This window comes from Bos mutus, chromosome 22 (genome assembly GCF_027580195.1).
Source record: "Bos mutus isolate GX-2022 chromosome 22, NWIPB_WYAK_1.1, whole genome shotgun sequence".
Classification (NCBI taxonomy): domain Eukaryota; kingdom Metazoa; phylum Chordata; class Mammalia; order Artiodactyla; family Bovidae; genus Bos; species Bos mutus.
Window position 1 is genome coordinate 61,010,803 of NC_091638.1, and position 541,194 is coordinate 61,551,996.

General features: G+C 60.5%; 27 protein-coding genes, 2 long non-coding RNA genes and 1 other non-coding gene across 78 annotated transcripts; 18 read left to right on the plus strand and 12 right to left on the minus strand.

The window, feature by feature from the left end:
* The first annotated feature begins 601 nt into the window (after positions 1–601).
* On the plus strand, positions 602–3,472 carry LOC138984676 (uncharacterized). The gene is made up of 3 exons (XR_011461928.1): positions 602–873; positions 2,669–2,777; positions 3,219–3,472. It is a non-coding gene; the product is annotated as an uncharacterized lncRNA (long non-coding RNA).
* Positions 3,473–14,684: 11,212 nt separating this feature from the next.
* On the minus strand, positions 14,685–17,651 carry HRAS (HRas proto-oncogene, GTPase). 3 transcript variants are annotated; one of them, XM_070359106.1, is made up of 6 exons: positions 17,489–17,651; positions 16,172–16,333; positions 15,811–15,989; positions 15,551–15,710; positions 15,382–15,463; positions 14,685–15,041 (listed from the first exon to the last, which is right to left on the minus strand). In XM_070359106.1, exons 2-5 carry the CDS (start codon positions 16,280–16,282, stop codon positions 15,401–15,403), a joined length of 513 nt encoding a protein of 170 aa, XP_070215207.1. In that variant the 5' UTR covers positions 16,283–16,333; positions 17,489–17,651; the 3' UTR covers positions 14,685–15,041; positions 15,382–15,400. The 3 variants fall into 3 exon arrangements, with proteins under 3 accessions (XP_070215207.1, XP_070215206.1, XP_070215205.1); XM_070359105.1 differs by lacking the exon at positions 15,382–15,463 and having other exon boundaries at positions 17,421–17,650; XM_070359104.1 differs by lacking the exon at positions 15,382–15,463 and having other exon boundaries at positions 17,489–17,648.
* Positions 17,652–19,386: 1,735 nt separating this feature from the next.
* On the plus strand, positions 19,387–35,321 carry LRRC56 (leucine rich repeat containing 56). 4 transcript variants are annotated; one of them, XM_070359101.1, is made up of 14 exons: positions 19,387–19,504; positions 20,459–20,559; positions 21,245–21,318; positions 21,791–21,981; positions 24,214–24,301; positions 24,867–24,927; positions 30,867–30,963; positions 31,062–31,262; positions 31,919–32,102; positions 32,483–32,659; positions 32,739–32,803; positions 32,886–33,028; positions 33,252–33,385; positions 34,439–35,321. In XM_070359101.1, the coding sequence occupies exons 4-14, from the start codon at positions 21,805–21,807 to the stop codon at positions 34,726–34,728; spliced, it is 1,617 nt and encodes a 538-aa protein (XP_070215202.1). In that variant the 5' UTR covers positions 19,387–19,504; positions 20,459–20,559; positions 21,245–21,318; positions 21,791–21,804; the 3' UTR covers positions 34,729–35,321. The 4 variants fall into 4 exon arrangements, with proteins under 4 accessions (XP_070215202.1, XP_070215203.1, XP_005895197.2 ...); XM_070359102.1 differs by lacking the exon at positions 21,791–21,981; XM_005895135.2 differs by lacking the exon at positions 20,459–20,559 and having other exon boundaries at positions 19,410–19,504.
* A 10-nt stretch (positions 35,322–35,331) lies between these two features.
* Positions 35,332–44,548, minus strand: LMNTD2 (lamin tail domain containing 2). The gene is made up of 17 exons (XM_070358973.1): positions 44,532–44,548; positions 41,002–41,105; positions 40,689–40,712; positions 40,048–40,246; positions 39,806–39,958; positions 39,214–39,301; positions 38,942–39,097; positions 38,599–38,670; positions 38,428–38,516; positions 37,892–38,087; positions 37,267–37,736; positions 36,968–37,163; positions 36,760–36,879; positions 36,479–36,675; positions 36,121–36,242; positions 35,973–36,028; positions 35,332–35,550 (listed from the first exon to the last, which is right to left on the minus strand). Exons 1-17 carry the CDS (start codon positions 44,546–44,548, stop codon positions 35,419–35,421), a joined length of 2,391 nt encoding a protein of 796 aa, XP_070215074.1. The 3' UTR covers positions 35,332–35,418.
* Positions 44,549–45,408: 860 nt separating this feature from the next.
* RASSF7 (Ras association domain family member 7) lies at positions 45,409–48,053 on the plus strand. The gene is made up of 6 exons (XM_070360625.1): positions 45,409–45,540; positions 46,103–46,233; positions 46,418–47,130; positions 47,243–47,371; positions 47,447–47,528; positions 47,612–48,053. The coding sequence occupies exons 2-6, from the start codon at positions 46,110–46,112 to the stop codon at positions 47,641–47,643; spliced, it is 1,080 nt and encodes a 359-aa protein (XP_070216726.1). The 5' UTR covers positions 45,409–45,540; positions 46,103–46,109; the 3' UTR covers positions 47,644–48,053.
* Positions 48,054–58,197: 10,144 nt separating this feature from the next.
* Positions 58,198–81,183, plus strand: PHRF1 (PHD and ring finger domains 1). Its single transcript, XM_070360394.1, is given in 20 exon segments — positions 58,198–58,332; positions 61,947–62,062; positions 62,365–62,463; positions 65,438–65,652; positions 66,527–66,610; positions 68,009–68,127; positions 70,627–70,716; positions 70,965–71,169; positions 71,578–71,704; positions 74,535–74,662; positions 75,104–75,285; positions 75,633–75,752; positions 76,214–76,368; positions 76,978–78,061; positions 78,063–79,468; positions 79,657–79,683; positions 79,686–79,813; positions 79,997–80,266; positions 80,348–80,476; positions 80,853–81,183. Coding segments are annotated over 19 exon segments (4,806 nt in total). The 5' UTR covers positions 58,198–58,332; positions 61,947–61,968; the 3' UTR covers positions 80,997–81,183.
* A 532-nt stretch (positions 81,184–81,715) lies between these two features.
* Positions 81,716–84,864, minus strand: IRF7 (interferon regulatory factor 7). Its single transcript, XM_005895114.2, has 9 exons — positions 84,666–84,864; positions 84,159–84,454; positions 83,913–84,075; positions 83,624–83,831; positions 83,328–83,386; positions 83,054–83,231; positions 82,224–82,751; positions 82,033–82,151; positions 81,716–81,959 (listed from the first exon to the last, which is right to left on the minus strand). The coding sequence occupies exons 2-9, from the start codon at positions 84,176–84,178 to the stop codon at positions 81,792–81,794; spliced, it is 1,443 nt and encodes a 480-aa protein (XP_005895176.2). The 5' UTR covers positions 84,179–84,454; positions 84,666–84,864; the 3' UTR covers positions 81,716–81,791.
* A 201-nt stretch (positions 84,865–85,065) lies between these two features.
* CDHR5 (cadherin related family member 5) lies at positions 85,066–92,889 on the minus strand. Its single transcript, XM_070360392.1, has 15 exons — positions 92,826–92,889; positions 92,191–92,366; positions 91,796–91,846; positions 90,141–90,233; positions 89,935–90,036; positions 89,748–89,858; positions 89,494–89,664; positions 88,889–88,979; positions 88,672–88,769; positions 88,379–88,579; positions 88,149–88,262; positions 87,996–88,071; positions 87,391–87,909; positions 86,681–86,874; positions 85,066–86,368 (listed from the first exon to the last, which is right to left on the minus strand). Exons 1-15 carry the CDS (start codon positions 92,887–92,889, stop codon positions 85,949–85,951), a joined length of 2,481 nt encoding a protein of 826 aa, XP_070216493.1. The 3' UTR covers positions 85,066–85,948.
* A 2,457-nt stretch (positions 92,890–95,346) lies between these two features.
* SCT (secretin) lies at positions 95,347–96,949 on the minus strand. The gene is made up of 4 exons (XM_070359925.1): positions 96,377–96,949; positions 96,177–96,278; positions 95,686–95,778; positions 95,347–95,481 (listed from the first exon to the last, which is right to left on the minus strand). The coding sequence occupies exons 1-4, from the start codon at positions 96,451–96,453 to the stop codon at positions 95,367–95,369; spliced, it is 387 nt and encodes a 128-aa protein (XP_070216026.1). The 5' UTR covers positions 96,454–96,949; the 3' UTR covers positions 95,347–95,366.
* Positions 96,950–106,744: 9,795 nt separating this feature from the next.
* On the plus strand, positions 106,745–109,603 carry DRD4 (dopamine receptor D4). Its single transcript, XM_070358974.1, has 4 exons — positions 106,745–107,014; positions 108,503–108,615; positions 108,719–109,251; positions 109,333–109,603. The coding sequence occupies exons 1-4, from the start codon at positions 106,745–106,747 to the stop codon at positions 109,533–109,535; spliced, it is 1,119 nt and encodes a 372-aa protein (XP_070215075.1). The 3' UTR covers positions 109,536–109,603.
* Positions 109,604–112,690: 3,087 nt separating this feature from the next.
* Positions 112,691–141,987, minus strand: DEAF1 (DEAF1 transcription factor). Of its 4 annotated transcripts, XM_070359918.1 has the most exons (13): positions 141,567–141,984; positions 139,093–139,190; positions 137,672–137,801; positions 137,265–137,411; positions 136,321–136,460; positions 134,264–134,329; positions 130,589–130,715; positions 129,812–129,940; positions 128,691–128,819; positions 127,055–127,302; positions 125,056–125,155; positions 120,510–120,599; positions 112,691–113,105 (listed from the first exon to the last, which is right to left on the minus strand). In XM_070359918.1, the coding sequence occupies exons 1-13, from the start codon at positions 141,853–141,855 to the stop codon at positions 112,738–112,740; spliced, it is 2,061 nt and encodes a 686-aa protein (XP_070216019.1). In that variant the 5' UTR covers positions 141,856–141,984; the 3' UTR covers positions 112,691–112,737. The 4 variants fall into 4 exon arrangements, with proteins under 4 accessions (XP_070216019.1, XP_070216022.1, XP_070216021.1 ...); XM_070359921.1 differs by lacking the exon at positions 125,056–125,155 and having other exon boundaries at positions 112,857–113,105; positions 120,510–120,596; positions 141,567–141,981; XM_070359920.1 differs by lacking the exon at positions 125,056–125,155 and having other exon boundaries at positions 112,857–113,105; positions 141,567–141,979.
* Positions 141,988–142,620: 633 nt separating this feature from the next.
* On the plus strand, positions 142,621–147,532 carry TMEM80 (transmembrane protein 80). 3 transcript variants are annotated; one of them, XM_070359923.1, is made up of 6 exons: positions 142,635–142,686; positions 144,693–144,712; positions 145,464–145,557; positions 145,646–145,738; positions 146,610–146,815; positions 147,359–147,532. In XM_070359923.1, the coding sequence occupies exons 1-5, from the start codon at positions 142,668–142,670 to the stop codon at positions 146,813–146,815; spliced, it is 432 nt and encodes a 143-aa protein (XP_070216024.1). In that variant the 5' UTR covers positions 142,635–142,667; the 3' UTR covers positions 147,359–147,532. The 3 variants fall into 3 exon arrangements, with proteins under 3 accessions (XP_070216023.1, XP_070216025.1, XP_070216024.1); XM_070359922.1 differs by lacking the exons at positions 146,610–146,815; positions 147,359–147,532 and adding an exon at positions 145,829–146,603 and having other exon boundaries at positions 142,621–142,686; XM_070359924.1 differs by having other exon boundaries at positions 142,634–142,686; positions 146,610–147,532.
* A 1,618-nt stretch (positions 147,533–149,150) lies between these two features.
* EPS8L2 (EPS8 signaling adaptor L2) lies at positions 149,151–167,785 on the plus strand. Of its 2 annotated transcripts, none has more exons than XM_070359915.1 (21): positions 149,151–149,287; positions 151,535–151,595; positions 151,700–151,755; positions 152,527–152,591; positions 161,020–161,181; positions 161,501–161,650; positions 161,736–161,815; positions 161,891–162,033; positions 162,113–162,183; positions 162,339–162,465; positions 162,623–162,711; positions 162,923–162,997; positions 163,237–163,385; positions 163,479–163,608; positions 163,719–163,831; positions 165,174–165,279; positions 165,858–165,971; positions 166,226–166,295; positions 166,404–166,584; positions 166,700–166,832; positions 166,904–167,785. In XM_070359915.1, the coding sequence occupies exons 2-21, from the start codon at positions 151,552–151,554 to the stop codon at positions 166,985–166,987; spliced, it is 2,142 nt and encodes a 713-aa protein (XP_070216016.1). In that variant the 5' UTR covers positions 149,151–149,287; positions 151,535–151,551; the 3' UTR covers positions 166,988–167,785. The 2 variants fall into 2 exon arrangements, with proteins under 2 accessions (XP_070216016.1, XP_070216018.1); XM_070359917.1 differs by having other exon boundaries at positions 149,154–149,287; positions 151,535–151,565.
* Positions 167,786–175,017: 7,232 nt separating this feature from the next.
* LOC138984686 (uncharacterized) lies at positions 175,018–181,421 on the plus strand. 4 transcript variants are annotated; one of them, XR_011461947.1, is made up of 6 exons: positions 175,018–175,604; positions 175,856–176,007; positions 176,087–176,177; positions 176,876–177,038; positions 179,746–180,156; positions 181,142–181,421. It is a non-coding gene; the product is annotated as an uncharacterized lncRNA (long non-coding RNA). The 4 variants fall into 4 exon arrangements; XR_011461946.1 differs by having other exon boundaries at positions 175,026–175,604; positions 176,876–177,016; XR_011461948.1 differs by lacking the exon at positions 176,876–177,038 and having other exon boundaries at positions 175,033–175,604.
* A 1,043-nt stretch (positions 181,422–182,464) lies between these two features.
* TALDO1 (transaldolase 1) lies at positions 182,465–189,830 on the plus strand. Its single transcript, XM_070358998.1, has 8 exons — positions 182,465–182,624; positions 185,767–185,890; positions 187,062–187,169; positions 187,323–187,454; positions 188,655–188,830; positions 188,940–189,137; positions 189,289–189,434; positions 189,631–189,830. The coding sequence occupies exons 1-8, from the start codon at positions 182,528–182,530 to the stop codon at positions 189,661–189,663; spliced, it is 1,014 nt and encodes a 337-aa protein (XP_070215099.1). The 5' UTR covers positions 182,465–182,527; the 3' UTR covers positions 189,664–189,830.
* A 1,408-nt stretch (positions 189,831–191,238) lies between these two features.
* On the minus strand, positions 191,239–196,521 carry GATD1 (glutamine amidotransferase class 1 domain containing 1). 7 transcript variants are annotated; one of them, XM_070359001.1, is made up of 8 exons: positions 196,367–196,519; positions 194,925–195,001; positions 194,537–194,642; positions 194,148–194,255; positions 193,105–193,199; positions 192,611–192,704; positions 192,362–192,473; positions 192,141–192,283 (listed from the first exon to the last, which is right to left on the minus strand). In XM_070359001.1, the coding sequence occupies exons 1-8, from the start codon at positions 196,428–196,430 to the stop codon at positions 192,277–192,279; spliced, it is 663 nt and encodes a 220-aa protein (XP_070215102.1). In that variant the 5' UTR covers positions 196,431–196,519; the 3' UTR covers positions 192,141–192,276. The 7 variants fall into 7 exon arrangements, with proteins under 7 accessions (XP_070215101.1, XP_070215106.1, XP_070215104.1 ...); XM_070359000.1 differs by lacking the exon at positions 192,611–192,704 and having other exon boundaries at positions 191,239–192,283; positions 196,367–196,520; XM_070359005.1 differs by lacking the exons at positions 192,611–192,704; positions 196,367–196,519 and adding an exon at positions 195,784–196,338 and having other exon boundaries at positions 191,239–192,283.
* A 6,412-nt stretch (positions 196,522–202,933) lies between these two features.
* Positions 202,934–205,913, minus strand: CEND1 (cell cycle exit and neuronal differentiation 1). Its single transcript, XM_070359049.1, has 2 exons — positions 205,808–205,913; positions 202,934–204,516 (listed from the first exon to the last, which is right to left on the minus strand). Exon 2 carries the CDS (start codon positions 204,417–204,419, stop codon positions 203,979–203,981), a length of 441 nt encoding a protein of 146 aa, XP_070215150.1. The 5' UTR covers positions 204,420–204,516; positions 205,808–205,913; the 3' UTR covers positions 202,934–203,978.
* Positions 205,914–206,268: 355 nt separating this feature from the next.
* On the minus strand, positions 206,269–213,282 carry SLC25A22 (solute carrier family 25 member 22). 5 transcript variants are annotated; one of them, XM_070359210.1, is made up of 10 exons: positions 213,148–213,282; positions 210,231–210,369; positions 210,014–210,139; positions 209,837–209,892; positions 209,138–209,228; positions 208,529–208,647; positions 208,248–208,422; positions 208,008–208,162; positions 207,850–207,925; positions 206,269–207,764 (listed from the first exon to the last, which is right to left on the minus strand). In XM_070359210.1, exons 2-10 carry the CDS (start codon positions 210,248–210,250, stop codon positions 207,614–207,616), a joined length of 969 nt encoding a protein of 322 aa, XP_070215311.1. In that variant the 5' UTR covers positions 210,251–210,369; positions 213,148–213,282; the 3' UTR covers positions 206,269–207,613. The 5 variants fall into 5 exon arrangements, with proteins under 5 accessions (XP_070215311.1, XP_070215313.1, XP_070215314.1 ...); XM_070359212.1 differs by having other exon boundaries at positions 210,231–210,364; positions 213,148–213,227; XM_070359213.1 differs by lacking the exon at positions 213,148–213,282 and adding an exon at positions 211,238–213,136 and having other exon boundaries at positions 210,231–210,364.
* Positions 213,283–213,450: 168 nt separating this feature from the next.
* On the minus strand, positions 213,451–220,092 carry PIDD1 (p53-induced death domain protein 1). 8 transcript variants are annotated; one of them, XM_070359208.1, is made up of 16 exons: positions 219,979–220,092; positions 218,616–218,971; positions 217,768–218,181; positions 217,218–217,427; positions 217,078–217,132; positions 216,704–216,905; positions 216,490–216,615; positions 215,898–216,077; positions 215,671–215,818; positions 215,451–215,586; positions 215,223–215,373; positions 215,018–215,141; positions 214,826–214,944; positions 214,634–214,747; positions 214,331–214,530; positions 213,451–214,117 (listed from the first exon to the last, which is right to left on the minus strand). In XM_070359208.1, the coding sequence occupies exons 2-16, from the start codon at positions 218,917–218,919 to the stop codon at positions 213,859–213,861; spliced, it is 2,742 nt and encodes a 913-aa protein (XP_070215309.1). In that variant the 5' UTR covers positions 218,920–218,971; positions 219,979–220,092; the 3' UTR covers positions 213,451–213,858. The 8 variants fall into 8 exon arrangements, with proteins under 8 accessions (XP_070215309.1, XP_070215305.1, XP_070215307.1 ...); XM_070359204.1 differs by lacking the exon at positions 219,979–220,092 and adding an exon at positions 219,305–219,953 and having other exon boundaries at positions 215,671–215,734; XM_070359206.1 differs by lacking the exon at positions 219,979–220,092 and adding an exon at positions 219,632–219,952.
* A 1,983-nt stretch (positions 220,093–222,075) lies between these two features.
* Positions 222,076–224,290, plus strand: RPLP2 (ribosomal protein lateral stalk subunit P2). Of its 2 annotated transcripts, none has more exons than XM_070359488.1 (5): positions 222,076–222,225; positions 222,410–222,533; positions 223,347–223,395; positions 223,973–224,071; positions 224,180–224,290. In XM_070359488.1, the coding sequence occupies exons 2-5, from the start codon at positions 222,411–222,413 to the stop codon at positions 224,251–224,253; spliced, it is 345 nt and encodes a 114-aa protein (XP_070215589.1). In that variant the 5' UTR covers positions 222,076–222,225; position 222,410; the 3' UTR covers positions 224,254–224,290. The 2 variants fall into 2 exon arrangements, with proteins under 2 accessions (XP_070215589.1, XP_070215588.1); XM_070359487.1 differs by having other exon boundaries at positions 222,080–222,225; positions 224,177–224,290.
* LOC138984793 (small nucleolar RNA SNORA52) lies at positions 223,426–223,560 on the plus strand. Its single transcript, XR_011462079.1, has one exon. It is a non-coding gene; the product is annotated as a small nucleolar RNA SNORA52 (small nucleolar RNA).
* A 2,692-nt stretch (positions 224,291–226,982) lies between the features above and the next one.
* On the plus strand, positions 226,983–232,492 carry PNPLA2 (patatin like phospholipase domain containing 2). Its single transcript, XM_070360206.1, has 10 exons — positions 226,983–227,115; positions 227,759–228,088; positions 229,641–229,873; positions 229,953–230,018; positions 230,373–230,582; positions 230,803–230,863; positions 230,965–231,141; positions 231,234–231,366; positions 231,558–231,680; positions 231,773–232,492. Exons 2-10 carry the CDS (start codon positions 227,902–227,904, stop codon positions 232,041–232,043), a joined length of 1,461 nt encoding a protein of 486 aa, XP_070216307.1. The 5' UTR covers positions 226,983–227,115; positions 227,759–227,901; the 3' UTR covers positions 232,044–232,492.
* On the plus strand, positions 231,561–238,381 carry CRACR2B (calcium release activated channel regulator 2B). Of its 4 annotated transcripts, XM_070360210.1 has the most exons (10): positions 231,561–231,680; positions 235,410–235,603; positions 235,680–235,791; positions 236,160–236,331; positions 236,705–236,851; positions 236,956–237,046; positions 237,158–237,250; positions 237,373–237,539; positions 237,723–237,794; positions 237,946–238,381. In XM_070360210.1, exons 2-10 carry the CDS (start codon positions 235,445–235,447, stop codon positions 238,121–238,123), a joined length of 1,191 nt encoding a protein of 396 aa, XP_070216311.1. In that variant the 5' UTR covers positions 231,561–231,680; positions 235,410–235,444; the 3' UTR covers positions 238,124–238,381. The 4 variants fall into 4 exon arrangements, with proteins under 4 accessions (XP_070216311.1, XP_070216308.1, XP_070216309.1 ...); XM_070360207.1 differs by having other exon boundaries at positions 237,373–237,794; XM_070360208.1 differs by lacking the exon at positions 231,561–231,680 and adding an exon at positions 232,636–233,441 and having other exon boundaries at positions 237,373–237,794.
* A 773-nt stretch (positions 238,382–239,154) lies between these two features.
* On the plus strand, positions 239,155–244,391 carry CD151 (CD151 molecule (Raph blood group)). Of its 4 annotated transcripts, none has more exons than XM_070360214.1 (9): positions 239,155–239,307; positions 240,238–240,301; positions 241,086–241,195; positions 241,292–241,483; positions 241,860–241,934; positions 242,450–242,554; positions 242,658–242,816; positions 242,919–243,005; positions 243,702–244,391. In XM_070360214.1, exons 3-9 carry the CDS (start codon positions 241,112–241,114, stop codon positions 243,759–243,761), a joined length of 762 nt encoding a protein of 253 aa, XP_070216315.1. In that variant the 5' UTR covers positions 239,155–239,307; positions 240,238–240,301; positions 241,086–241,111; the 3' UTR covers positions 243,762–244,391. The 4 variants fall into 4 exon arrangements, with proteins under 4 accessions (XP_070216315.1, XP_070216312.1, XP_070216313.1 ...); XM_070360211.1 differs by having other exon boundaries at positions 239,266–239,307; positions 240,201–240,301; XM_070360212.1 differs by lacking the exon at positions 239,155–239,307 and adding an exon at positions 239,661–239,892 and having other exon boundaries at positions 240,201–240,301.
* Positions 244,392–245,481: 1,090 nt separating this feature from the next.
* On the minus strand, positions 245,482–250,566 carry POLR2L (RNA polymerase II, I and III subunit L). Its single transcript, XM_070359680.1, has 2 exons — positions 250,327–250,566; positions 245,482–245,746 (listed from the first exon to the last, which is right to left on the minus strand). Exons 1-2 carry the CDS (start codon positions 250,419–250,421, stop codon positions 245,638–245,640), a joined length of 204 nt encoding a protein of 67 aa, XP_070215781.1. The 5' UTR covers positions 250,422–250,566; the 3' UTR covers positions 245,482–245,637.
* Positions 250,567–250,723: 157 nt separating this feature from the next.
* On the plus strand, positions 250,724–267,851 carry TSPAN4 (tetraspanin 4). 9 transcript variants are annotated; one of them, XM_070359678.1, is made up of 9 exons: positions 250,724–250,803; positions 255,025–255,117; positions 257,391–257,470; positions 264,480–264,671; positions 264,919–264,993; positions 265,827–265,928; positions 266,026–266,157; positions 266,249–266,332; positions 267,010–267,851. In XM_070359678.1, exons 3-9 carry the CDS (start codon positions 257,408–257,410, stop codon positions 267,076–267,078), a joined length of 717 nt encoding a protein of 238 aa, XP_070215779.1. In that variant the 5' UTR covers positions 250,724–250,803; positions 255,025–255,117; positions 257,391–257,407; the 3' UTR covers positions 267,079–267,851. The 9 variants fall into 9 exon arrangements, with proteins under 9 accessions (XP_070215779.1, XP_070215775.1, XP_070215777.1 ...); XM_070359674.1 differs by having other exon boundaries at positions 255,025–255,108; XM_070359676.1 differs by lacking the exon at positions 250,724–250,803 and adding an exon at positions 250,826–251,091.
* Positions 267,852–269,648: 1,797 nt separating this feature from the next.
* On the minus strand, positions 269,649–288,700 carry CHID1 (chitinase domain containing 1). Of its 2 annotated transcripts, none has more exons than XM_070359669.1 (13): positions 288,571–288,700; positions 284,961–285,114; positions 284,296–284,445; positions 283,911–284,043; positions 283,293–283,337; positions 282,461–282,567; positions 282,128–282,189; positions 279,550–279,642; positions 276,283–276,384; positions 275,573–275,728; positions 270,244–270,324; positions 270,069–270,111; positions 269,649–269,837 (listed from the first exon to the last, which is right to left on the minus strand). In XM_070359669.1, the coding sequence occupies exons 2-13, from the start codon at positions 285,069–285,071 to the stop codon at positions 269,739–269,741; spliced, it is 1,182 nt and encodes a 393-aa protein (XP_070215770.1). In that variant the 5' UTR covers positions 285,072–285,114; positions 288,571–288,700; the 3' UTR covers positions 269,649–269,738. The 2 variants fall into 2 exon arrangements, with proteins under 2 accessions (XP_070215770.1, XP_070215771.1); XM_070359670.1 differs by lacking the exon at positions 288,571–288,700 and adding an exon at positions 288,407–288,564.
* A 7,788-nt stretch (positions 288,701–296,488) lies between these two features.
* On the plus strand, positions 296,489–363,912 carry AP2A2 (adaptor related protein complex 2 subunit alpha 2). Of its 2 annotated transcripts, none has more exons than XM_070360509.1 (22): positions 296,489–296,695; positions 326,369–326,437; positions 334,392–334,534; positions 336,090–336,283; positions 337,015–337,144; positions 339,040–339,141; positions 345,702–345,810; positions 347,120–347,270; positions 348,034–348,202; positions 349,215–349,352; positions 350,223–350,405; positions 350,929–351,026; positions 351,389–351,620; positions 352,064–352,237; positions 356,491–356,651; positions 359,078–359,160; positions 360,585–360,674; positions 361,457–361,580; positions 362,253–362,369; positions 362,455–362,524; positions 362,664–362,798; positions 363,514–363,912. In XM_070360509.1, the coding sequence occupies exons 1-22, from the start codon at positions 296,629–296,631 to the stop codon at positions 363,589–363,591; spliced, it is 2,817 nt and encodes a 938-aa protein (XP_070216610.1). In that variant the 5' UTR covers positions 296,489–296,628; the 3' UTR covers positions 363,592–363,912. The 2 variants fall into 2 exon arrangements, with proteins under 2 accessions (XP_070216610.1, XP_070216611.1); XM_070360510.1 differs by having other exon boundaries at positions 347,123–347,270.
* A 59,511-nt stretch (positions 363,913–423,423) lies between these two features.
* Positions 423,424–448,362, plus strand: LOC102279739 (mucin-2-like). The gene is given in 55 exon segments (XM_070358884.1): positions 423,424–423,499; positions 424,302–424,572; positions 425,356–425,470; positions 425,665–425,755; positions 425,842–425,951; positions 426,052–426,262; positions 426,462–426,587; positions 426,940–427,057; positions 427,217–427,355; positions 427,442–427,549; positions 427,635–427,704; positions 428,037–428,174; positions 428,261–428,425; positions 428,810–428,904; positions 429,397–429,523; positions 429,839–430,094; positions 430,208–430,260; positions 430,370–430,470; positions 430,828–430,979; positions 431,293–431,431; positions 431,740–431,850; positions 431,936–432,115; positions 432,222–432,461; positions 432,872–433,028; positions 433,160–433,291; positions 433,785–433,932; positions 434,217–434,260; positions 434,644–434,850; positions 435,792–436,077; positions 436,615–437,292; positions 437,357–437,462; positions 437,841–437,943; positions 438,284–438,534; positions 438,536–439,132; positions 439,248–439,383; positions 439,386–439,624; positions 439,626–439,923; positions 440,574–440,846; positions 441,109–441,317; positions 441,614–441,788; positions 442,210–442,457; positions 442,877–443,060; positions 443,326–443,551; positions 444,342–444,520; positions 444,767–444,836; positions 444,956–445,056; positions 445,161–445,192; positions 445,693–445,870; positions 446,055–446,159; positions 446,377–446,417; positions 446,580–446,702; positions 446,863–446,961; positions 447,559–447,598; positions 447,921–448,047; positions 448,140–448,362. Coding segments are annotated over 55 exon segments (9,207 nt in total).
* A 40,393-nt stretch (positions 448,363–488,755) lies between these two features.
* Positions 488,756–520,446, plus strand: MUC5AC (mucin 5AC, oligomeric mucus/gel-forming). Its single transcript, XM_070358883.1, is given in 61 exon segments — positions 488,756–488,828; positions 489,853–489,927; positions 490,401–490,460; positions 490,637–490,675; positions 490,678–490,897; positions 491,169–491,283; positions 491,743–491,833; positions 492,530–492,639; positions 492,745–492,915; positions 493,176–493,474; positions 493,741–493,879; positions 494,017–494,121; positions 496,914–496,983; positions 497,063–497,200; positions 497,281–497,447; positions 497,610–497,702; positions 498,226–498,352; positions 498,510–498,765; positions 498,834–498,886; positions 499,001–499,101; positions 499,177–499,328; positions 499,439–499,577; positions 499,667–499,780; positions 499,920–500,093; positions 500,822–501,061; positions 501,246–501,402; positions 501,769–501,897; positions 502,115–502,274; positions 502,731–502,774; positions 502,863–503,051; positions 503,661–504,138; positions 504,251–504,574; positions 505,106–505,741; positions 505,868–506,251; positions 506,309–506,385; positions 506,528–507,417; positions 509,607–510,157; positions 510,242–510,591; positions 510,782–510,827; positions 511,158–511,278; positions 511,699–511,889; positions 512,579–512,926; positions 512,976–513,004; positions 513,007–513,114; positions 513,364–513,447; positions 513,450–513,544; positions 514,047–514,221; positions 514,568–514,818; positions 514,935–515,118; positions 515,565–515,820; positions 516,271–516,449; positions 516,759–516,846; positions 516,952–517,052; positions 517,976–518,077; positions 518,213–518,250; positions 518,575–518,697; positions 518,777–518,875; positions 519,153–519,272; positions 519,432–519,486; positions 519,576–519,749; positions 520,235–520,446. Coding segments are annotated over 61 exon segments (10,824 nt in total). The 3' UTR covers positions 520,402–520,446.
* The last annotated feature ends 20,748 nt before the right edge of the window (positions 520,447–541,194 follow it).

Consider the following 541,194-nt stretch of genomic DNA (forward strand, 5'->3'; position numbering starts at 1 on the left):
CCAACCACGGGCCAGGCGCATCCGGCCCCCTCAGCAGTCCATGGGGGGAGGGCTGCTGCCAGAGGTGCCCATGTCCTTGAAAGGAGCCCAAGGTCAGAGATTAGACTCCTGGCCCAGAGGAGGCAGGAGAGAGGATGCTGGAGGGAGAGGAGGCAGGCGGGCAGTTGGAGCCGGAGGGGGGTGGGTACCGCAGGAAGAGGGGTGCGGGGTCATGCGGGGTGACGGAGTAGGGGGCGGCAGGAAGTAGGAGCGCTGGGGGGAGGAGGGAGTGGGGAGGACGGAGTGAGCCTGAGGAGGATGGACGGTGCTCTGGATCAGGAAATGGGGAGAAGGCAGGAGAAAGGGAGGGGGTGAGGGGCTGGCGGGGGCAGTGTCGCAGCTGCGGGAGGAAGAAGGATGGGGGAAGGGGTGAAGGGCAAAGGGCGGAGGAATTGGGAGGTGGAGGCCTGCGGCAAGCAGAGCTTCAGCCGCTCCGGGGCCCCGCGCTCGTGTCCGGGACCCTCCCGTGTCTCTCCTCCTGCCCCAGGTCAGGGGCACAGGCCGCACGAGTATGTCTGCCCTGGGGGCCGAGGTGGGGATGCAGGGCCTCAGCCCTCAACCCTCGCAGGGCCCTGTCCCTGGCCCTCTCCATGAGTCTCACACACCCAAGCCGTTTCCCAACAGGCCGGGCCTCCAACGAGTCTCCAGGCATGAGTGGACCCTTGGTGTGAACGGGACGATACAGCCCTTTCCCTGTGCTGTGTTCAGAACTGTGGACGAGAGACCCTCAGCCATGCAGGCCCCTGAAGTCGTGCGTGTCCATCCCCAGACCAGTGCCCTTGGGGTTGGCCAGCGTGTCCCCTGGGCAGATCACCAGCAAGAACCGGCTGCAAGGTGAGTCAAATGGAGGTGTGAGTGCCTCGTGCTAGAGCCCCCTGGTCCCCCGTCCCCGCTCTGCCTCCATGGGAATCTGGCTCAGAGAGCTTTCCTTCAGCTCTCACAGCGCCAAACCCAGGTGTTAAAGTATCCCATTCCGTGGTTTTAGCGTATTCGTGGAGTTATGCAGCCATCACCACTGCGTCCACGTTTCACTACCTCCTCAAAGAGTCCCTCATTCACCAGGAGATTTGCCCCTCGACCCTCCCCCAGCCCTGGACACCACTAACCCAGTTTCTGTCTGTGGATCCGGCGACACGGGACGTTTTGGATCAGTGGGCTCACAGAGTCTGTGGTCTCTTGCGTCCGATTTCCTCCACTGAGCAGCGTGGGCAGCCATGGTGTAGCCCGGATCAGCGTTTCCTGCCCGCAGTCCGGAAGGGCTGCCGTCTCTCCCCAGGCTCGCGTTGCTGAGAGGAGCCATTCCGTGTGATCTGGGTTTGCATGTGTCCTTGGCCTTGTCCTCTAGAGCTGGGTAGATTTTGGAGAAAAGTCTGTCCCCATCCTCTGTCAATTTTCTAACTGAGCTGCTACTTTTTACTGTTGAGTTGCTAAGTCACTTCAGTCGTGTCCGACTCTGTGACCCCATAGACAGCAGCCCACCAGGCTCTGCTGTCCCTGGGATTCTCCAGGCAAGAACACTTGTCATATATTCTGTATATAAACTTATATATATATATTCTGTATACTTGGAGAAGGCAATGGCACCCCACTCCAGTACTCTTGCCTGGAAAGTCCCATGGATGGAGGAGCCTGGAAGGCTGCAGTCCTTGGGGTCGCTGAGGGTCAGACATGACTGAGTGACTTCACTTTCACTTTTCACTTTCATGCATTGGAGAAGGAAATGGCAACCCACTCCAGTGTCCTTGCCTGGGGAATCCCAGGGACAGGGGAGCCTGGTGGGCTGCCGTCTGTGGGGTCACACAGAGTTGGACATGACTGAGCGACTTCACTTTCACTTTTCACTTTCATGCATTGGAGAAGGAAATGGCACCCCACTCCAGTGTCCTTGCCTGGGGAATCCCAGGGACGGGGGAGCCTGGTGGGCTGCCGTCTGTGGGGTCGCACAGAGTCAGACACAACTGAGTGACTTAGCATAGCATTCTGTATACTAGGCCCCTTGTCAGATAGGCGATTCACAAATATTTTTTATTGTGTATGTTGTCTTTTCATTTTCTTGATGGGGTCATTTGGAGCACAGCTTTTCATTTTGATAAAGTCTACTTTATCGATTTTTTTCTGTTGCTCATGCTTTTTTTCCCTTGGTCGCTGTGCAGCATGTGGGATCCTAGTTCCCCGACCAGGGATGGAACCTGTGCCCCCTGCAAGGGAAGCGTGCAGTCCTAACCTCGGGGCCACAGGGAAGTGCCCTGTCGCTCAGGCATCCGCTTAAGCAGGGCGTGCTCCCAGAAGCCTCAGGAGTCCCTGCCCAGCGCGAGTCTGACCTCTGCTTTCCTCACACTCAGAGCCAGGCGCATGGTGCTCCTGCTGGGCCTTCTCCCCTTCCGGTTCCTCATCATCTCACTGTAACAGAATCTCCCAGGCGGCTGGGAGGGGAGTTGGGAAGTGGAAGTGTTAGGAGTGTGCGTGCAAGCTATGACGCGCCAACCTGGGGTGCCACCCACCCGGGCGGAGTGGTCATCTCCCCTGCTGATCAGACAGACCAGAGCACTTAAAACAGGGAGCCAGCTTCACTCATTTGTTCTCCGAGGCTCTTTGGTGCCCTGGGGTGTCTGGGTTTTTTGTCTTGCAGTATCGGACAATGGAGAAGCTGGAGACCCTGCTGGCCCTGGAATGATCAGAAATAACAGCCAAATGTGAGCAAGTGAGGCCTGGCAGAGGTCAAAGCCCGGGACAGGCAGGTGAGTCCTGGCGGGGATCTTAGGTGAATCAGGTGAGGCTTGAACATGTCTCTTCAGAGTCAGGGACCCAGTCAGAGCAGGTGCACCCCTGGGCAGAAATCACAGCAGCCGAGACGAGGATCACAGCCCCCAGGAGCAGAGATGTCCCAGCGGGGATCAGAGCCAAGGAGCAGCAGGGGCGCCCAGGCGGGGCCATCGGCAGCAGCAGCAGCTGTGCTCCAGGCAGGGCTCACAGCCAGACTGAACAGGCAGGGTCCGGGTGGACACCCTCATCAGGAGGCACGGGGGATGCCCAGGTAGGGGCACCAGCACGTGGGACCAGGTGGCCCAGGCAGGGTCCTAGCTGGGTGTGCAGGCAGGTCTGTGCTGGGCCCCTGGGACGCAGGGCAGGGGAGGCCTCCTGCCCCACGACGTCTTCACCCCGGCCCCTCTGGGTTTCAGGGCCAGTCAGGGGCTCCAGTGGAACCCAGGAAAGATGCTGAGCTCTCGCTGCACGAAGTCACCACACTTCTGCTGTGAGTCATCAGGATGCCCCTCCTTCCCATCTGGGCTGCATTTCCAGGTGCTCAAAGACCTCCCTGGAGGAGAGACCCCTTGGTCTGGGGGTGGAAGAGCAGGCCAGGCCCCAGAGCAGGAGGAGAAAGAGGTGTGCGCGTGCAGGGACGGAGCTCCCACGTGGGGCCGAGGGTGCTGGGCTCCTGGAGGAGGGTGGCCTGGACTGGGTGAGCGCTGGGCAACGACTCACCTCAGGCTCTTGAGCCTGACCAGGCCTCCGCTCTCCTGGCAGGGCTGGCCAGCTTGGGGCAGAGTGGGTGATTGATAGGCACCGGCAGGAGGAGGGGCACCTCCTGGGCTGCTGTGGGGATGCAGCCCCGCCCAAGCCAGCACCCTCCTGGGGCCATTCCTCCTGTCCGGAGTCTCCTGGGCTGAGACCTGGGGGTCGGTGGGTGCAGGGCACTTCCCTGCACTCGGCCGGGCCCAGGTCCTCATCCTGTTTCTGTTGTCTTCTGGTCAGGAGGAGCTGCCCGGCTTCAGCACTCAGGACCTCAGTATCCATGGCTGCAGCGTCCACTCGGCGCAGGTGAGAGCCCACGCTGCAGCGGCAGAAGGGCGAGAGCCCCCAGGCACGGCCGCAGTTCCTGCCGCCCCGGCCCCGGCCCTGTGAGCATCCTCGGGCCGGGAGGGGTCCGCGCCTTTCCTGGCCCTGTCAAGCTCACCCTCCTCAGGGCCTCCCTAGGAAGCTGGGAGCTGGGCCAACACCACGCCCCATTTTCCAGCAAAAGGCCCTGGAGATCGGGTGAGCCAATGAGTGAGTGAAGATGCTGAGGAACTGGAGTAAATACCAGGGCCGCAACGGAGCATCCTAACCTGAAGGGCACTGGCCTGGGCACCTCACAAGGCTCTGGGAGAATCTGATACCAGGACCGCAGCCAGCCCAGCCCGGGTCCCCGCAGGGCGAGAGCAGCAGGGCCACGGCCCGTCTTAGCTGAGGCACAGCCTCTGCCTCCATCTCCTCCTGGGCGTCCCCCATGCGTGCTGGTCTCAGAGCAGGCTTCTCTCCCTAACACGCCAATGGGTCTGCGGAGGAACCTCCACTGGTGCCAGGGCAGGTGTGGTCTCTGCTGCTGGACCTGGAGCAGGTGAAGGCAGAGAACAGAGGGCAGGACCAGGCCTCTCCCCTCGTGTGGGGCAGCGCCCACAGGCCAGGCTGCCTCCAGGGCCCTTCACCCACCCCCCAGCACTCTCCTGGCACCTCCCAGGCCCACAGCCCCAGCCTGCCTGCCAGGAGGGCCCCGTACACCCCTGACCCGCTGCCCATTCTGCTTGGCCTGGTACAGACACTCAGTCCAGAGATGGACAGATGCCACCTGGGGTCAAACTAAACCCTCCTGACAGTTGGGGGTGGGGGCGGCATGGACAGAGTCAGCCAGCAAGGGGCACAGACCAGGGGAAAAGAGCAAGGAGTCACCCAGAGAAACATGAAAGAGAAGTCACGGCCAAACCAGGTGAGCCACAGGCCTGTTATTTGAAAAGCTGAATCGGGACAAGAAACAGGTCTTCTCCTGTTGCCCAGTGAGGTACCTTCAGTTCCGTTCAGTCACTCAGTCCTGTCCGACTCTTTGCGACCCCATGGACCGCAGCATGCTAGGCTTCCCTGTCCTTCACTATCTCCCGGAGTTTGCTTAAACTGATGTCCATTGAGTTGGTGATGCCATCCAACCGTCTCATCCTCTGTCGTCCCCTTCTCCTGCCTTCAATCTTTCCCAGCATCAGGATCTTTTCCAATGAGTCAGTTCTTCACATCAAGTGGCCAAAGTATTGGAGCTTCAGCATCAGTCATTCCAGTGAATATTCAGGACTGATTTCCTTTAAGATTGACTGGTTTGATATCCTTGCTGTCCGAGGCACTCTCAAGAGTCTTCTCCAACAGCACAGTTCAAAAGCATCAATCCTTCAGCACTCAGCTTTCTTTATAGTCCAACTCTTGCATCCATACATGACTACTGGAAAAAACATAGCTTTGACTAGATGGCTGTTTGTTGGCAAAGTAATGTCTCTGCTTTTTAATATGCTGTCTAGGCTGATCATACCTTTTCTTCCAAGGAGCAAGCATCTTTTAACTTCACGGCTATAGTCACCATCTGCAGTGATTTTGGAGCCCATGAAAATCAATTCTGTCACAGTTTCCACTGTTTCCCATCTATCTGCCATGAAATGATGGGACCAGATGCCATGATCTTAGTTTTCTGAATGTTGAGTTTTAAGCCAGCTTTCCCACTCTCCTCTTTCACTTTCATCAAGAGGCTCTTTAGTTCTTCTTCGCTTTCTGCCATAAGGGTGGTGTCATCTGCATATCTGAGGTTATTTATTTCTCCCAGACATCTTGAGTCCAGCTTGTGCTTCATCCAGTCCAGCATTTCGCATGACGTACTCTGCATATAAGTTAAATAAGCAAGGTGACAATATACAGCCTTGACGTACTCCTTTTCCTATTTGGAACGAGTCTGTTGTTCCATGTCCAGTTCTAACTGTTGCTTCTTGACCCACATAGAGATTTCTCAGGAGGCAAGTAAGGTGGTCTGGTATTACCATCTCTTTAAGAATTTTCCACAGTTTCTTGTGATCCACACAAAGTCTTTAGCATAGTCAATGAAGCAGAAGTAGATATTTTTCTGAAATTCTCTTGCTTTTTCTATGATCCTACGGATGTTGGCATTTTGATCTCTGGTTCCTCTGCCTTTTCTAAATCCAGCTTGAGCATTTGGAAGTTCTCAGGTCACATACTGTTGAAGCCTAGTTTGGAGAATTTTGAGCATTACTTTGCTAGTGTGTGACATGAGTGCAATTGTCTGGTAGTTTGAACAGCTTTGGCATTGTCCTTCTTTGGGATTGGAATGAAAACTGACCTTTTCCAGTCCTGTGGCCACTGCTGAGTTTTCCAAATTTGCTGGCATAGTGAGTGCAGCACTTTAACAACATCATCTATTAGAATTTGAAATAGCTCAGCTGGAATTCCATCACCTCCACTAGCTTTGCTTGTAGTGATGCTTCCTAAGGCCCACTTCCTAAGGCCCCCTTGACTTCACACTCCAGGATGTCTGGCTCTAGGTGACTGATCACACCATCATGGTTATCTGGGTCCTTAAGATCTTTGTACAGTTCTTCTGTGTATTCTTGCCACCTCTTCTTAATACCTTCTGCTTCTGTTAGGTCCATACTGTTTCTGTTCTTTATTGAGCCCATCTTTGCATGAAATGTTTCCTTGGTATCTCTAACTTTCTTGAAGACATCTCTAGTCTTTTCCATTCTATTGCAAAATTCAGACTTAAATTGAAGAAAGTAGGGAAACCCACTAGACCATTCAGGTATGACCTAAATCCAATCCCTTACAATTATACAGTGGAAGTGACAAGTAGACTCAAGAGATTAGATCTGATAGAGTGCCTGAAGAACTATGGACGATTCCGAACTCCTGTTCATAAGACTGTACAGGAGGCCATAATCAAAACCATCCCCAAGAAGAAATCCAAAAAGGCAAAATATCTGTCTGAGGAGGCCTTACAAATAGCTGAGAAGAGAAGAGAAGCAAAAGGCAAAGGAGAAAAGGACAGATATATCCATCTGAATGCAGAGTTCCAAAGATGAGCACAGAAAGATAAGAAAGCCTTCCTAAGTGAGGTCCCTACATGTGGTCGGTTCCCACCGCTCAGCCCCTCTCTCCACGAGGGTACCCCAGGTCACACGGGAAGGCGCCCTGTGCACCCAGACCGAGTAGGACCAGAGGGGGAACTGCAGCCGGAGGAGGGAGCCTAGGAGGCTAGTGAGGTGGCGGACACCCACTGGTCACTGTGGGGCCACAGCCAGCATCACGCTCCTGAAAGGGCCCCCAAACCAAGCAGGTATACGCAGAAATCAGGATAATATGCGGAGGTCAAGCGTTTTTCACTATATGAACAAAAGAAAGCTCTGAAACGGGAAATATGCGTGTCTGTTAGGCCCATGGGGAGCCCCAAAGATAAATTTTTGCATCCTAACCAGGGTCTGACAGGGAGATGTCAGGACCGTGGGGCTCCGCACGCCTCCTGGGCTGTTTTAGGTCAGGGTGATGGGAGCCTGAGCCCTCAGCAGCCATCCAGTCCTCGCGGACCCCGAGCTGGGTGCTTGCCGGAGGACGCAAGGAGAGGGAAATGATCGGAGGGGAAGGAAGCCAGCCGCACCGAGGCCCACCCGCCTGGCCCGGCCCAGCCCAGCACCGCCCCTCCCTGCCCCGCCCCTCCTGTCCCTGTCCCCGAGCCATCCCAGCCCCGCCCCCAGTCCCCGCCTATCCCTTCCGGTCCCGTGTGACTCCTGCGGAGGGGTCAGAGAACAGAGGCGCAGCTCCCCAGGCGCGGTCATCCTAGAAGGCCCCCTTCGGGTGATGGAGGAGGGGTCCAACTGGCCTGGAAGGCGCCTCCGTAATGGGCAGGCGTCTGAGCTTTGGACGCGGGTGTCCCTGGTGACCCGCCTTGGCTTCAGAAAGAAGCCAGAGGTTTCTGCAGAAACAGCTCTTGTTCTGCTGTCACGCAGCGTCGGGCAGTGGGTCTGGGTTAGGTCTGATGCTGGCCGCGCCCACAGAGAAGCGTGGGCGGACTCCACTCCATCATGTTCTGGGTGCGCTACAGCATCAAGTGGGTCCCTGGGGCTGGGCAGCGAGGTGCCTCTCCCTCCTGGCAGTGCGGGGAGAGCGCCAAGGGGGCGAGGGTGGGCACGTGAGGAGCAGGGGCCGCGGCGCAGTGGGCGGGGGAGAGCGGGGCCAGGTGGGATGGCTCAGCAGGCCCCAGAGGGCCCCGCAGGCGGGACAGGCGCCAGGCATCAGAGACCAGACTGGACCCGTGCCCGGATGGACTGAATGCCAGGGGAAGGGGTCAAAATGATGCCCCTGATGTTAGTTATACATTTCTGCTTTTTCAGACAATTTCCATCATTTGTTATTTTTAAAGTGTGTGCATGTGCACGCTAAGTCACTTCAGTCATGTCTGACTCTTCGTGACCCTGAGGACTGTAGCCCGCCAGGCTCCTCTGTCCATGGGATTCTCCAGGCAAGATTACTGGAGTGGGCTGCCATGCTCTCCTGCAGATCTTCCCAACCCAGGGATCAAACTGAAGTCTCTTATGTTTCCTGCATTGGTAGGCAGGTTCTTTACTACTAGTGCCTTCCCTGGTGGCTCAGTAAAGAATTCACCTGTAATGCGGGAGACCCAGGTTTGATCCCTGGGCTGGGAAGATCCCCTGGAGGAGGGCATGGCAACCCACTCCAGTATTCTTGCCTGCAGAATCCCACAGACAGAGGAGCTAGTGGGCAGCAATCCATGGGGTCGCTGTCTTTCTTTTTTAAAGTGTGGCAACCTTCCCAAATTTCATCAGCCAGGTCCAACCCCACCAACGCTGTCCTGACCCGTGTCCACATGCACCACACATTTGACCAGCACCGGTGTTTTATAGTGAACCCAAAATGTCTAGCCTCACCCTGTCCATAGGCTCTCAGCGTGAGTTCTAAAAACAGGGATTCTTGGGAATTCCCTGGTGGTCCAATGGTTAGGCCTTGGCACCTTCTTGCAGAGCCAGGGCTCCACCCTCGGTCGGGGACTAAGATTCCTCAAGCCCCGTGATGCAGTCGAAACACCCAGGCATTCTTTCCTTATGCTTGGTCTTGATTTGGCTGCTACACCTGAAGCTTTGACTGTAATCCCCTAATGTCGGGTCTCCCAGCGCCTCACTGCTTTCGGAACAGCCTGTTCCAGTCTGGGTACATGGGTGTAGGGCTAAGACCCTGACAGCCGGGGAGGCCGTGTGGCTGGCTGGGAGGGCAGGTTCTGCCATGACAGAAGCAGGGCACACGTGCACAGCCAAGACATCACGCTCACTCTGGACCAAGAGGTGCTTTCAGAGCTGGGACCCTGGAGAGAAGAGGGGTCTGGCCCAGGTGGCACTGCGGCAGCGAGGCAGGTGTGGAGTGGCCACCTGGCTCGTCTCACGATGAGGTGCTCTACGGAGGGGGGTCCTTGGCCCTGAAGCCAGGCGGCCCCACAACTGCCTTCGCCCGGAAAGAGTGGCTGTGACGCTGCTCACCTCTGACGCCAGGTCCAGGGAAGTCAGCCACGACCAGCCCAGGCAACATCCAGCCCCGAGGGGCCACCAGGCTGCAGGCATCGTGGGGACAGGAGCCAGGTGTGAGGCTGAGCCTGGTGGGCCCCACCATCCCTGCCAGCCCGCAGACCTGGCCACAGAACAAGGTCTCCTGGAGCGGGCCAGCTGGTATCCTAGACCGAGGGCCTGGCCACTGCTGTCCGAGGACGCACCCTGCTGGAGACACAGTGGGCGTGGCTTGTGCCAACTGCTGGCTCCATCTTAAACCTCTGGCTTCTTTGCGATGAAGATCAGCGTGAAACAAGCTCCCTGTGTCCCTTCCCCAGGGGCCTCACATGTGGCATTAGAAGCCAGAATGTCAGGACAGGGCGAGGCCATGGGCACTCGGGGAGAGGCCGGTCAGAGGAGAGAGGGCACCTATGAGAGACAGATCTGCATGTAAAATTGATTCCACACCAGACTTAGGCTGGAGCAGAAAGCTCCAGGGTGGGAGGAAATGTCTGCCAATCGTAAATCCAATAAAGGACTCGTGCGGAGTGGGAACCAGCATGCACGAGGACAGCATCCAGCGGGGGCGGGGTGCGGACGTGCAGCCGCCGTGGAGACGGCCAGGCGGCTTCCCACCAAGCGCACTCACCCTCGCCATGTGACCAGCGTCATGCTCCCTGCTATCCACGCAGATGAGCTGAAACCTCACATCCACACAAAACCTGCATGCAACATTCACGCTCTATCCGTGATCATTAAGAACTGGAAGCAACCAAGATGATCTTCCACAAGGGGATGGATGCATCATGGGGTTCCATCAAGTGGAACAGGATGTTGACTCACTCAATGGGACCTGTACGTCTTAAAAGGAATCCAGCCCCACCTGTGAATCCACTCATAGGACCTTCTGGAAAAGGTATAGCCCCGGGAGGACAAGTATCAGCAGCTTCTAGGGCTCATGGGTGGGGAGCTTAGGTCAGAGTGTGGATATGCCCGGCCCTCAGCATGCAAAAGCCCACGGGGCTGCCACCCCAGAGACTGATCTGTAATGTGTGCAAAAACCCACGGGGCTGCCACCCCAGAGACTGAGCCGTAACGTGGGCAAAAACCCACGGGGCTGCCACCCCAGAGACTGAGCCGTAACGTGTGCAAAAACCCACGGGGCTGCCATCCAGAGACTGAGCCGTAACGTGTGCAAAAACCCACGGGGCTGCCATCCAGAGACTGAGCCGTAACGTGTGCAAAAACCCACAGGGCTGCCACCCCAGAGACTGAGCCGTAACGTGTGCAAAAACCCACGGGGCTGCCACCCCAGAGACTGAGCCGTAACGTGTGCAAAAACCCACGGGGCTGCCACCCCAGAGACTGAGCCGTAACGTGTGCAAAAACCCACGGGGCTGCCATCCAGAGACTGAGCCGTAACGTGTGCAAAAACCCACGGGGCTGCCACCCCAGAGACTGAGCCGTAACGTGAGCAAGCTGAAACAAAACCTCGTCAAACTGCACACCTGGGGTGTTTGTGTCATCGCATGTAGACTTTACCCCTGAAAACGTTTAACACTGAAGCGCAACTTCACTGCTTTTTTGGCTTATTTCTGAAACACACCTATTTTGTCGTGAAGGTTTGTCAGACAGTATGAAATGAAGATCAGCGTGAAACACGCACCACGTGTCCCTTCCCCAGACAGCAGGCCCTGGTCCACGGGCTGGAAGCCTGCTCTGGGCACAACCCGGGAGCATCCCTGTGCCCAGGCCCCGCCCTGCCCAGGGGCACCTCCGAACTGGTTAGGACTCAGGTGCACACGGTCACAGGTGGCGCAGGGCCCCCCCAGTCTCAGGCTGAGGCAGAAACACTGGGTGCAGACTCCGCTCTTCAGGACAGAAAGGCGCCCGACTCCTGGCTGGAACGGCCCCGTGCTTGGCAGGGCTGCCAGGGGAAACGCCCCACAAGTGAGCTCAGGGCCAAAGCAGCACCACTGCTGTGAAACAGGGCTTTTGCTCCTGAAAACGCCGCACCAGTCAGCAACAGCTCGGTAGGATGAAGGTTCCCAGGAGCTCAGGCGCCTGTGGGGCCCCCGAGGCACAGCTCCCCCTCTGCCTCTCTTTCCAGAACGTTCCCTCAAGGAACACCAACTGAGAGGGCCCCAGGAGCTGCCCACCGTGGGGTCTTGGGCCAGCCCCTGGCCACGTGCCCCCCCAGGTGAAGCCTCCAGCCTGCCCTCACGGCAGGAGGCTCCCGTTGCCCCACTCACCTCATCTCAGAGGGGACCCAGGCGGCAAGCTGGCCCCTGCACCAGTCCCGAGGGCCTCTCAGGTGGCCCCTCCAGAGCACTAAGCTCCGCCGGCCGGGAGCCCGTCCAGGAGCCGAGGCGGCCTCTGGGTGGCCCTCTCTGTGTCTGGCTCTTTCAAGAGCCTGGCGTGAAGCAGGTTATGGCCGTCCTGCTGTGCTCCTGGGCCAGAACAGCTTCTGGCGCTGGTCCAGCTTGTGACCAAGAAGCAGGCCTGCCCTGGACTGCTGGGCACGCCCCAGAGCCAGGGGTCTTCCCGGAGAGCTCCCCCAACAGCGGGGCTGGTGGGACCCTGCCAAGCCCATCTTCCTATCAATGAAGGGAACTGGCTCCCCATGCTGACCTCTGGGCCCCAAGCCTGGCCTCACCCAGACAGCCCCCTCATCCCTGCCTCATGCCCGCCAGGTGTCCAGTGCCCTCTCAGGCCACAGCCAGATGGAGCCCAGGTGGTGACACCCCCATGTGCCCAGCCTGACTCCAAGGCCCAGGAGACGATCAAGCAAGCCCCATCAGCCACCCCGTGGGCCACACACCCTGCCCCTCAGTTCCGGAACCCCTGCTGTGGTTGGGACATGTGCCAGGGCCAGCCCCCAGCCCACCCTCAGCCCAGGACGGCAGCAGAGCTGGGCCAACAGGCGTTGCCCCAGCCCCACAGGAAGGGTGTCCTGACTGGGAAGAGAGTGTCCAGCCAGGACTGAGAGGCCCCGAGAGCCAGGGTCAGGGCGACACTTGACCCTTGATGGGGGCAGCCCTGACCTGTGGGGTCTGGGAGCTCCTCAGGCTTCTTCATATGGGGTTCCCGAAACCGCTACGATCTCAGGCCCATCACCAGCTCACTCTCAGCAGGGGCCCCCCCAAGCCAAAGCAGCAGCACGCAGACGCATCCCCCAGAGGCCGTCCCCCTGCCACCCTGGCAGCTGGGCCTACTGCGGGCTTCATTCTTCCCGTGGGACTGGGGGCTGCGGCAGGCCCGCGGCAGCACAATCCCCCAGCCCTGGGGGCCTGGGCCCTGAGATAGGGCTGCTTCCGGCCCCGAGGCAGGCCTGACCCCCACGCTGCCCGTCACGAGGAGCAGCCGTCCACAGGGACCCACAGCACCGATCGGTCCCTACAGGGCTTCCTCAACTGGGCGAGGCTGCCAGGAGATGGGTCCCCCAGTGCGCCTGTCCCCTCCAGATGCCGGGGTGGGGCCCCAGCCCCACCAGAGGGTGTCCGAGGGCAGCCCAGAGTCCCCCTGCAGGAATGGGGCTCCCGTCAGGAAAGCTGGGTCAGCCGGGAGCGGGCGAGCCAGCGTGCTGCCCTTTGGGGGTGGGATGACCTGCAGAACTGTTCCTCAGTTCTGAGTGCTGGCCACTGTCTCGGGAGCCCAAGTCCAGGAGCCACGAGTCCAGGAACCAAGACCACCAGGACAAGCCCCCCAGATGAGGACCCACAGGAGCTGGTCTGCTACAGCCTGGGGGGACTGCAGGGGCCAGAGGCCACTGGGGGGTTCGTACCCTGTGCTGGGCCCCTGCCGGGCCTGCTGTCCACACAGACCCCCTTGTCGTCACCATGAAGCCTGGAGACACCTACATCCTGGAGGATGAGTGCGTGCTCACGGTCACAAGTCCTCAGGTGCATAAAGCCAGTGGCCTGTGTGGAGCAGGCAGCGGAGAGCCAGCCGGCCCACCGGCCGGGAGCACGCCCTCTGACCCCGCCCAGTGCCGGGCACGACTGGAGCCCCAGGCGTGGCGCCTAGTGGAGCACGCCACCCCCACAGGGGGTGTTCCAGGGTTGGGGGCCAGGCCTTCCTGGGGGACCCCCGCTGGACTGATGGCACCCTCCACCCGAGAAGCCGCCCCGGAAGACCTGCAGGAACGCCTGCAGGACACGCTGTCCCCAGTCCGGGCCCTGCAGGCCTCTCGATGGCTGAGCGGCACGGGATGAGAGGCGACCTCCCCCCACCCAGGCAGGCTCAGCAGCGGTCCCCAGTCACCCTGGGGCAATGAGGGATGGGGGTCCCGGGACTTCCTCCTCACCCCATCCACCTGCTCCTCTGCTCTGAGACTCGGCTGACCCAGCCAGGGCTGGGCAGCATCAGCCCCTGCAGACCCCAGAGGCCAGCGGGCTGGAGGGCGGTTCCCAATGTTGGGCCAGGGTGGCCACGCAGGCCTCACAGGCCCACCCTGTACAAGTCACCCGGCCTGGTGGGGAAGCTGACCCGGTCCATCCATTCCCAGTGAGCAGCTGGATCCGGCCCCCAGGCCCCCCCACCCCTCCCCGTTTCAAGACACTCCCCGGAGAGGACAGGCTGGCCCTCCCTGGCCCACCTGCCCCGCCAGGCCGGCCCCAAGACCGAGCAGCAGTACGACGCGGGCTGCGGCCACAGGCCTCCCTCTGGGGGCCCGGGCTCCATGTCTGGCCCGCCAGCCCCCAGCCTAGGACCACCCTCGGGACAGCGGCCCCAGCGACGGGATCCCCCCAGACCTCCTGGTGAACCAAGAGGCCACAGGCGAAGGGCTGCCTGCGTTGAGGCAGAACACGGTCCTTCCCCTTCAGCTCCTGCTTCAGCCACCCCCGGCCACCAACTCCACCCAGGCTGCTGGAGACGTGGCACCGGGCTCAGAGGGCCCCCCTGCCCTGGGGCGCCTGCAGCCAGCGCCTCTCATGGTGAAGGACCAGCGCGGCCCCAGCAGAGCCGGGCAGTGCCCCGAAAGTGCCCAGTGGCCCACTCCTCCCCGACCTCCGGCCCCAGCAGAGCCGGGCAGTACCCCGAAAGCGCCCAGTGGCCCGCTCCTCCCCGACCTCCGCAGACAGTCTCTGGCCTCAGTATCCCCCCCTTGCTGATTAAAGGTTGACAAACTCCCGTGTGTCAGGTGGCTGGTTCTGGCCGCACCCAGAGAACTCCGACGGACGTGCCGGGGCCCCCGGAGGCGGGGCGGCCGCCGCCCGGACGAAGCTGCAGCTCCCTGCCTCCTGGGAGGCCACACGCACCGCGGCCTCCTGGCCTCAGGCAAACGCCAGGTCAAGACCATGAAATAATTTACTGCGACTCGGCCTGCGCCCGCTGGGCCAGGACAGGGCTGGAGGAGAGCGAGGCTGGGGGTCAGCAGCGTCAGTTCACCAGAGTCTGTGTGAAGCGTCCCGGGAGGCCCGCGGGCACTGCCCACTGGCCTGGGGGGCTGGGCTCCGGCGGCACCTCCCTCCACCCCTGCTGCGCCGCCTCCTGCGTGGCACCCAGCGCTCCGCGCCCACGCTGCCGTCAGGAGAGCAGGCACCTGCAGCTCAGGCAGCCGGGGCCGCCCTCGTCCGGCGGGCTCAGCTTGCGCACCTTGTGCTGCCGGATCTCGCGCACCAGGGTGTAGAAAGCATCCTCCACGCCCTAGGAGGAGGGCCCGGGTCAGGGCAGGACGACCGCCTCAGCGGGGAGCAGGACCCCAGCCCTTTCCCCACCCCACAGACAGGGAGCCGGGCCCTGCCTGCCTCAGGCCCCAGGCCCGCCTCGTCGGGAGGCCTGTCCTCAACTGCCAGCCCACTGAGTCTTCGGGGCACCCTGGGACCCGCGGGGCGCTCTGGGGGCACGGGGGCTGGGGCCCCAGGGTCACCGCTCCGGTCTGGCTCAGGGCAGCTCTCTCCGGGCACCTCCACCTCCCCCGGGAGCTGTTTCAGCCCAGACCCGGGCCCTGGCCTCCCTCGCTGCCCTGCCATCCGGGGAGACTTACAGCGAGAGGGGCGGCTGGGTCACGGGGGTCCCGGAGGGTCCCAGAGGGTCCCGGAGCTGGAGCCAGAGCCAGAGCGGCTGCCCTGCGTCGAGGGAGAGGGGGCAGTGAGCCCTGTCCCGGGCGGGCGGGGCGGGGCCCTGACTGGCTGCGGGGCAGGGGCCGGGCTCACCTGGCGGGTCTTGGCGGAGGTCTCGATGTACGGGATGCCGTAGCTGCGGGCGAGGTCCTGGGCCTGCCGAGACTCCACGGTGCGCGCGGCCAGGTCGCACTTGTTCCCAACCAACACCATGGGCACGTCATCCGAGTCCTTCACCCGCTTGATCTGCTCCCTGCAAGGAGGAAGGGCTGAGCCGGCAGGTGGCCCACGGGCTTGGCTGCACTCAGGGCACAAGAGGGCCAGGGGCCCCTGCGGGCCGGCGGGCAGCTCACCGGTACTGGTGGATGTCCTCGAAGGACTTGACGTGGTTGATAGCAAACACGCAGAGAAAGCCCTCCCCGGTGCGCATGTACTGGTCTCGCATGGCGCTGTACTCCTCCTGGCCCGCTGTGTCCAGGATGTCCAGCAGGCACGTCTCCCCATCGATGACCACTTGCTTCCGGTAGGAGTCCTGGGGACGACACTGCTCAGAGACAGCTGGCCCTCTTGGGCAGGGTGGGGGGCGGGACCTCCCTCGCTCCTCTCTTGCCTGCCCCGGGGGGGGGCCTGTGACATGGGGACCCCTCCTTAGAGGAGGTGCGAGTCAAGCCCACATCAGGAGCTGAGCAGCGGACAGGAGCCAGGCGGGCTCACCTCGATGGTGGGGTCGTACTCGTCCACGAAGTGATTCTGAATGAGCTGGATAGTCAGGGCGCTCTTCCCCACGCCACCGGCGCCCACCACCACGAGCTTATACTCCGTCATTGCTCCTCAAGAGACCGCAGCACGAGGCGCTGCAGTGGTCGCCGGTCCCACCTGCCGAGGGAGCCGCACTCAGCATGGCCGGACCATGCAGGGCAGGCGCAGGAGCTCCCTGGACCAGCCTGCCCAGCTCTGGCCTGCCCCTTGGGCCTATGCATCCAGACGACAGGGGCAGCAGCCAGACTGGTGGTCCAGTCGCTCACCTGTGGCACCTCCAACCCAGAGATGGGAGGGGGTCTTGCCTCCAGCTGCATTTAATAATGACTGTATGAGAAAAGCAAGGAGCAAGGAGCCGACCCCTCAGAGGCAAGGCTGGCAGCTGGGAGCGTCTCCCAAGCACGTACCCGAATTAGAACCTGCTGGGTAGGCAAAAAGCCGAAACTGGAGGCGCTGTGGGCTGAGGTTACCAGCACCCCCACGAGAACAGGTCTTGCCACAGTGGCGGGCACAGCAGCGTGCCCAGACAGGCTAGGAGCAACCGACAATCTGCTCCAGCCCTCCCCCCAGGGCATGCTGGTGCATTTGACAAGTATTCAGTAAGCGCCTACTGCATCCCAGGTGCTGCTCCAGGCACACGGTGACAGAAGGAACCCCTGCCCTGGCAGGTTTGGGCTACACTCCAAGGGAAAAGTCCACATAAACCCATGGGTTCCATTGCCAGAACTTTGGAGAATACAAAGCAGGTGTGGAGGTGGACAGGAGGCCGGGGCTCCAGAAAGCAAATCACAGGAAAAGACCCAAAAGAGGTGTGGGCGCAAGGGGACAGGTGAGGAAGGGAGACGGCCTGGGCCCTAGGCCCGCATCTGGGATGTCACCGGTTTGTGATGCTTAAAGAAGCGCCCTTGCGGGGACCGCAGACACTGACTTTCTAAACCCCCGGGTCGCCGGGCGTGTGTGATGGCCGCCGGATGCCCGTGCTCTCCGGAGGGGCCCGTGGGGCTCCGGCGGGTGGAAGACCCCGCCTAGCGCCTCTGCTCGCGGACACGCAGGTCACTTGCGGAGCCCGTAAGGCCGGGCCTGCGACACGGACCCGGAGGTGCTGGCCTGGGCGAGGCGGAGCGAACCCGCCGCCTCCCGCAGCCCCCGCCGCAGCGCAGCGCCCCGCCCGCCGCCGCCGCCGCCGCCGCCGCCCGCGGCTCACCTGCGCCCCCGCGCGCCGAGCGCAGACAGCAGGCCCCCCGCCCGGCCCACCGCTCCCGCCGCACTCACCGCTCACTGGCGCGACTGCCCCCCGGGCCGGGGCCGGAGCGGGGGCGGCGGCAGGGGCCGGGGCCGGGGCGCAGGGCTCGCCCGACGCATGGGTCCCGTCCGCGGCGGGTGCGGCTCCGGCGGCGGGCGGCGCACACTCGACCCGGCCGCGCGCGCCCCGCCCCACGCCCGTCCGTCAGCCCTGCGCGGCCTGCGATTGGCCGAGCGCGCCGGGCCCCGCCTCCCCCAGCCCCGGTTGGCCGAGAGGCCCGCCCGTCAGAGCCCCGGCCGGGCGGGGCTTCCGGGAGCCTCGCCGAGGGCGGTGCCCGCCCCGGCGGCCGGCGCTGGCCGTGGCCTGCGGGGCTGGCTGCGCAAAGCGTCGGGCCCCGGGGGGCGGCGTCCACTAGGGAGGTCCGGGCTCTCCCGGGAGCAGACGGGCCTCGCGTGGAGATAGAGACCCCGTGGCTAAGCGAGTACGCGGCCGGGTGTGGACTGGGGCGGGGCGCTGCTCCCGGAGCCCCGCTCCGGACCCCGGGCACCCCCGCCGGGCACCGCTGCGCCTACGCCGCCCCCGGCCCAGGTCCGCGCCGTCCCCCGCAGGGCCCGGAAAGGAGGCGACAGCCCGAGGGCTAAGCCTCAGGGAGGCAAGAGCCCGCGTCTTCAGCCCCGCGGATGCCCGGGACCTGAGGCCGGAGAAGGGCGGAGGGGCTGCCCAGAAGAGGGTCAGGCGCAGGTGGCTCCGGGAGGGGCGCCTGGCAGCTTCCGCGGGATCCTGGGAGCGGCTCGGCCTTGCGCCCTGGGCCAGGCGGCGTACAGGCGCCTCGTCTGGGCGGGGACGTCTGAGCCCGCGGAACGGCGAGTCCGGCCCAGTGTTTCCAGCCAGTGCCCAGGGTCTTGCTTCTCTCTTACGTAGCGCGCAGCCCCGCCGACCATCACCGCTATCCTCCCAAAACATGGGCAGCCCCTGCAGACTACCTGCCCACGGAGCTTCCCCGAAGCCCCAGGTCCCAGCCCTGCGGAATCTTAGCTAACAACCCATACCCAGCAAATCCACCCCCGAAGTTGCTATGGGGAGCTAAACTGAAGTCTACCGCACCCCAAGCGTAAATGTGCACACTGTATCTCCTTTAAAGACGCTCAGAAATGCATGTTTTTAACATTAAAAAACTTTTCACTGTAACGCATAAAAGCATCCTCCGTATTTACAGGAAAGAACGGTGCGTCTCACGTGAGCCCAGACCTTTGCTCCTCCGGCATTAGCTGGCAACCCCACCCTCCGCGCCTCTCGGCCCCCTCCCGCCCCGGCTCCGCGCAGTTCCCGGGAGCTCATCCCGCTGCCGGCCTCGACCCCGGCGGACCCCTGGGGGCCGCTCCCGTCTCCAGCACGGCGCCAACCCCACGTGTCCGGTTGACGCCCGTAGACGCGCAGTAAAGGCGTGTAAATGACAGCGGGTGGCCGCGCCCCTCGCCGGCGCGGACACTCTGGACTCCCCTCCAGGTGTCCAGGTGCAGTTCCCTCGTCTTCAGAGGGTCCTTTCGTCGTGGCCTGGGCCACACAAGTAGGCGGAGGTAAACCCTGCAGGGCCCTGGTCTCAGGGACCGCCCGACAGGGGCGCCTCCCACCTGAGAAAGGTGGGCGCGAGTCTCCACCCCACGCCACCTTTGTGGGTGCAGACCTTGGGCTCGTCTGCGCCCCGCGGGCTAGACAGCGTCTCCCCTCTCCAGCGTCCCTCCTTGTGGGAGTGGCCCTGCCGCGCGCGCGCGTGCGCTGGGCGAGACCAGCGCGAACCCCGCAACCGGGTTGGCCTCCCCCCCCCGCGCCCCAGCAACCGTCGCTAAGGGGCGTGGCTGGACCGCGCGGAGCCTAAGGATTCCGGTGGCTCGAGAATATTTGCGGATTCAGCTGAGGCCCCGCCCCCGTTGCCTTGGCGCCCAGAGCCCTCAACCCGCGGCGCAGGAACTATCGAGTCGAAGGGAGCGCCCGGCGGAGGAGGGCGCCCGGAGCCTCGGCCGGGGCACGGGGGCCGACCCCATCAGGTGAGAGCCGAGCGCACCTTTGGGTCTGGGGCCGCAGGGCCACAGTTTTCCCTGTGCCAGGGGGAGAACGGAGGCCGAGGATGGAGCGGCCACGACAGGGGGGTCCCTGTGATGTCAGATCTGCTTCCCTGGGGCCCATCCCACAATCCCTGGCCCTGCTGAGGGTCTTGAGGTCACCAGTACAGGAGGAACCTCAAGCCCTGACCTCAGAGGGGTGGTAGGTGGAGGGGACCAGGAGAAGCAGCGAGTCCGGCCAGAAGCTGACATTCCCTGTGCCATAGGGGAAGAAGGGCCCCCAGGTTTCCAGCCTGGGGCCTCAGGGAGTGGCAGGGCAGGAGGGGATCAAGGCCATGAACAGAGTGGACAGGTCGAGGCCAGCGAGTGAACGTGAGGGGACAGTGTCTTGAGAGCCTCAGCCTCCTACCCAGGCCCTGCTCCTTGGACCACAGGACCTCTGGCTAAACGGGACCATACCCTGGGCCAGGTCGTGGGCAGGACCTCAGGTCAGCTGCTCTCAGGCACAGAGGGAAGAGGGTGGCCCACTGGCTTCCCAAGCTGTAGACTGGCCAGCCCAGACCTTTCCCAGAGCCCCAGGCTGGCATCCTGGGGGGGGGGCAGCATCTTCCCAGGGGGCCTGGTGCTGGGGTCGTCCTTTGAGGCTCAAGGACTTTCACCAGCTATAGAAAAGCAGGCAGCAGAAGAACTTTTGGAAAGAAATCCTGGCCAGAAATTTCATGAATCTCTTCCCTGAGGCTCCTCTGCATGGCTTCACCTCCTTGGGTTCCTCAGTGTGTGGTCACTCTTCACACGTGGGCATCTGGTAGCCCAGGCAACTTCTCCCAAGGCCCACCACTCCCTGCCACCCTCTTTGACAAAGGGTGACACCCCTCACCGCCCCGGCCGGGGTGGGTGGTTCCAGATGCAATGTGGAGGATGAATCGTGACCACCCACAGGGGCTGATAGACAAAAGCAGTGGCCGGAAGCTGCACCTGCCGCGTTGACTGATGTGGGGGGAACGTTCCAGGGCCCTTGCTCTGCACACTGCACATGGCAGGTGAGCCTGGTTCTGCCCACACAAGAACCCACACTGTCTCAGGCAAGGCGCTCACTCAACTGAATGAGTCGTAAAACACCTAGGGCTGCAGGAAGGGCTCGGTCTTAGGGAATAAGTCCAGGAAGGGAGAAGGGAGCACAGGCGGGGGGCCAGTGACGCCTTGACCCAAGGTGGACAGAAGTAGCAGAGATGGCCCACACAGTCTTCTGGCTCTACTCGCAGAGATGATTCCAGGGTCTGGGGCCAGGTACAGGCACCTGGGTCTTCAAGAAGCAATGCTAGCTGAGGCTGGTGCAGGTGGGCCCCCTCCTCTGTGGCCTGGGGGGTAACACCAAAGATGGGCAGGGTCCTAGGGAGACCAGCCCACAAGGGACGGTCCAGAGCAACAGGCCGGGCACCCCTTTTGGAGAGAGTGGAGTTGAGCATGGAGGGAAGAGGGGATTTGAATGAAGACCAAGCATTTGCATTGGAGGGACCCAGAGGGCCCCCGGTGTTGGTCACCACATGGCTGTCTTCCCCCATCAGCCGGGCCAGGATGGCTGAAAGGACCTAAGGGCCAGGGTCGAGACTGACAGCCCCACCGCCTCTGCGCTGCTCACTCTGAGCCCTGTGGCCTTGGCCCAGCCTGTCCCAGGTCCCTCGGGCACCGTGACCTGACCAGGAGGCCGACTCGACTCTCTTGCAGGCGCTGTCTGGGGCCACATGCCACCCTCGTGCCCAGATGTTTGACCCACGGTGGGAAAAGGCAGCTGCCTCCTGGTGAGGGGGTTTGGTGGGCACAGGGGTGGGGGGTATGCCCGAGACCCTGGTCCTGAAGGCCCCAGGCTCAGAGACCATCGGTGGAGGACAACACGAGGCCCGAGGCAGAGCTGGCTGCTACTCCCAGTGGCAGAGGAGCAAATGGGACCTGGAGGCAGCGCCCCAGGCTTGCAGCCTCCATGGGGCTCCAGAGAGGCAGGCTGGCGCCGGCACCCCCCCCAGAACCCTGAAGGATGGGCAGAGGCTCCGGGAGGGCGGCCTGCCCAGGCTACAGCGCGAGTCCAGGCCAAGGGAGGGACCGTAAGGGCCCAGGCAGGCTCTGGCTTCATTGTCGGGCCTTCTCTGGGCCAGAGAGAGGCTGGGGGGGCTTGCTGTGTGCACAGACCTGTCAGCGGCTCTGCAGGGTCTCAGCTGGGCTGTGGATCAGAGGAGAAGCAGAGGCTGACCGGCTTTGCTCTCTGCCTGCACCCAGGAGGTTGGGTGTGAATGGACCAGGCCCGGGACGGAGCCCACGGGTCTCGGCCGAGCACTGCCAGCATCCAGGTGCGGGAGCTGAGCTCGCAGGGCCTGCACAACCCCCAGCCTCAGAGCAAGGCCCCAGGCCGCAGTGGGCACGGCCACAGCGAGCAGCTGGCGGAGGAGTGCCTGTCGCCCGCCAGGCTGGTGAGTGCAGGGCTGGGCTCGGCTGGCTGCCAGATGCCCTCGGCCCCCAGGGCCCCTGCTCCCCCCGGGGGCCAACCCCAGGTGCCTGGGGACACAGAAGTCCCTCGGCATTCAGGCCAGAAGGGCCCAAGCCAGGCCCTTCCACGGATTTGTTGTGCGTGGGGCTCCAGGGACCCTGAACCAGATAGAAGGGCCTTCGTCCTTGTGGAAACGGTGACAGGCCCCCGGAGCACGCAGCACGCAGACTTCACAAGCTGCGAGCAGAGGCGGGCAGCAGGCATCTGGGGGCTGCTCCGGCGGGGTGGCTCGGTGCCCTACTGATCCAGCTGTGGAAGCCTTTCTCCCAAACCTGGGGTGCTTATGGCAGTGCTTATGCTTACCCCCCCCACCCTGAGGCCCCGCAGGCTCTGCAGACCCTCTGACTGCAGGCTCCCGCCTGGCGACCCCAGGGTGCAGCCCTGCACTCCTGGCAGTGGGGCCCTTCCCTTCCTGGCCACACCCCTCACCTGCCCACCGTTGGCCATGCTGAGGTCTCGGTGCAGTCCAGTGGCCCTCCACCCTTACACATGCCTGCACCCATGTGAGAGGCACACGGGAGGGGACCCTTGGCGACCCTGGGGTGACGCAACCACCAAGAGTCCGCAGAAGGAAGCCTGGGTGCCCCAGGACCCCACCCACCTTTCCGACCAACTTGAAGGGCTCACACTGTCTGGTCACTGCTGGTGGATGGGACATTCCCGCGGGCCCCTCCCCAGCCCCCATGGCCCCCGTGTGCCTGCCCTCCAGCTGGGCCTGCAGCACAGCAGTGCCCAAGGTCTGGGTCCAGCATGGACCCGTCATGTCAGGTCAGCTGCCGTACCAGCCCCTACGCTGGGCGGGCGCCTTGACCAGGGCCACCCCGCCCACCCTGGAACCTGCCCGTCCTCCACCCAGCTTCTGGCTGGGGAGACTCACTGCCTGTGTGAGAGCAGCCCGGACTCCTGGTCTCTGATGACCACGGTCAACCTCGGTCCAGGCCGTGGCCCTCGGCGGGCGTGCTTCCTGCACGCTTGTACCCAGTGCCAACCACGCAAAGCGCTTGTACCCAGTGCCAACCACGCAAAGCGCTTGTACCCAGTGCCAACCACGCAAAGCGCTTGTACCCAGTGCCAACCACGCAAAGCTCCTCCCTGGCAGCTGCGGCAGCGTTCCTGTCTCTGCAGACTCAGTCGCTGGAACCGGGGTCTCAGGCCGTGGTCCTCCAAGCACCACCCAAGGGCAGCTGGAACCGGGGTCTCAGGCCGTGGTCCTCCAAGCACCACCCAAGGGCAGCAAGTGCCTGGCAACCGGTTTCTCCCCGAGGCCGAATCTCATGGGGTCTTTCTAACTCCACGCCTTTCTTCATTCTTCTTGTCACTGATTTGAGTTGAGAAGCCGTTGTATTTTTCGAGCCACAGGTCTCAGAACGCCTGGGCTCTCCCCATTCCAGCTGAAGTTTGCCTCCTGCAGGGCCTCATCAAACGCAGTGAGCCGTGGCCGGTTCATTCTCCCCACATCTTGCTGGGCACCTCTCTACCCACCACCAGAAGTTCACTCTGTGTGTCTTCTGCCAGCCAGGTTTCCACTGGAAACTTTTTACCAAAAAATTGCATTGTCACATGACCTGTGTCTCCATCTCTCCAGTTTTAGTAACACTCATGTTACTGAATATGTTACTCGTGTTAGTAATCCCCACCCCCAGCCCTGCCACCAGTGCCCAATCCACGTCGTTCCGTTTTTGCTATGGCAGCTATTGGAGCTTCGTCTAGGTCTCCAAGTTCTGTATGAGTCAGCTATTGCTGTAGTGACGCCGTGTAACAAACAGTTCCCAAACTCAGCAGCTTACAGTATAAGTGTACTGTCCCCGGGTGTGAGGGAGGCTAGGGCTTGGCCGTGCTCAGCGGGGCGGGGCTCAGGCCCCGAGCTGCACTGGGGCTGTTCCGTGGATCTCATTAGGATGAAGCCTCCCCCCGGGCAGGCCCTGCTCTGGCAATGGCCCCACCAGCCACACAGGGTCACAGCCTCCACTCTTGTTACATCACACTTATGGGCCAGCCAGAGCTGACTGTGGCTGGAGTTGTCGTGGGTGAGGCAGGGAAATGCCCGCACCTGCTCCAGCCTTGTAGCCAAAAGCAGGAGTTTCACTGGGAGGGTGGGATGGAGGGCGTGTGACTGCGGTCTAGGTTCCAGGGCTGACGCCCCTGACCCCTGCAGCAGGCCCTGGCCCAGGTTGATGACCTCCGACTGGTGAGCATGCTGGAGATGTGTGTCAACACCCATGAGAGCAGCCTGGGGAGCCTCGGTGAGAGCCCCTCCCCACACACACCCACCACCATCCCGGCCAGGCTGCACTTGGAGGGTCTGCCTGCTCGGACCCTGCCCTGGTCATTGGATGCCCCCTCTGCACGGCCCGCCCTGCACACCTCTCTCTGGGAACTGAGGACAGAGACTGTGTCGGCGTCCTGTTCTCCGAGGCAGCCCTGACTCAGAGCCTCCTCCCAGGGCCCTAGGGTCCCCTGCTCTGGAGCCCAGGGTGTGAGCCAATGGAGGTTCTGGCCTGGCTATGCCTGTAGGGCCCAGGGGCCAGTCGCGGGAGTGGCCTGGGGGCAAGACCCACACTCGGTGCATGGATGCCAGCTGGGACTCCTCCCGCCAGAGTCCAGTGCTTCCATGGCCTCCTGTGTGGCCCTGCCCACTCAAGGCGCCCTGTACACCCTGGCCTGCCTCGTTCGAGCAGAGCCTCAGGCGTCAGCATGTGGCCCCAAGGCCGCCCTAGGCCTCAGCAGCTAGAGGCAGCAGGGACCAGGGCGCTGGTGCCACCGAAGGGTGGCAGGGCCGGCACTGACCTCTCTCCCTGTGCCCCACAGGGCTGCACCTGCCCAACCTCAGCCAGCTGAAGCTGAACGGCAGCTGCCTGGGTTCCCTGAGGTGAGTGCCCCGGTGGTCTCGGCCTGGGGGCCCCCGGGCATCCTGCTGTCTCTGGTTCTAACGCCCAGCCCTGGTCCTGCTGAGGCTGACGCACTCTGCCTGGAGCCTGCGGGCTGGCTTGGGCTGCTCACCGCAGGTTGTGCGGTCCCCAGAAGAGCCCACCGACCTTTGGCAAAGAAACCCCCGTCCATGAGGCTGGACAGTGCATTGCCATCTGGCTTCAGGATTTGGGGCACTCCCACACCCTCACCACCAGCCCGGCCTCGGGCCCCACGTGAAACACAGGAGCATCTTGATAACTAGTTTAAAAGACAAAGTGCAAAATGAAGGACATAGTAAGATTTTTACTTACTTCGTCGGGCTGGAAAGGACGATGCTGAAGTAATATCAGAGTTTATTTGCGATTTTGAGCAAACGGAGTGTTTTATGCAGCTAGATAGCTGTCCTGAGGCAGCAGGAGGCCAGCTGCAAATCTAGAAAGTTCTCCCGATGTTTTAAATGGGCTCTGAGTGTCCAGTTATTTTCAGGGGAGAAAATGAAGTAACTCGTGAGCAACCGTCTATTTATACTGCTGGTTATTTATATAAGGCTCCCCTCTGGCTCATCTGGTAAAGAATCCTCCTGTGATACAGGAGACCTGGGTTCCATCCCTGGGTTGGGTCAATCCTCTGGAGAAGGGAATGGCTACCCACTCCAGTATTCTGGCCTGGAGAATTCCATGGACTGTACTGAGTCCATGCAAAGAGTCGGACACGACTCAGCAACTTTCACTTTCACTTCACCTTCAGCCATATTATGACAAAGACATCAATCCTGTGAGTTAACAGAGACAAAAAAATCATACTTTCTCCGTCATTAAGGCTTACACATTAGCTCAAAGAACAATAAAAATATATAGAAAATATATGAAGAATGGAAACTATAAAGAGAAGTGGAAGATATGAAATTAAATACGATGTACCATTTGTAACGAAACAAAATATTTGATTTCAAGCAAAAAAAAAAAAACTAGAAAAGTCAATTCCAGGAAAAATTGCATCATAAATTTTATGTAAAAATGCATTCTGTTCCTTAATAACAATAGTACAAAATGCAAGAAATCTTTGTTATCAAATCCCGAAACTTGGCCAAAAAGTTTGCAGATCTCCATGGTGTGACAGTGAGCTAGTATCTGTGAAAGGGACCCGACTCAACATGACGGTCCCAGGGAGCAGTGTTCCAGCTTAGCCGACACGGATGGCCGAGACTCTAAAGCCTCAGCGGTGTTACGGGGCTGGGAAACGATTCTTGTGTGATGACTGTCACTTCATCCAAAGCTAAGGGGGAATTCAGCCCCTGAAGGTGTCCTGACATGAGGACTGGTGGGGCCGACTTCTGGGCCAGCCAGCACCGGGCACGTCCTTCCTTTGCCAGGACTGCTGGGTGGGGAACCCCAGTGACACAACTAACTTGGGGACTATCGCGGTGACCAAAGGGACGGTTTTCACTACCCCTTGACCATGGGTGTGTCCCCTTATGCCGACTGTTCAGTGAGTCCTGCCCTCTCCTTGTCTATTTCTGTGGGCTGTTTGTGTAGCCTGGGTGCACTGGAGACTTTGCGACTCTCCACCCTGCCTCCCCTACCAACTCAAGCAGAGACCCTTCATTCTGACTTTCTACCCATCAGTTCCGGCTGGTGCTAGGGGAGTTTTTCAGGAGGTTCGCCCACCTCTTCCCCTCCAAGGCCTTGGAGACAGTCTTCTCTTCTATTCATTTGTGGTCTCACTTTTTACTTTGGGGCCTTTAATCCTTCTTATCTCCTGTTTGCCCCCACTCCTGCTGTGAGATGGGGACCCAGTTCCACTCCGCAGTGCCCGGCGGGTCCGTGTTCCCCAGGCCACATGGGCATGCTGGGGAGGTGAGAGCTCAGTCTTCACGGCGTGGCTCTGTGCTTCTGTGCTGCGACACGTGACCCTCATCAGAGTTTTCCTTTCTCCAAGCTGACCTAGCTGTTCCTGGACACTTATTCTTGCCTTTGAGTTTTACAATCAGTTTGTTGAGTTTCACACATCCTAATCCTTCGGGATTCTTTTGGGGGGGAGTAGAGAATTTTTAAAAGTCACATGTTCAGTTGATTTTTAAGTTGCATACATCCACGAAAATGGTATAGCTCTCCATATTCATGTGCGCGTTTATGTTTTTAATAGACTCTTTATTTTTTAAACTGGAGTATAATTGCTTTACACTGTTATGTTAGTTTCTGCTGTACAACAATGTGAGTGAGTTTTTTTGTATACACATGCGTGCATGCTAAGTCATCTCAGTCGTGCCCAGCTCTTTGTGTTCCCATGGACCAGAGCCTAGCAGACTCCTCTGTCCATGAGATTCTCCAGGCAAGAACACTGGAGCGGGTGCCATGCCTTCCTCCAGGGGAAACTTCCTGATCCAGGTATCAAACCTGTGTCTCCTGCGTGCAGCCCTGCATTGCAGGCAGCTTCTTTGCCACTGAGCCACCAGGGAAGGCCCTGTATGCACATACCTCCTCGCTTTTCAGTTGCCCACTGAAGGGATAAATGCTTTCTCACTGCTTAGGCCAACTGGACACAGGTTTCTGTAACTTGCAGCTGAAAGCATTCCAACTGATAAACTTTAAAGAAGATGTTTGAAGGCTATTTCTGCCTCATCAGAGCATCACAAACTAGGCAACTTGAACAGCAGAAATTGACTCAGGTCCGGGGGTCACGAGTCAAGATCAAGGTGTGTCTCCTGGGGCAGAAGGAGAACCTGGCTTGCTCTTTGCTCCTGGGGGCTTGCTGGCCATCTTTGGCGTTCCTCACCCCAGTCCCTGCCTTCACCTTGTATAGCCTTCTTCTCCTAGTGTCAGGATCCAAATTTCCCCTTTTTAAAAGGACACCAGTCGTATTGGATCAGGGCCCACCTCATCTCCACTGGGGCTTCCGGGTGGTGCTGGTAGTAAAGAACCCACCCGCCAAGGCAGGAGACATTAGAGATGCAGGTTTCATCCCTTGGTCAGGAAAATCCCCTGGAGGAGGGCATGGCACCCCAATTCAGTATTCTTGCCTGGAGAATCCCATGGACAGAGGAGCCCCCTGGCTACAGTCCATGAAGTTGCAAAGAGCTGGACACCACTGAAGCAACTTAGCACATGTGCACACATCTCTACTAATGCTATCTGCAGAGACCCAATTTTCACATCAGGCACCTTCTGAGGTCCTGAGGGTCAGGATTCAGCACATGGATTTGCAGGGATGCAGTTCATCCCACAACAGGAAATGTGCCCTTCTGTGCCATCAGCTGGTAAGAACGAGAAGGTTCCCAGCATTCTTCCTGTGTTTCTTTGGCCAGAATTGTGCGACGTGTGCACTCTCTTACACTAGCCACTCGAGGGGATGGAACTGTGATTGCAGCGGGCTAACCAGGACCCCCACCTGTGCACCCCACTGCCGCCTGGGACAGGGCAGGACACCAGCCTCTTCTGAAGGCTGGGCTCCCTGAAACCAGAACTGAATTACTTCCCACATATTCATAGTGTTTTGATAAAATCCTGGATGAGGCCCTGTCTCTGTGGTATTCTGTTTGGTCATTGCAAATTTAGAAAAACACTGTGCTGATTTGGGATAGATTTTTCTAACCAATAAAACAATTGATTTTCATAAATGGGTCTGTTACCTCTGGTAACAGTGTACCTTTGTTTTGTATTTAAACATTATTGCCAAAGTCTCCTGTTAGTTCAGATAATTTGTTAATTCAGTTGGGTTTCTATATTGATGGTCACATTATCAGCAAGTTGCGAGCACTGCCTTTCACTTTAATCCTCCTGCTTCTCTTTCTTGTCTTCTTGCTTTGGCCAGGACCTACTAGCCAACATGATGTTAAACAGTGGCAATCATAGTAGCAGGGGTCCTTGGTTTGTTCCTGATCTTAACGGATATGCGTCTGGGTTCTTCTGCATCTGTTGACATGATAATAAAGTGATATTTCTCCTTTAGTCTGATTGTGTACTGGATTCCATCGACAGATTTTGTAATTCATCCTTACATTCCTGCAGTGACACTACTTGATGAGCTATTTTTAAATCTGTAGCATTAAAATATTTGCTTCACAATTTTCACATCTGTCTTTGTGAGTAATAGCCCATTGATGGTCCAGTTTGTACTTTTCTGGTCCTGGAATCGAGGACTGACTCAGACCCACGCTTCTACTGTTCTTTTCAATTGCCTAATTTTTCTTTAGAAAAACTTCTGTATAAGAAATTATTGTAGAAGACATTGACTATTCCATAATAGAATGCACTTTAAAACTGATCCAAATCCGGGGACTTGGCAGGGGCGGAGAGAAGGGAGGGCGTTAGTGACGGTCTAATTTCCTTAGTAGTTTTTAATCTACTTTTCTTTCCTTTTTTAAAAAAGCATGTATTTATTTGGCTGCATTGGGTGGCACGTGGGATCTTTGTTGCCTCATGTGGGACTTTTCGTTGCAGCGTGTCGGTTCTGTAGTTGGGGCGTGTGGGCTCAGTACTGGTGGTGTGTGGCCTTAGCTGATGTGAAGCAGGTGGGACCTGACTTTCTGGTGCAGGGGTTGAACCCATGTCTCCTGCACTGCAAGGCAGATTCCTAACCGCTGGACTGCCAGGGAATGCCCTAGTTTTCTGTCTTTCGATACCAGGTCTCTGGGTTTTCAAGAATATTGGTGTATAGGTGGTTCTTAATGGTCTTTTGCTATTTTAAATTGCTCTCAAGACCATAATTATTCCTCTTTTTAAGTCCCATACATTAATTTGCATGGTCCCTCTGTTTATCCTTGATCAGTCTTGCCAAAGGGTTGTCTGTAAGTTTTTAAAGAGTCAGCCTTGGGCTGTGTTTATCTTCTCTGATTTTTCTGGTTATTACTAGTATTATTCTGATACCTTTAACAATTTTTAAACATTGACTAACTTATTTATGGCTGCCCTGGGCCTCCCTTGCTGTGTGCAGGCTTGCTCTGGTTGGCACGAGCAGGAGCTCCTCTCTAGGTGCGCAGGCCTGCTCATCGTGGTGGCTTCTTGGTGCCCAGCACAGGCTCCTGGGCATGTGGGCTCCGGGAGGTGCGGCACGCAGGCCGCAGGCTCAGCGGCTGCAGGCAGTGCCAAGGGGAATGAGCTGTCCAGGCGCCTTCAGGGGACGTTCTGAGAGGCACAGAAGAACACATGGCCTCTTGCACCCTCAAAACAAAAACAGCATTCGACTTATGAGAGAACAGCTAAGGGCGCTTAGGAATTAAATGTGTGATGCTAACAGCAACGTGGGAAGACAACGGGACCTCCCAGAAAGCAGAGGAAAGGGGCAGGCTTGGAAACGGGAGAGAGAGGGGCTGATGACGAGGCCACACGGGCGAGGCCGAGCTCCAGACGTGAGAGTAGAGGACATTAGGAGAGAAAGCAGACGAGTGCATCCCAGGAGCCGATGGAGAGCCCTGGTCTGCCCACCCGCGGGGCAGCGGCCACCATGAGGGAGGTGGCACAGACCAGTCCCAGCAGGGAGGGGTTTTCCTGCAGGCACATCTGGGCTGGGGAGGGGCTGCAGGGGGGAAATCACCCGCAAGAAAGGCCTGGGGAGAGCGGGAGGGAGGGCCCCCGCTGGCCCCGCTGGGGAGGCCAGGTCCACCGCAGTGGACAGCTGCCATCTAGCACAAGGGCGACCTGCAGCCAGGCCTGGGCCCTCCAGCGGCTGCAGCCAGGAGGGAAGGCAGGCAGCCGGGCGCTCTGGAGCTCCTCCTCGGCCCGGAGGCCGCACAAGCCGGTCCCAGCGGCCCCCGCGTCTGGAGACAGCAGATGTGGGTGGCGGCGGGCACAAGGCAGGGCACAGGGCCTGTGCAGTTACCGACACAGCCCCCCACCCCGGGACAGCACTGACCAGCGCCTCACCCCAGGACAGCACTGACCAGCGCCCTGCCCTCTGCAGGGACCTGGGCACCTCCCTCAGCCACCTGCAGGTGCTCTGGCTGGCTCGCTGCGGCCTGGCCGACCTGGATGGCATCAGCTCCTTTCCTGCCCTGAAGGTGGGCCTGCCCTGCCCTGTCGGGGGTGGGGGGGCAGACAGGGGGCAGGAGGTGGGTGCGGCCCTGATGAGCACCCCCTCCCCTGCCGTGCCCCCCAGGAACTCTACCTCTCCTACAACAACATCTGGGACCTGAGCCCGCTGTGCCTGCTGGAGCAGCTGGAGGTGCTGGACCTAGAAGGCAACTGCGTGGAGGACCTGGGGCAGCTGCGTTACCTGCAGCTGTGCCCAAAGCTGGCCACACTCACCCTGGAGGGCAACCCACTCTGCCTGCGGCCAGGCTCTGGCCCAACCCACCAGGTGCACACCAGCAGGCGGGAGGCAATCTGTGCTGCCAGCTCCTCGGCCGGCCAGGGGACTGCTCTGCCCACCTGAACGGGCCGGATGGCAGCAGATCCCGGGGGACCCGCCCAGGGCACGTCGGGGCCTCCTCACCAGGAGCTCCTCCTCATATTGCTGGGGGCCCGGTGGCCGCCTCCACGTCCCCCTAGATTCCAAAGGGCCACACATACCCGGGCCAGGCCCTGGCTCATGTGTGCTCCCAGGAGAGGTCTGTGCACACGCCATGTGGAGCGCAGTCTCCACGTGGAGTCATGTGCGCACACCCTGCAGGCCCCGTTCAGAGATGCCCCTATGCTGGGGGCCGCGCCACCTCGGCCAGAGCTCCCTCCGCCCGCCCGGCTGCTTCCACCGCCCACGGGGCTAAGCTCCAAACTCAGGGCAGCCCTGCAGGCCAGAGGGCAGCCCTGGACCCTGGCAGTGAGCCCGGAGAGTGTGATCATGCGTGGGCAACAGCCCAGGGTCCCAGCAGTCCCTCAGGTTCCAGAGTGACCCAGGCGGGCCTGGCCCCAGCAAATCCCGGCTCCCCTGCCCCGCCCACAGCGGGGCTGGGGGAGCAGCTCAGGCCCAAGCTGGCCTGACGGGTCCCCTGGACTCAGGCCCGCCCCCACCCGCAGGTGCCCCAGGGCTACAACTACAGGGCAGAGGTCAGGAAGCTCATCCCCCAGCTGCAGGTCCTGGACGAGCTGCCTGCCGCGCACACGGGCCTGCCGGCCTCTCAGAAGCTGGACCAGGACTGGCTGCTGGTGAAGGAGGCTATCAAGGAGGGCTGCACCCTAGACAGCCTGCTCCCCAGGCCGGGTACACGCAGCCACGTCCAGGCGCCTCGGGCTGGGGCCACCCCGCCCCGCCTGCGGATCTCACCTGAGAGCCCCAGGAGGGGCTGCACCCCGGTCCCGCCCGCAGGCTGCCTCCTGTGTCCCTTCTCAGACCTGACCCCTTGTCCCCAGAGTCCTGCACACACACAACCCCAGGCCAGGACACCCTCCCTGGGAGCAGCCTTGGTGCAGGCCTCCCCCACCATCCACAGAGGGAAGGGAGAAACCTGCCATCCCGTGACTCGGGGCCTCAGGCACACTGACGCAGGGCGGTGGGCTCCGTGGACGGGGTTCAGCTCGGGGGACTCCTGGCTGAGCAACTGGCGTGCGCCTTGGTGACCTCTGATTTTGACCCTCGGGCAGATCAAACCCACGGCTCCCCCATGTGGAGACTGAGCCCTGAGCTGTGCCTGCCTGAGACCCAGCCCTGGGCCCCCAGGCGCGGGCCTCTGTCCCTGCTGGTTCCCGGGATGCCCCTGCCTGAAGGCCTCCTTCCCAAGGGCCCGGCCCCAGAGGATGGCACCAGCAACCTCACCCATGGTAGGTGATCCGCCTCAGTGTGAAGCTGCCCTGAAGCCCTGAGGCCCCAAACCAGGCCCAGCCACACCCTCTTCTCCAGGCGCCGGCCGGGTCCTCTGTGGGAACCCCACCAAAGGCCTGCGGGAGCGTCGGCACGGGTGCCAGGTACAGCCTGCCCCCACGGCGGGCAGCACCCAGCCCCCAGCCCTGGCAGGCCATGCCCTGAGCCAGTCCTCTCCCTTCCCAGGCTGGGGTGCACCCAGAGAAGCTGCCCTCTCCCAGGCTGGAAGAACTGGCCCCCAGGGCCTCCGCCTCGGAGCCTGACCCTGCCGACGATCATGACCTCCTGGCCTGGGCCGGGCTTCAGGCTTTGAGGGAGCTGCGCCTGCGGTGGGTGCCACCTGCCCCACACCCCAGCCCTGCCACCCTATGTGCTCTGACCAGGGCGGGGTAGGGGGGCCTTGTGGCTGGGACCTGCCTTGGCTGAGTGGTTGCTGGTCCCCGGGTGGCTGGAGGGTCGGGTCACGGGAGCCCAAGGCTGCCCCAAGTCACACTCCTCTGGGATCTGCTCCAAAGGAGGAGCAGGCTGCAACCTCCCCTGCCCACACCCCAGCCCCCTTCCCAGTAGGTGCCCAGAGTCCTGGGAGGAGGGGGCCGCAGGCCCCTGGGGCCCACAGAGGGGCCCTGAAGAGCAAGAGGACGAGGCTGGGCCCAAGCCTCACCGCAGCCCCCCAAGCCTGGCCCCAGGTAGCCTGCCTGACAGAGCCAGCACCGCAGAGCAGCACCGGGCTGAGGCGGGAGGGGCAGGGAGGGCCTCTCCTGGGGGTGGGGGCTCAAGTTCCCCTCCCCTGAGCCCAGGGGCCAGGCAGCCGGGTCAGCTGGCTGAAAGAGGGAGAGGGCAGGCCCTCCCGACAAGGGCGGTGCATGCGGAGCCAGAGGGACCCTGAATGAGAGTGAGTGGCCCGGGGAGGGGCCAGGGCCAACACATGGGGCAGACCAGCGAAGGTTCCCCGGAGCACAGCGCAAGCCCAGCGAAGGGAACAAGGCCCCCAGGTGGGTGGGCAGGAGACCACGGTGGGGGGTGGTGGGTGGCAGCTACTGCCTTTCCTCTGCAGACAGGGCCTGTCCTGGGCTGGGGCAGAACTAAGCCAGGCAAGACCCTCCCTCAGGGACACTGGCTCGAGTGACCATGGCTGAGCAGAGCCAACACGTGGGCTGTGAGGCAGAGAGAAGGGGCGAGGGGGGCTTCCTGGAGGAAAGGTTTGAACCGACTTGCAGAACAACTGGGCAGGCAAACCCGGGCATTTGTAAGCAGGGGCTGCAAGGTCGGCTGAACGACCCTGCGGAGCGGGGGGTGTCGGTGGAGGGGGGCACCAAAGAAGCCAGGACGGAGCAGGGACAGGGCCGAAGCTCCGCACTGGCTGTGCTGCTGCTGTGCCTGGGGGAGGGGCTGGGGAAGGCGGGCCTGAGACAGCCAGGACCTCACCACCTGGTTGAGGCCGGAGAGGAGAGAGCGAGGGAGCGCGGGCAGGCAGCCTGCAGGAGTGGCTGGAGGAGTGACAGCCAGTGAGGGACAGAGAGGTGCTAGGACCTCCTACTCCAGTCAGGGTCCAGGAGGGCACTGGGCGATCATGAACACACCCACCCAGCCTGCCCTCGGGTGGGTGCCAGGGCTTCGCTGCCCGGGGGAGGTTTGGGAATGACCCCGGCACCACCTGCCTGTGAGCAGACACTACGGCCCTGCTGTGGGGCCCGGCCCCGGTGGCCCTGTCTGACCTGCTGTCTTTCTTCCTTTCCCAGAGTCTTCCAGGACCTCGGGGTACAACCTGATCCCCTGTCCCCCCAAGTCCTTCAAGCCAGACCGGGGCCGCAACTCCTGGGGGTCCACAGATCTGCAGTTCCGGGGGCGTAGGCTCAGAACCCTGGGTAGTTTGGGGCCTGGCCTGGGTCAGGGGCTGGCTCCAGTGACTGCTCTGAGAGCCCGAGAAGTGACCTCAGGCCCCAGTCCTCAAGCAGAGGGATGTCCAGGCCCAAAGCCAGCCCCAGACTCAGCAGCCAGACCCCCAGCCTCCGGGGCATGCCGCACCTGACACTGACCACCCCAGCCCGACCCCACCCTCATGTACACCCCTCCCCACTGCCAGGCCGGCCTGGCGGGTGGCCAAGGGCCCCAGGGCAATCGTGGAAGGCCCAGCTGCACTCCGGCCTCATAGAATCCAGAGCACCTGGGCGAGCATGCTGGGCAGGGGAGAAGTGGGCCTGGTACAGGAGAGGACCCTCTTGGTGGAGGGAAGTCAGGAGCTGGGACCACCAAGAGGGGAAGAGGTAGAGCCCAGGAGAGAATGCACAAGTCCCCACCACTGGCCCAGCCGCCCACCTATTCCGTGAGGCCCGGCCTTCCCTGAGGAGCAGGCCTGAGAGAAAGCAGGTTGGGCCCCGGCCAAAGTGGGTGGAACTGGGCCCTGGCCAGTCCTTGGCCAGCCCTCCAGCCACCCAGGGCTCTAAGCCACCCTTGGGCTGCTGCGATCCCAAGTAGAAGCACTTGCCGTCGGCCAACCCTGGTGGACCGGTGGGGTTCCCTGCGTGGGGATGGGACGACAGCTCCCTCCTCCCGGAAACCAAAGGAATCATTTTCGACTCTCAGGTGTACAGAAATGCGGTTTACTTGGTAGGCGGCGTTCAATAAATTATGCAGCCGGCACCGTCTGCCTCCCGTGCTTTCTTCCTGCCCCACCGCCACAGTCGTGGAGACTTGGGGGCGCAGGCCGCCAGGCCCGGCCCTACAGCGGCCAGCGAGTGTCCACGGTGATGGGCGGGCAGCTGAGGAAGCGGAAGCCGAACCTGCTCTCAGCCGTGCTCTGCACCGACAGCGCCACCATTGGACAGCCGCAGTCCACCCTCTTCCGGCACACCTGGGGGGGCGGAACCCGAGAGGCCGCTGGACGGGAAGGGACGGGGCCTGGCAGGGGGCGGGGGTCTGATGATGGGCGTGGCCTAGTGAAGGGGCGGGGTAGGGGCGTGGCCTGATGGTGGGGCGGGGTCTGAGGGCAGGCGGGGTCTGATGGTGGGGCGGGGCCTGAGGGTGGGGCGTAGTCTGAGGGCAGGGCCTGGTGGAGAGGCAGGGTCTGAGGGTGGGGCGGGGCCTGAGGGTAGGCGGGGCCTGAGGGCAGGCGGGGCCTGAGGGTGAGGCCAGGGCCCCGGTGGAGGGGAGGGGTCTGAGGGCCGGAGGGGCCTAAGGGCGGGGGATCCTGGTGGAGGAGCCTGAGGGCGGGGCCTGGTGGAGGGGCGGGGTCTGTGGACGTGGTCTTAGGGCGGGGCGGGGCGGGGCACTCACCCGGATTTTGTGGTCCTTCCTACCCTGGCAGTCCTGGAGGCCCACCCCGACCTCTGCTGGGAAGAGGATGGGTGGGGTGCGCCGGGCGCCCCCTCCTTGCCGGCCGCCCCTCCTCCACGTTCCTCCCAGCTGCGCACTCAGCACTCACCGGGGATGGGGATGGAGGGCAAGAGCTCTGGGTGGGTCTGGGCCACGTCCTCGGGCCATACTGGCGCCTCCCGCTGGCGGAGGAGCTTGATGGTACTCAAGCGGGGCAATTGGACCCTTGGCCTGGCGAGGAGGGGTCGTGAGAGACAGCCTGCCAGCGGGAAGGGGTGGTCCCGGGGCAGACGCGGCCTGGGGAGGTGGAAGACCTGAGGGGAGGCCAGAACAGGCGGAAGGGTGGGACCTGGGGAGGTGGGGGGCAGTCCTAGCAGGGAGTCTGGGGTCTTTGCCAAGTCCTGGGCGGCTAACCCTAACCCTAACCCTGGGGAGGAAGCAGGCACTGAAGGACCCGCGGTCCCCACCCCGGCCTCCGGCGCCCAGCCCGGGCCTCCCGCACCCGACCCTTGCGCGGGGGTCGAGGCTGGGGCTGATGCTCCGCAAGGTCAGCTTCGGGCCGGGCCTCTGAAAGTGGGAAACAGTCGATGGACAAGTCGGTGTTGTCTGCGAAGATCCTGGACACTGGGGTCACGCAGTGTGGGGACTGGTGCTCGCTGAGGACCTACGAGGCCGTGGGAAACACGGAAGTCACCCCTACTCCACAAAGCCGGCCCGTCCCCCCACCCGCGCTGGGACCTGCTCTGACCTCGCCTTGGGGGTTCAGGAGGAGGGTCACGCAGCTTCGGCTGGAGTAGAAGTGGACGGGCTCCCGGCCCAAGGAGGAGAGCTGCTGCCGCCTGGTACTGCAGGGCCCCTCACCCCACACCTGGTAACAGCCGGGGGGTGAGGGGCACCGGGTGAAGGGCTGGCCGCTGGAGGGCTGGGCCTCAAGGGGCGCGGGGAGCGGGGCTCACCGTGATGTGGTGCCGCGGAGGCAGCAGGGTGCTGGGTGGGAAGCGGTACATGCACACGGGGAAGTCGAGCACCAGCTGCTGCAGCACGAAGCCGCCCAGGTCCACCGTCTCCTCCAGCGACTGGTTGAGGATGCGCACGAACCTCTGGCGGCGGCTAACCGCCATGATCTTCAGGCAGGAGCCCGAGGGGCTGGGGCTGGAGTGCAGGCAGGGGCTCTGTGCCAAGTCAGTGGGGTCCCTTCCGCCACAGTCCCTCTAGGAGACCTGACCCTGCAGTCCCAGCTGGGTCCCCTCCTCACCTTGGACAGCGCCTGGAATGCCAGAGATGGGAATCCACCCCAGACTCAGGCTCCGGGCCATTCTTGCCCTGTTCGTCTGAGTGGGTTTTCTGGAGATGCACGGAGAGGCGGGCTGCCTGGGAGGGGAACCCCAATTTGGAGGGTCCAGGGTCCACCGAGGACATCTCCTGTGAGGCTGGACCTGGCCCGCAGTGCCCTGAAGGTCCATGTGGGAGAGGAGCAGCACTAGGGATCAGATCTGAGCAGGAGGGATAGTGGCCCCCCGCACCTGGGAGAAGCAGAGAAATACCATGCAGTACTTGGTGGGGGGTGGGGCGGCCAGTGGATTCACGCCAGAGCACAAAGGCAGCGGCAGGAGTCCTCCAAGCCCACCCTAACCCCCAGGGACAGGGTTGGAGAGGCCCCCACACACTGGGCAACCGTGAAAGCCAGGAGGTTAGGGGGATGTCCTTCGGGGCTTGGGGCAGAGATCACAGTCCTGCAGGCGTGGGAAGGGGAAGAAACCAGGAGAGACCCGCCCCGCTCCACCTTCGAATGTTGCCTGACTGTCCCTGCAGAGGCTCTGTGCCCGCGCCTCCACCTGCTTGGCAGTGTGGCTAGGCACTGAGGGAGGGTCCCCTGTTACTGTATGCACGCGACTATGCGCCGCCAGCTGGCTGTTGCTGGACTCGGAGTCGGCACCCCCAGAGCTGCTGGTGCCCGCCAAGGGCAGGGAGCTCCACTCGACACTCTTGAGATTGTGCTCTTGGTGCCTACAGCACAGCTCTGAGCTCCACTGGTCAGGCGGTGAGGCTGTTGGGAGCTGCGAGGTCCGGGGGTGCCTGCAGGTCATGACCAACTTGCTGCCCAGACCTCTGGCTCCTGGACACCAGCTCTGCCCCCATCTGACCTCCATCAGATGGGGGCAGGGCCCACCAAGTTGTGGCCCCAGTCCCTAGGACCCCACCTGAGCAAAGGGCTCATGGGTAGACAGAGATGACCCCAGAACGATTTCCCTTCATCCCTGACTGCAAGCTGCAGGTCAGAGAACTGACGCTTGGAAAGTTTAAATGACCTGTCCCCAGACACTAAAGGATGGAACTGGACTTTGGTTCATCCCAGCCAAGGCAGGCCCTCCCCTCTTCTACCTCCCCCTGGGGAGTCCCCATCCAGTGCAGTTACTTTTGATCTGAGCTGGACTCGAGGTTGGTGAAGAGGTTGGGGTACCGGTGTGCAATGCTGTTCCAGTCCACATCCTCCAGCCGGAAACCCTGGCCAGGGAACAACAGGCAGGTGACCTGACGCTCCTGCAGGACTGCAGATCCAAGAACATACCTGGAGGGCCTCATTTACCTCCCCAGCAGTGGGGGCCTGATCATTCTCAGAGAAGTCACTGAGGTCCATCAGGGTCTCTGCCGTCACCACCTGCAAAGGGGACAGGAGGCCAGCAGGCAGGGGCTGGGGCGGGGAGCACAGCCCTCTGCCCAAGGCCACTCTGCCCTCCAGCCTCCCCAGCACCTGAGGCACACACTTGCTAAGAGCCAGGTGGGAGGGACCACAGGCTTGGTTGCTCGTCCCTGGTCCAGGAGGCAGGCCTCCAGGGAGGCCAAGGCCCCTGAGTGGAAGCACCAGTCTGAAGGGGGCAGCCAGCTGACCAAGGAGGGTGGGCTGGGGGGCCACCCATAGCCAGGCTCACCTCCACGCTGCCCGTGGAAGACCGCAGCACGCGGCCCACCCAGGAGGAGCGGGCCAGCTGCAGGAGGCAGGACTTCTGGAAGGCCTGCAGCTCGGCCTCCAGCTGCCGCAGCGCGTCCTCGGCCTGCTGCAGCCTCTCCTCCAGACGCTTCTTCTCCTGCTCGGGTGGGTCAGCAGTGGGCGGGGCCTTCCGACCCCTATCCTGGCCCGCCCCACCCTGGCTCGGCCTCACCCCCCGCCCCGCCCCCGTCCCTGATCCCTCTTGCCCTTCACCAGTTGGGCCTTTTCCTTCTGTGCTTTCAACTCCAACGTCAGCTTTTGGACCTGGTTTTGCAGGAACTTATCCTTACTTCTTGAGCTCCTAGGGAAGGGGTAGTCTCAGCAGCTCCACTTCTGGGTCCGCAGCCTCTTCACTCATTAGGGTGCCCTGGCCAGGCAGGCGGGTCAGGCCCTGAAGACGTCTGGGTCGGAGGCCGGGTCTAGGCTGGGTTCAACACCCATCAACATGCTTGGGGGCTAGGGTCTGGGTGGTTTACAGTGTATTAACTTCTTTAGGGTTAGGGCAGAGAAAGCATTGACACCCGCTCCAGTACTCTTGCCTGGAAAATCCCATGGACAGGAGCCTGGTAGGCTGCAGTCCATGGGGTCGCTAAGAGTCGGGCACGACTGAAGCGACTTAGCAGCAGCAGCAGCAGCAGCAGGGTTAGGGCAGGGGATCAGAGCCAGGTAAGGACTGGGGCTAGAGGCATAGGTCAGGGTCAGGGCAGGGGTCAGGCTTGGTGGTTGACGTTGGAATCAGACATAAACCCCAGGTTAAGGACGGGCCGGGGACTGAGTGGGTGGGGGACCAGTGCACACCACTGACCTCTCGGCTGGAAGCCCAGCCACCTCCTGTAGGATACGGCAGTGTCGGGCTTCACGCTGATTCTGGATGGCCCACCGCAGGGCCTGGATCTCCAACTCCCTCTGCCCCCAGAGCAGCCGCAGGGTGCGGGGGTCCAGGGAGTCCAAGGCCGACCTGAAACACCAGCCCCCCTCGCTGCTTGGTCAGGCCCTACCGTCTGGCTGGCCTGCCCGAGCAGCTGACCACACCCCTCCCCTCCTTACTGCAGGTTGATGGAGGAGACCATCCTGGTGGAGCTGGGCTTGGCATTCTGAGGGTGTGTGGAAGCCACAGGGTCTGCAGCGGCGCCCACTGGAGGCCCCATGTGGCCACTCACTGGTTCTCGGTCCACCAGAGACGTGAGAGCCTCTTCCTCAGCGTCTTCAGCCTCCTGACAAGACTTGGGGGCCATTCTTGATGTTGCTGGGGGCGCGTAGAGGAGGGGTGCTGGGGCTTCACCGGGTCTGGTGTGTGCACCCTGCAGGGCTCTCCGTACACAGCCAACCTTGTGTATGGTGCCCCCAGACGGCCCTGCTGGTTCACGGGGTGTCGCTCTCCAAGAGGGGGTGCGCGTGTGTATGTGTGTGTGAGTGTGCGTGTGTGTCTGCCCCACTGAATGGCACACTACTAGTCACCTGAGTGTCTACACCTGCGCGTTTCTGAGCAGACCAAGGCAGCAGGCCACCCCACCCCTGGCACAATGTCCTTGGGTGCTCAGCCATTCCCTGTCATCTCTTCTCTGTCACCCTTGCCTCCAGGACCTGAGTGCCTGTCCCCCAGCCTAGAGCACGGGTCCCCAAAGGTGCTGGTCCTTCACTGGTGCGGTCTCTGTCCCCTCAGAGCCGGGGTCCTCCCCAACACTCACCTGAGGCCTGAGGTCCAAGCAGGCCTGGGGAGAGAAAGGAGCTACAGGGTTGCCATGGATACCAGCAGCCAGAGGGGAGGGGCTGTTTGTTACCAGGAGCCTCCAGGGAGACCCAGACCAGGGCCCCAGGTGAACCCTGGCCCCGTCCTTGTCCAGCCTTAAGGAGAAGCTGTGAGGGGCTGACCGACAGCCCAGCTAACCTCAGCAGACCCAGGAGACACAGAGTGACCCACAGGGCCTGCCACCATCACCCGCTCAGCTCAACAGCCCCAACCAACCCTGGGGAGGCTCCCGTGGGCCCTCCCTGGCTGACCATGGCAGTCGGTGGGTGTTGGGGGGCACTGCTGCTCTGTGAGTGTGTCCACAGGCCAGAAGGACGGCGGTGCTAAGCATGTGACCTCACTGGGGCCCAGCTGTCTGGGGAAAGGGAAGAGAGGGAGGGGTGAGCCCTGAGGACCTGGGCCAGCGGCTTGCTGAACTCTGGCCCCAGGGGGCCCCTTCCATGCCCTCCCCCGCCCCTTTGCCATACTGACTGCTGTGCCTTTAGCTCCTAAGCCCCAGTACAGAAGCCTCCCTCCCGGGGTTCACCCACAGCACTGGAGTGACTGTGAGGAGCCTTGGGACACATAATGACAACGATAGTATCTAACTGAACGCAGAGTTCCGGAGAAGAGCAAGGAGAGGTCAGAAGACCTTCTTAAATGAACCTGCAAAGAAATAGTGGAAAATAATAGAGTGGGAAAGATCACATATCTCTTCAAGAAAATTGGAGATGCCAGGGGAACATTTCATGTGAAGATGTTCGTGATAAATGACGGAAACAGTAAGGACATAACAGAAGCAGAAGAGACTAAGAAGAGGTGGCAAGAAAACACAGAAGTACTATACAAAAAAAGATCTTAATGACCTGGATACCCACGATGGTGTGATCACTCACCTAGAGCCAGACGTCCTAGAGTGTGAGTCAAGTGGGCCTTAGGAAGCATCACTATGAACAAAGCTAGTGGAGTTGATGGAATTCCAGCTGAGCTATTTAAAAATTTTAAAAGATGATGCTGTTAAAGTGGTGTACTCAATATGCTAGCAAATTTGGAAAACTCAGCAGTGGCCACAGGACTAGAAAAGATCAGTTTTCATTCCAATCCCAAAGAAGAGCAATGCCAAAAATCTTCAAACTACCACACAATTGCACTCTTTTCACATGCTAGCAAGGTCATACTCAAAATTCTTCAAGCTAGGCTTCAATAGTATGTGAATTGAGAACTGATGTTCAAGCTGGATTTAGAAAAAGCAGAGGAACCAGGGATCAAATTACCAATATCCATTGGATCATAGAAAAAGCAAGAGAACTCCAGAAAAACATTTACTTCTGCTTCACTGACTATGCTAAAGCCTTTGACTGTGTGGATCACAAAAAACTCTGGAAAATTCTTCAAGAGATGGGAATACCAGACCACCTTACCTGTCTCCTGAGAAATCTGTACGCAGGTCAAGAAGCAACAGTTAGACCCAGACATGGAATAACGGGCTGGTCCCAAATTGGGAAAGGACACATCAAGGCTGTATTTTGTCACCCTGTTTATTTAACTTCTATGCAGAGCACATCATGTGAAATGCTGGGCTGGAGGAGTCACAGGCTGAAATCAAAATTGCTGGGAGAAATTTCAACAACCTCAGATATAGAGAAGGAGAAGGCAATGGCACCCCACTCCAGTGCTCTTGCCTGGTAAATCCCATGGACGGAGGAGCCTGGTGGGCTGCAGTCCATGGGGTCTCGAAGAGTCGGACACGACTGAGCAACTTCACTTTCACTTTTCATGCATTGGAGAAGGAAATGGCAGCCCACTCCAGTGTTCTTGCCTGGAGAATCCCAGGGACAGGGGAGCCTGGTAGGTTGCCGTCTATGGGGTTGCACAGAGTTGGACACGACTGAAGCGACTTAGCAGCAGCAGCAGCAGCAGCAGATACACAGACGATACCGCTCTAATGGCAGAAAGCAGAGACAAACTAAAGAGCCTCTTGATAGGGTGAAGGAGGAGAGTGAGAGTGCTGCTTTGAAACTCAACATCCAAAAAACTAAGATCAGGCATCCAGTCTCATCACTTCATGGCAAATAGAAGGGGGAAAATGTAGAACCAGTGACAGGTTTTATTTTCTTGGGCTCCAAAATCACTGTGGATGGTGACAGTAGCCATGAAATTAAAAGACACTTGCTCCTTGGAAGAAAAGCTATGACAAACTTAGCGTATTAAAAAAGCAGAGACATCACATTGCTCAAAAAAGTCCATATAGTGAGAGCTATGTTTTTTTCATGTGGTTTTCCGTATACAACCATATGGTTGTGTGGATCACAACAAACTGTGGAAAATTCTTCAAGAGATGGGAATACCAGACCACCTTACTTCCTCCTGAGAAATCTGTATGCAGGTCAAGAAGCAACAGTTAGAACCAGACATGGAACGGACTGGTTTCAAATTGGCAAGGGAGTACTTCAAGGCTGTATATTGTCACCCTGCTTATTTAACTTATATGCAGAGTACATCATGTGAAATGCCAGGCTGGCTGAAGCACAAGCTGAAATCAAGATTGTCAGGAGAAATATCAATAACCTCATATATGCAGATAACATTACTCTTATGGCTGAAATCGAAGAAGAACTAAAGAGCCTCTTGATGAAAGTGTAAGAGGAGAGTGAAAAAGCTGGCTTAAAATTCAATATTAAAAAAACTAAGACCATGGCATCCAGTCCTATAACTTCATGGCAAATAGATGGGGAAACAATGGAAACAATGAGAGACTTTATTTTCTTAGGTTCCAAAATCACTGCAAAGGTGACTGTAGCCATGAAAGTAAAAGACACTTGCTCCCTGGAAGAAAAGCTATGACCAACCTAGACAGTATATTAAAAAGCAGAGACATTACTTTGCCAACAAACGTCCTTCTAGTCAGTTATGGTTTTTCTAGTAGTCATGTATGGATGTGAGAGTTGGACTATAAAGAAAGCTGAGCGCTGGAGAATTGATGTTTTTGAACTGTGGTGTTGGAGAAGACTTTTGAGAGTTCCTTGGACTGCAAGGAGATCCAACCAGTCAATCCTAAAGGAAAACAGTCCTGAATGTTCATTGGAAGGACTGATGCTGAAGCTGAAGCTCCAATACTTTGGCCACCTGATGCAAAGAGTTGACTCATTGGAAAGAACCTGATGCTGGGAAAGATTGAGGGCAGGAGAAGGGGACGACAGAGGATGACATGGTAGGATGGCATCACCGACTCAATGGACGTGAATTTGAGCAAGCTCCGCAAGTTGGTGAGGGACAGGGAAGCCTGGTGTGCTGCAGTCCATGGGGTCGCAAAGAGTTGGACACAACAGAGCGACTGAACTGAACTGAACTGATGGTTTTTCCAGTAGTTATGTGTGGATGTGAGAGTTGAACCATGAAGAATGCTGAGAGCCTTCAGCTGAGCAGAAGAATTGATGCTTTCAATGTTTTGTGCTAGAGAAGAAAGTATATTAATCCTGAATATTCCCTGGAAAGACTGATGCTCAAGCTGAAGTTCCAATACTTTGGCCACCTGATGCGAAGAGCCAACTCATTGGAAAAGGCCCTGGTTCTGGGACAAATTGAAAGCAAAAGGAGAAGGGGGTGACAGAGGATGAGGTGGTTGGATGGCATCACCAACTCTATGGACATGAGTTTGAACAAAGTTGGGGGAATAGTGGAGGGCAGAGGAGCCTGGCATACTACAGTCTATGGGGTCAGAAAGAGTCGGATGTGACTTAGGGGCTGAACAATACCGAATAGCTCCCTTGCCCGTGGACCTGGACAAAAGTGAGCCCCAGACCTGACCCGTAAGACCATGCCCTCTACTTTTTGCCCCACCTTCATTCCCTCACCATGCATTCATTCAGACTTTCAACTTTTGCTCCTGCAGGCCTTGTAGTGGGCAGGAGGGAGAAACCCCCGCTCTGGGCCAGTCTGACTTGGGCAGTGCAGGTTCTAGGCGTCCTTGCTGCTGATCCACACAGAGAGCACTGAGACTATGAGGGACTCCGGCTGCCTCGCCGGCCGGGGATCTCCGGGCAGAATAGCAGGACTCGCCTGGCGGAGGAGTGTGTTTACAGCTCGGGCCAGCCTTGGGCCCCACTGAGCCTCAGACAAAGAGCCCAAGGCCTTTGTCCCAGTCAACCTCTTGGCGGCCCCCTCCCCCATCAGGATTGTCAGCCTGGCAGCAGCCGGAGAGGACCAGCGGCCAACCAGCTCCACTCCCTCCCGTCTTGAGCCCCCGGACTCCCGCGCGTCCCATCACGTCCCAGGCGAGGGGAGGGGCGATGTCAGCCCCGTTGCCCTCCTGGGTGCAAGCCAGGCTCGCGGGGTCCCGGGCCGGCGCCCGGTCCCTTAGGCGGGAGACTCATCAGACGGGACGGCTTCTGCCAAAGTCAGCCAGGAAACGCGGCCAGGCACCTGCCCCACGCGCCGCCTGCGCCACGGAAGGCAGCGCTCTTCCGCGCGGTGAGCGGGTTCGGGGCGCGCGTGGACCCGGGCGCTCTCGGCCCCTCGCGCCGCCGAGCCCCGCCCACACCTGGGCGCCGCCGGGGGCGGGGCGGGCGGGGAGCCAATGGGGAGGCCCAGGGGAAAGGCTCTGCGTAGGTGACTAATGGGCGTAGGCGCGGAGTGGGCGGGGCGCGCGGTGCAGCCAATGGGGGCGAGAGGGGCGGGGCGCGCGGGCAGCGAGCCAATGGGGCGGCGGGCCGGGGCGCTCCCGCGGCGCTGGAGGCGGCAGGTTGCGGCGGCGCCCGGAGCCTGGCAGCAGCCAGTCCGCGTCCGGATTCCGGAGGCCGGTCAGCGTCCAGGTGAGCCGCGCCGAGTTCCGGGGCCTTCGCGGCGCAGGGCGTGGCCCTGGGCTGCGACTCCGACGGAGGGGCGGGAGCCGGGCCGGCGAGGGGGCCGCGCCGCACCTGCACCCGCCGAGAGCGGGGACTGCGGCCTCGCGGCGAGCGCGGGGCCGCGCGGTAGCAGGGAGGGGCCGCCCGCGCCGGGTGCGGCGGGTCTGCGGTGTCGAGGGCTGCGCGCGGACGCCCCGCGGGAGGGGCTGTGCCCTTCAAGCCGGGTGGCCCGGTCTGGTTAATGATTTGCTTGGTTCCGGGAGTGGGGCCGGCCGAGAGCAGGCTGGGGAGTGGGGCAGCCTCCGAGCGCTGCGGGAGGGCCCTCTGGTTCCCTCTCTGGGGGGGCACTGGCCTTTGCTGCCCCACCCCCAGGAATGTGCGGCCTCCGTGTGGGGCTGCGCACCAGATGCCGAGGGGCAGCAGTCCCGAGCCAGTTCCGGGGTGCGGGGCAGGCCTGAGGAGGAAGAGCCGGCCAAGCCGAGCTGGGGCCAGGCGGGGCCTGACCCCGTGGCCCTCGCCCTCGCTGCAGGACAGGCATGCTCTCAGGACTGGCGGCCATGGAGCTGAAGGTGTGGGTGGACGGCATCCAGCGCGTGGTTTGTGGGGTTTCAGAGCAGACCACCTGTCAAGAAGTGGTCATTGCACTAGCCCAAGCCATAGGTGAGTTCCCTGAAGCACAGATGGGCCCAGCAGGTGGCTTGCAGTGGCGCCTGGCCTCCGGGCCCCATCTGGCCCCCAGGAGGGTGGGGCTGTTGCTGGTCCGTTTTGCTTTCCCCCAGCTGCTCAAGCCAGATGGACTAAAGGTAAGGGATGTGGGCTGACTGACCCCTTTCCCCGGCTCCAGGCCAGACGGGCCGCTTTGTGCTCGTGCAGCGTCTCAGAGAGAAGGAACGGCAGCTGCTACCCCAGGAATGTCCTGTGGGTGCCCAAGCGACCTGCGGACAGTTTGCCAGTGATGTCCAGTTTGTCCTGAGGCGGACAGGACCCAGCCTCGCTGGGAGGCCCTCCTCGGACAGCTGCCCTCCCCCTGAGCGCTGTCCCATCCGAGCTAGCCTTCCCCCAAAGCCTCGACCAGCACTGGACCGTGAGCCCTGCAAAGCACTGACCTTCAGCCTGGGGTGCTCTGGGCAGGCCCCCGGCCCTGTGCCACCCGAGCCTCTGGCTCCCGTAGTGCCTGTGCCGGGCTGCTGCACAGACCTGCAGGGCCTGGAGCGAAGGGTGCGCAGGAACGCAGTGGAGCTGGGCCAGGAGGCCTTCTGGGAGCAGGAGCTGCGGCGGGAGCAGGCCCGGGAGCGCGAGGCACAGGCCCGTCTGCAGGCGCTGAGCGCAGCTACGGCTGAGCACGCAGCTAGACTGCAGGCCCTGGACGCCCAGGCCCGTGCCCTGGAGGCCGAGTTACACCTGGCTGCAGAGGCCCCTAGGCCCTCCTCGCCCACCGCGTCTGTGGCTGAACGCCTGCGCCAGGACCTGGCCACCCAGGAGCGGCAAAGCATGGAGGTGCAGGGCAGTCTCGCCCTGGTGGGCCGGGCTCTGGAGGCTGCCGAGCACGCCCTGCAGGTGAACCCACAGGACCCGCACCCCAGCCCGTGCCCCCAGCGCGGGGTTGGGGGAGGGAGTGGGCGTTGGTCTCCAAATCAGAATCAGAGCCTGAGGGTCCCGTGTGCCCTAGGCCCAGGCCCAGGAGCTGGAGGAGCTGAACCGGGAGCTGCGTCAGTGCAACCTGCAGCACTTCATCCAGCAGACGGGTGCTGCGCTGCCCCCGCCCCCACGGCCAGACGGGGACCCCACTGGCACTCAGGTCAGAGCAGTTCTGGAGGGAGGCCAGGTCGGTGAGGGGCCCGCCCAGCCCCAAGCTGACTTGCTCTTCCCATAGGATCTTCTGCCTCCATCCAGAGAAGAGCCCTTCACGGGAGGCCCCCGGAGTCCGGCCCTTGTGTCCAGCCTGAGCCCAGAGAGTATGTCTGTCTCCCCGCTCTGGATGGGGTGAGGTCCTCCAGTGACCCTCCTCAGCCCTCTCAAGTCTGTGTCCTCCCCACAGTTGCCCCCATGAGGCAGAACTCCTTGAGGTAGCAGCTCTCACCTCAGAGTGGATGTCCGCAGCCAAGGTTAGCCTAGCCTGGATGACAGAGGCCAGCCCGTGGTCACAGAAGACTCCTTCCACCGTGCAGTGGGAAGCCCTGGAACCCGGAGCCTGAGACGGGACACCTTGGAGCCCTAGGATTCCTGCTGCAGGGAGCACGGGAAGGCTGAAGACTCTTGCCCTAGTCCTTGTCGAATCTGCCAAGACCCTGGAGAAGCTAGGGGCGTGGCCAGCCCTGACATCATAGCCCCCAAAGGCCACAGCTTTCTTGGGGACAGGAGGTGCACAGACCCTGTGTTCAACCTATGGGTATGTGCTTGCATGCGGGAGGTATCCTTGCCCACATCCGTGTGTACACTGGCTCCCTACCCCGACATTAAAACCTCAATAAACTGCCTCCCATGGCTTAAGCGTGTCTTGAGACTGCACTGGGCAGGGTCTGCAGGGTCTCTGAGTAGTCCCCTGAACTGCCTGGGGCTAGCCACAGTTAAGGGTCCTGAAACAGAGGTCTCCCAGGGACCCGTGGTTATTTAATCCAAAGCTGGAGCTGTATCCACCCACCCCTGGGGAGTGGCCTCTCCTTGTTGGGGGCAGGGTAGCTTCTCTCCTTGGCAGCCTGGGGTTGGATGGTCTGGGGGCCTGAAGTAGCCTTGACACTGACCTGGGTTTCTGTCCAGACCCCTCCCTTGCCTGACTTCCCTGTCTGGTCTGCTCCCCACCAGCAGCAAGAAGCACTGCACCCTCTGGGGTGGCTCCTGGATATGAGGATCCAAGGACACACCAGACCCGTCCATCAGGTTTCCTGAGCCTGAGAGCTTGCGGGGGCAGGCCCCGGACTCCTGGGTCTGCCAGGCCCCAGGAGCTTTGCTGGCCCCTAGAGGGTGTGCCGACCTGCCTTCCAACACCCCATCTCCTCTCCCCAGCCAGGCATGAAGCTTTAGCCGCATGCCTGCAGCCTTGAAATTGGGGCAGGGCGAGGTCTGAACCACAGCCCTGGCTCTGGGGTGGGCCACCAGCTCCCAGCTCCGAAAGTGCGGTTGGGAGGGGCGAGCTCTGCACCAGCCAGAACCTGGGGGGCTCCAAGACCTGGGTGCAGCCACGCACATTGAGGAACAGAGAACGGGACAGCCTAGATCACAGGGGTCTTCCTGCTTAGTGTGGGGGTGGGCAACTTTGGGGAAGACTCACCCTTCTCCTGGGGTGGCCCCTGAGCCAGGCTTGGTGTTCCCTGCTTCCTTGGGGCAGACTGTAGGGGACATGAAGTACTGAGTGCAAGGAGACCACCAAGCGCCTGGCTTGTGGGGGGAACCAGGAGCAGGCCCTTCCTACCTGTGCTGGAGGAGGGTCAGGAGTGGCTGTACAGGCCTGGGGGCGAACAGGCTCTGGCCCCAGTTTCCTCTTTGGAGCCCCCAGCCCATTCCCATGCCTGTCCACACTCCTGCCTGACCTGTGACTCTCCTTAGGGTCAAGCACAGGCCATACAAGGTGCAGCCCTGAACACACGGGCTGGTTAGGCCCCGTGCTGGGTGGGAGGACTGGGGGCTGTCGGGGGGCCTGCTTCCTTCACCTGGATCCCCCACCTGCGTCCACAGGGTTGGATGGACCTCTGGGCACAAGCCCTGAGCCTTAGCGCCCTTTCACCTCCCAAGCTGAGCACACAGGCCAGCAGGGCACAAGGCCAGGTGCCACCCAGGGACCCCCCTACACACATGGAGGCGAGGGGAGGACCAGCCTATGCCCTGCCCAGTGTCCCGCCCGTCCCCACTCCCCAGGGGACAGCAGGCACAGACCTGGGTGGGCTTTTGCCCCCTGGCCTGTGTCTGTTTTCTGGGAACACCCATTCCTTCTGAAGTCACTGCCAGGGATCTGCCCCTGGTCCAAGGTTGCCTCTGGGGACACTGAGAGCAGTCTTCTCCAGCTTAAAGGGGGTCCTTAGGCAACCCACACATTCCGGGGTGGGAAAGGGGCAGAACCTTCTCCAAGTGAACAAAACCCCACTCCCCACCCCCAAGTTGCCCGAAGTGCTTCAGATCACTAGGCAAATCTTTGAGTTGCTGAAAGGTTTACTTTTGAGTTTTAAACTGTACTTTGAAAACAACACTGTGAGGTGTGCTGAGGGGAGGAAAGCCCAGTGGTCGTTCAGTCGCTCAGTTGTGTCTGAATCTCTGCGACCCCATGAACCACAGCACGCCAGGCTCCTCTGTCCTTCACCGTCTCCTGGAGCTTGCTCAAACTCATGTCCATTGAGTCGCTGATGCCATCCAATCATCTTATCCTCTGTTTCCCTCTTCTTTAGCTCCCCTCAAGCGAGGGGAAGGCAGGGCAGGACACTGCCCAGTGTGAGTACAGGGCAGCCCTCCTCAGGGTTGCTCTGAGGCCAGACTGTGTTTTGGGGGAAGGCACTGCCCTTCCTGGCCTGCCTGGCCTCAGATTCCTACTTGATCCTCCAGGGGCTGGTTCACAAAAGGTCGTGGGCCAGTGGCAGCGAATCCGCACCGCTGGTTCTCAACCCCAAAGCTGCTGACAGCCTCCCTGCTACCTGCAGAGCCTGGCCCACCAAGTCTGCTGGGTGTGACACTTACCATACCATATCAACTGCTAACTAGGGTAGGGTCCCTCCTGAGAGGTGTCCAAGTCCACACAAGGGCCCAACTAATTGGGCCTCCCCTCCAGATTGCTTGGGAGAGGGGACAGAACCTGCCTCTGTGGCATCTGCAGGCCCAGAGGCTGCTCTGGGCCTGCTCCACAACCATAAGACTTTCACGGTGAACTGAGGAACACCCAACAGGGGAGACAGGCCTCCAGGAACCCACATGCCTGGGAGGGCGTGTCTGGGGGCACTGCGAATGTGTCTTCACAGTCCTGACTCCCTTAGTGGCCTCGCTGACATGGCAGAGGGCACAGGAAAGCCAAATCTGCCACCGTCTTCGTCAAGAAAGTTCCTGGAGGTGGCCCTCAAGAGGCTAGTTCAGGCGGTCCTGTCCTGATGTCCAAGGGTCAGACAATGACACCGGTGTCTGCCCAGGGCTGCCTTCAGCTTGGCGACATCAGGAAGACTGTCCCAGGAGCCCTGCACACCTTGGCATCCTGAGACACACAGGGAGAAGAGAGTTCCCTCCAAGAGGGCATCTGCTCCGGCCTGAGGCCCAGCATGCGAAGGGCAGCAAAGGCCTCTGAATGTCCCTCGTTTTCCCCACCCGGCCCACTGCCGGGCGCAGACAGGCCCACCTAGTCCGTGCAGCGCCCTCGCCTACCATCCGCCTTGGCACGCTCCCTCTGACCCGACGTGGCCGTCCCCTGCCCCACAGGGTCACAGAGGGGGCGGGGCGGTCGCGCTGCCCAGGGACAGATCAGCCGCTGTCACACGCACAGTGGGTCCGGAGCAGCGCAGTGTGCGGTGGGCAGTGGCTGCCCTGCGCCTGGAGGGACCGCCGTGCGGGAGGAGGAGTCGTCCCCCACCCACGACCCCCGCCTCACCTCCCGTCCAACTTGGCGGTCCGAGCCCGCCGCCCCTGCCCGGCCCAAGTTCCCGCCCGCGAGCCTAGGACCCCTCGCGCGTCACCTGCGACCCTGCGCGGGCCGTCGCCGGCTCTCGGCCCAACTTCGGCGGCGGCAGCGGCAGCGGCCCCCTCGCGCCCCCGCCAGCCCGGAACCCCGCGCCCGGCCCGTATGCAAATGCCCAGGTCTCGCGACCAATGGTCGGCCGAGCCGGGCCCGCCCTGCCGGGCCGCAGCCAGTGGACGCGAGCCGGAGACGGGACGCCGCGCCCACCGCCGAGCGGCCCCTCGCGGGCGAGGCCGGCGCGTTCCTTTCCGCACGTCGGCCTCGGGGCGGGGCCGCCACCTGCCGGGCGGGGCTTTCGGCGCCCGGAGGCTGCCAGGCGCTGGGCGGCTCCCCCGCCGGCGGGTGGTACGACCCGAGGCGCTCCCTCGCCGGCCCAAGGTGGAACGGCCCGGGCGCCTAGGAACCCCCCGCCCCCAGTCCCCCGCGAGCTGGGCGCCTCCTTGGATCGCTGGGCTCCGTCACGCGTAGCACGGGCGGTGAGCTCGCGACCACTTAGTGCACGAGCCTCCTGCACCCACTCCGGGGCGGTCTGCCTGGCGGAGAGGGGGCTCCGGCTCTGCCTGGTTTGTGAACTCCTGGCCACTCTCTCGTCGTGAGGGCCCACTGCACGGGGCTCAGGGCCCTGGGCGACTTGGCCCCGTCCTCTGCCCCGTTCTGTCCGGGCATTGGAAAGGTAGAAACCAAAGGAAAGGTCCGTTTCAGCCCTGGAGTCCATCCCTCCTGGTGGAGCCCCAAGGAGGCAGCCCTGGGAAGCATGGTCATGGGCCGGGCTCTTTACACTCCCTTCTCAGCCGCTCAGAGGCAGAATCATGGGTCATTGGGATCCCTAGTCAGGCAGAGAGGTGCCCGGTCCCCTTTTGTTCTCCACCGTCCAGTCTGGAGAGTTAGGGCTGGGGTTCCCCTCCAAAGCAAGAGCTCCCCGATATCTCCGCAGCCTCAGCCACCCTGGCTGCCTCCTGCAGCCCTCCTGCCCCCAGCTCACCGCCCCACCCCTCACCCTCTCGAGTTCACAGAGGCCTGGGCTGGACCCACCAGCGGGCACAAACCGGCATGGGTCCATCCTCCCCCTTCCCACCACCCCGGCCATTTCACGTCTTCCTTCAAATCTGTTGCCCAGGTGGCTAAGTGCGGGGCTCCAGGAGGTGTCTGACTCTGCCTGGGACCTCAGGAGTATGAAGCCTGAGTATCGGAATTCAAGAGCAGAGTGTGGTGGGGGGGTGGGGAAGGAGCGAGGAGCCTGATTGGTTCTGTTGGGGGTCAGCAAAGCCTGGACTGTATGGATCTGGAAGGAACCCTTAGGAACCTGTGGGACCCCTGAGGAGGCCCACGGCTTTGGGACAGGGCATGACTGGCGACGGGCAGACGGGCAGAGGCTTGGAGGGGAGAAGCCTGGGGTTCCGGGACAGGGGCAGGCCTGAAGTCAGGGTGACTCCGAGTTCCTGCCTCACCCTGCTGGTCTGACCCTCAGCAGGGTCCCCTCCAGTCCTGCTGGCTCCAAATGCACCCTTACTACCTTCTGCAGTAGGTTGAATGGTGCTCCCTCAAAAAAAGATACCCTAACCCAAATGCCTAGACCTGGGCATTGTCACCCTGCTTGGAAAAAGGGGCTTCACGGCTTGATGAGGTCATCCCAGGTTATCCGAGTGGCCCCTAAATCCAACGCCAAGTGCACTTTGAAGAGACAGAAAGGTACAGACACACAGGGAGGAAGGCGACACAGAGACTGAGGCAGATGCTGCCATTAGCCGAGGAGGCCTGAAGCACCAAAACCCAGAAGCTGCAAGAAAGGGTTCTCTCAACAGATTTCAGAGAAAGCACAGGTGTCCACCTAGATTTTGGACTTCTGGCGCTCGGGACCGAGAGAGAAAAAATTTGTGCCCTAGGACACTGATACCCCTGCCTTCCTATGTCAGGGATCATAGCCCTGCCTGTCTCCTCCCCCCAGCTCTGGCCCTGTGTGTTCGTGCAGGCTTGATGGCGGGGGAAAGGGCTGGCCCGGGCTGGACAGAACCAAGGCAGCTCCTTGTCCAGCTCCGCCCTCCTGCAGGCATGAGGAGAGCAGCGTGGATCCCGTGTCTGGGCCTGCCTGGGCCTTGGAAGAGCAGGAGCAGGGTGTGCCAGCGAACGCCAAGGAACCACTGAGGGCTGCAGGGTACGGGGTTCTCGAAGGACACAGGGACGATGCTGACGGCGTGTAGGAGTGTGAGGTGTGCGTATCAGCGTGGAAGAAGGTACATCAGCAGGTGCAGGTACAGACGTGTGCTTCTGCTCTCACCTTGGCCCAGTTTGGGACCAGACCACTGGCTCTGGGCGGTTTCATGGGAACACATCTCAAGTGTGAGCAAAGGCTGGCATGGCTGGGTGGGTTGTATGCTATCCAAAGATGCTTGCTGAGGACCTGTTCACATCTCATCACGGGTGCATGTGTTTATTATGGATGGCAATTTTCCAGCAGCCTCCAACAGCAGATGCGGATGAAGGTGGAGGGGCTGGTCCCACTCCAAGGGGGCTCTAAGGTGGCCATAGCTGCTTGTCCAACTCTTTCCCTGGAGCTTTAGTGGCATGTTCCCACCCCCATCTGGGACCCTCTGGTGGATGGTGGTCTTTGGCAGGTAAGTGTGTGCAGAAGGGCCCACACTTGCCAAGAGTAAGCTAAGGAGGAGAGGGAGGTGTCCGATGCAGGGTGTTTACTTTGCTGGCCCCTATCCAAAGTTCTGTTCCTGTGCTCACCTGTCCGGCCCTCAACATCTCTATTTTGTAGGCGAAGAGGCACAGAGGGGTTGAGAAACTCTCCCAAGGTCATGCCATCCATACTTAAGCAGAGAGCCAAAATATCCTGGGGCTTCCCTGGTGGCTCAGTGGTAAAGCAGCCACCTGCCAATGCAGGGGTCACGGGTTCAATTCCTAGCCTGGGAAGATCCCATGTGCCGAGGGCCAACTGGGTTTGTGCACCCAGTACTAAGTCTGTGCGCTAGAGTCCAGGAGCCACGACTGCTGAAGCCAGAATGCTCCAGAGTCTGTGCTCTCCAAGAGAAGCCACTGCAATGAAAAGCCTGCACACCACAACCAAGAGCGGCCCCATGCACCGCAACGAGAGAGAGCCCACGTGCAGCAGCAAAGACCCCGCACGACCATAAACAAATAACTTTTAAGAAGTATCCTGCATTTGGGTACATGGCTGGGGTGACACCCAAGAGGTGCTATGCTGTGCCAGCCACACACACACACACACACACACACACACTCCCACAGAGATTTGCTCCAGAGGCCCTCACCTTTCTGGCACCATTCATTCTTCCTCTCTGCAAAGTCCTTTCCAGAGCCTGTAAACACACGGGTTATTTCCCCCATAAACAGAAAAACAAAACCACCCTCTCTCAGTGGGCTCCTTCTCTGCTGCCTCCACTTTGGTCTCCCTGACTGGTACTCCCTGGGATGAGCAGTCAGCTGGGCATCTCCTTGCAGCCTCCAGCTGCCCCCCAGCACTGGTATCCTCTGGGTCCCTGGTGACTTCCACCTCGCTCCACCGAGGTGTCCTACTTGGCGTGCTGTCCCCCACCCCCAACGTGTCCAGGAACCCGCCTTGGTCTCCCTTTTTACCTGCCATCTCACATCCAACCCCTCAGCTAACCCAACCTGTTTTTTTTCCATTAAAAAAATTAATTTTTAGTTGGAAAGTAATTACTTTACAATATTGTGTTGGTTTCTGCCATACATCAACACGAATCAGGCATAGGTATACATATGCCCCTTCCCTCTCGAACCTTTCTCCTCCCACCCCATCCCATCCCACACCCACCTCTCTAGGTTGCCACAGAGCATTGGATCTGAGCTCTGTGTATCACACAGCAAATACCCACAGGCTATCTATTTCACATACGGTAATGCATGTTTCAAATATATGTTAGTCCCACCCTGTCCTTCCCCCACCCATGTCCACAAGTCTGTTACGTCGGTGTCTCCTTTGCTGCCCTGAAGATAGCTTCATACCATCAGTACCATCTTTCTATATAGTCCATGTTTATGCATTAATATATGATCTTTCTTTCTGGCTTACTTTGTTCTGCATAATAGGCTCTAGGTTCATCCACCTCATTAGTACTGACTCAGATGCATTCTTTTTAAGGCTGAGTAATATTCCACCGTATACGTATGGCCCACTTTTTTACCCAGTCATCTGTAAATGGATACCTAGGTTGCTTCCATGTCCTAGCCTCCTACATAGCGTTGGAATGAACATGGGGGTACATGTGTCTTCTTCAGGTATGGTTTCCTCAGGGTATATGCCCAGTAGTGGGGCTGCTGCGTCATATGGTAGTTTTGTCCTAGTTTTAAAGGACTCTCCACACTTCTCCATAGTGGCGGTGTCAATTCACCTTCCCACCAGCAGTGCAAGAGGTTCCCTTTTCCCACACCGTTTAGAGCATTTATTGTTTGTAGATTTTCTGATGATAGCCATTCTGACCAGTGTGGTGATACTCCTTTGTAGTTTTTTTTTTTTTTTCCTTTGTAGTTTTGATGTGCATTTCTCCTAACAAGGAGCGATGTTGAGCATCTTTTATCCCCTAGGTTCTGTCTTCATAACCTACCAGAAGGGGATCGCTTCCTGCACCTTTGCTTCCCCCAATGGAGCCTACATCTTTGTGGTCCCTGAGGGTTGCAGTTGAGCTATTCCAAATCCTGAAAGATGATGCTGTGAAAGTGCTGCACTCAATATGCCAGCAAATATGGAAAACTCAGCAGTGGCCACAGGACTGGAAAAGGTCAGTTTTCATTCCAATCCCAAAGAAAGGCAATGCCAAAGAATGCTCAAACTACCGCACAATTGCACTCATCTCACATGCTCGTAAAGTAATGCTCAAAATTCTCCAAGCCAGGCTTCAGCAATATGTGAACCATGAACTTCCTGATGTTCAAGCTGGTTTTAGAAAAGGCAGAGGAACCAGAGATCAAATTGCCAACATCTGCTGGATCATGGAAAAAACAAGAGAGTTCCAGAAAAACATCTATTTCTGCTTCATTGACTATGCCAAAGCCAAAGTTTATTGTGGATCACAATAAACTGTGGAAAATTCTTCAAGAGATGGGAATACCAGACCACCTGATCTGCCTCTTGAGAAATTTGTATGCAGGTCAGGAAGCAACAGTTAGAACTGGACATGGAACAACAGACTGGTTCCAAATAGGAAAAGGAGTACGTTAAGGCTGTATATTGTCACCCTGCTTATTTAACTTATATGCAGAGTACATCATGAGAAACGCTGGACTGAAAGAAACACAAGCTGGAATCAAGATTGGCGGGAGAAATATCAATAACCTCAGAGATGCAGACGAAACCACCCTTATGGCAGAAAGTGAAGAGGAACTCAAAAGCCTCTTGATGAAAGTGAAAGTGGAGAGTGAAAAAGTTGGCTTAAAGCTCAACATTCAGAAAACGAAGATCATGGCATCTGGTCCCACCACTTCATGGGAAATAGATGGGGAAACAGTGGAAACAGTGTCAGACTTTATTTTTCTGGGCTCCAAAATCAGTGCAGATGGTGACTGCAGCCACGAAATTAAAAGACGCTTACTCCTTGGAAGGAAAGTTATGACCAACCTAGATAGCATATTCAAAAGCAGAGACATTACTTTGCCAACAAAGATTCGTCTAGTCAAGGCTATGGTTTTTCCCAGTGGTCATGTATGGATGTGATAGCTGGACTGTGAAGAAGGCTGAGCACCGAAGAATTGATGCTTTTGAACTGTGGTGTTGGAGAAGACTCTTGAGAGCCCCTTGGACTGCAAGGAGATCCAACCAGTCCCTTCTGAAGGAGATCAGCCCTGGGATTTCTTTGGAAGGAATGATGCTAAAGCTGAAACTCCAGTACTTTGGCCACCTCATGCGAAGAGTTGACTCATTGGAAAAGACTCTGATGCTGGGAGGGATTGGGGGCAGGAGGAGAAGGGGAAGACAGAGGATGAGATGGCTGGATGGCATCACTGACTCGATGGACGTGAGTCTGAGTGAACTCCGGGAGTTGGTGATGGACAGGGAGGCCTGGCGTGCTGCGATTCATGGGGTCGCAAAGAGTCGGACACGACTGAGCGACTGATCTGAGGGTTGCAGGGTTACTAAAGTGGCCTTCTTACTGGTCCGCGGCCCGCCCCGGCCGGTCCACTCAATTCACCCGCCGCCGCCGCCCGGGGCTCTTAGAAGCCCGCGTTTGTCCCCCACCTAGCCGATGGGGCTCCCCGCTTCTGGGGTCCTGGCAGCTTCTCGCGCTCTCCCCTCCGCTGCCCCTTCCGCCAGCACCTCTCGGCCAGGTCCCTCCTCACCCACTAACTACCACCGGCGAGTCCTCCTGGCTCCCGAGTCCGGGACTCGGCTCTTCTATCAGAGCACGAATCCGTTTCTCACACACCGAGCGGCGCAGCATCCACATGGTTCACTGTTTACTGTGTGCGGCCCCGGCGGGACTCTGGGCTGGGGGCTCGTTCTTGTCCAGCACCTGGCGGAGCCCGCGCACAGGGTCCGCCAGTGTTCGGTGGCGTGAACGGACGGCGCAAAGCTGTTGGGCCGGGGACGCCGCCAGGCTGATCCTCGGCTCGCGCTCTCCGGGTCCGAGAAATGGGGATCCGGTCCGGTGAATGCGTGGGGGCGGAGCCACCGCGCGGGGCGGGGCCCGGGCTGGGGGCGGGGCCCTAGGTGTGCCGGGCGTCCGCTCCCATTCGCCCTGGGCGGTGAGCTAGGATTGGACTGTACCACCTTCCAGACGGGGGCGTACCTCTCGGAACAGCCCACAGGCGGGGGCGTAGACTCTTCAAGATCTTCCAATAAACTGGTCCTTCTGGACAACAACAACGTATTCAATGGTGTTCCCAAGGCTTCGAGATGCCTGAGCTCAAGTAGCGGCGCTCTCCCCACCTCAGACGTTTCCTTCCCTCCCTCGTCCCTATGGTACCCACCAACAGGCGGGGCGGGAAAGCCCCGGAAGCCGGCACCATGTACTTCCGGGTCAAGGAGCGCGCGGCGGAGGCGACGGCGGCGGTGGCGGTCGGGCCTAGTTGTGTCTCTTGCTGTGGCGGCACCTGCGGCAGCGGCGGGGAACGGCCGGCGGGGCGCACGGTTCCGGGTACGTGCGGGCCGCGGCGTTCCGGGTTTCAGTAGCGCCCCGGCCGGAGGGCCGCTCCGGGCGCCGCACGCTTTGTCTGAGGCCTGCCCGGCGGTCCGAGGCCTGCGCTGCTCAGGCCCCGGGCTGACGGGCGGCGGCGGCCTCCTGCGGGTGCTGGAGGCCTCGCGCAGAGGCCGGGCGGCCCGCCTGCAGGCGGGTTCCCGGGAGGCGAGGAGCCCTCCGCCTCGTCCTGTGGCACCCGCCCCCTGTGCTGTCGCTCTCCGCGCTCCGAGAGCGGAGTATGACCCTTTGCTAACTCGTCTCCACGCCTCGTCTTCTTTGCTTTTATTGGCTTCGCCTGTGTGTCGACAGGCCCGTGTGGTTGTTGGGATGGTCTCCCGGTCCTTAACTCACGTAGTCTTCATAGCAGTCTCTCGGGAGTAGGTATTGGCCTTTTTGTTTTTACAGATAAGTAGATTGGAGTCTGGAGATGTTAAGTAACTTGCCAACGTCACACAGCTGCTGAATGCCGAGCCAGGGCCGGTTGTTAACCTAAGCCCTGAATCTGATTCCTGGCCCATGTTTTGTTTTTTTTTTTCTTTTTTCTTTGTAACAAGGATTGTGTTACATCGTTGTCAACTTTGTGGAGTTTATATACTTTTCTTGTTTCTGTAACAATAGAATAGTAGTCACCTGGTGAGCCACGGTTTGGCCTTTGGTCACTTGGACAGAACCTAAGGCTGAGTTTGACTTGGGCTTTAGCATGCCTGCCCTCTCCCTGAACCATTGGTGTTTTTCCTTAGGGAAAGAATGTTGAGTCAGAATGACAATAGCTGGTTCTTCTTTTGCACCAGGCTGGTAGTAGGGCCCTGACAGAGCCAGCCTGGCTTTGGTTCTCCCAGCAGCCCCCTGTAATGCACTCTTGATCTCTCTCTCAACCCTGCTAAGACCTTACTGGACTCTAGTTTGTTGTTGTTTTTGGTGGTGGGGAGGTTGGGCTCTCGCTTTTTGACTTGTATTGCAGCTTACAGTTTCAAGGTCTTGTAGCTACTCTGGCAGACGACGAATGAAAAATGAGATTTGAGCCCGTTGGACCTGAGCCGTTGGACCTAACACCCTTGCTTAGGGCCTGGGGACGGGCACCCAGGTTCTGGTCACGGCACAGCTGCCAGTGACCACACCGGAAGGCCTTTTGGTTCCTTAGTTGGGATAAAAGGTGCTTTCAGTCCCTGGATTTGAAAATAGAGGGAAATACTACTTTCGTTTAAATTTTCCCCCGGCTCCCTCAAGTTTGGAGACTGAGCAGAAAAGCCATAGAGCACTGCCTGCACTGTCGGAGGCGGCCAGCAGCCGGGAGGGGCCGTGCGCCTCCTGCAGAAAGGGCTTCCCGGGCATTGGTCTGGAACGTGCAAGCGGAGGTGGGGATAGTGGATCTGGGCAGGCATATCTGAGCTGGGGCTGCCACTGGGGCCAGTAGGTCCTGAGCCAGGGTCACATTCCCGCAGTGTTTTGAGTGTAGCGTTCCTCACGGAGAAACGGGGTGCCAGGGGTCCCTAATGTTGGTCTCTTATTTAGTGTTTGCACAGCTGCTTGGTCTGGGAAGTACCAGAGACTCCGGGCTCTTCTCCCTGGGCGCTGCCAGAAGGTGCTGTGTGTGACCATGCCCGGAAGGGAGAGGGGTATTGGGTGGCCTTTGGAAAGTCTCCTCCCCGGCTGTGATGGCGAAGCACAGGGCTTGAGGGACTGAACCCCACATGTGCAGGGACACAGGGAGTCAGCCTCGCTCCAGAGCTGGTGTCCCTGGCAAGTCCCCGTGGGCCAGACCCCATCGTGGCCACACTGACCTCTTCTGACAGCTCTCTGAGGCAGGCCTCGGTCTCAGTTACTGAGGGAGAAGCCAGGGGTTAACTTGTACTTTTGACCTTGTGCAAGTGAACCGCCCCTGAGGGTGCTCTGTGGTCTCCTTGGAGGGTTACATTTTCTGAAGTTTGCCCTGGTACTTTCCTGGGTGTGAACACTGACCCCCCACCCCCACCCCGCCATAGGCTGAGCGTCCCCGGCGCAGGACCCCTGCCGCACGAGTCGGGCAGGGTAGGTACGGTAGGTAGGTGTCATAGGATGGCGCTGTGGAATCTGGTCACAGGTGCAGCCTGAGGCTTACAGGTCGTCCACCTGCAGCGGCCCTGCCGCCGCCATGCGCACAGGAGGGTGCCGTGCTCCTGGGTGGGCAGTGGCACCGTCTCATCCGACGGCATCTCCAGCAGTGCTTGTGGTCGGGGCTTGGGTAGAAGACAGCGAAGGACCCTGCCGTGCTGCTGACTCACCAAGCAGGGGCGTGCAGACCCGTAGTTGAGCAGGACTGACTGATTTTCTCAACCCTAGGGAGCTAGGTAGAAAAAAGGTGGTGACTTTGGGGTCATGATCTCAGTTGACTGTTTCCAGCCAGACGCATCGTGTGGCAGGTGGCCATTTAGTGAAATTAACATGCCTTCACTGTTTTAGAAGCCGTCGTTCCAGAGCCTGGGGCTTTGTCTGGGATGTGAGACCCCCTGGCTGTGACCCTGGCCTCAGCCCCATCAGGGACCGCCCTTCGGGAGCATCTGTGCAGTGGTGGGGGCAATAGCGCCTGCCCAGGTGCTAGCTGATGCGTGTGGAGCACGCGGCGTGTGACCCTTGGGAGAGAAGCCTGCATGTGGGATCCTGGAGTGAGAGGCTTTCCTGCCTTCTTGGCTTGCTGCTGTCCGCCTCACCTCCTGCCCCGGTTCTTGCTTTGCTTCCGTTCCTCTGGTCTTGCTCTTTAGATGTGCAGACTGGACTCACAAACGCACTGTGCCATGGCGGGGGGTCTCCTCTCAGGCTCACCAGGGAAGTGAGGAGCCCTGATGGGGAAGGAACCCTTGTTTCGAGACCAAAGTCAGAGTCCCTGGGGCAGGAAGGTGCTTGTGTCCCTTTACGTCTGTGAGGTCACTGGTCTCGGTCTTCGCCGTTACACTGGCAGAAGCAGGCAGGCTCGGCACCCCCAGGTGGTGACCAGGAGCCCAGGAGCAGGTGGACATGGCAGCCTGGCCCCTGCTCCCCACAGCCCCATGCTGCTCCTGGGTAGGCAGGTGACTTGGCCGTGTTCCTGGAGGGGCTGAGGCCAGGTCAGAGGAGCCCCAGCTGGTGCCTGTGGCCTCTTGTGGGGGGCAGGTGTGCAGAGCTGGGCTGGCCAGCCGTGGCTGAGGGGGATGTGCCATGGGAGTGTGGGCAGAGGGCCAGCTTGCCACCTGGACCTTCTGGCACCCACCCCTCGCTGAAAGCCCCACTTTGACTCAGCCTGTGATACGCCGTTTCCCTCAAGCCTGGCCTTGGGTACCCGCGGAGTGTTGAGGTGTGGAAGGTGGCTGAACAAGAACACGGCTGGTCTGAGGCTACATTAGGCTTGTTGTAAGTTGGCATCTGGCTGTGAACGTGGCTCTGTGGACAGGAGCCAGTCTTCTGTGTGTGCCTGCACAGTTCCGGGCCAGTTCTGTCTCCTGTGCTAGGGCGGGATGCATGTCGGCAGGAGTGTGACGTATAACGGTTGTCACTGTCTAGGGGGAGCTTAACGCAAAGCCTAGAACAGAGGGGACTTACTCGACCCTCGCTTCTCTCAGAGCTGAACGCCCATGTCCAGCGATGGATGACGACAGCCTGGACGAGCTTGTGGACCGAAGCCCGGGGCCCGATGGCCACCCCAGACTCCGTCCTGCCGCCCTGGCCAGCGATGCTGGTGAGCCGCCCCCCGCCCCTCCGCCCAGAGCGGGGAGTGAGCCTTTACGCGTTGCCCTTCAAGTGCACAAGCAGCACGTCGTCTGCTTTTTATTGTTGACGTGGTCAATACAAACGTGCTCTTAAGTCCAGAGCCTCCACCCGCACACCTCACCCTCGCCGCCTGGCCCGGGGGCCGGGTGCTGCCAGGAGCCCTGTTGGCAGGTGTGCTCTGAGCGCCCCGTGCACCTTCTCCCCAGCCCTGCTCTCTGCTGCCTCGGCTGTGACACTGCCCTCGGGCCTGTGTCTTCCCTGTCGCTGTAGAAGGAAGCAGTGATGCCCACAGCGACGCCTCTGAGGACGACTCTGGCAGCGAGCACAGCGATGAGGAGGATGCGGACGGGGACCTGGAGGACGGATCTGGTGAGAACACGGACATCCTCGGGGCCCCAGGTCCTCTCGCGCTGTGACGGGAGTTGCTGTTCAGAAAACAGCCTTGGTGAGCTTGCCGCCTTCCGCATACCCGGCAGTGGAGGCTGTGAGCTGTCAGGGTGATGTTGCCTAACACGGTGGCCTCCTCTGGAAGTCCTCTGCAGTGGGTTTTGTCTTCAGCTGGGCAGCTGGCTCGCGTTGATGTGGTTGGGCTGACGACACAGTGGAAAGGTCTCTTGTCTGATGGCAGCAGGAGGGTAAAGGGCCTGAGAACAGGGAGCAGCGTGAAGGGCGTTTGCAGGGAGCATGCAGCTGGACGGACCTGTGGGCAGGGTGGACCCGGAGCCCGTTAGAGAGCAAGAGTAGCCTGAGCCCTGGTTCCCAAACTCCCGAGAGAGCCGGCAGAGGCGTGGAGCAACTGCTACAAGACTCTCAGTCTGCACCTCAGAACTTAGGTGCGGGAGCTTTGCTGTGTGCATGTCCTGCCCCGAGTGCCGCGCACCTGCCGCGCTGCCTTCCCTGGCCTTCCCGGCCACCCTGGCTGGCGCGTGGCCTGTGGGCTCCCCAGACTGTCCCACCCAGCCCCTCCCCGTGTGGCACTGGGCTTCAGGAGCTTGGCTCATTGCTGCTTCCCTTCCAACACCGCTGTTGGGACCTGCGTGGATGTTGAGGCATCCACCTGGTCTATCACGGTCCTTGGAGCTCCGTGGATATGAGCGTTAGAATGTTCCAGAGAGGTAACCCACATGTTTGGGGCAGTGCCTATGAAGGAGCAGCGTGAGTTTGCTTGCGTTGGTGACACATTATCCCAGAGTTAGACTGTAACTTCTTTGCAGGCACAGGCGGCTCTGGGCTGAGTCTGCAGGTGACAATGGGGCTGTTCCACTCGTTTCTGCAGATAGACTTGGGGCTTGGCGGCGGAGGACGTGAGGTCCTTGTAGGTTCAGCCCTGGAGCAGAGGCCACAGGGCCTGTGGATGCCAGTGGACAGGGGCTGGGTGCAGGGGGCTGGAAGACCGGCAGGAGCTCACCATCCAGGGGCAGAGACAGCGCACAAAGAAGCGGTTAGCTCAGGGGGATAGATGCCAAGGGTGTTGTTTAGGGGACATCAGGAGAAGGGGGTGGGCTTAGGTTCTTTGGTCTTGGGTTGGTGAGAAGCTTCCAGAAGGACAGGTCTCAGGTGTGATCTGGAGGGCAGGAGAGCTAGCTGGGCGGTGGTGTATGTGGGGCGGGCAGAGTGCTGGCGGGCAGCTGGCACAGAGCCGAGTCCTGCAGGTGATGAGGAGGTGCTGGTGGAGGGCAGGCACCTGGAGGCCACAGCTGTAGCTGAGGGGCACCGACCCGCCACTGTACACCCCGTGTTCTTCAGCGCCAGTCTGTGAAACAGGCGGGGAAGGAGGGGATCTCCGGCTGGTGAAAACCTAGACGGCTCGGGGGGCCTGCCTTCCGAGAAGCGACCTGCATCCTCACAGCCTCGTGTCGGCCGAGCCCCTCGCCTGCAGCTCTTTCTGCCCATCTTGTTGCTTTTTCGCCATGACGTTGATTCCCGAAAGTCACTTGCTTGTGTCGCTGTTTGCTCAGGTTCCAGCTGTAGAAACACCTGTTCAAGTCTTGATGAGAGAGGAGAACTGAGGACTCTGGTCTGTGCCTCACCAGCCATCCAGGTGGTGCGCACACACCCTCCTGCTCTGCTCCTCGAGCCCCTCCCCGAGCGGCCCCTCCCCACAGCTTGCTCTCGGCTCTTCCTGTGTGGTCCTGCCCTGCTCACGGGGCCCTTGCCCTCACCTTGCCTGGGTTCGCAGGCGTGCCAGCAGCTGCCACTCTGGGCTGGTACCCGTGTCTGCACCTCCTCCTCCTGGGCCCTTTTCTGTCTGGGACCTGGTCGTGCAGCTCCCGGGATGAGGTGGGCGGGCGGCTGGCTCGGCCTCGGTGCCTCACTGCTGGCGGCTGCTGCCCCTCAGGGACTCGGGGTGGCCTCCAGGGGCCGGCTCTCTGCCTGCCCCTCAGCTCCTGGTCTTCTGGGATTCTGGAGGAAGAGCCAGAGTACCCGGTTCCCATGCTCCACCTGCTGCTGTGCCCTTGGCCTCAGCCAGGCGTGTATCTGAGCCAAAGCACTCTCCAGAACTCTGTGGAGCCCAGCTTAGTTCTCTTGTTTTGTAACAGATTGTCACACACACAGCAGCTGAGAAGAGCACACTTGATGTCTCAGTGTCGTCTGTAGTCCAGATACCAGCAGCCAGTCCTCTGCGCAGGTCTTGCCCAGTTGACATCAAGGGGTCGCAGAGGCACCGCTCCTATGTAGGCTCAGGGTCCTCCCCCAAGGTCTGGCTTGTTGCCGGGTTTCAGGCCCCACAGTGTGGGGCTCTCATCCTGTCTTTGCCCTGGTGGGACCCCCTCTCCTCCTCGCTTAGGTTCTGGAGGCCACCCCTCGGTGGACAGGGTGCGTCAGCCTCTTGTTCTCTTGGGTTGTACAACCGGCAGAGGAAGCTGCTCTCCAGAGCTCGTGTGGTTATGTCGTGTGACAGCAGGGTCTCGGGCATGCGAGGACCCTGCCCACCGCGCCTCTCGTCCGCGTCTTGCTGTGACTTGGATCTTTATTCACTGGAGTTCAGTGGGGAGAGAAAACTGAAGCACATACTGACTTTCGTGCGAGCTGAATGGCCTCAGAAACTTTTAGAGGTTGATTAGGGCTGTGGTGTGCAGCTTGCCTGGTTAGGCATTTGTGGTCTCTGATCTGGAGGAAAGGAAAAGGAAAGGCCTTCCCCGAAGGTGGCAGCTCCCTGACGGCTTTGAGAAGGTGCTGCTGGAGTGAGGTGTCCTCCAGAGGCCGCTGCACTACGCCCAGAGGCGTGCTGGCCCCTGGGGGCCGCCTGCCTCCTGCGGGGGTTCCAATTTGGCTCCAAGTGCAGCTGGGGCCTTGTGCCTCCTGTGCGCCAGTTCACAGACTTGTGATCTTGCCTCTTAAGGTTCCGAGGACTCTGAGGACGATGGTGACGACCTGGACGCGTTGGCAGCGGCGGCGGATTCTCAGGGAGCTCTGGAAGGCAGCGGTGCGTTCAATTCCGATGACGACTCCGAGAGCTGCCCGATCTGTCTCAATGCTTTCAGGGAGCAGGCTGTGGGAACGCCCGAGAACTGCGCCCACTATTTCTGCCTCGATTGCATTGTGGAGTGGTCCAAGGTGCGTGGCGTTTCTTCGGCTGGGCTCCGTGTGGGTGACCAGCCCCTGGCCGGCCTCTCGTGGGTCTGGGTCTCTGCTTGATGGCAGGTCTGGTCTCTGCTTTGTCCATGCTCTGGGCCCTTGGGTGGCTAGTGACGCTCACTCTGGGGAGCACAGAACGAGGAGAGGGGTTTATGGGCCAGAAATCCCGGGTGGCCCAGGGCTGCCGGCCAGCTGAGCTGGCTGGTAGGCGTGTGCTGAGGGGTCAGCTCACAGACACGGAGCCTGACCCGTGAGCGCAGCAGTGGTGCACACGGGGGCGTGGGTGCTGCAGGGTGAGCTCTGGAAGCACTGCCCGCCCTTCTTCTGAACTTTGTGAAAAAAACTCAAAGAAGCATGAGCCCAAGGACAAGTGACTGCAGCTCCGGCCCGTGCCGTGCTTCAGGACGCCAGCCTCGCCTGCTGCTCCCCCCTTCCCTCTGTCATGGCTGTGGGCCCTGGAGCGCGGGCAGGACTGGCTGCGCTGCACCCGCCCTTCCGCAGTGAGGGTGGCGGTGGCGGCAGCGACTCGAGTGCCGAGCCACCTTGTCCGTGCCCGGCTGCCCACCTGGCCCCCAGTGCGCCTGCTGCCCCGCGCCCTCCTGTTTACTGGGCACTGATGGTTCGTGTGTCGGCTCCCCAGGAGAGCTGCCCCGCGCCACGGGAGCGTGGCTTCTCTCTTCTGCACGGCTGTGCTCTCGGCCCTCACACAGGGCCTGGTGCACACGGGCACTGAGTCAGCGACTGGGTTTTTTTGTGAAAGGAGCTCTCAACTTCTAAGAGAAATCCTTTTGAGGTGGTGTTAACAGTGACAGTGACTCTTCAAGATTATAATACAGTTTTTATTTTTTTACAGAATGCCAATTCCTGTCCAGTTGATCGAACTATATTTAAGTGTATTTGTATTCGAGCTCAATTTGGTGGTAAAATCTTGAAGAAGGTAAGTGTAGGTGCACCCTTATGTGTATTACATTGGTCCCTGTCTCATGGGAAACCTTCCTTCAAAAGGTGATTTGCTCTCCTGAAGTATTGGTTGCGTGCGCTTTAGAAATCTGCTGAAATGCCATTTGCAGCCGTAGGCTTAAAGCCTGGGCTGGCGGTGGTGCTATGTGCCTGGCTGGTATGGGCTCTGCGTCAGGGCCATCCCTGACTCCCTCCCCTTCACTCCACGCGCCTCTTCTGCTTCTCCGAGCTGCTTCGTTCCTGAGCCACAGCAGCCACGTGGGGGAGGCTGGGGTGGACCCGAGACTTGGGAGGCGGCCAGCTTTCGGGACCAGACTTCTGAAGGCACAGGGCAGGGCCAGGAGAGCTAAGGGCGGGCATCTTCCTCGCTGTTGGGGCCTCTGCAGGCCTCCTTTTGTTGAGCAGCAGCGTTAGTCTCAGAGAAGGCGTTCCCTGGTGGCCTGGTGGTTGAGACTCCCTGCCTGCATGGTCTGGCCCTGGTTCCGCCCTGGTCAGGGAGGTCCTCACAAGCCTCGGGGTGCTGCCGGGGAGGATGGTGCATACAGACTGGCTGCACATCTTCTCAGTGGGCTGGTTGTAGCCAGAGATCTGTTTTTTCACTGTGGAGCCAGAGGCAGCGGGGACTCCGCTTTGGGGACACAGACTTCTCTGAGTCTGTGTGGGCGACCCCATCCTGGCAGGGACGCCCTCCTGTGCCCGCCCGCACTCTGCTGTTCTGCCCAGAGGCCGCAGGAGCGCGGGCAGTTTCCTTGCAGGCTGGCTCTGCTTGAGTAGCTGTGAGTTAGGGCGGGCCCTGAGCTGTCCTCTGTGGGGAGGCAGAGGTGGTGCATGTCCCCTCATACCAATAGGTCCAGATCCGGCAGAGAGCCCGGAGGCACGGGGAGGCCCTGAGTGCCTGCCTGGTGTGGGAGCGAAGCTGGGGAGCACGGCGGGGAGGGAGGAGCAGACACTGCTCCTCGGGTGGGACTCGGGGCAGGAGACCAAGGCGGCCCGCCCCCCACAGATGGTGCCTGCTGGCGGCACCATGGGGAGCAGAAGTGACTGTCGAGGGGCAGCGCCCGCTTGAGGCCAGGTCCATGTGTGCCCGCCGCCTCCCCGCTCTGCAGCGCCACCCGTGGGCTCGGCTGGCTCTTTGTTCCTCTGCCCTGGGGTCCTTCTGCAGCGCACACCTTGTTCTCTGTTGAGTCACTTCTTTCTTGGGGTTCGCTGTCCTGAAATGGCTAGGGAATGTTAAAACCATGTATGTGTTACTTCAGAGCCCCCGGGCCCACGGAAGCCGTGTGCGCAAATCTGCTTTGGATCGATTTAGAACGATACAAACAGCTCTGGGGCTTGAATCCTGCTTGCTGTGTGCTCAGCGCACTCTTGTCCCCAGATTCCAGTAGAGAGTGCCCAGCTTGGGGAGAACGAGAATGAAGACCCGACCTTCTGTGAGGTGTGTGGCCGGAGCGACCGGGAGGACCGGCTGCTGCTCTGTGACGGCTGCGACGCTGGGTGAGCCCCTCCCCGTCCTGTCGGGCCTGGCTCCAAGTTGGGACCCCCAACGTGCTAAAGGGGAGCCTGTGGGCCGCTGCTCCGCACGCCAGCCCCACAGGCCTGCCCGGCTGTGCTCGGCGCCATGAGCCCCCACAGGTCATCTGAACCCCAGCGTCTGCTGCTGCACCTGCCGGCCTGGCCTGAGCTCACGTGCTCCATCCCCTCTACCCTCCTGCGGCTGTTTCTCTCGTTGCTGTTTACACCCTCCCCGTTCCCAGCCATCTCCTAAGACTGCTCGCAGAGGTGCACCTTACAGCTCAGGACGGAGGGCAGACGCGGGAAACGGGGGTGTGGGCCGGCCGGGCCAGGGTGGACAGGCTGTGGGAGCCTCCCCGGCAGGGCAGGTGGGCAGGGTGGGCTTCCAGCAGGGCTGCCAGCCGTCCTGTATCCGCAGTAGCCTGTGGTGTCGTCCGTCCACGCGGTGGGGGCTCCTGCTTCCCATCAGGCACGCTCCTCACCCTGGAGCAGCGTGGGCCCTGGAGGACCAGCACCCATGGGGCAGTGCAGACTGCCTGGGCCACCCGCCAGGGCCCCTTCCTGCCGTCTCCCTGTCCCCTGGTAGCAGGGCCCTCTCTCAGGGCCTAGCCGCACCTCCGCCTGCCTCTCAGTCCCCCTCAGGGCTCACACCGCTGAGAACACGGACCTCCCTCCTTCCTCATGGCTGTCAGCCGCATCCGTGTCCTGTGACAGCCCCAGAGGTCTGACCGCACTGTGCCTGCTCCGCGGCAGTCCCGGAGCTTGGCTGTGTCTGGGGGAGTCACGTTTAGCCTGTTGTCGCTCTGGATCTGGAGGGCAGAAGCGGGGCCCTGGTGTCCTGCCCACGGACCTCGCCGTCACGTACTGTGGCTGTGGGACGCAGGGCAGGGCGCGTCCTCGCCTCCAGTGTGGGTGGCTGTGCAGGAAGGGCTGGGACTGCGGGACGCTGCTGGGAGGCCACACGCAGGGGAAGGAGAGGCTGGTCCTGGCGTGGCCGCGGTTACCAGCCTTGCCTCTGGCTTCCCTGAGCCTGAAACCAGCCTGTGCGTTTTCTGGTGGTCTCGCAGATGCTGGGGCACTGGGGAGCCCCGAGTGGGGTGTTCATTTGCCAAGCTTCGATTTTCCCTTAAGCTGTTACCTCTGGGGGAGTAGGGACTGCACCGTGGGGCTTGTGGAACCTTAGTTACCCAACCAGGGGTTGAACCCGGGCCCTGGCAGTGAAATGGTCACTGAACCACCAGGGATTCCCTCTGTTTGTGTTTGACTTAACGGTACTCGTGAGTGGGGACCTCTCCGTGTCAGGGCTGCGCTGTTGCCGTGGGCGGGGGTCGTTCCTGTAGATGTGTGAGTGCTGCAGGCCTCCTTGAGGAGCGGCCACGGGGGTTTCCCGGGCTTGAGCCTGCAGCTGTCTTCTCCGTGGAGGGATTTGTGGGTGCAGACTGGGCAGGAGGGGCCCACATCACCCCCGCCAGCCTCTGCTCTGAGATCCTGGGGTGTGGTGGCGAGAACACGGTTGAACCACTCTCAGTTCTGGAGATGCCACTCAGTGTTGGGTGGTATTCTTGAGACTGACTGCGTCAGGGGGATTTCTCAGGCTGAAATATGGTTTGGGTTCTGGGTGCTCCCCGGTGCTTGGGGTCGGCCTGTGGCATCTGTCCACTGGGTGCTCGGGTGAGGTCCAGCCTGGGGATCGGGGCAGGATCTGCCTCCCTGCGACCTCACACAGGGCAGGGCTGGGAGCGGCAGGAGGCTTTGCAGCGGAGTCCAGCCTGGGCTCGGGTGTGCAGCGTGGGGTTGGCACTGTCTGGAGTCTCCAGGGTGCTGGCACTGGTGGCTCCTCCTCGACTGCTCCCCTGAGGACAAGTTAGGAAGCACTGTGGGGCAGGTGTCGCCGGGCAGAACTGGTGCTGATGTAGCTCCTCCTCGGCTGGGGGGCGCGGGGCCACCTCCGTGGTGGGCAGGAAAGGACCTCCCAATGACATGTACTTGGAGACCACCTCCCAGGAATGGTGGGCACCACCCGTACAGCTGCCAGCTTCCAGCTGCCAGTCTCTCGGCTCCAGATAGTATGTGCCCCGCGGAGAGTTGAGGGGCTATTGGGGCCCTTCCATAGGGCCGAGATGCCCCGAGGCCTATGGAGGAGGTCTGGCCGCCCAGAGTGCCTGGGGGAAGGGAGCGGACAGGGGTCCCCGGCTCAGGCACAGTCGCCTGCCCCGCGTCCTCGGGAGGGGCCTCCGCGGCAGCCCAGGCGGGGCCGGTGCTGCTGTCAGTGAGGGTGGGTGCTGCATCTCTGTTCTCAGACGCCCGTCCCGGAGCCTGGAGTGCGCCCTGGTGACCTCACTTAACTTCACCATCCCTGCAGGTCCATCTCCAGACGCAGTTGCATTGCAGGGTTAGGGCTCCAGCGTGGATGGGGGTACAAGAGCACAGCACCACATGGGGGGCACTGTCGTGAGGCTTAGACACCCTCTTGTCCCCCAGGTACCACATGGAGTGCTTGGACCCCCCTCTCCAGGAGGTTCCAGTGGATGAGTGGTTCTGTCCGGAATGTGCTGCCCTGGGGCTGCTTCTGCCGCTGGTAACGTGCTGCCTGTTCTCAGGCAGCCCAGACCCTTTCTGTGGGGGCGGGCACCTCGGCCCAGGGAGATGGCATCGGGCTGTCTGGCAGGGCTGGCTTTCAGTTGGACTCCGGTGCGAGGGTGGGAGGGCACGTTGGGTATGCGGTTGGTCAATGGGGGGTTCTGAGGGCCCAGGCACCAGGCAGCTGCCCCCTGCCTTCCATTCCTGAGTCCCCCTGCCAGGGCCAGGGCGTGGCGAAGCGCGTCAGCCATAGGTGTTTTCTTCCAAGATGCGGGTCCTGTGAGCGAGGAAGAGGTCTCCCTGCTCTTGGCTGACGTGGTGCCCACCACCAGCCGGCTTCGGCCCCACACGGGGAGGACACGGGCCATCGCCAGGACGAGGCAGAGCGAGAGGGTGCGAGCGACAGTGAACCGGAACCGGATGTCCACGGCCAGGAGGTTCCAGGTGGGTCCCTGTGGCCCTCCACGATGACTGCGTGCTGGGAGCGACGCTGAGGGGCCCGAGGCGGCGACAGCAGCGGAGAGGTGGCCCTGGGGGTGCTGGGCAGTGCTGTCACTCACGGGCCGTGGTGCCAGCCCGGAGGGCTGAGGACTTCGTGGTGGGCTTGGGCCCAGGACCCCACCGTCGAGGCCTGCAGTCCGCTCTCCTCAAGGCCCAGGAGTGCTCCTCCTGCCTTCGTGCCCGACCTGCCCCTCGGGAGGCCTTCCCAGACCCTGCTCCCCATGGGCACTCGGGAGCCCCCGCAGCCTGCCTGGTGTCTGTTGCTGCAGCTTGTGGGGCTCGGGGTCCCCGGGCTCCCTTGAGAGGCCTGAGGCGACTCCGCCCCTGACCATGCCATCCTGTGCTGCGCAGCGTGTCCCCAGGTACCTCATGTCTTCTCTGCTGGATGAGACCATTGAAGCCGTGGCTGCCGGGCTCAGCACGGCTGTGTACCAGCGCCCCGGGCCGCGTGCCCCAGCCCGCCGCAGGAGGAAAGGAGGTAGGCGTTCCTGGCTCCCGCTGCCCGCAGTCCTTGCCGTGGCGTGGCCTGGTCTCCATGTGCATCCGAGGCCCTGCAGGCCTGGGGTTTGGGTCTGGTTAGTCCCTCTGACGGAGAAGGCAATGGCACCCCACTCCAGTACTCTTGCCTGGAAAATCCCATGGACCGGGGAGCCTGGTAGGCTGCAGTCCATGGGGTCGCAAAGAGTCGGACCCGACTGAGCGACTTCACTTTCCCTTTTCACTTACATGCATTGGAGAAGGAAATGGCAACCCACTCCAGTGTTCTTGCCTGGAGAATCCCAGGGACGGGGGAGCCTGGTGGGCTGCCGTCTATGGGGTCGCACAGAGTCGGACACGACTGAAGCGACTTAGCAGCAGCAGCAGCAGCAGCAGTCCCTCTGAAGAACGCCCTGTTGGGCGGCTGTTGGTGTGGCAGCACCCCGAACGTGCATCAGAGTGACACAGCCTCCCCAAGTGGGTCGGGAAGAGCCCGAAGGGGCCTTGTGGAGATTCGTGCTGTTTTCTTTGGCTCGGGCAGCCCGCCGGTGCAGCCCTGTGCCTGGCTTTCCCGGGTGGGGGCCGTTGAAGTAATTCAGCATCTGTGCAGCTGCCATGCTGCTCACGTTTTCTGGGCCTTTTCTGTGTTAGTTTTGGTGACTTTGTCCCAGGAAGTTCGGTTCATTTCTTCCAGGGAGAAGCTTTCACCAAAGGTCAGCATCCTTGGCGGTTCCTGCTCCGTGCTCTGTCTTTGCTGGTCAGAATTCTGCTCCGTAGAGGAGCTGGCCCTCTTGCTTAACTACTTGTGTGAATCAGAAGACACGGACTCCTGTTTCATTGAGTGGGTTACAATCTGAAAAACCAGTGTTATTGAGACATATTTGCTGTGACAAGGGCATCCACTCTGGGCACGTGGCTCCCAGTGAGGCCGGCGAGCCTTCCAGCTGGACCCTGCCCCCGGCAGCCCCTGCGGGTGCCTGCCATCCTGCCGTTGGTGCTGTCTCTGCGTCCGTGGTTCTGCTCGGGAGGGGCTCGCATGTGTGCCCTGGTTTGTCACCGTGTGGCGGGGCTGTGGGTTCACTTGTGTTCTCTGGTGCGGGGCGTGCCGTGGCTCGTCCCTCTGCCTGTGCCGGGCATCTGGCTTGTTCCTCGGTGAAGCTGCTGTGCAGACCCTTGCCCATGGGTGCCCGTGGGTGGGTGTGCCTCCTGCTCTGGCTCAGTAGACAGGAGGAGACCGGTTGGCGCGGGAGGGGCCATGTCAGAGGCGCCCACCCCGCTCGCAGCGGCAGTGTTCTTGCCCAGCTCCTCCCATCTTCCTGCGCTCCCGGGCCTCCCCAGAGGACAGGCTGGGTGTGGAGACGAGACCTGAGGGCGACCGGTGGGTCGGTCACGGCTCTCTGCACCCAGAGGTCACGCTGATCCCTGAGCTGCAGGCTCAGGTGAGAGGTTCCGCTTCTCCTCTCTTTCTCCTGACTCTGCCCCGTCACATCCAGGACCTCACATCTCAATCCCAGCAGCTCACCTTTCGTCCGCAGCACCTGGAGAGGCGGGCTCGCCTCTGCTGTGTCCCTCCTGTCTTCAGCTGTCACGTCTCTGCAGGTGTGGTCACAGCTGTGGGGGCTGAGGGGCACGGGCACAGGCCCCGTCACCTCTTCCCCGGGGCCTGGCCGCTTCCGGCCAGTGTGTCCGTGCCCCCCGCCTCCTGTGTTACTTTGAAGCACGTCCTCGTCTTACGTGTGCGTGTCTCCCGGCACATTTCTGCAAGAGAGGGAGTGTTTTCTCTGACTTAATCCCGAGACCGTTGTTACACCTGAGGAGATGAGTAATTCCACAGCCTCACGATGCAGCCTGTCGGCATCGGAAGTTCTAATTGTGTCATAGACATGATGGAATTTTAAAGCAGTTTACGTGGAGCTGGAGCAAAGCTCTGTGCTGCGCTAGGGCTGCCTGTCGTGCGCCTCTGTCCTCTTGACGGGGTGGAGCAAGCAGGTCTCTTGGTGGCAGATCTCACCTCCTGGGTGGCTGGAGGCCTGAGGCTGGTTCAGCTGTGGGTGGAGTTCCGTCAGGCTCAAGTCTGCGAGTCACTGAGGAGATGGCGCAGTGGCTCCTCCCTCCCGGCCACGTCACGGAGCGTGGCTTCCGCAGCCGGTGCAGGCTCACTGACGCCCGGCCTGCTCCTGTGCTGACTAGTTCTTGTCCCTGAGCTGCTGCGGCAGCGTCCTCCCGTGGAGATCGCGCAGGGCTCTCAGCTTTGTCATGGGCTCAGGGACCCAGACTCGGTGTACACGCTTCCACCGCACAGTCACAAGGGTGGATCCCTGTCTTCCTTGGAACCCACTTCTGGGCTGAGGTTCCTGAGTGCTCCGGGGCTGCAGGAGCAGTGCGGCCTCGGGGCCCCCTGTGGCCGCCGGGGATCCTGCCGTTGCCCAGAGCACCCAGGTGGCTGCTGGCTGTGCAGGGTCGTCCTCGGGATATGTTTGCTGGAAACATACCGTGAAGTCCTCTGTTCCCCAGCCTCTGGGAGCAGTCCTCAGGGTGAGACTGCTGAGCGGCTCGCGTCCTCTGGTCTAATGTTGTTCCGTAGTGGTGTAAACCGTCTCCTTGCTGGTTCTAGTGATCAGGTCTGGAGATCAGCATAGGCTCAGACTTGCCTTGTCCTCGCTGTGTGCTGCCCCCCGGCCCCCCGTGGGGAAGCGTGTAGACACCCCGTAATAAGAAGTAAGGGAGCAGTGCCCCCAGGCGGGGTGGACAGTTGTTGGTCGGCCGAGCCTTGGGGGGACAGCAGGGTGGGGCAGACAGCGAAGCGAGTGCTGTCAACGTGCTCTTGGCAGGAAGACGGAAGAAAACGTCAGGAAGAAAGAAAGCCCCGTCCAGATTGTCTACAAAGAGCAGGAGCTCAGGGGCGAGGTTGAAGAAACGCCCAGGTCGTGTGAAGAAGAGGAAAGCACAGAAGATAAAGGTAGTCCGGGACGGGGGTCTCCCTAGGGGGGTTCTCCGGCTTGTGTGCGGTGGGGGGACAGCGGGAGGCACGGAAGTAGCTGTCTCTGTAATTACTTGGAGACTCACCAATAAAGACGCACATTTCTGCAGCGTGGACTGCAGACGGGCCTGAAGCGAGGTGTGTTCAGAGTACCGCAGAGTGGCTTTTGGAACCACAGGGCCCCACGGGGACAGGCCCCCACCTGTTGGGCTCTTGTGCCCAGGGTAGCAGGCACCTGGTATGAGGCGGGTGGAATGAGGCCTGGGCGGGGTCCTTGTGTGATGAGTACGTGCGCCCCTCAGGCTCTGGGGCGGCCAGCCCTCTGCCCCGTGTTTGGTGCCGTGGGTTCCTAGTTGAACTGGCATTTCCGGAGGCCATGGATCTCAGCCCTGTCGTTTCTCTCTCTGACCCTGGGTTCAGAATGAAGCCACGGCTCGTTCGCGCATCGCACGGACGCTGGGCCTCTGCAGGCCGGCCTGTGGAGCCTGCACCCCCTCCGTGTACAAGCCTGCAGACCCGTCTCTGGGGCTGATGCGAGCCGACATCGGGGCAGCCTCCCTCTCCCTGTTTGGAGACCCCTATGAATTGGACCCCTTTGACAGGTGGGTGCAGAGGGGCTGGGCTCTCTCCCTCAGGCTAGTGGACACGCCACTTCCGCTGGGGCCTGGCTCACTCTCGGGGTTTGTGTTTGTGAAGTTCCTTGCTCTGAGCAGCTCTCAGACCCCATTAGGTGGTGACTGAAAAGAGCTCCGTGCTCCCCTGGCGTGTCTGCCCCCATCCCTCCCGACTCGGAGGCCGGGGCGGCTGCTGACACGAGGTCCCTGCGCAGGCCCCGGCTCGGCGTTGAGTCACGGGGCCTGCCGAGGGCCGCTCGCTGTGGAGGGTGGGAGGGAGTTCCCGGGCCTGGACACGCAGGCCCACCTGCCCTTTGGCCTGTGTTCCTCCCCAGCAGTGAAGAGGCGTCTGCAAGTCCTGCTTCCCCTCTGAGCGCCAAGAGAAGGGTTCTTTCCCGATCAGCCCTGCGCTCCCACCAGCCTGTAGCCAGACCCATCTCCATGGGGCTCTCCAGGTGCGTCCTGGGGGGTAGGATGGGATGGGGTGCAGGTGGGCCCCAGGCCCGCAAGAACAGTGGACCCCACGGCGGGTGGGCGCTCTGCCACATGGCACCCTGAGGCCTCTTGTGGCCTCTCCCTGGCTCGTGGGTGAGGAAGAGCTGCAGCTAGTCCCAGGCCAGGGGCACGGGGCGCAGGGACAAGGAGGGGGCGTAGGGCAGGGCGGGGCTGGGCAAGGAGCCAGCCTTCTTTCCCGGCTGACAGTCCATCAGCCCAGCCAGGCAGCATTGCTCCTGCGCTCCGCCTGTCGGTGTAGCTGGGGCCAAGGGCCTCGCATGCGTCTACCCCCTCGCCCTGCCGTCTGTTGGTGGGAGCTGCTGGGGGGTGGGTCTTGTTCCTTCTCTCGGGGTCCCTGCCTGCACGTGGGGCACCAGGGCTGGAGGGGTGAGACAGCAGGGCGTGCCCGGTCTGCTTGCAGGAGAGGTGCTCCTGCCGTGGCCCCCCAGCCGGAAGTGGACACAGAGCCCAGCCCTGACCTGCTGGGGAGCATCCTGTCTGGCCAGAGCCTTCTGATGATGAACGGTGCCGACATCATCATCCACCGCGACGGCTCCCTCAGCGCCAAGAGGGCAGGTGAGCAGCTGTGCCCGCGGCCTCCTGCCGCCCTCCGCACGCCCCGGGTTAGGGCCACACGTCCTGGAGGCAGTCTGTGTGTGGCCGACCCAGCGGCCCTAGGGTTTACTCTCAAGCAGTGGGTAAGGGTGCTAAAGGCTAAAGATGTCTTTCCGTCGCTTGCTGATAGTGCAGTTGGTGGTGGGGTTTCCAGGCGGCCCACAGGCCCTCCTTGCTGCGGCACAGCTGCTTGTCTGCTCTCACAGCCCCAGGGACCCGCGCAGGGCCTTCTCCACAGGTCGGGGCCCCGGCGGGTCTCAGGGCTGGGGTGGATCTGGCCATAGAGGGCAGGCCAGGCCTCACAGCTGCAGTCAGTGGTAACCTGGGGTGCTGCTCCCTTTTCAAGGGTCTGTCAGAGCCCAGGCCCTTTCTGATCCACAAATAGCATAAAGAGTGCAGGAAACAGAAGTGGGCGTGGACCGCAGCACAGAGAGCCTGGGGCCCCCGCCCCCCAGGCTGCAGTGTTGAGCAAGCAGGAATGGAGACCGCACCGCACTGAGACGGCGTCCCGGGAGGTGGAGCCCCTTGCGGGGCCAGCGGGACCGATGGCTCGGCCTTTCTGTCTTTCAGTGCCAGTCTCTTTTCAGCAGAACTCAGCTGGTCCATCCAGAGAGCCAGAAGGCGCCGGGGGGCGTCAGTCAGGAAGCGGGCCACAGAGCTCGGGGCCCAGCTGCCCGGGCAGGGCCGCCCCCGCCCCCGCCCCCACCCGTGTCCCTGCACTCACATCGGGGGCAGCGGCAAAGCCGGACTCCTCGGTGACCCCTCGGTTGGGCCAGTCTCAGACCTCGTCCAGTGAGAGCAGACCTGGTATACAGCAGAGTGAGGGTGGCCAGTGTAACAGTGACAGCAAGCACTCTCTGCCTCTTGGGCCCGCGGCGCTGAAGGCCTCACACAGCAGTTCTGACTCGCCCTCCAAGAGTACAGTGCCGGGCCAGGCCCCGAGACCAGCTCCCAGGCGGACAGACATCTCCGAGCTCCCCAGGATACCAAAGATCAGGAGAGACAGCAGCCGGGGGGACGAGGGCCCTGCCAGTAGGCAGGGCGTCGAGCTCCCCAGCTCCTGCATCAGCCGGCTGACAGGCAGGGAGGGCCCTGGACAGCCTAGCTGCGGGGCCCGGGTGGAGGGTGAGCCCAGCAACCGGGGCGCACAGGAGCCCAGCACGCACTCCGGGGGGGGCCCCCAGCCCCCCGGCCCCCTGGGGCCGGCCCGGGGGAAGGCTGTTGGCTCCACCTTTGAGAGTTTCAGGATCAACATTCCTGGGAACACAGCCCATTCTGGCAGACTGCTCAGCCCTGGCTTCTGTAACACGTTCCGGCCGGTGGACAGCAAGGTGCAGAGGAGAGCGAGCCCCTCGCCCCTCTTCTCTGTCAGGAAGACGAAGCAGCTCAAGAGCGAGATCTATGACCCCTTCAACCCCACGGGCTCCGACTCCAGCTCCGCCAACAGCAGCCCCGAGCGTCTGGGCCTCCTGCCCTCGGAGATCACGCGGACCATCTCTGTTGACAGCCCCAAGGCCCTGGTGCTGCCCCCCGTGCGCTGCGTCACCTCCTACACGGTGCAGACCGGGGCGGGGAGAGAGCTGGAGCCCCCCCAGGGGCCCTCCAGTCTGCCTGAGCTCCAGGAAGAGGAGCCCTGCGCACAGGCTCAGCGGCCGTCCCCCGGAGCCCTGGGGCGATGAGGAGCTGCCTCCCCACAGCTCCTTCTTCGGCTCCGAGGGCCGGACAGTGACCTGCGTGACTGTGGTGGAGCCCGACACGCCGCCCAGCCCAGACGCCCCGCCTGCCACCACCCACAGGGTCGTGGAGCTGCGCTCCCTCTCCCGCTCCCGCTCCCGCTCCAGTTCCCGCAGCCGGAAGAAAGGCCCGCAGCCGAGGGCGGCCACCAGGGAGCACCGTGCCGGCCGCTCAGGCTCCCGCTCGTCCCGCTCAGGAGACCGGAGTTCCAGGTCTGCCTCGCCGCCGGCGGGCGAGGACCAGCCCAAGAGACACCGGCCCAAGGCCCGGGGCCGCAGGTCCTCCAGCGAGCGCTCCAGCAGCCGCGAGCGTGCCAAGCGGAAGAAGGCGAAGGACAAGAGCAGGGAGCGCGGCAGAGACTCCTGGGGTCGCGGCCGTCGGAGGTCCCGCTCCCGCTCTGGGAGCCCTGGGAGCTCATCCCACGAGCACCGCGAGGGCCGTAGGAAGAAGAGGCGACGGTCAGGGTCCAGGTCTCGGGGGAGGGAGTGCTCGCCCCCTAGGCACCCCAGGGAGAGGAGGGGGCGGCCCCGAGACAGGCGCGGCTCCCGCGAGAGGCGGCGGCGAAGGTCCAGGTCCCCCAGCTCGGAACACCGGCCCCGGGCGCACCGGCGGCCTCGGTCCCGGGAGAAGCGCTCGCGGCCCCGCCCCCACTCCCCTGAGCGGAAGTTGGCCCCGAAAGAGGCTTCTGCAGCACCCACTCCCCAGGGGGAGCCCAGGCCAGACAGGGAGCCCCCAGCCAGGTCCCCGGCTAGACCCCCATCCTCAGCGGGAGCAGACGGCTTGCCAGAAGGGCCCGAAGTCGACAAGACTGCCCCAGTCCCGGAGGTGCTGGCCGCGTGTCCAGCGGAGGACGTGGACTATGGCGACTCTGTGGAGGCGGGGCACCTCTTTGAGGACTTTTCCAGTGACACCATCTTCATGCAGCTTGATGATATGAGTTCCCCGCCCTCCCCAGAGAGCACGGACTCCTCCCCAGAGCGTGACCTCCTGCCCAAGACCACCATGCCCCCAGCTGGCCCCCAGCACGACACCAGCCTGGCCATGGCCATCATCCGGAGGGAGGTGTCTCGGATCCACGGTGAAGACGTGGCACAGCCCTCGCCTGGGACCGAGGGCCCCCAGGAGAAGCACTTGCTCCAGCAGGACGCAGACGAGGCCGCCACAGTGCCCTGTGCCCTGGGAGCCCAGGCTCCGGGCGGGACGCCTGTGGGGAAGGAGGAAGGCCCCTCTCAGAACCCCCTGCTGCGGGCTAAGGCGCTGGTGAAGAGGGTCACCTGGAACCTCCAGGAGGCAGAGTGCGGGGCCCCGGCCAATGACAGAGGCCTGTGTGAGTAGGCACTTTGAGGGGGCGGGGAGTGATCCTTGGGTAACTCCCAGGCTGCCTTGGTCGTTGGGGGTGGGATGGCGGCGCCTGCCCTGGACGCTTCAGGACGCTTTTCTGGAATTTTCTAGCCAGGAGGCAGTCTTGTGGCCTAGAGGGCCCCAGAACACCCACTCCCATATGTTGGCCCCCAGGGACACCACTTCACAGGCCACAAAAGCCCGGGAAGGAGTCTGGGAATCGGACGACGTGGGCCCCATGGCTGGGTTCCAGCAGGCACCCTTCTCTGAGCCGCCGGCCCCTGCTTATGCGCTTCCAGAGCCTGGCTTCCCCTACACTGACTCCTCTCAGGTGGGCCCCTGGGCTGGAGGGATGTGGCCTTGCACCCAGGCTATGTGGGCTGGGCTGGGCTGGGTTGGGTCTGAGAGCCGCACGCACCAGCCCTTGCTGCCTGGGCTCTTAGGGTTCAGAAGTGGGGTTGGGGGCACGGGGTAGTGAGTGTGCAGAGGCCGAGCAGGCTGTGTTCTCGCCCAGGTACAGAGCCCCAGCCTGCCCCCCGGCCCAGCCCTGCCATCGGGCATCCCGCCTTATGCACCTATCAGCCAGCCCGCGGTCCAGTTCCTCCTCCAGGGGAGCCTGCCCCTCCCGGGCTGCGGGGCGGCCCAGAGCATGGCCCCAGTGTCCACCACCCCGACTGCAGCCTCAGAGCCAGCTGGCCACGCTGCCGCCACCACTGCTGCCAACAACTCTGAGGAGAGGACGGCTCCCCCCAGGCCGACCCCAGAGAAGGCCAAGAATGAGGAGGTGAGACCCCTGCTCCTCCTCCAGGGGCAGGCGCGGGCCGGTAGCCCGGTGCCGAGCCCTCACCGGTGTCCTTGCCCCCAGTACATGAAGAAGCTGCACGTGCAGGAGCGGGCCGTGGAGGAGGTGAAGCTGGCCATCAAGCCCTTCTACCAGAAGAGGGAGGTGACCAAGGAGGAGTATAAGGACATCCTGCGCAAGGCGGTGCAGAAGGTGGGCGGGGCCTGTGCGCCTTGGGCTGGGTGGGCGGGGCCTGTGAGCCTTGGGCTGCGTGGCCACACCCACACCCCCTCGCTGTAGCCGGCCACTTAGGTGTTTGGGGTGTAAAGGCTGCTGTTTGTGAGCGGTTGTTAAAGAGGTTGAGCAACACTACGTTTAACCCCACTCACGGCTAGGAAAATGAGACCCCTAGAGGCGGACATGTCAGATTGCTTGAGGAGGGCTGTCAGCCACCCTGTGGTGGGCAGAGCAGGTAGACGCACGTCGGCCTGCCCGCTGCCCCTCACAGGGTCCCCAGGGCCTGGTCCCCATGATCCATGACCATGTGGGGAGCAGAGGGATGTCTGGGTCACTGTTCCCCCTCCCCCAGATTTGCCACAGCAAGAGCGGGGAGATCAACCCCGTGAAGGTGGGCAACCTGGTGAAGGCCTACGTGGACAAGTACCGGCACATGCGCAGACACCGGCGGGCCGAGGCCGGCGAGGAGCCGCCCGCCCAGAGCGCCGAGGGCTGAGGAGCGGCGGGAGCAGAACACCGGACACACCCCGCCCTCCCGTTTTCAGGGTTCCTGTGATCACACGTGGTCTGTGCACCTGCTTTGCTCATAGTTTGAAACTGGACTTTTTTATATGTATATTATAGATACACACTGTTCCCACTGTGTTCTAATTTATCAAAAATGGATTCTCTTTAGAAATGTCTGATTGGCTCAGTACTTGAAAGGTGGTGAGAAAGCGTGGGCCCGGGTGGGCACTTCACCCCTAGTGAGCCTTCTGCTCCCTTGTGTTTCACAGACAGATAGTTGCTCAGGTGTATACTTGGCTCCCCACCTCCCAGGTGGCACCCTGTTGGCAGTTCCCACTGGCCAGAAACAGGCCTTGGGCAAAGCAGACGGAGTCCTCGTTCACAGCAGAGGGACCCAAGGGCTGCCTCTCTGGCACAGGGGGACGTCTGTGCACTCCCAGCAGTTTGTTGGCTCTAAAGCGTGGCCAGAGCTCTCACTGTGAAGTAGAAGAGGGAAGGGGCGTGCACAGGGGCCTGTGGGGGCAGGGCCCACAGTGTGATCCGCTGAATCCACGATGCCCTCCAGAGCCCGAGCTCCACCCTGCCCCCAGTGGACACTGGCATGGTTCTCAGAAGCTGTTTCTTTTGTTTCTTAGCCAAGCTGTGTGGCATGTAGGATCTTAGTCCCCCAGCCAGGGACCGAACCTGTGTGCCCTGCATTGGAAGTATGCAGTCTTAACCACTGGACCGCCAGCGAAGTCCCCTTAGATCTTTTTATTGGATTGGAAGGGGTTGGGGGTCTGGCTTAGGCAGCCTGTTCCACCTCCATCATGAAGTGCTCCAGGAAGTGCTCCAGGTCTTCGTAGAGGCTGTTAGAGCTGGAGAGGCAGAGGCTGAGGCTGCCACTGTCCAGGGAGGACACACCTTCGCGTTGCACAGCCTCCAGGTACGCCCGGCACAGCCACGGCTCCAGCTGCGGGGAGGGTGCTGTCAGGCCAGGTGGGGGCTGTGTGCAGCCTCCCCCTCCCTGGGACCTGGCCCCTCACCTTCACCAGGACCAGGCTCTTCTCCTTGGGCCTCCCCACTGATAGGTCCTGCCCGAAGCCCAAGTAGATGGTGTAGTGCGGGGAGCCGCGGCGCTGCTGGGCCCGGAACTCCACCAGTTCTATGGAACAGGGCTCTGGTGAGGGGGCGGGGCACAGAGGGCCCAGAGCCCCAAGGCAGGTGCGTCACTGACCTTGGAAGAAGGTGCCGAAGTCAAAGATGGGCGTGTCACAGTCCCGGGGCAGCAGGCGAGCGGGGCTGGAGGTGCTGGCTGAGCCCAGGGGCCCCCCCACCTCCCAGTAGACTTTGCACTTGCCCAGGCGCCGGGCCCACAGCCACGGCCCCCGGAGCTCCAGCTGCAGGCCAGGAGCCACATGCTGCAGCAGCTTCTCCGTGTAGTGGAGCTGCTTCTGGTCGGGCAGCCCGGCAGGGCTGGGGAAGGCTACCTGCTGCAGCGCTGGAGCCCCTCCAGCTACAGCAGAAGGGCCGTACAGCAGCACGCAGCGTGGACGCCCCACCACCTCCTGCAGCACGGTTCGGCCTTTATACAGGATGCTCAAGTCCAGGGCCCCTAGGCTGGGCTCCGGCTGCAAACCAAGCTGTGAGTAGCCAGGGCCAGCCAGGGGCGGCTCCCCTGCCATTGGCGTGCAGGCACTGGCAGAGGCTCCCATGTGGGGCTCTGCCTCTAGGGGCTGCCAGGGCTCTGGGGGTGGGCCTGCATCTGGAAAGGAAGAGAAGCCTGAGGTGACACCTGGGCCCCCAGGTCCTCCCTTTCCCACACGTTCCCTGGCTCCTGGGACTGTGGCCTGAGGCTGGAGGCACCACCTTCTCTGTGGCAAGTACAGCTCCCAAGCAGAGGGCTCTGGCCCTGCAGAGGCCCAGCTATACTGGCCCAGCTGTGACCAGCACCATCCCTGCCAAGCACCCCCTCCCCTGGGCCACCCTCTCTCTCTCCAGGCACTCTGCTGTCTTGCCTGTCCCTGCAGGGTGGAGCACCCCCCACCCCCTGCAAGAGGCCCTCACCAGGAGCCTCTGGGGGGGTCAGATCCAGCAGATGGTCCTCCAAGCAGCTCTGCTGCAGCGCCTGGATCAAGAGGTCCCCGGCATCTCCAGCTAGGCTTGGGGGGCAGGGTTCAGGGTTCAGCCGGTGCCCCAGGCTCTCACCAGTATCTGCTGCCAGGCAGGGCCCCAGGAGGCCACCCTGCAGAAGAGGACAGCGCCAGCATAAATGAGCTGCCCCCAGGCCCAGGGAGGGAGCAGCCTCAACCCAGGATGCAAGAGTGCACAGGGGCCTTACCCTTGCAGGTGGGGCATCTTCTAGGGCCTCGTCCTCCCCCTGGTCAAAGCCTAGGCCTTCTGAGGGAGAATTAGGGTTGGGGAAACGCTGAAGTGAGGGATGTCAACGCCCCCTTGGTCCCGGAAGCTGGGCTGCGCTGCCCCTTGGAGCCCCAGCGGCCTCCTTCCCTCCAGTGCTGCCTCCCGTCTAACTGGCGCCAGCTTCTAAAACCTAAAATCTGACTTGGCAGCTACTCCCAGGACACAGCACAGTCCCCCTGCCGGCAGCGCCCCTCCCCCACCCCCGGCCTTCCTCACCTGGGCACCCCGGCTCGGAGCTGATCTTGTACACCTTATGAGGGTCGGTAGGGTCCCCCGAGTTGTCTTCCAACATCACAAAGCGTTGCGTGCTGCGCAGAGCGCAGCGGAAGTTGGTTTTCCAGGAGGCCCGCAGCGCACTCTCAGGGATCGGCGGGGCACCTCCACCGCTGCGGAGCGGCCACCTGCCGCGGGCCACGGCCCAGGCCTGAGAAGGAGTGTGGAGCACGTGGCCTGGACTTGCAGGCCTGAGCGGCCCTTCCCCGCCCGGGCAGAGCTAGAGTCTCACCTTAAAGATGCGCGAATCGGCCTCGCCCAGGTCCTTCCGCGCGAAATGCTTCCAGGGTACGCGGAAGCGCGTTCGGGCCGCGTCCAGCCACCGTAGCCCCTCATAGCGGCCGCTGCTGACCTCGCCCAGAAGCCAGTCTCCGAAGAGCACGCGCGGGGTTCCCCTGCGGGCGGAGCAGCCAGGTGTCAGGGCGCAAGGGGGCCGCCGGGGACGTGGGGCCGGCACCGGGCAGGGAGGCGGGCTCACCGGTCTGGAGCCTCGGCCATTGGTCCCTCCGCAAAGGCTGGGCCTGGAGAGAGCGGCACGCCCTGTGCTCAGAGGGCTGGGGTCGCGGCGCGGTCGGGGGTTGGCGCAGAAGAGAGAGGAGGGCTGTCTGTGAGTCTCCACAGGTAGTCCCGGGTGTCGGGGGGTCACAGACGCGGGCTTCCCGTCACGGCGTTGCGGAGGTGAGTCCTGGCCAAGACGGCGCTGGATGTGGCTACAGATGTGGCCGGCGCGCGCACGAAGCGTCACAGGTTTTGAGCCGGCGTCCGGGCTGGGCCCTACGGGGGCGCGACGGGAACGGCCGCAGGAAAACGAAACCCGGCGTTACGGAAAAACGAAACCTAACCCGCCACGCCCCGCGCGTCACCGCCACCTCCCCGTCCAGGTCCCCGAGTTCCGGACCCGGGCCCCGCGCCGACATCCGTGCAGCCCGCTCCCTCCTGGTCACTGCTCTGCGAAGCGCATCCCGCACCCGTGCCTTCCACCGACCTCCGTGGTCACTGCTCCGAGAATCGACCCCGGAGTCCGACGAAGCCTTCACTCGGGTTCTTCCCGCGTTGGGTCTCCCCAGTACCTGGCGCAGGTTCGGGCCGCGTTCAGCCTCAGGACGCGGAGTCACCCGTGGGGAGATTGCTCCCCTGGGGCTCACGAGCAAACACTTTTATGGTGGCGGGGGCGGGGGCGGGGCGGGGGCGGGGCCGGGCAGGGGCGGAGCTCCAGGTGCGGGGGAGGAAGTCACGTGCGCCTGGAGCGGGGCCGAGCGCAGGTGCGCAGGACGGGCTCTTGGGCCGCGGCGGGAGGCGGCACCGGGGTCCTGGCGACCTTGGACCAAGCCCCGATGCGGCCCAGCTGCTCCCCTCGCTCAACCAGCGCAGCGGGGCCTGGGGCCAGCAACCAGCTTCCCGGGAGAGGCCGTGGGATAAGCCGGGGGTTCCAGAAACAAAACCTGGCGCATCGCGGAGCGGAAGAGCGGGCGATGGGCGCGTGGGAGGGGCTGCGGCCGCGCTCTTTGGATTCTTAACCAGTGACAGTTCCTCAGGCAATAATATTCAAATACTGTCGAGATTAAAATACTTGGAAGGGATGGAAAAACACCGGCCACCCGGAAGGAACGGTAGTGGTGGGGGGGCGCGGTGCGGAAGTCTTGCCTGAGGGCCGCCCCGAGGAAGCCAGTGGAGGGGGTTCAGGCCCCAACTCCGTGACTCTGGGTTCCGTCCGTCCATAGCCTCTGTTCTGTGCACCCACCAGCCCCACGTGCCGCCCTAGGCTCGTGGCCACCGTCGTTCTGGGCCACACCCCCCACCGCCAATCAGTCCAGCCGCCTGGACTAGGTGCCTCCGCGAGCGCCCCAGAGCGTTTACTGCCCTCACTGTGGCCCACAGGTGCAGCAGTGTGACCCTCGGGACGGTCCCGGGGCCCACACCCTCCCACACGAGTCCTTGAGGGGGGCTTCTGGCCAAGTGGCTCCTCAGCCTCCCCCAGACGAAGAATGTCCATGTCGAGTCGGCCGTGGTCAGACCAGGAGAGGAACTTCCTGGCCACCAGCTGGCACCAAGCCTGGGAAACCCCTCGCGCAGCCGGTGGTTTCCGGGAAACGGCGCCGAGAGCTCAAAGCAGTGCCCAGACCGCCCGCCCCTCGCGGCTCCCCCAGCGCCCCTGGCGGCCAGCACACGTCCCCGCAGAACCGAAAATGTTAGTTTATTCTGCGCCGTGGAGTGTGGGGACAGCCACCAACCCGACTCTCGGGGTCCAGACTCTGGGGGGAGGTGGCGTTAGAAGTGGATGGAGTAGGTACCAGGCGCGTCCTGGGCATCCGCAGCCTCGTCGCCGCTGCCCTCGCTGCCAGAGTCGCCAGCGCCACCCGCTTCCGAGGCTGGCGTGTTGAGAACCACCACGTCGGCCTCGGCGCCGATGTCCTCTCCGAACCACACGGCCTTGTAGCCGCCCTCAGGCCGCCGCTCCTTGGTCAGGATGGACCTCACGGCCGCCGGGCTGCCCCCGTCCGCGGCCTTGGCAGGGGCCTCTGGGAGCCGACGCGGGGTCTCAGGGCTGGGCGGCGCGGGCTCCGGGGGCTCGGGGTCCCGGGGCGCCGGCAGGGCGTGGCTGGGTGAAGGGCTAGGCGCCGGCGCCCAGTTGGCGTCGTCCGAGTCGTTGAGGAAAGCCTGGTTGTCAAACCCTTGAGGCTGGGGCTCCTGGGGGCCGGCAGGAGCCTGCGGTCAGCCAGCGGCCAGCTGGGCTCGGCCACCCTGCCCCCGACACTGGGGGCCGGGCGCTCTGCCCCTCCACCCTGCTCTCCTCGCCTCGCACCCCATCTCCCACTCTGACCACTGGCCTCCCTCCATCTCCCACGCTGCCCGCTGCCTCACGCTGCCCAGCTCTCCATCCTGCCCCCTCTCCACCGCCCCGCCGTCTCCGGCTGCTCTCTGTGGAGTCTCCAGTCCGACTCTGCAACCCTCTCTCCTGGCCCTGCAGCGGGCAGCTCCTGCCCCCACGCCAAGCCTCACCAGCGCTCGGCCAGAGCCGCACGTGAGTCGGTGGCCGTAATTCTTGTAGACCAGGACCGCGAGGGCGATCAGAGCCAGGAGGAGCAGTGCGCCCAGCACCCCGCCCAGTACCGCCATCTCTGCCTCCGAGAAGCGCCGGTCCCCAGCCTGGCCTCCGTCTGGCCTGCCTTCTGTTCCGTCTGTTTCAGGTGTCCCTGCGGGCAATGTGACTGCTGCCCACTTACTCTCACACCCCAAGCACTCCCAGGCTGAACTGCGGGAAGCTCAGGACACGCTGAGAGCAGGCCAGGCCTGGCACCAAGGGCCGCGGTTCCCAGAGGTGGGTACACTGATCCCCCACAGGGAACCCAATAGGCCGGCCTGCTGGAGAGGGCGGGGAGGGGGTGTCAGTGCCCACCAGTTCCAAGTGGGAGGCCGAGGGGGCCACTATTCCATCAAGGAGATGTGGGCAGCATGGGGCCTGTGGACTGAATGACGCTGGGAACTGGGGGGTCACTGAACCCCAAATCTGGGCTCTGCCCCAACCCCCACACCTTCCCCAGTTTAACTCCTGGCACCCTTAGGGCCTGTCTCTCCCCTAGACCAGAACAGACCTCCCTTGGGGTTTCGTGGTCATGCTGGGCTGACCTGGGGTCAACCGTGCCCCACGGTGATGACCCAGTCATGAGTCAGGGAGCGTGAGGGTGACTCAAGGGTAATGGGGGTGCTACCTGGCGTCCAGGTGTTCCTGCTGGACCCAGGGGACATCGGCGTCGAGGTCTGTGCTGAGGCCCCGCTGGCTGAGGCTGTTGTGGGGGAGGGGCTGGTTCCCACACTAGGGGGCCCCGCAGGCGCAGGCGTGGAGGAGGCCGGTGGCCTCAGAGTGGTGCCTGAGGAGGGGTGTGGGCCAGTGTCCCCCCCAGAGCTGGTCGTGGAGGACCCCTGAGAGGGCTCAGGGGGCTGGGGGGCTTCCGAAGTGGGGCTGCTCGAGGGTCTGGTTGCTGAGCCCCCGCTGGGTGAGGCTGCTGGGGGGGAGGGGCTGGTTCCCACACTGGGGGGCCCCGAAGGCATGGAGGAGGCTGGTGACGTCAGAGTGGTGCCTGGGGAAGGCTGCAGGCCCGTGTCTCCTCCAGAGCTGGTCGTGGAGGACCCCTGAGAGGGCTCAGGGGGCCGGGGGACTTCCAAAGTGGTGCCGCTCGAGGGTCTGGTAGTTCCTGCCGTCTCTGGGGATGTGGGGGGACCTGGGGGGCCTGGGGCCAGTGACAGGGCTTGGACTCGCCACTGTCCCCAGCAAGGGGCCCTCCCCCTGCCAACCTGGGGTCCTTGGGAGGCTCACCTGTGGGGGAGGGCTGAATCTGAATCTCCACGACCGTGGTCGCGGTGCCTGAAGTCACTGTATTGTTGGCCTCAACCTGGGCAGGAAGGGGGTTTGTCCGTCCTGGGCTCCAGCTGGACCCCTGGCCCTCTGAGACCACCGCCCACCTCTCACCTCGGCGTAGAAGACCCCGGCATACTCCAGTGAGGTAGCAGTCAGGACTGCTTCTCCGTCCATTCGGAAGTTAGAGTTGTTGGTGATTCGATACGTGATGGCTGAGTTGAGGTCCTAGACGTGGCCGCAGTTAGTCTGGAGCCCAGGCTGCTCTGCAAACCGCTCCTCCCCCGTCCCCCGCCCCCCACCAGCAGGAGGCCAGGCAGATCAAAGGACCAAGCGGTGCCTACTGGGAATTCAGGGTCCTGGGCCCGGATCCTCAGCGGCTGGGAAGGGTCAGCTGCATCCTTGACGACCACGCCCACCCCAGAGCCAAGCCCTGCAGTGCCACGATACAGGCTCTGGGTGAAGTGGGGCACGCTCCCGCTGGCGTTCCGGGCCTCCACCGTGACCTTGGTCACGGAGTATCGGGCATTATCAGCCTGCTCGCCCTGGGGGTTTGGGAGACAACAGTGACCAGCTGGTCCTTGAGCTGCATGTTCTGTAGCTGTGGGCCCAAGCAGGGCCTTGTGCAGGCACCAACCTTGACCACCAGAAGGAAGGTCTTGGCGTTGGGGATGCTCTTGGTCATGGTGAGGTTGCCCGAGTCGACACTGATGGAGAATGTGCTGTCCTCGTTTCCTGAGAAGACGGAGGGAGTGTTTGGGTGGGGTGCCCTCTGGAGGCCTGAGGTCTCCCCACATAGGGATGGGTTCAAGGTGTTCCCTGGAGAGGGAAGTTGGGAGCTGCTGCCCACTCACCACTGATGATGCTGTACTTGATGGGCTGGTTGATGCCCTGGTCCCCATCCACGGCGTACACGGGCCCAGGATGCAGGATGAGGGGGGCTGGCTGTGGGAACAAGGAGGGGCGAGGACCCCGTCGGGCTGGTGCTGTGGCCGCTGCTTGGCCTTCCTGCGCCCCTCCAGGAGGCCGGGGTCGCTACCAGTGGGCAGCCAAGGACACAGCCCAGTCGTCCAGCACTCTCCACTGCAGCTCCGGATCTGGGGCTAATGAGTCAGTTTGCCCAGAGACATTGGATCAATCTGAACATGCACGTCTGTCTCAAGAGGCAGCACTCAAAGATGGGAGGGCGCACCTGGTGGCCGTGCCAGGCCCCCAAGCCTCCCCAGCATCCTCCCCCAGCTCACTGCCCACTCGCTGGGCCCCAGGGGGCTGTCTGGCTGTGCCCTGAGGACAACTGGACCCAGTTCCCTCACTGGCATTTCAGAGGCCCTGGCCACCATGGCGTGGGGCAAGACTGGTTTACGAAAGAAGTTTCACTTTTCCTTGAAAATTACAACCACTCCGGCCCCCCTTGCAGGCCCCATGCCCCTGCCACCCTGCTCCTTGGGGTCCTCCATACCAGTCTGTGGCCAGTGGGCACAGCCCCATGGTACTGGGCATGGATGCAGACAAAACCATCCGAGTAGCTGCAGGGCAGGAACCAGGGGGGCCGCAGGTCGACGGGCTGCACCTCCAGGACCAAGGTGGCTGTGGCTGTGTTTCTGGGCTCTGTGGTCTCCTCCTGTGTGTCCTGCAACAGCCCGCCCTGCGGTCAGGCCTGCGCGCTGGGGGCCGAGGCCGTGCGCGGGGCCGTGAGCGGGAGTGCCTGCTCACCCGGGCCAGCAGTCGGAAGGTCATGTTTGGCCACCTCTCCAAGTCCAGTGATTGGTCCAGCCGAAGTGCTGGGCGGTTCGCACCCACCAAGGAGAAGAAGCTGCTGGCACCCTGGGGAGGCAGGGGACTCAGCCCGAGAGGACGCAAAGGGGAGGGGTGCCCGGAGCAAGGAGCTGGGAGCACTGACCAGGGTGACCTCTTGGAGGGTGTAGAAAAGGACATCGTCTTTGTCCTGGTCCTGGGCCTCCAATTCTGTCTCTGAGATGACGGTGGTGTTCACCCGAGTGTCCTGGGGGGCGGAGGGGCTGGTCTGGCCGTGACCTTGACCCCCAGGCTTAGACCCCGGCCTCCAGATGCCCCAGATGGTACCGGCCGCTGCCCCCTCTCGCTCACCTCAGGCACTTCCCAGAGCTTGGTCTCATAGGGGAACCTGGGTGGGTTGTCGTTGACATCCAGCACAGACACAAACACCCTCAGCTGAGTCACCTAGGGGAGGGAGAAGGTCCCCGGCCAGGCCGGGTGAGCTCATTCCGGATGCTGCGGTGCACCCCAGACAGCTCTCCGCCTGGGGCTCCTGCTCCAGGCATTACAGACAGGGAACAGAAAGTGATTTTAAAAACACAGAAGTGTGGGACTTCCCCGGTGATCCAGTGGCTGAGACTGAGCTCCCAACACAGGGGGCCCGGGTTTGATCCCCAGTCCCTTGTGGCTCAGCTGGTAAAGAATCCGTCCTCAATGCAGGAGACCTGGGTTCGATCCCTGTGTTGGAAAGATCCCCTGGAGAAGAGAAAGACTACCCACTCCAGTATTCTGGTCTGGATATTCCATGGACTATACAGTCCATGGGGTCACAGACGCGATTCTCACTTTCTTGTTTTTCAGGGAACTGTTAACAGATCCCACACACGGCAGCTAAAGACTCTGTGGGTGTCTAGGACCTGGTGCAGGCAAATAATGAAAATAAAGATTAAAAAGTACAGACAGAGGCGTGGCTGACCTGGAGAAAAATCACACAGGCCCTGCGGGGTGCGAGCAGCAGAGCCCCACAATGAGGAAAATGGCAAAGCAATCCAATTTCTTCAAACATAAAACTCGGGGGGAATCAAGAAACCCGTAGATTGAAAGAGACGTGAGAGAAACCTCAACCAGCTGCTCCAGGTGGACCTTTCTGGGGACCCGATTCAGGCAAGAAACTGTCACAGACGCCTCTGGCCCCGGGGGAGTGGGGACGCGGGGTGTCGCACTGCTGAGGGGTCCCTGCCTTCCCCGGTGTGATGGTATCACCGCGGGAGGGGTCCCTGCCTTCCCCGGTGTGGGTGTGATGGCATCACCGCGGGAGTGGAGCCGTTAAGAAGCAGCCTTATCTTTTATTTTATTATTATTTTTTTTAAGAAGCAGCCTTATCTTTTAGAGCCTCATCCTGAAATCTCCGTGGTGCACTGTGATGTCGGCTGGGGGCACCTACGGGACTCAGGGAAAACCGAAGAGCCGACTGGCGCGCGGGAGGGGGCGCGAGGGTGGGCGCCTCTCCGAGGACGTGTCTATCCAGGGAGCGGGCTCCTGCTCTGCTTTGATTCACTTCATTCCGGAGGCGGGGACCCCGCTGGAGAGCCTCCCTTTACTGGAGAGAGTATTTCTCCTGCCGCGCCCTGGGCTGGGCGGGGCCACGGGGGGAGTCAAGGACCCGCTGGAAGATGCTGCTGACCAGGCCCCAGGTGGACGCCCGGGGTGGGCAGGACCTGGCCTGAGGCAGAAGCAGCAGATTAGCGGAGGAGGGACGGGGGAGGGGAGGACGGAGCTGGCGGGAGGGGTGCCTCCCGGGTCGGCTTGGGGGACCCACTGGGCTGGGTTGGGAGCTCAAGGCACAGTCTGCTGGAGGCAGTGTGGCCTTGCTGGCACAGAGGTGACTCCTGAACACGCCACCAGGCGGGGTCAGCAGGGAGTGACCGCGGCCAGGCAGGGCGGAGCACAGAGGTCCAGGCCAGGGCACTCTGACGTCAGAGGGGGTGGGCTCGGGGGTCGTGGGAGGAGTCTGGGGGCGCACTCACCACAGAGTCACCGCTCCTGCACTCCAGGTGAGCCAGCAGCATTGTGTTCGCCTGTGAGGGGGTGGGCGTGGGACTCACCTGACCGGCTGGCCCCGCCGACTGTCCCCATCTCCCAGCTGAGGAGACGGAGCGAGGCAGGTGCTGGCTCGGGGTCCGTGTCCCCCGCCCTGTGTCCAGCGGGCGTCAGGGCCCGGCAGCTTGACTCCCTGAGGGGCCCACCCCCGAGACCAGGCCCTCAGCCAAGCCTGGGGTTCCAAGAGGCCCCCTGGGCAAACTGAGACCCAGAGAGCCCCAGAGACCCCCTCTCTGGGGAGGAGTGTCAGTGCCCAGGTGGATCCCACAGGGGGTCCCTGCCGCCCCCACGGGCACAGCCAGCCTGGGTCCGCTGTCCGCACCTCATAGTCCGGGGTCACGTTGAGAAACAGCTGATTCCCCTGGATCCGAAACGCAAAAAGGGTGGACGAGGGTCCAAGGGTCACCTGCTGGCCCTGGGGGACGTAGATGTCCAGGAGGGGCTCCCCGGGGTTCGTGTTCTCCTTGACGGTGAGGGAGGTCTTGTCCACGGAGCAGACTGGACGTCGGGGAGGAAGGGTCGGTGCTGCCAGCCCCTGCCCGCGCCCCGCCCAGCCCCCGCCCGCTGGCCAGCCCCCCGAGACCCGCCCAGCCCCCTGCCCGCTGGCCAGCCCCCCGCACCCCGCCCAGCCCCCTGCCCGCTGGCCAGCCCTGCCCCCACCCCCGCCCGCGCCCCGCCCAGCCCCCCGCCCGCTGGCCAGCCCCCCGAGACCCGCCCAGCCCCCTGCCCGCTGGCCAGCCCCCCGCACCCTGCCCAGCCCCCTGCCCGCTGGCCAGCCCTGCCCCCACCCCTGCCCGCGCCCCGCCCAGCCCCCCCTGCCCGCTGGCCAGCACCCCCGCCCTGCCCAATCCCTGCCCGCTGGCCAGCCCCCTGCCCGCGCCCCACCCAGCCCCTTGCCTGCTGGCCAGCCCCCTCCCTCCGCGCCCCGCTCAGCTCCCTTCCCCTCCACGCCTGTACCCTGGGCCTGGGCCTGGGCCTCAGCCGCGAACAGCAGCGGGAGCAGCAGGACCCAAGTCCCCATCTGGGCGGTGGTGGCGGGCGGCCCGCAGAGGGTCCGAGCCCGTCTGGTGTCCAGGACCCGCTGAGCCACCTGGGTGCTGCCTGGCGCTTTCTCCTCCCGGGTGACCTTCGCCCCGCCAGGCGCCGCCCCACTTTATGGTCCTTTACAACCGCCACCCGCAAGCCTGGCCTCCACCAAGGGGGCCCCCGTCGGCCGCCGGCCAGGCCCCTCTGACTGCAAGGAGAGGGAGACCAGATCCAGGCCACGTGCAGGGGCTGACGGGGCTCACCCCACAGACCCCGAGGAGCTCACAGCCGGGCAGGGGAAGCGGGAACCAGGGCTTGGACTGAGTGGTCAGGGGGACTGGCTTCTGTGCTCACTGTATTCCCCCACCCCACCTCTGCTGGGCTCCTCTGCCAGAATGAACAGGCGCAGTGCTGGGAGTCAGCTCTGTGAGGTCCAGGCCCACCTCCTCTCCGTACTCAACCCTCTAGGGAAGGGAAAGGTTATTTGTGTCCCAGGGACTCCCCTACCTGTCCCAGAAACAAGCTGGCTTCCTCCAGGCAAGGCTGGGTGAGCCCACAGTGACAGAGATGGAGTGTTCCAGGGACAGCTGGCAGCTCTGGGGGGGCACCCTGGGTGCCAACAGAGGGGCATCCTGGTGAGGAACCTTAGCCCAGGCCCCCAGGCATCCTGCCTCCATTTCCTTGGCCACCTAGGCTCAGTAGCTGGGAGGCACCAGTGGGTGCGGTCCCGAAGGGGAGAAGGGCCCGCTGTGATGGGGCGTGGGGTGGCGTCTCCCCCGCCTCCTGGCCTGAAACACCTTCGTGGAGCAGCCCTGCCTGCTGGTCCTCCAAGGCCTCCTGCAACCCCGGCACTTCTTGGGCTGTCGTCACCGGCCCTGCCCCACAGGTCCCGGGGTAGTCAAGGCGCTCGGCCAGACGGCGGGCCAGGACACAGGGCCGAGAGTCACGCTCAGTTCCCTCCACTGGGGAGCCGCCTCCTGTGGGACATCTCCTGCCTGTCACCTCTTCCTGCTTGGCTGAGCCTCCCTGCCCCGTCCTTGCCCCTTGCTAGGCTTCAAGAGTACATGAACCGAGAACTTCCAGATGTCCAAGCTGGATTTAGAAAAGGCAGAAGAACCAAAGATCAAATTGCCAACATCCATTGGATCATAGAAAAAGCAAGAGAGTTCCAGAAAAACATCTACTTCCGCTTTATTGACTACACCAAAGCCTTTGACTGTGCAGATCACAGCGGACTGTGGAAAAATTCTTAAAGAGATGGGAATACCAGACCACCTTATCCGCCTCCTGCCAAACCTGTATGCGGGTCAAAAGGCAAGTTAGAACCAGATATGGAACAATGGACTGGTTCAAAATTGGGAAAGGAGTACGTCAAGGTTGTATATTGTTACCCTGCTTATTTGGTCCCATCGGTTCATGGCAAATAGATGAGGAAACAATGGAAAGAATGAGAGACTTTATTTTCCTGGGCTTGAAAATCACTCTGGACAATGACTGCAGCCATGAAATTAAAAGACACTTGCTCCTTGGAAGAAAAGCTATGACAAACCTAGACAGCATATTGAAAAACAGAGAGGTCTGTTTTTAAGAAAAAACGTCACTTTACCTACAAAGGTCCATATAGTCAAAGCTATGGTTTTTCACGTACAGATCTGAGAACTGGACAATAAAAAAGGCTGAGTGCTGAAGAATTGGTGCCTTTGAACTGTGGTGTTGAAGACTCTTGAGAGTCCCTTGGACTGCAAGGAGATCAAACCAGTCAATCCTAAAGGAAATCAACCCTGAATATTCATTGAAGGACTGATGCTGAAGTTGAAGCTCCAATCCTTTGGCCACCTGATGCAAAGAACTGACTCACTGGAAAGGACTCTGATGCTGGGAAAGATTGAAGACAGGAGGAGAAGGGGATGACAGAGGATGAGATGGTTGAATGGCATCACTGTCTCAGTGGACATGAGTTTGAGCAAACTCTGGGAGATGGTGAAGGACAGGAAAGCCTGGTGCGCTGCAGTCCATGGGATAGCAAAGAGTCAGACACGACTGAGTGACTGAAGAACAACAACCTTGCCCCCTCACCACTGCCTCCCTGGGAAGGGAGCTGGGGGACATGTGAGCCCCCCACGGTCTCTGAATGTTTGCTGTGTGGATGACAGGGGTGCAGCCAGCTCCCAGGGAGCCCAGGGGATGGGCAGCAGATGAGGAAGTGGGCAGATGAAGCTCCCCGCTGGCTTCCCAGGTTTAAAGGGCAGCTGGGCGTGGCCACGGTCTTAGACTCCGGAGGACAGGACCCTCCTTCCCTGGACAGCCACACCCCACAGGTGCTTTGAGGGTACCAGACGGCAGTGCACAGAGAGAGTTCGCGGGGCTAGGGTCTGAATTCCTCCTTTATTGGTGCCAGATGCAACCCATCCCCTCCTCCCACCCCCTCCCCTGTCCAGGCCCCCCTCGAGAGGGTCCTTCTTCCTCAGGGCCTCATCGGGTCCCCTCAGCAGTCGGGACGGCCGGCTTGGACACCATGACCCCTGCCTTCAGTGCAAGAGGCAGCTGGGAAGACCAGGCTTGATCCTCGGGGGGCCTCAGGGGCGCCCTGCAGAGACGGCCGGGTTAAGGGTTGGGGTCTTGGCGCGGGAGACCACGCCCACCTGGGGACAGCAGGCCTCTCTGGTCACCAGCGCCGGCAGTTTCCCCTTCCCAGGCTCCTGGACCGGGGTTGTGTCCAATTGTGCCCGAGACCCAGAGTGCCTCAGGGAGGGAGGCGCTGGAGGAGGGATGGGGGAGGGCTGCCGCTCACCAAGCCTGAAGGGCGGGCGCGTCCGACCACAGCAGGCATAGCGGGCCCTCCGCAGACTTGGTCCAGGCTGTGCTGTTCTCTGTGTCCTGCTCGCTGCCCCCCACCCCAAGTCAGGATTAGTCTGGAGTCGGGGGGATCCCCCACCGCGTCGCTTGTCCCCCGCCAGCCCCTCACGGGCGGTCTCCACCAGGCCCCGCCCCTCGCCCGCCTTTCCCTCCAGGCCCCGCCCCTCACAGGCACTTCCCTCCAGGCCCCGCCCCTTGCCCGCCTTCCCCCTCCAGGCCCCGCCCCTCACCGGCGCTCCCCACCAGGCCCCACCAGGCCCCGCCCTCGCGCGCCTTTCCCTCCAGGCCCCGCCCCTCGCCCGCCTTTCCCACCAGGCCCCGCCCCTCGCCCGTCTTTCCCCTCCAGGGCCCGCTCTTCACCTACGTTTCTCCTCCAGGCCCCGCCCCTCACCTGCCTCTTTCCTTCCCCCAGGCCCCGCCCCTCACCTGCGTTTCCCCACCAGGCCCTGCAGCAGCCGCTGCAGCCGCGCGCTGTCCCTTAGGCGACTGAGCTCGCTCGTGAACGTCCCGTCCGAGTGTCGCGGGGCCCTGCGGAGAGGACGGGAGGGCGGCCGAGGGTGGTCAGGGCCGGGCGGGGGCAGGATGGGTTGGAGCTGTGGGCGCAGGCCCCGGGGCCGCAGGCTCACCTGGGGGGCGCGGGGCGCGCGGCGCAGCACCCGAGCAGCAGCGGCAGCAGCAGTAGCAGCAGGGCCAGCTTAGCCATGGTGCACGCCTGTCCGGGCTGAGCAGCCGCGAGGCTCAGGCCCCTTTATAGCGGCGTCCGGAGCGGGAGCCGGGCGGGCGGGGGTCGGCGCCGCCCCGGCTCCGCGCCGCCAGAGCCGCGCCCCATCGATCGCGCGGGAAGGTCAGGGCCGCCCCCCCAGCTGTCGCCCCGGCATCCCGCCCGCCCCTAGCGCCGCGGTGGCGCCCCTCGGCAGACCGGCGGGGGTCGGGCGCCCGGAGACCAGGGGACCCCGGTGGGGGCAGCGGGAGGAACCTGCAGGGGAACGGCCTGTGCGAAGCTTAGAGGCGCCAGCGGAGGCCCGATGAGGCTGTCCAGAGGGCCTGGAGGGGACTCAGGCCGCGGCCACCGAAGCCGCGGACCGAGTGACCTTTCCCCAGTCTTCGGACGCGGCACGGCGCGGGGAGCTGCGGGCAGGTTGGGGGTGGGGGCCTGCGGCCGCGCGAGACCAGGGCCTGGGGCACCTGGGCCTTCGTGTGCGTTTCTGCAGGCGGGAGATCTGATACTACCTCGGTCGGCCTTTCTACAACCAGCACTCCTGAAATCCTGACACAGAAACTGCAAATCGAGTCAGTGGAGTTATAAACCAGCAGCTCTTGTGTTAAACTTCATGTGCATTTTAAAAGTAGTTCGCAGACTTGTTTTTTAGAACAGTTTTAGGTTTACAGAAAAATCGAGCTAAAAGTACGAATTCACACACACACGCAAACACACACACACCCAGGCTTGCCAGCACGGGGCATTCATTTAGGACATTTGTTACAAATGATGAACCAATATTGTACATTATTGTTAACTACATCTGGGATTTGCCATTACTAATCATCTTGGTGTTACATATTCTATGGGCTTTGACAAATGTATAATCACACGAATCCGCCTGTGTGGACACTACCTCACAGAGCTTTCCTGCCCTAAAAATCCCTTCATGCCACCTGCCCATTCATCCCTGTGTCCCCAGCACCTCACCTTTTACTGTCTCTGTTCAGTTCAGTTCAGTTCAGTCGCGCAGTCGTGTCCGACTCTTTGCGACCCCATGAATCGCAGCACGCCAAGGCCTCGCTGTCCATCACCAACTCCCAGAGTTCACCCAAACTCTTGTCCATCGAGTCGGTGATGCCATCCAGCCATCTCATCCTCTGTCGTCCCCTTATCCTCCTGCCCCCAATCCCTCCCAGCATCAGAGTCTTTTCCAATGAGTCAGCTCTTCTCATGAGGTGGCCAAAGTGCTGGAGTTTCAGCTTCAGCATCAGTCCTTCCAATGAACACCCAGGACTGATGTCCTTTAGGATGGGCTGGCTGGACCTCCTTGCAGCCCAGGGGCCTCTCAGGAGCCTGTTTACCTTCCCAGGAATGTCGCGTGGTGGAGTCACACAGTGCGTGGCCGTTTCTCATTGGCTTCTTTCACTTACACAAATTGAAGTTTCCTCCGTGTCTTTTCATGGGCTGACAGCTCGTTTCTTTTTGAGTGCTGAACAACATTCCGTTGTCTGATACACCACAGTTTATACACTCACCTACTAAAGGACGTCTTGAGTTGCTTTGGTTGCTGTCAGATTTTGGCAATTATGAGTAAAGCTGCTGTAAGCATCTACATGCAGGTTTTGTGTGGATGTAAGTTTTCAGCTCCTTTGGGTGAACAGCAAGGACCGTGATTGCCGGATTGCATGGTAAGAGTACTTTTGGCTTTGCAGAAAGCCACCAAATGGTCTTCCAGAGTGGCTGCACCAGCTTCGCATTCCCATGGGGCGTGGGGCGTGGTATCTCATTGTTTTCTGTATCTGTATTTTTAAACAGCTGTTGTGGCCTCTTCTTGCACAAATTTGGCAGATTACAACCCCTAAACTTTAGCAGCATTGACCAATTAATCACATTCATGAGAATACTCAAAACCCTGAGCACCTCAAACACTTAAGTGACCAGGCAGATCTTCATAGGAAGGATCTTCCTATCTTAAAAAAAAAAAAAATCAGCATGCAGGCATATTGACTTCTAAACAATTAACATACAGTAAAAGATGAATTATGACTTATGTCTGGATCGAGTGACTGCCACCATAATCAGGATACAGAACAAGCCCATCGCCCCAAAGAACTGCCTCCTGCTGCCCACAGAAAGGGTCCACTCTGTTACACGACTCACCAACTGAGCGGCAGTAGCTTAGTGGGCAGCAGCTTGGGACGCGCCCGCTGTCCTACGCTGCTCTGGTCACAGCGGCTCCAGGTCCCAAGCGGTCACTAGTGCAGAAGGACAGACAGGGTGAGGCGAGGCCTGAGTGGCAGAGCCGGGCGGGGCTGAGGCAAGGAGGGGCAGGCAGGCAGCCCCGCGGGTGCCAGTCGTAGGGGAGTCTGTGACCAGCTGCCCCATCGAATCTGAACAGCCGGCCCCCGCTGCGCCTGCCGCTGGCACTCTCTCCAGACGGCTCCTGGCCGGTGTCCTCCACACCCACATGTAGCCGGCTCAGCATTTCACGTGGAAAGGCAGCAGACAATGTGGGCTGGCATCTGATGGGAACTGGAGAAGCAAGCAATGGGTGGCTCAGGCCTGGCCTGGTTTGGACCCTACTTTGCGACAGAAGCTACGTGGCAGAGCACCACGTGGACCCCCAGATTCCAGGGAGAGCCCCAGGGTTTCCCAGACGCCACGCCTGGCTGGGCCTTTGTTACAGGCACACAGAAAGCAGTCAGGTTACGTGAACAGCTATCCAAAGCCTTGGATCAGACATCATTCTGTGTGTGGGATCCTAAAAATGGCCAGGTTCAGGGTCCAGGATTCTTTTTTTTTTTGGCTTGGATCTTAGTTCCCTGACCAGGGATCAAACCCAGGCCCTCGACAGTGAGAACAGAGTCCTTTGCACTGGTCCACCAGGGAATTCTCAGGGTCCAAGATTGTGAGGAAGAAAAAGCAGCTTTATTTTTTCACAGTAAAACATAGGAGGGAACATATTCAACGCCTAAGAATATATCTCACTGTGACACAGTTTTATTCTCTGAATACTAAATCACCAAAAATATTCTTTTTTGGGGGATTTTAACTAAGATTTAAATGGGCTTCCCTGGTGACTCAAACAGTACAGAATCTGCCTACAATGTGGGAGATCCAGGTTCGATCCCTGGGTCGAGAAGATCCTCTGGAGAAGGAAATGGCAACTCACTCCAGTATTCTTGCCTGGAGAATTTCATAGACTGAGGAGCCTGGCAGGCTTCAGTCCTTGGGGTCGTGAAGGGTCAGACACGACTGAGCGGCTAACACTGCTACTGCTAAGATTTAAATGGCGAGTTTAATGGCATCTACTCTTAGCTCTGCATTAGGGGTGTTACAGGAGGGCACTGGAGAGAACTCATTCTTTCAGATCTGTGACCTCTTCTTTCACAGAGCTGCAGAAGCAGTGCGCCTTAGGCTACCTTCGGCTGAGCACTTCAGGATATGAACTTGGGGCCCAAACTTGTTGTTCAGTCGCTACGTTGTGTCATAGACTGTAACCTTTCTGTGGCTTTAATGACCGTCCCCTTTTACAGACCAGAAAAATAAAAATCACTTTACTCCTTACACAGAATTAAAGACATACAAAAGTAGACAAACTCCCAGGTACCATTACTCAGCTTCAACAATTTACAACCACTCTTACCTACCCCTATGACTTTCTCTATTTTTTCAATTTAATTTTGGAGCAGATCTCAGAGCTTGTATCAGCTCACCTATGAGGATTTCAGTATGTATCTCAAAAAGGTAACGACTGGATTGTCAGCTACCCGACAGAGGTTGTCAGGGAGTCTGCCTGATCAGCCAAGCTGAGTTATCTGAGTTATCCAACCTGAGCCAGGAAGGGCAGGGGCTGGGAACAGTCCACGGGGTGTCGGGGAGGTTGTCACAGGGTGCAGTTGCTGTAAGAAGGGTCTTTTAAGGCAGGAAACTGATAGGGACTGAGAAAATGTTGTGAATAGTTTAGGACTGGTGAGCACAGGGGGACAACGCCCTTCACATTAATGTGAGGAAACTTGGCATGTTTTCCTATTTCTTGTCTCCTGAGTAATTAACATAAGATACGGGAGATGCCCCCATCTATTACCTTCCAAAGCGTCATTATTTCACACTTCGGGTGCAGATCTGAGACTTGTGCTGCGCGTGGTGTTAAGCAGTGGCGAAGCTTTGCTGCTTTCCACACGCCTCTCCGCTGTCCTTCCGTGTTGCTGCTGCTGTGGGCCAACCGTCTCTATGCACTTAGATCCGTGGCCACACTCTCCGCGCATGCCATCCGCCCAACTGCCACCCCTCCTCCCGTCTTAGCTACAACACCCCCGTTAATTCACCATCATAGTTACAGTACTTTTATAAGTCTTCATATCTGACAGATCACATTCATTCACCTTGCTTTTCTTCAAGAGTGTCTTAGCTATTTTTGACCTTCTGCGATCAGTTCAGTTACGCAGTCAGGTCCGACTCTTTGAGACTGCATGAACTGTTTAGGGCCATACCACCCTGAACGCGCCTGATCTCGGAAGCTAAGCAGGGTCAGGCCTGGTTAGTACTTGGATGGGAGACTGCGTGAACTGCAGCACGCTGGGCCTCCCTGTCCATCAGCAACTCCTGGAGCTTGCTCAAACTCATGTCCATTGAGTCGGTGATGCCATCCAACCATCTCATCCTGTGATCCCCTTCTCCTCCTGCCTTCAATCTCTCCCAGGGTCTTTTCCAATGAGTCAGCTCTTCGAGTCAGGTGGCCAAAGTACTGGAGCTTCAGCTTCAGCCCCAGTCCTTCCAGTGAACATTCAGGACTGGTTTCCTTCAGGTTTGACTTGTTTGGTCTCCTTGCAGTCCAAGGGACTCTCAAGAGTCTTCTCCACATCACAGTTCAAAAGTATCAATTCTTTGGTGCTTTGACCTTCTGAATTTCCATATAAATTCAAAGATCTACTTGTCAAGGTTTACAGAAGACTATTAGGAGATTAATGAAAACTGCATCAAATTGTTGGATCAATTTTAGAATTACAAAACTCTTCCACAAAATATGATCAAAACAAATCCAGCAGCACTTTTTAAAGGATTATACACTAGGACCAAATGGAGATTTATCCCAGGAATGCACGGGTGATTCAACAGACAAAACTCAATCGGTGTAGTACATCACATTAATAGAATGGAGAAATACATTTAATCATCCGAATGGATGCAGAAAAATGCATTTGATTAAATCAACACACTTTCATGATAAAAAGACTTAATAGACCAGGAACAGAAAGCTATTTCCTTCACACGATTAAGGCCTTATATGAAAACACAACTGACATCACACGCAACGAGGAGGGGCTGAAAATTCTCCGTCAGCTCAGGAAAAAGACAGGCGTGTCTTTTTCTAGTCAACATTGCCTGGAAGTTCTAGCCAGAGCAATTAGGCAAGAAACAGAAAGAAAAGGCTTCCGAAATTGGAAAGGAGGACATCCCTGGTGGTCCGGGGACAACCAAGCTCCCATGCAGGGGCCGCAGGCTCAGTTTCTGGCAGGGCAGCTAGATCCCACGAGCCCCGACTGAGAGCTCGGGCGCTGCAACTAGAGATTCCGTGTGCCACAACTAAGGCTGGCACAGCCAAACTGAAAAAAAAATAGAAGTGAAACTGTTTCTACTTGCAGATAGCACGATCTTATACACGGAGAACACCGGGGGAAGAAGCAGAAAGCCCAAAACCTGTTAGAACTAATAAACAAATTCAGCAGTTTCAGGACATAAGATTGACATATAAGAATGAGTACTTCGACACAGTATCAATGAGCAATTCAAAAATGAAATTAAGAAAATAATTCATGGGACGTCCCTGGTGGTCCAGTGGTTAAGAATCTGCCTGTCAATGCAGGCGACATGGGTTCAATCTCCTGGTCCAGGAGGATTCCGCGTGCCTCACGGCAGCTACGCCCGAGTGCTGCAACCACTGAGGCTCATGCACAACCTGGAGCCCGTGCTCTGCGACAGAGGCAGCCGCTGCAGCGAGAAGCCCACACGCCGCGACAAGAGAGCAGCCGCTGCTCGTGGGGACTGGACACCCTCATGCAGCAGCAGAGACCCAGTGCAGCCATAAAGAGAGAAGTAAAAAAAATTAAGTAATTCATTTGCAATAGCATCAAAAAGAATAAAATTCTTACTTATAAATTTTAACCAAGAAGGTAAAAGACTCATACGATGAAAAGCAAAAAACATTGCTGGAAGAGATTAAAGAAGGCATAATACGTCAGTCTAATCACTTCATGGGAAATAGATGGGAAACAGTGGAAACAGTGTCAGATTTTATTTTTGGGGCTCCAAAATCACTGCAGCCATGAAATTAAAAGACGCTTACTCCTTGGAAGGAGGGTTATGGCCAACCTGCTGCTGCTAAGTCACTTCAGTCATGTCCGACTCTGTGCGACCCCATAGCCGGCAGCCCATCAGGCTCCCCCGTCCCTGGGATTCTCCAGGCAAGAACACTGGAGTGGGTTACTATTATTCAAAAGCAGAGACATTACTTTGCCAACAAAGGTCTATCTAGTCAAGGCTATGGTTTTTCCCAGTGGTCATGTATGGATGTGAGAGTTGGACTGTGAAGAAAGCTGAGCTCCAAAGAATTGATGCTTTTGAACTGTGGTGTTGGAGAAGACTCTTGAGAGTCCCTTGGACTGCAAGGAGATCAACCAGTCCATTCTAAAGGAGATCAGCCCTGGGTGTTCTTTGGAAGGAATGATGCTAAGGCTGAAACTCCAGTACTTTGGCCACCTCATGCGAAGAGTTGACTCATTGGAAAAGACTCATGCTGGGTGGGATTGGGGGCAGGAGGAGAAGGGGATGACAGAGGATGAGATGGCTGGATGGCATCACTGAGTCGATGGACGTGAGTCTGAGTGAACTCCGGGAGTTGGTGATGGACAGGGAGGCCTGGCGTGCTGGGATTCATGGGGTCACAAAGAGTCAGACACGACTGAGCGACTGAACTGAATGTTCATGGGTTGGAAGACCTAATATTGTTAAGACGCCTTTGCTCAGCAATGATCTTCAGATTCAATATGCTCCTTACTGAAACCCAAATGACATTTTTTTTTTAATAAATGGAAAATCCAACTCTAAAATTTGTATGGAATTGCAAGGAAATCCAAATAACCAAAGCATTCTTGAAAAAGAAAAACAAAGTTGGCACAGTGGCTGATTCCAAAACTTGCTACAAACTACAGAAATCAACACAGTATGGTCCTGGTGTTAAGGCCAGACATAAAGATCAGTGGGATAGAAACGACAGTTCAGATACAAACCCGTACATCTGCTACCAATTTGTTTTAAATAAAAGAGGCATTTGACTGTGCCAGGCCTCGGCTGTGGCGTATTTGACTGTGCCAGGCCTCGGCTGTGGCGCACAGAATCTGTAGTTGCAGCACTTAAGCTCTTAGTTGGGGCTCGTGGGATCTAGTTCCCTGAACGGGGATCAAACCCAGGCTCCCTGCCTTGGGCGTGTGGAGTCTTATCCACTGTATGACTGGAGAAGTCCCATCAATTGATTTTCAATGAAGATGTCAGGACTATTTAATGGGGAAAGAAGAGTTTCTTCAATGGCATTGGAATAACTGAATATCCACATGCAAACCCATGAAGCTGAACCATTACCTCATACCATATATAAAAATTAACTCAAAATGAGTCAAAATCTAAATTATTTAATCTAAAATTATAAAACTGGAAATTCCCTGGTGGTCCAGTGATTAGGACTCTGTGCTCTCATTGCCAAGGTCCCAGGTCCAGTCTTAATCGGGGAAATAAGATCCCACAAGCCATACACATGACAGAAAAGAGAAGGGAAAAAAAGGTCTTACAAAAAAATAAAATAAAACTCTTAGAAGGAAATACAGGGACAAATCTTCATGGCCTTGGATTTGCAATGGTTTCCAAAAAAGTTGTACAAATGACCAAGAAGCACACGAAAGATGCCCTATGACTTAAGGGAAATGCTATTCAAAGGCACAGTTTCATAGAATTACTGATGAAAGAAATCAAAGACTATCTCAATAAATGAAGAGATGTACTGTATTCATGAGTTGGAAGATAATATTGTTAAGATGTCAATTTCCCCCCAATCAAATTCCCAGCAGGACTTTTTTGCAGATACAGACAACCTGATTCTAAAATTCATATACACAGGGACATCCCTGGTGGTCTACTGGCTAAGACTGCAAACCCCCACGCAGGGGGCCTGGGTTCCACCCTTGGTTAGGGAGCTAGGTCCATATGCCAACTAAGACCATGTACACCCAAGTAAATAAATAGATGCTTAAATAGAATTCACACAGACGGACAAAGGAGCTAGAACAGTCAAGACAGGCATGTGAAGGACAAAATTTAGAGGACCCACACTGCATGATTTCATGACTTACCATAAAGTCACAATAATCAAGACTACTATTGTTGAAAGACATGTGGACAATGAAACTGAGAGTTAAGAAATAGCCCCACAGAGATATGATCAAGTGCTCATGGACAAAAGTTCAAAGGCAATTCCATGGAGAGAAAAGTCTTTTCAACAAGTGGTGCTGGGATAACTAGACATCCACAGGCAAGAAAAATTAATCAATTAATCACATCAGCTCATACCTTACAGATAAAAAAAAAAAAAACAAATACACTGTTAGGAGAATGAAGAGACAATATTCCTCTCCAGTCTGGGAGGAAATATTTTCAAATTACACATCTGACATTTCTCCCCATTTTTGTCTGCAAGACGTGTCGTTGTGATTGTTTGTTTGTTGTTTGTTTTTGCTGTGCTGCACTCCAGTACTCTTGCCTAGGAAATCCCACGGACAGATGAGCCTTCGGGCTACAGTCCACGTGGCCACAAAGAGTCGGACAGGACTGTGAGAGCACGACACAGCATGCTGCTGCTACATCATATTCTTTCCCCAATCTGGGCTGCCTTTTCACTCTTTTTAAACAAAATATATTTTCTTTATATGCAGATTTCCATTTTCTTAGCATCACATTTCTTTATTTTTTTGGCTGTGACAGGTCTGAGTTGGGGCTTGCGGCTCATGGGCTTCGTTGCCTCAAGGCATATGGGATCTAGTTCCCGGACCAGGGATCAAACCTGCCTCCCTGCACTGGAAGCCAGATTCTTAACCACTGGACCATCAAGGGAAGTCCTTGGGCTGCCTTTTCACCCTTAATGGTGGCAGATGTCTGAGGACCAGGAGGGAGACTCAACGCTGAGGCCAGCCCATCCTCTGATAAGCGTTGAGTCTCCCTATTGGTCTTCAGACCTTTATCAGGTCTCCTGTGATTTGGCCCCTTGTGGGGATCATCACAGTATGTCTCCTCAGGTCGCTGTCTTCTCTTTAACTTCCCTGCGTGTAGGGTGTGCAGGTTGACAGGGTTCTCCTGTGGGGCTTCTCTTCTCTGTGAGAACGATGAGACTCAGGTAAGATTAAGCTCCCAGTGGCCTTCTCGTGGCCTTGGCTCCTTTTACAGCCTCTCTAGGCTTTGTGGGGTGAGCTCATTTTTCAGGCTCAGAGGGGCACACAGCTTGCTCAGGGTGATGGAGCCAGGATCAGGGTTGCCCACCCAACTGCTGGAGGAGGATAAGGGTCAGGCAGTGGCTGTGGGTTGGAGAGTGACTGAGTGTGGTCCAGGCTGGTAGGGACCCAGGTTGGGGTCTGCAATCATTGCAGGGGGAGATGAAGGGGGCAGAGAGGCCGGGTCGGGTGGGGGTGTAGAGAGGAGTGCGCCTGGAGGGACGGAGGGGGAGCCTGGGCTGGGGCGTGCAGGCGTCTGTTGGAAGCAGCCTGGAAAGGATGCCCCCCACGCGGCTCCATCTCTGCCTCGGGGGTCTGCAGAAGCATCTCTGGAGGGGGACGCCCAGCCTGGGCCCATGCAGGGTCGCGGGGGTCTCTGAGGCTGGACCTGGTGGCGCTGGCGTGAGTGCCCGCAAGTCTCGAGGGATTGTTGAGTCGCCCTTTCATCCTGTGGGTTTCTCTGGGCGCTGACCCTCGCGTCGTCCCGCAACCCTGCGTGGCAGAGAGCGATGCTGGACCCGCCCAGGCCAATCACATCCCTTCACTGGGCCGGCGCGTTTGTCCATCTGCCCGGCCCTAGGGTCGAAGTCCAAGATAGGCCCAAACCGGGTGCAGCTTGGAGCGCCCTGGGGTCCGCGGAGCCGGGCGGTCGGGGCGGGACTAAGGCCCGGCTGGGCGGGCCTAGGGGCGGGGCTCCGGCGCGCGGCCGGGACTGTCCGTGGTGCTGAGCGCCCGGCGGGGCGCGCGGGCCGGGCGCCATGGGGAACCGCAGCGCCGCAGACGCGGACGGGCTGCTGGAGGAGCGCGCGCCCGGCACGGGCGTCGGCGCCGGGGGCCCCGGGGCGGCGGCGGCGCTGGTGGGGGGCGTGCTGCTCATCGGCGCGGTGCTTGCGGGGAACTCGCTCGTGTGCATGAGCGTGGCGGCCGAACGGTCCCTGCAGACGCCCACCAACTACTTCATCGTGAGTCTGGCGGCCGCCGACCTGCTCCTCGCCCTGCTAGTGCTGCCTCTCTTCGTCTACTCCGAGGTGAGCCCGCGTCGCCCCCGCACACGCACCCTCGCCCGCTCCGGGTCCCCTGTCCCGGCCACACGGAGGACCGAGCCTGACCCCGCTGCTTGGCTTCTCAGGATCCTGGAGCTGGGCGCTGTGCAGCTCCCAGGACGACCGGAGCCGGGTTCCCTCTGAACCTCGCTCCCCCACCCCCCATCATCCCGCGGTCGGTCTGTCCGCTTCGCGATCCGTCCGCCCTCCCGCTCTGTCCCTCTCTCCGCTTCGCTTTCTCTGTCTGTTACCCAAGAGATGCTTCTGTTCTTCAAACACAGACCCCAGTAACAGGCGGCTTTTGCAGTCCAGACCCCCACCCAGCCCCCTCCGCTGGGTTCCCGTCCCCCCAGGGGGAGCCAGCTGGATGGAGTGGCAGAGTCAGGCTTACCCCACACCGGCTCCCCTGGGGCAGAGACACAGAGGTCACCCCACGAGGCCACAGCCACACAGAGCCACGCATGCACACACGAGCACGACCCGGGCAGGGCACCCTCACTCCTGCGCTGATGTGGCTCACAGCAGGAGGGACCCTCAGCTTCTGGGAGGTGCAGGGCAGGGAGCCTGGCTGGAGGAAGGGGATGCCCACCCGGGCTGGGGAAGGGCCTTTGCCAGAACCTGGGTCCGGGAACCACCACACCCAGGTCAGGTCTGGCCCTCGGGTGGGTCCCCCTTGGTGCCAGCCATGTCCACTCTGCAGTTTGGGCAGAGAAAAGCTGCTTAGGCAGAGTTGGGGACGCGGTGTCCCGGGCTGTGGGGGGAGGGGAGGCATGGTTTTCTAAGGTGGAGGGTGAGTCCAGGCAGGGCTGGGCAGAGAGGCCAGCAGGACAGGGACGGGCATGACCTACTGCCCCCCCCCACCCGAGCTGTAGACAGACGTCACAGTGACGGCTCTTAAGCTCCTAATCGTCCCAAATCAGCAGGAGGAGATTTAGAAGGGGCGGCTGTCTGCTCCTTTGCCCTTGGTGGGGGCGCTGAGCAGAGGGCCGAGGCTGCTACTTCGTAACAATGATGTGCATGCTACCGTTGCCCTCACTTCAGGAGTGCGGGGACGAGAGTGGGATGACCTGTCCAGAGTCCCAGAGACAGAGTTTCAGCAGACAGGCCAACTGCGCGATCTGCTGGAGACCGGGGTGGATGCTGGGCTCACGCTCTAGGGCAGCAAGGTCCCCACCTGCAGGGAGGGGCCCCGCGGACCCTGAGCATCAGGGATCACAGCCAGCCGTTGCCTACGCCCCCAAACCACCCCTCCAATCCGAAGGCGTTTCCCAGTTGTAACAGGAAGGATGGGAGGTCTCTCGGCGCCCGGCCTGAGGGGAGGGGAGGACCGCCCTGCTTCCCGCGGAGCGGCTCCTCTGTTATTCAGCCCCCTCGCTGCCAGCAACGGCGGGGGTCAGGAAGACGTCTCGGGGCGGGGCCGAGGAAGGTCAGCTTCCCGCGACTACTGTTGCTGCGGCTCCTCTCCGTGCTCAGGTGCAGGGCGGCGTGTGGCTGCTGAGCCCGGGCCTCTGCGACGCGCTCATGGCCATGGACGTCATGCTGTGCACGGCCTCCATATTCAACCTGTGCGCCATCAGCGTGGACAGGTAAGCCGCCCCGCCGCCCTCACCGCGCTCCCCGCGGGTTCGTGGCCGTGGGCGCGCCCCGTCGGGCCGCCCCGCCCCGCCGCCCTCACCGCTCTCCCCTCAGGTTCGTGGCCGTGGCCGTGCCCCTGCGCTACAACCGCCAGAGCAGCGGCGGCCGGCAGCTGCTGCTCATCGGCGCCACGTGGCTGCTGTCGGCGGCGGTGGCGGCGCCCGTGCTGTGCGGCCTCAACGACGCGCGCGGCCGCGACCCCTCCGTGTGCCGCCTGGAGGACCGCGACTACGTGGTCTACTCGTCCGTATGTTCCTTCTTCCTGCCCTGCCCGCTCATGCTGATGCTCTACTGGGCCACGTTCCGCGGCCTGCGGCGCTGGGAGGCAGCCCGCCGCGCCAAGCTGCACGGCCGTGCGCCCCGCCGGCCCAGCGGCCCCGGCCCGCCCGCGCCGGACGCCAGCCAGGCCACCGACGCCGCCCCCGCCCCGGATTCCGGCCCGACCCCCGACGCCGACCCCGCCCCGGACGCCGTCGCGCCCCCGGAAGCCAATGCGGCCGAACCCCCGCGTCAGGCCCGCAGGAGGAGACGTGCCAAGATCACAGGCCGGGAGCGCAAAGCTATGAGGGTCCTGCCGGTGGTGGTCGGTGGGTACCGGCCCCGGGGGCGCGGCGGAGGGGGGCGGTGCCCAGGGTGGGGGCGTGGCGGTGACTCCGCCCCGCCCCCAGGGGCCTTCCTGCTCTGCTGGACGCCCTTCTTCGTGGTGCACATCACGCGGGCGCTGTGCCCCGCGTGCGCCGTGTCCCCGCGGCTGGTCAGCGCGGTCACCTGGCTGGGATACGTCAACAGCGCCCTCAACCCCGTCATCTACACCATCTTCAACGCCGAGTTCCGCACCGTCTTTCGCAAGGCTCTGCGCCTCTGCTGCTGACAGAGCGCCGGCGCCGCCTCCCCTGGCGGGGACCCGCCTCGCCTGGGGCTTTGTAGGAGTAATTAAACAGATCCCGGGTCACCTGCTGGGAAGGCTTTCGGGGGGCGAGGAGGAGGCATCCCCACTGGCCCCATCTGGTCAGTTAACCCTTTCCTTCCTTCGAGGAAGGTCCTGGCTGAGCCCTGGGCTGAGCAGTGGGGCGTCAGGGAGGTGCATGCCCGGGAACAGGGGCGCCCGTGACCTCGGAAGGCTGCCTGGGCTCACACCCTCCCCCACACACTCCACCCGACTCTGCTCCCCAGCCAGTGGCACCAGCCCTGCCCCCACTTTGGCAGCCCCCTCAAGGTCAGAACGCAGCTCCCTGCCTGCCACCCGATGCCCGAAGCCCAGGAGAGGGGCCGAGGGGCTGGGTGGGCTCAGGGAGGGCCAAGCACACACCCGCAAGGCGCTCATCCATCCTCTGCCACGTGGCCAGGACCAGGGCCAGAGCAGCTAGCTACTCGCCCGCCCCCCGCCACAGCGTGACCCCCGTAACCTGAGGCAGCCCCTCCTGGACTTCACCTGGGCCCTCTCAGTCCCCCGTCGTGGGCGCCACGCTGCTCCCTAGTGCTGTGGCTGAGCGCTCTGGTCAGGGACACTGACCACCGAGCTGGCCACAACTGGGTGCCAAGGCCTTCTCTGGAAGGAGCTCCTGTGGGCTGTGAGGTGACAGCATCAGGCCCAACCTCAGGATGTTAAACTATTCCATGAAAAGAGGGGCCGCCCGTCCCCTCTGTGGGTGAGCACCCTTTCCTTCTCAAGGGCTCAGCTGCCACCTCCTCCAAGAAGCCTCCCCTGACCACCTGCAGGACCAGCCTGTCCATATCACCCTGGGAGAGACTTGCCCTCAGGGAGCCGAGCACTGAGGAACGGGGGGCCCATGCAGAATGCTGTGTGCCTGTACCACAGGGGCTGACACAGAGGGAGAGGGGCCCTGGGCGGGACCCTGACCCTGGGGCTGCTCCAGCCTCCAGCAGCTCCGCCCCTTTGAAACAAGATGAAGGCCACAGCACGTACCCTGGGTCTCTTCCAGGGGGAGCCCCAGTGCCCAGGGAGGGTCCCCTAAACCCAGGGGGAGCCCCAGTGCCCAGGGAGGGTCCCCCAAACCCAGGGGGAGCCCCAGTGCCCAGGAGGGCCCCAGATGGTACAACCGAGACTGGGCAGGATGCCTGCTCCAGAGCTAGGCTGATGATCCCTCTGAGAATCTCAGACTTGAAGTGAAGACCAGGGAGGGACCCACTGGGCTGACAGCAGGGTTAGGGTCAGAGTCCGGGTCAGGACTGGAGCAGGGGCCCTGACTGTGGCCACTGGCCCTGCCGCCTGGCTGCACACCCGCAGGCCCACAGGCCACACCTGTGCCCTGAAGCTCAGCTCTGCCACGTACCTGCTGGGCCTTCTGTGGTCACTTCCGATGGTTAGAGCTAGTTTCTGCTGTTGCCAAGAGGATCTCCGCTGGCAGCAGCCACACCCAGTGTGGACACCAGCTGCTCTGCCCACCCCCCAGTGTCTGCGTGGAGAGAGGCCACGTGCCCATCTCTGCACCCTTCTCATCTGTACTGGGAACAGGGTGACCACGTCCCTGATAGGCCAGGCTAGTAAGTGCACCTCATGGGGGCGGGGACGTGGATGCGCTGGAGCCTGCTGCTGTCCCTGGGCCATCCCCGCTGTGCACAGACTCCAAGAGGGGGACAAGCTGGAAATGGAGGGCAAGCTGGGCAGGGGAGGGGCACGGTGGGCTTGGGTGCAGATGCCGGAGTCTGGCTGACCCGGGGCTCCAGCAGGCGCCTCGAGGGTCCCAGCACTGGGCAGGCCCCCTGATGCCACGCGTCTCCACACCTCAGCAGAGGACCAGCATCCTGATGGCTGCTGCGCTGCGCTGACAGATGCTGAGGCTGCCCTGTCCCTGGGGGTGCGTCTGGCAGGAGGCGCGGTCAGAAGGCGATGCCGTCAGAAGTGCTGACATGGAAGTGAGGGTGCAACCCACGCTTGGTGTCGTGGAGTTTCTGGAAATCTCCTGACGTCCAGCACGACGCAGAGACAGCTTCACGGGCTCAGAAACCATACATTTTGGAAAGTGCCCCCAAAACACGTAGTCCCAAGGCTTCCGTCCTGAGGAGAAGCTGCCCCTATCCCAGGAAACCCTTGCCCAGGATGGCCTCCCTGCAAGGCCTGGTCCAGAGACCGCTGCACTGCTTGAAGGGGTCCCCTGGCCAGAGCTGGACACCAGGGAAGGACCTGGCACCCTTTGCCTGTGGGCTTCATGCCCACCTCAGTCGCCATTTTAGCCTTTTCATGTTTGGGGAGACTCCTTTCAGGGGTGCAGCCATCACCAGCCCCTCCTGCCGAGGCTGACATGCCTCCTCAGCTCTCTTAGCTCTCCAAACCCCAGGAGGCGGGGCTGGCCTTCCCTGAGACAGTGGAGAGGAGTGAAGACCAGCTAAATAAAACCCGAATAAACCCACTTAGCCTGTGGAGGCCAGGCAGAGCGCCGGCAGAGGCTTCTGGGGGCAGGGCCCTCCATCACCTGCAGCCAGGCTGGGCGTGGGGACGGGCCCTGGGGCTCCTGGGCTCACAGCCCCCTCCCTCAGGCCTCCAGCCACCCCCGGGCTCACCCGGAGCCAGTGGCGTCCCTGAAGGCCATGTGCTATGGACTGAGAACCTTCTGGAAACAGGAGCTGGGAGATGAACGTGGAAGAATCGACCAGGGGGGCAAGCATCGGGGTCAGAGTCTGTGACTGGGGCAGAGCCCCTACCTCCTCAGTGCAGAGAAGAGGGGGCGCTGCAGACCCAGGGCTCCCCCAGAACAGGCACTGGGCACAGGCGGGCTTGGGAAGTCACGGGGATCAGGCCCCAGGCTGCTGCCATGCTGGGTGGGACTGCTGGGCTTAGGCAGTAGCCGTGCCGGGCAGGTGCCCAGTGGCCCGGTGCACCCTTGCAGAGGAGGGTGGCAGGCCAGGGCGCCTCGTCTCCCCCGAGCCTGGACAGTGGGGCTTGGCCTTCCTGGCTGGTGGCTCTGGGACCCCCGCCGGGCAGGGCCCCTTCTGTTCAAGGCTTCTGAGCTGCACCAAGAACAGCCCCCTGGGGAGGTCAGGACTGGAGTCACCTGTCCGGGTGGGACAGGGGTATTGACTTTATTGACAAGACACATATATGTACACGCGTGTTACAGAACACGACACACCCGTAGGGAAGACTGGACGCTCATGATCCAAGGGATTAAAAAAAGCACCACGAGCATCGGGCCCAGGCCGTGTCCACCAGCAGCCACGGAGGGGCCAGCGCCCGCCCCCAGAGTTCGGCAGTGGGAGCGCTGCTGAGGGCGCGGTCGCCCAACGTCCACTCGTAACTTGGCCAGCAAGTTCCTCCTTGTCCTCAGAGTCCCCTGTCCTCCAGGGTCCTTCCTGGCCGCAGAGGCCCCACGGGCCCTCACACGGTGACCTTCTCGATCACGCCCTCGCCGACGTGGACGTCGTCCCCCTGGACAGTGACGGCTGCAGACTGACCACACACGTGCTGGTGGTCCTTCCAGTCCTGCAAGGGAGGACAGACCGAGTCACGGCTCCGGGAGCGGTCGCCCCCCCGAGGCCGCGGTCCTGCACGTGCTGAGCAGCCAGCCTTCCTGGGCAGGGGCGCCCAGCCTCGACCACCCCGTTTAAGGAACGCACTCAGAGGCAGACAGCCTGGATGGCCCTGGAAACACGTCCACACTCTCATCTGGCGGCTTCCTCCCTGGGATCAAGCAAACACAATCACACCTGCAGAGAAATACTTGTATCTGACGTCGCTGCCCACCGTGTTACTGATAAGCGCCCAAGTGAGAACACTAAGCGTATCCACAGAGGGGCTGGGTGACCGGGCCCCCCAGGAGGTCAGGGAAGACGGCCCACACCTGCCGTCAGGGTAGGAGATGCTGCCGCCACTCACAGGCTCTGAGGGCCTGACGGGGTGTGGTTAGTGGAGACGTGGACCCCGAACACACGAGAGGCTAGGGTTCAGTGAAACACAAGACGTGAACGAGCGTCACACACGCGTGGAGGAGCAGAGGCCAGGGTGACCCCGGGAGCAGGCTCTGCCTGCCTGTCTCCGTGCTGTCCTCTGCTTCCGTATTGGCTACAATAAGTGTGCCTTATTTTTACAATAAAAAGGTGAAATTTCAAATCATTACAGGCATACCTGGGAGAGAGCGCAGGTTCACCTCCAGAATAAAGCAAATGTCACAACTGAGCCAGTCACCTGGGCTCAGCTGTCCCAGGCTTGCTCGGGCTACGCTGCACTGCGGTCTGTTCAATGTCCATGGACCTAATGCAAAGGACACTCTACTCCTAAAAACGCTGACCGTGCCCTGTCAGTGCATGGAGGCCACAGACCCTCCATTTGTAAACACAGTTACCTGAGAAGTGCAGAAAAACAATGTCTGGCTGCGTATCAAAAGAACAGACGAAAGTTTGTGGAGCATAGTTGATTTACAATGTTAATTTCTGCCGTACAGCAGTGATTGTTAAACACGTAAGTTTTTGGCGTATTCTTCTCCATCATGGTCTACCACAGGACGCTGAACACAGCCCCTGCTGCGGACAGCGGGGCCTTGTGTCTTCACCCATCCTCACTTTGCTAACTGCAAACTCCCAGTCACCCCCCTTGCCCCACCCTCCTCGGCGACCACAAGTGTGTCCTGGTGTCTGTGAGCCTGTTCCTGTGTTGTAAATAAGTATCTGTATACTTTTTTAGTATCATTTTTAGTATCATCTGGATCATTGTTTAGATTCCACACGAGTGATACGATATTCGTCTTTTCTGACGAACGCCACTTAGTGTGACAAGCTCTAGGTTCGTGCATCTTGCTGCGAGTGGCCTCATCCCCTTTTTATGACTGAGTGACATCCCACTGTGTACACGACCACAACTTCATCCGTTTCTGTGCTGATGGACACTTAGGCTGCTTCCATGTCTTGGCTACTGTAGATACTGGTGCTGTGAACACTGGGGTACACTTATCTTTTCAAATTAGAATTTTGTCTGGATATATGTCCAGGATTGCTGGGTCATACAGTAACTCTGTTTTATTAAATTAAGGAAACCTCACACTGTTTTCCACTGCGGCTAGACCAACTGACATCCCACCAGCGGTGCATGAGGGCTCCATTTCCTCCACATCTTCTTCAGCATTTGCTGTTTTTCAGACTCGAATAAACTTTTAATTTGAAAATTACCTGACTATGTAAATCCATATAGTACGTAAAACTCAACGTGCGCTGGGCTCACGTCCACAATGTTTCAGTTCCGTTCAGTCGCTCGGTCGTGTCCGACTCTTCGCGACCCCATGAATCGCAGCACGCCAGGCCTCCCTGTCCATTGCCAACTCCCGGAGTTCACTCAGACTCACGTCCATCGACTCAGTGATGCCATCCAGCCATCTCATCCTCTGTCATCCCCTTCTCCTCCTGCCCTCAATCCCTCCCAGCATCAGAGTCTTTTCCAATGAGTCAACTCTTCGCATGAGGTGGCCAAAGTACTGGAGTTTCAGCTTTAGCATCATTCCTTCCAAAGAAATCGCAGGGCTGATATTCAGAATAGACTGGCTGGATCTCCTTGCAGTCCAAGGGACTCTCAAGAGTCTTCTCCAACACCACAGTTCAAAAGCATCAATTCTTCGGCGCTCAGCTTTCTTCACAGTCCAACTCTCACATCCATACATGACCACTGGGAAAAACCATAGCCTTGACTAGACGATCTTTGTTGGCAAAGTAATGTCTCTGCTTTTGAATATGCTATCTAGGTTGGTCATAACTTTCCTTCCAAGGAGTAAGCGTCTTTTAATTTCATGGCTGCAGTCACCATCTGCAGTGATTTTGGAGCCCATAAAAATAAAGTCTGACACTGTTTCCACTGTTTCCCCATCTATTTCCCATGAAGTGATGGGACCGGACGCCATGATCTTCATTTTCTGAATGTTGAGTTTTAAGCCAACTTTTTCACTCTCCTCTTTCACCTTCATCAACAGGCTTTTGAGTTCCTCTTCACTTTCTACCATAAGGGTGGTTTCGTCTGCATCTCTGAGGTTATTGATATTTCTCCCGCCAATCTTGATTCCAGCTTGTGCTTCTTCCAGCCCAGCGTTTCTCATGATGTACTCTGCATATAAGTTAAATAAGCAGGGTGACAATATGCAGCCTTGACGTACTCCCTTTCCTATTTGGAACCAGTCTGTTGTTCCATGTCCACTTCTAACTGTTGCTTCCTGACCTGCATACAAATTTCTCAAGAGGCAGATCAGGTGGTCTGGTATTCCCATCTCTTTCAGAATTTTCCACAGTTTATTGTGATCCACACAGTCAAAGGCTTTGGCATAGTCAGTAAAGCAGAAATAGATATTTTTCTGGAACTCTCTTGCTTTTTCCATGATCCAGTGGATGTTGGCCTCTCTGGTTCCTCTGCCTTTTCTAAAACCAGCTTGAACATCTGGAAGTTCACGGTTCACGTATTGCTGAAGCCTGGCTTGGAGAATTTTGAGCATTACTTTACTAGCATGTGAGATGAGTGCAATTGTGTGGTAGTTTGAGCATTCTTTGGCATTGCCTTTCTTTGGGACTGGAATGAAAACTGACCTTTTCCAGTCCTGTGGCCACTGCTGAGTTTTCCAAATTTGCTGGCATATTGAGTGCAGCACTTTGACAGCATCATCTTTCAGGATTTGAAAGAGCTCAACTGGAGTTCCATCACCTCCACTAGCTTTGTTCGTAGTGATGCTTTCTTGACTTCACATTCCAGGATATCTAGCTCTAGGTGAGTGATCACACCATCGTGATTACCTGGGTCGTGAAGATCTTTTTTGTACAGTTCTTCTGTGTATTCTTGCCACCTCTTCTTAATATCTTCTGCTTCTGTTAGGTCCATACCATTTCTGTCCTTTATCGAGCCCATCTTTGCATGAAAGGTTCCCTTGGTATCTCTAATTTTCTTGAAGAGATCTCTAGTCTTTCCCATTCTGTTGTTTTCCTCTATTTCTTTGCATTGATCGCTGAGGAAGGCTTTCTTATCTCTTGCTGCTATCCTTTGAACTCTGCATTCAGATGTTTGTATCTTTCCTTTTCTCCTTTGCTTTTTGTTTCTCTTCTTTTCACAGCTATTTATAAGTCCTCCCCAGACAGCCATTTTGCTTTTTTGCATTTCTTTTCCATGGGGATGGTCTTGATCCCTGTCTCCTGTACAATGTCATGAACCTCAGTCCATAGTTCATCAGGCACTCTATCTATCAGATCTAGGCCCTTAAATCTATTTCGAACTTCCACTGTATAATCATAAGGGATTTGATTTAGGTCATACCCGAATGGTCTAGTGGTTTTCCCTACTTTCTTCAATTTAAGTGTGAATTTGGCAATAAGGAGCTCATGATCTGAGCCACAGTCAGCTCCCAGTCTTGTTTTCACTGACTGTATAGAGTTTCTCCATCTTTGGCTGCAAAGAATATAATCAATCTGATTTCGGTGTTGACCATCTGGTGATGTCCATGTATAGAGTCTTCTCTTGTGTTGTTGGAAGTGGGTGTTTGCTATGACCAGTGCATTTTCTTGGCAAAACTCTGTTAGTCTTTGCCCTGCTTCATTCCGTATTCCAAGGCCAAATTTGCCGGTTACTCCAGGTGTTTCTTGACTTCCTACTTTTGCATTCCAGTCCCCTATAATGAAAAGGACATCTTTTTTGGGTGTTCGTTCTAAAAGGTCTTGTAGGTCTTCACAGAACCATTCAACTTCAGCTTCTTCAGCATTACTGGTTGGGGCATAGACTTGGATTACTGTGATATTGAATGGTTTGCCTTGGAAACGAACAGAGATCATTCTGGCGTTTTTGAGATTGCATCCAAGTACTGCATTTCGGACTCTTTTGTTGACCATGATGGCTACTCCATTTCTTCTGAGGGATTCCTGCCCACAGTAGTAGATATAATGGTCATCTGAGTCAAATTCACCCCTTCCAGTCCATTTCAGTTCGCTGATTCCTAGAATGTCGACATTCACTCTTGCCATCTCTTGTTTGACCACTTCCGATTTGCCTTGATTCCTGGACCTGACATTCCAGGTTCCTATGCAATATTGCTCTTTACAGCATCGGACCTTGCTTCTATCACCAGTCACATCCACAGCTGGGTATTGTTTTTGCTTTGGCTCCATCCCTTCATTCTTTCTGGAGTTATTTCTCCACTGATCTCCAGTAGCATATTGGGCACCTACTGACCTGGGGAGTTCCTCTTTTAGTATCCTATCTTTTTGCCTTTTCATACTGTTCATGGGGTTCTCAAGGCAAGAATACTGAAGTGGTTTGCCATTCCCTTCTCCAGTGGACCACATTCTGTCAGACCTCTCCACCATGACCCGCCCGTCTTGGGTGGCCCCACGGGCATGGCCCCACAATGTTTCACATCATACATAAAAATTAACTCAAGATGGATCATAGATCTAAAAACAGGGAGTTCCTGATGGTGCAGAGGTTAGGATCTGGCCAGGGTTCAACGCTCGGTGGAGGGACTTGGATGCAGCAAGCTGTGTGTGTAGTGCAGTCCCCAAAATAATAGTGAGTTAAAGAAAATAAAAATTCAAGACTTAAAATTATAAATGTTTTAGGAAAAAATAGATTTCCCTGACCTTGAGTCAGGCAAACTTTCTGAGATACTACACCAACAGCGTGATCTCCATTAAAAACATTTTTAATAAAGTGGGCCTCTTGGGACTTCCCTGGCCATTCAGTGGTTAGGACTCCACACCTCCACTGCAGGGTACAATGGTTCAATCCCTGGTTGGGGAACTAAGATCCCATAAGCTGCACGGCGCGGCCAAAAATAAAGAATAAAGAATTTTTAAAAGCTGGGCTTCAAATTTGCATTCAGACTGCACATAGACGTTGCCACACTTGATAAGGAAAGGAATAATCCCATTTAAAAATGAGCAAAACATCTGAATAGACATTTCTGGCCAAAGGATATTCAACTACCCAGTAAGCACACAAAAAGTTGCTCGACATCATCAGTCATCAGGGAGGTGCCAACTAAACCCACTGGCCGCCACCCCCAGTGGCAGGGCTACAAGCAGAGGGCACGAGTGAGCGCTGCGGGTGGGGCGGACTCACTGCTGGCCAAGCTGAGTTTCCTACCAGAGTCACACACAAGTCTGCCTAAAACGTACATGTGAATGCAGCCGAGACAAGCACCTGCCCTCCGGCGAGTCCCTCCTGAGTGTCCACCGACACTCACCCAGTGGGGGCTGCCCAGACATCCGTCGGGTGACGGCTGGAGAACAGGCGAGGTCCAGCCACACCGGGCAGACTACCCAGGCCCACAGGGTGGACCTGAAAGCTGCTCGGGGGAGCCGGATGCAGGCAATCACACGCAGCATGAGTCTGCTGTGGCCAGTGTGCAGAGCGGGTGAGCGACGGAGGGAGAGGCTCCTGGTCGCCAGTGCCCGGAAGCGTTGGCCTGAGGGGGCTTTTGGGGGTGATGGGAGGTCCTAAAGCTGAGCTGTGATGTTTTCACAATGGCAGACTTACTGTGGATCGCTGAACTGTGCGCTTAAGCTTGGTGGAGTTTACGGTCTGTGCGTCCTGCCTCCCTCAGTGAAGGCATGAAACACACACGCCCACCCCCCAAAGGGACTGGAAAAGAAATGGAGCCTGCACGTAAGAGCGGCACAGCGCATGGCCGCTCCCACTCACAGGAAGGGAGGCGGCACCGAGCGCCCCGGGTCTCAGGGCGCAGAGCGCGGGCCGGAAGCCTCACTGCCAGCACCAGCATTTACCACAAGGAGCTGCGGGTCCTCCCAAGTGTTCATTCTGGATTGCACGTGAGAATCAGCGTTTCTGAAATTCACTGTACTTCAAAGCCCATGCCTTTATCAGGGCAGCGTGTTGCAAGCGGACGAATCTAACACAGTCAGCAGAGAACTGGAGTCTTCGTCTACAAGGTTATACCCAAGACCTAAGTGCCCAGCTCAGTAAGAGTGCAGCTGCTGTAGTCAAGGTGGCATCTAGCTAAAATGACTGCATCAAGAAATAAACCCACGAATCTTCCTGGGATGGTTCAAAGTCAGGGACACCAGCCGTCAGCTGCCCTCTGGGATCACAAGCTGGCTCCTCCTGGCAGCCCAAGCTCCCCGCAGTGCCCCAGGCACAGCGGGCAAGCAGGCGCCCTGTCCTCAGTGCCCAGCCCACTGGTGAGACCAGGGAGAAGCAAACCCGTGGGTCTCTTCCCCAAGCGTCCAGCCCGACACATAGGCAGGGCCCAGGAGCAAGCTGGGAGCCATGGACATGCCCTCCACGCTGTGCCGACCTCCTCAGCGCCCCACGCAGCCCTAAGACGCAGAGGAGGAAGGTCCCACACACCCTGGTCGTGGGGGTCATCCCTGCCCACCTCTCGCTGGAGGGCATCTAAGGACGGGAGTCGTGGGCATCCCGGCAACGCAAAGGCCGACACGAGTCACTGTGTGTCCACCCATCACGTTGCTGTTCCTCATTGTGGCAAATTTCCAGGAGAGGCGAACCCCACAGGCCCCCACCCCACGGCTAGGCCTTGCACTCTGAGTAAGGGCCAGAAAGCCAGCAAGTGCTACTCTCTCCAGTCTCCTTAGGGTCAAAGGCCAAGGGATGGAAGCAGAAGCACAGCGTGCAACCGTGCACACAGCCAGGACCTGTGACCAGGCGGCCAGGCTGGGGATGCTGACCAGGATGAGGTCCGGGCAGCGGGTGAGCAGCGGCTTCCACGGCCACAGCCCACGGCACAGGAGGCTGCCTGGGGGCCCTGCGGGGGCCTGGGGACACCGCAGGGGGCGGGGCGGGGCCTACCTGGCGCCGGCAGGCGGGGCGGGGGCGGGGCGGGGGCGGGGCCTAGCTTGTGCCGAAGGCGGGGCGGGGGCGGGGCCTGGTTTTGCAGGGGGCGGGGGCGGGGCCTACCTTGCGCTGGCAGAAGGTGGAGCAGTAGTTGACCTTGTGGCAGCCGGTGCACTCGCTCAGGGCCTCGCGGCCACAGTTCACACAGGACTGCTGCAAGAGGACAGGGTGTCAGTGGTGGGCACGCTGCCCAGAGACACAGAAGAGGAGTTGGTGACCGGGACCAGACCGACCCACATCTCCCGCCGTTGCCTTACAGACTCTGAGCAGGAGGCAGGGGGCTGGATCACATACAGGCCAACCTTGCTCCAAACTGCAGGGATTTCACTTCCACCCAGTGTGCAGAAAGCGAAGCTGGGAGGACCAGAATTCTCAGGCGTCAGGGCCAGCCCCTGAGTGGCCAGGCCCCGGAGGCCCTCAGCTGGACCCCCACTAACAGCCTGGGTGCTCCTTGTCCTGCACCCCAGGTGCCCCAGCCCACCAGCTGGGCTCCGTGAGCTGGGCCTTCTGTGTGCTTTTCCCACAAAGCGTGCTACTGTTCCTTCTAGAGCGGGGAGAGGCGGTAGGGGGCAGTGCAAGGGGGTGACGGGGCCGGGCCAGTGTGTGCACCCACACACGGTGGCAGGCAGCAGGACCCCAGCACGCTGCAGGCCAGACCCCTGCTCTGGCCGGTGGGGGGCTGTGTGGGAAAAACAGCATGCTGTGTCTTGGTTCCTGTTCTGGATTCAGCTTCCTTCTCTGCTGACCACAATGCTGACCAATACTTCCCACCTATAACCTGCCATCCCCCACTTCTTCAGGAAACTCCAGCATCACAGGGGCTCCGAGGCAGTAAGCTGGCTCGTCCCTGCCTCTCCTTTCCAGGACAAAGAGATTCTCCGGGGAGAGCAGAGGTCTTGCAGAGCCCTCGGCACTGGGCGTGGAGCAGCCGGCAGCCGCCTGCGAGGTCTGGGGCCCCGAGGACCCTCCTGCCTCTCGTCTGGGAGCCCTCGCGCCGCACCCCGACCCCCACCAGCACCTGGGCCCACCCTGGCTGTGCTCCCAGCACCAGGGCTGTCCTTGGACAAGAGCAGGCGCTAAGTAAACGCCTCTCACCTGAAGCAAAGGCCTGCATCGTGATGAACCTTGGGGGGCAGGCGCTGCTTGTGTGCAGAAAGTATTTCCAATCCCTTGGGCCTTCCCAACATATTCCTTTGGGAAAAATATTTCTTAACCCAAAATAACCAGAAGCCCGGGATCCAAGTCAGACACATCAGCACACGTGCAGGGGGGAGGCGGACGGCGGAGAGCACCCAGGGCAAGGTCTGCACACGCCTGCCAGGACCCACACGGCTCCACGCCGCCGGCCAGCAAGGCCCAGATCTTGGTTCCTAAGACCATTCGTTCTCCACGGCTGATTCCAGGCCTGGAGCTGGATGGCATCACCGATTCAAAGAACAGGAGAATGAGCAAACTCCCAGAGATAGTGAAGGACAGAGGAGCCTGGAGTGCTGAAGTCCGCGGGGTCACAGAGTCGGACACGACTGACTGACTAAACAACTACAGGGCCGGGGCAGGGAGCCCCCAGTTTGGGCCTGGGGGGTCTTCTAGTCCTAGAGAGGAGGAAGGAGTTCAGAGGGCCAGGTAAGGGACTTGGGAGACACTGAGAGAGTTCCAGCCGCCTAAGATGCAACAAGCTGAGTGAAGCCCACAACACGGGCCCCCTGGGTCCATTCAGACACAAAGGGACTAGAGACAATCTGCGGGGGAGGGTTCTGGAAACACTACACCAGCCCTGTCCAGGAGGAGCCCCCACCAGCGTGCCCGGTGAGGAAAAGGGGGACTGCTGCACTTCACAGCTGGAACCTCCAACATGGCCACGTGCCAAGTTGGACCCTGGAGTGAGATAAGGCCTTGAGAAGAGAGAAACGCGAGAGCCTTCCCCCTAGCAGCCACAGGAGACACACCTGCAGCCAGAAGAGACGGCACTGCTGACCCACGGGCACTGGGCTTCCGCCAGTGCTGAGAACAGTGTCTGCTGTGTGCCCGTGGCACTGGAAGGAGCCCTCAGCATAGCGGCTCTTCTGACCACACTTCCCTCTTGACGGGAAGTCGGATGACCAGTGTAGGCCCGAGAAGGAGCCAGGGACACAGAGACGGGCCACAGCTCAGGCCCAGCGCCCTGCAGCCACATGGCTGGTTTCTGCTGGACGTGGCGTCCTTGATGGGAAGGGCGTCTGGTCTCCTGCCCTGTTTAATCTCTGCTGAGCTAATTATACACACGCAACACAAATGCCCCATGGGTAAAACTGACTAAACCTCTCTGATAGTTCAGTTGGGCTAAAATTTGATTTTCTAAGAAATTCCACATGAAACATCCAAGAAGGCAACCCCGGTTCCCTCCCTGGCAGGCAAGCGCCGGGGTCTCACGTGGAGCCTCTCCGTGGGCCGTGCGGCCTCACTCTCTGCTCCCCACTACACACGCCCCTCAGAGCTCAGAGCACGCTGTGGACGCCTCCCGACAGGCTCTACAGCAACAGCTCCTCGGGGCCTCTCTCCGTGCGATCCGGGGTGGGGGCCTCTCCGTGCGATCCGGGGTGGGGGCCTCTCCGTGCGATCCAGGGTGGGGGCCTCTCCGTGTGATCCGGGGTGGGGGCCTCTCCGTGTGATCTGGGGTGGGGGCCTCTCTGTGTGATCCGTGGGGGGGGTCTCTCTCCGTGATCCTGGGTTGGGGGCCTCTCTGTGCGATCCGGGGTGGGGGCCTCTCTGTGTGATCTGTGGGGTGGGGGTCTCTCTCCGTGTGATCCGCGGTGGGGGACCTCTCTGTGTGATCAGGGGTTGGGGGTCTCTCTTCGTGTGATCCGCGGTGGGGGGCCTCTCTGTGTGATCCGGGGTGGGGTCTCTCCATGTGATCCACAGTGGGGGCCTCTCTGTGATCCGTGGGGTTGGGGGTCTCTCTCCATGTGATCCGCAGTGGGGCCTCTCTGTGTGATCCGGGGTGGGGGTCTCTCTCCATGTGATCCACAGTGGGGCCTCTCTGTGTGATCCGTGGGGTTGGGGGGGTCTCTGTCCATGTGATCCGCAGTGGGGGGGCGTCTCTGTGTGATCCGTGGGGTTGGGGGGGTCTCTGTCCATGTGATCCGCAGTGGGGGGGCCTCTCTGTGTGATCCGTGGGGTTGGGGGGTCTCTCTCCATGTGATCCGCAGTGGGGGGGCCTCTCTGTGTGATCCGTGGGGTTGGGGGGGTCTCTCTCCATGTGATCTGGGGTGGGGGGTCTCTCTCTGTGCGATCCGGGGTGGGGTGCCTGCCTCTTGCCATGTGATCCAGAGTAGGGGGCTTGTCAGGTGCCCAGAAGCCCCTCCATGACAGACCCGTGCCCCCTCCACCCCCAGCCTTCTGGCTCCTTCCACCCAGACCCTGAAGGCCACTTCTCACTGCTGCCATCTGCTTCAGGGACACATTTTGGGTGCCTCTCTCGCATGAGTCAAGTCATGACCCCTCAGTCCCCAGATGATCCTGGCGAAGGCTCCCCAGGAAGTCTGGTTCCCAAGACCCAGCGTCCAGGCATTGTGGCCTGCAGGGGCCATGGCTCAGACACATCAGCAATTACAAAGGTGAGCACACTAGGTACAGAGGGTGGTCAACCCACATCTGCAGGAAACAGAACCAGGTCACCCGAGGAGCCTAAGCCTGTGAGCCCCACCAGTGTCGGAACTCAGGTTATGGACATGTGATGATGTCCCAGTGGAGGAGGAGGCTCAAGCCTCTCACTAGAGGCTGAGCATCTTCCACCAAACAGGACTGTTAAGTGTAAAGGCATCTCATGTCGCATTTGTTTCCTAGAAATACATGAAATTACAAACAAAATGCACAGCCCAGCCTTTCATGGGTGGGGACCTGAGCAACCCCGCCATGCCAGATGCTCCTGGCTGACCCGCCAGACACGCACGTCAAGAGGTCTGCATGGCAGGAATTCAGCTTCTGGACCCTTCGTGTGGATGAGCCTGGCCATGACTGTGGGCTGGTCCTATCTGAGAAACAAAACCCAGGCAGCTGGCCCAGCACAGGGCCCTGAAAGTACCCGCACGACCCAACCAGGTGGGAACCCACGCTGCATCCTAACCTACACTTTCTCTTTCAGCCCATCCGTCGTCGGAGAGTTTTCACAGAACTTACTCGTAGTTTATTCTCTGAAAGAAAGTCCAAGAAAATCTATGAAAGATGTCAAACTGAAAGCTAAACCGCTTCCTCTTGCACTTCCCTCCTGGGAGGAGGCCCTGGTCAGCAGCCCGAGCTGCCTGCCCACTGTCCAGCTGGTCTGACTGCTGAGCTGGGGGGTGCACAGCAGTCTCCCCACACCTGCACTCCCGGCCCTGGACTCTAAACAAGGACAAGGGTCTCCCCCACAGCCCCCAGGCTCAGCAGGGGCAGGGCACACACGATGGTGGGCGTCGGACAGGCAACCACAGGCTGGCACACAGGCTGGCAGCTGCTGAGTGAACTGGGAGCCTCCATGGACCCGGCGGCTGGGCTCCCAGCCTCACCCCCTGGAGAAGGGGCAGCACACACATCCACGCAGACGGCTGTGCACAGAGATCAGAGGGCAGAGACACTGGCAGCGTCCACTGACCGAGGAGTGAAAAGCAGCCCGGGACGCGGCGATTGGCATGGAGTCGTGAACAGGAGTGAAACGCTAATCCAGGCCACAGTATGGACGCATCGTGGAAACACTGCTCAGGGAAAGGAGCCAGACACAAAAGACCACATCCTGTGTGATTCCCATTTCCAAGAAATGTGCAGAACAGGCAAAGTCAGAGAGAGGAAGTGGGTGAGTGTAACCGGGGTCTGGGGTGGGTGGGAACAGGCAGAGTCAGAGAGAGGAAGCGGGTGAGTGCAGCAGGGACCTGGGGGTGGGTGGGGTGGTGCTCACGGGTCCGGGGCTTCCCTGGGAGGTGAAGAGCCCTGGAATGAACGGGGACTGAACGAGTGTGGGAGCCAGCTCCTGGACTGTGCACCGGGGCGGGTGGGGTGGCACTCATGGGCCCGGGGCTTCCCTGGGAGGTGAAGAGCCCTGGAATCAATGGGGACTGAATGCGTGTGTGAGCCAGCTCCTGGACTGCACACCTTAAAGGGGTGAGTCCTACAGCATGTGAACCGTGTTTCAACGAGAAAAAGAACACGCTTTCATCATGCATGTTAGGGATTTTTCTAAAGTATAAGATCATAAATATGTGAACGCATGAGCACACAAAAACAAACGAGACTAGTTATAAAACAGATACAAATAAACGTTTAAAAAATAAAAGTAGTAAAATGCTTATGAATGTGAAATATGCAAATATTAAATGATTAAAAAGTTAGTCTCTGAGCAACACGAGACCACTGTGGCTCAGACGAACAACCTCCCAAGCCAAAGAGAAAAAGGGGCAGCTGTCCTTCGGGTCACCAGAGCAGCCTGCAGGCTGACCCTCCCAACAGTCACCAGGGAGCCAGAAGGCAGCGATCTGAGGTCTGGAAAGCAAGGAGAGCCGGCAGGAATGGAGGGGGCCTGGCTGGGGGGAGGCCCTGGCAGGTGGGGCAGGAACTGGCGGGGAGGTGGGTTGTGACGCTGAACCTGGGGCAGGGGAGGGAAGGGTGTGGGCAGAAGGCTGAGGCTAGAGCTGCAGATGGCCAGAAACCAAGGAAATGCATGCCATGCACGGCGGCTACAGGCCCTGGCCGTCCCCAGGGAGCCAGCACGGGGCCGAGCCAGCAGAAACAATGGGCGAGACAGCTGTGCCCACGGTGCCCCCACCCCCTCCAGGAGAGCCTGCAGCCCCACGCATGAGAGCAGCAGCAAGACCACGCCCGTCCTGCCCAGACCAGGCCTACAGCCATGCCCAGCAGCGGAAGCCGAGACAGATCCCCACACGACGGGCGGGGGAGCAGCCAGCTCAGCTGCTCGTGAGGACCAAGTCCCGCGCTTGCCAGGTGAGCACACAGAACCCAGCAGGGCTCAGAGCTTCTGCCTGGAACCAAGGGGCCTGGAACCAGCAGGAGCAGGGTGTCCCCAGGTGCAAGGGGAGGAGTGCGCACAGCGGGTCCTGAGACGACCAGAGGGTCAGAATCAGCCGACAGCAGACAGGCGACCGTGCTAAGCGGCCGCTCGGGACCCATCAGAGTAAAGGGGCTCCACAAGACGCAGGTGGGCTTTCAGCCCACTGCGTCCTGGCTGTGACAGTCCTCCCCAGCCCCCTGCCAGATTCTGCAAGCCTCAGCAAAACAAAAGCATAATTAAGAATGCGATAAAACTTTCTTTCCTCTTGTCTACAAAAAGTAGTAAAGTGAAAATTTTTCTTACATAGATTTGGTGAGAAAAAATCAACGTGGTCCGTTTACAAACTACAGTCCACAGCAACTGTGACCGGCAACACCCTGCTGCCCCCGCGACTCCGCGTCACAGGGGACAGTCCCCGGGGAGGCTGGCCTGACGGGACGCGCGCCGTCTGCCACAGGTGGTACTGGAGTGTGTGTGAGAGCTGAACACCCGAGGGGGACGCCTGCCTCGCTAGCAGACAAGCTTCACTTGCGTGTGCGCCCCCCGCGCCCCTGCCCGGGAAGGCGGCACACACCCGCGGCGCAGACGGTACCTCCTTCCGCTCGGCGTCCGCCTGGGCTCTGGCCTGGGCCGCGGCAGCCTCCCGGTAGGAGCTGGCCTGCTTGGTCTGTTCGAACAGCGTCTTCAGCTGCTGCGCGGTGCTGAGCAGGGAGTTAACCATCTCCTCCAGGTACAGCCAGGTCCGCTGCTCCGACACCTCCAGCCCGCTGACCACCGCGGGGGAGACAGCTTTGGTGGGGGTGGAGGGCGGCGCTGCCAGGGCCGGCAGGGACGTCAGCACTAGCCCGAGGGAAGCAAAACAGAGCAAGGAGTCAGCACGTCACCTGGCTCCAAGGGCCTCCGTGTTCTCACTGAGTGAGGGAGACCGGGCTGGTGCACAGAGACCTGGCTCCAGGGGCCTCCGTGTTCTCACTGAGTGAGGGAGACCGGGCTGGTGCACAGAGCGCAGGCCTAGAGGGCACCTAAGGTACTGCAGGTGCAGAGACGCCCTCCCCCCCGGCGCCCCCTCTGACCCCTGCTGCGGCTACAGCTGCCCGACCACGGATGGCACGCCAAGTGCAAGCAGGAGCTGAAGCCTCCTGGTTTCGTTTCTGCTCACACAGAAAACTTCAGGGCCGTCTGTGGGCACGGGGTCTGGGGCACAGATCAGGGCTAGCGGGGGGCAGGTTCCTCTCAGCTGCAGAAGAAATCACGGGGGTGGAAAGGGAACCTGGGGCGACGCTGGCTCTGGACAGGACATGGAGACTCACACTTTGGACGCACGAGGCCTGCCCACCTCTGTCCCAAGGGACCTGGGCAGAGATGCCCCGGGGGAGACACGCGCACCCAGGCCTTGCTGTGCACGTCGGCCTCCTCTGAGGAAAAGCCCTGATGGGAGCACCGGCTGAGTCCTTGGCGCAAATGCCCCACCAAGGCCCATTTTCAGCTCCTGGGTGAACCACTAGACAAGAGCTGCACGAGATGCAGAGTCAGTGCTCAGGAGCCAGACCCACAGAGTGGCCAGACCTCGGCTGTGAACCCGCCCCCGGGAGCGGAAGCACGGGGTCTGGAAGACAGGACCCTGAAGCGAGCCTCCAGCCCTCGCTGCGCCGGACCTAAGGGGAGGGGCAGTGGGACAGGGCAGACAGAGGGGGCATCGGTCTAGACCGGAGCCCCGGTCTAGGGGCCCCGCGGTCTAGACCAGAACCCACCCCGACACGATCACCCCAGGAACAGGCTGCACCGCCCTGAAGGAAACAGGAAACCCCGAGTCCACACTGGAATCAGCAAGGAGCAGGTAGGCAGGAGTGCCGCGGCCACATGGGTGAACACCCCCGAGGCTGGCCGCGGCCTGCTGGGGCTCTGCCGGGGCTGGGGCTAGGCTTTAGGAGGTGGGTCGGGGGAGGCAGGTAGTGACAATCAGATACACACACACAAGGACGTGCTGGCAAGCTTCAGGCCAGTGAGTCACGGACACGCACACTCTCGCACCTGAAGCCAGGGCACAAGTGCCCTCGGGGACACTGACCCAGAGCAGCGTCCCGGGTGGAGCCCGGCAGATTCTAGGCTCTGCAGGGCACAGGGCACTAGGTGAGCAGCCTTGCCCCACCTAGCATCTGGCAGTAGCTTCCAGTCTACAAACAGCCCTGCCTCCCCAGACCTCGGGAGCAGGGCTCCTTCTCACTCACCTATTTTGGGATGAGATGTCGGCAGTGCGGCCTCTGGGAACGGTGTGATCTGGCAGCTGTCCTGATAACCGGGGTAGTGGGGCTCCGGGTGGCCGACCCTGCACGGAGGCTGCACGCTCGCTTCCTGCACTGTGCGGAGAGGGGCGCCATGCCCGTGACCCCGCTGCTGCGCGCCCAGCCAGACAGCCCCCGAGCTCACAAGTGGAGGAAGTGGACTGTTGAGACAACAGCGCCAGGGGCCCAGAAGGAAAGGGAACCGACGATGCACTGGGGCCCGGAGCGAACCAGAACTGAGGACGCGCAGGGGCCCGGAGGGAACCAGAACCGAATACAGCGCCGGGGCCCGGAGGGGGACAGAACCGACGACAGGGCCAGGGGTGGGAGTGGAACAGAACTGATGACGCGCGGGGGCCCGGAGGGAACCAGAACCGACGACAGCGCCGGGGCCTGGAGGAAACCAGAACCGACGACGCGCGGGGGCCCGGAGGGAACCAGAACCGATGAGGCTCGGGGGCCGGGAGGGAACCAGAACCGATGAGGCGCGGGGGCCGGGAGGGAACCAGAACCGATGAGGCTCGGGGGCTGGGAGGGAACCAGAACCGACGACACGCGGGGGCCCGGAGGGAACCAGAACAGATGAGGCGCGGGGGCCGGGAGGGAACCAGAACTGATGACGCACGGGGGCCCGGAGGGAACCAGAACTGACGACGCGCGGGGGCCTGGAGGGAACCAGAACCGACGAGGCGCGGGGGCCCGGAGGGAACCAGAACAGATGAGGCGCGGGGGCCGGGAGGGAACCAGAACTGATGACGCACGGGGGCCCGGAAGGAACCAGAACCGACGACGCGCGGGGGCCCGGAGTGGGGCAGGATGGCACAGGAGCAGGTGGGCTCCCACTGCTCCCTTTTGCTCCCTAACGTGGCCTCAGAGTTTACAGATGCACAGGGCGCCTCTGCCCGCCGGCTCTCTCTACGTTCCACCAGCAGCCTCAGCTTTTCAGGTCCTGGTCCTCCACCACCGGCCAAGCCCCCAGCCCCACTCCCTCCTTCGGGGTCTCCATGGCTCCTGCCGGTGAAAGGGGAGTCTCTCGGGGCCAGGGCACCAGGGCTGAGACCACTTGCCTGTGGCTCCTGCAAAGACGTCGCCCTGGGCTGGACTTTCCGAGATGACCGCAGTGGCCTCTACGGTGGACGCCCGGTCAAAGGTCAGCGCACCCGAGGTAGTGATCTGTCCTGAGGGGGTCACGGTGACTGCAAGGGCAGGGCAGCCGTTACTCGGCCAGCCGGAAACCCACCAATGGGGCAGGGGTGGCGTGGGGTGCACAGCAGTGCCCGGGGGCCCCCCAGCCCATCTCCACAGGGTGGTGCCTAGCGCCAGTGAGGGCAAGGCCCACGCCCCCAGAGGCGGCTCTGGCTGTTGGATCCTAAACACACACATGCGTGTACCCTCTCTAAGGAAAACACTCACTGAAGTTGAAGAGAAACAGCAGCCACGCCTCCCAGCATCTCAGAGCTCCGTGTCCTCCAGGCCCCGAAGGACCCACTGGGTCGTGGACAGTCTCTGAGGACCCATCAGCCCCCAGACCTTCCCTCCCTTTGGGTCTTCCCTCCACCCCCACCCACCGTCTCAAGGTTTCAGGAGCAAGGGCTCCTCCCTCAACTCCTACCAGCCTCGCCTGCCCACTGGGGCATACGCAGCCTCTGAGGGCGGGGGGCTGCCCGAGACCCAGACCTGCGCACTTGGCATGAAGCCAATGCGGAGGAGAAGCCGGGACCCAGGAGGCCAAGGAGCCTCTGGGAGCAGGAGCTGTGCCGTTTTAGACCCAAAGCCCTTGGCCACACGCGTGAGCAGCACACACTAAGAGCGCGCGTGGCGGCAGGGGCTGCGCAGACACTCACAGGTGGTGGCGGCGGTGGCGGGGAGCAGGGTGATGTTCTTGGGTGCGTCCTTCTTGACGGGCGTGGCCGGCAGCTCGCTCTCCTTCTTGCGCCTCTTGTAGGGCACGAAGAGCCTGACGGGGCCGCTCTAGGGGGTGGGGGGACAGAGGGAGATGTGAGGGAACCACCCGACTCTGTCCCGACGGCTGCCCTGCCCAGGGACGCACCCACGCAGGGACACGCCCAGCTCTTAGCTCTCTTCAGCCCCCAGTGCCTCGAAGTAACAGAAGAGGTGCTTTCAGGGAGACCGAGTGAGTGAAAGCGCTTCAAACAGTGAGCATCGTCCACATCAGAGTTTCAGGAATGCCCAGGAGACAGAAAACAAACGGGGCCCACGAGGCCAGGGGGCGCCCCACAGGCCCAGACGCACAGGAGCAGAGGCCCTAGATGGAGCACCAAGGCAGGACAAGGGGAAGGCTGGGGAGCCTCCCAGCTCGTGCCCGAGACCCCGTGGGCTAACTGGCCCTCCCTGCTGCCCTTCCGCATGTGCTGTGGACCCAAGCGTGGACTTTCTTCTCAACCCCAGGATCTCCGCTGGGCTCCTCCCTTTTGTGATTTTTCTCCACGTGATGAGATGTCGTCACACCTTCTGGGCTGACCTGTGAGGTCTCAACCAGCAGTGTGGCTGCATTAGGAGTAAGGATGGGGGCGGCCCTAACCTGGTGGGATTAGTGTCCCTGGAGGAGGAAATACCAGAAACACCCCCTAACTGCCACGTGAGTGAGAGCCTGCAGGCCAAGAGGAGCCCCTGCCAGCAGCAAACAAGCACTGGGACCCGGGCTGCCGCCTCCACAGCTGTGAGAAAGCCCACGTGTGCTGCTGCTGCCCCGGGAGTGGTGCCTGGCGGTGGCACCCAGGCCATGGTGCCTGCCCCGGCCCCGCAGACTGAGACCGAGATCGAGACCCCTGATGAGGACGCTTCCGCCCTGCAGACACGGAGCCTGCCTGGAAGCCCTGTCAGCTGCTGCTACAACGGGAAGGGTCCACTGCCTGCTGCTGTTCTTCTGTGGGGTCCACACACCCCCGTTCCTTTACACATCTCATGACTTCTGTTGAAGCTGGACATCCTGGGCGCTGTACTGGACCGCCATGCAGACGTCTGCTCTCCTCCAGGCTTCCCGGCTGGAGTCCTGCACGAGCTGTCCCCCGTGGCCCCTCCGGGCAGCAGCAGTCAAGCTGCCGCACCAGCTGCTGGCTCCGCTCTTTCCAGCCGACTGCTCTACCCTCTGCAAACTGCTCCGCTGTGGGATCCAGGCACCTGGGGCTCTGTGCTGGGGGCTTTTGGGACACATCTAGAGGAAACGCCCCAGGACAGTCGCTTAGCTGGCATCCGCCCACACACTGCCCTGGAGCGGAGCCTGGGCAGCACTCACGGCCATCAGCCTAACTCCGTGGTCCTGTTGCTGCCGTGACTACCGCGGGGACTTCCACCGTGTGGGGTACGGGCGAGTGGGGCCGGGACGATGGGGCCGGGGGCCTGGAGCGGAGCTTTCCCTCAGCCGAGCAGGGCCGCGGGCAGGGAACAGGCCCTGGCTCACACACCAGACTCACAAAATTCTCCTGGATAAATATTTTTTGCTATATGCCACCAGGACAGCTTTCAGAGATTCTAAGCAGGTTTTTCCATTATTTCGCCAATGAGGATTATGTCTCTGGGGGTTGGCCCATGGAGCTCTGCAGACCACCGTTCCTGACTCGGAGCCAAAGCGTGTCCGTTTGACGAAGGAGACGTACGAGACTTTATTTCGTGGACTGCACCTGTGGTTCCACGTCTAAGAAACCCCAGGTCTAACTTAAGATCACAGATTTTCTTCTAGAAACTTTAATTTTGTTTTCAACAAATCTGACTCTAGAATCCACTTTTAATTCACTGGTATACGAAGTAGGACGTCTGGGTCAAGGGTCACTCTATGCCTACAGTGTCCGACTGGCCCCACGCCTTCTGGGTCCGTGTGGGTGGCTGGTCTGCCCCTAGATTGACAGGCCCTCCTCCGCAAAACCACACACTCTCACCCAAGGACACCACTTGGCAGGTCTGGGGCCCGAGCTGTGGCCTCTGCAGTCTTAGTCTTCATTCTCAGAGCTCTGCTGCAATTCCATTTCCTCTGCCTTTCCATAGAAACCTTAGAATCCTTAAAATCCTGCCAGGACTGTGAAGGGAGCCACGTCAAACCTGTAGATCTATTTGGGGAGAAGAACACGTTCCCCACACAGAGGCTGCCACCCCACAGGTCCATAGCATCCCTGAGTTCTCTTCTGGCAGCTTCTAGCTTTCAGCATCCAGGTTCCGCCCTGCAGGTGACACCTTGGGGTTTCGGCATTTGCGGAGACCACAGACAATCCTGTTGTGTGTTCCACACTTCCTGACGGGGCAAACCTCCTGCTCTGCTCCTTTGACCCCTGCAGGATATCCAAGAACATCACCTGCCGGTCCCCTCAAGCAAACTTTAAAAGTATCTTATTCTCACACAAATATCCTGCTGGGTAATTCTTCGGCCACCTGATGCCAAAAGCCGACTCACTGGAAAAGATCCTGATCCTGGGAAAGATTGAGGGTAGGAGGAGAAGGGGGTGACAGAGGATGAGATGGTTGGAAGGCATCATCGACTCACTGGACATGAGTTTGAGGAAACTGGCAAATAGTAAAGGACAGGAAAGCCTGGTGTGCTGCAGTCCGTGGGGTCACAGAGTCGAACGAGACTCAGTGACTGAACAACAACGTTCTATTAGAATCACATGTGATCTGTATACAAACTAGACGGTTTCAGGATATTTGGTTTTCCCAGTCAAGAACGTCTCTCCAGTTGGCTTTCCTACACAGCTGCTAATAGTTAACCAGATGAGCAATCGAACTTTAAAAAGGAGGACTTCCTTCATGGTACAGTGAATGAGAATCTGCCTGCCGATGCAGGGGACACGGGTTCGATCCCTGGTCTGGGAAGGTTCCACATGCTGCAGAGCGAGCAAGCCCGTGCACACAATACCGAGCCCAGGCACGGCCACTGCGGAGGCCTGCGCGCCCCAGAGCCGCGCCCCGCAGCCAGAGGCCCGCCCGCTGCAGCTGGAGAAAGCCCGCATGGCAGCAGAGACCCAGGGCAACCAAAAGTAAATAAGTGTTTTAAAAGTACTAAAAACAAAACCTTTAAAAAAATTCTTAAGAGGAAACCTCATTAAGCAGGTTTTTAACTTTTGAGACATTTAAAAATAATATTCAATAATAAGAACTCCTGAAACAAAGCTGGTGGTTCACACAGGGCACACTGGCCTCACGCTGAAAGCCGCTCAGCGGAGTCAGTCGGGACAACGCCCGCCTTTAACAGTTAGGGACCCGGGTAAGCAAAGACTTGCGAAGACGCTACTGTTCTCTAAACAAAGCAGTTCCGTGCGATATTTTTTACAAAATGATGTTAAAAATGCAAAACGTAAAACAGCGCGTTGTCATCACCGTGAGAAAAGCCTGGGGGGGCAGGACGGGGACGTCACGCGGTTTACTTTATCTAGGAAGGTCCCCTTCGGGTCCTCTGAGCAGTCCAGGGGCCCACTTGAGGCCTCAGCCACCAGAGCAACAGCCGATGAACAGAGTCTGAGGGGAAACTAAGGGGGAAGTAGCCGGAGAGGGGCCGAAGGGGCACTCACCAGGGTCATGTCGTCACAGCAGGCGGCACAGGTGCAGGAGGCTGCATGAGGGTTCAGGATGCCATCCTGGGGTTCAAAAGACACCGCGACACGGGAGAGGGCATGAGACACCGCAACACGGGAGAGGGCGTGAGACACCACGACACGGGAGAGGGCGTGAGACACCGTGACACGGGAGAGGGCGTGAGACACCGTGACACGGGAGAGGGCGTGAGACACCGTGACACGGGAGAGGGCGTGAGACACCGTGACACGGGAGACGGTCTGAGAGACACCGCGACACGGGAGAGGGCGTGAGACACTGCGACACAGGAGATGGTCTGAGAGACACCGCAACACGGGAGAGGGTCTCGGAGACATCGCGACATGGGAGAGGGCGTGAGAGACACCACAACACGGGAGAGGGCATGAGAGACTCGGAGACACCATGACATGGGAGAGGGTCTCAGACATGGGAGAGGGCCTCAGAGACACGTGGGACACACGGAGGCGTGAGATGGTCTGAGACACACGCGACACGGGAGAGGGTCTCGGAGACACCATGACATGGGAGAGGGTCTCAGAGACACCGCGGCATGGGAGAGGGTCTCAGAGACACCGCGACACGGGAGAGGGCGTGAGAGACACCGCGACACGGGAGAGGGTCTCGGAGACACCGCGACATGGAGACGGTCTGAGAGACACCGCGACACGGGAGAGGGTCTTGGAGACACCACGACACGGGAGAAGGTCTCGGAGACACCGCGACACGGGAGAGGGTCTCGGAGACACCGTGACACGGGAGAGGGCGTGAGAGACACCACGACACGGAAGAGAGTCTCGGAGACACCGTGACACGGGAGAGAGTCTCGGAGACACCGTGACATGGGAGAGGGTCTCAGAGACACCACGACACGGGAGAGGGCGTGAGAGACACCGCGACACGGGAGAGGGTCTCGGAGACACCGTGACATGGGAGAGGGTCTCAGAGACACCACGACACGGGAGAGGGCGTGAGAGACACCGCGACACGGGAGAGGGTCTCAGAGACACCACGACACGGGAGAGGGTCTCGGAGACACCGTGACATGGGAGAGGGTCTCAGAGACACCACGACACGGGAGAGGGCATGAGAGACACCGCGACACGGGAGAGGGTCTCGGAGACACCGCGACATGGAGACGGTCTGAGAGACACCGCAACACGGGAGAGGGTCTCGGAGACACCGCGACACGGGAGAGGGTCTCGGAGACACCGCGACACGGGAGAGGGTCTCGGAGACACCGCGACACGGGAGAGGGTCTCGGAGACACCGCGACACGGGAGAGGGTCTCGGAGACATCGCGACATGGGAGAGGGTCTCAGAGACACTGCGACACCACAGCACGGGAGAGGGCGTGAGAGACACGATGACACAGGAGAGGGCCTCAGAGACACCGCAACACGGGACAGGGTCTCAGAGACATGGCAACACTGGAGAGGATCTGAGACACCACAACAAATGAGAGGGTGGCCCTCAAGCGACAGGCCCAGGCTCCAACCAGCTCTACCCTGACCCCCGCCATGAGGATGGAACCCATTGTTTCCAGAACCTCTCTGCACACACCATCCACCTTTCCCATCCAGGGAGTATGGGCGTGATGCCTCTGCCAACCCCAGGAGCTAAACTGGAAACAGGAGCAGGGGCCCTCTCCCCTTGGATAAGCTCAAGAGAGATGGCTGGTATCTTTCAGAAAGTCACGGACAGAGTTACTCAGTCTCATTGGGTCTCTCTGCCACACACGTTATTAAACTTCCGTTTGACTTTCTCCTGTTAATAAATGAACTCACGTGTGCTCACTGAAATGGAAGCTGTGTTGCCTCATCCATTCCTCATCCTTGCACAAGGTACTGTGCAAACCTGCTCAACGTCCCATTCAAACACAGGGAAACAGAAAGGTTAAGTGACTTGCCCCAGGTCACACAGCAAGTAAGTGGAGGACTCAAACGATATGTGTCTGACTCTGGCCTGTGGGCCTTCAGAGCCCCGTAGCTGGCACCCTGGGAGGCGGGAGGTGGGGAGGTGAGCGCTGGGGTACCTGGATGAGGCACTGCAGTGGCCGCCCCGCATAGCGGATGCTCCTCTTCCAGTCTTTGCTGCTAGCCCTTCCTGCCATGGCTTCAAACTCGGTGGGGCTGTACCAGTTCTCCCCCTGCTTGATACAGCGACCCCGGCCTCCTGAAAGGACAGGCCACCTGCTGTGCTCCCTGCTCACACCAGGCCAACTGCCCCCTTGCACCCCGCCATGAACCCACACCCGCGGGCATTGCATCTGACCACATGCCCAAGCATCCACCTGATGCCCTGGGCACCATGCCTCGACCCCCTCCCTCGTGGAGCTGATGACCTCTGCCCACTTGCAGAGCTTCCTGCCGACCGGACACCAAGTGGACCCAAGACCTCAGGAAACATGGTCTGGGCCTACGGCCCCCTCAAAGTGCCTGTTTGTTTGACTAGTCTATGCCATTACAGCCTTCCTTGACCTCAGCTTATGTGGAGGCTGCAGACCCACCTGGGCCCACCCCTCACTTACCTGGGCCCGCCCCTCGCCCACCTGGGCCCACCCACATCCTCCTGGGCCCGCCCCCTCCCCCACCTGGGCCCAGCCACATCCTCCTGGGCCCGCCCCTGCCCACCTGGGCCCAGCCACATCCTCCTGGGCCCGCCCCTGCCCACCTGGGCCCACCCACATCCTCCTGGGCCCGCCCCCCCACCCACCTGGGCCCACCCACATCCTCCTGGGCCCGCCCACATCCTTCAGAGCCCGCCCCCCGCCCACCTGGGCCCACCCACATCCTCCTGGGCCCGCCCCCCGCCCACCTGGGCCCATCCACATCCTCCTGGGCCCGCCCCCTGCCCACCTGGGCCCACCCACATCCTCCAGGGCCCGCCCCTGCCCACCTGGGCCCACCCACATCCTCCAGGGCCTGCCCCCCGCCCACCTGGGCCCACCCACATCCTCCTGGGCCAGCCCCCACCCACCTGAGCCAAGCCTGCTCTTGTATAAGGTGCCGCTGATGTTGCGGCAGCGCACGGGCAGCTCGCTGTCGTACACCGACGGGTCCCAGTTGTACTTGGTGCCACCCTTCTCTTGACCGGGAGCCAGAGGAGTGGGAGGAGACTGAGGTCCTTGAGCAAAGAAAGCACCGTGAGAGACCCTAAGCACAGCCTGGACCACAGGGAAGCACAGGGACAGCTCGACTCTCACAGGTCCTCCTCAGCTCAGCACCCCGCCCCCACAATCCTGGGCAACTCTCACTGCCTGGAACATTTTCTACTTAATCAGTATTCGATATTCAAGTTCCCCACAAAACACAGAAGCTCACCCAGGAATACACAGCAGCCCAGGGGGCACTTGGCCCCGGAGGCCTGGAGTGGGCAGACGGTACCTGGGGTGAGAGGGGCTGCAGGTGCCTTCAGCCCGGCGGTCTCCACGATGCTGCCGTCCGTGTGCACGACGATAAGTGTGGCCTTCTCGGGGTTCAGGCTGTCCCCAATCTGAAGGGCTGTCCTGCCCGACTGCAGGACAGAACACCCACTGTCTCAGAGACAGCCGCGGCACCCCTCTGTACCAGGCTGTGGTCCCCCAGACAGGTTCCAGATGACACCACCCCCAGGGGGGCCTCTTTCAGACACTGAGCCAAGACCAACCAGAGGCGAGGTCTGCGTGGCCCCGAGCAAATGCTCATGTGGCTTGTCCAAATTAAGGGATAAACACGCTTCCGGCACAGGAAAGGCCCTTTCTTCTGCCTGGAAAGCTCTCACGAGGTCACAGGTCTCAAGGGACGGTCTCCAAGAGGCCAAGTCCATTGGTACAGGAGCCAAGATCCGGTTGGTATGGGACCTGTTCTCATGCCCAAGTCCCACGCAGAGAAGGGGCCTCCCAAGCCACACTGCCCACACGCCTCCCCACGGGCCTGTATGCTGCTGTGACCTCAACTGCCTCCCCCCGGCCAGTGAGACACCCCACTGCCCGTGAGGAAGCCGAGCCCACCCCGACTGCCCCCAGGCACACCTCACGGCCTCACCCAGATAGCCCTGCAGTGGACTAGGGACCCTGCACACCGAGGTCTGGGACGTGCTCCTGCTACCACGCTGAGAGGGAAGCACCGAGGCAGAGGCCTTTGCTCCTCTCTGAAACCGCTGCCTTCACACCAGAGGAGGTGAGGAGTCGACCGCGGGGCTGAGGGCCCCCACCCATAGGCACACGCACACCCGGCCTGCTCTCACAGACCTGCGGGGTCACTGCCTCAGTCAGGGCGTCGGCCCTGCGTGAGTGTGAATCGCTGGACTCGTGCGACTCTGGAGCAGAAAAGCAGAACGTTTTGTGCTGGTTCGAGAGCCACAAAGGGTCTTTCTAATGAGGCAGGCGGGACGTGCAGAAACTCGAGCCACCCTCTCCCTGTCGGTGTCCAGGAAGGTCACACCAGATTCCGGGCCTTCCTGTCGTCAGAGCCTGTGGACGCGGGCGCCCTAACTTCCTGACCCTTAGGACCAGAGAGCCCGCTGTTGGGTCGGATACCGGCCCGAGGCACGGAGCTGCTGCCTGGCTACCGGCCGGTGTCTCTGGGCACCAGAGCATATAAACCCACGCTCTTAAACCTGCGTCCCCGAGGCCTCCACTGACCTGCCGCCCTCACACTCGCGAGTGAGCTTCCTGCCAGTCGCTGTCCCAGTGACAACTTTGCTTCAAGTGTACAGACCCCCAGGCGTGCTCCCGCTCCCCCCGGGGAGCTCGGCGGAGGGCGGGCTCAGGGTCCCCGGGGAACGGGCCACCCTCCTTGGGCCGGAATTGGCCCTAGTGTCTTACCAGCACGTGGCCTGAGAGCGAGGCCGCATTCGCCACAGACGTGGTAAAGACGTTGTCTGCCGAGGCACCCACGTTGGCTACTGTCACGGTGGTCACCTCTGCAACACAGGAGCCTGACTCAGCGCCTGGCTGGAGCCAGAGGCCACCAGGGGACGGGGTGGTGGGCAGTTGCCACGGCAGGTCCCTGAACTGCCAAGGGAGGCCTAACCCTGGGCATGAAATGCCCGACCAATGTTTCCAGAACACAGTCTGATAGACCTGATCCTTCCAAGGATAAGAGGCTACCTCTCCATCCCCGCAGAGCCTGTCACGCACGGTGAAGACCCACTGAGCTGGTCACAGCTCTGCCAAACTGCCGTGGCCTTGTGCTCCCTCCTGGGGAAAAAAAAAACCACCCAGAAGGAGCTTCTCAGACCCCAGAGTCCCGTCCCTTGTTGTGGGGACCCTCCCAGACCCCACGGGTCAGCACGGTTCTGGCTGAGGTCCATCCCTCCCTCCCCCTCCATCACCTCGACGTGCCACTGACCTCTTCTTCCTGAAACCCATCAGACCTGTCGGTGCCCCCCGCCCCCCAACATGGAGCCTGGCCCCTCCCAGCAGCCTCGTACCCCACCTCCCTGCACCGCCCCCACAACCCACACCTGATGGGCTGCCCTGACAGCCTTCCCCTGATGCTCGCCCCACTTCAGGGGTGGCACCGCGTTCCAGAATGTCCCAAGCCTAGCTGGGCCTGTGCCTGGCAGAGGTGCTCAGATTGAGAGAGGGTCCCGCACAACCTGTCAACCTGTGCTCACTGAATTGCTCTGAAAATCCCTCTCCCGTGTGTCTTCTCCACCGTTTCCCAGGGAGCCTGGGGCTAAGGGGCCTGAGCCCATGCTCAGGTCTACACAGCTGGCCAGCAGCCCAGAGGAGGCAGCCTCACCCCAGCACACGTCCTGTTGAGCTACTGAAACCCAGGAGTCACCTGACCTCAGTAACTCACAACAAACAAGTTTTAACACACTCAAAAAACACAACTATAAAACTGTGCAAGGAAAAAAACAAACACCTGACATTGGGGCTTCCCCGGTGGCTCAAAAAGAACCCACCTGCCAGCGCAGGAGACAGATTCGACCCCTGGTCTGGGCAGATCCCACACGCAGCAGGGCAGGTGAGCCCATGCATCACAACTACTGAGCCCAGGAGGTGCAACCACCGAAGCCGACACACCCCAAGGCCGACCTCCGCAACAAGAGGAGCCGCTGGAACAAGAGACCTGTGCACCACCGCTGGACAGCAGGCTCCACTCACAGCCAGCGGCGAAGCAGCAGCAAAGCCCGCGCAGCGATAAAGATCCAGCAAAATCGAAAGTCAAAAATTAAAAAAAACCTGATGCAACACATTTCTTTGATATTAGGACAAACAGCATCATAGTTCTTTTCCGCCTTCAGAAAGATGTGTGCATATAACATAAACCTGAAGAAAAGTCTAAGTATTCAAGATCTCAATGTTAAACCAATTTAGCAACGAAAGTGGAACCCTTGTTTAAGGGCCACAAACCCTTCTTCCCATGCTTCTGCGAGAATCCCGAAAGACCACAGTACAGGCAGACCAGAGGCAAGGTGGGCAGCGGGGGAGCTGGCCCCACCCAGCACCTCCAGCGCCAGATAAACGCAGGAGAACCTGGATGCGGAGGCCGCTGTCCAGTTCTGAAACCCACGAAGTTCCTTCTGGAAGAACAGCCCCAGGACACTCCCCAAAGGTTCCAGCGCCTGGCTCTGTGGGCCAACAGGGAGCCTCACGTGGGAGGGACCGTCACTTGGGAAAGTCTCTACCTCCTTCAGGATGGTGTCCCAGGGAGGCACAACCTCTAAAGGGCGCTTTGGGGCGTGGCTCAGGAACCTTGAGAATGAGCATGTTCTGTTCATCAAGAACAAAAACGTGGAAGGGAAGACCCATCAAGGAAACGGGCGGGGGGGGGGGGGGCGGTCATGGGGACAGGCCAGAGGGGGCACTGAGGAACAGGGTCCTGGCCTCTAGAGCCACTGCCCCCAACGCTTGCGGGCTCTCCCTGGCTGAGCACGCCTCACTCCCCAGGGCTCGAGTGCCATCTGGACCCGGCCAGCAGGATTCTAGGTGACCAGATACGCCCATCCCCGCGCTTCCTCCAGGACAGGACCTGGGTCTGACCCCCGTGTCACCAGCAACCAGGACATAAGGAAGGGAGAACGGGCAGGGCAAGAGGCAGGTGCTGAGAAGGTTCCGGAAAGAACGCAATCCTGAAAGGAGGTAAAGGCGTTCAGGGAGCAAGTGTGCGGCAGGAAAGGGCCGGGGCGCTCCCCGGGGCAGGTGTGCAGGGACCACGGGGCACACGACGTGCGTGCGCGGATGTGCTGGGCAGAGGCAGGGCAGGTGTGCGCGGGGGACGAGACAGCAGGGCGGGCGCGCGGCAGGTGCGGGCAGGTGGGCGCGAACCGCGGGCGGCCGGCACTTGCCTGCGAAGGCGGCGGCCGCGGCGGCCTCGTCGGGGCCCGGCAGGGCCTCGGCGCCCATGTCCATGTGCCCGGGCTCGGCGGCCATCACCGCCACGGCCGTCACCCGCCGCGTCTCGCGCTCCGACTCCGAGTCTCCGTCCTCCTCCGAGTCCTCGTCCCTGCTGAGCACCGGCTCCTCCGCCTCGCCTCCCGCCGCGGCCGCGGCCGCCGCCGCCACAGCGGCCGCGGCCGCCACCGCCGCCGCCTCGGCCAGGCCCAGCTGCTTGGCGGCCGAGTCCGAGTCCTCCATCCGGACTCCGCCGAGCCCGCCCGAAGGCTCCGGCCGGGGCCGCCCGAAGGCCGGGACAGAGCCCGAAGCGCGCCGCCCGAGGAGGCCGCCCGAGCCGGGCCGAGCCGAGCCGAGCCTTCCAGAGGAGGGTCGCCCGAACCGAGCCGAGCTGAACCGAGCCGACCCGAGGCCGCCCGAGGCCGGCTGCCGAGCCGAGCCGGCGCCACCCGAACAGGAGCCGAACCGGCACGAAGCGGCCCGATCGAGCCAAGCCGAGGCCTGCAGTCCAGAAACGACGAGGGCCGACTTGGGCCGAAGTGGGCCGAAGTGCGGAGCCGAGTCAGCCCGAATTGGTCCGAGGCCGCCCGAGGGTTTCCGAACGACTCCGCGCCAGTCCTTCTCCGCGCTCAGGAGGCCGCGCCGGCGTGTCCTCAGCCGGCGAAGGCACCTACTGTGAAGCCGACTCTGCCGGCCTCCGACGCGGCGGGGCCCGGCCTAGAAACTCTTGCGCCACCGGCTCCGCCCGCCTAGGGAGCCGAGCCCGCCCGAGGAGGAGCCGAGAGGAGCCGAACGCTCCCGAGCCGGGATCCTCTCGCGTCTCGGCTCGCCTCCTCCTCCTGGCCGAAAGTGCCCGAGCGCTGTCGGACAGGCTAATCGGGCCTCGGCCACGGTTCGGAATCAAGCCCCGAAACGCGGCGCCGTCGAGCCCCTTCGGGAGCAGAAGCGAAAATGGCCGAAGGTATTCCGTTCGAGTCCCGCGCCGAGAGGCTGCCGGGATCGCGGCGGACTCGGCGGGCGGGGCGGGCAGGAGCGGGGCGGGGCCCGGGGGCAAGATGGCGGCCCCGCGGCGAGGTGAGCGGCTGGCGGCGCCTGAGGGGCGGGGGCGGGAGGTCCCGGAGGGCCCCCCGGGGGAGCGGTCCGCTTGGCTCGGTTCTTCCCGGTGCGGGGACACCTCGCGCGTGTTATTAACCAGTGGACTCAGCGTGTTCACTAGGTGAGGCCGCCGCCCGCAGAGCCGGCCCCGGGCCCGCGGCCGTGCGGTCCCGGCTCCCCCGGGCGACGCGCCGCGCCCCTCGACCCAGACGGGCGCCGCTGTGCTTCTCGGCCAGCAGCGAGCGGGACGGCTTGGTCTGAGGCCGGGAGGCGGGGGCTCCCCGGTTCGGCTCGGCCTGGCCCGGCGGCGCCCTTCGCCGGGGCCCGTGCGAAGTCCGGGCGGCCGGGGCGCTCGACCCGAGGGAAGAGCCGTTTCCGCACCGCCGTCCGGGCCCGGGGGTCTGGAGCGCCGAGCCCGCCGGCGGCGCTGTCCGCGCTCTGAGCGCCCGCCGGGCTTTCCAGCCGCGGAGTTCCAAAGCGCGGACTGGTGCCGGGCCGCCGGTCTGAAGTTTGCACGTTCTCATGCGGTGATAATCGCGTTCCCACTAGGGCACGGTCCCTTCACACCCTTCCTGTGTCACCAAAGGGAGGACGTTTGTTCTCTTTGCTTCTGCATCCAACTTCTGACAAGTGGCTCAGACTGTAAAGACTCCGCTTGCAGTCGACCCGGGTTCGATCCCTGGGTCGGGAAGATCCCCTGGAGAAGGGAATGGCAACCCACTCCAGTACTCTTGTCTGGAGAATCCTATGGACAGAGGAGCCTGGCGGGCTACAGTGTCTATGGGGTCACAAAAAGTCGGACACGACTGAGTGACTAACATGGACACCTGCTCACAGCCGCATTGTTATTGCAGTAGATCATTGACAAAAATGTGAAGTCCTAAAAGCCCGGGCTGTCTTGTCAGAATGAGCCTCTTTCTGTAGATCGAAAATTATTGGAACACCGTAGCTACCCTTGCCGTTCATTGTTTAAATCCCAAATAGCTGACGGGTTTTCTACAGCGTATTTTCCCTGAGCCCCACCATCTCAGTCTGTAACAATGATCAGGCGGCAGATCTGAAGGTCTGCAGCGCACTGTCAAGAGAAGGATCGGAAGAGAGGAAACTCCTGATTAGCGAGAAGTCCACCCAGATGGTGACAGGTAGTGAGGCCTCCGAGCTTCCCCGGGCTTGGGAAACAGTGCATCCGGCTTAGAGCCCACTCTTCCTGTATGGCCACGCGGGTTTTATTAATGATGGGGCTGGCACCCGCCTTGGCTCCCTGCACTCAGCACCTGCTGCTTCTCTGTCGCTCATGTCCCGTTCCAACCACTTAAGACCTCTACCCAAGTGAGACTCCCTAGAGGACCTCGGATCTGCCCAGGGAGCAGGGTCTAACCCTTTGATGTCCCCCAGAGCTCACTCAGGCCAAAGGTTTCTCTCTTGCCTGCTTGGGACTAAGGAGGATGTGGTGTGGGAGAGAGCACCATCCCACCTGCTGCTGGCAGATTCTGAGGCCCACACTCATCTCACGATGCAGGGAGAATGCATAACTGCTGTGTGGTGGGAAGGGGTGGAAAGAACTTGGATTGCTGGCTTAGAAAATGCTTATTTGGGGAGAGATTTAATTTTATGAATAAAATTCCAGAGAAAAGCAAATGTCTCTTATCAACTGCAAAGACCTGAATGAGAAAAGGTCTTCATCTGCACACGCGTGGCCAGGTGCAGAAGCCACAGGAGACAAGAAAGTTGCGGGTCTGGCTCCTCCCCGGCGATGGAGCAGATCCCTCTGTCCTGGCCTTTGGTGTTGAGCGTGCGTCCGGGCTTCACCTTGTCAGGACGCCCTGCCTCCCCGCCTTAGGTTCAGCACAGCAGGTGGTCAGATCCTCCTTGGAGGGATGACGGGTGCAGAGGTGTCGGAAAGGAGCCTCGCTGTGGGCCAGTGATGCTGGACAACAGAACAGGCCAAGACTTGGGGCCTCCCTGACTGGTTCCTTCTCTTCCAGGGAAAGCTTCCTCTACGGTGGTATCCTGCTGCTCTGTCCCCTGGCCCTCTGTCAGCCCAGGACCCAGGCCTCCACACAGGGCACCTGCAGTTGGCTCCTGGCTCCTGCTTTTTGCTCCTTTAAGCCCCACCACCACCTCTCTTGTGGGTTCTGAATTGGGGGGGGGGCATCCTCTGCCAGGTGGAGAGAGTTGACAGACCTACTCCACCACTGCCTCCTGCTCAGCCCCACGCTGCCAGCTGCCTGACTCCCACTCAGGAGGCACAGGAAACTGAAAACCCTCGCCTGGAACACTTAGAGAAATGACAAGTGTTTGGAGCTGAGCAAAGCTCTGGGCAAAAAATTTAACTGTCCCCCCGCCCCCATCCCTCAAAGAAAGACATTTTCTTTGAAGAAAATGAGGAAAAGTTATTTTCTGCTTTCAGTCTTATAACTGGGACCCAGATCAGGGTGATGCACTTGGGAAAGCCCAGGAAGCTGAGGCTTTCAGCCTACGGTCACCAGAGGTGTGCTGGGTCCTCAGGCGACAATGTCCCGGGAGGGAAGGCCAGCCCCGCCCCCCATCCCACAGGGGTCCTGCCAGGCGAGGCGGCACTGGAAGCCTGGCAGGGGCTGGTGGTCAGGTCTCCATGGCCACCCGCAGGGGCCTGGGCTGGACCTACCCACCTGCAGGGCCTCCGAACAGACGTCAGAGCCTCCTGTTGGCCTCCCTGGGGCGGGTGCCCCGGCAGGGCTGTCTGCTGGGCCTGAGAGTCCTTAACCGCTGGCCAGCTCTCGTCGCTCCCGCTGCAGATGCTGCTCTGTCTGAGTGGAACGTACTACGCCCTGTATTTCCTAGCTACGCTCCTGCTGCTCGTGTATAAAAGTGAGTCACGCGGAAAGAGGCAGCGCGAAGGTGTGGGCGCCCTGGCGCCTGTGACGAGACCTCTGCTCTGTTGCTGGTTTGTCTCCAGGTCAGGTTTTCACTTATCCTCACAGTTGCCTGGTCCTCGACCTGACTCTGCTGTTTCTGATGGGGATTCTGGAAGCGATTCGGTTATATTTCGGTGAGTTGACTGAAAACCATATAGTCCTTGAGACACCAGCGTTGCTAGCTTCACATGGAACCTTTACACACGCATCACTTTGTACCACAGTTCGTCTCCTAAGGCCCCACAGCGTAGAAGCCCTGATAGAACTGCGTCCCCGTCCCCGCTTCACAGCTCACCGCCAGCGCCCGGGCCTCCCCACTCCCGGTCGCAGGCACACAGACACAAGCTCATCTCTCAAAGGAGGTCACGCTGTGTGTTCCCCTCCTGCTCCAGAGCGGCGGATAGACGAGAACAGCGGGCACAGCTGGGGCCCCGAGCATGTGACGCGGGAGGGGGGTGGGTGAGAACGGCCTCTGCCCCCGCCCTGTCTCCCGGTGCCCCTCACCCCCGGGGCCCCTGGGGCGTCTTCTGCGCCCCCACCGGGGGCGGCTGGAGGTGAGCGTCCTACGTGCCTGCCGCTGGGTTATGAGACGTGCAGCCGCTTCGTCGTCTTGTGAGTGTGTGTGACATCTTCCAGAATGACAGCGTAGAGGAAAACGGTTTTGGAGATTTTAAAGAAAATCCTCTCAGTCCATGTGGAATTAGGAAAAGCTGTCAGAAGACAGTTGGGATCACTTTCAGAAATCTAGACTGCTGCTGCCCCACCACTGCTGACCTGGAGACCCACAGCTGGGCCTCAGTGAGAGCACTTCCCTCCCCTGTGATGGTCACTCATGTGGGCACTCCTGTCCCCCGTGATGGTCACTCGGGGTCGCCCCCTGACACCCTCGGATGCCCCATGACAGTCAGAAACTGGCTCTGGTCTCACAGCTGTGCCACCAGGGCCCTCCCAGGCGCCCATGTCCAGAAGGCCCTGCCCGCCCATCACGTCTGTTCTGCTCTCCAGGGACCACAGGCAACCTGATGGAGGCTGAGGTGCTGCTGGCCGCCAGCCTGGTCCTCACCGTGGGCAGCGCCCTGCTGTCTGCCTACTTCCTGCTCTGGCAGACCCTGGTACTGCGTGTGGACTCGGCCCTTGGCGCCCCGCTCCTGGCACTCCACGGCCTGGAGGCCGTGCTGCAGGTGGTGGCCATTGCTGCCTTCGTCAGCTAGGTGAGCAGTGCCAGCCCCGTGGGACAGCCCTGGACAGGAGCCCTCCTCAGGGCAGGTGGTCCCCCGCTGTCCCCTCGAGCAGGAAGGGCATCTTTGTGCTCACCGGCCCCAGTGTTAGAGAGACTGTGTGTTTGCGGTGGGGTGTGCGTGGCAGAGGTGGGGCTGGGCACCAGGGCAGAAGAGAGTGCTGTGGCAGGGGCCCTGGGCAGGCTCGGGGGACAGGGTGGGGGTGGAACCTGAGAGGGTTCCGGTTCTGGCTGGTGATCCCTGGGGTGCAGAGGGGGTTGAGGCCCTTCGGAAAGCAGGCGGCCAGGTCAGAGCCTCCCAGGGTCCAAGGCGCCCCACCCCAGGCAGGGGCTGCGGCTCTCTGCTCCCCCTGCAGCTGCAGGGCAGCCTGGGGGTCCTGGGCTCTGCCTCCCACAGGAGGTACTCGCGGGCTGCCTAGTCCCCCTTTCCCCGGGGGTGCTGAGGAAAGGTGATCTGGACGCTGCAGACCTGCGGGAGCTGGCGGCAGCGTTCTCTGGGGATTTGTGCCATTCACAGATCCTCGGTGAGTGTTCCCGGGAGGAATCTGAGCTGGTGTTTTCTAGTGACCTTCCTGCGTTTGTTTCAGTTGCACATCTTCTCTGTTTCGAATAACACTGTGTTTGAATATCTGGATATTTTCTCTTCGTTGTATCTTTAAAATAAAGGAACGTCTGTACCTCCCTGAACTGCCCCTGACTGAAGCCACCTGCCTCCAGGCTTCTCCCTCCACCCAGGTCAGGTCCATCAGGGCCCAGGCCCAGCAGCTCTGGAGCAGCACTCCGCCGGCCTGGGCCTCCTCGGGGCTGGCCTCAGAGAGGGGGGCCGAATTATCACCCCACTGGTCTTGTCCTCAGGGCCGAGTGGGCACGGGAGCGCCTCTCTGCCCCCTGACTCCTTGGGCTCAGCACCCGTGAGCACCTGTAACCCGAGGGCATGCGAGGCGCCCTCCTGCGGAGTCCCACCCCCTGCACCCCGCGTACGCTCCGGAAGCCTCCGAGGATGCCACAGCCGCTCCCTGTGGCAAGATGCCTGATGCCTTCCGGGTTTGCGACCCTCCTGAGGATCTGGGCCAGGCCCTAGACACCCCCATCGGTTTGGCCACAGGTCACTCCATGTTGGAGGTAGCCACAGGCAGTCTGGGACTCCAGGCTCCCAGCAGCATCCTTGAGGGGGTCAGTTCTGCTCTGAAGAGCAGAGGGTGCCCACCTCGGCAGCTCCCTTCTCCCGTTTTGCCTGTTCAGGCTCAGCCTCCAGGAAGAGCGGGCGAGGGCAGGCTTGCCTTCCCCTTGGGGTTGTCAGCAGATGGGGAGAATCAGGAAGCCAGGGCTCGCCAGGGCTCAGGGGCAGGGCTGGGCCGGAGGACGAAGCCACTCCCTGCACCCCTGTGCAAGCTAGCCTGGAACCCCAGGCCATGGGCAGGGAGGTCCCCACAGTGTGGGAAGGGGCAGTGCCACCGACATTCCAGGACAGGTGCCTCCTCCCCCGGGGCTTCCTGGCAAGCTGCCCGGCTCTCCTCGACCCTGGGACTCCGGCGCCCCACACACGCTTTCCTGCTTCCCCCACCCAGGAACAGTAGGAGAGCCCTGGGGGCGCCTGCCCTCCTCTTCACTTCCTCTTCACCCAGCTTGGTGGGCAGCAGCATCCTGGGGGGGTCAGCTCAGGAGGAGGAAAGACAACTACCGGCAGAGCTTGCGGCCTGGCCTGAGGCCGGGGGTCGCTGCCTGTAGCGCCTTCACGCCGACTGCCCGGCCACTCAAGGACAGCCTGGGCCATAGGCATCCCAACCCCCGCCAAGGAACAACCCCACCCCTCACGGAGTGCCCACCTGGGCTGGGCAGCGTGCAGAAAGACTTTAGGAGGACGCCTCTCCACCCCCCCCACCTGACCGGCTCAGGGCACAGGACTGCAGGGTCTCTGGCCAATGGCCCTATCTTGGAGACTGGCGCCCCCTCCAGACCAGAGGGGCACCCCGCGAAGAGAATGGGCCTCGGTCCCGAGTCCTGGGGCCCTGAGGCTGGGGGCACCTAGCAGGGGCACGTCTGCCCTCCCCGGGGATCCGCAGGCAGCTCGGCCTGCCGGCAGGACGTCGAAACGTCAAGGTGCGCCCTCCTGCGCACCCCTCTGCGAGGGACGGGCTCGCGGCCCCGCCCGCGCGCCCACCGGCGGCCCGGCTCTCCGGGCGGGGTTTGCGCAGGTAGGGCGTGTGTGGTGGGGGCACTGTCCCGGGGGCTCGTGGGGCGGGGCATTCGCGTGCCCCCGCCCCTGCCTAGGGCCAGCCCGCGCGAGGTGACTAACCTGCCGCTCAGGTTCCTCCCCGCGCCCCGCCCCGGCCCCTCCGCGCGCCCCTCCCTCCTTCCGAGCCAGGCACCGACAGACGGGCAGGCGGACGCGCGGACGAAGGGACCAGCGGACGGACGGCCAGGAGCGGGGCTGCGAGAAGAGCAGGTGAGCGCCCCGACCCCGCTCGGAGCCCGCACCGGCTCGGCGCTGGAGCGACGGACGGCGGGTCCCCGGGCCTCGGTTTCCCCAGGTGGCGGCACGACGCGGGGCTCCGCCTGGGTCTACAGGCCGGGCTGGGCCGCGCGGGGCATCGGCGAGAGGGGCCTCGCCGGGTCCGCGGGCTTTCCCTGGGCTGGCGGCCAGGAGAGGGGCCTGCGGCCTGGCCTGCCCCGTCTGGTTCTGGGGCGGCGCCGTGAGCTGGGGATGTTTGTAAGCCAGTGGCTTCTGAGTCAGACAGCCCCTCCCAACCTTGGGCTCAGTAGGAGGAAGCCCCTCCTCCAGTGAAGAAGGTGTTGAGGGGGTTCTCCTGCCCCTCAAAGGCCTCGGACCCCGCCCCCCGACCCGATGCCGGGCAGGCTGGGGGCTCCTTTGGGGCTGGCTTCCTGGGTGTGGGAGGCGGGGAGTGAGCCCCAGTCCAGGGTCAGGCACTCGGTCAAGTCTGGGGTGTGGGAGGTGGAGGGCAGGGGGAGCTGGGGGCCCCGCGGTGCGGCCCATGTGCCTCCAGTCTGGGTTGTGCTGGCCTGGCCTGGGCAGCCCCTGTGTCTCAGGTGTCTGCCATGGCAGGGGAGGTCGGTGGGCAGGGCTCCCGGGCTTCTGAAGTGCCCACTGACCACCTGTGTCCCTGCCCCCACATAGTCAGCCCCAGCTCTGCTGGGAGGCAGGGCCTGGCGGGCGACTCCTCCGCCCTGGCCTCCGCTAGGGCAGCTGACCCCGGGACCCCTACTCTGCTCCAGCCTTGCCCATGGCAGCAGTGGCTCCTGCCCCGCCCAGCAGTGCCCGCAGCGTCCAGACCTGGGCACAGCCCAGCCGGAGGGGCTCCCCCGTCCCAGGGCCCCACCTGGCTCCCTGGCCTCAAGCTGACTCCTCCCCAAGGTCACTCTTCTGGGAGCTGGAATTTGAACTTGGAGCTGGTCCCTCCGCCCTCCCTGCCCTGCTGGGGCCTCCTCCCCTCCAGGCCTGACCGGCACAATATGCGGTCATCCCTGTGCACCCGGAAAATGGCCACAGTGCAACCGAAGTGCAGCCTGCGGCCCTCAGGGCCAGTGCCGGCCCCACCCCAGCCGGCCGAAGCCCGTGCTCCCCACTCCCGCCCTGTAGGCAGCCCCTCCCCCAGCTGCTCCCCAGCCCAGATGCCAGCGCCTAGAATCACCTTCCTGGCCAGCCCTGAGCCCCCCACCCCACCCCAGGGAGTCAGAGAACAACCCAGGTGTCCGCCCACAGGCCTGGGTTTCACCCAGGGGTGTGTGTGTGTGTGTATTGGAGACACGTGCCCAGCACCCTCAGCTCAGCCCGCCAGGAGTCCCACTAAGCAAACACTCCGGTTCACCTACTGAGGTCAGAAGCATTCCGAACATTCTCCACAGACAGATGGGCAGAGGAATCTTGCCAAGTCCAGACCCTGGGGATGTGGTGACCTGAAGCCCCCAGTCCCTCAACCCTCTTGGGAGCTTCTCTGTAGGTAGAACCTGGTCAAGCCAGAAAGTCTTAGGCAGTCCCTGCCCTGGATGCCAGCACCCCTGGCTTGTGACCCGACCCTGCAGGCCCCTAACACTAAAGCCACAGATGGATGGTGTCACCGGTGACACCTGCTGGGTGCAAGTGTGGGCCCCGGTGTCCCCACGGAGCACACAATCCCACAGGGCATGTCATTCTGGCCCAGGGATGCCAGGCTGTGCTTGGCACCCAGGGGTGGCTTTGTGCCCCTAGGCCCCTGCCTGCTTCGCCAGGCTCTCGCCTCAGCTCTGCTGCCTTGCCAGCCTCTGACCTGCCTCAGGGCCTTTAAACTTGCTATTCCCTCTGCTTGGAAGGTGCCTGCTTCCCCTGAGGCCCCTGCAGAGCCCTGGGACATCTTCCTCAAAACTCTACCCCAGACAGCCTCTGGGGCTGGGGCTCCCCTGCTGGCACGCCCTGAGGGCCCCTGAGCACCAGCCGGGACGTGGAGCAGGACTGGGCCTGCTGTGTCCAGAAGGCTGGGCTCTGCTCCCTGAGGACCACCTGCCCAGGCACCCTGCGGAATCTGGCCAGGCCCTGGCCTGGGGGGTGGGGAGGAGGAGACCCAGGCCCCGCATGGGAGCGGCAGGGCCCCGGCCAGGTCCGGCCGAGGGGTCGCTTGATTCCCCTGTCCACTCAGGTGTGGGCCGGGCACCAAGCCCTGGACTCCGGCCACACTGAGGTCTGCCCTCTTCCCGCCAGCCACCGTCGAGGACACCATGAGCCAATCAGGGTCCGTGAGCTGTTGCCCGGGTGCCGCCAAGTGAGCCCCCGCCCCACCCGCCCACCCCTCAACACCTCCACCCGCCTAGCCATCCCAAGGGAGGGTGTGGCATGGCCCCACCCTCACCAACCCCTCCCCTGCAGTGGCAGCCTGGGCCGGCCTGACGGTGTGCCCAAGATGAGTGCGAAGGACCTGTTTGGTGAGTGAGGTGTAAGAACAGGAGGCTGGGGACAGCTCGGCGGGGTGGGGAGGGTCTCCCCTACGGCCCCCCCCAGGGCTGTGCCAGGCCCCCACCGGGGAAGGCAGATCAGCCTGGGCCCCCAGAGGAGGCCCCTGGGCCCAAACCAACCAATAGGTGCTCAGGCCCCGCCCCCAAACTCTGGCCACGGAACAGCCCTCCCGCAGTGGGCCGGTAAGGGGAGAGGCCTTAGGAATAATTCAGGGAGCATCAATATTGATTCTCTGCGCTCCTCTCTGCCACCCGATCCTCCGGAGGGGGTGTGCTGGGGCTCCTGCTGGGCTGAGTGCCAGGTGTCTGCTCCCGGAGGGCGGGGCCTGGCCAGCCCCCTCCCCAGCTCTGACCTTCCCCCAGTCATGCAGGCCCTGGGAAGCAAGGAGCCCTGGGAAGGGCAGGGAGATGGTCTCTGGCAGCTCTTGGAATCAGGGCAAGGCCTGGACGAGACCCCTCCCCAGGCAGGTGGGCCTGGGGCCTCCTCGGGGAGAGGCTGAGCCTCCTACACCCGCTCCAGGGCAGACCTGGGCACAGCCGTGCCTTCACCTCGCTGAGCTGGGGATCCCTCCTGTGGACAGAGGGAGCCCCAGGTTCTGCCAGGAGAGGCCACCCCCTATTCTGTGTGCCCACGTCCGTCCTGGTGGTCATGAGGGGCCCACAGGCAGCCTGCGCTCTGGCCTCCCCTCGGCCCTGCCCGGGTCCTGCCTGTTGGGCCGAATGACAGTGTCTCCTGTGCAGAGCAGAGAAAGAAGTACTCCAACTCCAACGTCATCATGCACGAGACCTCCCAGTACCACGTCCAGGTGAGCCCCCCACCCCACAGGGCGCTCCTCTGCTCTGTACGCCCGAGACCCCATGCCAGTAGGGAAACGGAGGCCCCGGGAGGCGTGGTCCGGCAGCAGGCCACATTCTGAGCTCCCAGCAAGTGGGGAGCCCCCCTCCCGTCCGGGGAGCTCCCAGTGTGAGAGGTGCAGGAGCCCTGGGGCTGCGTCAGGGAGAGGATGGGCTCTGGGTGCCCCTGCAGCCCTCAGACGGAGGGCCCAGTCGGGAGGAAACTGTCCTCCTGGCCCCACAGCGGAGGCTGGAGCGGGAGGGTGGAGCCGTCAGACTCGCTTCTGAGCTCCTCCTGGGGGCCTTGACAGCCACTCCCATGGAGCTGGGAAAGATGGGCGACCACACCATCTGACAGCTCTAGACCAGCTGACAGCTCAGGAGGCCTTTGCTCCCGGGTCAGTTTTAATTCACACTTAGAACCCAGGAAACATGTTTTTTAAATGACCTTCCTGTTCCTGGCAGCTGGCAAGTTCCTGGTTCCTGGTCACTGTCCAAACCTGTAGGACAAGAGGGCTGGGAAAGGATGAGGAGGGAGGAAGGGGGGTACCTGGAGCAGGAAGGTGGGGGACCCCATAGCAGGAAGGTGGGGGGGACCCGGAGCAGGAAGGTGGGGGGACCCTGGAGCAGGAAGGTGAGAGTGGGGTCCTGGAGCAGAAAGGTGGGGGACCCCATAGCAGGAAGGTAGGGGGACCTGGAGCAGGAATGTGGGGGAGTCCTGGAGCAGGAACGTGAGGGTGGGGTCCTGGAGCAGGAAGGTGGGAGATCCTGGAGCAGGAAGGTGGGGGGTCCTGGAGCAGGAACGTGGGGGAACCCCAGAGCAGGAAGGTGGGGGGACCTTGGAGCAGGAAGGTGGGGGAGTCCTGGAGCAGGAAGGTGTGGGGGTCCTGGAGCAGGAAGGTGAGGGTGGGGTCCTAGAGCAGGAAGGTGGGGGATCCTGAAGCAGGAAGGTGAGGGTGGGGTCCTGGAGCAGGAAAGTGGGGGACCCTGGAGCAGGAAGGTGAGGGTGGGATCCTGGAGCAGGAAGGTGGGAGATCCTGGAGCAGAAAGGTGGGGGGTCCTGGAGGAGGAAGGTGGGGGAACCCCAGAGCAGGAAGGTGGGGGGACCCTGGAGCAGGAAGGTAGGGGGGTCCTGGAGCAGGAAGGTGGGGGGTCCTGGAGCAGGAAGGTGGGGGGACCTGGAACAGGAAGGTGGGGGGACCTGGAACAGGAAGGTGGGGGAGACCCTGGAGCAGGAAGGTAAATACTTTCCTCCCCAGAGAACCCTCCATGCCCCAGAAGCCATGGGAGTCACTGCTTTCTGAGCCTCAGCCTTCTTGTCTAGAGAGCGGGTCCACTGAGCCAAGGGGGTCCTGGGGCTCTTGCCCGGGGCTGTGCTGTGATCAGCCCCTTGTGCCAGCCTGCCCAGGAGGCCTCTGTTCAGCCAGCTCCTGCCTGCTGCTGGCTCAGCACCCAAGGCAGCCCTCCGCAGAGGGACTTTGCCCTCCTGGTGAGGAGCCACCTGGTCACTGGGGCCTCCCAGCCCTTCTCCTAGATTTTAGTCCAAACTAGCCTGTGAAGGCGGAGAAGGCAATGGAACCCCACTCCAGTACTCTTGCCTGGAAAATCCCATGGACGGAGGAGCCTGGTAGGCTGCAGTCCATGGGGTCGCTGAGGGTCGGACACGACTGAACAACTTCACTTTCACTTTTTATTTTTATGCATTGGAGAAGGAAATGGCAACCCACTCCAGTGTTCTTGCCTGGAGAATCCCAGCGACAGGGGAGCCTGGTGGGCTGCTGTCTATGGGGTCGCACAGAGTCGGACACTTAGCAGCAGCAGCAGCAGCCTGTGAAGGACCCCAGCTCAGGACACCTCTTCTGCCCACTCAGCAGCCAGCAGGGCTGAGGAAGTGGGTGATTTGTGGCCCCGCCTGCATTCCCTGGTGGTTCAGAAGTGAAAGAATCTGCCTGTAGGAGATGCGGGTCTATGGGTTCCATCCCTGGGTCAGGAAGATTCCCTAGAGAAGGAAATGTCAACCCGCTCCAGTATTCTTGCCTGGAAAATCCCACGGACAGAGGAGCCTAGTGGGCTATAGTCCATGGGGTTGCAAAGAGTCGGACACGACTTAGTGACTAAACCACCACCCAGATGAGGAAACTGAAGCTGAGAGAGGTGGTGACACGATCAGACCGACCCTGGCAATGGGAGGGGGCGCCCAAGGCTTGTGGATTTGTTTCTTTATTCCACACTAACACACTGTGTGGAGAAGGCAATGGCAACCCACTCCAGTGTTCTTGCCTGGAGAATCCCAGGGATGGGGGGAGTTGGTGGGCTGCCATCTGTTGGGTTGCGTAGAGTCGGACACGATTGAAGTGACTTAGCAGCAGCAGCAGCCTGTGAAGCTGGCCTCGGGGGTTGGAGCGTGAGGTTCTGCACCAGCGCGCCCAGGACACTGGACAGCTCTGTCCTTTGTGGCTGCAGCCGCCCCCACCCTCCGTTCCTGCAGTTCCGCGTTTTTGAGAATCCTCTAAAACTGAATTCGTTAGCGTTTACGAGCATCTTTGCTCTTCTGCTTGGTAAACTTATTTCAAAGATGCTGTGTGTACGGAAGAGTTCTCCAGGTCCAAAGCCCCGCCTGGCCCCTGGACCTTCGTGGGGAGCTGCCTGTGTCCACATCAGATGTATGGGCTCCTTATTGAACAGTGGGGGGTCCTTCGCATTCAGCTAAAGGTGTATGGATAAGAAATACCTCCTTCCAGTCTGGCTTGTCAACGCACATGCATTAACTGTGTTGAAGCGGGTAGAAATGTTTAATTTTGATGACTTCCAGTCACATCCATTTTTTTCTTTCATGGTCGGGTTGCTTTGGGGAGCTTGAGAAGTCTTACTTGCTTCGGTCATTGCTTGGCCCAAGGCTCTGAAAACGTCTTGCATTTTCTTCTAGATACTTTATAGTGTGTGTGTGTGCTAAAGTCGCTTCAGTTATGTCCAACTCTTTGTGACCCCACAGGCTGAGATCTTCCCGATTCAGGGATCCAACCCAGGCCTCTTGCGTCTCCTGCATTGGCAGGCAGACTCTCCCACTAGCTCCACGTGGAAAGCCCCACTTTGTAGTCGAGGCTGTTACATTTAGGTCTGTGTTGCTGTTGCTCAGTCTCCAAGTCCCGTCTGACTCTTCGAGACCCAGGGACCACAGCACGCCAGGCTTCCCTGTCCCTCTCCATCTCCCGGAGTTTACCCAAGTTCATATCCATTGCATTGGTGATGCCATCCAACCATCTCATCCTCTGCTGTCCCCTTCTCCTCCTGCCCACAGTCCTTCCCAGCAGCAGGGTCTTTTCCATTGAGTCAGTTCTTCACATCAGGTGGCCAGAGTATTGGAGCTTCAGCTTCTGTGTCAGTCCTTCCAATGAGTATTCAGGGTTGATTTCCTTTAAGATTGACTGGTTTGATCTCCGTGCTGTCCAAGGGACTCTCAAGAGTCTTCTCCAACACCACAGTTTGAAAGCATCAATTCTTGGGTGCTCAGCCTTCTTTATGGTCCTGCTCTCACATCTGTACATGACTACTAGAAAGACCACAGCCTTGACCATACAGACATCGGCAAAATGATGTCTTTGCTTTTTAACACACTGTCTAGGTTTGTCATAGCTTTCTTGCCAAGGAGTAATCATCTTCTAGTTTCATGACTGCAGTCACCATCTGCAGTGATTTTAGAGCCCATGAAGAGGGATTCTGTCACCACTTCCACCTTTTAGAGCTATAATCCATTTTAAATTCATTTTTTGGTTTGAGACTCAAGGCTAACATTCCCTGTAGGGAAGTGCAGTTACAAGGAAGCTATTTTTTCTCCCTCATAATCACTTTGGTGCCTTTGTCAAAGATCGACTATTTGGGTCTGGATGGGTCTGTTCCTGGATTCTCTGTGCTTCATACAATTTTACCTCTTCCTAGCTTATTAACCATCTTGAAACCAGGCAATTTTGTTCTTTTTCTTTAAGGTTTTCTTCACTATTCTAAGTTCTTTGGGCTTGCATTTACATTTTAGAATCAAACTGTCCATTTTCACCCCTCCCCGCAGAAGCCTGCTGGAATTTTGATTTGCACTGAGTCAAGTCCGAGGATCAGTTTAGGGAGACTTAACATTGTGTCTTTCCCACCCATAAACATGGTGCCTCTTCACTTAAAGGTCTTCTCTAATTTCTCTCAGGCCTTTTTTGTGATTTTTTACTACAGAGGTCTCACAGCTCTTGGTTAAAACACTCCTTAGGTGTTTGATTTTTATATACTGTTATAAATTATATCATTTTTTAATTTAATTTTCCAGTTGTCTTGTAGCATTTGTCTTGTACAATTGAATTTTGTAAAGTGATTGAGTATCCTAAGACTTCGCTGAATTCATCTATTTGTTTCAGGAACTGCTCGTAGATTCATTGGATTTTTTATGAGTCGTTTTGTCTGAAAATACAGTACTTAATTTCTTAATTTTAACCATTTCGTCTTTCTTACTTTATTGCTCTTGCTAGAACCCTCAGGATAGTGCTCCACAATAATGATACTGGGCATCCTTGCCTGTGTCCAGTCTAGAAGAAAATACTCAGAATTCCCTGTTTTATAAGCTGCCTGTTTCTGTGGATAGCCTTTACAAGAATGGGAAAGTTCCTTTCCATTGTTTTGTTTGCTGAGAGTTTTTATCATGAAAGTTGTCAAATTTTATCAAGTGCTTCCTCAATTGAGATGTCCTTGCCATCCTGTTAATGTATGAATCGTGCTGGGTTTTTGGGTTTTTTGGCTGCGTTGGGTCTGCTGTGCTGCACATGGGCTTCCTCTCATTGTGATGCCTTCTCTCGTTGCAGAGCACGGGCTGAGGCACTTGGGTTCAGTAGTGGGGGCACATGGGCTTAGCTGCCCCTTGGTATGTGGGATCTTCCTGGAACAGGGATGCAACCTGTGTCCCCTGCTTTGGCAAGCAGGCTCTTAACTGGTTACCAGACCACCAGGAAGTCTTGAATCACTCTGTTTTTTTAAAATGTTGAACCAGCCTTGCATTTCTAGGATACATTTCATTTATTAATGGTTTATTATCTTTTTTATGTGTTGGCAAGACTAATTTGCTAATATTTTGTTAAGGATTTTTTGCACTAATATTTATTAGAACATTGGTCTATAGTTTTCTCTTCCTGCAAAGCCCTTAGTAGGTTTTGGTATCAGAATTATGTTGGCCTTATAAAATGAGTGGAGCGATGTTGCTGCTCCTCTCATCCTCAGAAACAGTTAATGGAAGGTTGTGACTTCTTCCTTTAAGTATTTGTTAGGATTCACCTGTGAGGCCCTGAATATACAGTTTTCTTTCTGGCAAGGTTTCTTTTATTATGAATTCACTTTTGTGCCTGTACGATCTCTAGTTATGTCCCCTCCTTCCTTCTGGTTATTGATCATTTGTGTTTTCTCTATTTTTGTCTTGATCAGTCTTGCTAAGTGTTTATCAATTACATCAATCCTTTCAGAACCAGCCTTGGGCTTTGTTGATTTTTCTGTTTGTTTTACTAGTTTGTTGATTTCTGCTCTTAATTTCCTTCTTCCCACTTGCTCTGGTCTCCTTTTTTAACATTTATTTCTGCGGCTGTGATTCCCTTTTTCTCACTTGCTCTGGTTTCCTTTTTTTATTTTCGCGGCTGTGAGAGGCCTTAGCGACAGCATGTGGGGTCTTCCGTCTTCACTGAATCTGGTTCCCTGACCAGGGATTGAACACCCGCCCCTGCAGAGTCTTAGCCACTGGGCCACCAGGGAAGTCCCACAGGGTTTCATTTGGTTGTCATTTTCTAGTTTCTTAAGAAGAATGCTCAGACCATTGCTATTGCCTTTGGTAACCATAGCTTGTTTCTGAAATCTGTGGGTCTGTTTCTGTTTTGTGAGTAAGTTCATTTGTATCGTATTTTAAAATTAGATTCCACATATGAGTGATGTGTGTTAGTCACTCAGTCGTGTCCGACTCTTCGAGACCCCACGCACTGTACCCACCAGGTCCCTCAGTCCGTGGAATTCTCCAGGCAAGAACACTGGAGTGTGCTGCCATTCCCTCCTCCAGAGGATCTTCCCGACCCAGAGACTGAACCCTGGTCTCCTTCGCAGGCAGGTTCTTTACCACTTGAGCTACAGGGAAGTCCTGTATGAGTGACATCATAAGACAGTTGTCTGCCTTACTTCACTGACTGTGATAATCTCTAACCCTGTCCACCTTGATGCAACTTGGAATATTTTCTACTTTTCCTTGTGACTTCTTTGGCCCATGGGTTGTTTAGATTTTTCTTCTTTTTAAGCATTTAACAATGTAAACATTTATGGGCATGAGTTCCCTCTAGCGCTGCCTTTGCTACATCCCGTAAGTTTGGGTACATTTCCTGTCTGTTCTCCTTGGTCACCGGGTATTTTATTTTCCTGGTGATTGATTCCCTTTCACTCACTTGCTGTCTGGAAGTGTGTTGTTCAGTTTCCACAGATGTGGACCCAGAGTAATTTAGAAAGATGTTGCTCAATTTCTGGTTAGCAGGTTTCACAGGTGAGTCTGGTATTGATTGCTGATTTAACCCTACTGTGTCAGAGGACACAGGCTGTGTCTTCAGGGGATCGGAACGCACGGGCGGTATGCTTGGTATGCTTAGCAGACAGACTGGCTGCCTGACAGTCTCTGCGTGTTTCTGCTCCCTCTCTAAGCTGCCCGTGGCCCTGTAGCCCAGCCTCTGAGTTGTGCGGGGAGTGGCCTCGCAGCTGCACGTGTGCAGGCTGCCTGGGTGGAGACATGAGAGGGAAGCCCCTGGCCCGGCCCGGTGTCACCAACTCCTCCTGGAGCTGCCAGGCGAGGCCCCTTTCTCCACATCTTAACTGGCCAGCGTCGCCCACAAGAGCAACCGAATGGGGGAAACTCATTCTTAAAGGAATAGTCTCATGAGGCTTCAATCTGCAATTCTGGTATTGAACGAGTCTGCGTAAAATTTTCTTCTTTTGTTTTTTGGCTGCACCATGTAGCTTGTGGGATCTAAGTTCCCAGACCAGGGACTGGGTCCTCGGCAGTCAGAGCTCAGAGTCCTAACCAGTGGCCTGCCAGGGGGGTCCCCGGCATATAATTTTCTAACCAAAGGGTTCCTCCATGTCTATTTCCCTGTAGACTCCCTGTCCATGCCTTGTGTCAATTTTTCAATCGGGCCGTTAATCTTTTATACTTATTTACGTATGCTTTCATTATTTATTCATTTACTGTTGGTGTCCTTAATTATTAAACAAAACAGAGCTCTTAACAAAGTAAGAACTATCATTGTAATACAGATCAATCTTTTTCTATTTTAAAAAAATTAGTCTGCATCAAATCTATTACAGCTATTATTTTGTGTTTTCTCACTTTTTTAGAACTTTGTATGTGGTATTTTTTTCACAAGCATAACGTTTTTTTAGGTCAAATTTATGGGTTTTGTCTTTTTATTTCCTTTTTTTTTTCCCTTGTGGCCATGCTGCGTGGCACGTGGAATCCTAGCTCCCCAAGCAGGGATCGAACCTGTGGCCCCTGCAGCGGCAGCGCAGCCTTAGCCACAGGGAAGTCCTGATCTTCTGAGTATCTGGGTTTTCTTCCTGGCTTAGCAAAGTCCCCCAGGGGAGAAGCCTTTCTGAGGTTATGTGAAGTCACCCTTCACGCATCCAGTTCTGTGGCTAAGCCTTGCCTGCCTAAGAGTTTATGTCAGTATTCACCCAGCTGTCTTAGCACCATTTCCTGAATTCAGCAAAGGTTGGCACAGACACTCGGGGGCTCCTGGGAGGACAAGGCACCTGAGCCAGGCTTCCAGAGAGAGGAGGGGGTGGGCAGGGCTGGCCAGCCGGGGGCCCCTGTGGGCTGCTCACTCCCTCCCTACACGCTCACCGGGGCCCGCCGTGGGCCCGGCCCTGTCACGGGAGACAGCAGGCAGGCGGCAGAGAAGCGCGTGGTACCCCACATAAATCTGAGGACGATAAACAAAAGGGCAGGTCAGGGAGGTGGTGACAGGGAGGCTGTGGCTGGGCAGTCAAGGAGGAAAGCGCCCCAGGAGCGTCTGGAAGGAAGAGTGAGTTGGGAGCAGCCAGGTGGGCAGAGTCAGCAGGGGTGGAGGCCCCGCCCGGCTGCAGGGGACCAGGGGGCCTGCATCCCCGAGCCACGGGCGGACGAGGCTGGGGGGGATGTATGCAGGGCTGCTAAGGGGCTCACCGGAGCCTGTCTGTGGCCTCCACAGACAGCCCCAAGGTGGGGCTTTGTCTCTTCAGACCCCAAGGTCAGGGCTGTTCCCCCTCAGACCCCCAGGGTTGGCGTGGCCCCCTCAGACCCCAAGGCACAGCCCCTTGGCCCTTGACACCAGGAGGGCTGCACCCAGGGTGACACCCTGCCCACCCGCCCAGCACCTGGCTACGTTCATCATGGACAAGAGTGAGGCCATCACGTCTGTGGAAGACGCCATCCGGAAGCTGGTGCAGCTGAGCTCCAAGGAGAAGATCTGGACACAGGAGATGCTGCTGCAGGTCAACGACCAGTCGCTGCGACTGCTGGATATGGAGTCGCAGGTACCTCGGCGGGAGGAGGGCGCGGGCTGGTCCTGCCAGGCGGGTGGCGGCAGCGACCCAGGCGCGCTGGGCCTGTCTGTGGGACCTGAAGGCGGAGGGCAGAGGGCAGGAGGACCCGGCCGGGCTGGAGTCAGGGGAGCCACGCCCACAGGGCACGCCCCCCTCGCCAGAGCCCTCCGGGGCTGGACCGAGGCGGGCGAGCGGTGTGGGCCTGGCCGGTGCCGGCCGCGTCTTTGCGCCGGTCCCTTCTGGGCCGTGTCCGTGGCGCGCCCTCCCTGGGCCCACCCCCGTGAGCCGGTCCCAGCCCCCTGTCCCCCAGGAGGAGCTGGAGAACTTCCCTCTGCCCAGCGTGCGGCACAGCCAGACGGTGCTCAACCAGCTGCGCTACCCGTCAGTGCTGCTGCTCGTGTGCCAGGACGCGGACCAGAGCAAGCCCGACGTCCACTTCTTCCACTGCGACGAGGTGGAGGTAGGCGGGCGGCCGTGGGCTCGCGGGGAGGGGGCACGCGTCCCGCCTCAGAGCCGGCCTGACGCCCCCCGCCCCCACCCCGCAGGCGGAGCTCGTGCAGGAGGACATCGAGAGCGCGCTGGCTGACTGCCGCCTGGGGAAGAAGATGCGGCCGCAGACGCTCAAGTAGGGGCTCGGGGGACTGGGGCGGCGGGCCTGGGCGGGGCTGCACCGGGCTGAGCCGCCCCTCGTCCGCCTCAGGGGCCACATGGAGAAGATCCGGCAGCGGCGGTCGATCCTGCCCGCGGCCCCGGGCCCGGCCCCCATCCCCTTCCAGCGCTTCGGCGGGGACTCCCCTTCCACCAAGAACCGAGTGGGCCTGCTGACGCCGCTGGGAGAGCTAGGTGGGCCCCGCGGGGCGGGGCTGGGGGCGGCAGCAGAGGCGGGCGGCGGGCCGGTCAGCCGCAGCTCTGCCCCCTGCAGGCCTCCGCCGCCGCGAGTCGCTGGAGGAGGAGCCGCGGGCCGCGCTGGCGCAGAGGATTGAGAAGGAGACGGTGGGTCTCGCGCGGGGCGCCCCAGGCACTCCGGGCCCCTCGACCAGCCCCCCAACCACACCCTCCCCCGGCCCGGGGGCCAAGAGGCAGCAGGTGGGGGTGTCTGCGGCGGGTCGGGCCGCCTGAGGTTGACCCCTGCCCTAATCTGACCCCAGCAAATCCTCAACTGCGCCCTGGACGACATTGAGTGGTTCGTGGCGCGGCTGCAGAAGGCGGCGGAGGCCTTCAAGCAGCTGAACCAGCGCAAGAAGGGAAAGAAGAAGGGAAAGAAGGGGCCGGCAGGTGCGGGGCCGGGGCGGGCGCGGGGGCGGGGCGGGGGGCAGAGTGACCCCTGAGCGGGGAAGGTGCGGCCGAGCTGGTGGGCAGCCTCAGGCTGAGGCCAGACCCACCGGGCACGGCGACAGCGGGCCAGCCAGGCTAACGTCCGGCCCCCGTCCAGAGGGCGTCCTCACGCTACGGGCGCGGCCCCCCTCGGAGGCTGAGTTTGTGGACTGTTTCCAGAAGACTAAACTGGCCTTCAACCTGCTGGTGAGGGCAAGGACCGCCCCGTCCCGCCGAGCTGACGTGGGGGATGGGGCCCCGCTTGCCCGCGGTGCCACCTCCCCCCACATCCGTGTGCCCGCTCCCCTCACCACCCGTGTGCCCGCGCCCCTCCGCCCCACCCGTGTGTCCGCTCCCCTCCCCCCGACCCGCGCGTCTGCTCCCCTCCCCCACCCGTGTGCCCGCTCCCCTCCCCCAGGCCAAGCTGCAGAAGCACATCGAGAATCCCAGCGCGGCTGAGCTGGTGCACTTCCTCTTCGGACCTCTGGACCTGGTGCCTGGGGCTGGGGGATGCGGGGACCTAGGGGTTTGCCGGTGACTGGGAGAAGCAGGTGCCCACGTTGGGCAGTTGGCTGGGGCTGGCATCCACGCTCAGAGCTGCAGACACAGTGGGCCAGCCTGTAGCGCTGCGGGGGATAGAGGGGTTGGGAGATGAGGGTAGGGGAGTGGGGGAGGGGTTGGGGAGGGGGGAATCGGCCAGCAGCCCCCTCTGACCCATGCTGTGCCCCCCAGATCGTCAGCACTTGCGGTGGCCCGAACATCGCTCGCTCTGTGTCCAGGCCCCTGCTGTCCCGCGACGCTGTGGGCTTCCTGCGTGGCCACCTGGTCCCCAAGGAGATGGCACTGTGGGAATCCCTGGGGGAGACCTGGACACGCCCCCGGTAGGGCAGCTGCACGGGGCACACCAGGATGGGGTCCTGAGCGGGGTTGGCTCGGTCAGCGGGCGCAGCTCACCCCAGGCCCTTCCGCCCCAGCTCTGAGTGGCCACGGGAGCCGCAGGCGCCCCCATACGTGCCCAGGTTCCACAGTGGCTGGGAGCCACCCCTGGACGTGCTGCAGGAGGCCCCCTGGGAGGTGGAGGGGCTGGCAGCTCCCGGCGACGAGGTCAGAGCTCCTGCAGCCCCTTCCGACCCCACCTCCGCCCTCCGCTCACTGCCCGCCCTCCTGGCTCAGCCCCTGCTGCACACCAAACCTAGGCGCCTGCTTCCCCACAGCCAGCTCCGGTGAGCCGACCGTCCTTTAGAAACTCCCCGAAGCACGGCCTGATACCAGAGCCCACGCCCCCAGGAGACGTCCTCCCCCAGGTCAGCTCCCAGCACACTCACAGGTAAGCTCCCCTCACGGTGAGGGGGGGGCGCCGCTCACCCCTCCAGTCACCGAGGCTCTGCTGTGGGCTGCATCGCCGGTTCAGTGGACATGAGTCTGAGCAGCCTGGGGGATAGTGAAGGGCAGGGAAGCCCGGCGTGCTGCAGTTCACAGACTGGACGACTGCGGTGGCTTCACTGCCGCCAGATGGCGGCCAGAGGCGTGTTCCGACCGCCAGCCTTTTCCGCGCTGGAGCAGCGTTTCCTTTCACCTCTGTTGTGTGCAGTTGAGAAAACGTGGAAAGCACGTGTAAATCCACTACCTGATATGTCACCTTTTCCCGTGTCTCCACGTTTATGCTTTAGAAACTTGTAGAAGCGTACTAAACCGCTGGACTTAAGTGGTCTCACCGATCCCAGTCACCCAGTCGGGGCTGATTTAGACCCCGCCTCAGAGCCCGAGGAGGAGGCTTAGGGTCCCCATGGGGACAGCCTTCCTCCCCGCTCCATACGCGTTTCCATGGACCACATCTCCCAGCCCCAGGGCCTTGGGGAGTCCCCGTCCTTCCTCCCCTCCTCTCCTCCTCTGTTCTCAGTCCTGGTCTGGACTTGTGTGGGGAGCACCTTACCTCCCAGACCCCAGGATTCAGTCTCAGGAAGGGAGGAGCTGGAATCCATGTTTAGACAAGTGTGCCCCTCCTTCCACCCCACATCAGCAGCCTGATGCCCCTGGTCCCTGGCCTAGGGTCACCTTTAAGAAACATTTTCATCCTTTGATCTCCAGCCTCTGGCTGCTCCACCCGAGCCCATCCTGACACACCCCCAGCCAGGGCCCCAGGAGCCACCGCAGCCCCACCCCCCGCGTGCCCGGGTCCTGAGCCCACACCGTGTGAGCGGTGCCCTTGTGCCCTAGCAGCAGGCTGTCCAGGAGGGATGGCCCAGCACTGGTGACAGGCGCAGGCCTGCTCCTTCCCGGGGCTGGGACACCCCGTGTGGTGCATGTCCGTGCGCTGTCTGCAGCGGCAGAGGGGCTGTGGCTCTGAAAGCTTCTGCCCGGCCCCCGATGGTCAGCTGACACTGTGTCCCCTGGGGGCTGGACCTGGAGACTCCTGAGGGGGCCTGGGCTGGGGCGGGCCTTGCTGTGCCCACAGGCCCCTGCGTGCCACCCGCCTCTGCTGCCCCCCCCCACGCAGGGGGCCCCAGACGCAACGGGGCTGTCACAGTTTCCAGCCCAGCTGACAGCCGCAGCCTCTGCGCCGCAGACAGGAGGCAGCCACGCACCTGGGAAGCTGTGCCCGGCCCGGCCCCAGGCCGAGGAGAGACCCCAGCCCAGTGCAGGGCCTCAGTCCCTCCTGTCCCACACAGAGGCTACGAGTCTGTGCCAGCCATGGCCAAGTACGTCAAGGTCCTCTATGACTTCACGGCCCGCAACGCCAACGAGCTGTCAGTACTCAGGGACGAGGTCCTGGAGGTGAGTGGGGGCTACGGGGGGGTGTCGCAGAAAAGGCGTCTGCCTGGCCCTGGGGCTCCACTCTGGGTCCTCAGCCTGGCACCCCCAGCACAGCCTGGCTGATCCCCCTTGGGGATCTCAGAGGGGTGTCAAGGGCCCCTGAGCTGGGCAGGACTCAGGAAAAAGGAGGACTCTCCCTGTGCTGGGTGAGGAACCCCCCAACCCAGCAGAGCCTTGTCATTCACATCTACCTGGAAGCCCCCTCAAGGCACTTCCCATATTTCGTGCCAGTCCTGAATCCAGGCCACCCACTAAAAAGTGGAGCGGCTCGCGGGCGGGAGTGATCTATATCCACAGTCAGGCTAGAGGCTCAGGACACCCCAGGGGGACTGGGAACAGGCTGGGAGGCCAGGGGCCAGGATGTGGTCATCATCATGGGACTGGGCGTGGGCTGGCTCAGAGGGGACTGCAGAACCCTCTCTGGCCCGTTGGTAAAGAGGGGCTCCCCCTGGTGGTCCCCGAAGCCCACACTGGTCCCCGTTGCTTGGGCGGGGGCGGGGAGCTGTGGACCAGGGCGATGGCGGGATGCGGGGCTGCAGGTGCTGGAGGACGGTCACCAGTGGTGGAAGCTTCGGAATCGCAGCGGCCAGGCAGGCTACGTGCCGGGCAACATCCTGGCAGAGACCCGGCTGGAGGACGTCCCCCAGGAGCAGGTGAGGGGAGGTCTGCCCCGTCCCACTACAGGTCGGCAGGGGCGGGGCGAGGTCGCGAAAGACCCAGCTCGGACCCCTCCCTGCGGGGACTGATGAAAGCTCCTGGGTCTGGGCCAAGGCTGGGAAGGTGGGGGTTCCGAGCAGGTCCTGGGAGTGGGGGGAGGAACGGGGAGTGGGGGGAGAGGGCTGGGGAGGGATGCCGAGCTGACCTAACGGCGTCCCCACCCCGTGCTCTGCCCCCCCTCCCCCTGCAGGGAGTGAAATACTGGGGTCCTGCCAGCCCAACCCACAAGCTGCCCCCCAGCTTCGCCGGAAACAAAGACGGTGAGGGATGGGGCCCCTGGACCCCAGCGGCCCGCACCCCGTCGGGAGGCGGCGGGGGAGGGGAGCCCTCGTCCCGGCTGCGCGGGTCTGAGCCCCTGACACCCGCAGAGCTGATGCAGCACATGGATGAGGTCAACGACGAGCTGGTGAAGAAGATCAGCAACATCCGGGCGCAGCCGGCGCGGCCCTTCCGGGCGGAGCGCAGCCAGCCGGCGCCCCCGCCGCTCACCCACGCGTCCGGGCCCCGCGAGGTCCGCGCCTGGCTGGAGGCCAAGGCCTTCAGCGCGCGGTGAGCGGGGGTGGGGTGAGCGGTGGGGCGAGGTCCGCGCCGGGAGGGAGGCCCAGGCCTGCGGCGCGCGGCGCGCGGGGTCGGGGCCGCGCTCACGCTGGCGCTCGCCCCGCAGGGTCGTGGAGCACCTGGGCGTCCTGACCGGCCCACAGCTCTTCTCTCTCAACAAGGACGAGCTGCGGAAGGTGTGCGGGGAGGAGGGCGCCCGCGTGTACAGCCAGCTCACCGTGCAGAAGGCCTTCCTGGAGGTGAGCCCGTCCGCCCCGCGGTGCCGGGACGGCGGCTGGCGGGACCCTGACCGACGTCCCCTCTCCCCCAGAAGCAGCAGGGTGGGTCGGAGCTGGAGGAGCTCATGAGCAAGTTCCATTCCAAGACCCAGAGGCGCGCAGAGGAGGACAGTTAGGCCTGCGGCTGGGGACGCGCCCCGCGGCTGGAGTGTTATTTTTGTTCGCGGACGTGTTTCGGACCCAGGACTCGGATGGACAGTCACGCTGGCTGGGGCCCCTGGGGCCTGACCTCGGCTCGGCGCTGCCCCCGCGCACGCCCCCCGGGCCGCCCCCACACTCACCGCAGCCAAACTTGCCGCGAGGCGGTGCCAGCCCCTCCTCCGCCTGCCCCCTGATCCCGGAGCGCCGCCTGTACCCTCTGCTCCCGAGGCCGCAGGAACCCTCAGAGCCGTCAGGGACCTTTCCTCAGGCCTCGCCCCCGCACCCCACCCCCCCAAAGGCCGGCTGCGGGCCGAGGGCAGCAGACCTCAGCCACCCCGCTGCCCTTGGCTCTGAGCTGGCCAGGCTGGTGCCCCTTGAGGGCCTAGACTGCGTCAGCACCCACCCAGTGCTCTGCTGTCCTGGGGTGGCCTGGGGGGCTCCCCCCAGGAGTGGGGTGTGCCTGGGGCACTCCTTCACCGCCTGGAGGATTGAGGACGGACTGAACCCCATTCACCAGAGGACTGGCCCTGGGAACCCCTCAACGCCCCACACCTGTCCCCAGCGGGCCGCCCCCCCCCCCACGCCTGTCCCCAGCCCTCCGCGTAGCTCAGGCGCTCAGAGCTTCCTCTGACCCGGTCTTAGGCCTGCTCCGCCTGGCCTGCTGTGCAGTGGGAGGTGAGTCTCAGAGCCCTGGACTCTGCGGTCACACCCCGAGGAGGAGAGGTGACCAAGGCTCGGGATCCACGCCATTAAACCACTTCAGTCTCCCAGCAGCCCCGTGTCTGTGTCTTGGAAATGCGCTGGGGTCGCTGTGGGTTCTGGAGCCCCCCTGGGATTGCACGTTTGGAAGAATTGCTGGGCAGAGGCAGGCAGTGGCCAGGCCGGGCTGGGGACGTTCCCTTGAGGCTGCTCACCCCTCCACACCCGGGCAAGAGGGCCCAGAGGACACTCCTGAGAGCTGCGGCTGTGCGCCCACTGCAGGGCCGTGGCTCTCCCAGCCCCGAGGTCCGGGAGGCCGGATGGGAGGGGGGGGGAGCAGGTCTGCCAAACCTCCAACAGGGAGGGGGCGTGAGTCACGGGGTCAAGATCGAAACTAGAAACTAGACTCGGAGGGTGAGCCCCAAGCCACGGGAGGGGCCCCAAAGAGGGCGTGGGGCCTGCGGGGCGGGGCAGGCAGCCGGCGAGGGTGGGGCCGATGCAGGGACTGGGGGCCCTGAAGGCAGGGGTCAGGGGCGTGCAAGGGGTGCCTGGCCGGCGGCGAGCCCACACCAGGCCCACCCTCGGCGACGGCCTGTGGTGCCCTCTGCTGGCCATTGTGCGCATTGCGAACCGGCAGGCCAGGAGGGGGCGTGCACCTGCTACCTGCCCCTGCACCCCTAGACAGGGGGAGGACCCCCCGGGATTCCAGGGTCTCTGCCTGGTGGGCGACCACAGGACGCTTGGACACAGAGGCTGGTTATGGCTTTCAGGGTGGGAGATGGTGGTAGTAGGGGGCTGGCCCCTGCTGGGCTGGGCTTCAGAAGCCCTGATGACTCACAGCGCTGTCGGGCCATGCTGGGCCACGTCTGTCGGGCTCAGCCCGGCCGGGTCAAGGGCAGCTGGGGGTGTCTGGTGCCTTCTGGGCAATATCAAGACTTGACCACCACGGAGCCCTCTTCCTGGGAAAGGAAGGTGCTCCCTCCAGCTCCAGGCCTTGAGAGGAGTGTCCTTGCTCCCATGCCTGGGCAGGATTCCACAGACAAGGAGCTCAAGAGGAAGAGGGGAGAACTGGGCATCCACCCACCCATCAGAAAGCACAGCCCCCACTGGGCCAGGACTGCCAGCCCCCCTGCTTGGCTGAGACCCTCCCTGAGCAGGCCTGAGCACCCTAGCCGCCCCCCCCCGGCTCCCGGGGCGGCCTCTGCTGGCCCAGGGGTGTCCACACTAGACCTGGAGGTCACAGGGACAGCCCCCAGTGCACCCGCTGTCCCCACCCGGCCAGACGCTGTCATCAGCTGGATGGTCTGGACTTCGGGGACCCTGCCTCTAGGCTGGGTCATTTGTCTCTTGGGAGCCCCAAAACCTACACCTGCCTCCTTGCCCAGCCTCCCACCTCCCCCTACAGGCCACCTCCCGCCACAGCCCCCTCTGGCCCATCCTGCCTCTTGGGCAGCCTGAGGGGAGCCCACTCCCCCAGCTCCCAGGCCCCCCTTTCCTGACCAGGAGCTGCTGGTTCTGAGGCGCCCCCGCCTCAGGGGTCTGCTCAGGTCGCAAGGCTCCCTGTCCCCCAAGGACAGACACGTGCAGGGCCCAGGTCACTCAGCTATTGAGGTCCCTGCGAGGAATCCCTGTGCTTCCTACCCCAGGGCGTCACTCTGCAGGGCTGCCAGGTTAGGGGGTAATTGAGCACTTCCCTCCCTGGGGCCTGGCGATCTCGGCCCCAGAAGCAGGCACAGACAAGGCACAAGGGCCGGGGTCCCTTCCAGGAGCCCCATGGAGGGGCAGAGCCTGGGAGGCCCCCAGCCCACACTGGTCACGCAGGGGAGAGGTGGGGTCTGACGGCACAGCCTGGGGCGGAGGGTGGGGGCTGCGGAGGTTTGACCACAGGCAGAGCGGGCCGTCTCGCCCAGTGCCTGCCCAGCTGTGCTGCCCACGGATGTCCCCACCAACAAGGCCGGCTCTGTGCTGTGGACAGGCTGTCTTTGTGGCCGCCTTCCCACCCGCGCGCCTCTGGTTCCGCCCCCGCCCCGTCTCCTCCCTGACTCGGGCCAGGCCAAAAGGCCAGTGGGGCCCAATGCCATTTTGGGTGGAGATTCTTCTTTTCCATTTCTTTCTGACTTTTTCAAAATACTTGACTCACTGAAAGGTTACTGCACAAAATTAGTACAGGAGGCAAGATGTCTTCACACCCGTGTCAGCTGCCGGGATCACAGTAGAGGCACAACGTGTGCCTGTCACCGGGGGAAGGTGTACTCGGCAGGGCGGCTTCACAGGTGGCGGTGCTACTGAGAACAGCTCCATGTGGAGAAACATAAAAACGATTCCTATTAACCCTCCCCCAAAAGTGCTTGCTGTGGGAATTGCTAGGCTAACGTGAGGGGCAGAATTAAAGTTGAAGAGCACCTGGCCTGTTCCGTAGTGATCCCTACAGAGCATCCTCCTGGGCGGGGTCCGCAGGCCCCTGGGGGGCCCTGAACTCTAGACATAACAAGACAGCAGAATGTTACAGGCTGGGCTGTATCCCCCAGTTCATATAAGGCGGGGTCATTAGGACGGGCCCTGACCCAACGTGACTACTGTCCTTATCAACAGAGGACACTTGGTCATAGACATGCAGGGAGAAGGTCACCTGCAGACAGAGGTGGGGATCAGGCTGCTGCTTCTACAACACGAGGAGCCTCAAAGATCGCAGCCAAGCTGCTGACACCTGGTCTTGGGCTTCCAGCCTCCAGGACTTCGAGACAATGAGTTCCCGGTGTTGAAGCCTTATGGGCTATGGTCCTCTGTTACCACAGCCTCAGAAACTAGTACAGGGTGATTTGCCTTTTTCACTGGGCTCCTGTGGGCACGGATGGTGCAGAAGCCCCGGGGGGTGAAGCTGTTGGCTCCTCGGCGAGGATCCCGGTGTGGCCATGGCAGGACCCCCTCACACACACCTCCGGGAGGAAGTGCCCGAGCGAGCCCGGGGCCTCGGGCAAGCTGGCAAATGCCCCTGATGCAGCGGACTCCAGTCTGGGCCCTTGGCAAGAGCCCTCAGGTGCCAGCCTCCTGCAGCACTTGCTCGGGCGACGGGCGAACCCTGACCCACGCTGGGCCGGCCATGCTGTTCACACCTGGGGTCTTGGCAGGCATTTGCCCCCAAACAAGAGAAACAGCAGACAGTCTTTGTTGCCATGGTAAATTCGAGCTCTCTACTGGAAATTAGAGTTTTAGAGCCTGCCAGCATCAGGGAGGCAGCTCCCCGACCTACAGGCCCTTTTCCGAGCGTGCGATGCTGCTGTGAGTCCCACATGGACGTGGAAAGGGAGGCTCTGAATCTGCATTTTTCAACAACCGACGCATGACATTACAGAGTCACGGGGGCCAGAGACCCGTCCTTGGAGCGGGAGGGACCATGAGTCCCCGGGGCCCCAGTGAGCCGCGCCAGGGGTAGGCTCCCCGTCCAGACGGTGGCCGCCCGGAGAGACACCCCGAGCTGGGGTTCAGTGTCGATCGGGGGAGAACCTCCTCAAGGACCCGAAAAGGCCGCTCACCTGCTCCTGGTTTCTAGCTCCGAGTCTGGGCGAGGCTGGGTTTTCTCTGGATGCTTCGACCAGGATGGTGTCCCCAACAGAACGAAGGTGGGCATGGGGATGAGGTCCAGCTGCTGCTGGGAAGCCCGACGTCAGGGAGATTCGTAAAGACACGTATTCACGCTGCTCTTCTTTTTCATAGAAACCTGCTCTTTATGTGTTGAATGCTGGCACCCCAAAATGCCATAAAGGGACATGTTGATGAAGCTACTTGGGCTCAGCTACCTTGAGAGTCTTGGCAGGGTTTACGGGGGTGAGGGTAAGATGTGCCTGAGATTTGGAGCTGGGATTAGAATTGGGCAAATTCAAGACATAATTGGTTCAGGATTGGTGAGCACATAGAGGGTTAGAAGTGAGTTTAGAGGATTAGCTGAGGAAAATGGCAAAGTTGATGTTTTCTGCAACTGTCTGTCATTGTTATTTCAAAAGAAAGAATAAATTTGGGTCTCTAAATTGTCACAGTTTTATTTTCTAATACAGTAAATATGGATGGATAACACCCACAAGATAAAAGTTCTTTGGGACCCTTAATAATTTTTAAGTGTGTAAAAGTGTCCTGAGGCGCAATAGCTTAAGAACTGCTGACACAGAATTTATGAGGAGACCAATGATAAAGGGCAGAGCCTGGGGAGCTGGGCAGCCCTGGACGGACTGGACAAAGCGAGGGGTGGTGTCCACGTTCCCCGGGCAAGCTGGGCTGCAAGCGTCCCTGGGCAGAGACTCAAACTCGGCCACCACCGGGAAAGGTGCAGGCTCCACTTCCGCCTCAGACAGACAGAGCAGGACGCAGGGGGAGGCCCAGTGCCGCCTGTGACGTGAGGGGAGGTCTGGGATGTCCCCAGAGGGGACCCCCAGGGCGTGGGGGGCGGGAGAGGCCGAGGCAGCAGAAGCCACAGGAGAGGCAAAGAGACGGGGTCCACTTGGGCTCCTGACCAAGCGACCACAGAGCGGGGCTTCCCGCGACCCCCTCCTCTGATGGGATTGATTTGCTAGAGCCGCTCGCAGAATTCAAGAAGCCGGTTTACGTAGTAGATCGCTAGTTTATCACAAAGGATATTAAAGAGCATGAAAGAACTGCCGGATGGAGAGATACTTGGGCTGAGGTTTGGGAGAGTTCCAAGCACAGGTGCTTCTGTCCCTGTGGAGTTTGGGGCCTGGCACATGGAAGCCTTCTGGATAGCCAAGCTAGATGCGCTCTGAACCTCCCTCTTTGGGCTCTCGTGGAGGCTCCACCCCTCCTATTGTGGTTGCTCACCCCCTTGTGGCCCAGATGGTAAAGAGTCTGCCTGCGATGTGGGAGACCCGGGTTAGAGCCTGGGTCGGGACAGTTCCCTAGCGAAGGCAATGGCACCCCACTCCAACAGTCTTGCCTGGAAAATCCCATGGGTGGAGGAGCCTGGCAGGTACAGTCCCTGGGGTTGCCAAGAGTCGGACACGACTGAGCGACTCCACTTTCACTTTCACCCTATCGCTGGGCTTTCCTGGTGATTCATTTGGTAAAGAATCCACCTGCAATGCAGGAGACCCCTGTTCTATTCCTGGGTCAGGAAGATCCCCTGGAGAAGGGATAGGCTACCCACTCCAGGCGTCCCCTTCTCCTCCTGCCTTCAATCTTTCCCGGCATCAGAGTCTTTTCCAGTAAGTCAGTTCTTCGCATCAGGTGGCCAAAGTATTGGAGTTTCAGCTTCAGCATCAGTCCTTCCAATGAATATTCAGGACTGGTTTCCTTCAGGATTGAGTAGTTTGGTCTCCCTGCAGTCCAAGGGACTCTCAAGAGTCTTCTCCAACACCACAGTTCAAAAGCATCAATTCTTCAGTGCTCAGCTCCCATTCATTAGCCTATGGAATTACCCAGCCCATAAAAACGAACCACACCACATTTCAAGAAGCGCTGCTGCTGCTGCTGCTAAGTCGCTTCAGTCGTGTCCGACTCTGTGTGACCCCACAGACGGCAGCCCACCAGGCTCCCCCATCCCCGGGATTCTCCAGGCAAGAGTACTGGAGTGGGGTGCCACTGACAAAGCTGGAACAGCTTCAATGCAGAAACCAAGGGGTTTCCAATGCCCACGGATAAAGATTAGGGTTAGGGTTAGGGTTAGGGTTAAGCCCTCCGCAAAGGCCCACGTATGTGCTGGCTGTGGAGTATGTTTCTCTCTGAATAAACTGACTTCTTACCTCTCAGTCACTTTGTCTCTCACTGAATTCTTTGTGCAGTGACACTCAAGAACCTGAGCTCCATTAGGTCCTGAAACAGGTCTGTGGCCTCAGTTGGAACACAGAGGGTTTCAGCTGGGCCTGAGTCCCAGTGTGTACTAACTGGCCTCAGGACTGGCTTGGTGATCCGGGGGCTGGGAGTTGGCTGTGCAGCACAGTGGATGCGGGTTCAGTTCCCGGTCAGGGAACAAGCGTCCCCCGTGCCTGATGCTCTGCAAACGCTGAGCCTCTGCACATGAGAGGGGAGCCCGCGCTGCAGTGATCACCCTACATGATACAACGAGGGCCCTTCGGGCCACGACTGAGGCATGTGGCAGCCAGATACATTGAATGAAATCAACGAAATATTTTTTAACAATTTTTAAAAATTTAACAATTTTTAACCTGCCAATTCAGGGATATGGGCCCAATCCCTGGTCCAGGAAGTCTCCGCATGCCACAGGATGACTAAGCCTGTATGCCACAACCAAGGAGGACCCAGCCAGACATAAAGAAATAAAAAGATTAAAAGGACCAGACCTTGCACGCAGGCCAACCTTGTCAGCAGCCCCACCCTTCTGAAACTTTGCAGAAGAATGCAAGACTGTTACTGCCTTGATCCTTATCACCTACGCTGGGGGCACAGCCTCTCCCTACTCACCAGGGAGAGGGGGAGTTCTTGAGTGGCTAGCCTAATGTGTTTGCCCTTTGCTTGGCAAACAAAGCCACTCTTTCCTTCTCCAAAACTCTGTCTCCATATTTCTGCTTGGCACTGGAGCACAGAGAGCCAAGGTTTCGGCAGCACTGGCCCCTCTGGGTCAGTCAGAGCTGGCCAGGCGGTCCCCGGAGAGCCTTTTCCCAGGAGCCCTGTCCCCACATCTCACTCCTTCTGCGACCCTGAGGCTTTAGCTGTACCCCGGCCCCCTAAACTTACGTTTCAAACACTGGCCCCGCACGACCCCCGTCTGGGTTTGTGTTAGAGCGTCCACGTGGTGACGCAGAGCCTGTGGGTTCTCTGGGCTCCCCCTTTCTGAGCCACACCAACCCCTGAGAGTTAGTGGACGGGGCACCAGCCACCACCCAACACCATCTTCACAGCTGGGGCCAAAAGCCCAGCCTCTCCGCCCAGCGGGACCGAGGCAAGTCTCAGAGACAGACCTTTGGGTGCAGTTGAAAAGGAGAGCGTCATTGCTTTGCCAGGCGAGGGAGACACAGAGGGCTCATGCTTTGGAAAACTCTGTGTCTCCACCCTGGGACGATAGTGACTAAGAGGGTGTGATCAGCTTGTGGACATTCTTCTGATGGATTCGTGGTGAGGTAAGCAGGAGTCCACATCGTCACCCTTCAGGTCCAACTGGTCTGGGGTCTCCATGCTTGTGGGCAGCACGTCATCATTAATTGTTCATTTCTCCCACCTGGAGGGGGTTTCAGCCTCTGAAGAGCTCAAAGATGTAGTTGTCTGTATCCTGATGGGGAAACACAGCCCTGCCCCCAGGCTGCCCTTGACTGCTTGTTTCTCCTGGTCTCAATGGAAGAAAAAAAGATCAATAACCAATCTAAAAATGAAATAGAAAAAAATGGTTTGAGCCAACCTGAGGATTATGACGCTGGAGACAGTCTGAGAAGCTGAGGACTGTTGCACCCAGTCGAGGTCAAGGCAGGGTTACGAAAGCTTTTGAGACAAAGGTTACAGGACATGTGGGCAGTTTACACAACTCAGATCCGCAGCACAGAGGGTGACTCTACAAGATTAAGAAGGAATGTTGGCTCCCAAGGAGGTTAATGCAGACTCACCCCACACCCAGAAGGGGGCGGGAGCTCAAAAGTGGAGAAAAGTTTCATCACTTCATTTTTCTTGTCATAAAATGTGAACTATATTTCATCACGGGGTTGGGAGAAACGTCTGGCGTTCCCTGAGACAGCACAGTGTCAGGGGTCAGGTGTGTGGACACCTCCCTCCTGGCCCGAGTTCTGCAGCTCCTGGAAGTGACCTTGGCCCCCGGAGCCCCAGCCCGGCCAGACCTCCTCCTCCTGCCCAGCCCAGCGCCTCGCCTCCGCTGCGTTGCATCAGCTGTTCTCAGCCCACAGGGACCTCAACTCTGCTGAAGACCTGACTGAGGCCAAGGGGGTGAGTGCTTGCCAGAGCACAGCTGGGGTGGGGCCTCCTGCAGGCAAAAAGCCCCCTCCTTCCCCTAGAGTTTCCCACTTTTCTCCCCTCCCCAGGGTGGGGCCCAGATGGGCAGAAGGCAGAGAGAGGCACCCAGTGGACTCCACGCCCAGGGGCTGCCTGGCAGGCCACGCCCCATCGCTGTGCGACCTTCCACCCCAGGACACTTGTGTGCATGCATGCTAAGTCACTCAGGGTCTGACTCTTTTCAGCCGTATGGACTGTACCCCGCCTGGCCCCTCTGTGCCTGCTATTCTCCAGGCAAGAATACTGGAGTGGATGTGTTGGTTGCTCAGTCATGTCCAACTCTTTGTGACCCCATAGACTGTAGCCGCCAGGCTCCTCTGTCCATGGGATTCTCCAGGTAAGAACACTGGTATTCTTCTCCACGGGATCTTCCCGACGCAGGGGTCAAACCTGTCTCATGTTCTGTGTATTGGCAGGCGGGTTCCTTACCACCAGCACCACCTGGGGAGCCCCCTGGGACACTTACATCGGGAACCAGCAGACACCAAGCAGGTGTTGTTTGTGAGGGTTTGTATTTTGTTGTGTTTTGTTAACTGTCGACACTGAGTGACCACTACCCCTTAAAAACACAGTGCCAATGTTCTCAGAGCCTGCCCTGCACCACAGGCTTCCTGGGGCAGCCAGAAAACAGACTTCTCAGAAAGTTCCTGGAGGGAGAGGCTCCCCAGTGGTCCCGGGGTTAGGACTCCGCACCTCCAGTGCAGGGGCTTCAGGTTCCATTCCTGGTGGGGGAGCTAGGGGCGAGCACTGCAAGTAGAGAGCCACACGCTCTGGAGCCCGCGTGGCACAACTGCAGAGAAGCCGGGGCGCCGCGGGGAAGAGCCCGCCAGCCCGACCAAGACTGATGCAGCCAAAACCAGATGAGTTAAGGAGAGAGAGAAGCTCCACCCAGAGCCGATGATGCTGGTCTTGCCTCACCCTAAAACCTCGGCTGTAAAACGCTCCCATCGCCCAGTCTCCTCGTCCCTTCTGAAACCCAGAAACCTGGGGGCCTGTCGGGCACAAAAGCCCTCTGTGTCCCTCACTTCCCGTTTGTCGAAAAAGGGTCTAGTCTCCCAGCCCCTTCCTGAGTCCAAAGAGCAGGGACAGGCAGCTACTAATCGCAGAGGTGAGGGAAACAAGGGTAAACAAGAGAAGCAAAGACAATAGTTGAGAATAAAACAGCCCCAGCTGCTCCCACCGGGATTCTCCGCACTGTCCTTCAGGAACCAAGGCACCGCCCGCCCGGTGGACGGTGAGACTTCCAGACCACAGGATGGCAGACTCCAGAGCAACTGAAGCCGGATGCTGATGACAGACTCCTGAGACACTGAAACCCTTCGCCTCAGACTGGGGCTCAAACTCACGTGACCAGGACTCGGACCCAGAGTAAACCCATAGTCTCCCAACTAAGACTGCACATCTGGTCTTAGGACTTAATGAGGCTCATGTTCTCTGTGTCTCAGCACAGGGGGAATTCAGTGAGAAGCAAGGTGTTAGGCAGGAAGTGGGTTTATTAACATAGGATGTGTGTAAAAGATGCAGTTGTGGCGGGCAGGGAGTTCTGTCCAAGGATTAAGCGGGCTACAATTCTGTAGTCAGAGAGAAGGGAAGAGGAGATGACTGTCCTGCGCAGGTAGACAGGACGCTTGCCTCACCAGCTCCTCCTTTGCATCTGGCAGGAGACTGACCTTGTGAGGTCAAAGTAGGGCTATCAGAGTGATTATTCAAGTCTGTAGAAGGGTGGTGACGTTGTTCTTGCACCTGACAGCCTGGATCACTGTTGTTCAGTCACTCAGCAGTGTCCGACTCTTTGTGACCCCGTGGACTGCAGCACACCAGGCTTCCCTGTCCTTCACTATCTCCCAGAGTTTGGTGAGACTCATGTCCATTGAGTCGGTGATGCCATCCAACCATCTCATCCTCTGTCGCCCTCTTCTCCTGCCCTCAATCTTTCCCAGCATCAGGCTCTTTCCAATGAGTCAGCTCTTCGCATCAGGTGGCTAAAGTATTGGAGCTTCAGCTTCAGCCTCAGTCCTTCCAATGAATATTCAGGGTTGATTTCCTTTAGGACTGACTGATTTGATCTCCTGCAGTCCAAGGGACTCTCAAGAGTCTCCTCCAAGACTACTGTTTTAAAGCATCAATTCTTTGGCACTCAGTCTTCTTTATGGTTCAACTCTCACATCCATACATGACTACTGGAAAAACCCTGGCTTCGACTATATGGCCTTTTGCTGGCAAAGTGCTGTCTCTGCTTTTTAATATGCTGTCTAGGCTGGTCATAGCTTTTCTTCCAGGGAGCAGCGTCTTTGAATTCCACGGTTACAGTCACTGTCTGCAGTGATTTTGGAGCCCAAGAAAATAAAAGTGTCATTGTTTCCATTTTTTCCCCATCTATTGGCCATGAAGGGATGGAACCGGATGCCATGTTCTTAGTTTTTTGAATGTTGAGTTTTAAGCCATCTTTTTTGCTCATCTCTTTCACTTTCATTAAGAGGCTCTTTAGCTCCTCTTTGCTTTCTGCCATTGTTGAGCTACCAACTTCCCTGGTAGCTCAACTGGTAAAGAATCTGCCTGCAGTTCGGAAGACCTGGGTTTGATCCTTGCCTGGGTTGGGAAGATCCCCTGGAGAAGGGGACAGCTACCCACTCCAGTATTCTGGCCTGGAGAATTCCATTGGTTCACAAGAAATGGGCAAGACTGAGCGACTCACTTTGCCCAGTGGCCACAGGACTGGAAAAAGTCAGTTTTCATTTCAATCTGAAAGAAGGGCAATGCCAAAGAATGCGCAAACTACCACACAATTGCACTCATCTCACATGCTAGCAAAATAATGCTCGAAATTCTCCAAGCCAGGCTTCAACAGTACATGAACCATGAACTTCCAGATGTTCAAGCTGGATTTAGAAAAGGCAGAGGAATCAGAGATCAAATTGCCAACATCCATTGGATCATTGAAAAAGCAAAAGAATTCCAGAAAAACATGTACTTCTGCTTTATTGATTACGCCAAAGCTTTTGACTGTGTAGATCACAACAAACTGGAAAATTTTTAAAGAGATGGGAATACCAGACCACCTGACCTGCCTCCCGAGAAATCTGTATGCAGGTCAAGAAGCAACAGTTAGAACCAGACATGGAACAACAGACTGGTTCCAAATTGGGAAAGGAGTACATCAAGGCTGTACACTGTCCCCCTGCTTATTTAACTTCTATGCAGAGTACATCATGCGAAATACCAGGCTGGATGAAGCACAAGCTGGAGTCAAGATTGCAGGGAGAAATATCAAAACCTCAGATACACAGATGGCACCACCCTTATGGCAGAAAGTGAAGAGGAACTAAAGAGCCTCTTGATGAAAGTGAAAGAGGAGAGTGAAAAAGCTGGCTTAAAGCTCAACATTCAGAAAACTAAGATCATGGCATGCAGTTCCATCACTTCATGGCAAATAGATGGAGAAACAATGGAAACAGTGACAGACTTTATTTTCTTGGGCTCCAAAATCACTGCAGATGGTGACTGCAGCCATGAAGTTAAAAGACGCTTGCTCTTTGGAAGAAAAGCTATGACCAAAGCAGAGACATCACTTTGCCAACAAAGGTCCGTCTGGTCTAGTCAAAGTTATGGTTTTTCCAATAGTCATGTATGGATGTGAGAGTTGGACTATGTAAGGTATAGTTCGGGCTGAGGCAGAAAAGGAAAGACGACCTCAACAGAAGTAGGTTACTTTTATTCAGGCAAGGAGCAGCCTTGCCTGAATAAAAGGACAGTCGGCCTAAGGACCAGGCTGAGCACAGAGAGGGATCAGGGAGGCTCCATATTTATAGGGAGGTTTGTGGAAGCGATAAGGGAAACGTTAATCAGGCGGGATGTTTTGGGTATTCTTTAGATGAGATGGCATTTGTAGTTGGGCAGGGGGTGATAAGTCTTCTGGGCAGGTGTAGGGGTTGGAAGGTTTCTGGACAGGGGCTGATAAGTCCCAGATGGATGCAACCGGCCTGGAGCCTCAGGGCGGGACCTAAAGTCTTGTTTTGTTTTCTCCCAAGTTAGATGATTCAGCAAGGGCCTTTGCGACTGTTGTTTTCTTTTCTAGGTCCAAAGACTCCTCCAGACTATAAAGAAAGCTGAATGAGGAAGAATTGATGCTTTTGAACTATGGTGTTGGAGAAGACTCTTCAGAGTCCCTTGGACGGCAAGGAGTTCAAACCAGTCAGTCCTAAAGGAAATCAGTCCTGAATATTCACTGGAAGGACTGATGCTGAAGCTGAAACTCCAGTACTTTGGCCACCTGATGTGAAGAGCTGACTCACTGGAAAAGACTCTGATACTGGGAAAGATTGAAGGCAGGAGAAAGGGACAGAGTATGAGATGGTTGGATGGCATCACAGACTCAATGGACATGAGTTTGAGCAAGCTCCAGGAATTGGTGATGGACAGGGAAGCCTGGTGTGCTGTAGTCCATGGGGTCGCAAAGGGTGGGATACGACTGAGCAACTGAACTGAAGTGAGTGGCTCACTTTTATTTTTTTCATTTGCTTTCTGCCATTAGAGTGGTTTTGTCTGCGTATCTGAGGTTACCGATATTTCTCCCTGCAATCTTGATTCCAGCTTGTGCTTCATCCAGCCTGGCATTTCGCATGATGTACTCTGCATATAAGTTAGATAAGCAGGGTGACAAGATACAGTCTTGAGGTACTCCTTTCCCAATTTTGAACCAGTCCATTGTCCCATGTCCAGTTCTAACTGTTGCTTCTTGACCTGCATACAGGTTTCTCAGGAGGCAGATGTGGTGGTCTGGTATTCCCATCTCTAAGAATTTTTCAGTTTGTTGTGATCTACACAGTCAAAGGCTTTAGTATAGCCAATGAAGCAGAAGCAGATGTTTTCCTGGAATTTCCTTGCTTTTTCTGTGATCCAACAGTCAGTGGGGAGGTTTTCCGTGTATAAAATGCAGACACGGGATGCACAGTGCAGGAGAGAGGAGGCCAAAGGGCAGAGAAAATTTTTTATGTTTATATTTTTCTTGTCTTCCCATAAAATGTGAATTTTATTTCATACTTCTAAACTTAGTACTACTTCGATAGGAGGGATTCCCAGATGTGGTTCCCAGGGTCGATGGCCTGTCCTGGGCTCTGGATCCACAGGAGAAAATGAAACCACAAGCCTGATTTCAGCCCCTCCCCAGCCTCCAGGCTCACCCAACCTAGGAGGGCTTGGAGCAGCTGCCAGGCCTGAGGGTGATGCTGTGCAGGGTACTGTGGAGGTCCTGGGCATGACGCCTCTATGTCCCCATTTCTTTTATTACAGGAAACAGCTTTCACCCAGCCTCTATGACCTTCCCTGAGTTTCAAGTAGATTTAAGCAGTTGTTCTTAGGGAAGGGAGGGGATGTGAGAACAGGGAGAAAAAACAGTCAAGGGCAGTCTTGGGGCAGGGTCCTGTTTTCCCTTCAGCAGACAGACATAACTATATCTTTGAGCTCTTCTGCAGACGCTGAAGCTTCTCCAAGTGGAGAAGTTAACTGTTAATGATGGCATGCTGCCCACAAGCATGGAGAGCCCAGATCAGCTGGACCTGAAGGTTGATGATGTTGACTCCTGCTTACCTCACGAAACTATCAGAAGAATGTCCTCAAGCTGATCACACCCTCTTTGGAAATTAATATAAAACTTGTCACTGTCTTCCCCAAGCTGGGACACATGGTCTTGAGGACAGGGGCCGCTGTGCGCCTCTTTGCCTGGCAAAGCAATAAAGCGATCCATCTCTTCTTGCTGCTGTGGTTTAGTTGCTAAATTTTCTCCAGCTCTTTGGCACCCCATGAACTGTAACCCACTAGTCTCCTCTGTCCATGCATTTTCCCAAGCAAAAATACTAGAGTAGGTTGCCATTTCCTTCTCCAGGGGAGCTTCTTGACCCAGGCATTGAACCTGTGTCTCTGGCTTGGCAGGTGGATTCTTTACCACTAAGCCCCCTGGGAAGCCCAATCCTTTTCTACTTCACCCAAAACTCTATGTCACCGAGATTGAATTCCACACCAGAGTACAGAGAAGGTGAGATTTCGGTCTCAAGGACAGAATTGTACCCTGGGTGCCCCTGGCTTCAGAACGGCCGGGGGGCGAGGGGCGGCGACCCAGACTCCCAGACCCAGGCCCGCATGCCCAGGGCCCCTTATGGCCTCCTGAGGCGGAGGCTCAGATGCAGAGTCTCAGGTGTCCAGGTCTCTCTGAGACTCCGCTTGACCGCGGCCTGAAGCCTCAGCCTTAACTCCTTGATGCTCGACGACCCTCACTCCAGTTGCCGCTGCAAACGAGAGGAGGGAATTGAGCCGGCGCGCCGTCGGGGACCACGCAGCCCTGGGTGTGCTTCACTCCGTGGGGAGCTCCGCCGCGGGGACGCATCAGTCCAGGGAACTAATCACTTCCACGCCCCGGAGGCGCCCCGCTGCAGGGGGTGCACGCTCCGGGAATCACGGCCCCCAGGGACGCGTCGTGGAGGCGGGAGCGCCTCTCGGGGGTGCATCGCTCCCTGCAAAACCATCCGGGGGCTGCATCACCAGAAGGATGTGCGCCCCTCCGGCATAACCACTTCTGGGGGCATACCGCCCGGGGGACTCAGCGCCCAGGGGACTCAGCGCTCCGGGGCGCCGCCCCGGGGCTCTCCGCCCTGGATGAGTACAGCTCCTGAGGCGCGGCTCCGGGGGACTGGGGCCGCCCCGGGGGCGGGGCGAGGCTCCGGGGGGTGGGGCGCCGTCTCGGGGGCGGGGCCCCGCCGGTGCCGGCGCGCAGGCCCGCCCTCCCGCGCCGCGCCCGGATTGGCTGCGGCTGGGGGCGGGGCCCGCGGGGCATTGTGGGTCCCCCGCTCGCTCCGCCGCTCGCCATGTCGGGCTCCCCGGTGAAGCGGCAGAGGATGGAGAACGCGCTGGACCAGCTCAAGCAGTTCACCACCGTGGTGGCCGACACGGGCGACTTCCACGGTGAGGCCGCGCTGGCCCCCGAGCTCATGGGGCGGGCCGGGCAGCAGCGAGAGACTTCGGGCGCGCGGGGCGCCGGCCCGCCCGGCGGTGTGGGGAGGCGCGGGAGGGCCCGGGAGCGCGGACGCGCGGCTGAGGGGCGCAGGGGCGGCGGCGAAGCCCGGCCACCCGGCTTCCTGGGCCGGGAAGTCTGCCCCCCTCCGCCTTGGCGCCCCTCTCCCTCGCCCCCCGCCCCCGCTTCGGCCCTGCTGTTCCCCGCCCCACTTCTCCCTTGCTCTCGGCGCCCCGTGCTCGGCCCCCTTCACCGTCGGCCGGGGCGTGGGTGCCTCAGGACCCGAATGCGCGGGGCCCAGCGCCCCCGTCCTCTGCGCTGCTGGAGCCCGCGGTGACCGCCAGTGGGTCAGAGGACGGTGTCCCAAGTACTTAGATTTGGACAGCGATTCCTGGTCCGCCGTGGAGATGCGAACCACTTGTGGTCACACGGGGCAGTTGCGTTGCGCGAATGTTGAGCAGGAACATGAGTTAGTTTTGGGCCCAGAAAGGCCGGACTCTGCGAATGACACCGCCTGCTTTTGAAACCCCGTGTTGCGCACACTTCCCACCCCTGCCCAGGGGACAGCTGCACGCTGGTGACCATGGCCGCGTGCGGGCCAGTTAGACGTTCACCGCCTGGGACCAAGGATCCCCGGAGGTACAGCCCCACTCACTGCAGGGAGGCAAGCAGAGCTTGGGCCAGGTATAGGTTTTCCTGGCTTGATTCGCCTTCCTGGGAGGGAACTGGGGGGCTTGGCCTTCCCATCCTCTGCAGCGGAAACCCAGACTAGGTGAACCTCCATTCACATCCTCTGTGAACCATGAAGGTTGTCAGAGAAATCGTGAAATGTTCCGTGCTGGGAGTGCTCCAGGGCACACGGTAGGGAAGGGACTTCCTCGTTTCTGCTTTCTCATGGTGACTTGAGAAACAGGCTTTATTTCCTCTTTGGTAAGAATAAGACTCTATCTCACAGAGCTGAGGAAAATGAGTAAGCATATTTGGCTGCTTAAACATAAACGCTAGAGATGGTGATGGGCTTGAGTCCAACCTGTACATTAAACCAGCTGACAGAAGGTTCCCTCCTGGTCAGAGCTGGGGGCCCTGGGCAATTCCAGCTCCGGCTGACCTGCGAGGCCACCGGCTTCTTCCCACCCGTCCCTCCCTGGTCCAGGCCTCTGGCAGTGACCTCATCAGGACAGAGAGTCTGGGAAAGTGGCTGCACGTCTTTCTGCTAATTTTATTTATTTTGGCTGCACTGCTCTGCACGGGCTTTTCTCTAGTTGCGGCACGCAGGGGCTGAGCTCCCGCTGCAGTGGAGGGCCTCTCACTGTGGTGGTCTCTCTTGTGGAGCACGGGGTCTCGGGCTCAGGGGCTTGGTACTTACGGCTCGAGGCTCAGTAGCTGTGGTGCACCAGGACGAGCTGCCCCAGGGCGTGTGGGGTCATCCAGGCCCAGGGACCCAACTCACGTCCCCTGCAAGGGCAGGCGGATTCTCACCCACTGCACCACCGGGAAGTCCTGGTTTGCTCCTCCTTAGTGTGGAGTGTCTCCCATCTTTGCTGAGTCTGTGCTGTTTTCCTGTTGGTTTCACTGGGCAGCAGCTGCAGGCTGGCTGGTCTTCAGGTCAACTACCCGTGGCCTCTGTCAGTGTCGGCCCAGTGTGTCCAGAGGCCTCTTGGGGAATGCTTGCTCTATGTTCTCCTCTTTGGAAACATTGAAACCCAAGTGCTGACATTGAAGATTGCTAAGTGAGTGTTAGTGACTTTATTTAAAAATACATTTATTGGTGATGTGTACAGTACACTAGGTGTGTGTTAGTTGCTCAGTTTTGTCCGTCTCTTTGTGACCCCATGGACTGTAGCCCACCAAGCTCCTCTATGGAATATTGGAGTGGGTAGCCATTCCCTTCTCCAGGGGATCTTCCCAACCCAGGTATCTAACCTGGGTCTCCTGCATTGTAGACAGATTCTTTACCAACTGAGCTACCAGAGAAGCCCATATATATCTAAATCTTACATAGTTGTAATTGCAGTTTTACGGTCACTTTGTGAACTGAAGGGTTTTGCCTTTGGGGCGTCATAAGCCTCTTTGAAAATAAGTCAAAGCTGTGGCTGCTCTTCCCGCTCCATGCCCCATGCCAGGTTTTGTATTCTGTTAAGGGTTCCTGGAGCCTGAAGCCCATCTGTTGACCCCAGATTTTGTTTTTAATTCTGTTAAAAGTCAGCTTTATCAAGGTACTATCTTCAGCGCATTACACCGGGTTTCACACATTTGTGTAAGCTCCACTCCAGAGCGTGCTTTCTTAACTTGTTGTTTTGAAATAACTAATAGACTCCAGGAAGTTGCAGAATTCGCCCATCGGGTCCCACGAATCCTTTTGCCATCACCTCCCTGGGTGTTCTTTGTGGCCGCGGTGTGATATCAGGACAGGGGCCTTGGTGCCAACACGGCGCTGTGAACAGGCTGCAGACTGGCCCTGTGTTCCCTGGTTTCCAGCTGCACAGAGGAGGGGTCGTCCTCTGTGGCGGGTTCTTAGGGCCACCAGGACGGGCAGGATACAGCTGTTCCCGGCCCCTGAGAGCCACCCCCTTCCCTGTTTTCCATCTCTGTGGTTTTGTCATCAGAAGATACTTTGAAAATGCTAGCTTGCCAAATCACCTTACTGAACTGGCTAATCCTGGAAGCTGAGTTTTGATGAACTTGAGCTCAGCACTGCCCTGTGACAGCCAGGGCCTCGAGACTCCTTGGAATTCCCGCGTGGTTATCAGGAAGGAACAAGTGTGTTAAAAGAATAATTTGAAGGCCCGTGTCCAGCCCCTCCGCGGCTGACCTGGGCGCCAGCACCTGCGGACGCCGTTGGTCTCCTCCTGGCCGCCTCCCACCTTGCTCCTTGGTGCTGGGCAGCTCTCGGCTCTTGGCACGGCTGCTCGCTGGCTTAGCCTCCAGGTTTCCTCCCTGTGCTCAGCTGCCTCCTGGCCAGCCTTCCTGCATGAAGTGTGGCCGCACCCTACTTGGCTCTGTCCCTGTGTTTAGGGCTTTCAGGGGTCATCTCAGGTTTCTGGGTGGAAGCGGGCACTCCACTGACCCCTGTTTCCCACAATTACTTCCCAGCCATCGACGAGTACAAGCCCCAGGATGCCACCACCAACCCGTCCCTGATCCTGGCTGCGGCACAGATGCCATCCTACCAGGAGCTGGTGGAGGAGGCCATTGCTTACGGCAGGAAGCTGGGCGGGTGAGTGCGGGGCCGTGGGTGCTGGCCGGGTCTGCTTGCTTCCCTCCCGAGGCCAGTTCGCCAGTGTTTTAAGCTCCGGGAAGGAACGCTGTCTGCTTTCTTGCGGGCATCACCCATTGGGAGTAGACAGTTCACTGAGTTTTGGTGGCAGGAGCGTGTGGATGGCACCCGAGTCCTTCCCCCGCTGTAGTCTGTGTCCTCAGCCCTGGCGGCCGTGGAGCTGCTTTCTGGCATTTTGTTACCTTCTAATAGTCTTGTTGGAGTGAGAGTCACTGTCTCAGGGAGCAGTTCGTTCTGATGCATTCACCTATACAGTGGTGCAGCCACAGTCCAGTCCGAGAATGTTCTCGCCTCCTAGAACGTTCTCTCGTGCCTCCGCCTGCGACCACAGACTGGTTCTTCTCTCCATAGACTCGCCTTTGCTGGGTATCATTTTAAATGTTCATCTGGGTGGTACTGCTCAGCTGAGAGTGGGCTCGCAGGAAACAGTGGCCCCTGGCAGGAGCTGTGCTGGGCTGGCCTGTCCCTCTCTGGCGCCCCGTGTGCTGAGGTCAGCCGTGTGCAGGGGTGGCAGTCATGCCCTGGGCCTGCCCTGCCCCCCCGCCGTGCACCCCGTGCTGCGGCTCCCCTCCCTTCTCGATGCTCCTGGAATTGGTGACGAGGCAGTGCCCTTAGTGATCAGCAGACTGGCCCTGCTCTCAGGCCGGAGATCTTTCTGGTCCATCTTGGAGCCGCACTGTGCCCCTTATTCATCTGCCCAGGTAGCTTCAGAGAGGTTGGGAAGAGTGTTTTGTTCAAGCCCCCAAAGATGGCAGGGCTCAGCTTGAAGGATGGAGACACTGGGGATGAGGCGGCCGTGGCCGCGCCCGTGTGAGCACCTCAGTGCCCGAACCGGCCGCGCCACTGGGGAGAGGGCGGTGTGCTCGAGCCCAGCCCCTGGTCGGGGAGCTGAGGGGTCCCACGAGCTGTGTGCTGTTGCCGAAATCTAAAAAGAAAAAAAAATGTGTAAGGTGGTAAGTTTTCTGCTGTGTGTTTTATCACCACTTTGAAAGGTTTTTAAGAAAAACAGACGGTGGGAAAAGAATTTGGGAAGCAGGTAACAATTTTTGCAGAATCCTGTACATTTAAAAGAAAGAAGCTTCTAACCTAATTTTTTCCCTTGGAATTTCAGGTCACAAGAGGAACAGATTACAAATGCTATTGATAAACTTTTTGTGTTGTTTGGGGCAGAAATACTGAAGAAAATTCCAGGCCGCGTATCCACGGAAGTGGACGCCAGGTAAGGCCTCAGGGCCAACGAGTGGGGGTCGAGAGCAGCAGCCGCTGTCATTCGCAGCTCCCCACGCAGCGCCACACGCTGCTGTGGGCGCCTGGCCTCCGCTTGCGTCTGCCCCACTCAGCCGCTGCAAGCCAGGCGCCCTGTGCCCTGCAGGCTCTCCTTTGATAAGGATGCGATGGTGGCCCGCGCCCGGCGCCTCATTGAGCTGTACAAGGAGGCTGGGATCAGCAAGGAGCGGATCCTGATAAAGCTCTCGTCCACCTGGGAAGGAATTCAGGCCGGAAAGTAAGTGTCCCCGTGAGCGCGGAGCTGCTGGGGCCTCTGCCCGTCCCGGGTAGGCCCCTCGGGCAGTGGGCCTGCGCGGTGCCGCCGGCAGAGGTGTCGTCTGCCAAGGACAGAGTGGGAGTCGGCTCCCCCCAAGCACCCTGGGCACGGAGGGGGCAGGCGGGCATGGACAGGACGCTGCCCTGGTGCCCAGGCTCGGCTGTCCTTGGAGCGCCTGGCCACCCCCACGGGTCCCTGTGTTGTTACGCCACGCACCTTCTGCCTCTGAACGCTCCCGAGGGACAGGGCTGTGCCGCACATGGCCTTCGTGTGTGGCTTCCCTTGCTTGGCTCCCGTTCCAGGCTCACGCGCGCCACGCCTGGGTCCCCCTTAAGGAGGTCTCCCTGTGTGTGCACACCTTCCAAGCACATCCTCCTGGGGCACGTGGCTGCCCGTGTCGGATAACGCTGAGCGTGTGCTTGGGGTGGTCTCCTGTGGGCACACACCAGCGGTGGAGTTACTAGCCCAGTGCTCATGGCGTTGGCCACCAAGGCGGCCCTGTGCCCCCAGGGCTGTGCTTCTTGACCGCTTCCCTGTGGCCCGGCAGCGGGGCACCTCTGAAACCATCCACTGGGACAGGAACTCAGCTGGCAGGTGGTAGAGCGTGGCCAGGACCCCCTTCTCATGGTCAGCCCTGACGTGTCATCTGGGGGACGGGCTTTCTGCAGGCTGACCCAGAGGGCAGGTGGGGGCCGTGGGGCCAGTGAGGCTGTGGGATTGAGGCAGGACGGTGCTGTGGTTGGAGCCGACTCCATGATCTCCAGCCCGAAGGTCCCTTTTTTTTGGCTGTGCTGGGTCTTCACGGCTGCCTGGCTTTTCTCCAGGTGGGAGGGTGGGGGCTCCTCATTGCGGCGGCTCCTCTTGTTGTGGCGCACAAGCTCTGGGGCTCCGGGCCTGTGGGATCTTCCCGGACCAGGGACTGAGCCTGTGTCTCCTGCACTGGCCCAGCACAGAGGTTCTGTGACGAGGCGAGGACTGTCTGCAGCTCTCGGGGGCCTCTCACCTTGGTCCCTGTTCTGAAATGCGGGTTTGATGAGGTCTGGTTGCCCACAAGCCGCTGGCCTGAGCTCGCCCTGGTGACCCTTCCACAGTTACTCACGAGGGTGGAGCGACCCAGCCCTGCCTTTCGGGGCTGACGCGTGCGCTCTCCCCGTCCCGCAGGGAGCTGGAGGAGCACCACGGCATCCGGTGCAACATGACCCTGCTCTTCTCCTTCGCCCAGGCCGTGGCCTGCGCCGAGGCCGGCGTGACGCTCATCTCGCCCTTCGTGGGCCGCATCCTTGACTGGCATGTGGCCAACACAGACAAGAAGTCCTACGAACCCCAGGAGGACCCCGGTCAGTGGCCGCCCGGGCCGGGCAGAGGGGTGCTGTGTTGCGTGCTCCCAGGGGGCCCCAGGACGGAGGGTTGGGTGGCACGGAATGCAGCTCTGGTGTGTCCCCCCAGGAGTGAAGAGCGTCACCAAGATCTACAACTATTACAAGAAGTTCGGCTACAAGACCATCGTCATGGGTGCCTCCTTCCGCAACACGGGCGAGATCAAGGCCCTGGCTGGCTGTGACTTCCTCACCATCTCGCCCCAGCTCCTGGGGGAGCTGCTCAAGGACCACAGCAAGCTGACGCCTGTGCTCTCGGCCAAAGCAGGTAAGACAGTCCCCTCCCGCCTCCCACCGCCTCGGGCTCCACAGGCACCAATGCCTTGGTCCCTTGAGGCTGTGGAACCTGAGCCTCGGGGTGGGCTGCCTCCATCCCTGGGCGAGGCTCTGAGTCCATGGCCCGGGCATCTGCTCCGCAGCCCAGGCCAGTGACCTGGAGAAGATCCAGCTGGACGAGAAGGCCTTCCGCTGGCTGCACAATGAGGACCGCATGGCTGTGGAGAAGCTCTCTGACGGGATCCGCAGGTTCGCCGCGGACGCGGTGAAGCTGGAGCGGATGCTGAGAGTGAGCGCCGGGGCCACGGCCGGGGCCACGGTTGGGACGTGGGCAGGAGGGGTCATGGGCGGGTAGGAGGGGCCTGGGGGCGGGGCCGGAGCCCAGGGGCGGGGCCGCTGTCGGGAGGGCCCAGGGCCGCCGGCCTGGCCAAGGGCGGGGTCGGGGCAGCCTGGTGGGCACACGAGCTCACACCATTCGTTTCCAGGAACGAATGTTCAGCGCAGAGAATGGAAAATAGCGCGGCACCCGAGGCTGGACCACGGATCTGTGCGTCTCTGAATTGGGGCCTAATTGCACATGCTTTGTGATGAATCTTGGATTTTTTTTACTAATTGGAGCGGGGACGAATCATAGATTTCTGATTTATGTAAAAATCTGCTCAGCGCATTAAAGCCCTCACTTTTGCTTCCTGTCTCCTTCCCGGGGCCTGATGAAGGCGGGATTAGGCCGGCAGCCCCATGGGGACCCCCAGTCAGTGGTGACAGCCCCTCGCCTGCTGCTGGGCAGTGACCCAAGAGCTTTGACTCTGAAGGCAGGGACCCCCAGGCTTCTAGGCTGTGCCTGCGGCGCTGGGCAGGGGTGTGCTGCCCTGGCGGAGAGGCCTGCTGTGGGGACACGCGGCTCCCCTGCCTTGGCCACGCTGCCCAGACTTTGCTCTGGCCCAGGTTCCTTTGGGGTTGGTGGTGCCACCTTGTGGGGACAGCATAACGTGTACGGGCCTCAGCTTCCACACCTCACACCGGGCACAGGCGGGCAGCGTGTGCGGACCTTTGCCGCTCCATTTGGGCTTTGCGGTGCGTGTGCTGCACTGAGGGCTTGGCGGTGGGTGGTGACAGGGGTCCACAGGGGAGCCCCTTTCTCTCCCTGCGACCAGCCTGAGTTCCTGAAACATTGAAGGGGGGTCGGCGGGGGCGGGAGGGCAGGGTCTGGGGGGATGGCCTGGGAGCAGGACGGGGTGGCTGGGTGTCCGGGTCTGCACCAGGGGAGCCAGATGTTGGGACGGGCCTGCGGGACACACCTCAGGTCTGGATGTACCCACTCCTCTCCCGAGGGGCCCTGCTAGGCCGGGCTTCTTCCCCATAGCTCCCTGCAGGGGAGCGGTGCCCCTGGGAGTGTGGCTGTGGAGCTGCCTCTGGCTGCCCTCCCCAGAAGCAGGAGCAGTGCTGGGTGGACAGGGCTCAGGGCAGGCGCCACACGGGCCACGCTGCCAGTGTGCTGACGGGTTGGGGCTTCCCCAGCCCCCCGCAAGCTGCCTCGCCAGCTTGGGTCAGAGGGCCGCGGCTTCCTGCAAGTCCCCAGCAACACCCCAGACTCCCTGCACTGAGCTGGTGAACAGGCTGTGCCCTAGGAGGTGGAAGTCACTTGCCATGCCGCCTGGCCCGGGGCCTCGGTGCAGACAGTGGATACAGCTGAAACGTGAAGACCCCCTGCAGCCAGGCCGTGGGACACACTGGCCCCCTGGGCTGGCCCCACGCCCTCCCACAAACAGCCAGTCCATTGTGAATCTCCTGGACGTCTCATCGGGTGTCCTTCACTGGGCACGACGTGAAAACTATCCACTAATAAGAACGCTCCTTTGACGGAAGCTACGACTCATGGAAAAAACCACCCAGACGCCCACACGCCGTTTTTGCGGACTTGGAGCTCAGGGTCTGTTTTCAACACAGCACGTGGGAAATCCCAGGGGGCCTCTTGCTGGGCCCTGGGCCTGGAGACCTGGCCACGTGGGGCCAGTGAGGAAGGCTGGGGAGGGCCCCGCCCCGCAGAGCCCACCCAGGTCAGGTACGGACACTCAGAAGATGCCCCTGAGGCGTCATCATTTCTTTCTTTATTTGCATTACCATTCTAAAAACGCTTTTGTCCAGCCAGGTCCGTCACCAGCTGGTGCCACACACGGGATGGCTGGGGAAGGGGCCCAGGCCCGGGGTGCGGAGGCCAGCAGGTGTCTGGAGCCGCCGGCAGAGGCGGGTACGTGTAGGGCATGGCCTGGTCTGCGGCGCTGGGGCTGAGGCGCCTGGCTGCCTCCCTCCTCCTCCCTTCCAAGGGGCTAGCCAGGGCAGAGCCAGGCTGAGAGAAGGAGACACGTGGGGCAGGGCAGCTCCAGGGCCCCGCTGTGGGCCACAGGCCGGGCGGGCGCCCTGAGGAAGCTGGAGAGCACCCAGGCTGCACTGGAGTTCGCTGGCTGGGCAGCCACCTGGCACCCAGGACCGTCCGCCACCCCAGGCCGGCCGGCCACACTCCAAGAGGAGCTCAGGGCTCTGCCACGTCCACCCCGAAGCAGGCCTGGCCGTCAGGACCTGGACACCACTTGGCAGGGTGCCCGTGTGCTGTATCCACGAGCTTTTCTCCCAGTGTTGGAAGGGACGTGGAGACGCCGCAGCGTCCACCTGATCCACCCTGGCCTTACGTGGGGTTGCCATCGTGTCTGAAACAGCGTGCCAGGCCAGCGTCAGGGCGAGGGCCCTCCCCTCCTGCCCCCACCAAGGCCCAAAGGGGTGGGGAGACCACAGGGAGGCCAGGAACAGGATCCCGGGGTCCTGGTCAGCAATCGCCCTGGCTTCCAGGAAGGCTCTGTGTCCCCCCGGGACCCCACAGCTGACTGTGGAGCACTCGGGGCGCTCCGGGCCCACGGACAGCCCGCTCAGCACTCCCCACCCCTCCCCAGGGAGACCCACCACAGTCACTGGCTCAGTCCGTCCCCCAAGGCCGACCCATTCAGGGAGGATCCTCAGAGCCCCCCAGCAGTTCCCCCAGGGGCCAGGCAGGCCGGGTGTCACGAGGCAGGGTCTCGGGGGACACCCAGGACATCTGGAGGTGGTGGCATCTGCTCGGGGCCTGGCCCGGGGCCTCCTCACTTCCTGCGGGGTAGATGCCAGTTCAGACACAGGGGCTGGGCACCAGGCGGGGTCCCACTGCCACCTGCCGCGGCCCCTCACCGGCTGCCACAGAGGAAGAGCAGGTTCTGCACGGCAGGGACGGTGGAGCTGGCGTTCTGCCCGGTGACCAGGTGGCGATCCAGCACCACATGCATGGCGTCAGGCTCGCTGGCTGCAGGGGACCCGAGCGCCGGGGCCTCAGGCCGTGTGCAGGGCGGCCCCGAGACCCGCCGCCCTGCCCCGCCGTCCCAGCTGGGGCTCGTGACCAGGGTCCCCACAGCCCTCTGGACGCTCAGCCCAGCCGCTCACCGCTGAAGCAGGCCCCCGCGTCCTTCACGAAGTCCTCCACAATCAGGGGCAGGTGGGCGAAACCCGGCGCCCGCACGAGCTCGTACACTGAGGGCTGTGGGGCCGGGGCAGTGCCCAGGGTCAGGGGGCCATGCCCCCACCAGGGGCTGCCCGTGGGGAGGGGTCCACAGCAGGGGCAAAGCTTTCTGGGTCTTCCCCAGCATCAGGACACGGGGCCACCAGAAAGGTCCAAGCAGGTGAGCTCAGGGCCGAGGGTCAGGCACGGAGCCCGACAAGGGGGTGCTGCAGTGCCCCCAGAGGAGCCCCCCCAGACCTGCCCCAGGACCCACGAGCAGTCACCCACTCAACAGGCCTCAAGAGACTCCTGCTGCAAGCCCCCTGCCTGGCGCTGGGGTCCGAGTCCTGACTGGGCCAACAACTGCTGCCCCCCCAGGGGCCCCACCCCCGGGGCTCCTGCACCGCTGCCCCGCCCGTCCGTCCATCCGTGCACTCACCCCGGTGACGCTGTAGCCTTGGAACACCCAGGACCTGTCCTCACTAGTGGCGCAGCAGAGGGCAGCCACGCCGTGGCCCACAGCGCAGATGGGTTCTGTAAGCAGGGCCAGCGCCAGCTTGACGCCGCGGCCACCCAGGCCCAAGCGACACCCCCACCTCCCCGGCCCTCCCACACAAAACTGGGGTTTGTTCAGAGCTCAGATCCCCTCAAGCTGTTCAGGGGCTGAGAGCCAGGCTCGGCGGGAGGAAGGCGGCTGCTGGGTCCACCCCTCACACGGGAGTACCACCCTCTGCCCATCAGAGCTGCCTGACCCGGCCTCTGGGCAGTGCCTGGAGCCCCCTCCTCCGAATGCAGCAGATAGGGGGGCAGGGGGCGCCCAGCCCTCCGCTCAACCCCAGGCCCCTGGCCCCAAGCCCCGTCTCAGAGGGCAGGCTGGCACAAGTGCGTTCCCACGGCTGAGTGCCCGGACAAGCACTGCCCATGGACAGGAGGCCTCGTTTCCACCAACAAAGGACGCTGTGTGCAGCCCTGGGTTCGCCCGCTCGTCTCGACGCCAGGCCAGGGCAGTGTGCCCCGTTCCCTTGGAGCAGACACGTCTCCTCAGGGCAGTTTTCCAGCCCCCTGCCCCACCACCACCCACAAACCCCACCAAGAACCAAGCCAGCATCCTGCCTGCCCATCTTGCGGGGGGCGGGGTTCCCAGCCCACAGCCCCCAAGGGAACCAGGCTGAGGCACCATAGGGGCAAGTCAGGGGGCTGGTGGTGGAAGGGATGCCCACCTTCATGTGTGTGTGTGCGCGCGTCACACGCACACGTATACACGCTGGGTAAACCTGTCCACTTACTGGTCAGGACCATAGCGCTCCATACTGACCCTAGGCAGCTCCTGAAATGACGGCATTCCCACCAAAACCTGAACCCCAACGACGCCCACGAACACCAGCCCCCACACCCCCATCAGGCACTCCTCCCTATTGGCGCGGTCCCATCTTCCATGAATCTCGTACCGCCCCCCCCCAGCCCGGGCCCGAGGCCACCTACTGCTCTCAGAGTGGAAGTGCTGCAGGATGCGAGCCAGGGACCCGCTGCTGGCCAGGTCCACCAGGGCCCCAGGACAGCTGGGGATCAGCAGGGCGTGGTAGCGGGCACCTGGAGGACCACAGCCCTGTCAGTCACGGACGACGAGGCCAGCAGCCGGCTCCTCTCTGCTCCTGCTGCCCCCACCAGCTAAGGCTCCCAAGGCCCGCAAACCACCTGCGTACCCGCCAGCTCCCTCCCCTGCTGGGAGGTCTGGCCACCGGACAGGACATGGCCCGGATGGTCACGGTGCTCCATGGCAAGCCCCAGAATGCTCCAGGAATTCGAGAAAGCAGTTTGGGGTCAGGACCCAGCAGGAATCGCACCCCCCAAGGCCCTCCCAGGCCCCACACCGTCAATGGACTCCAGCTTGGCGGGGCTGGCGTAAGCTTTGAGGCGGAAGTCCTGCACCCAGCGTGCGTTGCTCTCATTCACGTCGACGAAGTCCATGGTCTTCCCCTGTGGGGGCCCAGAGGCCAAGGGTCAGCACCTCACCCCCTGCTACTGGCATATGGAGGCTCCAGGAAACTGACAAGGGCTGGGACTGCCAGCAGCCCCTCGGGACAAAGACACTGTCAGCCCAGCCCCTCAGCCCCTGCTGGCCACAGTCTCCGCCTGTCGAGTGGAAGCAGGTGTCCCAGGCACCTCTGGGGAGGCTCTCAGTGCTCCCTGGGGTCCCAACCCCGTAGGTCCCCCCAGGAATGACGTCACTCTCCTGGAGACACGGGGAGCTGGACTCACCCCAGGCGTGGCCACTTGCAGGTTGAAGGCAGCGCTGGCCAGCGTGAAGCAGTGGAGGAAGGACTGGGCCGACACACCTGCGAGAAGACGCAGCCCGGTGGGTTCAGGGCTTCTCCCGGTCCGGACCACCCTGGGGAGCAGCCCTTCACCCCACCTCACCCAGGGCCCAGCCCGCAATCCCCTGAAGGGGGTCTCGCTCTCTCCCGAGCCTGACCACTACAGGCCTTTTCCAGAAGGAAAACTCAAGTGTGAGCTTCCCTAACACTCCATCACCAGGGACTGAGACCCACACACACCCGCCGATTTCAGCGAGAGGGGGGCAGTGATAGAAGCCTGTGGCTCTGGAGGCGGGGCCGCGGCCTGTGTCCTAGGGGAAGGGGGTGCATGCGGGATCGGGGCGGTGGGCTCCTTCCCTCACGGAGCTCCTGGGTCCTGCATGCCACCCCAGCCCTGGCACTGTGCCCCGCCCTCTTCTCTGTGGACCCAGGGGAAAGGCTCTCCGCTTCTGGGGGCTGAGGCTCCATCACAGACACCTGCTTCTAAAGGGACCTGATCTGCATCCTTCCGCCTTTAATCAGGGGACCCCAGCCCTGAACCTCATCTTGGACCTCATCCCTCTCCAGTCTTGCGGATCAGTACATGCACACGGTAGACAGCCTGCATATCTGGCAAAGGCAGTCTCCCCAGTGCTGCCCGGTTCCTCCAGCCCCCTCTACCCTACCTGCTTTGGCCCAGGGTCCCCTGAAGGGCCTACTCATCCTGCCCGCAGAGCCCAGCAGCCTTTCAGAGCTGTGCCCCCAACCCATGTCCTCAACACCCTCCCCGGGGGCACACCCAGGCCGGCGCGACCCCTCCTCACCATTTCCCTGCTCCCAGCAGTCACCCACGACTCCAGGGCTGAACCCCACTCTCAGTGGCTCAGCCTTGATCTCTCCACGGCGGGTGGTGCCCCTCAGTGTCTCCGTCCTGGGGGGCAGCTCAGGGGCCCCGCCTGGGGCTCAGCACACTGCGACCCCGTGACCCGCTGCCCTCGCTCCCCCGCCCACTTGGGCAGCAGCTGAAGTCAGGCCGGAGGCAGGCTCCGGAGCGGGACCCCGGGACCCGCCTGGGCGCCCCGCCTCCCCGCCTATCGACCTCCTTGCGGAGGCCGAGGCGCCCGGCGCCCCCGACCGCCGGCCCTGAGCACCCGAGGCCTCGGCCGAGAAGCGGCGCTCGTGGCGCGGGGCCCGGCCGTCCGGCTCCGCTCGCACCTTCACCCGGGACACTGCCGGGGGGCGCGGCTCGCGCACCGCAGGGCCCCGGGACAGTCCCCCACCGCGTCCCCGGGCGGCGGCCGGGTGCACTGGCCAGCCCGCAGCGAGCACCACCGCGGGCCGCTCTCCACCGAAGCTCGGCTCGGGCGGGAGCGCTCGCAGCCCCGACCCCGCCCTCGCGAGCCTCACCTTCCGCGGCGCCGCTGGCCACGAGGAGGCAGGCGGGCCGGCTCGGGAGCCGCTCGGACGCCATGACGGGACTGCGCGGGGCTGGTACCGCTGCGCGTGCGCGGGGCGGCGGGGCGCGTGCCCGGGCGGCGGGGCGCGTGCGCGGGGCGGCAGTGCGCGCTTCCGGGCGCGGTGACGCGCCGCGCGGCCTGGGGGCGGGGCTGAGCTGCGCTGGCTCCGCCTCCTCCCACCCCCAGCTCGGGTTCGGGTCCGATTCCGGGTCAAGTCCGCCGCCAGCCGCGGGCAGCTGAGCCCTTGGACGCGGTCCCGGACCGCGTCCGCGTCGTGGCCCCGGAGATCCTGCAGAGAGGTCTGAGCTGGGCCACGGGACCGCAGCTGCATGGAGCAGACTCCTAGCCCAACCCCCGCTCGCGGTCGGGAACACGGTTCCTGACCCTCCCGAAACCGAGGTCGAGGCCGTGGGCCAGCCTGCAAGGAATGCGTCCCGCGTGGCATTCGGCAACTTGCAGGACATGGCAGCGGTGGTGGCATGCGGCCTCCCTGTCCAGAAGCCTCATTCTGGGTCCAGCGGTGGTCTGCCTGTCACTGTCGACCCCTGTCAGTGTCCAGGGGGCGGACACCCACAAGATGACCTGTCAGGGCGATTGAGGTGTCCCCCGGGTGGGCTAGGAGTCTCACTGCCCCTTCCTGAGCAGGTTCTCATACCAGGGAGCGGCCCTACCCTCACATGGGAGGGGGCAGCGGTGAAGAGGTGCCTGTTACTCAGGCCTGGCCCTGAGGCCAACACCCGGGCCAGATGGCCAAGCGCACCTGGGCATGATGGTGGGTGCTGCAGGAGTGACTGGCAGGTGTCTGCTCTTCTGAGGGCAGGCGCGGACCAGAAGGACCAGCAGCCCAGTCCAGGTGACTGTCCCCTGGTCCATCGCTCAGTCTAGAGGTGAGAAGAAGGGGCTCCCCTTCAGAGCCCCCCATCCCATCCTGCTGAGCCCCCTCCCACAGTTGTTACCCCGGGTCACACCTGAAGTGTCAGCTCACCTGCCTCCCCCTGGGCATCACCTACAGGCTACGCAAGTTCCTGATCATCAACAGTGAGTGCCCAGTGGAACAGTAGAAGGTAGGGGAGGCCTGGGGGTTGGGCACTAGGGCTCTGCCGTTGGGGTTGTGACGCCCTTGAACCTGGGCTCTTGCAGTTGTTTGGGCCCCCGAGGCACAAAGTCCCTGGGGACCAAAGGTCATGTTTTCCTGCAACAGCGTTTCATTCCTGTCCCTAGAACCTGCTCACCCTGGAAGCCAAGAACGGGTGACTGGGGGGCCATTTCTGGGGGACTTTCTGCCTGGTGGGGCTGGCCAGTGCCTCAGGTCTCCTCTGCTTTCTCCCCTGGCAACTTCCTCTTTTCAAAGCACATCTGAGCCTTTCCCTGGGAGCCATTTCACTTCCTATTTCTATCTCCCGAATGCTGGAACCCATCTCTCTGCCCATCAAACTCCTAACCATCCCTCAAAGCCCATGGGCACCAAGGCACTGTCTACCCAATACTCCCTTTCTGAGAACACCCCATGCAAGGACTGCCTTGAGTGCCCCTTTGTTATCCCAGTCGGCCTGCTGGGTGGACCTCCCATACAGGGACTTGGGATTGAGGCTGTCTCAGGGAGGATGTGCCATGGGCAGCCTAGCTTCCCAGACAGGCAGCAGAGGGGCCCAGGTCCCAGGCCAGGAAGCATCCCTCTTCCCATCAGGGCCAAGCTTCTCAGCTCCGGGCTCTCTTTTGGCCGAGGCTGGGCTGGGAGGCGTCCACAGACTTAGATCCCAAGCACCTGTGGCTTGTGCTACAACGGCCCTAAACCTAGGACTGCCGAGGCCGTGGCCGCCAGCTGGGCACGGGGTCCCTGCGCCTGGAGCGGGAGCGTTGGCAGGACTGCTGAGAGCGCAGAGCCGCTGGCTGCACTGCTGACCCCAGGCTGCCAGGCAGTGGCGTTTTGTGGCCTGGAGTGGGATGACATGAAAGGGAGGCAGGCGGTCGCAGTCTGGCCTATCCCAGAGCCCAGGACATCAGGACAGGGAGCGACAGAGGCCTGGGAGGGTCCAGAGGAGCATCTGAAGGGGATTTCCCACAAACACACTTCCAGGTCCCACAGAGCTGGATGGGGAGCTGGCGTGGGTCCCAGGGGCATCTCCTGAGCTCTCTCCGCAACACAACAGGTGTGCCCTCCCCTCCAGCCAGGACAGGAGCTGCTCTTGGGGGGCAGGTGGCGGCATGGGGCTCTTGTCTGCTCAGCGGCCCTCAGACAGCCAGCGTGGCTCCACGGGCTGAAGGCCCCGAATGGGAAGCACAGGCACGGTGGGGTCGGTCACTGGGAAGCCGGGAGCCTCTGCCTGCCTGCCCTTTCACCTCCCTGAGGGCAGGGAGCCATGGCCAGGGCGGGGCTGAAGGCCCAGGAGTCCAGGCCCGACTCAGCATCCACGGGATGGTCCAGAGCAGCAGGTCGCCGGCCAGCTCTGCCCTCCCCAGGCCTCTGCTACTCTGCCCTGGTGGAGGAAAAGAGGTTCTGGAGGCCCCTACCTGGCCTGAAGCACTGGCCCGGCCCAGCCCTGGATGCACCAAGAATGAGGTCCCAGGTCCCCAAAAGGGAGCTGCACACTCTTGGGGGAGGAGAGGGTGCTAGAGAGGAAAGCAGCCCGGACCCCCACAGGCACCTTCTGCATCCCTGTGCCGTGACCCCACGTGCGACCCAGCCTACCCTGCTGGCCCCGCCCACGGGGCCTCTGTCCTGGACATGCTGTTACCGTCTGAGTTCTGGCTTTCAGAGGTCCTTGTAAGCCTGCGTGCGATTTACAGTGTGAGCTTTTTCTATATGGAGTACTTTTTATATCTGGTATTTTGTGAGCCTCGCCCACTCCCACTCAAAAGTGGTACTGTAGTAAAGGTCATTGAAGTCAGCAGGGCTTCCCTGGTGGCTCAGCTGGTAAAGATCCACCTACAATTGCAGGAGACCTGGTGTTCGATCCCTGGGTTGGCAAGATCTCCTGGAGAAGGGAACGGCTACCCACTCCAGTATTCTGGTCTGGAGAATTCCGTGGACTGTAGAGTCCGTGGGGTCACAAGAAGGACACAACTGAGCGACTTTCATTTTCACTGGGTGTCCCCAAGAGGTTTTATTTTTTTATCATTTGGAAGCATCCCTACCTTCCTAAAGCTTAGGAATGCTGTGAACCAGAAGCTGAGGGGCTTCCCTGGTAAGAATCCACCTTGCAACACAGAGGATGCCAGTTTGACCCCTGGTCCGGGAAGATTCCACACGTCATGGGGCAGCTAAGCCCGCAAGCCACAGCTACTGAAACCCGCATGGGCTGGAACCTGTCGTCAGAAACCAGAGAAGCCGTTGCGACGGGAAGCCTGCCCACTGCAGCTAAGAGCGCAGCTCCCAGTCTCCGCAACTAGAGAAAGCCCACACACAGCAACAAAGACTCGGCACAGCCATAAACACGTAAATATATATACATACACTTTAAAAGCTGGGCCTCAGAACCCTCATGGCACCCTGGGGACCTCAGCTACCCAATTCTAACCTTCCCCGGAAGGGGCCACCAGTAACTGAGCATGCGTGGAAATTCCGACGAAATAAGGAAACGAGAGCAGCATAGCATCCCTAAAGCTTAGATGCTGTGTTTCTCTTAGTGAAAGCCGCTCAGTTGTGTCCTCCTTGTGACCCCATGGACTCTACAGTCCATGGGATTCTCCAGGCCAGAATACTGGAGTGGCCTTTCCCTTCTCCGGGGGATCTTGCCAACCCAGGGATCAAACACCAGGTCTCCCGCATTGCAGATGGAAACGAGAGGAGATTACAAAGTAGTATCACAAAACTACAGTATGGCCTTGAGGCAGGTGCAGGCCGACGCGGGCTCAGGACAGACCCTGGCTGTGTGCAAAGTGGCAGCAGGAGGCACAGCCACCAAGGGACTGCGGGGGGCCCTTCACTGCCTGACCCTGGCCCCCTTCATCTCTGGTGGGAGAGAGATACCACGAGCTCCTCAGCTTAGTCCCCATGAAACCCGAGGTTCAGATGGGTTAAGTCCTTGCTGTGAGTAAATGCCAAGAGTGTTATATTAGGAAAGATTCCAGAAGGTTAGACAGTAAAGGGATCAACGGTTACGCGTGATAACTTGAGATTTGGGGACTTTTAGACAAAGGAAACAGATGCAAGCCAGCCACTGAATACAGATAAGTGCCGTTGGCAAAGGCTTGGAATATGAGACACAGGAAGAAATGCACGCGGGAGTGCCCTGTGGTCCGCTGGTTAGAGCTCTGCGCTTTGACTGCCTCGGCCAGGGTTCAATCCTTGTCAACCTTTGGTCGGGGAACTAAGATCTCCCAGGCCGTGCAGCCAGACCAAAAAATAATCCTCCAAATAAATGACAAGAAGGCCTCTCATCGCAGAAAAACAGACAAATGGCAGCAACAGAAAAATCAGAAAAGGCAAAGCCCGGACAGCCAAGGACTCAGTAAACAGCAGCAGTTGGGTCCGTGCAGATGGAACGACCCAAGGTGGCCCCGCTCAGACGGGCTGTCAACCTCGAGGCTTCGCCCACTCCCGTGTCACTGGGCGAGAGGCACGCTTCTCTCCCGGCCGCCCCACAGGCACGAGACACGGCTGCTGAGTTTAAGGGGCACGCACCGTGGAGCCCGGCCGCCCCACCTCTGAGCAGGTCCTCGAGTGAGCTGGGTGCTGGGCCCACAGTCGAAGCAGCCGACAAGTGGAGGCAAGTCCACCCATCAGCGAATGATGGATCCGCAAACTGTGGTCCACGCATAGGGTGGGACTTAAAAAGAAGGAAATCCTGACACACGCTACACCATGGGTGACCCTTGAGGACGTGATGCTCAGAGAAATAAGCAGACACAGAAGGACAAATCCGGTCTGACTCCATTCACCTGAGGTCGCCTGCAGAGACAGAATGAACGGGTGTTAACGGGGACAGAGGGTCAGTTTGGGAAGAGGAATCGTTTCCGAGGGCCGATGGGGTGACGCTCCCACAGTGTGAATGTGCTCAGGGCCCAGGACCTGCGCGCCCTCAGGGTTAGGATAAAATGGGGGAAACAGTGGAGACAGTGTCAGACTTTATTTTTCTGGGCTCCAAGATCACTGCAGATGGTGACTGCAGCCATGAAATTAAAAGACGCTTACTCCTTGGAAGGAAAGTTATGACCAAGCTAGACAGCAGATTAAAAAACAGAGACATTACTTTACCAAAAAACGTCCATCTAGTCAAGGCGATGGTTTTTCCAGTAGTCATGTATGGGTGTGAGAGTTAGACTATAAAGAAAGCTGAGCGCCAAAGAATTGATGCTTTTGAACTGTGGTGTTGGAGAAGACTCTTGAGAGTCCCTTGGACAGTAAGGAGATCCAACCAGTCCATTCTGAAGGAGATCAGCCCTGGGATTTCTTTGGAGAGACTGATGTTGAAGCTGAAACTCCAGTACTTTGGCCACCTGATGGGAAGAGCTGACTCATTAGAAAAGACCCTGATGCTGGGAAAAATTGAGGGCAGAGGAGAAGGGGCGATAGAGGATGAGAAGGTTGGATGGCATCATGGACTCAGTGGACATGAGTTTGACTATACTCCGGGAGTTGGTGAAGGACAGGGAGGCTTGGTGTGCTGCAGTCCATGGGGTCGCAGAGCCGGACACGACTGAGCAACTGAACTGAGCTGAGTGAAGAATCCGCCTGCCAACGCAGGGACACAGGCTTGGTTCCTGGTACGCTTACCCCTGCCTCAAAGCCACTCAGCCTGTGGCCATGCCTGCTGAGCCCGAGCTGCAAGAGAAGCCCCACAGCCAGGGAGCAGCCCCACTCGCCACGCCTAGGGAAGGCCCGTGTGCGGCAGCGGGGCCCAGCGCAGCCAAAGATAAAAAAGTAACAGAGAACTGAGGCAGCGCCCCGAGAGAGCGCCACTGCGGCCGAGAGCCGGACCCTCAGCTCCCGGCTGCGGGGACAGAACTCACCTTCACAGCCACCCCTGTCCTGCCCCGAGTCCCCACACGGAGGACACTTTTTTCTTCTTTTTTTGCATTTAAGGTACAAGTGGAACAGAGAGTGGGAGAGGGGACCAGCTGGCTGGAGAGGGGCGGCGTGGGCAGCTGCAGGGCCTGTGGATGAGCCTGTGGGCTCTGGCGCCTCCCCTTGGTGGCTGGGCCTGGGCCAGGCAGCTCAGGGTGAGGGGTGCGTGTCCCAGGGAAATGCCCCAGGTTAGTGTGGGCCTGAGGTGTGGGTGCACAGCCGGGGGTGGGTCCTGCAACTTGCACTGGGTCCTCTAGGGCCAGGGCTGGCAGGAAGGCCGGGTGCAGCCATCCAGGTGGGGCCAGACCTGGGCAGAGCCACGAGTGGAACCCACCCGGGTCAAGGGCACCAGGTGGCAGGAGAGGCTGGGAGGGGCACCTGGGGGCCCTGGCCCTCCCCGGAAAGCCCACAGTGTGGGCAGATGACCCCTGCACCCAGACCGGCCACCCCGCCTCTCCCGACCGCGTGCAGTTGAGGACGCCAGCCCAGTCTTTAGATAACAGAGTTTATTTCAAACTGACCTCCACTCAGGCCCAGGGTTCCAGTGGCCAGCTGGCCAGGCAAGGGCACGTCGGGCTCCCAGTGCCCACTGCTGCCATGACATGCTCCTAGCAGGGCGCGTCTCCCTGCAGGCTCAACGGGGCAGTGGCAGAGGGTGATGGTCGCCTGCCCAGCGGTTCTATTCTACCTGTTATTGCATTTATACGCTTCTTAGACTCCAAGGACCCTGGGTGGGCAGGAGGGGCTGTCTGCGGGCACTGGGCAGGCATGGCTGCCTCCCCGCCAGGCTCTCACCTGCCCCCAGGACAACCGCTGCAGAATGGGGAGGGGTTCAGGGAAGGAAGAGTAGGGCCCAGCTTCAGGGGCCCCCTGGGGTCAACCAGAAGGTAAACTTCAAAAGTGCCTCTGACACGAGCCTTTGAGCTGTCTGTCCACCCAGCCAGGGCTCAAGCAAGCAGGCAGGAGGCACGGAAACTCAGCCAATGTGACCACCCACCTCAGATCAGCCCACTGAGGCAGCCCACCCAGAGGAACCCCCATCCTGGCTACACGCAAACAGCAGAAATGGGCCAAACAGCTACACCCTTTAATGTCCCCATGTCTGCTGGACCCAGCTCAGAATCCATCCCAGGCCCCTGCCCAGCCCTACTACCCTGGGCATTCATCAGGAGCTGCTGCCAGAAGACCACAGGACCACTGGGGCCCTTGGCACAGGCTGGCATACTTGGGCAGGCAGGCCACCTGCAGAGCCCGCTTCTCCATCCGTCCGCTGGTGCCTGGGTCCACATGGAGCCCCCACCCTGTGTCAGGGATCCACCCGCAGAGCCTGGCCTCCTTCTGCCCTCGGGTTCAGAGGGGAAAGTGCTGGGGACTGCTCAAGGGGGCTGGGTTTCCACTGCTGTAGGGGCCTGTCCACCTCTCTCTCCCTCTGCTTGTATGTGGGGGACACAATATTGGTATTACATATGTATAGATAGCGGTGTGTGAATTCGGCATGCACTAGACTCCCAAGGTCTGTACAGGAAGTGGCTGTGCCCAGCCTGGGCACCGGCCATCATTTTTTTCGGACCAGGAAGGCCACCCCGAGAACGAGGGCTGCAGCAGCCACAGCCACACCCCCGGCCACCAGCAGCGGGGTCAAGTTCTCGAAAGGGCAGGGCCCCCGGCTGCTGGGGCCCCCAGTGGGGGCCTCGCCCTCCTCAGCCCCGTCCCCAGGGCCCTTGGGCTCGGGGGCCGCATCAGGGGTGCTGGGGGCCGCGGGGGCCGGCTTCAGGTTGCTGTGGTTGTTGAGAAGGGCCGGGTCTGCCTTGGCTGGGGTCTTCTTGGCAGGTGGCGGCGTAGGGGCTGCCGGCGGCTCCTGCTTCTCTGCCTGGGCCTCCTTCTTCCCTGGCTTAGAGGACGGGGCCTTCCCGTCCACGGCGGCAGGGGCTCGGGTCTCGGCCGTGGCCTTAGCGTCGGCCTTGGGGCTGTTGGTCGACTTCCCTCTGGACTCCATGCTGGGTGTGCGGGCGGGCTGTGTGGGGCACGCGGGGGCAGGCAGGCGTCTAGACCACGGCAGCTCAGGACAGTTCACCCCTGGGCATCCTATGGGCCTGCGGGGGGAGACCCGATGAGGCTGTTGTCCTGTGCAGCCCCACGTCCTTTTCCCTTAGAGACCCGCTAGCTCTCTGGACACTCCTCTCCCGGGTTCAGCCTCCAGCTGGCCTCAGCCACCTCCTGAGAAGACCCTCCGAGCACACGGGCGGGTGCTGTGGGCCCCCCTTTGGGCTGGGGTGCTGGGATGAGGCCTGCTAGAGGCTTCAGTTCCCTCATCTGTGAAATGGTCTTGCCCACGCATGTCCTATGTCCATCATGTCGGCCCAGGGTGGGGAGGTCCTGACCGGGAAGAGAGCACCCACCCAGCCCTGAGAAGCCGTGTGGCTGGGGAGGTGGGCCTGGGCAGAACTGACCGTGCATCCTTCTCAGGGCTGAGTGGGCTGGGGGTGGGGAGGGCAGCGTGGGAACCCAGAGTCTGGGCTTTCAGTTACATGGGGTCAAAATGGACCGAAGGTCGCCAGGACCTGGCTTGGACAAAACCAGGGTGTCTCACCAGAGGCTGGAGAAGCCGGCGGGAGGGCAGCAACAGGCCTGGGCTCCCAGCTGGTCATAGACCCCCTCTCAGTGCCCACCCCAGGACTGGCCTTGCCTGCTCCAGCTTCAGAGCGGGGAGCCCTTTCTGACCCTGAGGTCATTCCTGCCTCTGGGGGCAAAGGGAGTCCCTGGGGTGAGCCTGGAGCAGGCACCCCCAAGGCAGGGCCAGGCAGAGACTAGGCGCTCTGGGCAGTAGGGAAGGCCTGGCCCTGATCCTGAGTCAGGCGTGGGGCAGGGGGCTGGTGGCCTCGCCTCTCTGGACCCATCTTCCCTCTCGGGAGTGGACCCTGCTGTCCACAGCTCCTGGGATGCTGAGGAACTCGCACCTGCGCCTGCAGGGGGAGGGAGCCTGTGTGGGAGGTGGCACCCGGGTGCCCTGGCCATGCACAGTGACACAATGAAGGTCGCCTGAAGGTCACGTGCGGGACGGGGGTGTCCTGGGGAGGACTGACCCACCTCCAGGGAACCCAAGAGCCCCTCACCCCTGTCATTCTGGAGGGCACCCCGCTGCTGGGCATCAAGTTCTCAAAGGGCTGGTGGTCCACGCTCCCCCTCCCCCAGACCTTTGGTTATTTTGGGCTCATACTGACGTCACCGGCTGCCCCTCCCCCTCCAGGTGGCTGTGCCCAAGAGAGCAGGGGACCCCGGAGCGCCCCCGGTGACCTTCATAGCGGAGAACCTGCCGCTCTGTTCAGGGGCCCCGCGCCCCGCTCCCGCCCCAAACCCCGCGCCGCCGAGTCCCCTCCGCCTTACGCTGCTGCTCGCGGCGCTCCCACCTCAGGGCCGCGCGCTCTCTGCGGGACCACGGCCGACCGGACTGAGGGTGGCGGGCGGCGGCTGCGGTTGCAAGGACTGGGAGTTTCCCACAATGCACTGTTCCGGCGCAGGAAGCAGGGCGGGGACCGCATCAGCGCGGGCTCCGCCCACCTGCTAGTGGCCACCACAGCGCCCCGGAGCGGCCGGGACTTCTGGGGGCCCCAAACCCAGTTCCACTTTTGATCTGAAGGGCGGCTTAGCGTCAAGAAGGTGAGCGGCTGAGGCTGGCTTTCTCGCACCTCCATCAGACCGAGAGGGAGTCAGGCCATTCTAACCAGGCTCCTTTACAGCCAGTGTGCCCGTCATAGCTGGGCAGGCGGACCCAGGACAGCAGGGGGAGGGGAGCCAGTTACCAGACGAGCGGGACGCCCTTCACCCCCAAGAGTCTAGAAGAGGCATCTACTTAGAATATTTATTTATCTTCTTACAGGACAAGACACAAAAAGTTACAACTTCTTAAAACTCTTCAAAAGAAAAAAATATAATTCTGTAAGCAGCAGCAGCAGCTTCCAAGGTACAGATGTGACGGGAGAGAGCAGCTCCCAGGAACAACCGTGAACTGCGGGGCCCAGGCCTGAGCCCCAGGTAGTGTCACTGGGAAGGGGCCTCCAGGGAGGGGGCCCGGGGGTGGAGGACACAGCACCGGCACATCAGATCACTCACCAACACGACCACGTGGCTGGGGGCGGGGCAGGTCAGGACAGAGCTGCCTCAGTTCACAACATCAAGGGTGGGGGAGGGCGGAGCTTTACCAAGTGTGGTCAGGGGCCTTACCCAGAGGCCCGGAGGGCAGGCTAGGCCCGGGGAAGACTGGAGGGGCAGCTCCTGGTGTCCCCCAGGAGAAGATGCTCCCGGGCTCCATACTGGTCCTCATGCCCGCCCTCCCGGACCTCGAGGGGGCGTGGCCTCAGAAGTAGGGCCGGGGCGGAGAGACGGATTCCTGGACGGGGTCACTGGCGAGTCAAGGGCACACACCCACACGCTCACACGCTCCTGCACACACACACTGCCTGGCCACATGGGGATGGCTGGAGCCCCTGACAGCCCTACCCCTGAGGGGCCAAGACAGCAGAGGGAGGCCACCACCCGCCCCCAACATTCACACACACACACACACACACACACACACGTGCACAAACCTCGCATGGGCTGGGTCCCACAGTGGGGGCGGAAGACCTGTCCTGGGAGTCAGCACTCAGGACCACCCCCAGTCTAGGATTCCTGGCTCAATATGGGGGGCAGGAGAGCCCGATCCTCCTGCAAGGCTGGCCAAGGCAAGAGAACAGCAGCGGGGGAGGCTGGACGGACAGACGGAGGGGTGGACAGAGCCGCTTGTGCTCGGCAAGTTAATAAATAGGTTTGTGCGGGGTCCCCTCTGTGGACTAGGGGCCAAGCCTTGGGGACAGGAGCTGGTAGACTGGAGGAGAGGGTCCAGCTTGCCCAGCCCAGGCTGGGGGCCCCCAGTCCAGAGACCAGCTCTATCCCTGGGGGTTGTTCAGACTGGGGCAAAGGTGGGCAGGGCTGGCTCCAGGAATGTAACAATTTCTGCCGTTTCTAGGTAAGACGTTGATCCCGGGGGTTGTGTAGGCAGGGCCCCGCCAGGCGCGTGTGTGCACCCTGCACTCCCCCTCCCCACCCCCACCCGTCTGTGGAGAGACTCTCGTGCTGTCCCCGGGGGGGCTGCCTGCCTTGGGCCCCGCTCTGGTCCCGCTCGACTGGAGGGCAAGGGGCGGCTGCCCGGGCTCAGGGCTGGACGCGCGGCAGCCCCAGCAGGGTCTCGGCAATGCCCAGGAAGTAGACCACTTGAGCGATGCCAAACAGTGGGGCGATGACCAGGGCGCGGCAGTAAGCGCCCTTCAGGAAGGCGGAGGGGCCCTCGTTCTGGAGGATCTTCCTGCGGGGAGACGGCGGGGGCGGAGGTGTCAGAGCCACAACGCTGGGGCTGCCCTGCCCTCCCCGGCCCCTGGGGGCTCGCCCACCTGGCACAGTCCAGGAATCCCGAGTACGTGTCCTCGTTGATGCCACGCTGCAGCGACTGGAGCCGGGTCTTAACCACTGCAAGGGGCACGCAGGTCAGCGTGCGCCCTCAGCCTGGACCCACCCCCCAGCCCTGCCCTGCCCCAAGCTGGGCACCAACCGTCACAGGGGTTGACGGCCACGGCAGCCGCGCTCCCAGCCACGCAGCCGGCCAGGAAGGACACGTAGAAAGGCGACTTCTCCCCAGATGCTGGCCGGCCCAGCTCGTTCAGGTTGGCGAAGAGGGGGAAGTAGACGATGGAGAAGGGGACGTCCCTGTCGGGGGATCGCAGGGTGACTGGCTGGGACGCGTGGGGCGGACGGGTGGGTAGGCCTCCCCTCGCCCTGCCTGCCCCTCAACCTGAGCAGCGTGGCCCCCAGGCCCTTGTAGAGGCCAGCGATGCCGCGGCTCCGCAGCAGGTCCCGGGTCAACTGAGTGGCTGTGGGGCGGGGGGTGGCCGGAGCCTCCACCGAGGGCTGGGCGCTCCCCTGGCCCGAAAGCTGGGCCTGGGCGGACAGGATCTTCCTCTGGGCGGCTGGGGAGAAAGGGGGTGGCCTGCTGGTCTCCCTCCGAGCACAGGGTGGGGGCAGGGACGGGGTCCAGCTGGTGTCCCCCCCGCGCCCCGCCCCCCACAGCCTCACCGAGGCGGCCCGCGTCCTGGAGCTGGATCTTCAGCATCTCCATGGGGGTGGTCACGATCACCTGGCACGTGCCGGCCCCGCAGCCCGCCAGCATCTCCTTAAACAGGGTCAACTGCTGCCTGCAGTAAAGAGGGCGGGGCTGCAAGGCAGAGTCAGAGGCCCCTGCGGCTGGGGGACGTGAAGGGGCGGGACCGGTGAAGACAGAGGCAGGCCCCGCCCCCGCCGCCCTCCAGTAACAGGCACCGAGCCGAGAGACAGACGCTCACAGCGGGGCTGGGGACGGGCGAGGGCTGTTCTCAGCAAACAAAACTGGAGGCGGGGTGGGGGGCTCAAGTGCTCCACGGGACTACTGCCCTTTCACCCCACCCTCGGGTGATAGGGAAAACTGGCCAGTGCCCCCAAATCCCAGCCTACAAGAGGCAGCAGGCAATGGCTAGGGGCCAAGGACCCCTGGGGCCTGAGCACCAAGGATTCAGCATCGGAGGCGGAGGAAGCAGGCCCTGCAGGTCGGGGTGAGGGGCCTCCACGACGACCGATCCTTCGTCCTCTGGAGGCACAGATCCCCCTCCCTTCGTGACTGTGGCCCCCAGCAGTCAACCAGCGCCTTACCCATCCTTGGAGAGCTGGTATCGGAAGAAGTCATTGGCCGCCAGCTTGATGGCCTTCTCGGGGGTGACGAGGGTCAGGTTCACGGCGGCTCCTGTGTGGCATGCGGATGGGTCAATGGCCAGGGCCGGGACCCGGACGCTCTTGGTGGGCACTTGCCTCTCAGTTGGCATAGCCCTCCCCCCGCCCCCTTGCACCTTGGCAGCTCCTCCTGCCCTCTCACCCACATGTGCCCAGCGGGGGTGGGGGCAGCGCCTCCTCCTTCAGGCAACCCTCCCGGTCCAGCAGGTGGGCCTCCGTGAGGAACACCCCCCTGCAGTACAGAGGCGGGGGACCTGGGGGGGATCCAGAGCTGAGGAGGCAGCGGGGGACCTGGGGGGATCCAGAGCTGAGGAGGCAGCGTGAGCCCCTCTCAGTGCAAGGACGCTGCTGCACGTTGCATCTGGGCAAATCCAGGCTTGGCGGTTGTCTGCTAAGCGGCTTTGCAATCAGCCCCCCCACCACTACCCCCGCCAGTGTCCGGTGCAGACAGGGTCCCACCTGTCCTGGGAGGAGGTCCCGTTGTGCTGGGTGCTGGCAGCGGTGGAGGATGGCGCTGAGAGCTGCCCTTCCTCGACCCCCGCCACTGTGCAGCTACAGCCAGGCCCCACGGGGCGCGGCCCCACCATCCATCCAGACCCTCCAGACCCTGCCCAGCCTCACCACGGTACATCCCGAAGTAGCCTTCTGAGCGGATGGTCTTGATGAGGCAGTCAGACCTGCAGCCCCGGGGGTAGGAGGGAGCCAGGGGTCAGCCAGGGTCCAGCACCGGCCCCCCGCCCTGACCCGGGCAGGAGTGCCCCCAGGCCTGCCCCCCACCCCCCCAGCTCGCTGGCTCACATGCTGGTGTACACGCGCTGGCCATTCTGCTGGTTCTGCAGCCTCGTCTTGGCCAGGTCGATGGGGAACACGCAGGTGACCCCGATCAGGCCGGCGATGCCGCCATTGATGAGCTTGGCTGGCAGGCTGCGTGGGCAGATGGAGGTCAGGCGGCCTCCTTGGCCATAGGTCGGCCGGGGGGAGGGCAGGGTGGGGTGAGGCGGGGCTGGGCTCTGACCTGATCTGCTTATCGGCCATTTAACTCGGGAGCACCCAGGTAGGAGCTGCGGAGCTGGATGCCAGACAGCGGGGGAGGGAGCGCAGGGCGGAGGCTGGTCTTCTGCTTTCAAGGGTATTTCCAAACCAGCGCTTCTGTCCTAGGATAGAAGGGACTGCAACCAGCGGGGGTGGGCAGACGGGAGAGGCGCACCAGAGGAACAGGCTTCCCTGTTTCCCTTCCAGGGCCCCCGCAGGGGCTCCGAGCGGCTCCCCAGGCCCCCAACCCCGCTCGGGCGGGCTACACGTCGTGGGCTCGCAGTGTGCCAGGAGGCCCACCACCTGGCCCCATCCCTGGGCCACCTGGCGGCTTCCTCTCAAGAGTCCCCACCAGTGCGTCCTCCCAGCTGGCCTTGCTCACGCTCACATGCACGGAGCCCTTTAAAGGGCCAGGCGCCTCCTCCCCTGGGCTGGGCTGTGTCAACCCCATCCTCGAGCAGCCTGCTCTGTCGGGATAGGGGTGACAGAGCCCCAGGGCCCCCCGCGGGGCTCAGCTCACAGCTGCCCAGGTAGATGCAGCCAGGGCAGGTGCAGCCCCTGCTCCATGGCACCTCCGGGCTGGAGCCCCAGACCACGGCTCCCCTGGAGAAAGCACCAGCTCAGCCATAGCCAGCCTGTGCCCACCCTCCCAGGAACTTCACCCCGACTGCACGCGCGCGCGCGCGCACACACACACACAAACACACACACACGGGCTCGCTGTGGCTGCTCCACCACCTCTTCCCGGGGGGCAGGCTAGGGGCAGGGCTAGGGAGCCAGAGCCGGCCCCAGGGACCTCTGGCGGGGGCGCCCCAGCCCGCGCCAAGACCAGCTGTCCCTGCCTCGCACCCGCAGCGTCGCTAGTCGGGTCACACGGCTGGCTCACACCTGCCGTCGCTCGCGGACTGGTGACCTTCACCCCGGCTTCCCCGGGCCGGGAGGCCCCCTGCCCGCTCGGCAGCCCGCCGCCCCCGCCGTCGTCCCGCTCACCCCGGGCGCGTAGGACCGGCTCCTCCACGGCTCCTCCTGGAGACTCCAGCCCGCGGGCGGCGGGCGGGCGGGGGAGGGCCAGCGGCCGGGGGCGGTGCCGGCGGCGGGGATTGGCTGCGGGGCGGGGCGGGGCGGGCCTGGGGGGGGGGGCGACTTTCTCTTTCACTTTGGGCGGGATAAGGCGCCCTGGCGCCGCGGGAGAAGGGATGAGAGGGGGGTGTGACAGCTTCTGGGAGGCTTGGGCTGGCCTCCGAGCCCCCTTCGGCCCGTGAGGCAGCGGGTCTGACGGGCTAACCCAGCCAAGCCACGCAGCCGGTTCGAGGGGCCCCAGCCCGCGGCCACCGTGCACCCAGCTGCTCCCCGAGTTTTCCTCTGCAGCCAGCAGGCGGGCTCTGGTTAGGGCCCTGGGACCCCAGGAATGGGGCTCTCTCTGTGCCCGGGCACAGGGAATCCGGAGCTGTGGGGTGGAGACGGGCTGTGCCCACTGTGTCTGTGGACCGTGTGTCTTCTGGGAGGTGCATTTCAGGGAAAACTCATGCAGGAGCGGAGAAGACACGCTTGTCTGCTGCAAAGGCCAGGGGGTGGCTGGGTCGCAGAGACCACCGGCTGCCACCCACACTCCCCAAACCCTCTGACCCCCCAGATGCCTCCCAACAAACTCACCCAGAGCCTCAGTGCCCCAGTCTCAGAGAAGAGCCTGACCTCTGCACTTCAACCTGACCCTCTCTCCCCACCCCCCAGGTGCAAACTGGCCGCAGCCGACTGTTGTCCCTGACCCTTGGGGACAAGGTCCACACTCTGCCCTCTTGGACCTGAGCGAGCCCACCAGACCCCACTTCCTGCCCAGTGTGAGGGACACCTGGATGCTGGGGTCCAGGAAGTCAGACACTCTCCAAGGTGGGAAGGGGAGCAGCTGTCTGGGAATAGAGGCAGGCCTGGAGATCCCAGCCTGAGACCGTCAGCCCTGGGTCCCACCCTGGCGCTGGGATGGGGGAGACACTTCAGAACCGAGTAGTGTGGGGAGGGCCTCTGCCAGCGGAGGACTGACAAGGGGTCCTCTGGGCCAGGAAGCCTCCTTTTCCTGTTCTCACTCGATGGTTCCTACCGCCTGCTCATGAGACAGCTCGGAGGGCCCTCCCCTGCACCCCAGGTTGCCATAGAGACCCGGCAGCCCCAGCCCGGCCTCAGGCCCCGGGCTGTCAGCCTTCCCGGTCGGTTCCCCCGGCTCCCGCAGGGTCCTCAACCCGGGCTGCAGGCGAAGCTGTGGGCAGCTCAGCTCAGAGGCCCCCCAGGAGGTAAAATCTGCCACGAACTAAGCCACTGGACTCCTTCACCCCCAAGAAAGGGAAAGGCTGTGAGGCTCCGAGTCTGGGGCCGGCCCTTCTCTCCCCATTCATCTCCCCCCGCCCCTTGCCCCGGGGAGGCGCTTTCAGTCCCGCCGGCTGGAGGGGCGCCAACCCGGCGACAAAGGAGGCGCGGAGTGGGGGTTCAGGGCTGCGACTGGAAGCCCGGCTCAACTCCCTGTCCAGCTGGAAGGAGTCCCCATGAGGCCCGGATCGCCACGCTGAAGCCCGCCAGGCGATGGCGACTTCAGCCACCCACGTGTCCAAGTACATCCCGCAGGGCCCCACGTGCGTGTCCCCCATGGCCCGGATCGTTCCTTGGGGACTGGCCTCCGTCTCCCGACCGGCGAGGACACGTGTGCGCTGGGAGCGCGCCCGGCACCGCCCGGGGCCCGGCCTCCTACACTCCGGCGGCAGCGGATCCGAGCATCCGCCGGCGCGGGCCCCGCAGAAACCGCCTCGTCCGGGCAGATGTCACCTCCCATAGTCGCCGTGGTGCCCCTCGACTCCGCGGCCGGGCTGCACTCGGGTGGGCGCAGCGGAAGGAGCCGCCAGGCGGGCACTCACCGCGCGCTCTGCCGCCGCTGCCGCCGCCTCTGCCGCCGCGCTGGCCTCCCCGCCTCGCCGCGCGCCCGGCTGCACCTAAGCGCGGGGGCGCGTCCGCTCGGCGCCGCGCGCGCTCCGCCCCCGGCCGGCGGTTGGCTGGCGGACTCGGGCTCCCCCTCCTGGCCGCCACGGCCACTGCGCTCGGCAGGCCCCAGCCCGGCGCCAGCCCCGCGCTCCGGGTCTCCACGGGTTTTCACTGGGCGTCCGACCTCGCGCCGGTGCACGGGCCAGGGACTACTTCCGTCGGGCCAGCGGATGGGGGGTGCGCTGGGACGAAGTGTCCCTAAGGGAGGAGCCGTGGGAACTGAATTGGCCAAGCACCAGGCCCCCAACCAAAAGGCAGATGCGCCGTCCTGCACACGACTGTATTCATGGGGCAGCAGCCGTTACTTTGTAGCTGGGACTCCACTCCCTCCCCGAGATCAGGACCCAATGCAGGCGCTGGGCGCAGACCAGTGGGAATGAGAGCAGGCCGGCTTGCAGCAGAGCAGGGCCAGGCCTCAGATCACTTGGCCACCCCTGGCCTTCCACTGGCCTCTCCACCCGAGAAAGTCAGTGCTGAGACAGCAACCAGGCCAGTGCATGTGTGTTACACGGGTTGGGGGGCACTTTGCTCACACGCAGGGGAAGTTTGAAAACGGGAGCCTCAGGGTCCAGCCCGAAGTCTGGGGTCTAGGCCTGGGCAGGCTCTGGGGAGGGTGACGGCAACCGGTCAGGCGAGGTGAGGTTTCCGGGGGCGAGGCTCGTGTGCCGGATGCCCTCCTGGTACTTGCGGCGGCCAAGCTCCAGGACAGCCCGCACCTCTTCGGCCACGTCCCGCCGGTCACTCTGCTCCAGGGCCTGCACGAGGCGCCCCACGGCCCCTGGCTGCCCAGCCTGGCGCTCCGCCCAGGAGAAGAGCATGTGGCGGATCTGCCCATCCAGGTCATCCCTGGGGGACAGGGGAGCAGTCAGGGGGGCCCGCCAAGACCACCCACCACACCCAGGGCCTTGTTCTCCCTCCCAGCACGGGGGCCTTGCTCCCTGGGGCAGGGGTGGCCAAACCCTCCCCTTCCTGCCCATCTGCCCTGCCCCCGCCTCCCCTGGACGGAACCTCAGCCAGCCTCCAGGGGGAGGCCAGCAGGACGAGAGGCTCAGAACTGACCGGAACTCATGCCGGACACGCTGGAGCTCACGGTAGGGCAGGCCCAGGTGCAGGGCCACAGCCGGCCAGTCGGGGCCCAGGCGCCCGGCCACGTTCAGCAGGTTGCTCTGGGTCAGGAAGCCGGTCTCGGCGTCGCCCAGGTTCAGAGGTGCCAGGGATAGGCCAGGCTCCCGAGTCGGGCCCTCGCATCCCTGCAATCTCTGCGGGCAGGTCGAGGTGGCAGTGAGCCCCGGCCTCACCCCAGCCCACCCTGGCGGCTCCTCCCCCCTCCCCTCCACACGGGGCTCCCCAGCTAGGCCTCACGGGCAGCTTGATGGGCAGAGTGGCCATCCACAGGGCAGCTGGGCCCCTCTTCTGCCGGGCAGCCTCTGCCTCCTCAGGCACCACCTCTGGCACCTCGCCCCGGTAGAAGGACACCTGGGGGAGAGGAGGAGGTGGGCTTCAGCGCTCTGGTTTTGGCCCAGGCAGCCCGGGGCGCACACCCCACTGGCCCACCTGGCCTCTCACGGCCCGAGCCCGTCGGTCCAGGGCAGTGGTCACGTACACCTCCTTCAGGTTCTTCAGGTGGGAATAGAAAACAAAGCACAGCCTGCCCTCCACGCAGTCTGGGCGGTCTGTGGGCAGAGGGGGGCTCAGCAGGGACTCGGGGGCAGACCCAGCATCCCTTCTCCGGGCGCCGGGGCACACCTGCATCAATGTCAATTCCCCTCTCGAAGGCAGCGAAGAACTTCTCGCCCTCAAACATCTCCACGGTGTCTGAGGGCTCAGGGCCGCGGTATCGCTCCAGCAGCCGCCGCAGGGTGGCGTCCACCTGGGGGGCGGGGGACCCACTGGCTGGGCGCCCGACGCCCTGCACCCCTCCCCCCGCCCCCCAGCCCTCTGCCGCCCCCACCTTGTTGCGGGGCAGGCACTGCAGCAGGACCTGCTCGGGGTCCCGGCGTCTCTGCAGTGCGATGAGGTTCACACGGTACAGCCGCAGCCGCTCCCAGGCCTTCCGTGCCAGGCTCCCCACGCAGGCCTTGGTGGTGTACCAGAGCCAGTACCTGGGAAGGCGGGGGTGAGGGGGACCCTGCAGGCTGGGGGGACGTGGGGAGGGGGCTGAGGAGGTGGGGGCACTGACCAGGAGAAGCGCGTGACCTGGAAGCGTGCGTACAGGTGCGTGAGCTCCAGGGCCACCTGCGCCGTGATGTCGTCCCAGGCGGCCGCGGGGGCGGCCCGATGCAGCAGGTGCAGGCGGGCACGGTCCAGACTCAGGCCTGGCGGGGACAACGGCTGAGGCCTCTGACCGGGGCGCCCCTTCTGAGCACCACCCCTGCCCCGTGCCACACGGCTGCCCTCACCTGTGACGCCGGGCGGCAGAGGCAGCTGGATGGTGACTGGCCGAAGGAAGCTCGAGGGTCCGCTCTGCGAGAGGCAGAGCAGGGGGCTGGAGGCCGCCTCGGGCTCCCCCAGCAGGGCCGGCAGCTCTCTGCTGCCCACGCGCACCACCTGGAGCAGACGGGCCGCCCCCGTGGTCACTTCTGTGCCTGGGCGCCCCCGCCACCCCAGCGGGCATCCCAGCCCCTACCTGCATGCGAACGTGCTGGGGCTCCTCGGTGGCCCCCGCGGGGAAGGTGACCCTGACCCCGGCGTGTCCCGAGGAGCACAGCAGCGTCCCCTCTGGTGGTACCAGGCAGGCATCGGACACAGGGCGCGAAACCACGAGGAACCAGGAGAAGTGGGGCACCTGACAGTGGGCCCAGAGCCGCTGGCGTGGGTGCAGAGCACGGGGTCAGGGCCACGGGCACAGGTGCAAGGCACAGGGTCAGGGCCGGTGGGCTGGGGCAGGGCCGGTGGGTACGGGTGCAGGGCACGGGGTCAGGGCTGGCGGGTGCGGGTGCAGAGCATGGGGTCAGGGCCGGTGGGCTGGGGCAGGGCCGCGGGCACGGGTGCAGGGCACAGGGTCAGGGCCGGCGGGTCAGGGCAGGGCCACGGGGTCAGGGCCGCAGAGCATGGGGTCAGGGCCGGCGGGCACGGGTGCAGAGCATGGGGTCAGGGCCGCGGGCGGGGCAGGGCCGCAGGCGCAGGGCACAGGGTCAGGGCCGGCCCTTCCCAGGTGGCGCAGGCCGCCCTCACCTTGGGTGTCTCCTGCTCTAGGCGGGTCTCCAGGCCGCCCTCACCTTGGGTGTCTCCTGCTCTAGGTGGGTCTCCAGGTCGCTCCAGCTGTTGTCACTCAGCGTCCTGACCACCACCTCACGGCAACGCCGGGCCCGTGGGGGCACGAAGAGCAGCCACAGGCCCACCTCCTGCCAGGCGAGGGGGGCGTGAGCGCCGGGGCCACACCGGACCCTCCTCGCCGGGGCCCTCGCCCACCCCACCCTGCCCCGGTCGTGCCTGCTGGAAAGCCACCCCGTGGGGCTGCAGCTCTAGGACACCACTGAGGAGAGCGTCGTGGGGACCCAGGGGCACGAGGCGTGGCTCTGGCAGCCACAGGCGGTAGCGGATGGTCATGGGGGCAGCAGTGGCCCCCGCGGGGAACTGCAGGCGGACGCCACAGGCCAAGGTCACGGAGCAGCCTTGGGGGGTCACGGCAAAGCTAAGGGAAGACAGAAGCGCACAGGGTCAGACACAGCAGGGTCCCCTAGGTCTGAATCTGGCACCCCGGGCACCTGTGGGAGACCCCCGAGGCACAGGCAAGGTGTACAGTGAAGGCAGGGTGACGGGGTGGACAGAGGCTTTTCCAGCCCAGCCCCTCCCTCACGCCATACCTGTCCCGATCTGAGGTCAGCAACAGCCTAGGCATTTCTGGGACCACGGGTGTCCCTGGGCAAGGACAGATGTGAGGTTAGGCCACTGATGACACCTGCGTCCTGTCTGTGGTCTGCCCCCAGCCCCACCGTGACCCTACCTGGGGGGCTGGGGGGGTCAGGAGGGGGCCTGCCCAAGGGGTTTCCTTGCAGGCGCACGAAGGGGGCGTCCAGCAGCTCAGGGGGCACGTCCCGGAGCTGGTTGTCCCTCAGGTCGAGCCGGGTGAGCAGCGGGAGGCGGGCCAGGCTGGCGGGCACCGAAGCCAGGAGGTTGCTGTGCAGAATGAAGAGCCGTAGGGCCCGCAGCCCCGCTGCGGGAGGCGCCGGCTTAGGGCCAGCAGAGGAATACCACGGCCACCCCAGTCCCCGAGCGCCAGGCCAGGCGGCTCACACGGGGGCCTCCTGGGAAGCCCGTTCAGTCTCCGCCCTGTAGCTGGACTAGAGAGCTTGGGGAGGCCTGTGCAGGTGGGAAGACTCGACAGCCAGGGAAGTGGGGGGCACTCAAGAGCTGCCGGGGAAGGCGAACGCTCAGGCGGGCCAGCCCGCGTGTACAGGGCACCGCAGAGGAAAGACAGCCGCGGAGGGGGGCAGGGCAGCCGGCGGCCCACAGACATTCCCCACTGGGCCCGGGGAGCCAGGGCCGCAACTCACCGAGGGAGCTGGGGAGGCTCTGCAGCCGATTGGAGGCCAGATTGAGCTCGGCCAGGCTGCCCAGGCCTCCGATCTCAGGGGGCAGGGCCTCCAGCAAGTTCCCAGAGAGATCGAGGCGCTGCAGGCTGGACAGGGCTCCCAGGGCTGGGGGCAGCGTTTGCAGGCGGTTGTGGGTGACGGCGAGGAAGGTGAGAGCGGGGAGGGCCCCCAGGGCCGCGGGCAGTTCTGAGAGGCAGTTACGAGACAGCAGGAGGGCGTTCAGGCCACACATCTGGGGGACGCAGGCTGGCAGCGTCTCCAGGCTGTTGAAGCTCAGATCCAGGTGGGCCAAGCGGGCTAGGCTGCTCAGGCTGGCGGGCAGTGTGGCAAGGGACCCCCGGAGGCAGGCACCCAGGGCCTCCCGACGTTGCCCACCTGATGGGGGAGAGGCAGACTGACGTGGCCCTCATATCGGAGTCCCAGGTGGGCCCAGCTCTGCCAGCCAGGGAAACGGGTGCATGGGAACACAGAGCTCCACCCCAACCCCACCAAAACTGAGACAGACAGATGCTAGAGACCACCTGCAGGTGAAGCGGGCACACAGACGGTGCGGTCTCATCTCAGCTGAGAGCCGTCACCCACCGGTGACCCACCTCGGGAGAAAGACCCACCCTGGGGTCTGCTGGAGACCCCACTGTGCAGCTGCTGGGTCTGGGAGCCCAGGCCCAGCCAGCTTCCTCTTGGGGGAATGCAGCTGGGTAGAGCTGTGCAGGGGACAGGGCTCGGGCCGGGGTCCACCTTTCGGGACCAGGAAGCAGAGGCAGGAGCTAGAGAGAGGCTGGGCCAGGGCTGGGACTGGGGGCGCTCACCTTTGAGGACCAGGGAGCGGAGGCGTGGCAGGCTCCAAGGCAGCCGGGCCAGGGCAGCCTCCAGCAGCTGAGGGTCCTCGTGGCCACTCAGCTGCAAGAAGTCCACCTCCAGCAGCTGAGGGGCCTGCTGGGCACACAGGCGCAGCAGCCGGCGGCAGCCCCCGGGGTGCAGGTGCAGGCTTAGCCGGTTCCCTGCCGGGAGCAGGGGCGCCTCCGGCCCCGCACCCGCAGCCTCTGAAGCATCTCTCGCAGCATCTTCTGGGGCCAACGTCGCAGGCACCGGCCCCGCCTCCATCGCAGCCATCGCCCACCAGCCGTCCTCGGGGACCAGACATGTCCCAGCTCGCCAGGCAGGCCTGCTCAGGCAGGACCCAAAGAGGCTGCAGTCAGGGGGAGGAGCGGGCTGGGCGTTCTCCCAGCCAGAGGAAGGGGAACTCAGGCTGCAGAGAGCCAGGCCCACTGGTCCAGAGTCCAACGCCTAGGCTGGACAACTGTCACTGACATGGGCTGGGCAACAGGACTCCCCGGGGCTGGGAAGGCGGCAGGCAGGAGACCTGTGAGTGCAGAGGGGCTTGGGGACATGCCTGAGGGACTGGGGGAGGGAGGCTTCACACCCCGAGTCTACAAACTTGAAAAGGGACTCCTAGTCCAGCCCCCCCAACTCTGCCTGCTGGGCACCAGAGTCCCACCTCCAACCTTCACATTTCTCGGCTCCAACCGAGGCACTGGCTCTCATCTACCACGTGGGGCGGTAGCCCAGGCAAGGACACGAGTGATCCTGCCCGCGTCTGTCCGAGCAGTGCAAGGGGGTTCATGAGGACGGGACCCCACTTCCTGGCCCCTGGAGGAGGACTTTCCCGCCACTTCCAGCTCGCACCTCGGTCCGCAGGGGAGGTCGGTGCACCGCGCAGTCGCGGCCACGACCGCTTGGGGCGTGTCCTGGGGGAGAGACCGCACCGCAACACCCGCACCCCAACCTCCGCGTCCCCTAGACGCGCCCGCGGTCCGCGCGTCACCTGCGCTCCCGGCGGCGCGTTTCCGGGTCCGGCCGCGTGGGAAGCTCGCCTGGCGTCTGCAGGCTCCGCCGGCAGGGGTCTCAGGGTCCCGCCCGCCCCGCCTGCTCTCTGCCAGACACCGCCCTGCCGCACTCAGCTTCCTGTCGGCCGGCGTGCGTCTGTGCGACCGGCCTTCCCGCGGGAAGGCCCGCTTTTCGCGCCACAAAACCCAACCCTTCCGAGGTTCTCGGGCCCTGGGCCCGCTCTGCTCTGGCCATGCACTCCCGGCCCCGTGTTAAAATCAATTAGTGCGATCTCTGGCTGGAGGGGGTCCTGAGGGCTGATCGCAGCTGCTGCCCCACACCCACCTCCTGCCGGAGGACAGCACCGAGGTCCCCAGCCAGTCCCCAAAGGCGTCCTCTCAGGCCCCGTAGAGCCCAGGGCCCGCCTTCCACGACCCTACCTTAATGGGCGCACTCTGGGCCACCTCCCAGCGCCGCCCCCCGCCCCCCGCCCCCCCAGCCCCAGCGGGCTTCCCCATAGGCTGCCTCCTTTCTCAGCGTCTCACAGTGAGGAAAAGGAGATGGGAGCGATCAGATGTGGCCCAAGGCCACTAGCTGGTGAAGGCCAAAGTCAAGGACCTCAAACCAGATCTGTCTCTCAAGAAAGCTTTCCAGACTGGTCCTTCCTCACCTCACAGAAGAGGTGCCTGTGAAACATACACGTCTGCTCCAGCCTGTTCTGCCCCAAATGACACCTCTCTACCCTCTTTCCGCCACCCTCCCCACCTGGACGGGCAGTTCCTGCTAGGCCTGTGTTCTCCCCAGCTCCTATTCCCCCTTCAGTTTCCACATAAATGCCAGAATAAACACACACACAAACACACACACACACACACACATGCAGGAACATCACTCAGACTTAAAAAGTAATGAGTCATCAACTCAATGGACGTGAGTTTGAGCAAACCCTGGGAGCTAGTGAAGGACAGGGAAGTCTGGCATGCTGCAGTCCATGGGGTTGTAGAGTCCAACAGGATCGAGCAACTGAGCAACAAAAGGTAACGAAGTCCTGACACATGTTACAATGTGAATGAACTTTAAGGGTATTCCGCTTAATGAAATAAGGCAGACACAAGAGGACGAATTCTGTAGGAGTCCATTTATGTAAGATCCCTACCGCAGTCAACATGGAAATGGAAAGTAAACGGGAGCCGCGGGCTGGGGGAGGGAGGGGGCGTTACTGTTTAGAATTCAGGAGGGGAAAAGTTCTGGATACACCGTGGCGATGGTTGCACGTCGGTATGAACGAATCTAGTGCCACTGAACTGTATGATTAAAGTGGTTTTACAGTATGTATTATCGTGCCATTAAAAAAAATCACAACTGACCACTTTCCCGTGTGACTGCAACAGTCCCATCCTCGCCAGATGGTTTTCCTCACCAGCTGTGTGACTTTGAGCAAAAAAACTTTTCTATGCCTGACCCTCATCGATGTAATGGGATTTCCGTGGGGCCTGCGTTATCACATCGGGGCTGGGCCCTAACACGAGCCCGCCCGGGCTGCCTGCTGCCTCTGAACCCATCTCCGGCAACTTCAGCAAGGCCTTTACTCCTGGGGCCTGATGCTCGCTCCGATCTTCGCAGGGCAGGCGCTCGCTCATCCTTCAGCCCTCTTCGCTCAGGGTTTACGTCAGCCTGGGACTGCCTCGTTTAACTACTCTGTGTCCGTGCACTAGAACCTAAGTTCTGAGGAAGCAGAACCGGGCCTGGCCTGGGGGGGGACTGAGGCCAGCCTGCAGCAAGGTCCCCGACAAGGAGTGAAGGAGCAATGTGTGCTGTGTCCATGGCTAAGCTGATGTCTCTTCCGAAAGGGCACAGCCCAGGTGGGGGCGGATCACACGGGCGTGGAAGGTTCTGGCTCCGCTCCTCCGAGAGGCGGTGACAGAGCCTCCCAGCTTCTCCTGGGGCCCCCGCCGTGGTACTAGAGATGGAGTGAGCAGTGGCTGGGTTCCGCGGAGTAAACGCGCGGGGCGACTCGCCCGCCCGTCTGGGCCAGGCCGGACAGCCGGCTCCTGCTGCGTAGCTGGCTCGACCCCAGCAGCGGCGCCGGGCCACGTGCGGCCCGCAGCGGCGCCGCCTCGCTTCCGGTAGCCGTGCACCATGGGACTTGTAGTTCGCCGGCCGCGTCCGCCGCTCCGGCAGAGAAGCGACCAGCGCGCGGAGGCCGCTCTGTATGCTGGGAGCTGTAGGCGCCGCGCGGCATCCTGGGAACCCTGAAGGGAGAAACCTACACTCTGGACTCGCTCCTCTCTCAGCCCCACTTCCCCCAGGGATCTCGGGCGGCAGTCACCCCATTATATATACGAAGACAGCCCTGGAACTGCCTTCCGCTTTTGCGGTGGCGGCTGCGGGACAGACGGGATAATGGCGTCTCCCGCGTCCTCATTGGCTAGGCGCTGCGTGACGTCACTAGGAGGCGCCCTCGTCGGGCGCCGAGCGCAAGTCCCGGAGGCTTCTGGGTAGCGAATTACTCCCGCCCCCAGAACCGGCGCCTTCCTTTCCGTCCCTGACGCCACCGAGGTCGCACGCGCGAGGCTGCTCTGCCGCCGCTGAGTGAGTGGGCCGGGAGGGCCAGGCCGCGGGGCCTGGCCGCGGTCGTGAGTGCCGTGGGGGGCGGGCGGGGCAGGGCGTGGGCCAGGCCTCGGCGGCGGCTCCGCACCAGCCACGCGCGGCCGTACACTGGCCTCGCAGGGACCCGAGGCCGCCCTTAATGCCGTGTCCTTGTCTCACGCGCTAGGATGCGTTACGTTGCCTCCTACTTGTTGGCCGCCCTCGGGGGCAACTCCTCCCCCAGCGCCAAGGACATCAAAAAGATCCTGGACAGCGTGGGCATCGAGGCAGACGACGATCGGCTCAACAAGGTAGCCGCCTCGCAGGGGCCTGAAGGCCCCGCCGACCCTATACGCCGCATACGGGGCTCCCTCTCCTACCCAACCCAGGGAAGTAGGTTGCCGCGGGTTTAGTGGAAGGCCTTTGCCCGCCCATGTGGTTTTCGAACTGCCCAAATGTACTAGTACAGCCCAAAGTAAGAAAAAGTGGGGATGAAGTCAAGTCCGCGATAGCGTGGCTCAGTGGGAACAAGTCACGTGTAAACTTTTTTTTTTAACTGTAAACAAGCCCACGTTAACTTTATTTTTTTGAACTCAGTGTGGTGGTGGTTTACTCGCTAAGTCGTGTCTGACTGTTGCGACCCGATGGGCTGTAGACCGTCAGATTCCTCTGTCCATGGGATTTCCCAGGCGAGAATATTGGAGTGGGTTGCCATTTCCTTCTCCAAGAGATCGTCCCAACCCAGGAATCGAAGTGCTGTGCTGTGCTTAGTCACTCCGTGGTGTCCGACTATGCCGCCCCATGAACTGTAGCCCATCAGGTTCCTCTGTCCGTGGGGAGTCTCCAGGCAAGAATGCTTCCCGACCCAGGGATGGTACCCTGGTCTCTCCCGCATTGCAGGTGGAATCTTTACTGACTGGGCCACCAGGGAAGCTCTCTTTGAACCTAGGGAAGGTTATTTTGATAGGTATTGAGTGTGAAGTGAGGTATTTTGCGTTTCTTTTCAGCAGTAAGTTTTGGCGTTAGTTCTCATGTGGGTGTCTTACCTGTCCTGCGTGGGTCATAACTGCTGTGCGGGGGCGCTGTGTGTGGCCTCTGGTGACCCTGCTCCTCATCTGCTCTAGGTCATCAGTGAGCTCCACGGAAAGAACATCGAGGACGTCATTGCTCAGGGTGAGGTCGTGTTCGAGGCTTTGGTTTGCACGGTCCATTCTAATCCCTGCCGGTCAGCCTGTGGCCTGCCAGGCTTCGCTTGTGGACCAGAGCACCCTAGAAGCCTTACCCAGAGGAGTTAGCAGGGTCTCCGTGGGCTCATGCTATGGGCGCTTCTAGACAACCCCTGGGCAGGGCGGCAGGGGCGCCTGTGCCCTCAGTGAGCGTCTGTAAACAAGTCTCACCACGGGGGGCTAGGACTGACCACAGGCCCTGCCCTGTGAGGTCAGGCTGGAGCTGGGCTTGCTTGGGAGTTGAGCTTTGGGGGAGTTGTTTTTGTCTGTGAGCTCACTGTGGGGGGTGAGGATCTGGACACTGGGACAGTGGATTCTCTCTGCCTGGTTGTAAGCATGTTTGTCCAGCTTATCTCCCGGGTAGGGCACCGTGGGCCTGCAGGTCTGCTGGAGGGATTCCTAGAAGCCCGTGTCTGGGAAAATGGGAATCTGACACAGACCCGGACGAGCTGGACAGTGCCCCTTCACTCTGAGATGACATTCAGGTGGAACACCAGGGCTCATCTCCCCTTTGGTCTCTGCAGGTATCGGCAAGCTGGCCAGTGTGCCGGCTGGCGGGGCTGTGGCCGTCTCCGCTGCCCCAGGATCGGCAGCACCCGCTGCGGGTTCTGCTCCAGCCGCAGGTAAGTGGAGGTCCAGGCAGCTGTTGGTGCACACGCCCTGAGGTCTGTCTCTGCTGGGTGTGTGGCCTGCACTGCGATTGAGCTCACCATGCTTTCTCCCCACAGCAGAGGAGAAGAAGGAGGAGAAGAAGGAAGAGTCGGAGGAGTCAGATGACGACATGGGCTTCGGCTTGTTTGACTAGAGTCCCGCTCCCCTGCAAATAAAACCCTTTTTATGTATGTCTTGAGCTTTCTGTGCGTGGTTTGTCAGTGTGGTCTCTGCATCCTTGTCTCGTTCTGGGATGAACCGGGACCCTTGTTCGGTGAAGTCTGAAGAGCCAGGACTGGGGTTCCCGGGAAGGGTCACTTCCTGTGGGTCTTGAGTATGGCCAAGCCTTGAGCCTCTTTCTTGCACATTGTCCCTGCTCCTGAGGACTGCCAGGGTCTTGGAGGGAATAAGGCTTTCAGGGGACTCCCCGTCCAGAAAATTTTCAGAACCTGGGGAGGGTGGCCTCTGCTCTATGAGGCTGGTACCTCCAGTTGAGGCCAGCAGTTCCCGTTAGACTGAGTGGTTTCAGTTACACAAGGATTCCGTCGTAGGAGTCGGGCGCCTGGTCTTGTTCGAGTCAGCACCCCAGCTCCACCTTAGCTCCCGAGCAACTCGGGTGTCACTCAGCTGCTCTGAGCCTCAGTGTCCCCAGCTGTCTTTGCTGGGCAGATGTGGAAGTGGCTTGCAGACAGCAGCGCTGGGTTGCGCGCTCTTCAGGTCCTTTAGTGGTAGGCCTGCCCATGCCCCTTCCAGGTTCTGGCCTAGAATACGGGGCAGAGGGGAGAGGCCCTCACTGCCCGGTTCAGTCTCGCTCAGTCATGTCCAACTGGTTCTCCGTGGACTGCAGCACACCAGGCCTCCCCATCTATCCCTAACTCCTGGAGCTTACTCAAATTCCTGTCCGTTGAGTTGGTGATGCCATCCAACTATCTCATCCTGTCATCCCCTTCTCCCACCTTCAATCTTGCCAGCTTCAGGGTCTTTGCCAGTGAGTAAGTTCTTTGCATCAAGTGACCAAACTATTGGAGTCTCAGCTTCACCATCAATCCTTCCAATGAATATTCAGGACTGATTTCCTTTAGGATGGACTGGTTGGATCTCCTTGCAGTCCAAGGGATGCTCTAGAGTCTTCAACACCACAGTTGAAAAGCATCAATTCATCTCACTATCCTGGCCCTGTAGCTGTTGGCAGTCTTCACGGCCTTGGGCCTCTGCCTGCCAATGCCAGGCTACCCAGTAGATCCTCTGCCTTTCTGAAGGCTGTGGTGTGGTGGGCAAGTGCTAGGAGCTCACCCCGCAGTAGGCATTTATGGAGCTGTGGGCTCACAGTTCCAGAGGAGAGTGGCGAGTGCAGCACAGGAGATGGCAGGACAGAGGGGTGGGGGCCTCCGGAAGAGGCCCCAGGGCAGAAGTGCTGAGGAGTGGGGGCTTGGACGGGGGTGAGGACACAGGACGGGGAAAAGGTCTGGGGTGTGGTGGGGCTTGGGGGGGCTCTGTGTGCCCAGGGACACAGCTGAACTGGGGCTGTGGTCCAAGGCTAGGGTATTGGGGCCCCTCCCAGAGGAGTGGACCCAGGGTCCAGGGGCAGAACTCGCAATCCTAGGCTCGACCCTGTGGGGGCAGAGGACCCCTGCCTGGTGGTCAGCAACCCCCAGGGACCCTCATCTGTACTGCCTGGGGGAAGGGGCAGGTCCTCCTCCCACTCTACAGGCAGCATTCTGGGAAGGGCTTGATGTTCCTGGCTCCAGAACTGGTCCCAGGGGCCTAAAGGGAGGGTTATGTACCCAAAACAAGTCAGCTAGCGTGTGGAAATGGGAGCAGAGGTCTCCCTGCACTGGGGTGGCACAGCCTCATTCCCTCAGAAACGACCCGGACTCTGGCCTCCCCCAGAGCAGGCTGCAGGGACAGCCTTAGGCCCCTGGCTGAGCTCACAGTGTCCAGCTCCTCCTTGGTGGTCCACCCTGGTGACCCCCTGAGCTCTGCAGGCTGGCCTTGGGGGTCTGTTCCGTTCCCACTGTGTTCCCCCTCATCTCCTGCTGTGTCCAGCAGCCTCCCCAAGGGCTCAGGCACCCCAATCCTGTGCTGCACCTCCATCCAAAGCATTCGGGGTTCTAAGTCAAACACCCTCACCCCCTGCCTTCCCTTTTCCCAGGACCCAGCTCCCCCCCGGCCTCCTACCCAGGGCCCTTGAGTGTCTGTAGGGTGGGTGGCCCTTTGCCTTCCATGTTTCACCCTAACCCTAACCCTAACTGAGAGTCCTTATTTGAACTTGTGGAAACACTCTCTCCCACTTCAGCCCAACCCCCTCCCCAAGTGGGGCCAGCCTGGGCTGACTTTCCTCACTGCTCTACTGGTGTGGATTCCCATGCCAGGCACACATGCCAAGTACAGGTGGCTTGGAGCTGAGGACTGGTTGGCATGATGCCCGATGGCCCTGTCCTGGGGAGGCCCTGCTCTGGCTCTGCCTGGGCCTGATTGGGGAGCAGCCCTGGACTGGGTCCTGAACTAAACTCCTGCCTGGGGAGCAAATGTCAAGGGTGACATGCACGCTGGCCACCTGTCTTCAGCATAGATAAGCCCCTTGTTTGGGAGGTGAAGTGAGGTGCCGGATGACCTGGTGGCTCAGCAGTAAAGAATCCTGCCAATGCAGGAGACATGGGTTTGAACCCTGAGTCCAGAAGTTCCCAAAAAGGAAATGGCAACCCACTCCAGTATTCTTGCCTGGGAACTCCCATGGACAGAGGAGCCTGGTGGGCTACAGTCCATGGAGTCAGAAAAGAGTCAGACAGGACTGAGCCAGTAAACAAGTGAGGTGCAGAGCTAGTTCTGGATACAAGTCAGGATAGCCCTGCCCTGCAATCCAGGAGAAAAATGCGGAAGGGGGTGGGAGGGTGACGTTACCAGCACCTGCCTGGGCAATTAGTTAGGGCGGGTCAGGGCTGGAGTCACCCCGGAGTAGACCCCACAGCCTGAGGAGCTGGGACAGGAGGCCGATGGAAACCAACTTAGTGCCCAGGTAGAGTTGGCTGCGGGGCGGTCGGAGCTCGGCCGGGAGGTCTGGTGTGGGTCTGAGACGCCAATGTTCTCTCTGGGAATTGTGGTTTGCATGCAGCCCTGTGTGTTTACGGGTGATTCTGTGGATGAGTCTCGGTGGGTCCTTAAGGTCCCTGGCCCGCGGCGAGCTCCTCGGAGTCCCAGGCGGGCGGAGGCCTACGCCTGAGGGAGGCGAGATGCTGCCCGGACAGCAGGGCCCTCCGCTCCCGGGTGTCCAGCTCAGATGCCGACGTCCTGGGCCTGAGAGCGGCCATCCCCACTCCTCTGGGCCCCCGTCCGCCCCTTTCCGCCGTCCACGGTGGTGGGGGCGGGGAAGGCAGCAGGAGGTGGGGGACGTGGACTCCCGTCCGGGCCTGGCTACTGTCTTTGGCGGGGCCGCAGGTGCGGCGCTTCGGAGCCCAGGGGGCTGGACGGCGGGCGGGGCCTCAGTTTCGGGGCCGGGGCTCGGGGCGGGGTCTCCGGGTCCAGGTGGGCTTCCGAGGAGGGCAGGGCCCCTGGGGGGCGGGGCCTCGGAGCCGGGGGCGCGGCCGTTCCCCGCGCGCCCCGATAGGCCCGCGCGAGCCGGCTCCGCCCCGCCCCCTGCTAAAATCGCCGCCTCCGCGCAGAGTCCCCAGCTCCGCCGGCTGAGACCCCGAGCCACCGCCACCGAGGGGCCAGCCGGCCGGTGTAGCCCCGGCTCCAGAGCGAGCGGCGAGCGCGCGGCGCACAGGGCGGCCTGCGGAGCCCGGGAGCCCGGCGGGCCGCCGCGATGTTCCCCAAGGAGACGACGTGGAACATCTCGTTCGCGGGCTGCGGCTTCCTCGGCGTCTACCATATCGGCGTGGCCTCCTGCCTCCGCGAGCACGCGCCCTTCCTGGTGGCCAACGCCACGCACATCTACGGCGCCTCGGCCGGGGCGCTCACGGCCACGGCGTTGGTCACCGGGGCCTGCCTGGGTAAGAGGGCCGGGGGGGCTGGGCAGATGCCCCTCGCGAGGGTGGAGCGGCCCCTTCCGTCACCATGGGGAGGTGGGAGGGGGTCTCTACTCGGGACCCGGGCCGAGGGTCCAATTCCCGGCGCCAGCCAGGGGCGGGGCCTGCCTTGTTTTGCTCCGAGGGTGCCCGGGGATTGGGGTAGGGCCGGGTGCTGCCGCCTAGGGCCCGCCTGTCGGGCGCAAAGGTTGGGGGGCGGGCAGGTGCAGAGGAGTTATTTCATTGGAAAGAGAAAGTAGTTCGTGGGCGGGACCTCGAGAGACGGGGTGGGGTCTAGGCTGTCCGCCTGCCCCGGGCGTGTAAGACCGGGTGCCAGCGGTCACTGTGTCCTGGGGCTTCGGCATTCCAGACTGCCATGGCCCCGGGGCAAGGTATGGAGTTGGCCTCTGAGAGAGCGTCTGGTCACTGTGGCCTGGTGCCTCCCGAGGACTCTTGGAGGAGGACCCAGCAGGTCAGGCCTGGGCCTGGCCAACACAAGCTCTCCCCGGCTCTCTCGCTCCTGGCACACCGCCCACTTGTGGGTCTGGGTCCGCGGCTTTGCCCCCTCCATGGGGCCAGAGGCGCGTGGAGACTCTGAAGTCCCGGCGTCGGCTTCCTCCACCCGCACTCCTCCGGCGGCCCTTGCCAGTGATGTTTACGGCACACGGAGTTCTCCTGGAGACAGCCAAAGTGACAGAGGGGTCATTAGCTTCTGGAATGCCCCGCCCAGCAGGAGCCTGTCCAGGGTTCTCCCCTGCCCCCTGCCGGTGACTTTTGCCCTGAGAGGTTGGGGTGGGAGGAGCAGACGGGAATTCACCCTGTGGCCAGGCCCTTTCCCCTCCAGGCGGCCTCCACCCAGTGCTCCTCAGACCCCCTGTTGGTCTCAGGACACCCCTAGGTCCGTGGTACCTTGTTGAGGACATGGCCCGCATGGCGCCTCCCCCCAACACATGCTCCCAAGAAAGCTTTCTCACAAGCGCCAGTGGTCTTGGGCAGCTGGAGCCTGCACCCTGCCTCATCCCTGACCCCAGTGGTGATCCCAGTGCCTCTGGGGCCTTCCTGCCCCGGCTACTCCTGGGCCCCTCGCACTCCGGCTTTGTCCCCAGCCAGTGCCCATGGCCCCCAGAGCTATGTTGAGGGGCTGCAATGGGATGCAAGCTGGTGTCATGCCCCCGGGTGGCATTAGGGTCTGTGGATCTGGATCTGGCCAAGTGGGTGAAGGCTGAGGCTGCTCAGAGTTGAGCCTGTGGCTTCTACCCTTCCTGGGGGGGGCTGGGTGCCAGGCCACGCCAGGCTCTGTGATTCATGGATCAGGGAGAGCATTGGGAAATACTGGGCAGAGGGCAGGCCATGGCCTCAGCTATCTGCCCTCCCAGGAGCCTCTCTCTTCCCAGGAACAGGTGGCAAAAGTCCCAGTTGTGGGCCAGGCCCCGTGGTGGACACGGAGACTCCTCCAGGGTGGATAGGGCTGGCTTGAGTCTGTGCCATGGTCCCTGGGCATGGAGCCCTGGCCTGACTCTTGGCCCTGCTGCTCCAGGTGAAGCTGGTGCCAACATCATCGAGGTGTCCAAGGAGGCCCGGAAGCGGTTCTTGGGCCCACTGCACCCTTCCTTCAACATGGTGAAGACCATCCGGGGCTGCCTGCTGAAGATTCTGCCTGCTGATTGCTATGAGTGTGCCAGCGGCCGCCTAGGCATCTCTCTGACCCGTGTCTCTGATGGCGAGAACGTCATTATAACCCACTTCAACTCCAAAGAGGAGCTTATCCAGGTGGGCCCCACGGGCCATACCGGGGTGCGGTAGGAACCCCAAGACCCCTGCTTACTGCCCCCTCTGTCCCTACCCCCAGGCCAATGTCTGCAGCACCTTCATCCCCGTGTACTGCGGCCTCATCCCCCCTTCCCTCCAGGGGGTGGTGAGTATCCCCTGGGCGCCCTGCCCGGGTGACAAGTCGGCTCCTGTGTGGGGGGTGGGATGAGTGCCCCCCAGCCCTGCCCTCCAGCCGGCCTGTCACCTCACTTCCCCAGAGTGCGGGGAGGAGCGCCATCTGTGCCCCCCCAACTGTGGCCTCACTTCCCCAGTTACTCAAGAGCTGGTGAGCTGGCGCGGATGAACGTTTCCGGTGGTGTTCTCCCCAACCCCGCCGTCTGGCCATCTGTTCAGTGGCCAGTGCCCAGTGGGTGAAAGGCCCAGATGAAATGGCCCCGGGGGGGGGGCATCAGCGCCCCCTGCTGGGCCCTCCCCGTGTGACCCAGTGTCCCTGCCACAGCGCTACGTGGATGGTGGCATCTCAGACAACCTGCCGCTCTATGAGCTCAAGAACACCATCACGGTGTCCCCCTTCTCGGGCGAGAGTGACATCTGCCCGCAGGACAGCTCCACCAACATCCACGAGCTCCGAGTCACCAACACCAGCATCCAGTTCAACCTGCGCAACCTCTACCGCCTCTCCAAGGCCCTGTTCCCACCCGAGCCCCTGGTGAGGCCGCCGTCGCCGCCGGCTCGGGGGACACCTGCCTGGGGGCCTCTCCTGGCGATAGCCCGCAACTTGCCCAGCCTCTGTCCAACCTGGATCTGGCCCTGGATTCAAGTTTGCTTAGGGTGTGGTGGGGGGATGGTGCAGAGACCCCGTGGACCCCAGGGGGCAGAAACAGGGTGTGTATGGCCCCCTGCCCCAGTTTACGCCTCCCCTGCCTCAGGTGCTTCGAGAGATGTGCAAACAGGGCTACAGGGATGGCCTCCGCTTCCTGCGGCGGAACGGTGCGCAGGCTGCCCAGGGCTGGGTGGGCTCTGCTTGGCCGTCCCCTGTGGGCCAGCCAGCCGCAGCCCCGCTGATGGCGTGTCGCGTCCTCCCCACCCAGGTCTCCTGAACCGGCCCAACCCCTTGCTGGCACTGCCCCCTAGCCAGCCCCCTGCCCCCGAGGATGCAGATGCAGAGGAGGGGGCAGTGGCCATGGAGAGGACTGGAGGGAAGGACCACCTGCCTCCGCCCAGGGAGGATCACATCCTGGAGCACCTGCCCTCAAGGCTCAATGAGGGTTCGTGGGGGAAGGGGGTCTGGGGGCGCGGAGGGGTCCTGGTCTCCGCCTCCCCTGCGGACCTGCCACCTACCGCCCTTCTGTACCCACAGCCCTGCTGGAGGCCTGCATGGAGCCCACGGACCTGCTGACCACACTCTCCAACATGCTGCCCGTGCGTCTGGCCATGGCCATGATGGTGCCCTACACTCTGCCCCTGGAGAGCGCGGTGTCCTTCACCATCCGGTGAGCAGCAGGGGCGGGCCCCCGGGACGGACTTGGGAGTCATTCCTGGGTGGTGGGCACAAAGACACAAGGAGAGAGAGAGACAGCTGGTTTAAGATGCTGCAGAGATGCCATGTCGGGCCCCAGAGCCAGGGCACAGACCGGGCCGGCCCGCCGCGGTCCCTGAGGCCATGCCTTGCGCCCTGCCCCAGCTTGCTCGAGTGGCTGCCTGACGTCCCTGAGGACATCCGGTGGATGAAGGAGCAGACGGGCAGCATCTGCCAGTACCTGATGATACGCGCCAAGAGGAAGCTGGGCAACCACCTGCCCTCCAGGTGAGCCCCTCGCCGCCGTGCCCACCCCGGCCCGCAGCCTCCCAGGCGACCCGCACGCAAGCCCACCCTCCCTCCATCCTGCTCTCCTGCAGGCTGTCGGGGCAGGTGGTGCTGCGCCGCGCCCGCTCGTTGCCCTCCGTGCCGCTGTCCTGCGCCGCCTACAGCGAGGTGCTGCCCAGCTGGATGCGCAACAGCCTGTCGCTGGGGGATGTACTGGCCAAATGGGAGGAGTGCCAGCGGCAACTGCTGCTCGGGCTCTTCTGCACCAACGTGGCCTTCCCGCCGGACGCCCTGCGCATGCGCGTCCCTGCCGGCCCGGCCCCCGAGCCCCCGCAGCACCCGCCCAGCTCGCCTCCTTGCTAAGGGCCCAGGGCCCTGGCCTTCCGGCCCGGGTGCTGAGGGCTGGCCCACGCCCGCCCCCCCCAGGCCCCGCAGCGTCCCTGCCCCGTGAGGCGGGGCCCCAGGGCCAGCTGAGCTCCCCTCCGCGGCCCCTCTCCACCACCCTGCAGACTGAGGAGCTGGAGGCCCTCACGCTGCCCAAGGGGGCTTTGCGGTCCACCAGCCGCTCCTTCGTTGCACAGAGGAGGGCCGGGTAGCCCTCCCAGCGTGGCCACAGGGACCCCCTGCCTGTGCCTTAACCCCCGCTTTGGGGCCCCGCCCCTGCGGCCCCTGCCCGGCACCCCCGCCTGTGAGCGCGGTATTACTCCTGAGAACTTCGCACCTGCTCCGCCGGCTTCATTTTTCATGTTTCTGAAGAATGTGTGTGAATTATTTATTTTTGTCAAAGCAGATGTAATAAACGCCGCAGCCCAGCCCTGCCTCCTGCACTTGTGTGCGGCTGCCCGCCCCGCCAATGTCGTGTCTCTGCAGCTTCAGGCCAGGGATTCCCGGGGTCCTGCGTCCCTCTAGCCTGGCATTCAGGGCCTGCCAGCCAGCCCTGGGGCTCCCCCTCAAAGCACCGAGGGCTTCCTAGGCTGCCGCCCACTCCACTGGCTGGGACCCTTGGGCACAGCTTTCCAAGGGCCAATGGAAATATTTGGGACCAAGATCCTTGCAAAATAAAAACAGAGCTGTTTAGTTTACAACTTCATGGTGTCCTGGGGGTGTGGGATGATTTCCCGGTTGGATGGCTGTGGAGGCTGAGGTTCCCCAGGTGAGCGCAGGGGAGAGGTGGGCGGTGGTGGGTGGAGGAGTATGGAGGGGGGCTGCTCCACAGTGGGCGTTTGGCCCCAGGCTGGTGGGAGGTGTGGCTCTTGCCCCTGTCATCAGGAGCCTCCCCGCCCCCAACAGTGTACCCAGCCCCCTGCCCGAATATAGGATGGAGCAGGTGTGGTGAGGGGGGCTGGGTCTTGTGGGTGAGACATGCTCTGGAGGCCTCCTCTGCCCTGCCTGGGCAGTCTGAGGGGATGCGGCCAGCCCCCCTTGGTGACCACAAGGGCCCATGGGGCAAGGGGGGTTTCTGAGCGGAGCGGGGTGCTTGGCTGGCAGTCCAGAGCTGATTGCTGCTGGGGGTTTGCCCGCACCTGCCCTCTGTGCTTCCCCATGGCTGCAGCCCCCAGCCAACAATAACGGTCGGGCCGGGGCTGCGACCGGGAGAGCCGGCTCAGCAGGTCCCTGCGCGCCTGTGCCAGGGGCCACCCCTTGGTCTCAAGGTCCTGTCCTGTAGGCCCAGCCAGTTCTAGTTCAGCAGGATCCCTGGGGGAGCGGAGGCCACCAGCCCCCAGCGCTGCCAGGAGGGCCCCGGGAGGCCAGCCCCTCCAGGTGGGTGCAGGGCCGGGCTGGGACCTGGGAGGGGGACCCCTGGGAAGAAGCTGGCATTTTCTCCCCCTGCAAGGACGTCACACACAGTCCCCACCCAGCACCTTCTGGCAACCCTCCCCCAACGGGAGCTGCAGTCAGGGCTATGCCCCCAAGGAGGGTTTGGGGCACCTGCTGAGACAGGAACCTCCTGCCAGCCCCCCCACCCAGTCACTCCCCCTCACACACACAGGCCTCTAAAGCACTGATTTAAATACCGTGTTGTAGTATACTACTTGTTTATTGTTTAAAAAAAATATGGGAAAGAATGTTGGAGAAGCATAGGGAAGAGAGGAAAGTCACGCCACTCCTAGAGATAACCGTTGAAAATATTTTGGTCTATTTCCTGCCTGGTTTTTCCTGCACGCTCTTCAGGGCCTGAAATCGAGATCCTGAGGACTGCCCCCCCTCCTTGGCCCTGTGCAGGAAGTATCCCCGGGGTCGTCTCCACCCCACCAGGAGCTCAGGCTCGGACAGGACAGACCCTGGGGGTCGGGGGCTGCATGCAAGGGCAGGCGGGCTGAGTGCTGGGCTACAGGGCAGTGCTGAGAGGCGGGGACACGGCGGGGACACGGGGACAGCGGCGGCGGCTCCGCCCGGCCGGCCCTGCCGGGGTCTCGGTACTGGCGGGTGGACAGCCCAGTGCGCGCAGGTGTGGCGGTGAAGCTCACAGGTAGGCAGGCGCCTGGCAGGTACCCCCCGCCCACCCCCCAACCCCTGCCTGCGCTGGCCGCGTACCTCCACACCCGCCCCGCCAGGTCGCCACAGGGTTCATGGATCCCTGCATATCACGGCCAGGGACTCCGGTGCCCCTGGGGGCGCGCAGTGGCAAGGGCAGGGCAGACTGGGGCCCCAGGGCGTGGGGGCTCAGGAGTCCTCCCCACTCTCCGCTCCGCGGCCGGGACACAGTGCAGCTTCCGGCTGGGATGGCCCTTGGGTCCCAGGGAGCCAGGGAGCCGCTGGTGGGGTGGAATGCCCGCGCTGGGCCGGGGGCGGGCGAGCCCGCGCTGGGGGAGTGGTCTCCGCCCACGTCCCCTCCTCCCGCCCTTCCTCAGACCCGCCCTCTTTATCGGTCGCCCCCCACCCCCGGGAATATGGGTGGGGGGGAGAATCACAGTCTTGGACTGAGGGGCGACGACCCCAGGGTCCCAGGTCGGGGGGTGATGCCACACTGGGGGCTGGCTTCGGGAAATTCGGGGGTCAGGGCTTTGCGGGAACAAGAGGTGGTCTGATGAACGGGCAGGGCACCCCCTGGGAAGGAGGCCAGTGTGGCGGTGAGCACGGTGCCAGCAGGAAAGGCTGCTAGGCTAGACCCTGAGGTTCCCGACAAGGGCCTTGGAAGGCCTCGAGGCCCGGGCTGGACCCTGCACCTGCCCTCCGTGGGGCCCCAGGTCGGTGGGAGGGGCTGCGGGCAGGGAGGGCGGAGCCAGCCTGCCTGCCAGCTGGCCGGAGGCGGGGCCCAGGGTCGGTGCTGAGCAGCCAGGACCGCCTGGTACTCTCATTGGCCCGGCCTGGTCAGCCCCGTGCCCAGGTTGGCAATTCCAGGACCTGTTCAAGTCCTCTGCGGCTTACCATTCCCTCACCCAAGCCCTTGCCCCCTCTCGCGAGCCCCCACCTCATTTCAGTCACAAGATCTAGAGCAGCCCCCAGCCCGCCTCCCTTAATGCAGCCTCTCCTGCACCTGCTGGCTTCGAGGGTGGCCTTGAGCCTGCCTAGCTCCACCCAGGCCCCCGCCCGCCGGCCCCACTGCCTGAAATTGGGCCACACGCCCCCTGGCGGCCCCTCTGCCAAGCCCTCTCCCGCTTCCCATGGGGGCAGGGAGGCTCCTCTGCGCCCCACCTCTGGGTGCCCACCGCTCCCGCTTAGCCCTCGGCTGCCTTTGCCTCACACCCGCTTTGCCTGCCCTTCTCCTCTCTCCTCTTCTCTTCTCAGCTCTGCTCAGGCCACCCAAGGCTGAGCCCACCGCCATGGCCAGCCCCCCCGGGGCTGGGGAGGCCCAGGAGGAGGGGGGGTGGGAGCAGGGCCGCACGTCGGGGCCCCTGGCCGCGATGCTGGAGCAGGCCCAGGAGCTGTTCCTGCTGTGCGACAAGGAGGCCAAGGGCTTCATCACCCGGCACGACCTGCAGGTGAGCCCCCGCCCCCAGAAGCTGCCTGCCCCCGGGGCTGACCTTGGCCACTCAGCCCTGCCATCCGCCCTGCCAGGGCCTGCAGAGCGACCTGCCCCTCACGCCCGAGCAGCTGGAGGCTGTGTTTGAAAGCCTGGACCAGGCGCACACCGGCTTCCTCACCGCTCGGGAGTTCTGCCTCGGCCTGGGTGAGCCTGGGCCCTGAGCCCCACCCCCAGCCCACTGGCACGTGTGACTTGGGGCCCACAAGGTCGGCAGCCCACACCCCTCCGTGGCCTCCCTCCAGAGCACACACAAACACACGGAGAGCCCCCAAATGCGGCGGTGTGCTCACCGGCTACCACCCCTCTGCCCGAGCCTAACCCTAGTGAGGCTGGGAGCTAGGCGTGCCTCATTCTGGCCTGAGCCCAGCTGTCACCTCCCATTCCCAGGACGGGAGTCGGACCAGAGTCAGGAAGAAAAACAGGAAACCGGGCTCAGAGAAGGGCAGGATATGTGAGGGGGGCGGTGGGCTGAGCTGTGGGGGGTAACAGTCTCTTCCTCCCACGCCCTGCAGGCAAGTTCGTGGGCGTGGAGGCCACCGCGGGTGCTCTGCCCTCCCGGGCTCCAGAGGAGACCTTCGAGTCGGGCTGGTTGGATGTGCAAGGCGCTGGGGGCTCAGTGGAGGAGGACGAGGAGCTGCTCAGCTCGGCGCTGGAGCAGCTGGGGGTGGCCCGGGTCCTGGGCGAGTAAGTCGATGTTGGCCCGACCCCAGCACCCTCCACTGCTCGGTCCACCTGCGCAGGCCTGTCCAGGTCGCCTGCGTGCCTGTTCCCAGACAGGGACCCTCGGCCAGGCTGGGTCCGGCCCTCTCAGCTGCCACTACTGTGAGCCGGGCGTGATTTCCCACAGAATTTGCATTTCTGGAGTCAGCAGTCACGGCTGCACCCAGCACAGGCACAGCCCTGGGTACACAAGGACACAACCCCGCTTGTACACACCTCCTGCCAGGCCACGCGGAAGAGGGTGCCCTGCTTGTCCAAGGGCACGGGGCCTCTGGGGCTCACCCTTCCGGGTGGGGGAGTCCTCCCTTCGGCTTCAGCCCCTACCCACCCACCCCAGGCAGCAGGCAATTCGGGCGCTCTGGACCCGGCTGCAGCGTGAGCGGCCCGAACTGCTGGGCTCCTTCGAGGACGTTCTGATGCGCGCGTCAGCCTGCCTGGAGGAGGCGGCCAGAGAGCGGGACGGCCTGGAGCACGCTCTGCGGAGGTGAGGGCTGGGAGGCCGGGTGCGGCCGGAGGGCCAGGCGGAGGGGCTCCTGGCTGCGGTGCTGGCAGGCTTTCAGCCGCCGTCTCACCCTCGGTTCCCCGCAGGCGGGAGAGCGAGCACCAGAGAGAAGTGCGGTGTCTGTACGAGGAGATGGAGCAGCAGCTGCGCGAGCAGCGCCAGCGCCTGCGGGGTCAGGTGGGCCCAGCCCGGGCGCGCGGGTCTCCGGGGGGCTGCCTTCTTGGACGGAACTGGTCCTACCCGCGCCCCTGCCGCCCGCGGGGGCTCAGGTGTCCCCGCGCGTCCTAGGGCCTCCCCCAGGAGGAGCGGAGAGGCCGCCTGGAACTGGAGCTGCAGAGTCGCGAGCAGGAGCTGGAGCGCGCGGGGCTGCGGCAGCGGGAGGTGAGCAGCCGCCGCGCGGAGGGATGCATGGCGGCCCAGCCCGGGCCCAAGCCCCGCCGTCCCCACGCACTCCCTGGGGACTTGAAGGGCTCTCTCCAGCCTCGACTCCCCCGCTCCCCCAGCTGGAACAACAGCTGCAGGCCCGGACCTCCGAGCAGCTGGAGGCGCAGGCGCAGAACGCACAGCTGTGGCTGGCCAACGAGGCGCTGCGGACGCAACTGGAGGGCGCGCAGGAGCAGCTCCGCAGACTGGAGGGCGACGCGCAGGGCCGCCGCGAGCAAGCCCAACGGTGCCGGGGGCGGGCCGGGCCCTCGGGGGCGGGCCCCGGGGAGGGGCGCGCCTGGAGCTCCGGGCTGCCGTCGCCCCCGGCTCCAGCCCCGCCTCTGGGGTCTCCGTGGGGCGGGTCCTCCAGGGGGCCGTGCGGCACCCCGAGGCGCCTTCCTGCATCCGCATCACCACCTCCGTCCTGCAGAGATGTGGTCGCGGTCTCGAGGAACATGCAGAAAGAGAAGCTCAGCCTCCTGCGGCAACTGGAGCTTCTCAGGTGCGTCCGGAAGGGGTCCGCGCCCCGCCGGCTTCCACCCAGCCCCCCCCACCGCCCCCCACCGCGAGGAAGCCCTTCCGTGCCCGCGTCCCCCACCCAGGCGTGCTTCCTCTTGAGACCCCCTCAGAGTCTGTGGACTGCTATTCCCCAGGGAGCTGAACACGCGGCTCCGAGACGAGAGGGACGTCTGTGAAGCCCAGCGGCTGGGTAGCAGCCGCAGGAAGGCTCTGAGCTCGGCCCCCCTGCTGGGCGCCCCCTGCTGCTGCTGTTGCAGTAGCTGGGCTCGCCCCCCAAGACGCGGCTCCGGCCACCTGCCCAGTGCCCGCTGACCAGCCCGAGTGACTCACTGGGCTTCACCTGGCTACTCAGAGAAGCCGCCCCTTGAAGGCGACTCGGCGTGACTGGGGGCTGCCTATCCAGGATGTGAGCTCTCCCTATTGAGCTCCCCGGCCTGCCTGACTTGCAGACATGAAGGAACTAACCTGGGGGGTCAGGGACTCATGTCCCTTCCTGTGGTCCTCATTCTATCCCCAGCGCATCAAAACTAGCGGAAAACCCCCTCCTCCGAATAAAGTCCCCTGACTTCACCCTCGGCCTCCTGTGTGTGTGGGAGCCGTAGCATTTGGACCAGGTGTCCATCGTCCTTGTGTGTCCACTGGACGTGTCCGCAAGCCCTCACCGTCCGCCAGAGTTGTAGGGACCAAGGGACTGAGGCCAGTCGGCCAGGAAGCAGTGGGCCGGGTTCTCTGACCGCCCCCAGCCTCCAGGGCCACCCCCTCCCCATGCCAGTCCTCACACAGCCCTGGGTTGGCTAGTTCAGCCCACTGGAGTCCTGAGTGGAGGCGCCGGGGGTGGGCCTAAGCTGTCCCCAGTGCCCCTCCGCCCTGCCAGCCCGAGCCTCGGGCAGGGAGCAGGGGACGAGGGCCGCCCACTGTCCCGGGAGAGCTGTCCCCACCGACGGCGCCGCCTCGAGCCGTCGGGCACTCCGCTCTAGATCCCCAGCGCAGCCGGTCGCAGCATCTGTCCTCGTTCCCGAACCTTTTCCCACCACTCCCAGGCGACACCCTCCTGTCCGGACGCTCTCACGCCGTGACCCGGGCCTCCCCTGCAAGCCGTCCTCCGCACGGCGCCCAGAGAGGCCCCCCTCTGCCCTTGACCGCACCTCTAGGCCCTCCCCCGGGCAGGCCCGCGTCTGTCCCGGGGACCCCCGCAGCCCCGCCCCGCCCCCGCCGCTCCTCCCGAGCGGGTGCCTCGGGCCGCAGCCGCCCGGCCTCGGCCTCCTCGGGTGGCGCTCAGGCCGCCGCCGGGGCTGGTGCCCCGCCCGCGCGCGCCGAGCGCTGTCCGGACCCGCCTGCGTCGCCGGCCGGGGGCGGGGCCTGCGGGCTCGGGGCGGGGCCCGGGGCGGCACCTCGCGTCTAGGTCTCAGGCCCGGGCCGGCTGTGTCTTCTCTGCTCTCCCAGCCGCCGCTGCCGACCCCGCCGCCCGCCGCCCGCCGGACTCGGACGCGTGGCCGGTGAGTGCACCGCCGGGCACCGACGACCGGGAGAAGCTGCGCGCCTGGCGGCCCCGCAGGCTCCTACCGGGGGTAGACGAGTGCCCGGAGGCCCGGCGGGCCGAGGGTCCGCCGGGCGAGGGCAAGGCGCCTCCTTGGTCTCCGGACGGTCCTTGCGGCCCCCTCGGGCCGGGGGCTCCTCCCGAACACCCCACGCACTGCGCGAACACCGGTGCCCTCCTCTCCGCCGGTGCGAGTGGGCGGGCCGTGCGCCCCGCCTGGGCGTGGGGGTGGCGGCGGCGGTGACTTCATCGCGGTGACGCGCGAATTCCTCACCGGCCGGGCGGGAGCCGAGCTGGGAGTCCCCCACCTTGGGGCGTGGGCCGCTGACAGGCCCGGCTGGGCTTCGGGAGCCGGGGGTGGGGCGGCCGTGTCCAGGGCCTCGGGAGCTATTTCTGGCTGGCCCTTCCCTGGGGGCTCACCTCCTCCGGGCACTCTCGGAAAGGCGGCCCGCTCCTCAGCCCTTCGCCCAAGGGCGGGCCGTGCGGGTGGAGCCTGTGCCTGGAAACAGCCTTCCCAGGACCCCGGACCCCGGGACAGTCCCAGGTCCGCCGGCGCGGGGGCTCTGCACTTTTTCTTCTTCCCGGGCGGCAGTTACTGCCGCTTGGTGGGGGAAGGGCCAGTTACAGGCCAGGTGCCAAGGCTCAGACTAAGGGGCTTGGAGGAGGCGTGCGGCCCCTCCCAGGATCGGACTGTCCAGAAATGTCTTCTGCCCTGCCCCGCCCTAGCCCAGGCCAAAATACCGGGCCTGGCCGCTCCCTTCTCCGCGGGCGGGGGGCGGGGCGGACGCGGCCAGCTCGCGGCCAGTACCTGGGTCAGCTACAAGGAGGGATGGTGGGATCCTGCCCATCCAGGTTGAGCCTGACCTGTGGCCTGTCCCTGGCCCTCTAGTGGAGCCTCTTCAGGCGGGAACTTCTGTCTACCTGCCCTACAGAGGAGCCATCCCACCAGCCAGGTGAGTGCTAGGCGCAGCGGCTAGAAGTCCAGCTCGGGGAGGTGCTGTGTCTGTCTGGAAACAGGGCCCCAGGGCTCCTCTGCCCTCTGTGTCTCCACCCCGCTCATGCAGACACCCAGAAAGGAGAGGGTGGGGTGGCTCTGGGGAGGGGCACAGGCTGGAGCGACACTTCCCCCTGGGTCGGTGTGGCTGTCCCCATTCAGGAAGGACCCCCAGGTCTGGGGGTGGCGCCTGCCAGCTCTGGCTGGAAGGAAGGCAGGCCGGCCCTTTATGAGGCCTAAGGGCCTTCTCCAAGGCCATAGGACTAAGTTAGAAAAGCACAGATCAGTCTACTTTTGAGCAGCTTCTGCCCCACCCCCCCGCCCCAGCAGCCAGTAGGATCCTGCCACCCTGTGACGTGGGGCCCTGGGAATGTTTGGGGTGGGGTGGTGTGGGGGGCCTGTCTGAGCTCACCCGAGGTGCCTGCTGGGCCGTCCTACCTGGCTGCCTGCAGGGCTGAGTCAGCCCGTGGTGGTGGTTGGGGGTCCTCCATGCCTCTCCCAGTGCCCTGGGCGCTGGTCAGGGAAGCCGGGCCCCCCAGGCTTCAGCTGGGCCGCGGGCACCACGTCCGCCCTGGCTGCGGTGATGGCGGGGGCTGCCGTGCAGCCCTCCCGGGAGGGGTCCTGGTTCCCACAGACGCTCCCAGAATCGTCACCCAGGCAGGCGGTTGGCTTGGCCCCAACCTGGTCTGGACACGTGTCCCCCGCTCCTCTCCCCGCTGGCGTTTGGCTGTCCTCCTGGGCAGCCTGTCCCCCACCCACCGGCCCCAGGATGGGCGAGTTTGGGGAGAAGTCGACAACATGTGGCACCGTCTGCCTCAAGTACCTGCTCTTCACCTTCAACTGCTGTTTCTGGGTGAGCAGTGGGCACCCCCTTCCCCGACCTCGGAGGAGCCTTGCCGGGGGTCCACGCCCGGGGCCGGATGTGCTGACCGGTGTGCACTGCCCGCAGCTGGCTGGTCTGGCCGTCATGGCCGTGGGCATCTGGACGCTGGCCCTCAAGAGCGACTACATCAGCCTGCTGGCCTCGGGCACCTATCTGGCCACAGCCTACATCCTGGTGGTGGCGGGCATTGTTGTTATGGTGACCGGGGCACTGGGCTGCTGTGCCACCTTCAAGGAGCGGAGGAACCTGCTGCGTCTGGTCAGCAGGGCTTGCTGCACCGAGGGTGGGGGTGGGGCTCCCTGCCAGGCTGCCCGGGGTTGGTTCTGGGTTAGGAGGGCTTAGAAGGGAATGATGGGTGAGACTGCAGGACAGACTCTGCTGTGCTCACCTGGGAGGGGCTCCTTGCCCACCTGTGGGTCCTCGTATCCCAGCTGGGCCAGCAGAGGGAAGACACCTGAGGAGGAGCACTGGGAGGCCTGGGGGTCCCCCAGCCCTCACCTGCTGCCGGGGGCCGCTGTGTGGCCACTTGGCAGCTGAGGGCAGTGGCTGCGCTCTGTCACGCCTGGCGCTGGGTGTCCTCACGGAATGGGGGTGTCCGCGCCCCAGCCCACCTGAGTCCCTGCGCCTCCCCCAGTACTTCGGCCTGCTCCTCATCATCTTTCTGCTGGAGATCATTGCCGGGGCCCTGGCCTACATCTACTACCAGCAGGTGAGGGCTGGGACAGGCCGTGTGAGGGCGTGGACGTGCACTTAGGGACACGGACACCCACTCGCTGGGCCACACATGCACAGGCAGGGCATGCACGTGCAGGCCTGCCGTGTAGGGGCACACACGCGTGGGCTAGGAAGGACAAAGACGCACTAGGCTGCAGTGCGGAGCCTTGCGCCCTCAGGCCCTGGAGAGGGGGCGGGGCCACAGGTGGAGGGTGGGCCACAGGGACCGCCAGCTGGCCCTCCGCACCCAAGCTGCCTGCTTGGCTGAGGCAGGTGTCCAGGGAATCTGGAGTGCCTTCCCTGCCGCCGACCCTGCCCACGGCCATCTGGGTGACTCCCAGCCCCCTGGCCTACAACCACCCGTCTGAGCCAGCATCCAACGCCCATTCCCTGACCCCAGCCCTTCCCAGAGTCCTTCTGCATGCCCCCGCTCCCGGTCTACGCCCACTCCCACCCTGCCCCACCTCGGAGTCTTCGACCAAGGCTGCAGCTGTCCCTCCCTCACCCCAGCTGAATGCAGAACTCAAGGAGAACCTCAAGGACACCATGACCAGGCGGTACCACCAGCCGGGCCACGAGGGCGTGACCAGCGCTGTGGACAAGCTGCAGCAGGAGGTGGGTGGCTGGGAGGCGCAGGGCGGGGCCTCCCTGGACCTCTGCGGGAGCCCCACCACAGGGCTGGGCCCGGGGCTCTGCCTGAGCTCTGTTCCTGTTGCAGTTCCACTGCTGCGGCAGCAACAACTCGCGAGACTGGCAGGACAGTGAGTGGATCCGCTCGGGCGAGGCGGGCGGGCGAGTGGTCCCTGACAGCTGCTGCAAGACTGTGGTGCCCGGCTGTGGGCGGCGGGACCACGCCTCCAACATCTACAAAGTGGAGGTAGGCCGGTGGGGCCTGCTGAGCGGCCTGGGATGCTGGGTGGCCCCGTCCCCGAGGCGACTGGAGGACTCGCCACCTTCAGCAGCCCCTCCACCCCTGCAGGGCGGCTGCATCACCAAGCTGGAGACCTTCATCCAGGAGCACCTGAGGATCATCGGGGCCGTGGGCCTGGGCATTGCCTGTGTACAGGTGTGTGTGTGTGGGGGGGGTGCTGGGCATGGCCCGTGTGCAGGTGTGTGTGCGGGGGCTGGGCATCGCCCGTGTGCAGGTGTGGTGTGCATGGGGGGCTGGGCATCACCTGTGTGCAGTGTGTGTGGGGCTGGGCATCGCCCATGTGCAGGTGTGTGGTGGGGGCTGTACCTCGCCCGTGTGCGGTGTGTGTGGGGGGCTGTACATCGCCCGTGTGCAGGTGTGTGGTGGGGGCTGTACCTCGCCCGTGTGCGGTGTGTGTGGGGGGCTGTACATCGCCCGTGTGCAGGTGTGTGTGCGGGGGCTGGGCATCGCCCGTGTGCAGGTGTGGTGTGCATGGGGTGCTGGGCATCACCCGTGTGCGGTGTGTGTGGGGGACTGGGCATCGCCCATGTGCAGGTGTGTGGTGGGGGCTGTACCTCGCCCGTGTGCGGTGTGTGTGGGGGGCTGTACATCGCCCGTGTGCAGGTGTGTGGTGGGGGCTGGACCTTGCCCGTGTGCTGTGTGTGTTGCGGGGGCTGTGCATCACCCGTGTGCAGGTGTGTGGGAGGAGCTGGGTATCGCCAGTGTACAGATGTGGTGTGCATGGGGGGCTGGGCATCACCCGTGTGCAGGTTTGTGGGGGGCTGGGCCTCGCCCGTGTGCCATGTGTGTTGCGGGCCGGGGCTGACGTGCTCTTGCTGGCCCTGTGCTCAGGTGTTCGGGATGCTCTTCACCTGCTGCCTGTACAAGAGCCTGAAGCTGGAGCACTACTGAGTGTGTCCACGGGCACCCGCCCTCCGTGCGCTGCAGCTTCTCACCATGCGTTGACTACTGACACTCCTGAGAGCCAGAGTGCTGCGGTCCAGGCGGCGACTCTGCCCCGTCCCCTACCGGGGAGACTGTTCTGCTGCCTGGACCCCCACTGTGCCATCACCGTGCCCTCCGGGAACCCCCAAGCCCAGAGGCAGCTTCAAGTGCCTTTAGCTACACACCAAAGTCCCAAGACCTAAGGTCAGCCCCACCTATCTGCTGGGCTGGGGGTTACCCCCTCCCACCACCGTCTCCTTTGGGCTGAGATCGTGGCCTTGGGGTGCTCCCTGAGGCCTGTGCCAGTTGGACAGAAATGGGCTGGTGCGGGGAGCTGGGCAGCAGCAGGTGAGGAGGCCCCAGGTACCTCCCCCAGGCCCCCCGGGTACTGGGCCTCCTCCTCAACCAGGGAAGAGCCCTCCGGGCTGGGCCTCGGCCGCTCCCCCGCTGACCGCCGTCTGCAGCCTCGTACTGACTAGGTCACGCTGTCACACTCCCCCAGAGGCAGGACCCTGAGGGTTATAGTCACTGCTGTAGTCCATGCCTAGGACTGCTCTTGCTACTTGATAGGTGCTCAATAAACATCTGTGGAATGGATGGCTGAGATGACTTCACTGACAGAGGTAGTTCTGGTCTCCAAGGGCTGTCACGTCGGCAGAGTGAACAGACCCACCCCCAGGGCCGCAAGAGGCGGACACGGGGCTCCATGGGACAGAGGCTGGGCCAGCTGCAGACAGGCCCCGCAGGAGCTCAGCTACTCCCTGGATGCAGGTCTGGTGATGCGGCAGAGCCCCGAGGGAGCGGGGCTGAGACCCCAGGGAGCGGGTGACTGGACCGCTTGCGGTTTCCAAAGGCCTGTCTGGCCACCGCACAGGGACCAGGGACCTTGGGAGCGAGTCAGGTGGGGTCTGGCAGGACGTCTGCCGGCAGGGCGGGGCCAGAGAAGGGTGCTGGGCCTGGTCTCTGCAGAGACCACCCATCAGACGCCTGGGCAGGTGGCCTCAGGAAGGCTGCCTCCCTCCTGCCCTGAGCTGCTGGAGGCACCAGGGCCTGCCTGAGCCCCGCCAAAGTGACAGCTTCTGGTTTGAAGCCTCAGCCTGAGCTGGACCGGGATGAGCTGTCCCCACCCCTGCCCCCGCCAGACAGCTCTCTAGTTGGTCTTCAGGGCAACGCACTTAACGCCTGGGCACCGAGAGCCCGTTCAGAACAGATGCCCAGGAGAGCTGCCTCGGGGCACCCCCCACCTACTGTGGGGTCTCGGGGCTGGCCACAGAGGCGCGTGCCCTCTGGAGCGGAGCTGCCTGCCTGCCTCGGGTGGAGCCTGCAAGCTTCTGGCGGCAGCACACTCAGGATGCGCAGCTGTGACCACAGGGGGCACGGCACTCGGAGCTCAGCAAGTCTGGTGCTTTAGATACTGGGGGAGGAGGTGGGAACCTCTGTTCTCGGCCAAAGGGCACCCAGCACAGCACTGTGGGACGCCGGTGCTCCCACCTCAAGCACTCGTGACATCTGTGCCTTCTGTGGGGCCAAGTGCGCCCACAGAGGAAGGAAGCCCCGTGCCGAGCTCTGCTGTGTGGAAGGCCCACCCTCCTCCTGGGCCGTGAGGGCCTCGGGTACCTGCGAGTGGCCTCATGCACCAAGTAGAACCCAGGAACCGGCGGGGCAGCCCACAAAGCCAGACCAACTGTTAGGACCTCCTGGCAGTCCTCAGAAACATTTATTAGACAGTTCTTTCCAGAGAGAAAGACCCACGCCAACAGAGCCATGGGCAGGCGTGGCTTCCAGCGCCCCACACCCCAGGGGAACAAGCCGTGGGCGAGACACCGCCTGCCTCATCGCGGGGTCACTTCTCCAAGGGTGCGTAGTTGAGCAGCTTCTCGATCAGGTCCACGTGGGCAAGCAGCATGCGGCGGCAGCAGTAGCGCTTCAGGCCCAGCGCATCCAGGGCGTCCCTGCAGGTGGGGAGAAACCGGGTTGCAGCCTGCTCCTCCTGGCAGACAGAGGGCCTCGCCCGGCGGAAGCAGCCCCCTTGCCCCTCCCAGAGACGCGGCCGCAGTCACCCTCAAAGCCTCCTGTGTGCGGGCACCAGCGTAGCACCCAGACCTGGCCTGGGGCATCTCGGGGCAGAGTCTGGGGCAGGCTGCCAGCCCCACGCCCGAGGTAAGAGGAACCCAAGTAAGAGGGTAGGTGTTGCAAGAGGACATCAGAGGACAGACACACTGCAACCATACACACAGAAAACTAGTCAATCTAATCACACTAGGACCACAGCCTTGTCTAACTCAATGAAGCTAAGCCATGCCCGTGGGACAACCCAAGATGGGTGGGTCATGGTGGAGAGATCTGACAGAATGTGCTCCACTGGAGAAGGGAATGGCAAACCAGTATTCTTGCCTTGAGAACCCCATGAACAGTATAAAAAGGCAAAATGATAGGATACTGAAAGAGATACTCCCCAAGTCAGTAGGTGCCCAATATGCTACTGGAGATCAGTGGAGAAACAACTCCAGAAAGAATGAAGGGATGGAGCCAAAGCAAAAACAATACCCAGCTGTGGATGTGACTGGTGATAGAAGCAAGGTCCGATGCTGTAAAGAGCAATATTGCATAGGAACCTGGAATGTCAGGTCCATGAATCAAGGCAAATTGGAAGTGGTCAAACAAGAGATGGCAAGAGTGTATGTCGACATTCTAGGAATCAGCGAACTCAAATGGACTAGAATGGGTGAATTTAACTCAGATGACCATTATATCTACTACTGCGGGCAGGAATCCCTCAGAAGAAATGGAGTAGCCATCATGGTCAACAAGAGTCCGAAATGCAGTACTTGGATGCAATCTCAAAAACAACAGAATGATCTCTGTTCGTTTCCAAGGCAAACCATTCAGTATCACAGTAATCCAAGTCTATGCCCCAACCAGTAACACTGAAGAAGCTGAAGATGAACGGTTCTATGAAGACCTACAAGACCTTTTAGAATTAACACCCAAAAAAGATGTCCTTTTCATTACAGGGGACTGGAACGCAAAAGTAGGAAGTCAAGAAACACCTGAAGTAACAGGCAAATTTGGCCTTGGAATACGGAATGAAGCAGGGCAAAGACTAATAGAGTTTTACCAAGAAAACGTACTGGTCATAACAAACACCCTCTCCCAACAACACAAGAGAAGACTATACATGGACATCACCAGATGGTCAACACCAAAATCAGATTGATTATATTCTTTGCAGCCAAAGATGGAGAAACTCTATACAATCAGCAAAAACAAGACCAGGAGCTGACTGTGGCTCAGATCATGAACTCCTTATTGCCAAATTCAGACTCAAATTGAAGAAAGTAGGGAAAACCAGTAGACCATTCAGGTATGACCTGAATCAAATCCCTTATGATTATACAGTGGAAATGAGAAATAGATTTAAAGGCCTAGATCTGATAGATAGAGTGCCTGATAAGCTATGGAATGAGGTTCGTGACATTGTACAGGAGACAGGGATCAAGAACATCCCCATGGAAAAAAAATGCAAAAAAGCAAAATGGCTGTCTGGGGAGGCCTTACAAATAGCTGTGAAAAGAAGAGAAGCAAAAAGCAAAGGAGAAAAGGAAAGATATAAACATCTGAATGCAGAGTTCCAAAGAACAGCAAGAAGAGATAAGAAAGCCTTCCTCAGCGATCAATGCAAAGAAATAGAGGAAAACAACAAAATGGGAAAGACTAGGGATCTCTTCAAGAAAATCAGAGATACCAAGGGGACATTTCATGCAAAGATAGGTTCGATAAAGGACAGAAATAGTTGGACATAACAGAAGCAGAAGATATTAGGAAGAGGTGGCAAGAATACACAGAAAAACTGTACAAAAAAGATCTTCACGACCCAGATGATCACGATGGTGTGATCACTGACCTAGAGCCAGATATCCTGGAATGTGAAGTCAAGTGGGCCTTAGAAAGCATCACTACAAACAAAGCTAGTGGAGGTGATAGAATTCCAGTTGAGCTATTCCAAATTCTGAAAGACGATGCTGTCAAAGTGCCACACTCAATATGCCAGCAAATTTGGAAAACTCAGCAGTGGCCACAGGACTGGAAAAGGTCAGTTTTCATTCCAATCCCAAAGAAAGGCAATGCCAAAGAATGTTCAAACTACTGCACGATTGCACTCATCTCACACGCTAGTAAAGTAATGCTTAAAATTCTCCAAGCCAGGCTTCAGCAATATGTGAACCGTGAACTTCCTGATGTTCAAGCTGGTTTTAGAAAAGGCAGAGGAACCAGAGATCAAATTGCCAACATCCGCTGGATCATGGAAAAAGCAAGAGTTCCAGAAAAACATCTATTTCTGCTTTATTGACTATGCCAAAGCCTTTGACTGTGTGGATCACAATAAACTGTGGAAAATTCTGAAAGAGATGGGAATACCAGACCACCTGATCTGCCTCTTGAGAAATCTGTATGCAGGTCAGGAAGCAACAGTTAGAACTGGACATGGAACAACAGACTGGATCCAAATAGGAGAAGGAGTACGTCAAGGCTGTATATTGTCACCCTGTTTAACTTATATGCAGAGTACATCATGAGAAACGCTGGACTGGAAGAAACACAAGCTGGAATCAAGATTGCCGGGAGAAATATCAATAACCTCAAATATGCAGATGACACCACCCTTATGGCAGAAAGTGAAGAGGAATTAAAAAGCCTCTTGACGAAGGTGAAAGTGGAGAGTGAAAAAATTGGCTTAAAGCTCAACATTCAGAAAACGAAGATCATGGCATCCCGTCCCATCACTTCATGGGAAATAGATGGAGAAACAGTGGAAACAGTGTCAGACTTTATTTTTATGGGCTCCAAAATCAGTGCAGATGGTGACTGCAGCCATGAAATTAAAAGACGCTTACTCCTTGGAAGGAAAGTTATGACCAACCTAGATAGGATGTTCAAAAGCAAAGACATTACTTTGCCAACAAAGATCTGTCTAGTCAAGGCTATGGTTTTTCCTGTGGTCATGTATGGATGTGAGAGTTGGACTGTGAAGAAAGCTGAGCACCGAAGAATTGATGCTTTTGAACTGTGGTGTTGGAGAAAGAGTCCCTTGGACTGCAAGGAGATCCAATCAGTCCATTCTGATGGAGATCAGCCCTGGGATTTCTTTGGAAGGAATGATGCTGAAGCTGAAACTCCAGTACTTTGGCCACCTCATGGGAAGAGTTGACTCATTGGAAAAGACTCTGATGCTGGGAGGGATTGGGGGTAGGAGGAGAAGGGGACGACAGAGGATGAGATGGCTGGATGGCATCACTGACTCGATGGACGTGAGTCTGGGTGAACTCCGGGAGTTGGTGATGGACAGGGAGGCCTGGCGTGCTGCGATTCATGGGGTCGCAAAGAGTCAGACACGACTGAGTGACTGATCTGATCTGATCTGTCGTCATTCCAGCAGCCTCCCTGGAGCCTGGTGCAAATGCTAAGGCCGTCTGGTGCTTCCCAGTCCACCCAACCAGCTGCACTGAGAACCCCGCCTGGCTGGCATGCTCCAGGTCCCCGAGGTTCACATTTTGATAAAGATGGGGCTGTCCGCACAAGGACCAAAGTAAGACTCTCATCTAGGGTAAACTCAGACAAGTAAGGCGGTAACTGCAGTGCCAAGGGGCAAACAAGGAAAAGAGACCCCACAAAAGCCTGATGATGAGGGCTATGTGATCAGAAGCTTGTCCGATGTCCTAAAAAAGCCCGTGAGTCTGCAGGACACGGTTTGTTGTTCAGTCGCTCAGTCGTGTCCGTGACCCCATGGACCGCAGCACGATAAGCTCCTCTGTTCTCCACTATCTCTCAGAGTTGGCTTAAATTCCTGTCCATTGAGTTGATAATGCTACCTAACTATGTCCTCCTCTGCCGGTCCCTTCTCCTTTTCCCTGCAACCTTTCCCAGCATCAATGTCTTTGAGGACACAGGGATGGGCCTCATAGCAGGGAGACCTTAGGGAGCTGATGAACAGAGGTGGCCAGGGGCCTATTTGCGGTGGAGGCGTGGAGCCAGGATACTCGAGTCCCCAGGCACCAGCGCTTGACAACCAGCTCCCCTCCTCTGCCTGAACTGCGGGGTGGGAGACGCTTTCCTGAGAGCAGGTCTGCAGAACAGGGCTGGCAAAGGCTCGGGGAATAAAAGCCTTGCCAGGGTCACCTGGGATCTGATGAACGTCCCTTGCCCCTGACCTGGAGGCCGAGACCCCTGAGTGCCGCCTCAAGACCCCAACCCCTCAAGCCTGGATCCTCGACACCCGCCCGAGACGCCGACGCCGCAGGCCGGGCCTCCCACCCGCCACCCTGGGCCCCGCAGGCCGGGTCCCCCCGCCCCCGCCGCGGGCCCCGCTGGCCGGGCCCCCCACCCGCCACCCCGGGCCCCGCAGGCCGGGCCCCCCCGCCCCCGCTCCCGCCCCCGCCCCGGGCCCCGCAGGCTGGGAAACCCTCCCCGCAGGCCGGGCCCCCAACCGCCACCCCGGGCCCCGCAGACCGGCGGCCGGGAGCGCGCCGCTCACCCCTCGGTGTACTCGGCCTGCAGCAGGCCCAGGTAGGCCTCCCACTTGTTGCCGACGATCTTGCCACACGTGAAGCAGCGAACAGGGATGATCATGGCGGCGGCGCGAGAGCCAGAAGCTTCGCGGTCCGGCGGCCCGACGCCCGGATCCCCCGGCGCTTCCGCCCCGGCGCGCCCATGGCGCGGGGGTGCCGGCCCGGCCCGTGCACCTCCCGCGGCCGCCCGGCGCCGCCGGCCTCCGCCTCCCGCCGCGACGGCGGCTCCTCCGCCCGGGCGGGGGTCCGAGGTCCAGGTCCGGGGTCCGAGGTCCAGGTCCGGGGTCCGGGGTCCAGGTCGGGGGCGGGTCCGCGGCGGGATCCCCCGCACGCGCCTTGGTACGTCCCGGCCTACGGCGTCCGCGCGGGGCCGCAAGGGCTCGGCGGCGGCGTTCGCGTTCCTCGTGCCCGGCTGACTGACGCCGCGGGCGGGCGCGAGGCAGGTACAGCGCCCCCGCCGGGACGCGGGCGGAGTGCGGCAGGGCCCGCGCCCGCGCCCGCGCCGGACCCGCGCGAATCGGCGCCCCGAGCGCAGAGCTCGAGCCGCGTTTCAGCAACAAGTTGCGAGCCGGGTCTGGGGCGCGGAGAGCGGCCAGAGGGGCCGGGCAGGGGGCGGCCTCTCCGCCTGGAGCCGCTGCCCGCCGGCACTCGGAGGTCTCTGCGCAGAGTCCGAGGGACCCTCGAGGTCGCCGCCTGGCCCGGGTCGCCCGCACAGTAACGGTCCCGGCCCGGTAGCTGCCCGTATCCCTGGAGGCGGGCGGGCGCGGGGCGACCCAGCCGGTGGGGGGCTCCGGCCGTCGCCGCGGTCAGCTTGGCCCCGCTCCTGCCTTCTTCCCGGGGGAGGCGCTGGCGGCCCAGGCCCCAGTCCGCGCTCGGCCGGGCGGGCGCCTGTGACCCGGGAGCGCCCGCTCTGCGGGTCAGGGGGGCGCTCGGGGTGTTAGGGTTAGAGCGGAGACTTGAAGAGGCGGGACAGAGGCTCTGGGAGCTGGAGGCGGTGGGGGTTTAAAGGGAGCGGGGTGGGGGGGGTGGCGCTGTGTCTCGGGAAGTGGCTAGAGGTGAGCCCCCTGATCCTGTGACTGGCGGCTGGGGAGGGCCGTGTGCACCGAGAAGCAAGGAAGGCTCCCTGGAGGAGGCGAGCTTTGGACTGAGGAGGGTGGCCTAGGCACCTAGGCAGGGTCTCCTCACGTTTGCTGGCCTGGGGCGTCAGGGTCTCTGGTTGGGGTGGGTGGGCCCACCATGTTGGGTCCTAGGCGTCAGCTCAGAGTCCTCTTGGGGGGGGTGGTGGACTCTGACTGTAAGTCGAGGAGCATGGAGGTGGAGGTCCCAGGGTCCTGGGGAGGCTGGCCAGCGCTTCTGCCAGTCTGGAGTTTGGCTCTGGTCACCCTCCCCAGTGGCATTCACCGTCCCCCACCCTGCCACGTGCGGAGCCACGAGCAAAAGCCACTTCCCTGCCCTGCCTGCCCCCCCTTCCCAGGCTGACTGGACGCACATCCTGTCCCCGGCTGGGATGGGGCCTTGAGTCACAGTGGCCTGGGGTGGACCCAGGCTCAGCGGTAGAGGCGACCGTGTCTGCGGAGGTGAGGGGGACAGGCGGGGGACTCTGATAGAGCAGGGGTGGGTGCGTGCGGGCTTCCTGGGGGAGGGGCCCCTGGCCCACCGCACCCCGCTCTGGCCCACCGCACCCCGCTCTGGCCCAGCGGCTGTTTACTCCCAGAGACTGAGGGGCGGGAGAGCCAAGTTGACATTCCTGGAATTCTGAGAACTGCGTGTGGATTTGGAGGGGGACTCCTCCCTGCAGCTCCCTGGTTTCCCAGGAGGGGCTTGCTGAGGCCGCCAGCACACGTGTGCTCAGAGGCCCCTTGGGCACTTGGCCTCTGTGCCCACTCCGCCCTGGCTCAGGCCTGGCCAGGCTGGACCTGAGGACCCTGGGGGGGGCCTCACCTCAGCCTTCTCCCCCGCTGGGCCTTCTCCCTCCCTGTGGGTGCTGAGGGGGCAGGCTGGGCAGGGGCAGAGAGTGCCCCAAGGGCCTGGTGCACTTGTGAGGGCGCGGTGGGTGGGACAGGCCTGCGGCACGGCCCCTGGGAGTGAGCGCAGATGTGGCCCAGGCCTTGGGCTTGGCCTGGAGATGGGCAGGGAGAGTGAAGCGCTGGGTTTCCAAGGAGGGGGGTCCTGCCCCCACGGGTGGGGGCACAGGACCGGGGTGGGGGTGGTGTTCACATGTGGTCTGGAACCCGTGCGCCCTACTTCCTGCCAGAGGAGGGTCACTTCAGGGCAGGGGGGGACAAGGGGAAACCCGCGATCCGAGCTTCAGCCACTGAGACCCTGTGGCCCGGGTGTTGTCCTGGAAACGCCACCTAAGAGACGGAGCCGCCCAGGAGGCAGCTGACCCTGCGCCCCGTCCTGGACCACAGCGTCCGCCTCCCCTTCTGTAAGGGGGAGGGGGCGAGGGTCCCAGCGCAGCCCCGAGCGCCCAAGCTCTGGCGGCTCTGGGTAAGCTGTGCTCACACGTGGGGGGCGGCGTGGTGAGCGGGGTGCGTGGATGCCTCGTTGGGGTTTGACGGGGTCGCCCACCTGCTGCACCCGCGGTGACCCTCTGGGCCCCGGGGGCTGGGGTACCGGGCGGTGTTTGCAGACCAGCTGTGCAACCTAGTGACCCTGTGGACGGGCAGGGCCCTTGAGGATGGCCCGCTCGGCCATGCATGGGGCTCCCAGAGAGCACTGGTGTACAGGGGGCGGGCTGGAGTGTCGGTGCCCAGGTGGGGAAGAGAGCTCCCAGGTCCCGGGGTGGCGGGAGGGTCCTGAGGGGAGCCCCTGTCCTCGGGGTTGGCCTCACTGGGCCCGGGGAAGTGCTGGAGGCCCCTGGGTGGCCTCTTCCATGGGGACCTCTCTCCTGGAGGCAGTGTCTTCCAGGCCAGGGCGGAGAAGGCCTGTGGGCCTGGGTGCTTGCGTGCCCCTCCCCCAGGGTCGGGGGCTGAAGCAGCAGCAGGAAGGCGGCTTCGCAGGCCTGTTTGTGTTGGCGGGGCCTCCTGGCTCCTCGCAGCCGCCTCAGAGCCGGCAACCTGGGGGCCCGGGCTGGGCGGCCAGCTCGGCACCCTGAGCTGTGGGCACGCTCACCGGCTCTGCTGGGGCCCGCCCGCTGCAGGCCTCCAAGGTCGCCGGGCCAGCACTCAGGGTGTTCGGGGAGGTCTTTCTCTGAGCTGGGCCTCGGTCTGGCCAGGTAGGTGCCCACACTCCCCCGGGCTCCCTCCTGCCCCTGCCCCGGGCCCCGGAGGGTCCCAGAGACCCAGCCCGGGGCTGGCAGGCTGGGCAAGGGCTGTCTGGGCTTCTTGCTCTGCCCATCCTGATCGCCTGCTGCGTGTGTGATTCTGGGGACCCAGGCCTGTGCGATCCTGCACACGGAGGAGGCCCAGAGCAGGCCGGGGGCAGGAGGCTTCCTGGAGGAGGAGGCCGGGCCAGGTGAGGCGTGGGGACAGCCAGGTCCTGTCTGGCCCTGTAGCCGCCACCCCCACGACTGTAGGCTTGAGTCTGGGCTGCCCCGGATGGGGTGGGGCCCTGGGTTCACGGAGGGGCATGGCGGTCACCCGTGGAGGGTCCCGGGGCTGCACTGGGTGAGGGTCTAGAGGGGTCGGAGGCTGGGAGGGGTGCGGGTGGAGCTCCCCCTCAGGGCCTGGCTGGGAGGCCCATCTGCTGAGCCCAGGCCCGGGGGTTGCGGCTGTGGAGGCGGCCTCAGGGCTGGGGGCTGGGGGCGTGGGTTTCAGTGTCTGCAGTGTCGCTGTGAGCTCCGGAGAGGGGGCCCCCTCGCGCCCCTGCCCTCTGTACTCCTGGGCCTGAGCCCCTCCCTGGGCGCGTCCTCCCTGGGCGCAGGGGCACAGGGGTCGCTGAGGCGGGGGTGGGGTCCTGGGCCTGGTCTGGGTGCCTCCTTTCTCACAGTGGTGGGTGCTGGTCACCCCCCGAGTGAGGGAATGGGTCTCAGGCTGCCAAGCCTCCACCCGCTCCGTGGCTTCGCATCTGCCGCAGGTGTGGGTTTGAGAGGACGCGCAGCAGAGGGCGGCCCGGGAGCGGTGGGCAGGGCGGCAGGCACATGAGCCTTTGCTGTCTGCTGCCGGCTGCTGGAAGACCCCCAGCCCCCCACCCCGGCTGCAGGGAGCCCCTGTCCGAGGGGTCAGGCGTGGGGGCGGAGTGTGGCCTTGGCCCTCCTCCCCCGAAATACTTGGCTGGTAGGGGTGACAGAGTCCTCTCTTCATGCGAGTCCATTAAGTGCACATTAATGGGCCTCGTGACGCATCGTAGGCTGGCTCCGTGGGGAGGCTGGGGGCTCAGGGCGTCCGTCTCTGGGAAGCGGGAGGGCGTGGGGTGCAGGGCCCTGGGGGACGTGGACCATCAGGCTGGGCTCTGGGTTGTGGGGCCGCTGGGGGCTGGATGGCCTTCCGTCTGCTGACCACGTGTGTTGTCCGAGTGCAGCCCCGCGCGGGCACGCTTGTGCCTCCGGGCACCTCAGAGGGCGGGGAGGCAGCCCCCGGGCTGGGCCCTAAGTCTGAGCACATCGCCCCCTGCCCCCAGCCGCCCTCTCTCCCCGCAGGGGTCCTGCCCCGGGTGCAGAGCCCCTGCAGAGGCTGGGAACGAGCCGCAGCGTGGCCTCCACTCCGCCTGTCTTCCCTCCACAGAGCTGCGGCTTTGGCCTTGCTGACCGCTCACCTGCCGGCTGGCCAGCCCTCAGGACCACTGGGCACCGCCCGCCTTCTTCCCCGGTAAGCCAGGTAGGGCAGGGCCTCGCTGGTGGAGGTTCTCCTGGTCCCGGGACAGACGGGGACCAAGCCAGTCCGATGTGGCCCTCTCGGTGTGTGTCCCGCTGCTGGGGGAGCTGCTGGGCGCCGGGGGCGGGGTCCCGGGGCTCGCCGGGCCGTGTGCTCTCGTCCGTGTTCCCGCTGGCCCCAGCATCCTTGGTTGTCTCCAGGGTGAATCTCAGCTCAGGCTCAGCGGCTCACGGCGGGGGCCGGAGCAGGGTTTTAGAGACTGGAGAGGGTTTTCAGGAATTCTGGGGCGTTGGCATGGTGTTGGCCGAGTGAGGCAGGGGAGAGGGCACCCTGGGTGCTGGGTCCCTTGTGGCAACCAGCCAGCCTTGCGGTGGGCTGAAGGGTGGAGGGGAGGCTCCCGGCCCCCAGCCCTGTCCTCAGAGGCGCTGCCCTTCAGCCCGCCTGTGCCCACTGCGCCTCTCAGGGCCCTGAGTGGCCGTCCCTGGCTTGGGCATGTGGCCTGGCAGAGTTGGGCCAAGGGGAGGTGGCCAGAGGCTGCTGGGGCCACCAGGTCACCAGGTCACCAGGGGCCACTGCTGCCACTCGCAGTCTCTGCGGAGCCTGCGGGGACCCTCCACGGCTGGCCTCTCCACTGGGCCCGTGGTTGGCAGCGTGTCCCTTCTCGGGAGCCCAGCAGGGCTCAGGCTCGGTGTCCTCACTGTCGCTTTGTCGCCTCCCCCCAACTTCTTTTTCTCCCCTCCCCCTCCCCTCCCCGTTCCTTTCTTCCCTCTGAGTTCTGCTGACCTTGGGCGAGTTGAGTCCTTCCGTCCTCCGACTGCAGCTTCCTGCACCACCCGACAGGGTGGGTGCTGCCCTGCGTGGCCTTGGTGAGCGGGTAGACCCAGTCCAGGGCGGGGGCGTCCCTGCCTGTCGCACCACGCTCCCCGAGGCCGGGCCCCCTGCTGAACCGAGAGGAGGAGGGGGGCTGCAGGCAGGAGGGGCGGCGTCCAGGCCTCGGGCAGGGGTCTTCCCTCCACACCCAGGGCCTCCACCAGTGGGGTGGGCTGTGGGGGCACAGCAGAGGGGCGTCTGTCCCGTCTGCCTGCACAGCACCAGGGCACAGCACTCTGCCTGTGCAGGGGGCCTTGGAGCTCCAGTGTGCTGCCAGGGCTTGTGTGCAGGTGTCTGGGAGGGGCCGGAGTGATGTGATGGTCAGGGCACCTTCGTCAGAGATTATGGAGACTCTCCAAACAGTGGCAGCAGCATGTCCCACCCGCGAGGGGTCCTGTGTGACTGCACGTCGCACGTGCCCAGGAAGCCAGGACCAGGGCGAGGGCAGAGGGTCCCGCGGGCTCTGGGCCTGGAGGGGCTGCCAGCCCTGCACACGCCTGTGGCCTGCCTTGGGCCCAGTGATGACTCCCACACCCTGCCTGGCGGGCTGGCCGCCCTCCGGGCTCCCCCTGCCCAGGCCCTTCCCGGAGGCTTGTCCTTCCCCTCTGCCTGGTCTCCCGGGACCGCCCCCGGCTGGGGTCCCAGGCTGACCCATGGCCCCGCGCAGCCCTCGCCGGCCCGGGGTGCACCCCGGGTGTGTTCCGGCTGCGCCCCCTGCGCTGCCTCGATCGGGGCGGGGAGCCGGAGCTGCCCCACGTCGCCCCCAGGCAGCAAGTGGGTCACCCCTCATCTGCAAAGCGCTTTGCGTTTCGCGTGCGGTCGGAGGCCGCCGAACCCGGCCGCCAGCGGGGTCCCGGCGCGCTGCGGCTTCCGGGCAAGGCCGGGGCGTCGCGCCAGGGCTGAGCGCTGCCGGCCCCGCGCGCCCAGCCCCCGCGGGCGCTCGGCGGGCGGGCGGAGGAGCGGCGGGCGGGGCGCGCCGGGGCGGGGGCCGCGCGGGGCGGACCGGGGGCGGGCCGGGGCTGCGATTGGCCGGCGCGGGGCGGGGCGGCCAGAGCGGCGGGGCGGGGTCCGCGCGAGCCGCGCGGGCCGGGCAGGCCGGGGCTGCGGCGCGCGGGCAGGTGTCCGCGGCCCGCCGCGGGTCCTAGCGGAGCGGCGCGCCGGGTGTCCCCGCGGGCCGGGGCGGGGAGCCCGGCGGCCCCGCGCGATGCGCCGCTCGAGCACGGACGAGTCCACGTACCGGCGCAGCCCGTCGCCGCCGGGCAAGGAACCGGGCTTCGCGCGCGGCGGCCCCTTCTTCGGCCTGCACGCCAGCCCCGGCCCCAAGGCGGCCCAGGCGCGCTACACGTCGCCTAAGGGCAACAAGTACGTGGTCTTCTACCTGGACCTGTCCTTCATCTTCCTCCTAGAGCTGAAGCGCTGCAGCATGGCGCGCGGCTGCCTGCAGGGCGTCAAGTACCTCATGTTCGCCTTCAACCTGCTCTTCTGGGTGAGTGGCGGCGGGCCCGGGTCGCCGCTCCCGCTGGGGGGTGTGGCGGGACACTCGGGACGCTGGCTGGGGGTGTGTCTGGGATCGCTGGGGCCAGGGCAGCGCGGCTCCTGGGGGTTCCGGTACTGCTGGGGTCCGCCAAGTCTGCACCCTGGGCGGCCGCCCTGCATCTCCTCCGCTCTGTCTCTTGCTGAGACTGGACGTGTCCCACACCTGCCATGGGGCAGCGTGGGGCTCCGCTCCTGCTCTCTGCCGGGCCGCTGGCTCCTTCTCCGCCGTGCCCTCGCTCTTCGTGGGCACAGCCTCCCAAGCAGACCCGCCTTCCTGGCTCCAGGGACCGCACTTGCAGAGGGGCTGGGGGCTGGTGGGGCTGGGAGGGCGAGCCCTCCTCTGGACCGGCTCCTGGGCAGGACAGGGGCTGGGGGCCAGCGGGAGGGCTGTCTGGCCCTCTGCTGCACCTCCAGCCAGGTGGGGGGCTTCTCTAACTTTCTCTAAGGTGGCTGGGTTTGCTCAGATGAGGTGCTTGTGTCCAGGGTCAGAGCTGTTGGTGCTACAGGGGGGCCCCGTCCCTCGAAAAACCCCAACACTGGAGGACAGAGTTGCCGTCCAGACCCAGGTGGGGGGGCTGGGCGTGCCTGCGGGGGTGTCACACTTGCACGGGGAGCAAACCCGGCCGGGCCTGGGGTCCCACAGCCGGGCTGCAGGGCCTGTGGGGAGATGATGCCAAGGTCACAGCCGCTCCATTGCTAATTCCTGATGCGGCTCTCCTTCCATGGTGAGAGCATGGGGGTGTGGCTGTCCTTCCTGCGGGGGCTCTGGACCCCAGAAGGAGGCCACCCACTGTAAACTCGTTCGCCTGAGCTCCACTTACCGCAAAAGGCTCAGAAAGCACCACCTTGCTGTACCTCCTGCCTCTCCTGGGCTCTAGCCTAAGAAGTACGAGGTCGCTGGGAAGAGGGGGAGGCTCCTGCCCCAGTTGCCCACCTCCCCAGGGGTCACTCAAAAGGTCGTTCTCTGCAAGGAGCTCCTGGGAGGGGCGGGCCTGGAGCTGAGAAGCCCCCAGAGGCCAGGAGCGAGCAGCAGAGGCAGCTGAGGCTGCGCTCTGCCCAGGAGTGGGGGGTGCGGCTGTCTCCTCCTCACGGGGCCCTGGCCAGGAGCAGGGGCACCAACCAGGTTCGGGGGCACTGGCCAGGACCGGGGGGCGGGCACCGACCAGGAGCAGGGCACCGGCCAGGAGCGTTGGACACCGGCCAGGAGCGGGGGGCTGCGGCCAGGAGCAGGGGGCACCAGCCAGGAGCGGGGGGCTGCAGCCAGGAGTGGGGCACCGGCCAGGAGCGGGGGGCACTGGCCAGGAGTGGGGGGCGGGCACCGGCCAGGAGTGAGGGGTGGGCACCGGCCAGGAGCGGGGGGCTGCGGCCAGGAGCGGGGGGCTGCGGCCAGGAGTGGGGGGTGGGCACCGGCCAGGAGTGGTGGGCACTGGCCAGGAGCGGGGGGCACCAGCCAGGAGCGGGGGGTTGCGGCCAGGAGCGGGGGGCAGGCACCGGCCAGGAGCGGCGGGCACTGGTGTGGCGAGCGGCGGGCAGCTGGCAGGGTCAGTCTGCCCCGGGCAGCGTGACGGGAGAGGGCTGCAGGTGGCCGTGTGACTGGTGAGCAGGAAGGGCGGTGGGCGGATGGGGGATGGGCGGGGGCGGAGGGAGTTCCCGGGGAGGCAGGACCTGCTTCTCCACCTGCCCCCGCCCCGCCTTCTCAGAGCCGGGGTATCTGCTTGTTGGGAGGAGGAGAGGGGGCCCTCGAGGGGCCTGCCCGGGGGGCAGCCCCCCAAAAGGCCCGGCAGAACTGTCTCTGCCCTGTGAACCCCGAAGGCGCCTCCAGCCCAGCTGCAGGGCGGACACGCTCCAGTGATTCCTGCCCTGGGTGCCATCCTCAGCCCTGGAAAGAACAAGTCAGGAACCCCTGGGGACCCTCTCCAGGGCTAGAAAATCCAATCCCTTTATTATCCAATTACACTTCCCGGCCAGGTGCCCTGGCCCGGGGGCTGGCTTGGTCCCTCCACACCCCACCTTGGTGCCTGGCGGGGATCTGCAGTCGGAGAGAGGACCCCCAGGAAACACTGAGGCCAGGGGTGGTGAGCATGGCTGGGGGGCTGGCCGGACCCCACCCCGCTGGGCCCAGTGCAGGTGTCAGCCGGGCCCTTGCTGCTGCTGACGGGGCTGCGGAGGGGGCAGAGCCCCCCTTTCTCGGGATCGGCACGTTGCTCTCTGGGGGTGCTGAGCCCCCACTGGAGGTATGTTTTGCCCCGGTGTTTCCCACTCGGGAGCAGCTGAGGGAGGTGGGACGCCGCTCGCAGGTCAAGCTGCAGTGCCCCTGGGGCCCCCTCTTGCGCCCGCAGCCCAGCAGGGCACACTTGCCTTTGAGTCACCCCAGAGCCCCCTTCTCCACTGCAGACCCAGCGGGCCCACCTCGCACCCGGCTCTCTCCGCCTGGGCCTAAGCCAGCCTCCCCAGAAGCGCCTCCTGCCCCTCCTGTCCGTCCCGGGGTCCTGGCTGAGTGTGGGGAGGGGGCTGGCTCTGGAGGCTACCGTGCTCTGCTGGACGGGTCTTCCCTGGGGGCTCCTGGACGGGGGCCGGAAGGGCCGCGCTGGGACCTCCAGCTGCAGGTGCTCGTGTGAATCTGCTGGGTCTTGTGTGGCCTGCAGGTCAACAGCGTGGCTCAGGAGAGTCGATGGTATCCTCGGTGCTTGCGAAGGGGTGCCCTGAGATGGAGCAAGGCCCAGGTGGGCTGCAGGGGGCACAGGGTGGGGTGAGGCCCAGGTGCTGGCCAACCCCCAGACTGTCCACCCACCCAGGGCCGCCGGGCCCTCCAGGGGAGGCACAGCCCCACTGGGGACACCGCCGCCTTCCAGGGGCACCGCTACCTTCCAGGCGTGCAGGCGGTGGGCAGCTTAGGGCTGGGGTCCCTGAGTCAGGGGGATCCCCTGGGGAGGAGGGCTGTGTGCGGGGATTGGGAGGTGCGGTGGGGCTGAGCAGCCCCTGGGCACTCTCCCTGCCCCTCCCCAGCTCTGGGGGGTGCTCAGGGCTCCCCGGGGTAGTTTCTGCAGCCACGGGGGTGGTCTTGGTGGTGGGGGTGGTCCTGAATGGAGGCAGGGCTGGTTCTGAAAGGCGAAGATGCTCCCATGACTGGCTGGGCCTCAGCCTGCAGCCGGCTGCTCCCGGGCGTGGTTAGCTTTGCTGCGTCCCCCAGCCCTGTCCAGGCAGGAGCGCTCCCTGCCCTGGCTCCCCCGCAGCGCGGGCCGGGCCTCCCTGGTTCCCTGGGCAAGTCCTACTCTCTGTGGATCCTGTGTCCCCCACCACCAGCCCAGGGGGCGCCTGGTTTCCCCCTTGAGGAGCTGCAGACTGAGGCCTAGGCTCTGGTCCCGGTCTCCCAGAACGGTGAGAGAGGGCCCGAGGGCCAAAGGGCTCTGCGGACCTGGGACCGCCTCCGCTGGCACCCCTGCCCTCGGGGAAACAGGCCAAGGGGCCCTGCTGGAGGCAGGGCCTCAGCCCCCGTGACTGCTCTTGGCTCGGGCTTTTTGGGGGGGCGGTGCTGGGGGAGGCTGTGTGTCCTGGTTCCGCTTTCTTCCTGCAGCAGGGAGGGGGGGGGTGGTGGGGGTCCTGCTGCCGGCGACCACGAGCCAGGGTGGGTGGTAAGAGTGTGGGAAGCCGGGGTCCTTGGCTGTCCCGGTCAGGTCAGGGGTCAGGATGCCCCAGGACGGCTGTCCCGCCTGAGGCCCATCTCTGGGGCCAGCAGCTGGAAGACAGGGCCTCTGCGGCCCGGGGTTGGTCCCCTGTGGCGGCAGCGGTGGGTCTCCCTGTCCCACCCCTACCAGCACACCAGCCCCCTCTGATCAGGGATTCGGTGGCTTCTCACATGGGTGGGGGTGGCAGCAGTTGGTCAGAGACCTCGGGAGCTGTTTGGGGCAGAGAGGTGTGGCTTCAGCCCCTAAGGGGGCCAGGGGGCAGTGGAGAGGCCCCGGGGCCTGTGTGGGGGTGCAGCCCTAGCTCCCTGCTGAGGTCCCGCCCGTCTGCTCCCCAGCTGCCCCGGAAGGGCAGCCCCCTCCTCTCGGACACCGGTCTGGGGGCGGGGTCTGTGGGCTGGCGCCGGCCCCTCTCTCGCAGCCTGGAGGGACGCAGGGCTTTCTGGAGTGTAAGGAAAACAATAACAGTCAGTTGCATAGATTCTTTGTTTATGGCCGCGCGGCACGTGGGCTTCGAGTTCCCAGACTGGACCAGGGATTGTGCCCACTGCTCTGCAGGTGCAGAGTCTTCCCCGCTGCGCCGCTGGGGCAGCCCCTTCGTTGCACAGAGTTTCCGCTCCCCACCAGGGTGGTGCCCGAGCCCCGGCATTCAGGCCCCCAGCCCCTACCCTGGGCACCTGCAGACCTGATTTCTAGCCCAGGGGACAGGTTTTTCCACCCTTGAACTTCACAGAGATGGGCTCCTCCCTTCCCCTGGGGCTGTTCTTGGCTGGGAGGGGGATGTCACCCCACTGTGCCCGGCCCCACCCCCGAGATGGTGCCAGCTGCCTGGTGAGGGGCTTCTGACACACACTTGGCCCCTGTGGGCACCTGGCCCTTCACCCCGTTCCAAGGATCGGGCCAGCTGCCCGGCCATCTGCCATGCCGAGCCACGTGACTGGAGGGCTGGCGCCCCCGTGGGCCTCACCAAGGGGCCCCACCTGCCTAGCCCTAGGCCAGTCCCCCAAAATATGGACAAGAAAAGAGACAGCAGGAGGTGGGGAGCGCGTGCCAGGCTGGGCACAGAGGGTAGGGTGTGCACTCCAGCTGTGAGATGGAGACAGGATGGCCCTGGGGACTGCAGGGGTGGGATGGGGGGTCTGGGGGGTGCTGCCGTGGAGTGGGGGTCTGCTCCTGGGCCCCAGCAGGGCTGGGGAGGGGCAGGGAGGACACAGTGGGATGGGGTGGGGTGGTGTCCCTTGCCTGCTGCTGCCCGCGGGCCCGTCCTGGGAGGGACCTCAGGCGCTTCTGCGTTGCTCGTCCGTCTGGGTTTCACAGGGCCCGTTTCCCCCGTACTCGGAGGCTGTAATCTTCCTGCCAAAATGTTTTAAAAGCTGCCTACACAGAAGCAGCTTCACAATTACAGGTAATTTTCTTACCCACGTGCCCGCATCGCGTTCGCGCGGTTGTTGGTGGCTGGTCTGTGCCTGAGTGCGGAGGGCTGGGTGACGTGTCTGGGTGTCACCGTGGCCCAGGTCCGCATCACGGCGTGTGTGAGGCTGCCCCGGGTGATGCCCTCCCGGGCGGGCCCAGCCCTGCAGGACGCTCCCCCCAGATGGCCTCCCGTGACCCTCCCCAGGTCCCCGCGGGGCCAGGGGCTCGGAGGCGCTTGTCCTGTGGACCAGAGCTGTCTGTGCCGACCTCAAGGGCGGAGCCAGCTGGCTGGCTGTTGGGTTTTAGAGGAAGGTGCTCCCCTCTGCTCAGAGGCAGCCCCACACCCCCCACCAGCACCAGCCTCGGGGCTTGGCCTGGGCTGAGCCCCTGGAGCGGGAGAGGGTGTGCCCGGTCAGCAGGGATGGGCAGGCGTGGGACCAGGGTGCCTGCTTCGGCTTCTTCTGGGGGGCAGCCCCTGCCCCTGACCTGGGTCCCCCCTCTGCTGCGACGCTGGGTGGAGGCCGGGGGAGACCGTCCGTGTGTGTGGCCCACATGGGCACCCGGAGAGCCCATGGGCCTGGGGTGGCCCTGAGCACCCGTGTCCTGCCCGTCGGCTGGTGGGAGGGCTCGTGACCCGCACCCGTCCCAGCCTCTTCAGGGTGCCCTGATGGCGCCCCCAGGCAGGGGCGAGTGCCCTGCTGCCTCAAGTGGCCTTGCCTGAGGTCAGCACTGTGGACAGCTCTGTCCCTGCACCCGGTGGGGGCCTGCCACATGGGGGTCATCCCTCTCCCACAGGAGGGGCGCACACACGCGTGCACACATCTCCTTATGGGGACACAGGCACGTGTGCACACGTCTCCTTATGGGGACACACTCACGTGTGCACACGTCTCCTTATGGGAACATACACACACACTTTCACACATCTCCTTATGGGGACACGCTCACATCTCCTTATGGGGACACGCTCATGTGTGCACACGTCTCCTTATGGGAACACATGCACGTCTCCTTACGGGGACACATGCACGTGTGCACACGTCTCCTTATGGGAACATACACACACACTTTCACACGTCTCCTTACGGGGACACACGCACGTGTGCACACGTCTCCTTATGGGAACACACACTCTCACACGTCTCCTTACGGGGACACATGCACGTGTGCACATGTCTCCTTATGGGAACACACACTCTCACACGTCTCCTTATGGGGACACACACATGTGCACACATCTCCTTATGGGGACACACACGTCTCCTTAGGGGACGCTCACATCTCCTTATGGGGACACACTCACGTGTGCACACGTCTCCTTATGGGAACACACACTCTCACACGTCTCCTTACGGGGACACACTCACGTGTGCAGTCTCCTAATGGGGACACAACACACATGTGTCCTTATAGCCAGCAGACCCTGCCCAGCCTGGACACACACACAGACACACACTTCCTTACGGTCAACAGACCCTGCCAGCCTTGGGCTTGAGCTCCCATTTTATCTTGGGGCATCCCCGAGGCTTCAGAGTCCCAGCTGGCTCTGGCCCCCCACCCCTCTGGCCGCCCCCGCCCCCCCAGGGCCAGGTGTCTCCCCGGATTCATCACCGCCTGGCCTCCCCTGCCTCTTCCTCCTGTTTGAATCGATTTTTGTAAGGAGCAATTATGAAGTTCAGTAAAAGCTGCAGTGGTCGGGGGAGCGGGCCAGGGAGTGGGCTGGTGTGGGCTTGGGGGCAGCCCCTCCGGGGGGACGGCTGGGGCCGAGGATGCATGGGGGGACCCAGTGCGGCCGGCAGGCCAGGTGGTCAGCTGGCGCCTGGCGGGCTCCTCACCCGCGCCCCCCTCTGCGCCCTGGCCCAGCTGGGCGGCTGCGGCATCCTGGGCGTGGGCATCTGGCTGGCGGCCACGCAGGGGAACTTCGCCACCCTGTCCTCCTCCTTCCCGTCGCTGTCGGCCGCCAACCTGCTCATCGTCACTGGCGCCTTCGTGATGGCCATTGGCTTCGTGGGCTGCATCGGGGCCATCAAGGAGAACAAATGCCTCCTGCTCACCGTGAGTCCAGTGGGGGAGCAGGCCGGGCAGGGGGTGGCCCTGACAGACACAGGCGCACGTGTACACGTGCCCCCACACGTGTGCCAGGCACAGCCCCTCTGACTGGCACTGGGCCTGTTTTCTCCGAGACCCCCTCCCAGCTCCTGTCCCAGCCCTCTCAGCCCCCAGGACCCTGTGCGGGGCGGGTGGGGCCGTCCGTGCGAGCCAGGTGGGCCGCACGGCTGAGGCTGGCGGTCCCGGCCCGCAGTTCTTCGTGGCCCTGCTGCTGGTGTTCCTGCTCGAGGCCTGCATCACCATCCTCTTCTTCGCCTACACTGACAAGGTACAACTGCCCCATGGCGGGCACGGGGCTGCACCCTCCCAGAGGCAAGGGGGCGGGAGGGGCTGAGAACCGACCCTAGGGACCCTAGCTCTGCATGGACAGACGCCGGGCCCAGCCCGGCTCTGGTTACAACCGCAGGTCCTGGCGGCCAGGCCTGGGGGGGACAGCAGGGCCTCGCAGGCTCCAGAGGGTCTGAGCGCCCAGGCGGCCCGTCTTCAGCTGCGCGTCAGCTCGATGGGGATGTCTCCCACCCCCTGCTGTTGCTTAATGACACATGTGAGGGTGCACTTACATGTTTTATTCTCTGGCTATACCCCAAGACTTACTTTTTGTTCATCTGGTTTAGCTCTGGCTACTGGAGCTCTGTGGCTCCCACATCCCTTACCTGCTCCTCCAACACCTCTGCTAAGAGACACTCCCCACATCTATCCTGGGGGGCCCCTGCCCCAGCCCTGGAATCTGCCACTTCTCCAGGGAGCCTGGTTCCTTTATGGAGAACGAACGGTCTTAGTAACCAAGATCTGGGCCTTGTTGGCCAGCCACGCAGAGCCGTGGGTCCCGGTGGGCGTGTGCAGACGCTGCCCTGGGTGTTCGGTGCCTGTCTGTCTCCATCTGCAAGTTAACTGCCATAAGCTCGTGCTGATGCGTCTGACTCGGATCCCGTGATTAGCACCACGAGAGGCCCAGGGAGACTTTGGGGTGCCAGAGCTTGGTGGTGCCTTCTGGGAGGGGTGACTGCAGGGAGGTGGACAGAGGGCACCGGGGGCCAGCGTGGGCGCGGGTCTGGCCGAGGTAGGTGGAGCTGGCCGCAGCGTGGCCCTGCCATCCTGCAGATCGACAGGTACGCCCAGCGGGACCTGAAGAAGGGCCTGCACCTGTACGGCACCCCAGGCAACGTGGGCCTCACCAACGCCTGGAGCATCATCCAGACCGACGTGAGGCGGGGCGGGACAGGGGCCGGCCTGGTGTGGCCGGGGGAGGGGGAGGGCGGGACCCCTCCGCGCACAGTCCCAGCCCACCTCTCTCCCGCAGTTCCGCTGCTGCGGGGTCTCCAACTACACCGACTGGTTCGAGGTCTACAATGCCACACGCGTTCCTGACTCCTGCTGCCTGGAGTTCAGCGAGAGCTGCGGGCTGCACGCACCCGGCACCTGGTGGAAAGCGGTGAGTCTGTGCCCTCCGGCCAGCCACGGCCCAGGCCCCTGGGGGCGAAGGGCCGACCTCGCCGCCCCCGTGACGCCGACTCTTCCTCCAGCCGTGTTATGAGACCGTGAAGATGTGGCTCCAGGAGAACCTGCTGGCCGTGGGCGTCTTTGGGCTGTGCACGGCCCTGGTGCAGGTAGGAGGGGCCCCACCCCAGTCCTGAGCCCGAAGAACAGGGCAGCAGAGGAGCCTGGGTCCCCAGCAGAGGTGCAGGGGGCCTCCTGGGGGATTGTCAAAGACGGCATCCACGGGGAGGTGACCTGTGACACCTCAGGGACAGACTCCTGAGCTGAGGGTCTGATCTCCTCGTGGACGGAAGCACAGCCTGGGTGCCTCTGCTGAGGTCTGTGCACCAGCTGTGTCCCCACACCCCTGCCCAGGGTTCTGGGGGGAGGGGGTGGTCCCAGGACTGCCCAGTGCGGAGTGAAGGCGGGCAGTGCAGACCCTGGTGAGGCCCGGCCGGCCAGCCCTAGCTCCCCAGCTTTCATGCAAGACCTGAGTGCCAGCCCCAGGGGTAGCACCAAGCAGTGTCAGGGCAGCCCGTTTCTGGAGTGCAGGCAGAGGTCACAGCCAGACACTCCCAGAGGGGTGATCGCAGTCAGACAGAGGAGTGGAGGGCAGCTGTTGGGGGCCCAGCCTGGAACTCCTAGGCCCTGAGACCAGCGGGGCCCAGGGTGGCCAAACCCACTCCAAGGGGAAAGCGGGTCTGGGTCCGGCCCACGGGGCGCCTCTAGGCCCCCAGGCCCGAGGCTTCCCCGGGGGCCACTGGCCGTGGTCCTGAGCGGCCCTGCCCGGCCCCTGCTGTCCCCGCAGATCTTGGGCCTGACCTTCGCCATGACCATGTACTGCCAGGTGGTGAGGGCAGATGCCTACTGTGCGTAGCCGCCAGCTGCCCACCACCCTGCTTCGCTGCCAAAGGACGTCGCCCACCCCGCCGCCCCCCCAGGAGCTGGACCTCTCACCAGCCTGGGCCTGGGAGCCCCTAGGACTCCTGGCCTCAGGAGCGCTGTACCCAAGCGGGCGTGGGGCTGGGGTCCACGGGGGCTTCTGGCGCTTTTCTTGCCCAAGTGTTCTCCAGGGCAGTGTTTCCCCACCAGCCCTGTCTGGGTTGGGGTGGGAGATGAGAGGCTCCCCGCTGGCCCTGGTGCTGGAGACAGGCTGCAGGCTGCTCCCCCACACCCCACAGCGGGGCCACGGCAGGCTCCGGGCACGTCTAATAAAGTGTGGGCAGCAGCCCCCCCACCCCGTGTGTCTCAGTGCCTGACCCCGGGGAGCCACACCCAGGCGGACCCTGTGGGCCCTGCACCCACTCCCACTGCCTGGTGCTTGGAGCGGGGCTCCTGGACGGGTGTGGCCCCCCTGCCTGCACGGGTCGGCAAGGAGGCCCGGGGGGTGGGCTCCACGCTGTGGCAGAGGGGCCCCGAGTCTTGCTGACCCACCTGTGGCGGGTGCTGTGGGCGCTCCGTCTCCGTGCCCCCGCTCCTGACTTGGGGGTGCTCCCCCAGCCTCAGGGCCGCCGCCTCCCCCAGGGGTGTCCTGAAATGGAGCTCAGCCCCCCCTTTCCCCTTCGTTCTGTTCTCGTCTTGTTCCTGAAAGCTTCATCCCTAAGTGTCACTCGTGGGTTTTGTGAATAAAATGGGCTGTCGGGATGGAAACAGCCGTCACAGGGCCCAAACTGGGGAAACGGCTGAAGTGCACGGAGGTACCTCGGAGACGGGGATGGGACTCCTGGGCGTGGAGGCTGGGGGGGGGCACTCTCTGGGGCACCTAACCCCCTGCCCCCGGCCCGTGGCAGGCTGCTCGGCCTCCAGCCCCTCCCCCAGCGCCCGCAGGCCCACCCTGCCAACCACCCCCACATCCCTGCAGTGCGGCAAACCTGCCCTGAGGACACCTGGCCGGCCACTTACTACCGCACAGCTCAGACCACCAGGGCGCCTGGCCCCTCCCGGCCGCCCACCCCGTCCCATCCCATCCCCATGTCCCCCCCGTCCTCCGTGGAAACCCCCAGAACACCAGGGATGGTCAGAAGTAACAGCAGATCACACCTGGGAACGTCTAGGCGCCACAGGAAGCAAGTGGAAGTGAGAATGTTCCAGCCAAGCCGTCCCCCAGCCCCGCTGGCGCCCTCTGCCCCGTGCCCACGGCCCGCTCACGCCCCTGTCCACCTCCGCCTACGAGGCCCCTGCGTGGTGGGCTCTGCCGCCCGTGTCTCGGGGACGACTGGCAGGCCCCCGACTCCGCTTCCCCTCTGGCTCCACGGGACGCAGGGGGCCCTTGTCTCCAAGGCCACCCTGCCCGCAGCCTTGTGTGGGTCCCCTGCCTCTGGGGGGTTCCCGGGCTCCCCCTTCCCTGTGGATGCCCGCAAGGGTACAGTGCCAGGCCCGCCTTCCCAGCTCCCTGTGCCCTTTGCTGGTTCCCTCATTCTCCAACCCAGGCCGAGGAGCCTTCTGCCTGGTGTCAGATCACCCCCCGTCTCTACATCCACAGGTACTGACCACGCTGACTCCATGGTGGGTCTGTCCCCTACACCAGAACCCAGGGCCCCTCCCGGCCCAGTCCTCACCCTTCCACCCAGCTCCTCACAGCACGGGGACCAGCCAGTGCCTACAGCCTCACCCCTGGGGGCCCGGCAGGGTGGGGCCTGGGGGGGCATTGGACCCACCATCTCAAAGAGCCCATCCGCACCCACTGACCTAAATGGGGTGCCCAGGCGGGCTGCCCCTCAGCCAGTCTGGGGTCTTCTGTGAGACCCACACCACAAGCTGCAGGGCTCTTCCTCGGGACAGCTTGCGAGGGTCCAGCCGGGCCACGACCCCGAAGATGAGACCTAGCCTCTTAGAACCCCCCCAGCAAGCTCCCCAGGGCCGCGCCCGCGCTCACGGCCATTATCTGGCCAGCAGCACTGTCACAGAGGGACCCTCTGCGTGGAGCCGGTGGGCCTGGTCAGCTGTCCTTCAACTCCCAGCAACAGCACTTCTTCCCAACATGCCCTCCTGGTAGAACAGCCATACCTGGGGGCAGCGGCCCGCAGTGAGCTGTCAGTGGCCACAGCCTACGCCCTGCCCTGGGGGTGGGGCCTGCCTCTCTGAGCCTTGGTTTCCGCAATGTGCCTCCACGCCTCTGCCACGTGGTGCCCAGCAAGCTCCTGGGCAGGCAGGCCAGGTCGCTTTGTGTGGCCCTGGGGTGACACCTGCCTGAGCGTCCACAAGCAGGGCACCTGGGGTTGCCCTGGAGCCTCTGAACCCTCAGGGACTGCAGACCATGCGGGACTCCACCGCCTGTGCGGTGGGGACTACGGACCCTGCCTCACCAGACAGCGGAGGCCAGGCAGCCAAGGCCGGGTGGAGGGTCTGCATCCTTAGCCTCCCCCGGCCCTGCTAGGACTCCCCACCCCAAGTCAGTGCCCTGAGGGGCCTGGGTCCCCAGCCTGCTCGGTTCCCGCGGCGGCCACAACACACACAGATCCGGAAATGGAAAACAGTCTGTATTTCACACATTAGTCCCTCTGTCTCAGAAAAGGGCGTGCTGGCTGCAAGCCCGGCCTATAGCAGGTCGTAGAAATAGTCCAGGCCTTGCCCGAGCTCCCAGATGGACAGCCCCACGCCCAGCTCCTGGGCCAGCTCCAGCCGCTCCTGCAAGGACTGAGGTGGGGGGAGTGTTGGCCCGGCCGCCCCGGCCCTGAGGCTGCTGCCCGTGGCCACCTCACCGGGGGCCGCCCCACCCGCAGCCTCAGTCCCGGCCCCGAGGCTGCTGCCTGCGGCCGCCTCACCGGGGGCCGACCCACCCGCAGCCTCAGTCCCGGCCCCGAGGCTGCTGCCCGCAGCCGCCTCACCGGGGGCCGCCCCCACCCGCAGCCTCAGCCCCGCACCCACCTTCAGCGTCGGATAGAAGACGACGTGCCTCCCGCCGCGGCTTCTGCAAGAGAGCAGACCCAGATCGTCCGTCCACAGTGGCCTCGGCTCCTCCTGGCCCCGCCCTGCCAGCCCAGGGCACAGGTTCGTGCCCCGCACCGACGGGACCACCCCGTGGGCCTTCCCTGACACTCACTTCTTGTACTCGAAGAAGTGCTCTGCGGCCTGGCTGTCCCACACGACCTGGGGCCGGTGGTCCTTCAGTGTCTGGATGTACCTGGGGGAGATGGAGTGTGGGTGCAGGGCCCTCCCCACCCACCCAGATGGGTGTGGGTGCCCGCTGCCGTCACAGCAGCTGGGGGCTAACCGGGGCATTCTCCAGACCACCCCTGGTGGGCCAAGGAATGCCAGCGACAGCAGGCGGGGTGGGAAGGCCACGTGGGGTGGCCTGGGCATGCTGAAATGCCAGGAAGCAGGGCACTGGGGGTCTCCAACGCTCGGGCCAGGGCTGTGGGGGCAGGGGACGGGGCCCCGACAGAGGCTGCTCAGATGTGGGGGCCGGGGCACTGCCCTGACCCGACAGCACCATGGGCAGAGCAGTGTGGGCGAGCCCGCAGTGTGGGCACAGTGCCAGGCGGGTGGCACAGGCGGTGCTCCTGGGCCCAACCTGGTGGAGGACAGGCGAGCAAGCCCTGGGGGCAGCCTCGGCTCCGCATGCCCCCCTTCCCAAGGAAACAGCGGTATCCGGGCCCTCTGGGGAGCCAGGCTGTCCTCCCTACCCCCTTGCTGTGGACGCGGCTGCCCCAGGCCCGCGGTGGGCCTGGTCTCACTGCCAGAAGCCACTGGTTTCAGACCCGCCCCCAACACACATGAAGACAGGCTGGTCTCCAGGGTGCTGCGTGGCCAGGACAGCGGGGGTCTGCAGCCCACACTGAGTCTCCCTGGCCGGCAGCTGGCACCCAGATGGGCTGGGGGGCAGGTGCGGCCGGCCCACCCCTGGGCCTGGGGCTGCTGTGTGCTTTGGGCTGGACCACGGACGCCAGTGGGGCATTGGGAGTCAGGGCTGCACAGAGCAGTGGGGAACCCACGGCAGCGGCAGAGGATGTGGGGCTCCCCAAGGGGTTTGGGCCAGGACCCAGGACGCCTACCACACCAGGTCCAACTGTCCAAAATGATGGCATCATCCTTAACCAAAGCCACGCTCCTGGAATCACAGGGATCACTTGCTGCTTTGGACCCGTCTGCCCTGGGGCTAAGGAGATGTGGGACGTGCGGTGGGGTGGGTGTTTCTGAGCCCCCGAGTCCTGTCCTGGGTCAGGGACAGATGCTGCTGGGCAGGTGGCTCCAGGCCCTCGGGTTTGGGGAGCCCTGGCCACGCACTCCTCACAGAGCTGCCTGCTGGAGCCGGGGAGCTGTGGGGGCAGCTGAGGCTGCACTCTGTTGGGGTCAGTTCCTCACCCCGGAGGCTGAGGCCTATGCCAGGGCTGGAGCCATTTAGGACCCCACGCTCACCGGGGTGGGAGGTGGAGGAGCAGGGAGTGAGCACCCTGGGTGGGGACAACCAAACAGAGCGCTGCGGAGGGAGAGCACGGCCACGGCGCCCGCGGAGGGAGAGCACGGCCCGCGGAGGGAGAGCACGGCCACGGCGGCCCAGGCGCAGAGGCGGGGGCGGGGGGCAAGGCTGAATGAGGAAAAGGTACACATGGGGCCTGAGCGGTCCCTGAGCCAAAGCGGAAGGCCTCGGCCACAGGCCGCCTGACCCATCTCTACGAAACGTCCCGTTGAGGCAAGTCACAGGCGAATCCCAGGTCAGCGGCCACAGGGGGCGAGGGAGCTGCCGGGACCCGGCAATAGAGAAGGTGGCTGCGTAGCCTGACAAGGTTCTGAACGTTGCTGAATCAGGCGCTTTGCCACAGCGGACCTTACAGCGTGTGAAAGACATCTCCCCACTCAAAAGGTTCAGGCAATGGCAAAGAGAATCATACACGAAGACACAGCAGACAGGTCGGAGGAGGATTCTGGGCCTGGAGACGAACTGCACAGCCCCCCTCTCTGGGCGAGCAAGCAGAGAGCAGGCTGAAGGGGGCCGTCAGGGCAGTAGGGGAAAACCAGCCCAGGGTGGGCTTCCCGCCTCCCACTGGGGCCTGGGCGCCCTGCGCTCTCTGCCATGGTCCCCGCAGGACTGAAAGGACCTGCCCCGGAGGGCACTGCCTCCGAACTGCTGAGGACCCGGCCGGGTGCGTGGAAGGGGCAGGGTCCCCTGCTGCAGGCCCACGTAGGGAGTCTGGTGGGCACCGCCATGGGTGATGCGAGGCGGCGCCCTTCCCCCATCCCACCTCCCAGGACCTACAGGCAGTGTACACGGAAGACCTCACGTCACCTACAGGCAGCACAACCCCCGTGGGCCCCCTGGAGTGCCCCTGAGGGGAGAGCCAGCAGGGACCGCGATGAAGGGTCAAGGTGCACGGGGAGGCTCTGGGCACAGTGAGGGCAGGACACTCAGGCACTCAGGGAGGATGGCGAAACCCAGGGGCCAGCAGGGGAGAGGGTCTCAGCACAGAATGCGGCGCAATGATGGGAAAGACCAGAGCCGCGGGAGCCGCCAGCCCCATCCAGGGCAGCGCAAGACCCCGGGGCAGGACGGCCCAAGCCCCGTAAGCTTGACCCCGGGCCCCCTGGCCCGTGAGTGGTGGGGGGGAGTGTTGCCGGGCACGGCCCAGCCCTGGGCCGGTCTGGCTGTGTCCTGCTGGGGCTGGCTCTCATGGAGGTCCTGGTGGGCCTCTGAACAGGGGCAGCAGAGCCCAGTCTGGGGGCTGCCGGGGGGTGGGTAACCACTTGGCCTGGGGGCGTTCAGGGGGCTGGCCAGGCACCCTGACCACCAGGGCAGTGCAACAGCCTCCCAGAGCGGGGGCTCAGCAACCATGGCGATCCCCACATCAGCACCCAGACATGTGGGGCACCCCGAGTCTGCATGTGGGGCGCCCCAACCTCTCAAGAGTTTTACAGCCACTCCACCTCCTCGAGGGCAGGAAGCGATGAGGCCGTGGGGCGATGGGGCCTCAAGTCACCTGGGGTGGAGAGCAGAGGCAGTGGTCAGAGGATCCAGAGAGTGCAGACTGCCTCCCCACCGCCCCCTCCCACCGAGGCAGGCAGAGGCCATGAGACCCCCCCACCCTCTGGCTGGCAGAGCCAGCCTCCCACCCCCGCTGGAGGTGCTGGCTCTGTGTGAGGAGCAGATGGTGAGGCACTGATTGCCCACCGTCCCTGGAGGGGACACCTGCCACACACGGCCAGATCAGCGCTGGGGAGGCGGAGCTGGGAGGGCGGGTGGTCCTGGGACAGGCCGGCCTGGGCTGCTGTCAGGGCAGCAGGGTGCCAGGCCCCGGGCTCACTGTCCCCACACCTGCTGGTTGCCCGCTGAGGGCTCCTGGGGGTCCAGTGAGGAGTGCGGCCTGGTGGGCTGCGACTCTGGGGCTCTGGGCCTGTGAACACGCCCACCCCCTGCAGAGGCAGCCTGCCCGCCCCCAGAGACAGGCCTCCATCTGGGGCCTCACTAAGCCCTCCCATCTGGCTCCCCAGACATGGCCTGAGGGGGGCTGCTCCCTGCCCTGCAGAGGCTCCGCCTGTCCCCAGAGCCCCCACGTGGGTCAGCCCCCTGCACGTCGGGGGATGGTCTGGAAGAAATCTCCTCTGCCATGGGCAGAGGAGATCAGAGCAACCCAGGGCCAGCCCCTGCCCGAGGATCCCCTAGGGCACAGGCAGCAGATGGCTGGCTAGGGCCCTAGGGAGGAGGAGACAGCGGTGGGGTCACCGGGTCGAGGGAGGGGCTCTGGACAGGCTCTGCTGGGCCTCCAGCGGCCGAGGGGGGAGGAACGGAGCCCCGGGCCTGGTCTCCCCGCCGGACCGCCTTGCTGAGCCATGGGATGCCCCACGGGACGGCTGAGGCTGAGAAGACGGTGCTGGGCAAGGTTCCTCAGAAGCACCCCCTGCCCACGGCCCCTCAGAAACCCACACGACTCCTCAGAACAGTGGTCAACCCCACCTGGGCCTCCTTCAGCCTCTCCCTAGCGTAAGTGCCCTTGGCAAGACCCGAGTGGGCACCCTGAGGTCAAGGGAAGCGGGTGGCATCCTCTGGAGTCTGCGCCCTCTGGGGTCTGTGCAGGGTGGTCCCTGACACGCCCCTGGGCCTGGGAACCCTCTGCCCCACCCCCACAGGCCTCCCTCCCTGTTCCACCTCTGGGCGGGGTGGGGGACCCCTCCGCTGGGTAACCCCAGCAAGCCCTGGGCAGAGCCGTCCTGTCCAGATTCCCTCCCACGGTGCTCCCCCAGCAGCTGGAGGCCCTCCCAGGCCTCAGCACAGCCGACCCTGGGGACTCGCCTGGGGCGGGGGCCAGGAAACGGGTGCCCCACCCCACCGGGACTCCTGAGACCAGCCAAGGGCCAACCCAGCGAGTGGCCTGTCCCTCCGCAGGGCGGCCCTGAGGGAGTAGAGCGGGACGGGCTGAGGCCAGCTGGCAGGCGGCCGGCGCTCAGGTGCTGCTGGGCTGCGTGCTGAGTCCCCAGGGCCAGCGGGCCAGCATGCTCCTTGCCCACGGGGAGCAGCAACTGGCACACACACTCGGGTCACTGGCCTCGGGACCGTCCTCCTCACGGGACAGCTCACAGCGTTCGGGGCCAAGACGGCTCACAGCGTAAGGGCAGCGGGCTGGGGGTGCACGGCCGGGTGAGACGCGCGTGTGGCCGGAGCACAGGCCCCGGAGAGCTGCTCGGCGACACGGAGGGGACAGGGCTGCCCGCCTGGCAGCACCACACACGCACTCGGCGTCCCAGACAAACCCCCAGACGAGAGCTACCGGGACACGTGGGAGGGAGAGGCCCTGAGTAAGACACGGCCGGGAAATGGGGTGCCGGCTTGGAGAGCAAGAGACACAGAGACAGAGCCTCCAGGACAGAGTGAGGGCTCCCGGGAGTGGGAGAGACAGACCGGCCCGACACATGCCTGCTCGCGGGCCTGGAAAAGGAGGAGAGAGGGAGGTGAGGAACCGGCTACGTCCTTCCCAAACACGGCAGAAAGGATAAGCCCAAGGTTTAAAAAGCTCAACAAGAACCAGGTGCAAAGAACATAAACAAGTCTCCGTGAAAGCGTGTGGTTATTGCGGTGCGGTGGGCGCTGGGCGGGGATGAGTGTGGGGCAACCACACGGGGCGAGCAGCTGGTGGGACGGCACGCCCGGGCGGATGGCGCGGCAACGGCTTCAGAGCCCAGCACACACAGCCCACACGGAGCGGGAGCACGACCACGCGGCCGGGAACACAAAGGGCTCTCCGGGCCACAGCACAGAACGCGGGGTGGCAGGCCGCCTGCACTGTGTCGAGGACGCTCCCGCCGACATGGGGCGAGAGGGGGGGCCGGGATGGCGCCCGCAGACAGCTGGCCTGAGGTCAGACCCTGCCCGGCCTCCTCCCCACTGCAGCCTCTCACCTCCCACAATGAGGGTGCCGCGGGAGATGGGGCCACCAGCTCACCTGGCCCCGATGATGGGCTCACGGGCATCCTTGGAGGCCGAGTAGTCCATGCCGTAGAAGTTGAGCCCCAGCAGGATCTTGCTCCGCCACTTGGACTTGGGGTCCAGGACCTGGACGCAGGCTCGCACCCAGGGCAGCGGCGCGTTGGGGCCGGCTCTGCAGGGTCGGGGAGGAGTGGGTTTCAGCACCGGGCCGAGGCCTCGGGCGCCCGGGTTGAGGCAGGAGTCCACGCACACCACGGCAAGGACGGCAGCAGATGGACGGCCCCGCTGGACCTGTGCTGGGCGTCTGCGTCGCCCAGGACCCTCAGGCGGCAGAGCGCTCAGGGGAGGCCCTGGAGGGCTGGGGCAGCAGCGTGACCCCCGACACAGGAACACCTTCTCCGGGGCGTGGAGGTGGGCCCAGCACCTGGCATGGGGCAGCCAGGGCCGGGAGACGTGGAGGGACACCCCGGGATGGCATTCCCATGGGGTGGCCAGGTGCCCTACGTCACCCCAAAACAAGAAGGTCGCCCAACACAAGGCTGACTTTGGGCTCTGGGAGAAGAGACTGGGCCCTTCGAGATTCTGGAGCTGAGAGCTGACCGCGGGTCACAGCCTGAGCAGGCTGGCGGGAGGCGGGACCGCACCCGGGCATCCAGTGGGCAGGCCTGCCGGGGGCTAGGCCCCCACGTGCCGAGCGAGAGCGCGTGGGCCCCAAGCCCCACTCACGGCTGTGCTGTGGAGTAGTCGTAGGTCATGAGGCTGAAGCCATCCAGCACGGGTGCCAGCTGCTCAAACTCCGTGTTCGTGAACATGCCCAGCTTGTTGGTCCTGCAAAAAGACGGCATGGTTTCCGTGCCCACCTCCTGGTCACAGCCTCTCCCCAGCTGACCTGGGCTCAGCGGAGGACGGGGCATGCCGGCCAGGGGCTCCCAGCTCAGGCCCCTTCTGCCCCTGCTCCAGGAAGACACTTCAGTCTCTTTACCTGGAGGGGAGCAGCACTCGGGTGCACAGGGTGGCCCGCAGCTGGGTCAGGGCTCCGTGGAGAACCCCCACTCCTGCCCAGGCCCCAGAGACCTCTCTCACATGGGCACGGGCAGCCTAGGCCCGCCCACTTCCACTCAGCCTCAGGCACGGCGCCCTCCCTCTGGAGGCCTCAGGTCTGGGCAGGTGGGGGCCCCGGGGGCTGTCTGTAGGACACAGCCGACTGCCAGCCATCTGCTCTGCTGTAGCAGCCTTTACGACCCTGCTTTGTCCCTGGGTGGGGCGTAGTGGGCTCTGCGTCCCCCCTACAGTGTGAGCAGAGAAAACAATCCCTCCTCTAGGCCAGCGCCTCCAGTTCCTGGGCAGGGGCGGTCCACCATGTGGACCTCAGCCTCAGTCACTAGTTCCACGGGGTCCAGGCAACCCTAAGATACCCCATCGCCAGGCTACCCCCAAGCCCACTGAGCAAAGGCCACCCCCCCTGAGCCTTTGGAGGGAGGGGCCTGGAGGCCTGACCCAGGCCTCCCAGAGACACCAGGCTCCTGGGGACGGGGGCCAGGAGAGCCCCAGGGGTCACAGGCGAGACCCCCTGACGAGCACTGACTGTGGCCAGGAGCACGGGACGCAGTTGGGAACCAGACACTTCCACCGGGTGGTGGCAGCCACAGGCCCGGGGCTGCACTCCAGACCACCCCGCTCAGCTGGGAGGAGCCGGGCAGTTTGAACCCCACACCAGCCCCATGTTTCAGGCCAGGCTCCCCGCCCCATCCCGGCCCCTACGGCCACATGACACTGTGAAGCCACAACCCCCAGGGCGAGATGCCGCCTACTGGGCTGGACACCCAAGCCCTGCCCCAAACCAGTCCTCTGCAGGCCGAGCGTCCTCAGGACCAGCGCAGACCATGCACATCCCTGGCCCTGCCACTGACCACAGGCGGGGCATCCCCTGGCCCACGGACACCGCCTGCAGAGCCCTGCCCACGGTGGCCCAGCGGGCGAGGGGGTGGGCCCGCTGTCGGCGCCCCCCCACCGCCCCCATGGGCCCGCCCCAGGGCCTCCTGCCCACAGCCAGCCTATGTGATAGAGCAGAACCGCGCCTGCAGGTCCGGGCCGTCCCACTGTCAGCAACGGCTCCTCCCCTCCGGTGTGGACCTCTGCCACCTGCACCCGCTGTGTCCAGGGGTGACCCCTGCCCACGGCCCCGCTGAGCCTCCACGGTCTGGCCCCAGGCCACCCCTGGAGCTCAGGAGACGTCAATGGGGGTCAGCCTGGGCAGGGGTGTCCCTCCCGGGGAAGGACCCTCACCCACCCCCTTCCCGTGGTGACCCTAAACCCAGGGGTGACTGGAGGACAGCTAAATGCAGCACCCGTCAAGGGGACACCTGTCCATGAGGACACGAGCTCACTGCGGGGAAGGTCCTGGAAAGGCAGTCAGTCCACCATGCTCCAGGGCTCTGGGAGCTCGATTCTCAGAAGAGACAGCCTGAGGGGTGGAGGCGAGGACTGACTCAGGGCCCTCCTAGAGCCAGGGTGGCCCAGAGCTCTCATTCAGCCCGCTGACTGGTGCTGGGCCATCGGTGAGGGCCAAGCTGAGGCCTCGGGAGCAGGGCTCAAGGTCAGGATGGCCACCCGTGCCAACAGCCCCCAAATGGGAGGAGAAGACACAGGCCACAGCAGCAAAAGGCTGCCACGCAGATACCCCCTGGGCTGCTGTTCCCACGGGCAGCAGTGCAGCCTCTGTGAAGCGACTGACGCTGCAGAAAGGCCAGAAGATCTGTTTACAGCTCACTGGTTCCTCTGCGGGGCTGCTGTCCCGAAGTGCGGGTGGAGAAGGGCAAAGCCAACAAGACAAACCTCGGCCACTGAGGCCTCTGGAGGAAGGGAGGCTTGCTCGCCAGTGCAAGGGTGCAGCCAGGCTGTGTCCCTGAGACATGGCCTGGGCCAGGAGAGGTGGCCGTGCCCAGGGCCCCTGCCGTCAGCCCGGCCACACGGGCCATGGCCCCTGCCCCGACTCTCCTCTCGCTGCTACCCGAGGGTGCGTCCTCCCCGGTGACTGCCCAGAGAAGGGACCCAGGCTGGAAGGCTGCTCCCCACCCCGTCCTGAGCCCACTGCCCTTGGAGGCCAGGCCTAGAGGTCAGCCCCTCCAGGGGCGTCAGGCCCGCTCACCCTCCCCCACACCCTCTAGCACACGGGGGTCTGCCCTGCACACCTATCAGCATGAGGGGCCTGCAAGGGGGCCGGTCCCACCCGTGACCCAGGCCCTCCCTGGGCCAGAGGAGCCTGTCTCCACGGATGGCCCCGACGCCAATCACCAAGGTCAACTGGGGCTCCACGTCCCGAGCCACAGGCGCTGCACTTGCAGCTGAGCCCACGGACCACGCGGTGTCCACTGCCCCGGCCCTTCCAGGCCAGGGCCCCCATCCTGGAGGACCTCTGGTCCCTCACACACGTGTGTCCCACGCGTCAGCACGCACTCAGAAGCGTAGGAGGTGACACCTGGGGCCGAGGGCCCTCCTGCAGGCCGCAGACCACAGCCAAAGTTTCTGGGGACATGTGGAGACGCCACGGGGTGGGAGCATCAGGCGCAGGAGGGCAGCCACCCAGGGTGGCTGCAGCCTCTTCTGTCAGGCCAGGCTGCGCGGGTCCAGAGGCCACCCACCCCGTCCCACACACTGGCCCGAGCTCTGCAGCGAGCCGATGACTGGCCCCTCTGGGTCCTCACCACCTCTCTGCTCAGCCCTCGGCCCTAGGTTACCACCTGGGCCTCCTCCGTGCCCAGTGTGGGCTGGATGGCTGTCAGGCCACAGTGCTGACAGCTGGCACCGGGCCCAGCTCCGTCTCAGGGCTGGGGTGGCAGAAGCAGCTGGGCTGAGTGGCAGGAGGCCTGGCCTGAGGCAGCTCCGTGAGAACGTGCCGACAGGGTCCCCCACACGGGCAGTAGCCGGCGTGACCAGGCCGGGGCTGGGTGGGGGCCAGGAAGGGCCTCCTGGACGAGCAGGCACAGCACTTACCCCGGGGCGACGGCGGGCGGGATGACCAGGAAGACCAGCAGCCGGGCCTGGTGCAGCGCCTCGGCCATGTGGGTGAGCAGATGAATGAGCCCCCTGCAGAGAAGCGGAGCACAGGTCAGGGGCAGCGGCGCTGGGCAACGCCCGGGCCACCCTCCACCCACCCTGGCCTCACAGCCCCCGCTGTAGCCCATACTCCAGACCCCGGCCCCCGAAGCGTGGGGGCGGAACAGGGAGGGGGCCGTGCGGCGCCCCGTCACCTCTGAACCCTGCCGGACACGCAGCCACGCAGGGGTGAGGAAGGAGCCTGCGACTCTGGGGTGCTGCGGGCAGGGGTGCCCCGGAGGCGCCTGGGGATGAGGGTGCGGGGCAGCTCCGCCGATGGGCCTCGTGCAGGGACCTGACCTCCCGCCCCCTTGGCAGTCACCCCACCCCAAGCAGTCGCCGACACGGAGCCCCGCCTTCCCCAGCCCCAGGAGGGTCAACCAAGCGCTCCTGGACCCAAGGAGCAGCATCTCCGAGGCACAGCCTCACAGCTCCTCCGGTCGTGAGGGCGAGGGGCGTGGTGGCATCTCAGGTCTGCTGGGAGCACGGACCACGCAGAGGCTGGCTCAGCCCCCAGGGGCCGCCCTGCCGGGAAGGAAGGTCTTGGGCCAGCTCTGGGCTGGGTCCACTCTGGCCTGGCCCCACACTGCCTGGGAGGGTGTGGGCCCGGTGACTGACCTGGGTCCTTCCCCACAGCCCCTCAGGAACCACCTCGGTCTAGAGAAGTGGCGAGTGCCCCTGCCCGGCGTGGGCAGGTGGGGGGCTGTGCGCCCCTGGTCCCGCTCAGCTCGAGCCAGTCTACATAGCCCAAGGCCGTGCAGGGCACAGCTGCGGCCACCCTGCGGAGGCGGGCATGGGGCAGCCTCTCAGTCTCCTCGGGCCCACCCTGAGAGAGAGGATCCCAGGGCCAAGGAGACACCGCTCTGGCTGTGGCTGTGGGGTCAGGGATGCCCCTGGGGAGCACACGGCTGCAGAACCCAGCTCAGCCCCTCCCTGAGGCCGGGAGCTGGCACACCACCTGTGCCCTCAGCACCCATAACCGTCAGTGCCTGCCCGGCTTTGGGGACCACCCGGTGGCTGAGTCTCTAAGAGGAGGTGGTCTTGTGGCCCAGGGGCAGTGCCTGCCCAGCGGGGGTCTGCTGGGACGAGTTCCCCAGGGCTTCCCGAGGCCACCCACCCGCTGGCCTACCGGCGTGAACGCAGAAGACAAGTGTCTTACAACAGCCGGGCAGCCCCTACTCACTCCTATGCAGCAGGCTGTCCCGGGAGGGGCCTGGGGACCTGCCACCCAGGGCCGGACAAGGTGCATCGCCCGCATCACATGCCCAGGGAGCCGGGTCCAGAGCCATCCGCCAGGCTGGCCAGCCCCGCCCCCGCCCCGCCGCCTGCCTGCTGTGCGCACCCTCCTGAGCCGCCCGGACGAGGCCGGCTCCCCCAGCCCCTCTCAGGCGTTCTCGGCAGGGCCACCACTCAGCAGGGACGGAGGCAGAGCCCAGGGGTGGCAAGATCGTCTCTCAACCAAAGGCCACCACAGGGGCCACCAAAGCACAGTGGGGTGTTGGCTCCCGACACAGGGGCCCCCTGCCCTCAGCTGGACTCAGCCACCGTTCTCCACCCATTCTCCTTCTCAACTCCAGCCTTGGGGCGCCCCCAGGGCGGAAGCACCACGGTGGGGAGTGTGGTCGGCGCAGAGAGAAGCAGGAACCATGGTGAGGCCTGCATCAGGCTGCCTCCACTCCCAGGCAGAGCCCGGCAAGCTGGGCTCCAGCCGCAGCTTCCTGGGGTCTCAGGCAGGAGTCTTGGCCCCCACATGACCCCTCGAGAATACTCTCCTGCTACACTAATAGGCCCGAGGGCCCGCGGATGCCACCTCCGAGCAGGCGGAGAGCAGCCCGCAGCTGCAAGAGGGATGGCGGGGGGGAACCCTGCCGGAGTGGGGGGCCCCTGGGCTGGAGGCATGGAGCAGCGGGGCTCGGGTGCAGGGTGGCCACGGTTGCAGCGGCTGCAGGCCCCCATGCCCGGCGCGCTCCTCCTCCTGTGGGGCTGACCCCCTGGGCCTGATGGAACCAGGGCAGTGGCTGCCGGAGGGGACCTGCCTTCCCGGTCACCCTGGCTGAGGGGGGTCTGGCTGTGGGCCTCAGGGGAGGGGGGACCTCTTCGGGGCTAGACAGCCCCCCAGCTGGCTGAGGCAGGGCTGAGGCTGGACGGCAGGCTCTTCTCCCAGAGGAGCCCGTGGCCATTTGCCCGCAGGCGCCCCGACCCCGCTCGGCTGTCTCCTGGCCAAGGCCCCGAGGGCTCTGTCAGGCTCGCCCCAGCAGTGCTTAGCCGGGCACCCACCCGCAGCCGCTCCCAGACTCCTTGGAGCCGCTCTCTGACCTCCTCGGGGTGCCACCCCAGCACCAGCACAGACTGTGGGAAGACGGCCCTCCCTCCAGATGAGGTCCCTTCATGTCCGGCCTCAGCCTCTTCCTGACACTGGCAGCTGGGAAGGACACGCGCATGCCCCACGCCCCGCACGCTGCCCAGGCCCACTCACGCGTGCTTCTGGACCAGCAGCTGGTTCCAGACCTCCACTACCAGGCCGTCAAAGTGCTGGCTCTGAAAGGACAGGGGCAGGTGGGCAGGGCTCCAGGAGGAGGGGGCACAGGCAAAGCCAGCCCCGGCTTCCCCCTCCTGACTGTGGGCCCAGGGGCAGAGAAGCTGCAGCTCTCGGTCCCGGCCACTCACGTGACTCCCCCAAACACCGCCCCCGGGGCCCCGAGGGCTCTCCCTGCCCTGCAGCCCGGCACTGGCCCAGGCAGTGTGTCCCCCGGGAGGGCAGCCCCTGCGCCCGAGACGCACGTGGTCAGGAGGGAGCCCCGGGCGTCACCTTGGCCACCTGGACGACGGTCCTGCTGAGCTCCTCGATCTCGTCCTCGTTGTCCAGGACGCTGTCAAAGTCCTCGTACGTCCAGTCCTCGAACCGGAGACGAGGCACTGGGGGCAGACGCGCAGACCATGACCCTCCTGGGCTAGCCCGGCCCAAGGCGGGTCCTTGGCCTCCAGAGCAGAATGACCACTACCAGCGGCCGGGGCGGGCACCCGGTGCCAAGTGGCCTGCGGAGGGAGGGGCGTGGGCAGCGCTAGGGATGCAGACACTGGCCCTTTCCTCCCTCACCCACCAAGTCCCCGAGCGTCCAGACCCTGGCTCATCCAGCTCCTCGTTGCCCGGCTCTCACTGGACCGTCCCCTACCAGCTCCCCGTGAAATGAACTGCAGGTCCTCTCCCAGCCCCGGCCTCCTCCCCAGGCCCCAGCGTACTTGGCCACGTGGCCCTCCTTCACCAGCCATGAGCTCTAGGATGGGCAGGGCAAGGTGAGCGCCACCCCTGGGCACGGCCCCCAGCAGAGCTCCATGAACCCTCAAGGGTGAATGGAGAGATGGGAGGGCAAGACCACAGGGGAAGGGGCTGGACTTGGTGGGCTGACCAAGGCAGGTAGCAGGGCCACTGGGGTCCGGCTGGGTCGAGGCCACGAATGCTGGGCTGGGGCGGCCTCATTTCTGAGCAGTCCAAAGAGACACATGCTGAGCATGCTAGGCGGCGCGGCCTGAGCAAGCAGGTAGGTGTGAAGGCCCCGGCCCTCCCCTACCTAGCACGCTCCACGACCTCCACCCGCTGGGGTGCGGCCTAAGGGCCCACAGGCCTGACCCTGTGGACTCACCTACGCGCAGGCCCTTGGCTTGTTTCCTGACTGCCCGCAGCCACCCTGTGGGACGTGGAGAGGACACTCAGCGTGGGGGTACAGCCCCTCCCCTGCCCCCGGACCTGACCTCCCCCAGGAGGAGCACGGAAGAGAGGCGGCAGGGAACCTGGGGTCCTGCGCTGGCCCCTGCCCTGCAGGGCAGCCAGGGCTGGGGCATGTGGCCGCACCAGGGCCCCCACCCCGCGGGGCCCGGCCCGTCTCTCAGAGCTGAGGGCACCAGAGAGCAGGAGCGGACGCTGCCCAGCTGCCCTTGGGCCCACACCCCTCCACCCCCGGTGTCGGGGAGCCCCGCTTTTGGCCAACGTGTCCTCTCTCTGAAAACAAAGGGGAAAATACCCGAGTAAACTCAGGTGCAAAGCACGGCTGTCAGGACAGCCAGACCCCCGCCTCCTCCACAGATCCTCCCCCGGGACACCGTGTACACACCGCGGAGGCAAACGGGGATGCAGCTGAACGCCAGGCAGGCGTGACACTCACGTACTCACACCAGACTCACTCATCTTCACACACACACACTCGCTCGCTCACTCACTCTCCCAGACCCCAGACGGGCACAGACAAGCGACGGGTCGGAACCTTGGTCCACATCGTCCAGGCCCGTGACCTCGAACATCTCGCGGCCATGCCTCCTCAGCTGCAGCCACACGGGGGCGACGTGGGTGAACTTGCCTCCGAAGATCTTGGCGACATCGTACCCGTGTCGGTTCCACTGGCAGAGAGAGGAGAACCAGTGAGCCTACTGGCAGCGGGGGCCAGAGGGCAGGGGACCACCTCCAGGCGGGGTTCCGCAGGGCCGCCCGCCTCGTGTGCAGCAGAACTCTGCCGCCATCCTCGTCACTTTGCTGGGAGGCATCACTCCCACCGCTCCCTCGGGTTAGAGCGGCCTGGGGAGGTGAGAATGCAGACCCGAGCAGCCACCCTGCCTTCAGGGTCTGCCATCCAGCCCCCGGGCCCGGCCTACCGGCGTGATGTAGCCCAGGACATCCCCAGCGAAGTGCTTCTTGTGGGCCTTCGCCGAGCAGTAGCTGCGGTGCTCAAGGACGACGTCCTCAGCCCTGAGGTCTGTCACCACCAGACCCCGCTCCTGGGCGGGCTTGCCCGAAACCTGAGTCTGAGACAGGAAGGTGGGGAGGACACCGTCAGGGCACGTCCCCAGGCTGAGCCCTGGGGCCGCAGCATCCTTTCAATCAGGAGGGACCCCGTCCCAGAATCAGCGCTGCTGACCAGGAGCCCGCAGGGCAAGGCCGTCAGGCGGGGTGGACAGTCCCTGAAGACTCACCCTGCCTCCCGAGGCCCTCCCGGAAACCGGCACAGCCACAGCCACACCTGGCAGAGCTCGACTAACTCGCCCCGTGAAGCAGGGAGGAACACAGGGGTTGAGGGAGGCAGCAGGCGAGGTGAGGGGGAACCCGGGGGCACGGGCAGAGACGCGAGCCCAGCGGGGGCAGGCCTGCCCTCGGGCCCCAGCACCAGAAGCTGCTCCCTCTGAGGCCGGCCGGCCGGAGCCCCGAGGAGCACGGTGCTGTCCGCCCAGAGGTGAAGCTCCCGGCTTGCAGTCGGCTCCCAGCCCCCAGTGGGAAAGGAGGCGTGATGGTCAGCCCTCTGGCGAGTCCCCAGACCACCTACCTTCTCCTGCAGCGTCTTCGAGGCGGCCTTTTTGGCGTCTGACTTCGACAGCGTGGCATGCACAGAGCTGCAGGCCAGAGTGAGCCACAGCATGCCGAGGAGCACCCGCATGCTGGGCGGGTCACAGCAGGGCCCAACCTCAGGGTCCAGGGGGCTGCAGAGAGACAGAGCCCATGGAGACCCCGGCAGGTGGGTGTTCCCCCTGCCTCCTGGGGCTCTGGTCCTGACGGAGCCTGGAGCCTCCCAGCACTAGGCTGAGCACCGAGCCAGCCCTGAAGGCTGGAGTCCAGAGGCCAGCATCGCTGGGCTCCAGCTCCCCCAGACGCCCCGAAAGGGCCTTCCCTGCTGCAGGCCGGGAGCCGTCCCACTGCCTCAGGGCTGCCCAATCACAGCCGGGGCTGACTGAGCAAAGCTTGGCCTCCACCCCCCACAAGCACAGAGATATTCTGGCTATCAGCTACTGGCTTGAGTATAAAACCACGGAGCTGTGGAGAGGACTAGAAAAAAACATGCCCGTGTAGGTAAACCTGGGGTGGGAGCTGGACAGGGGGATGCTTTTCCCCCTAAATCAGCATCAGTAGAAGTTACCAGGGAAACGTCTACACTTTACTACATAAAAACATGACCCTATCATTTAGGAAACAAAAAACTGGGTTAAAGAAGTAAACGCAAAACAATAAAATACTTGACGATGAACTTCTACCCCATATCTATAGATGACATAAAAAAAATCCGTACAAATTAAAAAAAAAAAAAAAAGATACTCCAATAAGAAAAAGAAAAATCACACTGTATAACACACAGAGACACCCCATAACACACAGACCCCCTCAGGCCCCAGAAACAGCACCTCAGCTCTTGGCTTCACCGGCAACCAAAGGAATGGACGCTGAGATGAGCCAGCAGCGCCACCCCCACCGCCTCCCCGCCGCGAGGACTGAGAGTGACGCGACCTCAAGGGCGGCTTCACCCCCGGAGCTGTTCCTGGGAATTCAAGTTCAGGTGACTGCCTGGTCACAAGTCCTGTGCTTTCCAATCTGTGTTTCCTTTTTTCTTTTTAAAAATTCCACTCTGGGGGACTTATTGTCTACATGGGAAAAGCTTTAAGACGCTCACTGCAGCTGTTCAAACCCCACGCTCCCACACGCTGGCATCCTGAGGGCACCGTGGTGCTCACACCCCCCGTACAAATGGCACAACGTGCACACGCCAAGCACGACCCTGTCTTTACTGAGTCTGACGAGCGCACCCACAGCGGGGGGGAGGGGACGCCAGGCACACGCGCAGGCTGCTGGAGTCCAGTCGCTCTGTCCTCCCTGGGCTTCCCCACCGGACTCTCAGCCCACCGGCACCACCACCCTGACCCCGCCTCCACGTCCTTCTCTCTGGGGACAGCTGGGCAACATGCGGGGCCAGGCCACGTGCACTCCTTGTTGAGGTTTTGAGGTAGTCGGTGTGAGAGCCTGTAGGTCAACGGTGTCTTAGTCTCGGCAGCACGTCCCCTCTCAGTCTGACCAAGGTCCAGCTGGTCCAGAGGAGACCCCACAGGCAACCCAGGCCCTTGCTCGTTGGGTGGACATCCCTGGGGACACCAGAGCCCTGGCCAGGCAGGGTGCCCTATCAAGAGCCAGCAGAGCCAGGCCTGTGTGGGTGCCTGGGGCCTCCACCACCACGACCTCCTAGCTTGGAGCTCACTCCCCTCAAACCTCCCCCTCAGCCTACAGTCCTGCACAGACGGCACGCGCCTGGTCTGGGCTGCCACTCCCTGGGGCCTGCAGGACAGGGCCTGGGTCGGGGAGCCTAGGAGCCTCCCCCATCCCCTCGCCCCCAGGCAGAGAGGCACCCACGGCTGATCAGGTGCTCTTGAGGGGAAGTGGGAAAGGATATGGAGACTCAGGCCTGATTTGCCACCCTGTGTCCCCTCCTCTCCCTCCCGGCCATCAGATCCATCCAGGACGGCAGCCACCCAGGCCCAACCCTGGCCCTGTGGCACCATGCCCGGGGGCCTGGGCTCCTCCTCAGCCTCGGCCTGGGGGTGGGGTTCTCCCTTGGCAGGGCTGACTGTGCCTGCTGAGCTGCAAGGGGCCAACCCTGCAGGGCACCGCGTCTTCAGCCCTGTCGCCTCAGGCCTCTCATGCCTGCGGGCTCCTCCCTGGCCCCAGGGTGGAGGTCAGGGCCCCCAAGGATGGAGCAGGAAGAGAAATAAAGCAGGACCTGGTCCCCTAGGACCCACTCAGCCGTCACCTGGAGGCACATTCTGTGGCCCTTCCCAGCCTCTGCCCACGGCTGGCTGGTCTGCCTGCTGTCACGCCCGCGTTGAGACCCCTCTGCCCACGGCTGGCTGGTCTGCCTGCTGTCGCGCCCGCGCTGAGACCCCTCTGCCCACCATCTGCCTGCCCTAGGACCCGTGCTTTCACACCACGGGAGAGAAGAAAGAGGAAAGGGTGGCAGTGGGGCTATCTGGAGGAAGGAAGATGGGCCCTGCTGGCTTCTGCACCTGGTGCGAGCGGGCTGGCATGGCCACAGACCCCTGCAACTCTGTGCCCGCTGGGCCAGCTCTGGAGTGCGGCTCCACAGCACTGGGGAAGCACTGACATGCCAGCTGCTCACACGTGCAGGGCTGCTCTCCAATGGCCGTGGAACTTTCCCGATGGCCTGCCTGACTGGGTAGTGGGGACATGTTGGCTGTGATGTGAAAGGTGTCCCTGGGGGCTTGTCAGTGCGTCTGAAAGCCAACTCTCCCATCACACTCTCCACAGAGCTCAGCGCGCACAAGCGTCCCAAGCGTGCATGTGTCTTGAGTGCACAGGCAGCAAACAGCTGATCGGTGCTGACCCTGCTCTGGGATGCACTCTCACGTTCTCCGTTTCCTTCTTCAAAAACCAATTTTAATCCAGCCAACTTGTCTCTGCTCAGCAATGTGCAGTTCGAGAGATGCTGACCGCTGCGCACTGAGTGATCATCACACCCAGCGGGACCCAGAGCCGACTGTCCCGTGAACAGAACGGTTTCGTCCCCATAGCTCGGGTAGTGTCCATCAGATTCTCGTCGGTGGGCACAAATTTGGGGGCCAACTCTGTTCCTGCAGGGAGGGCCGAGGGTGCGCTTGGAAATGGATGCAGTGTAAGAGCAGAAGCCCAGCTCTGGCGGAGGGACACTTGCGACTCTGGGGTGCCGTCCACAGGGCGGGTCGCAGGTACCGTCGTGTTCCCTCGGCGAAGACAGAGGAAGCCCAGGACAGCCTGCTGGGCGCAGGGGGAGCAGGCCCGCCGCCCGCCCACCAGCCCGTCGCCCCGGCCTCTGGCCTCGGCTCTCGGCGGCGCCCTCCAGCGCGAAAAGGCCGCCCGCCCCAGGGCTGCGGCGGACGCCGAGAGACAGCCAAGGAGCGCGGCCCCTCGCGCGCCGCCGCCCCGCGTCCGTCACACCCACTCACACCCCCTCACTACCTCACACACAACCGCTCGCACAGCCTCTAGTCCACACTCGCCGTTCTCCTTCGCGCCGCGCCTCCGGCTTCCACACGCACCGCCCGCAGGCTCGCTCCGCGGAGGAGAACCGCGGCCACGGGGCGGGGCGCGGACGCCAGCCCGGCCGCCGCCGCGGCGCTCACCTGCATGTCCCGGAGACGCGCCGGCCCTTGGAGTCGGCCGGAAGACCCCCGCGAACGCCACCGGAAGTCCCGCCTCTGAACGCCCGAGCGCCGCCGCTAGCCCGCCACGCCAGCTTCCGGGCCTCCGCCAGGCAAGGCACGCTGGAGGCGGGGCCGGGCCGAAGAGGGGGCCTGGTGACAGGCCAGGGTGGGACGCGGCGGGGGAACGGGGGGCGGGGCCGGGGGGTGTGCCAAGGGGAGGAGCCTGGACTGGGAGGGGCGGGGCGAGGTTGAGGGGCGGGACTTAGGGGCGGAGCCTTGCGGACTGGGTGGGGCTAACTCTCGGGCTAGGGGAGGCCGAGGGCAGGCCGAGAGCAGGCCGAGGGGCGGGCCGGGCCGAGGGGCGGGCCATGGAAGAGGGCGGAGAGGAAGGGCCCGCGCCGAGGCGGCCGGTTGGAGACGCGAACGCCGGGAGATCCTGGGGCTGTCGCGCGCGCCGACCGCCACCTTCCGCGGGCTCCGGGTTCTCCTGGGAACCTTACGCTCGCGCTCGAGAGGTGGCTCAGAGGTCTGGGCCCCGGTGAGCGCACGTCCGGCGGAGGACCGGGCTCCGGGGGCGCCGTGTGCGCGGCGACCACGTGGGTGACCGCTAGGGAGCGCCGTGGGCTCGAGGGCGTCTGCCCGGCCAGGCCGGCGGCCAGGAGGACAGCGCAGGCCCGACCTCCCCACACTTACGCGTTCTCTCCTGGGTGCGGGAATCGCCTCCCCAGACTTTCCTCCCACCGTCTGGTGGCCGCCCCCCAAACTGGCCCTCCTCTGTCAGCCCCTACGTCTCCCTGGGTGGGCGCTTCTTACTTAGTCTTTGGTTTTGGTCGTCATTTGGAGACCCGTGGTGCCCACAGCACTGTCTAGAGTAGGGACACATGCTCCAGACCCTCTGGATGGCCCCTGGACATCGTAAACCCCAGGAATCCTAGAGTCAGCGCTGTCTCTGTCCCTGCCTCTGGGAAGGGCGGCACTTCTCACGTGGATCCTACAAAGCTGGAACCCTCCAGAGGCTAACAGTAACCGCCCCACCCCACCCCCAATCTCAGCTCCCAGCAAGTCAGTGCGCCTCTGGAACAGACACAGTCGCAAGCAATTTTGGTCCTGGAGCATTCGCCACCTGATACAAGCTGGCGGACGCCGGCCATCCAGAGCTGTTCCCAGCAGTTTCCTCCAGAAAACCACACAGCCCATCCTGCTGGGCCAGCCCTGATACCCGCCCCACGGCTGTTTCCCCATTTCTGTTCAGGAGGCTTCTCCCTGAACTGAACTTTGTTCTCTTTATTCCTACTCAGATTTTCTTCTTTCTCTTCCTCCTATTCCTGCCAGCTGACCCCCACGGTCTTCCCAGGGGATGGGGGCTGGCGAGTGTGCCTAAGGCATGTCACATACCAACCGTCAAGTGTCTTAAGAGAATCTCAGCCAAATGTTAGCATTTACAGATTAAGTGAAATCTGAACACATTGGGTTGTTCATGTTTCTGGAATATTTGCAACAATTTGGGGTTCACCATTTTAAATATTTAACCGATTGAGTATATGAGTTCTTGAAGTACCTGATACTTTGTTCTCAATTCAGACAAGCTGGAGCACATAAAAGGAAATGAAATAAAAGATAAATTCAGTTTGAAGTGTTGAAAATGCTTAATTAACTGAGCTTGTAGATGGCTGCTGCTAAGTCACTTCAGTCGTGTCCGACTCTGTGCGACCCCATAGATGGCAGCCCATCAGGCTCCCCTGTCCCTGGGATTCTCCAGGCAAGAACACTGGAGTGGGTTGCCATTTCCTTCTCCAAAGATGGCAGAGGCCCCTTAAAAATGACTATAAAATCTGTCAGGTTTATAAAGGGGATAACAGGGCTTGTAAAATTTAACTTAGCAGGTTAAAAAATGAAGCTTTTAAATTGGAACATTAATAAATCGAATCCCAATTATTTAAATTTAATGTAAGTCTGAGTATAACCCCCTTGCTCAGCCCCTAAACTCTAACCCTTAGCCCCCATCGCTGGCCCTGTTGCCTGAGGAGCAGCCTGCCCTGTCAGGTCCAGGCTCTGAACGGCAAGCCCAGGTCTGGCCCACCTTGTTCCCAGCCTGTTGCAGATGCAACGCCAGAGGACACACCAGGGCAGATGCAGGCCCCGTGGAGCAAGAGGGCCTTCAGAGGCCAGCCCTCCTGCCACCACTGAGCCCTCCCCCGTGTTCTGGGACACTGCAGAGATAGAGCACCCCACCTCAGGGGCACCTGGCCAGCTGAGGAGTCCAAGTCAGAGGCGGCCTCTCCAGGGTGACCTTGAGGGCATCCCTGACCTACTGTGGGGAGCCCATTGCCTGTAGATACCCCGAGAGCACCCACACGTGGCTGCTGGTGGTGCCTGGTGGCTGTGGAGCTCCAGGAGGCTGGGCTTGTGTCTCCCCTGGGCTGGCCGGTGCTCCCAGGGGCGGGGACGAGGGGGGTCCCTGTCCTCGCTGGTAGCCCCAAGGCGCCCTTCACTTGCCGAGTCAGCACAGGGTTAGTCTTTCCTGCCAGGGGCCTCCCATGACTTGTTGTGTTTTAATGGGGTCACCCCAAGGGCAGGGCACAAGCATGATCACTGAGGGTGTCCTGTCACTTCTGGGCCTCAGTTCGGTTCTCAGGCCGGAAGGCCAGGAGGAGGGACGTGCGTCCGGATTTCCTGCCGCCCAGCCCTCCCCTGCTTGTGGATGAAGACATCCTCCCTGGGTGCTGGGATAAGCAAAGTCCAGAGGGAGAAGGGCAAGGGCGCAGGGCGTGTCACATGGAGCGGAAGCTTCCAGATACTGCTCCAAGCCAGCACAGCAAGCTTCTGTCCCTGCGCCCTGCCCCAGCTCACCTGGCCGGGGCGTCACAGCCTGACCGGCACGTGGGTGTCCAGTCAGCGGCAGGGCAGGTGCTGCGCCCCAAGGTGGGCTTCTGTGACAGGCGGGGGCCCTGCACAGGGCCGTGTGCTTTGTGCTGTGGGTCCTGGATTTTAATGCTTCCCACCACCCCATGCCCACATGAAAATGCCATAGCAAGTGTGAGACGGTACATGGGTCCACAAAGCCAAATGGGCAGCGTGTCCTGGGGGCTGTAGTGCGGCACGTGGAGTGGTGGACCCTGGCAGGCCGTCCACGTCCTGATCTCCGGCCCCTGTGACGCAGACCGTGTTTGGAAATAGGGTCTTTGCGGATGTGAGTAAGAAGCTTGGGACAAGGTCAGCTTGGATCTACGGGGAGACCTCAATCCAATGACTGGGATCCTTAGGAGAGGGAGGAAGATCAGAGACAGACATGGGGGAGAAGGCCATGGGCTGAGGGAGGCAGAGACGGGGTCCCACATCCCCTAGCCGAGGCTGCAGGCAGCCCCCTGAAGCTAGAAGAGGCGGGAAGTGGAGTGCTGCTCATCACCTCCAGCAGAACCCCTGCTGCACGTACCCTGACCCTGGACTTCTGGCTGCTGGAACCACGAGAGGGTCCACTTCTGGCACTCCCGAGCCACCAGTCTGATGATTCGCTGCAGCGTCTGGAGGAAACTACCATGAGAGAGCCGCTCAGTCGTGTCCAGCTCTTTGCGGCCCCATGGACGGCAGCCCATCAGGCTGCATGGGATTCTCCAGGCAAGAATACTGGAGTGGGTTGCCATGCCCTTCTCCAGGGGATCTTCCCAACCCAGGGATCAAACCTACGTCCCCTGCATTATAGGCGGATTCTTTACTGTCTGAGCCTATGGTGGTGCTGAAGGCCTGGAGTGATATTTTTAGGCATATTTTCTTTCCCAAAGCTGTTTTTCTCAGGCTAATCTTAAAATTGGCATAGATTCCATCAGCTCACCCTTAGAGGCAAGAGCTGCAGTGGGTGAGTGTAGGCCCGAGACGCCCCAAACGTACTAAAACAAGAGGCCTGTTCCGTGATAGCTGGCTGTCTACCGGCCTGGTTGATCTGTGCTTTAAGGTCAAGGGGTGTGTTTTTCAACAGGTACCTTAGGGAGACTGAGTCATGCGTTCCTGCTCTGGAGGTGAACAGGATGCCTGACCTGGCAGCATCGTGGAGGGGGCAGGGTCTTCATAGCCACCTCCCCCACCCCTCCCCTGGTCAGTGTCATCAGCTGCGCGGCTCCCGCAGCTCAGGAGTGACAGTGCTCGTAAGGCCCCTTCAAGCCCAAGGGGAACAGATGTGAAATGGTCTTTGTGTGGGGGCTTTTGGGCATTTGTTTTTGTTTCTTTGTTTAAAGAAAGGTAGACTGCTGCAAGCAGCACCTCGTTTGTGGGTGTCTGGTGTCTTGGAGGGGATTCCCAGGTGGCACTGGTGGGCCAGAACCCACCTGCCAATGCAAGAGATGTAAGTGATGTAGGTTGGTTCCCTGGCTTGGGAAGATGCCCTGGAGGAGGGCATGGCAACCCATTCCAGTATTCTTGCCTGGAGAATTCATGGACAGAGGAGCCTGGCGGGCTACAGTCCGTAGAGTTGCAAAGAGTCAGACACAACTGAAAGGACTTAGCACGCATTCGTGGAGTCTTAGAAGCCTGACTACCCTCAATTTTCTTCCAAACGGACCTCGAGAGCTTGTCTGGAGGTTCCAGCAGGGGCGTACAGCTACTCAAATCTCTTGACCGCAGAACAGTCCTCTGCTATTGGGGGAGGTTGTCCTGTTCAAATGAGCATGCAGCTTTGGGAGGGAAGCATATGGAGCTGTGAAGGAGGAAGGGGACACCCGCCTAGCCAGCCAGATCAGCCAAATCAATGGGGTGATCAATGGGGTGACAGATGTTGCAGCCAGATGGCCCTCGAACGTGGTCTTGATGACAAGCCACAGGACAGATTGGGGGGCCATTCTGACACGTCCCAGGCACCAGAATCCCGCTGACACAGCACCTTGGGCGTGGGAACAGGTGGGAATCAGCATCTAGGTTTGGCAGGTGTAACAGAGCCCCCAGTCACAGCGGCACAAACATGGATGGCCTGAGGCTCACACAGTGCGGGGGTGGTGTGCAACTGAGCTCCAGCCATCAGAACCGTGCTCCAGGTAGGAGAATGGAAAAGGAGGGGCAGGGATTCAAAATCAGGTCCCCAAAAGTGCTCACTCAAGTCATCGTCTGTCCTGGGTTGAATTGTGTCCTCCGAAGTTTCACACGCGGAAGTCCTCAGTCCCCGTAGCTCTGATGGGACCGTATCTGGGTCGTTGCAGGTGTAATTCATTAAGAGGAGTTCATACTTGGCCCCTGATCCAGCATGACGAGTGTCTTTGTAAAAAGGGGAAATTTGGACACAGACAAGCATCGAGGGAAGATGGTGTGAGAGACACAGGCTGAAGACGGCTGTCGAGAGGCCAAGAACAGAGGTCTGGACCAGATCCTCAGTCTCAGCCTCGAAGGAACCAGTCCTACTTGATCAACAGCGTCCAGCCTCCAGAACTGGGAGAGAGCACAGCACTGAGTTCCTTTCCCTGCATCATATGCAGGAGTTTCCAGCATCTCAACCCTGTTTAAACACGGGGCCACTGCGTCCAGCCTCCAGACCCTCAACTGCCCAGGCAGACTCAGGTGACCCAGATCGCCGAGTGCCCCTTGGGATTGGTCTGCTCTCTCAGAATCCATCCTGAACACATTCTACAGAGTTCTACTGACAGACACTCAGCTTCCTGCAGTTCTCCTGGTGGCCAAGCCTTCACATCCGAGTGTGACTGGGTGTTGGGACCTCACTGTCCCAGGTCTCAGTGGATGGGGCTGGGCCAGGAGGTTTGGGGGCGAACTGACTTTTCTCCTACAAAGTAACCTCTCCAAGGATGTCATGACTGGGTCTTCAAGTATGGGGACAACACTGTCTAATGAGGGGAAAAGGGCTGTGGAGGGTGACGGGGCTCCTGGAGAATAGGGCTTGGTGTCACCTGGGCTGCCCCACCCCCCACCCACCTTCTCTGGGCCCTAGCCGGAGGCCACAGGTTCACCTTCCGTGTCTCTTTCGCAACAATCCAAATCTGCCGTGTGTGACTCCGGACTCAGTTTAATGGCTATGAGAGAGGAGACGGGCCGCCACAGGCAGGTTCCTGCCTCCCCGAGATGAGCAGTCAGGGGCTTGAGCTCATCTCTGTCCTCCAGGTGGTCTGGCTTCCTTCAAAGTCCCCACCCACCACAGAGTTCTTGAATTCCTGATGCCCTGCCTGCTGGCCAAGACGGGGGATATGCTCAGTCCCTGGAGCCTGGCTGAGCACATCATTCCTGGTGAGCACAGTGGGCCACGGGGGCCCAGGACACCACATCCTGTCCCTGAACACGCACGGCTGCTTGGACCTCCGGCCCCGTCTGGGCCAGGATGCCAACCCCAATTTTTTGGAAAGTTATTGTCAACAACCCCCTCCAGATATTATAGGGAGGAAACTGGTTCACTCGTAAAACTGACAGGCTCAGGTACAAGAAGGATCACTCTGGATACCACGGCCCCTGGCTCTGGGCTCCCCCACCTTTGTTTCTTCTTCAGAATACAAGTGTTGGGGCCTTCCCTCCCATTGGCCATGGAAGGAGGAGGGCCTGGGAACCAGCATGGGCTGGTCCAGTTCACACAACCCAAGAAAGGGAGCACTGCGTGCTGCCGAAAGGTTAAGTGACCTGAAGGGCAGGTGAAGGCGTACCAGGAGGCAGGAGGCTGGGGTCTTTCTCACGGCCAGTGGCACGTCTCACCAGTCTCTGGACATCGACTCCCCCGCCCCGACCCCCCGCCAACATACACACACATGTGCAGTGATCCCAGGAGGTGTAGGAAGCCCAGGGTCAGCACTGAGAGCGGTGTGATGCCTGTCCATCTCTAAGTCTGTCCTCCGAGAAGCCCCTCTACTGTGGGCTGAGTTTGCCATCTGTCTATGCCATGCACGAGCCCCTGCAGTCTCTTGGCACTGCCCTGCCCAGTGAGTGGCTGCCAGGGGTGGGTCATGGTCTCCTCACCTGAGTCCCCAGGCCTGGCTACGGTAGAGTTATCTCCTCCCCTGGGGAAACAGGCCCTAGGGGGTATCTCCTTCAGGAAGGCCTCTGCAGCCCCGTCCCCCCTTTGCAAGTTTTGGAAGGTGGTGAAATTGCTGCCTTATATGCATTCGGGTCTCCACAGGTTCTGGCTTCCCCCAGGGGTCCCAAAGGACCAGAGCTTGGGTCCTTGGTCCATGGAAGGGGAGCTGTCCCTTTGTTCTCCTAGCCAGGGTCCATCAGGGGCCCAGCCTCTTACTGGGAAGTGAGCCGGGGTGGGTCTGGGCTGTGGCATTGGAACCTCTCTGGAGAGAGCGAGGCCATCCCACTTCGTGAAGGAGAGCTCGGTGGGGCCACCTGTTCTCCAGACAAACTCCTGGGGTCTCTGCCTGCTAAGATCCCTGCAGTGCACTGCGGGTGGGCCCTGGTCCTCGCCTCCACCTCCCCAGGCTGCGGAGGTGGGTGGCGGCAACAGTGGCAAAGGGTGCGGTTGGTCACCAAGGAACTGGATTCAAGACTGAGCCCTGGTCCCCTGGTGCTGTCAAGGGGTGGGGGTGGGGGGTGGGGGGGAAGCTGTCTTCAGGGCTCAGTCTCCCCTTTGTAAAGAGACGGGCTGCCTCTGGACGGATGGGTGATGGGCAGCTGGCCCAGAGCTCTGGATGGCGGGAGGCCGACGGCAGGCGGCCCCAGAGCCGGGCGGGAGGGCGGTGAGAGGGTGGGCGGAGGCGCGGCGGCGGGATCGGGGCGGGGGGCGGTGGGGGCTCCCGGGTGGGGGTCGGCAGTGAGGATTCTGCGCGGCGGAGGCCTGCGCTCCTCGCCTCCGCCGGGCCCCTCCCGCGGCGCCCGGCGCCCGGGGCCGCCGCCCGGGCCTGCGGGCCCGCCGCCGACGTGCTCGTCCCCGCGCCCCGGCCGCCGTCGGTCGCCGCGCGAGCCAGCGTGCGTGCGTGCGCGCGCGCGCGGCGGCCCCGAGAGCGGCGCTGGAGCCTGAGGCGACTGGGTTGAGGCGGCTCCTCCCGGCTCCCGCTCCTGCGGCCCGCTGCCCTCTCCTTCCCAGGGCCCGCCAGCCCAGGCCGCTCCCCAGGCCCGAAGATGCCGGCCGTGTCGAAGGGGGACGGGATGCGGGGCCTGGCGGTGTTCATCTCGGATATCCGCAACTGTGAGTGGCTGGGCGCCGGACCGGCCTGCGGGGGGCGGGGGCGCAGGCCGGGGTGAAGGGCTGGCCGGCACTGGCCTTCGGGGGCTGGGGTCTGGGACGCGGACCTGGAGGGCGGGGGTCCTGGGGTTGGGGGCTGGGGTCCGAGGCGCGGACCTGGCGGGCGGGGGTCCTGGGGTTGGGGGCTGGGGTCCGGGGCGCGGACTTGGAGGGCAGGTGGGGGCTGGGCTCCCGGGCACGGACTTGGAGGGCGGGGGTCCTGAGGTTGGGGCTAGGGTTCCGGGCGGGGGTCCTGGGGTTGGGACTGGGCTCCCGGGCGCAGACCTGGCGGGTGGGGGTCCTCGGGCTGGGGCTGGAGTCCGGGGCGCGGACTTGGAGGGCAGGGGACCTGGGGTTGGGGCTGGGTCCGGGGTGCGGGCAGCGTTGAGCACCCGCGCAGGGGTCTTGGCTCTGCTGAGGGGCTTCTAGCGAAGCCGCCCCTCCCAGCATGATGTCACCCGGAGCAGTCGGCCGGTCTTTCTAGTAACGAAGCATCTAACCCAGCGTTTTCCAGAATAGCGTGCCTTTTCACTGGGAGTGGGAGTAGCGAAACCCGCGTCTTGCGGGGAAGCAGCTGCTTGACCCGGGTCCTGGCGGCCTGTTAGGCCCTGATTAAAGTGACTCGTTCCCAGGGAATTGGCCCCAGGCGATGGGGTGGGATGGCCTAGGGGAAATGCTCTGCCCACTATCTTTGGTCGGGGATCGCGTTTTCAGCGACATGTGCCTGCCCCTCAGAGAGTGGAAAAATCCACACGGAAAGGTGAACCCGGCTGGAGGCAGGGGGTGCACCCTTCGACCACCCATACATTTAACTTTGGTGTGCAGAAACTCCTGTTGATTTTCAGGTCATGTTCCCTTTATTTGGGCTTCCCTGGGGGCTCAGATGGTAAAGAGTCTGCCTGCGGTGTGGGAGACCAGGCTTCGATCCCTTGGTCGGGAAGGTCCCCTGGAGAAGGAAATGGGAGCCCACTCCACTATTCTTGCCTGGAAAATCCCATGGGTGGAGGAGCCTGGCAGGCTATACAGTCCATGGGGTCGCAAAGATTCGGACATGACTGAGTGACTTCACTTTTCCCTGTATTTAATTTAAAAAATGAAATACACAAAACCAGTTTCTTCTCTGGCTTTAATTCTCATTTTTTACCTACCAGACATTTGTGGATTTCAGTGGCTGAGGTTCACTGTATGTTTTAGAGAATGCATGTAACCACCTGCTGGTACATGTTGTCCGGAGCCCTCCTGTGATCGCCTCACTTCCTTAGACTGGGGTGGAGGACCCAGACTGTGGAAGGTTCTAGCTTCTGTTCCTTCCCCTTTTCTGCAAGAAATCCATGTGGAAACACACCCTGAGGTCTGTGCTTTTACAAGTAGGGCAGTATCCTGTTGTCCTCTGCTGTGTAATGTGATTTTCTAGATAATAACATGCATAGTCGTAATGTGTCTTGTAAAGCTAAGTGTGGGTGTATTGCTGCTTCAGGAGACCCTTGGGCCAGGGCTCAGCTGCCTTAAATTAACCTTGACATCTGTCCTTTCATTTTGGAAGAAAATTGCTTTGGGCAGGTCATGGAGCTTGAAATCCCTTTTCTCAGTTTTGTAGACTAGTTCTCCTAACTGGATGTGTTCTGTGCTGGGTCTGCCACAGCGTGCGGACTCTCCACCTCTGCCTGTGGCATTTGGTGCTGATCACTTGTGTGACTCCCTCCTATGGCCTCTACCTTCTAAATGCTTCCGTTGTGACAACCAGAAATGTTTCCAGCTGTTGCCCTGGTGGGGACCCCCACTCTGGGCCCTGAGCAGCTGGTGTGGAACAGTGAATTAGACAGTGTCTTCAATGAAGGAGCTGCTGTAAGAAGAAGTGCCTAATCCTTCGGAGGGCCAGGGGTGGGCTCAGGCCTCTGTTTAACGTGGCCCCCTCCTCAAAACCAGCTTTCCTACCGCACCTTCTTGCTACCCTGCATCAGACGCGAGGCTGTCCTCTCCTGTCAGGACAGCGTAGGCAGTTCGTGGCTCTCTGTCCTCTCCCCGCCCCGCCCTGGAAGCCCCACAGGGTGGGGGCCACACGCAGTGTCTGTGTGAGGCGGTCACCCCGTAGCTGAGTAGGTGAGTGCAGAGAAGCTCTACCCTGGTAGTGATCCGGAGCCTGTTGTGGCCAGGCCGGTGAGCGGTGGGCACAGCAGGAAGGAGGAGGTCTGACCTGAGAGCCTGCCACCTGGTCAGAGCTGCTCTGAGCTTGAGCCCTCGGTGGCAGGTGAGGGGTCCCCGCTTCCTCTGCTTGTGGCTCTGCTTTCCTGTCGTGAGAGTGACCCCTGTGCAGAGACGGCACCTGGACCCACGGCCGCAGAGCTCCGTCTCCCCCGCTGACACGGACGGAGTGTGTAGCTGAAGTATCACTGAAGTGTTTCATCTCTAAAATTGTGGCTTCCTTTACCTTTCCGCATGATGTGGTCTCTTAAATGTCCCCCTTAGCGTGAGCTCTGCCTCACGTGGCGGCTGGCTGCAAGCTGCTGCCGGGCCTGAGCGGTGCCCGTGTCCTGGTGCTCCATGTAGCTTTGTGGCTCAGTTACCAAGCCAGCTCCGTGCCTCATACATTAACTTGATCCTGTCTTACTGACTTCAGCCCGCTAGGTTTGACTCAGTGAATGTGGTGTGTGGGAGTTCATGAACTGTTTCTCTCGATCGTTTTTAAACATGTTAAAAAGATTCTGTTCCTTTTATTTAGTCCCAGTTGTAAAATAATTTCTTTATTCAGAAATAAACATGGAGCCATAGGAAGTTGCAAAGAAAAGGACAGGGAGGCCCCAGCATTCCTCAGCCGTCCCCCCTCTCTCACGACAGTATAGCTCCAACACCAGGAAGCGGACACTGGTACAGCCTGCCAGGTGTGGTCGCGTTTCTCAGGTGTTGTATGCGGGATGTACGTGCGTGTGCATGGGCTCACGCGTGTGTAGGTCTGTACGTTCTTTTTGGGTGTGCCACAAGGCTTGCGGAATCTTTGTTCCCCGAGCAGGGCCCTCCGCAGTGACAGCAAGGAGTCCTCCACTGGACTGCCAGGGAAGCCCCAAGGCCTCTGCTTTCCCCAGGTGCAGCTTCACGTGACCCCAGTTCCCCAGACGCAGAGCTGTCTCACCATCACAAAGCCCTCTGCCACGTGGTGTAGTCAGCGCCTGCCCTGGCCACTCGTGTGTTCTCCGTCTCTGCGTCACCCTCTCAAGGATGTCGTGTGAGTGAAGCGGTGCAGTGTGTGACCTGCTGAGGCTGGCTTTTCTCACTGGCACAGTCCCTGGAGGGCCATCCGTTCAAGCACTGAAGTCACAGTGAAGGGTCTGGGCCTTCGTTGGTGGCCCAGTGGCTAAGACTCTGCCCTCCCAGGCCCAGGGGCACGAGTTCCATTCCTGGTCAGGGACTAAGATCCTGCACGCTGCATGGAGTGGCCAAAGCAACAGACAGAGAGCAAACAGAAGGAAAGAACTGCTGAAACTGGTAAAATAGTAGCTATCTGCTCTTTACTTGGTCGTTTGGGAACTTCTGTTTGCTTTTGCACATACGATAGTGGAGCAAAAGCAGAGGAGCTTTACGCACTGACTTGTTGATGCTAGAACATTGTTCCAGATGTAGAACCTGCTGAAAATGTCAGAACTGACCACAGAGTAACGGGGACCGCGCTGAGGGAGAGAAGGGGTGAGACTCGTTCTTGTGGAGCCCATCGTGTCGCCAGCGGGCAGGAAAATGCCATCTGTTCCTCCATGCACGCGGTGGCGGGAGCTGGGGCTGCACAGACCAGTCGAGACACTTCCAAGGTGCTTGGAGGCTTTTCATTTAATCCCTCCAGGCACTCACTCAAATGAAGGGATTCAAGGGGACAGATGTAATTAGCCATTGGCCGAAAGCGGTTTCCGTGCTCTTGGAGAAAGCGTGTGGTTTTGCTGCCAGCGCAGTGATTTAGCTGGAGGGCGGCGGGCAGTGCCCTGTCCTCTGGTCACCACGGAGCGTGATCCCCCCGCTTCTGTTGTTAATAACTTCGCTGGAACTGGGAACTCCTTTGAATTGTATTTTAGCATGACTACAGTTTAAAAAATTTTACTTGTTTGTAAAATTCCATTTGTTATGAGTCATAAATTGGACATGAAAATTTAAATTCAGTGTAAAACTTCAATGTTAAAATGAAACACAGGGTTGACACTTGATTTTCCGGGGTAGTAGTAAAGATCAGAATCAGGGATGGTCAGTCTGCATTTTAACTTTTTTAAGTTTTTTTTTATTTAAGTAAGGTTCAGTTTAGTCTTGTCTGTACATTTAAAAAATGCTGACTTTTTGAAAAAAGTGCTCTTGTTGCATATTTCCTTTTGCACTCTTACGCATAATTTATATTCCTTAGATTTAGGAAGTTTGTGCCGAGGCTCGGGGAAGGGCTGGGCCTCCAGGCTGGAGGAGGAAGGAAGTCTTTGGTCTGACTGCACGCTGCGGCTTCCAGGGAGTCCCCGTGTCCCCGCCGTGTCTGGCTCCTCTCTCTGTCCTCTGTGAGATGTCAAGGTGCCCTGGTGAGGAGTGTATTCTCAGGCCAGATTCTCAGCATTACCTCTCTTTCCTCTTAAAATGACTTTCACTCTGTTTATTTATTTTTTGGCAGCAACACATATCAGGATTTTATAGCTGTGAAATTATTGGAAAGACCGTCTTTTGGGGATTAAGTGGCATTTCTTGGCTTTAAAAAAGTCATACAGGGTCAGACCCGAGGGTAAGGTTCAGGAGTGCTATGGGAAAAGACACTTGGCATTACTGTGAGCAGCCCGAGGGGCCCTGGTGGGAGCTCTGAGCAGCAGGGCTCTCTCTTTGCTCGAACGTCACTTGCGGGTCTTGGGTGCGAGGTCGGCCTCCCTTCGTCTGGATTTCAAGGCCCCTGAGGCTCCAAGGAGGGAAAGTCCTGGTGAGTCTGTGGCAGACATGTCTGGTGCAGCGCTGCCGTGAAGCTCTAGGCGGTCCCCTCCCGGTGAACGGGACGCGTGGGGGCCGTGGCCCCGGTCACGTGCTGGGCTTCCTCCCAGAGGCTGAGCAGTTCTGAGTTCTGGATGGCGTGGGCCTCAGGTTTCGGTTAAAGGGAAGCATCTGGGCCTGTTGTGTGAAACACTGCTGGGGTTCTGAGCAGCTGAGCACGAAGCTCCCGGCCCCAGAGGTGCTTGCAGACAGACACACGGGACGTGAGTTCCCTCTCTGCGTCCTCAGAGTCGGTCGACAGGGTGGCGGAGGTGGGTCCTTGCCCTGAGAGAGCCCCTAGGTTGGAGAGCGGAGGTCTAGGGAGGGGGCAGAGGGAGGAGCTGAGGGACGCGGGTGCTTGGCAACCAAAGCGGGAGTGCGAGTCCACCTGGGCGCACTCCGTGTTGGCCTGAGGCTCTGTCCAGCGTCTTTGTCCATCGAAGCCTGCGTGGTCCTCGCTCCCCACCTGCTCCGTGTGAGGAAATGAAGGAGGGTGTGCGGGGATGCCTCCCTCCCTCTGGGTGCCACTGGGCTTGGTGGGCCCCACGGGGAGGTAGAGAGCCCACGGCTTCTGTCAGCTCCCGTGGGTGCAGGGTGGAGTAAAGGGAAGTCCCTTCACCAGCTTACCAAACGAATTGAGAGATACTCGTTAGAAGACAAAAATGAGCAGTTTTCACTAGGTCACAGGGTGTCTGAGGCTTCAGACCACAGAACTGAACTCACTGATTGTGGCGTTGGCCTTCTTCAGAGTCTTCCTGACTTTGGGATGAAAATCGACACAGGTGAGATGTCACGGAAAGCAGTGCGTGTCGCTTGCCTAGGAGGAGAATTTCAGGCTGGGTGGCGGTGGGTGTTCACTCGTAGTGGGGAGCTGGGGCTGTGTGCTGAGGTCAGCCCTTGCCCTCTGTGGAGGGAGGCTTGTGAGGGACGCCAGGATGCGTAGAAGAGAGAGCACGTTGGGAGGAAGTGCCCAACTTAAAGCAGTGCCTCGGAGGCCAACGTGGGAAGAGGACCAGGAAGGGTGTGGGGCCGCGAGGTGCGGTGCCACCAAGGGGAGAGGCAGGCCTGGCCTTGCCCAGTGCATCGCGTCCCCTTGGGGTGCAGTCTCTGCCCTGCAAAGAGGAGGACGGCCGGGCTCACGGCGCCTGCCCGTGCACTCGAGGGCAGGGGGTCAGGGGCTGCTGGGGGAGCCCCCCGGTGGGACTGGGGGAGGTGGGCAGGTGTGGGGTGGGCCAGCGGTCTGCCCCTCGGCGTCTGTGTGAGTTGGGGTGCTCCAGGTTTAAGGAGGGGAGTGAGGTGCCCGCACAGGCCTGTGCCCCAGAAAGAGAGGACTGTCTCTGCAGGGAGACCAGCCCCTCTTCCCTGGCTCACTCCTGGCCCTGGGCAGGGGGAGTGGCTGGCTGAGGATTGGACGTGCTTGTTAAGGGAGGGGCGTTTGGCCGATGCTTGGAGTCGCATCCTGAGTCTGTCCCTTTTTCTTTCTCAGTTTTGCAAATTGTGGCCCAAGACAGCTGGGAGTCTTCATTTTTCCCCAAATTTAAACCCAGTGAGGGAATTCCCCAGCGGTCCAGTGGGTAGAACTTGGTGTTTTCACTACCAGTGGCCTGCGTTGTATCCCTGTTCCGGGAACTAAGATCCTGCAAGTCACACAGCATAGGCAAAAAATGAAAAACAAGGAAACATCTACCCCTCCCAGCTCTGTGAGCCTTGAGCAGCTTTACGTTCACCACCTCCTTGTACTTGACGTGTCTCCCTTGTGTGGCCATTCCCACCTGCCCTCATCTGCAGGATCGCTTAAAAGTGTGAGCACCAAATCCAAATTGGGTTGCTTGGCTTCTGTTTTGCACTGCAGTGCCTGTTTTTCCCCTTTAAAGATCCCTTCTGATGGCAGCAGAAGGGTGTCGTGAGGATTAGGTGTTCCGTGTACTTAGAGCACCTTGAGCTGCTTAGGGTGGGGTCAGGGGTCAGGCGCTGTGTGGGGATCCTGCTTTGCTTTGCCTAAGGCCAGCCTTCGTGTGCTGGGATTGGGAGGGCAATTATGAGTTTCTGTTGCAGTTTAAACAGCACTGAAAAAGGGCACTACATTGATACTGAATAGTCTTTTAAAGCACAGTGGGAAAAATAGAGCAAAAAAGTGAATATTTTGGAATACTTTTGGATTGTATTTATTGCTATTGAAAAATAGCTTTTTCTGGCCGGTTACGGTGCGGGGTGTGTGTCTGGTACGGTACTACCAGACCAGAACCTTCTTCTGACCCTCGCCGTGCCTGCGAGAGCAGAGTCTCCGGTGATGAGGCGAGTGCTCGGTCGCACTGGGGGCTGTGGGGGATGGAGGCTCGTCTGCACGTGCCGGGCGCTTTCTTCGGGCCTCCTGCCCTGGACTCGCTCCTCACAGCCTCAGGGGCTCCTCTCAGGTAGCACACAGCTTCCATTCAGTCAGTTCCCCGTTCAGACTTGGTGCTCTCATCGCTCACCTGCGGCCTGAGTCGTCCTCGCCTGGAGCAGCGCGCCAGCCTCCCCGGCACGGAGGGTGCCGCAGGGGTGGAGGGTCTGTGGGTCTGTGGTGCTGAGTCGTCCAGTTTCCAAGGCCTGGCCTTTCTCAGGCTGCCTTCCGTGGACGGGCTGTGAGTCCTCGTGTCCACAGCCTCCCAGACTGTCTTACGGGGAAGCTGGTTGCAGAGGGACAGGAGGCGCTGTTCTGCTGGGGCTTATGTGTCTGATGCGTGTTCTCTGATGCAGCATTTACTGTAGATCTGACATAAATCTGCTGTATAAGTAGCTAAGAAAATACTGTTTTTCATATTGCGTTTTTGTTGTTTTGTAATAGTTTTGATACAACGCCAAGAATGAAGGGTGTTTTGAACGTGCGTATTTAAAAATTTATTTGTTTTTCTGGACTCTTATTTTTTGACATACTTGTTCAATTCATTCATTCACTTGAGAAACCTGTTGGTGCCTGCTGCGTGCCGGGCATTATCCTAGGCATCAGGGATTCAGTGCGTAACTGAAGGGCCCCAGTCCCTGTTCTTTCAGAGACTTAGATTCTGTGAGAGTAGACAGGACTGACTTCCGCGTTACTCTGCGTGCACGCCCTCACTTCAGGGGCCTCGGGGCTGGGCCCCCGGGAAGTGGTGCGGCTCCGACAGGACTGCATCCAGCCTCCTGTGTCCGCCCTCACAGAGGCCTCGGGCTGGGCCCCCAGGAAGTGGTGGGGCTCCTCGCGTTGCCGTCCTGTCTCTCAGTGGCTGCTGTCTCCCATAGGCTGTGGTCCAGTGTCTGAAAACTATTGTTTCCTATATTTCTCTCAGGTTTGTACCTCCTGAGGTGGGGGGGTAGACCCTGACCCTGTTGACAGCAGTAGGTTTGGGAGTAATGTGGAGCGTGCGTGCGGACCCCAAGGGTGGAATTCGGAGGTGAGCGGACGGTGTCGTGTGTAGGTGGCATGTGAGACCACGAGACTGGAATCCGAGCTAGAAGCTGACGGAGGGGGTGGCGATCGTCACAGAAGCTTTACCTCTGTTTACGCAGCTGATACTTCACAGCGGGTACTGAGGTGCTCCCTGTTTCATGGAGAAAGGGGCGGAGGCCAAGGAGGCCGAGGCACGGCTCCTGAAATGGTCCCCTGAGGACCCAGACCCAAGCGACTGGGGCTCCGGACCTCTCCTTTGAAGCGCGTTGCTGAGCCAGCTCTCCAGGAGGATGGCCAGAGCTCCAGATGTGCCTGAGTCCAGGGGGGCCTGGGCCAGGGAGGAGGGCTGGCCAGGGGGTCGAAGGAGGGGACTGGGCGGGGGGCCTGACGGGCAGCTCCCAGGAGAAGAACTGGGAAATGGGAGGGAGGAGGTAGAGACCCCAGGGCTGCTCTGACACGGGAGCGCCCTTTTCCCAGCGCACAGCCGCACTCCTGGGATCAGAGCGGGCACAGCCTGGCAGCAGGTGCTCGGCCTGCGCCTCCCAGAGCCTCAGTCCTCCTGGAGGCTGCCTGCCTTCTTCTCCCACTCCCCTCCCCATGCCCTCAGCCAGTCCGTCCAGACCTGGGTCTCCCTGACCGCTCCCGGGGCTCCCGCAGGGCTCCCGGGGCTCCCCAGGTTTAGTGACATCTGCAGACTCACCGGGTCCTAGGATTGGGGTGTGAGTGTCTTTGAGGGGCATTCTGCCTATCACGATTGGGTCAAGAGTGCTTTTTTAAGATTAACGCATTTGTTCAGCAAATTCCTGGGTGCGTATTTCACACATGGAACAGAAAAACCGACCAGGAGTGCCCTCGTGTGGCTCATGTCCCAGTGAGGCAGACGTGAAATAAGTAAGTTTAACATACACGCGTTGTACACAGTGTTGGGGCTCCCCAGGTGGCTCAGTGGCAAAGAATCCACCTGCCAACGCGGGAGACACGGGAGTTTGATCCCTGGGTCAGGAAGATCCCCTGGAGAAGGAAGTGTCAGTCCACTCCACTGTTCTTGCCTGGGAAATCCCATGGACAGAGGAGCCTGGCGGGCTACAGTCCATGGGGTCGCAGAGGCAGACACAGTTTAGTGACTGAACACACATGCACACATCCTGTGTTGAGGGGAACCTAAAGGGAAAAACGAAAGGGGCTTGCAGTGTGGGTGGGGAAGCTGGGGGCAGGTGTCCTTGGAATGCTGGCGGTGGGTGGGGAGCCACTGTACCTGCGCTTCAGAGCCGGAGGAAGGTGGGGCGCGTGGCGGGACCTTGCAGGTGAGCAGAGGAAGGACTTGGCTTTGGGGAGATAGGAGGGAAGACAGTTAGGAGCCTCTGGACCAGGTGAGAAAGGTGAGGACCCCTAGGGGTGGGGAGGCAGATCAGGAGTGACGGGCCAGGGTGGAGGGAGGGGTTTTGCCAGCAAGTGCTCCGATGGAGGAGGCGGGTCAGGCATGCTTTTCACGATGGGTGGAGACTGGCTGGGCTGGGGTGAGGGCTGAGAGGGGCAGAGAGAGTGGGTCGTAGTGCTTGGGCGGGGCGGTGGGACTCAGAATTTGCTCTCCTGATCTAGTTGCTCACTAGAGCTGCAAGGATGAGGCCCTGGGGGTCCCTGCTGTGGCGTGCGGGGAGCGTGACTGTTGGAACGGCAGCTCTGGGGCACCAGATCTTCTAAGGCGCCACGGTTAGGGCCAGCGGGTCTGGGGGTCATTCATCCTGTATGGCAGGGAAGGGGTAGTGTCATAGTAAGTGTTTGGGCAGGTCTTCCCAATTATATTAATTTTTGCTATTTACTTGTTCCTAAGTAAATATTTAAAGAAATGAAAAACAAAATCAAGAATGTAGTTTAAGAGAGGGTTAGTCGCTCCTTTGTGTCTGACTTTTACTGACCCCATGGACTGTAGCCCTCAGGTTCCTCTGTCCACGGAATTCTCCAGGCGACCATACTGGAGTGGGTGCTGCTGCTACTGCTAAGTCACTTCAGTCGTGTTCGACTCTGTGCGACCCCATGGACTGCAGCCCACCAGGCTTCTCCGTGCGTGGGATTCTCCAGGCAAGAACACTGGAGTGGGTGCCGTCCCCTTAATTATAAAACAGTGGACCCTCACCCCATTCCCTCATTCCTAAGCTTAAGTCGATTATTTTCATTTTACATCCATCTCTTGTCATATTTACTTTAAAAATGTGATTATTTATTCTAAATTACATGTTAAATTGCATATCAGTCATGGGTGTTTTTCTCCATTTAGCCATTATTTATTGACTTCTTATCTTACTGTGGAAGATGAGGATTTAACTTACCTAAGCTTTCCTTTCCCCATGTTCTGATGTATCACAGTTTTTAATTTAATTGATTTATAGCATTTAATTACTGTCTGAAAATATTATTCTTGGCCCAGAATGATAATGATTTGACTTTTCAAAAAACGTGTATTTATTTATTTTTGGCTCTGCTGGGTCTTGGTTGCTGCGTGCAGCATTCTCCTTGCAGTGGCTTCTCTTGTTGAACACAGGCTCTCGGTGCACGGGATGTGGGCTTAGTAGCTGTGGTGCATGGGCTTAGTTGCTCCACAGCATCCGGAATCTTCCTGGACCAGGGATTGAACTCTTGTCCCCTGCTTTGGCAGGGAGATTCTTACCCAGTGTACCGCCAAAGAAGTTCTGTTTTTGTTTTATAAATAAGTTCATGTGTATCACTTTAGATTCCACGTACAGGTGATTCCATACGATATTTCTCTGTTTGACGTCACTGAGTATGATAATCTTTGAGCCTGTTCGTGTTTCTGCAGATGGTGTTAGCTTGTTCTTTCTCATGGCTGAGTACTGTGCGTGTGTGTATACTTACACAGCATGTTCATAAAGAATGTACCATACGCACGTGTGGGTACATGTGTATGTGTGTACATATACCATATTCAGGACTTCCCTGGTGGCTCAGCCGGTAAAGATCCGCCTGCAATGCGGGAGACCTGGAATCGATCCCTAGGTTGGGAAGATCCCCTGGAGAAGGGAAAGGCTCCCCATTCCAGTATTCTGGCCTGGAGAATTCCATGGACTGCATAGTCCATGTGGTCACAAAGAGTCGGACACGACTGAGCGAGTTTCACTTCACTTCACTTCCATACCATATTTATTAAGGCTGTGTATACTCATCTGTCAGTGAACGCTTAAGCTGCCCCCATGTCTTGGCTGCTGTGAGTAGCGCTGCTGTGGACGCTGGGGTGCCTGCACCTTTTTGAATTAGGGTTTCTTCTGGGTGTGTGTCCAGGAGTGGGATGGCCAGATCATGTAGTAACTACTCTCCATAGGTGCTGCCCCAGTTTCCTTTCCATGGATAGTGGGCGAGAGTTCTCTTTGCTGCACGTCTTAAGGGCTCTCTCGCGCTCTCTTTTAAACTGGAGCAGGGCTGATTCACAGTGTTGTGTTAGTTTCAGGTGTGCAGCAAAGTGAGCCAGTCACACGCACTCGTGTGTCTACTTTTTAAAGATTCTTTCTCCTAATGGGTCTTTACAAAATGCTGAGTTGAGTTTGCTGGGCTATGCAGTAGGCCCATGTTGGCCATCCACTGCATATATAGCGGTGTGTATACATTGATCCCAGACTCCTGACTACTTCTTCCCTCCCCTCCACGGCTTCCTTCTTGGCAGGGTGGCCCTTTGCTGCTGGCATCTGGTTCCTGAAGGGTGCTTTCTTCTGTTCGTGTGAGAATGTCTACTGTCTGGGGTTTGCTCCTCTGCATTGCCCCTCTGGTCTGAATTCTTTTTCTGCAGGTCTGTGTCCGTCTCTGGCTCGTGCTGGGAGCTGGCCCGGGTGCCTCGTGATCAGTGTCTGCCCATCACATGGACCAGTGACGGCCGGCATGGGTCGGGCTTCGGCAGAGGCCTCACTGTGGGCCGAGGGGTGAGGGCTGAGGGTCTCTCTCACGAGGGAAGCCATGTGTCAGCCGTCTTCTCCGTCGTCTTCAGAGAAGCTTCAGGCTCCCTTCCTGCTGGGTGGGGAGGCGGGTGTGGGGAGCCTGGCTGCGGTTGCTCTGGGCGGGGGTCTCACTGCTCTGGGTGTCTGTCTCTCGGCTCTGCTTTTCTGAGCCTCCCTCCAGCATGTGGTGGTGTCACCAGGCCTGCAGGTGGGTGTTCCTGCTTTGTGGGGGGCAGCCTGCTGTCTTCTGCTGGGATTTAGGGGTGTGGCCGGGCTGGGGGAGCGGCTGCTGCTCCTTCTGTCTCTTCCAGCCTGGCCCCCAGGGCCCCTCCTGAGGCACCTTCAGGTCCTGAGGCTGCCAGACTCTCTGACGAGGACTTGCTTCTTGCTGGTCCCTCCTGCGGGCGGCTGGAGTCCAGCTTGCTTTGTTAGATGAGTCCACAACCATGGTCTCTTTCCAGTGTCCAGGGCTGTGGTGGTGTCCACTCTCATCATAGTCTTCTCCTTTTAAATAAGTTTTGGATTGATTCTGTATATTACACACACACACACCATGCAGACCTTCATCACCTTAGTGGCCATTATCTATGCCATGGATTAACGGCTCCCTGAGGGAAGGTCCTGGGAAAGAATAATGTGACTGTGTGCTTTTACCTTTTGACTCCTGAGTGGAGTGATAATACCTTTTATTGTGAACTTACTGTGGGTGGGTGGTTCTCACTAGACATGTTTGACATGAGTTTCTAGTAGAATTGCTGAGAGAACCTGGAATTCTGTGGCTCTTACTTTACTTCTTACTCGAGGCAGCATGCGGGTGGGCTTGGTCTCTGTTCACAGAACACCTGCTTCTTAGGGCTCAGTTCACAGTGCTCCAGGCCCCAGAGGTCAGGGCAGGGGACAGGCGTCTTGGGAGGATCTGCCTCACAGGTGTGACCTGTGGCAACTAGGCAGTTTCTTGCTGGTGATGGAGCTTGGTAAATGGAAGTCTATGGGGACGCCAGTGGATTCTGTAATTGCCGATGATGAAATCAGTCAGGAGAGTCTGAATTCCTAACTTTTCGAAGAGTTACTTTGAACCCTGAGCTCCAACTTCTGAAACTGGAAATATTTGTAGAGTATATGTCATCGCGGTGGAGCACGGAAGGGAGCCTGCGTCAGGTAGGGTGTTCACAGAGGCCTCTCCAGGACACAGCACGCGAGCTGGGCCCGGAGGGAGCAAGGCTGGGCTGAGTTGCCCGCGTGGCCCTGCTCCAGGCCCCGAGAGCCCTGCGCGCCGCAGCACAGAGGGCGCGGCCCTTCCCCGCGGCAGTCTGAGTTCCCTGAGGTGTCGTGTGGGAGGCTGCTGAAGAGCCAGGTGAGTGACAGGTCCACCTGTACGTGAAGGCCTCTGGACCTCAGAGGAAGTGGGTCAGAGGAGGCCTGCGTGGGAGGCGAGAGGTGTTCTAGTCGCAATCGGATGTGCTGGCGGCAGTGGAGGGGGTGAGTGTCCTCCTGGAGGAGAGCGGGCCAGACCCCCGATAGGGTGGGCTCAGGGACAGGGAACCTCGTGCAGAGCTCTGCGCTGGGGATGAGCACGCCACCTGCTCTGGTGGCCGTTCCGGGCGCAGTGACGCTCGTTGTTTCCTGGCTCAGTCACTTGAAAGCCCTGGGGACCGTTGCTAGTGCAGGACATCCGCTGCTCTCATGGGGCACACTCCGCTGGGTGTGCATTCCTCACCGGGCACCTGCTGAGCGCCAGGGGATATAGCTGGGCCTAAAACACGCAGAACTGCCCACTCCTGTGGAGCTTACATTCTGGTGGGTGGAAATAGAAAACAAAAAGTTGCATCATATGTGAGAAGACAGGATGTGCAAGAGGGAAACGTGCAGGTGAGGAGGTGGCGGGGGACACGGGGCTGTGGGCGCTCCACTTGAGACGCGTGCCCAGGGCTGGTCTCGCTCTGAAGGTGGCAGTTGTGCAGACTGGAAGGCACTGGGTCATGCTCTCGCTGGAGGGGACAGCAGGTGTGAAGGCCTTTGTGGGGGGCGATAGTCCGCATGTGGAAGAGACAGCAGGAGGCTGCGCGGCTGCCGCGGAGCAGGCCCAGAGGAAGGTAGGTCGGAGGTGAGGTCGGGATGCTGGAAGTAGGTCACAGGGAGAGGGCCTTGTGCAGAGCCTGTTCTTCCTCGTGTGCTAAACGCTGAGGGTGATGAGCTGTGGCCTCTCCCCCACAGGGGCCCAGCCCTTGTAGCCAGAGTGGAGAGTGTGTGAGGCGAGTAGTGAAAACCAGGGTAGTCAGCTCCTCAGGGAGGGCTGGCGATGGTCTGGAGAGGGTGGCCAGGTGTGGTGGCGCGGGGCACGCTCGGGCAGCCTTTCTGAGCTGCAGGTGCAGGAAGCGGGAGCGCCACAGATGGGCGGGACACAGCGGGGCTTGTGGGGGTCCCGGAATGACCGTGCCTGCAGGCGGGAGGTGCGGTGGGAGCGCTTGGCGTGGCAACCGCTGGAGCTGGTCGTGCGCACCTCCTCTGTGGCGTGGGGGCCATCGACATGTCTTAAACAGCAGAGTGATGCTTTACCATTTATCTTTTATTAGTAGAATAGTAATTTTGAATGCAGAGGATGATTTTAGATGAAGTTTGAGGCAGGGAAGCCAGTTAGGACAAGGTTGATTGCTCTGGTCTGGAGGAGATGGCAGGCGTCTGAGTCCCGGCAGGAGGAGTGGAAAGGCAGGGGGATGTGGGGATCTGGGAGTCAGAGCTGCCAGGGCCGTGGGTGGGGAAGCGCGCTATACCATAGAGGCTGTGACTGTGCAGCAGAGATGCCATTCAGTAAGGGTGGCAGAGTGAGGCCCTCATAAACCCACTCCTCTGTAAAAGCAGTGAAACACTAGCAAAAATGGTCAAACTCAACTGTGCTGGAGCTCTGGAAATAAACTAAAAGTTGACATAATCTCAGGAAGATTTATTCAAGTAAAACTGCTGAACCTCCAACTTGACTTCTTGTCGTTCTCCTCCGCCGTGACCTGGGTAGCTGACAGCCATGTCTTACAGCCCTTGCAGCGCCTTGCAGCTCTTGGAAGGCCCAGATCGGATCTGGGGTCCCTCAGGAGTCCTCTGCTCAGAGCGGTGTTACTGACTGGCCTCGGCTCTCTGGAGGAGCCCATTTGCAGAGCTGATGAGGAGGAGCCCACCCTTGTGTCTTTGTTACGATCAAAGCTGGGGGCTGAAATAGTGGGAGTATCTGTGGCCCAGGGACCTGAGCAGCTCTGACAGACTGCTGTGGATCTTGAAGGGTGCTCGGCAGGGCTGTGTGTGTGCCCAGGGGGACCTGAGAGGGGCCTGGCCTCATGCTGTCTAGACCTGAGTCCTGCACAGACGAGAAATGAAGGCAGAGGATAACTACCTGAGGGCTGAAAGTGGGCCTCAGCGTGTCCACAGATCTGGCAGCATCCGGACACTCACTAGTCAACACATGTAAGGACTCCCTGACTAGTCAGTCACTGATGACTCAGCTAACTGAGCAGAGACTCAGGGTAGCTGCAAACTGTGGGGACTTACAGGCTTCGCAGGAAAGTCCCTGAGCAGCAACAGCAGCAGCGACAGCCCCTGGGGAAGGGGACAGTCTGAATTCCAGGGCCGCCTCAGTGTATTTTCTGAAATGCCAGCTTTCAGTAAGAACTGATAAGATGCACGAAGAAAGAGGAAAATATGGTCTTTACACAGGAAAAATGTAGTCAGTAGAAACTGTCCTTGAAAGGGCCCAGACGTTAGGCTTAATAATACTCGACGAGGACTATAAATTGCTAAAGAACTAAAATAAACTATGCCCAAATAATTAATATATGAGAGTGATATCTCACCAAATAGAAGCTATCAGTAAAAAGGTAGATGCTATTTTAAAAAACATGAAATAGGAATTCTGGAGTTGAAAATACAATAACTGAAAAATGAAAATTCACTAGAGGGGTCAAGAGTAGATTTGAACTGGCAGAAGAAAGAAATCAGTGAATTTGGGAATAGGATTTTTACTTTAATTAAATTAAGATCTAAATTAAGGTAAGCACAGATCCAGTTGAGGAACAGAAAGCAAAAAGAATGAAGAAAGATGAACAGAGCCTCAGAGACTGTGGGACACCATCAGGTGCACTGTTGTTCAGTCGCTAAGGCCTGTCTGACTCTTTGTGACCCCACGACTGCAGCACACCAGGCTCCTCTGTGCTTGCTGTCTCCTGGAGCTTGCTCACATTCGTGTATGTTGAGTCAGCGGTGCTGTCCAGCCATTTCATCCTCTGCCCTCCCCTCTCCTTTTGCTTTCAATCTTTCCCAGCATCAGTCTTTTCCAGTGAGATGGTTCTTTGCATCAGGTGGCCAGAGTATTGGAGCCTCAGCTTCAGCATCAGTCCTTCCAGTCAATATTCAGCGTTGATTTCCTTTAGGATGGACTGGTCTGATCTCCTTGCAATCCAAAGGACTCTCAAGATCCAGTACCACAATTTGAAGTCATCAATTCTTTTGTACTGAGCCTTCTTTATAGTCCAACTCTCACATTCGTACGTGACTACTGGAAAAACCATTGCTTTGACTATAAGGACCTTTGTCGGCAAAGTGACATCTCTGTTGTGCTTTTTAACACACAAAACCATTTTTCATAAATGAAGAAATTAAGGTATTGCTAAATAAACAAGAATGAGGAAATTTCTTGCTAGCAGACCTGTGCTGCAATAAATATTCAAGGGAGAACTTCCTTGGTGGCCCAGCGGTTAAGAATCCACCTGCCAATGCAGGAGACACAGGTTCGATCCCTGATCTGGGAGGCTCTCACTTGCTGTGAGCAGTTAAGCCCGTGCACCACTACTGGGCTTGTATGTCCCATACTCGGCAACAAGAGAAGCCACCGCAGTGAGACGCCCGCTCAGTGCAGCTGGAGAGTAGCCCCTGCTTGCTGCAGCTAGAGAAAGCCTGCGTGCAGCAGCAAAGACCCAGCACAGCCAAAAATAAATAATTTTAAAAAATGCTAAAGGGAGTGGTCAGGCAACGATGAGGGATACTCGATGGTAGAACACATGCAGAAGTAGAGAGCAGTGGTAAAGGCGGCTGCGTGGGCAGATCTACGAGACTTTATGTTTCTGTAACGTCTGCTCTCCTACCTGACTTACAAGAAAACTGCATAAAACAGTAGTTTTTAACTAATTTTAATATAGTTTAAATAAAATTCCCAGGTACACAGGGGACATTCTTCAGAATAGACTGTATGTTAAGCTATTAAAAAAAAGCCTCAACTTTTAAAGGATCCAAACCATACAAAGTGTGTTTACCAGCCACAGTGGAGTGAAGTTAGAAATCCGTGGGATTCTCCAGGCCAGAACACTGGAATTGGGAGCCGCTCGCTCCTCCAGGGGATCCTCCCAACCCGGGGTCGAACACAGGTCTCCCACATTGCAGGCGGATTTTTTACCAGCTGAGCTACAAGGGAAGCCCAAATAAAATTATACTGATGATCTTGTAATGTTTAAATGTATAATTTGTATGACAAAACTACCGCACAGGAGGAGGGAAGGAACAGCGCTATATTGGAACAGAATTTCTCTATACTACTGAAATTTTTCCTTTGGCCGTGCCACATGGCTTGTGGGATCTTAGTTCCTTAACCAGGGGTTGAACCCAGGCCATGGCAGTGAACGTGCCAAGTCCTAACCATGGACTGCCAGGGAATTCCCTAAAATTAAATTTATATTAATCAAACTAGATTGTTTTAAGTGTTAATTACGATCCCCAGGCAGCTACTGGGAAAGTAACTAAAAAACAAATAGTAAAAAGAAACGGAGTTGAACTGTGTACTGAAAAGCACTTCTGCTTCCCGGCTGGCACCAGTGGCGAAGAGCTTGCCAGTGGAGGAGACATGGGCTCCATCCCTGCGTGGGGAAGATGCCCTGGAGAGGGGCGTGGCAACCCACTCCAATGTTCGTGCCTGCAGAATCCTATGGACAGAGCAGCCTGGAGGGCTACAGTCCATAGAGCTGCAAAGCTGGACAGGACTGAAGTGACTTAGCATGCATGGTGTGCAAAAGAAGGCAGTGGAAGAATGCAGGAACCTGACAGCCATTAGGAAACATAGCAAAATCGCAGGCATAAATCCTCCCTTATTAGTAATTATCTTAAATGTAAATGAATTAAGCCCTTGAATGAAAAGACAGGTTGGCAGAATGGGTTAAAAAAAAAAGCATGGTCCAACTAAATACTTTGTTCAAAAGACACTGTAGATTAAAAGGCATAAACAAAAGATGCTAGTGCAAGGAGAAAAATGATATGCTTTGCAGACAGTAACCAGAGAGAGCTGGAGTGGCTGCACTAATATCGGACAAAAGAGACTTTCTAACGAACTGTTATTAGAGCCGTAGAAGCGTATTTTACAATGGTAGAGGGTCAGTATATCGATTCTTTTTTTGTGATCATGCCTCATGGATTGCGGAATCTTAAGTTCCCTGACCAGGGACTGAACCTGGGCCATGGCAGTGAAAGTGCTGAGCCCTAACCACTGGGTCGCCGGGGAGTTCCAGTTCTAAACCCAGTACCAGAGCCTCAAGGTACATGAAGTAAGATACACGAAGAAATGAAGGGAGAGACAGACACTTCAACAGTCATGTCAGTAGTTGGGATGTTAGTACCTGGTGCTCAGTAATAGACAGTGGACAGAGAGCAGCAGTGAAGAGGAGATGTCACCGTCAGCCCCGGACCTCACGGGCCTCTGTGGCGGGTGCCGCCGGCAGAGCAGGTGTGCACGTTGTTCTCAGGTGCCCGGAAACGTCACTCAGAATGCACTGTATGTTATCAGGATGCACTGTATGTTATCAGGATGCACTGTATGTCATCAGGATGCACTGTATGTCATCAGGATGCACTGTATGTTATCAGGATGCACTGTATGTTATCAGGATGCACTGTATGTTAAGCCGTTAAAAAAAGCCTCAAAGGATCGGAATCATACAAAGTGTGTTCACCAACCACAGTGCAGTGAAATTAGAAATCGGTAACTGTGGGCAGGAATCCCTTAGAAGTATTGGAGTAGCCCTCATAGGCACAAGAGAGTCTGAAATGCAGTGCTGGAGTGCAGTCTCAAAAATGACAGAATGATCTCTGTTTGTTTCCAGGGCAAATCATTCAGTATCACAGTAATCCAAGTCTGTGCCCCATCCACTAATGCCGAAGAAGCTGAATTTGAATGGTTCTGTCATGACCTACAAGACCTTCTAGAACTAACACCAAAAAAGATATCCTTTTCTTCATAGGGGACTAGAATGCAAAAGTAGGAAGTCAAGAGACGCTTGGAGTAACAGGCAAGTTTGGCCTTGGAGTACAAGATGAAGCAGGGCGAAGGCTCACAGAGTTTTGCCAAGAGAACACACTGGTCACAGAAAACACCCTCTTCCAACACCACAAGAGATGCCTCTACATCTGGATATCACCAGATGGTCAATACCAAAATCATATTGATTATATTCTTTGCAGCTGAAGATGGAGAAGCTGTATACAGTCAGCAAAAACAAGACCAGGAGCTGACTCTGGCTCAGATTATGAACTCCTTGTTGCAAAATTCAGACTTAAATTGAAAAAAGTAGGGAAAACCACTGGACCCATTCAGGTATGACATAAATCAAATCCCTTACGATTATACAGTGGCAGTGACAAATAGATTCATGAAGTTAGATCTGATAGAGTGCCTGAAGAACTATAGACAGAGGTTTGTGACATTGTACAGGAGGCAGTGATCAAGACCATCCACAAGAAAGATAGATGCGAAAAGGCGAAATGGTTGTCTGAGGAGGGCTTACAAATAGCTGAGAGAAGAAGTGAAAGGCAAAGGAGAAAAGGAAAGAAATACCATCTGAACGCAGAGTTCCAAAGAATAGCAAGGAGAGATAAGAAAGCCTTCCTCAGTGATCAATGAAAAGAAATGAGGATAGTAATAGAATGGGAAAGACTAGAGATCTCTTCAAGAAAATTAGAGATACCAAGGGAATATTTCATGCAAAGATGGGCAGAATAAAGGACAGAAATGGTATGGACCTAACAGAAGCAGAAGATATTAAGAAGAGGTGGCAAGAATACACAGAAAAACTATACAAAAAGATTTTAATGACCCAGATAACCATGATGGTTTGATCACTCACCTAGAGCCAGACATCCTGGAATGTGAAGTCAAGTGGGCCTTAGGAAGCATCACTATGAACAAAGCTAGTAGAGGTGATGGAATTCCAGTTGAGCTATTTCAAATTCTAAAAGATGATGCTGTGAAAGTGCTGCACTCAGTATGCCAGCAAATTTGGAAAACTCAGCAGTGGCCACAGGACTGGAAAAGGTCAGCTGTCATTCTAATCCCAAAGAATGGCAGTGCCAAAGAATGTTCACACTACTGCACAATTGCACTCATCTCACACACCAGCAAAGTAATGCTCAAAGTTCTCCAAGCTAGGCTTCAACAGTACGTGAACTGAGAACTTCCAGAAGTTCAAACTGGATTTGGAAAAGGCAGAGGAACCAGAGATCAAATTGCCAACACCTGTTAGATCATAGAAAAAGCAAGAGAATTCCAGAAAAACATCTATTTCTGCTTCATTGACTATGCTAAAGCCTTTGACTGTGTGATCACAACAAACTTCGGAAAATTCTTAAAGAGATGGGAGTGCCAGACCTCCTTACCGGCCTCCTGAGAAACCTGTGTGCAGGTCAGGAAGCGACACTTAGAGCTGGACATGGAACAACGGGCTGGTTCAAATTGGGAAAGGAGTACATCGAGACTGTATCTTGTCACCCTGCTTATTTAACTCATATGCAGAGTACATCATGCGAAATGCTGGGCTGGATGAAGCACAAGCTGGAATAAGATTGCCGGAGAAATATCAGTAACCTCAAATATGCAGATAACACCACTCTTATGGGAGAAAGCGAAGAAGCACTGAAGAGCCTCCTGATGAAGGTGAAAGAGGAGAGTGAAAAGGCGGGGTTAAAACTCAACATTCAGAAAACTAGGATCATGGCATCCGGTCTCATCACTTCATGGCAAATAGATGGGGAAACAATGCAAACAGTGAGAGACTTTGTTTTCTTGGGCTCCAAAATCACTGCAGATGGTGACTGCAGCCACGAAATTAAAAGATGCTCCTTGGAAGAAAAGCTATGACAAGCCTAGACAGCATGTTGAAAAGCAGAGAGATCACTTTGCTGACAAAGGCCCGTATAGTCAAGGCTATGGTTTTTCCAGTAGTCACCTATGGATGTGACAGTTGGACCATAAAGAAAGCTGAGCGCCGAAGAATTGATGCTTTTGAACTGTGGTGTTGGAGAAAACTCTTGAGAGTCCCTTGGACTGCAAGGAGATCCAACCAGTCTATCCTAAAGGAAATCAGTCCTGAATGTTCATTGGAAGGACTGATGCTGGAGCTGAAACTCCAATACTTTGGCCACCTGATGTGAAGAACTGACTCATTGGAAAAGACCCTGATGTTTGGAAAGATGGAAGGCATGAGGAGAAGGAGACAATAGAAGATGAGATGGTTGGGTGGTATCACGGACTTGGTGGACATGAGTCTGAGCAAGGTCTGGGAGTTGGTGATGGACGGGGAGGCGTGCTGCCAGTCCCTGGGATTGCAAAGAGTCGGACAGGACTGAGCGACTGAACTGAATGAGAGAAAATTTGGGAAATTCACTAATCTGTGGAAATCAAACACCCTCCAAAAAGAGGACACAAGGGAGATTAAAAAAATACTGTGAGATAAATGAAGATAAGATCACAGCACAGCAGGGCCTTCCCTGGCAGTTCAGGGGTTAGCAGTCCTTACTGTCACTGCAGAGTGCCTGCCTTCAGTCTGTGGCCTCCGAGGAACTAAGATCCCACAAGCCGTGTGGTGTGGCCCCCAAAAGACAAAAGGCAGATAGCCTAAGCAAAGACGGGTAAAGTAGATACACAGACGTCCAGGTGAAAACAGAAGCCATTAGGCAACTGCAAATCAAAAACACAGTGACAGCCACTTCTCACACCCTAGGATGGCTAGAATTGAAATGACGGACGTAACAAGTGTCGGCAAAATTGTGGAGAAATTGGAACCCTGGCTCTTTCATAGTGGTGAGTAAGATGGGCTTTCCTGGTGGCCAGTGGTGAAGAATCCACCTGCCAATGCAGGAGATGGGGTTTGATTCCTGTGTTGGAATGGCAGGAAGAAATGGCCAGAAGAAAATGGCAACCCACTCCAGTATTCTTGCCTGAGAACTCCCACAGAGGAGCTGGCGGGCTACAGGCCATGATGTCTCAAAGAGTCGGACAGGACGGAGCAAGGAGACGACGACCACAGCAGAGACGGTGCTGCCTTTGGGAAGACATCTCGTCAGTTCCTCCGAGTTAGACGTGGAGCTGTCATTCGACCCAGCAGTTCTAGAAATGTGGATTCACACAAAAACTTGTTCATAAATGTTCCTAGCAACATAGTCATAGTAACCAAAAAGTGGTAACAAGCCCCAGATTCATCAAGCGATGGACAGATGACCAAATGTGGTGTATCTGTATAACGCAGTATTATTCAGCAGTGAGAGGGGATGAGGTCCTGACCCAGGCTACCTTGAAACAGTTGTGGCGTCTTCTGTGAGTGCTGAAGGAGACTGGCCACAGAAGAACATGGACAGGTTGTTTGTGTGTGAGGCGTTTAGAGGAGGTGAGCCGTGGAGATGAAGAGTGGAGCCTGGCCGAGGAGGGAGGGGTGAGCAGTGACTGCTGGAGGGTATGGGGTTTCTTTTTGCGGAGATAAACATCTTCCAAAATCAGACAGTAGCGATGGATGCACACCTCTGAATGTGCTCGAAGTCGCGGAGTTGTGCGCTTCAGATGAGTGAGTTGTGGGAACATGAGTTACGTCTCACTCCGTTGTTAAAATAAGACACACTGTTAGCGTTTGTCTGGACCAAGCTGGTTTTATCTTCTGTGGCACAGCAGCTCTCAGTGTTCCCTGAAGTCTTTGGTTCCCGGCCACTGTTTGAAGGATTTCTGCTCTGAGGCCCAGCCTTCCTGTGCACTAGAGGCAGCATAAAGGGAGAACTCCGAGAATAGTCCTGACGGCCTGTGTGCGCTCAGGCGGTCCGTGGTGTGGCCCTCGTCACACGCTGTGTGGGGCTCGGCTCCCGCGTGAGGCAGGAGAGGCCGGGCCCGGCCTGGGGCGCGGTCCTCCCCGCGTCCGCCCGCAGCACAGCCTGCTCTCTTCAGAAGCAGGCTTTTCTGTTGTCAGTTTTGGGCTTTTGGCTTCTTCAGGGAAGTCATTGCACACACAGACTGAACTTCTTTGTTTCGATCAAGTTTTATTGTAAATTTCAGACTTATGGCTGTAAGATTTTTGCGGTTTGCTGTGTTAGTTCTCTGAGCTGGGATAGGCCCCTGTGCTTTTCGTTTGAAATTAGGCTATTCTGAGAACACTTGGCGCTGTAAGCTGAAGAGCTCAGCTGGCAGACAAGAAGGAGTCGTTACCCAGCACGTTGTGAACCAGCGTGTAATTCCAGGAGAAAGAACCGGGCGGTGATTGTAGAACTCCAGGCTGTTTTCCAAAGCCTGTCCCTTTGGAGTGCGTTCTTTGCTCCTGACCAGGTGCATACTGTAGCTTGTTTGGGGGTGGTGGTTGTAGGCCGGTCTGGGTTTCTCATTAACTCCCAGAGCTCCGACATCCACTGTGGGAACTGCCTGTTAGAAGCTTGGTGTTTTCTGTGGCCGACAGGCCTGCCGTGTTCTGGTGGGGTCCGCACGGGGGTCTTGCTGCAGGCCTTTGAGGCTCAGCCCCACATCCGGCTGCTCTGGCTGCGGCCAGCCCGTCAGGATGGGCTTCTGAGTCAGGGTGGGCAGCCACCTCTCCTTCTCCAGGTCTGCTGCTTTTTCTGAAAAGAGCAGACTTTTTGCTACAGCTGCTCCCAGCAGTGTGGGCCGGCGGGGCTTGGTGGCGAGGTGCTTGGCCTGGAGGGCCGTTCACTCTCATGAGCCTGGGGGTGGCGCCGGGCTCGTGTTTCTCCCCGGCGTCCTCACCACGTGGAGGAGGGTGGCGGTGTAGTGAATTTGGGTCATAAGTGTGGATTTGGATGTGTTGATCTGTCTGTGGTGTGTCTCCCTCATGGCCTGTTCCGGGAGAGTCAGAACCTGAGCAGTTCCTGGGTGGTGGGGGTGGGGAGGGGCGTCCCCAGGGCCGTGGGGGTCCCCAGGCCTGTGAGGGTCCTCTGGGCCTGTGGGGGTCCTCGGGCCTGTGGGGGTCCCCGGTCCTGTGGGGGTCCCCGGGGCCGTGGGGGTCCCCGGGCCTGTGGGGGTCCTCTGGGCCTGTGGGGATGCCCGGGCCTGTGGGGGTCCCCGGGGCCGTGGGGGTCCCCGAGGCTGTGGGGGTCCTCTTGGCCTGTTGGGGTCCCCAAGGCCGTGGGGGTCCCCGGGCCTGTGGGGGTCCCCGGGGCCGTGGCTCAGGCACAGCCTCGCTCTGCGGAGCCGGAGCACTGCCAGCCCGTGAGGGCCACTGTTTATGTCCTCGGTCCCCGAGGTGTTGTCTTCCCCGGGTGATGAGGGCACCCAGGCACAGTCCAGCCAGTGGACCCAGTGGTCCAGCCCAGACCTGAGCCCCCTAGGGTCAGAGACCTGAGGAAGTCTCATTTTCTTCCTTGTATCAGCTGCTTTTTTTCCCCAGATGTTCAAAGGATTTTTTTTTCTTTCTTTTTTGGCTGTGCCTTGAGGCTTGCGGGTGTGTTACCTGGCAGGGGACGGACCCTCAGCTATCAGCCGTGAGGGCGTCAGCAGTTGTGGCTCGCGGGCCCTGGAGCACAGGCTCAGTGGCTGCGGCGCGCGGGCTTCGTTGCCCCGTGGCGTGCGGGACGCTCCTGAATCAGGGCCTGGCCTGCGTCCCCTGCATTAGCAGGCGTGTTGCTCACCCCTGAGCCGCCGGGGAGGCGTCTTCATTTCTGTTTGCTCTGAACGCTTTTGTCTCTTCACTCTTCGCACCTTCCACTTCTCCTCAGACCTCTGTGTGTGGCTTCTGCTCTTTTTCTTTCCGGCTGTGCTGCACAGCTTGTGGGGCCTCAGTTCCCTGGGCAGGGATTGAACCCAGGTCCTTGGCAGTGAGCGCACAGGGTCTTAACAACTGGACCGCCAGAGAATCCCCTCTTTTTATTCATTTTTGAAATGATTTTTAAATTCTGTTTTACCTGATTTCTCTTACCTAGCATCTGAGTTGTTCTGTGAATTTTTTAGTCCCTTCTCCGCTTTTCTTGCTGTTCACCGGCTTGTCTGGGGCTGGAGGCTCCAGTGCTGCTCTGTCTGTGGGGCCGTCTGCCTGCTGCGTGGCATCTCTGTGTGGGCTGTGACCCGGTCCCCTGCGATGTTCTTTAGGTGAGGTTAGTCCTCCGGACTGGGACACAGTCCAGGGTGGCTCTCCTGTCGCGCAGACGCCCTCCTCTGCTGTCTCCGCCGGGCAGTGCTCTTGGCATCTCTGAGCCAGGAGCAGTGCCCACGCTCTGCCCTGGGGGGTCCCCTGGGTCTGTCCCTTCTGCCTCTTCATGCTGCTCATGGGGTTCTCAAGGCAAGAGCACTGAAGTGGTTTGCCATTCCCTTCTCCGGTGGACCATGTTTTGTCAGAACTCTGCACCGTGACCCGTCCGTCTTGGGTGGCCGTACACGGCATGGCTCCTAGTTTCATTGAGTTAGACAAGGCTGTGGTCCATGAGGTCAGATTGGTTAGTTTTCTGTGCTTGTGGTTTCTAGTCTGTTGCCCTCTGATGAAGAAGGATAAGAGGCTCGTGGAAGCTTCCTAAGGAGAGACTGACTGTGGGGGAAACTGGGTCTTGTTCTGATGGGCGGGGCTGTGCTCAGTAAATCTTTAACCCAATTTTCTGTTGATGGGCGGGGCTGTGTTTCCTCCCTGTTGTTTGACCTGAGACCAAACTTTGGTGGGGGTGATGAGGATAATGGCGACCTCCTTCAGAAGGTCCCATGATGCACTGCTGCACTCAGTACCCCCAGCCCTGCAGCAGGCCCCCGCCGACCCACGCCTCCCCAGAGACCCCTGGGCACTCCTGGGCAAGTCTGGGTCAGTCTCTTGTGGGGTCACTGCTCCTTTCTCCTGGGTCCTGGTGCACACAAGATTTTATTTGTGCCGTCCCAGAGTCTGTTTCCCCAGTCCTGTGTAAGTTCTGTAATCAAATCCTACCAGCCTCAAAGTCACATTCTCTGGGATTTCTCTGTACCTTTGCCAGATCCCCAGGTTGGGAAATCTGTTATGGCTCCTGGTGGTGGATTAGTTGCTAAGTCTTGTGACCCCAGGGACTGTAGCCTGCCAGGCTACTCTGTCAGTGGGATTCTCCAGGCGAGAATACTGGAGTGGGTTTGCCATTTCCTTCTCCAGGGGTTTCCCGACTCAGGAATTGAACCTGGGTTTCCTGCACTCTGGGCAGATTCTTTGCCAATGGAGCTGCGAGGGAAACCTGTGGGGTTATGGGTCCTAGAACTTTACCAGCGAGAATTTCTTTGGTATAATTGTTCTGCAGTTTGTGGGTCGTCTGCTCGGCGGCGCTGTGGTGGGGTTAATGGCGACCTCCTCCACAAGGGCTCAGGTCACAGGCTGTGTGACCCGGGGAGCCACACCCGGAGCCTCTGCCCCGCGGCAGGCCGCTGCTGAGCTGTCCCTCGCGGGAGGCTCAGAGGTCTGGCTCAGGCTCTGGTCCTGGTGCTCACAGGGTTTTGTGTGAGCCCTCTGAGCGTCTCTGGTGGGTGTGGGGTTTGATTCTAAACGTGACTTTATCCCTCCTGTCGTCTTGCTGGAGCTTCTTTGCCCTTGGACGTGGGGTGTCTTTTTTTGGTGGGATCCAACATTCTCCTGTCGATGGTTGTTCAGCAACGAGTTGTAATTTTGGAGTTCTCGCAGGAGAAGATGAGTGCGTGTCCTTCTACTCCGCCGCCTCGCCAGGTAAGGCACTGAGCATCACTGAAGGCACGCGGCTTGGAGTCTGGCGGGGAAGCACCGGAGCAAGAGTGAGCACGGGGACGCAGCAGTGCTGGCCTTTGGCCACCTGGTGGGAAGGACTGAGTCATTGGAAAAGACCCTGATGCTGGGAAAGGTTGAAGGCGGGAGGAGAAGGGGACTAGAGAGATGGTCGGATGGCATCACTGACTCGATGGCCATGAGTTTAAGCAAGCTCCGGGAGTTGGTGATGGCCGAGAAAGCCTACGTGCTGCAGTCCATGGGTTCACAAAGAGTTGGACATGACTGAGCGACTGAACTGAATTCCTCCTGCCTGCCCGCCGTGGTGTGTTGGCGTGAGGCCTTGTGGCTTTCAGTGCTTTCCTTATCAAGGGAGCTGTGCTCAGAGATGCGAAGTCATTGTCCCTTGGTTGCAGAGCAAACCAGAGGCAGTGCTTGGATCCAGCCTTAGGGCCCCGCTCCAGAGCCTGCCCTTGTCCTTGGGAGAGCCTTCGCGCCGCTTGTGAAAATGAATGTGTGTGTGTGCGTTGCAAATCGGCCAGGCTTTGGCTAACAGGCCCCAGCTTCGTGCCCCCGCCTTGGAGGTAGGGCACGCCCCCAGGGCCCCCTCGATCCTGTGCCTCCTCCCCCTGAACTCCAGCCTCGTGCCTGCAGTTGTGGGGTGCCTTCCCCGCCGTGGGCAGTAGCTGTTGACCCCCTCCGTTCTGCATGCTGCCCTCTGCGCTCCCAGTCCTTTGTCATTTCTGCTCAGCTAAGTTCCTGCCACGCAGGCCTGTTTCCCTCAGGCTTGGCGGACAGAGCAGAGTTCGCCTACCAAGGAGCAGCACAGACCAGTTCTTGCACTCTCAGGAGAAGCACACTCACACAGACGCATGCCAGCATGGGCACACGTGCAGCTGCGCCCGCGGGCACGCAGAGTGGCACACGCCCGTGGCTGCCTGCCCGTGCTCAGGCCACACTGTGGTGCCCCTGCAGGTCCTGTGGGCGGAAGGCGCCCACGGCCTGGTTCCGTAGCCCTCTCACCCAGTCGGTAAAGGCTGCTGCCGCGGGCGGTGCCTTTTCAGGAAAACTTCAGGAAGGTTTGTGCTTGACCCACTGCCCCGCCTGCAGCTTTGTAGGGTGCCCTTGAGTGCTGGGGCGCCTCTTCCGGAGGAAGAAGCCAGCACTCGGGGCTGGGAAGGAGAGTCCAGTCCCCTTGGCCTGCCCCTCGCTCACCAGAGCTGACCACTGTGCTCGTGTTAAAGACCCCCAGCCTCTACTCACCCCGCAGTCCCCAGGTGGAGCATCGTCTCCCTGAGGGCAGAAGTGTTTTAACCTGAGTCTGGGCACTTTGAGCAGTGCCTGGTGGGGGAGCTTGCGGCTCCGCCCGGCTGGGGCCTTGCTAGAATAGAAGGGGCTCGACGGAGGATTCATTTTGGAGAGGTGCAGCCCTGTTTGTTAGCAAGTTAGTGGTGAGAGATAGCTGGTGCTGGGAGTTCCCTGGGAGGAGGTTGCCTCTCCAGCAGCAGTGGAAGCTGGGTGGTGGGCCATGTGTCTTCAGGGCGTCTGTGAGTGCCCAGCCTGTCGGTGGCCCCGGGCGGTTGCTGTGGAAACCTCTCCTCCCTCTGGGGTGGGGACTTACTTGCCTGCATTCCTGCTTTGAAGCAGCAGCGGGGACCTTACAGAGGGAGCGCACAGCTCAGCCTGCGGTGTGACGAGCAGCCTCCTCTGTGCGGTGCTGTTGAGACGTGTGGCCCCGGGAACGGCGCCTGCTCCTCAGGCCTGTGTACACAGCTGTCAGGGGGCTGAGATGAGCACACAGGCAGACCGTGGGGAGGAGGGTGAGGAGCGCAGAGCAGGGTGTGGGGGTGTGACTATCAGCTAGTATGTTTTCCTTCCTTCTTTATGTAATGGACGGTCCCCAGACTTCACTGCTTACTATAGAAGGGCACCTGTCAGATGTTGTGGGTTGGTGAATTTCATAAAGAAAATTGGAAGCCTACAGTAGTTAAAACTTGATGCTTTAAAAAATGATCTTGAAGTAAAAGTCACCTTTTGGAGCAGTCGCTTAGCTGAGAGTGGTTTATCATGGAGCATGCTCAGCGACGCCGCGCGCCCGGCCCGGGACTGTGGCGAGAAGGCGAGCAGAGCAAGCTGCGCGCCGTTGGGGGGCTCCCCTCACTCTAGGAGCGTCCACAGACTCGCTGGTCCTGACGAGGGGCTGCGCCCGACCGATGGCCTCAGGTGGAGGCAGGTGGCCTCTCCCCTGGGCTCCTGTGAGCCTGGTCCTGCCTTTAGCGGATGTGTCACTGCTGTCAGGAAAGAGGTGTTTGTTTAGAAATCAGTTAAAGTAAGATGCCTTTGTGTTTTCTCTTTTTAGGCAAAAGTAAAGAAGCAGAAATAAAGAGAATAAACAAAGAGCTGGCAAACATTAGATCCAAATTTAAAGGTAAGAGTGTCTAACCGTTGTCCACACACAATATTCTTTTGCAAAAGGGACTTAATCTCTTAATCGCATCTTTGTTTTTTTCATTTCAAATCAGAGCGAAGGCCTCAGTACAGATGCTGTCCTGGCTCTGTTGATGTTTAAAGTAAAGCCGGTGGTTATTCTGGAGTAGTTTGATGGTCTGTGTAGAGTTGATTCTGGATAGCGGGGCTCCTCCCCCGTCCAGCCTTTTCCTGGAGCTGGGAGGACTCTGGCTGGAGCAGTGCCCGCGGACTCTGCTCCACAGGGTGCAGGAGCTCCAGCCAGCTCCCTGACGGCGCGGGCCTGCTCTGCGTGGGCGCCGCGCTTGCCTGAGCGCTTCCTGCCGGCGGCCCCTCGGCTGTATCTGCGCAGCGACCGCGCGGGCCCTGCGCTCAGTCTCCGCCCCACGCCGGCCAGCCTGGGGGCGGGCGCTCCCTGAGCGGCCTCATTCGGGAGCACTGTCAGGTGTGGATTTTCGTTCTTGGGACATGTTTATGAGTCCCGTAGACTTTAAATTTTCAGTTAATTTTTACAAATTTGAGACCTGGTTCAAATCTCTGAGCAGACCTTAGCCGGAAGAGTGGCTGAAGCTGCCTAGAAAAAGTGCGTTGAGGAGAGGGCGAGGCGAACCCACCGAGCCGGAGGGACCGCGGACTGCAGGGCTGCCGGCGGGTGCTGCCTCGGGCCAGCGCGGACATCCGTGCCGGCAGGACGCAGGCCCTCGTGGGGCCAGGACTGTTCCTGCTGGACTCGGGGAGGCATCTGTCTTACTGTTGGCCAGTCCGGGGATCCTTGGGGAGGCCTGAGAAAGCCTTGGAATTTTATGTGGAGTGCTTTGCTTATATGAATGTTTCGCGCGCGTGTGTGTGTGTGTGTGTGTGTGGATGTCTATAACTTTCATTGCTTAAAGTTTTTGAAAATTGACTTTTTTGTGGAGCAGTTTTATTTGTTTTTAAATTTTTATTGGAGTGTAGTTGTTTTACAATGTCAGTTTTTCTTTTTTTTAAATTTAGTTGTTTTTGGCTGCTGCTGGGTCTTCCTTGCTTTGGCAAGCTTTCTCTGTTGATGCAGGCCGGGGGCTTCTCTGGCGGAGCACAGGCCCGGGTATGCCGGCTTGAGGTGGTTGTGGCGCGGGGTGAGCTGCTCTGCAGCACGTGGGCTCCTCCTGTGCCAGGGATGGAGCCCGCCTCCCCTGCACTGGCAGCAGGCTCTCATCCCCATGCCGTCAGGGGCGGCGGTGTCGGTTTCTGCTATACAGCAGGGCGAGTCAGCTATGCGTGTTCATGCGTCCCCTTACGTTTGGATTTCCTTCGTGTCAGCACAGATCACTGAGGAGAGGCCCCGTGCTGTGCAGTAGGTCTTCACTAGTTACCTGGTTTATACATGGGTGCTAACGCACTTCAGAAGTGTTTGACTTTTTGTGACCTTGTGGACTGTAGCCCGCCAGGCTCCTCGGTCCATGGGATTTTCCAGGCATGAATGCTGGAGTGGGCTGCCATGCTCTCCTACAGGGGATCCTGACCCAGGGATCCAACCCTCCTGCATTGGCTGGTGGATTCTTTACCACTAGCGCCCTCTGGAAACCTCCATGTGTGCACGTCACGTGCAGTCTCCCCGGTGCTCTTGGGTAGCAGTTTCATGCTCCCAGCAAGATTGAGAGGGAGGCGCAAAGGTGGCTCAGGCCCCCGCTGTCCTCACACGTCCCGGCGCGCGCCTTTCGTCACAGCCGCACACGGTGCGGCTCCCCGTCGCGGACGCCCTCGCTGTGTGCTGCCTCTCCCCTCCCGCCGCAGCCCCGCACCCGCTGCTCTTTGTCCTCTCTCCATGGTTCACCTTTTCTAGAATGTCACAGCGCTGGAGCCACACAGTATGTGCTGCTCTCGTTGGCTCCTCTCGCTTGGTTTATGCATTTAAGGTTCCTTCGTGTCTCGTTGTGGCCTGACAACTCATTTCCTTTTACACGGCTGACACTCCATTGCTCGGTGTACCGCCGTTCATTCATCCATTCACCTACTGAAGGAGGACATCTGGGTTGTTTCCAGGTGTGGGCAGCTATGAATAAAGCTGCTATAAACATCAGTGTGCAGGTTTTACTGTGGTTGTGTTTTCAAGGAGCGTGACTGCGGATCATGTGGTGAGACTGTGTGCACGTTTGTGAGAAGCCGCCCAGCTGTCTCCACGGTGGCTGCACGTTCGCACCCCACCCAGTGGACCCCTGTCCTTCACCATCTCCTGGAGCTTGCTCAAACTCCTGTCCACCAACTCAGTCAGTGATGCCATCCAACCATCTCATCCTCTGCCGTCCCCTTCTCATCCTGCCTTCAGTCTTTCCCAGCATCAGCGTCTTTTCCAGTGAGTCAGTTCTTTGCATCAGGTGGCCGAAGTATTGGAGCTTCAGCATCAGCATCAGTCCTTCCAATGGATATTCAGGACTGATTTCCTTTAGGATGAACTGGTTTGATCTCCTTGCAGTCCAAGGGACTCTCTATAGAGTCTTCTCCAGCACCACAGTTCAAAAGCATCAATTCTTCGGGACTCAGCCTTCTTTATAGTCCAGCTCTCACATTCATACGTGACTACTGGAAAAACCATAGCTTTGACTAGACAAACCTTTGTCGGCAAAGTGACGTCTCTGCTTTTTAATACACTCTCTAGGTTTGTCATAGCTTTCCTTCCAAACAAGTGTCTTTTAATTTCATGGCTGCAGTCGCCATCTGCAGTGGTTTTGGAGCCCAAGAAAGCCTGTCACTGCTTTTATTTTTTCCCACGTCTGCTTGCCATGGAGTGATGGGACCAGATGCCATGATCTAAATTTTTTTTTTTTTATGTTGAGTGTCAAGTCAACTTTTTCACTCTCCTTTTTCACCCTCATCAAGAGGCTCTTTAGTTCCTCTTCACTTTCTGCCATTATAGTAGTATCATCTACATATTTGAGGTCGTTGATATTTCCCAGAAATCTTAATTCTAGCTTGTGATCCATCCATCCCAGCGTGTCTCGTGATGTACTCTGCATATAAGTTAAGTAAGCAGGGTGACAGTACACAGCCTTGGTGTACTCCTTTCCCAATTTTGAGCCATTCCATTGTTCCATGTCTGGTTCTAACTGTTGCTTCTTTCCTGCATACAGGTTTCTCTGGAGACAGGTAAGATAGTCTGGTATTCCGGTCTCTTTAAGAATTTTTCACAGTTTGTTGTGATCCACACAGTCAAAGGCTTTAGTGTGGTCACTGAAGTAGAAGTAGCTGTTTTTCTGGAATTCCCTTGCTTTTTCTATGATCCAGTGGATATTGGCAATTTGACCTCTGATTCCTCTGCCTTTTCTTGGTCCAGCTTGTACATCTGGAAGTTCTCAGTTCACGTACTGCTGAAGCCTAGCTTGAAGGATTTTGAACATAACCTTACTAGCATGCAAAATGAGCACAATTGTGTGGTAGTGTGAATATTCTTTGGCATTGCTTTTCTTTGGGATTGGAATGAAAACTGACCTTTTCCAGTCCTGTGGTCCCTGCTGAGTTTTCCAAATTTGCTGACATATTGAGAACAGCATTTTAACAGCATCATCTTGTAGGATTTGAAATAGTTCAGTTGGAATTCCATCACCTTCACTAGCTTTGTTCCTAGTAACGCTTCCTAATAAGGCACACTTGACTTCACACTCTTGGATGTCTGGTTGTAGGTGAGTGACCACACCGTCACGGTTATCCGGGTCATTAAGCCTTTATCATCTAGTTCTGTGTATTGTTGCCACCTCTTCCTAATCTCTTTTGCTTCTGTTCGGTCCTTGCCATTTCTGTCCTTTATTGTGCTCATCCTTGCATGAAATGTTCCCTTGATATCTCTGATATTCTTGAAGAGATCTCTAGTCTTTTCCATTCTTCAGAGTCTTGGATGGTGGTTATATGGCAACCCACTCCAGTACTCTTGCCTGGAAAATCCCATGGATGGAGGAACCTGGTAGGCTACAGTTCATGGGGTCTCAAAGAGTCGGACAGGACTGAGCGACTTCACTACTATCAGTCAGGAGGATTTTTGTCTCCAGGGACAGAGGCTGGCCCACCTGGGTTTGGTGAGCTGCTGCCACCTACTGGGTGGAGGCCAGGCAGGCCACCAGACCCCAGAACCGCCTGGCCCGAGGAGGCCCAGTGCCGAGGTTGAGCAGCTGGGGTCTAGTGCTGACCAGGGCTCACCAACAAGAGGCCTCTTTCCACTTGAAGCTGAGCCCTGAGAGGCCGGGCCCTTGGGGCGGGAGTGGCCGGGGAGCCAGCCCTGTCCCAGTCTTCTGGAGGAGGAGGCGGCTGTCGCAGGTGGAGCCATGTGCTAGGCGTCACCTACCATCTGCAGCTGACTTTTCAAGGGTGACGTCCCAGCACCGTCACAGAGGAGCCGATGGCTCAGCAGGAGCCAGAGGGGCGACAGCACTGGACTCGCAGGGGCCGCTGGGACTGGACTCTGGGTGGCAGGGAGCGGGTCACTGTTCGTAAAGCAGTAAAAGACAAACTTGAAATTTCAGTGGGGACCTTAGTATAAAAAAACTCACATAGCAGATTTTGAAATAAGACCAAATGGAAATTCTAGGAGCAAAACATGGAGTAACTAAAATAAAGAGCTTACGTGGGTGTAACAACAGGCTTGTTAAAGAGGGACAGTGTCCTGGAAGACGGGTGAGGAGGCAGCCTGTCCTGTGATGGAGAGTGGGTGAGAGACGGGGGTGGGGGACGAAGTCTGGAAGATTGGCTGGCCTCCTGGGAGGAGAGAGAGCTGGTGTGACAGAGGACGCGTAAAGATTTGTGACGCTCAAACCTCAGATGCAGTGGCCACGGTTACAGTAAATAATGATTCCACATCTAGAGACGCCGATGTGAAAATGCTGAGCCTCAGACAAGAGGTGTTTGGTCGCCAGAGGGAGAAGGAGATGGGCCGTCCTCACAGGAGCCGTCCCTGCCGGCTCGGGCTCGTCGCAGGGCCGAGGGGCAGCAGGGAGGGGCTGCTGTCAGCACGCTGGAAGGTGCAGCCCCAGCCGTCTGCATCCAGCTGCCGGCTCCACGGGAACGAAGCTAAAAGAGGCCTTTCCAGATGAAACGGAGAGTTTCCCAGCAGGGAGCCTGTGCTAATGGAGAGTCTAAATGGCCTACTTCAGGCCAGAAGCAGTCGGTCCCGGACGCTGGCAGAGGAAGGCCGTGGTGGGCGTGTGGGCGTGGGTCCTTGGCGACACACAGCTGGGGCGGGAGGTGTGGACGGGGCCTGGCGCCAGGGCAGCGTCCACGTGAGACCTGGTCCACGACAGAACCGGTGGTCTCACATGGACGCTGCCCTGGCTTCGAAGCCTGAAGGCAGCCGCTGGTCTCCCCTGGGCAGCCCTGCACCCCTCATGGGCAGGCGGCTCCCCTGCCCTGGCTGCCCGGCTGGCCTGGGAACTCAAGAGCGGGGGTCGGGCTGCTTGTGGACTCTGCGGGCCTGACCTCGGTCTTGGGGCCTCTAGAGACGGCAACTGTGATGTCCTGTTGGGGGGCAGGCGTGTCGTCTTGGTGCTGGGCTTCAGGGATGTGTTCACGTGGTCATTCACTGCTGGTGCTCACTAGTCCCAGGTGCTGGCATAGAAAGACGAATGGAAGGAGTTTCTGTAAGGAATGTATGTTTTTGCAGGTGTAGAAGGACTTGGAAAAAACACCTCTTTTCCTCGAGGGAGCTTGAGTGCGTGCGTCGCGGGCTCACTCATCTGTCCTCCCGCCTGGCGGCCTTCGCGGCTTCAGTGCTTGCCATCCCTTAGCCTGTGTGCTTTAATCTTTCACTCTTTTTTTCTGGGAGATTCTGACACAGTAATTTTTTTTTTTAATTGGCTTTCTGAGATATAACTTACAATCAGTCGAGTGTGCACTGTGGGTTTCAGCAGATCCAAGTGTTCACGCAGCCACCCCCACAGCCAAGGTGGAGCGCGGCCCCCGTGAGCGCCCCCTCACGTCTCTGGCAGTGCAGTCCTGCTGCTCTTCTTGCAGCAGAGGCCGCCGTGTCCACCTGCGTCCTGGTGGGCTGCGTGTGTCTGCTCACTGACTTTGAGTGTGCCTTCGCGGTCCGCCCGTCGTCCTGGCGGCTGCGTGTTGTGCTGGCTCCCCGTGCGCGGTGTGGAGCTGCTGTGAGTCCTGCATGCGGGGCTGGTGTGGACGCGTGGTGTCCTTCCCTTCAGGAAGGCTCCTGAGGGTGGAGCCGCTGGCTTGTGTGACAGGTGTTTGACCTTTTAAGAACCTGTCCCGTATTTTCCAGAGCGGCTGCCCCGTTTTGTGCCCGCTCAGCTGAGTGTGAGTTCCCAGCTCCTCCGCGTTCTTGCCTGCACGTGGTACAGCTAAGAGTTAGGCCTTGGTTTTCCCAGTGGGGGTGTGGTGGTCCTTACGTGGTGGAACAGCTGAGTGCAGTTGGCCTGTGGGGTCCTGGGCGGACACGCTGGTGCTGCAGCCCCACAGCAGCTCCCAGCCCGGGCCACGCAGACTGGGCTCGGGGCCCATGGGGCTCCCTCTTGGTCCACACTTGGCGTATTGCTGTCCCTGCCCCTGAACATAGGCAGGTACTTGCTGAGGGTTAGAGCCAGGGTTGAACGGGTCTCTGTGAGAGGTGAACCAGGAGCTCAGGTGGGAGTCCTGCGCAGGATGCGGTCGCCGAGCTCAGGTGCCTTGCCCTGGAGACACTGGCTCTTTCCCTGTGTCTCGGCAGCTCCAGGGCCAAGACTCCTGTTGTGGCCGTGATTGCCCTTCCTGCGCGCTCGGCATCTAGCGCATCTGCAAGTCTCTGTGTCCCGCATGTGGCCTGGCGCTGTTCCTGGGACTGGGGCCGCTCTCCGGGGGTGGGGGGTGGGCAGCACTTCTGGCTGCTCGTCGGAGGAGGCTTCCAGAGGTAATGGCGAGCGGGCTGGTCCTTGAGGGGCAGCCAGGCTGGGGGGTGAGGCGCGGTCGCCTGGGCCCCATGCCCTCAGCTCACATGCTCTCCTGGGGGGACGGGGCTGTGGCCCCGTCGGGAAGCAGTGAGCTGGCGTCTCTAGTGCAGGTCGCAGTGGGAGGAGCAGGGAGCCAGGCCCGCTCTGACTTGATGTTGTTTGATCATTAAGTGGAATGCCAGTTTGCCGCTGAGAAGGACGGGTCTCAGAGCTCCCAGATAAGGCGTCCAGCTGGCTGGCTGACTCGTGGTCCACTCTCACCTCCGGAGTCTTGAGGTCTTTCTTCTCGATGCCCTTTGAGGTGGCCGGGGCTTATCCCGGGACACAGGTGACCCACCCTCGCCATGAGGGCTGTGGCTGCTCTCGCCTTCCCGGCCCGCACATCCTGCTTGGCCCTTGACCCTGCGGTCAGGGTCACTGCAGTGCCTCGCTTGAGGGGCCGTTCTTCCTGCTCTCACCTCTGCAGGCTGCCCGGGGATGCTGCGTGCTTCTCGGGTGAAATGAGAACCTCTGCTTGTAAAACGGCGCTGTCTGGTGGTCCTTTTTAAAGCAACACTTTCTGTGCTGACAGTGACGTGTCGTGAACCTGCCTTGCCACGGTCTCCCAGGAGAGGCCGAGTCATGCTGCCATCAGGGTGGGGAAACAAGCCCTTCTGGTGGTTTTGTGTGACTTTTCGGTGGGTGATTTGTCCTAACACTGGGTGAAATGAGAGATTATTTAGAGTGTGTTGTCCTGCCTAAATGAATAAACATCTCTGAAAGGTTAAGCTGCTGGTGAGGTCAGGGTGGCGTGGCAGGGCTATGCTGGCGGGGCTGACACCCCGGCTGTGCTGGGGGACTGTGTTTCTGCTGCTGGCTGGGACGCTGGTTTGGGGTCTGCGAGGGACCCAGACGCTCGGCTCTCATATGGCGACCAGTTCAACAGCACTGGGCGCGAGCCTGACAGTGCGGCAGTCTGGCCAGCCTCCTGGAGGTGGGCCCGGCGCCCTATTCCTGCGCTGCCCCTTCCCGCAGGCGACAAAGCCCTGGATGGCTACAGCAAGAAGAAGTATGTGTGCAAGCTGCTGTTCATCTTCCTGCTGGGCCACGACATCGACTTCGGGCACATGGAGGCTGTGAACCTGCTCAGCTCCAACAGATACACCGAGAAGCAGATCGTGAGTGCGCAGCGGGGTGCTGCTTCTCACTGGGCCTCTGGTGCCTGGCTCTTGCTCTGCACCTGCGTCTGTCTGGGGATTTCCCCGGGTTTAGGTGGGAGCTGGCGGTAGGGCACCATGTCCTGGGGGCCCACCCCAGAGGGAGGGTTGGCACACTCCCTCCCCTCAGTGCCCGCGCACGTGTGCCACCGCCCCCCCCCCATCTGACTTAAGAGCAGAGGGCAGGTGTCTGCGCCTCGCCCGGCCCCAGGGTCTGCTGAGGTGAGTGCTCGTGTCTAGGCCCTGAGGACCCCTAGCTTCACGCCTCTAGCCCTGTATCCGCTTGGAGTAACGTTATTTGTGTGTTTACTCAGGTGTTATGGAGGAATATTTTCCTCTTATTTGCCCAGAAAAATTTAACTTGCAGAAAGTGAAAAAGTACCCTTGATGCCCCAGGGGTTTTGTTAAGTATTGGTGTTTACTCACCAAGAAACGAGCTTCCCGAGCGCTAGTGGTGAAGAACGGGCACTAGTGGTGAAGCTCCTGCCGCCAGCGCAGGAGGCGCGGGCTCCGTCCCTGGCGGGAAGGTCCTCTGCATAGGAAATGCACCCAGTTCTAGTGTTCTTGCCTGGGAAATCCCACGGACAGAGGAGCCTGCCGGTCTGCTGTCTGTGGGGTTGCTGAATCAGACACGACCGAGCAACTAAGTGCACACTCACACTCACACTCACTCACTCACTCACACTCACTCACACTCACTCCCACCAAGAGATTACCGAGTGCCTTCCATAGAGCCGGCAGTGTGCTGGGGGCCCTGGGGACACAGTGACCGTAAGCAGGGGTGGACTCGGCTCTTCTCCAGGGGTGAGGCCGTCAGACAGCCCGCTACAGAGAGCAAGTGGAGCTGTGGCCGTGGCCAGGAACCGAGGCGGGTGGAGCCCTCTGGACTCTGAGCAGTGGGCGGCTAGTAGGCAGGGCTCTGGCGGGAGGAAGACCTGAGCTGAGGCTGAGGACGGGGTACATGGGGGCGGAGGGGACAGGGCACGCACCAAGGCCCATGTGCGGGAGGGCAGGGTGGCCAGAGCCCAGAGCAGAAGGCGAGTTCCTCCCGAGACCGACGGGGCTGAGAGGTGCTGTCCCTGGCGTGGGGAGGGCATGGACAGCGGGGACAGCACGAGGCTGGAGTTTGGCCCAGTGGTGAGGGGACGCTGGGGCCCTGAGACAGCTGAGAGAGGGAAGGTGGTCCGCAGTGTTCCCGTCACAGCCGAGGCAGGCCCTTCCATCCTGTTCAGGTCCCCGTGGACCAGTGACTGGGCTGAGGGTGGGGCTCCAAGGTGTCTGATGCCCATGGGGACAGTGCCTCAGGTTTGTCCTGCAGAACTGTCCGAGGAGGGCTCTGGTCCCCTGGGGCCACGGGTTGTTGTCCGTGGGCTCTGTCCCCTGGGGGCCGTGTTCTCAGGAGAAGGCAGGTGGGCCCTCTGTGGCCTGACCGCAGCAGTGCACCGAGCAGACTCGGGTGGGGCTCGGGGCCGGCCGAGTATGTCCAGCGGCAGCCTCTCTCCTCTCTGGAACCCAGGGCTATCTCTTCATCTCCGTGCTGGTGAACTCCAACAGTGAGCTCATCCGCCTGATCAACAACGCCATCAAGAACGACCTGGCCAGCCGCAACCCCACCTTCATGGGCCTGGCCCTGCACTGCATTGCCAACGTGGGTAGCCGGGAGATGGCCGAGGCGTTTGCAGGGGAGATTCCCAAAATCCTCGTCGCCGGGTACGTGTCTGGCGGCCTGCTGAGGGCACGGTCACCTCCCGCATGCATAAGTCAAGTGTGTGAGTCCTGAAGGCTCTGTGGGTCTCTTAGCCTCCCTTCTTGGTAACAGCCGTGGGGAGGAGGTGGGTTGGGATTGCTGGCTTAGCTGTCAGGAGGTCCACGTGGGCCTCTGTCCTGGGCCAGAGCCTCACCCCGCCTCCTCTCGGTCTCCGCGGGCTGTGGCAGCCCAAGCTTGATTGCGTGGAGAGCCCGAAGAAACCTTTTCCCCTGTGTTCCTCCAGCCCCATCTCTGGTGCACCTCTGTCCCTTGGGGGCTGCGGGGTGTCATCCATGGGCTCTGTCCCCTGGGGCCCGTGGGGTGTTGTCCGTGGGCTCTGTCCCCTGAGGCCGCAGGGTGGTGTCCTTGGGCTCTGTCCCCTGGGGCCACGGGGTGGTGTCCGTGGGCTCTGTCCCCTGGGGCTGTGGGGCATCGTCCGTGGGCTCTGTCCCCTGGGGCCGCGGGCGTCGTCCGTGGGCTCTGTCCCCTGGGGCCGCGGGCGTCGTCTGTGGGCTCTGTCCCCTGGGGCTGTGGGATGTTGTCCGTGGGCTCTGTCCCCTGGGGCCTGTGGGGTGTAGTCCGTGGGCTCTGTCCCCTGGGGCCGCGGGCGTCGTCCGTGGGCTCTGTCCCCTGGGGCCGCGGGCGTCGTCGTGGGCTCTGGGCCACGCTGGCCTCACTCCCGCCCGTCTGTTAGGGACACCATGGACAGCGTGAAGCAGAGCGCCGCGCTGTGCCTGCTGCGCCTGCACAGGGCGTCCCCGGACCTCGTCCCCGTGGGCGACTGGACGTCCCGCGTGGTGCACCTCCTCAACGACCAGCATCTGGTAGGTGCCTCTGGGCCACACCCACACTCCTCTGCGGGGCAGCCTCTGCGGGGCCACAGCCACGTGAGCAGCCTTGTGTGACTTCCAGGCTGCTGGGGGGGACATCCCTGGCCCAGTCGTCGAGCTGGGAGAGCCTGCAGGTAGAGGCTGGGAGCCCCTCCCCTGGGGTCAGGGCAGATGAGACGGGGTCTCTGACTCACCCTGTCCAGGCGTTGGAGGGGCTCCTGCTTGCTGGGTGCAGAGACAAACAGCACAGCCCAGCATGTTGCAGGAGTGCTGCGTCCGCAGGGCCTGCAGAGGCGCGTCTTTCTGCACCCCGGTTAGGGCTGTCCTGTGGCCCTGGGGGCTCTGGCACACAGCCCGCCTAATCCACATGGCTGGACATGAGCCAGGCCCGAGCCTGCTCCACATCGTCGGCAGGGCATCGTCAGAGCAGCGAGATGTGCAATGAGGTGGTGTCTGGGCTGGCCATGAGTCATGGGCCCTTGTCCACGCTGACGCTGGGAGGCAGGGTCAGGTAGGAGCTGATGCCGCACAGCTGGCCTTGTCTTGCCGGAATCCTGTCTACAGACGAGAGAGTCAGGATTCCACGCGGAGTTTCCCATTGAGCAGAGAGGTGTTAGCATGTTAGCTGGCTACTGCGTGTTTTCCCACAAGAGAAATCTGCCTTAAGGATGAAATGAGGACTAAACGGTCCACACAGGTGTACCACGGGGCGAGGGTGGTGGCCGTGCGGGCTCGCCCGCCGTGGGGCAGCCTGCGAGCGTCCCTCCGCGTCTCACACTCACGGGGGAAATCGGGTCCGCACAGGCGACCTCTCCTTGGGGCGGGGGGCGTCTCAGCCAGGAGGCCCCGCGCCTGGGATGTCTCTGTGCCCGGCTGTCTCTTTACTTTGTGTTTTCACCTGCGTGGCTGTGTGGCTGGTGCACGGATTGGTGCCTGCGTGGTTCTAGGCTGCAGGAGCCCAGCGGCGGTGGGCAGGGTGGGGTGCATCGCAGCCCAAGGTGAACCGGCACCTGTCCTCTGTGGGTGTGGCTTCTGTGTCACGCATCTCCTGGCTTTGCCACCAGAGGCTTGGGGTTGGTTTCTTTGGTCTCAAGGTTGGGGACCCCCCGGAAGAGGACCCCTTGTCCACCCAGAAGAAGCAAGCGGCCCTTCTGAGAGTAGCAGGGGAGGCGGGGGGCTGTGACATCCATAAAGCTCCGCCTGCGGCCAGGCCCCTCCTGAGTCCGACATGGCCCAGGCGTCGCCTGGAAGGAGGGGGAGGAGGCGGCCTGGGCGTGGGGGCCCCCAGCCCTCTCCTCACAGCCTCTTCCTGCACAGACCCCTGCAAGTGTGCAGGGAATGTGGGGCACCGCGCTGGGGAGCTGACCAGCTCCCTTGACCTCAATGGGGGGTCGGGTCTCATCCAGGCCTGGTGGAGCTCCCCTGTCAGGGGGCAGAGACATGGGTTGGACCACATTTGAAAATGGGCAAGAATGGGCTTTACTGTTCTCCACGGTCTCAGATTTGGGTTGGAAAGATTCCTGTGAGTCTGAATGTAACGTGTCTGTCCTTTTGTGGTCCACACGGAGTGACCTAAGTCAGGGCAACGAGGAGGTGGGTGGGTGGACACGGGGCCTGGGGCTGTTGCCCCGCGCCGCCTCCCTGAGGCAGGGCTCTGGGATGAAGCGTGCCGGGTCTCCACATTTTCAGAGAGAACAGTAAGCAAGGCAACAACGACGTGTGCGTCTCGCTTTCTTGAAACATCGAGGACTGATGGGAGTGGCCCCAGGGTGGCCCCAGGGTGGCCAGTTGTTGCTGAGTTTAACGTTCGTTTAGAAGATGTTTCAGACGAGAGGCTGTCTGCAGGGCCTCCGGCGGGCGTCTGAACGTGTGTGTGTGTGTCTTCTCAGGGTGTGGTAACTGCCGCCACCAGCCTCATCACCACCTTGGCACAGAAGAACCCGGAAGAGTTCAAGACCTCTGTGTCTCTGGCCGTCTCCAGGTTAAGCAGAGTAAGTCTGCCGAGGGGAGGGGAGCTCAGGGTGGGTTTTGGTCTTTGTCACTGTATTTAACTAACGTGTCCCTTTCAGTAGGCAAGGCCTTTGGGCAGTCTGTGATTCGGGGGTAGACGTGTGTCTTGGTTAGTGACTGGTGGGCTTTCCTTTGACCCGTGTCAGGGGTGTCTTGTTGGCGCAGGAAGCATGAAGGGCAGAGCCTGCCCCTGGTGGCTGCTGCATGCCTGTGCTGTGCCTCCTGCTGACGAGGGCTCGTGGCCCGTGTCGCTCTGTGACCGGCTCACTCTGATCATCAGGGTCGTGAAGTCACGGAGTCGTTTCTCTTGCTGATGGTTGACGCGTGTTGCTGGGCAGCGTGTTCGCCTCTCTGTGCCCTGTCTTGCCCAGCGCTTGGGTGTCCCCTCTGATGGCCACTGTGAGGAGCCCGTGGCCCCTCCCCGGCCTGCGGCCTCTTGGTCTTAACCCTTCTGGGCACTTGGTCCTGCGCGTTCTCACCTAGTCTGCATTTTCTTGATCACCCAGTAGCTAGGGCAGCTCGGCGTGTTTGCTGGCTTTAAAAAAACTTTTTCTCAAGATAACGTCCCTTTATTTTATCTATTTTGGCCACACCATACAGTAAGTGGGATCTTAGTTCCCTGACCAGGGGTTGAACCTGTGTTCCCTGCTCTGGGACCATTTCATCTGAACTACGGGCCCACCAGCGAAATCCCTTCGTTGGCATTTTGAATATCTTCTTTTGTGAAGAGCCTGTTCAGTCTTTCATACATTTTCCCACAATGTCATCTTTTTTGTTGTTTTGTAAAAACTCTTGTTTATTTTTTTTGGCAGCACCTCTTGGCATGGAGAAGGGAATGGCAGCCCACTCCAGTGTTCTTGCCTGGAAAGCACAGTGGAGCCTGGTGTGCTACAGTCCGTCGGGCCCCAAAGTCAGACACAACTGAGCAACTAAGCCACCTCCCGGCATGTGGGGTCTGAGTTCCCTGACCAGTGGGTTCCCTGAGCCCACTCCCCCTGCAGTGGAAATGTGGACTGCCACAGAAACCTCCTCTTTGTATTTTTTAGATATAAACACTTTGTTGGTTAGATTAGGTTAAACCAAACAAAATTTCCAGCATTAAACCATTCAGTTTAGTTCAGTCACTCAGTCATGTCCGACTCTTTGCGACCCCGTGAATCGCAGCACGCCAGGCCTCCCTGTCCATCACCAACTCCCGGAGTCTACTCAAACTCACGTCCGTCGAGTCGGTGATGCCATCCAGCCATCTCATCCTCTTATCGTCCCCTTCTCCTCCTGCCCCCAATCCCTCCCAGCATCAGGTCTTTTCCAATGAGTCAGCTCTTCGCATGAGGTGGCCAAAGTATTGGAGTTTCAGCTTTAGCCTCAGTCCTTCCAGTGAACACCCAGGACTGATCTCCTTTAGGATGGACTGGTTGGATCTCCTTGCAGTCCAAGGGACTCTCAAGAGTCTTCTCCAACACCACAGTTCAAAAGCATCGATTCTTCGGCGCTCAGCTTTCTTCACAGTCCAACTCTCACATCCATACATGACCACAGGAAAAACCATAGCCTTGACTAGACGAACCTTTGTTGGCAAAGTAATGTCTCTGCTTTTCAATATGCTATCTAGGTTGGTCATAACTTTCCTTCCAAGGAGTAAGCGTCTTTTAATTTCATGGCTGCAGTCACCATCTGTAGTGATTTTGGAGCCCAGAAAAATAAAGTCTGACACTGTTTCCACCGTTTTCCCATCTATTTCCCATGAAGTGGTGGGACCGGATGCCATGATCTTCGTTTTCTGAATGTTGAGCTTTAAGCCAACTTTTCACTCTCCACTTTCACTTTCATCAAGAGGCTTTTGAGTTCCTCTTCACTTTCTGCCATAAGGGTGGTGTCATCTGCATATCTGAGGTTACTCATATTTCTCCTGGCAATCTTGATTCCAGCTTGTGCTTCTTCCAGTCCAGCGTTTTTCATGATGTATTCTGTGTATAAGTTAAATAAACAGGGTGACAATATACAGCCTTGACGAACTCCTTTTCCTATTTGGAACCAGTCTGTTGTTCCATGTCCAGTTCTAACTGTTGCTTCCTGACCTGCATACAAATTTCTCAAGAGGCAGATCAGGTGGTCTGGTATTTCCATCTCTTTCAGAATTTTCCACATTTTATTGTGATCCACACAGTCAAAGGCTTTGGTATAGTCAATAAAGCAGAAATAGATGTTTTTCTGGAACTCTCTTGCTTTTTCGATGATCCAGCGGATGTTGGCAATTTGATCTCTGGTTCCTCTGCCTTTTCTAAAACCAGCTTGAACATCAGGAAGTTCACGGTTCACATATTGATGAAGCCTGGCTTGGAGAATTTTAAGCATTACTTTACTAGCGTGTGAGATGAGTGCAATTGTGTGGTAGTTTGAGCATTCTTTGGCATTGCCTTTCTTTGGGATTGGAATGAAAACTGACCTTTTCCAGTCCTGTGGCCACTGCTGAGTTTTCCAAATGTGCTGGCATACTGAGTGCAGCACTTTGACAGCATCATCTTTCAGGATTTGGAATAGCTCAACTGGAATTCCATCACCTCCACTAGCTTTGTTCGTAGTGATGCTTTCTAAGGCCCACTTGACTTCACATTCTAGGATGTCTGGCTCTAGGTCAGTGATCACACCATCGTGATCATCTGGGTCGTGAAGATCTTTTTTGTACAGTTCTTCTGTGTATTCTTGCCATCTCTTCTTAATATCTTCTGCTTCTGTTAGCTCCATACCATTTCTGTCCTTTATCGAGCTCAACTTTGCATGAAATGTTCCTTTGGTTTCCGAGGTAAACCATTCAATATCACAGTAATCCAAGTCTATGCCCCAACCAGTAACGCTGAAGAAGCTGAAGTTGAACAGTTCTGTGAAAACCTACAAGACCTTTTAGAACTAACACCCAACAAAGATGTCCTTTTCATTATAGGGGACTGGAATGCAAAAGTAGGAAGTCAAGAAACACCTGGAGTAACAGGCAGATTTGGCCTTGGAATACGGAATGAAACAGGGCAAAGGCTAATAGAGTTTTGCCAAGAAAATGCACTGGTCATAACAAACACCCTCTTACAACAACACGGAGAAGACTCTATACATGGACGTCACCAGATGGTCAACACCGAAATCAGATTGATTATATTCTTTGCAGCCAAAGATGGAGAAGCTCTATACAGTCAGCAAAAACAAGACCAGGAGCTGACTGTGGCTCAGACCATGAACTCCTTATTGCCAAATTCAGACTGAAATTGAAGAAAGTAGGGAAAACCACTAGACCATTCAGGTATGACCTAAATCAAATGCCTTATGATTATACAGTGGAAGTGAGAAATAGATTTAAGGGCCTAGATCTGATAGAGTGCCTGATGAACTATGGAATGAGGTTTGTGACATTGTACAGGAGACAGGGATCAAGACCATTCCCATAGAAAAGAAATGCAAAAAAGCAAAATGACTGTCTGGGGAGGGATTACAAAGAGCTGTGAAAAGAAGAGAAGCAAAAAGCAAAGGAGAAAAGGAAAGATATAAGCATCTGAATGCAGAGTTCCAGAGAATAGCAAGGAGAGATAAGAAAGCCTTCCTCAGGGATCAATGCAAAGAAACAGAGGAAAAGGACAGAATGGGAAAGACTGGAGATCTCTTCAAGAAAATTAGAGATACAAGGGAACATTTCATGCAAAGATGGGCTTGATAAAGGACAGAAATGGTATGGAGCTAACAGAAGGAGAAGATATTAAGAAGAGATGGCAAGAATACACAGAAGAACTGTACAAAAACGATCTTCATGACCCAGATAATCACGATGGTGTGATCACTCACCTAGAGCTAGATATCCTGGAATGTGAAGTCAAGAAAGCATCACTACAAACAAAGCTAGTGGAGGTGATGGAATTCCAGTTGAGCTCTTTCAAATCCTGAAAGATGATGCTGTGAAAGTGCTGCACTCAATATGCCAGCAAATGTGGAAAACTCAGCAGTGGCCATAGGACTGGAAAAGGTCAGTTTCATTCCAATCCCAAAGAAAGGCAATGCCAAAGAATGCTCAAACTATCGCACAGTTGCGCTCATCTCACACGCTAGTAAAGTAATGCTCAAAATTCTCCAAGCCAGGCTTCAGTAATATGTCAACTGTGAACTTCCAGATGTTCAAGCTGGTTTTAGAAAAGGGAGAGGAACCAGAGATCAAATTGCCACCATCCACTGGATCATCGAAAAAGCAAGGAGTTCCAGAAAAACATCTATTTCTGCTTTATTGATTATGCCAAAGCCTTTGACTGTGTGGATCACAGTAAACTGGAAAATTTAACCATTACTGATTTACAAATATGACAGCAACTTTCTGTGGTTCAGCCTGCTCTGTGTTTAAAAGTCTCATCCTGCTCTGTGCCTTGCCACCTCACTCTCTGGTGAAGTCTTCTCTGATCAGAAACGCCACGTTTGAATGTAGTCAGGCTTCCTCATGCTTCCTCTGGGGTTAATGCCTCGTGTCCCCAAACGTGTGGTCTGTCCCTCTTCTGAGGGCTCACTGCAGGTCGACAGTCCCGCTGAGCCGCATCACGTTGTGGTGGGGCCTTTTCTTGCGTCGTGTCGTTGTCCCAGCACTGCTGCGAAGGCCCCTCCCTCCGCACACCCTGGTTTTGCAGTAAAGTAACCTGCCCTCGCACAGATGCCGCTGTCTGTGCTGAGCCCCTCTGCTTCTCTGCGTATCTTGGCGCCAGTGACGTGACTTTGGGTTAATTTGATGTCCAGTAACACCAGTGAGCCCCATCCCCAGAGTCCCAACGGGGCTACCTTTATCTGTAGTTTCAGGAGAATTCAGATCTTTGCAGTATTAAGGTTTTGAGTCTATGGCCACGGTGTATCTATTTACTTAGTCTTTAATTTCTGTCAAATACGTTTCATAGCTTTTCAAGAAGAGGTTCTTTTATTTTTGTTTAACTTATCTTTATATACTTTATTTTAAAAACGCTCTTCTCAGTGACACCTTAAAAATGTTATCATAAAAGTCTGTGCTGGTTTGTGCAGGTGGACTTTCTATACTTACTGCTCTTGATGTTGGCGACTTTGCCAAACTCACCTGTCAGACCTGGCGGTTTATATGTAGGTTGCTTTGGGTCGCCTTTGTCTTCCATCACGTGTTCTGTGGACAGTGACTGCTTCTTTCCTTTCCTGGTGCATGTTTGTTTGTACTTTCTGCTTTATTGCTCCAGCTCGGGCCTGCCCCGCAGTGCTGAATGTGAGAGGTGATTGGTCTCCAGCTCGGGCCTGCCCCACAGCGCTGAATGTGAGAGGTGATTGGTCTCCAGCTCGGGCCTGCCCCGCAGCGCTGAATGTGAGAGGTGGTCGGTGTGTTTTTTACGTTGGAGGGAAGCCTTTGATGTCTCGCTGTCACGTATGACATCGGCAGGTTTCGTCCACATCCACGTCCTTTGCCACATTAAGGAAATTCCTTGTTATATCTTTGCTAACAATTTTATTAATTAACTGGTGAAGCCATGTGAACGTAGGATTTTCTTTGTGGGGCGACCGCTAATTATGGATTCAGTTTATGTAGTAAGTGATGAGGCCTCAGATTTTCTTTTGTTAAGTGGCATTTTCTTAACCGCTTGCTAACTTACACGAACGCTCAGGTGTTTGGGCAGAAAGTCCCTTGTTGGCCCTGCGCTGTGGCCTCCCGTCCTCATTTTGTGTTGGGTATTTGCCCTTTTGTTGTGCTGGATTTAGCTCATCAAGTATGAAAGAATTTCTTTTGACTTTATTGGTCCTGTTTTGATTTTTGTACCTTATTACTTTCTGCTTGTATCTTTATTGTTTTCTTTCCTCTACTATCTTTGGGCTAATTTGCTAGTCTCTTCCAAACCCTTGAGATTAATTCTCCAATACTTTTGTTTTTGTATTTGTTTCACATATGTGCATTTAATGCTCTAAGTTTAACTCTGAGCCTGGTTTAGCTGCCTGAGGGGCACTGGAAAGGCAGCCTTGGGTGGCCAGCTGTGTCCCTGGCGGCGTGGTTGGGCCTGCTCCGTGCGCCTGCCCACTGGCTGCTCCTGCTGGGCCCCCCACTGCTCTGCCCAGCCTGGAGCTCCCCCCTCTCAGGTGACCTGGTGTCATGGCCGAGCCTGTGAGGGGAGCCACTCCGAGCCCCAGCCGTGGGGTCTGGGGGCACGTGTAGTGGGTTTGCGGGTGTGTGCACGGGGTGCGGTGTGTCATCTGCCCAGACCCCGGGCCGCAGGTGGTGGGGGTGAGAGTGGAGACCCTGTGCTCTCGGGCCGGCCCTGAGGATGGTGGGGCGTGGGGCCAGTCGGGAAAGGTGGGGCTCCCCGCCCAGGCTCTGGAGGCCTGGGTCCTGAGGGCGGGGTGCCCGCAGGCCTGTGTCCCTTGGGGCGGGGGTGTCCTTGTGCAGTGGCTCTTCTGGGGCTGGGGGCTGAGCTCCTGTTCCTCAGACCTGGACAAGCGTGTCTGTTCTTAGCACACGGCGTGGGGCTCTTGGGGACTCCAGCCCCGCATCTCATCTTGCTGTGCTTTCTCGCAGATCGTGACGTCGGCCTCCACGGACCTTCAGGATTACACCTACTACTTTGTCCCGGCCCCCTGGCTGTCGGTCAAGCTCCTGCGGCTCCTGCAGTGCTACCCGCCCCCAGGTAACAGCCGAGCACAGAGCCTGGGGGAGGGCTTGCTGCGGCCTTTGAGCGTTAGGTTTCGGGTTGAGCGACTGAGCACACGTGCACACACGCAGTCTTAACAAGTCACCTTTCGCTCTCCTGGCGCCGGCTCCGGTCCTCCAGGTCTCTCTGATGCTCTCACAGCTCTTGGCTTTCCTGGAGCAGCTAGTCGAGGACGCTCACTTCATTACGGCTGGGATGAGCTCTGCTTCTGTGTATTATGTACATGTAGGGTCAGATCCTTGTGGGTTTTTGAAACGGTCTTTTAAAATAATTATTGAAACCAGTTGAAACTTCACATCCAAAATTGTTAAGTTTGTGTTACTTTAAAGTGCGTGTCATGGATATTGTTATGTTTGTTTTATTCTAAAATATGGCAAGTAACTAGAATCACTGGTTCGAGAACGCTCATGAGAGTTCCTATTGCGCACTTCCAAATTGCCTTCTACAAAGATGGCTTTCTTGTTGTAACCTCCACACTTTAGCCTTCATTTGTTTTTGTACAGGGTAAGTCTGTTAAATTCAAGTCACTTTGTGTCCTGAGTGTTTTTTATATTAAAGTGTGAGCTGCTCACCCTGCAGCAGAGCTGAGTAGGCGCGGGGCTCATGAGGCCTCACCCCTCCAGCCGGCGGGCCTCCACCCCCGCGCAGGGCAGTCGTTCTCTCGGTGGAACTGGCCGCTGCCTTCTCACTCCCAGGCTGGGGCGACTTGGAGCCCCTGGGGGTGGGTCTCGGTGTCTCCTCCCGCTTTCAGCCCTGTCCCGCCCCTGGCGGCTTCGGGGACCCTGCCGCCCCCCGCCCGGCGCCTGGGGGCCCGGCCCGCCCTGAGTGGTCGTTAGACAGGCGCTTTAAATGCAGTGCCACGGCAGTTTCTGGAGTTCTCATGTTTCTATTACTTTCTTAGTCTTTCTTGGTCTGCTTTGACTAAAATTTTAAAATTTCCCTTCTGTTTTTGTTGCTCTTCGTGTGTTTTCTATGTTTCTTGTGGTGATAGCAGGTAGTGGGGAGAAACCTTTCATTCCTCCCCATCCCCCCAAACTTCCATATCAGGTGTTTTTTGTCCACGTCACTGAGATTTATTTTCCTCAGCTTATATAATCTATATTTCAGCAAAAACTTGCGTCTCTTACTTGTGTTAAAATGTTATCCTGGCCGTCAGATCCTCTGACTTAAGCAGCCTCAGGGTTTGAGTTGGGACCTTCGCCTTCTGAGAGGCTGAGGCGAGGGTTACTGGGGCTGGGGCAGGGTGGGCCGCAGGGAGCCGCCAATGGCTGTCTGTTTTGCCCAGAAGACCCTGCAGTGCGTGGCCGCCTGACCGAGTGCCTGGAGGCGATTCTCAACAAAGCCCAGGAGCCGCCCAAGTCCAAGAAGGTGCAGCACTCCAACGCCAAGAACGCCGTGCTCTTCGAGGCCATCAGCCTGGTTATCCACCATGACAGGTGGGCCTGCGCGCGCTCAGCCTCCACCCTCCACACACAGCTGGGTGCCGTGCTCTCGCCTCCCCCGGGGGCTCCCCCTTCTCCTGGGCATCCCACCCGGCCAGCCGCTCCCAGGGCCACCCAGGAACCCGTGTGAGCGTGTGTCCCGCGGGCTGCGTGGGTCAAGGCTGTGGCAGGAAGGTGTGTGGAGGCCGCGCTGGGTGGGGTGGGGGTGTCTCCAGGTCCCAGCAGGTGCGCCCACCAGAGTGCCATGGTTCCACGGACTGGGTACTGTTAGCCAGCTCCCCTGCTGGGGGGTGTACCAGTCTCGGCTGTGTCGGAAGGGCGCAGACGTCACGAGGACAGAATGAAAAGCGAGCAAAGACCACCCCCCCAAACCCTGGGGTGCATGGAGCTGGCGCTTGAACACCAGTGACCTCTGTGTACCATCTCCACCTGCGTTTACCTTCTCCACGTCGGGGCTTTCATCCCGCTGTTAGGGGATGAAACAGGCAGGTTCTCTGGCTGAGCGTGTCACCTCTGGTCAAGGCATGATGAAAACTGGGGTCCCCTGGCCAGTTTGGTGTGGAGGCTCAGGTTGCTGGCCAGCCTTGGCCCTCTGGAGGCGGGTCCCGTGGATGCACTGAGAAACGCTCTGGGGGTCCTCGTGTGGTACTGACCAAAGTGAGCCTTAGGCCTTGTGTCCTGGGAGGCCGTGGTGGCTGTGACGGCAGCCCTGGCTGAGCGGGGGACCCCTGCCCACCTGTCTCTCCCGTCTGTGCAGCGAGCCGAACCTGCTGGTCCGGGCCTGTAACCAGCTGGGCCAGTTCCTGCAGCACCGGGAGACCAACCTGCGCTACCTGGCCCTGGAAAGCATGTGCACGCTGGCCAGCTCCGAGTTCTCCCACGAGGCCGTGAAGACGCACATCGAGACGGTCATCAACGCCCTGAAGGCAAGCGCACTGTCCCGTGTCTCAGGCTGGGTGGGAGCTACTCGTGGGTTCCGGGGTCCTACACGCTTGGCCCCGGGGCGGTCTGCTCGGGTGTGTGGGTCCCTGGGTGGTTCTGCGCTTTGCCCTGAGAGGCTGTGCCCACGGGCAGCTCCCGTGGGTCTGGCACGTGGGCAGACCTGCAATAAAAGTTGAGGTCGGTTCAAACCAAAAAAAGAAAGACAAGCTGAGGTCAGTGAAACTGTTCTTTTTGGTGGAAGGATAAGATATTTTGTCCATGTCTGCAAAAAACTCACTCTTGGCAAAAGAATATTTGCTTTCCCAGGGAATTCAAATTCCAGAGCAGGATCTTCTGCTTCAGGAGGGTTTCCTCAGGGTCAGACACAACTGGTCGTGCACGTTAGGAAAGCGGAGGCAGGCGGGGGAGCTCGCGGCTGCCGCCCGGGTCCTACGCTAGAGCTGGGAACAGGTCTCACCCTGTTCCTTGGGGTTTACGTGGACTTACTGGGCATTTTTGGTGTGAGTTTTGAACGTGAGGGCTTCCAAAGGTTGGGAATTTGCTTTCTGGCGTTTTGAATTCTGCCTGGGTGGTTGTGGCGTCTCTTGCAGTCGCTGCCTGGATCAGAAAGCCACCTGTGTGGGCCGTGGCAGCTCTCGGCAGCGCCTCTCCCGCTGTCCAGTGCTGTGGAGCGGCTGCGCCCTCGCTTCTCAGGGTCTGGGGTGGGGCCAGGAGTGGGCACGGTGACGGGCTCCCAGGTGATGCAGAAGAGGCCAGTCTGTGACCACACAGTGGGTGGCCTTTGACCCGCCCCCGCCCCCCCATCCCGGGACAGAGCATGAGCCGGCCTGTCAGAGCAGGAGCCAGGGCAGTGGTTAGTGAGTGGGGTTAGGGCTCCACAGGACACTGGACTTGAATGGTGAGGGGGGCGAGCTCCGAGGTGGGCACTGGGACGGAGGGAGCCCCCCCATGCCCGCCAAGCACCCCTCATGCTGCTGCTCCTGTGCTCACCCCCAGACGGAGCGGGATGTGAGTGTGCGGCAACGGGCCGTGGACCTCCTCTACGCCATGTGCGACCGCAGCAACGCCCAGCAGATCGTGGCTGAGATGCTGAGCTACCTGGAGACAGCGGATTACTCCATCCGAGAAGAGATTGTGAGTCTTGGGGTCTCTGTCATCAGGGCCTCTGTGGTTGCATCTGAGCTGAAGCGCTTCTTCATGGGGTCTGCTACGGGCTGGATGAGAGTGCTGTGCTTTGTTCAGCTTTTTTATCAGCGTTTTCAGTAGAGCTCCAGTTTTTTGGAGTCACTCTGCAGAGGCCCTGATCCTAACTTTGCACCTGCCCTGCAGAGGCCCCGGAGGCAGGGGGCTCAGCACCAAGGGAGCAGGTTGGGGCATGCAGGCACTCGGGCCAGTGTGGCGGTGAGGGGCCTCCAGTGTCCAGCTTTAGGGGCAGCTCTGGGCTTGGAGGACTTGACGCCGAGGGCATTGACAGGGCAGGTGCTCCAGGATGGCCTCTGGGCTCGTTATGGAGGGTCGATGTGGAGGCCAGAGAAGGCGCACAGCAGGTGGACAGGGCTCTGGGGGGTGGTCGGGAGGTCAGGCCGGGGCAAGGTGGGCGTGAGGGCCGCCCTGCCAGAGGGCCGGGCTCTGGGTGCACTGTCCATGCTGCCCAGGGTGGCTCCGTGCAAGTGGAGGCTGTGCCTGCGTAGGCGAGGGGCCTGCTTCCCACAGCCCGGAGCAGGCACCCCCGGGCAGCAGAGAATAGGGAGCAAGTGAGAAGGACTGGTTGGAGCAGGAGGCCAGCGAGCGCGGGGCGTCCTGGGCAGCTGAGTGCGGAGGGGTGGGCGGGGTCCACTGTGCCTCTTGCAGAACCCATCTCACTGGTTCACTCGTTCTACTTGGCGTGTCCTTCCGCATCTGTCCTGGAACCTTAAACTTTCGAGATTCCTTTGAGCAGCTGGGGGCGCTCTGGTGCGGGTTCAGACCCTCCTGAGTCCCTTCCTGGGCGGCTGTGCCCTGCAGGTGCTGAAGGTGGCCATTCTGGCAGAGAAGTACGCCGTGGACTACACGTGGTATGTGGACACCATCCTGAACCTGATCCGAATTGCCGGCGACTACGTGAGTGAAGAGGTGTGGTACCGCGTCATACAGATCGTCATCAACCGGGACGACGTGCAGGGTTACGCCGCCAAGACGGTGTTCGAGGTGTGCCAGCCCTCCCTGCTTCCCTGCCAGCTCTGGGCCCGCGTCCACCTCCACACGTGTCTCAGTGCCCTGTCTCCCTGATTTCCACACGGCTGCCCCGGGTGAGGTGCTCTCGGTCGGCCAGAGACTGCCTGAGCAAGCTGCCCAGGGCAGGGGGCTCCCACTGGCCTCCATGTGCCCCCTGCCCCTGTCCAGGGTCTGAACCATAATTTTTGGGAGCAGCTCTTGTTGAAGGGGTGGGATTGACCGTGGACCTGTCCCCGGGGCTCCCCTGCTGCTGACCCCTCTGCTGAAGTGGCCAGGAGTGGGGGATGGGGTGGGCAGTGTGGTTGGAAGCGGGACAGATGGCTCAGGAGGTTCTGGTGACTGAGGCCATGTGCAGCGCCGGCTCCCTGGGAAGGCCCCTGGGCCGCACTCATGGTTCCTCACGCAGCTCAGCCGCTTTCTCTGGAGGCTGAGCCCATGCCGCCTCTACCTGTGCGTGAGCTCTGGGGCACTGGGTTCAGGGCACGCTCCTCCACAGGCTCTGCAGGCCCCGGCCTGCCACGAGAACCTGGTCAAAGTTGGTGGCTACATCCTCGGGGAGTTCGGGAACTTGATAGCAGGAGACCCAAGGTCCAGGTGAGTCGCCCGGGGGCCAGAGCCCTGTGTCCAGGTGCTGGTCCTGTGCCCCGAGCTCTCACCTGAGGCCTGATTGAGGCCAGCTGACGTCTTGAAGTCCTGGACAGCCCAGAGTGAGGGCACGTCCGTTCAGGACAACTGTGCAGAATGTGGGGATTCTGGGAGAAAGGAGGTGTGGCTAGTGGCCGACGCTGTTTCGGGGGAGCCTGTACTTGGCCTGGAGCTGGAAACGTGCAGGTCCTGGCGAGGGTGGGGCTCCTCATCGCTCCCTGCTCACCCATCCCCGGGGCTCAGGCAGGGCGGGCGCGGTGCAGCGTGAGACGAGAGGTAACGCTGCCCCGTGTGTCCCCTCCACCCCGCAGCCCCCTGACCCAGTTCCACCTTCTGCACTCCAAGTTCCACCTGTGCAGCGTGCCCACCAGGGCGCTTCTCTTGTCCACCTACATCAAGTTCGTGAACCTCTTCCCGGAGGTGAAGGGCACCATCCAGGACGTGCTGCGCAGTGACAGCCAGCTGAAGAATGCCGACGTGGAGCTGCAGCAGCGTGCGGTCGAGTACCTGCGGCTCAGCACCGTCGCCAGCACCGATATCCTGGTGCGACCCCCCCATCCCCCCCTCCCCATCCCCCCCTGTCATCCCCATCCCCCCCGTCATCCCCATCACCCCCTGTCATCCCCATCCCCACATCCCCCCATCCCCAGGCTGCCCTGTCCCCCCTTTCCCCCCATCCCCACCCCACCCCCCATCATCCCCATCCCCCCGTCCCCCCCATTCCCCCTCACTCCTGGGCTGCCTGGTCCCCGCCATCCCCCCGTCCTCCCCCATCCCCCCCATCCCCCCTGTCCCCGCCGTTCCCCCAATTCCACCCCATCCCTGGGCCACCTGGTCCCTGCCGTCCCTGCCCCGTTCCCCCCTGTCGTCCCTGCCCCGTTCCCCCCGTCCCGCCGTCCCCCCGCCCCCATCCCTGGGCTGCCCTGGGTAGGGGCTGGAGGCCGTGGGGCTTTGTGCCCTGCTGACCTGGGCTCCTTTCCCACCAGGCAACTGTCCTGGAGGAGATGCCCCCCTTTCCAGAGCGCGAGTCCTCCATCCTGGCCAAGCTCAAGAAGAAGAAGGGTCCAAGCACCGTGACCGACCTGGAGGAGGCCAAGCGGGAGAGAAGCGCCGATGTCAACGGGGGCCCCGAGCCCGCCCTGGCCAGCACCAGCGCCGTGGTGGGTCCTCCCGAGGGCCCGCCTGCACAAGCTTTGGGGCGCCTGGTGCCCGAGGTTCAGGACCTGGGATGGTGTCCTGGGTGGGCTGACCCAGACACAGTGTCTGTCGTTAGACTGTCAGACGGTCATCTGGGGTCCACGGTCAGTTCCTACGTCTCCTCTTGGCTTTGGATTTGGAAAATGTCATTTTTGGGTGACGGCTGCATGGGGACCTCTCCTGCCAGCCCGGCTGGTATCCAGGGCCTCCACCTCCTGGGGTCCAGTAGTGAGCGGGTTAGAGCGAGCTCCCTGTTCATACAAGTGCCCTGAGAACGTGCCCTCTGATGTCTGTTGAGGAAGGCGCCGTTTTCAGAGCTGTGTTTCCTCTCTTGTCCCCGTTGGGGGGGCTCCCAACCACCGCGGGCTTTGTGGCTGCTGCGTCGGGAGGCAGCCTGGAGAGCAGGCCCCACCCTGGATGCTGGTCCGGCGATGTGGCCAGCTGCTCACACTGTCCGGCGGCCCCAGTGAGGATGCGCCCGGGGTAGAGGTGCTGCGTGCTCGTGCGTGGCAGCCTGGGGCCAGGGTGGTTTGTTTATGTATGGCGCCGGGATGCTTGTGTGTGAGCCCTGGCGCTCTACGTGTGGGGGCACTCACCTGACCCCGGGCCCACTGTGAAGCCTGTGCTCACGCCTGGCCCTGGGCTTGGGGCCCGTCACAGTCAGGACCTCCCACCCCAGACCTGGCGCCGGCTCTGCAGAGGTGCCCAGGGTGGTCCTGGGGACGGAGTTCTTGTGTGTCCCCAGGGCTCAGGTGGTCTGATGGGGGCGGGGGAGGTGAGGCAGGAGGGCAGAGAAGGGCCGGGGTCCCTCCTGCGTGGGATTCTCGTCCCAGGGCTTCTGCCTCCAAACTCAGAGGGGAGGCCCCACCTTGAAGTGGCGCTGAGATATCTGGGTTTTATTGGGGAACCTGTTATGCCTTTCATTTCCGTGTAGCATCAGCTGGAATCCCTTTTGCTTAGGGTTGCACGTCCCCCCTGGAGGTGGTTTTGTTTGGGACTGTCCGGGGGGCTCGGCTCCTGTGGCTCCGGGATGCTTGTCTGTGCATCTGTGGAGGTGTCTGCAGGCTGCCTGTCCCCTGGGCTTTGGGCTGGCAGGGGAGCCCAGAGCTGCCCCGCCATGGTCTGCAGCACTTTGAGCAGCTGTAACCTGTGCAGACTGTGCACCAGGCCAGGTCCTTGGGGAGGGTCTCCCCGCGTCCTCAGAAGAGGGCCAGGTCACCGGTGTAGGGAGTGACTCCAGTGTTGCCAGGTGGAGGCCCTGCAAGGGGTCTGGGGAGGGAGCTGGCATCCTGGGGGATCTCCTCAAGGAACCACCTAGCTTTTGTGTGTTCACATTTGACTTAGTGGGACAAAAGGGCTTTTCTACCTTAGAAAGCATTTGAACTGTTCTTCAGAAACCAGTGGTAGACGTCTTGCAGCAGGTGGTGGGGTCCACAGGGGCTCAGGGCCCCCGGGAGCAGCCCCTGAGCTGGTGGGCAGGCTCCCAGCAACCACAGCAACCTGGCTGGTGGGCGGGGATGCCTGTGACTTGTCCCCCAGACTCCCCAGCCGCACCGAAGCTTCTGCTGATCCTTCCCCACCGGTCCTCTGGGCCCTCCCTTCTCCTGGGGATTCCAGCCTGGCCTGTTCTGCATCTGACGCCACCCTGCCCACCAGCCCACTTCCTACTGTGGCTGGGCCTTCGCGAGCTGCCGCCCGTGAGTCCTCAGGCCTCCCAGACCCACGGCCTCTCTGCACACGTGTGTTCTGTGACACTTCCTTGTCTTCATGTGGAATCCATACGTGAGATCATCTGCCTACACATGTAGTTGTCTAAGAAGTGCAGTGCAGTGTTCCAGATGTTAAAGGGAGATAAGTAGTAACTTGTGCTGAGGTCGTGGTTTCATCCAGGATGTCACCTAGAGCTGGACATCCTGGGGTGTGAAGTCAAGAGGGCTTTAGGAAGCGTTTCTGTGAACAAAGCTAGTGGAGGTCATGAAATTCCAGCTAAGCTGTTTTGAATCCTGAAAGATGATGCTGTTAATGCGCTGTACTCAGTATGCCAGCAAGTTTGGAAAATTCAGCAGTGGCCACAGGACTGGAAAAGGTGAGTTTTTATTCCAGTCCCTAAGAAGTTCTATGCCAAAGAATGTTCAAACTGCCTCACAATTGTCATTTCACATGCTAGCAAGATAACGCTCAAAATCCTTCAAGCTTGGTTTCAGCAGAATGTGAACCAAGAACTTTGAGATATAGACGCTGGATTTAGAAAAGGCAGAGGAACCAGAGATGAAATTGCCAACATTTGATCATGGAGAAAGCAAGGGAATTCCAGAGAAACATCTGCTGCTGCATCATTGACTACAGTACAGCTTTTGTGTGGATCACAACAAACCGGAAAATCTCTTAAGGAGGTGGGACTACCAGACCACCTTCCCTGTCTTCTGAGAAATCTGTATACAGGTCAAGAAGCAATAGTTAGAACGACATGGAACAACGAAGTGGTTCCCAATTGGGAAAGGCTGTATATTGTCACCTTGCTTATTTAACTTCTATGCAGAGTACATCATGTGAAATGCTGGGCTGGTTGAATCACAAACTAGAATCAAGATTGCTTGGAGAAATATCAACAACCTCAGATAAGCAGATGATATCACTCTAATGGCACAAAGTGAAGAGGAAGTAAAGAGCGAGCCTCTCGATGAGGGTTAAAGAGGAGAGTGGAAAATGCTGGCTTAAAGCTCAACATTCAAAAACTAGGTGCCATCTCGTCCCATCCTGTGTGTGTGCTGAGTTGCTTCAGTTGTGTCCAACTCTGTGACCCTTTGGACTATTGCCTGTCAAGTTCCTCTGTCGATGGGATTCTCTGGTCCCATCACTTCTTGGCAAGTAGAAGGGGAAAAAGCGGAAGCACAGACAGATTTTATTTTCTTGGGCTCTCAAATCACTGCGGATGGTGACTGCAGCCATGAAATTAAGACACTTGTTCCTCGGAAGAAGAGCTGTGGCAAACCTGGACAGTGTGGTCAACAGCAGAGGCGCTAGCTTGCCGACAAAGCCCCGCGCAGTCAGCGCTGCGGCTCTTCTGGTGATCACGTGCAGATGTGAGGGTTGGACCATAGACACGGAAGGCTGAGCTCCGAAGAACGATGCTTCTGAACTGTGGTGCTGGAGAAGGCTTGAGAATCCCTTGGACTGCAAGGAGATCCAACCAGTCTGTCCTGAAGGAAGTCAGTCCTGAATATTCATTGGAAGGACTGATGCTGACATGGAAGCTCTAATACCTTTTGGCCACCTGATGTGAAGAATTCATTCATTTGAAAAGACCCTGATGCTGGGAAAGATTGAAGGCAGGAGGAGAAGGGGATGACAGGATGAGATGGTTGGATGGCATCACGGACTCAATGGACATGAGTCTGAGTAAACTCTGGGAGTTGGTGATGGACAGGGAGGCCTGATATGCTGCAGCCCGTGCGGTCTTACAGAGTCGGTAACTACTGAGTGACTGAACACCTGCGCATGGTCCCCACGTGTAAGTCCTCAGTATAACCTGAGGGCAGACGGGCTGTTGCCTGGGTTGGGTGCGTCCGCGTGCTGGAGAGACGAGGGGTGGCTCTTAAACATGAGTGCTCCAGAACCAGCGTGGTGCTCACTGCAGGCACGCAGTGACTCCAGGAGGGACTCGGGAGTTGTAAGTGGACGCTGGCCCGCAGGAGGGTCCAAATGAGTTCTCACAGGCCGGGTTCTTGCTTCAACATGACCCTCAGGATCATAAGAACCCTGTGGGCTTCTGGAACTTGTGTGCCCGGGCAGGGGCAGTGCACCCCTGTGCAGCGGGCGAGGGGACGCGTGAGTGACTGTGACGAGCTGCGCGCTGCGTCTCCTGTGGTCTGAGAGGGCCGGAAGGACGTTGTTCTTTGTCTGCTGCCTCATGTCAAAACGTAAAAAGCCAAACAACAAAGCAGTTAAAGAGAGATCTATTCTGCAGAACTTTTATCTGCTTTTTCTCTGTAACACAATAGGACTTAGAGACATTTGAGGGTGCATGCTAATGTGGTTCCTGCTTAGTCATTTCACCTCTTAAGACTCTCTTAGATGCTTGACAGTAACGTGCAGAGCTGTGTTCCTAAAACCAGACGTTGCTTTTTGGCGCTGTGGGTGGTGAGGACACAGGCACTTGCACTGCGTGAAGTCGTGCCCGGCAGCTTCTGCACTGACCTCTTTCCCTGTTTTCCAGTCCACGCCGTCTCCATCGGCAGACCTCCTGGGTCTGGGGGCTGCACCCCCTGTCCCCGCAGGCCCCCCGCCCTCTTCTGGCGGGCTGCTCGTGGATGTCTTCTCAGACTCGCCCTCCGCGGCTGCGCCCCTGGCTCCCGGCTCCGAGGACAACTTTGCCAGGTAGTCTGCCTCCCGTCCCGAGGGGGCCTCCCTCTCTCCTGAGTGTGTCCCAGCCAGGCGGCAGGCGGCAGCCAGCGTCCATCCCTGCAGCCCCTCACCCTGCTGGGCCTGTGCCCTGGACTCCCTGTCTCCAGTTACTGAGGAAGCTGGGACTCCAGGTGGGCGAGGGAGCGGGCCGCCCCAGGGCTCTCGCTGTAGCTCACCCCATCCTCTGCACTGTGCTCCTGGTCCTCCAGTTATGCCCACGGCTGCCCTCCAGGGGCCCAGCTGGTGTTTAAGAAGCGCTCTTCAGTTGCATAGTCGCTGCTTTGTCTCGTGGGATCTGTGCCAACAGACCCTACAGGCCCTTCCTGTGCCGCCTCTGTCCGCTCTCCACTCGTCACCTGTGTGACCGGTGTCCCACATCGGTGTCCCTGCTGTGGGCTGGCGGAGTGCTGCATGGGCTTGCCTTCGCTGGGTTCCCTGAGGCCTCCCTCCCTCCCTGCCCCCAGTGCTTGGTGGGTCCTGTCCCTTCTCGGCTTGCTCTTTGTGCCTCTGTCTCTTGAATCTTACGTCTGGATGAAAGGTGGGCACCCCCCACCAAGAGCAGAGCGGCTGCCCGGCCTCGGTCCTGGGCTGTGGCGGCGGCTGTGGTCTGCAGCCTCCACCCTCTGCCCGCACCGCACGCCACCTGCTTCCTATGTTGCGGGAGTGACTGGGCGGGCAGCCGTGCAGGGCTCCTCCTTGTCTGGCTGTGGCTGAAAACACTTTTTTTTAGATTGAGATGTAGTTGGTTGGTTTATAGCGTCATGTCAGTGACTCACAGCTTCTGTAGACTCCAGAACACCGGCTGTCTAACCCGAGCGCAGGGCGCGTCCGGATCGCTTCCTGTGCGCCCCTGTCTGCACCTCCCCACCCCCACCCCGGCTTCCCTTCCACTTTCTTCTCCCCTCTGGTAACCGCTGGTGTCTCCTCTGTCTGTGAGTCTGCTTCTGTTGGTTACATTCGTTTAGTTCTTCGGTTCCACGTGTGAATGGTGACACACAGTCTCTGTCGCTCTGGTTCATTTCTCTTCCCATAATGCCCTCCGGCCCACCCATGTTGTCACACGTGACAGTTTCATTCTTTTCCGTGGCTGAGTAGTACTGTGTCACGTATGTGTGTGCGTGCGTGTGTACGTGTGTATACACACACACACCCCACGTCGGTATCCACTCACCCACTGACGGACCCTTGGGTGGCTTCCGTATCTTGCTGTTGTGAACGGTGCCGTGCTGACTGTGGGGCACGTGGACGGGCGTTCACCCTGGACTGGGATTGCTGAGCCATGTGGTCGTCCTGGGTGGGGAAGACCCCCTGAAGAAGGGAATGGCAGCCCACTCCACTGTTCTTGCCTGGAGAATCCCATGGACAGAGGAGCCTGGCGGGCTACAGCCCATGGGGTCACAGAGTTGGGCACGACTCTGCGACTGGCCCTTCCCCTTTCTCGGCAGCCCTAGCGTTGTTCTCTGAGGACTTGGTGCCGGGCCCGCGTCTGCAGCAGCTCTCACCCGCCAGCAGCGTGCGCGGGCCCTCCCCGCCGTGTGCTCACTGACACGTGTCTCTGTCCGTGGTGACGGCTGTTCTGACCTGTGTGAGGTGACACCTTATTGTTCTGGTCCCCATCTCCCTGATGGTTAGTGATGTTGACCATCTTTTCACCTGCCTGTGGCCATCTGTATGTCTTCTTTGGAAAAGTGTCGGTTCAGGTCCTCTGCCCTTTTTTTAATTGGGTGGCTTGGTTGCTGTGATTTGAGCTGCATGAGCTGTCTGTATGGTTGGAGGTTAACCCTGCGCTGGTTCTGCCGTTTGCAGATGTTTTCTCCCGTTCAGTGGGTTTTGCTGATGGTTCTCTACCGTGTGAAAGCTTTTAATTAGATCCCATTTGTTTTTGCATTTGTTTCCTTTGCCCCAAGCTGATCCAGGGAAATACCTCCTGTGATGTATGTGAAAGAGCGCTCTGCCCATGTTCTCTCCTAGGAGTTCAGTGGTCTCAGGTCTCACGTTCAGGTCTTTCACCTGCTTCAAGTTCATTTTGCGTGTGGTGTGAGAAGGTGTTCTGGTTTTGTTGTCTTCCACGGAGCTTTGCCAGCACCAGGGGCCAGGGGAGCAGGGGAGGGCCGGGCGGTGCGGGGGTGTGTGGGGGTGCCTGTGTCAGTGGGGAGCCGCGGGCAGGTGAGCAGCACTGTCACGGAAAGCAGGCTGACCCGCCACTGAGGGCCCCGCTCGACTCACCTCCTGTCTGCGGGGGCGCTTGCAGCAGTGCCCATTGGAATGTCGCCTGCTTTTCTCGTTCTGTCCCAGAGAAGGTTTCCAGCCTTCGTGTTCCTTAAACCCCTTTTCAGAACTTACCTTGGTATTTTCACTGGGTGACTTTGAGTGACTCACACGCTGTTCCTTGTCCCCAGGTTTGTCTGTAAAAATAACGGTGTGTTGTTTGAAAACCAGCTGCTTCAGATCGGACTGAAGTCTGAGTTTCGGCAGAATTTAGGTATGCGTTTTACTTCTTTAATGAAAACGTCTCTTTTAAGGGTCTAGTTTCCAGAATATATAAAGGATTCCAAGTCAAAAACAGGGAAAGAACCAGATGAAAAAATGGGCAAAAGTCTTGAATAGACATTTCTTTGAGGAAGACATTCAGGTGTCCAGAAGCGCTAGACAAGGTGCCTGCATCACTAACAACCTGGGGATGTGGTGAGGCCACACTGAGGTGTGTTCACACCCGCAGCGGCTGCCGTGAGCGCAGAGCCAGCGCCGGCGGCCGGGAGGGACCGGAGCCCCGCGCGCTGTTGGTAGGCCTGTCAGCGGGGCGGCTGTTGCGGAAACAGTGGAGGTTTCTTACAAGATTAAAAGTGGGATCACCGTATACGTGACCTAGCCTTTCCTCTTCTGGGTGTTTACCCAAAAGATGTGACAAGAAAGCAGGGCTGAGCATACACTTGCACACCCACATTCGCAGCAGCATCACGCACAGTCGCCAAAAGGCGGAGACAGCCCCAGTGCCCACCCCGATGAGTGCATACACCGAATGTGGGGTAAACCCACCACGGGTGTTACTCAGCCTTACAGGGGAAGGAAACCCTGACACAGGCTGCAGCGTGGATGACCCTTGAGGACGTGATGCTCAGAGAAATAATCCAGGCACAGAAGGACAGATGCTGTCTGACTTCCCCCAGAAGAGGTCCCTGGAGGGGTCTCATCCATAGACACAGGAAGTAGACTGGGGGCCGGGGGCTGAGGCCGTGTGGGGAGGGGAGTGAGTGTCCAGTGGGGATGGCGTGTCCGTTTGGGAAGATGAACAGATTTCTGGGGATGATGGTGGGGAAGGTAACACAGCCAGGGGAATGTTCTAGTGTCCCAAGCTGTGCGACTGGAAATGGTTAGATGGTAAATTGCAGGGTATGTATATTTTACCACACTTGTTAAAAAAGCTGTTTTTGCTCCCCCCATATCCCCCCCAAAATTACACACGCTGACTGTTGGGATAGCCCTCTCCCTGTACCCTCCTGGAGCCTGTCCTGGAAGTGAGTGGGGAGTAAGCAGGGAGGAGGCGGTGTGTCTGCCCCGCAGGGACCCCGACTCTTCTCACTGAAACTCAGAACTTCGCGTGGAGCTTAGGCGTTAACTCTGGGCTGCCGTGGGGTCAGCCAGGCGCTCGGTGTTCCTTACACCGTGGGGGAGCCATGCACACCTGCGTGTGCTCTAGGAGGTGTGAGGTCATGTTCCATCCTGGACTCCACGGGCGCAGACGTTCACGGAGGCCTGCGTGACATCTTCTGCTCTGATGGCACAGGGCTCCCCACGCTACGGCCGAGGGCTCGGGGTGCAGTCGGGGTGGGGTGGGGGCTCTGCTTTCCCCCTGCAGCTCAGGGGCTGTGATGCGCCCTGTGAACAAGCTGCTCTGCTTCCTTCCAGGTCGGATGTTCATATTTTATGGTAACAAGACCTCCACACAGTTCCTGAATTTTACTCCGACACTTATCTGTTCGGACGACCTCCAGGCCAATATCCTTGGTCCTGTTGCCCCTCGGGCCACAGGCAGAGTGGGTGGGAGGATGGACTGGGAGGACGGACGCTCCTGGGGCTGGTCCTGCAGCTTCAGGGTCTCTGACTGCTCTCAGGCTGTGTGTCCATAACCCTGAGAACTGTCTGCAGGCGCGCTCCAGCCTCTTGTCCCTAGAGGAGTCCCCAGGCAGAGCCAGGGCTGGGGCACCGGGACCCGCTGCAGTCGCAGACAGCCCTGGCGGACAGCAAGGCTGGGCATGAGCGCCTCCCGTCCGTCAGCCTCGCCATGTAGGGGTCTGTCTGGGAGGATGGACTCCCAGATAGTGAGGGGTGGGCGGCCGAACTTGACCGCCAAGGACACCACCTTCTTTGGAGAAACTGTGTGAAGCAGGAACCTCCTCACCTCAGACCAGATCTATTTTTCAGTGAGTTCAGTTGTGTCTGACTCTCTGCGACCCCGTGGAGTGGAGCACGCCAGGCTTCCCTGTCCACCACCAACTCCCAGAGCTTGTTCAAACTCATGTCCATTGAGTTGGTGATGCCATCCAACCATCTCATCTTCTGTTGTGCCCTTCTCCTCCTAAGATCTATTTTTAAGATAAACACCTTTCAAACGTAGACTGTTGATGCTCAGTGTTTGTGGCTAGCCGTTAAAGACAGCATGCAGGTTTTGTCTGCAGGCAGGATGAGTGCTCTGTCCTGCTGAGCCCCTCCTGGCGCCCCTATGGCCGCAGGGCTCAGCTGCATTGCCCTCATTCCCTCGGCATCCTTGACTCCCGCACATCTGAGCCTGCAGACCAAGCCCGTGGACCCAACTGTGGATGGGGGCGCACAGGTGCAGCAGGCGGTCAACATTGAGTGTGTGTCCGACTTCATGGAGGCGCCGGTCCTCAACATCCAGTTCAGGTGGGTGTCAGGCCAGGACAGTGCGTGGCTGTAGCTGTCAGTGCCGTGGCGGGGGCCTGCTGCCCGGAGGCCGGCTGCGCAGGAGTGCCGGTGAGGGTCCTCCCTGGGTGCGTGCTCTGTGTCACACGCCCCACACACAGACTGCCTGTCTTTGTAGCATGTTTGTGTTTTTGCTGTGCTCGTTCCTGCTGTTTTTCAGTGACCAGTAGAGTGAGTGACCAGGCTACCCTGTTGGGTATTTGTAACTTTAAATTTTGGAAAAGCACGCTCTGAAACATGAGCTACGTAGAGACCTGAAGACAGTGTACCGTGTAATATCTAGGGAAATAGATGTGCAGAATTTTGTTTCATTCTGTAGGCACTCTTCTTTAGTCATTTTATGGAAAAAAGGAACGACCCACGCAATTTAAACTGACTTGGACTGCTGGGGAACGAGAAGAGGTGGCAACTGTCCGTGGTCATTGTGACCAATCTGGCAGCGTTGGCTGAGGGTGTGTTTCCCAGTGTCCTCGGCTCTCGATGACTGTGTGCTGGAGATGGACAGTCTTCCTGGGGCCCCGGGCCGCCCTTCTGTGCCCCAGGGGTCTCGCACTCAGGATCTGGTCCTGGCCGAGTCTCGGGTTTTCTGCGTATTTGTGGACTCCTCCCAGGGGACCTCTGTGTTGCTCACAGGTACGGGGGAACCTTTCAGAATGTGTCTGTGAAGCTGCCTATCACACTCAACAAGTTTTTCCAGCCCACGGAAATGGCTTCTCAGGATTTCTTCCAGCGCTGGAAGCAGCTGAGCAAGTGAGTGGCAGCTTGTCCGTAGGTGGGCAGGTGGGCGGGGCCCAGGCTGCAGCCCGCTGACAGGATGGCTGCTCTGTCCCCACAGCCCCCAGCAGGAGGTGCAGAGCATCTTCAAGGCCAAGCACCCGATGGACACAGAGGTCACCAAGGCCAAGGTACCGGTGTGGCGATGGACGTTCCCAGGTCGGGGCGTGGCCTGGCCCTCTCAGGAGGCTGGTGTGTGCTCCTCTTGGAGGACGCTCCCCTCTGCCGTCGCTGGTGCCATGGGCTCCTGTTTCTCCCCTTTCTTCCCAGATTATCGGCTTTGGCTCTGCGCTCCTGGAGGAAGTCGACCCTAATCCTGCGAACTTTGTGGGCGCCGGCATCATACACACCAGGACCGCCCAGATTGGGTGCCTGCTGCGTCTGGAGCCCAACCTGCAAGCCCAGGTGCAGCCCTGTGACGTCACTGAACACGCTTGAGTGGTGTTTACTGCAGTGGAGTTTATGCACAGGGAGATGGGCGGGTCCCGGGCTGGTCGTCTGGTGCGCTGCACAGCGGCGCACACCTGCATCACCACCACTGCCGCCCACTGGCGCACGTGACACCCCATCGCTCCACGAAGTTCCTGGGCACCTCGTCGGCCCTGGCCTCCTGGGAGGCCGCGCTCTGCGGCGTGGGGCCCCCGCTTCGGCAGGCGCTTGTTGCTGCCGTGTCCGTGGGGGCCCTGTGGAACGTGTGTCTCCCTGTGGGGAGGGCACTGTTGGCTCGCCCAGCACGCCTGTCCGTGGACGTGCGGCTGCTGCAAACACCGGGTGTCTTTTGTGTGCATGTGGCTTCATTTTTCGTGGGTGCCACCCAGGTGGGCTGGCAGGCTCACGGCGTCCAGGCACCGTCAGCGTTGCTGCCCCACCGCAGTGCGGTCCTGATGCCCAGCAGCTGTGCTTGAAGGCTCCAGTTGGCCCCCATGTACACGAGTGCTTGTTATGTCAAGCTTTTATTTTAGCTGAAAGTGCCTTTGATGCTTGAGTCTGTCAAACTGGGTGCCTTCAGGGAAGGGCTGAGCAGGGCCTTTGGGGGCTGCTCGTCAGGGCCTGGCCCCAAGGTGGTCTGCTGCCCGGAGCGCCCCTACCCCACCACTACCTGCTGTGTTCTCTGTTCCAGATGTACCGACTGACACTGCGGACGAGCAGGGAGACTGTCTCTCAGAGGTTGTGTGAATTGCTGTCAGAACAGTTTTAAAGCAGCAAGGGCGGAGTGTCAGGCTCCCGTCTGTGCATCTCTTCTCGTCTCCACCGCTGTCTTTGTTGCTGAGCTGCAGGTCCGTGCCCTGCCCGGCGTCGCAGCCCCCAGCGCCTCCCAGCCCCGCCCCTCGGCCTCGTCCCTCCTGGGGATGGATTCGGAGCCTGTGTGCCCTTGAGGAAGAGGAGGCTCAGCCTGGACCCAGCCAGCCTGCCGAGTCAGGAAGAAGGGCATGGCTCCCGGGATCAACTCTTACAGAAATCAAAGACAGTTCTGTGGTTAAGTCTGCACATTAAAGGGAAATTAGAAGTTCAAATGAAAGTGGAAAGTTTTTTTTGAAATTCTCTCAGGGTGCCGTGTCTCTTATTGGTAGTTCATCTCTGATGCCCTCAGAGGAGAGGCGGTGTTCTGTCTGCAGGACTAGATCTCGGCTGCTTGGATGGGTGATGGGGAGGCTGCCATGGCTGTGGGTGTATTTGCTAGGGGCCTGGGGGCCTGTGGAGGCTGAGTTCTGCATCTACAAGTTAAGACGGGGTTGTGTTCTCAGTGACTGTCAGGGAAAACTTGTCCTGCCTAGACTGAGTGCGGCTTCCCTCCCCAGCACTGTGTTGTTAAAGGGAGGCTTGTAAGGCCCTCCGACTGAGTCCTGGTGTGCACAGGGGGAGGAGGGTCCCTGGTGGCCCTGGAGGGTGTGTTCCTGGCCTCACGCGTCTTTGAATTCATTTGGGTCATGGTCACCACAGCGGCCCAGGGCTGGGTCCCGGTTGTGATTGCAGGGTGTGGCATGGCTTCTAGAGAATATTCTGGAAGGTGAGCCGTCTCTTCCCTGTGCAGTGTCCCTAACCTGTTGGGGTCACGACTGCAGGCTGAGGTGCCGTGGACCCTGACCGGTGGGTGGGAGCAGGGAGGCCTGTGTGCTGGGGGGCGGGCCTGAGGTGGCAACAGCCCCCACGTGCCTGGCTGTCCATGCCTCACCTGCACCCTGAGGTGCCGAGGTGGGGCCTGTGTCGTTCCCTGGGTTTCCAGGGGAGACCAGGCTGCTCACCGCCCCGTGGGGGCCGCCACATGGGTCGGGAACGTGGCGGCCCTCTGCCGGGTGCAGGTCCTTGGGGAGGCAACTTCCGGGAGTCGCCAAGTGGGTGCTGGGGCCCCACCATACCGCTGATGCCCCACTCAAGGTTCCCACACCTGGCACCCTGCACAGTCCTCCATGTGCAGCCATGGGGCCTGAGGCTATGCGTGAGAGGCAGCTGGTGGCGCCACTCGGCACGGCAGGTGGATGGTGTGGCCGTCCTGCTTTTTGTTCAAGCCCCAGTTTGTGGACTGCCCAGCTCTGGGCTGGTTTCCTCTTAGCCGATGCCCTCCCTCCACCCACCATTCTAGCTGAGTGTCCATCTGCAAAGCAAAAGCAGTGCCGGGGTGCTGATGGGAACGTGTGGTCTCTAGAGGGAAGGGTCCCGTGGGGCCATAAGCGCTGATGACACGGGCCATCATCTGGCCCCAATTCCCGGTCACAGGGCAGGAGCCTCGGTGTGCCCAGATGACGTGCCTTTTGCTCTGCACTTGGACTCAGAATGTGGGTTGAGCCTGCAGGACTCACTGTGCGTGTCGGGGGCCCGCCTTCTAGAGGGTGGGGGTCTAGGGGACAAGTGGGCCCAGGAGTTCCTTCCTGGAGAGTAAGCCTGCTGAGCTCAGGCAGGGCGACCCCCGCCACAGGTGGGGTGCAGGGTCCCTTAAGACGAGGGTGTCACGGGAGAGTGGTCCTGAGCTAGGAGCGGGGCAAGGGCCTGCAGGGGAGGGGAGGGGAGGGCCTGGGGCCACAGCAGTGTCCCTGCTGGGCCCAGACTGATGTTGGGCCAGTCCCGTGGACCAGGAGTGGATCTGGGGGCTCTGAACGCGAGGGCGTGGGAGCCAGCAGGAGTCTTCGTGAGCCTTCGTGCTTCGACCAGTGCGTTTATTTGTCACCCGTTCACCGGGGCTGTGGGGCACAGCGCCTGGTGCCCCCTCCCCAGGGTGAGCTTTGTTGGCAGGCAGCTGGGGTGCTCCTCCCCCTTTGCTTCCCTCTGTGCGCCGTGACCTGTGTCTCTCCCCGATCCTCTGCTCGGGGGCCCGGCCTCCCAGGAGCCCGTTCTGGACGGCCTTCCTTGCTGCTCTCACCCCGGGTCCTGGTCCCAGCAGGCCTGGAGGCTGTGTGCACGAGCCGTGGGCGTGCAGGCAGTGCCCTGTGTGGCCCCGGAGGCCAGCCAGTCCAGTGCAGCCTGCTGGGTCCAGTCGGGTCTGCAGAAGCCCACCTGCACCTCCTTTCTCTCTGGGGGCCCAGGCGAGCCCCCTCGGAGGCTCTCGGAGGCCGCGGCTATGCCTCGGGAGGGGCTGCGGGGCCCAGCGTGTCGGGGCGGTTTTGTGGATGCAGCTCTAGTCTCCGCAGCGCCGGCGGCGGCACGCACAGCTGCTGAACACTTGCACCGTGAGCACCAGCTGCTGCCCCCGCACCGCAGGGTCCGTGCAGGGCAGCACGAGCTGCTCCTCGTAGGAGCTGACGGGGTGGCAGCAGCTGCAGGTGGTGGCCACTTGCATGGTGTTGGTGTTGAAGCTGCAGAGGAGCAGTGGTGGAGCGTGCGTCAGGGCAGCTGCCTCAGGGTGCCCCTCCCGGGCCCTTGGAGAGGTGGGCGCCAGGATCCCAGCCTGGGCCTTCAGGCAGGGGCTGGCTCCCGTTTCTGAGCTCCCCTGCTCCCAGCAGGTGTGGCGCAGACAGGTGTGTGTGTGGGGGCCAGGGTGACCTGACGGGGCGGCACGCTGCTGGGGCTGGGAGCTCTCGGTGGATCTTCCCTAGCTTCTGTGAGAAGTGCCTCTGTTGGGCAGGGCGGGCTCCCAGCCCAGGACCCGGACAGGTGCTGCACAGGGCCGATGGCTCACCTGGCCGAGGAGGTGCACACACCCTCGCAGCGGGTCACTGTGATGTTGGCCGTGCACCCCTGGTAAGTGACTTCTTCCTCAGACACCTTCACGCTGCAGGCCCCTGGGCGTGGAGAGGCAGGCGTCAGACAGCAACCCCGGGGCATGGCCTCTGGGGGCTCCGCACCTGGCCCCCTCGAGAGCAGGAGCTGACGTACCTGGCTCTAGGACGGGGGTTTTTAACCCCTTGTTCTGCGGCACAGTGGGTGGTGCTGGCTCCGCCGAGGGAAGGCTGCCAGCTGCCTGACTGCTTAGATGATCTGAACGGGGCCACTTGGGCACCTGCCCACAGTGGTGTCTCTCCTGGGTCCCCACCCTGGGCCCCGGGCCATCTCCCCTTGTCTGAGCCCCACCAAGGTCAGACCTCACAGCTTTGTGTAGAAACAAAGCCCAACATTAAGTCTCTCGTTGTGTTTTTTCTTACTGAAAACTGGCTGCATTGGATGTCCCTTAAGGTCGAGGGTTTCTCAGAGGGTGAGGCCGATTCCAGCCCTGGCCCTGGTGGAGCCACGCTCAGCCCCCAGCCTCCCTCGCCACCTTCCCTCCCGGCCCAGCACCAACCTGTGGGCAGAGCTGTCTCTGATCTGCTGGTCTCAGTACCTGTGAGAGGGATGGGGTAGGTGTCAGTGTACCCCATGGGAGCAGATGGTATCGCATGAACTCCCGGCAGCGGTCTGTGCTACTGGGGGCGGGCTGGATGTGGACCCGGCTGTGAGCTCTGCCCTGCATCCATTGCAGTGGACAGGCCTGGGTGCCCGTCAGAGAACTGCCAGTGTGGGACTCCAGTGAAAAAGGGAAGACTGCACAGTGGCTCTCCCCTTCCCACCGGCCCCCGTGCGAGGCCTGCCTGTGGCTTCACGCCTTCCTGCCTTGCTTCTCCACTGGAGGTGAGGTGAGAGGCTTGGCAGGGACAGAGCTCGGGGTGCGTCCCCATGGTTCCCATTGCCCCCGCCCTCCTCTGCTCCATCTCCTGCTCCTGCTCTCACCCCACACTCTGGTCTCCTGCTCGACAGGCAGCCTCTCCCTGGTCCTCGTCCCTCAAGAGAGCAGGCTGCCTGTCAGTGCCATCCTGCAGTGGCAGGTGTCCCACTGTGGGAAGCCTGGGGATGCATGCCATGCAAGGGAGAGGCATCCCTGGAGGACAGGGGGCTCGGGCAGGTCTCGAGCAGGAAGGCAGAGCAGAGCTGGAGGCACCTGCAGCACTGAGGCCTGGGCACCCCAGCCACTAGTTCCAGTTCAGCCCCTGGCAAGCACCTGAAGTGAGCTGTGTGTGTGCTTTCTGTAACCTGGGTGAGGCTGGCCAGGCTGGAGTTCACTGACCTGGCCAAGAAAGGCCGAGGAGAGGCCCAGAGGACATGTGAGCAGCATACAGCAGAGGGCAGGATGGAGAGGGGGTGGGGGAGCTGTGGCCCTGTCCTTCCAGACACCCCCAGGACATGGCTGAAGCACCAGAGCTTGGAGACCTGGGGTGGCACGCCAGGGCTGGCCAGAGGCTGCGGCTGCAGCTCCAGCTGGTTGTGCATGACCCCAAGTCTGCTCGTGGTCCTGTGCTGCCCGACCGTCCCTAGGCAGGGCAAGTGATAGCTTTAGAGGGGAGAAACATACACTTGCTGTGAGAGCCGGACCAGCCTCTGTGGGTGTGGGCAAGGCGTGATGGGGTGCAGCAGAGGTTGGGGGAGAGGCAGCACCCACAGGGTCATCAGGAGGTGTGAGGGGACAAGAAAAGGCGGGGATCCAATGGGAGTGGCCCAGAGTGTTGTCCAGAACACACAGACAAGGCTGAGAAGTGTGTCCCGTGGGTCATGAGGTGGCTGCAGAGCTGTCACTCACCTGCAGAGCTGGGAAGAGATGTGACGAGAGAGGAGATGGACTGGCTCTCAGTGGACACAGACCTGGTGGTGGGGAGGGAGGAGCTTCCGTGTGCAGTGATGGAGCTGGCTAGGAACACAGTAGTCTGCAGCCTGGTGGTACTCGGCTGTCTGGTGGTGAGGTTGGTGGCTGGAGAACTTGGGACGGCTGTCACCCCCAGTGTAGAAGACAGGAGGCCGTGGGTGGGGGTTTGGGTGGTGAGAGAGGTGGACTGGGCGGTGGTGGACTGAGAGGATGGGACAGAGGAAGTGGGACTGCTGACCGTGGTCCGGGGTGTAGACAGGATGACCGTACTAACAGTGGGGGCAGGGGACAGGGTGGGAGCTGATGGAGGTGACGGGGAGGCCCTGATGGGTGTGGAGGCGGCTGGGGAAGGGGGGCTGGTTGGCAGGGACGCTGTTTGTGACATGGTCAGAGGTGCAGAGGGCGAGGGACTGTGTGGAGCTGAGCTGACGCTTGGGATGCTGTGTGAAGTGGAGACTGCAGAAGGGGAAGGGGAAGACGATATCAAAGGAGAGGTGTTCGAGGACCCGTGAGGAGGAGGAGAGGAAACAGTGGGCAAGGAGGAGGGGGTCGGGACAGTGGAAGAAGAGGGGTAGTGGGGAAGAGTCGACACAGAAACAGAAGTGGTTAAAGGCCTTTGGCTTGGGTTCAGAGAAGCTGGAGAAGACAATGGAGAGCTGAAGCTAGAGCTTTGTAGTGGTGCTGTGCTGACTGAGCTCTGGGTTTGTGTGGTCCCTGTTGTGGTCTTTGTGAGTGGCAGGGTTGTGGGTGTGGTGCTCCCTATTGTTGTTGTCAGCAGTGGGGATATGGATGTGGGTGCCGTGGATGTGACCGGGACGTGTGTCAATGGCGTTGGGGTGCCAGTAGGCTTTGTGGTGGAGTAGGTAGCATGGGACTCAGTTGGGGTGATGACTTGGTGAGAGGTTGAAGTCACAGATGTTGACACATGGATGGGAAGGGTCTCTGGATGTGATGGGGTGGAATGGGTGGTGGTGGTCCGGAAGGAGGTTCCTGTTGGCAGAACTGTTGTGTGAGAGGTGGTGTGGACAGAAAAGGTGGCACTGGAGTGAGTGGTGAATGGAGTGTGGGGCCCAGTGGGGGCAGCTGTTGTGGTGTGTGTCACGGGTGTTCCAGTGCCTCTACTGGTAGATGGAAGGGAGATAGTACTGAGCAGTGGAGAAGTGGTTACAGGGAGGATGGTTGAAGTAGAATGTGATATTGGGGCTGTGGAGGTTGTTATTGTGCTGACCAAGTTTTGGGCTTGAGTGGTCCCTGTTGTGGTCTTTGTCAGTGGTGGGACTGTAGGTGCAGTGGTCTTTGTCAGTGGTGTGGCTGTGGATGTAGTGGTCTCTGTGGTGGTCTTTGTCAGTGGTGTGGCTATAGGTGTGGTGGACCCTATGGTGGTCTTTGTCAGTGGTGTGGCTGTAGTGGTTTCTGTTGTGGTCTTTGTCAGTGGTGTGGCTGTGGTGGTCTCTGTGGTGGTCTTTGTCAGTGGTGTGGCTGTGGTGGTCTCTGTGGTGGTCTTTGTCAGTGGTGTGGCTGTGGTGGTCTCTGTGTGGTGTGGCTCTGGTGGTTTCTCTGTGGGTGTGGTCTTTGTCAGTGGTGTGGCTGTAGTGGTGTCTGTGGTGGGTGTGGTGTGTTTCTCTGTGGTGGTCTTTGTCAGTGGTGTGACTGTGGGTGTGATGGTCTTTGTCAGTGGTGTGGCTGTGGGTGTGTGGTGTCTGTGTGGTGGTTGTCAGTGGTGTGGTGTGGGTGTGATGGTCTTTGTCAGTGGTGTGGTGGTCTTTGTCAGTGGTGGTCTTTGCTGTGGGTGTGGTGGTCTCTGGACAGTGGTGTGGCTGTGGGTGGTCCCAGTGGTGGTCTCTCTTTGTCAGTGGTGTGGCTGTGGTGGTCTCTGTGGTGGTCTTTGTCAGTGGTGTGGCTGTGGTGGTCTCTGTGGTGGTCTTTGTCAGTGGTGTGGCTGTGGTGGTCTCTGTGGTGGTCTTTGTCAGTGGTGTGGCTCTGGGTGTGGTGGTTTCTGCTGTGGTGGTTGTCAGTGGTGTGCCTGTGGGTGTGATGGTCTTTGTCAGTGGTGTGGCTGTAGTGGTGTCTGTGGTGGTCTTTGTCAGTGGTGGTTGTGGTGGTCTCTGTGGTGGTCTTTGTCAGTGGTGTGGCTGTGGGTGTGGTGGTCTCTGTCAGTGGTGTGGCTGTGGTGGTCCCAGTGGTGGTCTCTGTCAGTGGTGTGGCTGTAGTGGTTTCTGTTGTGGTCTTTGTCAGTGGTGTGGTTGTGGTGGTCTCTGTGGTGGTCTTTGTCAGTGGTGTGACTGTGGGTGTGGTGGTCTCTGTCAGTGGTGTGGCTCTGGGTGTGGTGGTTTCTGCTGTGGTGGTGTCTGGTGTGTGGTGTGATGGTCTTTGTCAGTGGTGTGGCTGTAGTGGTGGCTGTGGTGGTCTTGTCAGTGGTGGGGCTGTGGTGGGTTCTGTGGTAGTCTTTGTCAGTGGTGTGGCTGTGGGTGTGCTGGTCTTTGTCAGTGGTGTGACTGTGGGTGTGGTGGTTTCTGTCAGTGGTCTGTCTGTGGGTGTGGTGGTCTCTGTCAGTGGTATGGCTGTGGGTGTGATCTCTGTTGTGGTCATTGTCAGTGGTGTGGCTGTGGGTGTGATCTCTGTTGTGGTCATTGTCAGTGGTGTGGCTGTGGGTGTGATCTCTGTTGTGGTCATTGTCAGTGGTGTGGCTGTGGGTGTGGTGGTTTCTGTTGTGGTCTCTGTCAGTGGTGTGTCTGTGGGTGTGGAGGTCTCTGTCAGTGGTGTGGGTGTGGTGGTTTCTGTGGTGGTCTTTGTCAGTGGTGTGGGTGTGGTGGTTTCTGTGGTGGTCTTTGTCAGTGGTGTGGGTGTGGTGGTCTCTGTTGTGGTCATTGTCAGTGGTGTGGCTGTGGATGTGGTGGTCTCTGTCAGTGGTGTGGCTGTGCTGGTTCCTGTGGTGGTCTCTGTCAGTGGTGTGACTGTGGGTGTAGTGGTTTCTGTGGTGGTCTCTGTCAGTGGTGTGACTGTGGGTATAGTGGTTTTTGTGCTGGTCTCTGTCAGTGGAGTGGCTGTGGATGTGGTAGTTTTTCTGGTTGTCTTTGTCAATGGTGTGGCTGTGGGTGTGGTGGTCCCTGTCAGTGGTGTGGCTGTGGGTGTGGTAGTCTCTGTCAGTGGAGTGGCTGTGGATGTGGTAGTTTTTCTGGTTGTCTTTGTCAATGGTGTGGCTGTGGGTGTGGTGGTCCCTGTCAGTGGTGTGGCTGTGGGTGTGGTGGTCTCTGTCAGTGGTGTGGGTGTGGGTATGGTGGTGGTTGTCAGTGGTGTGCCTGTTGGTGTGGTGGTTTCTGTGGTGGTCTTTGTCAGTGGTATGGGTGTGATGGTCTCTGTTGTGGTCATTGTCAGTGGTGTGGCTGTGGGTGTGGTGGTCTCTGTCATTGGTGTGGCTGTGCTGGTTTCTGTGGTGGTCTCTGTCAGTGATGTGACTGTGGGTGTAGTGGTTTCTGTGGTGGTCTCTGTCAGTGGTGTGACTGTGGGTGTGGTGGTCTCTGTCAGTGGTGTAGGTGTGGTGGTTTCTGTGTTGGTCTTTGTCAGTGGTGTGGGTGTGGTGGTCTCTGTTGTGGTCATTGTCAGTGGTGTGGCTGTGGGTGTGGTGGTCTCTGTTGTGGTCTCTGTCAGTGGTGTGTCTGTGGGTGTGGTGGTCTCTGTCAGTGGTGTGCCTATGGGTGTAGTGGTTTCTGTGGTGGTCTCTGTCAGTGGTGTGCCTATGGGTGTAGTGGTTTCTGTGGTGGTCTCTGTCAGTGATGTGACTGTGGGTGTAGTGGTTTCTGTTGTGGTCTCTGTCAGTGGTGTGACTGTGGGTGTGGTGGTCTCTGTCAGTGGTGTGGGTGTGGTGGTTTCTGTGGTGGTCTTTGTCAGTGGTGTGGGTGTGGTGGTCTCTGTTGTGGTCATTGTCAGTGGTGTGGCTGTGGGTGTGGTGGTTTCTGTTGTGGTCTTTGTCAGTGGTGTGGCTGTGGGTGTGGTGGTTTCTGTTGTGGTCTTTGTCAGTGGTGTGTCTGTGGGTGTGGTGGTCTCTGTCAGTGGTGTGGGTGTGGTGGTCTCTGTTGTGGTCTCTGTCAGTGGTGTGTCTGTGGGTGTGGTGGTCTTTGTCAGTGGTGTGGGTGTGGTGGTTTCTGTTGTGGTCATTGTCAGTGGTGTGGCTGTGGGTGTGGTGGTTTCTGTTGTGGTTGTCAGTGGTGTGGCTGTGGGTTTGGTGGTCTTTGTCAGTGGTGTGGTGGTCTCTGTTGTGGTCTTTGTCACTGGAGTGACTGTGACTGTGGTGGTTTCTATTGTGGTTGTCAGTGGTGTGGCTGGGGATTTGGTGGTCTTTGTCAGTGGTGTGACTGTGGGTGTGGTGGTCTCTGTCAGTGGTGTGGGTGTGGTGGTTTCTGTTGTGGTCTTTGTCAGTGGGGTGACTGTGGTGGTTTTTGTGGTGGTCTTTGTCAGTGGTGTGTGGTGTGGTGGTCTCTGTTGTGGTCTTTGTCAGTGGAGTGGCTGTGACTGTGGTGGTTTGTGTTGTAGTCTTTGTCAGTGGTATGGCTGTGAATGTGGTGGTCTCTGTCAGTGGTGTGGCTGTGCTGGTTTCTGTGGTGGTTTCTGTCAGTGGTGTGATTGTGGGTGTAGTGGTTTTTGTGGTGGTCTTTGTCAGTGGTGTGTCTGTGGGTGTGGTGGTCTCTGTTGTCTTTGTCAGTGGTGTGGCTGTGGGTGTGGTGGTCTCTGTCAGTGGTGTGACTGTGGGTGTAGTGGTTTTTGTGCTGGTCTCTGTCAGTGGAGTGGCTGTGGATGTGGTAGTTTTTCTGGTTGTCTTTGTCAGTGGTGTGGCTGTGGGTGTGGTGGTCTCTGTCAGTGGTGTGGCTGTGGGTGTGGTGGTTTTTGTGCTGGTCTCTGTCAGTGGAGTGGCTGTGGATGTGGTAGTTTTTCTGGTTGTCTTTGTCAGTGGAGTGGCTGTGGATGTGGTAGTTTTTCTGGTTGTCTTCGTCAATGGTGTGGCTGTGGGTGTGGTGGTCACTGTCAGTGGTGTGGCTGTGGGTGTGGTGGTCTCTGTCAGTGGTGTGGGTGTGGGTATGGTGGTGGTTGTCAGTGGTGTGCCTGTTGGTGTGGTGGTTTCTGTTGTGGTCTCTGTCAGTGGTGTGACTGTGGATGTGGTGGTTTCTGTGGTGGTCTTTGTCAGTGGTATGGGTGTGGTGGTCTCTGTTGTGGTCATTGTCAGTGGTGTGGCTGTGGGTGTGGTGGTCTCTGTCATTGGTGTGGCTGTGCTGGTTTCTGTGGTGGTCTCTGTCAGTGATGTGACTGTGGGTGTAGTGGTTTCTGTGGTGGTCTCTGTCAGTGGTGTGACTGTGGGTGTAGTGGTTTCTGTGGTGGTCTCTGTCAGTGGTGTGACTGTGGGTGTAGTGGTTTCTATGGTGGTCTCTGTCAGTGATGTGACTGTGGGTGTAGTGGTTTCTGTTGTGGTCTCTGTCAGTGGTGTGGCTGTGGGTGTGGTGGTTTCTGTTGTGGTCTTTGTCAGTGGTGTGACTGTGGTGGTCTCTGTTGTGGTCTTTGTCAGTGGAGTGGCTGTGACTGTGGTGGTTTGTGTTGTAGTCTTTGTCACTGGTATGGCTGTGAATGTGGTGGTCTCTGTCAGTGGTGTGGCTGTGCTGGTTTCTGTGGTGGTTTCTGTGGTGGTTTCTGTCAGTAGTGTGATTGTGGGTGTAGTGGTTTTTGTGGTGGTCTTTGTCAGTGGTGTGTCTGTGGGTGTGGTGGTCTCTGTTGTCTTTGTCAGTGGTGTGACTGTGGGTGTGGTGGTCTTTGTCAGTGGTGTGGCTGTGGGTGTGGTGGTCTTTGTCAGTGGTGTGGCTGTGGGTGTGGTGGTTTCTCTGGTTGTCTTGGTCCATAGTGTGACTGTGGGTGTGGTTGTCTCTGTTGTAGTCTCTGTCAGTGATGTCACTGTGGGTGTAGTGGTTTTTGTGGTGGTCTTTGTCAGTGGTGTGACAGTGGATATGGTAGTTTCTCCTGTTGTCTTGGTCCGTGGTGTGGCTGTGGGTGTGGTGGTCTTTGTCAGTGGTGTGGATGTTGTGGTTTCTGTCAGTGGTGTTTCTGTGGGTGTGGTGGTCTCTGTTGTGGTATTTGTCAGTGGTGTGACTGTGGGTGTGGTGGTCTTTGTCAGTGGTGTGGCTGTGGGTGTGGTGGTCTTTGTCAGTGGTGTGGCTGTGGATGTGGTGGTCTTTGTCACTGGTGTGGATGTGGTGGTCTTTGTCAGTGGTGTGGCTGTGGGTGTGGTGGTCTTTGTCAGTGGTGTGACTGTGGATATGGTGGTTTCTCTGGTTGTCTTGGTCCATAGTGTGACTGTAGGTGTGGTTGTCTCTGTTGTAGTCTCTGTCAGTGATGTCACTGTGGGTGTAGTGGTTTTTGTGGTGGTCTTTGTCAGTGGTGTGGCTGTGGGTGTGGTGGTCTTTGTCAGTGGTGTGGATGTGGTGGTTTCTGTCAGTGGTGTGTCTGTGGGTGTGGTGGTCTCTGTTGTGGTCTTTGTCAGTAGTGTGACTGTGGGTGTGGTGGTCTTTGTCAGTGGTGTGGCTGTGGGTGTGGTGGTCTTTGTCAGTGGTGTGCCTGTGGGTATGGTGGTCTTTGTCATTGGTGTGGCTGTGGGTGTGGTGGTCTCTGTCAGTGGTGTGGCTGTGGGTGTAGTGGTTTTTGTGGTGGTCTTTGTCAGTGGTGTGCCTGTGGGTGTAGTGGTTTTTGTGGTCGACTTTGTCAGTGGTGTGCCTGTGGGTGTGGTGGTTTCTGTTGTGGTCTCTGTCAGTGGCGTGGCTGTGGGTGTGGTGGTCTTTGTCAGTGGTGTGGCTGTGGGTATGGTGGTCTTTGTCATTGGTGTGGCTGTGGGTGTGGTGGTCTCTGTCAGTGGTGTGGCTGTGGGTGTAGTGGTTTTTGTGGTGGTCTTTGTCAGTAGTGTGACTGTGGGTGTGGTGGTCTTTGTCAGTGGTATGGCTGTGGGTGTGGTGGTCTTTGTCAGTGGTGTAGCTGTGGGTATGGTGGTCTTTGTCATTGGTGTGGCTGTGGGTGTGGTGGTCTCTGTCAGTGGTGTGGCTGTGGGTGTAGTGGTTTTTGTGGTGGTCTTTGTCAGTGGTGTGCCTGTGGGTGTGGTGGTTTCTGTTGTGGTCTCTGTCAGTGGCGTGGCTGTGGGTGTGGTGGTCTCTGTCAGTGGTGTGGCTGTGGGTGTAGTGGTTTTTGTGGTGGTCTTTGTCAGTGATGTGACTGTGGATGTGGTGGTTTCTGTCAGTGGCGTGATTGTGGGTGTAGTGGTTTTTGTGGTGGTCTTTGTCAGTGGTGTGGGTGTGGTGGTCTCTGTTGTGGTCTTTGTCAGTGGTGTGGCTGTGGGTGTGGTGGTCTTTGTCAGTGGTGTGACTGTGGGTGTGGTGATCTTTGTCAGTGGTGTGGATGTTGTGGTTTCTGTCAGTGGTGTGTCTGTGGGTGTGGTGCTCTCTGTTGTAGTCTCTGTCAGTGGTGTGACTGTGGGTATGGTGGTGGTTGTCAGTGGTGTTCCTGTGGGTGTGGTGGTTTCTGTGGTGGTCTTTGTCAGTGGTGTGCCTGTGGGTGTGGTGGTTTCTGTTGTGGTCTCTGTCAGTGGCGTGGCTGTGGGTGTGGTGGTCTCTGTCAGTGGTGTGGCTGTGGGTGTAGTGGTTTTTGTGGTGGTCTTTGTCAGTGATGTGACTGTGGATGTGGTGGTTTCTGTCAGTGGTGTGGCTGTGGGTGTGGTGGTCTTTGTCAGTGGTGTGTCTGTGGGTGTGATGGTCTCTGTTGTGGTCTTTGTCAGTGGTGTGACTGCGGTTATGGTGGTCTCTGTCAGTGGTGTGGCTGTGCTGGTTTCTGTGGTGGTTTCTGTCAGTGGTGTGATTGTGGGTGTAGTGGTTTTTGTGGTCGTCTTTGTCAGTGGTGTGGGTGTGGTGGTCTCTGTTGTGGTCTTTGTCAGTGGTGTGATTGTGGGTGTGGTGGTTTCTGTGAGTGGTGTGGCTGTGGTGGTTTCTGTCAGTGGCGTGATTGTGGGTGTAGTGGTTTTTGTGGTGGTCTTTGTCAGTGGTGTGGGTGTGGTGGTCTCTGTTGTGGTCTTTGTCAGTGGTGTGGCTGTGGGTGTGGTGGTCTTTGTCAGTGGTGTGACTGTGGGTGTGGTGATCTTTGTCAGTGGTGTGGATGTTGTGGTTTCTGTCAGTGGTGTGTCTGTGGGTGTGGTGCTCTCTGTTGTAGTCTCTGTCAGTGGTGTGACTGTGGGTATGGTGGTGGTTGTCAGTGGTGTTCCTGTGGGTGTGGTGGTTTCTGTGGTGGTCTTTGTCAGTGGTGTGCCTGTGGGTGTGGTGGTTTCTGTTGTGGTCTCTGTCAGTGGCGTGGCTGTGGGTGTGGTGGTCTCTGTCAGTGGTGTGGCTGTGGGTGTAGTGGTTTTTGTGGTGGTCTTTGTCAGTGGTGTGGCTGTGGGTGTGGTGGTCTCTGTCTGTGGTGTGGGTGTGGTGGTTTCTGTCAGTGGTGTGGGTGTGGTAGTCTTTGTCAGTGGTGTGACTGTGGGTGTGGTGGTCTCTCTTGTGGTCTCTGTCAGTGGTGTGACTGTGGGTGTGGTGGTCTCTGTCTGTGGTGTGGATGTGGTGGTTTCTGTCAGTGGTGTGACTGTGGGTGTGGTGGTCTCTGTTATAGTCTCTGTCAGTTGTGTGACTGTGGGTGTAGTGGTTTTTGTGGTGGTCTTTGTCAGTGATGTGACAGTGGATGTGGTGGTTTCTGTCAGTGGTGTGGCTGTGGGTGTGGTGGTCTTTGTCGATGGTGTGGCGGTGGGTGTGGTGGTTTCTGTGGTGGTCTCTGTCAGTGGTGTGGCTGTGGGTGTGGTGGTCTTTGTCGATGGTGTGGCGGTGGGTGTGGTGGTTTCTGTGGTGGTCTCTGTCAGTGGTGTGGCTGTGGGTGTGGTGGTCTCTGTAAGTGGTGTGGCTGTGGGTGTGGTGGTCTCTGTTGTGGTTGTTGTCAGTGATGTGACTGTGGATGTGGTGGTCTCTGTCAGTGGTGTGGCGGTGGGTGTGGTGGTTTCTGTGGTGGTCTCTGTCAGTGGTGTGGTGGTTGGTGTGGTGGTCTCTGTAAGTGGTGTGGCTGTGGGTGTGGTGGTCTTTGTCAGTAGTGTGACTGTGGGTGTGGTGGTCATTGTCAGCGGTGTGGCTGTGGGTGTGGTGGTCTCTGTTGTGGTTGTTGTCAGTGATGTGACTGTGGATGTGGTGGTCTCTGTCAGTGATGTGACTGTGGATGTGGTGGTCTCTGTCAGTGATGTGGCTGTGGGTGTGGTGGTCTTTGTCAGTGGTGTGGCTGTGGGTGTCATGGTCTTTGTCAGTGGTGTGGCTGTGGGTGTGGTGGTCTTTGTCAGTAGTGTGACTGTGGGTGTGGTGGTCATTGTCAGCGGTGTGGCTGTGGGTGTGGTGGTCTCTGTTGTGGTTGTTGTCAGTGATGTGACTGTGGATGTGGTGGTCTCTGTCAGTGATGTGACTGTGGGTGTGGTGGTCTTTGTCAGTGGTGTGGCTGTGGGTGTCATGGTCTTTGTCAGTGGTGTGGCTGTGGGTGTGGTGGTCTCTGTCAGTGGTGTGATTGTGGTGGTTTCTGTGGTCGTCTCTGTCAGTGGTGTGGCTGTGGATGTGGTCTTTGTCATTGGTGTGGCTGTGGATGTGGTTTCTGTCAGTGGTGTGGCTGTGGGTGTGGTGGTCTCTGTTGTGGTCTTTGTCAGTGGTATGACTGTGGGTGTGGTGGTCTTTGTCAGTGGTGTGGCTGTGGGTGTGGTGGTCTCTGTCAGTGGTGTGGCTGTGGGTGTGGTGGTCTCTGTCAGTGGCGTGGCTGTGGGTTTGGAGGTCCCTGTGGTGGTGGTTGTCAGTGGTGTGGCTGTGGGTGTGGTGGTCCCTGTGGTGGTTGTCAGTGGTGTGACTGTAGGTGTGGTGGTGGTTGTCAGTGGTGTGGCTGTGAGTGTGGTGGTCTTTGTCAGTGGCGTGGCTGTGGGTGTGGTGGTCCCTGTGGTGGTTGTCAGTGGTGTGACTGTAGGTGTGGTGGTGGTTGTCAGTGGTGTGGCTGTGGGTGTGGTGGTCCCTGTGGTGGTTGTCAGTGGTGTGGCTGTAGGTGTGGTGGTGGTTGTCAGTGGTGTGGCTGTGGGTGTGAGCACTGTCTCTGTGACAGGGGTGTGTGTTGATGGAGGAGGGGTGCCAGTTGTCTTTGTGGTGGAGAAGGTGGTGTGGGACTCGGTCAGGGTGATAACCTGGTGAGAGGTTGGAGTCACTGAGGAGGTGGCCGATGTTGACACGTGGACAGGAAGGGTCTCTGGAGGTGGTGGGGTTGGGTAGGGTGTGACTGTGGGTGTGGTGGTCTCTGTCAGTGGTGTGACTGTGGGTGTGACTGTGGGTGTCGTGGTTTCTGTCAGTGGTGTGTCTGTGGGTTTGGTGGTCTCTGTTGTGGTCTTTGTCAGTGGTGTGGGTGTGGGTGTGGTGGTCTTTGTCAGTGGTGTGGCTGTGGGTGTGGTGGTCTCTGTCAGTGGTGTGGTTGTGGTGGTTTCTGTGGTGGTCTCTCTCAGTGGCGTGGCTGTGGGTTTGGTGGTCCCTGTGGTGGTGGTTGTCAGTGGTGTGGCTGTGGGTGTGGTGGTCTTTGTCAGTTGTGTGGGTGTTGTGGTCTCTGTCAGTGGTGTGGCTGTGGATGTGGTGGTCTCTGTCCGTGGTGTGGCTGTGGGTGTCGTGGTCTCTGTCAGTGGTGTGGCTGTGTGTGTCGTGGTCTCTGTCAGTGGTGTGGCTGTGGGTGTGGTTGTCTCTGTCAGTGGCGTGGCTGTGGGTTTGGAGGTCCTTGTGGTGGTGGTTGTCTGTGGTGTGGCTGTGGGTGTGGTGGTCTTTGTCAGTGGTGTGGCTGTGGGTGTCGTGGTCCCTGTGGTGGTGGTTGTCAGTGGTGTGACTGTAGGTGTGGTGGTGGTTTTCAGTGGTGTGGCTGTGGGTGTGGTTGTCTCTGTCAGTGGCGTGGCTGTGGATTTGGAGATCCCTGTGGTGGTGGTTGTCAGTGGTGTGGCTCTGGGTGTGGTGGTCTCTGTCAGTGGTGTGGTTGTGGTGGTTTCTGTGGTGGTCTCTGTCAGTGGCGTGGCTGTGGGTTTGGAGATCCCTGTGGTGGTGGTTGTCTGTGGTGTGGCTGTGGGTGTGGTGGTCTTTGTCAGTGGTGTGGCTGTGGGTGTCGTGGTCCCTGTGGTGGTGGTTTTCAGTGGTGTGGCTGTGGGTGTGGTTGTCTCTGTCAGTGGCGTGGCTGTGGATTTGGAGGTCCCTGTGGTGGTGGTTGTCAGTGGTGTGGCTCTGGGTGTGGTGGTCTCTGTCAGTGGTGTGGTTGTGGTGGTTTCTGTGGTGGTCTCTGTCAGTGGCGTGGCTGTGGGTTTGGAGGTCCCTGTGGTGGTGGTTGTCTGTGGTGTGGCTGTGGGTGTGGTGGTGGTTGTCAGTGGCGTGGCTGTGGGTGTGGTGGTCCCTGTGGTGGTTGTCAGTGGTGTGACTGTAGGTGTGGTGGTGGTTGTCAGTGATGTGACTGTAGGTGTGGTGGTGGTTGTCAGTGGTGTGGCTGTAGGTGTGGTGGTGGTTGTCAGTGGTGTGGCTGTAGGTGTGGTGGTGGTTGTCAGTGGTGTGGCTGTAGGTGTGGTGGTGGTTGTCAGTGGTGTGGCTGTGGGTGTGGTGGTCCCTGTGGTGGTTGTCAGTGGTGTGACTGTAGGTGTGGTGGTGGTTGTCAGTGGCGTGGCTGTGGGTGTGGTGGTCCCTGTGGTGGTTGTCAGTGGTGTGGTTGTGGTGGTTTCTGTGGTGGTCTCTGTCAGTGGCGTGGCTGTGGGTTTGGAGGTCCCTGTGGTGGTGGTTGTCTGTGGTGTGGCTGTGGGTGTGGTGGTTGTCAGTGGCGTGGCTGTGGGTGTGGTGGTCCCTGTGGTGGTTGTCAGTGGTGTGGCTGTAGGTGTGGTGGTGGTTGTCTGTGGTGTGGCTGTGGGTGTGGTGGTCTCTGTCAGTGGCGTGGCTGTGGGTGTGGTGGTCCCTGTGGTGGTTGTCAGTGGTGTGACTGTAGGTGTGGTGGTGGTTGTCAGTGGTGTGGCTGTGGGTGTGAGCACTGTCTCTGTGACAGGGGTGTGTGTTGATGGAGGAGGGGTGCCAGTTGTCTTTGTGGTGGAGAAGGTGGTGTGGGACTCGGTCAGGGTGATAACCTGGTGAGAGGTGGGAGTCACTGAGGAGGTGGCCGATGTTGACACGTGGACAGGAAGGGTCTCTGGAGGTGGTGGGGTTGGGTAGGGTGTGACTGTGGGTGTGGTGGTCTCTGTCAGTGGTGTGGCTGTGGGTGTGGCTGTGGGTGTGGTGGTTGTGGGTGGAGTTGATGTCTGGGGTGTGGTGGGGACAGGGAGTGGAAGGGTGGTGCTGGAGTGGGTGATGGGCATGGCCGTGGAGGGAGGAGCCGGTGTGTTGGGGCTGGCGCTGCCCTCGGCCCCAGTGGTGGGGGCCGTTGGTCTCAGGCCCGTGTGTGCCGTGCTGGGCCCTGTGGTGCCCTCTGGCGGTCGTGGGGGCTCCGTGCGCTGTGTCTCCTGGCTGATGGGGGTTTCGGGGGTCCATCGATGTGTTGAGGATGCTGTTGAAAGCAGGGCGTCATTTCACTCCCTCCCCCTCGTACCCTGCTGTGGGGTCGCCCACGCCTTCCGCATCAGCCTCCACACCTGTGGCTCTAGTGTGCCTGCGGGGTGTCCAGCAGCTTTCTGGATGACTCTGGTTCCTCTCCCAGCCCCCTGGCCCGGCACTGTCTGTGGGCCCTTGTTGCATCCTGAATGTCTGCAGTGGGTTTTGGGGTCCCTCCCTAGCAGCCCTACTCTCAGGGTGGGCTCCTCTGCCCCGGCCTCAGGCAGGTGCTTCCTCTTCCCTCCTGCTCTCAGGGGAATGGGAAGTTGGTGGCCCTGCCCCGAGCTGGGGCCTGTGCGTGGCTCAGGGGCCTTTTGGAGCCCTTGCGCCCTGAGGCCTGTGGATCCCTCAGTGAGGGTGGCCATGGGGGAAGGCTGCTTGGGTCTGGTGGTCTGGGAGATGTATAGAGAGGAGTGTAATGAGCTGGGAGGGCCGCCCCCATCTTAGACCCATGGTCATAGGGGCCACCCAAGGCCGCTCTCTTCCCCGTGGCCCAGAGGCTCAGGCTGGGCACCAGGGCTGCCCCGTGGAGGCCTCTCTGCAGGGACAGACAGTGGTGGCATGCTTACTTGTGGGGTTCCCTGTGGCGGTCCCCGACGTTGCCAGGCTTGGTGAGGCATTCCCTGTGGCGGTCCCTGATGTTGCCAGGCTTGGCGAGGCTGCTGTGGTGCGCACCGTGGCCCGAGCTGTGGACTGCGTGGCGGTGCTGAGGGAGGGCCCCGTGGGCCGTGTGGTGGCCCAGGTCACGGGAGGGCCCGTGGCTGTGGACCTTTGCGTGGCTGTGGGGACCGGTGCAGATGTGGCCCGGGTGGTGACAGCAGAGGTGCTCCAAGGTGACTCTGCAGGGACGGTGCCTGGTGTCCTCTTCAGCCCCACCCACACACCCCCAGGTGCTTCCTCACACACCGTTGGGCCTCTGCCTGGGCCTTACCCTCCGAGGAGACCGTTGGTTGTGTCCGGGTGGTTGGGGCTGTCCCTGCCTGTGTGGATGAAGAAGCCGTGGCTGGGAGGCTGGGCGTCTGCATGGGCCCCGTGGGTGTTGTTGGGGAGCCGAGCCCAGTGCTGGGGATCAGCGCGGTGCTGGCCGTGGCCGTGGCTGGCGTGGTTTCTGTGGCAGGCGAGCCTGTGGGGGACACGCGTGCTGCTGTTGTGGAGTCGGCAGCTGCCCCCGCACGCCCTTGAGGAGGAGCCCTCTTCCCTGCTGGGCCTCTGAGCCTCCTTTGCTGGGCAGGCGGCCCCGCGGTGCTCAGTGGCCGGGCGTTGGGGCCTGCCTGCCCTTCCCGTCTGGCTCCTTCCCCCAGGGCTGGCCCAGGTGCACCTGCCCCCGACACCCGTGTGCCCGGCTGCTGCCCCGGTGGACAGACAGAGGCTGGCCTCCTGGGCCGTCCCGTGGAGTAGAGCCGGGAGAGCCGGGGAAGAGCCCGCATCACCACGATCCCACTCGTGTGTGCAATCACCTGTTGGCGCTGGCGTGGTGGGCACCGGCACTGCAAGAAGGGGGCTGGTCAGGAGCGCTGCCCTCCCGTCCCCTGCCCCCCACCCAGGGAGGCCCTGCAAAGCCTTCGGTTGTGTCCCAGGGGTTGTCAGGAACCCAGGGGTTGGAGCTGCCATGGAAGTGTCGGGACTCCTGCTTCCCGTCCTTCCCCCACTCCCCATGTCGGCATGGATGGGCCTGGAGGGGACTGGCAGGGCCGGCCGGATGCTGCCCCAGGGTCGCTGCAGGTGATGGTCAGTGCCCCCCAGCTGCCTGTTGCTGAACCCAGGGGAGGTCCCTGCCCTGTACCCACACTGCTTAGCAGGCCTGGGTATGCCCTGCGACCAGGGCCGGGAGAGTGGGTGTTTGGTGCATCCATACTCTCAGAGGCTGGGAGAGTGGGTGTTTGGTGCACCCACACTCTCAGAGGCCGGGAGAGTGGGTGTTTGGTGCAGGGAAGCAAGGGCTGACCCTTTTCCCTGGGTGTCTGGCTGTGTCCCAGGGAGCAGGGTGCACAGGGGCTCACCGGGAGCTCTGTGAGGGGTGGGGGCTTGCGGGCAGTGGGCTGAACTTACTGCATGGCATGCACGTCCCCTTGTCGTGATCGAAGTACTCATCCCGGGAGCAGTTGTAGCAACCTGAGAGGTGCACGCAGAGAATGGCCAGACCTCAATGCCCGAGCCGGAAGCCCCTCTTCCCCCAGCCTCAGCCCTCCCGGAGGGCCTGTCAGGCTCCCTGCCATCTGGCTCCCCATCCCGCCTGTCAGTGGTCCTAATGCTGCAGGCCGCCCTCCTCCCATCTCTCCCACGCCCAGACCTTCGACGTTGTCAGGGACGCTCTGTGGTGACGCAGGGCAGAGGCACGGCTGGTAGTGCCACGTGCAGTTGGCCTCCTGGGTGTACTGGAACTCGCCACCCACCTGCGTGTGCGTGTTGTAGAACTCACAGTACACGGCTAGGGGGAGGGGCACCATCAGTGGTGGAGCCAGGCTCAGGGTCCCCCCGCCGGGCTCAGGGTCCCCCTGGGCTCAGGGTCCCCACAGGCTCAGGGTCCCCACCGGCTTAGGGTCCCCCCGGGATCAGGGTCCCCCCGGGCTCAGGGTCCCCACGGGCTTAGGGTCCCTCAGGGATCAGGGTCCCCCCGGGATCAGGGTCCCTCTGCTGGGCTCAGGGTCCGCCCGCCAGGCTCAGTGCCCTTCAGGGATCAGGGTCCCTCTGCAAGGCCTCCCTGGGCATGGCCTGCCGCCCATCCTGGAGAAGCGCCGCAGCCTGGCAGCTCAGCCACGGCCCTGCAGAGGCTGGAGGGCCAGAGCAGGACTCACGGCAGAAGTCAGGGGACCGCCAGTCCACACACACGCCCTTGTCCACGCAGGCCTTGGCGTAGGCGGCCACAGCATCACATAGGCACTCGCAGTCCCCGCCAGTGTCGCACGCACACGTGTCCTGCACGCAGGCCTCGTAGTAGGGCAGGCGGTAGACCTGTGGGCGCCCCTCGGGGTCAGGTGGGGCCTGGCCTGGCCCCGCTGACCTGCCCAGACCTGCTTGGCGTGGGCGGGGCGGGGCGAGGGAGCGATGGGGCGGGACGGGGCCCACCAGGTGGGGAGGGGCAAGGGCGGGTGGGGAGGGGCAAGGGCGGGTGGGGCGGGGCCCACCTGGCCGTGGCAGGCTGCGAAGGTTTGGCTGTTGATGATGCTGCACTTGCGCTCGGCCCAAGATTGGCGGAAGGTGTTGAGGCTACAGGGGTCCAGCACGAAGGTGGTGTCGCCGCACAGTGGGCTCTCCTTCCAGGAGTTCACAAACTCCAGCTCGCTGGATGCCAAGTACTTGCTGCGTGTCTGGAAGTCGTCTTTCATATTCCCATTGTAGTTGCCACATAGGCCGCAGAGGGGATCCTGCGGGGGCCGGTGTCAGGTGCCAGGCGGGCAGGGGCTCCCCACACCCCCAGGCCGCAGGGCGGGCAGCAGTACCTGGGAGGCGCGGGCGACCTTGATGAAGACGGTCATGTGCTTGTTCCAGGTGAGGGTCAGGTTGTACGTGCTGCCGATGGTGATGTCCAGCACCAGGTGCAGGGAGCCAGCCTTGACCCGGAAGTGCACGCCAGGGTCCTCCCCGCTCACCGTGTAGTTGGCGTCTGCCAGCACGATGGACAGGCCCTGGGGGGCGCAGCTGTCACCAGCTGCCTGCGCTCTGGGCAGCAGCTCAGTGCTGTGGGTCTTCCCCCTCCTGGCCTGAGCTTTCCTGGCCTGGGGGCCTGCCCTCTAGAGCCTTGTTGGGAGAAGGTCCCAGGGCACCCTGGAATCTGCTGAGGGCTGAGGGTCAGGCTTGGGGGAGACCCCTCCCCGCTGCACCGTTGTCCAGTTCTGGGGGACACTGCCAGCATGGTGTGGACGTGGAGGTCAGGGGCAGAGGTCAGCAAGGATCCTGAGTGGCCAGGCTCTGGGGCCCCGTGGCGGTTGGGGAGGCTGCCCGCTTGCTTACCCCCAGGAGGATCTTTATGGCCCTCGAGCAGGTGGCACCCGACTTTGCGCACACGACGTTCTCTGTCAGGATCTTGAAGGTGGGCTGCGAGTCACTGGCATTGCAGCCGTCCTGTGGGGAAGGGGTGTTGAGGAGCCGGCCCCATGGCCCCCAGCCCCACATTGGCCCCGTGGCCTGGCGCGCACTCACCGTGACCAGGATGTACTCGCAATTGCCATCGAACACAAAGCGCTGCCCGTCAAAGGTGACCACGTGGCCCTCCCCATAGAGGCTGCAGGTGGACGGGCAGTGGGCGCTCTGCTGGCAGGACCATGTCCCGTTTGAGCAGATGCTGTGGGAGGAGCAGGGTGTCCTGGAGTTCGGGGGATGACCTGGGCACACGCACCCCACAGGACCCTTGGCCTTGTGGGTAGGAGGGGCCCCTGCCAACGCCAAGCACCTGACGACAGTTGGGCCACCAGGGTTTGCGGGTGGGGTTGCAGCTCACCAGCTCTTACAGTCGGTGTGGAGCTCAGCGCCCCGGGGATAGGAGATGCCGGCAAACTCGCATGGGCACTCCTCGGGGGGCACGCACTGCCCGCTGGCATTCTCGTAGAGCCCCTTGGCACAGACACATCCGGGCTCACACTTCGTGGGCACCTGGGGGAGGAGGGTCGGTGGCCCCTGGAGGGTAGCCCCATTTGGGGCCACTACAGCCCTGGGCCCTTCTGAGGCCCCCTACTGCGTTCTTCCCAGGCCTCTCCCTGCATAAACCCTGCTCTGGGCCTTTCTCTTATCAAAGCTGCCCCGCCCCGCCCTTAGGGGCATCACGGCTGGGCTGCTCTAGCCCCTTCCCAAGCAGCAGGGCCCTCAGTCCTCAGGGAGCCCACAGAGGAGCACGCTTGGCGGCCAGGCCGTCGGTCACACGCATCATGGGGTGGGTGGGATGGAGCATGGCCTGCCGTCCCTGAAGGGCCTGTGGGAATCCTCTCATGGACCAAGGAGCTGTGGGACGCCCACTGTGGGAATGCCCGCCCCAGGGCATCCTTGGCTTCCTCAGGCAGTGGGGTCTGCTCTACCAAGGAGCACCCTTGCCCCTCGCTCCTTACACAGGGGGTGCCAGTGGCCAGCATCTGACAGGTGGGGGCGCAGGCTGCCCCAAACTTGTCCTCCGAGGACTGACTGCAGGACTGGAAGGTCTTTGGGGCTGAGCAGGTTGCTGCAGAGACAAGGGGCCCGGGGTGAGGTGGACACAGAGGAGCCGAGGCCCCCGCAGTCCAGCTCCGCCAGCCTTGGCTGTAGCCACATACCCAAAAGCATCTGAGGCCGCACTGGACAGCTCAACCGCCCACTGATGCAGTGGCTGTGGGAGAGAAGCCGGGTGAGCACTGCCTCGGCAGGGCCGCAGGCCGGGCAGCTGCCCTCCGGAGCCCTTGCTCACCAGACGACCCCGTTGACCATGGTGGACTGGTCGGCCAGGATGAACCCGTGGTTGTCCAGGAGGCAGGGGCACTGGGCCTTGCGCACACACTCGGCCTTGTGGTTCAGGTAGGTGCCCTCGGGGCAGTTGCAGCCATCCACCGGCACAGCGCTGGGGTGGCACTCGGCCTCGCGGTCCGTTAGCGACAGGCACGTGTGGTCACAGGCCTGGCTGTCGTAGCTGAACGTCTGGTTGCCTGTGCAGGGAATGCCTGCGGGGGCCCGGGGGACAGGAGACGGATCCTGGGGAGGCGCCCTCTGTGCCCCCCTCGCAGGCCACGCCCACCTGCTGTGCCCGCCCCCATAGGCCACGCCCACCCACAAGCCCCGCAGACACCTCCAGCCCCACTTTGCCCGCCGCCACAAGTCCCGCCCACCACACAGGCCCCTCCCACTCTGCTGAGCCCACCACACAGGTCCCGCCCCCCCACGCACTGCAGTTGTCCACGCTGCTCCTCCAGCCCTGCAGCAGGACGCCCCGTGAGGCGCACGCCAGCGCGTAGTCACCGAGGGCGGCGCAGATGTGCGGGAATGTCTCCTCGTAGTTGCAAGCCTGGTACACGCACCTCTGCGGGCAGACAGTGGCCATGAGCGTCCTCCTGGAACCCCGAGGGTCTCCCCAGGGGCCTCTCCATGCCCACGGCCCCACCCACCTTGTAGAAGGGCTTGGGGTCCACAGTGGCGTGACAGTTCTCAAACACCGTGCCCTTCTGCACCAGCACCGCGCAGTGGGTCTCCGCACACACCTCTGGGGGGACAGGCGGGCGTGTATCAGCTGCCCGGGGTCTCCCGCCCACCCCGCCCTTCCTGGGCAGCACTCACTGTTGAGCTGGCTCATGGAGCAGGGGTTGATCTCACGCTCCAGCGCAGCGGGGCAGTTTCCTGCTCGCCAGGAGTCCACGAAAAGCGAGGCAGTGCCCTCGGCGATGCCCATGCTCGTGGTGAAATCGTCCGTCGTGTCCCCGTTGAAGTTGCCGCAGAGCCCTGGGCCGTTGGCGAGGGTGGGTGGCCTGTGCTCCTTCCTGTCCTGCCCTGCGCTCCCTGAGGCCCCCTCCTCCCCTAACCACACTGGGAGGGCCAGCTGTGGTGCTGGATGGGCTGGGTCAGCGCCAGGCTCTGCCGGGCCCTCCTCCTCTGGGGTGGCCAGGCCGGGCAGGGAGGGGCGTCTGGGCCAGCCCTGGGCAGACTGGGGTGGGACTCACCTCTGGTCTGGCCTCTGAACTGGGGCCCGACGGTGATGTACAGCTGGAACACGGGCCACAGCTGGATCACAAGCTCTAGCCCGAAGGTGGTGACCATCTGAAGGTGGGTGGATGTCTGCCTGAAGACCGTGATGTTTCCTGAGGGGACAGGAGCCTCAGCGGGTGGCCTGCTTTGGGACCCAGCTCAGCGAGGCCCTGGGTGCCGGGCAGGGCTGGGGACGTACGAGTCTTGTATGGCAGCCACTTGGTGTCGCCGCTGTTGGTGACCACCTCATCCTGAGAAATCACGATTTTGTCCTGGGGGAAGGAGGCTTGAGTTATAGGGGGCTGGGAGCAGGGGAAGCCCCCACCTCGTGTGGGCCAGGCAGGGTGAAGCGGGAGCTGGGGTGTGTCTGCCTGGGGCACAGGTAGGGTGGCCTCACCTTGCTGGACTTGTAGATGACAGCAACCAGGGAGGTCTCCGAGTGAGAGTACCCAGACTTGTCGAACACAGCCATGAGCGAGCCACCGTCAGGGAGCTGGGGGCTCTGGGGGAGGGTGGCTCAGGTCAGGCCCCAGGGCGCTCACGGTGTCCCCCCGCCTGTGGCGGGGCCCCTGGTGGGGGTGTGTCCTACCTGCACAAGGACGTAGGTGCAGGTGCCATGGAAGCGGAAGGGCCTGGCGTCGAACGTGGTGACGAAGGAGCCGCCCTCCAGGGCACAGCGCCGCGGGCAGGGCCGCTCCTCACACTCCCAGTGGCCCCCCGAGCACCGGCTGTGGGTGGCAGGCGTGACCCAGCGTTCCCCAGCACCGCCCGCTGGCCTGCACGCCCTCTCCCGCGGCCCGGCACTCACCAGGTCTGGCAGGCGGCTGTTGTGACCTCCCCGGGGGCATAAGCCACCCCGCTGAGCATGCAGGGGCACTGGGGCTCGGGAACACAGCTGTGGTTTTTCGAGATGTCATCCAGAACCATCCCTGCAGGAGAGGGGCTTCCTGGGGCTGCGGCTGGGCCCTGCCCCGCCTGTGGGGTCATGGGAGAGCCCTTCCCCTCGGCCCTACCCCCTCCCTGGGTGCTGCCCCATGGGTGGCAGGCCCTGCCCCGCCACCGCCCTGCTCCCTGAGGGTGGGCACCTGCACGTGCACAGGGCAGGCAGAGCCTTCGCTGGGGCAAGTCCCAGTGGAGCGTCTGGGGCCGCGGGTCCTGGCTCCCAGCCTGGGGTTGGGGGCATGGAGGCCCGGCTCTGGGCTCCGCTAGGGGCTCCTGGGAGGGTGGTGCCCTCACCTTCTGGGCAGAAGCAGCCGAAGGTGCAGAAGCTGGAGCAGCTGTGCTGCGGGTTGGAGCAGGTCTGCACGCAGGTCTCGCCGCACTCGCGGTACACCTGGTTGGCCGGGCACTGGCCCACAGCTGCAGGTCGAGCTGCCCTGTGAGAGGGGCCTGCGGCCCCCAGCCTGACCCCCCACCACCCGCCCTGGCCCTCTCCTCGCTCCCCGGGACTCACAGCAGAGGTCGAGGCCCCGCCAGCTGCTGACGGGCTGGCCGGCCACGCTGCACTGGCGTGAGTACTCGGACAGCGTGGCGCAGCTGCAGTTACGCCGGCCGGGCTCCACGCATGCGGCCATGTCCGCCTGGCAGCTCAGCAGGAAGGGCTCCTGGGGCACGGTGCACTCGGGCGCCACCAGGGTCAGCAGCTGCAGGCAGGTCTGGGCCTGGACACAGGGCCACGCAGGGTCATGGGGGCCAAGGCACGTTCCCCACCACACACATGCCCTGCAAGGCTGGGGTGTTGCTGGCCTGGGTCCCTGTCAGACCCCATGGGCTGGCCCCACCCTGGTGATAGGCCCCCCACCTCCAACCCCGGGAGCCCGGCCCCGCCGCCTCACACACGTGCTCTGCCTGCAGGAGCCGGGGGCTGGGGATGGCCTCATAGGCACAGATCTCGTTGGGGTCATCCAGCTTCTGGAGGGCAGCGTACTTGTGGGGCTCCAGCAGTTGGCCTGGGGGGGCAGGGCGGGGTCAGCACCCCGGTTGCCGGGCCACAGCGGGGGCCGCCAGCCCTCACCTACCGTTCTCGCTCAGAAACTCGTTGGTCTTCTCGCCGTCGAAGTTCCCACACAGCCCGCACATCTTGCCCATGTACTTCCTCTCCACCAGCACCTGCAGGGGTGGGCACTGCCGTTGGGTGGGCGGGGAGGGGCACAGGGCCCCGGGGCCCCCCAGGAGCTACTCACACCCGCTCCAGGGGCACAGAGGCCCCTCACAGGGGAGGACCCAGGCCTGCCCGCCCAGCTCCCCACTGGGGATCCCCGTTCTCACTAGCTTGTCCTCAAGCCCCTGGGAAGCCCAGGCTCCCCAGCCCGCCCCCCGCCCCCTGCTGACGCCCTCACCATGAGATGGGCACCGGGACCCCACATGACCACCAGCTCCATCTCCAGCTGCTTGGCCAGCAGCCTCACGCTCTGTCCGAAGGGTGTGATCTGGAGCCCGTTGCTGGTGTGGGGCAGGCTGACCACCCTGCAGGGCAGCTGTGGTCAGCGCCGCCCCCGGCCCCCAGCTGCCCCTCCCGGCTTTCCGGCCTACCCCACGTCCTTGATGGTGACGACTGTGTCCTGCACGGTGACCGCAGAGGCCCCCAGCTCCACAATGATCCGGGAGATGTTCCCAGCAGGCCCTCGCCGTAGCTGGACGCTGAAGGTGGATGGGGCATCCTTGCAGACGGCCGCAAAGATGTAGTTGCAGGTCCCCGAGAAGTCGTACGTGTGGCCATCGAAGGTGGAGAAGTGGCCGGCCCCCCACGTGGAGCACCGGCCCCTGTCGTCGGGAGCTGCAGAGAGCGTGCGGTCTTGGAGTTCTGCGTCCTCCCAGCTGGCACAGTGGGTCTGGAGCCCCTCCCAGTCTCCAGGCGCCCCCCGGGGGTGGGTGGGGAGAGGCCCGCATCCCCATGCCCACCCAGCTCTGGGCTGGGGTCTGCCTCACGGGAGTGTGGGCCTCTGTCGGGGCTGGGCTCTGGGACGTGAAGCAGCAGCTTAGCCTGCGCTCAGCAGGACCCGTGGCCCCCTCTGCAGGAGAAGCTCATCTCCCCTGGGGGAGGGGTGGGCTGGGGTCTCCCCTCGCGGAGACTCCAGGCCACACTCGCCCTGTAGCTGGGCCGTGGCCCTGTGCCCTGGGCAGTTCCTCAGGACGGGGGGCTGCCCGTGAGCCTCATCTGGCTGTGGGGGATCCTTCGCCCTGTGGAGCCCTGGGGGCACCGAGGAGCTGTCCTCCAGACCTGCGAGGACAGGGCCCCCCATCAGCGTGTGGCCACCCACGTCTGGGGGTGAGGTCCCAGTGCTGGTGGGTGGCAGGGTCATCTGAGTGCGCCCCGGGGTCCCGTCTCTGCCCCGGTCCGCTGTGCCCCCTGCCTCAGGGTGCGCGGGTTCCTGGCCACGCCGACTCCCGAGTCCCAGCATGGTGGCTGCCCGCATCGTCCCTCTGGGTGGCACCAGGAGCGGGCCCGCCTGACTGATGGCCGTGGGGTCCCCAGCCGGCTCAAGGGGTGGTGACCCGGCCTCCTCCCCTACAGCACCCACCACGCGGGTGTGCCCCTGGCACCTCTTCTCAGCTCACCACCAGCCCCCACAACGCCTGGAGTCACGTTGGCTGTGCCACCCTGGACGGGCCCTGTGGGCCTGGCACACACGGTGTTCCTTCTGCACGCTTGGCGGCCTTTCCTGCATTGCCCGTTCTGGTCGGCCTGGGCCCCGCTCAGAGGCCTCCATCCCAGAGTCCCCGGCCTCCAGACCCCAAGGTCGGAGCCTCTGGTCCAGGAAGGCAGGGCCTCCCTCCCGCCTCCCCCGGGGCCAGTGCGGGGTCAGCGCTTAGACACCCTGTCCCGCTCCCAGCCCCACCGTGTCCGCAGCCCAACCCTCCACGGCTCCAAAGCCATGCCCCTCGCCGCCCCTGCGTCCTACATCCACCCTGGCTGGCTCCTGGCGTCTCCCTCCCCCTGGTTCTGGGCCCAGGTCTGGGGGTCCCCAGGGCCTGGATTGGGCCCAGGGAGGTGGTCTTGGCTGGGCAGGGGTCCTGGGTGCTCAGAGCCACCCCTGGTGAGAAAGCTGGTGCCTGGGGGTGCGGAAGGGGCTTCGTGGGAGGTGAGGGGTGGAATGGGCCTAGGGCTGCCCACTGGCCTCGCAGCCTGCCCCTGGGCCGGGCACCTCTCCCTGGCTCCACATTGAGGTTAGAGGGGCCCTGGGGCTGCCAAGGGGCACAGCGGGGCAGGAGCTGAGGAGGTAGGCTTCCTCCTGGCTCGAGACCCGGCTCTGGGTCAGGCCTGGTGCTTGCTGTCAGCCAACAGGAAGGGCTTCCGCTGGCCATGGGGTGACCCCTCTGGGCTGGCCCCTTCTGAGGGGTGCTTGGCTGAGGGTCCTGGAGGAGGAGGAGGGGGACCCATGTCCCCATGGCCTGACAGGTGAGACTGGGTGGGGCGGCCCTTCTAGCCCCCGTTTCTTTGATCCTCACATCATCACACAGGGGAGTGTCACCCCACTTTACAGACCGGGAAACCGAAGCCCAGAGCCCCCCTCGGGCTTGCTATTAGTAGCCAGGACTCCCCGGAGTCAGCTCTCTCCCTGAGTCTTTTGACTTCAGTGCCCACAAGGCCCCCTGCACGCCCTCTGGCTGCCCCTGGGGACCCCAGAGGCCTCTCAGGACCCAGGGCCCGGTGGGGAGTGCCAGTGCCAGGCTTCAGGCACTGAGGCCCCACCACTGTCCCCCGCCCCGCACGCCTGCGTCCCGAGGGACCCCTGTCCCCCGACTCGCGTGGACATGTGGGCCTTGGCCAGCAGGGCAGCCATGGGGCAGGGACAGGCCACCCTGGCCTGTCGGTCGTCTCCTGGTCATCAGTGTCCACATGGCCCGCCTGCCTCCCGCCAAGTCTCTGAGGTGAGAAGGCCTGGACACGCTCCCACGCGGAGGGGCCCCGAGGGGTCTGGCACCCCGATGCCCATGGCCCCCACTCACCGGCGCCGAGCAGGGCCCCCCCGCAGGAGAGGAGCAGCAGCAGCCGAGGCCCAAGCATGGCGCGAGGCGGGAGCGGCCGCTGCTGGACTCGTGCCTCCGCGGGGGACACCGCGGCCGGCTGCACCAGTGCGACCCGAGCAGGCGCCCAGCACCTTATGTAGGGTGAGGCTCGCCCGCCACGCCCGCCGAGCCCCACGCTCCGTCCCCAGCGCCACGGCCGGCCGGGCGCCACGGCGGCCAAACAGGATCTCCGGCGCTGCTTTATCAGGACGTGGCCTTTGGAAAATTCTTGAGCAGGCAGCAGCCCCATAATTACTCACCTCTGGGCAGGGGGCTGGCACACACCCTCTGGGGTCCCGCAAACATCTCCGGTGTTTACTCGAGCTGTGGTTGCCAGGAGTCTCCCGGGGTCACTGCAAGGAGTCAGGCCGGCACCTTCAGCTGCACTGAGAGGGGCGTGTCTGGGGCGTGTTAGGGGAGATGCTGGGCTCCCCACTAGGGCGCCACTGGGGGGAGGGCTCCTGGGGGGGGCTTCATTCTCACCTGGACCCTTGTCCCTGAAACGGCACCAGCCTGCCAGGCCCACCCCCACCTGGGAGGATTGACTGCCCGTGGAGGGACCTCCAGAGGTCAACCCCTGCCCCTGGGGGTCCCGGGTGGGGGATTATCATGCAGCCGGCCTGGGGCTCAGATAAACACCTCCCTGGAGGTCCCAGGAGCTTGTGGGGCCACCTCAGCTCCCCAGTGTGGGGACCCTGTTTGACCAGCTCACCCCTGGAAGCCGCCTTCTTGGCTGGCCTCCCGGGACCCTGGTTGTGCAGCGCGCACATGCTCTGAGCTGCTGACCTCAGGTGCGGCAGGGGCCAGGTGGGCTCAGGGCTGCCCACTGGGCGCATCTCTGGGGGGAGTCCAAGGCCAGCCCTGGGTGCTTGGCCCCTTCAGGCAGAGGAGCAGAGGCTCTGCCCACACCCTCTGCGCGGGGGCTAAGGGTGTGGCTCCTGGGGCAGCATCTGGAGGAGCAGGAAGCGGGGAGGGGTGCTGGTGGGCACTTGTTCACGAGCAGTTCACACGCCAGCCCTGTAAGGGGTCAGGGCGAGGGTCAGCTGAGGGTCACGATCGGGTGAGGGGAGGGTTGGGGCACAGGTGTTCAGAATCCTCCAGCTTCTCCAGGGTACCTGGCTCTGAGTAGGGGCCGGCATGGAGGGGGCACCCCGCTTCCTGAGGGGGTTCTGCCCACAGGGACTTGGGGTGCTGAGGCCTGGCTCCTTCCACAGAAGATCTGTGTCTGGGGCCTCCCCACACCTCACAGACCACAGCCTGGCCGCCTGCTCCCAGCTCACAAGTACAGAAGCTGCTGTGTGCTCACCTAAAGAAATTTCAGTTTTGTGGAATAGTGTTTAAAGGCCGGGGGGTGGGCAGGCGGGATGTTCTCTATCGTCTCTCCCCGCTGCTCTCCGCACCCTGTCGGACGTCCCAGGACTAGGGGTGCGTGGGCACAGGCGGGTGGGGGCCTGCCCTGGAACCTCCGTGGCTGTCCCTGCAGCCGCCTTTGTTCTGGGGGTGACTGGGTGCCCTTGGCCGTTGGTCACGCTTTGCCGGGGGCCTCGGTGGGGGGCTGCCCCAGGGCTGCTCCAGGTGAAGGCTCAGGGCAGGCTGACAGATGAGGGCTGGGGTCCCTCAGGGGCAGGGGAGTGGGCCTGCTCTCAGGCCTCCGCCTAGCGGGGGCTCCAGGAGGGCGCATGCACCCAGATGAGGGGCTGCAGGGAAGCAGGGCTCTGACAGCCACCGCACCACCCACACCAGTCGGCCGGGGGCCTGGGTGCTGCCCAGGGTGGGCAGCGTGAGGCTCCAGAGGGGGCTGGGGGGACTGTGATGGAAAAGAGCCCCAAGCCCTTCTCTCTCCCGGCACATGTTCCCTCCCCCTGCCTGGACCCTCCTGGGGCCCCGAGCTCCTCCGTCGGGCCACGTGCCCACCTGCCCCCGAGCTCCTCTGTCGGGCCAGGTGCCCGCCTGCCCCCGAGCTCCTCCATCGGGCCACGTGCCCGCCTGCTGCTCCACCCCAGCAGGACCCTGCCTGGACCCTCCTGGGGCCCCGAGCTCCCCCGTCGGGCCATGTGCCCCCACTGCCCCCGAGCTCCTCCATCAGGCCATGTGCCTGCCTGCCGTTCCGCCCCAGCAGAACCCTGCCTGGACCCTCCTGGGCCTTGAGCTCCTCCGTCGGGCCAGGTGCCCACCTGCCCCCGAGCTCCTCCATCAGGCCATGTGCCTGCCTGCCGTTCCGCCCCAGCAGAACCCTGCCTGGACCCTCCTGGGCCTTGAGCTCCTCCGTCGGGCCAGGTGCCCACCTGCCCCCGAGCTCCTCTGTCGGGCCACATGCCCGCCTGCTGCTCCACCCCAGCAGGCGCCCAGCCACAGGGCCTTGGCACCAGCTGCCTGAGTTTCCCACACGCAGCCCTGGGTGCCCCTCCCCACCCAGTCCCCCCTCCATCCAGACTGTGCCCTGCACGCTGGGGGCAGCTGCGTCTCCCAGCAGGCCCCTTGCCCAGGGCCATCCGCATGTTCCGTGTGTCCCAGCGCCTGGAGGGGCCCACACGTGGTCTCGGGCCGGGCAGGGGGCGGGGCTTGTGGCAGGCAAGGGGTCCGCTTGTTGGGGTCCAGGGGGCAGGTGTCACCAGCCGGATGTCCGGTTGGATGTCGGCGGGCTGCAGTCGGCTGCGCCCGGGGCCGGGACACAGAGGCCTGTGTGTGTGCACGTGTGACTCGGTCTGAGTTTCCTGGAAAAGTCACACGTGTGGCCCAGGATCTGTACCACAGGTGGCCCAGGCCCTGAAGTGAGTGAACGGCTCTGGCCTTTCAGCACGGCTGGCGCCCAGGCCCTGCTCCGTCCCGGAGAGGGTGGTGTGGGGGTGCTTGGGAGGGGTTTCCCTCTCCACACGGGAAATCACAAAGCAGGACATTGTTGTCGCTGCTCTGGGGGCGCGGGAATGTGCTGCGCAAACAGTGTGGAGATAAGCCTGTGTGTGGCCATCTCGCCACTGTCCCGTCGGCCGGCCGGCGGCCTTGAGGACAGAGCCCCAGACAAGCGGGCGATTGTCCGCTGCGGAGCCCTGCCTCACAGCTGCCACCTCGGCCTCCTGGCTCAGTTGGGAGGGTGGGCACCGACCCCTAGGCTGCGGCTCCCCGGGGTTGGGGTTGAGGGCTCGGGTGAGGACTCTGCACTCATGGCCTGTGGATGCTTCTAGAGGCTCCTGTTGGGGCTGCGTGTCACTCTGGCGGCCCTGAGGCTCGAGGGTGGTGGCTTCAGCACAGCTGAATTTCAGTCCTGAGGGGTCGGCCTTGTGGCTCCTGTGCCCGGGCCTGTTTGTGAACTGGCCGGGTGGCAGTGGGGGCCGTGATGACCAGGAGCTGGGGAGCTGGGCGTTCACGCAGGGCCAGCAGTGACCTTGCACTGAGCTGGGGGCAAGGTTGCGACTGCCCTGGACCTGGGCTTCAAGGCCAGGGGTGAACAGCCACTGGCTGAGTCTTTCCCAGGAGAAAGGTGAGGTCACGAGTGGCCGTGGGACCAGGACCCTCCGCGGCCTGAGAGCGGACGCTGGGGAGACGTGCCGACCCGGAGACCCTGGGCCCAGAGTGGCCCGAGCAGAGGCTCCCCGAGGGACCTCTGCTGGGGCGGAGTCGCCTGCCCTCTCCTGCCCGCCCCACCCCGGCATCCTGTGTGTGGCTAGCTGGGGAGGTGCCCCCACTGTGGTTCTAGAGCCTACTGCTCCTTCCTGGGGACCCCCACCTGCAGCTAGCAGGGAGCGGCCGCGTGAGGCTTGGGAGGGGCCCGGGCCCTCCCTGTCACGCTCGGCCGCCTCACCTGTGGCTGTCTGGCCTCCTGTCCACTCCGCGGCCAGCCTCCTTCTAGACCCCCACCCTCAGCTACTGGGGTCGGCCCTGCATCCGGCACCGGTGGGGCCAGTGAGCCAGGAGGGGCTGGGAGGGGCCCCCAGAGAGGGTGCTGCAAGGGGATGGGGTGGGCGTTCCCCCGGGGGCCCAGGGCCTCCCTGCCCGCCCCCACACTGCCTTTGGGCCCCAGTTCTTCCTGCAGATTCCTGGGCCCAGATTTGGGGAGGGGGCTGTCCCTGCAGAGCAGCCCCAGGGCTGTCTGTGGTCCCCAGCTCCCTCATGGCACCGTCAGATGGACAGAACTTCGTGTCCATGGAGGGGGTTAGGGGTAGAACTGGCCTTGGCACAGGGTAGGGGGCCCTGGGGACGGGGATGCCACTGCCCAAGCTCACGGCTGCCGCAGGCCGGGTGGAGCTGTGTCCCTGAACAGGCTCACTGCCCACCCCTGCCGGCTGGGCCTGGGCTCCTTAGTGTCCGCTTAGCGCCTGGCCTGGCTGGGGCCTCACCAGGGACCAGAGAGGCTTAGGGGCACATGAGCTGAGGTGGGCTGGGAAAGTGGGCCTGGGGCTGGGTGCCCACCCGCTGCCCAGGCAGCCCTGCAGGAGGGGCCCTGGCCGCCTGGCCCTCCTGCTGGGGAGGAGGGAGCTGGGTCCCAGAGGCTGGCTCCCAGGAGGCGGTGCTCACCCGTCTCTCCGTGACCCCTGTGCTCTGCACGGCCTGCCACCCACTCTGGTTGGGGGACCTCCGATCCCTCTAGGGGGCCAGCACTGCCCCATCAGCACCCCCTCCCTGCCTCTGGGGACCTGGGGCACCCCCAGTTTCCTGGCTTCAACCCCCACTCCCGCCCCCAGTTTGAGGGTCCCAAAGGCTCCACTTGAAGATGGTGGGGGACACTGATGTCTGCAGCTTCTGGTCCAGATCAGAGGCCCCCCTCCACAGCTGATCACGCCCCCCAAACCTTCCATCCCGCCCCGCTCCCGCCCCTCCCCCTCCCCTCCCCCAACACCCTCCCATTCCGCCCCCCAACGCAGGCTTCGCTGTGCTGAGAGCTGGCGGATGTTGGTGAAAAGCAAACAGATAAGGCTGGCGGGAGGGATCCGCGGGGGGCCCGCGTCGGGGTTGGGGTGTTATCGGCTGCTGGGGCCTCCAGACACAGCACTGAGTGCGCAGTGCTGAATGTTTGCTCTGCTGGTGGCTGTGAAGGGGCTTCGGGGAGGGGGGGGGCGCTCTGTCGGCTGCTGCGGGTGTGACCCTGGGTGCAGGGGAGGGGGAAGGATGGGGCAGGGGCTGGTGGTGGGGGGAGTGCATTCTTAGCAGAGGGTCTAGGTCGGGCTGCTGGACAGAGCCGGCCTGGCGGCTCCGAGCCCAGGCTGCCGGGGTCTGGGTCAGGTCCCGGGCTGGCTCTGGGGAGGGCCCCACCTGTGCCTGGTGGAGGGGGTAGGGCAGTTCCGGCATCTGAGCCCACCAGAGGGCCCCATGGTCACGACCTCTGTGTGAATTTTGGGGAGACGCAAATATGCTGCCCGAAATAAGTGGTCCTGAGTTCTGGGGGCCATCAGGTTGGAGGACCCTGCTGCTGCTGCTTCTGCTAAGTCGCCTCAGTCGTGTCTGACTCTATGCGACCCCATAGACAGCAGCCCACCAGGCTCCGCCGTCCCTGGGATTCTCCAGGCAAGAACACTGGAGTGGGTTGCCATTTCCTTCTCCAGGAGGACCCTGCGGGACCCCCAGAAGCACACATCAAGTGGTCTCTGAGGGCAGACACAGTGGGGAGAGCCCTGAGTAGCCCAGGAAGGCTTCCTGGAGAAGGTGGGCTAGAGGAGGGCCAGCCAGACCTTCAAGGCCAAGAGTCGGGCTTGGAGTGGGGAGAGGCCTTGGCCAGGCAGGAAGTGCCACCTGTGTGGCCGAGGGGACAGTGCTGAGGGGCGGGGTCCAGCCAGAGGAGAAGGGGGTGAGATAAGAACGAAGGTGGGGCCGTGACCCGGGACCAGCAGGAGGCAGGGAGGGTGGGCAGACTGAGTGGGAAGTGTCCCAGGGCCGGGCTCCCGGGCTTACAGGGGCTGGTCTGCCAGGCTGGTCACGGAGACTTGGCGTGTGCCACACGGGACCAGGTGGGCTTCTGGGGCCACTTAGGCCAGGTCCTGACCCCGGGGAGCCTTGGGGCCAGGCTTGCTGTCCAGGGGCCATGGGTCCCTCTGGCTGCCTGGGGGGGTGTCAGGCGGGTCCCTGCAGGCCCAGGACAGCGAGTGGCTGCTGGACTTGGGGCACAAAGGCAGCTGCTCGGGGCTCCAGAGCTTATGGGACTGGAGGGCCTGGCGTGGGCTGCAGGACAGGGGCCTGGGGGCTGGGTGAGGCACGTGGGCAGGGCTCGGGCTGCAGGGGTCCCGGCGGGTGGCGCCAGGCACTCCAGATCCAGCCCAACGCAGAGGCACAACTCCCGGCCCCCTGCTGCTGCCCGCTGGGGGCTGGGCGCTGGGGACTGTGACCCGTGATCTTAGCGCTCAGGGGCAGTTCCGAGCGAGGGGGCAGGGCGCAAGGCTCAGGACGGGTCTTTCTTCTTCCTTCCCTTCCTGCTTCTCCGGCTGTTGCTGCTGCTGCTAAGTCGCCTCAGTCCGGTCTGACTCTGCAACCCCATGGACTGTAGCCTGCCAGGCCCCTCTGTCCACAGGATTCTCAGGCAAGAACACTGGAGTGGGTTGCCATGCCCTCCTCCAGGGGATCTTCCCGACCCAGGGACCAACGTCCCTTACGTTTTCTGCATCAGCAGGCAGGTCTTTACCATTAGTGCCACCTGGGAAGCCCCTGCTTCTCCTTCCAGAGGTTAAAAGCATAGCTGGGGGGTGGGTCTTGCTTTTAATAGCTCTGTGGGTATGGAACAAACACACACACAACATGCGTAGACAGGCAGGCCTGGGAGACACTGCAGGTCAGTTCCCGACACAGCAACGCCCAGATGGCATCATGACGGTCACGTCACGCTTTGTTTCCGGCTCATAGAAAAGTTATGTTTATGCTCTCCTGTAGTCTAGTAAGTGTGCAGTAGCACGATTTCTAAAACACACACTCTGGGACTTCCCCGGTGGTCCAGTGGTCAAGAATCCACCTTGCAATGCAGGGGACGTGGGTTCAATCCCTGGTTGGGAAACTAAGCTTCCCACATGCTGTGGAGCAGCTAAGTCTGTGCTCCACGACCAGACAGCCCGGATGCCACGAGGAAGCCCCGCACAGCCAAAAGACAAACCAACCCGCCCACAGCGTGCACACAGCCTAGTTTAAAAATGCTTTATTGCTGGGAGAGCGGATACGTGTATACACGGCGGGGCTGCTTTGCTGTGCGCCCGAAACTGTTGTTAACCAGCCATCCTCCGGCATAAAATAAAACGTTTAAAGAAAGAATGCTTTCTGGCTGAAAAATGCTAACCATCATGGGAGCTCTTAGCAAAGATCACGGACACCACAGGTCACAACAGACAGAAGGAAGAAGAAGCTGGACGCGCCGTGAGAAGCGCCCGGGTGTGACACGAGACAGGAGGTGAGCAGGGCTGCGGGAAAATGGTGCCCATGGGCTCTCTTGGGGCAGGGCTGCCTCCAACCTTCAGTGTGTGGGAAAAAAGGCCGGATATTTGCCAAGCACCATAGAAGGAGCCTGCCCATCCTTGCAGAGCCCCGTTTGATCAGCTTCAACCCAAGCACACACCCGTGAAAACGCCACCACCCTCCAGGACAGCAGTGGCCTCCTTTGTCCCCAGAAGTGTCCTGTGCCCCTTTGGGAACGACTTGTCCCAGGCCTGCAGCGGCTGCGGCCCTGCTCTCGGTCACCTCACGTGCATTTTCTAGACTTTTACGTAAATGGTACCACGCACTATGTACTTTTTTGGTCTGGCTTCTTTCACTGAGCTTTTTGAGTGACATGTTTTGAGATTCCTCCACATTGCAGTTCGATCCAGTCATTGGCCCCCTCTTGTCGCCCAGCAGTCGTCCTGGTTTGGGTGAGCCTGTCTGCTCCTCCATCCCCCACTGGGGGCCACTGGGAGGCTTCTGGTTTGTGGTCATTACAAACGGAGCTGCTGGAACAGGCGTGTCTGGTCTCAGGCGGCACGTGCTCCTGTTTCTCTCGGGTAGACACTGGGACATGGCTGGATTGTACACTTGGCATCCGTGTTCCTGTCTCTCTCAGGTAGACACTGGGGCATGGCTGGATTGTACAGTTGGCGTCTGTTGGAATTTTCAAGCCAAACTGCTCTCCAGGGTGGCCCCACCACCGCAACCCCCCCCCACAGATGAGATTTCTGGTTCGTCCACGTCCTTGCCAGCACTTGGCACGGTCAGTCTCTCAAGTTTTAGCCATTCTTACAAGTAGTGGGGTCTCACACACACATGCTTACCTGCCATCTGTGTGTCTTCTTTGGTCAAGTGTCCTTCAAATCTTTGCATGTTAAAAATAATTGGATTATTTGCTTGTTATTCAACTTTGAGAGATTAAAAAAAAATCTGTTCTGGATACAAATTCTTTACCAGGTACAGGCTTTGCAAAGGTTTTTCTCCTAGTCTGTGGCTTGTCTTGAAAATCTATATTCTGACTTACTGCTGGCTGCGCTGCGTCTTCTCTGCCTGCAGTGAGCAGGGCGGCTCTCCAGCTGCAGGGCACAGGTTTCCCCCGGGGCGGCCTCTCGTCTGGGGGCACGGTTTCTGGGGCTTGCGGACTTCTGCAGTTGTGGCACTCGGGTGCAGTGCCCGTGGCATGCAGGGTCTTCGGGGCCCAGGGACTGAACCCGTGTCCCTGCCTTGGCAGGTGGTTTGTGTTTTTAATCCTGAATAGTATCTTGCAGAGAATTGACTTTTTTCCAATTAATTAATTTTTTATTGAAGGATAATTGCTTTACAGAATGCTCTTGTTTTCTGTCAAACCTCAGCATGAATCAGCCACAGGCATACACACGTCCCCTCCCTCTTGAACCTCCCTCCCCTCTCCCACCCCACCCCACCCCTCAGGTTGATACAGAGCCCCTGTTTGAGTTTCCTGAGCCAGACAGCACATTCCTCTTGGCTATTTTACACATGGTGACGTGAGCTTCTCTCCATGTGCGCTACTCTCTCCATACACCTCACCCTCTCCTCCCGTCTCCCCGAGTCCATAAGTCTGTCTTCCATGTCTGTTAAAAAGCTGAAGTTCTTAATCTTGACAAAAGCTAGTTCACCAAGTTTTCTCTATGGATTGTGCTTCTGGGGGTGCATCCAAGAATTCAGACTTTCTCCTCACGACGTGACCCCCCTTCATCCCTAACGGTGTCCTTCGCTCCGAAGTCCACTTTGCTGGTGTTCCATCGCCGCTGCGTTCTCTGCTGCGTGTTTTCCTGTCCTTCTGCTTTGAGTGGGCTCACTCGTGTGGAGCTCACTTTCCTCAGGGCTCGCTCGTTCACGCAGCCTGGCCCGGGCCAGGCTGTCCGCTGGCTGTGGGGTTTCCGAGGCTGCGCTGAGCACAGTCACTGACCCCGGTCAGCTGAACCTGCCGCCTCGGGAGCTGCTTTCTCTTCCTCCGTCTCTTCTGCCTCGTGTTGATCCACTGAGCAGTTTTTCACGATTCAGTTTACCTCCTTTGCTGCTGCTCTGCTGTAACCCTTCATCTTGTTTTTTTTTTGTCATTTTCAGGGCCAGATCCACCTTCAGAGACGCGCGTGTGAGAGGAGACCGCGCAGTGCTGAACTCCCATCCCCCCCGCCCAACCTCTGTGTGCGCTTCACTTTCACACCTTACAGACCCTCACTAGCTACAGAGTTATTATTGCTGCTGCTGCTAAGTCGCTTCAATTGTGTCTGACTCTGTGCGACCCCACAGACGGCAGCCCCCGAGGCTCCCCCGCCCCTGGGATTCTCCCGGCAAGAACACTGGAGTGGGGTGCCACTGCCTTCTCCATTATTGTCGTTTAGTTCTCTTTTAAAGAGATTTAAATAAAATGAGCAAAAAATCCTAAATAGCCTGTATTTATCCGTGTGACCGCCATCCCAGCCGCTTCCATCTCTGTGTGACCCATGCTACCACCGGGGATCATTTCCTTCTGCCCAGAGGACCGGCGTGAACCTCTCCCGAGACGGCGGGTCTGAGGACACCCTCACTTTGCCTCTGAGTTTGGACGGTGCTTTGCAGGATGACCACTGTCTTTGTTCTGCTGGTTCTTCATCTTCTGTGTGCTCCCCCGCTCCCTCACCCTGGCTTTTTATTTTGGCCGCATCATGTGGCGTGTGGGACGTTAGTTCCCTGAGCAGGGATCAAACCCATGCCTCTGCATTGGAAGTGTGAAGTCTTAGCCACTGGACTGCCAGGGAAGTCTTTTGCTTTAAAATAGATTTATGTGGCGGTACCAGGGCTTGGTTATGGCACGTGAGATCCCCTTTTAATGAATTAACCAGCCATGCTGGGGCTTCACTGCTGGGCGAGGGCCTCTCCACCCGAGTGGGGGCCGCCCTCAAGTCCCGCGTGTAGGCTTTTCACGTCGGCGGCTTCTCTGTCTTCTCCTGTGGCTCTGCGCACTCGGGCTCGGGAGCTCACGGGCTCAGTCGCCCTGCAGCACGTGGGACCCTCCCAGACCAGGAACCAAGCCCGCTTCCCGCGCGATGGCAGGCAGGTCTTCGGGGAAGCCCCCGGCAGGGTCTCGGGTCTTTGCTGTGGCAGGTGGCGACTTTGGTGCGGCGTGTGGGACCCCGCCCCCCGAGCAGGGACGAGCCCAGCCCCCGGCCTCGGGAGCGCAGAGGCCTAGCCACGGGGCTACCAGGGGAGTCCTTCCTTTTAGAACCTCTTTCCATCACTGGTTTTAGCAATGTGATGACTTGTCTCATGTAGTTTTCCTCCTGTTTCTTGAACGTGGGGCTATTGAGTCTCGTATCTGGGCTTCTGTTTTCACTATTCTGAACAAATTTTGGCCATTGTTTCTCCCGTCTGTTTCCTGTCCCTCTCTCCTCTGTAGAAACAGTTGCACATAAATTAGACTGATTAACGTTTCCCCGCTGCTCACGCATGAGCTGTTTACTTTTGGACTCTTCTGTCTTTCTGCGTTTCGTTTTGGATACTTTTTCTCACTGCTCTTCAGGTTCACGCGTCTTTTCTTCTGTAGGGGCTAACGGTCTTAATCCCTCCGGCACGCTCTTCATCTCGTACGTGGCCATGGTTTTCATCCCTAGAATTGTAATTTGGATTATATATATATATCTTCCTTGTCTCTACTTAACATGGGCAATCTATTTTCTATGCTTTATGAATTGAACAGAGGGAGTATAATTTTTTACTTTAATTGGAGGCAACTATAGTTATAATACGGAGAAGGCAATGGCACCCCACTCCAGTACTCTCGCCTGGAAAATCCCATGGGCGGAGGAGCCTGGTGGGCTGCAGTCCGTGGGGTCGCTAAGAGTCAGACACGACTGAGCGACTTCACTTTTCACTTTCATGCATTGGAGAAGGAAATGGCAACCCAGTCCAATGTTCTTGCCTGGAGAATCCCAGGGATGGGGGAGCCTGGTAGGCTGCCATCTATGGGGTCGCACAGAGTCAGACACGACTGAAGCGACTTAGCAGCAGCATAGTTATAATAACCCTTTTAACATCCTTGTCTGCTCATTCTAACATCAGCGTCAGATTTGGGCTGGTTTCAAATGACCAATTCTTCTCCTGATTGTGGGTTGAACGGTCCCTTTTCTCTGCCCTCCTGGGATACATCTTGATTGGATGCCAGACGCCGTGACTTTTGCCCTGTGGGGCACGTGCTTTCGGCCTCCTCTGCATCCTGGGCTCTGTGCAGGACATGGTCGAGGCTCGTGGGTGCCGTCTGGTCCGGCAGGTCTCGCTCTGGTGGGCTGCTGATGGGGCTGGCGCATTGCTCTGTGGGCAGGGCCAGGGCTGTCTGCCCACTGCACTGTGATCCTGGGGCTTGCCAGCATGGCCTGGGGGGCCTGCCCCTTGCCCGTGGGGGCCCGCTCCCTGCCCGTGGGGGCCCTGGCTGCTGCTCCCCCGTCCTTGCAGGTGGCTCCTCCCAGCCTGGGCACACCCCTCACTTGTGTGCCCTGCCCCGTGGGGCTTGGGGTTCTGCCCGCCCAGGGTTTGCTCTGTGCAGCCCTGTCTTCTCCAGCATCCCATGAACCCCACCCACCTTGTCCCCAGGAGTCTCAGCCCCTCCTCACACCTCGTCCTGGCAGCAGTTTCAGGGCAGTGACCAGGAAATTGTAGCTGGCACCCACCTCGTGCGTGCCCATCTCCTCTGCGTTCCCTGTTCTTCACTGCCTGATGCCCAGTGTCTTGACCACAGTCAACCTCACGTGTTTTTTCCCATCCTTTGGTTGTTAAACCTTGTCATGTGGTTCACAGGTGCTGACAGAAGGTGGGGAATGCAGAGAAGGGCGGGAAGGAAGGCGCCACCCCAGGAGCCCCGCCCACAGCCACGCTGCCAGCATGGGCCCTTCGGGTGCCTCCCCCTCCTGGCTGTTTTCCAAGTGAGGCGTCAGGCAGCACCACGGGGACTTCCGTTTTACTTTTCCAAGGCGGCCTGAGTGCCTGGCGTTTATCACCTCCCGGTTCTAGAGGCTGACGTCTGAGGGCCAGGCCTCAGCAGAGCCGACTCCCGGAGGCTGGGAGGAGCGTCCGGTCCACGACCTGCCCCTCCCCGCAGTGCTTCCTGGCCACCCTTGGGGTTCCGTGGCCTGTGGACACATTATCCCATCTCTGCATCTTCAGGTGGCGTTCTTGCTCTGTGTGTCTGAGCCACATGCCCCCTCTTTTTATGAGGACACCGCCACATGGGTGAGGGCCCGCCTGTTTCAGTGACCTCACCGGAAGCAGTTTGGTCTGTAAGACCCCTGCTTGCACGTCAGGCCCCCTTCTGAGGCTGGGGTCAGCACCTCCACCTGTGAGTGTGTGCATCTTCAAAGGAGGCCGCCTGCCCTTTGGAGACTCCGCTTTGGGGGCTACTCTGTGTGCTTTGCTCATCTTTTGGGGAGCCGGGGGCAGACCCATTCCTCCCAAAGCTCTGCCTGCACCCGCCAACCCGCAGACGTCCTGAGCCACTGTCCCAAAGGAGAAGCCCATCTCAGGGGTCCTGCCTGCCATTGCTGGGGGCCTCCAGAGGCTGTGGTTCCCCTCTGAGCTGGAGCACTGTCCCCGCTCCCGCTGGGGGACCACCCCTGGGTAGGAGTCTCCCCCCACCTCGTTCTGGGCATCACTGAGATGAATGTAGCACCCGCAGGCCTGGGCCTGGCTGGCCTGAGCCGGCCCCCAGCCCTCTGGGCACAGCCTCCCCGAGCACTCACAACTTGGAGAACCAGGGTGGGCTTCCAGCAACAGTGGCAAACGCGGCCGTGGCCGCTACCGCAGCCCGCGCTCACAGCCCCACGCCAGGCCCTGCCCCTCGCATGTCTGTGGTCGGTGGGGCTGCCTGGAGCCCAGCGCCGCCCACCGGGCCCCATCCCTGTGCGGCTGCCCCTGGGGTGACGCTGACCCACGGGTGATGGGCAGGGCAGGTCCCCCAGCTGCTCCTTGAGCTTTCTGTTGACTTTCCTGCTCACCTGGCTCAGTAATCTGCTGGTGCAAAGGCCACATCCGCTTCCTTGAGGCCCGCTCCCACCACACTGCGTCACCCAGACCTGGCTCCGGTTCCAGCCCTGGCCTCCTGGGGGGTCACCCCTCCTGGGGGGTCACCACTGAAGGCTGCGCTCCCCGCCATGGGAAGGCAGGGCATCAGGGGCTCTCTGTACGGTCACTATGCTGAGGACACGTGGCCACGCCTGGGAGGAAGGCTCCTCTCTGGGGGAAGCGGGGACAGATTCTAGCGCAGCTTCACTGCCCGGGGGGAGGGGGTGGTGTTGTGGCCGACTCCAGGCAGGGTCCCACCTCTTCCCACCCCCAGAGCTGGGGCGGTCACTCTGGGCACTTCTGAACCCTCACACATGCCCTGCCGTAAGGACCAGCCGGCAGTGTGGGCCCTGCCGCCTTCATCCTGCCCCCTGGCTCCCCTGGGGGTGTAGGCCAGGTGGGCTCCTGGTGGCCTGTTTGCAAAGGGCCTTCTAGGGTGGGGACTGAGGCCTCAGAGCCCTGACCATCCCCGGAGGCTGTAGGCAGAACACCAGGACCACCGGGTCGGGGCTCTTCTCTGGAGGACGGAGGCCATCGGGTTGTCCATTTCCCCCGCACCGGCAGTCTGCCACCTGGCTCCCTGCGCAGGCGCAAAGGTGGGCGGCCCTCTGTGGGGCAGGGCCAGGCACGGAGGGCCCAGGGCCAGACCAGCAGGGCGGGCTGGCCAGCTGGGGAAGTGTCCCCAGCAGGTGTGATGCTTAGAGCGACTGATGATTCCCAGCCATCACTGCGCGGAGGCCAGTGACCTGCCCAAGGTCAGGCAGAGGTCCCTCCGGTCCAGCCTGTGGGCCCCGCAAGCTGGATGCTGACTCCGCAGCACGCGCTGCTCACCTGTCACAGGGCCGCGATGCGGAGACAAGTGGGGTCAGGGGACGGCGAGACGCCTTCGGACTGATCCCCGCACCCGGTTGCAGGGGCCCTGAGGCCGGCGCAGACCCGGCGGATCTTCGGGTGGGCGAGGTCCACTCAAGCCACGCCCACGCAGGGGGGGCGTTCCTAGGGGGCGTGACCCGCTCACTGAACCACGCCCCCCGATCAGGCCCTCCTACGCCCCCGGTGCAGGAGTGCACATGCGCAGACTTCCCTCTGGGCGGCTGTGCGGGCGACGCGCGCCACCTGCTGGCCAACGTCCGCATCCCGGTGCCTCCCGCGCCTGCGACCTTCCTTGGTCCGGTTGCGCTGACTAAGGCGCGCGCTTGCCTGGGATGCTGGGACGGGCTGGGGCGGGGGGCGGTGAGCTCCCTGCATGTCTGGCTGCGGGAGCGCCCAGAGGAAGCACTGCAGTGGGCAACGACGAGGTGGCTCTGGGGGGCCCTGGGGCCTCTGGCTCCTGGGACCTCGGGGCCTGGCAGGGCCTGTGCGGGGCTCCGGGGTGGGAGGTGGCGCTCCGCTGGACTTGATCCGAGGGACCTGGTGGTCGCCAGTTCACAGCTGTGCCAGGCCCCCGCCCACTCCCGGCCTATCCCTGTGAACGTGCAGAAGGGGCAGCTGCCGCCAAGACTCCAGACCCCAGATACAGGAGGCCTGTTCCACCCGCCTCGGCTGCTCATGGTCCTCCATGGTGATGTGCAGTTTCAGAGCTGATCCCCATTTGCCGCCAGGTCCCTGCAGCCCCCAGGGGGACAGTACCCCTTGCCCCTGCACCCCAGCCTAAGGTTCTGCCTGAGTCCGGGGGGACCACCCCCAGGACCCCGCCCCTCCCTAGGCCACCCTCTGGCAGGAGGGTGCAGGTGGGGGCAGGAGGCGGCAGCCCACACAGGGCCCGAAGTGCCGCAGGGTGCAATGGAAGCGCCCTCCACCACAGAAAAACTGCAAGCTTTTACTGAGTGCCAGCTGTATGCACAGAGAAGGCAATGGCACCCCACGCCAGTACTCTTGCCTGGAAAAGCCCATGGATGCAGGAGCCTGGTGGGCTACAGTCCATGGGGTTGCTAACAGTCGGACAGGACTGAGCGACTTCACTTTCACTCTTCACTTTCATGAGTTGGAGTAGGAAATGGCAACCCACTCCAGTGTTCTTGCCTTGAGAATCCCAGGGACAGGGGAGCCTGGTGGGCTGCCATCTATGGGGTCACACAGAGTCGGACACGACTGAAGCGACTTAGCAGCAGCAGCTGTATGCAGAGCGCGTTGAGGGTGGGGGGCCTGGGAAGCAAAGAGTGGGCTGGCTCGGAGGGCCTGGGAGGACCTGGGGAGGACCTGGAACCCCGGGAGGGCTCGGTTCCAGACCCTCTTCCCACACATTCACTAGCATCAGGGGCGCTAGGACGGAGCTCTCCATGGCTGAGAGAACTCTCCAGGTTCGCCATGGCTGTGCCAAGCACCCCCTCCCCGCCCTGCCCCTCCCTTACCCTAGCTGTTTGGGGTCCTGCAGGCTGCCTGGGGGAGCGACTTGCAGGGGCTTGTTGGGGGGCTACTGGGTAGGTGTGGACAGTCCTCCCTCCCCCACCCCCCCAGCCCATAGATGAGCCTGGAGGAAGTGATTTCCCAGTGATCTTACCTGTGGCTGGAGAGGTGGGCCCCAGTGTCTGCATCTCAGCGCCCCACCCTCCAGGGCAGAGCCAGGTGGGTGGCCTGGGCACCGGCTCATCAGCTGTAAGGGGCGCCTGGTGGCCCCACCTGGCAGCTCTGGGCCTGAGGGCAGTGGGTCCCCCTGGTGGTCCCCTGGGCCCTGACCGGAGGGAGTGGTCAGCGGCTGTGCCCGTGAGTCCCTGACCTGGGAAAGGGTGCAGGGATGAGGAGGCCCCCAGATTCTCCTGGAGGCTCTGCCGCACAGGGTGGGTGCCCTCGCTGCTTCCCAGGGCAGTGTGCCTGGCTGCTGGGTGGCTGACAGTGGTCTTGGGCTCCTGATCCTGAGTACCACCCTCGCAAGGCCCCTTGGTTCTGACGTTCTAGTCCTCAGACCCAGCCCTGTGCCCAAGCTGTACCCCGACCCCACCCCTGCCCTAACCTGCCTCTTAGAAGCCCCCTGGGCCTCTGGGCTGACCCTGTCCCCCCTTCTTTAGCAGGTTTAACACACGAGGCTCAGGGGAAGCAAGCGGGTCCCTGTCGAGGCTATACTCCGAGTGTGTGGCCCTGTGCCTGGTTGGGGCGCACAGGGCAGAGGGCAGCAGCCTGGGCCGCCGGGGGCGCCTGTCCTCCACTCGCCCTGACCCCGCCCCTGACTCTGAGTTGGACCAGGTAGCAGCTGCCCATGTCCTGCTCTCTGGGGAGCTCCCTCCTGGCCTGCACCCTTGACGGGCCCCCAGAAGCCGCTGGAGGAGGAAGGGCGGGGGTGCTGGAACGGTGCCCCAACAGGACCTGGCCATAAACTGGGGCGGGGCGGGGCTGCGGTCTGGACCGCTGACCCTCCCTGCTGGACTTTTCCCCCAGCCTGGCCCCCAGCTGTCAGCCCTTCCCGGGAATGGCCACCTTTGTTTGTTCCTTGAGAGCTCAGGTGTCATTGACTGCCTGCCCAGGTCCCGGCGGGCTCCTCTGCCGGCCTGGGGAGGGGCCGGTGGGGGCTGGGCTCTCCAGGGGGCCCGGGGCTGCAGTGAAGCCCACCCACCCAACAGTGGGGCGCAGGCCTGGAGAGGCCACCCATCGACCAAAGGCCAGGCCTGCGTGCATCCAGCCATCGCCCAGCCTGAGCTGGGAGCGCGGCCGGGGGTCGAGGAAGGTGGTGGTCGTTTGAGGCAGAAACAACCTCTCCTGGCTAGTTTTGAAAGCAGGGAGGTCATGGGGGAGGTCCTTGCTGGCTGCCTTGCGCAGTCGCACACAGGCGTCAGCCTTCAGCGGGCGGTTGTAACAGAGCCCTCGGGAGGGTGCCCTGTCCCACTCCAGCACGGCCCCTGAGACACCCTGAGGGAGGCCGGAGCGCTGAGCTAGTTTCATAACAAGACTGAGAAGTCGTTCGCCTTTTTCACTGGGCTCCTGTGGGCACGGATGGTGCAGAAGCCCTGGGGGGTGAAGCTGTTGGCTCCTCAGCGAGGATCCCGGCGTGGCCATGGCAGGACCCCCTCACACACACCCCCGGGAGGAAGTGCCCGAGCGAGCCCGGGACCTTGGGGAGAGCTGGCAAATGCTCCTGACGCAGCGGACTCCAGTCTGGGCCCTCGGTGAGAGCCCTCGGGTGCCAGCCTCCTGCAGCACTTGCTCAGGCGACGGGCGAACCCCGACCCACGCTGGGCTGGTCGTGCTGTTCACACCTGGGGTCTTGGCAGGCGTTTGCCCCCAAACAAGAGAAACAGCAGTCTTTGTTGCCATGGTAAATTCGAGCTCTCTACTGGAAATTAGAGTTTTGGAGCCTGCCAGCATCAGCGAGGCAGCTCCCCGACCTACAGGCCCTTTTCCGAGCGTGCGATGCTGCTGTGAGTCCCATGTGGACGTGGAAAGGGAGGCTCTGAATCCGCATTTTCCAACAACCAACGCGTGACATTACAGAGTCACGGGGGCCAGAGACCCGTCCTTGGAGCGGGAGGGACCATGAGTCCCCGGGGCCCCAGTGAACCGCGCCCGGGGTGGGCTCCCCGTCCAGACGGCTGCCGCCCAGAGAGACACCCCGAGCTGGGGTTCAGTGTCGATCGGGGGAGAACCTCCTTGATGACCTGAAAAGGCCGCTCACCTGCTCCTGGTTTCTAGCTGCGGGTCCAGGCGAGGCCGGGTTTTCTCTGGATGCTTCGACCAGGATGGTGTCCCCAGCAGAACGAAGGTGGGCATGGAGATGAGGTCCAGCTGCTGCTGGGAAGCCCGACGTCAGGGAGATTTGTAAAGACACGTATTCACGCCGCTCTTCTTACTGCATTTTTGTTTTGGAAAACAGAGTTTTTTTGGTAAAGAGCTTATTTATGTCAGCATGTAGTATATTTAATTTTTAACTGAAATAACAAACATTTAAAAATTTTTCTCATTTTTATTGCCTAATATGGTGAATACTGAGAGATATCACCCTCATAAGCTGAGCTCTTTGTGGAGGAGTCTTCAGCTGGGGCAGTCTGTCCGGTTGTCAGGGAGGAGGGAGACCTCGTCCTCGTCCTCCTCGGGGACTCTGACCCTGAGGAGGCGGGCGGCCCCGTGTGGAGTTGCTACTGCTCAGGAGCCCCGCTCAACAGACCCACCCTTCTCTTCCCCCTCCCCGAGGGTCTCAGATAGGGGCTGCTTCCCTGACCTGCTTTTATTTACTTATTACTTCAAATAAATGTTCTCTGAAAAAATTTCTTTTGTTTTGGTAAAGTACACTTAACACAGAACTTCTGGGGGCACAGCCCGGGGCACCAGGACATTCCCCTGACTGTGCCTCCCCCCATCGTCCCCAGAACCTGATCATCTTCCGGAACGGACCCTCCGTCCCCACTGGACACTCACTCCCCTCCCCCGACGGCCCCAGCCCCCAGCTCCCAGTCCGCTTCCCGTGTCTGCGGGTGCGAGCCCTCCAGGGACCTCCTGTAGTGGAATTAGACAGCATCCGTCCTTCTGTGCCTGGATTATTTCTCCGAGCATCACGTCCTCAAGGGGCAGCCGCGCTCACGGCGTGTCCGGACGGCCTCCTCCGTGCGAGCGTCGTCCACGGACAGACGCTGGGTTCTCCCCTCTCAGCCGCTATGAACACGTGCGGCAGCAGGGAGGCCCGCCTGCTGGTCTCTGGGGTGCGGGAGGCGGGAGTGCCCGCTCAGGCGGCGGGCGGGTGGGAAGGGCTCTGAGGCCCCTCCGCACCGTTTCCCACACGCTGCCCTGGGGGTCACACCCACCAGCAGTGCGGGGGGCGGTCAGGTTCTGTGCCTCCCCAAGTATGACTGCCTGGTTCTTGGATAACAGGCAGCCTGCAGGCTGCGCTGTCCTGGCCTCTGGCTCGGGTCCATTCTCAGCGGGCCCCGGGGCTCAGACACCCCTTTGCCGTGGGGCCAGGCCCCCACCTGGCTCCTGCCCTGCCCTCGCAGTCCCCTCCTGCCCCCGGCAGCCCCTGGCCGTGGCGCCTGTCTGATAAGACGCCAGGGATGCTGTCGGGACGAGTGTCCTGGGGTCTCTGAACATGGAGCCTCCCCCGGGGCCCAGGTGTCATGTCTGGGGTCTCAGAACCAAGGCCGGGACAGCAGCTGGAGTCCAGGCCGGGCCTCCCTGCCCTGCCAGCGGCGGGCGCCGGATGTGGGCCCTGGGCTGACGTCTGGTCTTTACTGAGCTGAGTGCTTGCGTCAGGAGGTGCCCACGGCCGGAAGCAGGCGTTTATGGCCCCGGGCGGGCCGGCCGGCGGCTCTGAGGGCCGTGACGTCACCATGCCCAGGCCGGCGGGCGGGCAGGGCTGGAGGGACGCCAGGCACCTGTCCCTCCCTGCTCATGGGCCGCTCTCAGCTCGGAGCAGCGGACATGCAGACCGCCTCCCTCCCCGCTCTGCCGTGACGCTCTGGGCTGCTGCTCTGCCTGAACATGGTGGAGACAATTTACACCTGGTTCTCTTTGCTGAATAGCATTGACTTCTCTGAACTGTCAGTGGCCTGGGGACCCTGGCGCAGCCCCCGTAGAGGGGCCATGGCCCTGCTCAGCGCCCAGCCCTGCCTCCGAGCCCCCAGTTCCCGCGCCCACCTGTGTTCTCCTCGTGATGAGTGAGCAGTGATGTGGGCAGTGGGTGAAGAGAGGCTGCTCGCCGCCCACGGGCACCCGCCAGTGGGGGCCGCAGGGCCTCTCAGAACAGGTCACCCACCCTCCAGCTGAGGGGCTGTGGGCCAGGGTCTCACACTGACCAGGGGCAGCTGGAGGGCAGGGTGATGTGACCTGTTCTGGAGGCATAAGGCTGGTCTGCGGGGCGCTTGGGAGCCCTCGTGGGTCTGCCGAGGCTTCTAGGGTGTTGGTCGGGGCCTGCTGGCCCCCTGCCCTGCCGCTGCCTTAGCTCGCTTTGTGGACTCTCTGAAGCGCCCGTGTGGGCGCTTTACGTGACGCCCCCCGATTCGAGTGTGCTGCACGCTTCCTCGCGGTTGGGAGGGAGGCGTGCAGGAGGAGGGCCCCCCGAGCGCTGTGTGGGAGAGCGTGACCGCACCGTCCTGCCCCTGGGGTAATGAGAACCCCCCTCTTACCCAGTGAGCACTGCGGGAAGGGTCCGCGACCGGCCGCAGCGGCAGAAGGCGCGGCAGTGAAGGCAGCGGATTTTTCATACGAGCGAGGCTTCCTTCCCGTTCGCTTATTTCTTCGATGATGGGAGTCACTCTGGACTCGATGCTTGTTTTATCCCATGGGTTACAGTCACACATCACAGTTACGGCTTCAGTGGCTCAGCCTACCCATCTCTGCCAGCAGGGCCGCGTCCTGCCGCCCTGCGGCCTCGGACAAACCTCGAGCCACTGGCCACCTCCTCAAGTTCTGATGCCACAAACCAGGTAATCTCGACATTCTCACCCAGAAGCTCACCTGCTTCCCCAACGAGCCCCAGTTCCTTTTCTTGTTTGCAGGCCCCCCTAGGTGGGCAACATTAGGGCACCAACCATATACACATCTGTCACCCGTCTATCTACCAACTGTCACCCACTATTATTATCTATATCTATTATTATTCTCACCTACCTAACATCTGCGAATGCATTTATCACCTGTGTATCTAGTATCTATCTATCATCTATCCATTCAGTTCAGTTCAGTCGCTCAGCCGTGTCCGACTGCTTGTCTCCCTATGTACTGTAGCACGCCAGGCTTCCCTGTCCATCACCAACTCCCAGAGCTTGCTCAAACTCATGTCCATAGAGTCAGTGATGCTATCCGACCATCCCATCCTCTGTCATCCCCTTCTCCTCCTGCTTTCAATCTTTCCCAGCATCAGGGTCTTTTCCAAGGAGTCAGCTCTTTGCATCAGGTGCCCAAAATATTGGAGTTTCAGCTTCAACATCAGCCCTTCCAATGAATAGTCAGGACTGATCTCCTTTAGGATGGACTGGTTGGATCTCCTTGCAGTCCAAGGGACTCTCATGAGTCTTTTCCAACACCATGGTTCAAAAGCATCAATTCTTCAGTGCTCAGATTTCCTTATGGTCCAGCTCTCACATCCATACATGACTATTGGAAAAACCATAGCTTAGACTAGACGGACCTTTGTCGAAAAGCAATGCTTCTGCTTTTTAATATGCTGTCTAGGTCAGTTATAGCTTTTCTTCCAAGGAACAAGGGTAAGTTCATGGCTGTCTATGCACTATCTACCGCCTAGCCATCATCTGTAGATCTGTGTATCTCTATGTCTCTGCGTGTTTATGTATCATCTATGAATCTATCTTGTGCTTATGGTTTGAACCCACTGGGTCTAAGGTGCTGTGTTGTGAGTGACAGCTGATTCACACTGTTGCTGGGACCTTGGAAACTGTGTTTCCAGCCTCCCTGGCAGCCGGCTCCCTGGAAACGGCTTATGGTTGAGGGGAAGGAGAAGCCGTGCCATCACCGTCACCAGGGCGGCTCTTGGGCAGGCGGTTCCAGCACCGGCTGTGCCCCCCAGGAGGCCCTCCTCTCTGCCCCCCAAGCCCTGAGGCCTCCAGGGCCTCCTGTCCTCACGGCTTCCAGCGCCTGAGTGACTGGCTCTGAATCACCTTCTGCAGTTTCCTTTTTCTGACAGAACAATAACTGGTACTGGATGGGTTTCTGAGGTCAGTCCTGGGTCCAAAGGCAGGATAGAGACTAGGGCAGGTGGGGCCCAGAGACAGAGCCCCGGGTGGGGTGGGGATGCCGAGAAGGCAGTTTTCAGGGGACCCGTGTCGGCACGAAGCAGCTACAATGGAGGAGAGGGCAGAAGGGCCAAGGCCTCAGACTCCACCGTCAGAAATCACAAGAGGAAAAGAGCAGGTTAAAGCCAAAGTAAAGGGAAGAGAGGAAGACCAGTAATAAGATGAAGCCGAGAGCAGAGCACTAGAGGGAAAACGAGGAGCCTGAAAGCTGGGCCTTGAGAAGACCAGTAACACTGATAAAGCTCTAGCCGGCCTGACAGCAAAAAAGGAGACCTAAGTTACAGACCTTAGGAATGAGAGTGGTGATACCAACAGAGTCTACAGATACTAAAGGGGTGATAAGGGAGTGTTGTGACCAATGTTCTGCCAATAAATATAGCAACTTGAGTGAAAAGGACATTCCTTGAGAGACAATTCACTCAAGAAGAACAGGACTTCCAGGCCTGGTAGGTGGCGAGGACGCCACGCTTCCTCTCAGGGGCTCCTTGTTTTTCCCTCCAGCGCTTTGTTCTCTGGTTCATCTTCCTAATGATCTTCCTTTCTTCCCGTTACTTTTGGCAAAAAAAAAAAAAAAAAAAATAGCCCCATATATTAAACAACTAGAAAACCAAACCAAACCAAAAACCTCCCCACAGAGAAAGCTGCAGGCCCAGATGACTTTAGTGGTGAAGTCCATCAAGCATTTAAGAAAGGAATAATACCAACTCTGTTCAGACTCTTCCAGAAAGACTGAAAACGAAGGGATATTTTCAGCTTTTTCTTTGAGGCTAGTGTTACCCTGATGCCAAAATCACATAAAGATGCCCCCAAGAGGGGAAATCTGTAGACCCACCTCCCTCATGAACATAGATGCAAACAGTCTAAACAAAATTTTAGCAAATTGAATCCAGCAACAAATGAAAATCATGACTAAATTTTTTTTTTCCTGGAATACAGGGTAGGTGTGACATTCATGAGTCAATATAATTCACAATATTACCAGACTAAAGAGGAAAAACTATAGAGTCATCTCAATAGACGCAGAGAAAGACATGTAACGAATTTCGACATCCCTTCCTGATAAAATCTGTCAGCAAACTAAAAATAGCAGAGAACTTCCTCAACCTGGTAAAGGGCATCTACTACAGGCCTGCGGCCGGCATCACACTTCAGCCTGAACCCTCTTCTCTGGAGTCGGAAACAAGATCAGGATACCTGTTCCTCCCTCCTAATCAACACCGTGCTGGGAGTCATTGCCTGTGCAACCAGGAACTCTGAGAAAAATAATTAGACTAGAAAGGAAGAAGTACAACTGCCTTCACTCACAGGGAACATGATCTTCTATGTAGAGAACCCGGAATATCACAAAATAGCTACTGTAATTAGTGGGTGAGTTTATCAAGGCTGTTGGTACTACAAGATCAGTTACAAAAATCAATTATATTTTTATATACTAGGAACAATCAGAGATAAACAGCATAGAAAACATGAAATCCTCAGACACAAATCTGACGAAAGAAATGAAAACCTGTACAGCGAAAACCATGAAACGTCACTGAGAGAAATCAAAGGCCCAAATACATGGCGAGATAGACCTTGCTCGTGGGATGGAGGGTTCAGTGTCGCTAAGATCCAAGTCTTCCAATACGTCTCATTGGTCCAGATATTCAATGCAATCCCAGTCAAAATACTATCAGGATTTTTCTTGGTAGAAATCAATAGATTCTACAATTCAGAGGGAAATGCAGAGGACAGATAGCAGCCAAAGAAAACAAAACAAAAACCACAACTTTGGAAAAGAAAAACAGAATTGGAACATGAGCATTAGGTGATGTTACAGTCGTTACAAAGCTCCAGTGGTCAGAGCAGTGTGGTATTAGCATAAGGATGGACGAATAGGTCAGTGTAACAGAAGAGAGAGTCCAGAAATACACACACACAGATATAAAGAACTAACTTTCTACAGGAGAACGCGAGGAGGCAAGGCTGGCCTTGTCCAGAAGGAGCTGCAACAGCCGGGTTAAGAAAGGAAAGGAGACTTCAGTTCATGCCTCACACTGTATGAAAAAATAATCTCAACTCATCGTGTAAAACCTAAAGCTTAGGGCCCCCCTGGGGTTCCAGCAGTAAAGAATCCGCCTGCCAAGGCAAGGGACACGGGTTCGAGCCCTGGCTCCGGGAAGACCCTGTGTGCCTTGGGGCAGCTAAGCCCACGGCGCAACTGCTGACCTCACGCGCTAGGGCTCACGCGCTACGAGAGAAGCCCCGCCCTGAGAGGCCGCAGTGAAGAGCTGCGACCGGAGAAAGCCCACCCAACAACGCAGACCCAGCGCAAAAAAACAGAGGAAGCGGACAAACCCCTCAAAACCTAAAGGTGCACTTCTAGAGGAGAACTCAGCAGGAAGCATTCCTGACCTTGGGTTGGGCAAAGCTTCCTGCTACATCACTGTAGTCGTGTCTGACTCGGTGCGACCCCATGGCGGGCTCCTCCGTCCACGGGACTCACCAGGCGAGAATCCTGGAGAGGGCTGCCCTGCCTGTATTCTGTCATCCATAAGATACCACAAGGTACCATCCATAAAAGAGTAAACGGATGGCCTGGATCTCATCAGAATGAAAACTTCCCACTCTTCCAAAGACACTGTTAGGACACTGAGCAAAACAAGCCACAGAGGGGAAGAAAAATATTTGCAAAGGGTAACTCTGGTACTGGACTGGTATCTTGAATAGATAAACCAGTCTTGGAGCTGAATAAAAAAAATCCACCCAAATAACCCAAAAAATTGGCAAAAGATCTGAGCAGACACTTCAGCAGAGAAGAGAGGAGGTGACACATAACCTTTCTGACACGGACAAGTTCTCAGCTTCAGTAACGGTTAGAAAGGCAACTCAAACCGGGGGAGGCATCACCATGCACCTATCAGGACAAGTGTGGCTGGGTGGGGTGCATGGGGGGAGTGGGGGCTCACTGCCGCTGGGGGGACGGGATGCACGACCCCTGTGGAGAACAGCCCGCTGTTTCTGAGACTTCGGAACAGCGTGGCCCAGACACCTGACTCCCAGGATCACAGGTCCGGCACAAGCTCCTGGTGGTGTGGTCTGTGACACTGTCAGACTGGAGACAGCCCGAGGCCATCAGCAGCAGGAGAAATGAACTCAGCAGCTCAGTCATGTCCGATCCTATGGACGGGAGCTGGCCAGGCTCTTCTGCCCATGGGATTTTCCAGACAAGAATACTGGAGTGGGGTGCCATTTCCTCCTCCAGGGGATCCTCCCGACCCGGGGATGGAATCTCTTGCCTCTCCTGCACTGGCAGGCAGATTCTTTACCACTCATGCGACCTGACATGCCCCAAACACACTTTTATTTCCACACAAAAGAAAGCCACTCAGTCATAAAAAGGAACGGACGGTGCACGCAAGTGAGACTGTGGATGGATCTCAAAATAATTATGCTGATTCTGCGAGGAGCCAGCAGCAATAATGGCAGCAGAGGAGGTAGCCAGAGACCAGAATCCAGAAAATCAGAATGCCCAGTCGTGGGGGGCTTCCCTGGCGGTCCAGTGGTCAGAGTGCCGCACGTCCACTGCGGGGCGTGGGGGCGCCACCCCTGGCCCAGGAACTGAGGTTCTGCGTGCTGCATGCTGCGGCCAAAAGGCAGGAAAGAAACGAAACGAAAGCCGCTGGTGACCCCCCGAGAACCTGGTCGCCCGCGTCCGGAAGCCGGGCCTCCCACAGTGCGCTCTCTGTTCCCCACCACCGTGCGTGAGGAATACGGACGGAATGCCTCTACTCCAATGAATGCAGGTAGCGGCGAAATTAGTTCAAAGTTTAGACACAAGTACAGAAGGGCTCTCAGAATTAATAATGGCCGAAAGATAGGGATACACCCAGAAAATCAGCAGGTTCCGTGATTTGGGAGTGGTGCTTCCCGAGGCTGATTGCTTCTATAATCTTTCCAAAATAGAAGTCTCTCTTTTGGGAGAAAAACTATCCCGAGTGAAAGAAACCAAACCAACAGACAGTGCCAGTGTGTGGGGCTGTTTGCATACAATTCCAGAAAACACAGACTAACCCGAGGGGCAGGAAGCAGACCGAGGGCAAGGGGTGTGAGGTTTCCTGGACGGCCGCTGCACACACACCCCCGTTTCGACTCAGGTGGCGAAGGTGTCAGGTGTGCATTATGTCAAAACTGGTCAGATCCGCACTTAAGACACATGCTGTTCATTGTGTATCAATTACACTTCCGTCAAACTGAGAACATGCTTCAGATTAGCACTGTTAGACAAAACTCTAAGTTTTCCGGACCAGTGAATCGTGTTTTCCTTCTAGCAACAGAAAATCATAGCCATAATTTCTAATGGCTGCACAGCAAAGAGGCAGCCATGACCGAGCGACTGAGCACAGCGTGGCCCATGGCATGACATTCTAGAATTATTTTAGCAATTAGAGATTTAGGATTAATCATAAAAATATATTCAAGCCAAAACTATGGTGACGGTGAAAAAGATCATTGGTTGCAGGGGTTTGCTGGGGAGGGTTGAAGAGGTGCAGAAGGGATTCGATACTGTGCTGGGGCACGTGACACTGTGTTTGTTGAAACTCGTAGAGCGCTGCAGCTCAAAGACTGAGCCTCAGGATGCGCAGAGTACAAGAGTTAGCTAGGAGGCCGGGGGATCCCAGGATGGCGTGCAGACGTGTGAGAAAGCAATCTAACTGTACTCTAAACACGTGAGACGCCCCACTGGGGGTGGGAAAGAGGGGGCTGTGTCCCAGGGCACCACTCCGGGAAGGAAGGGGAGGAGACTCCTCTCCTGGGCTGTGGGCTCGCAGGAATCGGGTTTTCTGTTACTCATTCTGAGTTTCACAGAGAGCGACAGTCGACCTTCTGCGAACAACGGCCACACCATCACCAAGCAGTGGGCAGCGTGGGCTGAGGGCAGCGAGGACGACTGTGAGCGGCCTTGGGCGGGGCAAGCGCAGGGGCTCTTCACACTTCCTGATCATTGGTCCAGAACGAAGCAACGTGAGCGCCCGCCTCTCAAGGCTGTGGAGGGCTTTAATGAGGCGGGCTGACTGAGTTCCTGGCCACTGCCTGCACACACCGTGCCCTTATGAGGTGGTAGCCCTGCGGAGCTGCTGCAGAAGGCACAGCCCATCCCTCCTAGAGACTGTTTGTCCATCCATCCATCCACCCACCCACCCAGCCCCCCACCCAGCCGCCCATCCATCCATCCATCCACCCACCCACCCAGCCCCCCACCCAGCCGCCCATCTATCCATCCATCCATACCCCCATCCCCCCATCCCCCCACCCCCCCGAAACGAAGCTTGTAAGTGTCTGCTGTGACGCTGCTCCGTGGAGGCGCCCACACAGGCGAGCCCTCCAGCGCTCACTGAAGGCAGCAGTGGTCCCGCAGTGCAGGTGGGGCGGTGAGGACGATGCTCAGGGTCAATGTTGGGTCTCAAGGTGGGAGACGTGTGAACTGGTCTCTTGAACTGCAGAGGTCCTGTACCCCCAGGGAGGCCATGCCTGTGCCCGCCTGCTCCGGGGAGCCTGGGTGAGGGCCCAGCCCACTGACCTGCCCTGGCCCACTCACACCTGAACAAACACCTGTGTGTGTGAACCCGCCCCCTCACCCGGCGCAGGGTGGGGCGGCAGGGTGGAGGTAACGTCCTCTCGTAAACGCTCGCAGGCCCGGGGCTGACGTGGGCCCGCGCGTGTGCACCAGGCCCTTCAGATCCTTGGCGGGCGTCTCCAGGCCTGAGAGTCCCCTTCCGACGTCTCGGGAGCACTTGGGGAGGGGGTGGGCACAGCTGATGCTTTGTCAGCCCCTCACCGAGTCTTCAGACGCTTAACTGCCAGGGACTCCGTCTGGGCCTGGCTGGGGCTGGGGTCTCCCTGGGGTGTTCAGAAGGCTCCCCTGGGTGCACCCTCCAACTGCCCACGGAGGCTGGACCAGAACCGAGGGCCTGGGGCGGGGCCCAGGGTCTGAGCAGGGTCCACACATACAGAGGGAGCCGCTGACCTCCCCTTCCTCGCCTTCCCTCCCCCCCCCCCCCTCCCTCCCCTCCCCCCTCCCCTCCCCTCCCCCCCCCCCCCCCCCTCCCCTCCCCTCCCCTCCCCTCCTCCCTTCCTGATGAGTCAGGGTCTGTGGACCTGACTTATCCGACTTGGGCTGCGTTTTGTGATGTCTCTGGGCCCCTCCCTCGGTCAGCGGTGACCCATGCGGTCCTCGGGAACAGTGTCTTGTCAGGGTAAACACCGCTGGGTGTGGGGCCTATAGGAGGAGGGCCATGACTGCCCAGGCTGCTGGCATATCTGCTCTGCAGGGGTCCACCGGCGGGCGGGCACTCAGGCCCCCCGCAGCCCCAGCTGGGCAGAGTGCTGTCCTGGTGGCCTGGGGTGTCACAGCTTCATCAGAGAGGAGCGCTGGGTGGTTTGCTCAGCCCTCTCCCTGAGAGGAGTGGGGGTCCCTCTGGGGCGGGGACAGGGCTCCAGCCACACTGAGGGAGCCTCTTCCCGCGTCCCCGAGTCAGCGTGATGGACGGGTGGATGTACCCAAGCACCCGGGGGTCCGCAGCCCTGCTCAGGGGCTGGAGCCCGCCCCATGCCCGCCCCAGCCAGTGGGGCTGATGCCACTGCTCACGGGCCCGCCTCACAACCTGCGACTCTGCCCAGAGGGCTGGGGGCCGGACACAGGGGCCTCGGGCAGCCTGTTGCCCACCCAGAGGGTCCACAGGGCTGACCTGCTCAGACGCAAGGGGGACCCCACCTCCTCAGTCCCAGGGGGCCCTTCCTTCTCAGACCAGAGGCTGTGCTGGGCACCCTGTGTCTGGCCAGGAATCCCTGAACCCACCAGAGCAGAGGGAGCCTGGCAGGGAAAATGACTACCCTTGGGGCCCACGGCGGGCCCGTCCTCGGGTTTTCCCAGGGCTCAGTGCCAGCCGTGCCAGCCCCACGGGAAAGCGGCACGGCCGGCCCGCTGGCCCTGCCGCTCTGGTTCCCTAATCCCTGGGCCTTCTGCTTCCAGCCCTGCGCTGTGCAAGTCCCTGGGGCCTGCGGGGAGGCGTGTCCCCAGGTCTGGGGAGGGTGGATGAGGGGCTTCACCCTCAGGAGGGCTGGGTCTGGGGACTGTGGCTCCCAGTCACCCTCTCAGACTCTGGGGTGCCCGTCCCTTGATGTCCTGGCCCTGCAGGGGCCCTGGGAGCCATCACCTGTGCTGGGGGGAGCTCGTGGCCCTGGGCGCTGCCGTGGGAGGATCGGGTGTCAGGAGAGGGAAGGCCCATGAGGGGCTTCTGTGGGGGTGCCGGGCTCAGGGACTCAGGGGGTCCCACGGCCCCCCCAGGCGGCCCCCTCTTCCAGAGTAACTGCTGAGATGAGCCCCTCCCGCTCACCCTGAAACCGGGGACTGTGAGGCTGGAGCCTGCATCTCCCCTTCATCTGAACAGTCGTCCACGCTCGTGTGGGCCAGAGTCAAAAGCTGACCCAGGATGCACTGTTTTCAGGACGGGCGGACTGCTTGGAGGGGAGGCCCAACCTCGGTTTATCCACCAGCAATGGGGGCTGCCCAGAGGTCGCTAAGGTTCGGGGCCCGTGCAGGCCAAACGCCCCTTTCCGAGGCGTTTCCAGACGCGCTGGGCTCAGCTTGGAGGGTCTGGGATGCTCCTGAGGCCACAGCTCCTCTCCGGGGCAGGACCCTCTGCTGTGGGAGGCCTGGTCTGGGAGCACCTGTGGGCCACTTCCCTGGCTCTGGTCCTCCCCACTGTCCTGGGAGGCGGCAGGGCCAGGCCTGTGCTGGGCTGAGAGCCACCTCCTTGCCCAGACCTGGCCCCTTCCCCTGGGGGATGGCCACTCTTGGCCTGGGGCCAGGTGCCCTGTGTCCCAGAGGATGCTGGGCTCCCCAAGTTCCAATTACATGTAATTCCAGAGGCGGGCTGGGCTGGGGGAGGGAAGGGATTAGCGAGTGGGCTGGAGCCAGGCCCTCACGGAGCTCGCAGGCTCCAGGAAGGAGCTGTGCTGAAGTGAGGGATCCCTGGGCCCCCAGTAGCCCACGCCTGCCCTGCCTCGGGCAGCAGGGTTCAGGGAAAGCAGGGCCCCGCTGGGGTAGCTGTGGCCCAGATGACCTCTGGGAGGCCCCCAGGTGGGAGGGGGCGCCCACCCCACAGACTGGCCTATCCGGGCCCCTGGGGAGGCCCCCACTGGACCTCACTGTGCCAGGGGTGCTGGATGGGTGAGGTGGGGACGCGGGGAGCGCGCTGTCTGCTGGGACAAGCTTCCAGCAGGACCCCTGGCCCCAGGCTGGTCCAGCAGCAGGAGGGACGGAGGTCCGCCTTGGGTGTGTGCTGGAATCGGGTAGACGGTGCCGCATCCCGGGCACGGCCAGCTCTACCGGAGCAATAAAAGATAAACCCCAGATAACCTGAGTCAATATTTCCCCAGCGGGCCCTCGGAGCCCCCACAGCTGTTTTCCTGATGACCTGGGGGGCGCCCCACCCGTCCCGCACCCTCCTGCCCTCCCCGCCCTCTGGCGGCTCTGTGGGGCATATAAGGCCTGGCCCCTGCCCCGGGCGCTCTGCCCTGCCTTCCTTCTGGCCACCATGGGGCTGCTGCTGGCCCACCTGGCGGCCCTCTGCCTGGCTCTGACCTGGGCCAGGGGCACGGAGCTCCAGAGAGGTGAGAAGGCTGCAGGATCCCCAGAGCAGATGGTCCTGCCTGGAGGAGAGGGGGTCCTCCTCGGCCCAGGCTTTGGGGTGGGCGACCTGGCCCGGCATTTGTGGCCCCACCCCTGCTGACTCTGGGTGCAGAGAGGAAAGGAGAAGGGAAGGGGGAGTCCCTTTGAAGGTGATGGTCCGGCCAGTGTGTCCAGGGGATAGTCCCAGGTGGACGCGCTGGGCCGGGCAGCTGCCTGTGGCTCTGAGGGAGGCAGGGGCCCAGCAGAAGGGGCCAGGCCCCCAGTCCTGGGTGCCAGGGGCCCTTGGAGGGTCGAGACCAAGACGGTCCCCTCTGCAGAGCCGGCTGTTTGCGCCTCTGCTCGGGGGCGGCTTCAGCCAGAGAAGCCCGTGTGAGGGCAGGACAGGGGGCTCTCCATCCAGCGGAGCCACCGGGGCCGGGGGGGCGGGGGCGAACCTGGGGGCCCCCTCTGAGGGGTCTGGCACCACCCTCTGCTGAGTGCGGGCAGGCTGGAGCCAGGGGAGGGGGCACTGGCTGGGGCATCACTGGACAGAGTGTGGCAACGGCCAGGGTAGGGGCCCCCGCAGGGTACGGGCGTGAGGGCGAGGCAGCTGCAGATGCCCTTGCGGGGGCCCGAGACCGCGCGGGCGGGTGACCAGGGGGCCGGCAGAGGGCCCTGCAGGGCGACCTCCCCAGGGCCTGGGCCAAGACCCCAGTGGCTCTGAGCAGCTGGCGGGCGCCTCCGGAGCAGAGGGTCCTTGAGGGAGGCGGCCAGGCCACTCACGCCTCCCCCCGCGGCCCCCAGAAGGCAGAACCCGGAACCACGGCCACAGCGTGTGCAGCTCCTGGGGCGATTTCCACTACAAGACCTTCGACGGCGACGTCTTCCACTTCCCTGGGCTGTGCGACTACAACTTCGCCTCCGACTGCCGCGACGCCTACAAGGAGTTCGCCGTGCACCTGAAGCGCGGCCCCAGCAGCAGTGGGGGCCCGTCCCAGGTCAAGTACATCCTGCTGACCGTCAAGGACGACACCATCTACCTCACCCGCCAGCTCACCGTGCTGAACGGGGCCATGTGAGTGGTCCGGCCGTCCCCTCCTGAGTCCTGGTGACAGGGCTGCGGCCCCTGCCCCCCAGCCTGACCCACTCCCCCGGCCCGCATCTATTCTGGCCAACGGCTCAGAAGCAGAGTGTGGGGTCCGAGTCCAGGTCATCGATTCATTCAGCAAATGCTGATGAGGCCCTGGCAGGAACTCCCAGGGGTGCGGGGCTGGGGAGGGGGCTCAAGGGATTTATTTATCCCGTGCGTCTCTGTCACCTTTTCTGCTGGGAGCCCACCAGGCTCTGGGCTCGCCGTCCTGGCGGCCCAGCGGGCTAGGGTTACGCGGGGCCCACAGGACGCCGTTCCTCCCCCACGTTGTCCAGCATTGTCTGGGGAACAATGGGGCTCTGAGCGCACTCCCGCCCAGCGGTTCCCCACCTGCAGGCTTTGCCCTTTCCCTGCTGCTCGGGGTTTAGTTTCCCACAGCCCGGGCTCAGCGTCGGGGTGGGCACAGGGCCCCAGAGGCGGTGCGGGGTGGGCACAGGGCCTGCCCTCGGAGGCTGGGTGAGGCTTTCCCAGTTCGCCCGCCCTCCTCCCAGGGCTCCTGGGGATTCCTACCAGGAATGGAGCCTGAGGTGGGGTGTGGAGAGGGCCCTGGGCAGGCGTGTGTGGCCCCACCTGGCCAGGCAGGTGGGCAGGGGCTCAGCCACTGCTCAAGTGTCCCCAGAGAGCGGCCACCCGACCCAAGCCCACAGCCTCGGCCCCTCTGCGAGGGGGAGCTGCATGGGCCAGCGTGACCCCCGTGCCCACCCCCAGGGTCAGCACGCCCCACTACAGCCCGGGGCTGCTCATCGAGAAGACTGATGCCTACACCAAGATCTACTCCCGTGCTGGGCTCACTCTCATGTGGAACCAGGAGGACTCAGTCATGGTGCGTTGCGGGGAGGGCCGGGGGGCTGGGGCGCCACGCGGGGAGCGGGGGCACCCTGTGAGGGTCCCTCTGGGCCCTCAGGGCTGCCAGAACTGCCCCCGGGTCTCCCACCACAGCTGACCAGGCTCTGAGCCCCACTTGGCTGTGGGGGGGGGCGACCCTGCGGCCTGCTCACCTGTCCCCTCCCCCGGCAGCTCGAGCTGGACAGTAAGTTCCGGAACCACACGTGCGGCCTCTGCGGGGACTACAACGGCCTGCAGACATACTCGGAGTTCCTCTCCGAGGGTGAGTGCCTCCTTGGGGGCCTCAGTGGGCGGGTGCGGGCGGCCCCCTGGCGCCCTCCAGCCTTGCTGAAGGCCGTGACCCCCCAGGTGTACGCTTCAGTCCTGTCGAGTTTGGGAACATGCAGAAGGTGAACAAGCCTGACGTGGTGTGCGAGGACCCCGAGGAGACGGTGGTCCCCGAGTCCTGCTCCGAGCACGTGAGTCCCCAGCCGCGGTGCGGGTGGGGGCTTTGGGGGGTGGGGAGAGCTGGGGGCGTGAGCAGCCCCACCCATGCCCGCCTCCTGCATCACCCCCCAGCGCGCCGAGTGCGAGCGGCTGCTGACGGCCGCGGCCTTCGAGAGCTGCCAGGGCCTGGTGTCCGTGGAGCTGTACGTGCAGGCCTGCATGCAGGACCGCTGCCACTGCCCGCAGAACGCCTCCTGCATCTGCAGCACCATCGCTGAGTTCTCCCGCCAGTGCTCCCACGCCGGCGGGCGCCCAGAGAACTGGAGGACCGACGCGTTCTGCCGTAAGCGGCGTGCCGGGACAGCGGCGGGAGGACGCAGGGGGCTCACGGGGGTTGACCCCGGGGAGCGTGCTGGTCTTTGTGGGTGCCGGGCAGGGCGGCCTGGTGTGTCCAGGGCTGGGGGCCACGTGTGTGCACCAGACCCTTCATGGTGTCTGCTGCGCCCGCCCCTTGGCTCAGGGGTCTGCCTTTGTTTGTCCAGCCAAGAGCTGCCCTGGGAACATGGTCTACCTGGAGAGCGGCTCACCCTGCATGGACACCTGCTCACACCTGGAGGTCAGCAACCTGTGTGAAGAGCACCGCATGGACGGCTGCTTCTGCCCAGAAGGTGAGGACGCGGGCGGGGAGTGGGGAGGCGGGATGGGGGACAAGCGGGAGAAAGAGCATGAGGGCTGAGACCCTCCCCACACAAGCGCGCACACGCACGCACACGCACGCACATGCGTGCACACACACGCACACATGCACGCACACACACTCAGCGTCAGCTTCCTGCTCCTCACCCCTGGACAGTCCTTCTCCAGCCTGGCCCGTGACCCTGAGTCTGGAGGCAGGTCCCTCAGACACAGTGTGGGTCCACAGCGCCCCCAAAGAGGGGTCTGTGGGTGGGAGGCCGGGTGCACCTGTGGCCCTGGGAGCGGCGGGATCGGGGCAGCTGAGGGGAACGTGTCCTGTTGCAGGCACTGTGTATGATGACATCGCGGGCGGCAGCTGCATCCCCGTGAGCCAGTGTGGCTGCAAGCTGCACGGACACCTGTACATGCCCGGCCAGGAGATCACCAACAACTGCGAGCAGTGGTGGGTGCCAGGGCGGGGGTCCTGGCGGGTGGGGGTCCCGGCGGGCGGTGGATCCCTGTGGGCTGGGGGGTCCAGGTGGGCCGGGGGTCCCGGTGGCCCGGGGGTCCCGGCGGACTGGGGGTGGCAGTCGAGCCTGACCCTGGGCCCTCTGCCTCACAGTGTCTGCAACGCTGGCCGCTGGGTGTGCCAGGACCTGCAGTGCCCCGGGACCTGCAGCCTGGAGGGCGGTGCGCACATCTCCACCTTCGACGGGAGGAAGTACACCTTCCACGGGGACTGCTACTACGTGCTGACCAAGGTGGGCTGGCGCTCAGCGGCGTGTGGGCGCTGGGCCCCTGCCCCACCGGCCGTGTGACTACAGCGCCCTCACCTCCACCCCCACAGACCCAGAACGACTCCTACGCCCTCCTGGGCGAGCTGGCCCCCTGCGGCTTCACGGACAAGCAGACTTGCCTGAAGACGGTGGTGCTGCTGGCCGACAACAAGAAGAATGTGGGTGTTCCTGCCTCCCACCCTCCCAGCTCCCCCGGGGCCACGGCCCTTCTCAGCCCCTGTGTCCCCTTGGCCTTGCCTGCAGGTGGTGGCCTTCAAGTCGGACGGCAGCGTCCTGCTGAATGAGCTGACGGTGAACCTGCCCCATGTGACGGGTGAGTCCTGCTCCAGGTGCGCCGACTTGAGGGGGAGACGGGGGAGGGAGGAGGAGATGGGGGATGGGCAGACCCCCACCCCTTACCGCCCCTCACACCCCCCCTCACGCCCCCCCACCGCCCCTCATGCACCCACTCACCGCACTTCATGCACCCACTCACGCCCCCCCCACCCCTCTGCCACCGTCCCTCACGCCCCCCCACCACCCCTCACGCCCCCCTTACCTCACTTCATGCACCCCCCTCACGCCCCCCCTCACCCCTCTGCCACCGCCCCTCATGCCTCCCCCCTCACCGACCCTCACGCCCGGCCTCACGCCCCTCCCTTGCAGCGAGCTTCTCCATCTTTCAACCGTCCTCCTACCACCTCGTGGTGACCACGACCTTCGGCCTCAAGCTGCAGATCCAGCTGGTGCCGGTCATGCAGCTCTTCCTGACGCTGGACCAGGCGGCCCAGGGCCGAGTGCAGGGTAAGTGGCGCCGCCCGGCTCCCCCTCGCGGCCGCCGTCGGGCCTCTGCGGCCCCCGCCCTTCCCAACCCTGTCCCGGCCCCTCAGGCCTCTGCGGGAACTTCAATGGCCTCGAAGGGGACGACTTCAGGACGGCCGGGGGGCTGGTGGAGGCCACGGGCGCCGGCTTCGCCAACACCTGGAAGGCCCAGTCGAGCTGCGATGACAAGCTGGACTGGCTGGAGGACCCCTGCGCCCTCAGCATCGAGAGCGGTGAGGCTTGGCCGCCGGGCCCCGGCCCCAGGCAGACGGGGTTCCTGGGGGGACGTGGTGGGTGGGTGAGGTGTGGCCGGCTGGCTGCCTGCTGCCTTCTGCCTTGCGGCTGGCTTACGGTGGCCCACGGTGGCAGCTGGCCGAGGGACCCAGCAGAGGGTCTGCTAATCCGTGGGTGGTGGCCTCGACTGGACGCCCTCACACCCACTGGCCGCCTGCCACGTCTGGGGAGCTGGCGAGAGGCAAGGGGCACCTGCCCTGAAGGGGGGGGGCCTGTTTTGGTCCACCGAGGGGCAATGTCTGCTCCAGCCTGGGTGACGGGGAAGCGGGATGCAGGGACGTGCTAGAGCGGCCGTCGCACTGAGGGGGCTGAACCCTCCACAGCCAACTACGCCGAGCACTGGTGCTCCCTGCTGAAGAAGCCCGAGACCCCGTTTGAGAGGTGCCACTCCACCGTGGACCCAGCCGAGTATTACAAGGTGGGTGGGCACGCAGCGGCCCCCGCTCCGGCTAAGCCCCACCCCTCCTGTGGGAAGCTGCTGTGTGTGCACAAGCACGTGTATATCGCTGCTTGTGTGAGTGTGCACATGCGATGAAGGGTGTGTGTGTGCACGCGTGTACGTGCTGTGTCTGAGTGCTGTGCACGCGTGTACGGGCTGCGTGTCTGAGTGCTGTGCACGCGGGTATGGGCTGCGTGTCTGAGGGCTTGTGCACGCGTGTACGGGCTGCATGTCTGAGGGCTTGTGCATGCGTGTACAGGCTGCATGTCCGAGTGCTTGTGCACGCGTGTACGGGCTGCATGTCTGAGGGCTTGTGCATGGGTGTACGTGCTGCACGTGAGTGCTGCGTATGAGTGTAAGGGCTGTGTGCGCGAGTGCTTGTGCACGCGTGTACGTGCTGCGTGTCTGAGTGCTTGCATGGGTGTGGCGCTCCCCAGCCGGCTCCCACCTCACGGCCCGTCTGCCCCCCAGAGGTGCAAGTATGACACGTGCAACTGCCAGAGCACGGAGGACTGCATGTGTGCGGCCCTGTCCTCGTACGCCCGCGCCTGCGCCGCCAAGGGCGTCATGCTGTGGGGCTGGCGGGAGCACGTCTGCAGTGAGTCTCGGGCTCCGGCCGGCCTTCCGGTCCCTGCCGTCCCACCCTGGCAGTCGAGGGGGGAGGGGATGGGGGTGACATCGCAGGGGCCAGTGGCAAACCAGCCTGGGCCTCTGCCTGCATGGAGGAGCTTGGAACCCCTCAGCCCAGAAGGTGGGGCACGTGGCCCCTGTGTGGCCGGGATGGGCCTGGGGTGACCGCTCTGCTGGCCCCTCGGCTGGGCGGGTGTCCCAGCTGGACACAGGGCTTGGGGCTGGCCTTTGGGGAGCAGGAGCTGGGGCTGCCCCACCTCACACAGGCCCCTCCCCTCTGCAGACAAGGACCTGGAGTCCTGCCCCAAGTCTCAGGTCTTCCTGTACAACCTGACCACCTGCCGGCAGACCTGCCGCTCGCTGTCCGAGTCCGACACCCACTGCCTGCAGGGCTTCGCGCCCGTGGACGGCTGCGGCTGCCCTGACCACATGTTTCTGGACGAGAAGGGCCGCTGCGTGCCCCTGGCCAAGTGCTCCTGCTACCACCGCGGCCTCTACCTGGAGGCAGGGGATGTGGTCCTGAGGCAGGAGGAGCGATGGTGGGTGTCCTGGGGTGGGGGAGGGGTGCGCCCCGTCTGCTCGGGGGGCCCACCCCCTGCCCGCCCATCCCATAGAGCCGCTGGGCCTGGCTCACCCCACCTCTCCCTCTCAGCGTCTGCCGGAACGGGAGGCTGAGCTGCATACAGGTCAAGCTGATCGGCCAGGGTAAGTGGCCGCCACCTCGTGCGCGGCCTCCCGCCCCCCACACTCTCCCTTGCCCGCCCAAGCCCCCACCCAGCTTCAGCTGGGCTCAGCGGCCCCTTCCGTCCCGCAGCCTGCAAGGCCCCGAAGATCCATGTCGACTGCAGCAACCTAACGGCACTGGCCACCCGGAGCCCCAGGCCCGTCAGCTGCCAGACGCTGGCTGCCGGCCACGTGCGTTCTGGGGGTGCCGCTGAGGCGGGGGGCGCGGGGGGCTCCTGTGTGGCCCTGAGGCTCCGGATCCTGGGCCTTGGACGCTCGGGCTTTGCTGCCCTCTCATCCCTTGAGGGAGTAGCTGCCCGCGGGCCCTTGTAGGGACCGTGGAGGGGCCCCGGGCAGGCCGTTCTCACTTGCCTCCCAGCCCCACAGGGAGCCTGAGGGTGGGGCTCTGGAGGCTGGACCAGGGCGCGGGGTCGAGGATCGGAGGGTGGGGTGGGAGACACGAGTGAGTGTCTGCAGTGTCAGAAGAGGGGCTGGCCATCCTGGGCCTGGCATCTGGTCCTTGAACCCCTCTCTCCAACCACCCCCCAGTACCAGATGGAGTGCATTAGTGGCTGCGTGTGCCCTGAGGGGCTGATGGACGACGGCCGGGGGGGCTGCGTGGTGGAGGAGGCGTGTCCGTGTGTGCACAATAATGACCTGTACCAGCCCGGGGACAAGATCAGGGTCGACTGCAACACCTGGTGAGAGCCCGGCCCTGCCTCTGACGCCTGAGCGCTCCGCCGGGAGCCTGCCCTGGGGCACGGCCTCCTCCGTGGGGCTGGCTGGGGTCTGCAGGACGCCTGAGCGCTCCGCTGGGAGCCTGCCCTGGGGCACAGCCTCCTCCGTGGGGCTGGCTGGGGTCTGCAGGGCCCTGGTCCTGATGGGGGCTGCGGTACGAGGGCTTGGAGGTATGAGCTGCTGGGGGTTTTCTGCAGGGCTCCAGGCTGCTCTCTAAGCAGGGCTGGGGAGCCCAGGCCCCTGCAGCCCCTCCAGCCCCCATCTCCCTCTCCCCAGCACCTGCCAGAAAGGGCGCTGGGCGTGCACCCAGTTCGTGTGCCATGGCACCTGTTCCATCTACGGGAATGGCCACTACATCACCTTCGACGGGAAGTACTATGACTTTGACGGACACTGCTCCTACGTGGCCGTTCAGGTGAGGCCGAGGGCACGGGCAGAGCCTGCCTCTGTTCTGTGGTCCCTGAACTGCTGGCCCTGGGTTGTCCCAGCCCAATGAGGAGGCTCTGAGCGGACAGGGTCTGGGGTCAGAGGGGAGCCCTTCCTTGGCCCTCCCATTCCACGACCTCCCGCGGGTGTCAGGGGTGAGGGGTGCCCAGGGGCGTGTGTGGGGGATGGTTAAGCCGCCTCTCAGCAGAGGAGGGGCTGGGGTGGGGCCCAGCTGGGGTGGGGTGCCCCTCACCCCGTGGCTGGGTCAGCCTGGCTCACGTGCCCCTGGGCCCCCAGGACTACTGCGGCCAGAACACCTCCCTGGGTTCCTTCAGTATCATCACCGAGAATGTGCCCTGCGGTACCACAGGGGTCACCTGCTCCAAGGCCATCAAGATCTTCATTGGGGTGAGTGCTGCCCCTCCCCGGGGGGTGCATGGTCCCTGGGGACCCCTTGGACCAGGCCAGTGACGGGCCTCTCCCCGGGGCACAGAGGACGGTGCTGAAGCTGGAGGACAGACACTGCATGGTGATCCAGCGTGACGTGGGCCACAACGTGGCCTACACCACGCGGGATGTGGGTCAGTACCTGGTGGTGGAGGCCAGCATCGGGGTCATCGTCATCTGGGACAGGAAGACCACCATCTTCATCAAGCTCGACCCCTCCTATAAGGTGCGCAGCTCCCTGCCTGCCCGGGCCGCCCAGGCACGCCCAGGGCCAGCCCCCTCCCTCCCGCGAGGCCCCCGGGCAAAGCCCCCTGTCCGGCTTGTCTCTGCAGGGTGCGGTGTGTGGCCTGTGCGGGAACTTTGACCAGCGGTCCAAAAACGACTTCACCACGCGGGACCGCATGGTGGTGGACAGTGAGCTGGACTTCGGGAACAGCTGGAAGGAGGCCTCCACCTGTCCGGACGTGAGGACCACCCCGGACCCTTGCACCGTGAACCTGCACCGCCGCTCCTGGTCGGTGAAGCAGTGCAGCATCATCAAAAGCCGGGTTTTCGCGGTCTGCCACAGCAAGGTGGGCGGGGCGCGGGTGTGGGCGGAGCCACCGCGAGGCGGGAGGGGCGTGTGGGCCTGTGGGCGGGGCCACGGGCCAGGGGCTCTCCCTGCAGTGTCACCCCTGAGCTCGGTCCTGTGTGTCCGGACACATGACCAGAGGTCCAGTCTTAACTTTGAGAGACGTGGCTGGATCCCCAGGCTCTCCCATACCTTCCAGGGCACAGCGCGCCCAGACAGCCGTCTGCTCCCGGCAGTGGGGGGTGGGTGTGGTGGGCACCGCTGTGGGACCCCCCTGGCAGGCCCCTGGGGGGTGGTGCCGGGTCACCTTTCCCTGTCCCAGCCTCGGGGCCCTGCGCTTCTCGGGGCACAGGGGAGGGCCTGGCCCCGGCAGGGCAGCGTGGACCCTGGCACATGGAGGCCCCTCCCCAGGTGGACCCCATGCCCTTCTACGAAGCCTGCGTCCAAGACTCCTGCTCCTGCGACGCCGGCGGGGACTGTGAGTGCTTCTGCTCCGCCGTGGCCTCTTACGCCCAGGAGTGCACCAAGGAGGGCGCCTGCGTGTTCTGGAGGACCCCCGACCTGTGCCGTGAGCGCCGGCCTGCCCTGGTCCCTGGGCACCCGCGGGGCGGGGCTGGAGCTGCTGAGTGGGGAGGGCCGTGTCCGTGGTCCCCTCCCCGCCTCCGCCCTCCCCAAGTCTGACGGCACCTCTACCCCCAGCCATATTCTGCGACTACTACAACCCCCCCGACGAGTGTGAGTGGCACTACGAACCTTGCGGGAACCGCAGCTTCGAGACCTGTCGGACCGTCAACGGCATCCACTCCAACATCTCCGTGTCCTACCTGGAGGGTGAGGGGCCCCGTGGGGTGTTGCCCTGCGTGCCAGGCAGGCCAAGCTCGCCCTGCTGCAGTTTGTTCATCAGACAGTCTGCTGGGAGTCTGAGCTGAGACCCCACTCTCAAGGGGAGAGACAGAAAGGGGTCAGGTTAGCACACCAGGAAGTCAGGGGGCCTCTGAGTCAGGAGCGAAGGTGCCATGGGAAAAGAGCAGGTCAGGATGAGGTGGGGGCTGAGGAGGCCTCTAGCTGAGAAAAGCTGGGAACTAGAGGACCATCTGGGGAGGGCGCAGGGGCCATGCCCCCCAGGAGGCTGGGCGGGGCCTGGCTGTCCCTTTGGCCAGGTGGCAGCGCCAGGGCGGTAGCAGGGGCATGGTCCAGGCCCCCCTTCCCAGAGGGCGTCCTGGAGAAGAGGGCCTGCGGGGCGGGGAGGGTCGGCAGGGTGAGGTGGACGGGGTGGATGTGCATCCTCTGCGCCGGTCCAAGCCCAGCGCCCTGTGCCCACCAGGCTGCTACCCCCGGTGCCCTAAGCTCAGGCCGATCTACGACGAGGAGCTGAAGGCGTGTGTCACCAGGGACCAGTGCGGCTGCTACATCGACAACACTCACTACTCACCGGGCACGTCCGTGCCCGCAGGGCACATCTGCCACGCCTGGTACCTAAGCTCCCGTCACAGGGGCCCCGGGGAGGTCGGCGCACACACACAGACATGCACGCCCACTCACACGCACGCACACGGCGGGCGGGAGGGGTGGCCCGTGTTGCCTCTGCACCTCGCCTCGTCCCTGCTCTGCCCACACTGGGAGCCCAGGTGGGGTCCCGAGCCGGCCTTTGGGGCAGCGTCACCCTGAGGCTGCAGGCCTGTCGTGGGGTGTGGGGGGCGGGTGAGGGCACAGGCCGGCGCCTCCTCGGGCCTGCAGCCTCGCGCTTGCTTTTCAGCGTGTGTACCAAGTCCTCAAAAGTTGTCTGCCGGGTTGATAAAGGTAAGCTGCCCACCCCCGGACGCTCCTCCTGGACCCACCTGGGTCCTGGCTGGGTGCAACCTCCTGTGCTTCTGTCCCCGGCCCCCCTGAAGGTCCGCGTGGCTGCCCTGAGCCCCTGTCAGCTCGGAGGTGCCTCTGGTTTGCAGCAGCCCTTAGGGCTCACCTGACACATCTGTGTTTCTCCTGATGGGGAATGAAGCCCCTTCTGTGACGCAGCCTCTATGTTCTGATGGGCACCGCTGAGGGTCCTGGGTGCGGGGTCCTGGCGGGCTCTGGCTGGCTGCTGGTTGGTGGTGGGGGACCCGTCTCCCCTGTGTGGACGGGCTGAAGGGCCTTGGGAGCCTCTGTCTTGTCCCTGATGGGTAGATATTGGCCTCCCGCAGGGAAGATCGTCAACATGACACAGGATGGCTCCTTCTGCTACTGGGAGTTCTGTGGCCCCAACGGGACGGTGGAGAAATACTTCAACGTCTGTGTGTCCACCTCAGCACCCTCAACCCCCACCACGACCACCTCCGCCACCTCAACCCCCACCACGACCACCTCCGCCACGACCACCCCCACCAGCACCACTCCGACCCCCAGCACAGGTAAGGCCCCCTCCCCTGCAGGGGGCCTGCCTTCCCCTGAGCTCGGCAGGGACAGCCCTTCTAGGCAGGCGGGAAGTAATGACCTGCCTCTCAGCTCGGGGCGTGTCCCCCGCCCCCTCCCACATTTCAACCACAGCCCCAAGCCCAGAGCAGGGTGACGGCCACACGGACCTGCAGGAGCCAGGGCTGGAGGAGGCCGCCAGTGCCCTGGGTCCCTCAGCTGGAGTCGTAGCTAGTGCTGAACAGGCCGCGGGTGTATAACAGCCACCGGGAAACAAAACATGAAAATGAAGAGATTTAACAAACCTCAAACCTGTACAATGACCTTCTCTCTCCCCACGTTTTACCGCAGCGTCACCTTCCTCTTCACCCACGACCGGTAAGTCACGTTAGCAGCTGGTCCCATGATGCAGGGCGAGGAGCAGCAGAAAGCGTGCCTCCCTCGAGACCCCGATGCGGGCTGGGCTGGGAGGCCGGACCACCGGCTCAGGGACTGGAGGTGGTCTGTTTTGGTGACCTGATTCCTGATTTGCTGAGCCCAGGGACTCATGCAGGGGACTTGACCAGCTCTGGGTGAAAACACTGGTCAAGAGTCCAGCCTGAGCCCCGCCAGCGGGCTTCTGGGCTGAGCTGGGTGGCCCTTCCTCGTTCATTTGTTTGGCTTATGGATTTGAAGGTAGCTGAGGAAGGGGCACTAGGCTGGTGCCTCAGGCCTGGTCTGTCACTGGCGGGGCATGGGGGTCTCAGGTTTTTAGCTGCAGAAAGAGGGGAGAAGTAGAGGGTGGAAGTTTAGGCTCAGCCTGAAGTCTCTGAGCCTGCTCCGGGCCCTTTGGTGGTGATGGGGACAGCTGGTCATGAGGGTCTCTGGGTTCTCTGAGCCCGTTGACCTCCCGAAAGGCGCGCCCCCACCTGACTGGCCAATGCCGGTCTTGCTCGCCTAGTTTCCTACTGCTCCTGGTCTGACTGGATCAACAACGACCATCCCAGTACCAATAGTGACGGCGGGGACCGAGAGACGTTCGACGGAGCCTGCAGGGCCCCCCAGGACATCGAGTGCAGGGCGGCCGTGGAGCCCTTCCTCAGCTGGGAGACGCTGGGCCAGAAGGCTCAGTGCAATGTCTCCGTCGGGTTCATTTGCAAAAAAGAAGACCAGTTTGGAAACGGACCTTTTGAGGTCTGCTATGACTACAAGATACGGGTCTATTGCTGCCGGCAGAGGGATGAGTGTCCTACCTCGACCCCAACCACCACCCCGCCAACCACCACCCCACCAACCACCACTCCACCGACCACCACCCCACTGACCACCACCCCAACCACTACCCCACAAACCACCACCCCAACCACTACCCCGCCGACCACCACCCCACCAACCACCACTCCACCGACCACCACCCCACTGACCCCCCCAACTGACCACCACCAACAACCACTACCCCAACCACTACCCCACAAACCACCACCCCAACCACCACCCCGCCGACCACCACCCCACCAACCACCACTCCACCACCCGCTGACCACCCACAACCACCACACCACCCCACTGACCACCACCCCAACCACTACCCCAACCACTACCCCACAAACCACCACCCCGCCGACCACCACTCCACCGACCACCACCCCACTGACCACTACCCCACTGACCACCACCCCAACCACTACCCCACAAACCACCACCCCAACCACTACCCTGCCGACCACCACCCCACCAACCACCACTCCACCGACCACCACCCCACTGACCACCACCCCAACCACTACCCCAACCACTACCCCACAAACCACCACCCCCCTGACCACCACCCCACCAACCACCACTCCACCGACCACCACCCCACTGACCACTACCCCAACCACTACCCCAACCACTACCCCACAAACCACCACCCCAACCACCACCCCCCCGACCACCACCCCACCAACCACTACTTCACCGACCACAACCCTGCCGACCACCACCCCAACCACTACCCCAACCACTACCCCACAAACCACCACCCCAACCACTACCCCGCTGACCACCACCCCACTGACCACCACCCCAACCATTACCCCAACCCCCACCACAACCACAGTGACCCCAACTCCAACACCCACTACCACAGAGACCACCACCCCCACCACTACCCCAACCACCACCCCGCAAACCACCACCCTGCCGACCACCACCCCGCCAACCACTACTTCACCAACCACAACCCTGCCGACCACCACCCCAACCATTACCCCAACCACTACCCCACAAACCACCACCCCAACCACTACCCCACAAACCACCACCCCACTGACCACCACCCCACCGACCACCACCCCACTGACCACCACCCCAACCATTACCCCAACCCCCACAACAACCACAGTGACCCCAACTCCAACACCCACTACCACAGAGACCACCACCCCCACCACTACCCCAACCACCACCCCCAACACCCACGACCACAACCCCACCCCACCACAACCACAGGGACCACCACCCCACCACCACCCCCAACCACCCACCCCCAACCACTACCCCACCACAAACCACCACCCCAGGGACCACCACCCCACCACAAACCACCACCCCACCACAGGGACCACCACACCCACAGACCACCACCCCAGCACTCAGACCACCACCCCAACCCATTACCACAACCACCCAACAACCACCAGACCCCTCAACATTTACCCACACTACCACAGAGACCACCACCCCACCACTACCCCAACCACCACCCAGAGACCCACCACACCACCACACAACCACCACCCCCCCAACCACTACCACACCAACCACAACCCTGCGGACCAGCCACCACCACCAACCATTACCCCAACCACTACCCCACAAACCAGGCCACCCAACACCCCCTCCAAGGACCACAAACACCCCACCACCACAACCAGGACCACCAGACCACCACCCCAACCATTACCCCCAACCCCCCCAACAACCTCACAGTGACCCTAACAGAGACTCCAACACCCACACCACAGAGACCACCACCCCCACCACTACAACCACAACCACCAGCCCACAAACCACCACCACAACCACAGGGACCACCACCCCCACCACAACCACAGAGACCACCACCCCCCACAACCACCCCACCCATTTACCACCAAACCACACTCAAACACCCCACACAGTGACCACCACCCCCCCACCAACCACAGGGACCACCCCACCACCCACAACCACAGGGACCCCACCACCAACCCCCACACCACAACCACAGTGACCACACCACCACAGGGACCCCCCACCCCACCCCACACCCACTACCACAGAGACCACCACCCCACCACACCCCACCACAGTCCCAACCACCAACCCCCAAGCTCAAACCACCACCCCACAGTGACCACCCCCACCACAGGGACAGACCACCACCCCACCCCAAACCACAGGGACCCACACCACACCCCACAGAGACCACCACCACCACCCCACCAACCACCACCCAGCCAACCACTACCCCAACCCCCATCCCAACCACCACCCCACAAACCACCACCACTACCACACCACAGGGATCCACCCAACCACAGGAACCACCCCACCAGTCCACAGTGGGGACATCACCCCCATGTCTGCCGGACTGCAGATGGACTGGCTGGCTGGATTCTGGTAAACACCCAACGACCACCACCCCACCACAACCACAGTGACAGGATGGAGATGTTGAACCCAACAGGACCACAACTTGAGAACATCTGCGAGACGGGCTGGGTAGCCAACATCTCCTGCAGAGCCACCATGTTTCCCAACACTCCTCTCCAAGAGCTTGAACAAACTGTGGTGTGCAACACCTCTGTTGGGCTTGTGTGCAAAAACCAGGACCAGAAGCCAGGGGGAGCCACCCCACCTGCCTGCCTCAACTACGAGATTAACGTCTACTGCTGTTTTGTTCCACGTAACTGTGTCTCCACACCTTCGACGACCACTACCAAGACCCCAGGCTCATCATCTACCACCCGTTCAACAGAGACTCCAACCCCAACACCCACCACCACAGAGACCACCACCCCCACCACTACCACAACCACAGGGACCCCAACCGCAACACCCACCACCACAGAGACCCCAAGCTCAACATTTACCACCACAACAGAGACCACAACTCAAACAACCCCAACACCCACCACCACAGAGACCACTACCCCAACCACTACCACAACCACAGGGACCCCAACCCCAACACCCACAACTACAGGGACCACCACCCCCCACCCAAGACCACCACCCCCCACCACAGAGACCACCCACCCCACCACTACCCAGACTGCAGATGGGGCTGGCTGGACACCACCCCAACACCCACAACCACAGTGACCCAAACAACACCTCTGTTGGGCTTGTGTGCCAGGGGAACCTGCAACCCTACCACCAGCCAGGGGAGCCACCCGACCTGCCTGCCTCAACTACCCGAGAGACCACCACCCCCACCACAACCACAGAGACCACCACCCCCACCACTACCACAACCACAGGGACCCCAACCCCAACACCCACCACCACAGAGACCACCACCCCCAACTACCACAACCACAGGGACCCCCAACCCCAACACCCACAACTACAGGGACCCCAACCCCAACACCCACCACCACAGAGACCACCACCCCCACCACTACCACAACCACAGGGACCCCAACCCCAACACCCACAACCACAGGGACCCCAACCCCAACACCCACCACCACAGAGACCACCACCCCCACCACTACCACAGAGACCACTACCCCTACCACACCCACAACCACAGTGACCCCAACACCCCAACACCACCACCCCAACTACCACAGGGGACCCCCCAACACCCACAACTACAGGGACCCCAACCCCAACACCCACAACCACAGAGATCCCAACTCCCATCACTACCACCACAACAGAGACCCCAACCCCCATCACTACCACCACCACAGAGACCCCAGCTCCAACACCCACTGGCACAGTGACTCCAGGCTGGCCATCTACCACCACCAGCACAGCTGTGGAGCCCTCTAGCACGCCACTGACCCCGACGCTGACAATGCCGACGGTCACTCCAGTGGGAGGCACCACCCTTCCAGGTACTTGGACACCAGTGTGGTTTGTACTCATGGTTCTTCCTCTCATCAGGGGTGCATCACAGCTCCTGGGAGTTCAGACAGGTACCTCCACTCTTCCCAGGGAATGCAGTTCCCAGGAAGGTTTTAGAAGGGCTCACTGGCCGTCCCACCAAGACCTACGGCCAAGTGTTCACAGAGGTGCTGACCCTCAGCCTGTGCCTGCTCCCACGGGATGTCTTTCCTTGGGCATGGCTGCTCGTGGCCCACATCCTCAGCCTACAGCTATATGATGGGTTCTGTGGGCAAAGCCCCCCTGCGGGAGCCACCAAAGGACCTGGGGCCTTGTGGGGAGTCAAGGCTGCTGGCCGGGCACCCTGGGAGACCCTCCTCTGTCCCCCCACTCCCACTGGTGCTTCCCCACTGGGGCTTCAGGGGCCAGTGGCCAGCTCCTCCGGGCGGAGCAGTGTCCCATGGTAGCCGCCCCGTTACACACCCCGAGGCCCGTGGGCCTGACGCCCCGTCCAGCCCCGAGGCCTGGAGCTGGGACGTGGATGGGAGGCCTCCACACAACGTGCTGTGCCTCCAGGGCGCTGCCTGTGTGTGTTTGCTGCCATGCCGCCTGTGCACTGAGTGGACCCCCTCAGCCCTTACAGCACCCTCCATTCTTACAGGCTCGCCGACCCCGGGTCCCACCTCCTCGAAGACCACCCCCACCCCTGGATCCACGACGGGGCCGCCTTTACCCAGCACAAGCCCCGCTTCCAGCCCCACGTCAGCAGGACGCCCATTGACCACGCCAGAGTCCACCAGCACCTGGACCTCCAGTGTGTCCACCTCCACTGTGACCCCAGGAACCTCCCCCCACATTACCATGAGCACCAGCGGGGTCACCCCTTCCCACTTGATTCGATGCTGCTTCTTGAATGAGACCTACTATGCCCCAGGTAAGCAAGCTCTTCGTTCTGATTCAGCAGCTCAGGCTGGTGGTGCTCTGGGTTCCCGGTGCTTGGGGGTCACTCAAAGGTCTGCACTGACAGCTTTCTTGGGAAGCTGGGTGCTAGGCCTGGGTGGATGTCTCCATGGCCGGCCCCACGTGCTGCAGCCACAGATCGGGGCAGTGGGAGCTGTGGGCTTCTTTCTCGTGGCCTCTGGGGGAGCTAGCCTGAGTGCTCGGGGTGGCGTCAGCACTGGTCTCTCCCCTTGCAGGCGAGCTGGTGTACAATGGCACGCATGGAGACACGTGCTACTACGTGAACTGCTCGCTGGAATGCACGCTTGAGTTCTTCAACTGGTCGTGCCCGTCCACACCCTCCCCAACACCCAGCCCATCCACACCTACCACCCACGAACCCCGCACATCCAGCACCCCGCCCCCCGGGGTCCCCGGGTGTCCAGACTTGGATCCTCCCAGGCAGGTCTGTGTCTGCGGCGGCTTTTGTCCCCTCTGGCATCTAAACCCCCACATGCTGCCTTCCTGTAGGTCGTGCCCTGCCTCTGCCCCACACCAGCCCAGTCAGGCCAAGGCTTCTGGCAGCCTGCTGGGCGCAGGGTGTGCGGGGGCCGTCCCGCCTTCTCCCCCTGGCTGGCTGCCCTCCTGGACAGGGTCGCCCTTGGCTTTCAGCCTCCTGGGCACGGCCTCGCCAGCACGGCCCAGCCCTCCCGTGTGGGCCAGGCCGGTGGCGCCGACCCCGTGTCCTTCCCGCCCCTGCAGGAGAACGAGAGCTGGTGGATGTGCAACTGCACCAGGGCCACGTGCAAGTACAACAACACCGTGGAGCTTGTGAAGGTCAAGTGCGAGCCCCCGCCCATGCCCACCTGCACCAACGGCCTCGCGCCCGTGCGCGTCGAGGACCCCGACAAGTGCTGCTGGCACTGGGAGTGCGACTGTAAGCCCGATGCGCGGGGACCCCCGCCTGCTCCCCGGGGGTGCTGCAGACCCCAGGCTGTCGTGCTGGCTTTGGTGGCTGGGTGCCCGCGGAGAGTCAGGCCCCCGTCGGGAGCCGTTTCTCCTGCCTCCTGCTGGCTCCTCCTCTCGGCCAGGGTCCAGGAAAGGCCGGGGCCGGCCTGGTGGAGGGTGGCCACCGCCGAGAGCGGGGCGCAGAGGAGGCGTCGGGACCGAAGCTGGGCCGCTGTGGGCCGAGGGGCGCGTGCCCTCTCGGGCCCAGATGCCCTGAGTGCCCCGGGAACCAGACTTCAGGGCCTTCCGCAGTTTCTGCTTGCCCTTCCCACCCGAGCCTTGAGCATGTCCTGTCCCCGTCCTGCCCCCAGCTGGGGGTGCGGCGCAGGCTCACCCCACTTCCTCCGCAGGCTACTGCACGGGCTGGGGGGACCCACACTACGTCACCTTCGACGGGCTCTACTACAGCTACCAGGGCAACTGCACGTACGTGCTGGTGGAGGAGATCAGCCCCCGGGTGGACAGCTTCGGGATCTATGTCGACAACTACCACTGCGACGTCAACGACAAGGTGTCTTGCCCCCGGACGCTCATCGTGCGCCACGAGACCCAGGAGGTTCTGATCAAGACCGTGCAAATGATGCCCATCGCGGTGCAGGTGCGCTGGCGGGGCGGGCGTCCTCACGCAGCGGGAGGCTGGGCTGCCCCCGACCCAGAGCCAGGCTTGGAGAGGTACTCTGAGGACACATCTCACAGGCCCTCTGGAGGCCTTCAGGGGCCCCCTGACCTCCGCTGCTCACGCCCCTAACCACTCACCCTGGACACAGGTCTCTGAGGCAGGCGCCCCCTCCCTGAGGACAGGGGCTGTCTACACACCACGTAGGGAGTCCTACCCGCTTTCGGGGTCCCCAGGCCTCCCGGGCGGACCGTGAGGACGGTGCCCCTGCCACCTGGCTCCTGGGATTAGTCAGGACAAGGATCTGGCCCAGTGTGATGGGAAGGAAGCGGGGAGGGGGAGGGGTGGCCCCCACGGCTCACCCCGCCCCCTGACCCCCCGCCCCGGGGTTCCTGCCGCAGGTGCAGGTCAACAGGCAGGCTGTGGCGCTGCCCTACACCAAGTTCGGGCTGCGGGTGTACGAGTCGGGCATCAACTACATGGTTGACATCCCCGAGCTGGGTGCCCTTGTGTCCTACAACGGCCTCTCCTTCTCCATCCGGCTGCCCTACCGCCTGTTCGGCAACAACACGAAGGGCCAGTGTGGTGAGCCCCTGGGGGAGGACGGCCTGGCAGAGGCTGGCTGCGGGAGCTGCTCCCCAGGGGTGGCTCTGCACACTGCTCAGGCCCCCACGGGCCCCCGGCCACGTCTGGGTCTGGCCCCTGTGGGAGGCCAGTCGGAGCTGCGTCTGTGCCCTTAGGCCCGGCCAGGTGCCCTCCAGGGACCCGGGCTGGAGCAGGGGTCCCGGGGGCTTGCCCTGCTGGACGGCCGGGCCTGGCGTGTGTTCACGTGGCCTCCCCACCCGCACAGGCACGTGCACCAACAGCACCTTGGATGACTGTGTGCTGCCCAGCGGGGAGAGCATTGACAACTGCGAGGTCGCGGCCGACTCCTGGGTGGTGAACGACCCCTCCAAGCCACGCTGTCCCCACACCGGCTTCACCACCAGGCGCCCGGCCCCCTCGCCTTCGGCGGGCACCAGCAGCTTCCCCACGAAGGGCTGTGCGTCTCCGCTCTGTGAGCTCATCAAGGACAGGTGATCCGCCCCGGAAGCCGCACCCCGACCTGGTCTGCCGCGGAAAGGCCACTGGCGCTGGGCCTGGGGCTGGGAAGGCAGATGGCAGTCACAGCGGGGCCAGGACTTGGGCTCCTGTAGGGTATCCAGGGCCCTTTGTGACTCCCCCCATCCCGTCTCTCCTGCCTCCTGAGATGGTGCAGCGTCTGCTGAGCTTGAAGGCTGGGGTAGGCCGGTTGACCCAGGATAGAGTTAGCATCCATAGCTGATGTTGGGGAGGGGAATCTGGGCTTAGAGAGGGGGCCAAAGCTGCTATCAGTGGGAGCGAGCCCCTCACCCCCAGAGGTGTGTGTGTGGAGGCCAGGACGGCCCCTGCTGGCCTTGCTGGGGGACCTTGGCACCTGGTGACCACTTAGACACAGACCTTCCCTCTCTAGGGGCCAAGCACAGTGCTCTTCCTCTGGCCTCAGTGCTGGCGGCCATGGCCTCAGGCCAGCCCCTGCCCCCGAGGCCAGCCCAGGCCCCCGAGGCCACCCCGAGCCCCCGAGGCCAGCCCATGCCCCCGAGGCCAGCCCGAGCCCCCGAGGCCGGTGCCCCCGAGGCCAGCTCGAGCCCTTGAGGCCAGCCCGAGTCCCTGAGGCCAGCCTGTACCCCTGATGCTCTGTTCCCACTCTTAGCACACGGGCATCGGTCTGGTGGTACAGGCTGAGCTGGGCCCCCAGGGGGTGCAGCCCAGATGGAGGTGCTGGGCAGGGTGACGTGAGAGGCTGGGGGCACCAGCCAGCCCGTGACCTGCATTCCTCCTCCACAGCTTGTTTGCCCAGTGCCACGCCGTGGCACCCCCCCAGCACTACTATGAAGCCTGCCTGTTCGACAGCTGCTACGTGCCCAGCTCGAACCTGGAGTGTGCCAGCCTGCAGACCTACGCGGCCCTGTGTGCCCAGGAGGGCATCTGCGTGGACTGGCGGAACCACACTGGCGGGGCCTGCCGTGAGTACCCTCCTGCCCCGCCCCAGGCTCAGTGGGAATCATGGCTGGGTGGGGGGCCAGGCCACCTGAAGACTGACTGTGCTAACCCCTGTGGGGCTGGATCCCCGCCTCCTGGCTCGGGACAGCATGAGGGGCTGAGGCCATGCTTGGCCTGTGTGGGACGGGGTCCTATGAAGGGGCTGGGCGGGGGTCAGTGGGGGTGGGGTGGGGGCCCAGGCCCCTCCCTCTGACGCTGCCCTTCCCCAGCGGTGACATGCCCTGCCCACCGTGAGTACCGGGCCTGCGGCCCCACGGAGGAGCCCAGCTGTAAGTCCAGGTCAGTCACGGTGGAGGTGCTGGGACGGCCGGCTGGCCCTCTGTGCTGCTCTGGGCAGCCCTGTCTGGGCCTGGCGGTCCCACCCATCCCCACACCCGTCTCCTGATGCCCTCCTCTAGCCCCTCCCAGCCGAACAGCACACGCCTGGTAGAAGGCTGCTTCTGCCCCGAAGGCACCACCAGCTACGCACCTGGCTTTGACGTCTGCGTGGACCTGTGCGGTAGGCTGCCCACCGCGTGGCCTCTGCCCTCCCCTTCCCGGGGCTGAGCCCAGCGCCTGTGGCAGGGGCCCGAGCTCACAGGGCCTATCTCCTCTCTCTCCTAGGCTGCGTGGGGCCCGACAACGTGCCCAGAGAGGTAGGGCACCCCCTCGGCGCCGGGGCCAGGCCCTCCCATGAGCCCTGCATTTTGGGGGGCGGGATGGGGTGGATGAAAACCTGGGACCCTCGGAGGCGGAGTAATGAGTCCCTGAAGTCCTGGAAGGTTGAGCCAGTGCGGGGCCCATCCACCCGCCCCTCTGTGCGCCCGCCCGCCCACCCCGCCCATCTGCCCACTAGCCCCGGATGCTCTGGCTACACCTGTGGCCTGTCTGCCCTGTGGCGTGCGTGTCTCTGGCACGTGGCTGGTTCTTTAGCTCTGCTCTGCGTGAGCCCCGCAGACACACCTGGTGCCTCTGCCACGCACCAGGCCTGTGGGCCCACGGAGCAGGTCCCAGCTGTGGTGTGAGTGTGCTCCCCAGAGCCTGCCCCGGGCACGCGGAGGTGGGGAGGGCTCGGGGTTTCCCGCCGGCCGCTCCGTGGGCCACGCGGCACAGTGCTGTCTTACGCTGACCGGGGCCTGCTCCCCATCCCCTGCAGTACGGGGAACACTTCGAGTTCGACTGCAAGGACTGCATCTGCCTGGAAGGCGGGAGCGGCATCATCTGCAAGCCCAAGACGTGCCGGCCGGAGCCCCGGCTGGAGTGCGAGGAGGATGGCACCTACCCGTTCACGGAGGTGGACCCTGCCAACACCTGCTGCAATCTCACCTCCTGCAGTAAGGCCCCCACCGGCGGGGCACGCGGTGGCCGGGCTCTTGCGTGGTCCGGGAGGCTGGGGCCTCAGGCGTGTCTGCGGGGCGTGGGCGCTGGGCAGGTGGGGGTTGAGGGGTCCCAGGCCCAGGGCCTGCCCTGCCTGGGGCAGCGTCTGCAAACTCACCAGCGTGTCCCCACTGCCTGCAGAGTGCAATGCTAGCCTGTGCAGGGAGAAGCCCCCGCTGTGCTCACTGGGCTTCCAGGTGAAGAGCGAGATTGTGCCCGGGAGGTGCTGCCCCCTGTACTCGTGTGGTAGGTGGGCCGGGCCAGGTGGGAGCGAGGCCTAGGGTGGGCAGGGCTCCAGCTGGGTGTGGGGGGCAGAGGACAGCTGAAGGGGCCCCTGCCTGGGGGCTCAGGGTCTGCCTGGTGGAAGCACCCAGCCCCATGCCCCCACGCTGTCCACTGGCTGTGCATCCGCCCCGGGGTCCGGCAGGACAGTCTGACCCTTGTTCTGGTTCTTTCTCCCAAGTGCCCAAGGGCGTGTGTGTGCTGGAGCACGCCGAGTACCAGGTGAGCCCTGCTGGCCGTGGGGAGTGGTGTGGGGGCGCAGAGGGGCTTTGGGGGCAGGGTCCTGGGCAGGCTCATGGTCAGGCTCGCCAGACGCTTGGCGGCGTCCTGGAGGAGGGGAGGCGCCGCGTGGGCCCACCTCACCCGCCCTCCCTGTGCCCAAAGCCCGGCTCTCCAGTCTATTCATCCAAGTGCCAGAACTGCGTCTGCACGGACCGCAGGGACAACGCCACGCAGCTCAATGTCATCGCCTGCACCCACGTGCCCTGCAACACCACGTGCAGCCCGGTGAGCAGCCCCGCCCCGGCGCACTGGGCCCGCCCACCTCACGCCACGCCCCGGCGCGCTGGGCCCGCCCACCTCACGCCACGCCCCGGCGCGCTGGGCCCGCCCACCTCACCCCCAGGGGCCCTTCCTCTTCCCATGCCAACCCCCCGGTGTCCTGCAGGGCTTTGAGCTGGTGGACGCTCCCGGGGAGTGTTGCAAGAAGTGCCAGCAGACCCACTGCATCATCACCCGGCCTGGCCAGCAGAGCCTGGTCCTGAAGGTGCGCCCCCGCCCCCGCCCGCAGGGCCGAGAACGTCCTGCCTCCCGTCAGGACACCTGTCTGGGGTTTTGGGCCCTCTGGGTGGCTTCTCCAAGTCAGGCCACCGCTGTGGGACATGGACCATCTGGGGACTGTGGGCCGCGGGTCCCTGGGCCCCTCCTATGTCACTGGCTCTGCAGCTCTGGGCCTATGGGCTGCACTTGGCAAGGTGGTCAGGGAGCAGCCTGGAGGGCTCCTACCTGGCCTCACACAGAACTCCCCCGACCCCGACCTGCAGCCCAGAGACATGAAGAGTGACCCCCTGAACAACTGTACCTTCTTCAGCTGCGTGAAGATACACAACCAGCTCATCTCATCCATCTCCAACATCACCTGCCCCGACTTTGACCCCAACACCTGCGTCCAGGTGAGCAGGCCCGTCACTCCTGGAGTGGGGCCCTGATGTCCCTGGGAGGTTGGGCTCCATTGCAGGATGTGGCAACAGCTGCAGGCTCCGCTCTGGGCCCTTCTGCAGGAACTGCCCCTTCCACCCTCTTGGCAGGGGGCACTGTCACCACGGGGGGGTCTGGGGTCCCAACTGTCTCTCCTGCCCCCTAGGGCTCCATCACGCTCATGCCCAATGGCTGCTGCAGGAAATGTGAGTGTGGGCCTCGGGCGGGTGGGCCCTGCGGCCCAGGCCTGGCGGGGGCTCCCTCTGGGCCCCTTGAGGGGAGGGGGTGGAAGGGGATGGTGCCCTTGGAGCCCCGTCCCCTCTGTGCCACTCCCGGCTGGACACTGACTTTGAGGACATCACCTGGGGTGCCCAGGAAGCCTGAATCCCTTCCAGGAGCCCATGATGACCCAGCTTGATTGAGGGCCCCGGAGTGGGTGGCGGTTGGGAAGGCAGGAGGAGGTCGTGAGGGGGGCAGGAGGGCCACAGAAGGCGGAGACCCCCTCCCAGCCTCTGCCTCTCTCCCCAGGCGTCCCTCGCATTGAGACCAGCGTCCCCTGCGCTGCCATCCCCGTCATGAGGGAGATTTCACACAATGGCTGTACCGCGTTGGTCTCCATGAACGACTGCTCTGGGTCCTGCGGGACCTTTGCCATGTGAGTCCTGGGCGCCGGGGCCTGGTGGGGGCCGGGTGGGGGAGGCTGTGCCCGCCGCAGCGGGCGGCGGACCCTGACCCTGCCTCCCCCAGGTACTCGGCCGAGGCCCAGGGCCTGGACCACAAGTGCTCGTGCTGCAGGGAGCAGCGCACCAGCCAGCGGGAGGTGACGCTGCGGTGCCCGGACGGGGGCGCGCTCCGCTACACCTACACGCACGTTGACAGCTGCCTGTGCCAGGACACCCTGTGCGAGCTGCCCACCCAGCGCAGGGCCCGGCGCTCCTTGCCCCTCGGGGTGGCCCCCGGGCGGGGGTGAGGGGAGGGCCCGCCCCCACCGTCCCGCGTCCCCTTCCCGATGATCCCTTCAGCTGCCTCGCCTTCTGAGCTGACTTTCTCTCTGCAGGTATTTATTTTCTGAGCCTTTGTTCGATTCTTTGCTTTCCAAAATAAACTTGGGCAGACACGCCGTGTTGGTGTGCTTCAGTAGTGGCTGGGGGCCTGGGTGGGCTGCTGGGCACAGCCCAGGTCTGGCCACTTCCAGGGGGGTGCATGGGGCCTGGCCACCAGGCTCTGCACGCGGGACATGGGGAGGGCTGTGCTCGGATGCCTGTCCCGCCCTTGGCGTGCACAAAGCCCTCTCTGTGCCTTCGAGATGCTGGAGGCTACCCCTGCGGGAGGCCCTCCGAGCCTGAATTTGTGAAAAAGGAGCCACTGAGCTGCGTTTGCACCTGTTTGTGCGCATGTGAGTGTGTGTTTGCCTGTGTGACCTGTGTGTGAGTATGCAAACATTTGCATACATGCGTGTGAAATGCACTTCCTCCTGGGGGAAATAGACACAAGCCTGGTCCTGAACCACGTCCCACCTGCTGCCAAAATGACAGACAGTGACCTTATGGGTCCGCCCGGGCCGCCGTAAAGCATTTGGCAGGGCCGCCAGACCCTTCAGACCAACCTGACGGAGCTGCAGGGGGCTCTGGGGACCTGGGCTGGAGGCGGCCCTGTGTGTGTCCACGTGTTCACCTGCCCATGCGTGTCCGCGTGTGTCCACCTGCCCACGTGTGTCTGCGTGGGTCCACTTGCCCACACGTGTCCACGTGTGTCCACCTGCCCATGTATGTTGCGTGTCCGCTTGCCCGCATGTATCACGTGTCCACTCGCCTGTATGTGTCCACCCTCCTGCGTGTGTTGGGGAGCTGCTTTGTGAGCTGGCCGAGCCGCCAGAGTGGGAATTCTGGGGAGGGACCATCTGACGCTTTGTGGCCGAGGGCAAGGCTGGTGGCCAGGGACCCTGAGGCTGGGAGGCGGCCGGGTGCCCAGGCGCCTGGGCTGAGGACCCTTGAGCACAGCATCACCTGTGGGCATTGTTGGAGGCCTAAGAGGAGGGTGCTGACCCCCTGGGACGGCCCCTAGTACCCTTTACCCCAGACACCTGTCTGCCACATTAACGCCTGAATGATGGATGGCTGCTGGGAGAAGCTGCCCCGGGGCCAGCGGGCTTGCCCAGGGCAGACCCAGGCCCCCCGCTCCATCCACTGCTCTCTCCTCGGCTGGACGGTTCCCTCCCGGCCCATCCCTGACGGACACCAGGTCAGGATCCTGCAGCAGCAGCCCCAGCCCAGGTCCTGGCTCCCGGTGACCCCAGGAGCTCACACAGCTGCTGGCCCTGCCCTGTGGACTCCTGGGCGGTCAGTGGGCCTGGGTTCGCCTTGGCGCTACTATGTCCCTCCCTGGAGCAGAAGTTTGCTAAGGCAATGGGGGCTGCCCGCCCAGCTGCATGGCCACGGCGGGGTTTTGGGAGCCTCGGAACCACCCCTGCACCTACCTCAGGCTCTGAGCTCTTCCTGTGCCCAGCCTGGCTGTGGGGGCCGTGAGCTCTGGAGGTGGACGCTAGCCCCGCCCGGCAGCGCCAGCCCTGGGGCCTGCGGGACAGGAGTCGGTGGCAGGAGCTGCGGCCTGTGGGGCAGGGGGGCCTCAGTCTCTGCCCAGCGTCCGCCTTCTGGGGCCCCTGAGAAGTGGGGGCTCCCCGGTGACCGGGCAGGGGTGGGCTGCACTTCCGGACCTGCTAGTTTAAGCCCAACAGCCCTGGCTTGTCTCTTCCGGACACACGGGTTTCATGAGGTTTTGTTTGGAAGGAGGTTTTCGGCTTAGAAATATTTTGACGACCATCAGCAGACGGTCGTGGAGGCAACAGCCCCAGGCCCAGAGAAGTCAGGGGCCGCCTCCGCCCCACCCACGCCGGACAAATGAACCAGAGAATAGCTGAACATATGCACGCACGCCTCGGTGACCCCAGGCTCCCCCCGGACCCCAGCGGGGGCAGGGAAGGGTGGAAGGTGGTGGGCGCTAAGTCACTTCAGGTGTGTCTGACTCTGTGACTGGACAGTAGCCTTCCAGGCCCCTCCAGGCTCCTCTGTCCATGGAATTTCCCAGGCAGGAATCCTGGAGTGTGCAGCCATGCCCTCCTCCAGGGGACCTTCTCCACGTAGGGGCTGAACCCGCACCTCTTACGTCTCCTGTGTTGGCAGGTGGCTTCTTTACTATTAGCACCACCTGGGGAGCCCAGGGGGTGGTATCGGTTCATTACCTTGCTTTTTTCAGGTCATCTATTTCTGCCCCCACCCCCATTTTTTGGTGAGGGCTCTGAGGGTCTGCTCTCCGCCGGGACACCAGTGGGTAGCAACCCTGCCCCTCTGCTCTGGGGGCAACTGCCTCAGCCTGCCCACCAGGCTCTCAAACAGAGCTGTGACAGGGGAAAGGCGTGAGATGGTAGATGTTCCCCACCGCCTGCGGGGCCCAGTGTGCTGCCTTTGGTAAATGGGTGCTTCCCGGCAAGAGCTCTGGGGAACAGGACCCCCCCTCCAAAGCCCCTGCAAATGGCCCACCCAGGTCACAGACGTGTGGGAGGGTTGTTGTTGTCCAGTTGCCTAGTCATGTCTGACTCTGTGACCCCATGGATTGCAGCACACCGGGCTTGCCTGTCCTTCACCATCTCCTGGAGCTTGCTCAAACTCATGTCTGTTGAATCAGTGATGCCATCCAACCATCTCATCCTCTGTTGTCCCCTTCTCCTCTTGCCCTCAATCTTTCCCAGCATCAGGGTCTTCTCCAATGAGTCGGCTCTTCACACAGGTGGCCAAAGTATTGGAGCTTCAGCTTCAGCATCAGTCCTTCCAATGAATATTCAGGACTGATTTCCTTTAGGATTGACTGGTTGCATCTCCTTGCTCTCCAAGAGACTTTCAAGAGTCTTCTCCAGAGCCACAGTTCAAACGCATTAATTCTTTGGCGCTCAACCTTCTTTATGGTCCAGCTCTCACATCCATACATGACTACTGGAGAAGCCATGGCTTTGACTATACACACCTTTGTTGGCCAAATGATGTCTCTGCTTTTTTAATACACTGTCTAGGTTTGTCATAGCTTTTCTTTCAAGGAGCAAGTGTCTTAAATTTCATGGCTGTAGTCACCATCCACAGTGATTTTAGAGCCCAAGAAAATAAAGTCTGTCTCTGTTTCCATTTTCTCCCCATCTATTTGCCATGAAATCATGGGACTGGACTCCATGATCTTTGTTTTTTGAATGTTGAGTTTTAATCCAGGTTTTTCACTCTCCTCTTTCGCCTTTATTGAGAGGCTCTTTAGTTCCTCTTTGCTTTCTGCCATTATGGTGGTGTCATCTGCATATCTGAGGTTATTGATATTTCTCCTGGCAATCTTGATTCCAGCTTGTGATTCATCCAGCTCAGCGTTTCATATGATATACCCTACATGTAAGTTAAATACGCAAGGTGACGATATACAGCCTTGAGGTATGCTTTTGGAGCCAGTCTGTTCCATGTCCGATTCTAACTGTTGCTTCTTTACCTGCATGTGAGTTTCTCAGGAGACAGTAAGGTGGTCTGGTGTTCCCGTCTCTTGAAGAGTTTCCCACAGTTTGTTGTGATCCACACGAGCAAAGGCTTTAGTTAGTCGATGAAGCAGAAGTAGCTGTTTTCTGGAATTCCCTTGCTTTTTCTAGCATCCAATGGATGCTGGCAATCTGATCTCTGGTTCCTCTGCCTTTTCCAAATCCAGCTTCCACAGCTTGAATTTCTCAGTTCATGCACTGTTGAAGCCTAGCTTGAAGGACTTTGAGCATGACCTTGCTAGCGTGTGAAATGAGTGTAAACGTGCAGTAGTTTGAACATACTTTGCATTGACCTTATTTGGGATTGGAATGAAAACTGACCTTTTCCAGTCCTGTGGCCACTGCTGAGTTTTCCAAATTTGCTGGTATATTGAGTGCAGCACTTTCACAGCATCATCTTTTAGAATTTGAAATAGCTCAACTGGAATTCCATCACCTCCACTAGCTTTGTTTGTAGTGATGCTTCCTAAGGAATCAAGATTGCTGCAAGAAATATCAACAACCTCAGATACGCAGGTGATACCATCCTGTGGCAGAAAGTGAAGAGGAACTAAAGGAGCCTCTGGATCAGGGTAAAGGAGAGTGAAGAGCTGCCTTAAAACTCAACATTCAAAAACTACAATTATGGCATCTGGTCCCATTACTTCATGGCAAACAGATGAGGAAAAAGTGGAAGCAGTGACAGATTTTATTTTCCTGGGCTCCAAAATCACTGTGGATGATGACTGCAGCCATGAAATTAAAAGACACTTGCTCCTTGGAAGAAAAGCTATGACCAACCCAGACAGAGTACTAAAAAGAAGAAACATCACTTTGCTGACAAAGATCTGTACAGTCAGAGCTATGATTTTTCCAGTGGTCATGTATGGATGTGAGAGTTGGACCATAAAGAAGGCTGAGCACCAAAGAATTGATGCTTTTGAACTGTGGTGTTGGAGAAGACTCTTGAGAGTCCCTTGGACTGCAAGGAGATCCAACCAGTCCACCCTAAAGGAAATCAGTCCTGAATATTCACTGGAAGATTGATGCTGAAGCTGAAGCTGCAATACTTTGGCCACCTGATGCGAAGAGCTGACTCATTGGAAAAGACCTGACACTGGGAAAGATTGAAGGCGGGAGGAGAAGGGGACGACAGAGGATGAGATGGTTAGATGGCATCACTGACTCAATGGACATGAGTTGAGCAAGTTCCAGGAGTTGGTGAAGGACAGGGGAGCCTGGCATGCTGCAGTCCAGTGGGTTTCAAAGAGTAGGACATAACAGCGACTGAACAACAAGACTAGAAGGAACTATTACTCATTTGTTAAGAGATATTGATCAAAAAAGGCAGCAAACATCAGATTTAGTGCTGGGGCTTTAGAATCACCCCATGGAAGGCCTGGTGAGTGTGTCCTGTGCCGTCCAGCATGCCCCTCGGGCCCCAGCAGGAGCACCGGGAACACGCAGCGGGGTGCCCGGGTCTCAGCTGAGGGTAAGGGCGAGAGGAGCCGCCGGCCAGGCTGGAGTGGCCCTGAGCCCCTCATCTCCCATGTGGTCAGTCCCACTCTGGACTCAGCTGGCCGGGCCGAGCCCACAGCCTGTGACCGGGAGGGCGGAGCAGGGACCCAGGGGCATGACCCAGCTTTGAGAGCCTTGAGGCGCCCTCAGGACTTTGCTCATGGGGTCGAATCAGATCCCATCTCTTTAAGGCTCTTCTGGCCACTGCCCCCCCCCCGCCCCTGCCACCTGCTGGTCCTGGAGAGAAGCTCAGAATTTCCTCTCTGGGCAGGGGTTCACGGTCCCCCTTTGTCCTTGCAGGCTGTCTCGGGCTGAGCTGTGTCCCCAGGTCATAAACAGGAATCCTGAGCCCAGCCCCCAGATGTGAGTATTTGGAGATAAGATGGGTTAACGTGAAACGGGGGCTTCCCTGGTGTCTCAGTGGCAGAGAACCCGCCTGCCAATGCAGGAGACCCAGGTTCAACCCCTGGGTTGGGCAGATCCCCTGGAGAAAGCAATGGCAACCCACTTCAGTTTTCTTGCCAGGGAAATCCCATGGACAGTGGAACCTGGTAGGCTACAGTCCATGGGGTCGCAAGAGTCAAAGAAATGGCTGAGGGACTGACTAAGCGAGGCAGAAGGTAAAGTGAGGTCACCAGAGTGGACCCCGACCTCACAGGAGGACATCCTTACAAGGAGGTCAGGACACAGACACACAGAGGAAGGGCCACGTGAGAACGAGGGGAGGAGACGCCGTCTGCATGCCCGGGATAGAGGCCTCAGAAGGCCAGCCCTGCCCCCGCCTGGGTCTGGGGTTCCAGCCTCCAGGACTGGAGACAGTCAGCAACAACACTGTTGTTCAGTCGCCCTGGGAAGCAGCCTCCAGGAGGAGCGGACAGGGCGCACAGGGGCCACGGGCTTTGGGGCTGTCGCCTGTTGGCGTTCCCACTGAAAGCCCACCCCCTGCACGGCGGCGGGGTGTGACCAGTGGCTCAGAGACCCCAGCCCAGGGTGAAGCAGCTCTGTCCAGGCACAGTCTTGAGCGGGGTTGGGTCGACTATCTCTTCATCTGACAGACATCTAAGCCAGCCGAGATGCGCCAGCAGCCTTGGGGATCACGCCGCTGTGTAGGCAGCACCCCACCAAGCTGACCCCCGAGACCCAGGCTGGGCTGCCGGGAGATGGGGCGGTGGGGGTGAGGCCGGGGCTGCCCCAGGTCCCCTCCCCGCCCTCCCGGCCTGGTCCTGCAGCAGAAAGCGCCTGCCCTGTTCTTCGGGAGCACTTCTAAGCCCCGAATCCCCCTCTTCCGGAGTTGGGGTGCTATCTGCCAGCCGCTGAGCCAGGCCCCACGACCAGCCTCACACGTTCTTTCTGCCTCGTGACTGCGCCCTCTGCAGCCAGGCTGCCTCCTCCTGCACTCTCGGGTGGGGCGTTGGGGGCGAGGGGGGGATGTTGTAGGGCATTTTCCAGGCCCAACCCCCTTGGTGTCTGCAGGCCTATATATCAAGGCCCCAGGGAGATTGGGGGCCTTCACTTCCTGGCGTCGCAGGCGCCCCCGCAGTGGCCTGGGGCCCGTGGTGTCCTGTCTAATTGGCCTTCCCGGTGCTCCCGGCGTCTCCAGGGCAGTAAGCCATCAGCGCATCTTCCCTCTTCCTGCTTGGACATGGGCTCCAGCTCCAGCTTCAGGGTGGGCCATGGGCCGAGACTCCTGTGACCCTCTGTGGCCCCTGTGCCCGGCCCGACCCTTCCCCGGGGGCCTGGACGCCACCCCTGTGTGGCCTCGGCCCCCTGGCACCCACCCCTCAGCCCTGCCTGAACTGCCTCCGTTATAGTCTGCAGAGTCGACCCTGCCTCTGCCTGAAGATGGGACCCCGCACAGAGAGCCGGGAGGTGGGGCAGCGTGCCCCCTGCTTAGCGTCAGCTTTTAAGACCTTTCCTGCAAACCAGTCTCGGGTCTCCGGGGTGGGGGGTGCGGTGTCGTCTAAAGATGCCAGCGCCCACAGCGGCCTCCTGTCTGAAATCTGGGCTCAACAAGACCAGCGCTCAAACAGCAGCTCTTGGCCAAACCACAGGCCTCTCAGTCCTTTGGCCTCTTGGCATGAGGTGGGCTGAGCTCCAGGCCACGGAAGTTTACCCAGGGATGGGAAGGTCTCCTGCCTTCCCCTCCGGCAGGAAGCGTTGGCACAGTTCACTGAGAAGCTGGTCAAAGGCTCCCAGCAGGGCTGGGTGCTGGCTGTACCTTTGAACTGGAGGGCTGGTGCTCGGTCTGGTGGGGGACAGCTGTCCCTTCTGGCGCTTCCCCAGAGGCCATCCAGGGTCAGCTCCAGCCACTGCCTGGAGCCCATCGGAGGCCTCGGTCGCTGCAGACATGGGGGCCAGGGGTGGTAGTAGGCAAGGTGAGCGGCCCGCTGGCCACGAAGCCCGCGTGTCCGGAGTTCTGATGGTGGCTCACATGGGTCGAGCACTTCCTTCTGTTTGGCCGAGGTGTTTGGCACCGAGCGCTCCCAGGGTGTCACCCCCGCCCCTGTGCTGGCTTCTCAGCATCCACGCGTCTGCGGGAACTCTTCCAGGACCGGCAAGCTCGAGGGTTGTTTGGTGCCCTCGAGCTGGAGCAATAATTGGCCTAAGTATCAGATGAAATTCAGACTTCTTCAAGCATTTAAGTAGCCGACTTGTTGGAAAAGACCCCGGTTGGGAAAGATGGAAGGTGGAAGGAGAAGAGGCCGACAGAGGACGAGGTGTTTGGGTGACGTCACTGACTCAGTGAACCTGGGCAGACTCAGAGGTGGTGAGGGGTGGGGAGGCCTGCGTGCTATACCCATGGGTCACAGAGTCGGACACGACTTGGCGACTAAAAAACAGCAACCACAGCTCCTTGGTCCTGTAACCGGTGGGCGTGGAGCTGCCCAAGTGGGCCCTGCTCTCCTCTCCCCTGCCTGTCTATGACTGAGGTGTGACGGGGCCTTGGTAATGAGAGGCCTGAGGAGTCTGCCCTCCCAAAAGGTCCAGAGCCCCCCGGCACTCTGCTAGGTCCTTGTGGTTTCCCTCTCCATCTCCCCTGTTTTTATGATTCGTGCTGAGAGACGAAAGGCGAACCCTTTGAACTTCAGATTTGTGCGTGTTGTATCAGAAACTCGTTCTTTCTGTGCCTGGGCGCTGCTGTGCTGTCGTTTCACCAGGATTGCTTGTTCCTCCCACTGTGGTGGGCGTAGGTTACTCCCCGGGCCATGGGTGAGCTATGTCCCCCCACATTCATGTGTTGGCATCCGAACCCCGAGTACCTCCCAGTGTGACCTTATTTAGAGATGGGTCTTTTCAGAGGTGACATAAGGTCCTTGGCTGGGCCCTATTCCTGTGCGATTATTGTTTATAAAAGGGGGAAATGTGGAGACGGACACACACCAGGGAGGACGGACGCCATGAAAAGGTGAAGGCAGAGGTTGGGGTGATGCTTCCACATGCCAAGGATGCGGAGGATGCCGAAGACCGGGGCAGACCCCCACAGCGGAGGGCGAGAGCGTGCCACTCCTCCCTTTAGAGCCTTGGGGGGCAGCCCTGCAGGCCCTCGACCCAGGACTTCCCGCCTCCAGGACTGAGCAAGTGAACTTCCGCTGATCAAGCCGCCAGTGTGGAGCGCTCTGTCCTGGCTGCCGGGGGTGCGGCTGTCCTCGGTTCCGGGTGACTGTGAATAGACAATCACCCCACAGGGTGTTCCAGGCGACTGTGAATAGACAATCATTCCACAGGGTGTTCTGGGCGACTGTGGATAGACAATCACCCCACAGGGTGTTCTGGGTGACTGTGGATAGACAATCACCCCTCAGGGTGTTCCGGGTGACTGTGAATAGACAATCACCCCTCAGGGTGTTCCAGGTGACTGTGGATAGACAATCACCCCACAGGGTGTTCCGGGTGACTGTGAATAGACAATCACTCCACAGGGTGTTCCGGGTGACTGTGAATAGACAATCACCTGCAGGGTGTTCTGGGTGACTGTGGATAGACAATCACCCCTCAGGGTGTTCTGGGAAACTGTGGATAGACAATCACCCCACAGGGTGTTCCAGGCGACTGTGGATAGACAATCACCCCTCAGGGTGTTCCGGGCGACTGTGGATAGACAATCACCTGCAGGGTGTTCCAGAGGACTGTGGATAGACAATCACCCCACAGGGTGTTCTGGGCGACTGTGAATAGACAATCACCTGCAGGGTGTTCTGGGCGACTGTGAATAGACAATCACCTGCAGGGTGTTCCAGGCGACTGTGGATAGACAATCACCTGCAGGGTGTTCCAGGTGACTGTGGATAGACAATCACCTGACAGGGTGTTCCAGGCAACTGTGGATAGACAATCACCCACAGGGTGTTCCAGGTGACTGTGGATAGACAATCACCCCTCAGGGTGTTCCAGGCAACTGTGGATAGACAATCACTCCACAGGGTGTTCCGGATGACTGTGAATAGACAATCACCCCACAGGGTGTTCCGGGTGACTGTGGATAGACAATCACCTGCAGGGTGTTCTGGGCGACTGTGGATAGACAATCACCCTGCAGGGTGTTCGGTGGTGCAGCCCCCACCTCTCTTGGAACCTCTCAGATACCCCAGTGGCCCAGGGCAGCCTCTGAGCCCAGGGGGCTCTGACAGCTCTGTGCGGGGCTGGCACCGGGGGCCGTCCTTCCACCTCCACCCAGAGCCCTTCTGGGAGTCCCTTTGGTCCTGGCGCATCACTCAGTCATGCCCAGGTTTTGAGGTTCCCATTTCTCTTGGTGGGTCGCCCCTGAGTCCCTTTCTTCTGAGCACTTTCATTTTTTACTGTGGGAAAATATTCCATTATTACTTTAACACTTTCCCTCTCCATTAAAACTTAAAAACTTGTTATCTGTGGTAAGAAACACATCATATAAAATTTTCCATGTCAGTCATTTCCAGGCGCACAGCTCAGGACACTGAGACATTCCCCTGGCTGTGTTACCTTCCCCACCATCATCCCCAGAACCTGTTCATCTTCCCAAACAGATACTCTGTCCCCACTGGACACTCACTCCCCTCACCCATGGCCCCATCCCCCATGGCCCCATCCCCCGGCCCCCCGTCCACTTCCTGTGTCTGTGGATGAGACCCCCCCAGAGACCTCCTGTGGGGCAGTCAGACAGCATCCATCCTTCTGTGCCTGGATTATTTCTCCGAGCATCCCGTCCTCAAGGTGCAGCCACGCTGCAGCCTGTGTCAGGGTTTCCCTCCCCTTTAAGGCTGAGCAATGTCCACTGATGGACAGACTGCATTTTGTGTGTCCATCCGTTCACCCATCGATGGGCACTCGGGTTGCCCACCTGGGCTGCTGTGAACACCAGTGCACAAGCCCTTGGCACCTGCTATCAGTTGCCTGGGGGTCCTCCAGGTCTTCTTGAGGAGAAAAGGGGCTGAGCCCAGGCCCTCAGACTCACCCTGACGTGTCCCCCTGGACCAGACCCCTCTTGGCCAGACCCTGCCCCGGGCCCTCTGTGGGAGGTGCATGTGCAGGCCTGACTCTCCAGCCAGGAGCTCGGAGTGGGACGCAGGGAGGAGGGATTCTGGGCGGGCTGGTCCACGGCCCTGCCCGCCGATTGCCAGTGCAGTACCCGTCGTGCCCCTCCCACCATGTCACTGCTGCAAACCTCTGACCTCTGACCCCAGAGCCCAGGAGCCTGTTTTGGGCTGAGACCAGAGAGCGGCCAGAAGGCCTCATCCGGCCTGCCCACCTTCCCAGCCACACACCCGGCCAGCAAGGCAGCCTCCAGCTCTCCCGCTCAGCACCTCTGTGTCCCTGTCTCTCTCTGTCTCTCAGACATTCCCCACTCTGGGTGCTGATCAGTAACTGCATCATTAGATAGGACTTAATTAAAACCCCATAAATCTCAAAACTAAATAAAGCAGCCGGGCCAGCCCTGTGTGCAAACAAGAAGCATCCGTGTGGCCTCCGCCCCACTGCTGGGGAGAGCAGGACAGCTCCCAGCCTCCGGCACTTTCCCGCCAAACCCGCTGACACCTCTGAGGCCTTTCGTGGCGGAAGGAGGCTGCGTCTGTGCTGGGCCGCCCCGAGGCTGAGGGAGCCCCGAGAGCAGGTGGGGGGTGCCCAGCACACCTGGGGCTCCATGCACATCCATTCCTGGCCTCCCTGCCTCCTGCGGACCCCCCAGCACCAGGCTCTGTCCTCGAGGGTGAAGGGGGGCGGGAGTCTGCTGCTCTCCAAGCCCTACCTGTGGGCTTGGTCACCTGTGGGCTGGGCTGATGCCACCATCCTGCCCACGGTGCCCTGAAGGGACAGAGGGTGTAAAGCTATGGGGGCCGATCCCCCACCCACAGGCACCCCCTCACTGAGGCGCCGGGGGCTGCAGGGTCACTGCCTGGGGCCCAGTGTCCCCCCGGGATGGGACAGCCATAACCCGAGTGTGGGCTGACCCTCTGGTCCCCAGCGGTGAGTCCGGGAGGCAGGCCATGTTCTCAGGTCCCCGAGCCCCACCCCCAGGCCCGTGTCTGTGGCCCCAGGAAGGTGGTGTCCCCAGGGGCAGCAGGCTGGGCCCGTGTCCCTGAAGCCAGAAGATCAGGCACTTAGGCAGCTCGAGGCGGCCTGGCCCGGCCTGAAGGTGGCTGCCACCCTGCCCTCCGGGGCTGGGCCCACATCGCTGAAGACAGGTCCCCCTCCCTCCTGCACAGGCCTGGACGTGGCCTCAGTGTCCTGGTGAACAGCCTGCCCCGGGCAGCCCTGTGCCCAGGGCTGCCGTGTAAGGAGCACCCACCGCCGTCTGGGAAGCCTGGCCTCCCCGTGTGATGGGAGCGCTGCTGGGCAGAGGGCCTGATTTGCCGGGGCGGGGGTTTTAAGAGTGGGGCACCTGCAGGCCCCAACACCAGTGTCTCTCACCCCCAGCAGCCCCCTATAAAGTGGGAGCAGCGGCCATGAGACGTCTGGTCGACCTGCAGGCAGCCTGGGGCTTGGCCACATTCTGAGCTGTGTTCCCTTCCTTCCTCTCTGGCCTGGAGCCTTTGTTTTACTGGGGAAAGGGAGGCCCCAGTAGGTCTCTCCTTTGCTGGGAAGAGCCCTGCTTTCACTGGCCCAGAGCTGAGTGCACAGCTGTGGGCCAGAGAACCCGCAGATCGACGTGGGCCAGGAGAATCCAGCTCCCAGCGGGAGGTGCCGGCCCTGGGCTGAGAGACCCCCATGAGCTCCCGAGGGCAGCCAGCTGCCTGTGCCAGCCCGTCCTCAGATCCCCTCGGGAAGCAGTGGCCGCCTGGCCCCTCCCCACGCAACCCCAGGTCGGTCTGTGGGGTTCGGGCAGACAGCAGTGCCCTGCGTGTGTGCACGCGGGGCTTCATCAACGTCCGCAGCACAAGAAAAGGAGAGAATGGTTCCAGCCCTGGTCAGCGGAACGTGTGTCCACGCAGCCCCCAGGAAATCCAAGTCCTCCTGGTCTGGAGCCACAGGTCAAGTCCTTTGGTGTGGAGGGTGGGCAGAGGCCAGATCTGTGCTGGGAGCGGCCCAGACACAGCTTCTCCCTGACCCTGCTATTCTGTCCAGGAGGTGTCCTGCCTTCCTTTCTATAGATTATGCTGCCCAGAGGGTTGATTTTTTAAGTTATTTTTTTAAAAACGTGGCAAAATGCACACAACATAAAGCCTGCCATCTTAACCGTTTGTGAACGAGGTTTCAGCAGCGCTGAGTACGTTCACATCCTGTGCAACCGTCACCAACGTCTCCTCCAGAAACTTCTCACCTTTCCAAACAGACCCTCTGTCCCCACTGAACGCCCGCTCCCCTCCCGCTCCGCCAGCCCCTGCCCCCTCCGTCCACTTCCTGTGTCTATGGCTGTGACGTCTCCAGGGACCTCCTGCGAGTGGAGCCAGACAGCATCTGTCCTCTGTGACTGGGTTATTTCTCTGAGCAGCGTGTCCTCGAGGTCCATCCAGGTTGCAGCTTGTGTCAGGGTTTCCTTCCTCTTAAAGGCTGAGTACTATTCCACGGGTGGATGGACCACGTTTTGTGGATCCACTCACCCACGGCTAAACACTGAGTTGCCTCCTCTTGGCAACTGTAGCGCTGCTGTGAGCACAGGTGTGCAAGGGGCTGACGTTCTGTAACGAGTGGGCAGGTGAGATCTGAGGTCACACGAGAAACATGGAGGCTCCTGCACACCCCACAGAGGTGTGGCCCCAAGCGTGGGCCCAGCTGAAGCTGCCTGGGGCTCAGAGTGCAGGGGCTGGATGGGTGTGGGGGCCCCCAGCCCCGCCATGTGCTCCGTCTTGCTGGAATCCCCTCATCGGATGTCTTGCAGGTCTGGTGAGAAGCCCTGGGGACCCCGGCCCATGAGGGCATTGCCAGTGGGCTCGGAGTGGGCAGCCAGGCATGGTAGTCTCAACTTTAGAGTCCTTGAAAAGCCCTAAGTCTATTCTCAGGTCGAGGGTGGACCTCAGCCTGACCACGGGGCTGAAGGCAGCAGAGGCCATGAGCCGGCCAACGGTCAAGGTGCGCCCGCAGCTGTCTATCCTCAGTGACGCCCATGGCTGCCCCTGTGCCTGGCGGCGTTGAGCTGCTCTTTCTCCTACGAGGCCCAGTGGGCCCACCCCCACCCAGGAGCTCAGATTTCCCTCTAGACCTCCGCGACGACGTTCACATAAGAAGGCTTTCCTCGTTATTCTCTGGAACTCTGCATTCAGTTGGGCATATCTTTCCCTTTGGGCTTCCCCGATGGCTTAAATGGTAAGGGATCTTGTCTGCAATGCAGGAGATGTGTTTGATTTCTGGGTCAGGAAGATCCCTTGGAGAAGGGAATGGCAACTCACTCCAGTCTTCTGGCCTGGAGAACTCCATGGACAGAGGAGCCTGGCAGGCTACAGTCCATGGGGCCACAGAGTTGGACACGACTGAACGACTAACACTTTCATTTTCGTCTTTCCCTTTCTCCTTTGCCTTTAGCTTCTCTTCTTTTCTCAACTATTTGTAAGGCCTCCTCAGACAATCACTTTGGCTTCTTGAATTTCTTTTTCTTTGGGATGATTTTGGTCTTGCCCCCTGTACAGTATTATGAATCTCTGTCCATAGTTCTTCAGGCACTCTGTCTACCAGACCTAATCCCTTGAATTTATTCACCATGTCCACTATATAATCATAAGGGATTTGACTTAAGTCATACCTGAATGGTGTAGTGGTTTTCCCTACTTTCTTCAATTTAAGCCTGAATTCTGCAATAAGGAGCTTATGATATGAGCCACTTCAACAGTACGTGAACCATGAACTTCCAGATGTTCAAGCTGGATTTAGAAAAGGCAGAGGAACCAGAGATCAAATTGCCAACATCCACTGGATCATAGAAAAAGAAAGAGAGTTCCAGAAAAACACCTACTTCTGCTTTATTGACTATGCCAAAGCCTTTGACTGTGTAGATCACAACAAACTGTGGAAAATTCTTAAAGAGATGGGAATACCAGACCACCTGATCTACTTCTTGAGAAATCTGTATGCAGGTCAGGAAGCAACAGTTAGAACTGGACATGGAACAATAGACTGGTTCCAAATAGGGAAAAGAGTACATCAAGGCTGTATATTGTCACCCTGCTTATTTAACTTATATGCAGAGTACATCATGAGAAATGCTGGGCTGGAAGAAGCACAAGCTAGAATCAAGATTGCCGGGAGAAATATCAATAACTTCAGATATGCGGATGACACCACCCACCCTTATGGCAAAAAGTGAAGAGGAACTAAAAAGCCTCTTGATGAAAGTGAAAGAGGAGAGTGAAAAAGTTGGCTTAAACCTCAACGTTCAGAAAACTAAGATCATGGCATCTGGTCCCATCACTTCATGGAAAATAGATGGAGAAACAGTAGAAACAGTAACAGACTTTATTTTGGGGGGCTCCAAAATCACTGCAAATGGTGACTGCAGCCATGAAATTAAAAGATGCTTGCTCCTTGGAAGGAAAGTTATGACCAACCTAGACAGCATATTAAAAAGCAGAGACATTACTTGGCCAACAAAGATCCATCTAGTCAAGGCTATGGTTTTTCCAGTAGTCATGTATGGATGTGAGAGTTGGACTGTGAAGAAAGCTGAACGCTGAAGATTTGATGCTTTTGAACTGTGGTGTTGGAGAAGACTCTTGAGAGTCCCTTGGCCTGCAAGGAGATCCAACCAGTCCATCCTAAAGGAAATCAGTTCTGAATATTCATTAGAAGGACTGATGCTGAAGCTGAAGCTCCAGTACTTTGGCCACATGACTAACTCATTAGAAAAGATCTTGATGCTGGGAAAGATTGAAGACAGGAGGAAAAGGGGACGACAGAGGATGAGATGTTTGGATGGCACCACCGACTCAATGGATGTGAGTTTGAGTAAACCCCGGGAGTTAGTGATGGACAGGGAGGCTACAGTCCATGGGATTGTAGAGTCAGACAAGACTGAACGATTGAACTGAACTGAACCAATCTGAGGCACAGTCAGCTCCAGGTCTTGTTTTTGCTGATACAGAGATTCTCCATCTTCGTCTGCAAAGAAGAAATCGATCTGACCTCAGTATTGACCACTGGTGATATCCACATGTGGAGGCATCTCTTGTGCTGTTGGAAGAGGGTGTTTTCTGTGACCAGTGTGTTCTCTTGGCAAAACTCTGTTAGCTTCACCCTGCTTCATCTTGTACTCCAAGGCCAAACTTGCCTGTTACTCCAAGCGTCTCTTGACTTCCTACTTTTGCATTCTAGTCCCCTATGAAGAAAAGGACATCCTTTTTGGTGTTAGTTCTAGAAGGTCTTGTAGGTCATGATAGAACCATTCAAATTCAGCTTCTTCGGCATTAGTGGTTGGGGCACAGACTTGGATTACTGTGAGAGTGAATGATTTGCCCTGGAAACAAACAGAGATCATTCTGTCATTTTTGAGACTGTACCCAAGTACGGCATTTCGGGCCCTTTTGTTGGCTATGAGGGCTACTCCATTTCTTTACAATAGAAATTGAAGAAAACAATAGAATGAGAAAGACTAGAGATCTCTTCAAGAAAATTAGAGCTATCAAGGGAATGTTTCATGCAAAGATCGGCACAATAGAGGAAAGAATCAGCAAGGGCCTAACAGATGCAAAATAGATTAAGAAGAGGCGGCAAGAATACACAGAGAAACTATACAAAAAGGATCTTAATGACCCAGATAACCATGATGGTGTGATCACTCACCTAGAGCCAGACATCCTGGAGTGTGAGGTCAAGTAGGTCTTAGGAAGCATTATTACGAACAAAGCTAGTGGAGCTGATAGGATTTCAGCTGAGCTAGTTTAAAACCTAAAACTTCATACTGGTAAAGTGCTGTACTCAATATGCCAGCAAATTTGGAAAACTCAGCAGGGACCACAGGACTGGAAAAGTTGTTTGCATTCCAACCCCAGAGAAATGCAATGCCAAAGAATGTTCAAATTGTGCTCATTTCCCATGCGAGCAGGTTCATGCTCAAAATCTTTCAAGTTAGGCTTCAGTAGTATGTGAACCAAGAAATTCCAGACGTACAAGCTGGATTTAGAAAAGGCAGAAGAATCAGAGATCAAATTGCCAACATCCATTGGATCATAGAAAAAGCCATGGAGATCCAGAAAAATATCTACTTCTGCTTCATTGACTATGCTAGAGCCTTTGATTGTGTGGATCACAACAAACTGTGGAACATTCTTGAAGAGATGGAAATACCAGACCACTTGACCTGCCTCCTGAGAAACCTGTTTGCAGGTCAAGAAGCAACAGTTAGAACCAGACATGGAACAATGGACTGGTTCAAAATTGGGAAAGGAGTTTGTCAAGACTGTACATTGTCACCCTGCTTAATTAACTTCTATGCATCATCTGAAATGCTGGGCCGGATGAAGCCCAAGCTGGAATCAAGATTGCCGGGAGAAATACCAATAACCTCAGACACGCAGATGTTACCACTCTAACGGCAGAAAGTGAAGAGGAACTGAGGAGCCTCTTGGTGAGGGTGAAAGAGGAGAGTGAAAAATCTGGCTTAAAACTCAACATTCAGAAAACGAAAATCATGGCATCTGGTCTCATTATGTCACGGCAAACTTGTTGCTGTTGTTCAGTCGCTCAGTCGTGTCCGACCCTTTGTGACCCCATGGACTGCAGCACGCCAGGCCTCCCTGTCCATCACCAACTCCTGGAGTTTACTCAAACTCATGTCCATTGAGTCAGTGATGCCACCCAACCATCTCATCCTCTGTCGTCCCCTTCTCCTCCTGCCCTCAATCTTTCCCAGCATCAGGGTCTTTTCTAAAGATTCAGCTCTTTGCATCAGGTGGCCAAAGTATTGCAGCTTCAGCATCAGCTTCAGCCCTTCCAATGAATATTCAGGATTGAGTTCCTTTAGGATGGACTTGTTTGGTCTCCTTGCAGTCCAAGGGACTCTCAAGAGTCTTCTCCACACCACAGTTCAGAAGCATCAACCCTTTGGCGCTCAGTCTTCTTTATGGTCTGACTGTAATAGCCATGCCTGTCATGGCAAATAGATGGGGAAAAAATGGAAAGAGTGACAGATTTTCTTTTCTTGGGCTCCAAAATCACTGTGGACTGTGACTGCAGCCATGAAATTAAGATGCTTTCCCCTTAGAAGGAAAGCTCTGACAAACCTAGATGGTGGATGAAAATGCAGAGATGTCACTTTGCTGACAAAGGTCTGAGTAGTCAAAGCTACGGTCTTTCCAGTAGTCATGTATGGATGTGAGAGCTGGACCAGAATTTCTAAAATCTCTCAGCAGCAGCCCCCAGGGGAGAGGGCAGAGGGGCCGACCCGGAAGCCCGCGGGATCCCTGGTGAGGATGGTGATCTGGCCCCATTCCCTCCGGCTGCTGCGTCTGGCCAATCCTCACCGGGCTGGGCTGGTGTTGTCCTCACAGCCTCCCAGAGGGTGGCAAGTACCCACCTGCCCCAGGGACGGGAGACCCACCTGCCCCGGCACAGGGGTGCAGTCACACCAGGACTCACCTACCCTGGGGGTCCCAGCCTTGGAGGCCCAGATGCCGGTGTCCAGGTAGAGTCCCCTGCGCTCTGACCCAGTGGGGGTCTAGCACTTGGGACTGAGCCTCCCGCAGACTCGCTGGGGTCAGGGTCCCTGCTGCCCCCACACCACCCCTCACCCTGCTGCATCGACGCCTGTGAACAGTGTGTCCCCCAAACCTCAGGGGGGGCTGAAGGGAGGGGCTCCATAAACAGTGGAATAAATGGATGAGTGCAGGTGAGCCAGCTGCAGGCATGGCCCTGGCGTCCTGCAGAGCCTCCTGGATTGAGCTGGCCTGGCAGCCAAGGCAGGAGCATCTCCTGGCCGGATCTGCCCACCGCATGTGCCCGCCCCGCCCCCCGTCCTGGTGGTGACCTGTGGTGGTGGGGGCAGTGGGCAGGGGGGCCGGGGCCAGCTGCCTTGCTGTGCGGCCACTCAGGGCCTGTCCCCCAATAGGGTGCCCGTGGCTGCTTAGCGCAGGGCCACGCCCTCCCAGCCTGAGCTCTTGGAGGTGCATGGTGATCTCAGCCACCACGACCAGCGACCCAGGCCGGAGAACATTGCCCCCAGAAAACGTCGCTCCGACCAGGGGTCGGAGGTCAGGGAACTGGAGGCCCCGAGGATGTGGCTCTGGCTGCTCGGTCAGCCCCGGGGGTGCCTGTGCGCTGGGCTCAGTGCAGCAGCCGTCCTGTGCCCACCCCGTCTCCAAGGCCGCGCCCCCTGTGGCTCGTGGCTCGCCTCCCCCTCCCTGACCGCTCACCACGACCCTTGCCTTGGAGCTGGACCCAGCAGGGAACCAGGATGAAGGGTGCTCAAGGGCCTCCCCTTAGTTGCAGCCGTGAAGACCTGTTTCCCCAATACACACACTCATAGCTTCTGGGGCTGGGGCGTGAGTCGTGGGGGCACCATTCACTAGCTTCACTCACAGCCCAGACAGGTGGTCCAGAGGGAGGGCGGGGCGTCCCGCACGGCCGAGGGTCCGAGTCCCCGCAGGCCTGACCGTGCCAGGCCCACATCTGCCCTGCACTGTTCCCGCTTTCTGGAAAGTCCCCAGGCCTCTCCCCTCTGGGACAAAGACCCTGGGCCTCAAGCTGACTGGTCACTAAGGTCCTTCAGGTGCTGGAGGTGGAGCCATGTCACCTCCCCCGCTCCGTACCCAAAGACTAAACCCATTGTGCCCCTTGCTCCCGAGAGAACAGCCACAGTCCCCAGAGACCCCAGAGCCTGTTCCTGGGCCCCACTCTTCGGCCCCTAGGCAGGCCCGGGGGCTGAGCATCCCTGGGACCCCCCACCACCTGGGGAGGACGCCGTCCAAGCCCCCCAGGCCAGCTGTCTCAGGCACCGCGGCGCACAGCCGACCCGCCCACCCGGCCTGTGTCCTGGCCCTCACCCTGCCCACCTGCCAGCCCTGCTGGGGGAGGGGCATCTGTGGGGACCAGCAGCCTGGCACCTGCCCTCAGAGCCCACGTGCCTCCCAGAGGCCCTGTGTCCTCGTTTCTGAAACTACCGCCCTACCCCACACCCCCTGGCCAAGTTCTTCCTGGGGTTTATCGCTGGCGACCAGCATCAGAGCCACGACAGGGTGAGGGGGTGGTCTGTGCTGAGATCAGCCCTCGGCTGGCGTCCCGACTGAAGGAAGCAGCAGCTCACTCACGTGCCGCCTCCCTCGTGCCCCACCGGCTTCATCCTCGCAGCTGTTGTGGGGTGGAGAAGAGGATGTCCTCACAACGCAGGAGGGGTCCCCAGCCTGCAGCCCGAGCAGGGCTCCCTGGGGCAGCCCGAGACGGGAGTCAAGGCTGGCCTGGCTGCCGACCCGAGACCCGCGGCCCTGTGTCCTGGGGAAGCCTCAGCGGTGTCCCCGGCCTGGCCAACCAGAGCCCACGGAGCCCCCTTCTCATGCGATGCAGGGGCTACCTGCCGCCTCACTGCCTCTGCCAACCTCAGGGGCCTTCCTTGTGGAGGCGCCACATTTCACGTCCATTGAAAACAAAAGCTGCCGCCAGGCAGGGGTCCTGGGCTTTCTCACTCTTTGAGGCAGGACATGCGGGCTCCCTGACCCCCGGGACGCTGCCGTGAACGCACGTGAGGCTGGCTAGGATCCCGGAGGTGCGTCGTCACCCGAGGCCCTGCCCTGTGCTGCAGCTGGTCCCACTGCTGCTGGAGGGGTGCACGTGGGCTGGGGGGCTGCTGGGAGAGCCTGGGAGCCGTCCGTGCCAGAGCTCTGGCCATGCGCCCTAGTGGAGCTGCCATTGTGAGGGCGGGGGGCCTTGGGAGGGAGGCTGTCCAGGTGGGCAGGTCCTGGGGAGGGGCAGCCGGCACCCCCAGTGGCTGGGGGGCAGGCGTGGTGGTGGAGGGGTGCAGGGGGTACCCCGCAGGCCCATCCTCGGCCCGATTGCCGCTGAGGAGGCCCACCTGCTCCCCGCGCTGTGTCCTCCAGCTCGTGGTTCTCAGGTGCAGCTCGAGGTCCAGGGACCCTGCTCTTGTCCAGCTGCCCTTTCGAGTCACTTCCTACCCACTGTCCTGCTGGGCCCCCCGGGGCACGCTGGCCCCCGGCCCCTCACCTGGTCCACAGGGCAGGCAGCTCTCACTCCCCTCCCGCAGGCGCCCAGCACCCACTCTGACCCCTGGCCCCAGGGAGAGGGGCGGCTCAGGGGCACCTGCCAGGCGGAGGCTCCCGGCGAGTGCCCTCCAGCCGGAGCTGCCCGGTGGGGAGGGGCACAGGCCACGCTTGAGGACGCCGTCCAACGATGGGAGGGGGTTAGGACGGCCTGGGCCGAGGAGGCTCAGACACCACGGGGGAGCAGGTCCCTTCCCGGGCCAGGTGTCCTGCAGGTGGACACGGCTCCACGGTGACCCCTGCAGCCGTGGGGCATGGGGAAGCGGGCATGCCAGGCGCTCAGCTCTGGCCTTTGCCGACAGGCTAGCTGATCTGGGGCAGCAGGCACGCCTCCCTCCTATCAGGCCCGGGGGGGCTCCTCAGGGAGTGGCCTGGCGGGTCCCCACGTCAGCAGGTCAGGGCCGTGAAATCAGCCTTATCGGCGGGGTCCCCGCGTCAGCAGGTCAGGGCCGTGAAGTCAGCCTTATCGGCGGGGATGTTGTCTCAGGTGGAGCTGGGCTGCCAGGCCTGGAGGGCGTTCCCTGCCCCTCCCACGGCCCGGGGGGAAAGGTGGCCGGTAGCCTGGGTCAGGGGCCTGGGAGGGCCAGGCGGGGCGGGCAGCAGGATGCCAACCGCTCGGCCTGGTCTCCAAGGGCCTGTCCTGCCCCTGGCCCTCCCAGAGCTTCTGCACTGGGGGCCGGGTGACGCTGGGGTACGGGGGGCCTGGCCTGCTCCGGGCCCCGCTGGGGAGGGGCTGCGGGCACCCTCCGGGCAGTGTCTGCAGTGGCGTTGGGGGTGCCTGGGGTGCCCGAGAGCACCCACATGCCCTCTGCCTGGATTCTCAAGAGGGGACCCCTGCCCACAGTGAGGAAGAAGTCTCGGGGCCTTGTCTGCCTCGCGTGAAGTCACTGGCGGGTGGTTCAGACCGTCACGGTCAGAGCTCGCCTCATCCCGCAGGGCCGGGCACCTCGCAGAGACACGCAGTGCAGGAAAATAAAGGCAGCCCCGTGGGGAAACAGGGAAAGAGAGGCGGCCCTGGACGCGGGCAGGGCCAGGCCGGCAGCGGGCACTGCTCGGGCGGGCACTGTTCACTCGTGGCAGGGTGGCTCCAAGTCTTCCTGCCGCTGCTGCCTGGACACGGGAGGTGGGGCCACGGAGAGGGAGGGGGCCAGGGCTCCAGGGCCCTAGGGGCTTAGAGGAGGGAGGGGCAGAGGGCCAGGGGTGCAGACTCACAGCCGCCGGGGCCTCCGCGTCCGCCAGGCTGAGCCTCGTCTTCGCCCCCAGAACATCAGGTTCTGGGTCTGCTCCCAGAACCCCTGCCAGCTCCCAGCTCTGTGTCCACTTCGTGAAGGCCCAGCCCGCATCTGAGCTTCCCTGGACACCCCTGCACAATGCCCTTCCCTGCCCCCTGAGCCCGTCCTCACCCCACCTGGCCCTCAGCCACAGGTGGGCAGCAGGTCTGAGGTCAAGCTCCCAGGCTGGGCCCTCCGGCCGGCCCTGGACCTGCGTATGCATCCTGGGAGCTACAGCCCTGAGGCACTCTGGGCGGTGTCCTGGGCCCCCGCTCTGGCCCAGAGCCAGGGGGCGTCTCCAGCTGGAGAGGAAGGCAAATACCCCTTTGTCTGCAGCTTTGGCTTCTGCTTGAGGGTCTCAGGGGACAAAAGCCAGGTGGGCCGAGGAGCCTGAAGGCTGTCTAGACTGCCCCGCCCGGGGGGAGGACAGGGACGCACAGGTGTGGGGGACGGGAGCCTGCAGAGGGGCCAGAGCTGAGGCGGCCCGGCCATGGTCCTGCCGCCTCGTCCCGACCCGGCTTGGCCCTGCGCGAGGTCACCTCCTCCAGGAAGCCAGCAGGATGTGGCTTCCCTCCTGTCTCCCCCTACTGGCCTCAGAGCCCCTCCAGTGGGCCTGTGGTGGGGGAGCCGCCTGTGAGACTTGACCTAAGGGGCTGGCCGGGGGTGATGCCCTGCTGTGGTCCAGTGTCGCCTGGCCTCTGGCACCGGCCATCGAGACCCCCTGTCCTGGGAACCGGTGGGCCTCATGCCTGCTTCCGACCGTTGCCCCTCACACGCCCCCACTTCCTCTCTGCATCCCAGCCCCTGGCAGCTCGTCACCAGCCTCCATTCTCAACACGCGGCATCCTCCCGGCCCCACGCAAGCGTTCCTCACCCAGGTGTGCGCGCCCTTGGAAACGCCCTGCGGCCTCCAGGCAGGCCCCCCTCCTTGGAACACCGCTCCCCTGGCCTCCTGTCCGTCATCTCCAGACCTGCCGGAGACCCGGTCATCACCACCCCATTCTTACTCCATCGGCCCCGCCGGGATTTAACCCTTCAAGGCCATTTTCTCCTGGCACCCAGCCTTCTCATGTGCTCACAGCTCTCGCTTATTCAGGATTACTTTATTGCCCTGGGCAATAAAGATGCAGAAGTAGGAACATGTCTAGCAATACTCTTGGCCCAGGGCTCTGTCCTCTGCCACAGCGTGGGGCAATGCCCCAGGAGCCCAGGTCCCGCAGCAGGGGGTGCCACACACAAGGCCCCAGCCAGTCCACAACAGACCTGCATGCTGCCTGGGCCCCCATTAGAGCGTGGGGAGTTTGAACCTCAGACTTTTAACAAACTGACAGATACACTAACCAATCACTGAGCCCTGGCCCGAGGAGAACGCACGATCCCCTCCACAAGAAAGTGCCAGAGGCCTGGAGAAATTACTTCACAGCAGGCAAACCACAAGCAAATAAAACCAACTGAAGCGGGGCCCTTGAAAAGAGGCATCTGCTAGTATGAAAGAAACATTTCTGCTGAGAGACAGAAGAGACATAATAGTTTTGTAAGAAAAAAAATTAACAGGGAAGTAAAGTATACTTCAGAAAATGTCTATTAATTCAAGGAACTATTGACTCTGAAACAAGAAGTGAAAGATGGAGAATGAAAGATGGCTGGTAAGTTCCCCCCAGGATCAAGTGGCCCACCGAAAAGTTAACTCCCTGCTGACCCAGACCAGAGCCTGCTCCTGAGGAAGAGAAGAGGACCTAGAACCTGGGCATGCATCCTGCACAAAGTCCTGCATGCAATAAAAGCCACTGGGGAGTCGAAAGGAGAAGGGGGCAGCCGAGGATGAGAGGGTTAGACAGCACCCCAACTCAATGGACCTGAGCAAACTCCAGGAGGTAGCGGAGGACAGGGAAGCCTGGCGGGCTGCACTCCACGGTGTCAAAGAGGTGGACACGACTGAGCAACTTAGCCGCCGCCACCATCCCCACCGTAGGGCCACAGGGACCGTGAGAATAATGCCAGGCTATACAGCAAGTCTCAACAGACTTTTGAGAATTGATGTCATCCAAGTATGTTCTCTCACTAAAATATAAATTCACTAAAACCCAGTAACAATAGTTGGTAAGAACACCCTTAAGTGTTTGAAAGTCAAGCAGCATCATGAGTTCTAAATAACCTATGGATTGAAGGTGCCCCAATAAGAATGACAGCTGATTTCTCCTTGGAAATAACAGTGGCTAGAAGATGATAGAAGGGCATCCTTCTAGAGCAACAGCCGCGCGCCAGTGGAGCTGAGATGGACAGGAGCAGAGCGCCAGAAGCAGCAATTAGAAAGGCAAACACAGATGAAAGAAATGTCAATTTTCTTAGTTTTTCTTAAAGAACTATTAACTGTTTAAAGCAAAAAAAGGACTTGACTGGTGGTCCAATGGCTAAGAATCCTTCCGTGAAGGCCGAGGATATGGGTCCAAGAAGATTCTACATGCTGTGGAGCAGCTAAGCCCGTGCACTCCAACCACAGAGCCCGTGCGCCCTAGAGCCAGCGCTCTGCGACGAGAGGAGACAGCACAGCGAGGAGCCCTCAGACCAAGACGAGGAGCGGCCCCTGCTCGCCGCAACTAGAGCAAGCCTGTGCAGCAGTGAAGACCCAGAGCGGACAAAAGCAAGCAAATAAGGAAATAAAACAAAGCACCGACCATGAGAGCGAACGGCACATGTGGTAGTAACATATATAACACCAATAGCACCAGCCATGGAGGAGAAATGAAATTAGAATGTTCCAAAGTCCTCACGTTTCAGTCATTTCCCAACAAAACCTTTGCTTGAGCCCTGAGAACCACATATCAATTTCCAAAAGAAAATATTTGTTTCAACTATAAGTTTCTAGGGCAGACATTGAAGCCAAAATTCACATTTTTGTTTATGACACTCATCAGATCAATGTTCTCACACACGAAATAAAGTTCTTACACCTCACATTGAGCTATATGATGTTAATTCAAAACAGATTCTGATAAGTTAAGGATGCATACCATAATATTTTTAAAAGCCACGAGAAGTGTAAAGGCAGACACATGAAAGACAACGTGTGCACTCAGTCGTGCCCAGCTCTGTGGCTCCTGCCAGGCTCCTCTGTCCGTGGAATTTTCTAGGCATGAATTCTGGGCAGGGTTGGCGTTTTCTCCTCCAGGGGTTCTTCCCGACCCAGGGATTGACTCTGTGTCTTTTGCATCTCCTGCATTGGCAGGCAGTCTTTACCACCACACCACCTGGGAAACCCAAGAAGCCGACAGAGGTGTTCAGATTACATATTGAAAAATACTTAACCAACTACGCCAATTGTTGGCAAGAATGTAGAATAAGTGTCCAGCCCTTTGCGACCCCATCTCCTCTGTTGATGGGATTCTCCAGACAGGAATTCCGGAGCGGGTTGCTATGCCCTCCTCCAGGGGGTCTTCCCAACCCAGGGGCTGACTGCAGAGCGGCATAAACAACTCTTTTGGAGGTGGTGGAAATGTCATATCTCGATCGCAGTGGTGGTTTTGTGAGTGTAAACGTTTGTTAAAACTCATTGACTAAGAGCTTGAAACGAATTAATCTTATGGTGTGTGAATTATATCTCAATAAAGTTTACTTTAAAAGGAGAAAAAAAGATTAATTGAAAAGAAATCAGGAAAGAGGAACAAAGAACAGGCGCGTAAGACACAAAACAAGCCGAGAACTAAGCCCGACTGTGCCGACCGCACAACAGAGCTGAAGATAAGGCAGGAGCCTTTCAAGCCGAAGCAAGACATGAGTTTTGCTCATTTATTTAGCTGTTTGAGAACCTGACCTGTCTTTTCTCATTGAGCAAAAGTCACAAGAACAGACAAAGTCCTTGCTCTCACGGGAAATAAAATACAGTGGGATCATCATTTTCTGGTTCTGCGGTCTCATTAATCAGTGTATAATTGGAAAAGGAACATAATTCTATGGGAACATTCTTCCCAGGAGGTGAGCCACCTGAAGTAGAGAACAGCCAGAGAAGGTGTCCCTAAGCGGGAGATGGAGGCCCAGACACAGGTGTTCAGCTGGACTGGGAGAGGACAGGGCCTCTGAACGCTGCTCAGTCCAAGGATTGTTATTTCTATTCTTTTTTTAAATGATTTTTTGATGTGGACCATTTTTAAAGTCTTTATTGAATTTTGCTACAATATTGTTTCTATTTAATGTTTTAAAGGCATGAGGCATAGGGATCTCAGCTCCCTGACCAGGGGTTGAACCCACACCCTCTGCAACAGACGGCAAAGTCTTAACTGCTTCAGCCTCTTAGACCACCAGGGAATCCCAAAGGATCAGAAAGAATAAATATTCTCCATGTACTTTTCCTGGAAACTAAAAGGACTCAAAGACATGCTTGGAGATGATACAGTCAAGAAACAATCTCTGTGGACGTCCCTGGCGGTCCATTGTTTGGGACTCTGCCCTCCCAGTGCCTGGGGCAAGGGTTCATCCCCTGGATGAGAAATAAGATCCACAAACCGCATGGAGTGGCCTAAAACAAAATTCCTAATAAACTTTCAAATTCTGTTAAAAAAAAAAAATTGCAGCCTGAATAGGATGCTCAAGAATGAGGAAGCTGCGATCTAAGGAGGCCGGTGGGGGCCCTGGAGCACTCTGGCTTGGGTGTCACTCCAGGCGGCAACAGTTCTGAGTGCAAAGATGACAAACAGCCCCTGCGGCAGACCAAGGGGCCAAAGTGTTATCCCCACCAGAGTGAACATTCCAGAATAATGCCTGGGAGAACAGAGGGTGGTGGTTTTCCTGCCATACACAGTGGTGAGTCAATATTGTTGGAAGAAAAAGATAGTCTCTATGGTGAGGTGAAGTCACAGAGTGAGTGCCCACAGGGCAAAAAAGGCCAGGCAAACGTGCGCCAGTGGCGAGAGAGGCACAGGCTGGAGAAAGAGGCAAAGATGCAGGCCACGCGGCCTGGAGCGCCCACTCTCACCTGTGATGCCAGAGGCGCGTCCAGCCTCTCCAGAGCACGAAGCCGCAAGTCAGGCTGAAAAGGCATAAAAGTACCCACAGGCTGACTGCACGTTCTGCGTAAGAGACACACCTAAAAACCACGGCACAGCACCCGGGTGTCCGCTACAGCACTATTTACAACATCCTTTTCATGGAAACCACGTAAATGTCCATCAACAGAGAAGTGGACAGAGAAGATGCGGTACATCTGCACAGTGGGATGTTACTGCACCATGAGACACAGTGAGACGATGCCATTTGCAGCAGCGTGGATGAACCCAGAGATTATACTGATTGAAGCAACTCGGACAGAGAGGAGAAACATCATTTGACACCCATTACATGTGAAATCTAAAAAGAAATGATGCAAATGAACTTAGAAAGCAAAAAAAGACTCACAGACTTACAGAACCAACTTATGGTTGCTGGGGGGAAGGATGGGGGAACGGACAGTTAGGGAGTTTGGGATGGACGTGTACACACGGCTGATTTAGAATGGATGATCGACAAGGACCTGCTGTCCAGCACTGGGAACTCTACTCAGTGCTATGTGGCAGCCTGGAGGGTAGGGGAGTTTGGGGGAGAATAGGTGCATGTGTATGTGGGGCTGAGTCCCTGAGCTGTTCACCTAAACAGCCACAGCATTGTTAATCGGCTACACCCCAATATAAAAGACAAAGTTTAAATAAGTAAATAAAAACCCACGTCACAGAAAAGTCAGAGGAGAAAGGCAACACGAAGTTGACAGAGGCCAGAAGCAGAGTCGGCGACGGTATCAGTAAACCAAAGAGCAGGGTGAGAACAGGAAGCCCAACAGGACGAAGGGGAAGCTCTGGTTCAGCCGACCATCCTGAGTGTCCCTGATAGAACAGGAGACGGAGAGTCAACAAGGATGCGGAAGAATTTAATACTGTCCACCAACAGGACTAATCGCCTTTTACAGAACGCTCCACCCAGCAGTAGCGGAACACGCTGTTTCAGGTGCCCACAGAAGATACACACCAAGACGGGCTGTATCCCGGGACACAAAACAAATTCAACAAACTTAATGTGACTGAAACCATGCAGAGTTTGTCCTCTGACCACATAGCCAGAGAATCAGATTAGAAACCAGTAAGCAAAATTTACTTACTGCAGATGGTGACTGCAGCCATGAAATTAAAAGACGCTTACTCCTTGGAAGGAAAGTTATGACCAACCTAGACAGCATATTCAAAAGCAGAGACATTACTTTGCCAACAAAGGTCCATCTAGTCAAGGCTATGGTTTTTCCTGTGGTCATGTATGGATGTGAGAGTTGGACTGTGAAGAAGGCTGAGCACCGAAGAATTGATGCTTTTGAACTGTGGTGTTGGAGAAGACTCTTGAGAGTCCCTTGGACTACAAGGAGATCCAACCAGTCCGTTGTAAAGGAGAGCGGCCCTGGGTGTTCTTTGGAAAGACTGATGCTAAAGCTGAAACTCCAGTACTTTGGCCACCTCATGCGAAGAGTTGACTCATTGGAAAAAACTCTGATGCTGGGAGGGATTGGGGGCAGGAGGAGAAGGGGACGACAGAGGATGAGATGGCTGGATGGCATCATCGACTCAATGGACGTGAGTCTGAGTGAACTCCGGGAGTTGGTGATGGACAGGGAGGCCTGGCGTGCTGCGATTCATGGGGTCACAGAGTCGGACATAACTGAGCAACTGAACTGAACTGAACTGAAGTGAAAGTTAACAAGAAGACCTCCACATGCTCAGAACCGCATTTCTAAATAATTCATGGAGCAGCGAAGAAGTCTTGAGGGAAACACAAAGATGCATGCAACTGACTGAAATGAAAACTCAGCCCATCAGAACTGATGGACAGAGCTAAAGCAGTGCACATTCTAGGAAAGAGGGAGAGCTTCAGGTCAGGACACCGAGCTCCCACCTCAGAACCTAGGAAGAGGAGAGAAAAAACAGACTCAGGTCAGAAGGGGGAATAAGCAAACACAACAGCAGATTTCAGTGAAATTGAAAATAGGAAAATGGGAACGAAATGCATTTTAATTCATTCAAATGAAAGAAAGGAAAGGAAAAACGCCAATAAAATTAACAAAACTCTAGAAAGTCTGCAAAGAAAAAAGAGAGAAGACCTAAGCTGCCAAGATCAGAAATGAAACAGAGGCTATCACTACAGACCCCACAGTCATAGAAAGGATAATGAGCAAGTGCTGGAAACATCACACAGAAACGACAACTTAGATGAGATACACCAATTCTTCAAAAAGCACAAGCTACACAACACAATTTAGATAGTTTGTGCAGCCTTATAACCATTGGGAAAATTAGATTCATAATTTTAAACTCCAAAAAGGGAACCTGGGGTCAGACCTCTTCAGGGAAGAATTTTTTCAAACTTTTAAAGAATTAACACCAAGTCTGCACAATTTCTTCCAGAAAATAGAAGAGGAGGGACTCGTCCCAATGTATTTCACAAAGCTAGTGTTACCCAGATATGATAATCATAGAGACAGCACAAAGAAATTAAAAACCAACTCTCAAAACTACAGATCAACATCTCTGATAAATATAGACACCAAAATGTTGAATAAAGCAGCCGCACACAGAGTTCATTGGTACATAAAGAGAATTATGCATTATGGCCAGGTGGGGGATGTAAGAGATGGAAGGCTGGTTCAACATCAAAAAATTAATGAAGTCAATTGTATTAACAGGCCAAAGAGGAAAAATCACGAGCTTATCAGTTGATGCAGAAAAAAACTCTTGACAAAGTTCAACATCTGTTCATGATTAAAGCTCTCAGAGAAATAAGAATAAAGGGAGCTTCCTCAGCTGGATGAAGGCCATCTACAAAAAGCTGTATTTCTAACACTGAACTTTGCAGGAAGAGGTGAACACTGGGAACCAGAGAAGGACACCCATCTCCTCACTCTTGTTCAACAGGCCTGGAAGTTCTGGTCCATGCAGTAAGGTGAGGGAAGGAAGTGAGCATCCAGGTTGGGTGAAATGAAGCTGTCCGTATTTGCTAATAACATACACATCTACACAGAAATCTCCAAATAATCTATTAAAAGCCTGCAAGCACTAATAAGCCAATTATGCAAGTTTCAAGGATACAAGATAAACATAGAGCCATGAGTTGAGGTTCTCAGTTCAGTTCAGTCGCTCAGTCATGTCTGACTCTTCGAGACTCCATGAATCGAAGCACGCCAGGCCTCCCTGTCCATCACCAACTCCCAGACTTCACTCAGACTCACGTCCATTGAGTCAGTGATGCCATCCAGCCATCTCATTCTCTGTCGTCCCCTTCTCCTCTTGCTCCCAATCCCTCCCAGCATCAGAGTCTTTTCCAATGAGTCAAATCTTCACATGAGGTGGCCAAAGTACTGGAGTTTCAGCTTTAGCATCATTCCTTCCAAAGAAATCCCAGGGCTGATCTCCTTCAGAATGGACTGGTTGGATCTCCTTGCAGTCCAAGGGACTCTCAAGAGTCTTCTCCAACACCACAGTTCAAAAGCATCAATTCTTCGGCGCTCAGCCTTCTTCACAGTCCAACTCTCACATCCACACATGGCCACATCTTAGCAATGACCAGGTCGTCACTGACCACTGTATTAAGATCACAGTATTGCGGGCTTCCCTGGTGGCTCAGTGGCGTAGAATCCGCCTGCCGGTCAGGTTTAGTCCCTGATCCAGGAGGATCCCACATATTGTGGATCGGCTGAACTCATGCGCCACAACTATTGAATCTGTGTTCTAGAGCCTGGGAGCCTCTGCTCCTGAGCCCACGGGCCCAGAGAAGCCACTGCAGTGAGAAGCCCATGCACCCACAACTGAAGAGAAGCCTGTGCAGAAATGAAGACCCAGCACAGCCATAAAGCAGTAAACAAAATGATAGAAAGAATACAGCGCCATTTGCAATTGCTCAAATCGATTGAAAACGTTAGATGTAGATCTAACAAAGCATATACAGGACTCGCGTGCTGAAATCTACAAAACACTGATGAAAGAAATCAAAGAGGATCTGAACAGATGGGAATGTTCTTGAACTCAGCTGGCTGCTCACCAGCTGAAGGATCCAATGCTAAGAGACAGATGTTGGGTAAACGGAAAGGTAGCTTTACTGAGGAAGCTGGCAGCCCTGGAGAAAAGGGGAACTCATGTCCCAGAGAACCAGCTCCCCAGCTGCCAGTAAGAGGGCAAGCGATTTTCAGGGATTGTTCAGGGTGCACAGGCAGGGCGAGGGGGCTGAAAGTGGATGCAACTGAGTCAGTGCTGACCTCGTCGTGAAACTGGTCATGTAGTGGTCTCATGAGCGTCATCTTGACTGTTGTAATTTTAAGGTTAATCTTCAACTCCACGGTCATCCTTTTTTTCTTCCTGTTTCCTTGAGGCCAGTTCTTAGAATTGTGCAAGATGGAACAGCTTATGTAATGACTAACGTCTGATCATCATGCAGTTGGTTTTTTCCAGTTTCAGCATCTATGAAACAGCTCAGTGGATATTATCTACAGCCCCTGAGGAGGAACAAAAGATCCTTGACTTTGTTTTATGGCTAAACTATTATTTTGTCCTGCTTGACTGTTTCCCTTTGCTTTTGCATTTTCTCACTTCTCAGATTAAATTTGTCATTTGGAACTCAAGGAATGTCTAGGAGGCTAGTTTTTCTATAAACAAGAGGAAGATGCGGATGGGAGTGAGGTCTGTTCCGAGAAGGCCCCATAGCGTCCTGTTCTCTTAAAGACATGCCCTGTTCACGCACTGGGGGACTTGGCATAGGAAAACTGTCAGTTCTATCCAAATTCACATACAAGTGCAATGCAATTCCTATCAAATCCCAGCAGGAATTTTTGTAGATATAGACAAGATTATTCTAAAATTCACGGGGAAAGATGAAGGAACGAGAGTGGTCAAAGCAACTTTGAAAAAGAACAATGCAGGAGGAATCACTGTACCTGATTCTAACATTTCCTATATAGTTGGATGACCAGAACTGCCCGATGGTGGTGGTTGTTCAGTCACTCGGTCGTGTCTGACTCTCTGTGACCCCATAGACTGCAGCACTTCAGGCTTTCCTGTCCATCACCATCTCCTGGAGCTTGATCAAACTCATGTCCATTGAGTCGGTAATGCCGTCCAACCATCTCATCCTGTCATTCCCTTCTTATCCTGCCTTTAATCTTTCCCAGTATCAGGGTCTTTTCCAATGATGGGCATTTTGCATCAAATGGCCAAAGTATTGGAGTTTCAGCTTCAGCATCAGTCTTGCCCACCAGAGCAAGACCCAGTCTTCCCAGCAGCCAGTCCCTCCCATCAGGAAGCTTGCACAAGCCTGTTATCCTCAGCCACCAAAGGGCGGACAGAATGAAAACTACGATCACAGAAGCTAACCAAAATGATCACATGGATCAAAGCCTTGTCTAACTCAATGAAACTATGAGCCATGCCATGTGGGGCCACCAGAGACAGACGGGTCATAGTGGACAGTTCTGACAAAACGTGGTCCCTGGAGAAGGGAATGGCAAACCACTTCAGCATTCTTGCCTTGAGAACCCCATGAACAGTATGACAAGGCACAAAGAAAGATCCTATACAAAGATACAAAGAGATATCCACTAGGAGGGCATATTTGCAAACCTCATATTCACCAAAGGATTAGTACCTTGAATATGGAACAAACACTCAAAATTCAACTTTAAAACCAAACAATCCAATTAGAAAATGGGGAAAAGATTTGAAGAACCACTTCTCTGAAGAGGAGCAGAGACAAATAAGCACATGAGACGATGCTCAGCATCATTAGCCTGGCTGCTGGTGCTCAGCATCTCAGTCGTGTCTGACTATGACCCCATGGACGGCAGACGCCAGGTTTCCCTGTCCTTCACTACATCCCAGAGTTTCCTCAAACTCATGTCCATTGAGTTGGTGATGCTGTCCAACCATCTCATCCTCTGTTGCCCCCTTTCTGCTCCTGCCTTTAGTCTTTCCCAGCATCAGGGTCTTTTCTAATGATGGGCTCTTCCCATCAAATGGCCAAAGTATTGGAGCTACAGCTTCAGCATCAGTCCTTCCAATGAATATTCAGGACTGATGTCCTTTAGGATTGACTGGTTTGATCTCCTTGCAGTCCAAGGGACTCTCGAGTCTTCTCCAACACCACAGTTCAAAAGCATCAATTCTTTGGTGCTCAGCTTTCTTTATGGTCAAAATTTCACATCCATACGTGACTACTGGAAACATCATAGCTTTGACTATTTGGATCTTTGTTGGCAGAGTGATGTCTCTGCTTTTTAATGCACTGTGTAGGTTTGTCATAGCTTTTCTTCCAGAGGGAAATGCAAATTAAAACCATACTTGTCAGCCTGGCTACGAAAACCATGACACCAGATGCTGGTGAAGATGTAGAGAAAGTGGCTTGCTCATTCATTGCTAGTGGGAATGAAAAATAATACAATTACTCTGATAAAACTTTGTTGCCAAGTTTTTAAAAATCTAAATATGTGACTGCTGTTTAATGCAGAAATCGCACTCAGATATTTATTATCCCAGAGAAATGAGAACAGATGTTCAAACCAAAGCCTTTGTGCACGTCCTCACCACAGCTTCATTCTAACAGCCAAAACCTGGCCACGACCCAGATGTCCTTCAACAGGTGAATGGATGGACACGCTGTGGTCCAGCCACACCCCGGAATCTCACTCGGCACTGAAAAGCAGGGAGCACAGAACAGTCTGAGTGAATCTCCAGAGACTTACGCGGAGTGGAAAAAGCCAGTCCGCAAAGGCTGTGTGGCATCCTGGAAACAACAGGATTATAGAACTAGAGGACAGATTTGTGGTTGTCAGGGGTTAAGCAGGTGGTAAGCGTGAGGGCAAGGGCAGGGGCAGGCTCCGGGAGGAGCTGGAGAGGCTGTGTGTCTTGGCCGCATCCGTGCTGTGAGACATTACCCCTCAGGGAGCCTGGGAACGGTGCCTGGAATCTTCCTGGATTATCTCTTAGAGCTTCGTGAGAATCTACAGTTATCTCAAAATAAGAAGCTCAGTTGAAAACAAAAAACAACACCCCACAGGGCTTCCCTGGTAGCTCAGCAGTAAAGAATCTGCCCGCCAACACAGGATCCGGGAAGATCCCACGTGCTGTGGAGCAGCTAAGCCCGTGCTCCACAGCTACTGAGCCCGTGTTCTGGAGTCCAGGACCCACAACTGCTGAGCTCACACGCCTCAGCTACCGAAGCCCATGCACCCTGGAGCCAGGGCTCTGCAGCGAGAGAAGCAGTGCAGGGAGGAGCCCTCTCACCGCAACTAGAGAACAGCTCCTGCTGCAACTAGAGAGACTGTATTTTCTCGGGCTCCAAAATCTTCTTTCAGGACTTGGAATGGCTCAGCTGGAATTCCATCACCTCCGCTAGCTTTGTTCGTAGCGATGCGAACACCATCCTTTATCTGCGTCATTAAGATCTTTTTTTTAATATAGTTCTTCTGTGTATTCTTGCCACCTCTTCTGAATATCTTCTCTTCTGTTAGGTCCATACCATTTCTGTCCTTTATTGTGCCCATTTTTGAAAAGGCAAAAAGGTATGATACCAAATTATTTACCAGTATTTTCTCAAGGTGAGAGTGGTGACTTTTGCTCCATTTTCTCTCCCGGCTTGGCCTCTCCCTTGGGGTCGGCCGCCCTTACGACTCGGGTGCCCTATCGTTTGGTTATGGAATAAAACTGTGAGCTGTTAAAAAAAAATTGTGTCACTATCCGTGTGACAAAGGGCTTCCCAGGTGGTGCTAAAAAATCCACCTGCCAATGCAAGAGACATAAGAGACGCAAGTTTGATCCCCGGGTTGGGAAGATCCTCTGGAGGAGGGCATGGCGATCTACTCCAGTGTTCTTGTCTGGAGAATTCCATGGACAAAGGAGCCCTGTGGGCTACAGTCCATGGGTCAGTAAGAGCCGAACATGACGGAAGCGACTTAGCACGCGTGTGCACGTGTGTGTTTACCACGTCGACCGCGTCTAGTGTGCAGCTCAGACGCACAGAGCGCCCGTGTGCGTCTCGCCCACCATCCACCTGCAGAATCTCAACCTCCTGCTGAGCCCTCACTCCCCTCCTCGCGGCCCCAGCGCCCGGCCCACCTCCTGTGTCTACGGAGGCCGCCCCTCCAGGACCTCCCGTGGAGGGTCAGGCAGCACCCGCCCTTGGTGACTGGCTTGTTTCCCCGAGCACCGTGTCCCGCAGGCGCCTCCTGAGCTGAATGCCCTTCCCGTCCGAGGCTGAGTGACGACGCCCACCGTGCGGATGGAGCCCCGTCCGTGTCCCTCATCCATCCGTGGACCATGGACCCTGGGCTGCCTCTCCCTCTGGGCGACTGTGAGAACCCGCCGCGAGTACACAGTGTGCGCATCTCGCTGAAGTCCTGCTCTCACATCTTCTGGGGACACGTCCAGAGGCGCCCTGGTTCACACGGTGAAAGACTCCTTGAAAATGTGCTGAAGCATTCACCCCCACCCCCCGCTCCAACTGCTGAGCCCTTCGTCCTGGGCTCAGCCGCTGAGCTGGACAGCTGACCCTCAGCAGGCCCCCGGGGTCACGCTCAGGGCCGTTTGGACAACCTTGCACCTGGCCATGTCCTCCTGTCTTCCTAGAGGCTGACGGGGCAGCGATGGGGACGCTTCTGTGTCCTGATGCAGGCAAGTGGCCTGGCAGCTCCCTGCCTGTGGATGGCGGTGCCCGGGGAGGGGCTGGCACAGAGCTCTGAGGGCAGAGGAGGGGCTTCTTCGAGGGTCAGCTGCTCCCTGGCCCCTGGCTGCTGAGGGAGGCATGTGCTTCCTCAGAACGGTCTCAGCGGACCATCCCTCCCGGCCCTGGGAGGTGGGAGATGACTGCTGAGCGGGGCGGGGGCGCTGCAGAGGGAGGTGTCGGGAGGGGGCTGAGGCCTCTGGGCTTCCTGGAGCAGGTGGAGCGAGGAGGCGGCAGGGCTGAGAAGCTGGGCCCGGGGAGGTGAGTGACCCCAGGGCCGGCACTGCCCTACCAGGCCTGGACGGAGCGGGGCCCGGCCGTGGGGCGCGGATGGGCAGGGGCAACCACGGGCAGTGCTGCCAGAGCTGCAGCCGGGGCTCAGGCTGCGGCTTCCAGGCCAGCTCTCGGGAGGGACTCTGCCCGCCCAGTGACTCAGGTGAACAAACACGTGCAGGAAGGTCCCAATCAGTGCGGCCCCGCCGCGAAACCAAATTTACTCTCCTCCCGCCCCGTGGGCATCTCTTGGTGTCTCTGCCTCCCGGGCCCCAGGGCCGGGCAGGAGGGTGAGGGCACCTTCCTCCTTATCAAGGAAGTCCCTGGGCTGGGAGAAACTTGGGGCCACCCTGCCCTTTCTGTCAACACTGCAATAATTCCTGTAAGCTAGTGGACGTTCCCAGAGCCTCCTGCCAAGGTGGTGCCCACTTCCTCTTCGCAGGCTTGAGGGCTTCCGTCTGTCTTTGTCCTGGAGTCGTCCCCTGCCACACGGGAGAAGCGGCAACCTTTCCCCAGACTGCTGGTTCCCCACCTGTGACATCAGGGCCCAGAGCGGCCCGTCTGGTGCGTGGCTGGGGGGCCGCACCCTTGGCCCCACAGGGTCCCCTGAGTCAGACGCAGCCACGGGTCCCGGATGCTGAGAATCTGGGTCATGAGTTCAGATGCCACCAGGCGAGGAAGGCGTCGCCCTTCTGACTGTCAGTGCAATCAGGCCCGCGACGCTCTTTGATCCCAGACGTGTTAGATTAGAGACACCGTGCAGCGTCAGGAAGTCTCCTGGGGGGGCCCCATGACGGTGGTGGGGGCTCTTCTGGGGGCCAGACGCAGCTCGGGAGACGCTCCCCTGAAGTCCGTTCTGTCCTGGGGGCAGCCCATCCTGTGATCACTGATTTCCAGACGAGGCACAGAGAGGGTGATGTGCTTGCCGGGGACACACAGGTGATGGGTGTCGGGGCCAGGACACCACCTCCTCCCAGGGTCTGGAGCCCCTGGCCCTGGGTTCAGATCCTAGCCAGCCCCTCTGAGGTCAGGTGCTTCCCACCTGTGTCACCCAGAAGTGGGGACACCCACAGACCCTACTTCTCAGGAGTTGTTGGTGTCCTATGGACTGAATTACATGGTGAAGCCTCCAAGAAGCCCACCTGGCCCACCAGGGCCCCCAAGACTGTCGGAGCAGCCGGCCCTGTGCTCAGAGCGTCCGAGACGGGGTTGGCAGAGTGTCCGCCGGGAGACAGCTGTCCACTCCACCGTCTGGGCAGAAAACAGGAGCCCAAGCGGACTGTCTGCTTTACCACCTGTGGCTGGTCCAGGCCTGTCCTTTTCCCCAAGGGACAGGGTTGGAGTGACCTGGCATTTGGGTGCGGGCGCCCACCTCCAGGTCGGAGGTGCGCCCCAGATGTGAGGATGGAAGTCAGGTCTCCCCACTGCGGCCCCTTGAGGGCACCAGGCTTGCGGAGGGTGGCCTGGCTCCCAGCCATCTGGCCACTCCGCTGTGTTCACCTCTTTGGCTTGGAGGGGTGGAGGCCAAGCCCCGAGTCCCACACGGGAAGGGCCGTGAACGGCCCTCTTTTGCTTCCCTGAAGCTGTACCTGAGCCCCTAGACAGAGCACCCACCTTGGCAGGGAGTAGGGAGCGTCGGGCCTGAGGGCAGTGACAGGACTGCTTGGAGCCCCAGGTCCCACAGCTACTGCAGAGCAAATCCCAGGCGCCTGTGCTGGGACCGCGGCCGCCCCCCAAATCTGGGAGGGGTCCCAGCGCTGGGCAGGTAGTGCTGAACCCGGCGTCCCCTGCCTTGGTCACTTTGGTCAGGAACAGCTGGGCCGGGCTGGGCCAGGCCAGGGTCGAGATCAGGGTCAGGTCAGGCAGCCCCGGGTCCAGAGGGGCGGATGGGCGGGCGGATGGGCGGGCTGCGTGTCTGAGGAGAGAGCTGTGAGGACCGCGCTCCCCCAGGTGCCCGGGGTGCCGCCTGGCCCGGGAGGAAAGTGCTGGGCCGGCTCCCTGCCCCTGCTCCTGCCGGCTCCTCGCCCACCGTGGGGCCCGGTTCTCAGCGGATCCCGGCTGGCAGGCATTTCCCCATCATCTGGTCAGTGACTCGTATGCACAGGGGCCGTCTGACGCTCGCCTCCTGTCCCGAATCGGAGCTGCCAGAGCAAGTCTGCCCTGGCCTGCATCCTGCCCACGTCCCGCCACGGTCCTCTTGTCACCATGGCAACCCATGGGGGCTCTGCTCAGGGCCAGATCCCAGTCCCCTGTCCACACAGGCACTGCCCTGCTGGACCCGTCAATCCACAGTTCATCAGGTCCAGGTTGGGGCTGGCAACAGCCCAGGGGCAGCTGACCCTGAGGAAGCAAGGCCTCTGGGACCACCGCGCTGCGCCAGCCCCATCCCCGTGCGTAGCAGCCTACATGAGCCGTGGACTCCGTTTAGAGGAGGAAACTGAGGCGGCCAACACATCCCAGCTGGGCCCCTTCCCCTGTGCGGCCCCTCGCTGAGCGTGCAGGCCCCGAGAGGAGGACGCTGGAGTTTAAGGGGTCCCTCTCCAGCCCTGACCCTTCCAGGGCCTCCACTGGGCGCGGGGGGAGGTCCCAGGGAATAAGGCCCCCGGTTCCCAGGCTGGGTCACTGGGCCACTCCAGCCCCAACGCCAGGCTGTCTCCCCGCGGGGTGCTTCTTACAGGGTTCCCCTGCAAGGCAGGCCAACCCTGGGTTGGGGCATACGCTGGTGGCTCAGATGGGGCAGGGGCGTGGGGAGCCCAGGCTTGTCCCCCTGCCAGCGGCGTGGACGTCGTTGCCTTGCTGCCTCCCTGCCTGCCTGGGGTCACGAGGAGGGTGGGCTCATGTCACCGCAGCCTCCAGCCTCCTCCCTCCCACTGAGCCAAGCTCCGGCCCCCGAGGCCGACCCTCAAACCTCCCCCAAGGCACGAGTTGCCCACATCTGATGTCCCAACCACAAAAGCCGCAGCGTTTTGGAGCCAGACGTGTCTCTTGGCCCGTCCTCTAGGGACCTCCCCTGCGCAGCACCAGGCTGCCTGTGGTCCAGCTGTAGAGCCGGGCAGCCGCGCGGGGACAGTGGGGGCGCGAGGCGGCAGCCAGTGCACGGGCCCGCTCCCACGGCACCCCTCAGCCGGGCCTGGGCGAGCGGCCACCAGCGCTCATCACTCACTCACACTCACTCACTCATTCACACGCTCACTCATTCATTCATTCACACACTCATTCATTCACTGACTCATTCACTAATTCACACACTCATTCATTCACTCACTCACACTCATTCATTCATTCACACACTCATTCATTCACTGACTCATTCACTAATTCACAGACTCATTCATTCACTCACTCACACTCACTCACTCATTCATACACTCACTCATTCATTCATTCACACATTCATTCACTGACTCATTCACTAATTCACACACTCACTCATTCACTCACTCACTCACTCACTCACTGACTCACTCACCATGCCCCACCCTCACACTCCTGTTCTGTGTGGGGTGTTCTTTCTACCAGATACCAGGGTAAATCGGGGGCATAGGGAGGGAAAGGCTCTGGGATGGAAAGCTAGGTGCCCAGAAGGAACTCAGGACAGGCCCAAAGCTCCGGTGAGCTCCATGGGGCTCCTGAGCCAAGCCTGCCTCAGCATCAGGGACCCGGCCTGCTGCTCCGCCCCAGGGAGAGCCTCCTGGCCGGCCCCCTGAGGCAGTGGAGCCACCAGCTGCGGCGGCTGCTGCGAGTGGCCCCCTGGGACTGGGCCCCAGCGCCCAGCACCCTGACGGGCCCGGAGCTCACACACCCACGACCGGAGTGGGTGGCCATCACTAGCGTGCTTCCTCAGGCAGAGTCCATCATGGCCAAGACCACCAGGCCAGTTTCTGGGCTGGTTCACTCGGCATTGCCCCTGCCCCTCAAGGAAGGAAGACACAGGCCCACGTGGGAGGAGCTAGCCTGGGGCTGCTCACCGCCGCCGGGAGCACAGCCAGCCTCCCAGGCAGCGCTGGTCCGGGGGCAGGGGCGGGGGGGGGTCCTGACGCCGGGAATGCCGCCCTTGAGCCCTCTGCAGCAAGGGTGGGGCCAGCCCAGCAGCCCCGGCAGCAGGAAGGGTGGTGGTGGCCTCCAGGCATAGGAGCTCCAGGGTCGGCCTCACAGAAGCCTGCCCAGCCAAGGTTCAGAGCTGGGGGCCCAGTGAGACGATGCCTGAGCCAGTGCTGAGGGACCCCAGGAACCACGTCCCAGCTGCAGACACACCCATGTCTGCTGTCTTCAGCCGCGGGCCATCCCAAAGCCGGTGGCCACTGTTTACCTGGGCGAGGGGACTCGCAGGCCTGGCCCCGCCCTCCCACGTGAGGCTGGTGGGGCTGCAGTCAGCTCCAGGACTACAAAAGGCTCCTGCTGGCTCACAGCCGTCCTCAGAGGCTGCCCTGGGACTTTCTCCCACACGCCATGGGTGTTGGCCGAAGGAGGCTGGCCCCGCTCTGGGCCCTGGCCCTCACTCTGGCCTGTGCCCAGCACACAGGTAAGGTGCCCGCTGGCATCCCCAGGCCGACCATGATCGGAGCCTGGAGCCCCTGCCACTCCTCAAGTCCTAGAGTGGCCCTGGTGCCAGGTGCGCAGCAAGCAGCTCGGAGGCCTTGCCCGGGGCCCTGAGAAGTTGAGGGTGTCTGTGGGCCACTCTTCCTGCTCGGTCCCACTCCAGGAGATTGTGGGGTCAGGGAGGGGATTTTGGGGCTGTAGGGTCCAGGTGGGGGTTGGGGAGGGGTCAGCCAGGCGTCTGTGAGCCCCTGGCTGCAGGGTGCTGTCCTCAGAGGCCTCTCCCACCGGGGCTGGCGTCTCCTGCCTGCTTCCCAGGGCGCGGCCGGGCCCAGACTTGTGTAGGGGCTGCTCGGCCCCCAGCGCTTGGCAGCTCGGGGCCGTGCAGCTGAGATGCCCCTGCCCCAGGCGTCTCGCACGCCTGGTGCCCAGCCTCCTGCGGCCAGCTGCCTGCAGTGCTGAGGCAGAGGCTGCCCCACTGGGGGCTCCCTGGACATGACTCAGAGGCAAGGCCAGGTTCTCGAGGCGGCCTCTGGGCCGACTCCGCTGGTGTCCGGGCGCTGAGCTGTGCGGCGGCACTGAGCACCTCGTTTCGGGTGCAGCTCTGTCTGAGCTCTGGGTCCCAGATCCCCAGCTGGCTCTGGAGGGGCTGAGCCAGCCCACGGCCTCAGGGTCTGCCCCTTGGATGGGCTGCTGCCTGGCGGGTACTCCCGCCTGTTCCCCTGCGTCCTGAGCAGGGAACCAGGGCCTGATACCTGGTGGATGCTTGGTGGGCATGAATGCACTGTGCATGAAGGAAGGGCCCCTGGAGAAGCTGGCTCAGGGCCGGGGGGCTCACCGGAGAGCATGGTTGAAGGAGCCGTGGCCCAGCGGAGGGCCTGGGGTGACTCAGAAGAGGCCCTCCCAGGCCCCCAGTCTGCGTGGAGAACCCCACCCTCCAGGCCCGGCCCCTTCCGTCTGTGTATCCTTCGGGGCCAGCTCCAGCCCAGCGCCCACTCCCCTTCCTTCAGGCCAGGCCCGGAACAGTGCTGCAGAGCTCAGCTTCGAGCACCCAGACCTCCCTCCTGCCCCTCAGGGGCCTGGCGGTGAGTGGACCCCCCCACCTGTCAGAGCCCCCACCCTGCTCCGGAAGCTCTGCTCAGGCTGCTCGCCGTCTCCCGGTCTCCCGGCGAGGCCATCGGCCACAGAGCAAGGGCGGGCTCGGGGACAGGCTTGCTGCCTCCGTCTGCTTGTCCCCTGACGGGCTCCCTGGGAGGCACACCTGGTCTGAGCTCAGCATGGAAGCGTGGTTCGCAGCCACGGGTGTTGATTCAGGCATTTTTGAGATTCCGGAGCCAGGAACTCCCAGGTGCAAACAACATCAGGGCCACGTGGGCATGAGAGCTGACCTCTGCTGCTCGGCTGTGGGAATCTCTGCTCACGCAGCAGGGAGGTCCCACACACGGCAGGTCCAGAGCTCGGGAGCGGGCAGCCCTGCAGCTGCGGAAGCCCTCCTGGGGGTCAAGCTGGCGGTGGGCAGTGGGGGTGAGGGCTCTGAGCCACCTCCCCATTCCCTCAGGCACCGCCCTCCGTGGAGTGACCATCCACCCGCCTCTGAGGACCGCCCCCGTGGTGCGAGGTGAGACCCCGAGGCCAGGTCGGGGGCGGGCGGCTGTGTCCCTGGAGACCTGTCTCTCCGGAGCCGGAGGCGGCAGGAGGGTGCGCGGCTCCTTGCCGGGATGAGGGCCCGGCTCTGGGAGGTCCGGGCCGTGTCGTCGGTGTCCCTCGGAAACGCCCTGCTCTGTTTGACGGCAGCCCTGAACGCGGCCCACGGCGGGCGGGCGTGCAGCACGTGGGTGACTTCCACTACAAGACCTTCGACGGCGACGTCTTCCGCTTCCCCGGGCTGTGCAACTATGTCTTCTCCGCGCACTGCGGCTCCGCCTACGAGGACTTCAACCTGCAGCTCCGCCGCGGCCCCGGGCCCAACGGCGTTGCGCCCAGCAGGGTGACCATGAAGCTGGATGGCCTGGTCGTCAGGCTGACCAAGGGCTCCGTCCTGGTCAACGGCCGCCCGTGAGTCTGGGGCCCGGTGGCGCGTGTGCTCCCGGGACCACGCAGGGTGGCTCCAGGCCCCCACGCTCTGCCCCCGTCTCTCCTGGGGGCTCAGGCTCTGGCTCTGCCCCCAGACGCGGCCCCTCCCTTGTGCTGCTGACGCTCGAGCTCCGTGCTCTTGGGTCTTGGTGACCTCGTTGGGATGTGACCTGAGGGGCCTCCCCACCTGTCCTGACCTCTGCTGCCCGGGCCCTTGGATCCCACGTGCCTCAGCCAGGCCCTCTCCCTGCAGAATTCAGCTGCCCTTCAGCCAGTCTGGGGTCCTCATTGAGCAGAGCAACAGCAATCTGAAGGTGGTGGCCAAGCTGGGCCTGGTCTTCATGTGGAACCAGGACGACAGCCTCCTGGTGAGGCCAGGGGCTGGGGGCCGGGAGTGGGGGGCTGGGGGTGAGGGGCTGGGGGCGGGGGTCCTGGCACATACCTCCAGCCCAAGAGCCTCCTGGTGAGGCTGGGGCCAGGGGGCCGGGAGTGGGGGACGGGGGTGGGGGCTAAGGGTGGGGGCCCAGCAGGTTCCTCCAGCCGACAGCTCCCCCAGGGAGGGAAGAATGTGTTCTGGGTGAAGGAGGGTGGGACGGCAGACCCCACCCCGCTGGGGGCCCAGGACCCACACCCCAATGCAGACGCCATGTGTGGGGGAGGCATCTCCTCCAGGACACACTCCTGCTCGGGGTCCCAGCTTGGAGGAATGAGTTGGGGGGGTCCTCTGTGAGGAGCTGCAGCCCTGACCTCCTCGGGAGCCTGGTCCATCATTCTGGTCCTGGGGCGTCCCTGGCACGGCTGGAGTCTGATGTGTCCCCTCCTTGCAGCTCGAGCTGGATGCCAAATACACCAACCAGACTTGCGGACTTTGCGGAGACTTCAACGGTGTCCCCGTCTACAACGAGTTCTTCTCGCACAGTGAGTTCTCTCGGCGCCTCCCCATCCCCCCACCCCCGCCCGTTCCCGGCTCCTCAGTGCTCCCTGAAGCCTGCCTCCAGAATCCCAAGTCAGAGACCTCAGTCCAAACATGTGTGCACCGCCCACACGTGCACACAGACCCGTGCACTCGCATGTGTCACACGTGTGTGCAGATCCCGGCACGGCCCCGCACCGCCCTCCACCGCCCCCCACCGCAGAGCAGGCAGCCCCCGCCACGCCCTCCTGTGAAGCTGAAGACCTGCCTCTGTCCAGACCCTGTCTCTGCGTCTTAGTCCTGACACTTTGCCACCAAGCCGTGGCCTTTCATGTGACCCACGCTTGCTGCGGCCCCGAGCTTGGGGTCCCCTCTGCCAGGCCTGTGGAGCCCCACGCAAAGCCCGTCCATGAGGGCTGCTTACCAGAGGCCAGCCTGGGGGCCCGGGGGCGGCTGGCAGGGGCTCGGGCTCACTTTCCAGCCCCCTGGGCTGCGAGCCGGCCCCAGGCCCACGGAGCATCAGGTAAAGGGCCGAGCTCACGGCTCTGCAGCCTCGAATACCCAGGGGTCCCTCACTTCATCTCCAGATGCCCTGAATGTCCTGCAGAGCTGACACTTAACCGGGCAGTGTGGGCATGGGAGATAGGCATGGCCAGAGCACCCTGAGCGAGGGATGCGGGGGGTCCTTGTGCTTCCGGCAGATGTCAAACTGACCCCCACCGAGTTTGGGAACCTGCAGAAGATGGACGGCCCCATGGAGCAGTGTCAGGACCCTGTCCCCGAGGATGCTGGGACCTGCTCGAACGACTCTGTAAGGCCCAGAGTGGACAGGGTGGGGGTCTTGCTCCCACAGCCCTGGGGCTGAGCCGGGGACACTCCAGACCCGACTAAGCGAGGGCTCCGGGCTCTGCCCCAGGGCATCTGCGAGGAGATGCTGAGCAGCGAGCCGTTCTTGGGCTGTGCCCGCCTGGTGAACACCAGCAGCTACCTGGAGGCCTGCCGGCATGACCTCTGCCACTGCAGCCGGGTCAACCTCACCAGCTGCCTCTGCCACACCCTCGCCGAGTACTCCCGCCAGTGTGCCCATGCTGGGGGGCTGCCCCTGGACTGGCGGGGCCCCCAGCTCTGCCGTGAGTGCCCGAGTGGCCCGGGCCCTGCCCTGCTGTCCCCCCAGGGCGGGGGCAGGGCGGGGTGTGACACGGCTCATCCCCCCCCCCCGCAGCCCAGACGTGCCCCTTGAACATGCGGTACCACGAATGCGGCTCACCCTGTGCGGACACCTGCTCCAACCCTGGGCGCTCCCAGCTGTGCGAGGACCACTGTGTCGCCGGCTGCTTCTGTCCCGAGGGTGAGGAGGAGCCCCTCCCCGGCCCCCCGAATCACACGGAGGCATCATGGATCTCGGACGGAGCCCCTGGGTCCGAGGAGCCCTCTGGGGCAGGCCCGTGGTGGGCGGGGGCCGCGCCCCTCCCCACGCCCTCCCAGCAGACCGTGCGGCACGCGCCCCACGACCAGCTTGCCTCTGCAGGAATGGTTCTGGACGACATCAGCCACGCGGGCTGCGTCCCCGTGTCTGGGTGCTCCTGTGTGTACAACGGGGCCACCTACGCTCCAGGGACCGGCTACTCCACAGGCTGCACGAACTGGTAGGACCCCGGGCCCTGCCCTCTGCTCCCCGGACCCGTCTGGGCCGGATGCTCCTGGGCGGCCCCCTGGGAGCCGTGGCCAGGTGCCACGGGTCTGCTTCCACCTGGGGCCCGGGGCAGAGGCCAGCAGCTCTCCGGGCAGGCGCCAAGGGGCTCCAGTCCATGTGGGGAGGCAGGCGGGCCTGGGCGAGACAGCTGTCAGCCTGCTGGCTGGGTGGGGGCTGTGCCTGGGGCCCAGCACGCATGCGGGGCCTCCCTGCTCTCAGCACCTGCTCTGGAGGCCGCTGGACCTGCCAGGAGGCGCCATGTCCGGGGACCTGCTCGGTGCTGGGCGGCGCCCACATCTCCACGTTCGACGAGAAGCAGTACAGAGTGCATGGGGACTGCAGCTACGTGCTGGCCAAGGTGCGGGCCTCCCCGGGCGGGCCCGCGGGCTCCCGGCGCAGGACCTCCGGGAGACCAGCCCGGCTTTGGGCGGGCGGAGCGGGGAGGCCGAGGCGGCCTGGGGCCGACAAGGTCTGCGTGGGGGCCTGTGTTTCCAGCCTTGTGACAGCGGCGCCTACGCCGTGCTGGCCGAGCTGCGCAGGTGCGGGCTGACCGACAGCGAGACCTGCCTGAAGAGCCTGACGCTGAGCCTGGGCCACACGGTGAGCGTGGGCCGGGCGGGCGTCCCTCCTGGCAAACGCCCCCTGCGCGGGCCGTGACCCTCAGAGGCAGCCTGTGGACACCCCCACTGCGTCCCACCCGCACCACTTGTGGGTCTTCTGAGCAACGGGCCCCAAAAGACCAGCTCTGAGGCGGACCCTAGGGGCCCCTCACCTGTCCAGAGCGGCCCAGGAAGCTTCTCTGCTGAAATTGACTTAAAAAAAAAAAGTACATTTAAAAAAACTTAGGCTTCCCCAGGCCTTGGCTGCGGCCTGTGGGGTCTTCTCGTGACACACGCTGCCTCGCTGCAGCGAGCGGGCTCTGAGTGCCGCTTCAGTGGCTGTGACCCACAAGCTTAGTGGTCCTGTGGCGTGTGGGGTCTTAGTTTCCTGACCAGGGATCAAAACCACATCACCTTCTTTGCAAGGTAGATTCCTAACCACCGGACCGCCACGGAAGTCCTTGAAGTCGACTTTTTTACTTTAGTAAATCTCTTTGCTCAGTTCAGTTCAGTTCAGTCGCCCAGTCGTGTCTGACTCTTTGTGACCCCATGGATTGCAGCACACCAGGCTTCCCTGTCCATCACCAACTCCCGGAGTTCACCCAAACTCATGTCCATTGAGTCAGTGATGCCATCCAGCCATCGCATCCTATGTCACCCCCTTCTCCTCCTGCCCTCAGTCTTTTCCAGCATCAGGGTCTTTTCAAACGACTCAGCTCTTCCCATCAGGCGGCCAAAGTACTGGAGTTTCAGCTTCAGTATCAGTCCCTCCAAAGAACACCCAGGACTGATCTCCTTTAGGATGGACGGGCTGGATCTCCTTGCAGTCCAAGGGACTCTCAAGACTCTTCTCCAACTCCACAGTTCAAAAGCATCAATGCTTTGGCCCTCAGCTTTCTTTAGGGTCAAAATTTCACATCCATACATTTCCATACATGGAAAAAACATAGCTTTGACTAGATGGACCTTTGTTGGCAAAGTAACGTCTCTGCTTTTTAATATGCTGTCTAGGTTGATCATAGTTTTTCTTCTAAGGAGCAAGCGTCTTTTCATTTCATGGCTGCAGTCACCATCTGCAGTGATTTTGGAGCCCAAGAAAATAGTTTCTCACTGTTTCCATTATTTCCCTATCTATTTGCCCTGAAGTGATGGGACCAGATGCCATGGTATTAGTTTTTTGAATGCTGAGTTTTAAGCCAACTTTTTCACTCTCCTCTTTCACTTTCATCAAGAGGCTCTTTAGTTCCTTTTCGCTTTCTGCCATAAGGGTGGTGTCATCTGCGTATCTGAGGCTATTGATATTTCTCTCTTCAATCTTGATTCCAGCTTGTGCTTCATCCAGTCTGGCATTTCGCATGATGCATGTAAGGGGTTTTCCAAAATTTGCTGGCATATTAAGTGCAGCACTTTCATAGCATCATATTTTAGGATTTGAAATAGCTCAGCTGAAATTCCATCACCTCCACTAACTTTGTTTATAGCGATGCTTCCTAAGGCCCACTTGACTTCGAACTCCAGGATGTCTGGCTCTAGGTCAGTGATCACACCATCGTGATTATCTGGGTCATGAAGATCTTTTTTGTACAGTTCTTCTGTGTATTCTTGCCACCTCTCCTTAATATCTTCTGCTTCTGTTAGGTCCATACCATTTCTGTCCTTTATTGAGCCCATCTTTGCATGAAATTGTTCCCTTGATATCTCTAATTTTCTTGAAGAGATCTCTAATCTTTCCCATTCTGTTGTTTTCCTCTATTTCTTTGCATTGATCATTGAAGAAGGCTTTCTTACCTCTCCTTGCTATTCTCTGGAACTCTGCATTCAGATGCTTATATCTTTCCTTTTCTCCTTTGCCTTTCACTTCTCTTCTTTTCTCAGCTATTTGTAAGGCCTCCTTAGACTACCGATTTGCCTTTTTGCATTTCTTTTCCATGGGGATGGTCTTGATCCCTGTCTCCTGTACAATGTCATGAACCTCCGTCCATAGATCATCAGGAGCTCTGTCCATCAGATCTAGTCCCTTAAATCTATTTCTCACTTCCACTGTATAATCATAAGGGATTTGATTTAGGTCATACCTGAATGGCCTAGTGGTTTTCCCTACTTTCTTCAATTTAAGTCTGAATTTGGCAATAAGGAGTTCATGGTCTGAGCCACAGTCAGCTCCTGGTCTTGTTTTTGCTGACTGTATAGAGCTTCTCCATCTTTGGCTGCAAGGAATATAATCAGTCTGATTTCGGTGTTGACCATCTGGTGATGTCCGTGTGTGGAGTCTTCTCTGTGTTGTTGGAAGAGGGTGTTTGCTATGACCAGTGCACTCTCTTGATAAAACTCTGTTAGCCTTTGCCCTGCTTCATTCAGTACTCCGAGGCCAAACAAAGGCACTGGGGTCTCTGAGGGGTCCCTGGGTCCTGGTGCACAAGGTTTTGTTTGAGCTCCCTGAGCATCTCTGGCAGGTGAGGAGTTTGATTCTTAATGTGATTCCGCCCCTCCTACTCTCTTGTGGGGGCCTCTCGTTTGCCCCTGGACGTGGGGTGTCTTTGTTTGGTGGGATCCAACATTCTCCTGTCGATGGCTGTTCTGCGGCTAGTTGCAGTTTTGGAGTGCTCACAGGAGAAGATGAGCACAGATCCTTCTACTCCGCCGTCTTGAACAACTTTCATGTCATCAAAAAAAAAAGTCCTATCCTTGTGGAAAGCTTAGCAAAGCAGGCTGAGCCTGAGTTGGGCAGGGGTGGTCATCAGCCCTTCTCCGCCCTGTGGGGACTGTCACGACCCCTGCCGTGTGCTTCTCCAGGTCTTCGTGGTCAAGGCTAGTGGGGAGGTGTTTGTGAACCAGATCTACACCCAGCTGCCTGTCTCAGCAGGTGAGGGTGCCCGCCCCGTCCCCGCTTCTGACGGTCCCGCCTCTCGCACCCACTGAGACACGGTCCCCTGTGTCCACAGCCAACGTCACGCTCTTCAGACCCTCCACCTTCTTCATCATTGCCCAGACCCAGCTGGGCCTGCAGCTGGACATCCAGCTGGTGCCCATCATGCAGGTGTTCGTGAGGCTGGGGCCGCAGACCCGAGGGCAGAGCTGCGGTAAGAGGGTCACCGCCCGGCACCCAAGCCCAGCCCCCGTGGCTGGGCGCTCAGGGGCCTCACACTGCCCTCCGCCCCAGGCCTGTGTGGGAACTTCAACCAGAACCAGGCCGACGACTTCCTCACCATCAGCGGCGTGGTGGAGGGCTCAGCCGCCGCCTTCGCCAACACCTGGAAGACCCAGGCCGCCTGCCCCAACGTCAAGAACAGCTTTGAGGACCCCTGTTCCCTCAGCGTGGAGAACGGTGTGTGTCCAGCAGCCCTGGGGCCCGCCTGGTGCCTCGGCCGCTCATACCCGGCACTGCTCCATACAGAGGAACTCGGGGTGAAGGAAAGCCACTCACCTCGAGGGGGCTCCCGCTTGACGTGACGTCCAGCCCCACTGACCACCCCTCCTCTGTCCACAGAGAAGTACGCTCAGCACTGGTGCTCTCGGCTGACCGACCCCCATGGCCCCTTCGCCCAGTGCCACTCCGCCGTGGACCCCAGCACCCACTACTCGGTAATGCCTCCTGGCTCTGCCCTTGGGTCCGGGCCACCCTCAGGGTCCCAAGGGCCAGGGCAACAGCGTCTGGGCCCGGCCGGTCTCCCTGGCTCTGTCCCCTTGCCCGCTCACTCACTCACTCAGTCATTAATCACTCAGTCGTTCATTCGCGCACCCACCCACTGTGAGATTCTGAATCCATCATGTCCTCCTGCCCTACACCCAGGCACTAGGGCAGGGGCTGCTACATGCAGTGAGTGAGTAGCCTTCTGGCCCTGGGGTCAGTGAGAAACTGGTGTCTGGGACTGACCACACGAGGCTGGACCGCTGGGTCACAGAGATGAGGGACTGTGATCCTTCCAGCGGCCCCCCACCAGCCCAAGGACGTGACTGCAAGATGGTCTGTACACATTCTGCTGAGGGAGGGGGAGCCCCCGTGAGCCTGGGGAGGGGTCCTGGGGAGGCAGGGGCTCCGGCCGCGGCGTGAGGCGTGATTGCCGTGTGTGACCTGAGGTCCCCGATATCCCGGTGCGCCCCCCAGAACTGCCTGTTCGACACCTGCAACTGTGAGAAGAGTGAGGACTGCATGTGTGCGGCCCTGTCCTCCTACGTCCGGGCCTGCGCCGCCCGGGGCGTGCTGCTCAGCGGCTGGCGGGATGGCATGTGCAGTGAGTGTCTGCGGTAGACGCGCCACAGGCCCCACCCCCCAGCCGGGCGCGGGGGTCGAGGAGCACCGTGCCCACGGCCCCGGGACCCTGTCAGGGTCTGTGGGGCCGGGGGTGCCCGCCAGCTCTGGCCTGAGTGCCGCCCTCCCTGCACCCACAGCAAAGCCCATGGCCACCTGCCCCAAGTCGCTCACCTACCGCTACAACATCAGCACATGCCTGCCCACCTGCCGGGCCCGGAGCGACGAGGACGTCACCTGCAGCATCGGCTTCGTCCCCGTGGACGGCTGCACCTGCCCCGACGGCACCTTCCTGGACGACGCAGGCGCCTGTGTGCCGGCCACCAGCTGCCCCTGCTACTTCCAGGGCTCCGTGGTCCCCAACGGGGAGTCGCTGCACGAGCAGGGCATCGTCTGGTAGGAGCCCCTGCTGAGTGGGCGGGGCGGGGGAGGCTGGGGGCTCTCTGACCGTGCTCTCCCGGCAGCTCCTGCACCCAGGGCACGCTGACCTGCATTGGAGGCCACACCCCAGACCCAGGTGAGCTGGGAGTGGGGGGTGAGGGGGAGCCTGGTGATCTCTGCACGAAGCTTCTCGAGTACCTGCGGGGTGACATGCCCGCGAGGCCCCCCTGAGCGCCCCCTCCCTCCCCAGTCTGCCTCCCGCCCATGGTCTACGTCGACTGTCACAATGCCACGCCCGGGGCCAGTGGGGCCGGCTGTCAGAAGAGCTGCTACACCCTGGACATGGACTGCGTAAGTGTCCCCTGCCATCCCCGGGGTCCCTCTGCAGGCCCGGGTCATCTGCTAAGCGGGGCCTGTCCCCCACAGTATAGCACCAAGTGCGAGCCTGGCTGTGTGTGTCCCGACGGGCTGGTGGCCAGCGGCGACGGCGGCTGCGTCCCCGTGTCCGCCTGCCCCTGTGTGCACAACGAGGCCAGCTACCAGCCAGGCCAGACCATCCGCGTGGGCTGCAATACCTGGTACGGCGGGGGGCGGCTCCGGCAGCGGGCGAGGCCCGGCCCGGCCAGCGTGGGGCGGGCAGCTGGGGCCTCGGGCAGGGAGGTGAGGGCTGACGGGCACTGTCCCCCAGCACCTGTCAGGGTCGGGCGTGGCAATGCACCAACCGGCCCTGCCTGGCCACCTGCGCGGTGTACGGGGACGGCCACTACCTCACCTTCGACGGGCGGCGCTACAGCTTCAGCGGGGACTGCGAGTACACGCTGCTCCAGGTACACGGCCACCGAGCCCCCGCCCACCCCGGGGCCTGCTCGCTGCCCCGGCGCATGCTCACCCCAGCGGGCCGCTCCTCTGCCCACAGGACCACTGCAGCGGGAACGGCAGCGCCCAGGACAGCTTCCGCGTTGTCACCGAGAATGTGCCCTGTGGCACCACAGGGACCACCTGCTCCAAGGCCATCAAGATCTTCCTGGGGGTGAGCAGGGGAGGGGGTCCAGGCAGGAGCCCCCCAAGAAGGCTGTGTTCCCATAATTAAGCCAGGACTGGGGTTGCCGAGCCGTGGACCCACCCAAGCGATGGCCAGTGTCCTCAGCCAGACCCTCATGTCCCTGCAGAGCTACGAGCTGAAGCTGAGTGATGGGAAACTGGAGGTGATAGAGACGGGCCCGCGACCACCCTACTCCATCCGCCAGATGGGCATCTACCTGGTGGTGGACATGGAAATGGGCCTTGTGCTGCTGTGGGACAAGGGCACCAGCATCTTCCTCAGACTCAGCCCCGAGTTCAAGGTGAGGCCTCGCCCCAGACCAGGGGCAGCTGGTGATGGAAGTGCAGGCAGGGGAGAGACAGAGACCCCGAAACAGAGACAGAGAGAGACAAGCAGAGGGAAACAGGGAGAGACAGAGAGAGAGACAAGAAACACAGGAGAGAGGCACCGAGAGATGGAGAGACAGAGAGAGAGGGAGGAGCTGCCAGCACGAGGCCCTCAGCCACGTCTGGGTCCCGCAGCTGCTGGAAGCAGGGCCCCAGACAGGGGGCCATCCTCTCCAAGGCTGGACGCCGAGCCACCGAGGTGCCCCAGGGCTGTGGGCCTCCCTCCCTCCTCCAGGCTCCATGGCCCCAGGCGCCCCTTCACCCCAGACCCTGGTCCCCATGTCCCCGCACTGTCTTCATTGCATGGACCCTCGTTCCATAAGGATGCAGCCACCAGATCAGCCACCTCACGCCAGGGAGCCCTTGTCCTGCAGAGACCTCACTCCCACTCTGGGCTGTGGGGGCATCCGGGATGAGGACCCGAGCCTGTCTTTGGGGGCACCCTGTAGCTGCTACGCCACGTCACCTGTACCCTCTGCTCCAGGAGACGCCAGCGCCCAGCGGGCCGCACCCAGGGCCGCCCTCACACTCACTGGGGCTGCTCCGGGGGCTGTCCTGGAGGAGGCGCGGGCTCGAGGGAGTGAGTGGGCCCCTCCTGCGCCCGCCTGGAGCTGCTGCCATCTCCGTGTCCATCTGCCTGCAGGGGAGGGTCTGCGGGCTGTGCGGGAACTTTGACGACAACGCCCTCAACGACTTCACCACGCGGAGCCAGTCTGTGGTGGGCGACGTGCTAGAGTTTGGCAACAGCTGGAAATTCTCCCCGTCGTGCCCGGACGCTCTGGCCCCCAGGGACCCCTGCACCGCCAACCCGTCCCGCAGGTCGTGGGCCCAGAAGCAGTGCAGCATCATCAACAGCGCCACCTTCAGCGCCTGCCACACTCACGTCGCTGGGGCTCCTCCCGGCACCTGGGGAGGGAGCGACGGAAGTGGTCTGGGCTCCCACCACCCTCTGAGGCCAGCGGTGGCCGCACAGGACTCCGTGCTCCAGGGGAAACCGGCCCAGGTGGACGCCAAGCCTCGTGGGTGCCCAGGAGCCCCCCAGTGTCTGAAGCCTCTCTCTCCCACAGGTGGAGCCGGGCAGGTACTACGAGGCCTGCGTGAGCGACGCCTGCGCCTGCGACTCGGGGGGCGACTGTGAGTGTTTCTGCACGGCCGTGGCCGCCTACGCCCAGGCCTGCCACGAAGCGGGCGTGTGCGTGTCCTGGCGGACCCCGGACGTCTGCCGTGAGTGTTCTGGGACCTGCCTCCCGGGTGGCGTGGGGGTGCAGGGGGTCACGAGAGTGGGGCTGAGAGTGGGAGGGGAGGCAGGGAATCAGCAGGGCCCCCTTCCCTCGCCCCGGGGCCTGGGCGCAGGGGACGGGCATCCCCAAGAAGCCGGCTGCCTGCCCGCTCTCGCCCACGGGCCTTGTAGGCCCACACCCTCTGAGGCCAAGTCTGGGAGGCACAGAGGACAGCCGTGGCTTTAGAGCAGCTCTCAGGACTCGGTCAAGGATCGGGTGTGGGGCTGGCCCTGGGCTGTCCTTCCAGGGCAGTCCTCCGCCTGGGGCCCCCTGACTGGATGCCTGGCCCTGAGTGACCCCTCGCCCACAGCTCTGTTCTGCGACTACTACAACCCCCAGGGCTGGTGTCAGTGGCACTACCAGCCCTGCGGGGCGCCCTGCCTAAAGACCTGCCAGAACCCCAGCGGCCAGTGCTGGCACGACACCCGAGGCTTGGAAGGTGGGCGCCCTGCTGGTCTGGGTCGGGGTGGGGTCTGTCCTGGCGATCCTGGGACCGTTGACCAGGCTGGACTCCCCTGGGCCCCTCGAGGTGCCTTTGTGGCTGTTGCCTCGAGCTCCCCGCTGCCTGGGGGGTGAGGTCCAGGGCTGGGGCCTGAGGTGGGAGCGAGGTCATGGGTGACCGGCCCGGCTGGGACTCATGTCCCTCTGGCTCGCAGGCTGCTACCCCGAGTGCCCAGCAGAAGCCCCCATCTTCGACGAGGACCAGATGCGATGTGTGGCTTCATGCCCGCCCCCATCCCAAGCCCCCTGCCACGTTGGAGGCCAGTCCTTCTGGCCAAACTCCACGGTGCCCTCGGACAGGGACTGCTACTCCTGGTGAGTCTGGCTGGAGCTGCAAGGTCCTGGAGCACATGGGGGATTCGCCTGGCCACCTCCCAGCAGGGTCTCCTCCCTTCAGGGCCAGAGGGGTGCCCCATTCTGGGTCTCCCGTGGGGGTCCATGGGGAGCCTCCTCACTGCTGGATGAGGGTGGGGGGCCTGGGGGTGAAGGAAGGGGGCAGAAGGGAACCTGGGTCATGACACCACCCGAGGAGCCCTCCCCAGGAAGAGGCCCTGGGGAGGAAGGGGCCTCCAGAAGGTCCTTGGGTCCAGAGACTGTCCAGAGGCTGTGCTGGAACCGCCTCCTCTGCTCATTGGCTGAAAGGCTCCCTGAGAGGGCGTGACCTCCGGCTGAGGTCTGGCCGCAGGGACCCAGCTGGGTGGTTCCTGCCTGCCCCCGGCACAGGCCAGGGGACGCCTGGCACCCCCAGACTCACCTTTCTTCTGTCACCAGCGTCTGCACCGAGGGTGGCGTGCAGTGTGCCTATGACGCAAACGGTGAGCAGCGGACAGCCCTCCTTGCGCCCGGGGCCTGGGGCTCCTGCCCATGTCCCGCCCCGTAACGCTGGCGCTCTGCTCCCCACAGCCTGCGTCTGCGCCTACAATGGGAGGCGCTTCCATTTGGGGGACGTCATCTACTACACAACGGATGGCCTGGGCGGCTGCATCTCGGCCCGCTGTGGGGCCAACGGCACCATCGAGAGAGGGGTCCACACCTGCAGCCCCACCACGCCCACCCCTCAGACCACGTTCTCCTTCTCGACATCCCTGCCCGGTAAGGCAGACATGGGGGTGCCACTCAGGGCTGTGCCCCACCCCCGCCCTGAGTCAGGAAGGAGCCGGGACCCAGCAGAGCGCATGTCCCTTGGCTGGTCACCCTGCAGCCAGGAAGGGCCAGCCTTCTCAAGGCCCCTGGCAGGACCGATGCCCCTCTCGTGCTTTCAGGGCTGAGGCTCCCAGCGAGGGGTAGGCACTGTGAGCAGAGATGTCCCAGGCCGGTCCCCGGGAAGAGGACCACGGGAAGCCCAGCTAGAGCACCCCTGCCCCGACCTGCTGTCCTCGAGGCCCCTCTGAGTCCTCACTCTTCCAGGGGCACCTCAGGGCCTTATTAAAGCTTGCCCAAAGGGTGGCGAGCCCCTGGAACTCTGGCCTTAGGTTCCAGGAAGCAGGCTTCCTTTCACAAGCTTGACTCACCTCTTGACTCAGGAGCGGTGAGCCCCACACCTGGCAGGTGTGGGTGCCTGCCCCCCAAGCTCCCGTCAGGGCAGACAGATGCGGTGGAATGCCCCGGCAGCTGATGCCAACAGAGCTGCGGGGTGGGGTGTCCTCGAGGGCCGTGGGGAGCCCCAGCCCCTGATGCCCATCCTCGCTCTCCCGCCCTCAGGCGTGAGCTCGACACTTCCACCTGGCACACACCCCAGCCCTTCCGAGAGCACAGCACACACCCCAAGCACGGCCCCGGCCTCCACCCCAGGCATGGCCTCTGCCTTGCCCTCACCCTGCTGCGGGCAGGACTGCCACTGGTCGCCATGGCTGGATGTCAGCCGTCCAGAACAGGGCATGGACAGTGGAGATTTTGACACGCTGGAGAACCTCCATGCCCACGGCTACCAGGTCTGCTGAGAGCCGAGGGCAGTAGAGTGCCAGGCTGAGGGTGCCCCCGGGGTGCCACTTGCCACCCTGGGGCAGCATGTGGAGTGTAGCCCGACAGTGGGGCTGATCTGCTACAACAGGGACCAGGCCTCTGGGCACTGTGACAACTACCAGATCAGGGTCCTGTGCTGTGTCCCCCCGGCCTGCCCCACTAGCAGAACAGAGACCAGCTCTCCAACAACCTTCAGCACAGTTGGAACTGGGCCCACGTCAGGAACCAGCAGGAGCACATGGGTGCTGACAGAAAGCACAGCTTCCTCAACCCTGGTCACTACAACTGGTCACACCACTGTCTCTATGACCGCAAAACATCTGTCCCAGGACCCTCTACACCTGCCCCAGGACCCTCTACATCCGTCCCAGGACCCTCTACACTGGCCCCAGGGCCCTCTACACCTGTCCCAGGACCCTCTACACCTGTCCCGGGAACCTCTACACCAGTCCCAGGAACCACTACACCTGTCCCAGGACCCTCTACACCTGTCCCAAGAACCTCTACACCTGTCCCAGGACCCTCTACACCTGTCCCAGGAACCTCAACACCTGTCCCAGGAACCTCTACACCCGTCCCAGGAACCACTACAACTGTCCCAGGACCCTCTACACCTGTCCCAGGAACCTCTCATCCAAGGAACCACTACACCCGTCCCAGGAACCTCAACACCCATCCCAGGAACCACTACACCCATCCTAGGAACCACTACAACTGTCCCAGGACCCTCTACACCAGACCCAGGAACCACTACACCTGTCCCAGGAACCTCAACACCTGTCACAGGATCCTCTACACCTGTCCCAGGACCCTCTACACCTGTCCCAGGACCCTCTACACCTGTCCCAGAACCTCAACACCCGTCCCAGGAACCACTACACCTGTCCCTCAACACCCATCCCAGGATCCTCTACACCTGTCCCAGGAACCACTACACCTGTCCCTCAACACCCATCCCAGGATCCTCTACACCCGTCCCAGGAACCACTACACCTGTCCCTCAACACCCATCCCAGGATCCTCTACACCTATCCCAAGAACCTCAACACCTTTCCCAGGAACCTCTACACCTGTCCCAGAATCCTCTACACCTGTCCCAGGAACCTCTACACCTGTCCCAGAATCCTCTACACCTGTCCCAGGACCCTCTACACCCATCCCAGGAACCTCAACACCCGTCCCAGGAACCACTACACCTGTCCCAGGAACCACTACACCTGTCCCAGGACCCTCTACACCCGTCCCAGGAACCACTACACCCATCCCAGGACCCTCTACACCCATCCCAGGACCCTCTACACCTGTCCCAGAACCTCAACACCCATCCCAGGAACCACTACACCTGACCCTCAACACCCATCCCAGGATTCTCTACACCTGTCCCAGGAACCACTACACCTGTCCCTCAACACCCATCCCAGGATCCTCTACACCTATCCCAAGAACCTCAACACCTTTCCCAGGAACCTCTACACCTGTCCCAGAATCCTCTACACCTGTCCCAGTACCCTCAACACCTGTCCCAGTACCCTCTACACCTGTCCCAGGAACCACTACACCTATCCCAGGAAGCTCTACACCTATCCCAGGACCCTCTACACCTATCCCAGGAACCATTACACCCATCCTAGGCACCTCAACACCTGTCCTAGGCACCTCAACACCCGTCCCAGGCACCTCTACACCCGTCCCAGGACCCTCTACACCTGTCCCAGGACACTCTACACCTGTTCCAGGACCCTCTTCACCTGTCCCAGGACCCTCTACACCCATCCCAGCACCCTCTACACCTGTCCCAGGAACCACTACACCCATCCCAGGCACCTCAACACCTGTCCCAGGCACCTCTACATCTGTCCCAGGAACCACTACACCCGTCTCAGGAACCTCTACACCCATCCCAGGAACCACTACACCTGTCCCAGGAACCTCAACACCTGTCCCAGGCACCTGTACACCTGTCCCAGTGACCTCAACACCTGTCCCAGGACCCTCTACACCTGTCCCAGGACCCTCTACACCTGTTCCAGGAACCTCAACACCTGTCCCAGGCACCTGTACACCTGTCCCAGTGACCTCAACACCTGTCCCAGGACCCTCTACACCTGTCCCAGGACCCTCTACACCTGTCCCAAGAACCTCAACACCCATCCCAGGAACCACTACACCCGTCCCTGGACCCTCTACACCTGTCCCAGGAATCTCAACACCTGTCCCAGGCACCTGTACACCTGTCCCAGTGACCTCAACACCTGTCCCAGGACCCTCTACACCTGTCCCAGGACCCTCTACACCTGTCCCAGGAACCTCAACACCTGTCCCAGGCACCTGTACACCTGTCCCAGTGACCTCAACACCTGTCCCAGGACCCTCTACACCTGTCCCAGGACCCTCTACACCTGTCCCAAGAACCTCAACACCCATCCCAGGAACCACTACACCTGTCCCTGGACCCTCTACACCTGTCCCAGGAATCTCAACACCTGTCCCAGGCACCTCAACACCTGTCCCAGATAACTTGATTCCTGGGAAAACAACCCTCTTGACTCCCAGCCCAGTGCCAGTTTCAAAAACAATTTCAAGCTCAACTTCTGTGTTGTCCACAGCTCCAAGGCCCTCAGAGCCGTCCTCACCTGAGCCCACCACGGTCACCTGTTTACAAGTTTTATGCAACTGGACTGAGTGGATAGACGGCAGCTACCCTGGCTCAGGGAGAAACAGTGGAGATTTTGACACTATTTCGAATCTCAGAGCCAAAGGTTATAAATTCTGTGCAGAGCCCAAGGATGTGCAGTGCCGGGCAGAGAGCTTCCCTGACACCCCACTGCAGGAGCTGGGCCAGGACGTGATCTGTAACAAATCCGTGGGCCTGATTTGCCGGAACAAGGACCAGCTGCCCCCCATCTGCTACAACTACAACATCCGCTTCCTGTGCTGTGAGCTGGTGGACACTTGCAGGACAAACACCACTTCCCCTGCCACACCTGCGACCACACAGACACCCACAGCTGAAGCCAGCACTACCTGGGCCACTGGAACCCTCTCCACTTCCACAAAACTCAGCACTGCTAGCTCACCTCACGTGACCCCATCAAGATGGGGCACGCCCAGCACACACGAGCAGTCCTCTCCAGGGACCACCCCCTGCAAGCCAAAGTGCAGGTGGACCAAATGGCTCGACGTGGACTTCCCAGTGCCCGGGCCCCACGGGGGAGACAATGAAACCTTCGGCAACATCATGAGGAATGGAGACAGCATCTGCCACCGACCTGAATCCATCAGCAAAGTGGAGTGCCGAGCCGAGAACCACCCCGGGGTCAGCATCCACGAGCTGGGCCAGCTGGTACAGTGCCACCAGGACGTGGGCCTGCTGTGTCGGAACCAGGACCAGAAGGGCAAGACCAGGCTGTGCCTCAACTACCAGATCAGAGTGCTGTGCTGCGAGCCCCGAGAACACTGCCCTCCCCCCACTGTCACAGTAACCAGCACCTCCAGTGTGAGTGTCACTGTGCACACAGGGACTGCCTTCTATGAGGCCACATCCAGTGCAACCCCTGTGCACACAAGCAGCACCACCTCAGCTCCTACAAGTGCAACCTCTGTGTACACAAGCAGCACAACCTCAGCTCCTACAACCAGTGCAACCTCTGTGCAGACAAGCAGCGCAACCTCGGCTCCTACAACCAGTACAACCCCTGTGCAGACAAGCAGCACCACCTCGGCTCCTACAACCAGTACAACCCCTGTGCAGAGAAGCAGCACAACCTCAGCTCCTACAACGAGCGCAACCTCTGTGCAGACAAGCAGCACCACCTCGGCTTCTACAATCAGTGCAACCCCTGTGCACACAAGCAGCACAACCTCAGCTCCTACAACCAGTGCAACCTCTGTGCAGAGAAGCAGCACAACCTCAGCTCCTACAACCAGTACAATCTCTGTGCAGACAAGCAGCACAGCCTCAGCTCCTACAACCAGTACAATCTCTGTGCAGACAAGCAGCACAACCTCAGCTCCTACAACCAGTACAACCTCTGTGCACACAAACAGCACAACCTCAGCTCCTACAACCAGTACAATCTCTGTGCAGACAAGCAGCACAGCCTCAGCTCCTACAACCAGTACAACCTCTGTGCACACAAGCAGCACAACTTCAGCTCCTACAACCAGTGCAACCCCTGTGCAGAGAAGCAGCACAACCTCAGCTCCTACAACGAGCTCAACCTCTGTGCAGACAAGCAGCACCACCTCGGCTTCTACAATCAGTGCAACCCCTGTGCACACAAGCAGCACAACCTCAGCTCCTACAACCAGTGCAACCTCTGTGCACACAAGCAGCACAGCCTCAGCTCCTACAACCAGTGCAACCTCTGTGTACACAAGCAGCACAGCCTCAGCTCCTACAACCAGTACAATCTCTGTGCAGACAAGCAGCACAGCCTCAGCTCCTACAACCAGTACAACCTCTGTGCACACAAGCATCACAACTTCAGCTCCTACAACCAGTGCAACCCCTGTGCAGACAAGCAGCACAGCCTCAGCTCCTACAACCAGTACAATCTCTGTGCAGACAAGCAGCACAACCTCGGCTCCTTCAACCAGTCCAACCCCTGTGCAGACAAGCAGCACAGCTTCAGCTCCTACAACGAGCTCAACCTCTGTGCACACAAGCAGCACCAACAATGCAACAACAATTTCAAGCACAACTTCTGTGTTGTCCACAGCTCCAAGGCCCTCAGAGCCGTCTTCACCTGAGCCCACCACGGTCACCTGTTTACAAGTTTTATGCAACTGGACTGAGTGGATAGACGGCAGCTACCCTGGGCCAGAGAGAAACAGTGGAGATTTTGACACTATTTCGAATCTCAGAGCCAAAGGTTATAAATTCTGTGCAGAGCCCAAGGATGTGCAGTGCCGGGCAGAGAGCTTCCCTGACACCCCACTGCAGGAGCTGGGCCAGGACGTGATCTGTAACAAATCCGTGGGCCTGATTTGCCGGAACAAGGACCAGCTGCCCCCCATCTGCTACAACTACAACATCCGCTTCCTGTGCTGTGAGCTGGTGGACACTTGCAGGACAAACACCACTTCCCCTGCCACACCTGCGACCACACAGACACCCACAGCTGAAGCCAGCACTACCTGGGCCACTGGAACCCTCTCCACTTCCACAAAACTCAGCACTGCTAGCTCACCTCACGTGACCCCATCAAGATGGGGCACGCCCAGCACGCACGAGCAGTCCTCTCCAGGGACCACCCCCTGCAAGCCAAAGTGCAGGTGGACCAAATGGCTCGACGTGGACTTCCCAGTGCCCGGGCCCCACGGGGGAGACAATGAAACCTTCGGCAACATCATGAGGAATGGAGACAGCATCTGCCACCGACCTGAATCCATCAGCAAAGTGGAGTGCCGAGCCGAGAACCACCCCGGGGTCAGCATCCACGAGCTGGGCCAGCTGGTACAGTGCCACCAGGACATGGGCCTGCTGTGTCGGAACCAGGACCAGAAGGGCAAGACCAGGCTGTGCCTCAACTACCAGATCAGAGTGCTGTGCTGCGAGCCCCGAGAACACTGCCCTCCCCCCACTGTCACAGTAACCAGCACCTCCAGTGTGAGTGTCACTGTGCACACAGGGACCGCCTTCTATGAGGCCACATCCAGTGCAACCCCTGTGCAGACAAGCAGCACCACCTCGGCTCCTACAACCAGTACAACCCCTGTGCAGACAAGCAGCACCACCTCAGTTCCTACAACGAGCTCAACCTCTGTGCAGACAAGCAGCACAACCTCAGCTCCGACAACCAGTCCAATCTCTGTGCAGACAAGCAGCACCACCTCGGCTCCTACAACCAGTCCAACCTCTGTGCAGACAAGCAGCACCACCTCGACTCCTACAACCAGTTCAACCCCTGTGCACACAAGCAGTGCAACCTCAGCTCCTACAACCAGTACAATCTCTGTGCAGACAAGCAGTGCAACCTCGGCTCCAACAACCAGTCCAACCTCTGTGCAGAGAAGCAGCACAACCTCAGCTCCTCCAACCAGTGTAACCCCTGTGCACACAAGCAGCACAACTTCAGCTCCTACAACCAGTGCAACCCCTGTGTACACAAGCAGTGCAACCTCAGCTCCTACAACCAGTACAATCTCTGTGCAGACAAGCAGCACCACCTCGGCTCCTACAACCAGTCCAACCCCTGTGCAGACAAGCAGCACAACCTCAGTTCCTACAACGAGCTCAACCTCTGTGCACACAAGCAGCACCACCTCGACTCCTACTACCAGTGTAACCTCTGTGCACACAAGCAGCACAACTTCAGCTCCTACAACCAGTGCAACCCCTGTGCACACAAGCAGTGCAACCTCGGCTCCAACAACCAGTCCAACCCCTGTGCAGAGAAGCAGCACCACCTCAGTTCCTACAACGAGCTCAACCTCTGTGCAGACAAGCAGCACAACCTCAGCTCCAACAACCAGTCCAACCTCTGTGCAGACAAGCAGCACCACCTCGACTCCTACTACCAGTGTAACCCCTGTGCACACAAGCAGTGCAACCTCAGCTCCTACAACCAGTACAACCTCTGTGCAGACAAGCAGCACCACCTCAGCTCCTACAACCAGTCCAACCCCTGTGCAGACAAGCAGCACAACCTCAGTTCCTACAACCAGTGTAACCTCTGTGCACACAAGCAGCACCACCTCAGCTCCTACAACCAGTGTAACCCCTCTGTGCACACAAGCAGCACAACCTCAGCTCCTACAACCAGTGCAACCCTGTGCAGACAAGCAGCACAACCTCAGTTCCAACAACCAGTCAAACCTGTGCAGACAAGCAGCACCACCTCAGTTCCTACAACCAGTCAACCTCTGTGCAGACAAGCAGCACAACCTCAGCTCCGACAACCAGTCCAACCTCTGTGCAGAGAAACAGCACCACCTCAGCTCCAACAACCAGTCCAACCCCTGTGCAGACAAGCAGCACCACCTCAGTTCCTACAACAGGCTCAACCTCTGTGCAGACAAGCAGCACCACCCTCAGCTCCTGACAACCAGTCCAACCTGTGTGCAGACAAGCAGCACCACCTCAGCTCCTACAACCAACAGTGTGCAGCCCTGTGCACACAAGCAGCACGACCTCAGTTCCTACAACGAGCTCAACCTCTGTGCACACAAGCAGCACAACCTCAGCTCCAACAACCAGTCCAACCCCTGTGCAGAGAAGCAGCACCACCTCAGTTCCTACAACGAGCTCAACCTCTGTGCAGACAAGCAGCACCACCTCGACTCCTACTACCAGTGTAACCCCTGTGCACACAAGCAGTGCAACCTCAGCTCCTACAACCAGTACAATCTCTGTGCAGACAAGCAGCACCACCTCGGCTCCTACAACCAGTCCAACCCCTGTGCAGACAAGCAGCACAACCTCAGTTCCTACAACGAGCTCAACCTCTGTGCACACAAGCAGCACCACCTCGACTCCTACTACCAGTGTAACCTCTGTGCACACAAGCAGCACAACTTCAGCTCCTACAACCAGTGCAACCCCTGTGCACACAAGCAGCACAACCTCGGCTCCAACAACCAGTCCAACCCCTGTGCAGACAAGCAGCACCACCTCAGTTCCTACAATGAGCTCAACCTCTGTGCAGACAAGCAGCAGAACCTCAGCTCCTACAACCAGTCCAACCTCTGTGCAGAGAAGCAGCACCACCTCAGCTCCAACAACCAGTCCAACCTCTGTGCAGACAAGCAGCACCACCTCAGTTCCTACAACGAGCTCAACCTCTGTGCAGACAAGCAGCACAACCTCAGCTCCGACAACCAGTCCAACCTCTGTGCAGACAAGCAGCACCACCTCGACTCCTACTACCAGTGTAACCCCTGTGCACACAAGCAGTGCAACCTCAGCTCCTACAACCAGTACAATCTCTGTGCAGACAAGCAGCACCACCTCGGCTCCTACAACCAGTCCAACCCCTGTGCAGACAAGCAGCACAACCTCAGTTCAACCTCTCCCACAAGCACCACCTCGGCTCCAACCTCTGTGCACACAAGCAGCACCACCTTGACTCCTACTACCAGTGTAACCTCTGTGCACACAAGCAGCACAACTTCAGCTCCTACAACCAGTGCAACCCCTGTGCACACAAGCAGTGCAACCTCAGCTCCTACAACCAGTACAATCTCTGTGCAGACAAGCAGCACCACCTCGGCTCCTACAACCAGTACAACCCCTGTGCACACAAGCAGCACGACCTCAGTTCCCACCTACAACCACGAGCTCAACCTCTGTGCAGACAAGCAGCACAACCTCAGCTCCTCAGCTCCTACAAGTGCAACCCCTGTGCACACAAGCAGCACAACTTCAGCTCCTACAACCAGTGCAACCCCTGTGCACACAAGCAGTGCAACCTCGGCTCCAACAACCAGTCCAACCCCTGTGCAGACAAGCAGCACCACCTCAGTTCCTACAACGAGCTCAACCTCTGTGCAGACAAGCAGCACAACCTCAGCTCCGACAACCAGTCCAACCTCTGTGCAGAGAAGCAGCACCACCTCAGCTCCAACAACCAGTCCAACCTCTGTGCAGACAAGCAGCACCACCTCAGTTCCTACAACGAGCTCAACCTCTGTGCAGACAAGCAGCACAACCTCAGCTCCGACAACCAGTCCAACCTCTGTGCAGACAAGCAGCACCACCTCGACTCCTACTACCAGTGTAACCCCTGTGCAGACAAGCAGCACCACCTCGGCTCCTACAACCAGTCCAACCCCTGTGCAGACAAGCAGCACAACCTCAGTTCCTACAACGAGCTCAACCTCTGTGCACACAAGCAGCACGACCTCAGTTCCTACAACGAGCTCAACCTCTGTGCAGACAAGCAGCACAACTTCAGCTCCTACAACCAGTGCAACCCCTGTGCACACAAGCAGCACAACCTCAGCTCCAACAACCAGTGCAACCCCTGTGCAGACAAGCAGTGCAACCTCGGCTCCAACAACCAGTGCAACCCCTGTGCAGACAAGCAGCACAACCTCAGTTCCTACAATGAGCTCAACCTCTGTGCACACAAGCAGCGCAACTCAGCTCCTACAACCAGTACAACCTCTGTTCCTACATCTGAGACTACCCCATCCCCACGTTCGACCGTGCCCTGCTCCTGTAGTGTCTCTGGCCAGTTGCACCCTGCAGGTACGTAGAGTCTCCCTGGGCATGTGCCGTGTGCCGCCTCTGGTCCCTGGTGCCCTGTGCACAAAGCCTCCGTGTGCAGGAGATGCAGGTGTGTCTTGTCTCCGTGACGGGCTGGGTCTGTGTCCAGGATCGCAGTAAGCTCTCCATGAAGATGCAGTCTAGACCTGGGCGGGAGGGCCGCAACCACACCAGCTCTTCTCTGGAGTTACGTCCTGGCCTACAGTGCCTGCCTCTCTCTTTGTCCTGCAGGATCCTTCATCTATCAAGCAACTGACCTATCGGGCCACTGCTATTATGCCTTTTGCAACCCGGACTGCCACGTGGTCAAGGGGACGCCCCCACCTGTCCCACCAGCATGCCACCTCCCACACCTCCTGCCACCACATCGGTCCCTCCACCAGGGTGCCCAAATGCAGTCCCCCCAAGAACGGTAACCTCGCCTCTCCTGCCCTTCTCAGGGACTCAGGGGGCCTGGGAAGGGACCCTCAGTGGTTTCCAACCAGAGAGTGTGGCATGAAGCCTGGGTGAAGGTCAGTGACTCCTGGGCTGATGCAGGCTGGCCATGACAAGTGGCCATCTGGTCTTCAGCTCTTCTGGATGGGGGTTCCAGGAGCATGGGGCCCAAGGTTGGCCTGTAAAGGGGGCTGGAGCAGGCTGTTGTTTCTCGGGGGTGGGTGGAACAGCCAAGGACTGGAGACCAAAGAGTTGGAGGCAGGGGACAGGGTGGAAAGGGGGCCACCTTCACCAGCCAGAGCTCCCCCTACTCAGCCCTGTGCCCTCTGGGTGGGGCAGGGGGAGGAAAGGCCTGGGACAGGGCTGGCCCCTAGTCCCAGAAGGATGGCTCTTCTCTCTGGGGAGACCCAGGCGAGCGCTGCCCTGTGAAGTGGGTGCCAGGTGGCGACAAGGCCCTGTAGCTTTCTCTGCTTCCACAGAAAGGTGAAACCTGGCCCATGCCCAACTGCTCCGAGGCCACCTGCCAGGGCAATGGGGTCATCACGGTGAGCCCACGCCACTGTCCGAGGGTGCAGAAGCCCACCTGTGCCAACGGCTACCCCGCCGTGCAGGTGACTGACCATGACGGCTGCTGCTCACACTACCAGTGCCCGTGTGAGTGCGCGGGGTGGGGCACAGTGGCTGCACGGGACTGGGCTGGGCAGGGCAGGGGCAGAGAAGGCAGAACGGAATTGGGCTGGACCCAGGGAGGACACCCCAAGATCAAGGCTCAGCCTCAACCGGGGTGCCACGTGGCGCCCTGCCCGGGCCTGGAGTCCCCGGGCCACGCAGGGGCGAGGAGGCAGAGGGAGTTCAGGCGCCTGCTGGACAGAGTTCTGTGCGGTGCCAGTGCATGGGCCCTGGCGGCAAGGCGGTCACCTGCTCCCCTTGGTGTGGGACCACGCGTCCCTGGGGCGGGGGGCGGCGGTGCGGCCCGTAAGGCGCTCGCTGCCCCGTGCAGGCATGTGCAGTGGCTGGGGGGACCCACACTACATCACGTTCGACGGCACCTACTACACGTTCCTGGACAACTGCACATATGTGCTGGTGCAGCAGATAGTGCCGGTGTTCGGCCACTTCCGCGTGCTGGTCGAGAACTACTTCTGCGATGCAGAGGATGGGCTGTCCTGCCCACAGTCCATCATCGTTGAGTACCATGAGAACCGCGTCATGCTGACCCGCAAGCCCGTCCACGGGGTGATGACCAATGAGGTAGGCACGTGGCAGGGCAGCCCCCACAAGTGCCAGGCAGGCTGAGGGCGCCAGGCGCTGGCTGATCACCACCGTCCCCTTCCCCTCTCCATCTGTTCCTCACGGGTCACGTCCAGATCATCTTTAATGGCGAGGTGGTAAGGCCCGGCTTCCAGAAAGGCGGCATTGCTGTCTTCCAAGTTGGCATCAAGATGTACGTGAGCATTCCCAAGCTCGGTGTCCAGGTCATGTTCAGCGGCCTCATCTTTTCCGTGGAAGTGCCCTTCAGCAAGTTTGCCAACAACACGGAAGGGCAGTGTGGTGAGTGCCCGGCCCCCACTCCCCACCCTCCTGGCTCCGGGCTACATCTGTGGTCATTCAACGTGGCTGAGTGTGTCCGGTGTGAGAAGGGTTGGCCTTGGGTGTGTCCCCCTGGAGCCGCACTCTTGGCCCCGGGCTGAGGCCACTGCGTGGTGCTGAGCCTACAGGCTCTTCTGCTTTCTGGCTGCGCCAAGAATGTGCGACCACAGGGCCCAGAGCCCGGCCACGCGGCCCACACCCGAGGCCCACCCCTGTCGTCCTCCCTGGGAACGGCCCCAGGGTCTGGTTTCTTGGAGGGAAAAGGAAGCACATGGAGATGGAGGGCAGGTTTGCACACTCCATCAAGGGCCGCCCGGAGATGCTGGGCCCGACCCTCGGCTCGGGGACACTGAGCCCCTGGTGGCGGCGTCGCAGGAGGCCCCCTGACCGCTGCCCCCACGCTGCAGGCACCTGCACGAACGACCAGAAGGACGAGTGCCGCCTGCCCGGGGGCACGGTGGTGGCCTCCTGCTCCGACATGTCTGGCCACTGGAAGGTGACATACCCCGGCCAGCCGTCCTGCCACGGGCCTCCCCCAATGCCAGGGGAGCCCAGCACCTCGCCCACCCCAGAGGAGCCCGGCACCTCGCCCACCTCAGGGGAGCCTGGCACCTCGCCCACCCCGTGCCCACCTTCACCGATCTGCCAGCTCATTCTGAGCAAGTGAGATTCTGGGGCAGGGCTGGGGCAAAGGCAGGGGTGTGAGTAGCCCTGTTGACCCCACGCTACCGGGCTGGCGGGAAGAGGTGGGCCTACAAGGGGCTGGAGGGAGAGGGGGTCACAGCTGCTGGGACGCCGGGCACAGAGCCCCGTGGAGGCTGGCTGCGGGGCGGCCTCAGGCTCTGCAGCAGCTCATGGGGGGTCCGGGTGCAAGTCCTTAGCCAGCAGGGCGCTGGGTGGGCAGGCCCTGGGGAACTCAGTGGAGAATTTGCAGAAAGAAAAACGGTTCAGCCAGACTCCCACCCTGCCGCATACAGATGGCCCCAGGGGCTGGGGTCCCTGGGCATGGGGGTTGGCCCAGTGACTTCTCTCCCTCAGGGCCCTTTCGGGGAAAGCCTGCAGCCAGGCAGCCCCTCCCTGGTGCCACCCACGACCCCCGTGTTTGTGCCACAGGCCCTTCGATCTGTGCCACGTGCTGATCCCTCCCTGGCCGTACTACCAAGGCTGCACGTTTGACCAGTGCCACATGCCCGGCACGGACATGGTGTGCACTGCCCTGGAGCTCTATGCCGCCCTCTGTGCGTCCCTTGGCGTCTGCGTCGACTGGCGGGGCCATACCAACTCCACGTGCCGTGCGTGTCCACCCCCTCCCCCTCCCTCTGGGCAGTGGCATTCAAGGGAATGGGCACAGTGTGCAATCAGTGGGGGGGGTGGGGTCTTCTGGGAGGAGGAGGAGGGCTGGGCCCAGGATGGAGGGCATTTGTTTCCTGAGAGACAAGAGGGGCATCCAGGTGAGCGCGCCTGGGCCTGGGGTGCAGGGGTCAGGGCTCCACCAGCAGGGCCTGGCCCGAGAGCTCCCAGCCCTGCCTGCCAGTGAGGCCCAGGCCAGGGCCCCAGGCTGGTGCCGTGCAGCCTCAGGCACGTCCTTGCCCTCCACACAGCCTTCACCTGCCCTGCGGGCATGGAGTACTGGCCCTGCGGCCCGCCCATCCCCTCCTACTGCTACACGAACAACAGCGCCAGCCCCCTGTAAGCACCTGCCCTCTGCCTTGGGGACCCCCCCCTCCCCGGCCCAGCCTGTGTTCCTGCCCTGGAGGGCGAGGCCTGCTCACCCTCTGCTCCCACCTCCCGCAGGGCCCTCCTAGAAGCCAGTCCCATCACGGAAGGCTGCTTCTGCCCGCAGGGCACAATGCTGTACAGCTCGAGCAAGGAGGTCTGCGTGCCCGACTGCATCAGTAGGTTCCTGGGCTGGGGTCCCCGGGCTGGGCTCCGGGCTTCCAGGCACTGCCCCTGGCTTTTCAGTCGGACCCCAGGGCTTTCCGCCATGACCTGGGGTCCCCCGGCCCCAGACTGTCTGGCCATGATGGGCTGGGGGCCAAGGTGGCCCAGCAGTGACCTCGCCTCTCTTCTTCCAGCTTGCCTGGGGCCCAATGGGGAGCCTGTGGAGGTGAGTGTGGGGCCCTCGGGGGCTGGGGGCTTCTCTCAGCCCTGGAGACTCACAGGACAGGCAGGAGGGGGACTGGGGGTCCCCGGCAAGACTCAGGACCCCCACGCACAGCCCTGGGGCCGGCGCGCCCCATCTTCCCCGGGACCCCTCCCGAGCCACGGGGTGCAGGACCGTGTCCTGCCTCCAGGCCCTCGTGGGCCTCAGCCGCACCCGCACCTCTGGAGAGCCCCGCAGGCCCCGAGCCGTGGGTTTCTGCCCCTCCGGCCGTGGCCATGGGCTCCCTTGTCCTCCCCCCCGACAGCCTGGCCGCACAGTCAGCGTGGACTGCCTTGAGTGCACCTGTGAGGGCAGCACGCAGACCATGAGCTGCCAGCCCCAGGCCTGCCCCACGGCCCCCGCCTGCCCCGAGTCCGGCCAAGTGCCTGTGCCCGAGGCCATGCAGACCGGCCAGTGCTGTCCCCAGTACCGCTGCGGTGAGCCCCGGGTGGGGTGGGGGCGGGGGGCTTAGGGCTGGCCGGCAGAAAGGCTCCGAAGTGTGGGCTACTGTGAGGTCAGAGCTGACCAGAAGCCTTGTCCCTCGGGCAGCAGGCACCCCTCAGAGAGCCTACCCCCTACCAGAGTCCTCCCCCATTCAGGATTCCTGGAAACCCCCCCATAGGGGTGGCGCTCAGGGAGGGGTGGAGGCCCTGACGCCTGCTCTGTCCACTGTAGCCTGTGACACCAGATACTGCCCTGAACCGGAGGCCTGCCCAAAAGGCTCACATGCCATCCAGACCCACAGGGAGGCGGCCTGCTGCCCGACCTACAACTGCAGTGAGTGCCCTGGCTCAGCGGCAGCCAGGCGGGGGAGCGGGGCTGTCACCTGGGACCTGACGCTGTGCCGAGGGGCGTGGCAGCTGCTCTAGGGGCCAAGGGTGGGTCTGCAGCTTTGCTTTCTTCCCCGAGCAGGCTGGACCGCCTGCAGCATCAACGGCACCCTGTACCAGGTAGGAACCGGTGAAGGTCAGGCCCCCCTGGGGACCAGAGTCCCCGTCCTGCAAGCTTCTCCATGGCCGAGGCTGCATCCCTGCAGGGCCTGGGGAAGGGGCACTTTGGATCAGCAGTGGGCTCTCCTGGGACCACAGCTCTTGTCCGGAACTTGACAAGGTCCCCAGACAAGCTTTCCCCTGGCCAGGTCCTCCAGAGCATGTGATGCAGCCTTGGGACTCTCCCCAAGACCGGCAGGAGGCACTCCCAAGGGTTGCCTGGGGGGAGGAGTCCATTTGGCAGGGCCAGGCCTGTCCTGCTGACACTGACCCTGACTGCCGCAGCCCGGTGCCGTGGTCTCCTCCAGCCTGTGTGAAAAATGCTGGTGTGAGCTGCCTGGGGGAGCCTTGTCAGACACCTTTTTGATCAACTGTGAGACCCAGATCTGCAGCACCTCCTGCCCCCTGGTGAGTGCCCCTGCACCTGGCCTCCACACCCACCTCCGCAGCGTCCAGAGGGGCTCAGGCCACGTCCTGCCTCCCTCAGGGCTTCAAGTACCAGGCTCGGGCCAGGCAGTGCTGTGGTGAGTGCGTGCAGGTGGCCTGCGTCATAAACACCAGCAACAGCTCTGCCCACCTCTTCTACGTGAGTAGTGGCCGCAAAGCCTTGGGGTGTGTTCTGGGTGGGGCAGCCCCAGCCCTGTACAGAGGGCAGAGTGCACAGCGACGGTGGGGGTGCAGGGTGGGTGGCATCCTGGTGCACCGGGGACCCTGGGGAGCTGTCAGAGCTAGGCGGCCTCTGGGCAGAACCACGGGAGCTCTGGAAGCCTGTGGGCTGGGGGATGATGGACAGACACAGCGCCCGCCCCAGCTGGAGGGGGCCCGGGGGAGGGCCGCTTACCTGCTGGCGGGACTCCCTGCAGCCGGGCGAGTCCTGGTCAGACCCTGGAGACCACTGCGTGACGCACGAGTGTGAGCAGCACCGGGATGGGCTCGTGGTGGTGACCACGAAGAAGGCGTGTCCCCCGCTTAACTGTCCTGCGGTGAGTCCCAGCAGCCCACCCGCCCTTCCTGGGGGGCCCACAGTGGCCGTGGAGGATCAGTCCCTGGACAGGAGTGGGCGGCCACGATCAGCAGGTGGAGGGGCATGGCTGCGCCCTCCTGGTACCCGCTCCCCGCTAATGGCACCGTGGTCCACGCAGGACAAGGCTCTGCCAAGCGAGGACGGCTGCTGCCTCTTCTGCCCCCCACACAACCGTGAGTGGGCGGCTCTGCCGGGGAGGGGGCGCGGATTCCCGCCTGCCCCGGCCACGGCTGACCTCTGCACACCCCCTGACCCTCCCCAGGGTCGACCTGTGCGGTGCACCACCAGCTTCAGGTCCTCCGGCAGCAGGGCTGCAGCTCCCCCGGGCCCGTGCGCCTCGCCTACTGCCGGGGCAACTGCGGGGACACCACCTCCGCGTACGTGAGCCCGCCCCCACCCCACCCCGCGGGGCCACCACCTCCTGGGCGTGAGCCCCGACCCCCCACCCCGCGGGGACACCACCCCTGTGGGCGTGAGCCCCGCCCCCATCCCCCACCCCGCATAGAAGGCTCCTGCGGGGCAGTGCTCGGGAAGGTGCAACGGGGCCCGCCCGCGGGGAGCCGCGGGAAGTACCCCCCCCCGGGAAGGGACTGGAGGGACCACGGGCCAGCAGGGGGCTGGGCTGGGGTCCAGGGACGGTGGCTCTTAGCCTCTTTGGAATCACGCTCTTCTCTTTACTAAAAACCCCGCTTGGGTCACGGTGCTGGTGGTCCGGAGCCTGGCGGGCTCCTCCCTGCGGAGGCGGGGCCTCTGGGGGCGGGGCCTCTGGGGCGGGGCCTGGGCGGGGTCTCACGGGGCAGTGCTGAGCGGGCCCCGCCCACAGGTTCTCCCCGGAGGCGAACGCGGTGGAACACCGGTGTAGCTGCTGCCGCGAGCTGCGCTTCTCTCTGAGGAACGTGACCCTGCACTGCAAGGACGGCTCCAGCCGCGCCCTCACCTACACGGAGGTGGAGGAGTGCGGCTGCGAGGGCCTGCAGTGCGACTCTCCCGGCGGCCTCGGCCTCTCGGCGGTGGCGCTGGAGCCAAGCCCGGAGAGCGGGCTCAGGCGCCGCGTGAGAAGGGCCCCGCGGGCCCGGCCCCTGCCGTAGAGGCCACAGCCCCGGCCTGGGCCTGGCGGCCGCGCTCCTCAACAAGCCCACAGGAACGCTCCTATTTGCTGCCAACGGCCTCCGAGGCCGGTGGAACCTGAGCCCCGGGCTAGGGAAGCACCCCCACCGCTTTCGTCCCTCCCAGGGTCCAGCTGCCCCGGTGTGCAATGGCCCCAGGGGCCTGCTCAGGACCAGCCCCGCGGGCGGGGGGTGGGGAGGCTCCTCTGGCCCTGGGTCCAGCCTCCTGGCCCCAGGCCTCAGCATCACGCCGGTCCCTCAATGTGGCGACTGGGGCTGCTCGGCTGGCCGCTGGGAGGCGAGCCTCACCCCCCTTTCCTGGCCCTGGGCCTCAGGAAAGGGCCAGCGGGTTTGTGAATACACTTGGCGCATTTTGCAATTCCTGGACTCCGTGTGATTTTTTAAGCTTGTCCATAATACCCAGGGGAGGGGCAGGGGACGCTCCTCTCTGCGCTTGGATGGTCAGAGTGCGTGAACAAGGGGACAAGGGCAGGAGTCTCCTGTGTCCGCCCAGTTGGACCATCAGACAGGAGGGGCTTCGTCTCCTCCCACAGACCTTTGGACTCTGCCATCATGCCAGAGCCTAGCTCGGTGTGCGGTGCCTGTGTGTGTGTGCGGTGTGCGCACAGGCCCAAGGGAAACCACTGCCCCAGGGGTCCTGTCACCCGCCCCCCTCTCCACGGCACTGCAACCCCTGACCCCCACTGGCCTCACGCTGGGCCTGGTCCCACAGAAGCACTGGGAGGGTGGGCAGGGGCTGTTGGATGTACGGAGGGGCCCCCTGCCTAGACAGGGCAGCAGAGTGGGGTGGATACAGCGTCCAGCACAGGAATCCCCCCGGGGGGGGTCCAGAGTCCCCCAGACCCCAGTGTTGGGAGGGGCCCCCAGAGCGGACAAGCTGACAGCACCCGAATCAGGCCCGCTTCGTCCACCTCAGGCTGCCTTGGTTGCAAGAAGCAGGCCCAGGCTGAGCTGGGTCTGGGGACCGTAGTGAGGTGGGTGGGGTAGGAGCCAGCGCTGGCGGCAGGACGTGGCTGCAGTGTCTGTGGCCGCCACCAGGTGACAGCACAGCGGTCCTGGTGCCTCCGACAGGCCGGGGGCTCAGGAAGCAGTCGGGGGTCTCAGGGCCCAGGTCGGCGGCTTTTGTTCTCTGAGTCTGGGCCGCCTCTCAAGGCCAGCGGGGTCAGGAGGACCTTGAGTGGGGGCCAGGACCACCCTTTACAGTTATACACCGGCATTTCCCACTCCCACCCCGTCTGCCCTGTGCTGAGCCCCATAGCCATGTGGGCAGTGGAGCTAACCTTGCAGCCTGACCCCTCGGGTCAGAGACCAGACAGGGGCTGAGGTTCTCCTGCAGCCGTGACCTCATGATCTCTTGGGCCTGGGGGGCGGGCGGGTAGGGGGTGGACAGACGTGGCCAGGAGGTGGGGGCAGAGAGCTCACTGCCGCCCCCATGAGACGCTCCCCTTGGGAGCAGGAAGTTCCTGGCCCTGGCGGTCTGGGAGCTGCTGCCCCAGTGACCGGCTGACCCTGCAGCCGCAGGCAGCACCCTAATCAGCGCCTCTGCCCCCTCGAGGGGCTCAGGTGTCGGGAGCCGCCTCTTCCTCTCTGGCGGGGCTGGACGCCACCTCAGGGACTAATCCCCACCCCCCACGGAGTGCACGCCGCCCCCACCCCCGGAACTCTGACCCAGCAGCAGGAGAAACCAGATAACGGCCCCTGTCCCACCCCAGGCCCCAGCCAGGTTGTGAGGAGGCGCTAAGGGGCTGGGCAGGGCCCACCCACCGCAGCTCCGCCTCCTCCAGGCTGTGCTCGGCCCCCCGCCCCCTGCGGGGCTGGGAGGGAGCGCACTGCTTGGGGCAGTTCACCACCCCACCTCCTGGGGCCCCCCTTGGAGTCCAGCCTTGGCAGGGCCGTCGCTTCAGGGGCTGGACGAGGAGTGGTTCCGGGTTCTGCCCCAGTCAGACGGGGGAGGGGCGTCCCCGCTCTCGCGGGGATCAGGCTGGGTGCGGCTTCTGCCCAGATGAAGGGCTGAGGGAAGGAGTGACCAGAGACACAAGATGCTGGCAGCCCCTCCTGACCTCTGCCCCCAGCATGCCCCCCTCACTCTGGGACACCTGGACTCCCACCCTGGCCCCAGCCTTCAGGAGAGGGCTGCTTGGTCTGAGGCCAGAGGCAGGGTGCCAGCAGCCAGCTTGGTCTTGGGGACGCGTGAGCCACAGCTCTGTCCTCTTCAGACCTGAGCCCTGGGCAGCGGTTGGTGCTTCACAGCTGGCCCTGTGGGGACATGTGGGGCCCGGGACACCCCGCAGGTGTCTCTGTGAGTGCAGCTCAGACAGCGGCACAGCCTCATCTTCAGAGGAAGTGAGTGAACTGGCTGCAGGATCCGCGTGGACGTCAGAGTCCTCGGGCCTCCGGGGGTCAGCGGTGACAGAGAGCAGGGGGTGCTGTCCACCAGCGCGGGAAGGACCACGGTGACCTCAGAGCCAGAGCTGCCCCCGGACCTGTGCTGCGTAGCAGCCAGGACCCACCCAGGGCGAGCCAGGCTCAGGGCCCTGGCCTCTCAGGGAGCCATGCCCAGTGTGAGCCTGGCGACGGCAGGCAGAGTGGACAGATCACCCAGAATGAGGCCACGTTTTGGTGCCACAGAAGCAAAGCAGAAACCCCCCGTCTGCTGGGAAGTTGGGCTGGCATCCCGCTAAGAGACCAGCACAGGAGGGAGGGAGGGCGGGCAGAGGTGGCCCTGCAGGGTTTGGCAGGATCAGAGGTCGGAGCTGCGGGGACACAGGAGTGCCTGTTGTGGGTGGCGGAGGGGGCTGGAGGGCGGCCAGGCCAGGCAGAGTGGGCCTCAGGGTCATCCAGGACCAGGCCTCTGCACTGAGGGAGGGGCACTGGGGGGCGGGCAGGGGTGGTGGAGCCCTGCCTTGTCCTTCAGACCCCCGCTGGGTGAGGATGGACACACGGGCTGAGGAAGAAGCCGGCGGCCAGCTGGGGGACAGGCATTGGGTCAGAGGTGAAGGTGACAGGTTGGCGGTGGGCCGGGTGTGGACTGTGGGTGAACGGAATGGACCGGACCCCTCCACGTGGGGGGAGGATGGGGTGGCTGAGGAGGGGTCGGGGTGTGTGGGAGCTCTGTTGGGTCACACTGTTTGACTTACTAGATGCCTGGTGGAGAGGTCAGGCAGGCAGCTGGACATGAGTGTCAGGGGCCAGAGCAGGAGCCTGCCTTTGATGGATGGTAAAGATGGGACCCCTTGTCCAAGGTAAGGAGCAATGGCTGCGCTTTGCTGGAGCAGCCGTGAGGACATACCCCACGCCCAAGGTAAGAGAAACCCAAGTAAGATGGTAGGGGTTGCAAGAGGGCATCAGAGGGCAAACACACTGAAACCATACTCACAGAAAACTAGTTAATCTAATCACACTAGGACCACAGCCTTGTCTAACTCAGTGAAACTAAGCCATGCCCGTGGGGCAACCCAAGACAGGCGGGTCATGGTGGAGAGATCTGACAGAATGTGGTCCACTGGAGAAGGGAATGGCAAACCACTTCAGTATTCTTGCCTTGAGAACCCCATGAACAGTATGAAAAGGCAAAATGATAGGATACTGAAAGAGATACTCCCCAGGTCAGTAGGTACCCAATATGCTACTGGAGATCAGTGGAGAAATAACTCCAGAAAGAATGAAGGGATGGAGCCAAAGCAAAAACAGTACCAAGCTGTGGATGTGACTGGTGATAGAAGCAAGGTCCGATGCTGTAAAGAGCAATATTGCATAGGAACCTGGAATGTCAGGTCCATGAATCAAGGCAAATTGGAAGTGGTCAAACAAGAGATGGCAAGAGTGAATGTTGACATTCTAGGAATCAGTGAACTGAAATGGACTGGAATGGGTGAATTTAACTCAGATGACCATTATATCTACTACTGCGGGCAGGAATCCCTCAGAAGAAATGGAGTAGCCATCATGGTCAAAAAAAGAGTCCGAAATGCAGTACTTGGATGCAATCTCAAAAACGACAGAATGATCTCTGTTTGTTTCCAAGGCAAACCATTCAATATCACAGTAATCCAAGTCTATGCCCCAACCAGTAACGCTGAAGAAGCTGAAGTTGAATGGTTCTATGAAGACCTACAAGACCTTTTAGAACTAACACCCAAAAAAGATGTCCTTTTCATTATAGGGGACTGGAATGCAAAAGTAGGAAGTCAAGAAACACCTGGAGTAACAGGCAAATTTGGCCTTGGAATACGGAATGAAGCAGGGCAAAGACTAATAGAGTTTTGCCAAGAAAATGCACTGGTCATAGCAAACACCCTCTTCCAACAACACAGAGAAGACTCTATACATGGACATCACTGGATGGTCAACACCGAAATCAGATTGATTATATTCTTTGCAGCCAAAGATGGAGAAGCTCTATACAGTTAGTAAAAACAAGACCAGGAGCTGACTGTGGCTCAGACCATGAACTCCTTATTGCCAAATTCAGACTTAAATTGAAGAAAGTAGGGAAAACCACTAGACCATTCAGGTATGACCTAAATCACATCCCTTATGATTATACAGTGGAAGTGAGAAATAGATTTAAGGGCCTAGATCTGATAGATAGAGTGCCTGATGAACTATGGAATGAGGTTCGTGACATTGTACAGGAGACAGGAATCAAGACCATTCCCATAGAAAAGAAATGCAAAAAAGCAAAATGGCTGTCTGGGGAGGCCTTACAAATAGTTGTGAAAAGAAGAGAAGTGAAAAGCAAAGGAGAAAAGGAAAGATATAAGCATCGGAATGCAGAGTTCCAAAGAATAGCAACAAGAGATAAGAAAGCCTTCTTCAGCAATCAATGCAAAGAAATAGAGGAAAACAACAGAATGGGAAAGACTAGGGATCTCTTCAAGAAAATCAGAGATACCAAAGGAGCATTTCATGCAAAGATGAGCTCGATAAAGGACAGAAATGGTATGGACCTAACAGAAGCAGAAGATATTAAGAAGAGATGGCAAGAATACACAGAAGAACTGTACAAAAAAGATCTTCATGACCCAGATAATCACAATGGTGTGATCACTGACCTAGAGCCAGACATCCTGGAATGTGAAGTCAAGTGGGCCTTAGAAAGCATCACTACGAACAAAGCTAGTGGAGGTGGTGGAATTCCAGTTGAGCTATTCCAAATCCTGAAAGATGATGCTGTGAAAGTGCTGCACTCAATATGCCAGCACATTTGGAAAACTCAGCAGTGGCTACAGGACTGGAAAAGGTCAGTTTTCATTCCAGTCCCAAAGAAAGGCAATGCCAAAGAATGCTCAAACTACCACACAATTGCACTCATCTCACACGCTAGTAAAGTAATGCTCAAAATTCTCCAAGCCAGGCTTCAGCCATATGTGAACCGTGAACTTCCTGATGTTCAAGCTGGTTTTAGAAAAGGCAGAGGAACCAGAGATCCAATTGTCAATATCCACTGGATCATAGAAAAAGCAAGAGAGTTCCAGAAAAACATCTATTTCTGCTATATTGACTATGCCAAAGCCTTTGACTGTGTGGATCACAATAAACTGTGGAAAATTCTGAAAGAGATGGAAATACCAGACCACCTGATCTGCCTCTTGAGAAATTTGTATGCAGGTCAGGAAGCAACAGTTAGAACTGGACATGGAACAACAGACTGGTTCCAAATAGGAAAAGGAGTTTGTCAAGGCTGTATATTGTCACCCTGTTTATTTAACTTATATGCAGAATACATCATGAGAAACGCTGGACTGGAAGACACACAAGCTGGAATCAAGATTGGCGGGAGAAATATCAATAACCTCAGATATGCAGATGACACCACCCTTATGGCAGAAAGTGAAGAGGAACTAAAAAGCCTCTTGATGAAAGTGAAAGTGGAGAGTGAAAAAGTTGGCTTAAAGCTCAACATTCAGAAAACGAAGATCATGGCATCTGGTCCCATCACTTCATGGGAAATAGATGGGGAAACAGTGGAAACAGTGTCAGACTTTATTTTTGGGGGCTCCAAAATCACTGCAGATGGTGACTGCAGCCATGAAATTAAAAGTCACTTACTCCTTGGAAGGAAAGTTATGACCAACCTAGATAGCATATTCAAAAGCAGAGACATTACTTTGCCAACAAAGGTCCATCTAGTCAAGGCTATGGTTTTTCCAGTGGTCATGTATGGATGTGAGAGTTGGACTGTGAAGAAGGCTGAGCACCGAAGAATTGATGCTTTTGAACTGTGGTGTTGGAGAAGACTCTTGAGAGTCCCTTGGACTGCAAGGAGATCCAACCAGTCCATTCTGAAGGAGATCAACCCTGGGTGTTCTTTGGAAGGAATGATGCTGAGGCTGAAACTCCAGTACTTTGGCTACCTCATGCGAAGAGTTGACTCATTGGAAAAAACTCTGATGCTGGGAGGGATTGGGGGCAGGAGGAAAAGAGGACGACAGAGGATGAGATGGCTGGATGGCATCACCGACTCGATGGACTTGAGTCTCAGTGAACTCCAGGAGTTGGTGATGGACAGGGAGGCCTGGCGTGCTGCGATTCGTGGGGTCACAAAGAGTCGGACACGACTGAGCGACTGATCTGATCTGATCTAAAGATGGGAGGATCACAACAAACTGTGGAAAATTCTTGTGTGCACCAGGACCCAGAGACCCCACAGAGACAGAGCCAGCACTGTGTGTGAGTGTCTCCTGAGGAGGTATGCGTCAGCAGTGGACTGCTGCAGGGGCAGGGCTCTGGGTGCAGCAGACCTGGGTATGGCATACGCCCTCTTGAAGGTGGTCACCATTAACCCCACCATAGAGCCAGCAGAACTTACACCAGACTGAGGAAACAGAGTCTTGAAGGGCACAAACAAAGCCTTGTGGGCACCAGGACCCAGGAGAAAGGAGCAGTGACCCCACAAGAGACTGACCCAGACTTGCCCAGGAGTGCCCAGGGGTCTCTGGGGAGGCGTGGGTGGGCAGGGGCCTGCTGCAGGGCTGGGGGCACTGAGTGCAGCAGTGCATCATGGGACCTTCTGAAGGAGGTCGCCATTATCCTCATCACCCCCACCGTAGTTTGGTCTCAGGTCAAACAACAGGGAGGAAACACAGCCCCGCCCATCAACAGAAAATTGGGTTAAAGATTTACTGAGCATGGCCCCGCCCATCAGAACAAGACCCAGTTTCCCCCAGTCAGTCTCTCCCATCAGGAAGCTTCCATGAGCCTCTTATCCTTCTCCATCAGAGGGCAACAGAATGAAAACCACAATCACAGAAAACTAACCAATCTGACCTCATGGACCACAGCCTTGTCTAACTCTATGAGCCATGCCATGTGGGGCCACCCTAGATGGGCGGGTCATGGTGGAGAGTTCTGACAAAACGTGGCCCACTGGAGAAGGAAATGGCAAACCACTTCAGCATTCTTGCCTTGAGAACCCCATGAACAGTATGAAAAGGCAAAAAGATAGGACACTGAAAGATGAACTGCCCTCGTCGGTAGGTGCCGAATATGCTACTGGAAATCAGTGGAGAAATAACTCCAGAAAGAGTGAAGAGACGGAGCCAAAGCAAAAACAACACCCAGTTGTGGATGTGCCTGGTGGTGGAAGTAAAGTCCGATGCTGTAAAGAGCCATATCGCACAGGAACCTGGGATGTTAGGTCCACGAATCAAGGGAAATTGGAAGTGGTCACACAGGAGATGGCAAGAGTGAACATCGACATTTTAGGAATCAGCGAACTAAAATGGCCTGGAATGGGTGAATATAACTCAGATGACCATTATATCTACTACTGTGGGCAAGAATCCCTTAGAAGAAATGGAGTAGCCATCATGGTCAACAAAAGAGTCCGAAATGCAGTACTTGGATGCAGTCTCAAAAACGACAGAATGATCTCTGTTCATTTCCAAGGAAAACCATTCAACATCACAGTAATACAAATCTATGCCCCAACGAGTAATGCTGAAGAAGCTGAAGTTGAACGGTTCTATGAAGACCTACAAGACCTTCTAGAACTAATACCCCAAAAGATGTCCTTTTCACCATAGGGGACTGGAATGCAAAAATAGGGAGTCAAGAGATACCTGGAGTAACAGGCAAATTTGCCCTTGGAGTACAGAATGAAGCAGGGCAAAGGCTAACAGAGTTTTGCCAAGAGAATGCACTGGTCATAGCAAACACCCTCTTCCAACAACATAAGAGGTGACTCTAAACATGGACATCACCAGATGGTCAACACCAAAATCAGTTCAGTTCAGTTCATTTCAGTCTCTCAGTCATGTCTGACTCTTTCCGACCCCATGGACTGAAGCACGCCAGGCCTCCCAGTCAGTCACCAACTCCCGCAGTTTACTCAAACTCAAATCCATTGAGTCGGTGATGCCATCCAATTATCTCATCCTCTGTCGTCCCCTTCTCCTCCCGCCCTCAACCTTTCCCAGCATCGGGGTCTTTTCAAATGAGTCAGTTCTTCGTATCAAGCGGCCAAAGTATTGGAGTTTCAGCTTCAGCATCAGTCCTTCCAATGAATAGTCAGGACTGATTTCCTTTAGGATGGACTGATTGGATCTCCTTGTAGTCCAAGGGACTCCCAAGAGTCTTCTCTGTCTTTAGAAAAGACAGAAGAACAAGAGATCAAATTGCCAACATCCGTTGGATCATCGAAAAAGCTAGAGAATATCAGAAAAACAACTACTTCTGCTTTATTGACCCTGTCAAGGCATTTGACTTTGTGGATCTCAAAAAACTGTGGAAAATTCTTAAAGAGACGGGAATACCAGACCACCTGACCTGTCTCTTGAGAAATCTGTTTGCAGGTCAGGAAGCAACAATTAGAATTGGACATGGAACAACAGAGTGGTTCCAAATAGGGAAGGGAGGACCTCAAGGCTGTATACTGTCACCCTGCTTATTTAACTTATATGCAGAGTACATCATGAGAAACGCTGGGCTGGATGAATCACAAGCTGGAATCAAGATTGCCGGGAGAAATATCAATAACCTCAGATATGCAGATGACACCACACTTATGACAGAAAGCGAAGAAGAACTCAAGAGCCTCTTGATGAAAGTGAAAGAGGAGAGTGAAAAAGTTGGCTTAAAACTTAATATTCTGAAAACGAAGATCATGGCATCTGGTTCCATCACTTCATGGCAAATAGATGGGGAAAGAATGGAAACAGTGACAGACTTTATTTTTGGGGGCTCCAAAATCACTGCAGATTGTGATTGCAGCCAAGAAATTAAAAGATGCTTGTTCCTTGGAAGAAAAGCTATGATCAGCCTAGACAGCATATTAAAAAGCAGACACATTACTTTGCCAACAAAGGTCTGTCTAGTCAAAGCTATGGTTTTTCCGGTAGTCATGTATGGATGTGAGAGTTGGACCATAAAGAAAGCTGAGCGCCAAAGAATTGATGCTTTTGAACTGTGGTGTTGGAGAAGACTCTTGAGAGTCCCTTGGACTACAAGGAGGTCAAACCAGTCCATCCTAAAGGAGATCAGTCCTGGGTGTTCATTGGAAGAACTGGTGCTGAAGCTGAAACTCCAATACTTTGGCCACCTGATGTGAAAAAGTGACTGATTGGAAAAGACTCTGATGCTGGGAAAGATTGAAGGCAGGAGGAGAAGGGGACAGCAGAGGATGAGATGGTTTGGATGGTATCACTGACTCTGTGGACATGAGTTTGGGTGAACTCCGGGAGTTGGTGATGGACAGGGAAGCCTGGCGTGCTGCGATTCATGGGGTTGCAAAGAGTCTGACACGACTGAGTGACTGAACTGAAAGATGGGTGGGGGTGGCGCAGAGAGAGATGCCCTTCACTCTGGACTCCAGGAGACTCAGCATCACTCAGGTGAGGCCCCTGAGGCCACAGGGAGACGGGAGGTGGGGAGTGAGTCTTCCAAGGGATGTAAAACACCAGATACACACCAGACATTGGCAACATCCCTGGGCTTTGACGACAGCAACTCCCTTCACTGTGGCGAGAGTGACTGACCCGGATCACTGTCTGCCTTGGCGGCTTTCTCATGGCTCAGGGAACTCACCTCAAGGCGCCCACCAGGGTTTTATTTCTTTGCAGAATAGAATAAAAACAGGACGTCAGCATGTTACCATTGTAGGGCCCCTGTGTCCTGGCTTCTGGAGGAAAACGTGTCCATGGCTGAGGTTTCAAGGAGCATGGTTCCCAGGGCTGTGTGAGGATGGACAGAGGGACGTGGGAGCCACCCAAGCTGCCAGCAGACCAGCCCAGAACTGCAACGCAGCAGGAGTGACTGGAGGGTTCTGGCCCGGAGCCTGGGGGCTCTGTGCGGTCAGCCTGGGATCCAGGACCCCCCCAGAGCCCACCCCCAGGGCCCCTGCTGCCCAGCAGGGGTCCACCCAGGCACGGCAGGTGGGAGAGCGCCCAGGGCAGGTCAGAGCTGACCCGGCCAGACGTGGACTGCGGTAGCCTGGGTGTTGCCCCCACACCCCGCAGGGCCCGGGGACTCGATGCCCCACTCCCCAGGTGCGGGCCCTGAGGGCGCCCAGCACCCATGGCGGGCTCAGGGCCACCCCGTCCTGCGGTGCCACAGCCCCATCCCCACGCAGTGAGGAGCAGGGGGCACCCTTGGGGGGCACGGCCATCAGCAGGTGCCGCCCGCTTCAGGAAACCCTTCTGCATGGGTTCTTGGCCACTGGAGGCCGCGAGGGGCTAGAAGCCCCTGGGGGTATGAGGCAGCCCCTCCCCTGCCCGACCCTGACCCCTCCCACCCGGCTTTCTCCAGGGAAGCCAAGCCCGGGGGCACCAGTGTTCACAGAGCTGGCAGCCCCCGGCAGCCTGGGCATCTGGAGACTGTTCTCCAGGTGAGAGGGGTGGCCTGGGCCTCGTGGGCTCAGCCTCAGCCTCACAGACTCCATGCTGAGCCCTCGGTGGAGGGCCTTCCTGTCCTGTCTCCAGACCTGCTCTTTCCTGGACCCCCTCCTGGCCCTTAGCCTCCAGGACCAGGAAGTGGGCGCCGGCTCCCTGCCTTGGGTGGGGTCTCTGCTTCCTGCTGGCTGTGTGCACGCCGTGCCTCCGAGCCTCTGTGGCTCCAGGAGGGGGCTGTTGAGTGTGTGTGAAGCCAGCAGGGACCCGGTCCTGCTGAAAGCAGTGGGCGCAGGGCTGCTGCCCTGGCGGACGCAATGCTCCATGGGGCTGTGCCGGCCCAGGAAGCCCCCAGGAGCTCCCAGCGGTGCCCCCTCCTGCCAGGGCTCTTACCCCCAGGGTTCCCACCCAGCCCCTCGCCTCCCAGGGCCCCTGCAGACAGCTGGCCCAGGGCAGCTCTGGGCGTTGGGAAGCTGTGTTTCCAGCCACGGCTGCAGGGCTGGCTCCTGTGTCTCTGCTCGGCGCGCCCGGATGTGAGTGTCGCTCACACAGTCTCTGGCCTGATGTGCAGACGTGGACGACAGGCCCAGGGTGTGGCGGGGGGACCCCAGAGCCCTGGGAGCCCGGGCAAAGGCTGCGCCGCTTGGCAGAAGACCCTCATCCAGAGGAGAGGCAGCCTCCCCAGGGAAGGGGTCCCGGCAGGGGCTGTGGGGGGGTGCTCGGCCACTGCTGCCCCCTTGCTGGCCCCACCATTCTGCCAGCCAGGGAGGTCCATCCTGAGCGGCCCTGAGCTCGAGGGGGCCCGGCAGTGCTCAGCAGATCTGCTGGGCAGGCCTGGGGGCCGACGTGAGGAGGTGGTCCAGCAGGGTCCAGCTGGGGCGTCTGAGAGGCCTCCGTCTGACACCCGCTAGTCCCGCTCACCCCTCAGGCCTTTCCTGGACACAGAACCCCCCCGTGCTGTGAGCCCCCGTCCTGCTACAGGACAGAGTTCAGGCTCACCAATCTCTGGGGTGCCCCCACTTACTGCACTGACCACATCACAGATGGGGGAGGGAGGGGTCCTGGCAGAACACCAACACTGTATCCAGGTGGGAGGGAGCCCTTCAGCCTCCCCAAGAAAGCTCAGCGGAGTGAAGTCAGGGGCCTCCGGGGGCCACGGATGAGGCCCGGGCCTGTGACCCCCAGGAGGGCGGGGCCCCCAGGAGGACTGTGCCCTGCCGCCCGGCTCCCTGCACCAGGGGCCAAGCCCAGACCCAGGACAGCGGTGTGCCTCCCGCTGGGCCCTGCGGCCAGGGGAGAGGGCAGCAGGCGGGGCTTGGGTGCGGATGGCTGGCCTGTGCGGCCTCAGGGGAGGCCAGGCGCCCCTGGCAGCGCTGGCGGGCGGGCGGGGGCACTCCAGGCAGCGTGCGGCTGCGCCGGGGCTCCTCTGCCAGGCTGCGGTGCTGAGTCAACACTGCGCTTCCTGGAGGCAGGAGGCACGTTGCCCACTGACACCTGGTCGTCTCTGCTGGCGTCCAGGACACCCTTCCTGCCACTGTTTATTCTCCCTCACGCTGCCTTAATCCTGAGCAAACGTGGGCCCAGGGCCTGACCTTTTCCGCCGTCCACATCTGGTCCCTCGCCTGGCCTCTGCCCTTCAGGGGGACCCCACGTCCCTCCCCAAGACCCTGGCCTGTATGGGGTGCCGCTTCTCCAGGAGGCTTACAGGGCTGGGGAGAAGTGGGAGAGAGGGGAGTGGGGGTCCCCGCCTGCACTCGCCTGGGGACCTGCCGCGCCAGGGCCCCTGCACAGGCCGGCTCTTCCCAGGCCTTCCCTCGCTCTCCCCCGTTTCTGCCCCCTGCTTCCCACCTCTCCCCCTGGTCCTCTCCTACCTCACCACCATGTCCCCGCCGTGTCCAGCTGCAGCCACGCCCCCAGTGGTCTCCTTATAGTCCATTCTCCAAGCCACTGCCAGCATGGAGCTTTCTGGAGAGCTCTGGGATATGATTTCCAGTTTATGGAGAAGGTGCAGAAATAGCGTGAAGAGCTCCTGGCTGTCATTAGCCCAGATTCTCCAGTGTTTGTGTTCGGCTCCCTCTGGTGAACTGTCTGCTCCTGGGCTGTGCTGTGCCTGCCCTCTCCTCTCTGTGTCTACACAGTTTTTTCTGCAACACTGGAGTTTGAGAGGCTTTGCTCTTTCACCCTAAAGAGACAGGTGTGTGTCTCCCAGAAGTAAGGCGGGGCCCGCCATGGCGCAGCACCGCCGTCTCCCGTGGGCCGCGCTGCTGCACCCGACTCTCGCCCTGCTCTCGTGCCTTCCTCCCAGTCTGGGGTCTGACCGAGGGCCGCGTATCGCGTGAGCACAGCCTCCTTGGTCACCTCTAACCTGAAATCTGCCGCCAGCCTTTCTCTGGGCTTCTCGACCACACCCTTCCTGAGGAGTGGGGGCTGTTTACCGGGGAAGCGTCCCCACGTCTGGGTCCGCCCTGGCCTTTCTGTGCTGAGGTTGGAGTTCACATTCGGCAGAGTGGGGGTGTGTCCTTCCTGGTGTCCCGTATCTGGAGGCATGTGGTGTCAGTTGGACCCACCACTGGGAGCTCACTTCGGCTCAGGTGAGGCTGTCAGATTTTCCACTGGAAAGCGATTCCTCCCCACCCTTGGGATGAATACGGTCTTGTGGGAGATGCTTGGGGGCCATGTAAGGCGTCAGCACCCACGACGCTTTGCTAATTGCTCCCACTCTTGGCTGGATCCTGCAGTAGGAAGACCTTCCTCTACTCCCCCTCGTATCTATTTCTCATTTATTCATTTGTACCAGGTTAGTCTCACACGCTTGTATTTTCAGAATGACTCTGTGATGGGCTTGGAATCTCTAAGATCTTGTTCTCCACAGAAAGACTGAAAAAGATGGGAGACTGTCAGGACTAACTTGTCAGAACTCTAGAAGACAGGCAGTGCTTTACAAAAACGAAGCTAATGTCCAACCCAGAAAAAGCCATCTTCAGAAGAGCAGGAAAGTTTACTGGCATTTTTACTCACCCTTGCCTGTCCCCAGTACAGGGGCAGTTTTGGGCTTAAATTGCCACCCAGTTCCATTTCCTTCCCCCGCCCCAATGCAGGAGGAGCAGAGAAACCCATATTTGCGAATGGCTGTGAACATCTGGCGACTACATGAAGGAATGACGCAAGGCACCCGTTTCTGTCCTGCTTAATCTGAAACCCAAGTAGCAACAGTGGCAGGCGCAGCTCATAAAGGCTGTGAGGTGACTTTAGAGCCACAGATTCCTGCGGCAAGACACTGCAGTTGGAAAATGTGATGGAGCATCTCAGGACAGAAGGAGTTCAAGGGTGACTCTTTGAGAAATTAGGACGTTTGAAAGCAGCCATGCACATGCAGAAATTTAGAAAGACGCATTCGTGCCTGGCAAGGTTTCACCCTGGGCTTGTCCCCAGGCTCAGAGCAAGTCTACCCAAGTGCTGAAGGACAGACCCAGGCTGCGAAAACTGGGAAGGCTCCTGCTACTCAAGGAATCTCTGTCCGAACAGCAGCTGTAGGAACAGAGAGTCCATGATCACATGTAACGAGCAATAGTCTTTATAACAGTTGTTTGGAAAAGTTTCAAAACAAATGGACCAGTACAGTCTTCAGAAGGACAAAAAAGAAAGAAGGAAAAGAAAAAGAATATCAAATACTGGGAAAGGGAAGAATTTGATTTCCAGAGTTACCATATGGTCAATTCTCCAATTTTCAACAACAAAAAAATATAAGGCCTACAAAGAAACAAGAGAATATGGCCTATTTAAAGGAGCAAAATAAATTTACAGAAATCATCCATGAGGAGGTGACGGTATCAGTCTTACTAGGCAAAGACTTTAAAACTACTGCTTTAACTATGCTCAAAAAGGGAAAATAAAGCGTGGGCAGAAATAAAGGATATCAGGAAAACGATACATGTACAAAAGGAGAATATTAACAAGAAGATAGAAATTTTTTAAAAAAGCAAGCAGAAATTCTGGAGCTGAAAAGTACAGTGACTGAAATGGGAAATTCACCAAATGGGCTCAGCAGCAGACTTGATCAAGCAGAAGAAAGGTTCAGTGAACTTGAAGACAGGACAGCTGATGCTCAAACCGGGGAGCAGGAAATAAAGAAGGAAGAGAAGAGAATAGAGCTTGGAGGACTCCTGGATTATCGTCAAGTGGGTCAGAGCAAGCATGAGAGTCCCTGCAGAGAAGCAAAAGGGACGAGGATACTATGTGAAGAAATAATGGATGAAAACTTCTAATACGCTTAACCAGCTCCGGAGGATAAGCTCAAAGATCTCCACATTGACATACATTATAATCAAACTGCTGAAAATTAAAGAGAAAAATCTCAGAAACATCAAGAGAAAAGAGGCCTGCAAGTCATTCTCAGTAAGATTATCAGCTCATTTATTATCAGAAAACTTGGAAGCCACTAAGGCACTGAATGATACACTTGAAATGGTGAAAGAAAAAACAGTCAACCAAGAATCCTGTGTCTGGCCAAGCTGTTCCTCGATAATGAGAGAGAAATTAAGATGTTTCCAGATAAACAAAAACTGAGAGTGCATTACCACTAAACCTATTCTGTAAGTGAAGGTTGCTCAGTCGTGTCTGACTCTGTGACCCCATGGACTACACAGTCCATGGAGTTCTCCAAGCCAGAACACTAGAATACTGGAGTGGGTAGCTGCTCCCTTCTCCAGGGGACCTTTCCAACCCAGGGATAGAACCCAGCTCTCCCACACTGCAGGCAGATTCTTTTCCAGCTGAGCCTGCAGGAAACCTATTCTATAAGAAATGCTAAAAGAAACCCTTCAGGTTGAAATGAAAAGACATTAGACAGTAAATCAAAGCTATAAGAAAGTAAAGATCTCCAATAAAGCTAAATAAGTGGGCAAATATAAAAATCAGTATTATTGTAATTTTGCTTGTAACTCCGGCTTTTATTTTCCATGATTTAAAAGATAAATGTGGGAATTCCCTGGCCGTCCAGTGGTTAGGACTTGGCACTTTCACTGCTGGGGCCCAGGTTCAATCCCTGGTCAAGGAACTAAGATCCTGCAAGCCGAGAAGTGTGGTTAAATTTTTTTAAAAGATAAAAATATGTCTGTTATTCGTACACAACCAATAAAGATTTAATTTGTTGCAACAGTAACATAAGGAGAGGATGAATTACATGGGATTAGAGTTTTGCATGCAATTTAGCCTAAATGTGATTAAAGGGAATAGTATGAATAATTACATGCCAACAAGTTTGATAACCTAGAAGAAATGGACAAACTCCGAGAAACAAAGAGTCTAACAAAACTTCCTCATGGAGAAATAGACAAACTGAATAGACCTTTAAATAGCTATTGTTAAATAGTTTAGTGACTTCTGTTCAGTCACCAAAGTCATGTCCGCTTCTTTGTGAACCATGAACTGCAGCATGCCAGGCTTCTCTGTCCATCGCTCTTTCCCTGAGTTTGCTTAAACTCATCTCCATTAAGTCAGTGATGCCATCCAGTCATCTCATCCTCTGTGGCCCCCTTCTCTTCCTGCCTTCAGTCTTTCCCAGCATCAGTCTTTTCCAATGAGTCAGCTCTTCACATCAGGTGGCCAAAGTATTGGAGCTTCAGCCTCAGCATCAGTCCTTCCAATGAGTATTCATTGGGTTGATTTGAAAGGGTTGATTTCCTTTACGATTGACTGGTTTGATCTCCTTGCTGTCCAAAGTATTCTCAAGAGTCTTCTCCAGCACTACAGTTTGAAAGCATCAATTGTTTGCTGTTCAGCCTTCTTTGTGGTCCAAGTCTCATGACTCAAAACATATCTTTGACTCTACAGATCTTTGTCAGTAGGATGACAAAGTGATGTCTTTGCTTTTTAATACACTGTCTATGTTTGCCATAGCTATTCTTCCAAGGAGCAAGTGTCTTCTAATTTCATGGCTACAGTCACCATCTGCATTGATTTTTGGAGACCAAGAAAATGAAATCTGACATTGTTTCCATATTTCCCCCATCTATTTGCCATGAAGTGATGGCATGAGATGCCATGATCTTAGTTTTTTGAATGTTGAATTTTAAACCAGCTTTTTCACTCTCCTCTTTCACCTTCATCAAGAGGCTCCTTAGCTCCACTTTCTTTCTGCAATTAACGTAGCATCACCTGCATATCTGAGGTTGACATTAATTAATTATTAAGGAGATCAAATCAGCAGTCAAAACCTGTCAACAAAGAAAACCTTGGTCCAAGCAAAAAAAAGTATGGGCCAAAATTATTAAGGAGATCAAATCAGCAGTCAAAACCTGTCAACAAAGAAAACCTTGGTCCAAGCAAAAAAAAGTATGGGCCAAAATTATTAAGGAGATCAAATCAGCAATCAAAAACCTGTCAACAAAGAAAACTTTGGTCCAAGCAAAAAAAAGTATGGGCCAATATCTCTTATGGGCAGTTATGCAAAAATCTTCAACAAAATACTAGCAAAAAAATTCGGAAGTATATTAAAAGGTTTCTACACCATGACCAAGTGAGTTTTATTACTGGAATGCAAGATGTCCAACATACAAAATAACCAATCACCACCTTAATAGAATGAAAAGGGGAAAACCCCACATCTCAATGCAGAGAAAGAACTTGCCAAAATTCAATACTTTTTCATGATTTAAAAAAAAGAAAACTCAACAAACTAAGAATAGAAGGAAACTCGGTGTAACAAAGGCCATATTTGAAAACCTCGCAGTTAACATCATACTCAGTGCTGAAAGATAAAATCCTTTCCTTTAAAATCACTAACAAGACAATGATACCTACATTCACCACTTCTATTCAATGCAGTATTAGATGTTCTAGCCAAAGCAATTAGACAAGAAAAAAAATAAAAGGCACCCACACTGGAAGATAAAGAAACTATCCCTGTTCACAAATGACATGAACTTATGTGTATAAATTTCTAAAAATTCCACCAAAAATTATTCAAGCTTGCTATGATGTGACTGTTTCCCTCCAAAATCCATATGTTGATATTCTAACCCTCAACAGTGATGGTATTAGCAAGTGCTTAAGTCATGAGAATGGAGGTCTCCTGAATGGGATTGTGCATTATAAAAGCAATTCCAGAGAGATCCATAGCTCCTGCTGACTTCGCAAGAAGTTGACAGTCTGAAATCAGGAAGAGGACTTTCACCAGAACCCTATCATGCTGGCTGAATCCCAGCCTCCAGTACTGTGAGAAATAAATTTATGTCATTTGTATGCAACCCAGTCTGTGGTATTTTTTAATAGCAGCTGAAATGGACTAAAACAGAGCTAATGAATGAATTCATCAAGCTGCTATACACTAGCAAGGAACAACCCAAAGAATAAACGAAGAAAGTAATTCCATTCACAATACCATCAAAAAAATACTTAGGATTAAGTTAACCAAGGAGGCAAAAGACTTGTACAATGAAAATTACAAAACTTTGCTAAAGGAAATTCAAGAACACATAAATAGTAGAACATCTCATATCCATGGATTTGAAGACTGAATACTGATAACAATATTACCCAAAGAGGTCTACAGATTGTACATAATCCCTATCAAAATCCCAATGGTGCTTTTGCAGCGATACAAAAATCCATCCAGAAATTCATATAGAATCTCAAGGGAATAGACAAAATAGTCCTGAAAAAGAACAAAGTTAAAGGACTAATTCTTCCTGATTCCTGATTTCAAAACTTATTACAAAGCTACAGTACGCATAACACTGTGGTACCGCCATGAAGACAGACGTGTAGACCAACAGAACAGCGCACCTAGAGCAGAAATGAGCCCTGGCAGACACGCCTGTCAGTGTCGACCGGTTTTTGATCAGTATGCCAAGACCATTCCTTGAGGGAAAGAACAGTCTTTTCAACAAATGGTCCTGGGGAAAAAAATGTGATACCCACAAGTAAAAGAGTGAAGTTAGACTCTTATCTGAAACCATATATGAAGATTAGATCAAAGGCTTAAATGTAAGAACTAAACCAATGAAACTCTTAGAAGAAAATTAGCGGGAAATTCTTGTGATGTTCTGTTTGTCAATGATTTTTGGATGTGATGCCAAAAACACAGGCAGCAGAAGAAAATTGATAGATTGGACTACATCAAAATTAAAACCTCTGCATCAAAGGACAAGACCAACAAAATGGATAACACATTTGCAAATCGTATATCTGATTAGGGATCAATATTCAAAACACTGTTGTTGAGTTGCTAAGTCGTGTCTGGCTCTGTGATGCCCTGGACTGAGCATGGCAGGCCTCCCTGTCCCACACTGTCTCCTGGAGCTTGCCCTAGCTCACGTTCACTGAGTCAGTGATGCCGTCCAACCATCTCATCCTCTGCTGCCCTCCTCCTCTGCCTTCAATCTTTCCCAGCATCAGGGTCTTTTCCAATGAGATGGCTGTTCGCATCAGGTGGCCAAAGTATTGGAACTTCAACCTCAATATCAGTCCTTCCAATGAATATTTAGGATTGATTTCCTTTAGGATTGACTGGTTTGATCTCCTTGCTGTCCAAGCAACTTTCAAGAGTCTTCTCCAGCATCACAGTTTGAAAGCGTCAATTCTTCTGCACTCTTCCTTATGGTCCAACTCTCACATCTCTACATGACTAGTGGAAAGACCATAGCTTTGACTATGCAGATCTTTGTCGGCAAAGTGATGTCCTTGCTTTTTAATACACTATCTAGGTTTGTCATAGCTTTCCTTCCAAGAAGCAACAATCTTTTAATTTTATGACTGCAGTCGCCATCTGCTGTGATTTTAGAATCCAAGAAGAGAAAATCTGTTACTCGTTTCCACATTTTCCCCTTCTATTTGCCATGAAGTGATGGGGCTGGATGCCATGATCTTAATTCTTTAATACTGAGTCTCAAGTCAGCTTTTTCACCCTCCTCTTTCAACCACATCAAGAGGCTCTTTAGTTCCTCTTCACATTCTGCCATTAGAGTAGTATCATTTGCATATCCGAGTTCTGACAAAACGTGGTCCACCGGAGAGTCAGAATGTTAAGAACTCCTGAAACTCAATAACAACAAAAAAGAAACAACCCAACTCAAAAAAACCAACCAACCAAACAAACAAACCTGAGCCAGAGACTTGAATAGACATTTCTCCAAAGAAGATATCCAAATAGCTAATTAGCACATGAAGAGATGCTCAACCTCAACAGCCATTAGAGAAAGGCGCATCAAGACCTTGGTGAGATGCCCCTTCATACATGTCGGGCTGGCTGTTATTAAAAGGAGGGCTTCCCAGGTGGCACGAGTGGCAAAGAACCTGCCTGACGCTGCAGGAGACTCAAGAGACTCAGTTCGATCCCTGGGTCAGGAAGGTCCTCTGGAGGAGGAAACGGCAACCCGCTCCAGTGTTCTTGCCTGGAAAATTCCCTGGACAGAGGAGCCTTGTGGACTATAGTCCGTAGGGCTGCAAAGAGTCAGACACGACTCAGCGAGTGAGTATATCTTGTTTATTAAAAAGGAGGGGATAGGGATTTCCCTGGTGGCCCAGTGCTAAGACTCTATGCTCCCCATGCAGGGGGCCCGGTCAGGGAAACAGACCCCACGTGCTGCAACTGAGTTTGCAACTGAAAAGATCTGCCATGCTGCAACACAGGCCTGGTGCAGCCAAATAAACACTTAAAAAATAAAGAAGAGGAAAAATAGCAAGTGTTGGCAAGGATGTGGAAAAGTTGGGACCTTTGGGCATTGTTTCTGGGAATGTAAAATGGTTCTGTGTCTGGTGATTCCTCAGAAGGTTAAACAGAGACAATATGATTTAGTATTACTAGGTACATACCCAGAGGAATTGAAGGCAGGGGCTCCTATATTTACGCCTGTCTGTTGACAGTTGCTTTATTCACAACAGCCAAAAGGTGAAAAGAACCCAAATGCCCATCAAGGGACGAATGTGT

Bases quoted from the DNA above. Each gene is read 5' to 3' on its own strand.
- RPLP2 (XM_070359487.1), top strand. From the start codon at position 222,411: ATGCGTTACGTTGCCTCCTACTTGTTGGCCGCCCTCGGGGGCAACTCC. The intron at 222,534-223,346 runs GTAGCCGCCTCG...CATCTGCTCTAG, and splicing joins ACGACGATCGGCTCAACAAG to GTCATCAGTGAGCTCCACGG. The intron at 224,072-224,176 runs GTAAGTGGAGGT...TTCTCCCCACAG, and splicing joins GGGTTCTGCTCCAGCCGCAG to CAGAGGAGAAGAAGGAGGAG.
- DEAF1 (XM_070359918.1), bottom strand. From the start codon at position 141,855: ATGGAGGACTCGGACTCGGCCGCCAAGCAGCTGGGCCTGGCCGAGGCG. The intron at 137,412-137,671 runs GTACCGTCTGCC...TCTTTGCTCAAG, and splicing joins TGCAGCCCCTCTCACCCCAG to GACCTCAGTCTCCTCCCACT. The intron at 125,156-127,054 runs GTACCGTCTGCG...TTCCCTGAGCAG, and splicing joins CGGACGCCGAGCGGAAGGAG to TGTTTCCACGATGCGTCCAT.
- LMNTD2 (XM_070358973.1), bottom strand. The intron at 40,247-40,688 runs GTGAGTGTTGGG...ACGCGCCCCCAG, and splicing joins GCTTGGACCTCAGGCCTCAG to CAACATCAAGAATGGCCCCC. The intron at 38,671-38,941 runs GTGAGCCTGGCT...TCCCCTTTGCAG, and splicing joins CTTCCACGGGCAGCGTGGAG to GTGGTGACGGCAGAGACCCT.
- CD151 (XM_070360214.1), top strand. From the start codon at position 241,112: ATGGGCGAGTTTGGGGAGAAGTCGACAACATGTGGCACCGTCTGCCTC. The intron at 241,196-241,291 runs GTGAGCAGTGGG...CACTGCCCGCAG, and splicing joins CCTTCAACTGCTGTTTCTGG to CTGGCTGGTCTGGCCGTCAT. The intron at 243,006-243,701 runs GTGTGTGTGTGT...CCCTGTGCTCAG, and splicing joins TGGGCATTGCCTGTGTACAG to GTGTTCGGGATGCTCTTCAC.
- POLR2L (XM_070359680.1), bottom strand. From the start codon at position 250,421: ATGATCATCCCTGTTCGCTGCTTCACGTGTGGCAAGATCGTCGGCAAC. The intron at 245,747-250,326 runs GTGAGCGGCGCG...CCCCACCTGCAG, and splicing joins CAGGCCGAGTACACCGAGGG to GGACGCCCTGGATGCGCTGG.
- CDHR5 (XM_070360392.1), bottom strand. From the start codon at position 92,889: ATGGGGACTTGGGTCCTGCTGCTCCCGCTGCTGTTCGCGGCTGAGGCC. The intron at 89,665-89,747 runs GTGAGCAGGCAC...GGGCTGTTGCAG, and splicing joins CCTTCCGACTGCTGGCCCGG to GACACACAGGAGGAGACCAC. The intron at 88,580-88,671 runs GTTGGTGCCTGC...CCAAACCCCCAG, and splicing joins CCTTCCTTCTGGTGGTCAAG to GGCGAGCAGGCTGATAATGC.
- IRF7 (XM_005895114.2), bottom strand. From the start codon at position 84,178: ATGGCCGAGGCTCCAGACCG. The intron at 82,152-82,223 runs GTCAGTGACGCA...CCTGTTCCATAG, and splicing joins CTTCGGCACCTTCTTCCAAG to AACTGGTGGAGTTCCGGGCC. The intron at 81,960-82,032 runs GTGAGGGGCCAG...CCCTCCCCGCAG, and splicing joins AGAGCCTGGTCCTGGTGAAG to CTGGAGCCGTGGCTGTGCCG.
- AP2A2 (XM_070360509.1), top strand. From the start codon at position 296,629: ATGCCGGCCGTGTCGAAGGGGGACGGGATGCGGGGCCTGGCGGTGTTC. The intron at 359,161-360,584 runs GTATGCGTTTTA...GCTTCCTTCCAG, and splicing joins TGAGTTTCGGCAGAATTTAG to GTCGGATGTTCATATTTTAT. The intron at 362,799-363,513 runs GTGCAGCCCTGT...TCTCTGTTCCAG, and splicing joins AGCCCAACCTGCAAGCCCAG to ATGTACCGACTGACACTGCG.
- CEND1 (XM_070359049.1), bottom strand. From the start codon at position 204,419: ATGGAGTCCAGAGGGAAGTCGACCAACAGCCCCAAGGCCGACGCTAAG.
- TMEM80 (XM_070359922.1), top strand. The intron at 144,713-145,463 runs GTATCCTGCTGC...ACCGCTGGCCAG, and splicing joins GGAAAGCTTCCTCTACGGTG to CTCTCGTCGCTCCCGCTGCA. The intron at 145,739-145,828 runs GTGAGTTGACTG...TTTGTACCACAG, and splicing joins AGCGATTCGGTTATATTTCG to TTCGTCTCCTAAGGCCCCAC.
- PIDD1 (XM_070359202.1), bottom strand. From the start codon at position 219,351: ATGAGAGCCAGTGCCTCGGTTGGAGCCGAGAAATGTGAAGGTTGGAG. The intron at 215,142-215,222 runs GTGGGGGCGGCA...CCCGCCCCCCAG, and splicing joins AGTGCCTGCCCCGCAACAAG to GTGGACGCCACCCTGCGGCG. The intron at 214,118-214,330 runs GTCAGTTCTGAG...CCTGTCCCCCAG, and splicing joins CGTGTCCGGCATGAGTTCCG to GGATGACCTGGATGGGCAGA.
- EPS8L2 (XM_070359915.1), top strand. From the start codon at position 151,552: ATGAGCCAATCAGGGTCCGTGAGCTGTTGCCCGGGTGCCGCCAA. The intron at 162,034-162,112 runs GTGGGCCCCGCG...TGCCCCCTGCAG, and splicing joins GACGCCGCTGGGAGAGCTAG to GCCTCCGCCGCCGCGAGTCG. The intron at 166,833-166,903 runs GTGAGCCCGTCC...CCTCTCCCCCAG, and splicing joins TGCAGAAGGCCTTCCTGGAG to AAGCAGCAGGGTGGGTCGGA.
- PNPLA2 (XM_070360206.1), top strand. From the start codon at position 227,902: ATGTTCCCCAAGGAGACGACGTGGAACATCTCGTTCGCGGGCTGCGGC. The intron at 231,142-231,233 runs GTTCGTGGGGGA...CTGTACCCACAG, and splicing joins GCCCTCAAGGCTCAATGAGG to CCCTGCTGGAGGCCTGCATG. The intron at 231,367-231,557 runs GTGAGCAGCAGG...GCCCTGCCCCAG, and splicing joins GCGGTGTCCTTCACCATCCG to CTTGCTCGAGTGGCTGCCTG.
- SCT (XM_070359925.1), bottom strand. From the start codon at position 96,453: ATGGCTAAGCTGGCCCTGCTGCTACTGCTGCTGCCGCTGCTGCTCGGG. The intron at 95,779-96,176 runs GTGAGGGGCGGG...GGTGGGGGGCAG, and splicing joins GGCCTGGTGGGGAAACGCAG to CGAGCAGGACACAGAGAACA. The intron at 95,482-95,685 runs GTGAGCGGCAGC...CCGTCTCTGCAG, and splicing joins GCGCCCGCCCTTCAGGCTTG to GGCGCCCCTGAGGCCCCCCG.
- CHID1 (XM_070359669.1), bottom strand. From the start codon at position 285,071: ATGCGGGTGCTCCTCGGCATGCTGTGGCTCACTCTGGCCTGCAGCTCT. The intron at 283,338-283,910 runs GTTCCGACCCGT...CACGTCCCACAG, and splicing joins CCTGGACGATGTGGACCAAG to GGTGGCTGCGGGCAGTCAGG. The intron at 269,838-270,068 runs GTGGGTGCGGGG...CCCCCACCTCAG, and splicing joins TCTTCTATCCGACGCTGAAG to TCCTTGCAGGAGCGGCTGGA.
- HRAS (XM_070359105.1), bottom strand. From the start codon at position 16,282: ATGACGGAGTATAAGCTCGTGGTGGTGGGCGCCGGTGGCGTGGGGAAG. The intron at 15,990-16,171 runs GTGAGCCCGCCT...TGTCGTCCCCAG, and splicing joins AGTACGACCCCACCATCGAG to GACTCCTACCGGAAGCAAGT. The intron at 15,711-15,810 runs GTGAGCTGCCCG...TCCTCCTTGCAG, and splicing joins GAGGACATCCACCAGTACCG to GGAGCAGATCAAGCGGGTGA.
- GATD1 (XM_070359000.1), bottom strand. From the start codon at position 196,430: ATGGCGTCCGAGCGGCTCCCGAGCCGGCCCGCCTGCCTCCTCGTGGCC. The intron at 194,643-194,924 runs GTGAGTCCAGCT...GGGCCCCCACAG, and splicing joins TGCAAGTGGCCACGCCTGGG to GGGAAGACCATGGACTTCGT. The intron at 194,256-194,536 runs GTGTGGGGCCTG...GTGGTCCTCCAG, and splicing joins CAAGCTGGAGTCCATTGACG to GTGCCCGCTACCACGCCCTG.
- SLC25A22 (XM_070359210.1), bottom strand. From the start codon at position 210,250: ATGGCCGATAAGCAGATCAG. The intron at 209,229-209,836 runs GTGAGGCTGGGC...CATGCCACACAG, and splicing joins CTACTTCGGGATGTACCGTG to GAGCCGCCGTGAACCTGACC. The intron at 208,423-208,528 runs GTGAGGCTGTGG...CTTTCTCCCCAG, and splicing joins CCAGGACGCGGGCCGCCTCG to CCGCCCAGAGGAAGATCCTG.
- TSPAN4 (XM_070359678.1), top strand. From the start codon at position 257,408: ATGGCGCGCGGCTGCCTGCAGGGCGTCAAGTACCTCATGTTCGCCTTC. The intron at 265,929-266,025 runs GTGAGGCGGGGC...TCTCTCCCGCAG, and splicing joins GGAGCATCATCCAGACCGAC to TTCCGCTGCTGCGGGGTCTC. The intron at 266,158-266,248 runs GTGAGTCTGTGC...CTCTTCCTCCAG, and splicing joins CCGGCACCTGGTGGAAAGCG to CCGTGTTATGAGACCGTGAA.
- CRACR2B (XM_070360207.1), top strand. From the start codon at position 235,445: ATGGCCAGCCCCCCCGGGGCTGGGGAGGCCCAGGAGGAGGGGGGGTGG. The intron at 235,792-236,159 runs GTGAGCCTGGGC...CACGCCCTGCAG, and splicing joins GGAGTTCTGCCTCGGCCTGG to GCAAGTTCGTGGGCGTGGAG. The intron at 236,332-236,704 runs GTAAGTCGATGT...CACCCACCCCAG, and splicing joins GTGGCCCGGGTCCTGGGCGA to GCAGCAGGCAATTCGGGCGC.
- RASSF7 (XM_070360625.1), top strand. From the start codon at position 46,110: ATGCTCTCAGGACTGGCGGCCATGGAGCTGAAGGTGTGGGTGGACGGC. The intron at 46,234-46,417 runs GTGAGTTCCCTG...CCCCGGCTCCAG, and splicing joins TGCACTAGCCCAAGCCATAG to GCCAGACGGGCCGCTTTGTG. The intron at 47,372-47,446 runs GTCAGAGCAGTT...CTCTTCCCATAG, and splicing joins GGGACCCCACTGGCACTCAG to GATCTTCTGCCTCCATCCAG.
- DRD4 (XM_070358974.1), top strand. From the start codon at position 106,745: ATGGGGAACCGCAGCGCCGCAGACGCGGACGGGCTGCTGGAGGAGCGC. The intron at 107,015-108,502 runs GTGAGCCCGCGT...CTCCGTGCTCAG, and splicing joins CTCTCTTCGTCTACTCCGAG to GTGCAGGGCGGCGTGTGGCT. The intron at 108,616-108,718 runs GTAAGCCGCCCC...CTCTCCCCTCAG, and splicing joins TGCGCCATCAGCGTGGACAG to GTTCGTGGCCGTGGCCGTGC.
- LRRC56 (XM_070359101.1), top strand. From the start codon at position 21,805: ATGGACCAGGCCCGGGACGGAGCCCACGGGTCTCGGCCGAGCACTGCC. The intron at 32,660-32,738 runs GTAGGTGATCCG...CCTCTTCTCCAG, and splicing joins CACCAGCAACCTCACCCATG to GCGCCGGCCGGGTCCTCTGT. The intron at 33,386-34,438 runs GTAGCCTGCCTG...TTCCTTTCCCAG, and splicing joins CCCCCCAAGCCTGGCCCCAG to AGTCTTCCAGGACCTCGGGG.
- TALDO1 (XM_070358998.1), top strand. From the start codon at position 182,528: ATGTCGGGCTCCCCGGTGAAGCGGCAGAGGATGGAGAACGCGCTGGAC. The intron at 185,891-187,061 runs GTGAGTGCGGGG...TTGGAATTTCAG, and splicing joins TACGGCAGGAAGCTGGGCGG to GTCACAAGAGGAACAGATTA. The intron at 189,435-189,630 runs GTGAGCGCCGGG...ATTCGTTTCCAG, and splicing joins AGCTGGAGCGGATGCTGAGA to GAACGAATGTTCAGCGCAGA.